The 576,716-nt window shown below is 39.0% G+C and overlaps 6 protein-coding genes, 1 long non-coding RNA gene, 1 other non-coding gene and 1 pseudogene across 18 annotated transcripts; 3 read left to right on the forward strand and 6 right to left on the reverse strand.

The window, feature by feature from the left end:
- Positions 1 to 15,196: 15,196 nt before the first annotated feature.
- Positions 15,197 to 25,114, reverse strand: LOC123791780 (uncharacterized). Its single transcript, XR_006779498.2, has 5 exons — positions 25,082 to 25,114; positions 23,584 to 23,783; positions 21,123 to 21,224; positions 20,803 to 20,855; positions 15,197 to 16,081 (listed from the first exon to the last, which is right to left on the reverse strand). It is a non-coding gene; the product is annotated as an uncharacterized LOC123791780 (long non-coding RNA).
- An 80,028-nt stretch (positions 25,115 to 105,142) lies between these two features.
- FGF9 (fibroblast growth factor 9) lies at positions 105,143 to 136,766 on the reverse strand. Its single transcript, XM_045797103.2, has 3 exons — positions 135,665 to 136,766; positions 126,843 to 126,946; positions 105,143 to 106,384 (listed from the first exon to the last, which is right to left on the reverse strand). Exons 1-3 carry the CDS (start codon positions 135,939 to 135,941, stop codon positions 106,139 to 106,141), a joined length of 627 nt encoding a protein of 208 aa, XP_045653059.1. The 5' UTR covers positions 135,942 to 136,766; the 3' UTR covers positions 105,143 to 106,138.
- A 61,290-nt stretch (positions 136,767 to 198,056) lies between these two features.
- MICU2 (mitochondrial calcium uptake 2) lies at positions 198,057 to 386,027 on the forward strand. Of its 2 annotated transcripts, none has more exons than XM_045797104.2 (12): positions 198,057 to 198,315; positions 241,462 to 241,606; positions 279,930 to 279,961; positions 280,075 to 280,150; positions 299,025 to 299,072; positions 300,042 to 300,124; positions 330,212 to 330,277; positions 354,716 to 354,813; positions 372,276 to 372,447; positions 377,073 to 377,181; positions 377,889 to 378,046; positions 385,388 to 386,027. In XM_045797104.2, exons 1-12 carry the CDS (start codon positions 198,106 to 198,108, stop codon positions 385,490 to 385,492), a joined length of 1,302 nt encoding a protein of 433 aa, XP_045653060.1. In that variant the 5' UTR covers positions 198,057 to 198,105; the 3' UTR covers positions 385,493 to 386,027. The 2 variants fall into 2 exon arrangements, with proteins under 2 accessions (XP_045653060.1, XP_045653061.1); XM_045797105.2 differs by lacking the exon at positions 198,057 to 198,315 and adding an exon at positions 221,495 to 221,680.
- Positions 386,028 to 404,437: 18,410 nt separating this feature from the next.
- On the forward strand, positions 404,438 to 475,208 carry ZDHHC20 (zDHHC palmitoyltransferase 20). Of its 7 annotated transcripts, XM_045797106.2 has the most exons (14): positions 404,575 to 404,698; positions 414,712 to 414,920; positions 429,094 to 429,120; positions 433,430 to 433,533; positions 439,782 to 439,902; positions 448,981 to 449,050; positions 450,805 to 450,837; positions 451,455 to 451,575; positions 459,944 to 460,076; positions 463,798 to 463,924; positions 467,544 to 467,633; positions 469,055 to 469,170; positions 470,172 to 470,249; positions 471,699 to 475,208. In XM_045797106.2, the coding sequence occupies exons 2-13, from the start codon at positions 414,731 to 414,733 to the stop codon at positions 470,207 to 470,209; spliced, it is 1,170 nt and encodes a 389-aa protein (XP_045653062.2). In that variant the 5' UTR covers positions 404,575 to 404,698; positions 414,712 to 414,730; the 3' UTR covers positions 470,210 to 470,249; positions 471,699 to 475,208. The 7 variants fall into 7 exon arrangements, with proteins under 7 accessions (XP_045653064.1, XP_087721366.1, XP_045653062.2 ...); XM_045797108.2 differs by lacking the exon at positions 414,712 to 414,920 and having other exon boundaries at positions 404,438 to 404,698; XM_045797107.2 differs by lacking the exon at positions 470,172 to 470,249.
- On the reverse strand, positions 442,938 to 443,044 carry LOC148109390 (U6 spliceosomal RNA). The gene has a single exon (XR_015726001.1). It is a non-coding gene; the product is annotated as a U6 spliceosomal RNA (small nuclear RNA).
- Positions 475,209 to 479,864: 4,656 nt separating the features above from the next.
- LOC123791746 (large ribosomal subunit protein uL11 pseudogene) lies at positions 479,865 to 483,140 on the reverse strand (annotated as a pseudogene).
- An 18,789-nt stretch (positions 483,141 to 501,929) lies between these two features.
- Positions 501,930 to 504,487, reverse strand: MRPL57 (mitochondrial ribosomal protein L57). Of its 2 annotated transcripts, none has more exons than XM_045797111.2 (2): positions 504,393 to 504,487; positions 501,930 to 504,187 (listed from the first exon to the last, which is right to left on the reverse strand). In XM_045797111.2, the coding sequence occupies exon 2, from the start codon at positions 504,177 to 504,179 to the stop codon at positions 503,871 to 503,873; it is 309 nt and encodes a 102-aa protein (XP_045653067.1). In that variant the 5' UTR covers positions 504,180 to 504,187; positions 504,393 to 504,487; the 3' UTR covers positions 501,930 to 503,870. The 2 variants fall into 2 exon arrangements, with proteins under 2 accessions (XP_045653067.1, XP_045653069.1); XM_045797113.2 differs by having other exon boundaries at positions 501,930 to 504,184; positions 504,393 to 504,483.
- A 53-nt stretch (positions 504,488 to 504,540) lies between these two features.
- Positions 504,541 to 526,936, forward strand: SKA3 (spindle and kinetochore associated complex subunit 3). Of its 3 annotated transcripts, XR_006779567.2 has the most exons (10): positions 504,541 to 504,738; positions 507,646 to 507,707; positions 507,819 to 507,984; positions 511,127 to 511,538; positions 514,738 to 514,817; positions 519,169 to 519,254; positions 520,632 to 520,835; positions 522,150 to 522,280; positions 522,841 to 523,242; positions 525,052 to 526,928. XR_006779567.2 is itself a non-coding variant. In XM_045797114.2 (9 exons), exons 1-8 carry the CDS (start codon positions 504,636 to 504,638, stop codon positions 522,276 to 522,278), a joined length of 1,242 nt encoding a protein of 413 aa, XP_045653070.1. In that variant the 5' UTR covers positions 504,541 to 504,635; the 3' UTR covers positions 522,279 to 522,280; positions 522,841 to 526,936. The 3 variants fall into 3 exon arrangements, 2 of the variants coding, with proteins under 2 accessions (XP_045653070.1, XP_045653071.1); XM_045797114.2 differs by having other exon boundaries at positions 522,841 to 526,936; XM_045797115.2 differs by lacking the exon at positions 522,841 to 523,242 and having other exon boundaries at positions 525,052 to 526,927.
- A 2,439-nt stretch (positions 526,937 to 529,375) lies between these two features.
- SAP18 (Sin3A associated protein 18) lies at positions 529,376 to 536,559 on the reverse strand. Its single transcript, XM_045797116.2, has 4 exons — positions 536,401 to 536,559; positions 536,103 to 536,212; positions 530,046 to 530,168; positions 529,376 to 529,789 (listed from the first exon to the last, which is right to left on the reverse strand). Exons 1-4 carry the CDS (start codon positions 536,527 to 536,529, stop codon positions 529,633 to 529,635), a joined length of 519 nt encoding a protein of 172 aa, XP_045653072.1. The 5' UTR covers positions 536,530 to 536,559; the 3' UTR covers positions 529,376 to 529,632.
- Between the last annotated feature and the right edge of the window lie 40,157 nt (positions 536,560 to 576,716).

The following is a 576,716-nucleotide window of genomic DNA, read 5'->3' on the forward strand; positions in this document are numbered from 1 at the left end:
GCAAACTAGGACACAGATCCACCTGAGACACACAGGTGCTTTTTAAACTGGAGAAGAAGGCATCCTCTATGCAAATTGAACTTCCAAATATTTCACATAAACTCACTTGAATAATCAAGAAAGCTGCAAGGAACTCTGGATTTCGGGAGCTGTGAAGAAACAACAACACCACTGTAACAAAGCTATATAGATACTGGCAAAGCTTGGCCTTTGAATCCAGCAACAATTTGCTCAGTTTATCAGAAATACATAGAAAATAATGAGGATGATAGCATGTATATATAGTGTTAGATGGCTTAAATGTATCTTCAGGAACATCATTTTATTATGTCTTCTTTTAATCTCCTTTACTTCAGTTTTAAGGTGTAAAGATGATTTTCCACCTATTACAGAGATTTTCGCTATTAAAAAAAATTAGAGTGATCATTCATTCAATAAGTAATTAAGACGTGCCAGGCACTGCGCTTGGGACTGGGGGTGTAAGAGAGACATGGTCTGCAGCTTTGTCAACTTCACCCTGGCAACCAGAGATTTTTCCCCCTCTGGATCTCTGAAATGTAACTCTGACTCTATCATTCCCCAGATTAAAAACCATTGTTTCACAATAGCCAAAAGGGGGAAGCAACCCAAGCGTCCATCAACCGATGAATGGATTAACAAAATATGGTTCATACCTACAACTGAATGTTATTCAGCCTTGAAAAGGAAGGAAATTTTAACATGTGCAACAGCATGGTGAACCGTAAGGACATGATGCTATGTGAAATAAGCCAGTTACAAATGGACAGATGCTGTACAATCCCACTTACATGAGGCTTCTAGAGTTGTCACATTCATAGACAGAAAGTAGAATGGTAGGTGCCGGGGGCCGGGGAAGGAAGAGTGGGAATGATTGTTTAATGAGAACAGAGTTTCTGTTTGGGAAGATGAAAATGTTCTGGAGATAGACGGTGATAAGGGTAGCACAACAATGTCAATGTACTTCATGTCACTGAATTATACACAAAAATGCTAAAAATGATGGGGCACCTGGGTGGCTCATTTGGTTAAGTGTCCAACTCGGTTTGGGCTCTGGTCATGATCTCATGCTTTGTGAGATCTGCTAAGTACAGAGTCTGCTTGAGATTCTCCCTGTGCCCATCTACCCCTGTCTCTTTCTAAAATAAATAAATAATTTTTTAAAAGATACTAAAAATAGTTAAATTTTATGTTATGTATATTTACCACCACAACAAAAAAATCCTCCTAGAACCTAGAAAGAAACCTAGAGCCTAGAACCTAGAAAGGAATCCAAAGTTCCTTAAAATCTAAACTCAGGACCCAGCCCCTACCAATTCTTCCAAGCTCTGTTCAGAAGTCATACTAAATAATGTGCAGTTTCCAATATGCCATGCTCCCTCACTCCTCCATAGGAGGTCTGTGCACAGACCTTTTCTTTCTGCCAGGACTGTATTTTTCTTTCTAGGCAAGAGTCCAGCATCGGGCTGAAGAACAAGGGCCCTGGCATTGCACTCCCTACATGAGCTCCCTGCTCTGCCATTACCAGCTGCACGTGTTACCTTATCTTTCTATCCTCAGTTTCCTAATCTGCAGAATAGGCACAATACGCCAGCGGTCATTGTGAATGATTAAATGAATTAGTACATGTAAAGCACTTAGAGCTGTGCCTGGCACCCTTAATAAACAGTCAGACACCTTAATAAGCAGTCACTTGCTGCCCTGAGAATGTCTTCTGATCCTTGAGAAGCAGCGCCTAGGACAGAATTGAGCTTGTGAAGCCACCCGTGTCTCCCCACCCTCATCTCAAGAAGAGCGGACCGCTCTTCCTCTGCACTCCTAGGCAGAAATATATTTTTTTTTAAAGAAATAGTAGTGTCATTATTTGCAACTCTCCTATTGAACTGTGAGGGACTGTATTTTGTCTCCTCCCCAAGGGCCATGTGCAGTCCTGGGCAGGCACACACCTTGTAAACTGTCAGCACAAGTGTGGTGAACAGCTGAGTCCACCTTGTGGAGAGCATTCCCACGTGGAGTGCAGGGTTGAAGCAGATGACCCTGCGGTCTGGGAGTCCAAGATTCCCTCCATCCGCACTCAGCATCTGCAGGTCACTTCTGCACATCTGTGGCGTGACCGGAAAAGGACGCACACCCTCCCAGAGGCTCTACTTCCCTCTGCCCCAGTGCACCCTTCCCATCCATCGCAGAGGAACCTTCATATCTTCAAAAGATTCAGGTATTTTTGGTCCCAAACACAAGTTGAAGTGACAGCTGCCAGTCATGGAGGAGGTACTGATTGAGGACCTGCTTTGTGTCAGGCATTGGGGATATGGTGGCAACAGGTGTCTCAGGGTCCCACCTGCCATGGAGCTGAAGTGCAGCTGAGGTCCCCGTTCCACTCAGCCCTATTCGTTCAAGCACGTCCACGTTCTTGACTAAAGCAAGGGGGAGTGGCAGCTACTAAGCTCATCCTCCCATCACTTGAACGGAGTCATTTTAATAACAAGGTTACCATTGACCGATTGTACATGGGAAAGGATCTCCATTTCCAGCTTCTAAGAAAGAGGGTTTGCTGGTTTTGGTGGGGTTTTTTTCCTTGCTTAAACCTCTAATTCTGACATTACCTTGAACTACAGGTAGAGCTAACATTTCCATCTATTCCCCTCACCCCCACCCCACCCTCTTCACAGGATATGTTAAGCCTCAGGAAGAATGCCTTAGTAAACATCATTTTCTGTTTAAACATGTTAATAATTGTCGAATTTGGTTTGGGGGAATGTTTTATTATAATGGCTGTTAACAGGAAGGTCTCCAGCTGTCAAATCACCTCACTTGCTTCATACAGAGAAAAATCTAGGTGTCCCAAGGGTGGTCCAGTATACCTCTAAGGATTTACAGTCTAAATAGGGGGAGAGAGGGGAGAAGGGAAAGGGGAGAGAGCAAAGTTCACAAGAGAACAAAGAAGAGAGAATTTTCCGTTCAAGGTATAGTGGCACCTATCTATATTCCCGTGCTCTGTTGTTTGCAAATCCGCTGCGGATCTCAACAAAAGGCAGGGTCTGTGTGAGCAGAGCCTGGGTGGGACCTGAGATCCTGCCTTTCTGCACACTTCCACGTGATGATGCTGCCGCCCAGATGGCCGCCCTCGGAACAACGCGGGTCCGCAAGGGGCAGAACTCTACAGATACATTAATAAGCACGGAGTCTTTCATCCTTTTAAAAATTAATAATTAACTTCAACCAATTATTTTTTGATTTTGAAGAACTTTGGGGAAAATATTTTAGACATCTATTTCCTCAACCACAGCCGTACTGAGGCTGTCTAAAGTAGGGTGCAAGTCTTAAATCTCTTTCCTGAAAGAGGAAAATATTGACTTGGCAACAGGGGCAAGCATGCTGCCTGAGGAAAGAAGTCGGGTTCTGTGCTCAAACTAATGAAGAAACACTTTTCCCTCCATTCACACCTTGTAAGGCTTCTCCCCAGGTTCTCCATTTAGGCTACAGAGGGTGCTGACCTTGAGAATAAGGATGGCCCTCACTTTCTAACCTAGATGAGCACCTTCTAAAGCTGGAAGTTAAACCTCTACTTATGTTTCACAGCCTCTGGAAAAGTCTTCCCGTCAAGAAGATTCCTGTTATATTTTTGCTAAATAACGAACATTCTTCATTTAACTTTATACAAATCTGAATTGTCCTGAGTTGAGCTGGATGATCTTGAATGAAAAATCACTCTTATTTTTCCTGTCAAATATTCAAGACCTTTTGACTCTCTCAAACCTCAGATTCTACTAATCCAGACATTACATTCCCCCAAGAATTTGGCTGATGTTCCATGAACCCTGGAGCCTTCCACAGCCTGGCCTTCCTTTCAGCCTCCACCCCACTAAAATATTACACAGACTGAAGGTGAATGATAGAAGAAGAGCATTTCCCCTTCTGCAAGTAAATGAACAGACGCCGTGCTCTGGGATAGTCACATCCAAATGTGGCAGGTGCTGGACGGGAAATGTGTCTCTGCACCCACATCTCCTCATGAGTAAGCATTTAAACTTGCCGAAAGAAACACGATGGCTTTGCCCAGGACCACTTCCTGATCTAATGTCACGGACACAAGTCACAAGTCTGATTCCGACCCTCTGACTCCAATTCCCCGAAGCATCATTTTGCCTTTGGGTCTCCCAAAGCCAGGGGTGTTCAAGCAGGCTCCCCAGAGGCAGTAGCAGCAGATTGGGGGCCCAGCCAAGCACACAGTGGGGAGAAGAGCTCGGCCCCCAAGGCTTTCACACAGCTAATTAGCCCTGGAGCCACATGCCTATTGTTCTCCTGCATTCGCAGGCAGGAACCTGATGCCAAACTGCTTAGCCCACCAGGCAGAGCACACACATTCCAGAAATCTGGGCTGCCTGCCAAAGCTGCCCCGCCTGAAAGTCCCCACCCCCTGAAACCCAAACCTGGGGACCATTAGCCCAGGAGCCCTGCCTGATCACGCGCTGGCACCGCAGTGCACGGGGAGAGACATTGCTCAGGTTACCAGACCCGACGCAGAGCGAAGAGGCTTAGAAACCAAAACCCGCGCCTCTTGAATTGCACCCAGTGGCGGGGCCACATTGAGCCTGCTCAGGTACCCGCGCCAGGTGGCTTGGTCGCCTTCACCTTTTGACTTACTTCTGTGGTTTCCCGAGTCTTAGCCCTGAAAAGAAAAGAAAACACTCTGGGACACTTTTATCAGTAGTTTGGTTATGTTGTCAAGCAGTCAAAGTTTGCTGAGTTTGGGGCTTTTTTTCTCCCATTGACAATTGTTCCAAGTACCTGACCCCCTCCTAGAGGCAGCATTGAACTCTCCTGTCTGTTTGGCGGGAAGCAAGTTTCAGTTACTTTCAAACCTAGTCCAGTCTAGCACTGATAAAGCATATCTTAGTAGAGCCTTCATCACAGCTGGGGATACCAGGCGCGCCCCTGACCTTTGCATCAAGAAAAAGGAGGGGCAAGATGTATAGAAAATTATAAAATGAGAACAAGTTATTCTCTCAAGGTTTCCAAAGTTTGTCTTTTCCTACATCTCACAACACTGACCTCCCGTCTCTTTCTCTCTCTTGGCTTTCCTTGGATTTCAAAGAACCCAGATTTGATGGGAAAGGAACCTTCTGTGACCTGCCCTCCCTTCACCTTTTAGGGTTTTTTCTCATCCCCTCCAAACTCACTGTTCCCCCAACATCTCCAAGGCAGCAAGGCACTGTCGAATGCTCCCCCTCCCTTCTGCCCTGACTTTTCTTTCCACTTCTCCCACACTCCTCCCTTTGCTGGTTCTTTTTCTGCTCACAGCAGAACTAGAGTCATCCTTTTCTGTCCCCAAGCTTTGCTCCTTTTACTTCTTTTTTGGTGAAATAATTCCTCCCTGGCATCCCTGTGCCCTTTCTCCACCCCCAGGTGAGGATCACCTCAAGTATGGCTCCTCTGGGAAGCCTATTCTGATCATCTCCTTACTCCTGACTGTTCTCTCCTTCTTCTGAACTCCTACAACACTTTTCTAGACTTTTCTTTGGAAACAAGCATAAAATTCCCTTCATTGCAATATTTTTCCTCCTTGAAATCACAGACTGCCTTGCTCATTTTTATCCTTTACAGAGTCTGTCATTACATCTTGCACAAGAAATAGTTAAGCTGAATAACACTGTGATGCCTCCTACTATTTATTTTAAAACATAGAAGCTGGCGATGAGGTCCCCAGTGCCATTTTAGTCTCTCTCTGATTTCCCACCCCTGCCCCAGCAATGATCCAGGGAGCTGAAAGGAAGAAAGAGCAAAATAACTAGAAAATGAAAACAAGTAACTGTGTTCATGGCAGGAAAGATGGAAAAGCTAAGCACTCCAAGAAAGCTTAAATTGGGTAAGCCCCTCTCAGCCTTGGGCCTGGGACACAGGCTGAGGTGTGCTTGGTTCTGCTGTCTCACTGCTTGTGCAAGAACAAAACTACACATCAGTCATGTTTTAGAGAACAGGTCGCAAAAGCAGCTAAACCAAAACCGTGTTATGGAGGCTAGTTGTAGGCACAGTTTTAACACTCCGTAATTTTGTTTACATAGACCCAAATATTCACCAGAATCAAGAATATTCTGAAGGACACGAACAGTAGTGTAATCAATGTATTCTACTCTTGGGGCAGGGCGGTATTGAACAAACATGGGAAGAGCAGCAATCAGCCTCCCCCTAGAAGCAACCTTCTAGCCAGGAATTACAGGAATTTTCTCAGGCTAATTTATAGACATCATCTAAGTTTGGTTCACATTGACATTAAACTCTTACATGGAAATGAAAAAGGCTTTTTTAGGGGCGCCTGCATGGCTCAGTCAGTTAACCGCCTGCCTTTGGCTCAGGTCATGATCTCAGGGTCCTGGGATCAAGTCCCGTATCTTGCTCCCTGCTCAGCGGAGAGCCTGCTTCTCTCTCTCCTTCAGCCTCTCCCCCCACCTTGCTCTCCCATGCTCTCTCTCTATATCTCTCTCTCACCCAGCTCTGTCTCTCTCAAATAAGAAAAATAACATCTTTTTAGAAAAAAGAAAAAGCCTTTTTTAATGGTCATTTTGATATTTATTTAAAAGGCTAAAAATGATTATTTTTTATTTTCAAAATAATACTTTCAAATAATTTGAGTAGAAAAAAGGTTTAATGTACAAATTACCTTTCAAATGCACTTGTAAAATTCACATATAGCTAAAAATATAAAATATTCTTTCATCACTCAAGCTCTAGGCATGTTTTCCTTTGGTGAGGGTCTAGGGACAGAAAGTAATGAAATGAGTTGAATAAAACCAAGAGAGTAAGAACAGCATCAGATGGTCCTTTTAGCGTCAAACAGTCTCCTTTTAAAAATGTTTTCCACTCTACAAATGCACGTGTATATTCCAAATCCATTTCAAGCATAACCAGACATTTCAGTCTCTTACCCTGCCAATTCTCTGGCTTCCTCAGCCCACTGTGGAAAACACTTGACATCTGCAAGTAAGGGACAGCATGACATTCATTTACTTCAAGGTCAAAGGTGAAACCTATTTGTCATTAAAGTCCTCAGCAAACCCATAGAGCAGTCCTTTTTTTTTTTTAATGGGACATCAAATATTTTAATGTGGTCAGAGGCACAAACAAGAGAACAGATGTTAATGTCTGCAAATGTCAGCACCACAATAATTTTTTTCCCTAAACTTTGTTCTTCCTCCTTTTGCATAATCAGTTTCTGAACATATTCAAAAGCCACTAAGGACAGCATGGAAACTAATAATTCATTGAGGGTCAGTGTCAAAAAGCAGATCCAACGAAGACACAAACTACATTTTAAATACTTTTCCCTTCCACAGGGCACCTGGGTGGCTCAGTCAGTTAAGTGTCTGACTCTTGATTTTGGCTCAGGTCATGATCTCAGGGTCGTGAGATCGAGCCCCACATCAGGCTCTGTGCTCAGCATGGAGTCTGCTTGAGATTCTCTCTCTGCCTCTCCCTCTGCCCCTCCCTCACTGCACACATGCTCTCTTTCTCTCTTTCAAAATAAATAAATAGGGGTGCCTGCGTGGCACAGTGGTTAAGCGTCTGCCTTCTGCTCAGGGCTTGATCCCGGCATTGTGGGATCGAGCCCCACATCAGGCTTCTCCGCTGGGAGCCTGCTTCTTCCTTTCCCACTTCCCCCTGCTTGTGTTCCCTCTCTCGCTGGCTGTCTCTATCTCTGTCAAATAAATAAATAAAATCTTAAAAAAAAATAAAATTAAATAAATAAATAAATAAATAAATAAGCTTTTTAAATAAATAAATAGTTTTCCCTTCCTTTTTCTCCTTATTTTGTTGGAGGCTCATTCTAATTTTTTTTAATGGTCCCAAATATTACCTGTAATTCTTTTTAGGAAGTAATAGTTTTTTCTCCTCTAAAAACAGAACAAAACAAAACAAAAACACTTCTGAGAATGCACTACTGGAATTTTGAGTTCTTTCTCTGTCCCTAGAATCAACCGTGGTGCCTCTGCAGCCTCCCCCTGCCCTGATCAAAGAAGGTCAACCGCCGGGTCTAGACAGTTGGGCTGGTGAAAGAATTCTGGTTTCACAACCCTTAAAACATGCTAAAAAACACTGAGTTATACACTTTAAAATGGTGCATTTTATAGTATGTGAATTCTATCTCAATAAACTGGTATCTACTTAAAGGTTAAAAAAAAAAGCTCTAATAAATATCCCAATTTTTCACATCACTCATGCTATCTAGACCAGGCTACGCATGAGCTACTGGCCCCTACACACAACTCTGACCACACCTTTTACTATTATTCCCTTTCTCTTCACTGTCCAGCTGTTCTCACACCCTCTATAAATCCCTTCTTCCTCTCCACCTAACCACTACCACCACATTGTCCCCCTCCTGCAAAATGTTGCAAATGAATAATTGAAAAGACCCTTTCTCGGTGCAACAGGCTAGTGTTACTCATTCTCCCCCAAGTTCTCCACCATCTTACCTGCAAGGGTTAAACAATCTTCTAGCTCTAAACATCTGCCCTTTCTGCCCAGTCTTCACTCAACCTGAGCTGCAATTCTTGATGCTATGCCTCTAGTCGTCCATGGGGAAAACTGCTCTCTTATCATGAAGTCCAGTCTAATCCACAGATAACTCACCTCCTGGAGTCTGCACTCTCCACTCAGTCACCTGGAAATCTCTGCAGAATCTGTTACCAGGTAGTCCAGGTTTCCTGGCCCTGTGCTGACCAAGTAGAGAGAGAATGGATTAAGGTGCAGGAGAACACATCCATCCAACCGCAGACTACCTCACTCTGAAGACATAGAGACCTTCTCCCATGCATATTCTCAATGAACTAGGTTGTATCCACTGGAATGTAGGGACAGAGAGATCTTTTGTCTTAGTCACTACTATGTGTCCAGGACCTTAAACAGTGCCTACACGTAGTAGTCTCTCAATAAATATTTGTTGAATAATTTAGTGGGTAGAGAAGAAAGGAGACGTCTTCTCTTTCCAAGGGCATTGATATATTTTCCTTCTGTTCCTTTCTGTGCACCGTGTGAGCCTCTATGCTAACTTGACTATTAATTGTGGACCCATAAACCCTTCAACAAAAGTAGTTTGTCTCCCTTCTCTTTCCTTTTTGGAAATGTGTGTGTTTTACAATACTAAGAGATAGCTGAGAGACTAAAACCATAATTATAAACCTTTTCTTTGTTTTCTACTGAAAACAGCAACTCAATGCTCAAAACACCTTTGTTCCATTTTTAATTGGTTCTAGATTCTGTGATTCCAAAGAGCATGTGGTTAACTCGCCATAAGTGTTCTCAAACCCCACAAGTTAGACTAGTCCCCCAATATAGAGCAAAGTTGCTGCCTTTGGCAGGACCATTGGACTTACAGTGTTCACACATTCCGTCTTGCCCTGGGAACGAGCACTGACAGCCACTCCTGCCTGGGGGAGGCATGTCTTTATCTCTTCCAAAGATAAGCTATCTGACTCTAAGCTGTTCATTTCCTGTCTCTGGACCTCAGTTCCTCTGTGTAAGACGGGGCTTTAGTCTAGATCAGAAGTCTGACGACTGCCACCAAGGCAAAATCCAGCCCATCGCCTGTTTTTGTAAATAAAGTTTTATTGAAAAATAGCCATGCCCACTCATTTACATATTGTCTAAGGCTGTTTACATACTCCAGTGGCAGAGCTGCATAGTTGCAAAGCCTAAAATATTTGCTATCTGGCCTTTAACAGAAAACTTTCACTGATCCCAATCTGGATCATCTATCCTATATCCTTCCAGCCTGACATTCCGTAATCTGAGCCCTCAGACAGATTTTTATTTTCTATCTCCTAGCTAATGTCAGAAGTTACCTGATGGGCACTCAGGAAAGTGACCGGAAAGTCTTCCAGTCTCTAACCCAATGTAATAGTTTTTCTTACTTAGACCGAGTCCCTGTGACCCTTTCCACTAGACCATTAATTTTAGCAATGTTTACAGTAAAGTCAGTATTTGCAAGGGCCATCATTAAAATCCAGGGGCCGTCGTCAGGAATAAAGTTGCTAGTGGGATGTCCTGCTGCAGAAGAGTGCAAATCAAGTGGAGAATGAGATGGTCCCCGAAAGAAGGAAAATGGAGGTGAAAAGATAGAGCTCCAGTTCTGGGAAGGCCACAGACTCCTGCGTACCACAAGTACTACAAGAATAAAAGGAAAAACAGACTAAAATAAAAGGGTTTTTTTACATAGAAAAATTTTTTAAAAAATACTGAAAAAGAGGAGTGGCATATCTGAGAGGTAGACTTAACATCTAAGGGTTGGAGGGAAAGGTGGCAGGAGAAGTGTCACTTTGTTCCTAGCAAGGGAGATGCCAAGGGTTGGGGTAGCAGCATTCCATGCACTGTCCAGCCCAGGCCCACCGGATGGGCTTTTAGCCCCAGGACTGGCAGCTGCCAGCATGCAGGGATTGGCACCGCACACTTCAAAAAACGTTTGTTTGTTTGTTTGTTTGTTTGTTTGTTTGTTGAAACTTTAGGAAATTTATTTAAGCCACAGGGTACTCACTTTTAATATATAGACTGTTCTTTGAAGTACTGAATGGTCATTCAAAATTTTTGAACACCTACTATGTGTCAGTGATGGGATCCAGAGGTTTGGAGGGTTTTTGTTTTGTTTTGATTTATGTTTTTGTTATTTTTATTATTATGTTCAGTTAGCCAACATATAGTATATCATTAGTTTTTGATGTAGTGTTCAATAATTCATTAGTTGTGTATAACTCCCAGTGCTCGTCACAACACGTGCCCTCCTCAATACTCATCACCTGGTGACCCCATCCCCCCCGCTTCTGAAACCCTCAGTTTGTATTCTGGAGTCCAGAATTTCTCATGGTTTGTCTCCCTCTCTGATTTCTTCCCATTCAGTTTTCCCTCCTTTCCCCTGTGGTCCTTTGCGCTATTCCTTATATTCCACATATGAGTGAAACCATATGATAATTGTCTTTCTCTGCTTGACTTATTTCACTTAGCATAATCCCCTCCAGTTCCATCCATGTCAATGCAAATGGTAGGTATTCATCCTTTCTGATGGCTGAGTAATATTCCATTGTATATATGGACCACATCTTCTTTAGCCATTCGTCTGTTTTGATTTATGTTTTTAACTGCAATGTAGTTGACACACAACGTGACATTAGTTTCAGGGGTACTACATAGTGATTTGACAACTCCACACGTTGTGTTGTGCTCACAAGTACAGCTCCCATCTGTCCCCTTACAACACTATTACAGTACCGCTGACTATATTTTTTATGCTAAACAAGATAGTGAAAGAAGCCTGGTCACCCACAGTGATCTGAAACTGAGATACCGAACTGGACCATTAGTTTTCTTCTAGTAATGGCCCTTCCTGGGTTCCTCTCCCTGATGAAGCTGAGTTATGTGTTGGGGCAATGAGAAGGGTGTCCACTCACACAGGCGTTTGGCTCCCAGACCCTTCACCAGGCTCCTCCATAAGGATACATCCTGCATAGACACACACATGCACACGCACGCACACGCACACACACACACACACACACACACACACTGGTCCTGTGTCTGGACGTTTGCACACCCCGACACAGGAGTTACCCATGGTGAAAGGTCAGAGGATGCGACAAAAGAGAAACAAAAAGTGAAGCTGGGCAGGAGAATGTGGGACCATTGATTGGCATGGCCTCGGAAGATGGTAACATCCCCCTTAGATTGGCTAGGGAAGGGAGCAATTCAGGAAGCAAGAGGCACTCCAGAGACAGGGCAAACATCTCCCAGCTCTCCCATTCTCACTTCTAACACCCAGGCCTAATAGTTGTGGGACAAGGCAATGAAACAAGGGATTTGGAGCATTCAAGACAGGTAGATAGCTACCAAATTAATTTTAGCAATGATAAAACATATTGTCATTAAGAGAAAGAAAGGAAATGATACATATGTTCACTACATATGTTCAAGTTTCCAGGTGCTTTCAATATTGTAAGTGTAAGTAAGTGTAACCTTTGCCTGAATGTATTTATCAGTAAAAAAAATAAAATAAGAATTTTCTATCATCTGAATTATAAACATTTTGGATAAGAATTACAAAACATTTGATAATATGCCATATCTTTGAAGCATATGCATTTCTTGGCTTAATTGGGATAATTGTGTTTTGAATAAATTACCATATGCATTGAAAATAAATAATTCTATTGTGAAGTATGAGGAGAAAGTGGTCAATTGGCATAAAGTATATTAAGCAAGGTAAGTGAAGGTGTAGAAAAATCCCTAAAACTTGCATCCATCACCAAACCGTGATTCGTTTCTAGAACACTTCTGGAAGCATCTCTGCACTCAAGGAAAGAACCAGGAAATGACAGTCTGTGTCTAGAAGAACTTCCTGTTTTCACTGCCCCATGGGGAGTGATGGGAGGGGCCTGGGACTTGGGACCCCTCGAGCTTAGGTTCAAATCCCAGTTTTCTAATTTACTAGCTACGTGATTTTGGTCAAGTTGCTTAATCTTACTGAGCCTCTGTTCTTTTGAACCGTAAGATGGTATAGTAATGGTATTATACTTGTTTCTTATGGCTATTTCGAGCATAAAGCAAAATAATCCAAAGTGCTCAGCGTATCTCGTACTCACTCAGTGTCGGCTCTTATTCTATCTCTTAGGACCGTAGCAGAAAGAAAATGAGAAGTATCAAGCCCCTGGCACATGCTAAGCATTCAATAAACAGTAGCTCCTGTGAGGAATAAGTCATCATACATACAGAGGCATGGAAGAAGGATCTCAAGATGCCCTCTGGAGCCTGGCAGGATACCATCTCCCGGTCCGCAAAGGGAGGTATTTGGGACAAAAGTCCTGGGATAGTGTTTGTAACTACCAAAGAACTATAAGCATGAGCCAAGAGGGACTGAGCCCGAGTGTCCTAGTCTCTCCTGGTTCCATATTCAGTAGGGAATTCAACCACCCCGTTCTCTCTAAGCACCCTGAAGACTACCCAGCTCCATGGAAACAATCGTGGACACAGAACACTAATCGCCCACAGGAGGAGTGGCCACGTGGAGTTGCTGTCTGCACAGCTTGCATTTTATGACTCCCTCAAAGTGAGGTCCAAACAACAGCAGATGGGTCTTGTATCCCCGGTTCCCCTCCCCCATCCAACATAAACTCTCACTACCTTTCTAATGAGAGAAGTGTGTCTTCAATATGGTCAGTTGGTATTTTACATTTTGTTGTCTCAAAGCAGGATCATTGAATAAACAGGAGGAGAGATGTTTTCATGAGCGAGCAGAGCAGTGATCTTTAAAATCCTGTCAAGGGGCGCCTGGGTGGCACAGCGGTTAAGCGTCTGCCTTCGGCTCAGGGCGTGATCCCGGCGTTATGGGATCGAGCCCCACATCAGGCTCCTCTGCTATGAGCCTGCTTCTTCCTCTCCCACTCCCCCTGCTTGTGTTCCCTCTCTTGCTGGCTGTCTCTATCTCTGTTGAATAAATAAATAAATAAATAAATAAATAAATAAATAAGTAAATAAATCTTAAAAAAAATAAAATCCTGTCAAGCTCACAGAGCCAAAAGTAGGCACTGCTGTAAGAGGGGATCACACACCCCGTTTGTCGTGGCAGACTCAAATGTCATTTCTCAAAGCCCTATCAACAGACACGCACGCATCTCAGCTCACTGGGCTTCTCAGGCGAGTTATCTGTCAAAGGCCTAAGCCCCGTCATTTATCTGAGAATACTGACAGCGGGAGAGGGGCCAGGTTGGCAGGATTTGTGTCTGGTATTTGATGTAGGGCTGAGCACCTGCTTCTAGAGGATGCACTTTAAGTGTGCACGTCCCTCCTTACACACTCTCTAGCTGACATTGGAATGTGCAGAAAGACAGTCAATAACCACAAAAAAGCATTGGATTTCCATGAAACAGGCTCTTCCAGCCTCTTGAGCTATTTCTATAGAAATATAATGTGCCACAGAGTATAAATAGAATTCACGGCTGCCAGGAATTTACTTTTCTTCTCTTTGTCCTTCTATAGAAGCTAAAGATATTCACGACATAAGAAGAAAAATGAGTGAAGAATAATTTAAGACACCTTTGAAAGGCCCGCTGGGGCTATTTTTACTTTTTCTCATTCCATTGAACAAAAGGTTCTAAAAATGGACTTGGCAGAGCTAAGTTTTGATACAACCATTTGGTAAGCTCCTTGAGAGCAGGAGCCATGCGTTCTGTTTCTTTGTGTCTACCACAGAGTGACAGCAACAAAATACAGTGTCAGGAAACAGGACTGAGTGGGGGAAGGAGCAACGGGGCATTGGCCAGCAGGGAGCAAAAAGCTGCCGTGACAGGAGGGGCCTGCTGCTCACACATGGGGCACTCCCGCGCAATGCCCTTGTGTACACCTTGCACCTTGCGTTCAGTATGTGGGATGAGATCCAGAGAAGTGAGCTGCCTTTAAGGTTAGCAAACAGAAGAGAAGGTGGAGGCCTGCCTTACAATGCAAACTTTGTAGCAGGTTCTAAGCTATAGTCTTGAGACCAAGGTGTCCCTTCTGTCTTCCGTAGTCTGTTGTTTGCATGCTTGCCCATGCTAACTCATCCTTCCCAGAGGGACAGGGCACACGTTTAGTGAGCTTTGTGCACCATGTGGCAGGGACTTTCTGAGTGCTTGAATGCATCACCTCATATAATCTGCAGAACAACACTTGGGGCGAGCACAATTTCCTACCACCCATTTTATAGAGAGGCAGGCAAGCCCAGGGGAGTGAATCGATTTGCCCAAAGTCACAGAACAATTAAGTGGGAGAACCAGAGCAAGAATTGGAATCCACAGGGGCACCTGGGTGGCTCACTGGGTTAAGCATCTGCCTTTGGCTCAGGTCATGGTGTCCTGGGATCCAGCCCCACGTTGGCCTCTCTGGTCAGCAGGGAGCCTGCTTCTCCTTTCCCTCTACCTATTGCTCCCCCTGCTTGTGCTCTCTCTGTCAAATAAATTAATAAAATCTTAAAAAAAAAATCTAATCCATGCATTCTGAGTCCAAAGCCATTCCTCCTGAAACTGTACCTTCTCTAGAAGAGCAGACCTGTCTCCGTCTCCCTGTCTTTCTCCCCATCCTCTCCCCCATCTCTCTCTCTGCCTCCCCATCTTTCTCTCTCCGTCTCCTCATCCCTTCTCCCAGGGATGGTTACCAAGCTCACTATTCTCCCACCTGGAATCCCCATCTCTTTCCTCCTTCTCCTGATCACTCTTTCCCAAAATTTGTCCGAAAATGTTGTGCAAAAAATCAACTTAGAAGTTCTCATAGAAGGCCGCGTATTGTGACTAAATTCTTTCAAGTAGTTTGCTTTTGCAGAAAGCGCTAGATTCTTTGTGAATGCAGACTGTATTTTATTCTCCTCCAAATGCCTAGAAAAGTGCTAAACATAAAGTATTGGTTCAGTACGTATTCACTGAACTGAAAAATAAGAGCGGCTACATGTACCCAGTTCGTTAAGGGTGGTAGGAGTCATCAGTGCTCGCCAGCACTCACTTCTCCTCTCCTCTGGGGCACTCAGAAGACTCTACTTCCAGCCCTTCAAAGTTGAGCAGGGCCATGGGGTCCGTTCTAGCCAAATACACCTCCCTTTCAGGCCAGGCTCGCGCTTCCGCTTCCCGTGCTGCAGGGACGGTGGAGACTGCCGTTGATGCTGTCAGACAGACATTTCTGTTGAAATGACAAGATCAGATCAGCCTGCACCAGCGTCCGGCGCAGGGCACAGCTGCTCTCAAGAGTGGCCTCGACACCGGGTAGAAATAAACTTTGTGGTGGTAAGCCGCTGAGATTGGGGCTTATTTATTCCTCCAGAATAACCTGGCCTCTCCTGACAGGCTTATTTTCCATGTGCGAGAGTTCCCTTAAACACAAGCGCAGCAATCAGGCTTCTGTGGGCTCCTTCCTTTCAGAATCATCCTTGCTGATCAAAAGAAACTCAAACTCTCTGGATCCTCGCTGATCTGGGGCACGCTGGATGTCCCATGTATGCAACGTGAACTCGAGCTGGGGACTTCTCTTTCTCTCATCTATGGAACATAAGAACTAGGAAGATCTGTAGGAGAAGAAAGGGATAAAGAAGGGGGGTAATCAGAATGGGGAATGAAGCATGAGAGACTATGGACTCTGAGAAACAAACTGAGGGCTTCAGAGGGGAGGGGAGTGGGGGAATGGGATAGGCTGGTGATGGGTAGTAAGGAGGGCATGTATTGCATGGTGCACTGGGTGTTATACGCAACTAATGAATCATCGAGCCTTACGTCGGAAACCGGGGATGTACTGTATGGTGACTAACATAATATAATAAAAAATCATTTAAAAAAAAAAAAAAGAACCGTGAGGGAGCTTCTGCCCTGAAGGAGCAGCAGCCCTCCCAGCCCCTCCCCGAGGCTGCCGTCACCCCGCCCACACCTCCCTCGCCCTCGGATCCAGAGCCGCCCACGAGGCGCAGCACATCATTTTGCATCTTCAACAGCAGCAGAAGTCACTCAGACTATATTCAACGGTACCGAGATGTGTAATCAAGATGAAGAACACCATTTTTTGTTGTTGTTAAAACCGAGATTCAGTTATAAAGTAATTAAACTCTCTTTCATGATTCATAACCTGGCTCTGGAGGCATTTATAAAAATGTTCTGAATCATAGCAGTCTTATGATCCAAACTGCCCAGTGTCTCCAAAGTGTAGCTAACAAGTGAAAAAAAAATAGTTTTTCTCTGTTGTTTCCTTATAAGTGAAACTGTTTAAATGGCCAAACATGAATATTAAGTATTACTAATATACTTGTTTATATTTAAGTAGAATAGATCTATAGGGTAATGTTCATAAAAATTATTTTTTAAAGGTACAAGTTGGAACTGAACTTCATTAATTCATTCACTCAGGCCTTCAATCCTTTAAAAATATGATTGATATTAAATAAAAACTTGAAAAATTAAGTAAAAACATGATTGATTGTCTTTATATAGGGCGATTAGGTACAGTTGAAATGACATTGACTAAAATATTATGTGAGCCCCCAGGAAATTATAATCTAGTGCGGCAAACAAGACACGGTCCCACGTAAACATAGGTGGTAAAGTTTGTCTGAGGGCTATAAAGTATTGCAGAAAACAGAAGAGGTGAGTTTCAGAGTTTCAGGATGGCAAACTCATGTTCTATGGAGGAATGAATGTCCCTTTATCTAGGTCCTGTTGAATAGAATTTCAACAGATTAATCAAGTCAAGGAGAAAGGGCCCTCTGGGGAAGCATGAAGATCTGAAGAGCCTGGAATGGAGCAGGTGGCTAAAGATTAAGGCTGGAAGAAAAATTGGGGCCCCTTCCCAAAACTCTAAGAGTGTGCATGTAAAGAAGACTGACTTTATTCACTGCACAAGCTGGGGCCAAAGAAGATGATTTTCAATCAGAGGAATTCCGTGGTCAAGTCTAAGTGAAGGGTAATTAGGTAGGAGTAGCGCATAGAATGGAGAGAGGGGAGGCCAGGAATCAGACAGATTGGTAGAGAAAGCATTGCTGCTATCCAGGTGAGGGTCACTGATGGGGAGCCCCAGGGACATCATCAGTGAAACACGCAGGGGTTGGTAACTGATCAGATGTGAGGCAGAGAGATGAGCCTGGAGTTGCAAAGCAACAGATGACCAAATGAGAAGGAGCCTCCTTGCCTGGGAAATCGGGATTTCTGCTTTGGCTACTCTGCCTTTGAAATCTCTAAAGGTGCTGAAGTGGGCTGTGCAGTATAGGGGGGGTGGAGTGGAGGTGAAGCAGGAGTGAACTGGGGAGCCCCTGCATCGGAAGAGTCATCAGAGTGAACATGAAGTCATGGACAATGAAGACAGGCAGGTCAGAGTGGAGGAGAGAACCACATGGAATACTGAGCCATCCTCATCCCACCTGGTGCTCTGCCCAGCCTTGGATGGAACCAGCTCACATGAACCATTGTCTCTTCAGGCCCAATTCTCCATTCTGGACCCTGGCCAGCTGTGTAAGGACATCTGCAGGTGCTTCTCTCTAGTTCTCGGTCGTCTCTCTAGCAAAGGAGCTAGATGTGAAGGAGGAAAGGGCTCAGTTTGCCCCTCCGAGTTCCCTCATCCCAGCCAGCCCATTTCTCTTATCAGCTTCAATATACAAGGGAAAAGTCATGAAACTACGTAAAACCAATGATATGAATCCTCATGGTCATTTCCCCCGTTCAGTTTAAGTTTTCATAAACTTCAGAAATTGCCCTTTAAAGCAAGAGTTCCTGGCATTTTTAATCAATGTTAAATATTCTCCTTAGTAATTACCACATTTGTAGGAAAATATTTTCTATAGAGACAGCTTTCTGAAATGCTCTTGGAATTATAACGATGTAGCCATACTTAAGTATGTTTTTTTAATGCATCTATGCATTAAAAATGCAAAGCAATATGCTTCCTTAACAATGTATGTAGTATGTGTAATAGGATGTCCTGGCCCTCCCTACCATGACTGGATGGCCAGGGATGGGGTAGGGAAAAGAGAGGAAAGAAAAGGAACTGTCTGTAAAAACATGTTCTCAGCTATGTGTAGGCAGAGTTGGCCATTGCTAAGACACCATGACTCAGGACTCCCTAAAGAATCAAAGAGGTTGACATCGCAAAAGTCCTCTGTGAGTCACAGTAGGTGCAGCCAGGAGCTCAGGGTCCCTGCCCCAGCCCATTCTGACCTAGCTTCCTTTGCCAACCCCCTCTGGTCTCTTATTCCTGGTCTCCTAATCTTGATTCTGTTTCCTAATTGCTATACTGACTTGACCTCAGAAAAAAATCTCCATATCTGTCTCCTAAGTGGGTATCTTGATTCAGCATCCCGATAGTTTCTTCAGTTTGCTACTTTGTTTTGGCATTTCTGATCACGACTTGTCCCTGACTCCAACTACCCCAGTAGTGGCTGTTGGCAAAGGAACAGCCCGCGGCGCAACCTGCTAATACCTGTAGCACATTTTCTCAACACTCCCGCCAGAGTCTTCTCTCATGGTTAAAGTCCAAAAGAAAGAGAATGTAGAAGCGGGGAAGAAAAAAGCAATTTTTCCTCTTTTTGGGGGGAAAAAAGTGACTTCTCTCACATAAAGTGGGGAAGGATTTTAGTGATTATTGAGCACCATCTTATCTGGGGAAACGCATTACATACCAGGGAATGGCTGTTACTTTACAACCAGGCAGGACTTCCCACGGACAAGGCAGAAGTAGGCAAGGAGGTCATAAAGCATTGAGATGAACAAGACATAATTCAGGAATGAGGTGAAGCTCTGCCATCCACTCCACTTAAATGCCTTGTAAAGGGACAATGGAACTTACTAGTAGGAGGACCCCAAAGGGACGATGTTAGGTTCCACCTCAGAGAAACAAAAAATTGGGCACTCCTTAACAAACCCGGGTCCTGGGGGAATGCTCAATAGCTCTGCTCATGCAGCTGCATGAACAAGAGAGCTGATGATCAAGGTGACAGCCAACTTCTATTGTGATTCAAAAACCAGAGGAGCCCTGACAAGATGAAATACAATCAAATTCATTTTCCTAAAATGAAGCTGACTGTCACAGCCTCGAGATAAGACGGATATTCTCATTTAAATGTTAGAGTGTAGTGTCTCTAGTTGCTTTTTTGGGCAATGGGAAGAAAAGTAATAAGTGGTTTTGTTAATCACTATGATCTTTTCATGCCCTCTAGAATATATAAAAGTAGCCACGATTTAAGGCAGAGCAAACAGATGTGGAGCCTGCCCCCCAACCCCCCGAACTTGAAATGTAACAACGTATTTGATACTAAAACAAGAAATCAAGAAATCATATTGGACTACAAAAACAAGATCCTACAAGTCAAATTTATTAAATAAATCGTGTATAGAGAAGTATTCTTGAAAACTGTAAAATGTTATTCCAATGTTAGCCAGCTTTATTCACATAGTCCTAGCTATCTCTGTTCTTAAAGCAGTGAAAGTCCAGTCTGCTTTCAGGTATTCTAGCATTTAGACTTTCCCCTAATTTTGGTGGAACTTTCTCTCCAATTAATTTTGTTTAACTCTGATAGGCTTGTATAGCTAAAAGAGACTTTGTTATTCTGGGATCAAATTATACCACTTTAAAGCTAAGGATCCTAAGGTCCAGGAAAATTAAATGACCTGTCCAAGGTCAAATAGCAAGTTGGTAGTAAAACTAGAGCAAAAACTCGTCTCCTGATGAGACAGAAAGCCTTCTTTCCACATACTGTGTTTTGTTTGTCCTCTATTAGAAAATCACACTTTCAGTACAAATTACCAAGAAAGGCTTGGTATCCAGAATAAACTGTTTACTAAATATCTCCCATGAGAAAATAAGAAAAAGTCAAAAAAGAAAATAAAAATAGGTAAAAGATGTCAACAGGCAAAGCACAGAAGAGGAAATCTAAATTATCAAAAAATGTATGAAAAGGGACTCCACCTCAATAGTAATCAGAAAAATGAAAGATAAAGCAAAACACAATTTGACACTCATAAGACAAGCAAATATCTAAAGTCTGGATATACCAAATGAGGGCTAGAATGTGGAGAAGTGAGGATTCTACACCTTGTTCATAGGTTTATGGGAACCCTGATTGGTACAAACACATTTGACAGCAATTTGGCAATACCTCCTAGAGCTAAAGACGCCATTACCTAAGACCCAACAACTCCACTTCTAGGTATAACCCCAAAGAAGTTCCAGACAGGTGCACAAGAAGACATGGATAAGAACATTCTTTGCACTATTTTACTAGAGAAAATATTGGAAACAACTGAAACATACCTTGATACATTTGAAAATCAATTGGGAATGGATAAATAAATTCTGGCATGTTCCTACAATGGCATAAAGAAGAACACTTAAAATGAGTTAACTAGATCTACATGTATCTACATAAAAACATAACAATGAGACACACAAAATAGTGCATAAACATATAAACTGTACAGTAGGGTACTATTTGGATAACTTTTTGAATATTCAAAATAATACCATATATATTATTTTAATTTTATACATATATGGTGGAGATGAAAAGTGGAATGTACTATTTGCTTTCCAGTGAAGGTATTAAAGCACAAATGTAAATAATACATACTTACTTCTGGATAGTGATTACCTCTGTAGGAAAAGGCAAGAAATCAGACTGCTGGAGGGGTGAGCCAGGACTGGTGGGCATTCAACTGTACCTCTATTTTTATTTCCTTTAAAAAAGATACAACAAAATGTTGTGTTTCTGCATGTTCCTGCATTTCTTTGTATTCTTTAAGTACTTTATAATCAAATTTAATTAAAAAATTTTTTTTCATTGACTAATGCAATATATACAAATACCCAATATGCCATGCAGAACGTGATTCTCAACAATATATGGATGATTGTGGGGATATTCGTCCTTATATGATTCTTTGCCCATTTCCTATTGAGGTCAGCAAATTTGGACTAAATTTAAAGAGAAATCTTTAAGCAGTTTTGCAGATTAACTTGATTAACTTTACCTCTTAGGGATTTTCTTTTCAGAAGACAATTTTCCTAGACTCTTAGTAGCTGTACCTAAAATTTCCTAGACTCTTATTAGTGGTCCCATAGTGGTCTTTCAATCCAGTCTCATAGATGATAGATGATAGTTAAACAGATAGATTAATAGATAGATGATAGATGGATAGATGATAGATATAGATGATAGATAGATGATAGATTAGATAGATAGATAGATAGATAGATAGATAGATAGATAGATAGATAATAGATAGGTGATTTCCATAAGGTTCTCTCTGATGTGTGGCTTTGTCTTCTAACAGTTTATAAGATATTGGACTTTGGGGGAGGGCTTGGCATATGAAACAGATTGGAGAAAATAGGTGAAAGGGTCAGGAACTTTCCATGACTTTCTATCTGATCAACAGTTGATCCTTAATTTGCCCTCATTTACAATTTCCTATGAAAGCTGCCTCCCCCTGAAATGCCAATTGTCATGCTACAATCAAGCGGACAGAGTGCCAACTTCTGAGGTTCTCTTTTCAAACCTTGAGACTTTGAGTCTCTACACTCGACTGTCTTCCTTCAGACACTGTCTGGTTGGAAGAGCTGCCACTGCAGGGATTAGAATTGTTCACTAAATTCAGGTCAAATTTTCTGGTGCTTGGATTGGAAACATCTTTGGAAGCTAACTGTTCCATAAACTATGGGGGAAACTTCCTGAATAAAGCTCACTTGTTTACAAGCAGGCACTAGACACTGCTGCTCATAGGAGCCCCCCCTCCAACAGGAGAGAAAATCAGTAAGCACACATCCCAGCTTGCGCCTGCTGCGTGCCGAGCTCTTCAGCCTCATTTGGGGCTCCCTTCCATCCCCTCTCTCTGCTTCAGCTGTTTTTGGGTTCTCCCAGTTAGATGTCCACATCCTACTCTCCCCATCCCAGAGCCTCCAAACTGCTATTGTGCTCCACCCTGCTCCCACCCAGATGTCTTCTCAGATCTAAGAGCATCGTGTCTTGCTGGGCCATCTCCCGGGGCGAGGCCTATGCCGCCGCCTGCAGCCTCTGTCCTCCCCATCTCCAAAGCCGCCGCAGTTTGAACTGTATGTTCCATGTCTGCCTTTCCCATAGATGAGAACTCCGCTTTGTTGGGCCCACCAACCCCAGGGCCAAATGTGCTGCCTTACCATACCCTGCACATAACACTTGTTCAACTAATATTTGTTGAATGAAATAATTTACATTATTGCAAGGTGGGATGCCTTGGGAACAAATGAGCAATCCAAACGGCCAACAGAAAGGGAAAGAGATCATTTTAGTGGGGAAGCAGTGCAAAGGTCTCACTGAACTCTCATCTGAAAGAGTTAAACCCACTCTGAAGGTACACTGCTTTGGAAAGGGAAGGCAAGGGCCAGACTAAAAAGCTTCATCTCTGGGAGAATAGATTAAATGTATAAGAGGTACGATACTTATGACGGGATTGGTAAAGTAAGATGAAATCCCCTCCACAATTTCGCTCCCCTTCGGGGCACCACTATTAGGTCAGAAAAACTGGTCAGAGTCCACAGACTATGAGAGCAAGGGCACCAGATATCATGTCCAGAAACCCTTATTTGTTTGCTTCCTCCTGACACTGTTTTATTCAAAATTCAAAGGCCCAGGATGAATCTAGGCTTTGACAAATAATCTGAGTTAAAAAAAAAAAAAAAAGATGTGGCAACGTTAAGAACCCAATTTATGCATCTAAAAAATATTAAAACTCAAATATTTCAAGGTTAAAAAGGATGATCAAAATTTTTTTAATTTAAAAAATAAAAAAGAAGGATGATCACCCTGGAATATCATTTTCAGCATATGATACAACACATATTATAGTAAAGCCTCAACGCCACTGTCGGGGGCCACAGAACTTCCATCCTAACTTGTCTCTTGTTGCCATGATCTTTAGAGGACCGGTTCTCAGTGACACTGAACGTAGGTAAAGATTGTGGTTTTGACTAGAAATTTTTCACAAGTTTCTAAACCCCACCTATCCAATCTCATTCTGGTTAGAGACGTTCGTTAATATTAACCAACAAATGGTCTACCTTTCATCATGCGAGGGAAGACATTACTTGTTGCCCAACAGTCACAGACCACATGGATGAATTCGCCACAACTCAGGAATAGCACTTGGGAGACATTGCCATCACTGAGCACAGATTGCACCGTCCTTCCTGCCAGACTCTAGCAACACACTCCCCAGGCTCACCATCGGGCACCAGAAAGACAACTGGACCAGCTTCCTCTGAGGGTGAAGACATTTAAAAGTTTCGTCAACTCAGAACACCATCTGTGCACTTACAGTAATTAACTACATAGTAACACATTATCCTCCTAACTCCTTATCCCTAAGCGTCAAAATGTACAGAGAGTTCTGTCCTTTGTTTAATTTTTGTTTACCTTTCTTATTTCACTTATTTTGCTGTTACTTCTTTTCCTATTATTTGTTCTGGTGTTGCTTGTTGTTGTTGTTACTGCAAGGGACCTTATCTGGACTCCTTATTTCTCAAACAAGCAAACTGACCACTTCTGCTCTACTGTGCAGTGGTCTGTTGGATTAGAAGCCAGCCTTCCTGATGTTCTTCATGCTTTTTACCAATACCAGAGCTCATATGATAGAAAAAAAAATTTTTTTAAGCCTCTGGGTTTCTCTGAATTTCTTTTTAATTAAAAAAGAGGATTGGTCTTTGGGCTTTTAATTTATGCATCTTCAGTTTCTATCCCAGCTGTCAGCTTTGGAGAAGAGAGCAACGGAATTTTGCAAATCTGATCAACTGTAAATTAATCCAGCCAAAGCTTTTTCCAATTCTGGACACTACTGCTCAATTCCAAATAGAGAAATGACCACCATTGTTGATCTTAATCTCTCCAGCCTTAGTTTTCTCACCTGTAAAATCAAGATAATAAGCCTTCTTAAGAGACTTCAGTAAGTATTTTAAAAGAGGACACATTTAAAAGCACAATGCATGACACAGAGAAGACACTCAATACTTGACCCATCATTCCTTTACCTCCAGCTTCTCAAAAGAGCCACTACCTAAGCGTCAAGAAATTCTCAACAAATTTCACAACCTGAATGCAAGTCAAGTGACTATTTTATACATAGAATCAAGCCAAATTCATTTAGACCTTATGAATTTACATGCTGTGATCATTTCATCAAGGACTTCCCTTAGAAAAAACTTGTTTCACAAATAATAACAATTACAATGCCAAATCAAATATAGGATATCAAATATAGGATATTTTTAAACCCTGGCAGTGTCTTCCAAAATCTACACAGTTTGAAAGCTCTGCTCATATATACTGATTTTAAATCTCTCTTATCAATCCATTAATGCAGGTGATGAGGAATGAACAATAGGTTAATAAGTAAGCCAGATTATTCGAAGAGAACTAAAAATTCATTCCTATTATAAATCCTAAAATTTGAATTTTTAATAACTTAGACTTTTTTTCTCTACAAGTATTCCAAATAAAAGTTCACATTAGACAGCTCAGGCGTCAGTTGAAGGACAAAGAAACCAAGGGCCACCCTCTCACCTTAACACAACATTGCTCGTATCCTGTCTTTCACCAACTGTGAGCTGATGCTAATATGCCACTACATGCTCCACCTGCATGCAAATTTGCATGTCACCTTCCCCAATCCTTGACCTACTTGTGCAACCAGATTACCGCCTTAAACTGTTTATCTGTGATGTGTTTCGCCATGCATTTTTCTCTTAGGCAAAACCCTCTGTGATTTATGGGAAACTGAAATCATGTGTTTCTGGTTAGTTTATACTTTAAAGCACCAAAATGTTATTTTGTAGAGCTATTTCAATGTCCAAAGAGTTCTTCAAAGATGTTTTTCTTAGAAATAGAGGTCAACATTGTGCCCAGGAAAAACAATCCCCAGACCCTAAGGACCAGCTTTGGCTTGAGATTGCAAGTCCTTAAATCTGCAGAAGACATTCAATTCAGCCAACTAGATGTCACATCCACCAGAAGAATCCCAAAAATCTGATCAGTACACCATGTGGGGAAGCCTGCCATTACCTTTGGGGTATGCCACGAAGAGTTTACATTCATTCCTTTGAGGAAATTCTGTTTGGGAAGTCATTTTGCTCACAAGACCAATAATCCAGAGTTTATTTTTCTATTCAAGCACAGCATCTTTTGAGTATTGCTAGACAATGTATGAAAAGATGTACTTGAAGAGATGCCCATCCTGCTTTGAAATCTTAAACTCGACTACAAAATGTTTTTACTATACAGTGTACAGTACACTAACTCAAAATCTGGGTATTATTCTGAAACCAGGGAAAATCTGAAAACAAGCTATGTCCCTCAGAGCTCTCCAAAAGCGTTCACTTTTCCTGCCTGCCCCCGCTCCCCATGCCCTCCCTGTCTCCTTTAACTCTGTCACTTACTCTCCCATAAGAGGGTAGTGACTGGTCCACCTCCATCAACACACTAACTCCAAGCCCAAAGGAAGTCATCACCATCTTCAGGAGATCATCCTACACCAGGGAATCTAATAGTTGATGAACCAGGGTGCTTGAACTTTAATATACACACTGTTGGTATTGTATATACCATTTGGATGACTTAATGGCTTATCACACATTTAGGAGTCATTTATTTCTAAATACAGATTCATTTTAAATTCATAACTTATGGTTAGGTTATGAAATGCATCTTAGCATGTTATAGAAGAAGGGTCATCTCTTCTCGAAAACAATTATCTAAAATACAATTAATACTGGGGTGCCTGCATAGCACAGAATCAGTTAAGCATCTGACTCTTGGTTTCAGCTCAGGTCATGACCTCGGGGTCATGAGAGAGAGCCCCATGTCAGGCTCTGTGCTCAGCACAGAGTCTACTTGAGATTCTCTCTTCCTTTCCCTCTGCCCCTCCCACTCATGCTTTCTCTATATATATAAAAAATAAACAAATCTCTAAAAAAAATAAAATTACTACTGTTACTACTATTACCTATATACGTGAGCTATTATAAAATAGTGTGACTTTTTTTTTACAAAAGCATCAGAATTCATAGAATATCCATCACGGAAGCAAGAGGTAGCAGCAAAGGCAACCAACAAAAGCAAAGACATAGTAAAGTTGCCTTGAATGAGTCAGGGTACTAAAGAGGAAACAAGGAGTAACCCCATCTGAGGATGTTCTGCCAATTCAGAAATAAAAGGGTGGAGTCAAAAGTTGGCCACGTGAGAATCTAGCAGGGTGTCAACTTACCATTTAATAACACTTTTAGAACTACACCAAGATACCAAATGCAGCGGGTATTGTCATCAAGTTGGTTCAATTTATTTATACTGTGTCTTCTCATAGCAGCAACCATATCTAATTTTACATGATAATAATTTCAGATGGAGAGAGTTGATAAAGGTCCCCATGGTGACCATACATTTTTTGTCTCCATGGTGACACTCACAAATGGTAAAGACCCTTAAATTTAATTTTATTTAAAGTTCCAAAAGATTTTTTTCCCTCAGGCTAAATAATATAATAAGAGTAAAACAACTTTAGTTGTTCTATCTTCTATTACTCTTAGGAAACCAAAGGGAGAAGAAAAGTTAAAAAAAAAAAAAAGGACTACATAAAAATTCTTTAGAACTGGTATAACATGGATTTGTTTTTCTTGCCTGGAAAACAAACAAATGGCCTTTGATAAATAATAACAGTGTCTGATAATTAAACATCCACTCTTTTCTACCCGTTCTTCTATTCAGTCTACAAGATAGACATTTGTCCTGTTTCTTCAGATAAGAAAACTAAGAAGCTGAGGAATTGGTTTTTCTTAAGGTCACAAAGCTGGTAAAGGATGGGGCTGGGATTTAAAAGGTTGTCTGACTCCAAAACTCCTACCAGGCCTGGGAAGATATTCCATTTATTAAAGGGTGTAACCTGAATCGACACTTATTCAACTTCACAAAAATTGGTCGAGCTTCAGGAAGAAGTCAAGTAAGACATGAATTTCACCTCCCGTTGTCCAGAGAGGAATTCAAGAAGACTCAGTCAGTCACACCATTGCTAGGGAAATGTAAGCAAATGAAAGAAAGTATAGAAGGAAAAAAAATGGTGAAGAAAGTTTAGAGCTCAGAAGTATGGACAGTAAGCCAAGAAGATAACTAAAAGGTAACGTGACAGTAAAATATAAACAATACAAACTTAGAATTCTTGGACAGGGCTAAAAGTATCTCTGTCTTTATAGACTAGGTGTATACCAGAGAAACTGGAAAAAAACAGTTTCTTGAAATAAAATCCTATTTTTCATTAACTTCATTTTTAAAAAGACAGCTATTTTACTCCAAATTTCCTTTGATGTGCAATGGAAACATTGATGAGCCTTCGTGTTCCCATTGGCAGAGATGAGTCTCAGAACATTCCGACTCTGCTTTCAGCTGTTCAAGGGAGAGTGGCCAGATCATCAGAGCCAGACTTCTTCCAGGAAACCCCTTTTTATCTGGGAGTCTCCACCTGACCATCACTTACATCACCCTTGAACGCCAATGTCACACCCCGGTTCCAGTCATTCTGTTCCCTTCTGGTCCTTTCTGTGCAGAAGGTCCCTTATTGAGTTAAGTGCTTTGTAGACTTAATAAGGAGGAAGAGCCATGTCTCATGAGATTTTCCACTCAACACTTTCAATCTGGTGAACTGTTGTGTGTATTCTACCCTATAAATTCCACAAGGTTCATATTTTATTAAAACATATTCATTTAGAAGGAAGGACACCTGGAGAATACGTCCTCATGCTTTTTAAACTTCCACTCTTGAAAACCATTTAGTTCAATAAACGACCTTCAGGCAAAAAGCAGAAGCAGTAAGAAAATAGCAATGGTTCTCACAATTGCCCTTCCTCACCCCTATTTTCCAGTCTCCATAACAGGGCCAAGAAAAAGTGAACAGTAAATAGAGAGTGGTATACGTGTGGTAGGCACTCAGGACAACCACTGAGGAATAAGTAAGTAGGGCATGGCCAAGTATACAGGAAAGCACCCGTGGGAGAAGTTATGTGAGCAGCCTGGTTAACGAATACACAGGCAACTGTAAGTTTTACAAATCATTCCTCAAGAGGAAGTATATAGCCAGAACTAATGAAGATCACCTTCCTGCTACACTATCAAAGTTAGTGTGGCACCATGTGTGGCGGCAGGTTTAGACATTTGAAATATGGTATATCAGGGTACTCCAGAGAATGGAACAAATAGGAAACATAGATATACACTTAAAGATATTCAGAGAGGGAAGGGGATAGATGCAGTTTAAAGAATGGGCTCATGCAATTCATTACGTGATTAAGGAGCAAGTCTGAAATTTGTAGGCATCCCAGCAGTTGGAAACCTAGGCAAGCATTCATGTTCCAGTCATGAGCCAACTTTTGCTCTTCCCCAGGAAACTTTAGTTCTTGTTCTTCTGGCCTTTGACTGATTAGATGAGGCCCACACATGTTATCAAAGATAATCTCCTTTACTCAAAGCTACTTGATTGTAGATGTCAGTCACATCTACAAAACACCTTCACAACAATATCTGGACTAGTTTTTGACCAACCACCTGGGCACCAAAGTTCAGCCAAGTTGACATAGAATTAATCATTACACAAGGAAAGAATTATATTCTTTAAAAGGGAAGTGACCTAAGAAGTTAGGAGGATCCCTGTGGGTGGGGGTGTTCCTGGGACAGGGACAGAAGCAAAAGCAGATGAAGAGGCTAAGGGAAGAGACACTTCACACTAAGTAAGTGCATGTGCTTCCTTCATAAAGAAAACAAAGGAACGAAGTCAACAGTTAATAGATTTCTTAGGATCTAGGAGGTCAACAAGGTGTGTTTCATATTTTTAATGAATATTAATTTCAAATGGCCAAACAAAGCATTATCAGAGCAAAAATTGATTAACTTTCTGTTTTCCATTGACTATTTCACTTTCAGGCAAAAAGAAGATGACCTTCAAGCCAAACAGCTTTGTATTTTCCTTGACAGCATTTTGACCTCTAATTTCTCAGTCTCTGTAATTTCTATCCCAATGAACAAACCAGACAGTCCTAAAGGAGCTGTTTTGTGTGAAGAAGTCAAGGCTGAGCTATAGGGTCACTTAAAGAATGGGTAGGTGGTGGGCAGAACCATGAAGAGGCATGAAATGCATTCATTCTTTAAAAACCATTCTGTGGGAAATTCCATTCAGTTCAGGCAGGTTTAAATACAAGCTACTGAAATATATATATATTAACAAGAATAACTGCATTACAGTTAGAATGCCTTTATTATCCCAAATTAGCTGCGAAAATCCCTTTAGAGACTTGACAGGAGGTAAAAAAGAGATTTCTCACAGCATCACAGAAAAGAAAAACCCCAGGATAAGAATATTCGTACAATACAATTTTGTTTCATAACATATTCACACAGACTTTTAATACCCAGCAATTACAGCAAAGGATAAGAATGAAAATTGCTGCAGGAAGTGAGAATGAAAGACTGAAGAGACTTCACACAAACATTTAAGAAAAAAAATAAAGAATCCTGCTTAAAATCTCTCAGGAATTCCCAGACTTTCAAGAGGTCAGCATGAGGTGGTGTCAGCAAGATGAAATTTATTTCAAGGTATGCTTCATCCTGCATGGTTTAGCCTTGTTTTGGAGCATATCTTTTTGCCTTTGGCTTACCAGTCAACACACTTCCAAATATATGAATACCTCAGAGATACTGCAGGATGGGTTCCAGACCACCACAATGAAGCGAATATCACAATGGAGTCAGACGGACTTTTTGGTTTCCCAGCGCATATCAAAGTTATGTTTACACTATAGTGTCCATTAAGTGTGAGCTAGCATTATGCCTGAAAACACAATATACATACCTTAATTGAAAATACTTTATTGCTAAAAAATGCTAATCATCATCTGAGCTTTCAGCCAAGTTGAAATCACTGATCACAAATCACCATAAAAAATAGTGTTGCAAGAATTACCAAAATACAACATGGAGACACAAAGTGAGAAAATGCTGTTGGAAAAATGGTGCAGACAGACTTGTTCAATGCAGGGTTGCCACTAACCATCAATTTGTTAAAAATGCAGTAGATGCAAAGCACAATAAAGTGAAGTGCAATAAAATGAGGCATGCCAGTAATCCAAACTCTATGTGCAAGGCAATGTGTTGCTACTGAGTGGGGCACTGGGATGAACATAAAATGGTCCCTGCCTTCAAATATCTTAGAATCTAGTAAACATTCATTTTGTTTCTGAGTAGTTTTATAGCTTTTATGGAGACTTCTATTTCTCCCAGAAAACTGAATGATTAAAAAAAAAACAGGCAGAAATTATTATCTATACAACTAGACCCCTGCTTATTCTACAGCATCATAAAGATCAACTCCACACTTAGGATGATCCATTCCTGCCTTAACATGAGCCCATCAAGTTCAAATATGTAGAAGATACTATGTCAGCCTATGAGGATTACACAGAAAGAAAGTCAAACCCACCTGTTGACCTAGGACAGCTTGCATTCTAGTGGAGGATGCAGACGTGTACATAAACACCGGTGAAGGGCATGGAAAGATAAACGAAGTAGAACAGGAACTCAAAAGAGAAAGATTAACACCAAGTTGGCAGTTGGGGAAATACTCATGGAAAATACGGGAGGTAATTAACATTGATTGAGATTCTACTGTCTATGAGGATATTATGCTGGCTGGTATTTATGGTTAGGGCTTAAAAGAGGAACTGAATTTCAGGAAGTAAAAGAGCATGTTCCAGGCAAAAGAACAAATCAAACAAAGGCTGCAAACAGAGACAAAGTGAGGCAGGCAAGATGCCCGTGAAAAGACTAGGTTCTCAGCCAAACAGATTCAAATGGCAACTCTGCCTCATGTTAATCATAAGAAGATCATCTCATAGCCTCTTTAAGCATCCGTTTCCTCATCTGTAAATTATAGATGATAATACCTGTCAAATGGGAATAATTCAATGAGATGTTTGCATACTGCCTGACAGCTAGTAAATGCTATATGTTTGTTTTAAAAAATAACAAACCAATAACTAAACCATCGAACAGATTTATAATTAGCCAAATTAAACTCCTCTAACTTCCTTTCATTTTCTCCTGTTCAGTATTCAATAGACCTATTTATTCCCTATCTGCAATATTCAGATCAAGTGCCCATGGACATTATTACAGTTCACACATTTTCAAGTTTCACAGCCATTTCTCTCATCATCCCTCTGTGAGGCTAGAGTACTAATGTCCCAACATAATCACTAAGTGCTTGGTAATACTTGCTGGATATTACCACTGTCTGCTGGGCAATTAGGAGAGAAACAGAGAGAGGTCTTTAAAAGCTTGTAGGCACTTTGCTTTCTTTGAAAGTAAAAATCTGTATATGGAAATTTCTGAAATGCTACAGACAGAAATTTATGCCAGGTGTTAACAAGCTCTCTGAAAGCTTAGCGATACCTCCTAGGCTAATGTCCAAACTTAGACTTAGGAAGACTCTGTCCCATGAGAAGAAGGAGCTAGGGTTAAACATGTGTAAATCACCAATATAACTGCTGCAGTAATAAAGTAAGTGCTATAAGCATGTGCTGGTGGTTTAACAAATTCCCTCATTTTATGCATGATTTTTGCATAATGAAGAAATGAAGTGAAAATGAAAAAATATGTACTATACTAAACAATCTATTTACATATTTGAATAAAAATAAATCTCAACTATATTTCAAAATAAGAAAAAGATATGTGGTCTAATGACTTGGAAAATACCTAATAGCCTAAAAAAACTTTTAAAAACTTAAACATTTTTTAAACATTCTACTGATTAAAAAGAACAACAAAAACTCCTATCCATTCCAAAGGTGGCCATATTTATCTTCTCCCTGAAACTCCATTAACAAGCTCTGCCCATTTGAACCATTTCCCTTTTCATATCTAGAAGAAATGGTTTTCCTATACATATAATGATAGACAGATACATAGAAACATAGATATTATATAAACTATGGCTTTCCTATATAAAGTTACATTGATTTTTTCTTCAATTATACCAAGTGAGAGGTGTGACCAGAATGAAATAGTATTTGCATGAAAGCAATTGGTAAGTATTGGACAAGACCATCTTCAGCACATTCAGATGCCATGGGCAGTTTAAAGAAAGATTAAGGATGTCCTCAAAAATATAGTAGATTGCATTCTCCTCCTAAGATCTCACTTAAATGACAACAAAAAAAAACAAAAAACAAAACAAAACAAAACCTGAAGGGATTATAAATCAACAATGATGCAGAAGAGGGAGTGAGAAGAGAGTTCATGGAATTTATGGGAGTGAGAAGCGGTGGAGAAGATGGAACTGATGGAGCAGTACAGAAGAGTGACAAATCAAAGCAACCATATGAAGCAATCCAGCTCGCATGGCAGTCTTCCAGACAAATTCCAGAGGCTCAGTACCTAGAAATATCAGGACCATGAAGGACAGCACCTGAGAGGCAGTGCAAGCAAACTAGGAAATCAGAGGGGGAGAGGAGGGAGCCCTGAGGAGGCAAGTGAGTAAATAATTGAAAGTCATTAAAAGAAGGAGTCAATTTCATATACTCTAATTTTCAACCAGAGAAATACCTCCAAGCAAAAAAATCTAGAACATCGTCCTACTACAGAAGAAAGAACTATGGATTCTAGTGTATAGAAGTCCACCAGTAAAAATATTCCATGACCACCAACCACCCTAAAGCAAACGCCACCAATTCACAAAAGCCATTCATATATATAGCACTTGTCATTGGGCTTTTACTGCCTCACCTTAAAATTAAAAGATCAGCCAAGGAACACCAACATATAAGCCTCCATCATGGGGGGGGGGGGGAAGACCAGGGTAAATAAATTTAAAAAACAAAAATACAATGAAGTATTCAGGAATAATTTGAATACTCCCATTTGTGTACTCATTAGAGAGGTTTTGTATTCATAAAACAAAACAGAATATTATGAATAGAAAAATCAAAGAAAAATGAAATTTTTCAAGATTGAAAAACATGATTAATTAATGGAAATATTGGAAGGTAAATTGGGAAAGCCTCTAAAAATAACTAAAAGAGGGGGCGCCTGGGTGGCTCAGTCGTTAAGCATCTGCCTTTGGCTCAGGGTGTGATCCTGGCGTTCTGGGATCGATCCCCACATCAGGCTCTTCTGCTGGGAGCCTGCTTCTTCCTCTCCCACTCCCACTCCCCCTGCTTGTGTTCCCTCTCTCGCTGGCTGTCTCTCTCTCTGTCAAATAAATAAATAAAATCTTTAAAAAAAAAAAAAGTAAAAGAGAGACAAAGGTGAGATAACAGATAATAGCTGTACGGAATTAGTCCAAGAGGTCCAAGATCCACTTAACAGTAGTTCAAAAAGAAGGGAAAACAGAGAGGAAGAAATTATCAAAAAAATGTATTCAAAAGAATTTTCTAAAGATTGAAAGATAGCAATCTCCATGTTTAAAATGCTCCCACATGCCTAGAGTAATAAGTAAGAAAGGATCCACGCTTGTGCCACACCTGCATGCAACATTGTGAAATTCAGAATACCAAGAATGAAGAGGAAACTGTCTACAGGGAGAAAAATCAGGCTCAGTATGAAATAAAAGGCATCAAGTTGCCTTCTAATCAGTTAACAACAACAATGAACAATGAATGCCAACAACAATGAACAATACTCTCAAAACTCTGAGAGAAAATTATTTTCAACCTAGAATTCTATTCATAACTACAAATCAAAAGTGTGAATAAAATGTAGACATCTTAAGAAATGGAAGGACTCAGCAATTTCTTCCCACATTCACTACATCTAAAAGTTACTTGAGGAAGTGCTAGAGCATGCAAATAAACCAAGATGAATCAAATCTCAAGATCTGGGAAGCCTTGAAACCAAACCAGGGAAGCAATAAAGAAAAGTCCCAGAATCATACCCAGGCAGCAGGCCTGGAGAGAATTAAGTCCAGATTGGAAAAGGAGAAGGCAGGATGGCAGGACCCTTCATTCAGGATGGGGGGGAGGCCTCTGGGGAAAATCAGACTGAATAGATAATTAGATAGATTTAGTAAAGTTGGTTAAAACTGAGAATGTGATAAAGACAAAAGGACAAAACAAAAGTAAAAGCAACTAGAAACTCCAGGAAAAACAAAAGGATATACAAGAAAGAAAATATGCAGTTTTAGTTGGTTCTGCAAGAGTCACAATAATGCACTGTATGTCAATTTTCAATTTAGATATTATTATTATTAATTATTATTATTATTTATGGTTATTAATCTCAATATTTTAAAAGTAAAAAGAAATAGGGGTGCCCGGGTGGCTCTGTTGGTTAAGCATCAGACACTCGATTTTGGCTCAGGTCATGATCTCAGGGCCATGGGATTGAGCCCCTTATCAGGCTCTACACTCAGTGGAGAATCTGCTTGAGATTCTTTCTGTCTGCCCCTCCCCTCCCCACTCACACACACTCTCTTTCTAAAATAGACAAACAAATCTTTTTTAAAAATTAAATTAAAAATAGAAGTAAGAAGAAATGACAGTAGAGGCAAAGAGAAGAAAGAGAGCTGAAGAATAAGATGGGATACAAACAGGGGTAGGATATACAACCCATGCAGACACACACAGCCCATCCCTAGAACAACCCCATGCAGGGTTTATGATCTTGTGTTATCATCTTGATATTCAGGATAAATTTTAAACAAAGGCCCGGCATTTTTATATTCCACTGGGCCCTACAAATTGCAAAACCAGTTCTAAAACTGAGTGCAACAAGAAACGAAGGTCTGCTTATACTTCCTAAAGTTACAGAGTAATCCAATAATGAAAGTACACAAAACGTGGTATGACGATATTGACGTATTGGGAGAAATGGCGAAAAGGATGTGGGTATTAACTGAATCCTCATCCATCCTGTCAGAATAATGAAATAACAGTATAAACACTATATTTAGGGACTAGCAATGACTAATATAAGAAACAACTAAAAGAGATAAAAATATTTGCCCCTGAGAAAAGGTACTAGGGATGAGAAAGGATGGCCCAGGGACCACTGCTTCTTGTTAGAGGCCCTAATATGTTTTGTTTTATTTTTTTAACTTTGTACGTATATATTAGTTTCATTTTTAAATTAACTTTTAAAGGTTAATTTTAAAATCATATAGAAAATAGACATTTTATAAACATAGTCTAAAAAATAATTCCATAAAGCAACTAATCATATACATAAACTTTCTAATTATTTAATACAAATGTTACATGATTTATATTTTAAAACAGAAAGTGGCAAGCTCAGAACATGTATGACATAGTTTCTGCCCTTTTGACATTCACTTATGTTATAAATCACGTTCTCTCAGCCAAGGTCAAGGCTATATGGAGAAAGAAGAAATTATCAAAGCTGAGTAACTTACAGTGGTCGTGATTGTTTTAAAGGGCTGTTTGTCCCTTTTTTTTTTTAACCATGACATTGTTTTCAAAAGCTGAACATTTGCAAATAGCGATACAGTTTTTAGTGACTGGTCTCTGTTTTGGTTAAGGACAAAAGAAGTAGAGTTTTATCCTCTGAAAAATGACTACTCGCTTATTAGTGTTCAAAATAAAAAGGAGGGCTGTGGGAGGTTTGAGGAAACCAATTAAGTACTCTGACTGATTAGCTGCTTTCCATGGACTTTTCCCACTACCTGATGCAAACACAGGAATACTTCATTTTCAGCAAGACTGGATAAATGATCTTCAGCAAGTAGGGTTGAACTACCAGCTTGCTGATGTAGATATAAGATAAGAAAGCAAAGAATTTGGAAGACAGGGACCCTGGTAATGCTAGTAAACATACCATGTCATGAACAGAAAGACTGTAATGGTTGCTGCACAATCAAAAAATCCTGAATACTTTTGCCTTACAAAAAAAGAGTAATTACAGCAATATCTACAACCCTGGTTCCTGATAAAATAATTACATAACCTAACCAAGTCTTAAAGGGTCTACAAGCTCCATCAAATTCCTCTTCCTGGCACAAGTTTAAAAACAACAACAACAACAACAACAACCAAGGAGATCCTAGTATGAAATTCATAGCTCATTAGGTACATGAATCAAAACTTGACATTTTTCAGGTCTTGCTTAGTTGTAATATTTTCACTAATTATCTTAATGCCAAGATGATCAAGCTCCCTCAATGTGAAAGAGTTATCATTACCAATAACATGATAATCTTTCCGTGTTGTTGTTTTTTTTTATTTTATTTATTTATTAGACAGAGATAGAGACAGCCAGCGAGAGAGGGAACACAAGCAGGGGAAGTGGGAGAGGAAGAAGCAGGCTCATAGCGGAGGAGCCTGATGTGGGGCTCGATTCCACAACGCCGGGATCACGTCCTGAGCCGAAGGCAGACGCCCAACTGCTGTGCCACCCAGGCGCCCCTTCCATGTTGTTTTTAATAGTTGATCTCATATCCAACTCATGGGAGAGTGGTAGAACTTTGTTAAGGTCTATGGATGGGCCCTCTACTTAATGGGCAGAGGGGAGAGAAGAGGTGAAAGCACTAAAGCAAATGCTCTGCCAGACTCTGGTGGCCCTTGAAGTTTTGAATTTTTGAGACTGTAATTTTGAGGAAGAGAAAAGCACATGGTAAGATTGTCTGGTGATTCCTGAAGAAGTCATTCTTGATCCACCGAAATGACAGCACTTCATGGGAGGAAAACAAAAGGCCACTTTTGTTTTCAAGCAGCAGGTCAGAGAAGAGGGACCATCTAAGTGACACCATGCAGCCCAACTATGGCAGCCCACAGTGCGAGGAGGATGGTAACAAGCTTTGTGGTAAGAAACAATATGGTGGAACGCCAGTGGGCTGGGAGGAGGGAAGGCAGGCACTCACTTATCACCTGGAATCCAAAGAAGGGGGAGTTACTGGCTAGGTAGGAGGAGGGGGCCACCAAAGTAAAAGCTGTAGAAAGAACCAAAATAAGTGAAGTCATGGCAGGGCAAAGAGATGGCACACAGCTGGTCTGCAAAGGCAGCAGGGCAGGGTGAACTTTCTTGCTTAACTCCCCTGGAAATTGTGGCAATGTTAGTAACCTGCTTTTCTTTTAACTTTTCATTGTGAAATCATTTCATAAGAGTTGCAAAAACAGTACAAAGAACTCCCATATACCTTCTATTCAGATTCACAATTTTAACACCACCACATTTGCTTAATCATTCTCTTCCTATATATAACACATTTTATGTACTCTATGTAGAGTATATGCAATATAATAAATAAAATTAGATTTTTTTTCTGAACCTCTTGAGAGTTAGCTGACGATCTCCTGCCTTTTCATACCAAAATCCCTGAGCATGCATCTTCCAAAGATAAGAACATTCTCTTCTGTTAGAATAAACAATTAAAAATTCAGGGGTGGCTCAGTCAGTTAAGCATCTGCCTTTGGCTCAGGTCATAATCTCAGGGTCCTGGGATCGAGCCCCACATTGGGGTACCTGCTCAGCGGGGAGCTTGCTTCTCCCTCTCTCTCTGCTGCTCCCCCTGCTTGTGCTCACTCTATCTCTCTCTCAAATAAATAATAAATAAAATCTGTTTAAAAAAATTAAGATTTCAGGAAAAGTTAACTTTGACTTGATAGGGTTCTCTAATCTATAGGCCATATTCAGATTTCATCAATAGCCCCTATGATGCCTTCCCATCAGTTTTTCCCCTGATCCAGAATTCAGTCCAAGATCCTGTGTTGCATTAAGTTGTCCTGTCTCTCTAATCTCCTTTATTCTGGAGCACTTCCTCCACCTTTCTGTCTTCCATGACATTGGCACTTTTGAAGATTTCAATCCAGTTGTCGCTCAATTTGAATTAGACTCAGGTTATGCATTTTGGGCACAGATGCAAGGTAGGAGATGCTGTAAGGGCCTCAAACCAGAGCTGCATGTTAGTTTCTCCCACAATGGATGACGTAAACTTTGACTGCTGGGTTGGTTGATATGGGATCCGCCAGATGTCTTCACTATAAATTTACCATTTTTACCTCTGTGGTTAGTTAAGTCGTGTATGGGAAAGACTTTGGGACCATGTAACTATCCTATTCCTCTCCAACCTCTCATCCAATAGTTTCAGCATCCATTAATGATTCTGAATCACTCTTTACTCAGATGGTTACAAAATGGTGATTTTCTAAATCTGTTCTTTCTACATTTACCAAATGGCATTCCACTATTTAAAAAAAACCTCTCTTTTTATTCTCCATGTATTTATTATCACTATGGACTTGGAGGATTCTTATACAATTCAAAGAATTACAACCCATTACTGTCATCATTCATTTGGATGCTTAGATTGTCTCTCATGTGGCCGGTGAGAGCCTCGTAAGCCTGCCTTGTGTCCTTTTGTGGCATCCCTACCTTTCTATGAGCACTTCCTTACTTTCTGACATAATGAGATGCCCCAGACTCATCTTGTACTTTCTCCTCTTCGGCTGTGAAATCAGCCATTTTTCTGAGGAGTGTTGGTTTATTTAGTGGTGCATAATATTTAGAAACCAAGATCTAAACACATGGTGTGCTCAAATATTAGCATCTTCTTACAGGGAAGCATTCAAGGTCAATCTAGAGGTCTTTGCTCTTGGAAGGGGGGCAAGGTGACAAGGTGGGATTTGCAAGAGTTTCTAACTGGTCATATGGTATTTCATTTATATTCTAGTAATAGCAGGGAAAATGTTATTGATACTGTCCCAATTTTTATTTCCAAATAAATGTTCTTGTGGTGGTTGTGGTTGAGGTTGTGATGGTTGCTGTTGTTCTGTAACCCCAGGTGTTGCCTGGACTCCATAGCATAAATCCCTCGAATCTAGCTGGACTTGGCCACTTCTCTGACCACTCTTGAAGACTCTCCATTTGTCAGTAAATGTAAACTAACCCAACTCAGCTCTTTCTGTACTTCTACTCTTTGGCCAGGACATTGTAACCCGACAAGGGCAGTTGTAACCCATCCTGCACTGAGTATTCACGTAATCACAGACTCCACCAGACAGCTGTGTGACTCAGGTGGCTCAAAGCACTGTCCACAGCATACCAACTAAGCCCTCTATTTGAATAAATGTTCCGTGTCCTCTAAAAACACTTTCAAAATACTCACAGATTCTTTTCAATCCTTTCTATGTCAACCTTCGAATACAGCTGTGTTCCAACTCATGCTTTCATTGGCTGGACCTCATCACATAAACCAAAATTTTCAGTGACATGTTATTTTAGCATACTTCAGTAAAAATAATTGGTGAGAAATAAATGAAATAAGCAAAACCTCCTGGGAGCAGTTTGTTCCCGTTGCAGGCTAGCTTCAAATCTGAAGTGGAATGATTAGTCCAAATTTCAGCAGCTAAGCGGCATGAAAAAAAGAATATATTTATTCTACACAAGTGAATTTCCTTAAGCATTGTAAAAGTTTTACTTCAACACGTTGTGTCTCATGCCACTTTGATTTCTAAAATTCTGCTCCCAATTTCAGGCAGCTTCACTGGGAATGGGTGTCAACAGGACCCCTTTTCAGACATCCCAGCCTCTTAATTAAATAAAAACTGAAACAAGTACTCTCAGCTTTTTATAAAGTAAAACATTGTTTTTCCCTGCCTGTCCTCTGCTCTTGCTGCCACAGCCACCCACACAATAAAGGAAAATATTATCTGTTTTATATCCATAAAGAGATTTTCTACAAATATGTTAATAATTTTTCTACAACATACATGCTTTGCCTTTGTCAGCGACTCAAAAGATAATAATCAACATGAGTGTATGGACAATGGGACAAGAAAAGTACCAATCATTTTAGCTGCAGTTGGGAGCCCCATGGGAGACACTGCTGGGGTAGGCCATGATGGTAGCAGGAAAGTGACATTTAATTAAATCTCAGTTTTTGTTTGTTTACTTTTGATTTGTTTCTTTGCGGTTGTTTATTACAAAGACATAAAATTTCTTTCAACAGCAACTATAGAATAACTCATGAGTTTTTCATAACATTGTTTTCTGCCAATTCTCAGAAGAAAGTTTTCTTTTTGAAAGACTATTTTAGCTGGCTGAGCTCCAAGAAGCCATCAGCTTCCTTTGGACTCTGGAAATTTGAGTCTCCCTTTGCATGCACGGTGGAGGGGGCCCATGAGGTGAGAGGCAAGGAGGGACAAGAAGAGGCTGCTTCACAAGGGGGAGTTGCTCTGGCCACCAAGTGCCCCAGACAGCCCCCTGCACTGTTCTATTTCAGTGCATCAAAGAGATGCATTCATTCAACAAACGTTTTCTCAAGACCTACCCTATGCCAGAAACTCTGCTAAGCATCAATAATACAAAGATCAATAAAATATGGTCCCCATCCTCAAAGGTTCAGAACAAAAAGGACAGGATGAGGAAAATAGTACAATGAAAGAAGTGAAGGCTTTCTGAGTGAACGGTCTTAGGAAGAGAAAGAAAGGAAAAGAATGTATAAAAAAAGGAGAGCAGGAGAGGGAAGGAGGGGAGGGAGGGTGGGAGGGACAGAAATACCTATGTGATATGTGACCATAGTTCTGAAGCACTTTGATAAGCCAACTACTTTAGTCCAAAGCACTTCAAAGCTGAGGAAGAAGGACACTTTATCATTTTTCATGCCTTAATCATTTCTAACATCAAAGCAATATTGATATCACAGTCCCTCCAGTTACCATACCCACTTGCCTACAACTGCACTTCCTACAACCTCAGGAACTGACTGCTAAAATGTGAGGGCTGCCATCTTGCTACATACCTGTGGGTGATAACCTGTACTGGCTACAGTGTGCAAGGTGGGTGGGCAGTGGAGAGCATCCAGGTGTTCACTAACCTTAAGCACTGTTCAGTAGGCTGGCCAGCACAGTAAAAGCTATCTATAGCAGAAATTGTTGGTGCTCCTGCCCCTGTATTCTCAGCATTTATCACTTTCCTACAGGCTGGCCGAACTTCCCAGCTGTCAACCCCCTTAAGTGTTTCCCAGAGGTCTTCATCCAACCTGGATTCCACTTTACTCTCCCACCAGGCAGTCTAGAAGTGTTGGGGAATGAGCAGCCTCTCCCAAGGGCAACCTCAACAATGACCAAGAGGTCAGTGGGGAAATACCCCACTCCTCCCACCAGAGCATGGTCTCCTAGAGGCACATGATACACATTGGCCCTCACGTTCTCAGTGGGAATAAGACCCAGATACCCACAGTGGACTTACATGAGAACATGCTGTTTATTCACTATCTTTACTTTCCTATCTGACTCCCCTGCCTGTGTCTCTGGGAATCACCTCCAAAATAAACTACTTGCACTGGAAACCTTATCTCAGAATCTACTTCTGGAGAACCCAAACTAAGACAGCATCCAACCCAAGACAACTTGCCCATTCAAATTGGCTGTCATGTTTCCTAATAGGATGATGACTGCCCCAACCAACAGCATGAATACAGCATTTCGAAGCTTGCTCAGAATATTTGTGAAGTCACCAGGATCCAATAACTAGAGGCTGGTAGGTCCTTCATGGATTTTATATTTCTGGTGCATGGATAGAATAGAGTTAAGGATTTGGGTGTGCCCTGACATTCAATTTAGATAGTACATCGTTTACTTCCAATATTTTTTCTTAAACACAAGCTTTTCTCATATTCCAAGCCAACATGGCATATTCTAGACCCATTATCTATTATAAATCATAACATTAAAAAAGTTAATATTTATTAAAAGAAAAGATTTTGTGTAAGAAATTAATAAATAATACTCACTTTACCTTTTTGCGAAATATACATCTTTCAACGATAAAATTGTTATATATGCCCTTAAGAATCACATGAAAATTACAGGCAGAAAAATAATTATTTACATATATAAACAAATTTTTGCTTTTAATATCTGGGTCCAAAGATCAGATGCTTCTGGAACCTCTGGGTTAAGAATACTGGCCTTACAATAAAAATATACAGTATTTTAGATGTGAGGCAAATAACATCTGAGTTGTTTTTAATAATTGTACTAAACTAATCAGATATACCACTAGACTAGGTAACAAATACAATTCTTCTATTCAGTTGTGATATTTGCATCTGTACATGAGATGCATGTGAAAATCCAAATTGGTTAAGTATTTATAGCTTTATATGTCCTGCATAAGATGAAAGGTTCATTGACATGTTAGTATTGAACAGCACTGCTGGCTGCCTGGTCGTATGCCACCTTCTCCTGTCACTCCAGCAAGAAATGACCTTCTGTCTCAGGATACCCCACACTTTATGGTCCCATGTATGTGGCACCGGTGTTCCCTGCTCTGTGTTGAAGGGTAGCAGGTCTCCTCTCACCCTGCTAGATGAAGGCAATCTGACACCTTTCTTTTTTTCTCACCCAGAATATAAAACAGCATCTTGCATTCCCCTTAATAAATATTTGGTGAAGGAATGAACTAATTCATTGGGTTGTTTTTTTGTTTTTTTTGTTTTTTTTGAGATAATCATTTGGAAAAACAGGTCAACTGATTGAAAACAGCAAATGCTATTATTTCTATTAATCAGCCCAGTGGCTCTTGACATCCCATTTCTTTGCTTTCTCCATACTACACACACACACACATCCAATAGAAACCTTACAAATAAAATGTTAGAGCCAAGTGATCATGACTCGGTGACAATTTTGCAAAACGATTATGATAATGTTAGATACCCTCCATGCATTTAGTCAGACCCCATGCAGACAGGCCAGGCAACACTGGGAATGTAGAGCTCACCCTTAGCATCACTTGACCTCCACCTTCAGCACTCCCCTCCACACCCACCAAGGGACCTTGGCCAAGTTGCTTACCCTATCGACACCTCAGGTTTCTCATCTACATGTTGGGGATAACCAGGAGATGCTATATAGAACCTGACCATGATGAACACATCATTAAGGGGTGGCTGTTATTATATCTTATATTTCAAATTTGTACTCTACCCCCACATACCCCAAACACAGAACCTAGAGCAACACCCATCTACTTAAAGACCTTAACCAAAGCTGCGAGCAAGCCGCTTTTCCCAAAAGTGTCCTTCAAACTTAAATTAAAATAGAGTCATTTGATCAACAAGTATTTACTGAGCATTTGCTATTTGGTAGGTGTCGTGCTAGGTACTGGGCAAACAATGTCAACAAGATCCACACAATGTCCTGAAGCTCATAGATTACAGAAGAGTCAGACCAAAAAATCACGCAGGGTGGTGAGTACGTCACGGGGTCTTTGGGTACACACAGGAAAGGACCTGGAAGAAGAGATGTTGGAGCCAGAAGATGTAGAGGAATTGGTCAGGCAAACACACCGTGTACAAAGGCACAAAGTGTAGCAGATTATTGTGTTCATGGACATTTATAGACATTGACTATCGCAGGGGTTAGAACAGTAGGTGGGAAGTGGCCAAAGGTGGGCTGGAGCAGAAAGCACAGCCAGATTGCCAGATGTACATCTTGTACATAAAGGAACTTAAGCCTCGGGATACCCTGCAGGCTGTCAAAGCAGTGGGATGAGGAACATGATCAGATTAGAAGACCACTCGGGCTGTGTGGCACAGAACAGATGTTTAAGATGAAAAAGAGTGGAGGCAGGAGGAGTAGTTAAGACGGCTCCTACATTCCATCAGGCAGAGGTTATGGGGCCTTGGGTAGAAGAGGGGCAGCGGGGGTGCAAGTAACACTGATGAAACTGACAGATATTTAGGAAGAAAAATCATGGAATTTTGGGATATAGAGGTGATGAAGAGGGAGGTGTTAAGTATGACACCTAGATTTCTGACTTGAGCACAACTAGATGAATTTTTTGAGATGGAGAAAACTAGAAGAAGAATAAATTTGGAGGAAAAGATCATGGGTCCTGTTTTGGACTTGGTAAGATGGAGATGATTGCAGGACATATGAGTGGAAATAATTGTTGGGCAACTGAAGAGGTGAGTCTGGCACCTAGAAACAGGGTCTGGGGAGGAAGTATGTTTAGGTATGTTGACTCACAGACAGTACTTATATCCTGGGAGTGAAGAAGGGGCCAGGTTGTCCAGTGGGAAGACAGAGCTACACCCTTAGCATATTAGCAAAACAGGAAAAGAAAAGAAAAAAAGAAAAGAAAAGAAAAGAAAAGATTTTGAAAGAATTTCACATTTTCTATTTCAAAAAATGGAAAAAACTAGTGCTCATCACTTACTTAAGCCATCATTAGGTCTTTTTTGCAGTTTAGAATGAATTTGAATTTGAATTTTTCATAGCCAGGAAAGGGAAGATGACCATAACGCTTTCTGTATTTAAGGCCCCTAAAGATCTCAATCCAATCTGAATGTACACATTACCACCCTAATCTCAAAGTCACCATGAGAAATACAAGTTCCGGAAAACTAAGTGATGGCTCTCTCTGCAGGTGCTCCTGGGGACCTTCTCATGTGACCTTGGGAAGTAAGGAAGGTTGAGTCCCTGGTCAGGAGCCAGGTAGGTGATGGGGACACTTCCTGAGGTCCCCACACCTTCAAGACCCTGCAGGGGATATCTACTTCATCATAGTATGTGGTCTGGGTGCTGATACCTTAATACATTGCTCTTTTAAGTAGAATTTTTAAAGGAGATGTTTTGGAGACTATGCCCAAACCAAAATGCAGAAATCTCGTGGTCTAAATTTCAGACTCTGAGGTAGGGCTATGAGGCGAGAGTCCTCCTTCTTGGTCAGGGGGCTGCTTTTCTGGCAACTTCCAAGTCACACTACATAGGTGGCCCTGTTCCTCTGCCTGCTTGTGTGGACAAAGCCATAGAGCAGCCATCACTTCTCAGCCCTCTTTGTATCCAAGGCCTGGATGGCGTTCAAAGCTCACCCCCCTACCAAGTCCCAAAACCACTTCTGGCTCTTGAGGTGCTAGCCATTTATAAAACTTCTGAAAAGTCAAAGTAAGGGCCAACTCCACTGTAACCTTAAGGTTTTGACTCAAGTAAGAGTCACTCACCTTTAGTGAAGGTCAAAATGCTGGCAGGAGAGTGTCCCCAGAGCCCATAAAACTGTGTTTCCATTTAAGTGTCCTCAGATAAATAATCACGGGGCCCTTGTAAACACTGTGTCCTCTACGGATGTAAATATTCTCAAGGTGTATTAAAGAAACTGAATCACTTCCAGTTCAGCATGTTAGTAACAGCTGCTGATTATTTTCTCCCCGGTGCTCACGTGCCACTCACTCTGATTGGTATGGAAAAGAGGGATGTGGGGTGGGGAATTCTGTTTACTTGCATAGCAAAAGTTACTGCTTAACCAAGCCGTGCTCAGCATGTTTGATAAGAGACCAAAAGTAAGAGACAGTATTTTTTCCTTGCAAGTTAGCAATTAACTTATGAAAAGCATAGAGATGTGCTGGACTGGTTGGACACAAGTTCTAGAAAGTGGTACTCACCTTCCACTCACCCCATGTCAGCCACTTGCAACGTTGCAAATAGAACCACCAAGCAAAACTTACTGAAATAATTTCGGGATGGGTTGCAGATCAGTTGGAATAAAAAAAAAAAAACACTTTAGCTGGTGGAATGAAAGACGTGTGGGAAAGACTTGTGTATAAACTGGCAGTAATTCCCTCATCATGCCCAACAAACCCTAAGTGGCTGCCTTTTTGTGCTGCATTAAGGACTCACATGCTCCCTGACACCACGGGGAAAGGTCTAAAGAAATCACAGTAAGTGCTGAGCTGAGACCAGCTGTGAAAGGAAGGTGGAGAGGGAGAAAAGAGACATCCTCTTCCTATGAGACATTGCTCTTCACATGGGAAACCAGAGAACCCAATACACGATATTCTTTTTAAAGTTCACTTCTCCAGAAGTAAAAGGGAGAACCCTCTCCTGGTACATTTTTCCACCACTACGTTAGAGCTCTGAACCTTAAGTCCTGTGATGTTAAGTGACATAATACACTGAAAAAGCAACAGGCAGTGAGATAGATGGTCACAACCATACCTCTGAAAGGTCTACAGATTCGCTCACTTCAAAGTGCGTCCTGTGGAAAATGCCAAGAATACATTTTAAGAACCAAGCTAATGGCCAATTGTGCAAAAGGTCTTCCCTGGCATTTCCGGCACTGGTTTGGCGTGCTTCAGGGGACGTGCCCTAGGGGGATGATGAATAATTATTCTTGGCATGAGGCATTGCGCGCTTGACTCTGCTTCAAATATCCCTTGCATAGTTTTCTTTCCTCCTATGTTTAAAATTGCTTTTTAAATTCCGCTGTGTTATCAGAGGGGGTTGTGAACTCTGAACGTGTCACCATCTTCTTTCGATCCATTTTCTTCCCTTTAAGTATGGAGGCTTTAATACATAACATATTCATTGAGAAAGCTTATTCACCAACCTGCTGGCGGGCTGCTCTGGGACAGCATTTGTATTTCTCTGTTTATCTAGGTGTGTTTCTTTGTTTTTACATTTATTTTTTTAAAAAGAAAAAGGACATTTTAAAAGGGAGTTTCATGAGCCTGGTGTGAAGTCTGGGAAAGTCCCACAGTCTAACCAAGAATATTATCAATGTGCTGTGGGTAAAAATTCAGGAGCAAATAGAAACCCAGATGAAGGGATAATTGAAATCTAAATGCACAGTCCAAAGCTGCCTATCTGATAGCTGGAGTCGTCGAGAATACATTTTCCACGTCCTCCCACCTAGTACACCTTCCTGTTCTCAGACTCCCTTTCTCCTTCCCTCCCTCTTTCTCATCCTCCTCCTTCCTCTCTACAGTGTGCTTCGAGGAGACATTAAGGTATCTGGGACTATGAGGAAGACATATTTGTGGCGTTTATCCTGAAAAAGCAACCCACCAACCTTCTATAAGAAGGAGATTTGGTCTTTTTAGGCTCAGTGAGCTACCCACGCTGGCTTTTCTGGTTCCCCTCCAACGTTCTTCACTTTGCTATGACCCCTACGTAAGGATGCACACGTTGCTCGTCTCAGAAAGGCTGTCTCAGCCTGCACACCTCCAAATCATCTTGCTGATGCAGTCAAATACTCAGGACATCAGCATAAAGTCCAAACATTTCAATGGTTTACTTTGATATTAATTTACACTGAACTCAAGACCCTTTATCCACAGAACAAGCTACAAAACAGTTAAATCTGAAAAGCCCTCTCTTCCTCCCTGATGTGAGGGATGAGCAGTTATCCTAGAATCAATTATGTGTCCATGGGCAGATGGGTAGAAGTTCCTCCCCAAATCTCACTTTATCCAACTAGAAGCTTTCTTATTTCAAAAGCTTTAGCTCTGAATGCTTCTATACAGGCCAGCATATCTAGTTGATCATCAACCCAGACTATTCCTTCCTTATTTCCCAGACGTCGGTCTTATCTCCCAGTCGCGGTACCACTTCTACCACAGTGGATGTGCCCAAAAGGGCACATGGGCTCACACGTGTGTGCACACACACACACACACACACACAGCTTGATGTTCAGGCCCAGCATCCTCTGATGGTCTCTGGGCAATGATGGACAATAGGACACCCACTTGGCACTTATTTCTGCAGCTTCCACGGGTCCCCATCTACTCGGTTATTCCCAACTGCACCCCACCCTGCCTCCAGACAAATGCCTTTTGCTTCAGGTCACAGATCTAAGTTGATTTCCTGGCTCTGAAGCCTGTCTTACATTTTTCTACTGAATCTATCATTCTTGTCTTTGGGGTTTGGGTTTTTTTTTTTTCTGTTTTTCGTTTTTCCATTTTCTGAGTTCTTGGGTTATAAATTCACATCTTCCCTCATAGACAACTGCCTATCAGCCTCCCTTTGTCAGTGGTTTCCTCAGTATAAATCAATACACAGATGCACAATAATTTACAAACCCAGCCCGGGTTTCCCAGGCCACCCCAGCCAGAAGGCAGGGCTGAGATCTCAAGAAGATTCACACACAGCAGTTCGCAGCTTTGCCCAGCCTCGCCACCTCAGGATGCCAACCTCTCTTCAAACTCATCCCCTTTCAGGAAGTCCACAGGAGTGTTCAGGAGCACAGCCCTCCTTAGTAACTCCACAGCGCCTGTCCCCTCCCTTCCCTCCTACCCTTGCTCCTACAAAGGGCTCTGAAGCCCACGAGGCAGCCAATACTGTGTGAGCTCGTAAGGGCAGTGCCCTTGCTGGGGCTGCTGCAGACTGTGCCACAGGGGAGACGCTCCCAGTTGTCTGCACGAGCGCTGTCCCCTTGGAGGGCAGAGAAGTCAGTGCCAGAGGGCCAACCCCCGTGGCTACCAAACTACAGGCTTCACCTCTAGTGGCAGTAGAAGCCACTGCACCTGCTGGCTTCTGTCCCTACCAAGGGAAGGCCATTCCTCTCCCCAGCCTCTGTCCTGAATGACCTTTGTGATGGAGCTCATCAGTGAGTGCCCCTTGCAGCCCGGTGCTGTATAGACTTTAGCAAGGCAGCTTCTCCTGTATTTACACCCATGCTGTTGCTAACCCAGGGACAGGCCAGTGCCCACTGCAAATGAAAGAATCCTAAATGGTCTTGAAGTCAGCTTCTCTTCCACCCTGAGCATGGATGATTTCCAGGTGGCTTCTTGAGAACAACCCCCCAACAGACTCACAGGCCAGCCTCTCAGGCAAACCCAGGCACATCCAAGCCCTTGCATGAACTACGCAGTCTGCATTCCAACTGCAATCTTTGCTACACGCAAATGTGCCGCTGTGAATGTCCTGGCTTGGAGACATGAGAAAGGTCTGCTTCCACCCCATGTTTTTATGCCTGTTATCTTAAAAAACGCGTTCCTAGTCTTCAACACAATGATTTTTCTAGGGGCAAAGGCACGGTAAGTGAGGGCCGCCTGGGCAGCTCAGTTAGTTAAGTGGTTAAGCATCTTCCTTCAGCTCAGGTCAGGATCCCACGGTCCTGGGATCTGGCCACAGTCAGACTCCCTGCTCAGCAGGGAGCCTGCTTCTCCTTCTCCCTCTGCCCCTCACCTCTCTCTCTCTCTTTCAAATATATAAATAAAATCTTTAAAAAAAAAAGCGGGGGGTAAGTGAAACTAATGAGGGGAAAGAGGCAACACTTTGAAAAGGATGCTGTTGCACCAACCCTGGACTATTCTCACTTAGTCCCTCTGATCAGCCATTCTTCATCTCTGTGGGATGGGACAACCCCGAAGGAAAAAGTCAGCTCACACATCTCCAGCCTCCCCTTGGAGTTCTATGCCAGAGCATTCACATCCTCAGGAAAGCATCAGGCATCGATGGGTAAGCAGTGGGGAGGGAGTGAAGCTGAAGCTTATTAAATCCCATGAAGCACTGGACTCCATGCCCACATTGGCTAACTCATGCTCTCATTAACTGTGCATGCTAGTTTTCTGAGTGCATTTTACATAAGAAGATATCAATGCCCAGAAAGGACAATTGGCCCCAGCAAATGGTGATGGTTGTGACAAGATTCAAATTCAGATCTGCCTGACTCCAAACTCCACACTTTTTCACTTAACTGAAGCTTTCCTTAAGACCGATATTTATAGAATGGCCCAGAAGAATGGAAGCAATCCAAAAAAACCTCAGAGATCATGAAGAATAATAGGTAAATGATGACTGCCACATTACAGCACCATAGCTTCCCTTCTGCTGGAGCTGTAAGGAGTGTACATCCCCACTGTCCTTGATCGTCAAAACCCCTACCAAGAGCGTCTACGGCTTTTTATTTCAAGTCCTTGCACCTGGTCACATTGCTAAAACTCCAGAGCACCTGGTATCGAGTGACAAGTGGAGTAGCTAAAGTTCTCTACAAATTCACAAAATGTGGGGAGTGAGCCTCCGTGACTCACGTCAGTGGCATCCCCCTATTGCCCCACCAGAAAGGGGACTTCAAGTTAATTTTTAAAACTCTTCTCTTGGATGAGATCTGAATGAAATCTCACTGCTGCTGGCCCTTTCCACTCTGGCGTGGATGGATACTTGGGCCACGTCCTACCCGGGCTGATTAGAATCTGACTCTTTAATCTCTGGCCCCATATTCAAAAGTGGAAACTAAAATACATTTAGATTTTTCACAGAGAGTTGATTTGTTCCACCACAAAGTTGTCTGCTAGTTCTCCAGTTAATGCCTTAACCAAACAGAATAATAAACAGTTGCCTGTTCGACTATAATAAAGAAGAATATCTCATTAGAAAATGGGAGCGCGTTTCTTCTATTTTCAAGGATGCAATCCTCATAATTCAACAGCATGTTAACAATTAGTTATTTCAAACAACATCCTCTTCTATCTCATATGTTATCACATCTACTGTCTTTACAACCAAATATTAAGATATATACAAGAAAAATTATACATATTCTCAGGGTCCGTTTTACTAAAAAAAAAAACTCACAGTTGTTTAATTTAAGTTTTGCTACTGTACTTCTGGTTCTTTGGTGCTGGAGGAAAAAAAAGTTCGCAAATCACCATAAACATTTCTAAATTTAAAATGAACTCTAACTTCCATGTACACACTCAACATAGCATTTCCTTTTAATCTCCTGTTTCCTATCGTAAACCCTATCTCTGTCAGTGATGCAATGAGTAACCCCATTCAGAGCAGGATGCTGCCAATATCAGATACAACACTTCACAGACTCCTGTTTTTCTCATATTAGTCCAATTTCTAATCCTCACTCAGGCAGAAAGAGATAGAAAGAAAGATAGAAGGCACTGGAGAAAGACTCTATTAATTTTATAGCCATTCAATTAAACTATTACTTCTGTGACTTGTAAGTTCTCATCTGACCATCTGGGAGGCTATGCCAAAACATACAAGTACAGAGTTTGTTTGCATTTTGCAAAGAGCTGGGAATCAAATACATGTTTACTGTAAGCTAAATTCCATGAGTGTCCTAATCAAACATGTACAGTTCTATAAATATATTCCAACCCTGATTCGAAAGTGGAAAGGAGGAAAACATTTTCTTCCTCCCCTCCCCCTCCGCCTGTAATGTTAAAATTCTGTTCAATTTAGATCATTAACAGCAAAGATTTTTGAGATGCAACATAGTATATGGGTTAGGAGCATAGGTTCTGGAGCCAGACCTCCTGGATCAGAATCCTGGCCATTCTACTTACTAACCGTGTGACCTTGTACAAATGACTTAGTATCTCCATGCCTCAGTTTTCTCATATGCAGAATGGGATATTACAGAATACTTACCTCATAGGAAACTATGAAGATTAAATAAATCAACATGTGTTAAGCTTTTAAAGGCGGCCCAGATAAGTATTTGATAAAGAGAGAAAAGAAAAACAAAAAACAAAACAAACAAAAAAACCAAGTGTCATCGCAGGTCACACACCATATCCTGCTTTTAAGGAAATCAAAAGCTAGCTAGGAGCATGAACCTAGGTAAATAGTAGAGCAAAGAAACATACAACAATTATAAATAAGTACTGGCTTTTGGTGGTGGCTGTGAGTGAATATGAGTGGGATATTTGCCTAAAAACAGGAATGGTTATGAAGTCCTTTGAACTGAGAAACTGATCCAACACTTATACTGTAAGTCATAAAGACCATAGTCATTTTACTCATGACAAAGTTTAGGTTTAAAACTATCCTAAAGAGGGAAAATCATCCATCACCTTAGAGCTTCCAATTCTGGATTCCCAAATCCGGGCTATTACTGCTACTGCTTCAATTTTTTCACCAGATGGAGTTAAGACTTCTCTCGGTATTTCTGGCCTGGAAGAAACAAATTCCAGTTTATGTTAGAACGTCATTAAATGCTCAGTGGTGATGAAGGTGATATGCAACAATTTTCTCACCTTGAAACTCTAAGTAATTGTAAAGTTTGAAAATTTTTCACGTTAAAAGTTATTTGCATCTCTGTTTGCTTAAGTCTTTAGTAAAAATGAAAGTCTATCAGAAAGTATCCTTTTTTTTCCCAGAGCCTATGTGCCTAAACTATATGCCTAAAACAGGGCCATATTCCACGAACAAGAAAGAAGAAATCAAAGAGAAAAAAAAGTTTGTTCTAGAAAACTTAACCATCACGCTGGAGGGACAAAACAGGCTGATACGTTTAAGACAATCAGAGAACAGACAATCAGAGAACAATCAAGATCATATGGAAGAGAGTACCTGTGGGGTGGGTCTTTCATGATTGAGAAGAGCCTTACACAGAGCTCAAGAAGGTGAGTTCTCCAGTACAGCGGCACAAAACATGTACGTACAAGATACCTCTGAAGTTAATTTAATGGCTAAATCAGGAATGGCATAGGGCTGTAAACCAGGAGGGCACCTCGGCTAGAATAGACCCTACACGAAAGGCTCACACCACCACACCACACCCCTGGGATGAGTTTTTGTAAGAGTAAGTCTAACGCTCCCTTGTTTTGTGATTTACCTGATGAAAATCTACCTAATGTTACAATTTGGGAGAGTTGGTATATCCATTTTTTGATAGGCCATGAAAAATAACAGAAAAGGACAAAATCATTTGTATAGCTTTTGAGCCATAGCCGTTGACAGTGGAATAAAATAAATAGGACAGGACCAGAAAGGGGAGGTAACTGTGTGACATTCATGTCATAAGAGGGACAACAGAGGGAACTTGTGGGGAAGCTGGGGGGTGCATGCCTGGCCCGATGCACTCAGAGTTAGGGCTTTCAGGAACACTCTGCTGGCCTGGTCAAACATCTTCAGCAAGATTTGACCCTCCGGCAGCCATCTACCACCTTCAGGCCAGATGGGCAGGGCAATTTAGATTAAAAACAAAGCACCAGGGCTCCTGGGTGCCTCAGTTGGTTAAGCACCTGACTCTTGGTATCGGCTCAGGTCATGATCCCATGGTTGTGGGATTGAGGCCTGTGTTGGGCTTTGTGCTCAGTGCAGTGTCTACTTCAGAATCTCTCTCCCTCTCCCTCTCCCTCTCACCCGTGTGCACCTTCTCTCTCTCTCAAATAAATAAATAAAATCTTAAAAAAAAAAAGCACCAAGTCATGGGGATGTAATGTACAACATGGGGACTATAGTCAATAATACTGTACTGTAATTTTGAAAGTTGCTAAGAAATTCTCATCACAAAGATAAAAAAATGTAACTTGTGGTGACAGAAGGTAAATGGGCTTAATGTGATGACCCTTTCGCCATGTATGCAAATGTTGAATTATTATGCTGTAGACCTGAAACTAATATAATGTTGTATCTCAGTTATATTTTAATGATTTTTACAAGCAGCCAAGCGTAGAACAAGAGAAGCTGATTGCTAAAAAGCAAGAAAAAACGCCATGTCGAAAGACTAGGCAGGAGGTCCAGAACCTGGAGGATGCTGGAAACAAGGAGCTAGGCAGAGAAAACAGAGTAACACAGGACAGTACCAAGAGCCAGATCTGGTCAGAAATCAACCTTAGGACATAGGCAACCTGAGGCCACATGTGGATATGGACAAGTGGCCTCAGCACACTAGGCTGGGGACAGGACAGGGCAAAACTAATGGCCCATGCCCATAGTTTCCTTGGGGCTTCCCACCAGGATTTCCATTGAATACTCTGATTTCAGGTAAGGCACTGAGTGACTTAATTTTTTATTTTCTTCTTAAAAAATATATTCTATTATGAATTTGCATATTGATTTTCCTTTTGTTTGATTTTTATCAAAATTACACATGCACTTAGTTCAGTGTCAAATCATCTACAAGACTTGTCAAGAAAACAACACTAATAGCCCCCACCCCATCTTTTGCTCCCCAAAGGCAATCACTTTCAAATATTTTGGGATGTGAGGGTTATCTGGCTGTCACATCTGTCACCCACTGATCACCAGGGTGGATTCAACTGATCAGGCTGGCCAAGCAGGGGTCCCCTTCCTCCCTTACTGCTCCACGTACATCCGTCCCAAAGCTGCATGCCCACGGAAACAGATGACCCACCCCCGATAGAGGAGGACCATTCTTCAGTCAGGGGGGTACGAGTAGCTGTACTCCCCTGATAGAATCTCCAGACAATCTCTCAAATCTTTTAGCTAATTTTTTTAATATTTGCATCCCTGTCTGCAAGTAACTTATACATATTGCTACCTCAGAATTTTTTCATGTTGCATATTATCTGTTGATTTTCACTCTTTCGTACACACACATCCATTTCATTTCCACCATCTTTCCAAGTAGTTATCCTGTAATTTGCGTTTGACCCATATTCAGGAATTACACTATTATATCCATGCAAATGCTATTCACAGATTATTTGTGTGATAAAATGGTTACTCTTCCTTGTTGACACAATAATTCGCTTTCCTTGGGGCTTATCTGCTTTTCCTCTATTTACATCTCTACGTTCTTATTAACTCAATTCTTGGGGATGCCTGGCTGGCTCAGTTGGTAGAGCATGCGACACTTGATCTCGGGGTTGTAAATTCAAGCCCCATGCTGGGTGTAGAAATTACTTAAAAATAAAATCTTAAAAAAAAATTCAATTCTCAATTCTCCTCTAGTTCGGTAAAACTCCTCATAATACATCCAAGTGAAAATGTGTATTCACTCCTGTCCTTTTCTTTTTTGACCTGGTGGGTTTACCCCTTTCTAACAACACCATTTTATTGTCCCTTCATCAATGCTACAGTCGGGAGGAGAGCCAGATATGGGTGTTCACTCTGCCATCCTTGCCTAGCAGGCCAGAACTGCTTAATGCTGCTTAAACCTGTCGCCTTTACCAATTGACGGTTTAATGGGAGTTTCAGCCCTTGGGAAACTGAAATACAAGGAGGAAGACATATTGCCAAAAATAGAGATGAGGGATTCATTTTCAACGCCACTGGTTTTAAATTTCCTAAGCTGCTCTGTAGATTGAACTGAAGAGTCTCTGGTGAGTGAGATTCTCCTGAAGGAAGAAAGCCACTCTCATGGAAGACATCAGAATCCACCTCGTGGCCAGCACTGACGGCATCTTTTTTTTTTATTATGTTACATTAGTCACCATACACTACATCATTAGTTTTTGATGTAGTGTTCCATGATTCATTGTTTGCGTATAACACCCAGTGCACCATGTACTACGTGCCCTCTTAATACCCATCACCGGCCTATCCCAATCCCCAACCCCCCTCCCCTCTGAAGCCCTCAGTTTGTTTCCCAGAGTCCATAGTCTCTCCTAGTGCATCTTTGCCCTTGGCCACTACCTGCTTTCTGAGGTGACCTTCATTCAGACTTCCCTGCTGTGTCCCATTCTTCAGGGTGCCGCTACAGGTATCTGCTGTCTGCTTTTTCAAGAGATAAGGGATGTATCTAATAGAAAGCTAAGAAATAAACTATTTCTCCATGCCTCTATGATCCAGTCTCTCTTCTGGGCATATCCGTGTTTATCACTTGATGACACGTTTTTGGTGCCCCAACCCCATAGCCCTAAGATGATTAGGGCTTCAGATCTGGTCCTAGGAAATTTGTGAAGTAGGGAGAGTATGCCATAGACAAGATCCCATTCTTCATTTTGGTCACGCTCTTCCCACTCAGGGCTCACTCCTGTCCCAAGCTCCTGGCCTGTGTGTATTAAGAAGAGCACTGGCTGAAATAAGACAGGTGTAGCCTCCTTCCTTTACCAGCTGTGTGATGCTGGGAAAGTAATCAAATCTCTCTTAAGCCCATAACTATTTGCAAACTGGGGATAACCATGCTTGCCTTGAGAAACTGTTATGATACTTATAGTTAATAAATATAGAACTTCCATTTCTAACAATATTAAGGATTTAATCATCTGAAAACTCCCACAATAATATAATTTAAAATACCAATAAAATGTGGATTATTTTTAAATGCCTAGTTGGGTTCTAAAAATGCAGAATTCTCCAGAGACCAGAAATAAAGAAGAAACCAGAAACCAGAGTGAAAAGTGTGTGAGCCCACTCTGTGACAACACAGGGTGGGGAGGGAGGAGCAACTTCCATTGCCCAGAGGAGCCCAGAGGTAAAACTGCAACTCCCATATAAAGATACAAGTCTCCAAAATAACTTAGAAAAACAGTGAATTAGGGAAAAATTCACCTCCAGTACAGGCAGAGAAAGAGAAAGCCATTCTATTTCTGATTGGATTAAAAAAAAAAAGTGCCCTCTGGGAATTCAAAACATCAGCCAAATCTCATACAAGTCTGAAGAAGTCCTGCTACCCAAGATGAAATCTTGGATCACCCAGAAAACCAATACTGAACCTCTCTAAAGGGACATGATTCTCACACCCAAGTTCACACACAGCATATGGAGAAAGAAAACAGCATCAGTGAGCAGACAAAAGAAACAGCAGGATTCAATTCTTAAGCAATTCTGACCATTAAAAAAATGCAAAGAGATTAAAAAATAAAACTGTAAATGATTTAAGACAAAAATAATTTTAAAAATACAAGAAACAAGATGCGCTTTAAAAAAAAGGAATAGGCAGGGGCGCCTGGGTGGTTCAGTGTGTTAAGCGTCTGCCTTCAGCTCAGGTCATGATCCCAGAGTCTGGGATCAAGCCACACGTCAGGGTCTCTGCTCAGCAGGGAGCCTGTTTCTTCCTCTCCCTCTGCCTGCCACTCCCTCTGCTTGTGCCCTCTCTGTCAAATAAATACATAAAATCTTTAAAAACTGTTTTAAAAGAATAGGCAGGCCTAAAAAATAAATAGAGCCTATAGTAATAAAAAGTATAGCTGATGAAATGAAAACATCTCAGTGGATGAGTTTTTGGTTTTTTTTTTAATTTTTTAAATTATATTATGTTAGTCACCATACAGTACATCCCTGGTTTTTGATGTAAAGTTCGATGATTCATTAGTTGTGTATAACACCCAGTGCGCCATGCAATACATACCCTCCTTACTACTCATCACCGGTCTATCCCATTCCCCCACCCCCCTCCCCTCTGAAGCCCTCAGTTTTAATAGACTATTAGACAAAGCCAAAAGAAGAATTAGTAAACTGAAGATAAACCTAAGGATATGGCACAGAACACAGCATTTAAAGGGGGATTAAAATACATGCAAAATAAAATGAAAATGTCCAACAAATATCCAACTAGAATTCAAGGAGAAATGGAGACTGGTGTTAAAAGAGACATTGTCTGAAAACAAGATACTTAAGGTACCTAACACATCTTAGGCACCCAAGAAGTAGTGAAGATTTTGAGTTTAGTTCTTATACTTCTGTAACTCTGAAGCTCAAGCACCCCAGAAACCACAAGAGCTCAGAGACTGCTGTAGGTCTTCTGCAATCTGGTATGTCTGTGGAATATTTATAAAATGAAAAAACTTAGAGGTACCTACTCACATAACTTAGTCGATAACCTGAGTTTTGATCCTAGCTCTCTCACTTATTAGCTAAGCATAGTGGTTAACTCATTGAGCTTCAATTTCTCTAGCCATAAAATGGAAATAAAACAATTAATCTTCAAAAAGTGTTGCTCTAAAGATCAAAAGAACAAGATGTATGTAAAACAGTTAATACAGAGCTTCTCATGGAGTGAGCATTCAATAAATGAAAGCTATCAATATTGCTTGTTAATTTTCACTTCAAATGAAAAAATAGAAGCCCAGAGAAGTTAAATTTTTTCTGAGACACACAGCATACTAACAGTAGACCAAGAATTAGAATTCAACGTTCTCAACCCATATTCTTGTGCTTTGTCTGCCATACTTCACTGCATCTCAAGTGCAGAAATTAGGGAGCTAGAAGCTAGCTGGCTTGAAAAAAGCAACATTAGACTTCAGAAGCATGGCCCAAGATGTTTCCATCCTGTCTTAAGATCACATAATATACAGTGTGCAGACACAATAAGCCTTCATGACACAAACAAATGAATAATTGACAAGGAAATATAGGCCTATAGGGAAGATATTTCAAGGCATTTCAAGTGAGAGGGCAAATCTAACGTCTCAAGGCATATCAAGAGAAGATCAATGGCAGCTCCATTTCTCAGAGTGATGAGGTGTACAGAGGCACAAGTTCCTTGGTCTCAGTGACCCAGCGAACAAGAGCACTTGGGCGTTATTAGGGAGATAGATGCGTTATCCATTGTATATTGCAAATAGCCTCTGAAGCTCAACTGGTATCAACCAGTATCAACCTCACAGAGATTTATGCGTTTTAGTAGCACCCAAAGAAACCTGAAATTGTCTATTATCAAAGGTAGAGTTTCTTTTTGGCCCTGAGGGAGTCTGCAAATGTGGTGTCAATTGTGCAGTTAGGAAACTCAACTATATGCTACCTACAAGAGACTCACATGAGCTTTTTTTTTTTTTACTTCAGTTTTAAGGACAAGGAGAGACTAAAAGTAAAAGAATGAAAAAACATATTCCATGCATATGGAAAACAAAAGAAAGTAGGAATAGTTAAACTTGTATTAAATAAAATAGACTTTAAGATAAAGAATGTAATAAGAGACAAAGAAGGTCATTATATAATGATAAAGAGATCGATCCAACAAGAAAATATAACATCAGTAACATAAGAGCACCATATAAAGCAAATATTAACAGACCTCAAGGGGGGAATAGACAGCAATACAGTAATGGTAGGGGACTTCAATAGTCCACTTTCAACAATGAATAGATCATCTAGACAGAAAATCAACAGGGAAATATTGGACTTAAATGGCATGTTTGACCAGGGGGACTTAACAGATATACACAGAACATTCCAACCCAAAGCAGCAGAATACACACTCTTCTCAAATGCACATGGAACATTCTCCAGGACAGATCATCTGTTAGGCCACAGAACAAGTCTTACTAAGTTTAAGAAGATTGAACTCATATCAAGCATCTTTTCTGACCACAATAGTGTGAAACTGGAAATTGATTATAAGAAGAAAACACGAATATGTGGAGATTAAACAACATACTACTGAACAACCAATGGGTCAGAGAAGGAATCAAAAAAGAAATTTAAAAATATCTTGGAACAAGTGGAAATAGATATAAAATATACCAAAATTTACGGGATGCAGCAAAAGCAGTGCTAAGAGGGAAGTTCGCAGTGATAAACATCTACATTAAGAAATAAGAAAGATCTCAAACAAACAACCTAACTTACACCTCAAGGAATAGAAAAAGAACAAACAAAGCCCAAAGTTTGTAGAGGAAAAAAATAACAAAGATCATAACATATATAAATGAAATAAGAACTGAAAAGACAATAGAAAATGTACTCAGCATCGCTAATCATTCGTGTATATCAAAACCACAAGATATCACCTCACAGCTGTTAGCATGGCTATTATCACAAAGATAAGAGATAACAAGTGTCAGCAAAGATGTAGAGAAAAGGGAACACTCGTGCACTGTTAGTGGAAATGTAAATTGGTGTAGCCACTATGGGAGACAGTTTGGTGGTGTCTCAAAAAATTAAAAATAGAACTACCATATGATCCAGAAATCCCACTTCTGGGTATATATCCAATAGAAATGCAAACAAGATATCAAAGAGTTACTTCACTCCCATGTTCACTATAGCATTATTCATGATAGTTAAGATATGGAACAGCCTGTGTGTCCATCAACTGGTGGGTGCATGGATAAAGAAGATGTGCTATCTACACACAACATAATATTATTGAGCCATGAGAAAAAATGAAACCGTGCCATTAGCAACAATATGGGTGTACCTTGATAGCATTATGCCACGTAAAATAAGCAAAACGGAGAAAGACAAATACTGCATGGTATTGCTTATATGTGGAATTAAAAAAGTCAAACCGATAGAAATAGAGAGTAGAAAAGTGGTTGCCAGGGGTTTGGGGGTAGGAGAAATAAGGAGAGTTTGGTAAAAGAATACAAACTTTTAGCTACAAGATAAATAAGGTCTGAGGAGCTAATGGTGACTATAGTTGATAACACTGTATTGTATGATTGAAATTTTCTAAAAGAATAGAGCTTAAATAGTCTCACACCACAAAAAAGATAAATATGTGAAGTATGGATGTGTTCATTAACTAGATGGGGGAAATCCTTTCATAATGTATGTGTATACCAAATCACCATGGTATACACTTCAAGTATCTTATGATTCTTTATTTCAAGTATATGTCAATAAAGCTGAAATAAAAATTGAAATAAAATAATACTAATATATGCTAATGGAACTCCCATTACTGGCAAAGGTGAACTAACAAGGACCAAGTTAACCCTCCCACCAGAAACTACTAAAAACTAGACAAAATACATGAAAAATAGTTTTCACAAATTAGATATCAGACAGCACAAGTCAGTGATTCCTGAGAGAGGAAGTACACGAGGTGAGTACTTTGCTCTAGCTTACTGACAAGAGTTTTCCAGGCCATAGTGCACTGATGTGGAACGCAGGTGGCTTCATGCAATCTCCCTGAGCTAAAGAAATGGAGCTGTTAGTCTGGGAAAAACAAGGCAGTTAAAGCTTGCAAAGCAAAGTACTGGAGAGGAGAGGGTTGAACAGAGGGAAATCTCTGGAGACTTCTTTGTTCAGCTAAGTTCTGATAAGGGCATGCATGTGAGGAGACTAAGGATAGCTAAGGAAATAACCATCCGAAAGGAGCAGAGAGAACAATTCCTGCGGCTTACACAGAATCATAAATATTTCATGTTCCCATTAGCCAGAATGGAAAAACTCATAACTCATGAATTATCAGGTCAAGTATTCAGTGGGGTATTTCCTCACCAGTGGGCAAAAGTTAACCCTAGATTGAAGGATGGCTCTTGTCATACCTTAAAAAATTTTAAAGCAAGGCCTAAAGGCATCAAACTATTTCTACATAATTGTTCCACATCCAGAATGAATCTCAAGAATATTTATAGAAATACAAATGTATCAATCAACCCAGTGAATAAAATTTACAATGTCTGATATCTAATCAAAAATTACCAGGCTTACAAAGAACCCATAACTAGAAGAGGAAACAATCATTAGAAACAAACTTAGAAGTGATAGAATTAATACAGACATTAAAACAGTGTCTTAACTGTATTCTGTATGTTCAAGAAGCTAGAAGAAAGATGAGTGTGTTAAATAGCAACATGGGAGATTTTTTTAAAAGATTCAAATCAAACCTCTATAAGTGAAAATATGAGAAAAGAAGACTGCCAACCTAGGATTCTATATCAAACAAAAAGAAATATCAAAAATTAGGAAAAAGAGTCTTCTTGAGACATACAAAAGCTGAAATAAGTCATCAGCAGCAAATCAGCGCTATAAAAATATTTTAATTTTAAGTCCTTCAAGCAAAAAAAAAAGATACAAGATAGAAATCTGAACCTACACACACTAAAAGAAAAAAAAATCAAGAACACCAAAAATGATATGTGGATAATACAATTTTTCCTCATTTTTAACATCTCTTTTAAAAATAATTGACCATTTAAAACAAAAATAATGATAATGCACTATGGAGTCAATAACAGAAGTAAAATGTATGACGATAGCACAAAGACCAGAAAGGGAGGAATGGACATATACTGTTATAAAGTTCTTATGTTACACATGCAGTGGTATAATACTACTTAAATGTAGACTATGATAAGCTAAAGAGCTATGCATCCCAAGACAACCACAAAATAATAAACAAAAATTATAGCTCTTAAGCCAACAAAGGTTGTAAACAAAATTTTAAAAATCAATTAATCCAGAAGAAGCCATAAAAATGGGGGGAAGGGGAAACAAAAAACAGATGGGACAAATAGAAAACAAATAGCTGGAGGGTAGACTTACACCTTGCCATACCACTAATCACATTAAATATAAACATTTTAAATGCCCTCTTTAAAAGACAGATTGAATTTAAAAAAAAAGAAAAGCAAGACTCAACTATGTGCTGCCTATAAGAAACACATTTTTTTTTAAGAAACACATTTTAAATATAAAGACACAAGGGCGCCTGGGTGCCTCAGTTGGTTAAGTGTCCAACTCTTGATTTTGGCTCGGGTCATGTTCTCAGGGTCATAAGATTCAGCTCCACATCAGCCCTGTGCCAGGTGAGGAGCCTACTTAAGATTCTCTTGTTCCCTCTCCCTCACCCCCACCCCACTCACACATGCTCAAATAAATAAATAAATAAATAAAAAGACACAAGTTGGTTGAAAGTAAAAGGATGAATAAAAGATATAACAGGCTTCTACTAATCAAAAGAAAGATGAAGTGACTATATCAATATCAGACCAAAGTAGATTTTAGAGCAAACAACATTACCAAGAGCAAAGAAGGTCATTTCATAGTAATTAAAGTTTCAATTCATCAGAAGAACATAAAAATGCAAAATGTTTATGTACTTAAGAAACGAATCTTTGAAATACATGAATAAAAATGACAGAATTGCAAGGAGAAATAGACAAACCCACAAATACATTTGCAGATTCAACATCCTCCTCTCAATAACTGATAGAACAAGTAAACAAAAAAATTAATAAGGATAAAGATATAGAAGATTTGAACAATGCTATCAAATAACTTGACCTAATTCATATTTGTTGGACACTCTACTCAACAGTAGCAGAATACATATTCTTTCCAAGTGTACATGGCATTTATTCAGATAGACCAAGTTCTGGGCCATAAACCAAGTCTCCATAACTTTAAAAGGATGGAAGTTATGTAAAGTATGTTCTCTATAGAATTCTGAATTAAATCAGAAATCAATAACTGATAGGGGCGCCTGGGTGGCTCAGTTGTTAAGCATCTGCCTTTGGCCCAGGGCATGATCCTAGGGTCCTGGGATCAAGCCCCACATCGGGCTCCCAGCAGAGCAGGGAGCTTCTTCCTCTCCCACTCCCCCTGCTTGTGCTCCCTCTCTTGCTGGCTGTGTCTCTCTTTGTCAAATAAATAAATAAAATCTTTAAAAAAAAAAAAGAAAGAAATCAATAACTGATATATGAAAAAATTGCCAAGTATTTGGAAACAAAAGAACACACATCTAAATGACCCTTGGGCCAAAGAACAAATCAAAAGGGAAATTAGATTGGCAGGGATTTCTTGGGTGTGACTCCAAAAGCACAGGCAACAAAGGAAAAATAGATAAATGGGACTACATCAACCTTAAAATATTTTGTGCATCAAAGAACACAATCAACATAGTGAAAAAGCAACCTACAGAATGGGAAAATATATTTGCAAATCATATATCTAATAAAGGGCTAATATCCAGAATATATAAAGAACTCCTACCACTTAACAACAAAAAAATGAAATAGTCTGATTGAAAAATGGCAAAGGACTTGAATAGACATCTCTTCAAAGATGATATATATCAAATGCCCAAAAAGCTTATGGAAAGATTCTTGATATCATTAATGATAGGAAAAATGTAAATCAAAATCATGAGATACCACTTGATATCCATTAAGATGGCTCCTATAAAAAGAAAAAAAAAACAGAAAATAATGAGTGTTGGCAAGGTTGTAAAAAAAATTGGAACACTTATGTACTATTGATGGGATTGTACAATGCTACAGCTACTATGGGAAACAGCTTGGAAGTTCCTCAAAATATTAAAAATAAGTCTACCATACAAAAACAGACCCATAAAGACAGAGAACAAACTGATGATTGCCAGGAAGGAAAGGGTTGGGAGATGGGTGAAATGGGTGAAGGGGAGTGGAAGGTAAGGCTTCCAGTTATGGAATGAATAAATCACAGGGATAAAAAGCACAGCACAAGAAACACAGTCAATGGTATTATAATTGTGTTATGAGGTGACAGGTGGGAGCCACACCTGTGGTGAGTATACAGACTTGTCAAATCGCTATGTTGTACATCTGAAATTAAGGTAACATTATGTGTCAACAGTACTTCCATTTTTTTAAAAAAGACTACTATATGATACAACAATTCCACCTCTGGGTATGTATCCAAAAGATTTAAAGCAAATTCTCAGACATATTTGCCCACCCTGCTAATAACAGCACATTCACAATAGACAAGAGGTGGAAACAACCAAAAGGTCTGATGGATGAATGGATAAACAAAAAGTGGTATATATACACACAATAGAATATTATTCAACCTTTTAAAAGGAGAAAGGAAATCCTGTCACATGCTACAACATAAATAAACCTTGAGAACGTTGTTCTAGGTGAAAAAAGTCAATCACAAGAAGACAAATGCTGTATATTTTCCTTTATATAAAGTTTTTTAAAAAAAATAGTCAAATTCATAGAAACAGAAAATAGAATACTAATCATCAGGGGAGAAAGAGGGGGAGTTGCTTAATGGATATAAGTTTCAATTTTGCAAGATGAAAATGTTCTGGAGATTTTTCTGTTTCACAATAACAAAATGAATATACTTAACACTATGAATTGTAGATTTAAAAAGAGTGAAGATGGCATATTTTATATTTTTTGTCACATAAGGTGAAAGAGAACGAGAGAAATGCTTTATGAGAAAGACGCTACTGGCCACTGCTATCTTTGAAGATGAAAGGAGGCCACAGCATTAGGATTGCAACATATGAATTTGGAGGGGACGCAGTTCATTCCATAACACACAGGTTGGAGGACGGTGACAGAAGCAATGTCCATCCAGTGTGACACATGCATGCTACAGGTGGGGTGAACAGGGATTCTACAGAAGCACAGAGCCCCTTACCCAGCCTTGGAGATCTAGGAAGCTTTCCCATTGGAAGTGACTTCTAAACTGAGAACCCATGAAGAGTAAACCAGGAAATGGCCAGGAGCAGAGGGAGAATAGAAAAGAATATATAAGCTACAGGGGAGAAGATCACGTGGTGAAGCTGGGGAAATAAGCTGGAGGCGTGAATAGGGCCCCAGTGGCAAAGACCCCCATGTCATGATCCTGAAGAAGACAGTGTCGTGAAAGGGGCTGATTAACCAGAATCAGACAATGTTATTCTCGGAATAAGAGAGATTGTTCTGGCTACAGAGTGGACTGGGGGAGTGGAGGCCCAGAAGGCAAGCTTGAAGTTATGTAAAGCTATTTCTGTATCTTCAGGTTGGAAATGACAGCCCCCAGTGGGTCAACATTAGAATGTTAAAGATAAAGAAGGTAATAAAGATAAGAAGGGGTGTGAACCTGAAAGCTGGCCTCAGAGCCCAGACAGGTGTGCAGATGGCAAGGCCTTATCTATAACACTGTCTCAAGACACTTTCCTTTTACACCCTCTCTTATAAAACCGGGAACATGCATTTTTTGTCTTTTTCTTTATCACTACAGTGACAAGCATCCTTTTGTTCTATGAAATAAACTTGCACAACACTCTGTAGTTTCGGTCCAGTCCAGCTGATGGAGAAGAGTTTACTCCACATTAGCATCGCCTGCATTTTTACTTAAAAAATCCTTTCATGAGCCCTACCCATGAGTCAGAATCTACACGTGTGGGGCCAGGAATCTGCATTTTAAACTAGATTCCTATCTTAGTTTTCTCAGGCTGCCTTGACAAAATGCCGCAAACTGGGTGACTTAACAACAAAAAGCTATTGTCTCACAGTTCTGGGGTCTAAAAGCCCAAAATCAATGTGTCGGCAGGGCCACACTCCCTCTGAAGGTGCTGGAGAAGGATGTTTCCTTGCTTCTCTCCTAGCTTCTGGGAAGAAGCTATTCCTTGCCTTATCATTCCAATCTCTGCCTCCGTCTTCCCATGGCATCTTCCCTCTGTGTCTCTGCTTTCTCCCTGTATGTGTCCAAACTCCTTATAAGTACACCAGTCACCAGCCACACCCACTCTAATCCCGTAGGATCTTATCTTGATTATTAACTTGACTAACATCTGCAAAGACCCTACCTTCTATAAAGCCACATTCGTAGGCACTAGAGGTTAGGAGTTAGGAACGTATCTTTTGGGGGAACACACTTCAACCCACAGTTGTTCCCAATAAGTTTTATGACACATGAAACTTGGAGCATCTAGGAATTTGGATGACAGATAGCATTAAAGCACAAGTCCGCCACAGCTCCATAGATAAAATCTTGAAATGCTGGGGTTGATCTTGAGGGAATGGGGAGGGTAGGGAGAAGGAGGTGTGGGCAGGAGGTGAAACACATGGAACTCTCTCTGTGGAACATACACAAGGGCCATGAGCTCCACATTTCAGATCAACCTACCAGTTTTCTAGCAGCACAACCAATGTACTTTCCTAGGGACAGGGTCAAAAAAATCCACAGAGCAAAGAAAAGACATCTTATTTTTACCTTTGAATTGAAACCAGAAGCAGAGGTCTTTTTCAGCATAATGCAAGTCACTCCTAATATGGATCTTAGTTTATAACCCTGCCTATTTTATAGACTAAAATGGACCTGCACTCATTTGTGCTCATGGTGACATTTTCAGGGAGTGAATGTGTTTGCAGGCTCTGGAGTCAAATCACCTAGTTCAAGTCCTGGCCCTGCCACTTACTGAGAGATCTTAGGCAAGGTACATAAGCCTCAGTTCCCTCATCTGTAAAATGGACATAGTAATAATAACTACCTGAGAGGAGTAAATGAGATAATACATGGAAATCTCTTGTCATATAATCAACATTTAATACATGTGAGTTATTCTTTCTATAGCTTCTCTAGCATGGTTGTTTTGACAAACTTGTACCTGATGGCAGCTGGCTTTTGGACCTCTAGCTATTAGTGCTATTCCTCCATGAGCCTCTGTAACTTGAAACCTAAAAATGTATGAACCAAAACTTTCCTCTGATATCAATGAATCAAGTCAAAACAATCTCGAGGCTACAAAGTGTGTTTTGGAAGAGACTTCTTGATAAACCAAATCACTAATATGTCTCCTTGGGGACTATAGAGGAATGGCTGGGTCTTAGAATATGTGTTCATCTTACTCTCAGTAGCCTACTAAAAATTGCTATTTACTGAAAAGTTTTATTAAATGTCCCATGAAATGTAATATGATTTACTCACACATATTAAGACAAAATAGCAATGTTGCTTTTGAAAAAGGGAGACTCTTCTGGGATTCTGCCTTCTCCCCAGACTCAGTAGAATCCAGTCAGCACATTGCCAGGTTAAAAAGAAGCTGGAGGGGGCCTGGGCGGCATAGTCCGTTAAGCGTCCAACTCTTGGTTTCAGCTCACGTCATGGTCTCAGGGTCATGGGATGGAGCCCTACAACGACCTCCCTGCTTAGCACAGAGTCTGCTCGAGTTTCTCTCTCCCTTTCCTTCTGTCTCTCCCCGCTATGTGCTCTCTCTCTCTCACTCTGTCTCTCTCTAAAACAAATAATTTTTTTAAAAAAAAAGAAGCTGGACTAAACAGAAAATTGCCACTTATGATCAAGAAACACACAGTTGCAAATGCTTTCGGTTGCTTTGTTTGTTATCTAAAATTACATAGGCCAGGCGTTCGAGAAATGTGTATAGAATGGAGTCAAATAGCCCCTCAGCACAGTGTCCACACGGGCTGCTGTGGGTGTTGCTATGGTGTTGACTCACTGCATCATCAATCATAAAAATCAAAACTGACACATCAGACAAAGGACCAAGGTCTTCCAGAAGGCTTGCGTCTCATCCTTTTAACATTGCCATCCACGTCATGGTGCCATGGCCTCTGGTATCAGAACAGCAGAAAGGACCTAAATCATGTCCTTTTCCAAGCAAAGGCATCACCTAGGCTGTTTTCTACCCATGTTTCAATGACCCACTTTCTGTTGGGGGCAAGATGAAAGCCGGTTACACAACATCACAGATGTTTATTTCCCTGGTTGATGTTGGTTCAAAATAATGCCCCCTTATTGAAATAAGGCTGCCCGTGGATGCTGATGCATTACAACCAGAGATGTAGGCTCAATGCCAGGGTTAAACCAGACACGCATTAGCTTCCTCAGTTGTCAGGTATTCTTCAAGCTCTCTTTTGTTGGTGGCACTGTGCAGGGCAGTGTGCAAAGTAAATTAGGTATAGGTGTTCTCCACCCTTTAGGGCTTATAATCAAATGCTGTACATGCTCATATATGCAGTCAGTTGTCAATTATTTGGTCTTAGGGATAGAAAAAGTGGGGCAGAGGCACTGTGAGTGTTCTTGGTGATTTCATCACCCCACTCTACCCACTACTCGTTTTGCATGTCTCTGCCCCCAGTGATGCCTCAGGAGAACTGTTGAGGTTGAATTCTGATTTGCCATGATTAAAGCAAACATGCAAAAGATGAATAATCCATTTAAATAAATCCACTTTAAAAGCATATTTTTTGTTCCTGCGACGTGTTGGGCATTTTGTTAAATCATTGGCATCAGAGTGAACAAGGCGCAGAGGCCACAAGGAACTGTCACCATTACTCCTTAGGGTGCTGATGCCAGCGTGTGTGAGGGAACACAGAGCAACTCAAGGGAGGAGGCGGCCCTGAGGATGAGTTTAGGAAAGGAGATAGAGGGGAACTGAGACCAGGGGAACAGGCAGAAGCCAGCTGAGTGACCAAGGAGCCAGAACAAGGGAAGCAAAACCCATGCATGGAACCCCAGTGCATGTGGTGAGATTGGAGCTCAGGATGTGTGGGCATGGCCATGGAGATGAAACTAGAAACACAGCCCCCCACCCCGGGCCAGATCGAAGTGGGGACCAGATGCCTTGCCAAGAAGTGCTGACTCCACCCTGAAGACAGCGGACTTTTTACTCAAGGCGATGGTCAGATTCGCGTCATAGAAAATTCCCCAGAGGGTAAAGGGCAAATTAGAGGAGCATAAGAACAGAGACTGGAAGACCCACTAGAGAGATGCTGGCCTAATCTGAGAAGGCCTCACGAAGCCTGGACTGAGGGACTGCAAGGGTGGAGCGCCAGGGCTGAGCTCTGCCTTGGAGACCAGTCGGATGTGGAGTGAACATTATGGTAAGCACTGGAGGTTTAAATATTACTAGATAATAGTTAAGCAAGAGATAACCACATTCACGTCACTATTTTCCTGTTCTAAGAAGCTTCTGGGCATGGTGTGTGAGAGGGAGGCAGAAGTGCCTTAAAAATTCCAGTGTACAACTCTCAATGCTTTCCACATGGCGCACATATAAATATTGTTCTCTGGTGTGCAGCTGCAGCTGCTCCCGCCAGCACCTGGCTCTGTTTGTCACCCTGCCCCAGACTCGCTCCACAGAGAGCCTTGGCTCCAAGGAGTCATCCTTCAGCTCTGCTTGCTCCTGGCCCACCCAGAGCCCAGCAGCTTTCCTTGGGGCCACATCACAGGACCTGGGCTTCAGGAGGTCTGAGGGCTTGTCATCTGCCTCTCTCACCTTTAGCTCCTCACTCCCGTGTCCATGCTGTCCTGCATTGGACTTCTGCCATCAGTCCCCATACAGAGGACCCACGAAAACTGTGACTTCCATTGCTGAAAGGCCCACGGGGTCCCTGTGCCTTGCCTAAGTGTGTAGCTTTAGCTGTTGGTGTGGTGGCACTTGGGCCTAATGGTCAGGTCTGTTCCCTCAGGCCATATCTAGGGAATACCTACTGTGTGCAAGTTACCACACTGCTACAGTGGGGGTAGGACACACAGGTGCATCAGGATATCTGCAGGAGTGGGAACTGAGGCCACCACAAAGGAGTGTGAAATGAGGCAGAGAGAGGAACCAGCTGGGCAGGGACACACCAGCTTGGCACAGACATTGGCTCACAGACACCAGGCACACTTTGAATTGATATGCAATTTTCAGTGGTTGAATGTTCAGGAACTTTTGAAGCCAGTTGCTAAGCCATGAGTAGTTGGAAATCAGCCATGATGAGAGTATTTACACCACAGAAATCAGCCAGTCCTACAAACCAGGCTTCTCCCATCCCATCACCTCACCCATCTCCCTAAATCTGTATAATCCCTGCCCCTTCTCCTCTCCCTTAGGTCTGGGATCCATCAGAGGGAGTGTAAGACACCAGCCTGCCTCTTCAGAGAGTCTGGCAAACTTTGTGTAACACCTTGGGTTAGGTTTGGGGCTTGATGCTATGAACAGTAGAGGATTGGGATGGGAGGGTCCTGGCTTCCTGCCCCCCCTACTCTCAGCCTTAGAAGTGTTGGGGGGTGAGGGTGTTCAGCTCTGTGGTACAGGTGGTGAGGAAGACATGACTGCAAGGGGTTAGGCTGGTCTGTCACAGCCCAAGAAGAAACCGAGACAGGGTGGGCAGCAGGGGCCAAACCAATGTCTCCAGCACCTTCAAGTGCACAGATTTGTCGGCTCTATGCCTCCTTTTCCCTATTTGTAAAATGGGGATACTAGCATATGCTCAAGAACTGTTAGGACTAAGGTATATAATGTATGGAGCATTGTAACAGCCAGGCACAGAGTAAGCCCCTGCCAGTCTTGTTGCTGGACGTTCCCAATATCCTCACAAGAGGAGCATGAGAAGTAATGGTGGACTCATCTGAGCCTTCTCTTTCCTTCCTCTTATTTTTCTTTTTATCCCATGACTAGATTGGACTTCCAAAATCTCCCCTAACCAAGAGCTCCCAAACCATCTCGATCATCAAAATCTTCTGGGAAACCACTTGAAATCCAGATTCAGACTCACTGAAGAAGAGTACGTTGGCAAGCCCAGGAATGTGCTCGCTCTGAAAGCTCCCTGGGGAACCCACTGCTGACCTAGGCTGGGGAGACCCTGCCCCACATGTCCGGGCTCCAGAGGCCAGTCGCCATGACCACTCAAGGTGGCCAGTGTCCAAAGATAGAAATGGTCGCTTTATTTAGAGGTTGTTTTCAATCTGAGAATCAGGAGATCTTTGTAGTAAACAAGCATGTGCCTCCTAACAAAGTATGTAAACCAATAACAGACTCCAATAATGCTATTTTTAAAAGGCTTTAAATAACTTTTTCAATGCAAAACAACCCACCCGGGCAGACTTAATTCATTTTATGGGCCAGCTGAACCACTAGCTCTCAGAGAGCCTCACCGAGTCACAACACAGAGCCATTTCGTCTGTCCCCACATGGGTGACCAGGGCTGTGAGGTAAAGCTTCCACATGGTGCCAACCAAAAGGGCACGATTTATGTAGCCCTGTCTCCCTGGCTTCAGGACAGTGGCTGGCATTGTCTAATAGAATTCCCTGTGTTCTTAACCACACTGTTTCATGCACCAAAAAGTTCTTCTTCTGATCCTCTCCCTCCTGGTGAAGCTGGAGATAAACTCAGCTGATGTGTTTTCCCTGATAAGTTAATGTTACAGGCTTCACAATGGTGACCTCAAATCCACACCGCGATGAACAGCGGTTCAGCCAACGCTGTGAGCTTGATAGCCCACTCACTGCCTTTTAATTAAAATTCCAAGTTGGTGTTTTTGTTTTCAAAGGAAGGATGGAGCCCATCAAGGTCACTCAGTCCAGGCGCTGCTGGGAGGGACGGCTCGCTGCACATTTACACTTCAGCAGCTCCTGGGAGGGCAGTGCGCTGCAGCAGGAAGGATTTCTAACAACTTCCAGAATGTTTTCCAGATATAAATAGCCTCTACGGCATGATATATTCTAGCAAGAAAGACTGGAACAAAAGTAGGTTATTGACTGGCAGATGCCTGCCTTCCAGTGGGCATTGGAGCATCAGGGATTGGGCTCTTTCCAGCTATATTTAGCAACCGCATTAATGTACTGCCGAACAATGCCCTTCAGAAAAGCCACATAAATCAGAGGAGGAAAGATTACTAAAATTTATGAAGCAATCACTGTGAGAAACCCCTGGGCACAATCACTGTGATAAATACCTTGTTAAGCCCCCTGCCCATCCCCACCTTATGTTTCTTGTTAACACGAGGGCTCCATTACCGAGCATTGCTGCTTCCCAAAGGGGAAGCCGTCTGCATTTCGGAGCCGCACAGCAGTCTGCGCCCGATCCAACCTGACAAAACCGTTCACAGAGATGGAAGGGCCCTCTAAGCAAGCAGGATCCCCCCATTTTCCAGGGGGATCTCGATTTTGTTTAGTCATTTTGTTCTTTTGAATAGCAAAATCATTAAATACAGAAGCAAAGAGCTTACTCGGTTTTCACGGTTGCTCCCCAGCAACATTTTCCGTGTAGTTAATGGCACGATTCAGAGAACAAGCCTTTGTTGGACTGTGCACCCTGGTTCTGGAGCCAGAAATCCAGACCCATCAGTTGGTTTGAATTCCCCTATCTTGAGAATGAAAATGAAGAGACATCTCCCCAAAGGAGAGCAAACCAGTCCACACAAGAAGCAACCCTTCGGTCTGATATGAAGCACTGTCACCAGGGTACCACGTTGCCTCAGAATGAGAACTGAGTGATAAGTACACTAGTTGATTCTGACTCGTGATAGGACAGCTGATCCTGCAGCAGGTACACAGTGACATGGATGAGAGTAAATCTAACCCCAGCCCCGTCACTTACTGTGTGGTCTTGGGCTGAACCCTGCAGGCTCCCTCGGGCTGTCTGCTCCTCATCTGTAAAATGGAGGTAATAAGAATCTACCAGGAGTTGTTATGAAAATACAAAGAGAGAATGTGGGTCAAGGCACTTACCATGGTGACTGGCACATATAAGTGCTCAAGAAATAGTAGGTATTATTATGCTAGTCATTGATGATTCCCTAAGGGAAAAAAGAAGGACACAAATAGGGAGATTTTGCAGATGTTGACTTCTGAACTCTGCCTTCATCACCTCAAAGCCAGAGGATGCAGGGTAGGTGGGAGAGTACAGAATTGTCTACCAATTCACCACTGAAAGTACTATTCAGCCACTCAATGAGGAAATGAATACCTACTGTGCGTTATGTATTTTGTAAGTTTCAAGGCTTTGCCTCCGTCTTCCCTCTCACAAAATGGGATTAGGTATTCGGACCATATTGAAAGATTATAAAAAAAATAAATCCAGTCCACTAATTGATTGATCATATTCACACAGATCATTTTTCTTCAGGATGGTTATGGGGAAATTATTCATGGCACACAATTTTCAGAAACAACTGAGATGTTAGTGTAACTGGAACAAAGCAAAGTCCTTTCATGTATTAAATAAGAGACTCAAAACAAGTGATTTTTGCCTTAAAACTTTAATGTTTTTTAACCATTTCAGAACACACTTAGAGCAAGATTTAGCTCTTGAACCGAACAATGCTAAAGAGTTACAAGGAAGGTCTTTTGCTGCCTGTAGGCGTGAGTGCAGCTGGATCGTATGGTAAGATCTAAGGAGAAGAGAACAAAAGGTGCCTCAGCTCTCCCCCCACCCCAAGACAATGTAATTGGCCGGTGTGCAAAAAGAACAGTGATGATAGAGCCCACTTTCAAATCCTAACGCTCCAGCTTTGTCGCTGTGTAAATCACTTTGAGCAGATCACCCAACCTCCGTACACTTTAGTGTCTTCATCTGTACAAATGCAAATAATAAGACCTAACTCCAAGGTTTTTGTGAGGATTAAATTAATAAGGGAACATAGTTAAGGAACTTGGCATTTAATAGATGTGGAACACAAGAAGCACCTTCCTCCCTGGAAAACAGCCTGCTCCCCTCCTGTCTAGTCCCCACCTGGGGCTCTCCCGGGTAAGCGAGAAGTTTAGAGCAAAACCAACCACAGGTGTGCCCTGCCCTCCTCCATACCCCAATATTTTCATACAGATGAACCCAGATTATTAGGAACATCAAAGCAATATCTCAGTTTGACTTCTGCCCTCACCATTCTCCTGAAACTCCGCAAGACCTTCTAATCTCCAAAGCAAATAGCCCTTGGCTGAGATTCATTTTCCTCACTTTTTTGGTAACAGTTGACACTGGCTGATTTCCATCTCCAAATCCTTTTCTCTTTGGTTTCTATGATATGATACTGCTCTGGGTTTTCTCCTGCCTAAATGATACCTTCCCTCCTGTCTACATTATAGGCTCTATGTCTTCTGATTCACAAATGTGGGATGCCCCCAGTGTTTCTAGAACTCTCCTCTTTCCAGTCTCTCCACCCTCTCCTATGTCAGTTTCATTCATTTCAATGGCTTCAACTCTCTCTTTCTAAAATCAAGGCCCAAATCTGTATCTGTGGCTCTGACATGTTTTCATGTCACCTACAGTAGGTGTTAAATACCCAAATACCTACAGAGACCAGGCAGGAAATAGAAATAACTACACCAGAATGGACTTGGGGAAGTGGTGGAGACTGCAGCAAAATGGGGAGCTCATACTTCACTCTCAACTCAAACCAATAGTTGTCTCACAAGAATGAGGGCCCGGTGATTCCAAATCTTAAGATTTTTCCAAAACAATTCAGAAATGAGGATTTTTTAAATAAGCAGTTAATAACTACTAATTAACTGTTTTTAAATCATGCAGGTTAACCCAATATATCAAACAAACTACACCTGAAAGCCAAATGTGGCCCATGAAGCAACTAATTTTCCGTATTATTCTAGACACACAAATTCAACTACTCATTTGAAATGACATTTGGAAGCCTTACTGGAACTTCAAATTTAACGGATCCAGAAGCCACCATAATCCCTGAACCAGCTTCTCTTATTGGTCTACAGTTCAAATATTGCCAATTCCATTCTCCCAAGTGCCCAGGTTTGAAACCTCTGCATCATCTTCAACTTTTTCTTCACCTCCCTCTCAAGTGACCAGCTCTGGTATATCATCTTTGCAATGAGTCATGAATCCATATCCCCATTTATATTCCCATTGTCACCATTCATTCTTCACTGCAATGTTGCTATAGACTTCCTGGTGTCCTCACCTTCTGTTTCTCCCCATGTAAATCCATCTACACACTACTTATAGAGTAACTTTCCTAAAATACTCCTTTTCATGTAACGCCCCTACTCAGAATCTTTGCAGCTTCCTATAACCTCTGCAGTTTAGTACACCCTTCTCAACCTGACACTCGAGATCCCCCATAATCTAGGACAGATACTACCAGTTGTCCTTGAATATCCATTCTCTCCTCTTTCTATGGCGATAGAACCCCCAGTGTTTTGCTGGGAATGTAGACACCTAAAATAAAGAGTGTATTTCACAGGACCCCTTGCAGCTAGGAGAGGCCACGTGACTAAGTTCTAGGCAATGGAATGAACATGAAGTCCTCTGCAGTAGTTTCTGGGAACGCTCTCTAAGAGATAGGACACACATGCCTTCTACCCCCTGCATCCTCGTCCCTGTCTTCATCCTGATGTCTACAATATGATGCTGCAATCTTGGACCGTCAGCTAAAGGTCCACTCTGTGGGTTAACAAGAGAGAAGAAATATGGGCACAATATCAGCCCTGGGGACTGCTGGGTTTGCACATTTATATCTTGCTAAGCCATTGTTACTTTTGGTTTGCTGCTGCTCTCATCCAAGCCTAATTCTCACTAATAGAGATCTCACCTAACATGCCCCTTCTCGCTCCTCTAACCATAGCCTATCCATTATTCAAACCAAGCTATACATGGTTCCCACATGCGCACCTACTTCCCTACCCCTCTACTTTTCCTCATGCTATGCCAGATTGTTCTTCTCTTATTGAAACTCTATCAGTCTCAAGACCCATCTTGCATCTCATCTTTCACTTCCATAAAATCATTGTTCATCCCCCAATAGCACATGACTTCTCTCTCTGAATCTTGTCAGCATCGTACTTATTCCTCTCATATTATATTTGTTGTGACATGTGCACACACGTGGCTTACCCTGGGCAGGTGGAACAGTGAGTCCATGATACAATATGTTTAGTTGAATTGAAGAAAATTCACCCACAAGAGAATAACAAGTGGCTAAGGAGTGTGTCAGAGGTGTCTCCTCGCAGGTCTTAAGATGACTGGGGACAGAGAGGTTTTATGGGTAGGCTCTGTGTACATAGGAGCTGGAGTTGGTGTTTGATACACCAGCTGGAAAAACCGTCTCCACAATACTTCTTAGAGCCATGTTACCCCAAATCTAAGGACCAAGCAATGGCATCAAATCACCACACTTTCCATGGCTTCCCCCTCTGCCTTGCTCCTTCCCTACCAACCCTTGGTCGGGGACAGCCCTGGATGAAGCACTTGATTAATGGGCCATTTGACTTTGAATCTGATCAGAAGCACATTTGAAAACTTCTGACTCTGTCATAGTCTCTGCTGCACCTAAATTCCACAAACCCTTCTAGATTTTTCTTTTGGAACCTGCCTCTGAATGACAATAAGAATAGCTTGGTTTGGCAGAGGGTCCTGGTTAGGATTACATGACATATGGCCCTGTTGGATGCAAGCCACACTGTCAGATTATCCAGAGGGCTGGTCTTTGTGCCTGTGAGCTGCTTACCTGAGAACCCCTCATTCCCCCTTCTCGCTAGATACCTCTGACAAGAGATGACATTTGAATATAAACAGCAAAGAGAAGAGTTAGGAAAGAAGACAGAAATATCCTCTTTCTCCAGGCCCCAGGCTACTCTGAGACTGAGCCTGCCAGGGAGTCAGATGCTCACTTCCGAGTGAACCTGCCCTCACTTCTCTCCCAGTGACATATGTTCTCTCAGGAGCTGCTCAGCTCTTCAGAGGCTGGGCAGGAAGTTTGCACCACCTCCGAAAGGAGAGACTCCTTTGCCCGGGCCTCTATCCTCCCAACTGCACGTTTTAGATTTCCTAAGCACAATGTAGTGTTCAGGGGTGACGACAGATAGGAAGAAAGGAGACCATGTCCATGTCACAGGCTGGATGTGAGACATCCTGGCACGCTGAGGGGGGGGCTGAGCAGGGAAGAAGGAACAGGGCATAGGAAGGGGAGAGTGGTGAAGAGCTGGTCTCCATAAGTTAAAAAACAAGCTTCCCCCTAAGGTGCCAAAGGTCAACCTGCCCGTGGCTCTCTCACTCCTCAAAGCAAACCTCTGATCCTGGCCGTGGATTCTGCTGTCACTGCAGACACAGAGCATTTTTCCAGGCACTTTCAAAGGGATTAATGCAGACCAAGACCTTGGCTTGGACCTTGGGTTTGTTGCTTCTTAACCAGTCCTTTGCTTTTATTATTTTTTTCTGTTTTTCTTTTTATGTGCTACTTTAAACGTTTTCCTTATGTTTATTAACTGATTTCCTCTTTTGCTTCTTTCTTTTTTTGGAGGGAACAAGAAGTGACTGCTTAAAGTGTCAGATGCATTGGATGGTGCCTCTAAAATGTCTTAGATCTGGGGTCAGCCAACTTGTTCGGCAGTGAGTGTGCTGAGATTTTGCAGGCCATGGAGTCTGTGTCAAAACTACTTGCTGTCACTATTGTCATGTGAAAGCAGCCTCAGACAGTACAGATACAAATAGGCATGTTTGTTTGCCAGTAAAACTTCATTTACAAAAACAGTCAGCAAGCAGATTTGACCTGTGGGCTGTAGTTCGCTGGCTCCTGCCTTAAATCAAAGCTAATCCAGATGTGGAGAACCCAAGAAAAGAAGCAGGAGAGGGAACTAATCTCATCAGCCTTCCGATCAGGTGCACCTTCTTGCTCCCAACCTGCTAAGACTTAGAGAACCTCTTCACTCACTTCTGAGGCTCTTAGGAACCACATTTTCTGGTCCTCAAGAATCCCCCAGAACCCAATCAGTCAGACCATGGACTGAACCCTTTCTTTGTCATCTGTTATCAGCACTGACCCCACACATGCCCTGGCTTTCCTCTCCACCCGGTGCCGGGCCACAGCTTTCATTTCTGAACCAAGTGCTAATGGGAGTATAAAAGAACACGGCAACAAAAATTTACCCATGGTGTCATGAAAGAATTCACAAAGGTGACATATGAGCTGGGGCTTTGCCAGACAAGGAAGGAAAAAAAGTACATTCCAGGTAGACGAAAGAAATTACTGAATAGAAAACCAGTACCATAAGATTTTAATTTTAGAAAGATAAATGGCTTCAATATGGCAGGAAAGAAGAAGGTGGGATCAGAGCAAGGAGACAAAACAATGAGCTGTTACAAGAGCCCAGGCAAATTCGGACAAAGATCCCAATAAAGGGAAGGGCAGAAAAGTCAGTGCTGTGGACTGAATGAATGTTTGTGTCTTAGCAAAATTCGTACTTTGAAATCTTAACCCCCAGTGTGATGGAATTAGGAGGCAGGGTCTTTGGGAGGTGATTAGGTCATGAGGGTGGGGTCCTCATGATGGGATCAGTGCCCTTACAGGAGGAGACACTCCAGAGCTTGCTTCCTCTCTGCGCCCCCCATGTGGGGATCCGGTTCAATGTCGACAGGTCGGCAGTCCGCAAACCATGGAGAGGACTCTTAGCAGACACCAATCTGCCAGCATCTTGATCTTGGACTTTCCAGCCTTCAAAAATGTGAGAAATAAATGTTTGTTGCTTAAGCCACCCAGTCTATGGTAATTTGTTGTAATTCCCAAACTAAGACAGTTGAGAAGTCATTAGATATGACCAGTCTCTACTATAATATTAAAAGAATAGATACCACCTTACACCAGTCAGAATGGCAAAAATTGACAAGGCAAGAAACAACAATTGCTGGAGAGGATGTGGAGAAAGGGGATCCCTCCTACATTGTTGGTGGGAATGCAAGTTGGTACAGCCACTCTGGAAAACAGTGTGGAGGTCCCTTAAAAAGTCAAAAATTGAGCTACCCTATGATCTAGCCATTGCACTACTGGGTATTTACCCCAAAGATACAGACGTAGTGAAGAGAAGGACCATATGCACCCCAATGTTCATAGCAGCATTGTCCACAATAGCTAAATCGTGGAAGGAACCGAGATGCCCTTCAACAGATGACTGGATTAAGAAGCTGTGGTCCATATATACAATGGAATATTACTCAGCTATCAGAAAGAACGAGTTCTCAACATTTGCTACAACATGGACGGCACTGGAGGAGATAATGCTAAGTGAAATAAGTCAAGCAGAGAAAGACAATTATCATATGATTTCTCTCATCTATGGAACATAAGAACTAGGAAGATCGGTAGGGGAAGAAAGGGATAAAGAAAGGGGGGGTAATCAGAAGGGGGAATGAAACATGAGAGACTATGGACTCTGAGAACTGAGGGCTTCAGAGAGGAGGGGGCTGGGGGAATGGGATAGACTGGTGATGGGTAGTAAGGAGGGCACGTATTGCATGGTGCACTGGGTATTATGAGCAACTAATGAATCATCGAACTTTACATCAGAAACCAGGGATGGTGACTAACATAATAAAAAAACATTAAAATAAAAAAAAAGAATTGAGTGATCAGTGGGAGAGAGGTTAAGAGTTGGTTAGGGTTAAGAACAGATTAGCCATAGGGTTAGGTAGCATTCAGGTTAAGATTAAAATCAAGGTTTGGCCTAGAATTAAGACTATCACTGGTTTACCTCCCATTTGAAAACATTCGAAAGATTCTTATAATCTTACCATAATTCACCAATTCTAAGACATTATTTTTCACATTTTACGCATCTATTTTTCAAACTTATTTTTCACATCCCTACCTTTAGGAAATCTACAAATATTCATTTGTGTCTCCATTTAATTGGCAGTACATTTATTTCATAGCAATAGCAGTACGTTAAATAATGGTGGCTCTTCCAATCAACAGCATGTGTTCAAAACATCATAGAAAATCAAATTATTCATGTTGGTTCAGAGGCAACCAAACCATCCCTGGTATATATTGTTCACTGATCATATTTTTAAATCTTGCACCTTAAGCTTTTAGAGACTGTAAAGTACTTTCTGGAAGAAAAGCTAATCAAGCTCACTCATGTATTCAGTGCACTGTGTTTTCGAGGGGGACCTCAGAGGGTTAGGTAGCTAAGTTGGTGGTGTTCAGGCAGCAGCACGTAAGAGCACATACAAATTAAAGAATAAAAACTGAGACGGATTCTGCAAAAACTGAGCATGGCATTCTTCAAAAATAAGGGTAAGAAATATAACAGAAAATACTACAGCAAGAGGTATGGAAGTTTAATTCAGGAATTTAGCAAACAGGTGAACTCAGCAAACAAAATAGCTATTTTTAAAACAACTTGTGACTCATTACCAACCTACTCTATGATTCCAGTTCATTCAAATAGGTCTTTTGTTGTGGTTTAAACCGGACTGTGTGAGTTATGTAATAACAGAGTGTCATGTGAACATGTTAATTGCCTGAATCTGCAAGAGGGCTAGAAATTTTAAAAGGTGCCTAAGCACAAGACGGTAAAATCTCTCCGAGCAGGAATTCTGTGTTCCTGTTTTCTGGCCACACATCTAGATGAATGGAACCACCTCCTGTTGGGATTCCCTGACTCTGATCCTGTCTGTTCCAAACTGCTTCTTATCTCTGCCACGTAGGTTCTTCTGAAGTACCATTTTCACATCTCTGTTGTACTCCAGAACCCCTAATGGCCCCCAGTGCCTTTCAACTATTGTCCAAACATTTGTGCCTGACTTGTAAGGCCCCTGATCGAGTCTAAATAACTGCCCCTGGTTCCCACCGTTCCTCTCCTTGTGTCTCTGCTAACAAAAGCTGAATTCAGTCCATCCTCTGAGCCTTTTCTAAGATAATATTCTCCCAAACTGGAATGCCCCTTATAAAACTCCTGCCCATCAAATTCCACTCCTTCATAGAGGCTTCCCCAGCTGCAGTCAACAGCCCAGTCAAGGTGCTTGCCATACCCAGAGCTCCCCTGTGACAGAAAACTGTGATCACTATCCTAGTGACACAGCCATCCCTAGGGGCTCTGCATAGGGGACCACTTTCTGCATGACTAAGATCCTTTGGCCAAAGCCGATGGGATTAGTATGGGCTCCTAATTTAGTGTGGACAGTCAATAGGTTGGCCAGTGGCAGACAAATTTGCCAGGTGCAGAAGCTCTGCTGAAATAAGGCTGATGAGGTATAGGCAGACCAATGAGATCCCTTCTCCTAGAAATCTGAACAGCAGGTAAAGGTAGAGAGAGAAAGAGCTTGGAGGCGCAGGAGTGAAAACATCAAGTGGTCAGCTTACATTAACAGTAGAGCCTTAGAGAAGGAGCCAGAATACCATGGCTGCTAGGCCACAAGATTGCCCCATTACAAGAACAGTCTTGGAGCAATACAACTTCCCAAGTCCCATTTCAAGGGGGCAGGTCTAACACAGCGTCTGAGAACAGTGTCCGTAGACCTCATCCGGGGTGCTTGCGAAGTCCAAACCACTGCCGGAGATTCCTGTGGTCCACATGTGTCCATACATATGTACGGAAACTTGATTAAGTGTGAAATCCAAAAACAAAAGAACCTAACACACACAGTGACCTCCACCAGTCCTTGTTCTCCAAACACTTGCAGCATTTCTAGCCTGAACCATGTAATTTGGCACTCACTACGGAATGTCTCTCAAGGTTACTAATTTTGCATATACATTAATTTTGCTTCCCGACAGACCATTACCTTCCTCAGGGCAGGGCTCATGGCTCATGTTTCTTATTTCTTTTTTATCTGTCATGTTCTATACGACCTTGAACAAGTAATTTAATCTCTCCAAGAATCAGTATTCTCATAATAGTACCTATGTTAAAGGTTAATTGTGAGGAATAAATGAGAACATGTCTATAAAGTGCTTGGCATAGTGACTGGCACACAATAAGCATCCTATTAAATGCTGGTGAAGAAAGTGATGGCAGTGGCAGTAATGCTAGTGATGATAGGCTAGTGGTAATGTTGGTGGTTGTAGTGGTGGTGATCGTGGTGGGAGTAATGATGGTGGTCCTGATGGTGGTAGTGGTGGTGACGGTGATGATGGTGGTGATGGTGGTGATGGTTATGGTAGTAATGGTAGTGATGCTGTTGGTAGTGGTGATGGGATGGCGGTGGTGGCAGTGATAGTGGTCATGATGGTGATGGTGCTGGTAGAGGTGGTGGTGGAAATGGTGGTTTTGCTGGTGATGATGGTAGTAGTGGTGCTGGTGATGGAGGTGACGGAGATGGTGTTGGTGGTGGTGATGATGGTGGTGCTGGTGATGATGATGAATAAAATATATCATACAGTTCTAACCATATAGTAGATGATTTAGGGGTTTTCACTAACAGGTGGGTCATCTGGCAAATCATACACCACATGAATATAAAGGAGAATAAGAGATAGAGATAAGCAGAAGTGAAAGTCGACATCTGTGAAGAACTTGCTCAGATATCAAGCATTGTGAAGAGTATATTATCTCATTTATACTTTACAACAACTCATTGGCAGAAATTCTAATTTAAAGATGAGAAAAATTAGGATCAAATAAATTAAAAGACTCACCCGATTTTGCAAAACTAAGTATGACACTGCCTGGTTCAAGATCTGTGTGACTCCAAAAACCATACCTTTTCTGCTATCCCATGCTACTAGACAAGCCTTTAAAGAATTAATAGATAAAGAGGGGGAAGAAATATTTTCCAATGTGGTAATGGTTCCAAAACACAGACTTTAAGAAAAAAGGCCATCTTTATGCACACTACATATAGGATTTGCACCCCAATTTCCCCCATCAGACTCCATTTTCCATATATACTTGATCAAGGTTTGCATAAGCATTTGAAGAAATAAAGTGAAATTACTCAATTTCAACTTCGACCCGAAAAGGAGAAAACTCAGAAGTGAGGTCTCAAGAAACAGCATTACTGGTGAGAGTGGAGAGGTGACCGTTAGGATATACTTCAAGTAAAGATCTTTCCTGAAATGGTCTCAGAGATTAGTTAATTCCATTCCTCATAATTAAAATTTTTAAAGATCTGTTCTGTGAGGGTCTGTCTTCCTGAGCTGTGTGTCTGATTCCAGTTCTGGTAACTCCCAAAGCTACTATCTGGGCAATGGAGTTGAGGGAGGAGGCAAGTGATAACATTTATTGTCTACTACCTGCAGGGACTTAATGGTCACTCACTTATTTCAAAGTCTCAGTGGTCCTAGGCTGAGCCACATTTGATCAGGATGATAACATGAGGCGCAGCCCATGCCTGCGGTGATTTCTCAGTGAGGAAACACTCAGTGAGTAAGTGCTCCACTCCAGCGTTCCACCACACTCCTCAGGTGCTCCAGGCAACACTGTTTGCCCCTCTGCATCTCCTCCCTCCTCACCAGAGGTGCTGGTTCCCAAGAGCAAAGGCCTGGTGGTCAAGCTGGCTCAGGCTGACTCAGATTCAAACCCAGCTGTGCCACCTCTAGCTGGGTGACTTCCCAACACTTACCTAATGTCTCTGGCCTTGGTTTCCTCAATCTACTTGACAGAATTATTCTGGGTCCTGAATAGGAGAATATATGAGTAAGTCTCATGGAACACAGCCCCGCACACACACACAGTATCCCGCAATGGCAGCTGCTTCCGCTACCATTAATTACACGGCTAGATTTGCCCAGCGAGGTTCTATTAGTGATTTTTCTCCCTCTGATTCTTGGTGCTGACTCCTGACTAAAAGCTACAAACCAGCAAAACCGCCGTAGGGATACCAAAGCCCATTCTCTCCATCGAGCAACTACTAAGGCTGTGAGAAAGAGCTGGCAGGTGATGGTGAAAAGAAAATTAGATATGAGTTAGTAAAGCTGATACAGCAGCAAAAAGGCTAATGTAGTTTTGGGCTTTGTTCCCAATGGTTTCATCAGCAGAGAACAGAGGTGAGAGTCCCTCTCTAATAGCCTTTCTCAAACCCCACTTGGAAAATTACATTAAATTCCAGGCACTTCAATACCATAAAGACATACAAAAGCTGAGGGGAGTTCAGAGAAGAGTAATAAAAATGATGGGGAGGTTGGGAGAATTGATTTACTAGGAAAGATTAAAATAACTAACTATGTACAGCACGTCTGGGTGGTGACTGGTGAGGAGCAAAGGAGAAAACATAGCAGCCTATAAATAATGGAAACATGTAAACACCCGCGGGAAGTTATTTCGCATGGTACAAGGAGGCACAACCCCAAGTAATGAGGGGAAGATGAAGGAAAGGACAATTTATGAAGAACGTTGAAAAAGTTGTGTTGGGTTTTCTGAAGACGGAGAGAGAGGAGAGAGAGAGAGAGAGAGAGAATTAAAGATAACAAGGAATAATATTCCAATTCAGAGGGAGGAAATCCCATTTTTCTAAATTGTGTTGGCTTCCAGTCTACCCTGAATGTCTACTACCTAAACATCTACTACCCAAACGTCAATAAATGGATCTTCATTCCCCATTCCCACTAGCCAGGAAGCCCAGTGAGTGTGGAAATCGGTTTTGCTCACTGGTAACTTCCCAGCACCCAACGCAGTGACTTGCCTTATGGTCATTGTCCCACGAATATTGGCTAAATGCAAGACTGAATGACCAGTCTGCAAAGAAATAGATTGAAATAAAGCCTTTATTACCAAAAATGATATGTAATAATGGTGATGTGAAAGCACCAAAGATCTAGCAGGGTCATTGTTACAGATGGTAGGATATAGAATTTTAGTGTTAGAAGAGCCTTTCTATTAAAAGTCTTATATTTCATTCTCAATTTTTTTCCAAACCAGTTCATGTGTGTACTTAGGGATTTTTAATACATATTTTTATTTATCATTTTTTGTTCACACCCAAGATTTTATGCACGATCTCCAGCACACTAATATATTTCCACCCCTTTCTTTCCACAGTAAAAAATCCTTATTGGAATGCTACTCAGTGAGAGTGACATTATCACAGGGGTAACCTTGAAGCCACTCTAATCTATTAAACACAAAAAAGTAAATAATTCATGGGCTGTTTTTAGTAACCCTCCCCTGAAGATCCTTCTGTGTACTTATTCACAGCCTGCCTCCTCTCATGGACTTCAGCCTCCATGTGGGCAGGGGCAGCACCAGCTCTGACACAAATCCACACCATCCCCAGGTGCAGCAGAACATTTTTGGAGTTATTGCATTTTGAATAACAAGATGACATGTTCCATTACTTACACCTTGTCTGTGTGTTGAAATGCAATAGAGAAGACTGCTACTCTAGCTCAACACTGTGTTTGCGGATTAGGTAGAATGACTTGCCCCAAGTGACTCGATTCATAGCACAGCCAAAACTATAGGAATAGTTGTACTGGAGATTTACTGAGCCTCCCACTGCCATGTGGTATGTTATGTTCTTCACAAATGAGGAAAGTGAGTCTTCAAGAAGTTAAATAACTGTCTCAATCAAGCCATGGAGCTAAGTTTGAGACCACAAGGGACACCTGCAGAGCCCCCCTGCCCACCTGCTCCTCTCCCACCTCCTGAGGACCCCTCTGCATACTCTAGATTTCTCTGCACCAGCTCATGAAGCAAAACTACAGAGCACCAGTTTGTGAAGATTTGTAGTGAACAGAGGATTTTCTTTGTCAGCTGAGCCCTTGATGAGTCCAGACAGCCCTTGATGCATAAATTTATTTCTGAAAAAGTCAACCTCAAAACCTAACGTCCATCTATGGAATTCCAAACCCCCCATTAACACCCACAATAAAACAGTAAATATATTCCAGGGAGAAAGCAAAGACAGGGAGCCATTTTTTCACTTGACTCAATAAACTTGCTGAATGCTTCACAAAGTGCCCCAGGCACTTTGTAAGCAGGGGCTGTACAGAGGTAAGCAAGGCTCAGCTTGCCCTGGGGAGCCCAGGATACAAAAACAAACAATTTCAAGACAATATGCTGTGTGGTCAGTGAAGGGAAAGGTGCTGTCTTGCCGGTAAAGACCCTGAAAGAGGTGACGTCTACAGTGAATCTGAGAATGTGTGCAAGAGGGAAGCACGAACAAAGACATGGAATCAAGACAGAGCATGGTGCACTTGGGGAACCATGTCGGGGCCCTGGCACAGAGGGGGAGGGAAGAGCAAATGTGCAGGGAGCCCAGGTGATAGGAAGCTGGGAAGTTATATTAGAATCTGTCCCATAGGCCAGGGGACCGTAGAAGTTCTTATCGTGAGAGAGCAGGACAGTGAAATGTAACCGAGCGCACACAGCGTGGAACCCAAAAAGTTCAGAACACAGACTTTAATATTTTAGGTGACAAAATCGAACCCAATCTGATCTTAAGGCCACAAAACCTGACCTGCTCTGGTGTGAAGCTATATATAGACTTTATTTATCCAATTAATGTGAGCAGAAATATTAATGCTTTGGAACTTGAGGTACTACCTCAGATTCTGCTGGGGGTGTTACATAATATAAGGAATGTATAATGTATTGCCTTTTTAAAATCTAGAACATTCCAAAACCTGGCAGGCCCCAAGGGACTGGGGCAGCAGACCTGTACCATTCCAGCAGCACTGTGAAGGATGGAGGGGAGGGACTGTGATTTGAGGAGGGGAGTCCAGATCAGTTGTTGCCATATGTTCAAATGACGGGGGAGTGGGGCTGAATGGTGGCATGGTAGAAGGATAGAGGAAAAAGAAATGATTTGGAGAGAAGTCAGCAGGATTTGGTCACTGTGAGCAATAGGGTTAGGCTAGGGCTGAGACAAGGACTCCAAGGCTTTTGCTGGGTGCCCATATGGATGGTGGTGTCACCTTACAGATGGTGTTCACAGGAAGCAGGGCAGGATTAGGAAGTTGCATAATAGGTTACACTTGAACACACTGAGTTTGAAGTACCGGTGAGACATCCAGATAAAGCTGTCCGACAGGGAGTTGGATATACAAGTCAGAAGCTCAGGGAAGATGTTGGCAATGCATGGTGGTAAATTAAAATTTGATAGAGTAATCCCAAGCAGAGGCAATTCAGAATTATTTTCCACCTGACAAGCAGAGAAAGGCAGAGAGCATCTGGCCAGGCTCTCCAGAAACTCTGTAAAGAAAGTCTGTCAGGTACAGCTGAGGCAGGTGCAAGAAAGCAGAGAAAAGGCTCTCGAGTTGCCCTAATCTGTTTCTCCTGCATTCCTTGTGCTGGCTTGATCATGTACAAAGCTGCTTGCTCCCATTGGGTCCCATTAGCACCAAAACACCTCTCCCTGTACAGCCTCCCCTATTCTTCAATGGTGGTCACTACCCATGTCCTCTTTTGTTAATTCCAGAGAGACGAGTTATCAGGCAAACAACACGGTAGCAATTCAAACACCATTAAATGGCAATAAAATAGAGACAAGTTGTTGGCTTTCTGTTCTATTTTTATAGAGGTGGAAGAATGTGGGTTTGTGCATCTTCGGAAATTGATGCAATAAACAGTTACAGAATCTTCTGAGCTGACTTTTCATCAAGTATAGGCAGATATAATAATAAGATAATCATATATCCTTCCACCACCACACTTTCCCTGGTGCTGGATTACTTGTATACATATTTTTAGTCTTATTTGGTAAACTCTGAAATGGTTTCAAAAGTCATTTGTAAAACACAAATGTGTCTCCTAGTAATAAACCACTGAATTCCAAGCCAGAGAGAATGTATAACAGTGTACCCATCAAACAGTCACCAACAAGGTGGCTTTATTGAAAAGGGTAATCCTGGAATAGAAAATAAACAACGGAATTCCCAATGACTGCAAAATCATGTTCTATGACACAAAGTCTTCTCATTCAATGAACATAGATGGTAGCACAGCCATTTTCTGTTTTTGTCATTGGAATTTGTTACTCATTTCAAGTGGACAGAACTCTGTTGTGAAACACCCAGCATAAAGCTGCTAGAGATGAAGAACCCGGTCTTAGATAGAAAAAAAGGCAATATGAAATAAAGGGATTTAACAATATAGTGACAATAATATCTTTCTTGATTTCTCTTTTAACAGCCCAGAGTATGTGGGCTGGATGCTCCACTCTATGAAAGTATTTCAGGAACTGAGGTTTCTTCCTGTCAATCTCTGCCATCCCACCAGCCCCTAGGCCATTGGGCTTGTCTTCAACGGTCAAAGTTGAGTCTCAAGGTCATATGTGTTTCAAATCATGGGAAAGAGAAAGATGGGGGAATGAGCATGTGATATTTGCAGCCCAGGTCCAAAAAAGCCATAAATCACTTCTACTCGCATCCATGGCTAGAGATAAATTAGGTGGTCAAACCTAGCTGCAAGGGAGGCTGGGCAATTGAGTCTCTAGCTGTGTAGTGATGAACTCAGCTACCCACTAGCTGGGAGAGGGGAAGAATGAACTGGAATTGACAGTGGTCCCCACCTATCTGTGGTTCCCACATCAAGCCCAGTGACAAGGTAAGCCCAGGCAGATACTGTCTCAGGGTTTCTGGACTACCCATAGGCCAGATCTCCTCTGCATGGAGATGAAGTAAACACATTCAAAAAATTAAACAGAAAGAAGGGGGCATGTGATTGGGATACATAAAGGGAAAATTAGATCACTGTCTTCTAAAGTGGACTGTCTCTCAGAACAGAACAGAACAGAAACAGAACAAAATCAAGTGGAAACAGAACAAAATCAAGGCACTTCACTTCCCTAGCTTACGTTTGTTTCAAACTAAAAGAAGAGGGAGGAGGAGGAGGAAAAGAAGAAAAAAAGGATGAGGAGGAGGAGAAGAAACTAATGAGGGGTCATCGCTTCACCACTCTGGAATGTGGTGAAGGTAGATGAGATTGTGCCTGCCCTCTGCTTTGCATTCCAAGAGGGACTGCAGCTTGCAAAGGACAGTACAGACTGCAAGTTTGGACTGCCAAAGCAGAGTCAGGAGGAGCACATGCAAATCCACTATGATTTAAGAAAAATGCTAGGTGGGAATTTCCAAAACATAGGAACCTTAGCAGACAGCCCCCTTCTATGTTGTAATACAGTATAAAGGAGAAAAGCTTGAGTGAAAGTCAGAAAGCCTAGGTGCAAACACAGATACAGCATGAACTAGCTAGTTTGCTATCCGTAAAACAGGGATAATAAGTTCCTTGCTATGTTATTTTAAGGATTCAAAAGTAAGGTACGTAAGGATAGCCAAGATCTGATGAGTGCTTACTGTGTGCCAGGCACTAATGAAAATACTTCACAAATCCTCATGTCCTTAATCCTGACAAGAACTCCTACACAGATAGTGAGAGAGGACCAAGCTAAGACACAAAGAAGTCTGCAATCTCATCCCAGGCCACAAAGTTGGAAGAAGTGGTGGAGAAGGGGATTCAAATCTAGGCAACCTGATTACAAAGTCAATACTTTTAAACACCGTGCTAAGTGGCTTGGTGGGGAATAGTTTTTTAATAAATGTTGAAAATGATACTACTGGCAATTCCACTATTCTTAAAATATCTATCTGTCTCATTAATCTTCCACCCCCTGAGAAAATGCAAATAAATATTCTTTACAAACTGATATTACCCAAATGTGAATTGACACCAGTATGATTAATACTTCACTGGGTTCTCAATCTCTTTTTACAAATAATTAATTAAGCAGCATAGTTGCAACATGTGATTCTTAAGTCCAGTAGATTCCCATTTGGTGTAGGCACAACGTGATACACTGCAAGGCACAAATTGGCTCAGTTTCTATTGAGACAAACCATAGCTGATTTATTTACTGCCCACCAAGTGAAAAGTTCTCATTCTAGGTGTTGAAAACAAAACTGAGGCTCTGATTGGGTCTCCTCTCCTGTACATATAACTTGTTTTCAGACCATTAATCCATAACCCACTGTCTTGACCTTCATGTCATATCTTAAATATAAAATATTTTATCTTAAATATAAAGTAAAAGGATAATTCTGTCATTGGATTACACGTTGTATTAATTCTTTCCCCTAATCTCTCACAAACTTCACAGCATAGTCTGAATTCTGCCATTTGCTTCAAATGCTCAGCCCTTTCTAGACAGCAATAGCTAATCAAATGGGTTTATAATTTGTTCATACATTTGTCGCATAGCCCTTAATATAGTTCCTTGAGTGTGCTCAGAACCATCGGGTGTGGTTCCCAATTTAGCCTCGTGACAAGCTGTCACGTGTTTCTGAGATAAAAACAACTAAACAGGAATTTTGAAACTTAACTCTTGTTCTGAGCTAAAAATATAGAATTAATCATTACAAAGCATCCCCAAAAAAGTACTCTATATGATATAACATATACATCTTGATTTTCTTGTTGGTTTTTTTGTTTTACTTCCACATCTCCTTTGTTGCACGTTGTAAGTCAAGTCGCTCTCTCCTAAGTTAACAGCGTGCTGTCCCTACATGAAGGCTTCGTTTAAAACTGGGGTGGGGCACACTTTCAGCCATCACTCATCAGGAAATGCTCCTCCCCAGATTCATCTGCCCCTCTCTGGCAGATCACTTCAGTCCAAAACGGTCGTCAAGGACAAATATCCTAATACTCCTTCCCTTCCTCTGAATTCTCCCTTTGTCTGCTATTTGGCAAATTTTAGGAGCTCTTCCTTATGGGAAAACATCAGACTATAGTTGTAAGTAAAGGGAGCTGACTTGTAGTTGGATTCCCTATGTGCCAGGGTCACACTAGCATCCATTATATCCTTTTATCTGTGTAATGGCTCTGGAAGGTTGGTATTGTTTGTAATCATTTCACATTGTTTATATTTTTATTGTGGTGTAATTGGCATACAATAAACTTCACAAAAGTATATAATTTGATAAGTTTGACATATTTACACACCCAGTATATCAAGATCATTAATGTATCCATTATTCCAAAAGTCTCCCCATGTGCCTTGGAAGTTCCTCCTCCCACATCAGTCTACTCATCTCCAGGCAACCATTGATCTACTCTCTATAACTCTACCTTAGATTGAATTTTCCATAATTTTACTTAAATGGAATCATATAGTATGCAGTATGTCCTCCTTTTTGTCTAGCTTCTTTCATTCAGCATAACTATTTTGAAATTCATCAATGCTGCAGCATATTTCAGTAATTCACTAGTTTTTATCATTGGGCAGTATTCCGATGTATAGATGTGCTATAGTTTATTCATTCACCTGCAGTGTACATTGGGTTTTTTCCAGTTTTGTGGCTATTATTTAAGAAACTGTGTATTTTTATGAACGTATCCTGTTTCTATTGGGTACACACACTGGAGTGGAATCGCTGCATCATACGGTAAATATTTGTTTAATGTTTCCCAAAGAGATTGTAAAATGTTATATACACCAGCTGTGAATGAGAATTCCAGTTCCTCCAAATCCTCACCAACACTTAGAATGGTCTTTTTTTTTTTTTTAATTTTAGCCGTTTTAATAGGTGTGTAATGGTATCTACCTCATTCTGGTTTTATTTTGCATTTTCCAAATGAGCAATTATGTCGAGTATCTTAATGTACTTATTTGCCATTCATAAATTGTTTGGTGAACTATTCAATATTTTGCCCATTTTCTTGAGTTTTGATAGTTACATTCTGGATATAAGTCCCTGGACTGTTACAAGTCAAGACATACTTTGCAAACATGTTCTGCCAGACTGTGACTTTTCTTTTCATTCTCTTAATAGTATCTTTGAAAGAAATTGTGCTCTTTCTGTGTTGTATCTGAGAAATCTTTACCTAATATCACAAATATGTTTTCCCTTGTTTAATTCTAGGAGTTTTATACTTTTTTGTTTGATGTTTTAGGTCTATTATCCATTTTGCATTAATTTCTGTATGCAAGGTATGAATTTAATTTTTTGCATATGGATATCCAATTGTTCCACACCATTTGTTGAACAGTTGTCTTTCTCCACTGAATTCCCTTTGCATCTTTGTTGAAAATTAGCTGCCCATGCTGACAAGGGTGTGGAGCAACAGGAACTCTCATTCATCGATGGTGGGAATGCAAAATAGTACACACTTTGGAAGATAATTTGACAGTTTCTTACAAAACTAAACATACTCTTACCGTATGATCCAGCTATTGCAATCCTTGGTACTTTCCCAAAGGAGTTGAAACTTATATCCACACAAAAACCTGTACTGGATATTTATAGCAGCTTTATTCATAATGGCCCAAACTTGGAAGCAACCAAGATATCCTTCAGCAGGTGAATGGATAAACTGTGGTACATCCAGGCAATGGAATATCATTCAGTGCTAAAAAGAGTGAGCTATCAGGCCATGGAAAGACATGGAGGAAACTTCAGTGCACAATATTAAGTGAAAGCAGCCCACCTGAAAGCACTACCTGCTGTATGATTCCAACTTACAACATTCTGGAAAAAGCAAAGCTATGAAGACAGTAAAAACATCAATGGTTACCAGGGGCTTATGGGGTGGAGGGATAAATAAGCAAGCACAGATGGCTTAGGGGGCAGGGAAAATACTCTGTGTGGTACCATAATGATAAATACATGTCATTATACATTTGTCCAAACCCACTAAATGTACGACAACAAGAGTGAACTGTAATTTAATTTATGGACTTTGATTATGAAGTGTCAGTGTAGGTTCATCAACTGTAACAAATGTACAACTCTTATGAGGGATGTTGATAATGGGGAAGGCTATGCATGTGTGCAGACAGAAGGTATATGGGAAATCTCTGAAACTTTCCCTCAATTTTGCTGTAAACCTAAAATTGCTCTAAAAAAGGCTTAATTTTTTAAAAGTATATAGATGAAAAATGATAAATTTAGCATGCCAAATCTCTTTTTCAGTGATCTTGTTGCTAACTTATATTTTCTTTATGGGTATTTGTTTTCCAAGATAAAATAGAGAGTAATAAATATATTTTTTTTAATTAGGTGTCTACTTATATATGGGTCTATTTCTGGACTCTGTATTCTGTTTTATTTTCTCTTTGTCTATCTTTTTACCAATTCCAGTCCTAACTACTGTACCTTTATAAGTCTTGAGTTCAAATAGTGTCAGTCCTCCAACTTTGTCCCTTTTCAGAGTTGTTTTGGGTATTTTAGATCCTCTGCATTTCCATATGAATTTTAGAATCAATTTGTTCATTGCTAAAAAGAAAGAAGAAAGAAGAAGAAAGAAAGAAAGAAAGAAAGAGAAAGAAGAAAAGAAAAAAAAGAAAAGAAAAGTGTGAGAGATTTTCATTGGCAATTACCTTAGATCAAGATATCAATATGCAAAAAATTTACATCTTAACAATTCATAAATATGGTATATCTTACCATTTATCTAGACCTTCTTTCATTTATCTGAACCCTGTTTTGTAGTTTGCAGTGAATTGATCTCAACTATCTTTTGTCATATTTACCCCTAAATATTTTTGTCCTGTTAAATGTTGTTTTATTTCAATATCTGATTATTCTTAAGGATTTATAGACATACAATTGATTTTTTTTCTATATTGATCCTGTATCCTACAGCTTTGTTAAACTAATTTTTTTGAGTCTAGTAGCTTTTATGTAGATATGGTCAAATTTTCTACATAAATGATCATGTCATCTGCCAAAAAAAAAAAAAAAAAGGAAAGTTTTTCTTCTTACTTTCCCATCTGGATACCTTGTATTTCTTTCTCTTGCCTTATGACTCTGGCTAGGATCTCTAGCACAATGTTGAATAGAAGTGGTTAGATTGGACATCCTTGTCTTCTTCCTGAATTTTGAAGTAAAGCAGTCGGTCTTTCATTAAGTATGATGTTTATGTGGTTTCCTTGTAGACCTTTTATCAGATTGAGGAAGTATATTTCTATTTCTAATTGGCTGAGGATTTTTATCAAGAGCTATTTTAATTTTGTCAAATGCTTTTTCTGATGTTTATTAAGATGATAATGTTGTCTTTCTTAGCTTGGTAATAAGATGAATTACATTGATTGATTTTTAATTGGTTAATCAACTATGTTTTCTTGTGATTAATCCCACTTGGACATGATATATGATCCATTTTACATATTGTTTTGGATTCAGTTTGCTAAAATTATATTTAGAATGTTTATGTCTATGTTCCTGAGGGATATTTTTTGTCATTTTCTCCTCTTGTCATGTCTTTATCTGGATTAATTAATAAAATAAATTTTAAAATAATTCCTTTATTTCAACTTTCTGAGTTTACCTTAAAATTGCATTTCTTTTTCCCTAAGTGTTTGGTAGATTTTAGAATGATGCCTCTGAGCCCAGAGTTTAATTCGTGGGAAGGTTTTTAACTACTAACATTAAATTAATTATGAATTTAATAATGACTATTAATATATATTGCTATAGTTATATTTAATTTTAATATTAATTTATTATATTATTAATATTGATTTTAAATATTATATTAAATATTAATAAAATAGGCTACTCATGTTATCTACTGCTTCTTGAGTCAGCTTTGTTATTTGGTCGTTTACATTTTCCAAGGAATTTGTCCACTTAATCTAATTGTTTAATTTATCCAACATCAAACAGTAGCATCAATTGTTTCTGATATTCCCTTATTTTATTTTAACATCTGTAGAATCTGGGGCAATACCTAATCCTTTTGATATCTATAAATTTGTGTTTTCTTTTTTTCCCAAATAGTTTGGCTAAGATTTATTGATTTTATTAATCTTGTCAAAAAACAGCTTCAGGTTTCATTGATTTTTTTCTATTGTTTTTATGTTTTCTATTTCATTAATTTCTGCTCCAATCTTTATTTTTCTTTTCTTCTGCTTCCTTTAGGTTTATTTCCTCTTTTTGTTCTAGTTTCTTTTTTTTTTTTTTTAAAGATTTTATTTATTTATGTGACAGAGAGACAGCCAGCGAGAGAGGGAACACAGCAGGCGAGTGAGAGAGGAAGAAGCAGGCTCCCAGCGGAGGAGCCCGATGTGGGACTCGATCCCGGAATGCCGGGATCACGCCCTGAGCCGAAGGCAGACGCTTTAACGACTGCGCTACCCAGGTGCCCTTTGTTCTAGTTTCTTAAGATGGAAGTTGAGATCATTGATTTGAGAACTTTCTTCTTTTCTAATACAGGAAGTTAGTGCTATAAATTTCCCTCTAAGTATTGTTAGCAGTGTTCCACACTTTTTGATATGTTGTGTTTTAATTTGTATTCATTTCAAACCACTTTATAATTTCACTTCCAACTTCTTCTTTAAAACAGGGTTATTTAGTAGTGTGTTTTTTAGTTTTCAATATTTAGGGATCATCCAGAGACCTTTCAGCTAGTTAAAATCTATTGTGATCAGAGAACATACTTTGTATGACTTAAATCCTTTTAAACTTATTGAGATTAGTTTTATAGCTCAGAATATCTTCATAAATATTCCTTGTGCACTTAAAAAGAATATATACTCTGCTCTGGGAGCCAGGGAGGGGAGTGTTCTATAAATGTCAATTAGGTCAAACTGGTTGATAGTTTTGCTTAAATATTCTATATAAGATTCTTAATGATTTTCTGTTTACTTGTTCTATCAATTATTTAAGAAAGTTATGGAAATCTCAAATTATATTTGTGAATTTGACTACTTCTCCTTCCAGTTCTAACACATTTCATTTCATGTATGTTGAAGTTTTGTTTATTAGGTACATAAACATTTCGGATTTTTATGTTCTCTTGATGAAGGACTCCTTTATCATCATGAGATGAACTTCTTTATCCTTGATACCATTCTTTGCTGTGAAATCAGTTTTGTTTGATGTTAATATAGCCTATCCTGCTTTGTTTTGTAAGATGTCAGTATGGTATATTTTTCCATCTTTTACTTTTTATTTTTCCATCTTTTTATTTTCCATCTGTGTCTTTAAAGTTTGTTTCTTATAGATACTGTATAACTCAATTTTGCTTTTTTAAATCCAATATATCTCTGTTTGGGGATGTTTACACCATTTACTTTTAATGTGATTATTAGTATGGATAGTTTCAAACCTATGATTCATAGTGATAAGTATGGATAATTTCAACTCTATGATTAGTGATTGATTTAGAGTTTTATACCACACATCTTTAACTTATTGTGATATTTAACTTCTTATACCACTCTATGGATATATAGTATAAGAACCTTACAATAATGTACTTCTATTTATCCCCTTCTAGGTTTATGCTATTGCTGTCATGCATTTTACTTTTACATATGTGATAAACCCTACAGTACATTTTTGCTCTTTTTGTTTTAATAGTCAATTATCTTTTAAAAAGATTTAAATATGAAAAATCTTACATATTTGCCCATGTAGTTACTTCTGGTGCTCTTCATTCCTTGGTATAGATCCATATTTCCCTGTGGTATCTTTTTTCTTCTGCCTGAAGGATTTTAAGATTTACAATTTTTAACATTAACAAGGAATATTTACAATTTAACATTTCTTGTGGTATGGGTCAGCTGATGATAAATTCTTTAGTTTTTGTATGTCAGAAAAAATCTTCACTTCAACTTTGTTTTTGAAATATATTGTTGCTGGGTATATAATTCTTGTTCAAGAGATTTGTTCTTTCAGTACTTTAAAGATGTTACTCCACTGTCTTACTGCTTACATTGTCTCTGAAAAGAAATCTGTCATCCTTAACTTTGTTCCTCTGTATGTAATATTCGTTGTTGTTGTTTTTTTTTCAACTGGTTGCTTTTGAGATTTTTCTCTTATGACTAGTTCTCAGCAATTTGGTTATTATGTGCCTCAGTGCAGTGTTTTCGTTTTTGTTTTCACATTTATTATGTTTAGGTGCACAAAACATCTTGGATCTTTGTGCTTGTAGTTTTTATCACATTTAGAAACTTTCTGGCCATAATTTATTCAAATATTTTTGTTTCCTCCTCTCCCTCCTCTCTTTTGAGGACTCCAATTATATGTATATTAAGCTGCTTGAAGTTATCCCACAGTTCACTTTTGCTCTATTCAATATTTTTTAATTCCCTTTTGCTCTGTCTTCCTTTAGATCGTTTCTATTGCTATAATTTTGTGTTTTTTTTTTTAAGATTTTATTTATTGCTATAATTTTGAGTACACGCATCTTCTATTTTGCAATGTCTAGCCTGCCATTAATCCCATCTGATGTAGTTTTCATATCACACGTTGTACTTTTTATCTCTAGAAGTCAAGTTTTAATCTTATGTTGCACCTACCCTGTCCCAAAATTCTTTTAAAATATGGAATATAGTTATAATAGCTATTTCAATTTATTTTTCTGTTCATTCTAAAATATTTGTCAGTTCTACATCAGGTTGAATTGAAGTTTTTTTTTTCCCTTCTCATTATGGGTTTTATTTTCTTGCTCCTTTGTATGTCTGGTGATTTTAATTGGATGACAAACATGTATTTTACCTTGCTGGGTGCTAGATATTTTTTATTTCTGTAGATTTTATTGAGCTTTGTTCTGGGATGAAGTTGGCTTAAAATAGTTTGATCCTTTTTGGTGTTTCTTTTCAAATACATAGGTGTGGGGTGCCTGGGTGGCTCAGTCACTTAAGCATCTGACTTTGGCTCAGGTCATGATCTCCAGGTCCTGAGATCCAGCCCTGCATCAGGCTCCCCACCCCTTCTCCTTCTGCCCCTCCCCCAGCTCATGCTGTCTCTCTCTGTCTCTCTCTCTCTCTCTCAAATAAATAAATAAAATCTTGTAAAAAAAATACATTAGGTGAAAATAAATAAATAAATAAATAAATAAATAAATAAATAAAATAATTAAATAATAAATAAAATACTTTAGGTGGGACTGCGATTGTATTTAGTCTGAAGCTCATTATTCTTCACAACTGAGGCAAGACCCTTCTGTGTACACTACTCAGTGCTCTATGAATCTTGAGGTTTTCTAGTCTGCCTGGTAGGAAGAATTACTATTCTTTGTAAGCTCCAAGCACTGTTACCTCTCATCTTTTAGGGTGGTCCCTTCTCTATCCTCAGGTTATTTCCTTACACTCATGTACTAATCAGTGTACAACCCCTTTCTAGAGGGCAGGAACTAATCAAATGTATTTATAAATTGGTCATACATTTGTCACATGCTCCTTAATATAGTTCCTTGAGTGTGCTCAGAACCACTGGGTGTGGTTCCCAAATAAGAGAGCCTCATGACAAGCCATCACATGTTCCTGAGATAAAAACAGTCACACAGGAATTTTGAAACTTAACTGTTGTTCTAAACTAAAAATATAATCAATATAAAACATGCCAACAAAGTATGCTAAATGACATCATATTAGCTTTATGCATGTTTTATTTTTCAGAGACATTTTTTTAATTCAAGGTCAAACCAAAAAGGAATTCCTATGGGAACAATTTTAAGCACCCAGTTGAATGAAAACCAAAAGAAGATCTTAAGATGGCTTAAGTCCATTATTTAAAGTACCTGCTTTAAAGAGATGATATTCTGCTTCAAACCACATCCTAGTCCTCTTCTCAAAGAAGAAGTAGTATTTTATATAAGAAGAAAAACTTATGAGAATTAGTTTATCACACTTTTACAAGGGGTAGGCATAAGCCAAGGGAGTCAATATATAGTCATATTGTATATGAAAACAAATTTTAACAATTCTGTTTTTATTTTCATAATCCCTAGAATATAGTATATATCAAAAATTGCTTCCTGAATAAATTAATGAGTTTCAATGAAAAGTTCCCTTCCTTTAAATTTTGGTCAGGTTCTAAATCATCCATTGGGTATTATATAGACATATTGAAAAACCATGGGTTTATCTAAAAATAAAACTCAATAGTTGAACAATTTTTTAAAGTTTGTTAAAAATAAAAGCACCAAATGTGAGCCATGACTACAAAAAATAACTTTTAGTAATTCAAACTACAGTAATGCTTTCATTATTTCTATTTTATTTTTAGTTGTCCTATACTCTGAGCTTCTGTTACTTCAAAAAAACAAAAACAAAATCATATGTCCCAAGTGTCTACAGTAACCAGATAATTATGTAGAACAACTAATCTGAGATGCAGTTTAGCCATATCAAGGTACTGATGCATTTGAGAACACATTCAGGACCCCATGGAACACAGAATAGGACTATGGCTTATGGATATGAACTAGATGTGACTAAACTGTATTTTCAGGCAGGTTAATTCCCTTCCTTCAACAGGAAGCATTGTTAAAATAATGCAACTCTACCACAAAATATCTATATTTTAAAAGAAATAAGCATTTTGCATCTGGAACCAAATGAAAGCTCTGAGACGAGCGTAGTAGAATTCAGTCTTCTTGCTTGGAAATACGCCAGGAGGAAGAAACAGGAAGCATATATATAGGCACATTAGAGTCACCACAAAATTTAAAGTTGCTTCTCTGAAGCTGATCATCAAAAGAAATAGCCTGATTTCTAACTTTTCACCCATTTACCCAAGAGTCATTACAACTTGAATCTGTCTCACTTCAGTTATCGGGTGAATGTAGCATCATGGAAACATCCTGCCCTTAGATCTTATCCAACCAGGGACGGTCACAATGTTATCTCCTGAAGGGTGGAGAATTTCTCCCCTTGCCAATATGCCTTGCTTTGAGTACTGCCCTAATTCAATTAGCCCTTATTTCCTAGGCCAAAGCTGGGATCATAAACCTCTTCCGGGAAAATTCCAAAGACCATCCATCATATTCTGTCAGTTCTATGTATTCTGTACCATGCACCTAAACATGTGTACTCTTTAAATGTGGAGTAGGGAGGAGGGCCAAGCAAGTGGAGGTCAGAGTACTTCTATAACAGAAGAGGAAATCGAAGCAAGCAACAAGGAAATCAGAAGTTGATTAACCACAGATATGTAAGTCTGATGAAGACAAACAATGAAAGATGTATAATTTCATCTCTCTGTTATCGAAGCTATGGTCATATACCCATTTATATTTCAGTGAGGTGAATTCTATGGGAAATAAAGTATTTTCCAAAGCTCCATTAGTTATTTTAGCTTCACTGAGTTCGGGTACCCTTAAAAGACCTCACAAATCTACAATTAATAAACTTTTAGAATTCCATTGTCTTTTCCTTTGGATTTCCCTAGAGAGGGAAAAATGAAACAGTGTTTGTTCTGGTTTTGGTTTTTCTTTCAAATGAAATCCATTTACTGTCAAGAAGGAGCTCATCTCCTAAAAGAATCTGTATCATCAAATCTGAGAACACTCTTAAAATGCTTAAAACAATAGGATTTGAATAGGGTTGCCTCTGAGTTTTTACATATTAGTGTAAACTGACATAGTTGAAGAAAATGAAGTTCATGGAAAATTGCCAATGTTGTCCTAATTACCTTGTCATGTGGACATTCCAGTCCTATAGTATCTTACACAAGTACTGTATGTTTGTATAATCATTGACATAGAACCTAGCCTGGTATTTAGGATCAGATTGTCAGGTTTTTTTCCCTATTATATTCTCAAAACTGTCCCATGTTATATCACAGTTGTTCAGTGCATATTTATTGAAAGAATGAATTTCATGTTTTAAAAATTATGTTATGGGGCGCCTGGTTGGCACAGTCAGTTAACTGATAGACTCTTGGTTTTGGCTCAGGTCCTGATATCAGGGTCTGGAATCAAGGCCCGGTGGGGCTCCACACTCAGCAGGGAGTCTACGTGAGCTTCTCTTCCTCTCCCTCTCCCTCTGCCCCTCCCCACCCCATTCTCTCTCTCTCTCTCTCTCTCTCTCTCTCTCTCTCAACCTTTTTTAAAAATTATGTTATATTGTGCCTCTTTTATTATCCTATATTTTCATCACTATTATGTTGTGGGTTTTGCCTGTGATGTAAGGCAAATGTGAGGGGGAAAACTGAAGTGAGTAATATGAACAAAAACAAGTAGAATCACCTTCCTCTGGATAAAAACCAACAGTAACCAGCAAAAGAACATTCTGAGCATGGCCTCCAATTCAAAAACTGATTCTGGTCATCTTCATGAACCAATGCCCCTCCACAAGGGGTAGGAAACCCTCCAAGACCAACACTGGATAGTCAGCCAGCATTTTTTACATCCTCAGGCTCAGTCAATCACAGGCACCCAGGAAACATCAGTAAAAGATATGATGAGTCTAAATTCTCCAAGTACAAAGCACTTTTTCGACCCAATTAGAATGCCAGTGACAACTATCTTTTCTGTACCTCCTATCATTTTTCACATTTCACCTTAGACATCACCAGCCGTAAGTCTGTACTGGGCACACTATGCCCCACAGCCCCTGGTACCTTCCTTACCATGCGTTCATCCAATATACCAGGATGCCTGTTTGTTGAAATTCTTTGTGTGCCATCTGGAATTGGGTCTATTCATTGCTCTGTACAATAAAACAAAGGAAGGGGGTGGGGGGGGCAGGGAAGGAAAAGAAAAATAGAGGGGGAGGGAAAGAGACTTTGGTGAACCACAGAGTAAAGAGATGTTCAGAGTATGGCTTCCTTCTAAAAGAAGAGTTATAATTCTAATATTGGCACAGACTAGGAAAAGCCTTCTTTTCATTAGTCGGAAACAAAAATCTCACAAAGCTGTCATTTAGCCTGTACATATGCATACACTAGAAGCCAGAGGCAACAGCCAGGTGGAGCTTACAGAATGTTTCGCAACATCCCACAAAATGGTTAGGAAAAAGCCTGCATGAATGTTTTTAAAAATAAGTGTCTCAAAGCTGGACCATGAACACCATCAATAATGCTTATCATTCCTCTATGTGAGAAGGGCAGGACCAATTGTTCACCTTCGAATGTCTTCATTACACTTTTTAACTCTTTAGTTCCCAGTATCAAATGTTTCTGGCTAAGTCCACTAATAACAATGAAAATCATAACCAAGAATGCATATATCAGTAGAAGGATCCTCAGAAAGGCCGGGGTGGGGGGGGAAGGAGCCAGTTAGAAGTGCAGCTTGTGAAGGGCTATTGAGATATTTGGTATGCCTACAATTTTTTTCAATTAAAATTTTAAGTTTTAAAAATGTTTTCCAAGATATCAGATGGAATGTAATTGGTGGTAATAACAACTCTAAGAATTTTCTTTGACCATTAACCAAAATAACAAAGAGACCTCACTTTGGTGTTTCATTTGCCTCCCTGGTAGCCGTCACAATAATCATCCAACCTTAGAGCCAAATGTCTCTCAACCTGATGACTAAACCAGCGTAGAAGCAAGAGGGAGAATACACATTAAGAATACTCATTTTCACTTTCTTTCCAAAGTAAACATAAAAAGAGGTTATTTCTTATTTCCACATAATCCTGTCTGGTGAAGAAAATGTTACATCAAAAAAATGCTTGTAGATGATGGATGTTAACTAAAGTTATTGTGGTGATGTAAGTAAAATCATTATGCTGTACACTTTAAACTTATACGATGATGCATATCCATTTTATCTTACGAAAACTGGGGACAAAATTCTCCTACAGACCTAAGAGAAAGCATTCACCAAAGCACACTGTAAGTAAAAGGTAGAAATCACACTCCCAGCCACTGTTCACACTTTGGTGATCACACCTGTTGTGTCCAGGGCCATGGTGCAAAGCTGAATCCCAGAATTTGGGGCTACATGCTGAAGGAGGTAGGCACTGTTTATTCTCATAATCCCTCCCCCTTCCACTTTTAACAATAAAATATCAACTGTAAAATGTGAAACGTCTATGGACAGACCCACCGGGCATTATGTGGCATATATAGCTCATGTACACATACACACACCTGGGGGGCCGGGTGGCTCACACACCTTTTGAATCCATCTGGCATATTTCCCCACCCCCGCGATTTCATTGCTCTTTCGTGCAAGTGACCACAAACAACGGATCTAAATTTCAAGGTCAAATGATACAGCAAACAGAATTTGACCTCAAACAATATGCCTTTGTCCAATCACCCATCCACGTAAATGTATGCACACATTGCGTTTTGCTTGCTGTGAGTTCATAAATCTTTATCCCAGATCATTCATTTCTTCATCTAATGCTTACAGAAAAGAAAAGACATCTGGATATGTTTGTTCCTGCCCCTCCAGCCCCCACACCCCCCATCCCCTCAACACACACGCAACAGCTGTAAGAGCAAGGAGAGCATGTTTTTAAAATTCCATTGGTTCATGTAGGCACATAATCTGAAGCAGCTCCAAAATGGACATCAAGTAAAAAATACCAGTTTTCAAAAGTCTGTAATTATGTATTTACACAAATTACATAATCCTGTATGTATTTACATACAATTACAGATTATCAAGTAAATAACACAATGTTGTAGTGTTAATGAGATGAAATAGAAGGAAAACACCATAAACTAAAGCCATTCATTTATCTACAACACAGGACCTGGCAGGGACAGATTCCTCAACACTGACCTGGCATGTCCTTCACACTGCCTGGGGACGTTCACATGACAGATGGGAGGGTGGTTCAGTCCGTGCCCGTTAAGTCTCTGACCAAGGTGCAAGTGCTGGCACCAATAAGACAGTGGTTTGGCTATCTGAGCATCTGTTTGTGAAAACTGGAACCACCCATTCCACAGTGGCTCAGAGCTGCCATCCAATGGGCTTCGGGTCTCTTACGACAAGAACCGGAGGCAAACCCACTCGCTCTAACGCCCAACAGGACAATGCCCACGCCAAAACCCTGAGCCATCTACTCTCCCAGAACACTTATTTACATAAATTGCATAAGTCAATATTTATTTATTTACAGACCATTACAGTTTATTGTATCCATTGCCAAAAGCATATAACATTTTTTCTTTAAAAAAAAAAGAAAGAAAAAGAAAAAGAAAAAGGTACCAAAACAAAATCACTCCAAAAGTAGATGTTAAAGTAGCATTTTCTAGGAATGCATGGAGATTTTAATCTTTTTCACAAATTGGTTGCTTTCGTTTAGGCCGATTATCTAGCATCTCATGCTACTTCAAGATTACTTTTGGCTAACTCCTAAAACCCATTTCTTCAGTGCTAAGTATTGTACCTATGACATCCTAGAAACTTGCTTCTTCCCTGTGGTCAGATGTTTAATGTTTCCAGCCAAAAATATCAAATGCCTTTTGGAAAAACTAAAGTCTGAATATGTGCACATTTTAGCAGCAGCGAAGGGTTAAGTAATAAATAAGAATACTACATCTTGGAATTTTTACTTTCAGTCTTGAAAGTAAAAAAAAAAAAAAACCCAAGAAAATAAATGAAGAGGACATTCTGAGTTTATCATAAATCAACTATTTTACATTGCTTCTGTCCCCTCCCCCCAAATATTTCTTAATTCCAAACGTTAGACTTAGTTTTTCCTTAATGCACGTCAGCAGGAGGGCTCTGCTACATACTCAAACTTGGACTATAGAAGGGCCACATGTGCTCATGGCAATAAGTCATGCGCTTCCACTTCAAAACAGCTTTAACTCAACAGTGACATACTTTTATTTTTCATAAAGAATGTGCATCAGAGCAAAACAAAGTTGGAATATTAAATTTTAAAATTAGTTACATAAATCCCAACACATTTTTGAACTGTCACTTTCAATTTCCCAACATAACTGGCTAGAAAGTGTTATATGTGGTATGAGAATTTGTTATAAATTCCTTTTTCTTAAATATTGCTTTAAGAATTTGGCTCTTTTCTCCTTAGTATATAGTAAGAAATAGTCTTCCTCGCCCAAGGGCAAGTTCCAAAATTATTGCTACTAAAGAAATATGTATTCTTACGCTTTTCAGCATAAAATGTTATAAAAGCCTTGTAAAAGATATTCTATATAGTAACCTCCCCTCTAAAAAAATTGAGCGCTTGTGAGGACCATTTTTAAAAACAAAACACAGTCAACAAGTATAATACTTTCCCTCTTTGTCATTATTGATGAAGATTTATTAGTTTCGTTTTGCAAGTTTTACTTGAAGGGTGCTATTCCCATGTATTATGACAGTTCACACCAAAAGCAATTTTCTATAAAAGATGTTACAATGACCCCTATGGTGCTTGTATAATGTCATATTTGATAGCCAAGTGCACAAATAAAAAGTCTCCAAGAATGATCCTGTTTAATCTGACTCTTGTCCCTTAAAAAAAAAAATTTTTTTTTAAATCTGTGCTATGTAAGCTTTTTTTTTTTTTTTCTTTTTGAAGATTCTAAATCAGTACAATGTTTGATGTTAGTCCTGTTGTCCTGGAGATCAACTAAAATAAGAGCATAGTTATTGTTCAGCTTTGGTATATTCTGCAATAGATTTAAACACGTAGGATATATACCAACCCTTATATTTTCCAACCGTGAAGTTACAATGATGGAATAAGTCACTTATGAGAGAGGAAATATTACAGACACAGAATAAAAGTTTGAGACCCAGTTTTTCTTTAATCCTCTGGGATAAGCTATGAAACAAGCAGTCTGAAGAGTGAATACTCAGTGTCATGAATGATGTGCATAAGTTTACAATAATACGGGCACAAAAGAGATTGTCGCCTTTAGTACATGAGGGTCATTAGAATTTCTCATATCCATGCACCGTTATATTTACTTGCATGAATTTACCACAGGTTCGTAGCGGACTTTGCCATTTAATGCTTACAGAGCCTAAAGCTTCCAAAATGCCTATCTGGCCTGTACATATTTCATTAAAAATAAACTCTATATAATAAATAAATATATAAAATAAATAAAATGTTGCCTTTGGAATTTCTATAAATAAATTTAACTTTTTTTCCTCTTTTTTTTCTTTTTCTTCTTTTTTTTTTCTTTTTTTTCTTTTTTTTTCTTTTTTTTTTTTTTTTTTTTACTAAGAGGTCTTTGCTTAAATTCACCGGGATGGCACCAGTGAGCATTAACTGAAAAAGTCTTTTAAGTAAGACTGCACCCTCCATGCCTTTGAAAATGCAGCGTACCCTTGCGCAGGCCACCAGCCAAAATCCTGATGAGTCGAAGAATGGCAGCTGTGCTGATACAAGATGAAGTACAACTGATCAAAAATGTAAAAGCGCGTCTAAATCCCAGCATGCATCAGGCCGCGGTCCTCTCTGCTTCTGCTTCGCTCTTCCACCTCCCCTGCTACTCATCCACACACACTCACACCCCCGCTCAGTCTCCCTCTCCTCCTCTCACCATAAATCCAGCAAGTGGGCAGCGGCCGTCCTCCAGGAGGACCAGCCTGTAAGTGCAGAACAAAAACACCATGTTCCCATCCAAGCCTCCATCGTACATTAAACATGCGGCAAAGTTTGGCAACAGTGGAGCTGGTGTGATGACACAGCTAATCAGTAAGAACCCACCGCGTGAAACCTTTATAGTGGTTACTTTTTTAAGGGCTCAAGTGAAGAAATTGTCTTTGTCAACTTTGGCTTAGAATATCCTTATATAGTTCAGGTACTTTGTCGGGGTCCACTGGTCTAGGTAAAAAATGTGTGAATTTCTGGTGCCGTTTAGTCCTCGTTCCTTCTCTTGGGGTCCCGTCTTTATTTAATGCAACATAGTATCGCCTTCCAGTGTCCACGTGTTTATATAGATTCGAGGAGTACGTGTTATACCAGTTTTCTTCAAACTGTTCTCTGAATACACACTCTTGGGTTAGTTTTTCCTGTTAAAACAAACAAACAAACAAACAAATAAGTGTTTTGAAAAATAGCTACTTTCTGTATTTAAAGCAATATTCCATTGCGACACAATATAACTCTGGTGAGAAAATACTGATTTTAACCCATTTTACCCATTGTGACGTATTTTGCAAAAAGTGCCTGACTGTATAAATTTAACTACATTCTAATTGTTTTTCATGCTTACTGAAGTGCAAAAGATGCCAAACGTTTTCTAGTTAGATTTTTGCGTATGCCCATTATTTGAATGACCCAGAGAGACAAAGGACAACCAATGCTATGAGTTGTTCCCACTTCTACTGCAGCAATTAGGACGGTGACCATCCTGTGAGGGAGAACTTTAGCTGAAGCCAAAAGTTCAGATAATAACTGCCTCATCTTAATATATGCTTTTTAAAGTACCTGCAGTGTAGACCAACATTCTCAACATTAGCACCGAGGTCAGATATCTTCTGAGAGTTTACTTATTACTCCATAAGAATGCTTTTCAGACTTCAGGGTTACAAAAGAATCACCTGGGATGCTTCTTTAAAATGCAAATTTGTCATCTCCAATCCTTTAAAATTCTGATCCAGAAAGTCTGGAAATATGCAGTTTTAACAGGCCCTTGGGGAAATTCTGATGCAGTTAATCCATGGTCCACATTTCAAGATAGAAGCTTTCCATGTGACTGAGTCTTCCTGAATACAAAGAAGTAAAAACAATTGTTGTAGCCCTCCTACTTCCTTGAATTCAGACAGAAAGAGCCCCCAACTTAAAAAGCCACATTCTCGGGCACAGAGTTACCAAGAGAAAAGCTGTACTTACTCCTACATTCCCAAAGTTCAAAGGTTCCACACTGTCACAGGTGTGTCGCACCTCTCCCACCACTTGAGCTTCATGAAACTCTAGGTCCCATTCAACCCCACAACCCAGGGCTCCTGCAGCCATGCGTCACATGGGCAGTAGTCACGACCAAAAACAACACACACGTCCCATCCCAAAACCAAGAGCACACCCAAGTCACAAAAGCTGTCCCCGGGAGAAACAAGGCAACTGGGACTGAACGGCCTCTTTGCTCTCCTCATCACTAGGCCACAACTTTTCAAATCAATCAATACCTTCCTCAGCGGTACTTTTTAAAAAATGAACACAAAATGACCTTGAAAAATACTCCCCTTGCTCTTGCCCATCTGGCACCTTACATAAATAAGAAAACAAACCAAAAAACAACACATGTCCATGCACTGACCTAAAACAGCAGAACAGATAAGGGCATTTGATGTTCTTCCATTTCTGACATTCAGACCCAGAGGACAGCAAACTAGACATCACCACAGTACGGATGTCCTTCTTACGTGCACACACCTGAGACACAATTCAGTACCCTGAGCTCACAGACAGCAGCTGGGCAGCATCTACTGTGTCCTCGCAATGGAGTAAGTCAGGAGAGTAAAGGGAGGAAGGGAGAGAATTTGACAAAATCCACAGTCCAATGTCAGGCCGGCTCCCCTACTTCTTTCATGAACCGAAAGCTTCACACCCACTCCAAAGCACACAAGACCTGCCTGCACCTCCTGATGGGTGCTCTTCCAAGCCCTGAAGGGGTTGGTGACACAATATTATCTCACTGAACAAGTTTAACTTAAATCAAACACGGCAAAGCAAAAAGAAAAAACAATGCGTCTGTCAAGGACAGAAATGATGGGGAAACTTTGGAAGGCTGATGCCGGGTTTGCAGGGACAAAATGAATTGCGAGGAGTGAGAAGTCATCCGCGGCACCCCCCCTCAGCTGGGTGACAGCATCGGGGTGCCAGGAGATGCTCCACCTTCGGGAGGAGGGGGTGGGCAGTGGAGAGGCAGCCCTTCCCCTTGCTCCACACGGAAACTTAGAGGCGCATTCTTCTGAGAGAACACAGCCTCTACCCTCCCCTGCGCCCGAGGATGAGGCTGCGTGTGATCTCGCTTTCATCTCTATTAAGACTGACGAAATAAAAATAGTGTGTTAAAGACATTACCAGCTATTTTAGTCTCTACTTCCATCTGTATAATAAATATTCTCCTCACAGACAAGATTATTCCTGGCTAAAAATGTCTGGTTTGAGTTTGCTGTGATTAATTTTCTAAACAAATTATGTTTTTGTTTTTGTTTTTTTAACTAATAAAATGAACCAGCATATGGAACTGTATGCTGAACCTTTAGTTCCTCAAAAAACATGAAAAACTAATTCAAATTAAGCTTTCTTTTTCTCAGCAGGAAATCTTATCACCTGACAGACGTTTTACCTAAAAAATAGAACACTTCTTTCTCCTTTTGGAACCATGAGTTATGTACGGTTCCTGTTCGCTTTATAGAGCTATCATACCTATAATACAATGGCCTTTGTTGGGTTAGAAACACAGACACGCCACCTCAGCAGAACACAGGTAGTTTGCACGCTGGTGAAGAGCCCAGCTGTGGCTTCAAGGGCCCATGCAGATCCCAGCTGCGCCCTTCACTAGCTGTGGGATATTTATGACCACGTACTTAACCTCACAAGCCTTGGTAACTTCACCTTTAAAGCAGGTTAGTATCTTGAGACGGGGCTATTACAAATACACAGTCAGAGACCATGCCTGGCACAGAGGAAGCCCTCCATAAACAAGGGCGTTTGTTGACGTTATGTTAACATCCTAACCTCTCACAACTGGGAGAACTTTGAAAACAGCTAATACAACTTGTCCTGTTAAATACATGGGACAGTGAGACCCAGATGTGAAATGACTTGCCCCTGGTCTATGCCACTGGATCTCGTTATTATGGGAATGAAGCCACTTGAGCAAGAAGTTTCCAGGAGCCCTACTGGAAGCACCACACCCTGGAGACCAGTCCCTCCTGGGTTTCTTTGCTTTTCACTAAGCACTGTAATTCCTCCAGACCCCCTCCTCCAGGGAGGCTTCTGGTGCTGTTTCCAAAGGACCAGGCACTAGAGAGGGCTGTGCAGGGGAAAGGCTAGGGCTCACAGACCATGCTCAGGAATCACATGAAGCAACTGTTATTCTAAGACTCATATATGCTTCCTTTCGTCTTTACCTTAACAAAATGTAATTGTTAGAAAACACTATTCACTTTGCAGGAGGAATATGTAGAGATTATGAACAAAATTCTAAAGTGGTTGGGACATCACAATCTAACAAGGGAACACATTTGTTTTCAGAATTTATGAAAAGATTCTCATTGTATATGTTTTGTAGGGTTTTTTTTTAGTTTATAAAAAAACTTTTTAAAAAAAAGTTATAAGCTAAGAAACTGAACTAGCCTTTTCACTGCTCAGAAAATACTGCTCTATTCCCCCTACCAGGCTATTATAGCATTTTTTACTTACACATTATAGAACTTTCTAGGCAACCCAGAAGATAAAGTGAATTATTCCATTTAAAACAGCATCACCTATAGCCAGCACTTTTTGTGATGGTTAAGAGTTCAATTGCCTCCTACACGGAAGGGTTTCTGACTTCAGTTAACAAGTTAAATGAGATTGTACAGACATTACATTGCAAAAGTGCTGCTACATTTCAGCTCCTGTAATTATGACACAATTAGTGTAATGCTACTCAGATAAACTGACATACCTTAAAAATTAAAACGATCATTAAAAATTAAAGACCCTGTTACTTTTTTATGCCATGTATATGCTTTTAAATAATTTCTTCCTCTTACTGGGGATTATATTAATGCGTGACTTTTGCTTTGGACAGACAAATAAAATAGCAAGATTTACAGAATTACTCTCTTTATGATCACACTTTAGAACTCAGTGACAAAACACTTGGTCAAGGTGACTATGCTTATGTATTTGTACTCCACAGTGATTTTTCTAAATTAAAAATAAGCAAACGAGAGAAAATTGGGACAGCAAAAACATACTGGCCTATATTCTTCTATATATGTAGAAGAGGGAAAAAAGTTTCTGCCTTCAAATCAAGTATACACTTTAGAATTATAGAACTCAGATGTTTTAAAACTCACCACATGTTTCCAATGCAGACAGTTTATAGAGTATTCCACTATAAAGTGATCAATTCTTGTTTTATTGTATTTCCATGTTTTAATTTTTTTTTAGATTATTTAACTATAGCTGTTTATGGCATACCTATCTTTGAACTGTTGGATTATATCACTAGGCTTGGGTGGAGAATGTGGATTTAATTCAAAAATCTACTAAAGTCCATGCTTTGGAACAAAATCTGGTGAATGTTAGCAACTATGGAAACCTCTTTTCATTTTATATCATCAAATTCTAAGCAGTGGGAAAAACTAAAATTAAAACTTCAAAACTTTTACGAATCCTATTAAAACCAAAGAATGAGATAATAATGTGAAAATTACAGCACACCCTAGAGAATGCTTAGGAATGTTATAAGACATAAACTCATATAGACACCACTTTAAAATATTAGACAATTGGAAAATGTGTAATCCACATGGGCATTATTATGCCCAATTCATATCTATACCACTTAAAAACTGAAATCAGAATTTTTCAAAATTTGAGGCTCAACAGTACTCATGGAAAACATATAGGCTCATGTCGTGCTGCCATTTTAAAACATTATTTCCATATTTATATCTATATATTAACATATTAATGTTTATTTATAAATATATATGGTGTAGCTTTAACCACACTACCCAAAATGGTTGCATTTATTCAGCTCATTGGGTCACTTAAACTAGTTGCACAAACTAGCCCAATCCGTAATTCCGAGGTCAGCGACTATACAGAAACTAACTTGATAGTAGAGTTCCCAAACATTTTGTAAGTTAATGGTTTGATGTAATCACTCATTCTCATATCTTCCATTTATTACAGTCATGGTATTTAAACCTCCCTGAACCACAATTACTCGTACAGATGTACTCTTCCTCATTAATAATCTAGCAGTAAAGTCTTAATGGGAGTTGTTGCAAGGATTGGGGTGATTAAATATAATGACTAAAGGACCATTAATAAGGACCCAGGTCTTCTAACATTTTTCTCCCGGGAGAAGTCCCCAAGTAGAAAGAAAGCAACAAACACAGAGGAGAATAGGCAAGAGGGCACTATTTCTTATTTTATTAGACTCCAATTCAAGGTCAACCCCCTTGTGCCCTCGATATGGCTCACTGTACCCCATCTTTCAAAACCCTTTCAAATCCCCACTATTCCGGATGGGTCTGCTTTCATATCCATGATCCTGGAATTGTGGGAACAACTGAATCAGTTGTGCCTGGTCAATGTAAACAAAATGAAGCAAGGAGGCAGGCAATTTTTCATTTGGTCTCATCAAAATATAGAGAAAATTAAGAATTCCGACATTCTCTCCACTTCTTCCCCACTAAACAGTAAACAAAACAAACACAAACTACCTTCTTTCCGAAAGCAGCTTACTTGGGCATTTGGGGATTCAAAGGTCGGGGTCCAGTCTCAATCCAGGGACACATGGACACTCCTATGCTGTGCGCTCACCGGCCTTGCGGCAGCAACGATGTTACCAAGGACAGAACCTGCCACAGACAGGCTAGACGATTCAGGGGCCTTCCTTAGAAACCGCCTCTAGACGTAGATATTTGTTCAGCAAATCATATTAGCTTGTCAACTTGTAATCCATTTCCAAAGATGAGTCCCGCAGGGGAAAGAAAACCTTGCTCCAGGTACACAGTATTCAATTTGAGTAGTCCAGTATTCACTTTAAGAAATACTGTTCCTTGTGTCCCTTGTAGACAATGCACACTTAATGCTTCCACTAAGAACCTTACAGGAAAAATTCATGAAACTCCTTTTAGGATCTTAGAACACCAGAGTAAAAAGAAATCACATGTAACATTTCTTACGTTAGATGATGATTTGGTAAGAGCAGCAGGTCATCCAGCGACCACTTAAAATATATATCAAAGACCTGCAAAGGCTGAAGAGACCTCACGGTGCAGAGTGCAAGACGGAAGAGCCCAGAGCAGAGGGAACGCCCCGGAAGAATCTGACAGACACACGATGGCGGAAACCCCTAAAGCTGAACAGCTGGGAGGGGAAACGAAGGAAATAAGGGATCCAAAAAGACAAAGACAATTGAATCCAACTACTTTCTTTCCATGAGAGCCATCGGATAAACCGTAGGGATTCGGAAAATGAAAATGTGCCAAAGGTTTTCTATGATAGACAAAATGGGTTACATCAAGAACTTGGTTTGTAGAAATAAAATTAAGCGAAATCGAAAAATGAACCAATGCAATGACAGTAGAAGCCCAAAAATTATTTTTGAAGATCTAAAAGATTCGTGGAATTTCCTTACCTAAAGGAATGCCAAACGTCATCACAAACACACACACACACACAATCTGGGAACAGTGGGCAGGTTGATTAATAATCCTAGGCCTCAATTTCCTTATCTGTAAAATGAGGGAACTGGACTAAGACATTCCTAAGGTCTCTTTGAGTCTAAGATTCTAGTGATTCAGTCTTGGAACATCAAAATGGGGAAAGCAGAGCTATCCACAAGAACTCTGGAAGGACATACTGAACAGGAAATGGAAAAAGAAACTGCAGTGGAGGAAAATAGGGAAAGAAACCAAATAAAATGTGCTGCATCAGTTGCCTACTGCGGAGAGGGTGGGGAGAGCTGATCAGAAATGCAGACTGAATTAATGCTTCCAGAAGCAGCCAAGGGAATGAGGCTGCTATTTCAAGGAAGAAATGAGGACAAGGAAGAAGACATCACTTTGGCACAAGGGGCCCCTTCTTTCTTCTCCCTGGAAGACCATCAGGATGATCCCATCCTGGAAGGTGTCTTGCCTACTACGTCCTTGCACTTTGGAACTTTCCACTGACCTCTTCGCCATCTTGCCCACCAGAAGCATGGCTCATTAACGAATGCCTGCCTGACCCACAAACCCTACATTGTAAGTTCTCCCTTGGAGAACTTACTTGGGAGAAAAACCAAGTCTTGCAAGAAAACAAAAAGTCAGCAATGTCATAGAGCACTCAAACCCACCAGGAAAGCTGGATGCATGCGTAAGGCAGACAAAATGCAACACTGAAGACAAATAATACCAGAACTCTTAAACTTCTCAACACCCCCAGCAAATGCTCATGGGCCCTGACACCCCCATTGCCACCCAAAGCCCACAGAGAAACCCTACGTAAAATAGCAAGGTAGATAAAGCCTGTCTCTGGCATCCCCCCTACTTCTTGGGTCCCCAGCTCCTAGCTCCATCTATACTCATGCCAGCCCAGATTTCTCTGGAACCAAACTTTTCCTCCCACCCCTGGACTTGTGATATATAAATGGCCCTGCTCTCTTAGAAAGTGACCGGCGCTGCTGTTCCTTCCCCTTTGTAACACGCAGGAGACTGTGTCTAACTCTCTCAGGGCCCCTCTCTCTGCTAGAGTGGAACAACCCACTCCCAACAGTAATCAGGGCTAATACCATCAACTAATAATTCCATTGCTCCAAAACCAAATTCATATGCTGATATGGATCCTTTTTTAAAACAGTGCTTTAATCCTGGAAAACCAATTCTGATGGTAGACATTTCGGGTGCTGTGACAGCCTGGTGAATCCACTAATATGTGAACATTAGAAAAAAAGAATTACAATAATACAAAAGCAAATTCAATCCCAAGGAAAGAAACTTCTTTACGTGGATAAAATAATAATGAGCTACATAGAAAATAAAGTATCTAAATTTAATCTTGAAGCAAGGCTTTATGGTTAACACTTTAACATATGATTCAAGGGATGCAGGAATGAAGGCAATTTATATTGATTTTCATAGACTATGTCATACATCTTCATTCCAGAATTCAGACTTGCGAGAAACACACTTTCTGCGCATCTCGCATCCAGTACGGAGTATGAGAGGCTGTACCCGGGCAGCGCTCCACCACTGCCACGCCCATCCACGAAAAATGCTAAGGCAACAAGCCTGTACTAACGAGCCCCTGCGAGCCAAGCAGTGTGCTGGCTGTTTTATGGGCTTCGTCTCCTCTAATCCTCACAGCAATGCTGTGATGCGGCTGTTATTAGCCCTGTTTCACAGTTACAGCTCAGCAAGTTTGAGTAGACTGCCCAAGGTCGCACAGCAAGTGAGCAATAGAGCTGGGATGCTAAGCCTTGTGTTTCCGTGCTTTGCCTCCAACTTCGAACCGTTCCAAATGCAAGTACAGGCTTCGACATTCCATCAAAACATTGCAAACTGAAAATCAACTTGAAAGATAGAGAAAGAAAAAGAATACAGGCCAAGTTAACACAGCCAAGAGAAAATTATCTGAAACATAGCAATTCAGGCAGAAAATGGATGGAAGGATGAAATCTAGAGCCGAGGGTGGACAGCAATTACGTGAGAACATACAATGCAACACGGCAGCTAAATGGGCAAAAATCATTCCATGCAAAGCAGTCACATCATGCACCACAGGGAAAAGGATGTCTTTGGTTTGACCTTGGCAAGTCTGTTCTTGGAATACGGCATTGAGCTTTGAGCACTTCATTACAAAGGAAAAGCAAATCACGATGGAGATGTCAATGAATTACAATACACACCAAAAAAAAAAAAAAAACAATAAGAAAAGAGGGGCTCAATTTCTGTCAGGATTTTAAGCATTTATAAAGAGGACAAAGGAAGACAACTCTGTATGTGTCTCTCCCACTTAACACCATAACCTTTTAATCCTGACGGGGAGCCCTCCGCAGCAGGGGTGTCAGGAATGCAGACATTTTTCTCAGACACCTGTTAGGATGCCGCTGAGGTGTACCAGAAATGATGTCTGTGCACAAGTACAAGTCAGCCCCTGGCATGGGGGGTGGGGGGCTGTAGGAGGGATGAGGTGTCCCGGCCACCACTGTAGCTGCCCTCAGGGTAGCAGCTCCCCCTTGGCTTGGGGTGGGAGGCAGCTTTCTTTGTGAGGCTCGAGGGCACCTCCCATGCCACGGCTGATGATAATGACAGGAAAAGAGGCTCCAAATGTCAGCAGTGTAGCCTCTGGCAGAAGCAGAGACAGGACCATGGCAGGGGGAACCAAAGTAAAGATAATAGAATTAGGATACATCCAGCAGCCACCACATTTCTGAACCCTGCAGCAAAGTTGCCTTCGCACAAGCCTTCCTCTCTTCAGGACACCTGCCTATTTTTCTCCACCTCCTCTGTGAATAATCCTGAAGTTCTCTCCTACCCTGGAATTAAGCTCTCTTCTCTAAGTTCCCTGAGCCCTTTTTGTACATAATTCTATCATAACAAGTATCAGACCAAATTATAATTCTTGGTTTGTATATATCCCACTGCCCACAAAGTTGCCATTTCTTGGTCCAGTTCTAAGCTCATCCAGCAGAGGAAGTACCATTTGCATTTGTATGTACAGTTGATCCCATTATTCGCAGTAGTTCTGTTCTCTAAAGCCACTGCGAACGCTGATGCGAATACTGACGCCCTGCTCCCAAGAGAAACACAGGGTTAGGTTCCACGCAAGTCAGTCATAACACTTAGGTCAAACAATCAATACATAAGCTTGTTTTTTGTGGTTTTCTATTGAAGTTAATGTTGTAGATTCATTAACAGTGAACTCACCACTAACAGCACCGTGGCTCACGCTCACACGAGACTATCTCATTTATCTGGTATGCTCCCTTTAGAAACACCAGACAGCACTTCAGCACTATGCTTGGGGGGCATTTTAAACAGTAAAATCACTAACAAAAAGCACAGAAAGGAAAAACGTGGCACTAAATAGATCCCCCGAAGGACACTTGTTCATAGTGTGAGTGAAGCAAGAAGGCAGAGCATCACCTGGCAGGACCCCTGCGGGAAACGTGCCCAGCAGGCCATTCCCTTCTGCTTCTCCTTGAATGTCTGCAAATGACCGTGCCACCAGTAATGATCTCAGGGTCACAAGGACATTTAGTAAGTAGACAGAATTTGCAAATATACAATCTGTAAATAATGAGGAGCAGGTGTTTCTGCAGCTCCTAGCCAGTACCAGCATGTGTTAGCAGTAGGTGGTATCAGTGATTCTTGTTGGTTTCGTGAAAGCCAGCAGGAAAGACTGAGGGTGTAAGTAGAGAGACGTGAGAGTGTGAGTGAGTGAGGGTGTGTGTGAGTAAATAGAGGAGTGAGTCAGTGGTGAGCAAGTGAGAGTGTGAACAAGTGAGGGTGTGAGCAAGTGAGTCTGAATAAGGGTGTGAGTGTGTGAGTGAAGGTGTGAGCCAATGAAGGTATTATGGAGTGAGGGTGTAAGTGAGTGTGTAAGCAAGTGAGTGAGGATGTGAGTGAGTGCGGGTGTTAGCAAGTAAGTGGCTGTGTGAGCGAGTGAGGATGTGAGCAAGTGAAGGTATGAGCCACTGAGTGTGTGAGTGAAGGCATGTGCCAGCGAAGGTGTAAGGGAGTGAGTATGTAAGTGAGTGAGGATGTGAGTGAGGGTGTGAGTGAAGGTGTGAACAAATGAAAGTGTGAGCAGGTGTGTGAGCAAGTGAGGGTGTGAGTGAGGGTGTGAGTGTGTGAGTGAGTGTGTGAATGAGTGAAGGCATCAACCAGTTAAGGTGTGAGGGTGTAAGGGTGTGAGTGAGTGAGTGAGTGAGTGTGTAAGCAAGTGAGGATGTGAGTGAGTGAAGGTGTGAGGGTGTGACCAAGTGAGTGTGTGAGCAAATGAGGGTGTGAATGAGTGAGGTGTGAGTGTGTGAGCAAGTGAGTTGAGGGTATGAGCCAGTAAGGGTGTGAGTGTGTGTCTGAGTGAGTGAGTGAGTGAGCAAATGCGGGAGTGAAAGCGTGAATGAGTGAGACTGACCCAACTCTGATCAGCCTGTCCGGCATCACTAATTCAAGGAACTGGAGAGACTGATAAACTTAAAAGAGAAGCAAAAGGCTCTACAGTTCGGAACGTGTCTGTGAAACAAGCTCCAGTGAGGAGGAGTTCAGGTTCTGTGTGACCAACAATCCATTCTGAACCGAGAGGTGATGCTGGAGAGGTGAGACGGAGGACAGGAGAGGGAAAGGAGCAGGTAAGTGAGGAGTGGAAGAAGCAGGGGGCACGTGGAGGCGATCAGCTTGTGCCTCCGGCATCCCCAGTGTTGTTTTCTCTTGGTGGTCCTCACGCTCTCCAATTTACAAGATTTCATGAGTGCCAGGAGGCTCAGGACAAGAAAACCATTAGTCAGCATTGCCAGTCAACTATGTAAGTGAAATAGTCATTGCACAGATATGCTGCTCCTTTCAAATGTATATGTGAACTGCTCTGTAACAAATTCATTTTACAATGTTAATGAATTCAGTTTTTGTCATAATGTATTTTTTTCAATCAAAAGACATAAACACAGGGGCCCCTGGGTGGCCCAGTTGGTTAAGCCCTCCTACTCCTGATTTTGGCTCAGGTCTTGATCTCAGCGTTATGAGGTCAAGCTCCTCCTTGGGCTCCGTACTCCGTGGGGAGTCTGCTTGAGATTCTCTCTCTCTCCCTTTCCCTCTGCCCATACCACCCACCTTTCAAAGAAATAAATAGATCTTAAAAAAAAAAAAAAAGGCTGGGGGGGGATGCCTGGGTGCTCAGTCAGGTAAGCAGTTGCCTTTGGCTCAGATAATGATCCCAGGGTCCTAGGATCAAGTCCCACATTGGGGGGGGGGGGGTCCCTGCTCAGCAGGGAGTCTGCTTCTCCCTCTGCCTGCCACTCCCCCTGCTTGTGTTCTCTCTCTCTCTCCCTGAGAAATAGATAAATAAATTAAAAAAAAAAAAGGCACAAGCACAATTTCTATTCTGTGGGACTCCTAACATTTTTTATCAAAAAGGGAGCCTTATACACAAACCAGTCAGGAACCCTCTGGTCTGTACATCAACCCTTCTAATCTTCATGAATTAGGTGCTTAGGAGCCAGGATCAGCAGGGTCTTCTTTAAAAAAAAAAAAAAAAAAAAGTGTCTGCCTTCAGCTCAGAGCGTGATCCCGGCGTTATGGGATTGAGCCCCACATCAGGCTCCTCCGCTATGAGCCTGCTTCTTCCTCTCCCACTCCCCCTGCTAGTGTTCCCTCTCTCGCTGGCTGTCTCTATGTCTGTCAAATAAATAAATAAAATCTTTAAAAAATAAAAAATAAAAAAAAAGAAAGAAACAGGTGATTTGGGATCCCACTGACGAATATATTGCCAACTGCATGCAAGACACTGTTTTAAGTACTAGCAGTGCCATAGGAAACAAAAGTAACAAAGTCCCTGCCTCCATGGAGCTCCCCTTTACGAAACGGGATTCTAGCAGGGACACAGATGAACTGGGTGCCAGTGGAGGCCCTGGCCCAAGAAACAACCACGCTCTCCAGCCTTCCTCCTCAGCCTTCTCCAGCAGACACTGAAGCAGCAGTGTGGAGCAGGGAGTATGAGTAAAACCGAGGGCAGGAAGACAGAAGTAATCGTGTGAAGCCTGCACCTGTCATGAGGAAGATTCCACTGTGAGACTCCTGAGCTGGAACGAAGACCATTTCTGAGCATGTTGCCTGGTACCCAGGACCATCCTCCTCCAGAGGAGATGAAAGCAATCTCCTGAGCTATTAATGATTAAAACTGAATCCTTTCCACGGCCTTTAAAGTCTCCAGACCTGTGTTCTGGGACTTTGGTCATTGCTAATATGGGATGTTTTAAACATGTCTCAGTAAATCAGTAAAGCTAATCCACTAAACAACATATACTTAACTAAAATTAAATAAACAAATAGATCTATTTGTTAAAAGATGATTTTCCATGAACTAACAGCCATCGGTACAGATGCTAAGGAAACAAACCAACCACAAAATAAAAACCAGGCTACTAGAAAGGGAAAAAATGTTCCAAAATCCTATCTGTAAAGCAAATACTAAATCCTTCTCTAATACATGGTTAATTCTGGTAAAATTATTTTGTATTCACAAAAGTGGATGGCAATTCTTATGCATATGTTTCAGACAAAGTTTATTCATTCACCTACATTCAAATCGTAATTTGTCACTATCTATGTGACCTTGAGTAAGCCAATAAGCCACTAAACCCTCACTCTCCCCATCTCTAAAACAAGGACAGTGTATGAACTAAACCAAATAATACAGTAGAAGATGCTCTTCTGAGGTGCTGCCTTCTTTATCATCAAGGAATTATTACTCAATCCTTTGAAAATTGGCAATGTACTTATGCAGTATAAGGCAATGCTCTTTTTCCCGAAGCATCCATTTACAACCACCTATTTCCAGAGCATACTGCTATCAAGTAGATTGCTAAACAAATGACCTTTTTCACTTCCTTTATATGAATTACATTCTTTGGAGACTACCTACAGAACATGCCTAAACATCTACCATCAAAGTAATCTGAACTGACAAACCACACTGACAAATGGCTAAGTTGAGTGGTGCCTTGCCATTTGGTATGGTATCCTGTTCCACAAACACACTAGCTTATTCTGCTCGCTCAAAAGTTGCTCACGATTGCCAATGCAGAATGCCCAATGGAGACAAGAAGGCCTCGGTACATTGCCGGGGTCAAGCTGCCTCTCCAGCATACCACTAAGCCTCCTTGCCGGACTTCACACCTGCTGTGATGGGATATTTTCAACACTGGCATCTGCAGACCCCTGGAAGACAAAGGACCTAATTTGGAGGACTGCAAGTTTTCTACATGAATGTTTTCGCCTGGTCTTTTCATTTCATGAAAAAGCAAAGGGATTGTTTTAAGGCTATTCTGGACCCTCCAGATGACCACCTGTAACCAGATACGGCCACCCAAGAATGTATTTGTGCTAAGTAATGCTAACTAGTTCTACTTTCACCATCAGGACTAATAGCAAAAGAAAAAGACAAAACTAGCACATCATTTGGTCCCCAGGAATTAGAATAGGAAGACTTGGTTGGTAGGGGGACAACTGTCTTCCCGAGGTGCTCCAAGGAACAGGAGGGCTCAGCTTTAAAAAGCTTTAGGGCCACACTGACAGTGAAGCAGCATCTTAGCCTCAGAAGGATAACCTCTTCCATCACACCAAATCAATCACGCCCATCGGGATTTTATTGGTCTTAGACTTTAGTGTAAATTTTAACATTAATCTGTTTCGAATTGGAGCTGCTAAAGAAGTATAAGAAGTTTGTGTTGGTTCATGTTCCAATGACATAGTCACAATCATTTAAATCAGTATGGGCTTCAAAGGATCTGCGATACTTTGTTTTTTCCTCTTAAAGAGATTGATATATTCCTTCAGTCTGGGACAGGTGGGTCTACAGGGTCTCTCCCCCTCAACCCCACACCATGGAGACACCTGGCAAGGGAAATTCTTTGACTCACATACCTCTAACCCAGTAGAGACAACTGCCCCAACCAATGTATTTTTTTTTAAGTATATGTGCATAGGAAACAGTCAAAAATCCATCGCACCTTGTTATTACATGGATTCATATAAACCACGGCCCAATCATGTCTCTGGAAACATAACAACCAAATCTACTAGGAAACACATGTTTTATAAGCATCTCCATCAGGATGATGATCAGCTTCCAAAGCACTGGTCTGAGGACTGCAAGAACTAGGCATGAGTCACTCTGCCATCGACAAGGTCTGGGTCTTTAAGTAAGGAAGAAGAGGACTCCGTAAGTAGGCAGCCACATACGAGGCAGTGCAACCGACACCCGGTGCCCAGATACAGTGAGGCTCTGCATCTATGCAGGTCGTAGGCACGCTCTACACTGACCATATGTCGACTGCACAGAACGTGTACTGCCGGGCCTTTAAAAAACAGAAAGGTTGTAAAGACAGAGAATCTGACTCCTAGAAATTTAGTCTAGTGGAAAAGACCACCAGGAATTAAAATTCTGAACAGAAAAAATTAAGTGCTGTAACAGGGATACAACCCTGCAATGTGCACGTCATCTTTTTGCATCACTTTTACAGATTCTATGCTCTACTTTCCTGTATCACTGCCATTTCAATGACTGTGCTACCTTTCAATGAAAAGGTGAAATATCTTTCATTAACTGCAAGCTCCTTGAAGGAGATTAATTTTTTCATGGCATTTTTTTTAAAGAGATATTTACTTTAGTCAATTATTCTTGATGCTTTAAAGTATCTTGATAACAGGGGCGCCTGGGTGGCTCAGTGGGTGAAGCATCTGCCTTCAGCTCAGGTCATGATCCCAGGATCCCGGGGTCGAGCCCTGAATGGGCTCCCTGCTCCATGGACAGTCTCCTTTTCCCTCTGCCCCTTCCCCCTGCTTGTGTGCTCTCTCTCTCTGACAGATAAATAAATAAAATCTTTTTTAAAAAAATAAAGTATCTTGGTAACATTCAGAAAAGTTAGAGTAAGACTCCAAAAGTAACTATCCAAGCCTTACTTCTAGTCTCCTTGATAAGAACAAAAGTGACAAATGTAAACTAACACTCTAATAAACTATAATCTTCTGGCCAAGTGTGTGTGTGTGTGCGTGTGTGTGTGTGTGTGTATATGTGTGTATGTGTGTGTATGTGTGTGTGTATATGTGTGTATGTGTGTGTGTATGAGTGTATGTGTGTATGTGTGTGTATGTGTGTTTGTGTGTGTATGAGTGTATGTGTGTGTATGTGTGTGCGTGTATGCGTATGTGTATGAGTGTATGTGTGTGTGTGTGTGTGTGTGCACGCACAAGCGCACAACCTAACACCCTGTCTGTTAGGTTGTACCCTAACAGACAGAGTACCCTGACTCAGGCAGGGTACTCTAATCTTTACATTTGAAAGCACATGTGCCCTAACTTGCCTGCCCTGCCTTTTCTCAGACTCCTATTCATCCCTCAATATCCAGTTTAAACGTTACCACACAATTTCCTCAAGCAGTTATTTAAACACTCTTTTGGACCCCCAAGATATTTGTGTTTCCCTACTATAGTGCACTTCACATTGCACTGAATTATTTATAAATATATTTCTCCTACCAGATTGTGAGATCCTTGTCGTACTGGTATGCACTCAGCACAGTGCTAGGCACATAGTGGGTATAAATGTTTGTGAATGAATGAGCAAAGAAGTAATCGATGCGGGGGTGAATTAACACATAAATATGAGAATCAAACTCCACCCAGAGCGAGAATTTTTCAGGTTGTCCTTAAATCATATTATGATACACACCAGCAATATGGTTTTTCCTATTGCTACATTCTAATAGAGTACCAGAATTCCACACATTTTTCTGAAGAAATATGACCCCATTCACCTCTGGGCTTTTAGATACATTCCTAACACAAACTTGGAAACAAAAGAATTACATAGATGAGAGGAGAAAATTTATCCCAAAATACATTTTAAATTAGTATTTGCTGTATTTTGCTTTACTTTTTGAAGGGAAATCTGCTATTTCCCCAGATCTCCTATTTACCTTCTTTCATAATAAGATAAGTCTTCTCAAGTTTTCCCCAATGTTTAGGAACTTCTCCACTTTAGTTTACTGAGCTTTACACAACTTCATATAGGTAAAAATTCTTTAAGCTACAATTTTCAGTGTACAGTTGACCCTTGAACAATGCAGAGGTTAGGGGCACTGACCCCCTGCACAGTCAAAAATCTGCATATAACTTTTGACTCCCCCCAAACTGAACTACTAATAGCCTACTATTGCCTGGAAGCCTTCTGATAACATGAACAATTAACACATATTTTGTATGTTATATGTGTTACATACTATAGCCTTAACAATAAAGTTAGCTAAAGAAAAGACAATGTTAAGAAAATCGCAAGGAAGAGAAAATACATTTACAGTATTGTACTGTATTTATTGGGGGAAAAAAAACCTGCCTGGAAGTGGACCCACACAGTTCAAAAATAGGTTGTTCAAGGGTCAACTGTATTTAATAATAGAATCATTGCCTATTTCTTTTCTTTCCTTCTCCCAATCTCATCACAATGAAAACATACTGTTTTGGTCACTCCTCATGTCCACTGCCACACCAGATGCGATAACCACAAACCCGATGGGAAATGTGATTCCTAGCCACAGAGGAGCGCAGATCCCATCTTCAATCCCCCCTCCTGCCTTAGGTACATCCAAAAGGAAAACCATCTGGCTACCCAGAAACCATCTTCCCGGCTCTGTACATAAGAGGCAAAAAGATCTCGCTGCATAAACACTTTGTGTACGTAGAGAACATCATGCATGAGGCAGACAAGACTCAGGAGTAAAGCCTAAAAAATCCAAAGCATAAATTCTTGAGATCCAGAGTAGGAAAAGACACTCCAAACATCGAAGTCAAGCTATTCATCTCACATTTGAGGAGACTGAGGGCCCAGCACCTCACTAGCGGCAGAGACAGAACGAGAGCTCAAGTCTCCTGACTCCTGTTGCCATGCTTTCACCACTACACTATCTCTTTCCAGCCCCAGCCCCATCCCCCTTGGGCTGGACACACCAGGGACGACATATCACAGTCCAATTCAGCGTGGGAATGGAAGAGGCGGATTCTCCCTTGCAGCCAAGTTCTAAGTACCCCTGACCACACAAGCAGATACAGTGAGGTCCACACCCATGTGTTTCATGAAGCATCAAAATAAATCACAATGCTTAGTTCATTTCAATCTAACAAGTGTTTATTGAGCACCTACGAGGTGCAGAGGCAGGCAAAGTGGTTGGTGAAAAGTACCGAGGGCTAGGATAAAGCACACGGGCATTTGCCTTCAAAGGGAATGCATTTGAAGCGTTTGAAGGGATCCACACTGAGAAGTGACACTCATATGTGAGTTCTGAAAGGTAATTCTCCTGTGAGTGTGGAGAATGGACGCGACAGGGGGAGAAGCTGGATACAGAGAAGGCGCTGGAGATACTCTTCCACAAAGGAAATCACAATTTGGAAAAGCACTCATTATACTTTCCTCCGAGCAGTTTCCACGCCTGAAGATACTCTTCACGTGAGACACTGCGCATTTCTCAAGCACAGGAGGAAACGGAGGCCTTTTCTCAGACTCGCCCCTCCGCCTAGCTGGGGCTCTGTGATTGGAACTGTGGGGCTTCGTAGCCATGCAGCAGTGGAGGTGGGAAGCGTCCTCCCAGCCACACACTCTGTGTGCTCAAAAAGCCCTACACGAGGCAGTTGGGCTTCCCAGAAAACATGCCGAGATGGGGTTCTCCAACTTCTGCCACCTGGCCACCATTTCGGGCAGTACTGTCACTGATAATCACTGGGTCTACATTCAGGATACCTTCCAGAGCCCTCACTCTGTGCTGCAGACAGGAGCACACAAAGGCAGGGGAGCAGCCAGAGAGGAGAGATGAGCAAGAAGTCATCGGAAGAGTCCAGACAGGGAGAAGAGGCTCAGCTGGACAACAAACATAGAGGCCACTGTGCTGAACACAAAGTTCCACCACTCTCCTTGTCAACTGATAAACTGCGGGAGGCTGTCATGCTGGTGATTTCATCTGAAAGACTGGTCATCTTTCTCCAGGGGAGGGGACTCTGCAGGGGTGTGCAAGGTGGTCCATGGAGCGGCGAACAAAAATGGCCTCTGTTTGTGTTTACTCATTTGTCACAACCTTTTAAAATGTTTACCTTAATATGAGTTTTATAAAATAAAACAATCTATAGAACTATATTTTAGATATAGAACCTTTAAGGAATTAAGTATACACTGTTGAGACTCATACTCAAAAAAATTGTTTTGGTGGTACCATGTGATCAAAAAAGTCTGGAGACCATAGTGATTAACCATGGAACCTTCCACCCACTAACCGTTGGATTGTGCCCTACGCACGAGAAGCGGTTTGTCGAGTTTAACTGTGGCCAATTTAACTTAATCCATAAATTAAATCTTTATATACCTAAAAGTGAAAAAAATTGAGGGGGTGACAAAAGGAGAACACCATTTTATGTTTTAAAAGTATGAAAGCAGGGGCGCCTGGGTGGCTCAATCAGTGAAGCATCAGACTCTTGATTTCGGCTCAGGTCATGACCTTAGCGTCCTGAGGTTGGGCTCTGTGCTGGGTGTGGAGCCTGCTTAAGATCTCTCCTTCTCCCTCTCCCTCCGCCTCTCTCTCCTCCCTGTCTCACTCTCTAACAATAATAATAACAACAACAACAATAATAATAATAGCGTGAAAGCTTCCTTATACCTTGTAGCTTTGCACTTAAAAGTGCCGACAAAGAACATTTAGGCAGTAGATAACTTTATCTAAAGCACAAACTGTGTTCAAAAAGCTAAACCCAATCCTATGCTTAAAAACGTACTTTAAAATAATCTATTCTCTCAAAGCAGCACTTTTTTAAAAGAGACTTAAATAGCTAACAAAATCAATCAATCTAGATTCAAATTTTACCAAGGCAGAAAAACCAATCTCGCACCCTGGTGTGTGCTATATTCAAATTACACAGGCCATTTATTGTATCTGGAGGGTCTGAGTAAAAGTTTGACACTAATCCACCCCTTGCCTGTGTGTGTGCACATATATTTACTAACATGTGCGCAGGAAAGGAGTAGATCTAGAAAATGTTTCTCCTAATTATATGTGAAAATGCCCCTCATTTCGTCTCGCATTCTGAGTTTTCTTTAATTTTCAACTTTTTATAGATTCTAATCAAAGTTCTCCTGTGTAGGTAACGTGGATTAAATTCTCATTTGGCCACCAATAATGGCAAGGAAAAACTAAAGGCTGATTTCACTACAAGCTTTTTGTTAAAAACTCAAGTTAGTCTATAGTAACTAATAATTTGATTCACACCCATACATTTAGCAATAATATATCAATTCCTACTGTGTAGCATGCACTGTGTTTTAGAAATTCTGGTTGGTAGCACAAGTAAAGAGATAACAAAGATGTAAAGTCAGTCCCCTTCTCTCAAAGCAGAAGCAGGGACTTTGTCTCATTCGCTGCTGTCCCTGAGCACATGGAAAAGCACCTGGTAACTTATGGCTATAATAAACACTTCTTCACTTCCTCCTGCAAGGAGCTTACAACCCAGGAGGGATGAGAAGTGAGACAGGGGGAAAAAAAAAGAAACTCATAATACTTGCAAATAATTATAATATTTCTATATTCTTATTCACATACAAGAATATCTGACAATAATTTCCATCTCCCTTGTCTCTCTACATAATGAAAGTCTTATGTAGCTCAGAGAAAGGGTTTATACTCACTGCACAGTTGTCTATTTCTAGTTTTAATTACACTGCTTTGCAAAGCTTAGGAGATCATTTCGATTCATTTCAAAAATAACTTCCATTCAATACAAGAAGATGGGATTTTTCACACTTGTGAATTTTTTATTTACTTGATAATGAAATGATTTGGCATAAAAATAAAGCAATTTCTTAGAAACTTTGGTCTAGTGAAGATCCAGGGCTGATATCTATAAATAAAAACAAAACGCTTTTTCTCAAAAAGCAAGAACTTACACTCTCTCCAAACAGACTCAGTTTCATTTCTAGATATTTATAATCTAGAGAAAATGCAGTTCAAATCAGATGTGAGGCATAAAGATTGGCAAAGTCTCTCCCAGTACTTACTGATCCATACAGCTCCCCCTTCTCATTCATCCCGAGGTAGAGTCCACTGTCCACGCCTCGAATGCTGACCAGGCCCACTGCTATACTGATAAATTCCAGAATGCCTATGAGACAAAATGGCAGAGGGCAAAAGACAGGTCAGAGCATAGAGCAATTCCTTAGTCTCAGCATCCCTAGGACTTTTTGAGAGGACACTGAGCCCAGTTCCCAACTTGGATAATCTCACACTCATTAAAGAAGTTTCTTCTCTTAAAACCACTTCCTAAAAGAACTGATTTTTCAGCTAAACTCCATCTTATAATAATGATACAAAAATACTTACCAATACAACACATAACGAAACATCTTAAAAATGAAAAAACTAGTATTTATAGATATCCTAAGAAGTGATATGACAGATAAACGAAAATATATCTTCTAATTAACCTTATAAGAGTATAATTTAAGAGAAAAACAACTCACACTTTGTAAATATGAAACTAAGTATTTGTGTATGGGCATATATTGGAAAACATTCTATTCAGAGAATGGTCTTCTGTCCCTTAAGAGTACCAGGTGCTAACCAAAGACCTGATTGGCTTATGTGGAAAAACAAACCAAGATAAAGTTATCGTATAACTTTATTGAGCTCCATCTGGAAAATTAAAATAGCCTACACACATCCCAAATATTTCTGCTTAAACAAAGTATTGATTTTTGCTGTACTTATCTAAGCCTCAAAGAGCTAGTTAAGCAATTAAGATAACATAATATTCTGGGGAGGTGGAAAAAGCTGATACCAAAATGCTCTTGATTTAAAATAGGCATGAAGACTATCCTAAAATCAAACTAATTAATGATCTTCTTTTTTTTCCCCCTTATTTCTCCTTGCTTACCTCACTAAGAATAATAACACCTAAGCTGGCTATACATCCAGAATTTTATGGCCATACAACAGCAGCTTTAATTTCCCTAACCATATTGTCGTTTTAAGATGATTACCCAACTGTATATTTGGACTATGCTAGTATTACTTGTGCTTAGCCATTTGCTCAAGCCTGTTGTAAAGTGCTACATTTTGTGTAGACCTTGAGTTAACACATACCAAATACCAAGTTCTTATTTTAAAAATATCTTCAAATATTGAAAAATTCACTCATATTTAAGAGTTTAGGAAAAAACTAAGGATAACAGTATGCTATAGGCAGTCTCATGTGACTAATAAAAAAGCACTTACATGGATTTTTAAACAATTAATTTTGCAACTCTCACAAAATAGACTGTGCGGCAATCAAAAGAAGACATGCACTACATAAATCTGATGAAGCAAAGGGCTCCAAGGTGATGTAAAAAAAGAAGAGAGAGTTCTTATAAAGGGGTATTTTTAATTCTTTGATAAACACAAAATGTAACAAATATCTTGTGTTCGCATTTTATAGAATATCTACCTGGATATGTGAAACTATTTTCATAAAATGGGAAATAGCATGTGGAAAAAATATAAAGAGAAATTACAAGTTGCATTTTGGACCTGATAATCTGCAACTCTATATTGGAAGATGCGTCTAAAAGCGGCTAGTTTATTACTAGTCTTCCCTACCTCAGAAATCAAATGGAAAGATAAATAAGGAAATATTTCCATGAGATTCATTTCACATAAGATGCCCTCCCTTATTGATGCAATTATTTCATTCATTGTACTATTTCTAATTCTTCGAATTAAAAAATAACTTGCACGGGGCGCCTGGGTAGCGCAGTCGTTAAAGCGTCTGCCTTCGGCTCAGGGCGTGATCCTGGGGTACCGGGATCGAGTCCCACATCAGGCTCCTCTGCTATGAGCCTGCTTCTTCCTCTCCCACTCCCCCTGCTTGTGTTCCCTCTCTCGCTGGCTGTCTCTCTCTGTCAAATAAATAAATAAAATCTTTTAAAAAAATAAATAAATAAATAAATAAAATAAAATAAAAAATAACTTGCATTGTGGCATTTTATTACCATTAGGAGCCATATGCATATGAACCTCTTCTTAGCTACCTGAAAACACACAATATGGGTCGTAGTGATCCTGAAATTAGTGTAAGGAATTCATCAATGTCCAATTTTCCTTATAAAATGAATGACAGGACACATTTTGCCCCATTGAGGTCTAACCACTTTAATATCCCACGTCAAGGGGGAAGAGTTTATCACAAAACTAAAAGGCACTTGTATCTTCCAACAGGGTCTTTGATGACCTCTCGGTTTTCCCCTAACCGGGAAGCCCCTCAGAGAACTGATCATGAATATTCATCATCATCATTGCCCATCAGGCCCCAAAACAACAGGGTGTGTGCGATCTTACAAAACCTTATGACTAGCTGGTCTCCAGAACAACAAGAAGACTATCAATAAACCACAATGACAATGGTAAATAGCTTGACACTTGAGCATTTAGTCTGTGCCAAAGGAGAGGCCTTCTTTCACTCCATTCTCAGAACAACCCTCCGCATTACAATATGTTAATCTCCAGCTCACAAATGGGGACATTGAGGTTTAAAAATGTTAAATAACTTGCCCCCAAGCAATCAGACACCAAAGCCTAGATCCTTATTGATTATGTACATCTTATCACTGTTTTTACCTTTCTTCGTGTGTCCATGATTTCTGTATCATTTTTATATAGTCATTCCCTTACTAGTGACTAGAAGATGTTACCTAGATCAGACTCCACAGACCCAGGGAGCAGGACTAGAAGCAGCAGAGAAAATAAGAGCAGGTAAGTTCCTGGGACTGTGCTCTCTCATCACGCCAAATTTGGGAAGGTGGGCATCTCCTATGTAGGTAGACTATTTACCCAAATTGTTTATGTGCACAGAGTTGACGTCTATTAAAAGACTTAGGTACTGAAATTATTTATTATATATTTTAGAAATGAAAGTATTAAGATATCTATCTTGTTTCTTTTTCTGGCATCAATGAGAGAGCTGTTAATTCATATGCACTGATTTATTTGATCAACAAACTATTACTGAGTGACCATTATAAGCCAAGAAACATGCCATTCGTTAAATACACAAAGATGAATAAAATATAGGCTAAGCCCTATATTCTCAAAGAGCTTACCACTTAGTGGAAGGAAAGACAAATAGATAAATATAACAATGTGGTAAAGGCAGTAAGAAGGAGATGTTTAGGGTACAGTCACTCAGGTTTGGGAAGGGGAGTCAGAGGGGGCCTCCTGAAAGTGAGACAAGTTTCTGAGGGGCTCTCCTGTGAAAAGGAACTACCTATGTAGTAACCCTAGGTGGAAAAGATTCATCATCTCACACCACCATCCGTATCTCTATAGCTCCTTGAAAAACAGAGACCTCAAAAGAACAGCCCAGCCTTTTATGAGGTCACCTCAGTGATCCAAGGGCAAGCAGAACACTTGAACGTGAGTCAAGCATTCCCCCCACACAGAGAGAACACCAATGTTGTAAGGTCAGAAAGACCTGGCAGCCTGGTAACAAGATCCCCAACGCCCGGAATGGAATCCTCATCATTCCTGGTACTACCTTGTCCATTAGAAACTCCATAACCTCCACGAAGTCAACGAAACTCTCCCTGGGCCTGAGCCAAGCAAGTACTTTTAACCATATTCATTGGAGTACGGCCCACTCCCCACATTCTCCGTTTGCGTGAGTGTGTAGTACAGAGGGCTGATGGATCCATAGCAACCCAGGAGAAGGCTTCTGTGATGAGCAAAAGGAGAGGAAGGGAAAGAAGGGAAGAGCAAGGAAGACAAGAAAAAAGACTGGAAGAGAGGGAGGGAGAGAATGGTGGAATTGTGCCTAATGTTAAAACTGTGACCCTCACATGCGTACCATGGTGGGCTCTCTGTCCTCTTCGGCAGACACAACCAAAACATCCTCAGTTCAGGAGGGCCACAGACATGGGTAGTGATGAGTGATGAGTAACAGGGGAAGCACAGAGTCAGCGGCTAGTGGCATTTGACTCTTCTCTTTCACAGCAGCCAACAGTTCCTTTGGGGGTGAGCTCACTAGGCCCAAGAGGGTCTGATGGCGTCTGAGGTCATCTCTGCTCCACAAGAGGCCAGGACAGTTCCTGGGACCACGTTAGGAAAATGACCACACCAGACTTTATCCTTGCTCCAGACTCGCTAGGTATTAGTGGTCAGCCCAGAGCTCTGTTCAAGTGGACCATTAACCCAAAGCTGGCCCAGCTCCCAAGAGACCCTCTGCATTGAGCCTCACTTCCAAGGCCATAATAAGGCCAGCCATGGCAAATGGGACGACAGGCAGAAGCTGTTCCACTCTGGCCCATGCTAAACAACCCTCTAGCCTAAAAGCCCCCAACACTTAACAGAGCTGCATTCTTTAGAGGACAAGAATGTATGCAGACTGTGGAGAGAGGCATGACATGAAGCTTTCGAAAATAGATTAACCCCCCTTCCTACAGATCTCCCTGCTCACCCAGAGAATCCCACACCAGGGCTGCCAAATCAATCATCTCAAAGCCTGGGACAGACTAAGTCCGAGTCTGCAGCAACTTGAGCAAATCTCAGAGTTTCCTTAGGAAATGACTGACTAAATGGGAGTTTACAACTCCAATTTTTCAAGAATCTGAACCAATCCAGAAAATAACACCTTAAATAGCAAGTCTTTCCCTTAGTGAGATACTGAACAGGAAGCCCCAGGTCAAGCTCATCAAGGGTCTTGATGAAGTGCGGCCTTTTAGAGCCACCACTTCAGGCCAAAAGGCATAGCAGCAGAGAAGCACCTCATCTTTCCACGAAGTCAGGTGGTCAATCCACTCAGGCTTCCTTGTGCCAAGTTAAATAGCGGTTCACTACCAACGCTCACTTTTTTATTATTCGGCATTACCATTTCCTCAATTGATTTTCTCCTTACTTTTTTCTGTCTAGCAAGTACTTTAAAGAGAAAAAATATATATATGAAATGAAACCTCTCGCTCCCCCAGCCTATTACCCAGAGATAACGATTCCTCGTTCCTTTTCTCCATGCTCAACTTTATCTCTACACCACCACCCCCAAAGGAAAAAACAAAGGGCTCTCTTAAGGTCCCACCTAAGTTGTCACTGCCGCAGCTCCTGCTGGGACAACAGTAAGATTCCCCCGCCCCCACGTCCCCTGCACTGCCGCTGCTGTGTCACCGCCAAGCTTGCCAGCAGCTGCAGTAACCTGCGGCTGCATGGGGGTGGCAAAAATCATTTTTCCAGCACGTTTCCTTCTGCCGGTTCATTGCACGTAGAAATGCACCTTCTATTTTAATCAAGGTGTAAACCTACCCCCATCCCCTGCCTACGGCTACTCTTTTCTAGAGAATCGGGGTGAAGACAAAGTCCCCTGAAGGGAGCCGGGATGGGGAGAGGAAGGCTGCAGATAAGGGAGGGAGGAGGGCAGAAGGAGAGGCTGCGGGGAGCTAGCTGGAGCGCCAGGTGTGGCGAGCTGCCGCAGCCCCTCGGCCCCTTCCCGGAGCCCGCTGGCTTCCCGGCCCTCCCCTCGCGCTCCCCGCCGGGTCCTAGCGCCGACGAGCCCAGCCCTCCTTCCGGGAGGGGCTGAGAAAGCATAGGGTAAGAGGCTCCCGGCACTCGCACCTCTCTGCAGAGGTTGCTAATATTGGGACCTGCCGCAGCGGTAGCAGCGGGAGACCGCGGTACTGCTGTCACCCCGGGGGCCGCTTCTCTCTGCAACCGGATGAAAGACTTAAATAACCCTCCTGCCTCAGCCTCCTTCCCCACCCCCACTGCGCACAGCCACCCACTCAGCTCCATCCGAACGAGGGTGAGAGGCACAGCGGAGCGCCAGGCGCGCCCTTCCCCCGCAGCCAGCTCCCGGCCGACCCCCGAGCTCGCCTACACGGCGACCCTTCCCCCCAACCCGGGCCAGGGCTCTCCTCCCCTCCCACCCGCACTGCCCCTACCAATCCAGCCAACAGTGCCTAGCGATTCTAAGGAGTAGAGATGTCACTTCCTTGGCGACACCTTTCTCCAACCTCTAGGATTGGGGGTGGGGTAGGGGGTGACGACGTCTAGTTTTTGTTTTCTGATCTCTACTCAGCTGCTGTACCTGCAGTCCTTGTCCGCTGACCCCATAACTCGCCTCTTGGATTCTCTCCACCCTCGTGGTCCCCACAATTCCATCACCCTTGAAACCTCACTCTATCCTGTGGCACTTACTGGATTTCTAATGACTCAACTGCATTAAGCAAACATCCTACCCTAAAGCTGACTGCATTAAAAAAAAAAAAAAAAAAAGCCGGGGGGTTGGGGACATGGAGGAACCCCAACTGGAACATCCCATAATCTCTTCACGCCGGGGCCCAGTCGGGCTGCGCCGGGGTTCCGAGGTGCTCTCTCAAAGGCAGGGCTCGGCTAATGCACACAATGAAGCTGCCCTGGCCTTGCAGCGGTGTACCCCGCTGCGCTCCACCCCCACCCCACCCCCACCCTCACCGGCCCAGAGGCCGGGGCCCAAGACCGGGCGCTGAAACGCAGGCCCGCGAGCCGCGAGCTCTGCTCCCGGAACGTCGTTAACAATAGCTCACCGCCCCCTCCGCCCGCCTCCACGGCCCTTTGTCCCCCCACCCCCATCCCTTCCCTTGTGGCTCCGGCCCTGTCGGCCGGGGCCCCCGACCCACCTCCCGGGCACAGCGGAACCATCGACTCTCCGAGACCTGGCTGCGTGCTTCAGATGGGGGAGATGGGTCCGACATGGCACGGGGGAGGTCAGGGGTACGACCTCCAGCCTGTCCTCCGTCCCCGCCACCAACTCTCCCGCCGCGGTGCGCGCCTCCGGCGGTTCCCACACCGCAAACGACCGCGCTGCCCGGGGCGGCGACTGTCAGCCCCGCTGGACCCACACTCACACACAAAGAGAAAGCGAAGGGACTAAACTTGGGCAATAAAAAATCTCATTCCCTAAACACGGCCAGAAGTGTGTCAGCCCCTGCCCGTCGCCCCTGGACACAAGGAGTCCCTGCAGCGCCGAACGGCGCACTCCAGCCGGGTAGAAAGGGGGACCGAAACGGAGCGTGTTTAGGACCGCGCGGAGCTGGGTCGGCGGCCGCTGACTGCGCCGGGGGGCCTGGGCTGCCGACTCGGCACCTGCCGGCTGGGAGCGCGGGAGGACTGGGGCTCCCGCCGCCCAGCGCACCTAGGCCGCCCGCCCACGCCACTAGCCATCAGCCTGCGCGGTGCAAACGTCCAGCGAGTGCCCGTTGCGGCCCGGCACACACTCGGCTCTCCCACCCACCGCCGCCCACTGCCTGTTGTTCGGGTACTGAACACTAGGCACTGTAGCCGCCCTTAAAGCGGCCAGATAGAACAGCACTTCTAGTAAAGTTTAGTCTTGGCTTTGCAACACCCAGAGCTGAGTTTATTTCGGGGAGTGGGGGGGGTGCAGTTATAGTTCAACTGAATAATTGCAAAGCAAAGATCTACAGCTTTGCCTTTTCTTTCTTTTCCTTTTTTTTTTTTTTTTTTTTTAATCAGAGAGGGGAGACTGCCAGAAATTTACACTAGTAGGTTCAGCCTGGGGCTTGGGCTCCGTGGTGAGCAAAGGGAGAAAATCCTGGGCCTCGTGTATCTGCGACCATCCCCATGCGACCATCCCCATCCCAGGCCTGACTCTTCCTCACCTTCTGGCATCATCTACAGCCCCACAAGCCTAAACAGATAGTTTAGGCTGTGTTCAACATCTGGCATTAAAGCATGAGGAAGAAAAATCACCACAGGACTTTGTTTTTTACGACCTAGTTTAAGTGTTGTCAGGTGGGTTCACTGAGAAGTTAACTCCTTCCAACAGTCTGGTTGTCCAACTGGCGCTTTCTTTTTAGTAAGTAAGGAAAACACCCGAGAGTCCCTCCAACGGTATTGTGTTCGCTGACACTGTGCTGCTGGGCTCAGGGTGGCCCCGCAGGCACGTGTGTGCAGGCATTAAAGTGAGCAGAGTCACCAGCAGTCGGGTCTGCAGCCCTCAATGCTGAGTCACAAGTACCCTCCTTGGGAAATGAAATCCTCGGAATGCCCTTTAAAATTAGCTCGCAGCTTTTGCACGCGCGCGCACACTCACACCAGAGAGCCACCCAGGAAACCAGCACAGGGCTGCACACCAGAAAAATGGAGCATAGGTAATAACTTGATAGCTGCAAGGACAAACGCCCCTGGTGAGCGTTCTGCCCCTTCCCAAGTCATTTTCCCCCAGCGCCTCTGCCTCTGCTGCTCTCGGAGTCTAAAATATGACTTTAGTCCTCCCAACAGAACAATCAGTCAGCAACCTTCGCCTACGGGGTTTTCAGACCCTCGCGGTGGGAATAAACAATACGCTTAATTTACAATTCAAGCAGTATACTTATTAGAAGAAAAAGAGGAGCAAAAACTTCACTGGAGCACAAGATGATAACCACTGCTTTCAGCAAAATGCATTTTCAAGTTCTCAGTAGTTAATGATTAAAGCTTTAAACTCGTGGAATCAGTCCATTCAAAAGAAACTTCCTAAACCCGATCTTCCCGAGTATCTGATGCAAAAGAACTAGAGACTTTTGTTATATTTATAAATCATGCCCTCCTTTCAAAAAAAGTCGGGGGGGGGGGCTTTCAATGTAGATTTGCATCAGTGCCAGCAGCAGATCTGCAATTCCCGAGGCTTTTTCTTTTTTCTTTCTTTTTTTTCTTTTTTTCTTTCTTTTTTCTCTCTTTTTTTTTTTTTTTTTTTTTTAAGCTGGCAAGTCAGAAACTGAGGAACAGATCCCTTCCCTCATCCCCCGCCCGGCCACCACCTTCTTGGTAGTTATAACCCGAACATGTCATCGCACGGACACTAAAGGGTTAATGGTATACCTACCAAATCGGCTGTGGTCTTTCCTGGTTCCCTGGATAGTACCATTGGGGAAGATTTCTAAGTGAAATCCAGTCCTGCAGTATAGCTGCCTCCGCCTGAGAATCCCCTTTAAATGATCCAAGTCCGTGACTGCGGGTCCCCTGGGAAGCCCCCCTGCTTCGGACTGACCCAGGTGGTCACTTAACAAAACCGGACTGTCCACCGGCAACACGGGCACATTCCCAAACGGTACCGCATCCTGCACACCGAAATAGTTCCCAACTTCACCTAAGGGAGCCATCAGAGGACTCGGCTTTTGGAGCACAGGAATAAACAATAATGACGGTATCGACCCAGAAGATATTAGGCGAGGTATATCCAACTCCCCTCCCTTACTGCAGTTGCAGAGAGAGAAAAAAAAAAAAGGTTCTTTTCTTCAATCCATTAAATGCATAAATAAAAGTAATCTGCTGTTTCACTGGCACAGGTTCAAGGTCAAACCACTGATAGTCTAAGAAACCACCACTTTATACTCACACACTGACATATTGATAAACATATCTATGTATCTCTATAGATAGATCCCCAGCTCTTAGCAGGCAGGAAGGTCTTCATCCCATCCGACCGTAATAAGGAAAAAAAATCCGTAGTTTCTCCATTTGGTTTGAGATCAGAATGACCATAGCAACTTAAATGCCTAGGCGTTATTATAGGGATTTTTAAGATGCACGGGCTACGTCAGAATTTACGGATCCCGACTCCAGGAAGGCATGCGCTGTTTTTACTCTAACCGACTCTGCAGACATCAGCATGAATCCTTCAAGGGGAAAAAAAAAAATCTCACGTTGGCGGCGGCGACAAAATCTCCCCTCCTGGTCCCCCCTCTAAAAATAATAATAATAATTACAAAAACAAAAAGAAGAAAAAAACTTTAGGCGTCCAAAGCTAGTATCCAGAATTCTCCAGAGGCTCGGCAGATGTCCATTGGCTTAAAACGGGTGGCGAGCGGCGAGCGAGGAGAGCCACGACCGGGAGCTCGCGTGCCGCCCTGGCTGCCGCGAACAGGTGTTGCCGCGCCGGCTTGCGGAGCGTTGTAGCCGGGCGGAGCGCTCCTCCTGCGCAGCCCCCGCCGGCGCGCAGAGTGGCGCAGGCAGCGGCATTGGGCTGGGTTTAAGGTAGCGCCGCGACCGCCCGGGCTCCCCGCGGTCCTAGCGCCCGCCTTCACCATCGCGCCGCTCTGCCGCAGGCCCAGCGCAGCGTGCCAGAGGGCGAGATTTCCTGGGGGACAGCCTAGGTATACTTGCTTTACAAAGAAAGATGCATGGAGAGAGGCAGGCGGCGGAAACCCTTGGTGTCCTGCGGAACTGAATCTGGTAACCTAAAATCTTGCTCGATACATTGATGGAGGTTCAGACTACAATTGGGAAACTAGTTTTCACATGGACTCTGTAATTTTGCATTGCATTATAAAATAAAACTTAGTTGAAAGAGTTGGAGGGAAGTGGGATTGATTCAGTGAGCTTGAATGGATACAGCAGTTTCTCTTTCATTCTTCTGCCAGACATACACAGAAGCGCAAACTGTATTGCAGGTAAGCCGGATGGATGTGAACCCAGCCTGTGTGTGTGTGTGTGTGTGTGTGTGTGTGTGTGTGTGTGTCCTCTCTGTGTGTCTCTCTGTATCTCTCTGTCTCTCTGTATCTCTCTGTCTCTCTCTCTCTCTCTCTCTCACACACACACACACACACACACACACACACACACACACACACGCAAACACAGAGGCAGATGTGGCCACCGATTTCTTCCAGGCTTCCTGATGGCATCGGTTGGGGCTATGTTTAGGTCCAGCCCCGCCGCCTGGGTCCGGGCCGCGGCGGTGCAGTCGGCAGGGGGGGCGCCAGAGAACCGCCACTGTCCCCGAGTTCGACTAGAGCGCGCATCTTTGGAGAGTCGGGGTAGAGAAGAGCGCGCCAGTGGGCTCCTCCTTTCCCCAGCCACGCTAATTAGGGGGAGCTGTGCCACCCCTCGCTGTTTCAGGCTGTTTCGCTGTTGGGGAAGCGAAAGAGGAGCTCCAGTGTCTCCCCCCACCACGGTCTGAAGCCTGCAGCCGAGCCGGGAGAGTCGGCGCGAGGTGCGTGGGGGGCGCCCTGGGGCCCTCAGCAGCTCCTTCCTGCTCTGCCTCGCGGGGCCGCAAGTGGAAGCCTGAGCTCCAGAACCCAGGCTCAGCTTTCTGCTCGAGGCCGGCTGCCTTCGCGCCCAGCTACCGGCCGGGACAAAGAAATCCGCCACCCCGGGCCGCGAGCGGCCCTACGGGGCCAAGCAGACCCGAGAGCCTAGCAGCGGCGCGTTCTGTGTCCGGGACAGCCCGCAGGCGCTGGAATCCCCTGCGCTGAGCCTGCACTGCCCCCGGTCCCCAACACCCACGAGCGCACGCATTCGCCCGGCAGCCCGGCTGCCAGCCCGCGGGCCCCTCTCTTCCCTGCTCCTCTTTGTTCACATTGTCTTAGAAATGGCCCGACTCTTGGGTCAAAATGGTGAAAGTTGCCAAGACTTGAGCACAGCTCCAGACTGCAGGACAGGCGAGTGGGAAGAGAAGTCCAAGCAGAGACTGGACCCCTGCGGTGGGAAAGGGAATCAGCCTTTTGGGAGGGGGGTAGGAGGAGGGACCTTCCTCAGTAGTCAGCTAAAGGCTGGAGGTGAAGAACTGGGGCTGGCCCTACTCGGGACGGAAGGGTTTCGCCCTAAGACGAAAAGGAGTCATGAATTTGCAGATTTCTCGGGTGCAGGAGGTGCCGGCGACCTGGAGCGACCTTCCTCTGCTCCCGGAGTGGAAGGCGTGCTTGGGCCCCAGCAAAGAGGAAAGAGAGGGGCGAGGTAGTCCTCCCTTCTTGCTATTCCCACACCCCTTTGCCGCAGTCCCAGGTCATTGGGTGTCCGCGGGCTGACTCCGTGCGTCGTGCTTACGTGTTTATGAAGCACCAGAGCCCTGCCCCGTGGTATTTACAGCAGTCACATCGACGGTGGGCTTTAACGTTAACTGCTCGGTGGCAGATACAAGAAGCAGGGGAAGGAAGTGTCACTTCTTATAAACCACCCGAATAGCTGGCATGAATCACGGAGGCACCCGGCAGCTCTGGGTTAAGCAGGGGAGTTCTGGACCACTCGGGTACAGTGTGCCGGGTGGGTTACTTTTTTATAAAACCCGATAGAGAAAGGCTGACGGGGAGAGATGGAGAGAGGGAGACGCTTGATAAGGGAAGACATGAGCAGCACGTGGACATTTACACTGAAGACAGGACTGGGACAATTACCACCAGCTGTCTCCAACCACATTCTTTCGGTCTGAATTTAGATTGTGAGCCAATGAGCAAAGACCATTTCCGCTTCCGAATCCTGCAGCCTCGTGACTGTCACTTTAAAAAGGATGCAGCAGTGGGAGAGAGGGCTAAGTAGCTGATACCGCACTTTCCCAGTTAGAAGCAGCCTGCCTGCTCAAGCATCTCTTTGCTACTGCAGTGAATTTAGTCCACATTTCATCTGCATCCCTAACTCTACCTGAAGGAAGTTTTTGCTGCTTTCTTGCCCCCTGAACCTGTGCAGCAGATTTCTTTCTCTTCTTCTATTTGGTGCTGTTTTCCTATTACAGTAATGCAAAAAATATCCTTCCTTTCATTGATCATATCCCATTTTCTCCAGAACTCACTCCACTGGCTCTGTCTGGCCAGCTTCCTCATGATTCCCTCCCAGCTCTGCCATGATCATGAGTTCCTATGTCCACGCCTGTATGCATGTTTTACAAGTGTTCCTCAATTAATACATAGATGTTAAGCTCCAAGAGGAATGAGGCCTTGCTTTCTAGACACGTGGTGTAATTGGCTTAATAACACCTGCCTTGGAAGATTGCTGTTAGGAATAAAAGGAAAAATGCACATAAAACAGGCAGCACACAATAGGCACTTAAGACATAGTAGCTATTATTATGTTGGTCCTAATGTAGTTCCCCCTAGAATCTGCCCATGAGATATTCAGCAAATACTATTACTGAGTTCAATCCCAGTGCTCTCTCAGGCTTTCTATTCTTAAAATATTTTAATCCTTCTGGTTTTCTCCTCTTTTAGTTTGTCATCTGTCTTTTCTGCTGATAGTTTAGTGCTTAGACCCAGATGGGAATCATGATGAGGTAAATGAAGAGAGAGATGACAAGAAATGAACTCTAGAATAGAGGTCAGCAGATCTGGCACAAGCTTCTCCAGCCCTCCCCGCACTACCACAATCTGCTCCCTGTGAATACTGATATCCCCTTCATGGGCCCCAGGTGAGCTGCTGTAAATATGGGTTTATGATATATGTATGTAAAAATGGCCTGTAAGCTATGAAGTCCCTACAAATTTAAGGTGACCACTGGACAAAAGTGCTCTGTCCACCTCTACTGTTTTGTTCATTAACATGTGTCTCCTCCTCTGATTTCTTTGGACCCCCCCAAATGCACATCACCAAGGAATACCTTCATTCCTTTCCTACAACAATAAAGGGGTAATTGGGCCTCCACCCTTCCATTTTCCATTTCCCCAGTTCTCTCCACCTCACTCTACAGCCCTTCAGTCAGGGGCTTTTGTTTGGGAACTGTGATGAGTATGGAGTGGAGAGAAGTGTTTGGGAAGGTTGAAGTCTGTTCCTAGTCTGATCCCCATGGACTACATTTAAGCTTCAATGGAGAGAAGTATTGTGGTCACCATTTATTGACTGTTTTGTTATGTTCCAGACACTCTACTAAGTGGTTTTGTGCTTTATCTTTTTAATTTTCAAAACTGCCCTATGAAATCAGTACTATTATCCCATTTTACACATGAGAAGACTGACTTATAAAGATTAAGTAAGGGGTGCCTGGGTGGCTCAGTCAGTTAAGTGTTCAACTCTTGATTTCAGCTCAGGTCGTGATCTCAGGGTTGTGAGACCAAACCCTGCATTGAACTCCACGCTGAGTGTGGAACATGCTTAAGATTCTCTCTCCCTTTCCCTCTGCTCCTTCCCCCACCCTCACTCGCTTGCTCTCTCTCCCTCCCTCTATTAAAAAAAAAAAAAGGATAGGGGCGCCTGGGTGGCACAGCGTTTAAGCGTCTGCCTTCGGCTCAGGGCGTGATCCCGGCGTTATGGGATCGAGCCCCACATCAGGCTCCTCCGCTATGAGCCTGCTTCTTCCTCTCCCACTCCCCCTGCTTGTGTTCCCTCTCTCGCTGACTGTCTCTATCTCTGTCAAATAAATAAATAAAAAATCTTAAAAAAAAAAGGATAAAGTAACATGCCTATTGCTACAGTGTCAATAAATGATGGAGCCAAGTTCATAGACTTCAGACCCCCATTATGCACACTGCCTTCTATTATAATAGGCATATACTTCTAAATTTTTATAAATGGCATGTTTCCATAAAATAAATATATAGGAGTAAATAGCATATATATATATATATATATATATATATATATATATATATGCACAACCAGTTAAAAGACATAATGAAGAAATAAAGACCCTAGTTACAATAGGGGTGGGGGGAAGAAAGATAAATTCCAAGGAATACAATTAACAAAAATGTGCAAGATCTGGATGAAGAAATACATTTAAAGCTCTCTAGGGACACAAAAGAAGACTTGAACAAATAGAAAGGCATACAGTGTTCTTAGATTTTAAAAAATCCCTCAATTTCATAAATATGTAATCATTCCTAAATTAATCTAAAAACTTAACCCTGATGCTAAAGTTAATATAGAAAATCAAATTTAAATTGACAACAAAATGTTTGAAGTTAACAAGAAAAATAGGAGAATAACTAGCCATACAATATTTTTAAATATTATAAAGCTATTATACTCAAAAGAGTAGTGTTCTCATATGAATTATTCATATTAGCATATGAATAAGGAGAATAAGCAATAACACAGAATAGAAATCACAGAAATAGACCTAAATACATGGTATAATTTAATATATGATAAGCAATCATGATGGGGGGAAATGAACTATTGAGTGAAGGGTTTTGAAACAACTGAATAGACACTTTGGAAAAAATAAGTGGTATCTATTCCTCATACTTTACATGTGAATAAAACCTAAATGGAGCAAATATTTCAATATTTAAAAAAAATAACAAGTACTAAAAGAAACAATGGAAGAATTCCTTTATAATCTCAGTTGTGAAGGTCTTACTAATTGTATCACAAAACCCAAAAAAGGGATAATGACAAGTTCTACCACATACAAAACATTTGTTTAACTGCGTGGAGGGAAAACACAAATTCAGAAGATAAATGACAAAATGGAAAAAATGTGCATCTCATATCAAGATAAATAACTCATTTCCATAATATATAAAGAGCTCCTATAAGTCAATAAGAAAAATATGACTTCTGTTTTCCAGTCTGACATGTAAAAACTCGGTAGTCATTACTCCTGTCCACATCACAAGAAAAAAGTTGGACAAACTAAAGCCAACAACTATTCTTAGATCCCTCAAAAAATTCAGGTCACAGGACAAGCTGCTGCAGTGAAAACTAAAGAGACAAATAGAGATAGAGAATCACACCTTACTGGAGCAGAAACCCACATCTGGAACCAGTATTAGTAGGAATACTAAACTGTAGTTGATAAATTAATTGCTGGGGGCTGTTTGAACAAGCTTGAGAGTTAAAAACTCAGAAAAGGCCTGGTCTTAGAAGGGCCCCTACACTTTCCTGAGATGTACCTCCAGGAGCTCTAGCAGGTTCTCACTGAGAAGATCTGAGAAAAATTCCTTGCTGCATCCTTCAGGGGAAGGGAAAAAATAACCATTTTGAAATATGCCCAGAGTTCTCTGTTCTCCTTAACAAAGCCTGCCTCAAAGGAAGATATTTTGCCAGCCCCTAACCAGCCTGGACAAAGGGAAATATCCACCTCCAGCCCCCTCCAGACCTCATTGTGGGGAAAAGGAAGTACCCAGCTAGGGCTTTCTAAAAGATTGAGACCTAGTCAGGGAACTGAAGAACACTTCCCCCGCCCCTACTCTTACCAGGACATCCAGAGAGCTCCTGTATAATAAGAGGGATTAGACCTGAAAGAAGTGCAAGACTCAGACCCTATTTTATTTATTTTATTTTATTTTTTTTATTATATTATGTTAGTCACCATACAGTACATCCCTGGTTTGTTTGTTTCTTTTCCCTTGGGAAGCCTCTTTATTTTTTTTTTTAATGTTTTTTTATTATATTATGTTAGTCACCATACAGTACATCCCCAGTTTCTGATGTAAAGTTCGATGATTCATTAGTTGTGTATAACACCCAGTGCACCATGCAATATGTGCCCTCCTTACTACCCATCACCAGCCTATCCCATTACCCCACCCCCTCCTCTCTGAAGCCCTCAGTTTGTTTCTCAGAGTCCATAGTCTCTCATGCTTCATTCCCCCTTCTGATTACCCCCCCCTTCTTTATCCCTTTCTTCCCCTACCAATCTTTCTTGTTCTTATGTTCCATAGATGAGAGAAATATGATAATTGTCTTTCTCTGCTTGACTTATTTCACTTAGCATTATCTCCTCCAGTGCCGTCCATGTTGCAGCAAATGTTGAGAAATCATTCTTTTTGATAGCTAAGTAATATTCCATTGTATATGTGGACCACAACTTCTTAATCCAGTCATCTTTTGAAGGGCATCTCAGTTCCTTCCACAATTTAGCTTTTGTGGACAATGCTGCTATGAACATTGGGGTGCATATGGCCCTTCTCTTCACTACATCTGTATCTTTGGGGTAAATACCCAGTAGTGCAATGGCTAGATCATAGGGTAGCTCAATTTTTGACTTTTTAAGGGACCTCCACACTGTTTTCCAAAGTGGCTGTACCAACTTGCATTCCCACCAACAGTGTAAGAGAGAGATCCCCTTTCTCCACATCCTCTCCAACATTTGTTGTTTCCTGCCTTGTCAATTTTTGCCATTCTAACTGGCGTAAGGTGGTATCTTAGTGTGGTTTTGATTTGCATTTCCCTGATGGCTAATGATTTTGAACATTTTTTCATGTCTCTTTTAGCCATTTGTATGTCTTCATTGGAAAAGTGTCTGTTCATATCTTCTGCCCATTTTATGATTTATTTGTTTCTTGCGTATTGACTTTGAGAAGTTCTTTGTAGATCTTGGATACCAGTCTTTTATCTGTAGTATCATTTGCAAATATATTCTCCCATTCCGTGGGCTGCCGCTTAGTTTTTTTGACTGTTTCCTTGGCTGTGCAGAAGATTTTTATCTTGATGAAGTCCCACAAGTTCATTTTATCTTTTGTTTCTCTTGCCTTTGGAGATGTGTCATGAAAAAGTTTGCTGTGGCTGATGTCGTAGAGGTTGCTGCCTATGTTCTCCTCTAGGATTTTGATGGATTCCTGTCTCACATTGAGGTCTTTCATCCATTTGGAGTTTATTTTTGTGTATGGTGTGAGAGAGTGGTCAAGTTTTATTCTTTTGCATGTAGCTGACAGACCCTATTTTAGAAATCTCTAGGGAAACCCAAAGACAACAAGGGAAACAAAAACAGGGACACCATAAGAAATTTTAGCCTCTGCCCCAGAGCTACTGTAAACAATAAAAACAGCCTAATCCCTCACCAGATAAATATAAAATCTCTGCTAAAGACTTGTCTACCTAAGTAATTTTTACCCAATACATCATATCCAGCTTTCAACAAAAAATTATATGGCATACTAAAAGTTTAAAAAAAATTAAAAAGTTCAGTATGGGACGCCTGGGTGGCACAGCGGTTAATCGTCTGCCTTCGGCTCAGGGCGTGATTCCGGTGTTACGGGATCGAGTCCCACATCAGGCTCTTCCGCTATGAGCCTGCTTCTTCCTCTCCCACTCCCCCTGCTTGCGTTCCCTCTCTCGCTGGCTGTCTCTCTCTGTCGAATAAATAAATAAAATCTTTAAAAAAATAAAAAAATAAATAAAATAAAATAAAAAGTTCAGTATGAAAAGACAAAGCAAGAGTTAGTGGTTTTGGAATTATCAGACCAGGAATTTGAAATAACTATGATTAGTAAGTTAAGGGCTGTAATGGACAAAGTGGATAACATGCAAGAACAGATAGGTAATGTTAGCAGAGAGATGAAGACTAAAGGAGAGAATCTAAAAGAAATATGAGAAATCCAAAACACTGCAAAAGAAATGAAGAATGACTTTGATGGGTCATCAGTGGAAGGAACACAGCCAGAGAAAGAACCAGGTGAGCTTGAAACATATATCAATAGAAATTTCTCAAATTAAAATATAAAGATAAATAAAAGAAAGAAAAAAATGGAAGAGAATATCCAAGAACTGTGGGTAAATTACAAAAGAAGTAGCATACACCTAATGGGAATACCAGAAGGAGAAGAAGAGAGAGAAAAAAAAAAAAACCAGAAGAAATATTTGAAGTGATAACATCGAAGAATTTTCCAAAATTAATGACAGACTCTAAGCCACAGATCTAGGAAGGTCAGAGAATACTAAGTAGGATAAATAACAAAAAATCTGCAGTGTATCTTATTCCATATTCCATGTTCATTCCATATTCAACACATACTTCATATCTACAGTGTAGACAAAGACAAAGAGAAAATCTTGAAAAAGTCTAGAGAGGAGGGAGGAAACCTTTCCCATAGAGGAACACGGGTAAGAACTACATTGGACTTCTCTTCCGAAACCATGCAAGCAAGAAGAAAGTTGAATGACATATTTAGAATGTTGGGGAACAAAAACAAAAATACTAACAATAGAATAAAATAGTTTACAGAAAATACAAATGGTTCTTAAACATTAATAAATATGCTCAACTACATTTATAATAAAAGAAATTCAAAAAAACTATGCAGATATACCACTTTTTACCTATAAATTTGAAAAATATTAAAAAAATAGTATAAAACACTGTGTTATAGTTTGGGGACTTCAGATGCTCTCATACATCACTGTGGAGATGAAACTGACCAGCCTTTAAGAAGGACACTTTTGATAATATCTACTTATAAATCACAAACACACAGATCCTTTGATTCAGCAATCTCTCTTCTGGAAATTTATCTTCAACATCTATGTACACATGTACAAAATCATGTGTGCAGAAGATTCCTTACTGTAGCGCTCTCTGTAGAGCCAAAGAGTGGAAACAGTCCATGTGTCCATCGAGAATGACTGGTTACATGAATTTAAATAAATCCATAAAATAGAATCTTAAACAGCTTGGTAAAGGAAAAAAAATTGGGAAGCTTTGTGAACATTGCTATGGACTAATCTCAAAGAATATTGTTAAGCAGAAAAAAATACAATCCAGAACAGTTTATATGTTATGGCATCATTTGTGTCCTAAAGGAAAAACATTTTATATTTATACATGTAAGTAATATCTCTGGAAATACATACAAGAAACAACAACAGTAGCTTTGACTGCCTTCAAGAAAAGAAATTGTATAGCTAGGGGACAATGGATAGGAGGGAGAATTTTCACTTTATACACTTTCTTAACCATATGAATGTAGTGTTTATTTACAAAAACATAAGCACAGTTTAGCTTTTGAAAAACATTACATCTTCCCCTTTGGAAGGAATGGACGTGCAGTGCCTGATGCAAAGGTCTTGAGAAACTGCAGAATATGTGATCAGGGACCACTTTCCTCCACACAACCCAGGTGCATGAATTAACATATGTCTGAAAATGTAACAGAGCCAAATCCTTTCCATCTCTTTCAGCATAATTCTTGTGTTTCCTTAGCAGTGTTCAGCATTTTTCCTGTTCCATTTACCTTTTGCCTCTCCTTATTTCTCCAGCATAAAACATGGCTGGCAAAGTCCTGGGACTTCCTTCACTTATAATTGTTGGATCTTCACTTATAAACATTGGATCACATTGCTGATTCAAAATGTACTACCTTCCACTCCAAGTTCATTCTCATGGCCACTAACTTCCTAATGTGACCGTCCCTCCTTATTTCCCTCTCCATCCCCATTGCTCTCCACTTTCCTTTTGGTCACTCCAGCATAACCCATTATAACTTCTTGCCCATTTCCTTACTTTATTATTATTTTTATTTCCCTACTTTTAGAATATAGATGGGGTATAAATACAATAGTATTTATTGTATAAATACAATACTAACAATATTTATCACTTAGTAGATGAAAAGAACTTCATATACACCATTTCATTTGAACTTGATTACACTACAGATTAGACATTATTATTTCTACTTGTTCAGGTTGAGGAAACTGAGGCTTAGAGAGCTTAAGACACTTGATCAGAGTCACACAGCGAGGGAGCAATGGAGCAGGATTCTAACACAGACCTTCCAACACAAAAGCTGGGTTGTCCCCTCCTACTTCTTCTGACTTTAGGCTTAATTTGTAATCAGACTCCCACTGAGTTATCTGTCTATACTCTCTTCTCCATTTTTTTCTAACTCTGCCCTTTGTTATTATTAACAAGAATGCTAAATTTAACAGAACATCTATCTGTTTCATTTCTTATAGTTCAATGTTTTTAGTGATTTAGTGGATAATTAACAAGTTACTATTTTTAATAAGTACCTAAAAACATAGACATAGGAGAATAGAAAAAACTATAGAAGCATAGGGGCGCCTGGGTGGCACAGCGGTTAAGCGTCTGCCTTTGGCTCAGGGCGTGATCCCGGCGTTCTGGGATCCAGCCCCACGTCAGGCTCCTCCGCTATGAGCATGCTTCTTCCTCTCCCACTCCCCCTGCTTGTGTTCCCTCTCTCGCTGGCTGTCTCTGTCTCTGTCAAATAAATAAATAAAATCTTTAAAAAAACTATAGAAGCATAAATTATATTAAGAAGAATAAAATAATATCGGAGGTGTGACTTACATTTCTAGAAGCCATATTTCAAATGTGCTGAAGGGTGAGCAAAAAAGAGTAGGCATCTGATTCCTATTATCTATCAGCCAACATAAACTTCCTACTTTTATTAAAGAATTGCTTTTCCAATTAGATCAGAATCTCTTTACAATAGGAGAAAATATCTAGAAAGTGTTTATTTTTGTACAGATTATATTCATTTATGTCCATGCATGTCTAGATATTGTTGATTATATGCCAGATGTTGCATATAGAAAAGTGGAGGTTCCTGCTGATGCTATATTCCGCTAGAGAGTGTGTCCCTTTTCTTCTTAAATATGAGTGCTTGATCACATGAATCCAACCAGGAATTGAACTGGGTTGGGGCTGGGTGGCAGTTTTAGGAAGATGACAGACCTTTGGTTCACCCTGTTCCTTGGGCATAGCCCTCACCTGCTTCTGATGGAGAGCCCAGTGGGTGTCAGTTCCCTCAACTCGGGACGATTTCAGACGCTTTCAAACCAGCTCTCCAGGTTCATCATCCCACAAAGCGTCAAAATCTGGCAAAAGTCTTAGGGCCAAGAGGAAACAGCCATGTGCTTGAAGCAGGTCCTATCCCCCAAAGGCTTCTTGTGCTGTGTTTTTAAGAACATAAGCCTGTGGGAGGTTTCATTTGCCCTTTAGAAACTTTCTGCCCCATACCCCAGCATCCTCTGAATTCCGAGAACTCAGCAAATATTTTGTGAAGTTATGAGTGTGAAGCCCCTTAAGTTTGAGCGTGAAGCCCCTTAAGTTTCCAGTTTATCACACTAGGCCCCGTGTTGTTTAGAGCTTCGCTGGTCTCTCTTCCCTTCACAAGGACCGTCTGCCTCAGCCACGTCTGATCCTCAACCTGTGCCCCAAATCTACAAAGACCACTAAGGCCAGAACAGCTATCAGTCTTCAGCTCACCTTGGAATAATTCTTCCCTCTCTGTAATTTTAGTTCATCTGGTACTCATTTCTTCCATGATTCCTGGTGCCTTCCAAAATCTCATTTTTGTAATTCCTCCAGCTCTTCCTAGTTGCTGCAGTAGCACTGGCCTGCTTTAAACAACTACATTCTATCCAAAAGTAGAAGTTTCACATTTTATTCTTGAAGATGAGAAGGTGATTATTATAAGGATTCTACTTTGTATGTCATGGTGTTTAGTACTTTGTGAAGATCTTACATATCCACCACCTCAGTTGGTTCAAGACACTTACCGACTCTGTGGCCCAGGTAAACTAGGCTACCTGACTTGGCAGGAAGTCTCTGAAGACACAACACCTGGGCACAACTGCCCACGGGAAAGCAGAGGAGGGCTCTTCTCAGTTCTTCTGAGGCTTAGCTTGTCTACAGTCTCTCCAAGTTAAGGACATAAAAATAAACGGGAGATTTTGATGAGGCTAAAGAGCAAAGTCTTCAACAACTGACTTATAGTCGTCAGTCTTCATTTACAGGACTGCTTAAATGCAGACAGATTCAGGGTGGGAGTTAAGGTTACTAGTGAATCACCTTAAATCTTCATAAATGTGGGTTTGCAGCATTTATGAAACAATCACCTCAGACAGCATTCTCCACTGGGTTACAGATTAGAGAAAATATAAAATCATAAATAACATTCCAAAATCTTCTAAGCATATGTAAGCAGTAAAATTATATTACTCACTTATATGAACCTCCTGGCACATATATGTCATGAATTATGCTGGTATGTAAACTTACCTCTAGATAACCATGCTTACTTCTCAATATTGTAGAGCTGGGAGGATATGTTTATCCTTAGTATCTCTGTAGATAGGTTTACCAAGCTGACCTTTCAAAGAAGTGGAATGTGCAACGTCTTTAAGTACCTTCTAGATAGCTTTTGCAATTCAACAAAGTCCCTTTCACTGTAGCAGAGAAGTTGCTATACAGCTGAGCTGGTCTTTGACATGGTGACCGGCAAATACTTATCTGGTATTCTCTGAAGGAAATCCAGAAAGTCCCTATAATCAGAAATTCTCCCCCAGCATTACTGCCATTTTTTTTTTAGAAATCAGAGGGGTGGAGGAGAGCAAGTCTTATTCATAGATTGGCCAGAAGACACACAGTTAATATCAACCTGTGTATTTTATGCAAGAATAATTAAATAGCATGGGTTCAAAGAAAAGTAAAAAATATAGCCACACTCATCATACAACATCACTATAAATAGTTAATGCTGGGGAGACATTCTTATTTGCAATATACAGGAGCTACTTGAGGGCAAGGAAGTGAAGTCATGTTTTCATGCTATAATTTGATCAGGTGCAATTAGTTTTCATCGGTCAGCCATATTTGTGATTGTTTACTCTAATGTAGCATTATTTACTTCAACGTGTTGAACACACAGTAAGGCAACAAAAGTTTCTTAGTATTTCTAAGTATACCCAATATGGAAAGAATGCTGTGTTTTGAGTTACTCCTTCACATGAGAAGGAGATTCAACTGACAATGCTCATTCTTAATCTTTGAATATTTCTTTAATCATAGCTGAATTTTACTTATTTTTATTTATTTATTCATTTTACTTTACGTCATTCCAATTGAGTTGAATGATGATGTAGCATTTTCCTCTGTCAGTTTTCAGCATGTATCTGATTGTATGGATTTCAAATGGAACAGGGTTACCAGCGACTAACCCAAAGCCTAAAACCATGGTTTTCCATCGTTAACTTTTCCTCGGTAAAACTTATTGGAACGTGAACTAAACTTGAAAACATAAGTAGAAGCAAAACATCAATAGTCATGTCCCTAAAAGAAAAAAAGGCGTGTTCCACCTTGTTGAATTTTAGAAAAATGCCGACACTGTATAAGATTGAACCAGATGTTGAGTCTTTGCACATATTTTTTCACATAGAACAAGATGAAAAGGGGCGCTCTCCCACCATCCATAAATCCCTTTCTCCACAAGAGAAGATGGTGTAAAATAAGCAGGCAAGACAGCATGGCAAACTAGAAAGAGTGTATTTTTCCGAAGCTCTGCCACCTGGCAGACTGGACAAGCTCTTCAGTGCCTCCTGGAACAATTTCCTCATCTGTACAGTGGGGATGCTAATACTCGGCCCCAGGCTTGTTTGAGGGATAGAAAGATACAGTGGGTGGAAAATGTCGCACATCTAAAAGGGGCTTACTAAAGGTACGTCTTATTAGTGAGTGTAAATTGATTTTGCTTAAACAGTAAAGCTATTTTCAACAGAAAACTAAATAACTAAAGGAAAAAGTGCGATTTATGAAAATTAATAACAAAGGAGAAAGCAAGGGAAATCTTGAACACAGCATGATTGCCTCTCGACAAAAACGACATTTGCTCGGGGTGGGGTAGCCTGGGTGAGGGAAGCCTCAAGGAAATGTACTAAAATGCTAACGCTCGTTATGTTATGATCATGAACATAAGGTATTTTTGCCCTCTATTTTCCAGATTTTCAATAGTGTGCTTAGTGTTACTTATATAATGAAAATACTTTTTTATGAACTTTGAAAGAGAAATGATGCCTTTTTTTCATAGAAATCACCAACTTCCCAGCAGAGACATTTAAAATATTGCTTTAGATACTCCATAGCTGTTCGCAGTAACTGCTAATAACATGCTTCATTCAATTCATCATTTATTAAGAGCCAAGTGCCAGACTCCAGAAGGAAACATAATAAATGAGATAGGGGCCTGTTCTCATTCTGTCCCTTGATAATAACAATGCTGGTAGTTCTCCTATTGTAACCCAGCTTAAACATTAAGGCTTGAGGCAAAACAGAGAAGGAGAGAGCGAGAGAGGGAGGGCAGAGAGTTTGCAAAGAATTTTGAGCGCTGGCAAGGCAAATTCAAAATCTGTGGGGCAAGCCTGCAAGCTAGAAACTCTGGGGCAGAAGCTGCAGCTGCTGGGGTAAACAAAATGTTTTCTACCTCAGGGAAACTTCAGTTATGCTCGTAAGGTCTTTCAACTGATTGGATCAGGCCCACCCATATTATCCAGGGTAATCTCCTCTCCTTAAAGTCAGCTGATTGTACATGGTAGCCACGTATATAAAATACCTCAGAGCGATGCCTGAATGAGGGTTTGGTCAAATAACTGGGGACTGTAACCTCAACAAGTGGACACATCAAATTGACCTTCTTACTCACCCAACATTTCTCCTGTTTTCTCCTACCTCTTAATTTAGTTAAAGCCACTAGTTTCTCAGCTCATTTCAGACTTCACCCAAAACAGAACCCTCTGGAAATCATGCACTTGTTACACCCCCGCCTTCCTTCCAAGGCCAGCTTAACACAATCTTGGTTGATTGGGAACTTCATTACTTTGCTGAACCATCATTAAACAAAATCATCACAGAGGTTTAAAAGCTCTCTCACTAGAAAATGCCTTCACAAATTAGGACAGTATTCTTATTCTGGATAGGCTGTTACTTTAAATTTGGTGAAAACCAAGGTAGAGAGGCATTATAAAAGTCAGTGAAAAGTTAAATCCGCTCCCTATTAACCACAATGTCAAATGGGAGGAGACAAAAAGTGGAGAACAGAAGAAACAGCTGATTCCCACACTGTAGGTTCCAAAGATTTTTTGACTGTTGTTCTTTATTAAACTTTATTTTTATTAGACAATCTCTTATTTAAATTCATTTTACGCTATGGTCCCTTACTTATTTATGCAACTAGCCTTACTCATGCCATATGTATCTATACCAGTGGTTCTCAACTGCGGTGACTTTGCCCCACGGGGGGACTTGCGGCAATGTCCAGACACATTTTTGGTTGCTACAGTTGGGGGTACACAGTAGAGGCCAGGGTGCTGCTGAACATTCTACAATGTACAAGACAGGACCCCACAACAAAGAATTATCCAACCCAAAATGTCAGTAGTGCCAATGTTGAAAAACCCTGGTCTGGCCATGTGAGTATCAGTGCCGCCACAAATTCCAATCAAGTTCCTCAAAAACTAGATCTATGGAGAAAATAAGCTTGTTAAAGCCTCTTAACCTTTAGTTTCCAGACTTCGCTGGAATTGTTCTTTAAGATCCTGTCAGAGTTTTTAGTGATTTTGGAAGGTAAAATGAAGAAAATATGTTCATTTTTTAAATGGCTGAAAATACTAATGTCCTGTGTTACTGAAAGTTATTGATTGTAGTTAAACTATTAAAATGTTCGGGACACCTGACTGGTTCAGTCAGTGGAGCATGCAACTCTTGATCTCAGGGTAGTGAATCTGAGCCCCACTTTGGATGTAGATATTACTTAAAAATAAAAATCTCTAGGGGCGCCTGGGTGGCGCAGTCATTGGGTGTCTGCCTTTGGCTCAGGGCGTGATCCCGGCGTTATGGGATCAAGCCCCACATCAGGCTCCTCCGCTATGAGCCTGCTTCTTCTTCTCCCACTCCCCCTGCTGGTGTTCCCTCTCTCGCTGGCTGTCTCTCTCTGTCAAATAAATAAATAAAATCTTTAAAAAAATTAAAAAATTAAAAATTAAAAAAAATCTCTACACTATTAAAATTTAAATATAATAGGATGTATGACATGTCAACCACGCTACTAAAACATAACTCATGAAACATAATTTACATTAAGTTTTTAAATAACATATCTCAAATGATTTGTTCAATTTTCATTTATTCTTTAATTGAATTTATATAAAACATTATTCGCTCTTTTCAAAATCTATTTCATCTATTCATCTATTTCATCATCAAAGTAAAATAAGAGGAAGTTTTCTAAATTATAACTGTAGCACCTTCATGCCCAATGAATGTAATTCACAAGTAACACAACATATTTTTCTGCTAAGAATCCAATATATTTGGGGGGAAAAAAAGGTTGAAAAGACACTGAAAACCATGTGTTTTTCATCACCCATTGTATTAGGCAGGGTTCTCCAGAGAAACAGTCAATATGGTATATATACATGTATATAAATATGCATATATACTGAGATTTATTACAGATAAAATCATTAGACTTTATATATAAAGATTATATATGTATAAAGATTATTATATAGAGAGTGATTATATGAAGAGATTTATTATAAGTCTGAGATCTGCAGAGCTGATGCCCCAGTTCAAGTCCGAAGGCTGGAAGCTGCCAAGTAGAAGAGCCAATGCCTAGTTCAAAGGCCATCAGGCAGAAAGAGTCTTCACACTCGGAGAAGACGGTCAGCCTTTTGTTCTATGCAGGCCATAAACTGAGTGGAGTTTATGGAGGTTAGTCGGCTTCAATTCAGTCTGCTGTTATAAATGCTAACCTCATCCAAAAATACCCTCACAGAAATAATGTTTCACCAAATATCTAACACCTAAATTGACACATAAAATTAATCATCGCACCTACTCAGGAAGAAAAAGACATCTGGAAAAGGGGAAAAATTAGAAATAACTTACAACAGCCAAGATACGTCTATACACACTGGAATATTACTCAGCCATAAAAAAAGATGAGATCTTGCCATTTACGACAATATGGATGGAACTAGAGGGTATTATGCTAAGTGAAGTAAGTCAGTCAGAGAAAGACAAATACTATATAATTTCACTCATGTATGGAATCTAAAAAACAAAACAAGTGAATAAATAAAAAGCAGAATCAGACCTATAAATACAGAGAACAAACTGATGGTGGCCGGATGGAAGGGGGTAGAGGGTTGGGCAAAATGGATAAATGGGGAGTGAGAGATACAGGTTCCAGTCACAGAATGAATAAGTCACTAGAATAAAAGGTACAGCGTAGGAATGTAGTCAATGGTATGGTAATAGCGTTGTATCGTGACAGACGGGAGCTACACTTGGGAGTACAGCATAATGGATAGAGATGTTGAATCACTGTGGTACACCTGACACTAATGTAACATTGTGTGTCAACTATAATCAATTAAAAAATTTCTTAATTGGAAATAACTTAATGTTCAATAATAATGAATCAGTTAAATACATGCATTCAGTCCTACAATAAAACCATTATTTTTCTGGTGTGGTAGAAAACTGTTTAATGTCATGGAAAAGTTTCTTAAATACCATTGACCAGTCTCAGCCATGATATTCATGAATTCTTACAATGCCTTGAGATATAACTCATCCAGCTCTAAAAATGTAAACCTATTTCGTACACTCAAGTACTCACTTATCAGTGTCATTAAATGGAATCATATAACTGGACAGAAACCTTGTGCTAATCTCCAAGTCCCCCCAATAGTGACAAAGAAAAACGAGATGGTGATCTAGATTTTTCTTGAATTACTGACAGAGCCTCAATTTCGGACACTTTAAAATAATAAGCATTTAAATATCAGAGTAGGATTTGATGCTGACCACTCAAACAAACGGGGAAAGTTCAAACCTGGGTTGGCAAGGTAATATGTCACTGTTCCAATTTTTTATTAATGTCAAGATTCCATTGGAGAGATTGCTTTTTATTCTGCAAAATATGGTTACGCTCAAAGGAAACCCCACAAGCAGGTCTCAGTCCTACCTATGCTTCAGGATTACGTGTGGAGTGACATAAAAATGAGGTTGCTTGGAACCCATCTCAGACTTACTGCTAGGATTTCCCTCCTCTTCTGGAGAGAATGCTAATCTAGAGTTTTACTTAAATTTTGACTTACTCCACGTAGACATGCCCAAAACAAAAAACAGAAAGGAGTATTAGGCATGCAAATTGTGATTTTTTTCTTAAAGCCCACAATTTGAGAAACAGTATTTTCACAACTACTCTTTCCCACCTCTAAAATAAAGTTCTGTATCAGAGAAAGTCTTAACTACAGTCATTTCTGAAGTTAATCACACACAAAAAAAGTAAAAATATAGAGTATCGAATTTAACTAGATAAATATCTGGGACCAGCCTTTCCAAATTCAGTTATAAATTTATGATACATACATCTGTTAACAATATTTAAACATCTGAATGCCACCCCATTAGAGTTTAATGCTCTGATATTCATGACAAATATATTCCTCTTGTACCATTCATGTCTGTGAACTGCAAGGAAGTCTAGAGAAACACTGGTTTTTATTTTCAAGATGTGACTTTTTGGGGCGCCTGGGTGGCACAGCGGTTAAGCGTCTGCCTTCGGCTCAGGGCGTGATCCCGGTGTTCTGGAATCCAGCCCCACATCAGGCTCCTCCGCAATGAACCTGCTTCTTCCTCTCTCACTCCCCCTGCTTGTGTTCCCTCTCTTGCTGGCTGTCTCTATGTCTGTCGAATAAATAAATAAAATCTTTAAAAAAAAAAAGATGTGACTTTTCATTATGAATCTGTTGCTCTTGAACTGAAAAGTGAGGACAGTAACGTTTACAAATTCTATCAAAACCATTTTTAGAAGAATGCCTATAAAACACATTAAGATCCTTACATAAACGGTGCCACAGACACAAAATCTGAAGCTATAGCATTATTGTAGCATATAAACATAATCAACATAATCAGAAATTTTCTCTTTCATTGTGCAAAAGCAGTTACTGAAATGTATTACCTCTAGGAGGGTCGATAAATTGATTTTTCTTAAACATAACTCAATAATTTGTCAAAGGACCCTCCTTCCCATAGGGAGCAGCTTCCTATCACTGGCTGCCAAATGCAGATGTTGCTAGTGAACCAAGTCCATGCACCAGGGGTTCCAGAACTTTTCCTGGAAATCCCTCAGAATCCTTCTCTACTGCACATCCCTGAGATCAACCCATAAAGATTCCAATTCAGTATGTCTGGGGTGGCCCCAAAGCATCCACAATTTTAATGCATACCCCAAGTGACTTTGGGTGGTAACCAGTTCTGCCCTTGGAGGAACTCTGTAATAACCTCTGGTTTATTTTTCCCCCAGTGAATTTTGTTCATAATCCTCATTCCCTTATCTAGTTTTCTTCAGAATTCTCCATCTCAACTGAGCATTGGAATCTGCTGAGAGCCAGGTCCCGCACTCAAAGATTGTAAGAAAATTGGCCAGGCGGTGGCGGGGGAGGGCAGGGAGCCAAACTGGGCACATTTTTGTAAAGCTCCCAGGTGATGGTCCAGTTTGAGGATATGCTCGCTGGTCTTTAAACCAACTAGCCCATCCATCCAGTCTCATCACCAAGTTGTGAGCACCTGAGAGAACTGCCTGTTCCGGTCTCTATGGCCGGGACCCCAAATCCAGAGGATAACTAGGGTATGGAAATTAAAGACATCCATGTCAAGCAGAAAGAAGTCTTAAACTGAAGCCTCCCCAGCCTGCACACAATTCCAGAGAAGGCCTTTGGGGACACTCCCCCTTACTTAAAGAAATATAAGCCCAACCAAATGATAGGGCTTTCAGTCATGAAAAATAAGACTTTCTTATTTTTGTGAGAATTGTTCTGCTTTCTCTAGCCAAGATTAAATCAATAAATAAATGGTAAATTAGTAAGCAACAAATATTTAATATATATGCTTATTTTATATTTATTCTAGGCTACTAAAACAAAACAGTTCTCATGAAGGAGAGGGACTCTACATATACACACACACACATATAATATATTTATTTGTTATTGCATAAGTAATACAAGTTTGCTATAAAACATTCAGACAGTTCAGAAGCTCATGAAGTAAAATTTCAAAATTTCTCCTGTCCTCTCATAGGTACTCAATAGTACTTGACGTGCATCCTTCCAGATCTTTTTCTAAGTACCTACATATATGTACAGGGGTGTTTCTTTAAATAGGAACAAATTACACATATTGACATGCATCTTGCTTTTCAAAAACCAGTACTCTACCATTGATGTCTCCTCTGTCAGAACATGCAGACTTACCTCATTCCTTTTTAAAGGCCACTTCATTTTCCACAGCATCAATACACCATAATTCAACAGTTTTCTCCTATCAATGGATATTTGACTTGTCAACGGTTTTTCATTCACAATGCCACAGTGAACATCCTTTCAACTAGACCCAGTTCATCCTGAAGCCAGTGCCCCTCCATGCCCAGCTGCAGGAGTGGAGTTCAAGATGCTGAGAGCTATGTCCTGGGGCTGGGCAGAAAGAGCTGCCCAAAGCGCTCCTTTAACTTAGTTCTTGGGATTCCAGTCTCACTGATGAGGCTTTCCTTACCTGTTTATAATATTCAAGTCTAGCCAATAAACATGCACTGAGCCCCCACTAAGTGCACAGCCCTGTGCTAGGTGCTAGGAATTCAATGCCGCACAACATGTGGTTCCTGCCTTCATGGGTCTCACTATATGCTGTGTCAGGTGCCAATCTAGTAATAGCAACACAAGGCAAAGGGAGAATGGAAGTAGGTATAATGACCACACTCACTCGGCCCTGCTCTCACCTGCTCTAAACCTTTATGAATTATGCCCCCTAGACAAACCCACCTGCTTGCTCTCCTAGTACCTGTCTGATATTCAAGAGATGAATGCACCCCAAGCACATCTCAAATAGTTCTCCTCTGGGACATATGTTGAATATAGATTTTGGAAAGAAAAAAAAAACCAAACAACAATAAACATACAAATCTCTCTCTCTCTCTCTCTCTCTCTCTCTCTCTCTCTCACACACACACACACACACACACACACACACATGCATTGTGTGGGGGTGGAGTGTCTAGAAGTGGTGAAGCAGCCTCCTCCATGGATGTTACCTCAGATGGAAGGAAAAGTGTTTGCTCTGTGCAAACCCACTCCTCTACCTATAAGTTGGACACAAAATATATTTGTTCTCTAAATATACGGGTCTATGGATGGTGCATTAGTCTGTGTTTATCCCCCTCAGATAACTAATCACTTATTCATGTTCAATAAATTTACAGCTATTTTGAATTTTTAAATGTAGAATAAATAAGGCTTATAGATAGTTCATGCTCAGGTCTGAGAAGACCACACGTAATTCACCTCATTGTTTTTCCTTTCTTTGGCACTGCATTCCGATTCTCATTGCCATTCTTCCGCATCTTTGAATTTAGATTTCCTTCCTAGCAGTTGGCTTGGCTCTTCCTGTATCGATCTCCGTGGGGATGGCCCCCATCTTCTCCAAGATAGCAATTCATCATATACTTGAATCACACCGAAAAGTCTAATTTCAACTGCATCTTCCAAAGCTACCTAACACTGGTTTCCTTATTTTGCTTTCTTTCTCCTCACCGTCCAAACTTCTGCTATAAGTGTGGTTTTTTTTCTGCACTTTATATTCAGTAGGACATGAGCTCCAAGAGCACCCAGCTGTAAACTCTGCAAAGTCAGGGCTCTTTGTTCCATTCACCAAGATAGCCAAGTCCCAGGAAGAGGGGTTGTTCCATCTTAGGTGCTCAATAAAGATTTGTTGATTGCCTGAATGAATGTCCTTGTCTCATCTTTCTATGTTCCAAGTCAGATTATATCTGATAAAGAGGATGGTACAGCATTAACTTTGCCTTCAACTGTATTTCGTTTCTGGTCTCTAAAGAGCAAGGTGATGGCTTTGCGCCAAGCCCCACCTTCGCCATTATTGGTAAGTAAGCATAGTATCTGGTATTATAGGTCAATGTATGTTGACACTTGGATCAGAAACCAATTGTTGAACAAAAGTCTGATGCTAACATTTTTCTTTTCCTTTGTGAGTGATTATCTTCTGCTCAACTTTTGTTACAGAGCACAGTGGTTTCTAGAAGAACGTCTTTGGCTTGGAAAAGCCAGGGTAGATTGACTCTCAGATAAAGTAAAAGCTACCTCCTCCACTTTCCCTTTACTCCAGGTAGGTTTGCTGTTGTTCCCTAGATTATGCAGAAAGGAGGGGAAGCTCTGAAAGAGGAATCTGAACAGCTCTGAAGGCTCCATTACACCTTGGCAGAGGCCCAAAGAGACCACCAAGCTCGCTCATAAATGCACAGTGTCTAATAAAAACGTGATGATGATGATGATTATGCATTTATGGAGCAGGAAAAATGTGCTAAATTTAAAAATGTATGTACTCTGTTATTCAGATCTGCCGGATGGGTGTGTAGAAACTGCTGGCTGTTTGTTTTCCCCAGTAATTGGCACGTTGTTTTCACGGCCTGATGGCTGCCGGCAGTCACCATTCTGCTCACACTTGAGGTCTTTGTGGGCCAAGGATGGCACCTAACTCCACCACCTCACGCTGATACCACTTCGTTATGGGCCAAGTTCCATTCTACGAAGGAATCAATACGGGACAAACACGTTTGCCAAGTCCATTGGATTTCTTTTTTCTATTTCTCCAAAGAAAAACATTTGTTTGAACCTTCAAATTGAGGAATTTTAAATAGGTGATGGGTATTTAGGAGAGCACTAATCTTGATGAGAACCGGGTGATGTATAGAATTGTTGAATCACTACATTGCACACATAAAATTAATATAACACTGTATATTAACTAAAGAATTAAAATAAAAACATTATATATATACATATATATATGGTCCATAAAAAAATTATTGAGTTTTAAAAAATGTTTTGCCTGTAGGACACTAAATTAACAGCATGTTATACTTACATATACTCATTCATGGCCCCTAAAAGAGTAGAAATTTCACTACTTCAAAACCTAATAAATAAGCCGTAAGTTAAAAAAACAAAACAAAACAAAAAAAAGTGAGAAATTTCCTTCTTAACCCAGAGGTCACACAAAAAAGTGACTTCATACCTTAAATCTACTTCCGATTCAGAAATCACTGCAGGAAGTCGCTGACATCTTAGGCAAATTCCCATTCTAGTTGGAGAATAAAAACAACAACAAATTAGTTCCTACGGGATTTTCAAACACTCCCAACAACCATGACTTTACAAGCACTTTACAACTCTTAGGCAAAGTGTCTCAAAAATACAGCCTATGTCTCACGAGTGGGAAACCACAACCTGCACTGCAAACCAGAATCAGATGCTTCATGAACTGCTTGCTTTCTCTAAATTCTGCAATGAGAAGAGTCAAATCAGTCAATAGGAAACTCTTATTTTAAATTAGGTGAAGTCTGCGATTTTTCCTTGTGCTCCTCCTCTAAAAAAAAACAAAAAAAAACAAAACAAAAACAAACAAACAAACAAAAACCCTGCAAGTCACTGCAGAGTCAAAGCCAAAGCAGAGAACAAATATTACAGGACTCAACTTGACCAGGCATTATTACGCCAGCACACCTAAGGCCAGTTGCTCAAAAGATTCCCTCCCTGCTTGCACCTACAATTATTTTCATGCACAAATAATGTTAAGTTAAATTGGTCACCTGTGAGCTGAATTCAGCACTGTCTCCTCATTCCGACTGCATAAAGGATCATCTTCTAGTGAAATTACATTTTACGAGCAATTTTTGTGTCTGCATGCTATGGCTGAAACAAACGCTTTAACCCTGGAAATGACAGCAAGAACTCTTTTTTAAAACTCAGTATGCTAAACGTATCTGTTACTTTCTCTCATCTCCACTTTTCTATGATGATAAATCAACAGCTATCATATGCGAATAAACCCCAGAAAGCTAAGACAAATTTGAAGCCTCTCGGGTTTTTTTCCAAACAAAACTGTCCAGATTTGAGTCAATCGAAGATGCTCAAGAAAAATTATCGTGATGAAAAAGACCTAGCTTACCTTGAAATCTACCCAGTACACATATTGCTGTCTTAAGTTTTTTTCCTTATACAGTTTTTATATTCAAAACCATTTGCAACTCATTCAATACCTATGTCTTTCCACACAGGAGATGGAGTATTTGTGTTCATATTATGCCAAATTTACCAACATATAAATTCAGTAAAAATAAATGAATTAACATCATTTCAAGAAAAGTGGAATGGTTCTTCTCAGGCTGAGCATAGGGTGATGCAAACAAGGGGCCTGTGATACAGAGTCTGAGAGTCCCTCACTCTGACGAGCTGACCCTGCACCAGAGGGGACCTCAAGGGGAGTGCCTCCTTGCTCACTCTCAGAGTCCGGGTCCTTTTGGGGTCAAGTCAATGCTGCCACAACAGCACAAGGCTGGTCTTTCCAACAGATGAAGGAAAGTCAAGCCATGTGACCTTAAAATATGGTGGCTCTCACAGCCAGGCCTGGGAGCCCCAGTTCTGTCACCGGAGGTGTTAAAACCTGTGGCAGTAAACCGGTTTGGTCATTTTATTTTATTTATTTATTATTATTTTTTATAATGATTTTTTATTTTATTATGTTAGTCACCATACAGTACATCCCCGGTTTCCGATGTAAGGCTCGATGATTCATTAGTTGTGTATAACAACCAGTGCACCATGCAATACGTGCCCTCCTTACTACCCATCACCGGTCTATCCCATTCCCCCACCCCCTCCCCTCTGAGGCCCTCAGTTTGTTTCTCATAGTCCATAGTCTCTCATGTTTCATTCCCCCTTCTGATTACCCCCCCCCTTTCTTTATCCCTTTTTTCCCCTACTGATCATCCTAGTTCTTATGTTCCATAGATGAGAGAAATCATATGATAGTTGTCTTTCTCTGCTTGACTTATTTCACTTAGCATTATCTCCTCCAGTGCCGTCCATGTTGTAGCAAATGTTGAGAACTTGTTCTTTCTGATAGCTGAGTAATATTCCAGTGTATATTTTAAATAGCATTCACCAGCTCTCACTCACAGCTAGAGGGAATCTACCCATGTTCACGGATTCTCATTGCGAGAACACTCTTCTGCCCCTTGTCTCTGAATCTTCCCTCCAAGAGGTTTACAGGTCAATCTGAGGGCCAGGCTGGGGGGCAGCCAGTGCTCTGTCTTCTGACTATTGCTCCATGCTTATTAAATAGAGTGCCTTAGGTAGTAGGCATGCTGCCTTCCTCGCTCGCTATTGCAATATTGGTTTTGCAGAGGGGAACAGGTTAGTGTCACATTATGTCTGTTGTGGCTTTCTCAGGAGACACGAAAACCACTTCTAGCTAGCCACGCTGAAGTCCTAGTCACTGAATGGACATTGTCATGACCTGTTGTTGCTCAATGAGATTAGTCTCCAACTGATGCACACGGGTCTTACTGAAAAGGCTATTCTGTAATTGTTGCCATTAGCGAGGCTACCATTAGGCAGTTGCCTAAAACTTCCTGGAGGGACTCGCTGGCGGCTCTGGCAGCCACGGTTCACTCATGTAGAACAGCGGGAGCCGCGCTAATTTCCAGTCCCCCATCCATTAGGGGAGAGAAGCTGCTCATTAGAGGTCCTACCCTCTCAACTCCAATTACCCCAAGATAATGACAAAACATGGAGCACACTAGAAACTTTCAGAGCTTCCCAACCATCCCTCCCATTCATGCTCTCTGTTGATTACATCCACAGAAATCAACCCCAGACCCCAAATCTCCTCACAGGCAGGCATGTCCACATCATCAGCCCATGTGAACGTTGGGTCACAGTAATTTAAAAGCTGAGAGCTTTTATCTACACTTAAGTCTTCTTGAGAAAATGCTGAACATAACAGAGTAGTATAGAAAGGGGTTCCCCACCCCACCCCCGCCCCAGCTTTTCTTCATCTTACAAGAAAAGAAAAATCTCAGAGTGACGTGAGCAAATTCATTAGTCCCAGAAGTTTTAATATCTCTGACCTTTGTAGAAAGCTGTATGAACATAAAGTCTAACCTGGGCTTCCCAGCTCCCCAAGTCATATTCATTTAGGAGTAAAAAGGTGGGGGCAGGCAAGCAAAGAGGGAGAGAGGGAATTATTTCCCAGAAGAGCAGAAAATCGCACAAATCTACTTAAAAATGGAATCTGCACCCATGTGTCTGCGTACCAGACCGTTAGGCATAGCAGGACCCCTGAGCTACAGGGACCGCTCTTCACATACTTTTGTTTCGTATCATCAAATTTTAACTTCTATTTCCTCGATCGTTTCTCTGCTGACTTCACTATCTATTTGCAATTTCACAATAAAATCAAAGGCCACAGATTTTTATTTTCAGATATCTTCACTCAGCCTTTTTGGTCACTGAAAGGACCATGTATTTGTATACATGTTTCCTCCTTCCCCTGCAGCCCTCTTTGAGACGGCCAGCCCCTTTCTTATTCCAGCGTGCGATCTGCAAAAGTGTCATGTTACTCATGTCTGAACTTATTAATGGCAACGTCTCCATAGTGCTGTAACTGTCTGAATAATAAGAAAATGTATCATTCAATTGTTTCACCATTTTAAATGAATCAACCACTTGTTTTCTGTGTTATGTAAATATTCTTTCAAATATGCAGAAACATATTTTGGAGACTAGTATCTTACTGACAGGTCTTGTTCATAGGCACTAATGAAGGAGATGTTTTTACAGATAATCCAAACAGAATAGACCTTATATATTATAAGGATATTGTTAGGAGATGCATAGCCCATGTTTTTCTGATGTCCTAATCTGATATCCCCAAGTCCCAGTGGAAAAAATTATAACCGTTTGGAATGTAATACAACTGTCAAAATTTACATGAAATCAGCTCAGCAAACAGCAAAACATAGGTCACTCTACTGTTTATTGTGTGCCAGTAGGAAAATATAAATTGTTGCTTCCAGATAGAAAATAAAAACAAAGAATATAGGCTCCCTCTTGTGGAAAGAGCCAACACTACCACTTCAACCTCATCCAAATCAAACTGGGTCCCAAACCTATACATACATACATTTTTAAAGACGTTCACCTTCCTAGTTATTGCTCAAGCAAACACTTATCCTACTAGGCAGGGGCATCAGAGTTTCATGTTCTGTACAAGCAAAGGTCTTGCCTCCCAAATACTTCCTGGCAGGCCCACCTGTGCATTACCTTAGCCCCGTGAACGCCACGAGGGGCTACATAGGAGGTGCCTCCTCTGCTGGAATTTCAGATAAGAGCTAGAACTGGCCTGGCTGATAGAGACGCCTGCTGCTTTCACATCAGCTCCTCCCCTTTTGGGACACACTGAAGCCATCACAGCCTTATAAATACACATCTAGTGAAACTGGTCCCTCTCTTTGTCAAACATTGTGCATTAACTTTATCTTCATTATGTGAAAAAGAACACCTGATATGAATAAATCTTACAATCATTGTCCTCAGAGAAATAATAGTGCTGTTCTTACGTGCTAGGATAAGAGCTCTTTTGCCAGCATTTATTATGATAGATGTTCACTGTTGAGCTGCTTGGCGGTCTCTCCCCAGACTGTGTGATGAGGTCAGCAACCACCTCCTCTTTCGACCATGGCACTCTCAGGGCCTCACATGGCTTCTGGCCTATACTGTGTGCTTAATAACTAGGTGTACATAAATAAATTCCATTTCAATGCCCAAAGGTGGCTTGCTAGAAGCAGCAGCCAAGAGAGCCATATAAGCAATACACGCACATGGTAACAGAAAGTACAAAGAGTCGCGGTTAGGATTTCAAGACTTCCCCCCTTTCCAGCCACAGGAGAGCAAAGGTGAAATGAGAGAAAATGCCAGGGACAGCCAAACATCTAGGGTTGAAGTATGGCCGGGTCACCTAATGTTGCAGCCCCCAAACTTGAGTGGGCAGCAGACGCACCTGGAGGGCTTGTTACTTGCAATTGGTGGGCTCCCCTCTAGAGTCTTGCACTCAGTGGGTCTGGGTGTGGCACAAGAAGGTGCAGCTGTAACAAGTTTCCAGGTGATGCTGATGCTGTCTGTTCAAGGATCATACACTTTAAGAACCACTGATGGAAAGCTATGCTTGAGTCTCACCCAGACTGTGCGTTAGAACCACCTGGAGATTTTTGAAAACTTGGGTTGCCCAGGACAACTGAAATCAGAATACATGTGGGTGGGACCCAAGCAGCAGTAATTTTAAAGCCCTCTCCCACACCCCACCCAGACAGAAAGCCTTGTCTAGATGGAAAGACTTTGCCAAATCCTGGGGCCCAATGCCTGTATAAGTAATCCATTTCAGTGACTGAAACACGCAATAATAAAACAGCTCTTTACTGCAGAATCTTCCCTTATGTTGTCTCATGTGAGCCTCCAACAATCCTAGGAGAGAAAGAAGGCAAAAGTTTTAACTGGATTTTAGAGAAAAGAAGGTAAGTAATTAGTGACAGCTCTTGGGCTTAAATCAAATTTTTTGTGTGTGATGTTAACTTTAGAGTCAAATAAACTTGGAATAGAGGTGTTACAGAGGTCATTTGGAAGAGCTGAGTGAAGCAATCTGGAGATTGGCAACAATACCCTGAACTAAAAGGGGAAAGTGTGCTATCAGAACCCAGGGCCCAAACAGGGTGGAAGCCACCTGACATGGGAGCTTGGGAAATGCAGCCTGCAAGGCTCAGCACAGCAGTGAGGACCTGAGTGTAAAAAGGCCCAACAGGCCACATGGACATCAGCAAGTCTTGGGTCTTCTCGTATAAGCTGGGCAACTGTGGTCAAGTTACCTGACCTCTCAGGAATGGAATTGACCCCCTCTAGAAAATGAAGATTTTACATCTAGGTTGAATAACTGCAGGAGGTAATGTGTGCAGTCCCTAGCACAAACCAGGCACTGAGTAGGCACCTCATAAGCATGACTTTCCCTCTCTTCACCTGGTCCTCTGCTAGCAAAGCTATTGGTCTTCCTGAGATCCCACAGCTCCGAAACTACTGGAAATAACTGGTCCACACATTAGTAATGCCCAAGATCTGAGTTGGGCCTTTTCCCAAGGCACACTGCTCTTACTGCTTCTATTACCGTAGACCTTTCTGTTCCAGGTGAGTTAGACCAGTCCTAGAGAAAGGCAGCTATATGGGCTGCAGCAGAACAGTGTGCAACAGGTGCTAAAGACAGTGACGGTCACTTTGAGGATTTGCTAACAATACTGCCCAGAGAAGCAATGCCACTACTGACTAGATTGACACGGAGGTTTGAGGTGTAGGCTGGCCCCTGAAATATTGTTGCCCATGCCAGGTTGGTGCCCACAGGCTATGGAGTTGATCTGGCTCTGCCTTCCAGTAGGATATGCACAAGGCAAAACATTTTCTGAAGATATTTTCATGAACACATAGAGCATTTATTTTTATGTCACTATTTTTTATTGTCAGTCAAAGGCAGCAGATTCATCCTGTGGTCACCTTTCATCTGTAGAAACTGGATGGACGTTACATAAGAATTAATCAATAAAGACAGGTAAGAAAAAAGAAAGAGTTGAAGGCAGGAAATGTAGTTTCATCATCATTTGGTAAGAAGTAAACAAGACTTGCAACATTAAACCCAACATGGCAGGCTTTGGTTTTTCTAGTTGATATTTAGAAGGCTAAATTATTAAAGCCTAATAGCAAGATGGTATTTTAAAAAAACACACACAAAGTTTTTACCTAGAAGAAAGTACTTATCTAGGAGTCAGTAGACCTGGGTTCTACTGCTAGATCCAGCACAAAAACGTCAAGTCTCTGGGGTCATTTGATTTCCTTTGTAAAATTAAAGAGCTAATAAATAATTTCAAAAGTTTCTTCCCAATTCAAAATTATATAATTCCTTTATTTGAAAAAGAGATTTCAAATTTCGCCTTTTACTTTTATTAACACTAGTTTATTTACCAGTATATTGTCTTGTTTTCATTGTGTGTATACAAATCAACTACTATCCCATTGATAGTTGGTGGAGGGTTAGGTTTAAAAGAAGCAATATATAAGTAGGGTGGTTGGCTGACTTCCTCCCTGGGAGGGAGCACAGCACGAGAGTTAAGAAGGAAGACTAGAATAGGACTCTCCTTGGGCAAATCTCTGACTCTCTGTCCCCTATGCAGTCAAGTGTAGTGACTTGCCTCCTCGGGCTGCTGGGAAATTAAATGAGTTCATACATGTTGAGCATGATGTCAGGTGTCAGGCACTGTGGCATCAGTTATGTTGGCCGTTAACACACCACACTTAATTTCTAAGAAAAAACTTGTTCTTCTTGTTAGCATACAAGAAATTTACAGAATCTCATACCAAAACTTATTAAAAAGAGCATCTTATTATAAGGTCAATTAAATCGGCATTCAAATATTACTGTATATGAGGGATAAATGGGTCTTCTCCCCTTGTCATTATTACAAATATAAGAAAAATAATATCTTTTCCCCATTCAGACAACACTTCTATTCCCAAAGAGCTTGATGTATTTTTCCCAAGTATTTTCTTGACTACAGGAAATAATCCCAGTTAAAATGTGATGTGCTTTATAGGAAATAATAATTATGATGTAGTTTTACAATTTTAAACTTTATTAGGGAAAATTTATATACACTTTGTCATCTTCAATATTATTTTTAAAAGCATCACATTTTAAGGTAGATTTTACTATTAATTATTATTATTATCAGTAATAATAATAATTATAACCATTAGCCCTTGGCAGCTGCTCAGAGAAGCTAGAGACTCAATAAGCTTCTTCGAGTTTAGCATTTTCATGCAACATATAATTTTAAAATACTGAAAATAGATTTAAACACTAGTAATTCTATATTTGTTTCCTTAATAGTGTTGTGACGTAATAGATTTCTTTCCTATTTAAATTGTTTCTTCCAGCTGCACACACTGCAATTATTCAAAACTCTGGAATTTTCATTAGACTTAGATACAGAGATGCTGGTAAATCTTACTCGAGTTTGGAGTAAAATGTATCAGTTAACATTGTTGATCCTGACATGCTTTATGATGCTTCTTAATCCAGCTTATTTCAGAGCCTAGAGACAAATACATATATATATATATATATATATAATATATATATATATATAATTTTCATATTATAACACCATCTTTAAAAGAAAGCTATCAATAAAAGAAGTAACAAAAGTAATAATTCTAATAAGAATTAAAAGACCCAATTCCACTAATGTTACACATCCTAAACGTTCTAGAATTGATCATTTCACCTGAATACCATTATCAGTACTTACCAGAGAGGAATCTGAAAGTATTCAACTGCTTCAAAGGATCCTGGTGAAATGATAGCATATGTGCTTTATAAAGTTTTCCAAAAATCATTCACCTCTATCAACCCTGTTTGACTTGCATTTTTTTCAAATATCTTCCTTTATATATAAATACATATACTCTGTGCTACCTCTATCCAAACTCATATCCACTATATTCTGTTTCACTACATTTAAAGAACACAAGTATTTGCTTTGGGGTAAATAAAATTAGGCAATATCTCATTATTCCATACACCTTAACAAAATTAGTCAATTGAGTTTTTAAAAACTCATAGTAGGACTTGTGACATCTAGTGGCTCTCAAATCTTAGTGCACATAAGAATGGGCTAGAAGCTTCCAATCCAGAAGAGTTTCAGTGTAGACCGTCTGAAAGGCCCTCTCACCATGCAACAAATCAATTCCACATAAAAAGCCATTTTTGCCACATTGCTGGGCTTTCTGGAATTAAGTTGCGGTCATCAATCCTAAGGGTTACCAATATGTTTCTCCTTTCCTTCTTGAGCCTATGGAAGATTGTATTTCCCTGGTCACCTGTAGCTGGAGGAATCACATAACTCCCCCAGTAAATATGAGCTGATGACAAGTGTCACTTTTGAGTTGATAGAGTAAAGGTTTCATATATAATTCTCTATGCTCTCTTTTCCTTTTACATCATGAAAGCAGAAGCCTCACATTGAGATGGTGGAGCCATAAGAACAAAGTCATGTGGGCTGCTTAGTCACAGCATGGAGGACAGTGCCCTGGCAGGTACTGTGACCTGCATCAGGCCTTAAGTGGGTGAGAGATGAAATTTTACTGTTTTAAACCACTGAGGCTTTTGGAATTGCTTGTTAGCACAATGTAGCCTAGTCTATTCTAACTGATTTGTAATATAAACTTACGAGGAAGAAAAATAAGCAGCAAGCTATTAACATAGGGGAAGTGTTGCATTGCATGGCAATAATATTAATATCAGCCTAGCCATCATGAAGGGATGGGAGTTGAAATAAACACATGAAGATTTAGCCAGAGACTCAACAAGAGTCCAATGAAACCCTTATCTTTCAGACGAAACAAATATCCTCAATTGAAGTCCCCAGGTTTCCCACATATTAACCAACCAAATATGAGTTCTCAATCAAAAATCACAAAATGAAAACAGAAAAGATAAATCACCACAAATGAGAGTCAGCAGAAACAACAAACAACAGAATTTGACACTTAGGGACTTCAGATATCTAAATTAGTATAGACTGGACCATAGACTATAAAATCTTATGTATTTAATGTTTAAATGGAATCACCAAAATGAGCAAGCAATAAGAGAACATTAAAAAGAAAGTATTAAAAAATTAAAATTAACAATTGCTAATTTAAGACATTAATGTATTTAAGAGAATTATTAGTTTACACTTTAGGGCACACAACATATAAAGCTGTAATTTTGTAACATAAACATTGAAAGTGGGGCACAGAGCTGTAAAAGGCAGTTTTGTATGTTATTGAAAGTAAATTGGTATAAATTCAGTAAGAATATTATAACTTTAGGATATTAAATATAATCTTCTTGGGTAATCAAAAAGAAAATAGATATAGATTTTACACAAAAGCAAATGAGAAAGGAATTTAAACATTTCACTACAAAAAAAAAACAACAAAAACACAACTAAGCACAAAAGAAGACAGTAATGCAAGAAATGAGGGACCAAAAAAGCCATAAGTCATATAGAAGATAAATAGCATAATGACAGTAGTAAGTCCCTTCTTATCAGCAATTACTTTAAAGGTAAGTGGATTAAACTCTCCAGTTGAAAGACAGAGATTGGCAGAATGGATAAAAATACATAATCCAAAAGTCTGCTGTCTATAAGAAAGTCACCTGAGATCTAAAGACACAGACAGGTTAAAAGTGGAAGAACATAAAAAGATATTCCATGTAAATAGTAATCAAAAGAGAGCAGGTGTGGCTATTACAATATCAGACAAAATAGACTTTAAATCAAAACAATGAGAAGAGACAAAGAAGGACATTATATATTAATAAAAGATTCAATCAATAAGAAGATATAACAATTATGAACACCTCACTTTGGGGTGACAGACCTAATGACAGACCATCAAAACATAAAAGCAAAAAATGACAGAATTGAAGGCAGAAATAGACAGTTCTACAATAATAGTTTGAAACTTCAATACCCCACTCACAATAATGGATAGAACAACCAGATAGAAGATAAATAAGGAAAAAAGAATTTAAATAACACAATAAACCAACTAGGTCTAAAATTTATATACAGAACACTCCATCCCAAGAACAGTATACACATTCTTCTTAAGCGCATATGGCACATTTCCCAGGATATACCATGTTTTAAAAGTAGTCTCAGTAAATTTTTATAAACAGGTATTCAAGATATCTTCTCTGACTACAGTGGTGTGGAGTTGGAAATCAATAACAAAAGGAAAACTGGAAAATGCACAAAATTGCGGAAATTAAGCAACATACTGTTAAACAATGAATGAGTCAAAGAAGAAATTACAAAGGAAATTATAAAATACTTAGAAATGAATGCAAATGAAAATACAACAAACCAAAACATGGGATACAGCAAAAGCAGTGCCAAGTGGGGAAATTATAGCTTTAAATACTGACATTTAAAAAACAAGAAAAATATCAAATCAACAACCTAAACTTACAACTTAAAATACTAGGGTAAAAAAAGAACTAAGCCCAAAATTAGCAGAAGGAAATAAATAATAAAGATTAGAACAAAGATAAACACAGTAGAGAATAGAAAAACAATAGAGAAAATCAATGAAACCAAAAGTTGGTTCTTCAAAAATATCAACAAAATTAACAAAACTTTAGCTAGATAAACTAAGAAAAAAGAGAAAAAACTCAAATTACTAAACTCAGAAATGGAAGTGGGAACATTACTATCAATTCTACAGAAATAAAAAGGATTTTAAGGGAGTGTTATAAACAATTGTACACCAACAAATAGGATAACCTAGAGGACATAAATAAATTCCTAGATCACAAAAGCTACCAACATTAAATCACAAAGAAATAGAAAATCTGAATAAACCTATAACTAGTAAGGAGATTAAATTGGTAATTTTAAATCTCCCAACAAAGAAAAGCCTTACACCTAATGGCTCCATTGGTGAGTTCTACCAAACATTTAGAGAAGAACTCGTACCAATCCTCGCCAAACATTTCCAAAATATTGAAGAGGAGAGAACACTCTCTAATTCATCCTATGACGTCAGCACTACCAAAACCGAAGACACAATAAGAAAAGAAAACTGCAGACCAATATCCCTTATGAATATTGATGCAAAAATCCTCAACAAAATACTAACGAATACAATTCAGCAGCATATTAAAAGGATTATGCACCTTGACCAAGTGAGGTTTATTTATGGAATTCAAGAATGGTTCGATATATGAAAACTAATCAATGTGATGTGCCACATCAACAGAATGAGGGTGGGGAAACCATATGATCACCTCAATCGATCCAGAGAAAGCATTTGACAAAATTCAACACGCTTTCATGATAAAAACATGAAACAAACTAGGAATAGAAAAAAACTACCTCAACATAATTAAAGACATAAATGAAAATTCCATAGCAAACATCATACTCAACAGTAAAAAGATAGAAAGCTTTTCCTCTAAAATTAGGAACAAGAGAAAGATGTCCATTTTCACACTTCTATTCAACACAGTACTGGAAGTTCTAGCCAGAACAATTGGGCAAAAAAAGAAATAAAATGTGTCTAAATTAGAAAGGAAGAAGTAAAATTATGTCTATTTCCAGGTGATATCTTTTTATATGTTAAAAAAAAAATACTTAAGATTTGGGGCACCTGGGTGGCTCAGCTGGTTAAGCGTCTGCCTTCAGCTCAGTCAGGTCATGATCTCAGGGTCCTGGAATTGAGCACCAGGTCAGGCTCTCTGCTCAGTGGTGAGTCTGCTTCTCCCTCTTCCTCTGTTCTCTCTCTCACTTCTCTCTTTCAAGTAAATAAATAAAATCTTTAAAAAAATCTAAAGATTTTACACACATACACACACACATACATACACACAACTGCTAGAGCTAATAGTAAAGTAACAGGATACAAAGTCAACATACAAAAATTCGTTGCATTTCTATACGTGAACAGTGAAAAATCTGAAAAGGAAATTACAAAAACTGATTTCGTTCTCAATATCAGCAAAAAGAATAATATACTTAGGAATCAACCTAACCAAGGAGACAAAAGACTTGTACAATGAAAACTGCAAAACATTTCTGAAAGAAATTAAAGAAGGTGTAAATAAATGGAAACACATTCCTCCTTTAAGGATTAGAACACTTAATAGTATTAAAGTGTCAATCAATAATACTCAAAATGGTCTACAGGTTCAATGCAATCCCTATCAAAATCTCAATGTTTTTTTGCAGAAATAAAAAAACCCATCCTAAAATTCATGTGGAATCTCAAGAGATCTCAAAATTATTTCAAAACCATCTTGAAAAAGAATAACAAAACTGGAAGACTCACACTTCCTGATTTGAAAACTTACCACAAAACTGCAGTAATTAAAACATATATGTTTGCCATAAAGACAAATATATATACCATTGGAGTTGAACAGAGAGCCCAGAAATAAACCCTCATGTATATGATCAAATGATTTTTGACAAGGGTGCCAAGACCATTTCATGGGGATAGGACTTCAATAAATGATGCAGGAAAAAATGGAGATCCACATGAAAACAATGAAGTTGGATCCTACCTAATACCATATACAAGAATTAATTCAATATGGATTAAAGATCTAAACATAAGATATAAAAAAAGTACTTAGAAGAAAGTATAGAATAAAACTTCATGACATTGGATTTGGCAATGATTTCTTAGATACGACACAGAGGCACAGGTAATAAAATTAAAAATAGACAAGTTACATTTATAAAAATTTAAAATTTTTTATGGATCAAAAGACACTAGGAACAGAGTAAAAAGTTAACGTACAGAATGGGAGACAATATTTCAAATCATGTATCTGATAAGGAATTAATATCTAGAATATATAGAAACTTGAATAAACATTTCAAAGGTCAAAGCCAAGAGACTTAGACATTTCTCCAAGAAAGATATGGCCAATGGCACATGAAAAAATGCTCAACTTTACTAATTACCAGGGAAAAGCAAATCAAAACTATAATGAGATATCACCCCACACCCATAAGAATGGCTACTATTTAAAGAAGAAGAAGAAGAAGAAGAAGGAGGAGGAGGAGGAGGAGGAGGAGGAGGAGGAGGAGGAGGAGGAGGAGGAGGAGGAGAAGGAGACCACGGCGGCAATAAGCATTGGCAAGAATATGGAGAAATTGGAACCTCTGTGCACTATTGGTAGGAATGTAAAATGGTACAGTCACTGTGGAAAACAGCTCCTCAAAAAATTAAAAGCAGAATTACCATATGATCCAGCAACTCCAATACTGGATATACACCCAAAAGAATTGAAAGCAGGGTCTCAAGGAGATACTTGTACACTCATGTTCACATAAGCATTATTCATAACAGCTAAAATGTGGAGGCAACCCAAGTGTTCATTGATGGATGAATGGATAAGCAAAATATGGTTATACATACCATGGAATATTATTCAGTCTTAAAGGAAAAAAAAATCTGCAATGCACTATACATGGATAAACCTTGATGACATTATGCTAGGTAATAATAAGCTAGTCACAAAAAGACAAACAGTGTATGAATACACTATACGAGGTATGTAAAGTAGGCAGAATCGTAAAGACAGAAAGTAGAATGGTGGGTGCCAGGGCTTGGGGGAAAAGACAATGGGGAGTTGCTGTTTAGTGAGTATAGAGTTTCAGTTTTACAAGATGAAGAGTTATGGGGATATATGGTGGTGATGGTGGCACAACAATGTGACTGTATTTAATACCACTGAGCTGTGCACTTAAAAGTGGTTAGGATGGTAAATTTTATGGTAAGTGCATCTTACCACAATAAAAAAATTAACAAATACATTAATAACAGTTGTTGAAAAATTTTAAACCCAAAAAATAAAACAGCATAGAAAGCTGAAGAGAAGTCAGTGAACTGGAACACTGATCTGAAAAAAAAAAAAAAACCTCAGAATGTATATAGAAGGATAGGAAAGTGGGAAATTTGAAAGAAGCATTAATAGATATAGAAAAACAGAAAGTAAAAGTCTAATAAAAGGCAAAACCTGTCAGAATGGAGAAAAGACAGAAGTTGAAAGGTAATGACAGAATTTTCCAGAAAGACATGGATTCACAGACATTGGAAGCAAAACATGTTTTGAACATGAGGAAGTTCTAAAAATCCCCAGCTAGATGCATCTTAGTAAATTATTGTTTGACACAGATAAAGAGAGTATCTTAAGAGCAAAAGGACAGATCGCCAAGAAACCACAACTGGTCTCTGAAGCAATAATAGAAGTAGGAAGGCAGTAGAATATCTTTAAAAATCTAAGAATAAATGATTATCAGTCCAGAATTGTGTACCCAGAAAAGTTGTATTTCAAGACAAAGTTAAAATAATGTCCTGATAATTGAAAAAGCCAAGTGTTTGCTAGTAATAGACTACACTAGAGGAACTTATAAAAAATGTATCCAGGAAAAGGGAAAATTATCTCAGAAGGAGGGACTGAGATGCAGGAAGGAACAGTGGGCAAATAACTTGCTTAGAATGCAGGAAAATCTTTTGAATCAATAATAATGTTTGATTTGGAGAGATAAGGCTAGAATAAAATGTTGAATAAAAATATCACATAAATTGGGATAAAGTGATCAGACCTAAAGTGTTCTAAGGACCTGAACTGTTCAAAAGAAGAGGGATAAAATATTAACTTTTAATGTTGATAAGTATGCACAAGATTTCAAATACAAAAATAGAATGTGTCATTTCCAACCTGTAGACAGAAAGTGAATTAAATGAACAATTCTTTTTTAAAAAAATATCAATACTTAAAAGGCAAGAAAGAAGTAAAAAAGCATAGGAAAATGTAGTCAAATAGAAAGAAGGCACCAAGTAAGATATTTAAACAAATTTAAATATGTGTATAATCACAATAAAAGTTAGTGAACTAAACTTTTCAGATAAAAGACAGGCAAAGCCCAGCCATATGGTGTTCACAAAAAAGCAAAACATACAGATATGGAAAAATTTAAAGTAAATTTTAACTCACTTTTACATATGGAAAAAGAATTCCAGGAAACTAATAAGCAAAAGACAAAAGAAATTCTCTGACCACAAGCACTAATAAGAATATATCACTACATGATGATAAAAAGATTCAGTGCACCAACAAATTACTACAATTCCAAAATGTATATGCCTCAAAATGAAAAAACAAAGAAATACTGCTAGAACTGCAGGAAGAAAGTGACAAATTGCCATCATAAGATATGTATGACTGGGGAGAGTTCAATATATTTTTCCCAAACATGAAATAAGACAAGTCACATAAACAAAAAAACAATAGCAACTATAGCTATAAAAGAATTAGAAAATATACAAACAATCTTGACTTACTGGACATATCTAGAATGGATCCAATAATTAGAGAATGAACAATTTCTCAAACACAAAGGGAATATTTACAAAAATTAAAATAAAGCAAGTCTCTACATTTAACAGAAATATCGCATAGGTCACATTCTCTAAGCACAAGACAATGTGTTAACAAAAAGATAAACAAAAGTCCCTATATTTGGAAATTAAAGAAAAACTTCTGAAAATGGGTCAAAGAAGATATCATAGTGGAAAATTTAAAATATTTATAAATGAATAATAGAAACACCATATTTGAGGAGCATCTGGCTGGCTCAGTCAGTAGAGCATGCAACTTGAGCCCTGTGCTGGGGGTAGAGTTTACCTAAAAAAAATAAATAAAACAAATATGAAGTTAAAAAAAAAAAGAAACACCATATTTGAAAACTTGTAGGGGTATAGGAAAAACAGTACTTCATGAAAATTTAAAGACTTAGATGCTTATTTTAGAAAAGAATAAAGACAAGGGTGCCTGGGTGGTGCAGATGGTTAAGCGTCTGAACCTTGGTTTTGGTGCAGGTCATGATCTCAGGGTCATGAGAACAAGCCCCACGTTGGGTTCCGCACTCAGCACGGAGTCTGCTTGGGATTTTCTCTCTCTCTCTCCCTCTGCCCATCCCGCTCATGCCTCCCCCAAATAAATAAATAAATCTTTTTTAAAAAATGAAATTTAAGTGTATACTTAAGAAGTTACTAAGAAGAAAAAAAGATTAAAAAGTTACAAAGAAAGAAGCAATAAAAAAAGAGTCCAAATTAATTCAATCTAATATATATATATATATATATATATATATATATATATATATATATATATATTTGCCCTATTTTCTCTCTCTTTTTTTCTGATTAGTCTGATGTCAGAGATGCTAGATAGATTCTGATCCTGTCCAGAGTTTATCAGGAATAATTAGCAGCCTTTTGACTTCACAAAAGTTGTAGTTTTCTTCATCATGGACTTTGCTACCATTACTCCAATTGCTTTCTTCCAGAATATTGTTGTGATTTCTTACTTGCCGATGGACTCCTCTTGGTCTCATTATTACTTGGGTTTACATTTCAGCAGAGTCTCAGAATGGAGAGAAGGTAAATGCATGCATGTAATCTGTCTTCGATGACTAGAAGTAAAAGCACCTTTATGGTTATTTTGGTTAGAGTTTAAAGATATTAACTTAGACCAGTGGTTCTTAAAGTTTGATCCTTGGGCCAACAGCATTCACACCACCTGGCAGTTTGTTAGAAATGCAAAATCTTGGGGCACCTGGGTGGCTCAGTCAGTTGAGTTTCTGCCTTCAGCTCAGGTCATGATCCCAGGGTCCTGGGATTGAGCCCCACGTCCGGCTCCCTGCTCATCGGGAAGCCTGCTTCTCCCTCTGCATGTATGTGTGTATATATATATATGAAATACACAAGAAAATAGTTTGGTTTCAATTACCTTAGGACCTACTTGGAGAGATACATATACATATGAAGACAACAATCACCAAACACTGTCAAGCTGGGTAGCTAGGAATGTAAGGAAAGATTTTACAAAAGTGGAACTCTACTTCATTCTTAAAACCACCATATGTTATGAGTGGCAAGAGTTTGGTTTTTTTAATTTCCTTTTTAATGCTTCCTCTTCCAAAGTAGTTTTTATCATTGATGAGTGTCAAAGGTAGGTTACAAAGTAGCCTATTGAATTACTAAGGAGAACTGTTAATCTTAAGTATTTGATACAAATTAGAATTTTAAACATATTCATAAACTTAGTAGTCAAGCAGGAAAAGTAGATGAGAAATATTTTATTAGCAGAAGATATTAAATAATGCAAATATATTCAAAGCAATATACTTTTACTCCAAAGACCATGGAAATCCAGGAACTACCTGAAATATATTATAGCCTGTAGATATAGGAAAGATTCAAAATAAATTTATCAACTTATTACCACAAGGAAAAAATTTAAAGGATTAATTTTATTAGAGCATTAATAATAAATACTTAGTAGTATTTGGGTGTTTATATTTCTTTAAATCTTGCTCTAAATCATATGTCATTCTTGTATGCAATGTCATAGACCAGTAGGGAAATATTAAAAATAAAATAGCCCTTATATATTACCAGTAAGGAAAAGGAGACCCAGAGATATTATGTGATCACATTAATAGTTGTGCTCTTATTCTAATAAAGTTGTTAATTTAAAGAAAAGCCTTAATAGCAATTAGATTTTTATGTGGTGGTATAAAATTAAATTTAGCTTATTTAAGTAAGAGGCATTTGTTTGACTATGGTTGGCAGCAGTCTGGTAACAAACACCCAGATTGCAATGCTCCTTAAGTGAAATTTAATAAAAGTAAAGCTTCATGTGTGCTAGCTTTGCAAATGGAAAACTATTATGTGATTACAGTTGACCCTTGAACAACATGGGTTTGAACTGCACAGGTCCACTTATACATGGACTTTTTCCGATAACTGCAGTACAGTGCTGTAAATGTATTTTCTTTTATGATTTTCCTAATAACATTTTCTGTTCTCCAGCTTACTTAATTGTAGGAATTGACTGTTTATGTTATCAGTAAAGTTGCTGGTCAATGGTAGGTTATTAGCAGTCAAGTTTTAGGGAATCCAAAATGATACAGGGATGTTGACTGCGCAGGGGCTGGTGCCTCTAACCCCTGCATAGTTCGAAGGTAAACTGTACAAACATCTTATAATAATTACAGTCAATTCATCATCTTCATTGCTTTTTTTCTCCCCAGAGGACATTTTCTTAGGTTTCTATGTGCTCATCACATTTTTTATACTTTTTAGGGAGAGATAGGCAGAAAGTACCCAGTAGGGGTGCCTGGGTGGCTCAGTCGTTAAGGGTCTGCCTTTGGCTGAGGGTGTGATCCCAGGGTCCTGGGATCGAGCCCAGCATCAGGCTCCCTGCTCTGCTGGGAGCCTGCTTGTGTTCCCTCTCTTGCTGGCTGTGTCTCTGTCAAATAAATAAAATCTTAAAATAAATAAATAAATAAATAAAAATAACCAGTACCTTTTTCTGAAGTTTCAAATACCGAAGGCATTCTATCATCATCCCATTTCTAAACTTCTCCCTCTTTTTCCTTCCACTCTTTCTTCTACACTTCTACTCCTGCTAGTGTTGCAGTAGGATGTGCAAATACGATCTCCGGTTTCCTTCATTCTTCAGAATTGAGAAATTAGATAGATTTTCTGGTTAGATATTCTCCAAGAGAGCTGGTTTTTATTGTTGTTCTCCTCAACAAGGGACCAGACTACCTCATACATTTAGGCGCTTATGTTCATGTTCTGAAGTGTCTCCCTGCTCAAGAACTATGTGTATCTCACACAACTCCCCAAAATACCTATGTTCATCAGAATGGAATTTCCGCTCTTTAGGTATTTTGAATATCTTATATTTCCCTCCCACCTATTAACATGTTTGTTGGGTTGAATACACATGAGACGCTTGTATGCTAGTGCCACCTATTGTTGAAAAAATATATGTGAATATGACTGGCTAATGAGACTAGAAATTGGATTAAAATTGGCTTTAAGACTACCAAATGATAGAACCACAATTTTATGACAAAAACACTAATGTAGTGGGAGAGGATACTAAGCAGTTATGTTTTATCTTTGTTTTTGTTTAAGATTTACAAACACTATTTTCATTTTGACATAGTTTTATTTTGTTTAGATTTTATTTATTATTTGACAGAGAGCAAGAGGGCACAAGCAGAGGAAGAGGAAGAAGCAGGCTGCCCAGTGAGCAGGGAGCCCAGTGATGCAGGGCTTGATCCCAGGACCATGGGATCATGACCTGAGCCAAAGGCAGATGCTTAGCCGACTAAGCCACCGAGGCACCCTTCTCTGCCATAGTTAATTGGACCAATTTTATAATCATAGTAAGCATAAGCACATTTTCCAAGTACAGAAAAGAGTGTAAGATTCAAATGAAAAAACAAGTAAGTTGAATAATGAAGTGCATCTCTTCTGTATAGACAAAACTGTCAGTTATAGTCAATTCACAACTATTTTTGTATTAATAGCAAAACTTTAACTATACCAACCTAAACATACTTTGATAATTTTTCCCTTTAAACTCCAAGAATTGACTTGAAATAAAATGTTTAAGATACTATTTTAAAGTAAAGCTTCTCTTTGTGGCTGCCTTCAAAATTCAAACAAAACAAAACATCCCATAAGACAAGACTCCATTCTTACTCTCCACACCCAAGAACTAAAAATGGTAAAAGGTTAGAAAACAATCACGAGGAAAGAGAAAAGACACTAAGATTATTTACAATCTCCTACTATCCTTTCGACGTTGGGTTCCAAGAGAATCAACGACAGAAATGCCATCGGAACCAGAAGACAATAACCAGGCTCTAACCCAGAAGCGCCCAACGCAATCTTTAACTTCTAACCCTGAGCTCATACAGTTTGGGGTGACATTTAGGCCAACTTTCTCTCCCAAAGTAAAAATGCCTTTTGAAATATCTCAACAGATGGCCAATCATACTTTTCTTGAACACTTCCTGAGTGGGAAGTCTAAGGCCTCCTGAGAAGGCCTGTTCCATTGTTGGACACTTACTACTGTGGGGAAATTCATCTTCAAGTTAAATAAAACTAGAAATGCCTCCTAATTTATTAGGACTTAAGCATAGCAGACAAAATTATGGTCCAGTTAATTGCCCACGCAGCTGTCTATTCTGACTGCCCCATTCAAATATTAACACTTTTATGTAAATATACTCTACAACCTTTCAATGACCCTTTATAAAATATGAAATCTGTCAATAACAAGACTTCCTTCAATCAACAAACAATTTTTTAAATTAGGCCCTTTTTTCCCCTGGAATCTGTAAGTCTTTTCTTATCCCATGTGGTGTTTTTCTATTTTATATATGTTTTCCTCTTTAGACACAGTTATGTTTAGTAAATGCTAATGTTTTTCTTTCTAAGTGTTTCCCAATATGATAAATGTACTTTAAGTGTGGACACATGGTATGTCCATAGCAGAGAAAGGGCTAGTCATCCCCTTTCTCTCTAAAATCCATTCTTTAGTTAACAATATTCATCCCTGAGCTCAAAAATACTCTCTCTGACTGCTCTTCAAAACTCCAAACATGCATTTTCACTACTTGCTGGACTTCCCTACATCTACGTTTCACAAATACCACAAGACCAGAACAGAATTCTTATTCCCTTCCTCACCACATCCCTTCTCCCTGCATAACCTTCTCCACTGCTATTGCCTCCTTCATGGCACTGGCAAGATTCCCATTGCTCTATGTTCTTCAACATACTATCAGCTGCGGGCTCTTTAAACTCTCCTGGTAACTCGTGCCTCAAATTCTCCTATTCTCTACGTCCTCTGCTCCTTTCTTTGGTCAGATCTTTATGTTCTGACTCCTGGATGATTTCAATTGCTTCGTAACTGATCTTTCTTTCAGTCCTCCAACGAGAAATTTTGATGAGTCTCCATTAAACACAGTATGAAGTCCAAACACTGCAGTCTAGAATTTAAAGGAAAACCCTTCACTTTTGGATCTTTAAACTTCTCTTCAGCCTTATTTTCTACTTTACTTCCCTTTAACCATACCCTATAGTTGTTGGTGTCCTCTCAGAACATACACTACTGTGTCCTACCTCAACACCTTTGCTCAGTATTCTGATGGTAATGTTCTTCAAGGAATATCTGCTAGTTGACCTAACTGTCCATTCTTGAATTCCCATTGCAAACTCCATTACCTCTACCAAGAACACTCCCAGTTATAATTAATCCCTCTTTCCCCAAATACTCCCCAAATACTCTGAACTTGTCTGCAGCATTTATCTAACGTTACCTTATGAGTTATTTATATATGAGTCTTTCTCCCACCAAACTGGAAACCTCTTGAAAGCAGGCACTGTGTCCTATTTATTTCTGCATCATTTACAATTCTAGGCAAATTCTTTGTTCGTAGTGGGTACTTTATAAATATTTGCAGTAAGAATGAACAATAGTCTCAGGAAGATCAGAGTAGATTAGCCTATAACATGAGTCGGCTCTTTAGGAAATGTTAAGAGATGTCCTACCTGTTTTCTTACTTTGTTTTTATGTCTACATATTGATTAACAAGATATTATATACTTTTACTGTGTGCCCTGGGAATTAATAAAACAGGACAAAGGATTTTAGAAAACTGATTCAACAAAACTTTGTTGACATCAAGCAAAAGAAATTTACAAACCTTGTCCTATCATTAGTCCTCAGAATGCTAGATTTAGGTTGTATTGTTTGGAAAAGATAAAATTTCATAAAGCATCTATAACCTAATGGGGAATATGCAAGTGTCCTTTGGAAGTTCTTTGATCACATAATATATTTCTTCTTTGCTTTTGGGCTCAAAGGAAAGGGATGACAGAGAGACTGAATTGAAAATGGAAGGGCGGGGGGAGAGGGAAAAGAGGCAAATAGAAGGAAGAGTGGTAGGAGAGAATAAAAGGCATAAGAAGTAACTTAAAAGGACTAGAAGTGATTTATAATCCGTTTGGTGTCCAGTATACTCATCACTCTGCCCTCTGGTCCCGGGTTGTCTTTGATCTTTCTCACGGCTCACCCCATCTGCTCCCTGAAGAAGCTGTAAGGACCAAGGGTCAGAGTAATGTTATTTCTTCTCTTGTTGAGCCTCGGGCTCTCCTTGTAGTCCTGCTTCCTTGCTACTTTTCTTGGGGCTAAAATCAATGACCTGTGTATACATGCGTGTGCTTATATACTTATAGTGGCTGTTGTGGGTTGAACTATGTCCTCCAAAAAGATGTTCAAATCATAACACCTGGTACTAGTGACCATGACCTTACACGGAAATAGTCTTTGCAGATGTAATCATTATGATGAGGTCATAGGGGGCTAAATTGGACCCTAATCCAGTGACTACTGTCTTTATAAGAGAAAGGAGAAGGAAATTTGGACACAGAGACACTGAAACACACAGACGAAAGATAGCCACATGATGATGGAGGCAGCTGCCAGCCAAGGAACACTAAGGATTACCAGCAAGCACCAGATGGTGGGAAGAGGCAAAAACGGATGCTTCCCTAGAAGGAGCATGGCCTTACTGGCACCTTGATTTCAGCTTTCTAGCCTCCAGATCTGTGAGAGAACACATTTCTATTGTTTTAAGTCACTCCATTGGTGATAATTTGTTATGGCAGCCCCAAGAAACAGATACAAGGTCGAAGGCTATTGAATAGTCAGAGGGGATCTTAAGACTGAAGAAGAAAAAGCTATAAAAGTTCTCTCCTCCTAAGATAGAAGTTAATCCATCTGGCCCAGGTTCCTAAACAATGTGGTTTGCTCTACTTAGAAAACATTTTGAGGTATCAGCCTGGGTAATTTCATTTTATTATGTTAAAGCTCTCAACTAGAAGAAAGAACCTGTCACTGAAAAAGAGAAGAAAGAGGAAGAGTCAACAAATGCCTGGCACCTAGTAGGTGTTTAATAAATACCTGTTGAGGGAATGAATGAATGAAAACAGAATTACTAAACAATGTCATAAGATATAAAAGCAGAACCTGTGATCCTGATATCTGAGTACCAGAGTAAAGCACTTTCACAAACTCAGCTAACACAAGAATACACGTCTACCACCAGGGAGACATAAAATCAAGAGTAGTTTGCATAACATAAAATATGTATAAAGCATTGCAGGAAGCACTCTGTGCTCAGGTAAATAAAATGTTTTCCTAAGAGGATGGGTTCTGGGATGAATCTGTGAAGTAATGTAGTGTGTACACACTGCTCATTTAAAAAAAAAAAAAGGAATAAATCAAAAGAATTGGTTATGATGTGATATGATGTGAGCAACTAATTTTACCCTTCCTCTCCCCTCCCCCAAACTAAACGTTCCCTCACATCAGTCTTCTCCTCCAGTCTGAATGCTGTTTTCAAGCAATCACTGTCTAATTACACGTTTCTTCAATAACTTCCAGCCTTCACTCGAACCGAGCTTGCAGTCCTTTTGTGCCCCTCGTGTCCACTAGCTCTTCCTGCAACAATAAAAAACAATCTGCCTCTGCACTGCGACCCAGTGCCATAGGCATTGGCCACACATCACCAAGCACTTGGAATGGTGCTAGTGCAACTCCAGAACTGAGTTCCCATTTTTTCCTTAATTTTAGTTAATTTAAACAGCCACAAGTGACTAGCACCTACTGTATGGGACAGCACAAGCTCCAGATATTTTTGAGGAAACCCCAGTCTTTTCATTGCTTCCACCTCCCTCTCTATCACCCTCAAACTACGGTCTGATGAGGAAACAGTTAATAGCCATCCATCTACGTACACTCTGTCCTTTAGTCTCGAAACCTGCAGGATCGCCCCAGGAATTGAAAATACTGCCTGCCCCTACTTTGTGAAGTGGCAAGAATTTGGGGGAATTAATGAAGGTGCAAAGAAATCCACCATCCAGCCCTTCTGAGAATCCATTACTGAAAGGATTTTATCACAAGACTGAATGTTCCGGTTCCACCTGGATATTTCCAGTGACCCATGATAATGACAGTCATTCGGCATTTCTTAACAGCCACTACGTACTGAGTGGTTTTCTACACAGTATGAAAAGTAAAAAAGAGACTGATGAGGAGGGGTTTTCCTGTAACTGGAAAAATCTAACATTCACAAAGAATAATATACATATTTAAAAACCAGCTATTTAAGATATATTTATTTGTCATCTTGCTTTTCCTTCTTTTTTTCACCTGGGATCTGAAGTGCAAGTTCTCTAAAGACAGAAACCGTGCCCTTCTTAGGGCACTGAGGGTCTTCCAGTCCTATTCTGAACCCCAGCTGCCACATCAGAATCTCTTGGGAGCTTGTTAGAAATGCAAGTGCCACCTCATTACTATGGAACTCAACTTGCATTGTAAGAAGATGCCCAGGCCATTTGTTTGCACGTTACAGTCTCAAAAACACTGATCTAAACTATTCAGAATAGTGCACACTGATTCCAATACATATTTTGTGTTTGTTAGAAAGATAGTAACAGGCTGGGCCTCAGCTGGTATTATGTTCTGTGGGATATTTAAATTATTTGGGAAGAGCTTGTTAATTAATTATCGTAATTTAAATTTGAGAAGTAGTATACTGCTATAGAAAGAGTGCTCAATTGAGACTAGAAAATCTGAATTTTCCATTCTTGTCTTTGTCATAATCTTGTGATATAACTTCCAGCAAGCTATTAATTTTGTTAGGTATCAGTTATTTTGTTTTTGTTTCTGCTTTATTCATTACTTATTCATTTAAATATATAAAATTGAGGTTTTTCTACTAGTTGCTCCCAACCTAGGATCTTCAGAATTTCACAAATGAGTAATGATCAGACCTAAAATAGCTTTTTGTACATTAAAAAAAAAAAAGCCTAACATTGGAATCATGCATTCCACCATAATACAGTTATCCAGAATTTGCTTTTTAGCTACCACATCTTCATTGCCTGCCAGATTAACATCAAGATTTAAGCTGTCTCAGATGAGGAATTCTCTCATTTTAAAAGACTTCCGGAATTACTATGGAACTGATATTTACCAGTCTCCACTGTAAATGAACCTAAATCCTCCTATCCTTAAGCTGTAGTTTGAGCCTGGTTCCCTAAAGTCAGCGGAGATTCGAGACAGCTAGTCCCCATTTTCTGAAAGAAACCTTTCACATCTACTTTACCAAGGATTAGTTGGCAGTTAGCTCAGGACAAGACCCTCCAGGAATGATACACGGGCTACTTGCAGGGGCGTGTAATGGAAGGAGGAAGTGGAATAAGACAAAAACAAAAGTGGTCTACTCCACAGTCCTGCCTAAGGTCAAAGGCCTTTCAAGTCAAATATGAAAAGGAAGACAGACACAGTTCTTCCTTTGCTCCCACTTTTGTTCAGCTTATTTCTTTTGTGGGCTTTACTATGAATTTGAAGCCTTTTTTTCTGTTCAGCTCCAGTGACTTCATACAGTCACTACTTTGTAAAATTGAAGGTAGATCTGTCCCCAGTAGCAATACCTGGAAAATTCCCGGTACCTCAATGTTCTAGGGACTTAGTCAAGGCTATAGTTAGATATTATACCACATTTCAGACAAAATGTGATTTTCCTTGAAGGGTTTGCTCCCATATCCCCTACTTAAACCAAACATACTTTTCAAGTTCATAAAAGCTCTACCTGCCGAGGCAGCAAATCTGGCAATAATTAAAAGGGAGGAAAATTTTTACACAAGAAAATGTGCTATTTGGTCAAAGCGTAAATATGAAAACCTGTGAAACATGATAGCAAGATATAATTTGTATTCCTGTTTTTTATTTACTGAATGAGATGTTAGAAGAAAATTATCTTAACAATAACTTACTATATTCTAATACCTTTAAATGTTTCACATAGTGACTGCAATGCAGCCTGTAAAAATAACTTTGAATTCCAATGTCAAGTGGAGCATGAAGATTTGGTTTCATTTTCAAAACTGCTCTGTTGAGAAATATGCCCTAAAAGGCAATTCTCAATTTACTCCATTATAGCTCCAACAGCTGCAGGACAAAATATAAAATGTATTTAACCCAATCTGAAATTTAGAATTTTGATCTCTGAGGAAAGTATTTTTGAAGAGTCTCACATGCTAGAAAAGGATTTAGAACTTTGATAAGGCTTCACAAAGAGAGAAGCACTGTGAAATTTTAACAAAGGACCACCTTCTTTTTTTTTCCTCTCAAGAATGCTTCAGATCTATGCTATATAATTTAATACTTTATATACTGTATTACATATGGATTAGTAATATTTTACTTTATTCCTAAATTTTACACCCTCTAGACATATCATATTATCATATTATGAAAGAGACATTATACAAATTCAAACATTTGTTTGTTCACAAATAAGCAATTTTTTTCACACACACACATATACATAGCCATACATATTTATCTTCTGACAACTCACCCATAAAAACCAGGCTTTCAAACATAGTATATCTTTCTGAAGCTGCAGACTGTTCTTTGAGGAGTTACCAGTTAATAAGGACCCAGAGCCACAGTGATTTTTCAAAGCCTATCCCAGAGGACAAGCACAGACATCTAGGGAAGTATGGAAATGGTCTACAGTCTGCACTGGTGAGTCTTGACCTTAGCACAACATTGCTGCCTTCCCACCTGACGTTGTCTGATACCACTACCGCGAGCACCTTATCTTCACTCACAATGACATGTAATTCATCATTGCTGTCATCTTCTAAAGATAATCACAATGCTGTATTCCAGTATCTGTTTTACTGCAGCCATGATAATTTGTATATTTGCACTAGAGAAAATAAACCTAAGCAATTCTTATATTAACAAAAAATGTCCCATGTGCTACCTCAGTACTTTTCTCCTTTGACTTCATTAAAAGATTTCTAACGAAATTTGTAAACACTATATTCCTGCCTAAATCATAAGCTATTTGATATCTACATTTGAGCGAGAAATGAAATAGTTCCTACAAAAAGAGTGCAATACACACTGAGATCATTTGAACTGAAATGAGATGGCATAAATGTAATAAAAGTCATGTGCACCATATAGGTATATCTATACTTTATGTCTGATTTCTAACTGTTTAGTATTGTAATGTCCCTTCTCTTAACTTTGTGCCATTGTCGCATCTAATTCAGTTTAAATTTATAACGGTTTTAAATCAACACATAAACTAATATCTTTATTAATTAATCAACCAAGGAATATTTATGAAATGTAATTGGGAGAGCTACCAAAAATCTAGAAGACATGTTACAAACTCTCAGGGAATTTGTATTCTAACTGAAAAATATGACCAAAGAGATAACAATAAAAGTGTACATATTTTTACATGTATTCATAGCTGCTTCTTTGCCAAAAAATATTTGAGGCATTAAAAGAAACATTAAAAGAGGCATTTATTTTTATGTTATAGAAGAAAGTATAGTGGCACAGGAAAATAAAGGTAGAAAATCAGGAAAATGTATATCACAAAAATGAATAATGTATAACAGAATAATATATATTATACCGTTAGTAGACATAAGCCACAAAGTTGGCACTGAAGAAAACATGATCAGTTACCAGACACTGATCATGTCTGTGAGATAAAAGAAGACCAGGTACACCAGGGAGGGATCTTTTCTTATTGCTGGAACTAAGAGAAATTTCCCCTCAGGATTCTCATTAGGAGATACAATATGATTTCATGAGCTACAACTTCAACACTCTTTAAACAATACGACAGAGAGTTTCATTTTGCTGTATTCTTCGGAGTGATGTCAATGAAAGTCAATAATTGAGAGCTACACTGGGGAATTTAGATAGGGAATATTAACAGAGAACCTGTGTATCAGACAGGGCAACTCATGCCAGCTACTCTAACATCCAACCACAAAGTCTAGGCTGTTTAACACAAGAAGAGTCAAAGCCAAATGTAGACTGTGCATTCTCCTTGGCAGCTCTCCTCCAGCAGGGGATCTCTTTCTCTTAGCTCCACCATCCAGAATGCATGGCTTCCAGGAGTACTGCAGAAGATAATCGATGCAGAGCATGGAGGAAGGTACGCCGACTCTCAACTGCCTTAGCTCAGAATGAAATCAGGTCACCTCCCCTTACTTACATACCGTTGGCCAGACATGATGACATGACCACACCTTGCTGCAAGGGAAGCTGGAAATGCAACTTCTTGTGTGCCCTGAAAGTGGGAATACAATGAGATTTGACCGATTTATAACATTGTCTTTGCCACAACTGAGAATGTGAGGCTGGGAGATTGGATTTGCCCCAAAATGTACTAGACCTGTGATTCTCACAGGTGAATGTACATACCACAAATAACACACAAACAAAATATTACAGCTTCTATGTGAAAGAAAACATACGCATGGAAGCAATACATATAGGCGGTAACACCCATATATAAATAATACATATACACTATGTAAGATAGCCTCATATCACAATATGTGAAGTATCTTGACAAAAGACTAAGAGTTCTGTGACCTGAAGGAATGTGCTGGATGTCCATAGTTGATCATTGTCAGGGGTCTGTACATCCAGGATAGATTACATTATCTAGCATTAATAAAAATAAGCCTGATGATAATGGATAACCAGCTTTAAAAGACTCCTGCAAAAGCCAAAAATAGAAGATAATACTAAAATACCAGTGAACAAGGTAAAAATAGCAGGGCTCAGGCTTCTCCCTTCCTGTTATGAGATGAAAAGAACTATCTAATCAGACAGAGTCAGTAGAGACAAAACAAATTATCAAGAAGAATATTTGAAAATGGATTTATATCCATTATCATTAATAATGAACCTAATCCTAAATATATATTATCTTGAGATAATTAGCTATCAATGGTATGAAGCCAAAATAAGAATTCAAAATGAACTATCCAGAACATGAAGGTAAACCTCCACAAATAAAATTTTTTCCGCAATATTCAATCTAGTAGTTAAACAAAATTTTACTAAATTTAAAGATAAATGTTCATGAGGTCCTGCTGAGATTTGTTAATCACAAAGACAGGAGCCCCATGGGGCACCTCAGTGGCTTAAGGATCTACTTCAGCTCAGGTCCTGATCCCAGGTCCTGGGATCGAGTTCTGAATGGGGCTCCTTGCTCAGTGGGGAGCCTGCTTCTCCCTCTGCCTGCCACTCCCCTTACTTGTGCTCTCTCTTTCAAATAAACAAATAAAATCTTTTAAAAAAATGTTTTTAATTAAAAAACAAAACAAAGAAACCCCAAAACCCAATGAGAAAATCCTTCTTTTCCCTGTTATAATAAAAATGACTACAATAATACTCATTCACTTAATAAGTAGTTATTGAATGCCTGCTATGTGGTAGGCATTGCTCTAGGGACCAGGAATAATGGAATGGTTACACAAAACAGGAAAAAGTCAATGTCCTCCTGGAGCTGACATTTTAGAGCATGGGTTCTCACCTGGGGGAGATTTTGCTCCCTGGAAGACAATTCATCAATGTCTGGAGACATTTTTACTTTCACAACTAGGAGGGGGGTGCTCCTGGTATTTCGGTGGGGGCCAGGGACACTGCTAAACACGTTGCAGTGCACAGCACAGGCACCACCGACAAAGAATTATCTGGCCCCAAGTGTCAATGGTGCTGAAACGGAGAAACCACCAAGGCTGAATTTCTTAAGATGTTTAACATATCATAGAATCTTTGCTATACTCTTGAAATGAGATAGAAAGTGATCATGAAACTTTTGGATCACACAACAGTTGGCTAGTCAACTGACAGCAAAGTAATTTAAGCAACTGTCACATGGAAAGATGAGTTGTACATCTTTCTTTTACAAAACGATGCGTTCCAGATTTGTTGCCCACTTCTGCAAGTGGCTGTTTAGTAATACCATTAATTAAAAAATATATTAATCTATCTTTTAAAGGCAAAAGTGATGTCTTTAACATTGACTGACCAAGAAAATGATTGCTGTTTGAAAGACACTTTTCCTTGGAAAGTACATTTTGGAAACCCATATTTGGAGATGAGTGCATCATGATGCAAGTGTGACCTAGGAAATTTCTTTTATCTACACACTTTCAAAGCCTGAACACAAAATTTTCTAACCCGTATGAAAATCTTTTTTTTTAAATTGAAGTATAGTTGACACACAAGGTTATATCAGTTTCAGGTGTACAACATAGTGATTCAGCAAGTCTATAGGTTATACTGTGTTCATCACAAGTGTAGCTCCCATCAGTCACCATACATTATTGACTATATTCCCTATGCTGTACTTTTCATCCCCATGACTTATTCATCCATAACTGAAAGCCTATACCACCCACACCCCTTCACCAATTTTGCCCATCCCTTTACCCCTTCAAATTTTTTGAAGTGAATATTTTTGGCAAGTTTCAAACTCAATTAGTTTGAAAGAACAAGGGAATGACATCAAGGAAGTCAGAGATTTCAGGCGTCAAACTAACAAAATCTTCCCCTAACTGGTGGCTAGAACTGATATAAATATCAGGGCAGTATTATGGACTTGCAGTCAGAAGTGCCAGTCATGCAACTGCCTGTTGTCCTCACCACACCCCACGCCCAGGACATGGGATCACAGCTCATCCACATGGGACAGTTGCGTGTGATCAGCCAATGGTCAGCAACCCTGCCACAGCCCTGGAAGAAGCTGAAAAAGCATTGCCTGCCCCTGGCAGGACGCTCCCATCCTCACCAATACTCCACAAACCAGCAGCAGGTACAGTGGCCTCCAAACCTTCCAGGCCCCTGCTCAGTGCTCACACTCTGGTTTCCTGGTGTTTCCATTCACTTGATCTCTTAGTTCTAAACATGGCTTCCACTCAGGCCTTCCTACTGGAGGGGAACAGCCCTCCCAGCCCACTCAGCCAGCCCAGCCCTGCAAAACATCTCAAGCTCCTGAAAGGGCCAAGGGGACTTCCAAAGTGTACCTGCAAATTGGCCACTAGGGCCGAGTGCTCGAGTTTTGGACTTAGGTGGAACAGGCCAGATGGGCCATGTGGCTGCTCCTTGAAGACAGACCTCCAGTGGTTACCCCTTCACCCCAGGTAGTCCGGAAGCAGCCCTATCACTCCACTGGACTGTCTACAAACCCAAATCCCCCTACTGAAGCCCACCCCCAAACAAGATGTCACTCTGCACTTGACTTCACAGATTTGCCTGTACTGGCTCCACTTCTGAACAAGTCCCCTGTTGTGCGGCAGGAACTGCTGGCTTTCAAAAGCCACCCAGCTTCTGCACAGCTCATCTTTGTCACGGACAACAACTTCTGGGCCTGTAGGCTTTTCTCTTCATCTGAAGTCCCACCTTCAATCCCCAAGCACCAAAGGTTGCTGCTCAAGGCCTCACAACTGGGAGAGGCCACTGAGGTCGTGGCCAGGAAGTACTCCACACTGAATCCTTCATCCCTCAAGGCCATCTGCATCACTTCCCTGCAAGCGAAGCAAGCAGCAGATCACCAACATCCCAGCCATCATTCTGCGTGTGTACAAGGTGCACAGGTACCCGCCCTATGAGTTATCCGAGGCCCCCATCACACCTTGCCCTCACCCTTCTTGCCAGAGTGCCAACATTTCTCCACACCTCACGATCATCATTGTCTCTGGGAGAGCCACTGAATAGTGACTATCTCAAAGTATTTTTTCATGGTCCCCGAAGCACAAAACAAACTAGGGCAACCCGGTCGGTTGGAAAAAGGAGCTTCTGAAGGGAACTCAGATTCGGCTGCCAGCTGACCAGCCACCAGCCCTGCTGGCCTCCGCTCCACAAATCACCTTGGGTTACGGGTGCTGCTACCACATGTTCACATGGTTTGGTGGCCTAAAGACAGAACTAACAGAATTACTCTTGGGGGAAAGAAAAGCATAAGGAAATTAAATTTTTTTGTTTTGTTTTTTTAAGAAACAGTGAAAATGTGAAGTTTTGTGCTGACTTAATGCCTTCATCTTTTGCACAGTTGAAGAGAGGCTAATATATTCCGGATGTCCTGATGCACATGAATCTACATCATGGACTTGAAAAGTTCTACTGAAACCTTGGGATCAAGGAACATTTCATCAGGTTTTTTAGTTCCTGCCACGTTCTTCCCCTTGCTCATCTGGATATGCCATGTTTCTTAACTCCTCCACTCGTTATCTTTGATTTGCTGGAAATAGATGGTTTACAGTTAAAAGGGGGCAAAGGAAGGAAAAGTGTTATTTTTCTTTCTTGGTAAGATATGCAGAACTTTGGAGATGCTGTAACTGACTTGAAAATAATCAAGTTTCCCAAACAGACACAATCTGTTACATAAATGTGTTTTCAGAGAACAACTTATTTGCAACTTCGAAAGTTGTGCCATCGCCCATCCACAAGTGCACTTCATTATAGCATAGGCCACTCTCTCCACAACATGGAGGTGTCACACATGCTTGCGGAATGCTCTTCTTCTTCCCATTGCCTTCACGTCCCCAGCATCTTATGCAATCTTTGTGACTTTTTTTCCTCAGTGAAGTTTTGTGTGTACACTGGATTACAAACACTATTAAGAAATACAAAACCAAGAAATAGGTATGTGGATTGTCTTTTAAGTCATCTTTTTTTAAACACATACTAAAATATTAAATAAAATTGTATGAGCTTGAGAATTACTTCAACCTACTCTGGTTGGGGGAAACAGGGGAGCTAGAAATGAAACAAGATGGGTCATGAGCTGGTAACTGTTTAAGTCAGGTTAGATGTACGTGGAAGTTTATCATTTTATTCTCTCCAATTTTGCACGTCTTTTAAATTTTTCAGAAAAAAAGCTTAAAAAGACACAAATGTCATGGTTTCATTACTTCAGTTAATAACACACCCAGTCCCTTCCTTTGAATTATTTCTATGAGATATCTTTTTGAGTTTTTATAGTCATTAAAAACTAATGTCTAAATTAACCAAACATAATGCCAGACCTTTGTATTTCTATCTCACAAAACTTAAACCAAAATTATTCAACTTAATAAAGCCAATTTAATCACACTGATCTCACTAGATATTAACATTTTTAGAGAGAAAACATTTATTGCACCTTTATAACAAAATTAAAATTTTATTTTACAAATACTATTCAATTTTTATCATTAAAATTTTACTATGTGTTTTTTATCATTTAGTTGTAAATTGTACGTTTAAGAAACAAATAAACATACTTAAATGGGGGCAACACGCTTTAAAAAGCTTTAAGCATAGGGGTCACACTCCAATGTGTGGAGACTCCTGCCCATGACAAATCACCACAGGGGGAGCTGTTAACTTCTTTGTCTTTGCATCTCTAAGTTATGGCAGTAAGCTTGGCACATATTTCACTCTCAACAGGGTTTGCCGAATTAAAAAAAAAAAAAAAAAGGCCACTATGGAGTGCGTAGAATGAGAATTTTGGAACTAGAAAAATAAACTGAAACCAAACTCCTCATTTTCCAACAAGGAGACAGAGCTTTAGGAAGGTTAAATCACACAGCTAATGGAAGTATGGTGAAAGAAATGTTTTAGGAAGATTGATCTGACATAGATCTATGGGATGCTTCGGAGGAGAAAAAGACTAGAAGCAACAGTACGTGTTAAGAGACGATTGCAATCATCAAAGCATGCAGTAATGAGAGTGTAAACTGGGATGATGGGAAGGGAATGAGAAGCAGAGGAGGATCTGAAAGACATTGAAAATACAACCCTTAGAACTGCTTTTTCACTGTCAGTAAGATTTAATCTTGACCTATTTCTGCACAAGCTGGTATCAATCACGATACCCAGATATTTTTACCCATGGCCCCAAACTGCACAAAAAAGGCATAATTAGCAATTCTTTGACTCATCTAGGGCTTCTGAGAGTGATTCATACCCTTCGCTACACAATTATCCACCATAAATATAGTTTAACCTCTGTCTATTCTAAGCAAAAGTTCTTTGTAATGTCCATCTGTATGCCGCTTGCTCTATTGCTATAGAATTGAGTCCAGCCTCTTTACCTTTTGAGAACTTCCATATTTTTTTCTTCTCCACCTGAGATAATCAATCTTCACATTATTCTGTAATGCAACAGTAAGCAATCTTTCAGAAGCAGGATAGTGAGTTTTATTTATCTTCTCTAAACATGCTAAGATCAAAGATTCATTTGAGTTAACTTCATCTTTTGAAATGGACATACAATAGAGTATGGCATGTCTTCAATAAGAAAAGCTAGTTGATATCTTTTGTTCAAGACCAACAACACCAAGAAAATCGAACTTTTGGTTGTATGTAGGAAGGAAAATAATTTAGAGAAGCCCAGGGGTAATGGGTGAGAAAGGCCAGGACAAAATCTGGACAGGCAGAAGGCAATCACTGGGTAGAGAGTATCTGACCTGCAAAGGAGGAGATCAAGGTTGGGTGGGTGGGGATACCAGAAAAGAAGCATAAATACCCCAAAGACAAACACATGTGGAGGGTCAAGAGAGCTGACAGTTGTTCCATATATTGGTGGAAATACTGCATGACCCCCTTGTGGTCCTGAAGCCACTCAAGGCCAGACCTAAACCAGTTCTGCTCCAAGCCATGCAAACACACACCGTATCTAGTTTTCTCCCATGCTCTCAACCCTACTGTTCTTCCAAACTTTGAGGATCCTACTTATCCAAACCTTTCTCATTTTCCAAGTTCCAGATCGTCTCCTCTCTTCCGTAGTTGCCCTTCTGACTGCTCTAGCCAACCATACTCCTCCTCCTCTGTATAACAGTTAAATGCTATCTTATATTGTTTTGAATTCAGGCCTGGCCTCCAGTAAAAGCGAAATCCCTTGAGAACAGTTTTTTTCTCATATAACTTATGTCCCTCCTACAGAAAAGGAGCACAGAGTAAGTGAATTAAGAATGATATTTTGTAACTATCAGTGTCGCTATTCTGTTTTCCTCCAGCTATCATTTAAAACAGCACAGACCTTATAGTTTTAGAAGCAGTTCCTTATTTCGGGATTGGTTTATAAACTACATGGTTGAAAATACATCCCAGCCAAGGATGTATATTTTTCTCTACAGCTGATGATGAAGAAATGAATAAAGCTGGAGCCTAAAAAGACCAATATAGTCAATGCACTTAGACAAATGTCAGCAGCTGCCAGGGAAGATTTCATACTTAGAATGGTTAGTTGGCTAGAGATTGGTTCTATTATAAGAATTTGTTTCCTCTGCAAAAGAAAAGTTTGAATACATTAAATCTTAATGAGAGTTCTACAGGCCTGGGCACATAATTCAAAACAAAAACAAAAAACAAAACAAGAAAACCAAAACCAAAGCCAAAAAAAAAAAAAAACTAATTACAAAGCACAGTTTCCAAGTACACTCAAAGCTTTTTAGCAAAATAATTTAGAATGAGGTTTTTGTCTTAAAAAATGAACCATATATATTTCTGTATGTTTGATACTCAAAGAATGGAAATAGGCACACCAGAGTTTCATTTGTGCCATCTACTCTTTTTACTTATTCATATATTCATTTGTTGAATGTCTAATATATGCTGGGCATTGTGGCAGGCCAAAATTAGATAGCCCTTCCCAAAAGGATGTCAAACTGTGGGATAAATACAATGTTTTTAAATATGCCAAATGTTCTAATGGGAATATGCACCATGACTAAGTAATAGATGTGGGGTTTCATTAAATGGGTAGAGGAACTGTGTGAATTAGGCAGTACGTATATACCTAACACTACCATTTTAACTATGGTTTTTGAAAATCAAGACTATACTACAAGGTAAGCAGAAGGCAAGGTCTTGGTCAACCTCACTTGTGATCAGAGGGCGGGAATAAGACAAAACTGGAAGAAGGTAAAATGACATCTGTGGTGAGTCTACAAGGTGCCAGGCGTTTGGCTAGTCACTTTCTACAGAATATCTCATTTAATCCCCTGACCCCAAACTATGACAGAGTTGTCTACAGTCGAGAAAACTAAGACTCAGAGAGATTATTTACCCCAAATCACAGTGATCATCCCAGTACAGACAGGATTCCAGCCTTGTGGTCTGGCTCACAAATGTGTACAATGAGTCTCATCTACTTACTTCTTGCCTGGAAAGGCACATCGAAAGTGGTTTCAGCAGCTGTGGGAAAAGTGAGGAAGCTCTGACTGCAGATTTAGACAAGTTGGCTGAGAAAAAGGGAGCAAGAACTAAGGGCAGATCAGGGCAAAATGATCTGAGAATTAAGTGGTCCAATTAGATTTAGTGTGGCACTTGTTTTTTGGTTTTGGTTTTTTGTTTGTTTTACAAACTTCAACATGGCAGTGATTATGTGATCAAGATCTTGGCACCTAATTTTTAGCTGTAAGTTACTGCATGGCTAAGTAAAGCTTCTAATGGCTAAGGACATTTCAGAGGCTGAACAAAGTTTATTAAGTAAATGTACTCTGAAAAGTAAAGACCAAAGAATGAAGGATCAGAGGCTGCAAAACAAAGGCCTCTGCTAAAGGGATGTGCCTCAGCTAAATCATTTCTTAATGACCAATGGAACAACCAGGACTGAGGTACTACTCTAAGCCTGCAAAAGGGAAAACACTGACAATAGTGACATGGCATAAGTGTTCTGCTGCATCTGACTTGGTCCCAGATGGGATAATAGATAATACTTTACTATAACAGAGTTTAAATTCAATATTCAGCAAACAGTGGTTGCCTAAAATAGAGTGGTTTTGTTCCGGAGTTCATTAGAGAATACTTCATCAAAGTTAGAAAGCTGGGATAGCATATGATTTAGCAAAAATGAAAGAGCAGTCAAGAATATAAGAACAGGAAGGATGAATAAGACAGATGGAGAAGACACTTTTTTTTAAGTTTGCCAGTTTTGCAAGATGAAAAAAGTTCTGGAGATGGACAGTAGTGATGGTTGCCCAACAACATGAATGTCCCTAACACCACTGAACTGTATACTTAAAAATGGATAAGATGGTGGTGTTGTGTATTATTTTACCACAATAAAAAATAAATTTAAAGTTTGCTTAGCTATTCAAGTAAGATAAGTAGAACACACACACATTTTTAAAAAACATTATTTTTTGTTCGTTTGTTTGTTTACTAGAAGCGGGTAGAGCTAATTGATGTTATTTTAAATGGCCTGAGGGAAAGTACTTGCAGCTTCTGCAGACTTCAGAATAACATGATAGAAATACTTTTAAGAAATTCTTAACATGTGTAGGCTTGTGGAATCTAGAGCAAATGTAGTTTTCAGGAATATTCATTTTTCTAGTTCCACGCCCCAACTTCTTCAGATATGGGATTCCACTCTTAAGATCATGTCCATCAGAAAGGCAAACTACACAATTTATCACAATTATTGTCAGAAGTGCCTAGCCCACCCATTCGTGCTTTCCGCTCGAGCCCGCAGCGCCCACTAAATACTGGCTTCCCCCTAGGGAATGACACACTTTCCTTACAAAAAAGGTAGGACCTTCCTACACAATATGGGAACTATCTCGTCTTCGACTGGGGAAGCCACTTTGGGTTCTGTTCCGACCGCTTCCCAGTCAGTCGGCCTCCCCGCAGAACTTCTCCTTCCGAGGCTCCGAGCTTCGCCCGTGCAACCACCCACAGAGCGCGAGCTCGAGGGGCCGGGCGGAGACCGCCCCGATCTCGCGATGTCCGCGGCTGCGCGGGAGTTCTCGAGTCCTGCGAAGAGGCCGTGGCGCCGGAGTCTGTGATGGTGCGCTTCCGCAAAGATGGCGGCCGCTGCGACAAGGGGTGCTTGGCTGGCGGCCTGGGGCGGAAGACTGCGGCGTGGGATCGCTGCCGGCAGGCGAGCTTTACCCCGCCCCGGCCCCCTGACCGCGGCAGTGGCCGGCGTGGCCCTGGCAGGCACAGGAGTGGCATGGTACCATGGCCGCATGAATGTCCTGGCACCCGAGGGCAGCCTTACCGTCTTAGCACAGGTACGGGACCTGTCCTTTTCGCCAGCCTAAGCTCCTCCGCTCTCAGACTCCCGGTGGTGGAGAGTGAGGGTGTGGAGTGGGCGGCCCCAGCTCCTCTTCCCGAGTCCAGGTAGGGGCACCGCTGCGGAAGACCCTCGACAGGTGGTAAGTGCTCCCTCTTTGATTCGGCGCCCCACCGCGCTCCCCGAGGGCATTCGAGGCCAGTGCAGGAGATTGAGCCTCCCCTGGGAGAATCCCGCGAAAGCCGAGCACACGAAACCCACGACAACAAATCGTTGTGATGAGTATGGGCGTGCCTTATTTCAACACTCTTAATTTGCAGATTTCTCTCTATACGGTGACCCCTGTCCCTCCTGTTTTGGTGAAGTGGTGCTCAGATCTGTAATTGGTGTGTGTCCAGTTTCCCCACCCGGACGTATCTTTGTTAACCTTTATAACTAAAGCCTTTACGACTGGTTCTTTGTATATAGTATGATGAAGTTGTCTTAATAGATGACTTTTTTAAATCATAAAATGTCAATCATAAGAATTAGCTGGGTGATAATTTCCAGATTTTATGATCAATTGTAAGGAACATTATTACATGATTATAAACCTTAATGCTTCAGTGGACTATGAGCACTAAGCAAAACACGTTTCTTTTAAAACTTCCATGTATTAAAGGTAAAAGTTCCCTACTTAGATATAAAATTGCCACGTAAAGTATTTGCAAATTTGAAAAAGTACTACTTTTTAGGTATTTTAACAAGTTTTAGTGTGTCCATTGTTTTGAAAATTAAAAACAGTATTCTTTCTGTTTGTTAGGTTTATATTATACCTTTCTAATGAAAACCCAAGGAACAATCAGATAGAATGAAAGAGAGGAAAACAGGCCTTGTGAATTAAAGTTAAGCATTGACAAAGGTATATTTACTTGTATTAAATTAAGATGCCACATAGATAATACATGCAATAACCCTCATCCTCTTACCATTTCTGATCATAGGTGAAAGGGTCTGTCTTGTGGTATTTTATAGCATTTTTGTTCTGGTGCCAAGGATTCAATTTATTATTCATCATTGGTTTCTCTCTTTTCTCAGCCTCTTAATTCATCCTGTTTAGGACCCTTAGGTTAATCATCCCAAGTATCACATAATGTACCCTTCATTAGAAAGCATTAGTGCCTCATTTGGCCCAGGATAAAATCCTCATTCAAAAATTTTGTCATTCAAAGCCCTTTGTAGTAACACTCTAACCTGTCACTACTCGTATACACCTTCCAATCAAAGTGATTCACCCAGAACATGACTTCAATTTTATCCCCTCAGCAATTTGTAGATTCTGATTTCAGTTACCTGTCTCATTGGTTTTTTCCCGGCCCACTTCTAGCCTACCTGTGTTTTAAATTCCTGACGTGACACTAAAAACTTTACACCAGTGTATTTTGAATTCTCCCCAGCTCTCTCCCCTCCCCCAACCTGTAGTACTTTCGGCCTAGCTGAAGTAATACAGAAACCGTTTTATTATCCATTGGTGTTTTGGTGGTGGCGGTGGTGGTTTGTTTTTTGTTTGTTTGAGGGAGCAAGCACGTGTGAGCTGGGTGGAGGGGAGAGAAAGAATCTTAAACGGGCTCCACACCCAGGGAGGAGCCCAACTCCCGGCTCACTCACACTACCCTGAGATCAGGACCTGAGGTGAAATCAAGAGTCAGTAGCTTAACTGACTGAGCTACCCAGGCGCCCCTCGTTTTATTACCATTTTTTAACAAAGTCTTTCAACACAGTATTTGCTTGATCTGCTGTTGGACCAGTTTAGAACAGTGGTTCTCATCCTTCTACCACCATGGTAGACTTGAAGATTGGACAATGCATTCCTTCAGCAACAGTGGCTCAATACAGCAAGCGTTGAGGGGCGTATAGTTTGAAAACTCTCCCTCCACCTTGGTGATTCTGGTAATACATCCCTAAAAGGAGGCCTGTTAATCCCTCTATCACAACCACCACTTTGGAGTCATGTGTGCATAGTTGAGAATCACTGATAGACACCTACCATCTCTTGATACAGTTTTATATGCTAGTATAATTATTTTATTTAGTATTGCAAGGTGGTAGAATCTTTCTGATGTGGATTTTTAATAATAGTAATAACGACCTTCATTTTCAATCATCACACCAGGTGAGTTTTCCAGTAAAAATAGGGAATTCATGTTCATTGAATCCTACACTTTCATGGTTCCCATTGTGACCAACAGCTTGCATTTGTGAGGGTCAATCAGAAATTAAGGGTAGAAATCAAGGTCATGAAACAGCCAATAAATTGAAATTTCCCTTCTTTCCTTCCCTCCACAATTATTGAAGTGCCTCCTCTCTGCCAGGCAGTGTACGAGGAGTGGGGATTCAAAATACAGTTCAAATGCTTATGGTTTAATGGGGGGGCAATTTTAATACAGGTTGTAAATGCTGTGGTAGGGGTAAGTTCTGGGTGCTATGGGAACACAATGGAAGAGCACCTAACAGTCTTGGTTTCCTGAAATAATGATAGGTAAATGGACACCTGAGGATGATGGAGAGTTTGCTGGGCAAAGCGAATGGGAGGAATATTACAAGCAAAGGGTATATTGCAGAGTTTGAAGATAAGAGTTTGATTCAGTAGAGTGTGAGCTGCAAAAGATGAGGTTCAAAGCTGGGGATGAGTGGTGGTAAAGAATCATCAAGAAGTGCCCCATAAGCCAAATGACAGAAATTTTTATCTTGAGGTTAAGAGGGACATTGTAGGGGTTCTTAACCCTCCTGTGCCCCAAAAGATCCAGACATAGAATTCAGGGAGTCTATGAACTTAAAAAGAAAAGGTTTATTTTCTTTTTTATTAACCTATAATTTACCATTTTCTTCAGTTATGAATTTAGGCAACAAGCTGTAATAGTAATAACAGCAGCTGACTTTGTTGTCAACAGAAATTTCAGATATTTTCCTGTTATAATTGTTACAGATATCTCAAAGTATCACTTCTTTGAAATCAGAGTATTTATTCAGCCTGCCACTGTGTAATGTTATTTAATGCGAAAAGAATTACATATATTTCTATATCACAAATTTGGCCTTGACCTTTGGAAAGAGTATGAGATTTCAATGAAGAGGGTGAATTGAAAACTGGATGAGGGGGCTGTTCTAACAATTCCAAAGAGAGATGATGATGGCTAAATTAGTGGATAAATTTGAAAGACATTTAGAAGATAGGTTTGCAAAGAATCTGAGTTGCAGGTGTTATATAAAATATAATTATAGTATTTTTAAAAATATGTAGTGATTTTAACTGGGCGAATGGGAAACAAAACATTTTATCCTACAGATCCCTAGAGAACTTGCTTTGGAGAGCATGAGCGTATTAGTTACTTTTTTATAAACTGCTTCTTCTGAAACACTTAATATTTGAAAACTGTTCTAAGATTTTACTATTACTCCCTTTACGATATTATTTTAATTGATTCTGGCATAGTAAAATCAGAGAAGAAATGATGGAAGGTGAAAGACAAAAGTATTATATTATTCCAACCCATTCTTCCATAAAAGGGTAGCTGCATTGTTCATAAACAGTGATTTAGGGGCACCTGGGTGGCTCAGTCCCTTAAGCATCTGCCTTGGGCTCAAGTGGAGCCTCTCCTGTGTTGGGCTCCCTGCTCAGCTGGGGTCTGCTTCTCCCTCTCCTTCTGCCCCTCCCCCACTAGTATGCTCACTCTCACTCACTCTCTCTTCCTCTCCCTCTCTCAAATGAAATCTTTTTAAAAAAATGATATGTTTGAAAACATAAGGCTATTTCAGTGGTGAAAGCAGTTAGGAGCTAGAGAGTTTTATTAGAGTTGGAATGGCAAAATTATTTTCTTCCCGCAGGTATTTCAGTAACAAAAGTTTTATAGCTGTTACTGTATTTTGTTTTCACAAGCTAGAAATAAATATATTGATAAACTACAACTGATGAAAACAAACAAATTTCCTTATCACTAAGTATATCTTCAGTGCCATGTTAGATCAGACTAACTATAAAGCTTCTTTGAACCATGGGTATTATAAATCATTGTAATAATAAGGCCTGAAACTGGAAGAAAAAAAAAATGGTAAAGAAAAAGCTATAAAGCCAAAATAAAATGCAGTATACTTCACAGTTGACAGAACAGTAACAGTATTTTATTTGTTTTATTCAGTCATTAATTCTATCAATATTTCATTTATTCTCTAAATGGTTGTATTTTTTACCTTATCTTAATTTTCAAAGTATTTATGTAATATTGTATACTATGTTTCCCAGACTTCATAATAGGATTTTTTTGGTTTGCTTTTAACGAAAAATTTGTTTAAGAATTATATTTAGGGGCACCTGGGTGGCTCAGTTGTTAAGCGTCTGCCTTCAGCTCAGGGCATGACCCCAGAGTCCTGGGATCAAGCCCCACATCAGGCTCCTCCGCTGGGAGCCTGCTTCTTCCTCTCCCACTCCCCCTGCCTGTGTTCCCTCTCTCGCTGGCTGTCTCTCTCTCTGTCAAATAAATAAATAAATAAAATCCTCTAAAAAAAAATTTCTATATTCTTTAAAAAAGAAAAAAAAAGAATTATGTTTAAAAAGTGAAATTATTAGGGCTCCTGGTGGCTCATTTGGTTCAGCATCCGACTCTTGATTTTGGCTCAAGTAGATCTCAGGGTCCTGAGCTCGAACCCCTCATTGGGCTCCACACTCAGTGGGGAGTCTACTTGAGATTCTCTCCCTGCCTCTCTACCACCACCCTCCCCCGCCCCATGCATGCTCACGTGCACGTGCTCTCTCTCTAAAATGAATAAAAAAATCTTTTTAAAAAAGTGAGATTAATTTTGTATATCCTAGTCTGTAAAATTGTATAAATGTTTATTCTAAATAAATTTAAATATCTTATCATATAGTTTCATAGGTATTAGATTTCCTTTGATATGTTTATTTGTATGTATTTATAAATCTTTGAAATTTGTCCCCGATAACATTTAATCTATTTAATCTTCTATGAAAGAAACATTTCTGTCATAGAACTTACTACTCTCTGAAATTATTTTATCTGTTTATTTTTTTATTTTTTTTAAGATTTTATTTATTTGACAGAAAGACACAGCGAGAGAGGGAACACAAGCAGGGGGAATGGGAGAGGGAGAAGCAGGCTTCCCGCTGAGCAGGGAGCCCGACGTGGGGCTGGATCCCAGGACCCTGGGATCATGACCTGAGCCGAAGGCAGACGCTTAACAACTGAGCCACCCAGGCGCCCTTATTTGTCTTCTCCCACTAGAATGGTCTCTTGGTCTTTTTCATCTCTGTATATGTACGGTCATGTGATGGCACATAATGTTTTTTCAAAGAGCAGATGAATGAACTGCACTGTATAACAAAATGACCTTGTCTAACTTTTGTTTGATTGGCAATTGTAGAAATATTAGACAAGCAGTATCCAAAAATGGTTAGAATCAGCTAAGTTACTAAGTGTTCTATATATACTCAAATACAAACTTCAAGTCATGAAGATATGTCATCCTATATTCCCAGTAGGAAATGTAAGTAAATAGGAAACCTTGCTCTTTTCTGCTATATCCCAAGGGCCTGGAAAAGAGACCTGTGCATAGTAGGTGTGGTAAATATTTATTGAATGGGTGAATAAATTGATGGAATTTATAATGTAACAATAATAGGTATATCTTTCTCTCAAAAATGTAAAGATGGGTCCATTTCACCTACTAATGTCTATGAGATTTCATTTTTAATTCACATTATTAGCATTTATATTTGTCTTCATATAGCAAGCTTTTGTCCTCTGCTATCATATTAAAATATCAAAAGTAATTTTAGAATTTAAATAAAGTTAATTGCATTTTCATTCCAGTTACTGAGGTGCTTCACCTTGTAAACCTCAAGCCAATTAAATTGGTTTTAAATCTGGAAATAATCCTGACATGGTGAAAACTAACCATAAAAATAAAAAACCATATTTTGATATAGTGATGTCATATTCTGATATTATATTTTGATATAGTTAAATGTATAGTATACACTGTATATAAAATATTTATTACACTGACTGAAGATGTAAATATAACAAGATCTATACCTTAACAATTGGTTAAAATTCATCTTAGGGGGGCACCTGGGTGGCTCAGTCATTACGTGTCTGCCTTCAGCTCAGGTCATGATCCCAGAGTCCTGAGATCGAGTACCATATTGGGCTCCCTGCTCAGCGGGAAGCCTGCTTCTCCCTCTCCCACTCCCCCTGCTTGTGTTCCTTCTCTCTCTTATCTCTGTCTCTGTCAAATAAATAAATAAAATCTTTTTTAAAAAAAAGAAAAAATAAAAAACATCTTCTTAGGGAGAAAGTGGTTTTGGTTTACCTACTAAGTGTTTCTGGTAGAGAGTAAGCCCCCTAAGAGCTTGAATGTGGCTGGCTTAGGCTTGAGGGGTGAAGGAAGGCTGCTTTGCATAATGGAGGCAGAAGAATTTGGATCACATAAGAAAATCTGGGCATAGAAATGAAAGGGAGAGGAAAGGACAGAATTGAAAAGACTGGAATCTCTGTAACCTTTTGATCTTCCCATCGCCTATCCAGTCTTTAGTAAAAGTCTAGTGTATTTGCAGATGCTTGGACAGTTACACAAAGTTCTTGTGGTTTAAGCAGAGGATGAAAGTGATACCCAAGAGAGAAGGCAAGGAAAATACAAGTTCTTCCCATTCCCGCATTTTTAGCAGCACTCCCAAAAGGATGTTTTGTTTATCTTTCAGCTTTATTGAGATATAATTGACATAAAAATTCATATTTAAAGTGTACAACTTGAGGGGTGCCTGGGTAGCTCAGTTGGTTAAGTGTCCGATTCTTGATTTCAACTCAGGTCATGATCTCAGGGTCCTGGGACTGAGCCTCAGGTTCCACGCTCAGCGGGGAATCTGCTTAAGATTCTCCTTCTCCCTCTCCCTTTGCTCCTCCCCCCCACCATGCACGTGTGCTCTCTCTAAAATAAATCTTTTGAAAATATTTAAAAATACATTAAAAAAATTTTTAAGTGTACAGCTTGATTTTTCTCAGACATTGGGAGATGAGCATCGTATCAAGTTAATTATATCTATCACCTCACCTAGTTATCATTGAGTGCATGTATGTGTGTGGTGAGAACACTTAAAGATTTACCCTCTTAACAAATTTCTGGTATATAATAACAGCATTGTTAACTGTAGTCACCATGCTGTATTTTATTTTACCCTTTGACCAACATCTTCCCATTTCCTCCAACCTCGATCAACCACCATTCTGCTCTGTTCTTCTGTTAGTTCAGCTGTTTTAGATATCACGGATAAGTAAGATCGTGTAGCATTTGTCTTTCTGTATCTGGCTTATTTCACCTAGCATAATGCCCTCCATGTTCATCCGTATTGTTGCAAATGGCAAGATTTCCCTTTTCAAGGCTGAATAATACTTGTGTGTGTGTCTGTATGTGTGCACATGCACACCACATCTTTTCCATTCAGCAGTTGATGGACCGTTGGCTATTGTAAATAATGTTGCAATGAATGTGGGAGTGCAAATATCTCTGCAATACTGATTTCATTTCCTTCAAATATATACCCAGAAGTAGTATTGCTGGATCATGGTACTTCTATTTTTAATTTTCTGAGGAACCTCTGTACTGTTTTTCCTGGCGGCTGTACCAGTTTACATTCCCAGCCAACAGTATAGAAGGGTTTTCTTTTCTTCACGTCCTCTCCAGCATTTGTTATCTTTTGTCTTCTTGATAATTGTTAACCTGACAGGTATGAGGTGATATCTCATTGTGGTTTTGATTTGCATTTTCCTGATGATTAGTGATGTTGAGCACCTTTTCATATACCTATTGGTGTTTCGTATGTCTTCTTTTCAAAAATGTCTATTCAGGTCCTTTGCCCATTTTATAATCTGGTTATTTTATATATTTCTATGGCCATTTAGTTGTTTGAGTTCCTTATATATTTTGGATATTAATGCCTTATCGGATGTATGGTTTGCAAATATTTTCTCCCATTCTGTAGGTTGCTTTTCACTCTGTGGTTTCCTTTGCTCTGCATAAGCTTTTTTTTTTTTTTTTTTTAAAGATTTTATTTATTTGACAGAGAGAGAGGCAGTGAGAAAGGGAAACACAAGCAAGGGGAGTGGGAGAGGGAGAAGCAGGCTTCCTGCTGAGCAGGGAGCCCGATGCAGGGCTTGATCCTAGAGTGCTAGAATCAGGCCCTGAGCTGAAGGCAGATGCTTAACGACTGAGCCACCCAGGCGCCCCTGCATAAGCTTTTTTTAAAAGTTTGATGCAATCCCGCTTGACAATTTTTGCTTTGTTGCTTGTGCTTTTGGTCACATACTCAAAATCATCATCCAGATCACTGTCAAGAAGCTTTTCCCCAGCGTTTTCCTCCAGTAGGTCTACTGTTTTGGATCTAACATTTAAGTCTTTAATCAACTTTAGTAAATTTTCATATGTTGTGTGAGATAAGGATCCAATTTCATTTTTCTACATATGGATATCCAATTTTCTTTATACCATTTGTTGAAGAGACTATCCTTTCCCCATTGCATGGTCCTATTTCTGGACTCTATTCTGTTCCATATGTCTGTTTTTATGCGAGTACCACACTTTCTTGATTACTGTGCTTTGTGTATTTTGAAATCAGGAAGTGTGATGCCTTCAGGTTTGTTCTTCTTGCTCAATATTGCATTAACTTTTCAGGATCTTTGTAGTTCCATAGGAATTTTAGGATTTTTTTTTTCTATTTCCGTAAAGAATGCCATTGGGATTTTGAAGGGGAATGCCTGCCTTGAATCTTTAAATCACTTGGGCAGTGTGGACATTTTAAGTATTAATTCCTGGAATGGAATTAATGAACAGTTATGGATTATGAAATGAAAGGTAGGATTTATCCCTGTCAGGGTCCAGTCAGGAGACAGAAACTTGAAACAGTAATTTGAATGGGAAATTTAATATAAAGAATTAGCCAGTAAAGGTGGTTGACTTCTAAAGGAATAAAGGACTTCAAGGGGTCCAGAAGTAGCAGGTGCCAAAAAGTAGCCAGTACCTGTAAGCGAAAGGAGAATAATAGTGAAGAAACTAAGGACTTGGGAAAGCTCCTCCAACCCCGAACCAGAGATTTAGCCTTTTTGAAGAGGGGATGGTTGCCACAGAAATATTAAGTCCGCTGTTGGTAGCTCTGACCGGATGGTACAGGCCAGAGCTAGTCTTTGGGAGAAGCTTGTCATTGCTAGTAGGTGTGTAGGGGCTGGAAATGATCTATAGAATCAACCCACTGAATGGGAGAATGTGGCCTGAGGGCATGGCCAGAGCTGCTGCGGAAATGGCACGCGGAGCTGCTCATAAGAGGTGACCTGGTGTGTTGGAACCTGCTCTGTAGAGCTGTTTGGAAGCTGGCTGGTCTGTGAGGGCTGCCTGGCTCCAGCTCTGAATGAAAAAGGCAGAAGTGCCTTCCCGCCTGTTTTCTTGGCAGTGTCACTCCAGTGCCCTCTATTGACAGAGGCTAAAATTGTTCTAGCTGACAAAGGAGAGAAGTCTGCAGAGGGTTCATTTCCAGTATCACAAAGCAGGACAAAAGAGGGTAGATGAGGAGCTGAGACAGTTGATGACTCATACTGAGTTCAGGAGTGTTTGACTCAGGTTTCCACGGAAAAATTCGAGTTGACCACTTGTTACAAAGGGTACTGACTGGATTTCTTATTGGCATTATATGCAGTGCCAAGGATATGTGGGCACTTTAGTCCCCTTGTCCTTTGTGTTTCTTCAGTTATTTATTTTTGAGGAATAAAAGAACTCAACAAAATGAGCTTTTCTTTCATATTGTCTCTCTAGTGCTAAACGTAGAAGGTATTCATTAAATGTTTGTTGGATGTACATTTCCAGATGTCTCATGGAATTAATTATTATTGTTTTTTATAAAATTCCTGATATTATGGTATAATAATTGAGGTTTCGAATATTTTCATTGTTGGGAAAAAATTAAAAAGGTTATAAACATTGTTGAAATTGTCATTTTTATATTATTGAGACAGATAATGATGACAGGAAAATTAGTGAGGTCTGTGTGATCGTTAATCTTATGTGTTGACTTGGCTTTGAGTCTGTGGTACCCAGTTGTTTGATTAAACAGTCTAGATAGTACTGTGAAGGTTTTCTTTAGATGTGATTAACATTTTTTTTAAGTAGGCTCCACACTGGGCGTGGAGCCCAACTCGGGATTTGAACTCAGGATCCTGAGTTCAAGACCTGTGTTGAGATCAAGCTTCACGACTGAGCCACCCTGGCAGGAGAGGTGTGATTAACATTTAAATCAGTAGACTTCAGTAAAGTAGATTACTCTCCATAGTGTGGATGGGTGTAATTCAATCAGTGGACAGCCTTAAGAGCAAAGCTGAAGTTTCCTGTGGAAGAAAGAGTTTGGTCTCTGGAGGCAACATAGAAACATTGTCTGAATTTAGGTCTTTTACCAGAAATTCCAGCCTGCCCCACAGACGTTGGATTTGCTGTCCCCCTCAATCCCATGAGCCAATTCCTTTTTTTTTTTTTTAAGATTTTATTTATTTATTTGGCAGAGAGAGACAGCCAGTGAGAGAGGGAACACAAGCAGGGGAGTGGGAGAGGAAGCAGCAGGCTCCCAGCGGAGAAGCCTGTTGTGGGGCTGGATCCCAGAACGCCGGGACCACGCCCTGAGCCCAAGGCAGACACTTAACGACTGAGCCACCCAGGCGCCCCCATAAGCCAATTCCTAAAAATAAATCTCTTCCTCCCTCTGTCTCTCTTTCTCCCTTTATACATATCAGTTATAAGAATATGTTATTCGTCCCATTTCTCTAGAGAACCCTGACTAATAACAGATTTTGGTATTGGGAATTAGTATGCTGCTGTAATAAATACTAAAGCTTTGGAAGTAGCTTTGGAATTGGTTAATGGATAGAGATAGGAAGAGTTGAGGCACATGATAGAAATGGTCTAGATTGCCTTGAAGAGACTGTTGATACAAAAATGAAATTTACAGGTGCTTCTGGTGAGGTCTCAGACGAAACGAGGAGCACGGTAATGGAAACTGGAGGAAAGGCAGTTCTTGTGGTAAAGTGGCGGGGCACTTGGTAAATTGTGCTCTACTATTTTGGGGGAGGTGTAGCTTGTGAGTGATGAAATTGGATATTTAGTTGAGCAGATTTCTAAGCTAAGTGTTGAAGTCATGATTCAGTTTCTCCTTGCTGTACAAAGTAAAATTTGAGAGGAGAGAGAGAAATTAAAGAAGGAATTATTACACAAAAGAACCAGAACTTCAAGATTTGGAAAATTATTAGCCTGTCTGTGTTGTAAAAAAAAATGAGAAGGATGCTCTGCAGAGAAAAATAAGGGTGTGGCTAGACAGCGGTTTGCTAGAGAGATGAGGAGTGTGACTCCTGAATCCAGTCAACCATCTCAGCAAAAAAGCTGCTAGGGTTAGACCTAAGGAGGGCAGAGAAGGGATGAAATGAAGGAAGGACTTCTTGGGTTCTACAGGCAAAAAATGGGCTGGTAGAGCTATCTAGCCACAAACATGTTATCTTTCCAGAAAAGAGAAGAATAACTTTAGGAGTGGTGCCTGGGTGGCTTTGTTGGTTAAGCATTTGACTCTTGATTTTGTCTCAGGTCATGATCGCAGGGAGTCTGCTTGAGAATTTCTCTCCCTCCCTCTCTGCCCGCTACCTCCATCCCCTCATGCACACACGCTCTCTGTCTCAAATAAATTAAATCCTTTAAAGAAAAAGAGAGAGAGAGAGAGATTAACATTAGGAGCACAAAGCACCCAGCCACATAGGATTATTCTCAAACCGTAAAATCTTATTTGCCCTAAATTTCAGACATGCTTGGGACTCATGACCCCCTTTTTTTCTTCCAGTTTCTGTCTTTTGAAATGGGAAGGTCTATCGCGTACATGTTCCATCATTGTATTTTGAAAACAGGTAACTTGTCTAGTTTTATAGGTTTACAGGAGTAGACTTTCACCCCAGGATAAGTCATACTCTGAATCTTACCAGGAAGTGATTATGAGAATTTACATGTTGAGATTTGGGACTTCCTTGATGGTATTTAGATGAGATGTTGGACTTAAAGTTGCTGCTGGGATGATTAGGACTTTGGGATTTGGGGATGGGATGAGTACATTTTACATGTGAAAGCAGATGAATTTTGGGGGGGGCCAGAGGGTGGACTCCTGAATTGAGTTGTGTTCCCCCAAAATTTGTATGTGAAGTCCTGACCTCTGCTGCCTCAGACTGTGACCTTATTTGGAAATAGGATCATTGCAGATTTAATTAGTTAAAATTAAGGAGGGATCATATTGGAGTAGGTTGGACCCCTGATACGGGATGACTGGTGTCCTTATAAAAAGGGAAATTTAAATGCACACAAAAGGAGAACACCATGTGAAGACTGGACTTACGCTGCCACAAGCTGGAGAACTGCCAGAAACTTGGAAGAGGGCCTACAATAGATTCTTCTCTCATGCCTTGAGAGGGAGCATGCCTTTGTGGGCACCTCAGTCTCAGACTTTGGACCTCCAGTGCTGTGAGACAATAAATTTGTTATTTAAACCACTCAGTTTGTGGTACTTTGTTACAGGAGTCCTAGGAAATGAATGCAGTTAATATTTGGTATGGGTTTAAATGCATTGATTTCCAGCTGTGTTCTGTCAGAGAGACTTCTCAAGATCCAGAAGAAAATCAAATGGTCAGCCTTTGAGAAATCCCTTTTATATCTGTTTTATATGTAAAAATTAGGTCTCTGCTACTACAACTTGAAAACAATCTTAGATTTTTACACAAGTCATCTTTTTAGAGTTCAGCACACATGAGGTATTATAATACCTTTGAATTTTCCAGTAAACCTTTTATTTTCAATGAGAAAATTTAGTGAATTACCAGTATGAAAACTGGTCTTGTGGTGACCAAAAATTATTGCGTTTCAGAAAATACACATTTTAAAACCATACTATAAGAAATTTATAATTTCAAGATTTATGAAAAATGTGGCTTGATGTGTGGGAGAATCACCTTGATCTTCTAAGGGGGGGAAGTTATGTAAATTGAGGTAATGTGTTATTTTCTGAGTAAATAAAATTGCTTTCCTGTGTAATTGTCATTATGATTTAGTTGTCAGGTCTGATTTGAATGATTTCTCTTCTATATTGACATTTCGTAAAAGTATTTTCCTTTCTCTTGATGTCTTAATTTGCTTGCTTTTAAGTAAAAAGAAATTAGAGGAAAAAACACCTTTAAGATTTATTCATATAAATATCTTGCAGACATGATAAAATGCCTCACACATGAACATATCTTAGAAGTAATGTGTGTGTGTTGATGTGATTTTGTCTTTAGATCCCATTTAATGACCTTCTTGACCTATATTTCTAAACTGATATTTTGCCTTTTAATCCTGCCTCACCTTAGATTTATGATTGAGCATTTTTAATGGGTTTAAGGTAGACTCTAGCAATATTAATCATTTAGCAACTTGCATTACAAAACAGCATTAGCTCATAGAAACTTTTAATGTTCTCAGAACAGCCTGGTTTTTCATGCCTTTAATTTTTTCATTTTGACATCCATGATAATTATCAGTTTATGTTTTATCAGTTCCTGCTGATCAGTAGGCATTCCGTCCTTCTGACCATCCTAATTCTATCCATGGAGATGATCTCCTTGAAGCCTACAATAATATCTCCTTTCTTAAACTTTTCTTAACATTTTCTTTGTGTCATCAGTTAGCATTTACATTTTCTTCTGAGCAAGTCTAATATCTGGTTTCTCTAACAACATTCTTAGCCTTTAAGCTCAGAAACTTTTTTTTATATTCTAACCCATATCATTTTAATTTGTTAAAATATCAAATAACTTTAAAAATCCTTATTAAAGTGGAATTAATTAGCACTCCTGTACTTATATTTTGCTCCTTCTAGGGTACTTTTCTTTTTTTTAACATTTTAACATATCTAAAATCAAGATGTCTTAGAGTCAGTGGTGTTTTACAATCCCTTTTGGCCAGGTGGCAGTAATGACCTAGTTGACATTGTCTGCTACTATGAGAATTTGTCCATGTTTTTATCACTTAAATTGAGATATATGCATTGTTTGACAAAACCTTACTTAGTCTTTAGAAGAAGAGAAATGATGAGCATAGAAATACCTCTCAAAGAAACAAGAAAAACAGTTTCCCTGAGATCAGAAAGTGATGCTTGGGGCAGGAAAAAGAAAGGCAGAACAGGCTAAGAGTGGTCAGAAAAAAGATGCTATTTTGTCACTGTGGTCAAATCATGGTAGACTAACATAATTTGAGGATTAACAAATAGTATTAAGGGGTCTTCCTAAATAGGTATCAAGACTGCCTTAAAGGTCTTCAGTCTTCTTTTTTCACTTATTTTTATAGCCTACCTAGAATTTAGATTTGAGGCTTTTTTTTCCTTGAGGAAAAAAACATGGCAGACCATCATGTTTCATTCACTGTCTCACATCATAAAGCTTTGTTGATATGTTTACATTAATTTTTATATAATTATTTCTATAGTTAATACTGTCATAGAAATTTATTATAAATGTCAAATTTGATGTTACTTAATACATTTGATTTAGGTGCCTCCATGTTGGGAGAAAACAAAATGCTTCCAACAGTGCACTTCTAAGTCTGGCTTCTTTGAATCTATAAAAAAAAAAAAAAGTTAAGATCCAGAACTCACTGAAATTCCATTCACCTTAAGCCCACATTTAGTTGTTAATATCGTACTATAAGGTGGCTGACATGGGTGAAGATGGTTAAAAGGCACAAACTTCCGGTTATAAAAAGAAGTCCTGGGAATGTAGCAGTGCCTGGCTCATAGTGGGTATTTAGCTTTTGAATGAATAAGTGAGTAAGTGAATGAAAAAATGAATGAAAGGATAGAGTGCCCAACTAAAGCTGTGTTTATTTTTTTAATAATATTTTTTATTATGTTAGTCACCATACAGTGCATCCCTAGTTTTTGATGTAAAGTTCCATGATTCATTAGTTGCGTATAACACCCAGTGCACCATGCAATACGTGCCCTCATTAATAGCCATCACCAGCCTCTCCTATTCCCCCACCGCCCTCCCCTCTGAAGCCCTCAGTTTCTTTCCCAGAGTCCATAGTTTGTCATGGTTCATTCCCCCTTCTGTTTACCCCCCCTTTCTTCTTCCCTTTCTTCTCCTATAGATCTTCCTACTTCTTATGTTCCATAAATGAGTGAAACCATATGATAATTGTCTTTCTCTGCTTGACTTACTTCGCTTAGCATTATCTCCTCCAGTCCCGTCCATGTTGCAGCAAATGTTGAGAAATCGTTCTTTTCGATGGCTGAGTACTATTTCATTGTATATATGGACCACATCTTCTTAATCCAGTCATCTGATGAAGGGAATCTCGGCTCCTTCCACAATTTAGCTATTGTGGACAATGCTGCTATGAACATTGGGGTACATATGGCCCTTCTCTTCACTACGTCTGTATCTTTGGGGTAAATACCCAGTAGTGCAATTGCTGGATCATAGGATAGCTCAATTTTTAACTTTTTAGGGGACCTCCACTATGTTTTCCAAAGTGGCTGTACCAACTTGCATTCCCACCAACAATGTAAGAGGGATCCCCTTTCTCCACATCCTCTCCAGCATTTGTTGTTTCCTGCCTTGTCAATTTTTGCCATTCTAACTGGCGTAAGGTGGTATCTTAGTGTGGTTTTGATTTGCATTTCCCTGATGGCTAATGATTTTGAACATTTTTTCATGTGTCTGTTAGCCATTTGTATGTCTTCATTGGAAAAATGTCTGTTCGTATCTTCTGCCCATTTTTTGATTTGTTTATTTGTTTCTTGTGTTTTGAGTTTGAGAAGTTCTTTGTAGATCTTGGATACCAGTCTTTTATCTGTAGTGTCATTTGCAAATATCTTCTCCCATTCCGTGGGCTGCCTCTTAGTTTTTATGACTGTTTCCTTGGCTGTGCAGAAGGTTTTTATCTTGATGAAGTCCCACAATTCATTTTATCTTTTGTTTCTCTTGCCTTTGGAGATGCGTCATGAAAAAAGTTGCTGTGGCCCATGTCGTAGAGGTTGCTGCCTATGATCTCCTCTAGGATGTTGATGGATTCCTGTCTCACATCGAGGTCTTTCATCCATTTGGAGTTTATCTTTGTGTATGGTGTGAGAGAGTGGTCAAGTTTCATTTTTTTGCATGTAGCTGTCCAGTTTTCCCAGCACCATTTATTGAAGAGACTGTCTTTTTTTTCCACCGGATGTTTTTTCCTGCTTTATCAAAGATTAGTTGACCAAAGAGCTGAGGGTCCGTTTCTGGGTTCTCTGTTCTGTTCCATTGGTCTATGTTTCTGTTTTTGTGCCAGTACCATGCTGTCTTTGTGATCACAGCTTTGTAGTATAGCTCGAAATCCGGCATTGTGATGCCCCCAGCTTTGTTTTTCCTTTTCAACAATTCCTTGGCGATTCGGGGCCTTTTCTGGTTCCACACAAATTTAAGTGCTGTTTGTTCCAGTTATTTGAAAAATGTCATTGGTATTTTGATCGGGATGGCATTGAAAGTGTAGATTGCTGTGGGTAGCATAGACATTTTAACTATGTTAATTCTTCCAATCCATGAGCATGGAATATTTTTCCATCTTTTTGTGTCTTCTTCAATGTCTTTCAAGAGTGATTTGTAGTTTCTAGAATATAGATCTTTTACGTCTCTGGTTAAGTTAATGCTGAGATAACGTATGATTTTTGGTGCTGTTGTAAATGGAATGGATTCCCTAATTTCTCTTTATTCAGTGTCATTGTTCGTGTATAGAAATGCAACTGATTTCTGAGCGTTGATTTTGTATCCCGCCACATTACTGAATTGCTCTATAAGTTCTAGTAGTTTGGGGGTGGATTCTTTTGGGTTTTCCATATAGAGTATCATGTCATCTGCGAAGAGAGACAGTTTGACTTCTTTGCCAATTTGGATACCTTTTGTCCCTTTTTGTTGTCTGATTGCTGTTGCAAGGACTTCTGGTACTATGTTGAATAATAATGGCGAGAGTGGGCATCGTTGTCATGTTTCTCATCTTAAGGGAAAGGCTTCCAGCTTTTTCCCATTGAGAATGATATTTGCTGTAGGCTTTTCATAGATGGTTTTTATGAGATTGAGGAATGTACCCTCTATCCCTACACTCTGAAGTGTTTTAATCAGGAAAGGATGCTTGTATTCTGTCAAATGTTTTTTCTGCATCAGTTGAGAGGATCATATGGTTCTTGACTCTTTTCTTGTGATATGATCTATCACACTGATAGATTTGCGAATGTTGAACCACCCCTGCCTCCCCGGGATGAATCCCACTTGGTCATGATGGATAATCTTTTTAATGTACTGCTGGATCCTATTAGCTAGGATTTTGTTGAGAATTTTGGCATCCATATTCATCAGGGATATCGGTCTGTAATTCTCCTTTTTGATAGGGCCTTTGCCTGGTTTGGGGATCAAGGTAATACTGGCCTCATAGGATGAGTTTGGTAGTTTTCCTTCTGTTTCCTTCTGTTTTTTGAAACAGCTTCAGGAGAATAGGTGTTATTTCTTCTTTGAATGTTTGGTGGAATTCCCCGGGGAATCCATCAGGCCTTGGACTCTTGTTTTTTGGGAGGTTTTTGATCACTGCTTCAATCTTTTCATAATTAATCGGTCTGTTTAAAAAATCAATTTCTTCCTGTTTCAGTCTTGGTAGTTTATAGGTTTCCAGGAAGGCATCCATTTCTTCCAGTTTAATTTATTGGCATAAAGCTGTTGATAAAAGTTTCTAATGATCCTTCCTATTTCATTTTATTAATTTGGGTCCTTTCTCTATTCTTTTGGATAAGTCTTGCCAGTGGCTTATCGATCTTATTTATTCTTTCAAAGAACCTGCTTCTAGTTCTGTTGTTCTGCTCTACTGTGCTCCTGGTTTCTAATTCATTGATCTCTGCTCTAATCTTGATCAACTGCCTTCTCGTGCATGGGTTAGGCCTGTTCTTCTGTTCCAGCTCCAGCTTCTTGAGGTGAGAATATAAAAAGTGCAATTTAGATTTTTCTATTCCTTTGAGTAAGGCTTGGATGGCTATGTATTTTCCCCTTAGGACTGCCTTTGCAGTGTCCCGTAGGTTTTGGACTGATGTGTTTTCATTCTCGTTGGTCTCCATAAATTGTTTAAATTGATTTTTAATTTCCTGGTTTATCCAATCATTCTTGAGCAGGATGGTTCTTAGTTTCCAAGTGTTTGAGTTTCTTCCAAATTTTTCCTTGTGATTGAGTTCCACTTTCAAAGCATTGTGGTCTGAGAATATGCAGGGAATAATCTCAGTCTTTTGATATTGGTTGAGACCTGTTTTGTGACCCAGTATATGATCTATTCTGGAGAAAGTTCCGTGTGCATTCGAAAAGAATGAGTATTCTTTTGTTCTGGGGTGTAGTGTTCTATATATATCTGTGAGGTCCATCTGGTCTAGTATGTCATTCAAAGCTCTTGTTTCTTTGTTGATTTTCTGCTTAGGTGATCTGTCAGAGTGTTGAGGTCCCCTACTGTTAACGTATTTTTATCTATATGTCTCTTTATTCTGGTTAAGAGTTGGCTTGTGTATCTTGCTACTCTCCTGTTGGGGGCATAGATATTTATAATTGTCATATCCACTTGTTGGATACATCCTTTAAGAATAATATAGTGTCCTTCTGTATCTCTAACTAAAGTCTTTAGTTTAAAATCTAATCTGTCTGATATGAGAATTGCTACCCCAGCTTTCTTTTGAGGTACATTGGCATGAAAAATGATTTTCCATCCCTTCACTTTCAGTCTGGATATATCTTTAGTTTCAAGATGAGTCTCTTGTAGATAGTAAATGGATGGGTCATATCTTTTTATCCAGTCTGCAGCCCTGTGGTATTTTATGGGAGCATTTAGGCCATTCACATTGAGACTGATTATTGAGAGATATGATTTTAATGATGTCATGTTGCCTGTAAAGTCTTTGTTTCTATAGATTGTGACTTTCTGTTTTGTATCACTTTTGGGGCCTTTTTACTTTTATAGAACCCCCCCCCCTTAATATCTCCTGTAGGGCTGGTTTTGTGGTTACAAAATTGGTCAGTGACTGGCGATTCTGGAAGGTCCTTATCTCTCCATCAATTCTGAATGACAGCCTTGCTGGATAAAGGATCCTTGGCTGCTTGTTTTTCTCGGATAGAGCTTTAAAAATACCCTGCCAACCCTTCCTCTCATTCCAGGTCTGTGTAGAGAGGTCTGACGTAATTCTGATATTTTTGCCTCTGTACGTGAGAAATTTCTTTGCCCTGGCCACTGTCAATACTGTATCCTTGGATCTAGTATTTGCGAATTGCACTATGATGTGATGTGGCGTAGGTTTGTCGTGGTTGACCTTGGGAGGGGTCCTCTCTCTCTGCCTCTTGGACACAAATGCTTCTTTCCTTTGCTAGATTAGGGAAGTTTTCAGCTACAATTTGTTCAAATATCTCTTCTAGACCTCTCTCTTTCTCCACCCCCTTGAGGATGCCGATGATTCTGACATTGGAACGTTTCATCGTGTCAGTAATCTCCCGTAATCTACATTCTTGACATTGGATGTTTTTGAGCCAAGTTTCTGTTTTAACTCTCTCTTCTACCATCCCATCCTCCAATTCACTAATTCATCTTCTGCCTCATTTACCCTGGCCGTCAGATCATCTAGTTTTGACTGCATTTGATTTTTAATTTTTAATTTTTAATTTCTGCCAGATTCGCTCCCATTTCTATATTCTTGTTAGAGATTCTATATTCTTGTTAATATTTTCCTTAATATTTTTTTCAAGTCTACACATTACACATCATCTTGACCATTGTTACTGTGAACTCCATTATTGATAATTTGGTTATATCCATGTCCACCAGTTCCGTGGCAGAGGCCCAGACTCATTTTCTTTTCTTTGCTGGGGGGAATTTCTCCTTCTCATTTTGATGAGGAGAGGTTGCGGGGTTGCCCAGAGCCCAAATTATTGATCAGAACCCAGGCAGTGTGCACTTGTTTTATAGGGACCTTAGGGACGTGGGCTTCTTGATTTTTCAGGCTGCCTTCTGGGGGAGGGGCCTGCCGCGCTGATATTCAGGCAACCCTGTTTGGGTAGAGTCTCCCTGTCCCCTGCGAGGGGGGATGGGAATGGGCACAATGTGAGCTGGTATTTCCAGGCTTTCGTTCTCTGGCAGCTTTCCCTGGCGATTTGCTGTGGCTCTTCTGAGAGTCAGGTCAGCAGTGGCGGAATCCTAGCCACTGTCTCAGAACAGAGAGATCGCAATCCGCTCTCCACTGAGCTCTCTTGGCCTCATTAACTCTGCTTCTGTTGGTGCTGCTAAAACCCCGCAGCGACCCCAGGTTTGCGCCCCACAGCGGGTGTCCCAGCCCTCACTTGCAGGGCCGGCCTGTCTCTGTCCTTTGTGTTTCTTTTTTTTTTTTTTTTTAAGATTTTATTTATTTATTTGAGAGAGAGAGACAGCCAGCAAGAGAGGGAACACAAGCAGGGGGAGTGGGAGAGGAAGAAGCAGGCTCTTAGCAGAGGAGCCTGATATGGGGCTCTATCCCAGAACGCTGGGATCACGCCCTGAGCCAAAGGCAGGCGCTTAATGACTGCGCCACCCAGGCACCCCTCTCCTTTGTGTTTCTAACACCGCCAGCCGCCCCGGTTCCCGTGCATACTTCCGAGTTCTCTGTTTCACTGTGGTTCGGGCACACTCCGGAGCTTCGGTTTTCAGTCAGGTCGGTCAGGTCGCGTGCGTGCTCCCGCGCTCCTGGTTTCAGTCTAGTTCGAGTGAGTGCTCCGGAGCTCTGGTTTTCAGTCTGGTCGCAGGCGCATTCCCAGGCTCACGGTCACAGTCCGCTTCCTCGCGGGTGCTGTTCCGCGAGTCCGCCCGCTCCCCCGTGCAAGTGGCTACCGCCTCCTGGCGCCTGAACGCGTCGGCTCCCTCCCCCTTCCGTTCATCTTCCGATATCTGTGCGTGGTTTCACAGCTCCCCGCTTTGTACCTCAATACTCAGCGCTGGAGATGTTCATTTGTAGAGATCCAGATGTATCTTCCTGCGTCTCAGGCTGATTCCCTGGTTGTTCAGGATGGTCTGGTACCTATCCAACTCGGCTGAAAAAAGGGGACCCCTACTCCTCCGTCATCTTAACTCTCTCCTCAACTTCCTAAGCTCACGGCAGTCAGTCCTCCGGCCACACCATCTGCCCAGGGCTCTCCGCCTCATGCCAGTCTCTCCATTTAAAGCTGTGTTTAAATAGCTAAAATCCGTTGAAGAGAGTGTGCCTTCCCTCTAAGCTTCAGTTCATCTATATAGTTCTAAGGCTTGTTTGCAGTTAAAGCCCTTTGACCTCTCACTGAGCAGAAGCTAGTTACCTTGCAAAACATGCTTAAATTTAGATTTGGCTGATGTTTCCTCATGAATTATGCATTTTTGTTAAGAATAACACTAAAGTTATGCTGCGTTCTTCTCAGTGTATCATATTAAGGAAGCATATGATATAGATGGCTACTGATGATATTAACTTTTCTCATTTGGTAAGATGGTATCTGCCAGGTTTCTCCATTGTAAAGTTAATTAATGTGTATTTTATACTCATTAATTTAGTATTTTGTGGGGAGATACTTTGAGGCTTCATGAGGCTTTCTCTTCTCCACTGTTTATTCATTCATTTATTCATTTATATCTGTTTCGATTCATGGGTTCCTGATTTATTCAAGGGGTTTCAGTCTGTGACCATCATAATTCACAAACGGTCCCCAACCTGTGGTGGTTGGTTTACAATTTTTAGACTTTACAGTGGTGCAAAAGTGATGCCCATTCAATGGAAACAGTACTTTGAATTTTGGCTTTTTCTCAGGAGAGCGATGTGCAGTAGTACCTACTATCTCATGATGTTGGGCAGTGAAAACAAGCTGCCATTGCCAGTCAGGCACATGATCACCGGGTTAACAGCTGATACACTTAACCATTCTGCACCCATACAACTATTATATTTGTCAGTTTCAGTACAGTTTTAAGTCAATTATGTGAGCTATCCAGTACTTTATTATAAAATTAGCTTTGTGTTCAATGATTTTGCCCAGCTGTAGGCTGATGTCAGTATTCTGAGCATGTTTAAGGTAGGCTAGGCTAAGCTGTGATGTTCAGTAGGTTAGGTCTATTGGATGCATTTTTGACTTAGGATATTTTCAGCCCACTGTGGGTTTTTTGGGGACATAACCCCATCATAACTCGAGGAAGGTCTGTATTTGAGTAATGGATCTCCCTGAAAGCTATGCCTTGGACATGCTGTGCCCCACTCCCCTCACCCCCAGCAAAGGAGCCAATTCTTGATTAATTGTTCTAAAAGAAGAGGACTTTTTTTAGCATAAGTAACACAAAACAACAACTTGCCTAGGAGAATAAGTGATAGTTTCTGAAATGTCAGAAGGAAAGAGGGAGGAGGGTGCCTAGAAAAGCAACTTTTAAGAAATTAAAAGTAAACATCTTCCCCCACTGACTTTAATGCTGTCATAGTTGTTTGTTTGTTTTAACTGTTTTTGAATGTTTATGCTGAGCTCGATGCTGAGAGGATTTTAATGGCTTAGAAATGTGCTATTCGCAATAATTTTTAAATGGAGAGAAAAATAGCATACAGGTGAAGTTTAAGATTAAAATAATGTGATAAGATCTTGTGTTACATTTGAGATTAAAAAGATTAAAATAATGCTATAAGATCTTGTGTTATATTAATCATAAATTTGTTCTTAAATTTAGCAACAAGTTCAAAGAGAACAGGCCAGTTGTATACTTTGTAGTAGTCAGTTGCTTAAAAACAACTAAATCTGGGAATAAGACAGTTATTTTCTACTGTTTCATAAAGAGGATACTGTTGCATCATTATAGTAAGAAGTATAGCAAGAAGTTTCATATGGCAGTTTTTTTATAATCTCAAAGTAGAACATTTGCATAACCAAAAATAAGTGGCAAACTTATTAAGTGGCAAAATGTTTACCGTTACAGTATAGTCTTGAGAAAACCGTTCAAGGAGGGGGTGCCCACTTAAGTCTGCTGCTGCTGAGATGGTGAGAACAGAAAGTTGGGCATTCAGTGTGGCAGTAGGGAAGGTGTTGGTGACCTTGACAAGAGGAATTTCAGTGAAATACTGGGGACAGAAATTTAATTGGAATGTGTTGAGGAGAGATGGTGAAGTAAGGAAGCAAAGAATATGAATAGCGATACTTCATTCTACAAGTGTTACTGTAGAGGATATTCAGGAAGACAAAAGACATGAGACCAAGGTAAGGTTTTGTTTTTTAAGATGTGAGACAATAGAGGACATTTGAGTGCTGATAAAATGATGTAATAAAGAGGCAAAAATTGTTACAGATCTGTGAGGGGGTAATTATAGGTTGAAGTCTTTGAGAAAGGAAGTTATATGGAGTCAAGACCACAGGTAGAAAAGTTGGACTTTGGCAGTAAAAAGGATTCTTCTTTTGTAACAGGAATGAAAGCAAAGGGTTTGGTTAGTCCTAGAAGCTGGCTAAGGACCTAATTCCACACTTTCCTTCTGTTAAAAAACAAACAGGCAAGAAGAGCCTGGTTGTGAACTGCTCTGGAAAAATGGGCCATGTCAGAGGGATCTATAATGACTTCCACTAAAGAGAAAAACACATAGAGATAGCGGGAAGGGGATAATAGAATTCATGAAGAGTGAGAGCTTAGAAACAACAGTTACGATGAGTATAGGACTAATTACCATAAAATTCTAATGACTTTGTTTTGATGAGTTTTTCCAGTATTGCTAAAAGTATCATCTACTCAGTTATTTTGAAGAAAAATTTGTACTGAGTTTAATATAAGTAATATACTATACCATGGTATTAAATTTTTAAATATTTAAAGTCTAAAATAGTTAGAGAACACCAAGGGTGGTTTGTTTTCCTCTGATAATATTTAAATTCACATTTGAACGATTTTATATTTTGTGGGTACAACCCGACTTACTTAAACAAATGGTCACAAATTTTAAATAAATAAAAGCAAGGAATGTGGATCATTGTGTTTAAACTGCCAAACAAATATATTAATTGGGAAGTGAATTTGCAAGTTTCATTAAATGTAATGCATTTCTGTTCTATATCAATGAGTAATTTAAAAGCCCCAATCATGTAATTAATACAATGGAGCTATTTTAATTTGCTGTGACAACCCTACACAATTCATAAAATTAAATTGGTGTTGCTTTCTTTTATTCCAAGTTGTTTGACTGTATTTGTGGTGATTATTTTTGTGAAAAGGGGATAAAAGGCATCAGTAATACCATTAGCAATGGGTAAAATGCAAACTTACTGGAGTATACTTGGATTGGAGTGTATATGTATGCAGTGCATTGGGTTTAGTGATAGTACATTTAAAATTGGAATGCCAAGGGCAGTAAACTTTACAGCAACATACAGAAGTTTAATAACCATGAAATACTGAAAGGCCAGTGAAGACTAAAGCTTTCTTTAGTCAACAGTAAAGCAAGAACGCAGAGACGTTTTTATTCTTTTTTGCCTCAGGTAAAAATGTCTCTAGAAACAGATAAGTGATGACAAAGCTTTGATGTTAATAAACCCAAATGGAAGTAAAAAATCAAAGTGTGTAAATGGCCAGATTATGAAAAGAAAGATGACAAAGTTATACCCTATAATTAGATGTAATTTGTGCTTTTGGCATAGCTATTTGTCCTACATGAATAAGAGGTTGTCTTACTTTCCTTCCTTGTGTAACAGGGGGACAGTACTTATATATCCTACTGTAAATCTTTTGTGGTACCTTTCTCGGGGGGGAGGGGGGAACCAAGAAAAAAAGAAAAACAAATTGTACTATCAAAGCAGAAGTGTATTTTAATCTTTCCTTTGGCAATTATATTTGTTTAGCCGAAAAAATTCCTATTTGCCCTTATTCTATAAAACATAGGTTCTAGTAGATCATGTATACAAATTAATGCTCTTGTTGTTGTAAATTTAGAGTTTTATGAATTACAACAGTGCACAAACATCGTAAGCCACCACTAGTGGCAGTATATGAATTAAAAATTGAATAAGATTGAATGAAATAAGATTGTTAAATGTTTCAAATTATAAATAATTTCACTCTGGAAATAATACTTAATGAATCATGTGTTTAAGTACAGCCTGGTCTATGTAGAAAATTTTTATTAACATCCATGAAAGTTCCATGAATGTGTCATATGTAGAATAAAAGTTGTGGTTACTATTAATTAAAAAAATACAGCCTTATAGGGTCTTCAGTTTATCCACATATATTGTATGATTCATGTATTATGTACTAGAAACTATATACCGTATTTCCTATTAATCGTGAGTCCCAAGCATCTCTCTCCTTAGTTCTTCATGACTTAGCTGGTATCTACCTTGGAAATGCAAGCCATTTTTTAAATTAAACATAATAAACCTTAAATAGTAAAGTGCAGTGTTTTTTCAGAAATTGTTCTAGGTATTTAAAAGCGAAATGTGATTGATTTAGTAAATCCATTTAGGAGTATTGTGTCAGTTTTCTCATTTGCTAGTATGCGCAATTAGAAGATTATACATAAGAAATTATAAATGTGTTGATTTCTGTATTTTTTTGTGTGTGCAATGAAGAGATTAAATCACACTATTAAAACTGTTTTAAAGACATTTTTTTTTTCAGTTTAATTTGGTCATAATTGCCTAGTTAAGAACCAGCTCAAATCAGAACCAGAGCCCTAATGTGGCTTCTGCCTCCGTTTAAACCCACAGTCCTGGAGAGTTGCTTGGAATTGCTCCAGGGTTGAAGTCCATGTCAGGAGAGAGCTGTTGTAGTACAGTACTACTTTTATGTGTTGCTTCAGTATGTGTCCCGTAGCTGTGACTGCATACTACAAAGGGAAACAGTAAACAGCTGAGCACCTCCTACAGGCTCATCTGATTATCAGTCCTACATACATCGAAGTATAACATGAAAGCCATATTTCTTCTAGTAGACATACCAAGTGTAAGATACTTTAATGGCAAGCCAGAAAAGAATGATTATAAACCAACATTGGAAAGGAAACCATTGCAGTAGAAAGTGGGCAGTCAGTGGTATAATATGAGCCAAAGACACAAACGTAATACTAACTAATCATGTTTTATTTGTAGTTGACTTTTTTAGGTAGTACTACATTTGTTTTGTTTTTAAATTAGGACTTTGAGTTTCAAGAGTACACTTGACCACTAGGCAGTGATTAAATCCTTCTAAAATTACAGTCATGAAAAGATTGCTTCTTGAAACACTATAAAAATACTATTTTATTGTGGTTATTGAAATTCTTTGAAATATATTAGGAAGGGAGTTGGAGCTGTTGGCTAATGTTGATTCTTAAAGATTACTTGTATTGGCTTTTTTCTTGAAATATGTGTGTATTAGAAAAAATTGAAAAGACAGAAAGGAATTTGTAAAAACCATCTTTTCTTGGGGCGCCTGGGTGGCTCAGTCGTTAAGCGTCTGCCTTCGGCTCAGGGCGTGATCCCGGAGTCCTGGGATCGAGCCCCACATCAGGCTCCTCCTCTGGGAGCCTGCTTCTTCCTCTCCCACTCCCCCTGCCTGTGTTCCCTCTCTCACTGGCTCTCTCTCTCTCTGTCAAATAAATAAATAAAATCTTTAAAAAAAAAAAAAACACCATCTTTTCTTTACTAAGACTTAAACTTGTCATTGTTAAAGTTTTGAATTTTATATTTTGAGTAGGAAGGTTTTTCTTAAAATTTTGCAAGACAGTATTATTTACACAGTATTATTTTTTCGTGTTAGAAATAAAGTTAATGACTCATTATAGTGAAAGTGAGCTGTCCTTGCCCTTTTAGGGACTGTCTCTTTCCCCATGTCCTTTCTGCCCAGTCTCTTCTTATCCATAATTTCTCTTTAGTTTTTCTTCTAAAAGCTGTTAAGTATTTATTATGCTTAGTGTGACGATGGTTTCCTTATATAGAGTAGTGCCTAGTTTGGGGAAAGCAACCTACAATGACTTTAGCACCATATCGGTGGAAAAGTATAGTGATAGAAAAATCTGAATTGTGCGTTCTAGTGTTGTATTTCATTTGTACCTCAATTTTTAAAGAGTTGTGCCGATACACATAGAAGATTTTATTAAGACCAACCTTCTATTTGGTATTCGTATATAGCAGAGATGTCCTTTAGTACATTGCTTTGTTCTGGCTAGACCACAATTGTGTATTCTTTATTTAAATTAATCTTTAGCTGGTGGAAAATGTAAGACATTTTTAAAGGACCTGGAATTAATAGATTTCTCATTTTATACTTAGTCCTGTTTGGGAAGCTTCTTTTTTCCTTTTAAATTTTGAGAGATCCCTACAGGGGCCCCTGGGTGACTCAGTTAAGCATCTGCCTTGGGCTCAGGTCATGGTCTCAGGGTCCTGGGATCAAGCCCCGCATTCGGGTCCTGCTCAGGGGGAGTCTGCTTCTCCCTCTCAAATAAATAAAATCTGTGCTCTCTCTCAAATAAATAAAATCTTTAAAAAGAGAGAGAGAGAGGTCCCTACAACTATGTATTGAAAAGAGATTGAGTCTGATATTCATCTCAGTTATTTAAAGTTAGTTAACTGTATACACTATTATAATATGGGCAGTACTTAAAATTGGAGCATTTTATTTTACTAATGATTATATTTTACCATATTATCACTTTTGCTGATTTGTCAGTCTTTGAATATGTTGTGAATCCATTAAGAATGTGATAAAAGCTATATACTTTGTTCTAAAAGTGCATATAAAATTTCCCATGAAATTTCAGGGAGTTATGAACACCAAGAAATATGACCATGTAGTGTAGAGTTTAGAGCCTCTCCTCTAATTTTTTAGGTTACATCTTTTGTCCCTTCTGCCATTTAATATTTGTCTTTCTTCATATTATGAAATGTTATATCTAAAATTATCTTCTAGTTCACTGCTTTTATCACATCTCACTGTATTACTCCTAGCTTTTCAATGATTTTACCCTCAAATCAGATAATTTATGGTATTTACCTTTACTTTTTTATTTTTACTCTTCCCTGTCACCAGTTCTTCACTTCTGTTCTGCCTCCATACATTCTATTTTCTAGCCTAGTATATGTTCCATTAGCCTTATTGTACTAGCTTGACCTGTGTATAGCTTTGTAAATGGTACACCCTTTGTCAATTACGGTATCTCTCTCCTTTAAATATTAAAGGCCCGCGGTCTGAGGGAGCGTCTTCAAGTTTATTCTCTTTACCCTCTAGGCTGTGAGTCGGTTGGGTTAGTCAAGTTCTCAGAGCCTAAGGAGTCTGCTTATAAGTTCATAGGAATATTATTAGTATTGGTAATATGTAGTACATATATAAAGTATTTTTTTAAAGATTTATTTATTTATCTTAGAGGGGGGGGTGAGGAAGGGCATAGGGAGAGGGAGAGAGAGTCCCAAGCAGACTCTGTGTCAAGGCAGGAGCCCCATGTGGGGCTCGATCCCATGACCCCAGGACCACGACCCACGCCGAAACCAAGATGTCCAACCAATTTAGCCACCTGGGCACCCCCATATATAAGTTTTTTAAAGTTTGTAAGTTAAAAGTATCTAAACAATAGCCATAAATATTTAGAAACTAATTTTACACTAAAAGTGACAGAATCCATCCAAGTCTTTAAATACTCATTTACTCTTTGGGACAAGTTTGGATATTTGGGTTTCCTGAGTCATTTCAGCACTTCAGGCTCTGTTTATTCTAGCCTACAAATATATCTGTTCCTTCTTTCCCTCATATTTCCCAAGATTTAATTAGTTATTCTCTTAGGTATAAAGAGTACAGGAGTAAATTATCACCAAATAAATTTTGACAAGATTACCCAAGTGCTAGTTCTGTCCATGCCTACCTTTAAAGTACATATGTAACAAGTTATTATCAACTACAGGTTTTCAGTGGTTTTGTTTTCTTATGTACAATTCTAAAGTTCTCAGGGGTCAAGATAAAGATTTTTTTTTTTTTTAAGATTTTATTTATTTATTTGTCAGAGAGAGAGTGCAAGCAGAGAGAGTGGCAGGCAGGCTCCCTCAGCACTGAGCAAGTAGCCTGATGCAGGGCTTGATCCCAGGACACCGGGATCATGACCTGAGCCGAAAGCAGCAGCCCAACTGACTGAGCCACCCAGGAGTCCCAAGATAAAGATTTTTCTTTAACATGCACCCAGAGAACTTCATATTTAGTACACACCTCACTGTTAGCTAAGCAAATGCTAACAATTCTGCTAACTTGGTAAATGAAAATTCTTTCCATTTATTTATTTAGCAGTTGTTTACTTTAGTTATGTTTGGTGCTACCTTAAAGCAAAAAAACGAACCAGGGGCGCCTGGGTGGCACAGTGGTTAAGCATCTGCCTTCGGCTCAGGGCATGATCCCGGCGATCTGGGATCGAGCCCCACATCAGGCTCTTCTGCTATGAGCCTGCTTCTTCCTCTCCCACTCCCCCTGCTTGTGTTCCCTCTCTCGCTGGCTGTGTCTATCTCTGTCGAATAAATAAATAAATAATCTTAAAAAAAAAAAAAAAAAACGAACCAAAACAATCTGTTTGGTTTTCCAGTCAGTATATAGCAAATTCTGTTATGGAATCTTTTTAAATCTTCACTGTTAACCGATTTTCAGAAATTACTGAATGAGAGCATGGATATCTTCTCATGAAATTTGTCCAGAGAAAAGGTAAAAGCGGAAAGGGAGATTTTGGCAAATCTTTGCCAGGTCTTACATGATTTGCTTGAATAATAAATTAATTTGCCAAAATATGTAGTCATATCTGTGTATTAGTTGTCTTTTGTATTGTGTAATCTAAGTATTACTTTATTTACTGGTAACGTAATTTACAAACATCAACAGAAATACATGTAGCATGCATCTTAGTACCTTTGCCAATGCTTGGTAAAATGTCTGGCTCATCCCCTGCTCATTTCCTACAAGTAGATTCTAATAGCAAAATTTTATCATAAATATACTGTATTAAGTTATGACAGTGAACTCCAAGCCAAAGCTGAAAAAAATCCGTTAAAACCTAACCCAAACATGCTATAAAGCCCAAAATCCATTAGATCATTCCTTCGTATTTACAGGAGAGTGTGAAGCAGCTGGTATGATCCAGTTTCAGAGCATTCTGTTTCTGAGATTCCATGATTTCTGTGATAGGCAAAAAATGAGGCAATGTTCTTTGGTATAGCTAACACTGCCACCACCTGTCAAAGGCTTTACCTCTTTCCTCTTGTTATGAAGGCATTTTTTTAAATCTGAAGTACTTAACAGGATGCAGTAATTTGTGGTTATGATAAAAGGAAACAAAGGGCCTTTAGTTCCATTTGTGTACAAACTTCTTTAGTGCATTACACATGACAAAGTACATATACATAGCTATCTGAAGATATTTCAGTAAATTAATAGGGTTTAACATATGTAAATACAAAAAACAAACTTTTGCATATTACTTCAAAAACCAAAATCTTTTAAATTATTTTTTAATGTCACACTCTGAGTCGGGAATTGATTCCCATTTATATAGATCCATGCGTTCCTGCCTCACTTCCTTTTTTTTTTTTTTAACCATTTAGCAATATTATCCATGTAGTTGGCACTGGTGATACAGAGGGGAAAAAGATATTTTCTGTTCTTAAAGAATTCTTTGTATTGGGCCACAGACAATTCTAGTAGAGTCGTTAGGACTTAATAAAAATTTACTCAGGGTTCTCTGTGCTTCTACTGAGAGGCTACCTAACCCAAACGGGTACTCGAAGAAGGACTCCTAGAGCAGTAACTACCAGAATTAATTCTTTTTTTTAATAATAACCTATTATTATGTTATGTTAGAATTAATTCTTAACAAATAAGTTAACCAAATGAAAAAAGGGACAAGAAACAACTAACTATATTACATGCTTAGCTTTGTGAAGTGTTTTAATTACAGTCAGAAGCAGTAAGTGGTTATTTAATCTGTCTTCTGGAAAGGTATGCAGTAAAGATTTATTGAAGCTCATTGAAGGGTAACCAGGTCAGTACTGAAGCTAAGGACACCATCAAGCCAGTCAGTTTTAGGAAAATCATATTAGTAATGAACAAAACTAAGGTTGGCGTTTTAAGTTAGTACAATGTTTATTTTACACAAAGACCCAGTTCACTAAAAAAAATGATAGTACCAATGGAATTTTTAAGTAGCAATGTAATTTTGTTTTTAATTAGAAATTGTGAATCTGCCCCTTCTTTCAGGTCTTCATTATCTTTCCATTTACCTGAAGGTTTTTTAAAAAAATTTGTTTTATTTTTGTTTTGGTACAATTTCTGTTTGTATGCAAACAACATATTGCTGTTTTCAAAAAATAATTCCAGTCTTTGACCAAATTTTGTGTAGGATTAGGGTGTGGGGCTTAAGGGACTCGGTGGTCAGCAGATTGCTATCAGTATTCAGCCACAAGCTTTACACGGCCATCACATTGAGTTTCCTTTTAACTGGGGGGAACAGACGGTCTTTTGCAGGGGTTTGGGGATATGGAAGTCTGAGTAGATCACAGAGAATGTGGGAGCCTGGGGGGAAAGCAGTACAAAATACTATAGGAATGAATTACTTTCCTTCTGCAGTCCCAAACTATAAAATACTTAGAGCCAGAGACTGCAGCTGTTCCCCACAAAGGGGTGGGAGGGAGGAGAGAGGGATCCTTTAATCCATCCCTTCTTTGCTCCATACTGTGTCATGTATTGTAGGATACAATATCCTAAATGTTGTTATCTCTAGTGGTATCCTCTTTATGACTCAGTCCTCTGATAGCAGCACTTTCTCCAGGCTTACTTGAAATCCTCTGTTTTGAGGAGACCTTCTTGCATGGATATGTAAGGTTCCAGAAATTAGATCCATCTTCTACCACAAAAGATTCCTTGTTACTGCTCTGCTGCCCAAAGAAGAGAGATCACAATCCAGATGAATATACTGTTACAAGACCTGTTAATAGTTTTCTACTTAAATTTAATTGTATCATCTTGAAAAATATGTCTGGTGCATATCTCATTTTGAAAAGTAAGTAGTCAAAATATCGTGGTTGATAAATAACATTGAAAAATAGTTACCATAGTTTGGAATTTATCCTCGTGAGACATACACATCTGCTAAATGCTATTTGCTCCTCTCATACTACTGTCTAGCACTTCCCACCTTCCATTCCATTATGCTTCCCCCACTAGAAAGTGAATGTCTCTTCATTTTACCTCTGTAAAAATGCTTGGTCATAGGAGACCCATGATACTTATTAAATAAGTTCGTGTTGAATAGTTGCAGAAAGAGTTCACAAAGTAATATTTACCTTCTCCTGGGTGGGGGTATGGGCGGTGGGGGAAGTAATAAGCTGAAGTAACTCCATCATTTCCTAAGAAAAACGTTATTTAGTTATGGTTTCAATGAGTGATATTGATGAACCTTTAGGAGGGTATTGAAGTTTTAAGTTAAGACTCTAGTCTTTTTTTTTTAATCACATGAAGCCTAATTTAAACTTTTCGTTAAGAGCATAAACAAAAATTTATGTAGTTATGTACCTCCTGCAAGGTAAATATGGAGGAGGGGAAAGTGAGTATTCTGCTCAGTGATCTCATCAGGAAAGCAGTTACTAGAAGATGCTTATTTTTTTTACTTATGAGCATCCCCTGACAGTGGCCACTTCTCTACACAGAATTCTTTGGGTTTTTTTTTTATTAATTACTATATATAAGCATGTGCCATTTCATTACCGTGTTTATCTAAGAAAAGTCTAGCTTTCTTTTAGTGTCTGGGAAGAAGTCTAGACTAAGCCATCACTAGATCAGACAATGTTCAGAAGCCACCCAGTGTAGTTTCCAGAGCTTCCAGGTCTCCCAGGAGGAACTTTTGTGTCCTTGGCTAGCACTATAGAGTTTATTGTGAAGTATAGCTTATGCAGTGAATATTTCTAATTTAGTCTGACACTACTTTGTTTCATGTACAATAAAATCTCCCCAATTCAGAACAAAATGGAAAAGTTTTAATGACTAAAATTTTCTAATTGTAAAGTTTTCTTAAGAAAAAAGATACTCTTGGGGCGCCTGGGTAGCACAGTGGTTAAGCATCTGCCTTCAGCTCAGGGCGTGATCCCAGCGTTCTGGGTTTGAGCCCCATATCAGGCTCCTCCGCTAGGAGCCTGCTTCTTCCTCTCCCACTCCCCCTGCTTGTGTTCCCTCTCTCGCTGGCTGTCTCTCTCTGTCAAATAAATAAATAAATTCTTTAAAAAAAAAAAAAAAAAAGAAAAAAAAAAGAAAAAAGATACTCTTTCAGTTAGCCACAGAAAGTTCAAAGACAACAAAGCAATTACTTTGTATCCATATTGTTACAAATTCCGAAATAAGGTCCCAAATGAATATGGTTTTGCTACATTTTATCTAACGCATTGTAGGGTATATTGGATATATTAAAAGCATTGCAAGGAAGGCTCTTTCTTTTCTCACTTTCTTCCTGAGAATGCAGAAACCAAAGAATGTCCAACAAAGAACAGAGAACTAACTTTTTCAGATTTGTCACTTCATGGATAAAAGTAGAGACAGAATGGTGAAGCACCTGTTGCTTTAAAGGCAATAAACTAGGGAAATGTTTTAACAGAAGTCATCAGCTTTCAAAGATCTCTTTTATCCAGCTCACATCACTCATTGCTCTTAATTCCTTTGTCACATTTTTTCCTGCATTACAAGTAATCCTTGAAATCCATGGAGCATTTTATATATAACCAGAACCATGTGGATGATTCTCACGTGTTCAGTGTAGCCCCAAATCCCAGCATTTCTGCTGCCCCTCCTTTCCCATGTATTTAGCTTTAGATGCAGGTTCGAGAAGCAAATAGTTGTGGTAATAGGAATTCATCCCCACTGCCATCACTTTCCACCTACCAAGACTCTAAATTCGGTCTCTGGTGGGTTTCATATAACAGAGAGCCACCAACAGGCCCTCCGAAGCTCTTTGATCTCCACCACTGCATTCTGTACTCTTCTTTCTGGGGAGCTAGTTCCTCTGGCAGCTGCTTCCCTCATGCCAGTCCATTGGTTATTTATGTGTAACAGTATACATTGGCCAACAGAGTAGGTTTGTAGAAGTTTTTTTTTTTTATGAAATCTCATTATTCAGATAAAGGTTAAGATTAATATTATTTAGTTCATTCCCAGTGGAACAGTTCTCTCGAACTGCAGTAAATAAGTTGAGATGAGGAGGGGCAAAAAGGTTCTTTCCACCCCTTCGGGTTGAATAGCTTCGATGTGCTATCCCTGGGCACTGCTTTCATTTCACTACATAACATGTAAGAGTGATACAGTTCTTTTAAGAATAACCTTAGAAATAAATGACATCTTTTATTTTGCCCTTTTTTTTTTTTTTTGTACTAACTCCTTAGAAAACAGTTTTTAAGATATTCAGCAATAGGGGCATCGTGGTTTTAACCTTATTTAGATTTTCTAACATCTACCTTATTTAGGTTTTCTAAAAGAGACTAAAACTGATCAGTGTCTTCTAAGATTATTCAGACCCAAAGTACATACCCAAAGGGCAGTGGCAAACAAAGTAGCAAATTCAAGTCTTCATTTCACTAGTTTTTTTTCCACTCTATTTTGGAAATTTATGTTTGATTTTGCTCTTTCTCTTCCTGGAGCACAACAGTTATTCATAAATTGAGTCCTTCGTGTCTGTCATATGTATGGATATTCTTTTCCCTGATTGCTTTATTTGTGTTTTTCTTTGCCTTCTGTGTGATTTTTTTTTCCTGTCACGTAGTCCATATATTTTCTGCAAGGTTGATTCTAATCCTTTCTTTTTCTTAAAGTATTTTAAGGTTTATAATGGTGTCTTCCTCTTATTTAGCTAGACCAATTCCCTTTTCAGGTATTTATTTCTATTCTCTTGCATCTTATCTTTGCTCTCTGATATTATAAAGTTGCCACTTTCATTTCCTGTAACTTCTTCATGTTTTCTTTCAGAATGTGATTTTCATTGTTCATTGTTTCTTATTGCTCATCTTCATTTTTTCCCACAGAATTTGCATAGGCCCAACACTAGGTTTTAAACACATGTTCCAGGCAGTTATGTTGTTTGCCTAAAACAATGTGAATGTTCATCATTGACTCCTTTCCATCCTGATCTAAGCACTCTTTTTATCTTTGCATTGCAATATTAGCCAAAGAACAGGATGTTCATAGTTATATCAACTGTTCAATCATTTAGCTGCCTGAGGGACCTGGGGTCATGAATACAGTATTTCCCTCTGACCAACCAAGTCATAACTTGCTGATGCTGGCCCACCTTTAACAGAACACAGGAGGGAAAAAAGGGCAACTGTTGGGCCTGTAGTGAATGCAGGGAGTGACAGGAGCTACTTTTCTCTGGCCTGCGCAGTCCCTTCAAACTGGGAAATGTCAGTGACAGCACTACCCCTGTCCCATATGGTAACTTTGTACAGATTAAAAAAACATACCCCTTCCGCAGTGCACTTTGCTGCCATTTGCTGGACAGCTACGTGGTGATTCCATGACTGGTGCCCCTTAGAGTTGTGCAATGCACAAAGCTCTACAGGGTGGCCCTAATCAGAGAAGGATTTCAGGACTTCAACCTCTCATTCCCCTTCATGGCACTCTTCTCTCTGGAAGAAGAAACTAATTTTCAGTCCTAGTGTTGTCTTACAGTTTGATCCAAATTATCAGAAGATCCTTCTAAGACCAGTTTAAAGTAGGAGGTTAGGAGCTTGCGTCAGTATGGCTGTACTTACTGCTTTTTGGTTTTTTATCATGTTGTGGGAGGGAGGTTTTAAGAACTTTTACTTAACACTTTCTCATCAGTATTTTGGTTTTTTGTTTTGTTTTGTTTTGTTTTGTTTTTAATGACCCTTTGATTTTATTAAGAGTTAACTCTCTCTAGAAGTTACCTTATACCCCCTTTTTTAGAGGAAACTAGTATAGTAGAAAGGATCATTCCAGATTTTATTTTCAAGTGGATTATTGATTGAGATTAAAAACCAAAAATCCATAGGAAAAAAGGGAAAACTTGTTTAGGTAGTAGATCCTTTAATACCTGGCGAGTCCAACTTCCTGTGGTGCTGATAGTCTCTCCAGAGCCTTGAAACAGCCCCCAGAACTTACAAGGATTTTAGACATGAATATTGATATTTATGCTGACATTTATATCCTAAATAGTTAAAATTATGGTTTGCCTTATAATACTTTTTATCTTTGAAAGGAATGATTTAGCCCTAGGAAAAAGCAGTCACAGTTCTCTTGACATCCTGAAATCCTCAAACCTATATGTCAGCATACTGAAATACCATTTGTAGATGCTTTTCCTGTAAGTGATACCTCATTATGGCTAAGAGTACACTAGTGGTAAGTTCTTTTAGAGGTATATGTTAACAATATTGGGAAAGATAAAAAGATTTACATCCTGTGGTCTAATTTTATTTGACACGCAGTTGTATTTATGACAAGCCCAAACCGTGTCTACTTATATTTTTCTGAAAGACATTTTGTTTTCAGTCACGATTCTAATCATTTTCAGTTTATATAAACATACCCTGGTATTTTTATATAACAGGCACTCTGCAAAGTACTCTGGATATAGAGTAGATCAGACAGTAATGCTGAATTTATATAGCATCTTTGGGAGTGTGCTTGTGAGTGAATCTTCCAGATGACTAAAATTACCCTTGTAAGTAATTAAACATCCTTTTTGTGCAAGATATGCATTTAAAACAGTTAAACTATGTTACATATTTTCATACATTTTGAACAGAGCATTCCCTACATAATTAGCAGTTTCTCAGTGCCTGAAGATCATCACCATAAATAGACCTAGAGGCCACTGATTGGTTGTTTAACAGTGATTGTTCCAGACTGTTGCAGCCATGTCTGTTTTATTTGGTTTTTCTCTCCTATGTCACTGTCAAGCTATTTAGATCTTCCTTCTGCCATTAGTGTACATGAGCCTACCATGTATAACTTAATGTTTTTAGTGTGCTGGGATTTTGAAACTTAACAACCCAAGTTTATTAGATTGATATATAGGTTAAGAGTAAGTGCTAAATCATGGTATGAGATATCCTGTAGAATCAGCCATGTAGGTTCCAGTGTCTTAAATTTATGGTGACTATTGTATAAATTAACAAAAGAAAATGTCAGTAGCCAAGATGATCTTTCCACTACAGTATGTCTGCTGTTCTCTTTGATCCATTTTTTTCATGTACCCCAGAGACCTACACCATGGATCTGGCTGCTCAAAGCTCAGAACTGACTTTAGTATAATTTGCTGTACTGTATGTAGTTCCTTGTACTCCTGTTTTGTGATCTGGTTCAGCTATCTCCTGCTCTGTGATGCCTTTACTAAGTCTTCCGAGTTAACAAGGCAGTTAATTGGTCCTCTCTCTGCCTTCTCACAGATTTTTTAATATATATTTCTATTAGAGCATTTGTTAAAATTGTGATGCCATAGTCCTGGTAGCTAACCTAAAGCACTTAGTATGTGCTGGGTATTATGTTAAGGACTTTATGTATATTATTTCATTGAGCACTCATTCTTTAAAAAACTCTTTGAATAATTCACAGAGATGAAAAGGTACAACATAGGGAATATGGTCAATAATACTATAATAACTTGTATGGTGACAGATAGTGACTACATTGATCGTGGTAAGCATGAATTAATATATAGAATTGTTGAATCAATATGCTGTACACCTGAAACTAATATAACATTGTATATTAATTATACTTAACCTTTTTTAATAAAAAATGAAAGACCGTTTGAAGTAGGTACTACTGTTTTCTCCATTTTCCAAATTAGGGTTAAGTGAAGGAGAAGGGTAATATAACTTGGCCAAGTGATAGAGCTGGGATTTAAATCCAAGCAGTTTGCAGTTTCCACATTTTTCACACCTGTCAGGTGAAGCACGAGAGGTAACTGGTCCAAGGTCACATATCTAGTAAGTGACAGAACTAGAATTTGAATCTCAGGCAGTTTGACCTCAGAGGCAGTGTTCTTAATTATTTATCTGCTATCCAACACTCCCCTTTGTAAATTCCTTGAAGGAAGACCTCATAGTATCCATCATATATCTCTAAAACATGACACATAAGAGGTTCTTTAAAAAGGAGGGCACTTGATGTAATAATGAGCACACAGTGTTACATGCAACTGATGAATCACTGAATTCTACTGAAATTAATAATACACTATACGTTAACTAACCTGAAATTAAATTTTAAAAAGAGATTCTAAAATGTTTGAGAATGAATTAATGAACTTTCACTGCCTGATGTATAGCAATACTAATAAGGTAGGATTTGCTCATATATCGTTACTCTCAGATACAACTTTAATATTTTGACCTTCATTATTCCTCCTCATCGTCTCCATCCAGACTGATATTCTAACTACCTTACCAAAGTCTACAAGCCACTGTCTTTGCCTTAGTTCAGTTTGTCAAGCCCAGCCTCCCACAGATAGGCCACATACATGCCGAAGTGAGAAAGAGACTAAAAGAAATGAGTACCTGCAACAATATCAATAACAATAATAACAGTAATAGTTCAAGGAATATGAAAACAGCAGCTAACAGTTTTTTAAAAGCCCCCTGAAAATTCCTGATTTGGGGGCCCCTGGCTGGCTCAGTTGGTAGAACATGCAACTCTTGTTCTCAGGGTTGTAGGTTTGAGCCCCACATTGGGTGTAGAGATTGCTTAAGCTAAAATCTTTAAAAATAAATAAAGTAAAATAAAGCCACCTAAAACAAGGGAGGAAGAGAAAGGAAGGGGAGGTGGGAAAAGAGAGAGCATGCAAGCATGTGAGTAGGAAAAGCACAGACATGAAAGAAAGGGTTGGGGAGGAAAGGAGTATTGTTAATTCTTGACAATTAAATCTATCCAGTAAGTCTGAGATTTGATCAAAATGGTTATACAAATGAAGTAAGGCAGGAATAAGCCTTATAGGTAAATAAAATATTAAAAATGGCAAATTAAATGTAACATTACGTGTCATATGTTTATACTTCAATAAAAATGGTAAGTTAATCATCTAAATTTATGAAGTAAGCATAAATATATAATGCACATCAATTATACTACTGGTCTTTTAAAATGTACTTTAAAATTCAACTACTGGGGCACCTCGTTGGCTTGGTCAGAGGAGCATGCAACTCTTGATCTCGGGATCTTGAGTTCAAGCCCCATGTTGAGTGTAGATTACTAAAAAACTTAAAATTCAACTATTGTATGATAAAGGTAACCTAAATAAAACTGATTTGTTGGTTCATCAGCTTGGAATTACAAAAGCTCTAGCAATTAGCTCTAGCTCTAGCTTTAAAACAATATTTTTTCCCTCTACGTAAATTTTATTGTAGCAAAGAAACATATAAGAAATCCTACTTACTTTAAGTTTGATTGAATGAGAGCAGTAATACAAATCATTTAGGAAATGGACAGTTAGCCCAGGCCTAAAAGATGGCTAATTCTTATTGTAGTCATTTTTATTCTCTAGAGTCTAGCTTAAATCCCACTGTTTTCATGAGCTTCCTCAACCATCATTACCCACACTGCTTTCTTTATTTTCCTAATCTATATAATTCTTAGAGGAGCTAGTATAGGATAGTGAGTGAGACTGGTGTTGTCATACTGCCTATGCTGTCAGCTTACTTGCTGTGTTAATCTAGGCAAGCTGGTAAACCTTGACAAGCCTTGGTTTCTTCTTTTGTAATATGAGGTTTATAAAGACGATGTCTTTTCTAGGGTTATTGTGAAGGTTGAGTGAGACCATGTATGTAGAGATGTTAGCATCTTGCCTTGCATATACTACGTGTTTAACATTAGCTACTCTTGTTAGGATTAACTACTGTACTATTGCCACCTTGATTCATATGTATTCTGTCTCTTCCTAGAGTGTCCTCAAGTTAGTAGATGCCCAGTTAAGTATTTACTTGAAAGATGCCCAGTTAAGTATTTACTTGAAAGTTAAGTATTTACTTTGAGGATGCAGGGAAAGACCAGTAGTAAGAGGTTGTAACTTGGGGGCTTCACTTTATATTTCCATTAGAGAAGTGGATTAGAATCTACGGTGGTGGTGACCTCCAGGTGATAGCCGGGTACTCAATAAGCGGAGTGTGAGAAATAATAGAAAGGATTAGAAAAAAGAAGGACATTATTAGTGCTGTCATGGGAGTTAAAAGATTTGGGGGTTGAAGTACAGGTCTGTTTATACCATGAAGTAACAGGAATTAAAGGCCACAATACCAGATTGAATTGTGAGGATGTTGGTAGATCCCTGATCTATCTACTGATAGAGTCATGGTGGTAGGACAAATTTGTTTTGGAGGTCATTTGTTTATAAGTGACCTTCTAAATTCATGACCTGTAGTTCAGATGACAACTTTAAGCTCAGCAATCAGCCCATGAAAGGGGGTTTTAGTTTTACTACTCTACTTTTTCTTGTTCACTGGAGAGAATATTTAACTAAAACTGGGAGGTACAACAACCCAATCAACCATTATTTAAAATGGCACTTCCCAGAATAATTGATTCTTCTCAAGACTCTTCAGAAATGTCATGCTTGTGCAAGTTATAGACCTACAGGCATATGGAAAATGGTAACAATGAGATAGGGAGTTTTTTAGGGTCTAAATCTCCTAGAAGAAAAAAAATAAGATTTCTTTGAAAATAGTTTTCATGTCTTGCTATAAAAGAGTGGGAGGTTTGTATTTTTACTTCTTGTAGAAATTCATTTTCAATATACCAGGAAAGAGTAGGACTGCTGCAAGATGGAGGACAACATGAAAACCAAGAGAGGCAGAGTTAACAACAGTCTGTCCTGTTATGAGACCATTTGAGGAGGAGAATAAATAAGTAATTGACTCCTTTTAGTTGGTTGAAATTTGAAGCATTTGTTTATTTACACAAAAAGGATTGAATTGGGTAAAAAGGTACTCTTTTAATTAGTCAAGAACAACTTAGATATTAGGAAGTATAAAGAGAGACAGTGTTTTTTTAAGGATTTGGAAATATACTGTATTTCCGTGTAGATTAGTTACTTTTGTTAATCGCTTAGTAGACTATATATTAATTTTAGTATAATAAATAGAATTGTTCTTTAAGCTAATAATGTATATGCCCTCACTCAACTTCTTCAGTTCTTCTAGTACACTGTATTCTCTCTCATATCTAGGACTTTGACAGTGCTGTGACATTTGCTGAGAAGACTCACCCACACTCCCTTCCCTATCTCATTTATATACATTCTATAATTTTACTGCCAAAGCACTTAGTGTGTTCTGGTAGAAATTAATGTTTGTCTTGTTTACCGCTATTTTCCTACATACACTCAGTATCAATTTGTTAAATATAATAATAACGTATCTGTTAACTGTATCTGCCTTATATATAAAATGTTCAGAGTATTAATAAAATTCAATTTTCTGATTATTATGATAAGAATATGGACTCATGTAATTCAAACATGCCTCTTGAGTCCTTTTTATAGTAGTAATTTAAGGGGAAAGAAAAGGAAAGACACAAATAGACAAGTTCTGAAGAAGATAGGGGTTCAGATCATCCAGTATTGAGTATTCTGTATATGTCCAGTATTCTGGTATGCACTGTGTAGAACACAAAAGAGGTATAAAAGTAGCTGCTTAAGGAAAGCAGTTGTCAAAATAAGGAGAGAGAATTAATACTAGACAGAAAACTGAGATCAGCCAAAAAGGAGCTGTTAACTTTGAATTTTGTTGGCTTTGAATTTTCAGAGGTTTAAGCAGCTGGAATTCACATTTTTCTCCCATTTCAATTCTAGTCAGTGAACGTCATTGTGAGCCAGTGTAAATAATAGGGTCAGTAGCAGTAAGTGTGAAAAGGAAGTAATGTGTCCAGGAAGGATGTTGTGGTCCAGGTCAGAGCAGTGCTTTAAGGAAAGCAATCCAAGGTGAGAGTATGCTTCTGGATTTCACAGATAATACTTGTGTTCTGTGTCAAGATTGCTGTATTGGCATTGATGCTCCTTCCAGTTTGCCTAGGATACAGTACCCAGCCATGGATAGGAGTTAAGGGATTGAAACACTTTGAGTTGGACAACCCTGGTTTTTTATCCTGGCTGTACCATTTCCTTTAGTTGTCTATCTACCCTAGTATCTGTTGTTCAGTTATTGTGAGGACTAACTAATTCATGTAGGGTGCTTTATTAGTATAGTCCCTAGCATATATTAAGTGTTCAACAAAAGATTAGCAATAAAGATTTCAATATTGTCTCTATCAGCATTGAGTCAAGGTCCAGGTGCCATTACCTGAGATATCCAGACTCTTACACTGACAGTATTTTACCAATTCTTGTCCTTTTAGCACTCGTCACCCATGATGTAAATATGTTTCTGAAAGCAGAGCTATTTATCAGACAGGATATACTTTATCTGTGTGAGAAAGCACAACTTTACTTGATCTCTTGCCTCTACCTTTCTCTCTGATCTTACCTTCTGCCACACTGTTCCTTGAACACACCAGGCTTACCTAGGAACACACACACATACACACACACACACACACAGAGGAATCTCATGGTCTTTGATCTTACTTTATCTTTTGCTTTGGATCCTCTTCCTCCAGAGAACCCCATGGCTCCCTAACTGTAACTCATTTAGTCTCTTTAAATGTCATCTCTTTAGGAAGGTCTCCCCTGAGTATCCTATCTAAAATACTATTCTTATCCTGCTTACTGTTTCTTTGTGGCACTTCTCATTATCTCGCCTTATTTTCTACATGTATTCATTAATTGTCATTTTCCCACTCTGGAATGGAAGTTCCTTCAAGTTAGTATCATTCACTGTTTTAGCTTCATGCTTGAAAGAGTGGCAGGTAGACAATCAAGTAAATATTTATTAAGTGAATGATTTAAAAATTTGGAGATTGTTAGACCTAAACACTAAAACTACTCTGTTAAGATTATTCTAGAAGTAGCTAAGTTGGGGAATCATACCAAAAAAAAGTCTTAAATTGCAATTTCTTTTTCTTTTAGGAAAATGTTGACTCTGGAGAGATGGGAGAAAAATTGTCCCTTCGTAAACAGCGCTTCATGCAGTTTTCTTCACTGGAACATGAAGGAGAATATTATATGACACCACGAGACTTCCTCTTTTCAGTAATGTTTGACCAAATGGAACGTAAGTTGTTTTGGGGGGGGTGTTTAAGTTTTTTTAAAAACTCAAAGATTAAAGCTGAAAAACTTCTATTTTTCAGAATTGGTAATAGCTTTTCTTCATTTTAACTATAATTCTTTGTACCATGCATTTGTTTATTATTTAAACTTTGCAGTCTTCATGACACAAATGTAGTTAAACTTTTTTATGTACTTATCTAAGAAATAGTTGTTTTGTTTATGGGTTTTTCTAAAGAGCCAAAGGAAAAACAGGTAAGTTTTTAATGTCACTAAATATGTTAGTAGAATAATTAATTTATCTAGGATACTAGTTTTTGGTAGTATTGATGTTTTAAATTAGGCAAAGAATGAAACCAGATTAGAGCAATTGGGGGAAAAAGAAAACCAAAAATACAATGAGAAGCAAAAATCCAAAAGCTATAATTATGTAATTTTATTTCATAAACCATCAACTTTTAATTATTCCAAATGATGTTAGAAGTTCTTAGTTGTATTACCTAAACTAGTCCCTTTTACTTTGCAGAGAATAAATATGGCCCTATCCCCTGTGCCCTCTTATAAAAATGTTCTCTGAAAACTTGACTTCCTGACACCTGTAGGGGTGCTGGAAGTACTGCCCTGTAGGTAGCTATAGTGGGACAGCTGATATGGGCTAGGCCCAAGTGAGCAGTAACAAGTGTAAATTGAGTTGAAAAAGACTGTGAAGACTTGGGAAGGCATTTTCAATATTGAGAGATGACTTGAATAAAAACAAAATGAATGATTATGGCATGCTCTACACAGTAAGTTCACCAATCACTGAAACCAAAGAATTGTGTTAGGGAGTAGTAACAGATCAAATTGAAAAACAGATAAGGGTCGTATTGTACAGGTCATTTCAGTAACCCTATGCAACCATCAGAGACTTGTATATTGGTTAGAGATGAGTGGACATCATTTTGACCAGTGAGGGAGCAGTGAAGGTTTATGAGCAGAAAAATAAATATAGGTTATTCTGGTACCTCTTCTTTGGAGGGAAGTTTTGCACTATGTATCAAAACCCTTAAAACATGTACTTACTTTGTGCAGTAAATTCACTTCTAGAAAACTGATTAGTCTAAATAACTGGAGAGATCAAAAAGATTTTTTTAAGGTAGTTTACTTTCCAACGTGTAAAGAACTTGAACATCGTCACTCCTGTCCTCACAGCAAGAAGAAAGCTGAAAAACTGAAACTCTTCTTAGATCCATCAGAGAATTGAGACCACAAGGCAAAGGAACATGGAAAGTAGAGACGGGCAGATACGGAGAAGCAGAGCTTACCCAGAGCAGAAACTATCCAGAAACCACCGCTGCAGCCAGCATCTGATGGGAATATTTAAATAGTGATTTGGCTGATTACTAGAACCTGAAATGGGCTAGCTTGAGAGACAAAAACTTGTGAAGACCCAGCCGTGACGGTCTCCTGTACTTTTGTGGGTTTTACCGAGCGGAGCCCCACCAGGTTCTCACAGTGAAGATCCGAGAAAAATCTTCCCTCAGGGGTAGGAGGAAAGTAATCATTTTGAAATACTTCCAGAGCATTCTGTTCTCCTTAGTTCTGCACAGACAGGAAATTTTACCAAAGTCTGACCAACCTAGGGGAATGGAAATACCCAACTCTGGCCCCCTCTAGCCTTCCTGTGTTACTTATGGAGGAAAACAGAAAACTGAAAGCACTTGTGAGGATCACAACCCTGGGATACAGGCTCACTAACAGACTGAGACCTAATCATGAGATTATAAAACACTTCTCCTCCCCCCCCATACCTCACCACACATCAGGAAGGCTCCTGTCTAATGGGGATACAACAAAAAGAACTGCACCTCTCAGACCTTATATATGAAGGAGTCTTTAGGGAAGTGAAAGCCGAGGAGACAAAAACAAGGACACAAGAGGAAATGTTTAAAAGCCTCTGACACATATAATTATAGCAGACAATAAACACAGATAAATATAGAACCTCACACTTAAAACCTATCTCCTTTAAGTAACTTTACCTAATAGATCTTACCTGGCTTTCAGAAAACTCAGTTGACATGCTAAAAGGCAAAAGGCAGTCTGAAGAGACAAAGCAAGCATCGGAACCAGATCCAAATATAGCAAAGATTTTGGAATTAGCAGACCAGAATTTAAAATAACCATGATTAATATAAGTAAGTGCTTTAATAGAAAACGTATACAAAATAAATTAACAGGTAACATAAACAGAGATGGGGAAACTCTTAGAATCAAATAGAAATGCTAGAAGTAAAAAACACTATAATAGAAATGAAGAATGCCTTTGATGGGCTCATTAGAATAATGCCCTGGGCCAAGGAAATAATCAGTGAGCTTGAAGACATGTCAATTGAGATTTCTCAAACTGCAAAGAAGAAAGGCTAGAAAAAACAGTGTCCAAAAAGTGTGGGACAATTCAAAAATTATAACATACACGTAATGGCAATACCAGAAGAAGAAAGAACAGAAGAAATATTCAAAGTTTTTAACAGCTGAGAAATTTCCAAAATTATTGATGAACACCAAACCACAAATTCAGGAAGCTCACGGAATTCTAAGCAGGACAAATATTTTTTAAAAAAAAAACCTATACCTAGGCATATCATTCAAACTATAGAAAATCAAAGACAAAGGGAAAATCTTAGCAGAAGTCAGAAGCGGAAAAGACCTTACCTAAAGGGAAACAAGGTTAAGAATTATATACCTCTTTTCTGAAACCATGCAAGCAAGAAGAGAGTGGAGTAAAATATTTAAAATTTTGGAATGGGGGAGAAGTTAAGATGGCAGAGTAGTAGGGGGACCCTGGGCACAGCTAGATCAACATAAATCATTTTGAACAACTAAGAAATTGATCTGAGGAAAGAAAACGGTCTGCACAACTGGAGGGAGAGAACGTGACAGATGTGAGCTTCAGAGAGTGAATCGAGAGGGAGAAAAGCCACAGTACTGTGGAGTGGTCGGAACCCTTTTCCTAGCACAGAGTCAGGGATGGAGGGAGAGTGGCATGAAGGGTTGGAGCAAGGCTCAGTGGTGTAGGGAAGAGAATGTTCCCCTTCCTGGAGTGCATTTGGAAGAGGGTATTTTGCCTTTCCAAGGACAAAAACCCACGAGGTGGTATTGAACCACCATTTAACAGCAGGGGACAGAGGCTCCTGCAGACCACAGATAACCTGGTTGCAGCTTTTTGCTGTGTTTCAGCATAGACTCTGGGCACTCATGCAGGCGTGCAGCTGCTTTTCTGGGGCAGAAAGGTGCCAGGTGCCAGGTGCAGCGCTGAGAGGCTCTCCTTCAGTGGAAGGGAGCGGGTCCACATGCCGCCAGGTACTTTAAGACTTGTTATTTTGAATCCCAGCTGCCAGCCAGAGGTAAAACACTGGAGAATTAGCCTTGGGCAGACCAACAGCCAGGCACGGATAGGCTCAAGGCAGGCAGGGTGCTGATGAAAGCCTGGGACACAGAAGAGATTGTTCATTTTTCTGAGGGCCTCCTGAACAACAGCAACCTCGAGTTTCCTTCCCCCTGTTGAGACGGCAAGTTGACACCATTCCGCCCGCCCCCCACCACCATGCCCACCAGCACAGACTTCAGACAGAAACAACGCCTGGAGTCACTTACACTAGACTCTGTACCCATCTCCTCGATGAAATGGCAAGTCTGACTGAGCCCGTGCAGCAGGCCTCTCCCTCCAAAGTCCAACACAGGCCCTCCCATGCATCAAGGCTACTGACTGTAGAGTGCTCCAGAGCGTCAGCTTCAGTTCAGTCCCACCCATTATTTTTTAATTTTTGTTTTAATTTTTTAATTTTCATATATATATAATTTTTTATTATTATGATTTGTGAGTCACCATACAGTACATCATTAGCTTTTGATGTAGTGATCGATGATTCATTGTTTGTGTATAACACCCAGTGCTCCATGTAATACATGCCCTCCTTAATACCCATCACCGGGCTTACCCATCCCCCCTCAACACTCCCCTCTAAAACCCTCAGTTTGTTTCCCAGAGTCCATAGTCTCTCATGGTTCGTCTCCCCCTCTGTTTCCAACCCTTCATTTTTCCCTTCCTTCTCCTGATGATCCCCTGTTCCCTATGTTCCACAAATAAGTGAAACCATATGATAATTATCTTTCTCAGCTTGACTTATTTCACTTAGCATAATCCCCTCCAGTTCCAGCCATGTCAGTGCAAATGGTGGGTATTCATCCTTTCTGATGGCTGAGTAATATTCCATTGTAGATATGAACTGCATCTTCTTTATCCATTCATCTCTTGAAGGGCATCTCGGCTCCTTGCACAGTTTGGCTATTGTGGACATTGCTGCTATGAACATTGCGGTGCATGTGCCCCTTCTTTTCACTACATCTTTATCTTTGGGGTAAATACCCAGTAGTGCAATTGCTGGGTCATAGGGTAGCTCTGTTTTTAACTTCTTGAGGAACCTCCACACTGTTTTCCAAAGTGGTGTACCAACTTGCATTCTCACCAACAGTGTAAGAGGGTTCCCCTTTCTCCACATTCTCTCCAATATTTGTTGTTTCTTGCCTTGCCAATTTTTGCCATTCTAACTGGTGTAAGGTGGCATCTCACTGTGGTTTTGATTTGAATTTCCCTGATGGCTAATGATGTTGAACATTTTTTCGTGTGTCTGTTAGCTGTTCATATATCTTCATTAGAAAAGTGTCTGTTCATATGTTCTGCCCATTTTTTTATTTGATTATTTGTTTTTTGGGTGTTGAGTTTGAGAAGTCTTTATAGATCTTGGATACCAGCCCTTTATCTGAAGTGTCATTTGCAAATATCTTCTCCTATTCTGTGGGTTGCCTGTTTGTTTTGTTGACTGTTTCCTTTGCTGTGCAGAAGCTTTTAAGCTTGATGAAGTCCCAAAAGTTCATTTTTGCTTTGTTTCCCTTGCCTTTGGAGACATGTCATGAAAGAGGTTGCTGTGGCCGATGTCAGAGAGGTTACTGCCGATGTTCTCCTCTATGATTTTGATGGATTCCTGTCTCACATCAAGGTCTTTCATCCATTTAGAGTTTATCTTTGTGTATGGTCTGAGAGAATGGTCGAGTTTCATTCCTCTGTATATAGTTGTCCAATTTTCCCAGCACCATTTATTGAAGAGACTGTTTTTTCCATTGGGTGTTTTTTCCTGCTTTGTCGAAGATTAGTTGACCATAGAGTTGAGGGTCCGTTTCTGGAGTCTCTATTCTGTTCTGTTGATGTATGTGTCTGTTTTTGTGCCAGTACCATGCTGTCTTGATGATCACAGCTTTGTAATATAGCTTGAAATCAGGCAATGTGATGCCCCCAGCTTTGTTTTTCTTTTTCAACATTTCCTTGGCAATTAGGGATCTTTTCTGGTTCCACACAAATTTTAGGATTGTTTGTTCCAGCACTTTGAAAAATGGCAGTGGTATTTTGATCGGGATAGCATTGAAAGTATAGATTGCTCTGGGTAGCATAGACATTTTAACAATGTTTATTCTTCTGATCCATGAGCATGGAATATTTTTCCATCTTTTTGTGTCTTCTTCAGTGTCTTTCATCAGTGCTCTGTAGATTCTAGAGTATAGATCCTTTACCTCTTTGGTTAGGTTTATTCTGAGATATCTTATGGTTTTTGGTGCTGTTGTAAATGGAATCAATTCCCTAATTTCTCTTTCTTCAGTCTCATTGTTAGTGTATAGAAATGCAACTGATTTCTGTGCATTGATTTTGTATCCTGCCACATTACTGAATTGCTGTATGAGTTCTAGTAATTTGGGGATGGAGTCTTTTGGGTTTTCCACATAAAGTATCATGTCATCTGCGAAGAGAGAGTTTGACTTCTTCTTTGCCAATTTGAATACCTTTTATTTCTTTTTGTTGTTTGATTGCTGTTGCTAGGACTTCTAGTAGTAGTACTAGTACTAGTATTACTTCTAGTAATAGCGAGAGTAGGCATCCATGTCGTGTTCCTGATTTTAAGGGACAGGCTCTCAGCTTTTCCCCATTGAGAATGATATTCTCTGTGGGCTTTTCATACGTGGTTTTTATGAAATTGAGGAAGGTACCGTCTATCCCTACACTCTGAAGGGTTTTAATTAGGAAAGGATGCTGTATTTTGTCAGATGTTTTTTCTGCATCAGTTGAGAGGACCATATGACTCTTGTCTCTTCTCTTATTGTGTTCTATCAAACTGATTGATTTGCGAATGTTGAACCACCCTTGCATCCCAGGGATGAATCCCACCTGCTAGTGATGGATAATCCTTTTAATGTACTGTTGTATCCTGTTAGCTAGGATCTTGTTGAGAATTTTGACATCCGTATTCATCAGGCATATCAGTCCGTAATTCTCCTTCTTGATGGGGTCTTTGCCTGGTTTGGGGATCAAGGTAATGTTGGCCTCATAGAATGAGTTTGGAAGTTTTCCTTCTGTTTCTATTTTCTGAAACAGCTTCAGGAGAATAGGTATTATTTCTTCTTTGAATGTTTGGTAGAATTCCCCTGGGAATCCATCAGGCCCTGTACTCTTGTTTTTTGGGAGGTTTTTGATCACTGCTTCAATCTCGTTACTGGATATTGGCTTATTTAGGATGTCAGTCTCTTCCTGTTTCGGTTTTAGGTTTCCAGGAAGGCATCCATTTCTTCCAGGTTGCTTAATTTATTGGCATATAGTTGTTGATAATAGTTTCTAATGATTGTTTCTATTTCCTTGGTGTTAGTCGTGATCTCTCCCCTTTTGTTCATAATTTTATTAATTTGGGTCCTTTCTCTTTTCGATAAGTCTGGCCAGTGGTTCGTTGATCTTATTAATTCTTTCAAAGAACCAGCTTCTAGTTTTGTTGATCTGCTCTACTGTATATCTGGTTTCTGATTCATTGATCTCTGCTCTAATATTAATCAGTTCTCTTTTCATGCATGGCTTAGGCCTATTCTTCTTCAGTTCCATCTCTGGTTGTTTAAGGTGTGAGTATAGGGTCTGTATTTTGGATTTTTCCATTCATTTGAGAGAGGCTTGGATGACTATTTGTTTCCCCCTTAGGACCGCCTTTGCAGTATCCCAAAGGTTTTAGACCAATGTGTTTTCGTTCTCATTGGTTTCCGTAAATTGCTTAAGTTCTTTAATTTCCTGGTTTACCCAGACATTCTTAAGCAGGATGGTCCTTAGCTTCCAAGTGTTTGAGTTTCTTCCAAATTTTTTCCTGTGATTGAGTTCCAGTTTCAAAGCATTGTGGTCTGAGAATATGCAGGGAATAATCTCAGTCTTTTGGCATCAGTTGAGACCTGTTTGTGACCCAGTATGTGGTCTATTCTGGAGAAAGCTCCATGTGCATTTGAAAAGAATGAGTATTCTGTTGTTTTAGGGTGGAATGTTCTATATATATATCTATGAGGTCCATCTGATCCAGTGTGTCATTCAAAGCTCTTGTTTCTTTGTTGATTTTCTGCTTAGATGATCTATTGCTGAGAGTGGAGTGTTGAGGTCTCCTGCTATTAACGTATTAGTATCTATATGTTTCTTTATTTCAGGTAATAGTTGGCTTATGTAGTTGGCTGCTCCCCTGTTGGGGGCATAGATATTTATAATTGTTAGATCCTCTTGTTGTTGGATATACCCTTTAAGAATAATATAGTATCCTAATGTATCTCTAACTACAGTCATTAGCTTAAAATCTAATTTGTCTTATATCAGAATTGCTACCCCAGCTTTCTTTTGAGGTCCATTGGCATGAAAAATGGTTCTCCATCCCTTCACTTTCAGTCTGGATGTATCTTTAGGTTCAAAGTGAGTCTGTTGTAGACAGCATATGGATGGGTCATGTTTTTATCCAGTCTGTAACCCTGTGGCATTTTATGGGAGCATTTAGACCATTCACATTGAGAGTGATTGTTGAGAGATATGATTTTAATGTCATCATGTCTGTGAAGTCCTTGTTTATATAGCTTGTCTCTGTAAATTTCTGTTCTTTATCACTCTTCGGATCTTTCTTCTTTTATAGACCCCCCCCCTTAATATTTCTTGCAGGGCTGGCTTGGTGGTCACATGTTCTTTCAGTTTCTGCCAGTCTTGGAAGCTTCTTGTCTCTCCATCCATTCTGAATAACAGCCTTGCTGGATACAGTATCCTTGGCTGCATGTTCTTCTCATTTAGTACTGTGAATATGTCTTGCCAGCCCCTTCTGGCTTGCCAGGTCTCTGTGGACAGGTCTGACGTTATTCCGATGTTCCTCTTTCTGTATGTAAGAAATCTCTTCCCCCTCGCCGCTTTCAAGATTGATTCCTTGGGTCTAAGATTTGCAAATTGTACATGGTGTCAGTCTGCTCTCATTGATCTTGGGAGGGGTCCTCTCTGCCTCTTGGACACGAATGCTTGTTTCCTTCCCTAGATTAGGGTAGTTCTCAGCTACAATTTGCTCAAATATATCTTCTAGACCTCTCTCTTTCTCCACCTGCTCGGGGAGCCCAATAATTCTGATATTGGAAGGTTTCACTTAGTCAGTAATCTCCCTCAGTAATCTCCCTCGGCTTAGTTTCTTGAAACTGGATTCGATTTTCCCATGCCACCTTTTTTTCCTTCTTTTCTATCATCTGATTCTCTAACTCACTAATTCGTTCTTCTGCCTCATCTACCCTGGCAGTCAGAGCATCCAGTTTAGACTGCATTTCATTCATAGCATTTTTAAGTCCCCCCAGATTAGTTCTTATTTCAGCCCTTAGAGATTCTATATTTTCGTTAATATTTTCCTCAAGCCTATACATCATCTTGATAATTGTTACTCTGAAATCTATTTCTGACATCTTGGTTATATCCATATCCGTTAGTTCTGTGGCAGAGGCCACAGTCTCTCTTTCTTTCCTTTGTTGGCGGTTGCTCCTCTTTGTCAATCTGATGAGGTGTGGTTGAAGGAATGTACAGAGTCCAAATTATTGACCGGGACCCAAGCAAGATGCTCCTGTTTTATAGGGACCTTAAGGATATGGGCTTCTTGTTCTTCCAGCCTGCCCTCTGGGGAGGCAACCCTGTTTGGGGAGAGTTGCCCTGCCCCCTGGGGGGGGGGGGGCTCAGTGAAAACCAGTTTTTTGGGGGCTTTTGTTCTCTGGCAGTTTTCCCTGGCAGCTTTCTGCATCTCTTCTGAGAGTCAGAGCAAAAGTGACCATATCCAAACCTCTGTCTCAGAACAGAAACATTTCAGTCTTCTCCTCACTGAGCTCTCCAGGCCACACTGACTCTGTTTCTGTCTGTGCTGCTAAAAACCCACAGCGTCCTGGGTTGTGCGCCCCACAGCCGCTCTCCCAGTCCTCACTCCCAGGGCTGGGCATGTCTCTGCCCTTCGTGCTTCTAAAAGTGCCAGCCACCCCCAGTTCGCCTGTACGCTCTCAAGCTCCAGGATTCAGTCTGGGGGGCAGTGTCCTAAAGACCTTTCCCTGTCGCTACCAGTCTGCAAGTCTGTGCCCTGTCCCCAGCGTAGGAGGCTTTTGCCTTTCTGGTGCAAGTTCACGGAGGCTCCCTACACCTTCCGTTTATCTTCCGATATCTGCCTGCACTCTCAGCTCCCAACTTCATACCTTGAGACCAACCACTGGAGAAGTTCTGTTTGTAGAGATCCAGATATCTTCTTACATTCAGGCTGATTTCGTGGGTGTTCAGAATGGTCTAGTAGATAACCAGCTCTATTCAGGGGACCGGTTGAATTAGGGTCTCCTATTCCTCTGCCATCTCTCCTCCCTCCTCCTTTCTTATATTTTTTTTTTCCTCTTTGGCATCAGGCTTAGTTTTTTGTTCATTTGTTGGCTTGTTTCTTTCTTTCTTTTTCTAATTTTTTGGATCAGGCTTTTTTTCCCCCCAGTTTCTTTTTCTTTGGAATCAGGCTTATACTTTTTGATTTGCTTGTTTGCTTACTTGTTCCTTTTCCTTTTTTCTTGGATTGGGCTTTTTTTCCCCTTTCTTTCTTATCAGGCCTATCTTAACAAACAAACCCAAGTACAACAACTTAGAGGACCAAACACATCCCACTGCAAGCAAGGAGGAACTCTGCAGAGGTCTGACTTGTGGGAAAGAGCAGCCAAAACACAACAGCAGAGTGCACACAGCATACACCAGAAACACTTCCTGAAGCACCAGGCCCTGGACAGTGTAAGACCCCTTCTTAATATAGTATTACTCTCAGAAGCAGGAAATATAATAAGCTTTCATAATATGCAAAAGACAGAAACCTACACATAATGACAAGATGGACAAATTCTCCCCAGAAGAAATATCAAGAAGAAACCACAGCCAGGGATTTGCTCAAAACAGGTATAAATAATATATCTGAACAAGAATTCAGAACAACAGTCATAAGAATACAAGCCTGGGCTTGAAAGAAGCATAGAAGACACTAGAGAAACCCTGACTACAGATATAAAAGACCTAAAAACTAGGCAGGCCAAAATAAAAAATGCTATAACTGAGATGGAGAATTGACTGGATGTAATCACAAGGATGGAAGAGGCATTGGAACGAATAGGTGATATACAAGATAAAATCATGGAAAATAATGAAGCTGAAAAGAGGGAAAGAAAACTATTATATCACAAAATAGACTTAGGGAACTCAGTGGTTCCACAAAGTGCAATAATATCTATATCATAGGAGTCCTAGAAGAAGAGAGGCGAAAAGGGGCAGAAGGTCTGTTGAACAAATTATAAATGAGAACTTCCCTAATCCAGGGAAGGAAACAGGCATTCAAGTCAAAGAGGCACAGAGAACTCCCCTCAAAGTCAACAAAAGCAGGTCAACACCAAGATATGTCATAGTGAAACTTGCAAAGTACAAAGGCAGAGAGATAATTCTGAAAGCAACTAGGGACAAAAGGTCCTTAACCTACAAGGGTAGACACATAAGGTTAGCAGCAGACCTGTCCATAGAGACCTGGCAGGCCAGAAGAGAGTGGCATGGTATATTCGATGTGCTGAATGGGGAAAATATGCAGCCAGGAATACTATATCCAGCAAGGCTGTCATTCAGACTAGAAGGAGAGATAGAGTTTTCAAGACAAAAACTAGAGTTTGTGAACACTAAACCATCTCTGCAAGAAATACTAAAGAGGACTCTGAGTGAGAAAGAGAGACCAAAAGCAACAAAGACTAGAAAGGAACAGAGACTATCTACAGGAACAGCGACTTTACAGGTAATACAGTGGCACTAAATTATATCTATCAATAATTCTCTGAATTTAATGGACTAAATGCTCCAATCAAAAGATGTAGGGTATCAGAATGGATAAAATTTTGAAAGAAAAAATCCACCATCCTAGAATTCTGTATCCAGTGAAGTTATGCTTCAAAAGGGAAAGAGAAGTAAAGAATTTCTCAAACAAGAACTGAGGGAATCTGTCACCCGTAGACCTGCTCTAAAGAAACTTTAAGTTCTTCTGAAAGAAAGAAAATGATTTAGGTCAAAAACTCAGGTATACAATGAAGAAAATAAGAGAGTTAGAAATGGAATAGATAAAGATACAAGAAAGTCATTTATTTTTCTTCTTCTTAACAGATCTGACAGTTTATTCAAAATAACAATAGCAGCAACATATTGGATGATTTTAGCTTATGAATAAATGAAATGCATGACAGCAGTATTCTAAGGAATGGGGTTAAGAAATTGGGGATATTCTTCTATAAGGCACCTGCACTACCCATGAAGCAGTATAGTGTTACTTGGAAGTAGACTTAGTTTGGTTATAAATGTGTATTGCAAATCTTGGGGAAACCATTAAAAAATAGTTTAAAAATATTTTTAAAATATTTAAAGAAACATAATTGACATACTATGAAGGAAAGAATCAAATTGTACAAAAATGCTCAATTAAAATCAGAGAAGGCAGAAAAAGACAAAAAGGGAAGCAAAAAACAAGAACAATGAATAGAAAACAGTTACAAATATGGTAGATATTAATCCCACTGTATCAATAATCACTTTAGACATGAAAGGTCTAAATACACCAATTAAAAGACAGGTATTTAAAATTTTTCAAAGATAATTTAAAAAATCTGTCTCTCTGGGTTAGAGAAATATTTCTTAAATAAGATACAAAAAGTAGGGGGCATCTGGGTTGCTCAGTCAATTAAGCATCTGCCTTCGGCTCAGGTTGTGATACCTGGGGTCCTGGGGTAGAGGGAGAAGCAGGGTCCCCACTGAGGAGGGAGCCTGATGAAGGGCTCAGCCTGCTTCTCCCTCTACCCCTTCCCCCTGCTCATGTGCATGCACAATCCCTCTCTCTTTCTCTCTCACTCTCAAATAAATAAATACAATCTTTTAATAAATAAGTAAATAATTTTTAAGACACAAAAAACATTAACATAAAAGATTGACAAATTCAGCTGTATTAAAATTAGAAATTCTGTTTATCAAAAGTTGCCTTAGAGAAATTGAAGACAAGCCACAAACTGGCAACATTTATGTACAATACATATGACTGATAAATAATTAGTATTTAGAATATATACAAATCTACACATCAGTAAGAAAAAGACAATCCAGTCAAAAAATGAGCGGAAGGGGGCGCCTGGGTGGCTCAGTCGTTAAGCGTCTGCCTTCGGCTCAGGGCGTGATCCCAGAGTCCTGGGATAGAGACCCACATCAGGCTCCTTCAGTGGGAGCCTGCTTCTTCCTCTCCCACTCCCCCTGCTTGTGTTCCCTCTCTCACTGGCTGTCTCTCTCTGTGTCAAATAAATAAATAAAATCTTTTTAAAAAAATGAGCAGAAGAAACATATAGTGGTCACAGAAAAGGAAACATACAAGAACAATAGACATACATTTACCTTTATTAGTGACAACAATAAGATACAAGTTTATACCTTTTAGATCAGCAACAGTAACGTCTGTTAATAACAAAGGTTGTAGAGGATCTGGATCATTTTATACCCTATTGGTTATAAGTATTAATTGAAACAGCTACTTTAGAAAACACTTGGGCACTGTCTTTTAAAAATAAACATTTGCATAACTTTTGATCTAAAAATCCCATTCTTCTGTGTATACATACTGTACAACCAACAGGAACAGTTGCCCATGTACATACAGTGGGTTGTATGTATAAGAATACTCAGAGCAGCAATATTAGCAAAAAAAAAAAAAAAAAAGGCTAGAAACAACCCAAATGTCCATAATTTGGAGAATGGATAAATAAATTGTGTCATATTCATACCATGAAATTTTATTTAGTACTAAAAGTGAACAAACTGAAGAGATCAACTCCCATTACATCAGCATGAGGAGCTCCATGGACCTGAATCCCACTGAAACTGATTAAATATTTTAAAATATCATTTAAAGTCTCTGGAAACATTCCTTAGGTGATACAGCAAATGAAGAGCCATATATTCAAGAAAATCTGTTAAAATTGGATAAGAAGTGAGTCTGTGGTATTTGAACTAAGACTGATCCCTCCCTCCATTCAGTTCAGTGAAACGGAAATTCCTTCCAGACTGGTACAGCCAAGACCACAGGGTTCTTTCTACCCCCAGCTCCTAGTCAGGAGGCTTATGTCCCAGGGGGAGCAGGACACCAGCATTTCTCATCCTACCCTCAGTTACTTGCAGAGGCTAAGTTCTCTGCAAGTGCAGTTGAGAGGTGGGCGCTCCCTTCTTGTCCCCTAGACCTCACTTATAGAATGGAGACTCTACTTGGGGTCCGTGCCACTGAGAATACTGAAACCTTGATTTCTCTTCTCCCAGCTCATAAGGCTTTGCTTCCATTCCACCTTGTAGGAAATGATCACCTCTTAGAATAGGGGTGTCACTCAGAGCCCTACTCCCAGCTTCTAGAGCCAGGTAACAGATTTTGCATGGGGGAAGAAGCAGGTGGTAAAACAAATAGCTCCTAATGTTTTTGCAAGGAAGCTGACTTCATTTTAAACAGCATAGAGAAGCTCAAGCCTAAGGGTGCTCTGAAAAACAAGTGGAGGTTGTGGTGAAAGGTAATTGGGAGATGATTAATAGGTTCAGTGAAGATAGCAGGCTTAACTGTGGGCTGGCTAGTTTTCAGAAGAGAATGAAGGAAAGACAGCTGGAAGAAGCACTACCAGGTTCATAAATAATATTAAACTGATCATGGGAACTATTCTTCAGGGAGCCCAAATTTGATTGTATTATTGTCCGGAGCAATCTATGTCTCATGCATTCTTGGAAATAATAAAGCAGTCAGCTGACAATTAGTGGATCTTAACACCTTGGTATGGTCAGGAAAAGAGACCAGGAGGGCTACCAAAACTATTGTCATCCCAGTGATTGTGGGCATACCTAAAGCTGTGCCTCCCTGAGGAGCAACGTCAGAGGCTTAACATACGTAGAAAACAAAAAGTAAAATGGTAGATATAAATTCAGCCATATCAGTACCACCATCAAATGTGAATGTATCAATCCAATCAAAAGGCAGAAATTGTCAGACTCAATTTTTTTTAGGTTTTTAATTTCAGTTAATATACAGTGTTATTTCAGGTGTACAATATAGTGAATCAACAATTCTATACATTACTCAGTGCTTATCACAAGTGCCCTCCTTAATCCCTATCACCTATTTAACTCATCCGCCCACATGACCATCAGTTTATTCTCTGTAATTAAGAGTCTGTTTCTTGATTTATCTCTCATTCTTTTTTTCCCCTTTGCTCCTTTGTTTTATTTCTTAAATTCCACATATGAGTGAAATAGGTATGTGTCTTTCTCTGACTTATTTCACTTAGCATTATACTCTCTAGCTCCATCTATGTCATTGCAGATGGCAAGATTTCATTCTTTTTTATGGCTGAATAATATTCCTGTGTGTGTGTGTGTGTGTGTGTGTGTGTGTGTGTGTGTGTGTACACCATCTTCTTTATCCATTCAGCTGTCGATGGACTCTTGGGCTTCTTCCATATCTTGGCTATTGTCAGTAATGCTGCTATAAACATAGGGGTGCACATATCCCTTTGAATTAGTGTTTTTGTATTATTTGGGTAAATACTTAGTAGTGCAATTGATGGATCATAGAGTAGTTCTATTTTTTACTTTTTGCAGAACCTCCATACTGTGTTCCACAGTGGCGGCACCGATTTGCATTCCCACCAGTGGTGCAAGAGGGTTCCTTTTTCTCCACATCTTCCCCTGTTGTTTCTTGTGTTTTGTACTTTTGCCACTCTGACAGGTGTGAGGTGATACTTCATTATAGTTTTGATTTGCATTTCCCTGGTGGTAAGTGATAACATCTTTTCATGTGGTCGGACTAGATTTAAAAACAAGACATAGCTATTTGCTGTTAACAGGAGATAGTTTAGATGCAAAAACAAACCAACAAAAAGCGAAAGTAAAAAGATGGGGAAAGGTATACAAACAACCACCACAAGAAATCTGTAGTGGCTCCTAAGTATTTTATTCCTTCTGATGCTATTGCAAATGGAATTCTTTTCTTAATTTCCTTTTTGGTTTATTCATTGCTAGTATATAGAAATACAAGATTTTTATGTGCTGATTTTTTTATCCTGTAATTTTGATAAATTCATTTATTCTAACGGTTTGTAGTGATTTTCTTAAGATTTTCTGCATATAAGATCATGTCTTCTTTGAATAGAAATAATTGTACTTGCTCCTTGTCTAATTGGGTGACCTTTATTTCTTTTTCTTGCCTAATTGCTCTGTCTAGAACTTCCAGACACATGTTGAACGTAAGTGGTGAAAACAGGCAGCCATCCTTTCCTTGTTCCTGATCTTACTGTTAAAGCTTTCAGTCCTTACCCTTGAGTATGTAGTTCTCTCTCATTTTTCATATATGCCCTTTATAGAAGATACTTTCTGTTCCTAATTTACTGGATTTTTTTTATCATGCGAGGCTGTTGGATTTTGTCAGGTGCCTATTTTGGACTCATTGAAATGATCATGTGGGGTTTTTTCTTTGATGCTATTAATGTGATGTAATACGTGGATTGATTTTCGTATCTTGAACCACCATTGCATTCCAGGAATAGAACTCCTTTGGCCATGGTATATAATCCTTTTAACATGCAATTGAATTCTATTTGCTAGTGTTTTGTTGAGAATTTTTACATCAATATTAGCAAAGGTTATTGGCCTGTAGTTTTCTTCTAATGCCTTTAGCTAGCTTTGGCATCAGGGTAATACTGGTCTCTGTAGGGTGATTTCAGACTTGTTCCCTTCTCTTCAATTTTTGGAAGAGTTTGAAGAGTATTGGTATAAATTCTTATTTAAATGGTAGAATTCTCTAGTGAGGCCTGGGCTTTTGTTTGTTGGACACTTTTTTTTTTTTTATCTCTGATTTAATCTCCATACTTGTTTGGGTATATCCACATTTTCTGTTTTTTCTTGGGTTCATTTTGCTAGTTTGTTTCTAGTTATTCATCCATTTCATCCAGGTTATCCAATTTGTTGGCATATAATTATTCATAGTATTCTCTCAGTTTTTCTTATTCCTGCAAAATCAGTAGTAATGTCCCCATTTTCATTACTGATTTTAGTAATTTAACTTAACTTTTTGTTCTTTTATTATAGTCTAACTAAAGGTTTATATTTTGTTGATCTGATTTTCCTTATTGTTTTTCTATTCTGTTTTCTTCATCTCCATTTAAATCTTCATTATTTTCTCCCTTATGCCAGCTTTCAGTTTAGTTTGCTCTTCTTTTCTGTAACTCCTTAATGTGCACAATTGATTTGAGATCTTTCTTCTTTGTTAATGTACTCATTTATAGCAATAAATTTCCTGGTAGGCAGTGTTTATAGTGTGTCCCATAAGTTTTAATATGTTGTGATTTTATTCCCATTCTTCTAGAGATATTTTCTAATTTCCCTTGTGATTGCTTCTTTGACCCATTGGTTATTTGAAGAGTGTGTTAACGTCCACAATATTTGTGAATTTTCTAGTTTTTCTTCTTATTTCTAGTTTCATCCCACTGTTATTAGAAAAGAATATTTTGTATAATTTCAACCTTTAAATTTATTAAGATTTGTTTTTTAAACTATCTTATGGTCTATTCTGGAATGTTTCATGTGCACTTGAAAAGTATATATATCCTTATATTCTTAAGTGAACAGTTCTGTATATCCGTTAGGTCTAATTGGTATATAGTGTTATTCGCGTTATCTAATTCCTTATTAATCTGCTTGGTGGTGGTTCTGTTTACTGTTGAAAGTAGAATATTAAAGTCTCTTATTGTAGAACTGTCTTTTCCCTTCAACTGTATCAATTAAGCAGGTTTTTTAAAAGTGTATAAAGAGTAAGAGTGCATTTTTTCTAATTTTATATATATGTATAAATAAAATATAGTCTGCAAGGGTATCACCAAATTGCTGATAGTACACTCTTGCCTTTTGGCATTGTCGGTTTTTATATTTTCTTTTTGTTCTTGAAATTTTCTAATTCATCTGCAAAATATATTATTGGTATAAAAAAGAAAAAAATTTAAACGCTTCTTAAATCTACATTTAAAAGGTAAGTGAAGGAAGAAGAGGCAATTAGATTTTTAAAATAACACTGTTGACCAACGGTGAGAATGCAGTATCATATAAGTCAAGAGGGGCACCTGGGTGGTTTAGTTGGTTAAGTGTCTGCCTTCAGCTCAGGTCATGATCCCAGGGTTCTGGGATCGAGCCCCACATCCCTGAGCAGGGAGCCTGCTTCTCCCTCTGCCTGCCACTCCCCTTGCATGTGCACGCACGCTCTCTCTGTCTCTCTTTATAAATAAATAAAATCTTTAAAAAACATAGAGATAGAGAGATAGAGAGATAGAGAGATAGAGAGATAGATAGATAGATAGATAGATAGATAGATAGATAGATAGAGGAAATGTTTGGTCAGTAGTATGGGTGTTCCAGAAAAGTCCAGTAGAACGATAACTGGAAAGAGGTATTGGATTTGGTCACTAGAATGAGTCATTAGGACCTTAGGTCGGTTTCAAGAGAGTGGTGGGCAGTTAAAGAGAATTAGAAGTACTGAAAACAGCAGGTATAGATTGGTTTTCCTAAAAATTTTGTTTCTAAAGGGGACAAACAGAGGATGATAGTATAGGAGAAAACAAAGGATAATGGAAGAATTCTTTAGAAATATTTTATAGCCAAACAAGTCTTGGTTATCAGAAGGTCAGTGCTGTGTCCTATACTATAATTTATGCTCATGTTTTCATATAAGTGTTTCAAGTGGAGATTGTAAAAATTGATCATCATCCTCAAATGTTAATATATTGTATACTTGTAAATAATATGTATTAGTGTTTGTTTTCTCTTCACCTAATTTAGTGGTTCATTTCTTTGATTTTCATTAAACATCTGTATTATCTTCTTCATCAACTATTACTCTTGTGTTTAATGTCATCAAAGAATTCCTCCCTTTTTCAGTTGAATCTAGTTTTTGCTTTACCTTATTTTAGCCACAGACCTATGCTATTCTTCTAATCAAGTTCAAAGTTTATGTAGCTTTTTTCTGTTTCATTGTTGTTTTTATGCAACCCTTGATTTAACCAATTTAGGTTCTTATAACGTTTGCACTTTTATTAATTGCATTGGAATGCAATTAAACTCTATCAGGAGGCATTTAGCTAAATCAAGAATTCAGTAATTTTTAGCAGGCCAAATAATACATCCTTTATGCATATGATGTACTTCATCTTTATTTTTCATCATGGGTAAGAAGAATAATAATCTTGGTTGCATTCCTGCGGATCATAGTGAACAGCAAAACAAGGAAAACCAGAGCCAACCCAATGACCCATGACCTTCATGTATAAACAGAAAGAAACAAAACAATCTTGAGATTTATTAGATCCTAAACTCATTTTTACCTGGTATTTATCTTTCAGAACTTTTTGCAAATAATATACTTTGCTAATAATAATTGTAATAGTAATTGATGGAGATGTAAATCATTTCCTCATTCTTCTTTCAAGTGGATGCTAGATGCTTATTCTTCATTTTCTCCTGGGTTTGGGGGAGATCAGTGTCATCCTTAATTCCCCGTTGCATACTCTAAATACCGTAAAAGCATGCTCCTTTGAGATCTAGGTTATGTGGTTGAAACACCATTTTCCCTTATTTAGGTTTTTTTTACATTGAAGTTGCTGTTTTCTTTTTTTCTTATTATTATGTTACATTAGTCACCATACAGTACATTTTTTGATGTAGTGTTCCATGATTCATTGTTTGCGTATAACAGTGCTCCAGGCAATGCGTGCTAAGTTGCTGTTTTCTACTAAATTTCTTTAACCTACAGTTCTTTGGTTCTCAATTCTGGTGACCTGTATTCTTATTCACATCCCATGTCCATTACCTGGAATTGCTCCAGTTTAGAAATTGCACATTACAGAAGCCCACTCTCTGGCAACTGTGTATCAATTATCCTTCCACTTTACCCACTTCCTAATACCCAATACACCTATTCTTGACCTCAGAAAAGCTTCTAATCTCAATAATTCCGTTATTCCCAAGCTCTCAGCTCTTCTGGATTTTCTTCCTTTTGTGTAGCTACATGGTTTGTCATTTTGTCACTCACTAATAATTGCTTTCAAATATCTTTCTCCTTTGTTCTTCTTATTGAACCTAGCCTGCTAAGAACTATTGGGAGAAAATCACATGGTTCTGCAGGTTGGAGCCACTAAATTCATGTTCTTCACCTAGATTGTCTAAAGCATTTCCACATCCCTAATTAGCTTTCTCCTGGTGTGTGCTCCTCACCCTAAGACTAATTCCCCCACCATCTCCTCTAGTTTTGTCATTGTTTTTAACTCTGTGCCTCCTTCTCTGAAATTTATAAGTAGTCTTATGTCTTTACTATCTTGAAAAATCCCTAACATGATATTTTTCTCTCTGGCTGTTCTCTTATCAGCCAGATTTCAGCTGTCTGTACTCCTTCCTTTACAGCCCACTACTCCTTGGTGCACCACAACCTGGCTGCTTCTCTCACCTCTCTACTGAATATTATTTTTCAGATTACCAGTGACTTTCAAATTGCCAAGACCAGTTGCTGTTTTTCTGCCTGCTTCTTAATTGGTCTTTTAATAGCATTTACTCCCTCCTTGAAACTTCGTTCTCCCTGTGACACACATTGCCTAGGTTTTTTTCTGACAAGTGTATTCATTACTTCTCAGTTGCTTTCACGGTTCCTCTTCTTCCTATGCTCCCTTCAGCTCTGCTCACTTTATACATAATCCCTGAATGATTATATTGTCACTCATCGCTGCAACTAGTTAAGTGACTGTTACTTTAGATATTTTTGTCTTTATTTTTTTTTAAAGATTTTATTTATTTATTTGACAGAGAGACAGCCAGCGAGAGAGGGAACACAAGCAGGGGGAGTGGGAGAGGAAGAAGCAGGCTCCCAGCAGAGGAGCCTGATGCGGGGCTCGATCCCAGAATGCCGGGATCACGCCCTGAGCCGAAGGCAGATGCTTAACAACTGCGCTACCCAGGTGCCCCAAGATATTTTTGTCTTTAGCCTCAAACTCTGCTGGCCACTAGAAGCACATATCTTAGCTGCCCATTAGACACTTGTGTGTTGTGCCCACAGGCATCAAGAACTTAACATGTCTGAAAATGAATTCATCTTCTTTCCCATCAAGTCTTTTCTTTCCCTGTGTCTTTTTTGTGATGGGACAACCTTCATCACTTCCCTAAGTCACTCACAGTCTTTTGGGAGTTTTCATAGATATCTCCATCTCCATCTCCCTCATCTTTGATATCCAGTTCATCACCAACATCTGCCTCCTTAATTTCTCTTGTATTTGTCTTTCTCTATTCTTATTTCCTTTGCCTTATTTTAGGCTCTCAGTACTTCTCCCTGGATTTTTGTAACAACCTCCTTTCCTTCAATGTAGACATCTTTTTACCCATACCAACAATTGATCCTCTACTTAAAATTATTTAGTGTTTCCCATAACTTTTAGCCTAACACTCAGAGCCCTTGTTGCTCTGACTTGGGCCTACTTCTCTGTATCGTGCCCTTTGCTTCATTCATACAGAGCAACTTAAAAACCAACTCTTTTGTAATAAAGGTATGTATGTAACAAAGCAGCAATATATCCTTGTTATGAGAAGTACACTTAAATTTTATTTGGAGAAATGTTCTTAAAAATAGTCAAATTTACAAACCTAAAGGCACCCTACGGAATAGGAGAAGATATTTGCAAATGTCCTATCAGATAAAGAGCTAGTATCCAAAATCTATAAAGAGCTTATCAAACTCAGCATCCAGAAAAACAAAAAATCCAGTCAAGAAATGGGCAGAAGGTATGAACAAACATTTCTCCAAAGAAGATATACAAATGGCCAACAGACAACATGGAAAAATGCTCAGCATCACTGGGCATGAGGGAAATACAAATCAAACCCACAATGAAATACTACCTCACTCTGGTCAGAATGGCTAAGATTAATAACTCAGGAAAACAGATGTTGGTAACACAGCGAAAGGGGAACTCTCTTACACTGTTGGTGTGAATGCGCACTCGAGCAGCCACTCTGGAAAACAGTATGGAGGTTCCTCAAAAAGTTAAAAATAGAGCTACCCTATGACCCAGCAATTGGACTACTAGGTATATATCTAGAGGATACAAACAATGAGTCAAAGGGGCACATGCACCCCAATTTTTATAGCAGCAATGTCCACAATAGCCAAACTATGGAAAGAGCCCAGATGTCCATCGACAGATGAATGGATAAAGAAGATGTGGTGTATTTATACAATGAAACATTACTCAGCCATCAAAAAGAGTGAAATCTTGCCATTTGCAATGGCGTGGATGGAACTAGAGTGTATTATGCTAAGCAAAATAAGTCAGTCAGAGAAAAGCAAATACCAGATGATTTCTTATGTGGAATTTTAGAAACAAAGGAACAAACAAAGGATGAACATAAGGAAAGGGAAAGAAAAATAAGAAAATAGGAAGGCAAACCATAAGAGACTCTTAACTATAGGGAATAAACTGAGGGTTGCTGGAGGAGTGGTGGGTGGAGGGTGGGTGGTAGGCATTAAGGACGGCACTTGAAGTAATGAGCACTGGGTGTTATATTTAACCGATGAGTCACTGAATTCTACTCAAACTAATCATACATTTTATATTAATTAAATCGAATTTAAATTAAATATTTTTTTAAATAGTCCAATTTCTTATGACTTTTTCTCATGGTTATTTTAGCAGGCTGCTTATTTTAGATGAATATGATGTTTGTTGTATTCCTTTTACATTGTAATTTTAGTGAATTTTGGCATCTTCAGAATTAAAAGGTTGCTGAAAATGTGTTTAGGAGTACCATAATATGTCTTTATACTATTAGAACATTATATTATGTTAGAAAACTAAAATTTTGTGGTCAGGCATACTTTTCTTTTTGCCTAATTGGCCAGTGTGCTTAATTAAGTGTATTGTTCTGTTATAATGTTTACCTCGTACATATTATATAATGTCTTAGAACAAATGCTGTTACAATAGCATAGAGGGTGTACAGTGTCTGTCTACTTTACAAATTTTGTTCAGAGTACTTTATTTCGATTCATTTGGTCATACAGAGCTGCATTTTTATTTAGCTGGCCAAACCAAGGCAGGAGACACAGAATTGGATGAAGGATATTCTAAGATTGTCCTTTTTTTTAACCTCACTTGTAGGTATTGCAATGGAAATATAAGAAAGATTGCTAAAAAGCCAGCCCAAACAACAGTGAAGGAGGGGACTGCCCAGATCCTCAGGAGCTACAACATAAATTTCTAGCCGTCTCTCCAAAGACTGGACATAAGCCTGCTATCTACTGCTGTTCCGTTTCTCATAAATCCAAGCTAAATACATTAGGCCAAATTTAGAAAAATTAATATTAAAATATTTCATGAAGTATAAAGTTATCTGTCCACCATCATAACCTCTCTAACCAAAACACTTGTTACTGTCTTCTTAGCTCATTCTATTCCAGCTACACAGCCACCTTGCTTTACCTCACACAACAAATATGCTCCTACCCTAGGGCCTTTGCACTGGATGTTCCCTTTGCCTGAAACACATTCTCCAGATATCTCTTGGCTAATCCCTCCCTGTTTGCTTCAGTTGCCTTAGCAATGAAGAAATGTAATGTCACACCACACACACCCCCACCCATTCATTCTGCTGCCCTTTTAATTGCTCTTACCTTGTTCAGGTTTTTCTCATAGCGCTTACCACAATCTAATGTGTATCCTATCTGATTTACTTATCTTCTAAGTTTATTGCTTATTGTCTGTGTTCCACCCCTAGAATGCCTGTTCCAGGACAGCAGGGATTTTTGTCTCTTGTGCTCAGTGACATAGACCGAATGCCCAGAAAAGTACTTGATACATAGTAGGTATTCATTAACAAGAGTTTGTAGTAGACCTCCAAGAAGAGATGATGAGTAAGCAGTTAGATATACAAGTAAGAAAGTAAACAGAACCAAAAGTGTAAATTTAAGACTTTTCAATAAATTCATGCTATTTAAAGCAAGAGACTTGATGAGACTGCAAAAATGAGTTTAGATAGAAAAAATAAGCAGTAAAAGGAATGAGCCCTGAGGTGTTCTGGCATTTAGAGTTGGAGAGATGAGGGAGAAAGCAGTAAAAGAAACCGAGTAGGGGCAGTTTTAAAAAAGGAAAACCAGTAAAGTAGTGTTATGAAGTGCAGGTAAGTGTTTCATGGAGGAAGGAATAATCAACCATGAAAAGTGTCAATGACAAGTTAAGTAAAACAGGGAGTAAGAATTGACCGTTGAAGGTGGTGTGGGGAAGATGGCAGAGTAGGAAGATATTGAGTTCACCTCTCCCCATAAACAGACCAAGGCTGCAACTACATGTAGAGTAACTCTGAAAACAACCTGAAGACTAGCAGAATAGCTATCCCACAGCTCAAGACATGACGGGAAAGCCAAATCAAGACAAGTGGTTTGGGGCGGAGACATGATTCAGGGGGAATCAAATCCCCAGCATAGAAAATTACAAGCCAGAAGGATATCAAAGGCACAGAGGTTCACCCTGGGGAAAGACTGGGATTAAGTCCCACATCAGGCACCCCCTCCCTGGGGATCTGCATCAGGAAGGCAAGCCCCCATAACATCTGGCTTTGAAAATCAGCAGAGGTTAACTCCCTGAGACTTCTTCAGCTTTTTGGAATAGTTTGAGTTTGTCTTTTCAGAGAACCAGCTCTTAGTTATATTGATCTTTTCTTAAGTTTCTGTTTCATTTATTTGTCTGATCTTTATCATTTCTTTCCTACCACTAACTCTCACCACTTTTATTCAACGTAGTATTAGGAGTGCTAGCCACGGCCGTCAGACAAAAAAAAGAAAGAAAAGGCACCCAAATTGGAAAAGAAGTAGTAAAATTGTCCCTATTTGCAGATGACATGGTACTGTATATGGAAACCGTAAGGACTCCACCAAAAAACTGTTAGAACTAATAAGTGAATTCAGTAAAGTCACAGGATACAAAATTAATATACAGAAATCTGTTGCATTTCTCTTCCCTAATTAAAATTCCAATAGCATTTTTTCACAGAACTAGAACAAATGATCTTAAAATTTGTATGGAACCATGAAAGATCCATAATAGCCAAACAGTCTTGAGAGAACAGCAGAGCTGGAGGTATCACACTCCCAGATTTGAAACTGTACTGCAAAGTCGTAGTAATTGAAACAGTATGGTACTGGTACAAAAATAGATACATAGATCAATGGAACAGAATAGAGAGCCCAGAAATAAACCCACATTAAATGGTCAGTTAATCTATAGCAAAGAAGACGAGATTACAAAATAGGGAAAAGACAGTTTCTTTAATAAATGGTGTTGGGAAATCTGGACAGCTATATGCAAAAGAAAGAAACTGGACCACTATCTTATGCCACATACAAAAATAAAATGGATTGAAGACCTAAATATGAGACCTGAAACCATAAAATTCCTAAAAGAAAACATAAGTGATAAACTTTTGGACATTGGTCTTAGCAATATTGTTTTGGATCTGTCTCAGGCAAAGACCACAAAAGTAATAATAAACAGTTGGGACTACAGCAAGCTAAAAAGCTTTTGCACAGCAAGGACACTGCAACAAAATGAAAAGATAGCCTACTAAGTGGGAAATATATTTGCAAATGATATATCTGATAAGGGGGTAATATCCAGTCTGATTAAAAAAGGGATAGAGGGCCTGAATAGACATTTTTCAAAAAGAAAAAAAAGAAAAAAAAAACACATGGCCAACAAGCACATGTCAAGATGCTGAACATCACTAATCACCAGAGAAATGCAAACCAAAACCACAGTGACATCACTGTACACCTGTCAGAATGGCTAGTATCAAAAAGAGAAGAAATGTAAGTACTGGCAAGGATGTGGAATAAAGGGAACCCTTGTGCAGTGTTGGTAGGAATGTAAATTGGTGCAACTGCTATGGAGAATAGTATGGTGGTTCCTCAAAAAATTAAAAATAGAAATGCTATATTATCCAGTAATTTCACTTTTGGGTATCTACCTGAAGAAAATGAAAATACTGATTTGAATAGGTATCTGCACCCCTGTGTTCATTGCAGCATCATTTACAATAGCCGAGATATGGAAGCAACCCAAATGTCCATCAGTGGATAAATGGATAAAGATGCAGTATATCTTGGGACAAATGGTAGCTACACTTGTGAACAAAGCATAATGTATAAACTTGTCAAATCACTGTGTTGTACACCTGAAACTATGTTACATTGCGTGTCGACTATACTCATAGAAAAAAGGGGGAGTAAAGATGTGGTATATCTGTATACCACAATGGAATATTACTCAGCAATTAAAAAAAAATCTTGTCATTTACAACAGCATTGATGGACCTAGAGGGTATTAGGCTAAGTGAAAAAAGAGAAAGACAAGTAAAGTATGATTTCACTTATATGTGGAATCTAAAAACCAAAACAGATGAATAAATAAAACAGAAACAGACTCAAATACAAAAAGCAAGTTGGTGGTTGCCAAAGGGGTGGTGGATTATGGGATGGGTAAATAGATGAGGGGGGATTAGGAGGTACACACTTCCAGTTATCAAATAAATAGGTCAGGGGAATGTAAAGCACAGCATAGGGAATAGTCAGTAATACTGTAATAACTTTGTATGGTGATAGATGGTAGCTACACTTGTGGTGAACATAATGTATGTTAAATGTTGAATCACTGTGTTGTACACCTGACACTAATATAATATTGTTTGCCAACTGCACTTCAGTTAAAAACAAAAAATTAAATGAATGGATTGACCACTGGATTTGGCATCATGTGGGTTTATTGGTGACTTTCATAGGAACAGTTTTGGTGGGGTGGTGTAAGAAAAGAAAGCCTAACTAAAGTCGTTTTTAATGGAAATGGGAAAAGAGAAAATGGAAGAAACAAAAATAGACACTGAGGGGTTTGACATAAAAGAAAGGAGAAAGTTGAAGCAGTAGATGAAAGTGGAAGTGAGAGCAAGAGAGGATTTTTTTTAAGACAGGAGAAACAGTTGTATATGTGTGGACAGATGAGAGGAAAACTTGACAGTGCAGGAAAGAGAGAGAATTTCTAGGACAAAGTCCTAGAGAAGCCAAGAGAGGAGAGAGACTAATAACACCGTGGAAACATGGCATTAGGAAAGGCATACTACATGGTGGGAGCTTGTAGAAGTTATGTTTCTGTTTCTCAGTCAATTAAGAATCCAGCTGATCAGCTGACAATGAAGAACAGGTTGGGGTATTGGAGTTTTGCCAAGTAGTCTTCTAAAACAGTAAGGTTTGATTGTAAGGATTGAGAAGTGTAACATGATCACCAGTAACCTTATTATAATCCCAGTTGGGGTCATTACTGGTGAATTTAAAATGAATCTAATCAACTGATTGTGGTTACTTTTCTCCATGTTCAGCTGTACAGTGTTGGGATGGAGAAGGCAGAGAGCTGGATCTAACAAGGGTTGGGGTCAGCCAAGAGCATATAACAAAGGGAAATAGAAGTAAGGGACTGATTATAATGTTGGCCATCGAAGCTCACTGGGTGGGAAATTACAACATAAGGAGGCAAGGAATAATGAAAAGATGGTGGCATCAAATATATGGTAGGACCCAGTGGGATCAAGGGATGGTTGGAGTCGGCATACAAAAATGAGGGAAAAAAGAACAGTGGTATTATTATGTGGCATAGTTGATAGTACTGGTCCTGGAATAGCACAGAAACTGAGTTTGGACGCTGACTCTGCCACTTAGTAGTAATGTGTCTGTGGGCAGTTATTTAAACTCTTCAAGCCTAGATTTCTTCATCAGTGAAATGGGAATGCTATTAGTACCTACCTCAAAGTGTAAAGATTCAGTAATGTAATACAAGTAGAGCACTGAGTTCCTGGCATATAGGGAGCTCTGAAATTTTAGCTACTTCATAAAATTGTTATTCTTAGGGAAAGTACAAAAATATTGGCAGTCGTTATATCTGAATTCTCGAATTATGAGTGATTTTTAATTCTTTAATTCTTTTCTGTATCTTTTAAAGATTTTACAATAAGCATTATTCCCAAAATTGGTCCCCCACCCCATTTGTGTTTTTATTTGTATCTCAGCTTAAGTTTCAATGGTTAAAAACTGAAAACCAAACATTAATGAATTTATGTAGCTTTGGAAAACCAGAAGTGTCTGGGCTGAGATAATAGAGTGATCTTTACCTTAAGAACTCTTTCTTAAGACAGAGAAAGCAGATGTTTGTAGCTCCTGTTTATGCCGCTACACTTCATAATCATTATTGGTAATAATAAAACTTAGTGCTACCATTACCCCATAAAAAATATCTGTTCCACCACTTGTTGGACTTTGATTTTAGCTCGATTCTTGAAAAGTGTTTTCCCACAACCAGGAGCTCTCTTATAATATAAATCCCCTTAAGAATGAAGTCACAGCTTAACCCTCTGTTACTAAAAGACAAGTGCAAGCAAAAACATGTCACAGAAGAGATGTAGGAGTGTCGGAAGAGAGGAATAAGGCCAGTAAAAAGATACCACGGGAATTTTGCCCCATGCTGGTCCTGACTGTTCCTTAATTCTATATCTTGCATGCCTGCATTTATACTTAAAACATAGGTTTTAAGCAAATAAATAAATAAGCCAAATTCAGTTTAACCTGTTGGCATTAATAGTTTATTCTGAAAAGTAATTAAGATGACCATAGAATCTATTATGGTGCCTGTACCAAAGTTGTTTATGTTAGCCCATGTCTTGTGGATTTATCTTGGACTTTTGGAATTCCACAAATGAATCTTAAATTTTAAAATGGTTGCAGTTAAAATACATAGTTCTTATCTTTGCCACTATTATAGCTGTTGATTTGGGGCTAGTCTCCAAGTCTCTCTGAGAATGTTTCCAGCTCTGTAAAATTAGGTATAATTTCATTCTTTCTAATCAAATGTGGTAGCAAAGAATTTTATAAGCTTGCTGGATAGTAAATTCACCTGGAGCACTTGTTAAAAATCTGAAGTTCTGTTCCTGCCTCCCCTGATGATGTTGGTTCCGAAGGTTTGAGACAGGACCCTGGGATCAATCAATAACACCCTCTCCCTCCTTCTTTGTTATATTCCTAATCTACTTTCTGTCTCTATGAATTTGCCTATTCTAGATACCGCATGAGTGGAATCATACAGTATTTGTCCTTTTGTGTCTGACTTCTTTCAGTTAGCGTAATATTCTCAAGGTTCATTATGTTATAGCATATATTACTTCATTTTTTTAATGGCTGAGTATATTCTATTTTATGGATATGACATTCTTTTTTCATTCATCAGTTGATGGTTGTTTCTACTTTTTGGTTATTATAGATAACCAAACACTTCCCTGAACATCCATATACAGGTTTTTTGTGTGTACATAATGTTTTCACTTTTCTTGGGTGTATACCTAAGAGTGGAATACTAGGTCATATGGTAATTCTGTTTAACTTTTTGAGGAATTGCCACTGTTTTCCAGAGAAGCTGCACCATTTTTATATGAGGGTATGAGGGTTCTACTTTCTCTACATCCTCCTCTAAACTTGTCATTTTCTGATTTTTTTTTTAATATTTTATTTATTTATTTGACAGAGTTAGAGACAGCCAGTGAGAGAGGGAACACAAGCAGGGGGAGTGGGAGAGGAAGAAGCAGGCTCATCGCGGAGGAGCCTGATGTGGGGCTCAATCCCATAACGCCGGGATCACGCCCTGAGCCGAAGGCAGGCGCTTAACCGCTGTGCCACCCAGGCGCCCCTGATTTTTGTTTTTTATTATAGCCACCCTAGTGAGTGTCAAGTGTTACCTTGTAGTTTTCATATGCATTTTCCTAATGAATGATATTAAGCATCTATTTGTGTGCACGTGGGTCACTTGAATGTCTTCTTTGTAAAAATTTTTCCCCAAAAATTCATATTTTTTACCCATTTTTACTTGGCTTATTTAGCTTTTTAGTGTTGAGTTGTAGGAGTTCTTTATAAATTCTGAATACTAGACGATTATCAGATAAATGACTTGCAGAAATGTTCTCCCATTCTGTGTGTTAACTTTTCCCTTTTTTGATAGTCTTCTTTAAATACACAAAAGTTTTAAATTTGATAAAGTCCAGTTTGTCCATTTTTCCCTTTGGTTGCTTATGCTGTGATGTCATATAGAATAAACTGTAAGCTCACTATAAGTTCATGAAGATTTTCACCTGTTTTAAAAGTTTTATAGTTTAGTTCTTATATTTAGATCTATGATACGTTTCAAGTTAATTTTTGTATATGGTAAGAGGTAGGGGTCCAATTTCATTCTTTTTCATTTGGATATCCATCCAAGTTGTCCCAGTACCATTTGTTGAAAAGACTGTTTCCCTAAAGAAGTCTTTGCACCATCTTCTTTCTTTCTCAGAGGAAAAATTGGGGATGATTTTACTGAAATATTTTATCTAGTTTTTTAAATGCTATTGTGTGACTAAGAAGAGTTCTATGTAGTTGTTTCTATAAATTTTCTTAAAGAGATAATAGGGTTTAGGCTTAATTACATCTCCCCACTAATAAACCTTACATTTTATTTTTTTTAAGTTTTTTTATATATTTATTCATTTTTAAGTAATCTCTACACCCATCTGGGGCTCGAACTCATGACCCCAAGATCAGGAGTTACACATTCTTCTAACTGAGCCAGCCAAACGCCCCAAAACTTACATTTTTTTAAGATTTTATTTATTTATTTGAGAGAGAGAGAAAGAGCACAGAGGGAGAGGGAGAAGGAGACTCTCTGCTGAGCAGGGAGCCCAACATGTGGCTCAATCCCAGGAGCCTGAGATCATGACCTGAGCCAAAGGTAGCCGCTTAACTGACTGAGCCACCCAGGTGCCCCCAAAACGTACATTTTTAAAAAACATCTTGGTTTGTTTTATGCCTTTTAAATTGACTATAGCTTATGCTTAATTTCAGTTTTACTAGTTGTGTTTGAAGTAGGTTCTTCACAGCACAGTTGATCCTTGAACAATGCAGGGGTTAGGGGTGCCAACCCCCCATGTAGTCAAAAATCCATATATAACTTTTGACTCCCCAGTAACGTAATTACTAATAGCCTTACTGATAACATAAATAGTCAACACCTATTTTGTATGTTATACGTATTTTATACTGTATTATGATAAAGTAAGCTAGAGAAAAAATGTTATTAAGAAAATCATAAGGAAGAGAAGATACATTTACAGTACTATATGTATTATTGAAAAAACCCATGTATTAAGTGGACTCATGCAGTTCAAACCTGTGTGCATTCATTGTTGGGGCACCTGAGATAGTGCCCTGTCTCACATAGCCCATTGTGATTTCAAGATATTCCAGATTTCCTTTAGTTTTAAGTTTATGCTTCAGATTTCTTGTATTGAAAGATAGGTCTTTGGATTAAGAAGTTGTGGTCCATATATACAATGGAATATTACTCAGCAATCAGAAAGAATGAGTTCTCAACATTTGCTACAACATGGACAGCACTGGAGGAGATAATGCTTAGTGAAATAAGTCAAGCAGAGAAAGACAACTATCATATGATTTCTCTCATCTATGGAACATAAGAACTAGAATGATCAGTAGGGGAAGAAAGGGATAAAGAAAGGGGGGGTAATCAGAAGGGGGAATGAAACATGAGAGACTATGGACTATGAGAAACAAACTGAGGGCTACAGAGGGGAGGGGGGTGGGGGAATGGGATAGACCGGTGATGGGTAGTAAGGAGGGCACATATTGCATGGTGCACTGGGTGTTATACACAACTAATGAATCATCGAGCCTTACATCGAAAACCGGGGATGTACTGTATGGTGACTAACATAATATAATAAAAAATCATTATTAATAAAAAAAAAAAAAAAGAAAAAAAAGAAAGATAGGTCTTTGACAAGGATGTGGTGAAATTGAAATCCTCACACATTACTTATGGGAATGTAAACTGGTACAGCCACTTTGGGAAACAATTCAGCATTTCCTCAAAATGTTAAACATAGAAGTACCAATATGACCCAGCATTTCCACTCCTAGGTGTACCGTCCAAGAGAAATAAAAACATAACTCCACACAAAAACTTGCACGTGAATGTTCATAGCAACATTATTCACAATAGCCAACAAACAGAAACAACCCAAATGTCCACCAACAGATGAATGGATCAACGAAATATGGTAGATTCACACAATGAAATATTATCCGGCTCTAAATGAAGTACTGATACATGCTACAACATGCATCAACCTTGAGAACATTATGCTAAATGAAAGAAGCCAGTCACAAATGTGACTGACTGTATGATTCCATTTATATGAAATGTCTAGAATAGGCAGATCTATAGAGACAGAAAGTAAATTAGCAGTTGCCTAGGAATAGGGGAAGAGTGACTGTTAATGGGTTTTCATTCTTTTTGGGGTGATGACATGTTCTGAAATTAGGTTGTAGCGATAATTGTACAAATCTGAATATACAAAAAACTATTGAACTATACAACTTAATGGATGGCTTTTATGGTATATGAAATATATCATAAATCTGTCATAATAAAGCTATACAAAATGCATGTATAAAAAATACCAACTCTTGTACCCAATTGAAAATATTGGTTTTAAAATTATACTTTAGGAAACATAAATGGAGACACTAAAATAATAAAAACATGATACATGCTTTTCTAATATCAGAGACCTTCTTGTGGGTCTAAGCAAGTGTGTAAACCAAAACAGTCATCTAGTGTAATTTTAATAGAAAAGTGAACTGATTTATAAGAGGTAGCTTTATATATATATATATATATATATATATATATATATATATATATATATATATATATATAATTTAAAAGTTTTAAAAGCACAGATTGATGATAAACTCATTTTCCAAAAAACGGTTGCTGTGTTAGGCCTCTAGGACTCACTAAGAAGTCTTATTCCCATTCCTCCAGTTAAACATGAAGTCAGTACCTGAGTAGACCAGGGCTGTAAGTATAACTGCTCTCATAGCGTTGGAACACTATACAAAAGTATCAAATTTTCCAGTCGGTCCTTCTACACCATTAAACATGTCTAGGGGCTTTCTTAGAAACACACACATACTTAAGATGGAGCCCAATAAGAATTCCCTTAGTTGTCAAACTGCATCATGGCAAATAACTTAAGACTTCCATGCCCCCTGGCTCATCACCAACCCACCCCCAACTGGGGAGTATGCATTTTCCTGTGTGAGAGGAACAGGTTTAAAACCCAGAGGCACTGTGTTGGGCATTGGGATATAGTGGTGAATAAAGCAGATGTTGTTGTATTAGTAGAATTTACAATCTAGTATAAGAGTGGGTAATAGATGGTCTTCAGTGTGGTAAAATTTCAGTGGAGAGGTCAGTAAGGGCTGGAGTAATCAAGACTTAACTGAGGTATGAGAAGAATGGATAGAATTTCCTTTGGTGAAGAACACAAGATCATATTGCACATGAGGTGGTAAATCAGTTAAGGTGCTGTGGCAGATTGTATTTCCAAAAATGGCTGCAGTACTATTTCTGGTCCTATATACTCTTCCACAATTTTGCTAGCAAGAGGTAGAGCCTGTGTCTCCTCCCCTTGAAACTTTGTAACTGCTCCTATTCACAGGACATGCCTGGAAATGACACTATAGCACTATTGAGGCTAGGTCCTAAAAGGCTATATGGACATAAAGCCAGTTGCTAATATCATTTTTAATGGTAAAAGATTGACTGCTTTGCCCCCAAAATCAAGAACTAGGCAAGGCTCTCCATTCTTACCACTTACATTCAACACTGTACTGGAAGTCCTAGCCAGTGCCAAAAGGCAAGGAAAAAAATGAGGCCTATAGATTTAAAAGGAAGAGTAAAGCTATATTTGGTCAGAGACATGTTATCTATGTAGAAAACCCCAAAGCATCTACAAATAATAGAACTACTAAAATGAGTTATCAGGGCCAGGTTATTGCATCTCTATATGAAAATCAGTTTTTTTCTTTATATTGGCAGTCTCTGATGTGTCATGCTAAGTTTCTTACACTTTCTCCTACATGTTCTAGCAAACTGCCTGATCACCTCAAAGAGAAAATAGAAGTCTTTAGATAGCAATTACCTCAGCTTCCTGCCACCAAAATTACCACTTGCCCTCTCCCTCCTCATCACAACAGAAGTGACTGACAAGCCCTACTCTCTGTTCCTAGAGTGTTCCAACTCTCCCTGTCTTAGTACTGCACATGCTGTTCCCAGAATGCTTTTTAACCCTACTTCTCTGAGCTAATTCATGCTAACTCTTCAGATGTTCACTTCAGCATCTCTTATTTGGAGAAGCTTTCCCTATCTTCGCATCTCCCCATTATTTAGTTTCTTAGCTGCTGTATTTCCCCCTTTATATCAGCTCTTAAACTGTAATTAATTTGTTGTGTATAATGTTATTATTTCATAATACTTGAGGTTGCAAAAAAAAAGTCACTTTTTTTCCCTTCAAAAATAATTTAAATTTATTTAAAGAGCAGTTCAGCAAAGTTGACAAGTAGGCCACTTTCATACATTTTAGGAGATCACTATTTGTCTCCCTCTAGAAGAAATACCAACCAGAGGATATCTCTTGCTCTCACTATTTAAATATTCCAGCAGAAATAAGCAAGCCGCATGCTTTGTTTTGTTTTTTTTTTTTAAAGATTTTATTTATTCGACAGAGAGAGAGACAACCAGCGAGAGAGGGAACACAAGCAGGGGGAGTGGGAGAGGAAGAAGCAGGCTCCCAGCAGAGGAGCCCGATGTGGGGCTCGATCCCATGACACCCGGATCACGCCCTGAGCTGAAGGCAGACGCTTAACCGCTGTGCCACCCAGGCGCCCCAAGCCACATGCTTTGTTGAAGGAAAATAGCACCATTTAATTTGCCCTCCTTTTTTTTTCCTCCAGTTATCACTTTTATTAGTGATATGAGGAAGTTTGTTTTGCTAATGTGTCATTTTCTCCCTCAGTTTCCATAATAGCCATGACTGAATTCAAGCAATTATTGGAGTAACTAGTTCTCTTATACTAATTCTAACATTGATGCCAAGTTGTTCCATATATTCATGCAGAAGATATAAAATGATGGCAGTGTCTCTGTTGTCTAATTGTTATGTATCAAAAGTCCACTTACCTCCAGCAAAATGAAATTGAATTACATACCATTAATAATATTTTTATAGTTGGAATCACCAAATAACTTTATTTTGGGTAAAGATTTATTTGACCTGTAACAATACTTAATATGTTTAATGCAGTTTTACTTATTTTAAGTATTAAAATGGCTGTTTGCCTGTAACAAGATGTGCTTTTTCCTGATTTTTACTTCAGAAATCCTCTGTAAACAGTGAAAGCCACATGGTGGAATCTCTACAAGAGGTGGAGACCTTTAAAAAACATTCTTCCTGAGCCAGAATTCCATTGTAGTGCTTCATAGATCTTCAAGATCTGTGCCTTCCCCTGCCAAGAAAAGCCACAATGTATTTTCCATTCTTCATGCTCATATAATAAAACATTACAGCCTCAACTCTAGCTCTACCTTTTTGCTGTTAAGTTTTTCTCCCATTCTGTCATTTCCATATATGAGTACATGAATATATATGAAATAGCTATGCATATAAAAAGACTGGATGATTTTTTTATGTGTGTGAAAGTAGAAATAACCTAAGAAAGAAAAGCAGGAGTTTTTCCCTCCCTCCAAAAAAAAAAAAAAAAAAAAAAAAAAGACAGACCAAACAAACAGACAAAAAAAATTTAGTTTAGGTACAGATGGGTTTCATTCTTAAATAGCAAAATGTGGCCAAAAATATTTGGGTATATTTAATATGTCCTGATGTTGTAATTATTGTCAGAAGAGCAAAGGTCATGGCTGATCACACCACAGATCAGACCATGGACCTCTTACTTTGATCTGTGGTCTCCTTGGTACAGTTCATGAACCAGTGGTATACAAGTAGGCACACCTGGGTGAGACATCCCGTACCCTAGTGTTCTGGATTTGAAACACTACAACCCCTTCTGCTACTCAAGGAAAAGTTTATTAACTTAGGAGAAAGAGGAAACAAGAGAAATTAGATGTTCACCCCTGGTAACTCCTTTTTTTTTTTTTCAATTTGATATATAATTAGATTGTTTTATTTTGTGTTCAATTCATAGTAATTTTTTTAATAATAATTTTTTATTATGTTAGTCACCATACAGTACATCCTTAGTTTTTGATGTAGTGTTCCATGATTCATTGTTTGCATATAACACCCAGTGCACCATGCAATATGTGCCCTCCTTAATACCCATCACCAGCCTATCCTATATTGCATATAACACCCCCCACCCTCCTCCCCTCTGAAGCCCTCAGTTTGTTTCCCAGAGTCCGTAGTCTCTCGTGGTTCATTCCCCCTTCTGTTTATCCCCCCTTCATTCTTCCCTTCCTTCTCCTTCTCCCGATCTTCCTGCTATTTCTTATGTTCCATAAATGAGTGAAAACATATGGTAATTGTCTTTTTCTGCTTGACTTATTTCACTTAGCATAATCTCCTCCAGTCCCATCCATGTTGCTGCAAATGTTGGATAATCTTTCTTTCTGATGGCTGAGTAATATTTTTTTTATCTTAAAATGAATTTTGTATAAGAGAATGACCTCTTTTTGTCAGCTAAAATAATTTATTTTCTAATTATTGATTCCGTCCTGAAAAAATATTTTTTTACAAGAGAAGCTCATTACGTACACAGTCTCTCCATTTTTGATAATCAAATATGTATTCAGGTACCAAGCAGAACTTGTAATCAACATGAAATAACCAGTGTTACCTCTATAATCATCTCTTGCCTAATCATTCAGTTCTGTGAAGTTTCCTGAAGTGTTGCAGTGGTTCCCAATTACTACTTTAATGGAACTGAAGGCATCTAATACCTGTTTCTAAAAAATCTGGATGAAAAGAAAAATCCCCCAGTGCCCATATTGTGACCTAATTCCTCTTGCCCATCAGTCAGTCTTATTTGTTTTATTTATAAGATGAGGATAATAAATTATTAGCCACTTAAAGGCAGGGGTCTAAGAAGACATTCTGGAATCCTTTCTAATTTTATTCAGTTATTCAGCAGATAGTAAATGCTAATCACTGGGCTACATAAAAGGAAGGACAGATATGGAATCTGGCTCAATAGGGTTTTACAATTTCATTCTTACATGTGATTCTGGTGTTATATTATCAATTAATTCATGACTTTATTGTATTTTATTCATATAGTATTGAATTTTACTGTCTTAAGTATTTGGCATCAAGACTTCTAGCTGCAGGGAATCAAATGCTAACCTTCTTTCCTCACTCAGTTTCAAGTAGAAGGATTTTTTAAGCACAAAGATTTTTAAAAGACCAAAAAGAGATCTAGATACGAAGCAAATATAAGACCCCTTAGAAATAATCTTATTACTTATTGTCCATATTGTCACCTTCAAGATGTCAGTTATCACTTCCTAGAATACTTTTTTCATTTGGGTACAAGGATTAATCTCTCTGGGGAGTAACCTTAATTGTCTAAAAATAAAAGTACCTCTGGTAATGAATAATTTGAACATGACTTGAAGAAAAGCAATTTAAGGTATGTGAATCATGATCAATTTCTTTTTTTTTAAATAGAATACACAAAGGTAAATAAAATATATCTATTACATAGTTTTCTGGCGTTTGTTACTAGCATTGTATAACCGCATGTTTCTGTATACACATTCACATAATCCCCTAGGTTTGTAATTTAGCTGATAACTGTTGTCTACGTGATGATCTAAGGCTCTATTAGCACCTAACATTAGAATCTAGGGTTCTTTATCATTGGTGACACATAGTTTAAAATTATCCCAAAAATAGTAACACCGAAATTTATAAACATGGGCATAGATGTCTCTAAAAATGATAGTCATATTCGCAACTACTGTTTCCATTAATAATGCAAAACTAAAATCTTGACAGTTTATTAACAGCAAATGATAGAATTTGTGCCCAGTAGATTTACAGTCCAAATTAAGCATCCTAAAGTACAGAAAAGGCACATCTAAAAGTATTCATTTTTTTTAACCTGTCACCTGAACTTTCAGAGACCATGTAATTGTGCTGAAGGAACTTCATAGACAAGATAATCTTGAGAGCAGAAAGGGAAGTTTGTGATGCATATGGCTTATGTAAGAAACAACATAAAACATTTTTCAGTATTCTAGATGTGTAAATGACTTGAGGCTATCATCAGAATAAATCTCAACAAAAGAAGCAACTGAATGCTTTAGAATTATAGTGGGCAAGAGGAAAATGATGTAAAAATAAAGAGGATGGCTAAACACCTGAAAGAATTATAAATCCCTGTTATCCAATAGGAAATTATTAAAAATAACATTAGAATGGATAGTCATGTTGGCATGTTGGGTAGACTTTTAAATTTACTAGAGGGCTGTAAACTTAAGAGAACTTTTCAGGGTTCAAAAACGTAGCTTCCTAAAAGATGAATGTGTATTTTTTAATCAGTGAAAGCAACAAGATTTTTTAAATCATATTTGACAGTTTATTTATGATGCAGACAACTAAGAGAAGTCAAAAATGGTGATAAGATAAAGTAGGGGAGTGAAATTGAAAAGTAGGTCTTATAAAAACCCATAGCGTCTTTGTGTTGACCTAGAATTCTCTGGCTCTTAACTCTAGTTTAAAGATATTAGCTAAATTGCCAAAGTTTTATTTTCTTATAAGTATTTAGTTGTTTGTTTTGTTTTTTAAATGATTTTCTTTCTTTGTGGAAGTTGAGTTTTACCAACGAATATGGGTACTAAATAATGTTTCTTCTTTGCTGTAGGTAAAACTTCAGTGAAGAAGCTGACAAAAAAGGTAAGCAGTGTGTGTGGGAGAGAATTCTTTCTTCCTTTCTTTTTGTTCTTTTTGGTGACATAGAAAATGAACTTTTATAAATTAAATTTAAAGATTTTAATATGTATTCAAAGGATATCGAGGATATACTGGCAGGAATCCACCCAGCTCGTTGTGGATCAACCTTTTTTAGAGACCTTGGCGATAAAGGTAATTTTGATTTGTTGTTAAATTTCTGTTTACTTGTTTTATTTAACCAGGGTATTGTTAAGGAATTGTCGTGAGGTCTGTAACCATATAGTAGAGAATATACAGTAGAGAGCCAATGTAGAAAATGTTTTAATGCTATGTTCTTTAATAGATGTTTTTAAATCATAATAAAATACTCATTAAGTAAGAAATAACTTTCTCAAACTCTCTGAGAGATTACAACTTAATTATTAAAACACCAATTTTAATTAAAGCCTAGGGAGGAGGAATGTGGCAAGAGAAGGCCTCAGAGAGATCCAGAGGAACGCCAACACTTAAGGGAGTAGAAGAGGAAGCAGTGTTCATGAAAGAGACTAGGGCAGAGTGATCAGAGAAGTGGAGGAGAATCAGGAGAATGTTATCACAAAAGCCAAGAGGAGAAAGTGTTAGGGAAAGAGAAAATTACATTCAGGCCACTTGAGAGACATGGGTGTGAGCAAAGGGATTTAAAGGTCAGTAGCTGAGGGCAGAGACAAAAGGCCAGGGGAATGCTGGTTAATGTTAGATGAAGAGACTTGAGCACATTTCTTATCAATGAAAGGAAGAGATATATAATATATATTATATAATAAAAGAGAAAGGAAGTATGAATGGGACAGAATCCTGAAAAATGGGAGAGAAAGGATTGTCTTCACAGCAAAAATGGAAGGATCAGTATTCCACAGAGTGCGTAGCTTTTCCATTGTATCAGTAGGAAAGGATGAACAGGTGAGTACTTAATGCAGGTATTTGCAAATTTAGTGGCAAGAAGTAGAAGCAGGTTGTTCTGGATAGCTTTGATTTTCTTTATAAAGTAGGACGTGTGGAGAAGGAATATTTGAAGTAGCTTCTGTGATATGGAAAGAGACCAGACCAGAGAAACATAGAATTCTAGGAAGCCTCAAGGGATCTGAAAATAATGTAGGGCATGAAAGAAGAGTCACCCATCAGTGCAATTGTATGACGCTTTTCCTGCAGAATACATGTAGGAATAGAAATGTTGGACAGTCGTACTGTATTTAGGATTTTGCTGAGCAGATGGGTGGAAGAAGAGTCACAGACTAGGGGGTTAAGGTTGTTGAGGGCAAGAGAGGTTTTAAGTAACGAGCCATGGAATCTAAGCAAGATTATAGAGAAGAAAGTAGAATAGTAAAAGGGAGATGAAAAGAAGAAAGTGGGGCAGTCGAGAGAGCTGCCAGTGAGGTTGAAGAACAGGTGTAGTAGGAGTCCAAGAGCAGAAAAGAACTTGTGGTCATAAAGTGTTTAGATTTATAGTTTCAGAGATGAAGCGGTTCTAGCTGCTTTCAGGGTTCTAGGTGTGGTCCTGGAATTGGATGACTAAAGCAGAATTAGGTTTCAAAGTTAACATAGTGAAAAATTCTCAAGGATCTGAGAGATAGGGTATTGTCTGAGAGAAAGACAGTGAACCAGATACTAAAGTCTTCAGTGACTGAAAGATGAGAAGGAATTTTGGTAGATGACCACTAAGAAGAAAAATAAAAGGTGGCCTGGCTGGATGGCATTAGCCTCAAAGACACAGAGATTTTTATAGGAGGTTAGAAGAGAAAACGTCTGGAATTAGCATTGAAGTAGAAAAAAATGAATAATCTCCATTTCAGAAGTCTGCAGGAGGTACCAGTACCCTTGGTAGAGAGATCCAGGTTTTGGATAAGGCAAGACTACACATACAATGAATAGGTTAAAGGTAGTGTACTGTGCAAAGACAGTTTCAGAGAGCATGGTAGGAAAGCTTGGGTAGAAGTAGAGGAGTAGGAGATTGGTTGAGTCAGGAAAGATAAAGCATAGACCAGCATGCAGATGTATAAACAAAGAAGATAGATACCATTTTAAAGGAAAGGGAGATGAGGCTGCTGAGGATGGTAGGACATAAGCCAGAGAGGTATGCAAAGCCTAAATCATATATCCCTTTACAGGACATATTAAAGAGTTTAGACCTTATCCTAAGAAGAGTGGATTGCCTTTGAAAAGTAAGAAAGTGACAAATGAGATTAGAACAATCACTCTAGCAGCTGGGCGGTGAATGGATTGAGGGAGCAAAATAAATAAGTAGGAGCTTTTGTGTTAACAGCAATGGAGAAGAGGTAGTGGAAATGGAGAGAAGACTATAGACTTGATAGGTATTTTGGTGATAGAATTGGTAGGACTTAATGACTGGATATAAAAGGGGAGGAAGAAAAAGGAATCGTGTATGGTGCCCACATTTCTGGTTTGATCAGCAAGGTGAATGATTATGCCATTCACTTCACCAAGATACATGGATCATAGGGAGAGGACTAGAGTCCAGTTTAGGACATAAACTGAGTTCAGATTTAAGAATTGTCAGCCATCTAGGGGCACCTGGATGGCTCAGTCAGTAGGGCGTCTGCCTTTGGCTCGGGTTATGATCCCAGGGTCCTGGAATCGGGCCCCACGTCAGGCTCCCTGCTTAGCAGGGGAGTTTGCTTCTCCTCTCTCTGCCCCTGCTCATGCTTGCTCTCTCTCTCAAAAAAAAAAAACTTAAAAAAAAAAAAAGAATTGTCAGCCATCTAAATGGCACTTGAAGCCACAGTTGCAGATGCAACCATGCGGGAAGCACTTAGAAGAGAAGAGGCCCTGAGATAAAACAGCTCAGTTTTAAGAAAGGGGCCCTTTACAAAGCTTGAGAAGGAGTGGTCAGTCAGGGACTCACCCAGGGGAGTGACCTCACCAGTGCTGTTTTATAAGTTTTTCCTAAATAAACACACATACATGATCAACAACAATTTTAATAGCTACGAATATTTACTGAAGGCTTCCTATGTATCAGATACTATACTCAGCCTCTTATATGTATTACTACATTTAATCCTTACAACATTCCTTTGAAGAAACTACCTTCATTTCATACCCCCATTTTATAGCTGGGTTAACTGAGGCACAAAGGGGTTAAGTAATCTGCCCAAAGTCATATACAATTTACAAATAGCATTTAGTGGAAGAAGAGTAAAGATAGCAGAGTAGTAGCAGGACCCTATGCTTGCCTTTTCCTTTGACCACTGCTAGATAAATATCAAATCACTCTGAACACCCAACAAATCAATCTGAGGACTGAGAGAACAAACTGCACAAACTAGAGGGAGATAAGAGGCCACATTGTGGAAGGTAGGAAGTACGGAGACGTCATTTGGGGGAGAAAAGAATCGTGGGTGCTCAGAGGGGAGGGAACCCTGATCATGGAGAGAGGGGGAAGAGAGAGAGAGCTCACAAAAGAGCAAACAGGAAGCATGCAGGGGATTGCACAAGAAAAATGCTTCCCCAACACCATTGAATGGGAAAACGAGAGGGACTGATTATTACAAGATTTTACAAGCAGTGGAACTCAAAGACTGAAGTTTCAGAAGTCCTTTGAGCCTGGCAGGCATATTGGTGCTCCTGTGAAGGAAAAGGGCAGAGCCTGGGACCAGACAGCATGGTCTGAGTCACACTGGGAAAGACAGTTCCCCTTCTTAGAGTGCATTTGGGAGAGGTGGCACTGCTTCATTGGGGACAAAAGAACTGGCAGGCAGCATTGAGCTGCCCCGTTCATTAGCATAGAAGCAGAGGCACCTGCTCAGGGCAGCTAACCTGGACGCCGACGTTTTGTTATGCTTTACCATGAACTCCAAGCCCCTATGTGTTCGTGTGACTGCCCTTCTGGGACAACAAATTGCACCAGCCACAGTTCAGCAAGACCCTTCCCCAGAGGATTAGTGTGGGTCTGCGCCATGCCTGGTCCCTAAAATTTGGGATTTTGAAATCCAGACAGTCTTCCTGAGATAAAACACAGGAGCACAGTGCTGCCAAGTGGGCAGGCAGCTCAGACCCAGACAGGGTGAAGACAGGGATCTGAGGCATGTCTGGGACACACAAGAAGAGATTGATAGCTTTTCTGTGATAGCTTCCTATCACAGTGGTGGGCGCAGACTCCCCTCTCCAGAGAGGAGAGAGCCGGCTGACATCATTTTTCTCCCCGCCCATCAGCCTGATCTGACTTCAGTGAGCTACATAGTGCCCACAGTGAAGGCTTGAGCCACTTACACCAAGCTCTGCCACCCTGCACATGCTTTTTTACTAAGGCAAGTGTGCCTGAGCGCCAGAGTAGCACTGGGTCCCCTCCTCCAGAAGACCAGCACAAACACCCCCCCCCCCACACACACACACACCAAGTCTACTGACCATAGAGCTCTGCAAAGCTTCAGCTCTAGTGGAAACAGGATCTAGCCTCTTTTAACAAGCAGACCAAAACAGAACTAGTTAAAACTCACTACACACTGGACAAGGTACAAACACTCCCCACAGCAGGCAAGGAGAAACTCTGCATAGGACTGACCTGAGGGAAAGAGCAGCCAAAACACAAAAACACGGTGCACACAACATACACGAGAGACACTTCCCAAAGTGCCAGGCCCTGGACAGTATATGACCTCTTCTTAATATGGCCATTATTCTCAGGAGCAGGGAACATAACAGGCTTTCCTAACACACGGAAGACAGAGACCTAGACAAAATGCCAAGATGGAGGAATTCATCCCAAAAGAAAGAACAAGAAAAGGTTATGGCCAGAGATCCAATTGAAACAGATCTAAGTAAGATGCCTGAACCAGATTTTAAAACAACAGTCATCAGGATACTAGCTGGGCTTGGTAAAAGCATAGAAGACACCAGGGAGTCCCTTACTACAGAGATAAAAGACCTAAAAACTAGTCAGGCCAAAATAAAAAATGCTATAACTGAGATGCAAAACCAACTGGATGTAATAACCACAAGGATGGAAGAAGCAGAAGAATAAGTGATATCGAAGATAAAATTATGGAAAATAATGAAACTGAAAAGAAGAGGGAAAGAAAAATATTGGATCACAAATGTAGACATAGGGAGCACAGCAACTCCATAAAGCATAAAAACATTTGTATCATAGGAGCCCCAGAAGAACAAGAGCAGGAAAAAGGGACAGAAGGTTTATTTGAGGAAATTATAGCTGAAAACTTACCTAATCTGGGGAAGGAAACAGACATCCAAATCCAGGAGGCACAGAGACCCCCATCAAAATCAACAAAAGCAGGCCAACACCAAAATGTATCTTAGTAAAATTTGTAAAATACAGAGATAAGGAAAACATCCTGAGAGCAGCAAGGGAAAAGAAATCCCTAATTTAGAAAGCAAGACAAATAAGGTTAGCAGCAAACTTATCCACAGAAACTTAGCAGGCCATGGGCACCTGGGTGGCTCAGTCAGTTAAGCATCTGCCTTTGGCTCAGGTCATAATCCCGGGGTCCTGGGATCAAGCCCCACATCAGGCTCCCTGCCCAGCAAGGAGTCTGCTTCTCCTTTTCCCTCTGCCCCTCCCCCCCCCCGTTTGCACGCTCTCTCTCTCTCAAACAAATAAAATCTTTTAAAACAAAATAAAACTTGGCAGGCCGGAGGGAGTGACATGATATATTCAACATGTTGAATGGAAAAAATATGCAGCCAAGAATATTTTATCTAGCAAGGCTGTCATTCAGAATAGAAGGATAGAGAGTTTCCCAGACAAACAAAAACTAAAGGAGTTCGTGACCACTGAACCAGCCCTGCAAGAAATATTAAAGGGGACTTGTCAACTGGGAAAGAAAGACTAAAAGCAACAAGGACTAGAAAGGAACAGAGAAAATCTCCAGAAACAACTTTACAGGTAATACAGTGGCACTAAATTCTTATCTATCGGTAATCACTCTGAATGTAAATGGACTAAATGGTCCAATCAAAAGACATGGTGACAGAATGAATAAAAAAACAAGATCCATCTATACACTGCCTACAAGAGACTCAACTTTAGACCTAAAAATACCTACAGACTGAAAGTGAAGGGATGGAGAACAAGTTATCATGCTAATGGACGTCCAAAGAAAGCTGGAATAGCCATCCTTAAATCAGACAAACTAGATTTTAAACCAAAGATTGTAACAAGAGGCAAAGGGCACTATATCATAATAAAAGGGTCTATCCAACAAGAACATCTAACAATTGTAAATATTTATGTCCCTAACTTGGGAGATACAAATCAATTAATAAAAAAAAAATAAAGAAACTCACTGATAATAATACAATAACAGTAGGGAACTGTAACATCTCACTTCTTGCAATGGACAGATCATCTAAGCAGAAAATCAACACGGAAACAATGGCTTTGAATGACACACTGGACCAGATGCACTTAACAGATACATTCAGAACATTGCATCCTAAAGCAGCAGAATAGACATTCTTTTCAAGTACACATGGAACATTTCCAGACTAGGTCAAAACTCAGGCCTCAACCAATACAAAAAATTGAGATCATACCATGCATATTTTCTGACCACAACCCTTATGAAACTTAAAATCAACCACAAGAAAAAATTTGGAAAGACCACAAATACATGGAGGTTAAGAAACATCCTAGAAAGAATGAATGGGTTAACCAGGAAATTAAAGAAGAAATTAAAAATATATATATATATATGGAAGCAAATGAAAATGCAGCAAAAGTGGTCATCTTAAGAGGGAAGTAGATAGCAATATAGGCCTACCTCAAGAAGCAAAAAGAAGTCTCAAATACACAACTTAATCTTACACCTGAAGGAGCTAGAAAAGGAACAGCAAATAAAGCCTAAAGCCAGCAGAAGGGAAATAATAAAGATTAGAGCAAAAATAAATGATACATAAACAAACAACAACAACAAAAAACAAACAGTAAAACGGACCACTGAAACTAGGAGCTGGTTCTTTGAAAGAATTAATAAAATTGATAAACCCCTAGCCAGACTTATCAAAAAGAAAACAGAAAGGACCCAAAAAAATAGAATCATCATAAATGAAAGAGAAGAGCTCACACCAACACCACAGAAATACAATTATAAAAGAATATTATGAAAAATTATATGCCAGCAAATTGGGCAATCTAAAAGAAATGGATAAATTCCTAGAAACATACAAACTACCAAAACTGAAACAGGAAGAAATAGAATATTTGAGCAGACCTATAACTAGCAAAGAAATTGAGTCAGTAATCAAAAATCTCCCAACAAACAAAAGTCCGGGGCCAAGTGGCTTCCCAGGGAAATTCTACCAAACATTTAAAGAAGAGTTAATACCTATTTTTCTAATATTCCAAAATAGAAATGGCAGGAAAACTTTCAAACTCATACTCTGAGGTCAGCATTACCTTGATTCCAAAACCAAAGACCCCACTAAAAAGGAGAATTACAGGACAATATCCCTAATAAACATGAATGCAAAAATTCTCAGCAAGATACTAGATAATAGGACCCAACAGTACATTAAAAGGATTATTCACCACGGTCAAGTGGAATTTATTCCCAGGCTGCAAGGGTGGTTTAATATTTGTCACCCCAACTCCATGAAGTCGGTAGCAATCAAACTGCTTATTATTAGTATCAATTCCTGCTCTCACTTCAGTGGGTCAGTATATAGCGGACTACATAAACTTGAATTATATTCTACAAGTATTAGTGCCTTATACTAGACTGTCTAAATATCTTTACACCACTCCACCCCACCCCTTACCTAATTCCTTCCAGTAAGCACCAGAACATCCCTGTGTACTTAAAGAGGTTAAAAATCTCCTTACTTTAAGTGGGAGTTCACTGGGAAGTAGTCTCTAGGTAGTGAATAAGAGGGTATGGTCTGGATCAGCAGACTTAAATTCAAAATTTTCCTGGTTTTATGACCTGAGGAAGTTACTTAATCTTCATCCTCACTTCATCTTTAAAACGAGATAGTAGGGCGCCTGGGTGGCTCAGTCGGTTAAGCGTCAGCTCAGGTCATGATGCCAGGGTCCTGGGATTGAGGTCCGCGGCATCGGGCTCTCTGCTCAGTGGGGAGTCTGCTTCTCCCTCTGCCCCTGCCCCCTGCTCATGTTCTCTCTCACTCTCTTGCTCTCTCTCAAATAAATAAAATCTTTAAAAAATATATAAAAATAAAACAAGATCGTAATGCCTGCCTTTATGGAATTGTTGAAAGTATATAATAAAATAAGATGTTTTTAATGTTTATAGTATCTGCTTAAACTGATTAGGAGCATGGGCTTCAAGCTGAGTTTGGATTCCCAGCTCCATTAGTTATCTGTGTGATTTTGGGCAAGTTAGTCCCCATTTCCTTACTATATGTCTGGCACATTGGAAATTTATAACTGATAATAGTAGCAGTATTGTAATTGCTATATGTTTTTTAAGATTTTAGTATTAACTGGATCTTGGCCTCTTATTAGTCAGTTTATAAATTAAAATAAATAATGCCTTTTAAATCGTAGTTAATACAGATTTTAGGGAAATGTAATTAATTTGGCACTTCAGAGAAGATTTTAGGAAAACATTTAAATCGCAAATACTGATAGTTAGGTCAAAGTTCCAGCTATGAGGTATCCTTTCATGACAGGTACTTTCTGAACACATTTTGGGATTTGAACAAAAATACTGTAATTACCAATTGTGAAAACTTGAGTAATGTCTGTGAATATAAACTCAGTTATTTTATATTTGAGTGTTTTTTCCCCTGTAGGAAGGAAGGGTGGGGAGAATTCTAGAGTAATGTTGACCTTTTGGCAGAATTTTTTTTTTTTAAGATTTTATTTATTTATTTGACAAAGATAGAGACAGCCAGCGAGAGAGGGAACACAAGCAGGGGGAAGTGGGAGAGGAAGAAGCAGGCTCCCAGCGGAGGAGCCTGATGTGGGGCTCGATCCCATAACTCTGGGATCACGCCCTGAGCCGAAGGCAGATGCTTAACCGCTGCGCCACCCAGGCGCCCATTGGCAGAATATTAGAATCAGGAGTAGGTTAATTTGGCATTTTTTATAAATCACTAATATAAATATGTAATTTTAGGAATTTTATTAAAAGTTATTTTTAAGGCAAATTCATAAAATAAAAACTGATGAAAGTTTAAATTATTTTAAGAGAAAAATATCTAAGAGATAAGAGATTAATCTGTAGTATTTATAAGGCAGACTCATTTTCAAGAACCTTAGAAGCACCCTTCACTTCTGAAAAGAATTTCCTCCACAAGCCTCATTCCCCTGCATTAACCTTCCACACCATCAGGAGTGCTTTAAATGCCTCCTGCTGTACCTGCCAACTTCCTGCTCATCAGCTGTCCTACTCTGTGCAAGTAATCTCTGAAACCACCAGAGATCTTGTTCTTTCTCATTTTTTGCATTTTGTTACACTGTACTGTCTCTCATATTTTCTAATTAAACCATAAATTATCTTAAGAGGATAAATCTGTGTGGTCATTTGCGTAGCACTTAGCCTAAAATGTTCTCTAGCACATAACAGATACTCATCTAAAATTGCATTCCACGCTAATTAATGTTAACATGAACACACTAATTACAAATTATTCTGATCTATTTCAGTGAGTCCCTTGACTTTTTTGTTATGTAATTTGAGTTAGCCTTTCTGTGAATTAAAAGTACAAAGACTACATGTTTTTAAAAAATATTTTCCAGTTGAATCTTTTCAGTAATTTATATTGATCTTCTTCCCAGTTAAGATTGTTATTACTTTATCAACAAAATTAAATCCAGCTAGCAGTAATGCTTTCATAAATTTTAGAAAGAATACATCAACTATTGATCAACACCTGAATAAAAACATGGAATTATCAGCAAGTGATTTTATTATCTTTTTCACTAAGATCCTTCCTTTTGATGTAAAATATTTCTAAAATACACTAGGTGAAACTTCTGCCTCCTAGTGACCAACATTTTACCAGCTTAATGCATAATGACCTGCAACTATCGTATAGAATATTTTCACTTTTCCTGAACTAGATATTATTTAAATTGAAGTTATTCATTGTATTACCATATTTTATGTGGTATATAATTATTTCAAGTACATGACCTATAAAATGCATTAAGTTAATTGAAGTAAATAAGTAAACCTGATCTTGGCAGTCTTGAGCACAGAACAGTTTTTTAAATTGCACTACCCTACCATAGATTACATGAACATATATCTAATATCGTATATTCTGTGTTCACAATCATGAAGATAATTATTAAAATTAGTAAAATTCATAATGAAGTATATCCTATGCAGAGAGGAATTTAATGAATTTTAAAGGCATTTTTTCCTTTACATAAAGGAAAAAGAATATGACTCCAAGTCTACTGCATCTGATCCTGCAACTACGTCCATCTTCTCCACCTTCACTTTGTTATGGAAGTATTGTTCCCAGTAGCAGAAATAGTGCTGCCTCCCGTTTGCCCCCGGCCTCTTCTGTTGCCTTCCCAAGACTTCTACACTTTGGTGTTGTTCCCCTGCCACATTCTCTTTCTGGGCACTGTATCCTTCCTCTTTTCTATATAACTTAAACATCTCCCATATTTAAGGAAAAACATTCCTCCTGTGACCCTACATCCAGTTTTCTCCATATTTTGTAATCCCTTTTCATAGCCGAGCTCTTTATTTTGTGTTGTACTCACTTCCTCACCTCCCAGTCATCCTTTAGCCCACTTCAGTCTGGCATCCATTCTCCAATGACACCACTCTTGTCAAGACCATCAGTGACCTTCTTGTTGTCAGATCCAGTAAAGATATTCTGTATTCTCGGCACCCGTGACGCCAGCAGTACTGACACTATTACCTGCTCTCACCTCAAACCAGTCCCTTCTTTTGGCTTCTAGAACCCCATACTTTCTTGTGTTGTTTTACCATCCTGGTGGTTTCTTCTCCGTCTCCTTTGATGAAATTCAACCAAAACCACCTAAGCTGAAGAAATCAGTCATTCTGATGGGGAGAGTTTGAACAAAGGGGTTGACTTCCTAGCTGACAGTCCTAGCAAGCAATGAGAAACTATCTATCTCATAGGAGATAATGGAGTTTGAAGGCAAGACATAACAAACCAAAGGAGGTGAGAGGCCATCTGGCAAATGAAGGGCAATATTTTTGAGGCCTAAAGTATGATGTGGGAGTTGAGATTTCAAAGAGCAGTAAGCATTCATTCATTTTCTTGGTATAGAGAAGATAGCAAATGGTGGTAGAGCTTCCATGAAAGACGTTATAGTGGAAGACTTGTAAGCAACAGTGAGATTTGTAAGGAAGATAGAAAGTTATTCCCATTTCCATAATGTGTTTCAGACAGGAAAAAATATGTCTAGGTTTTCTTTATTCCCTTCTTTTGTGGGAAGGGGGGATTTTAATAGGTTTTGTTCTGTTCTTGAAATTGAGGGCACTGTTCTCTTCATTCAGCCTCTGCTTGCAGCAGCAAGAGTCATGAAGCAGTTTTGCTATCAGCAGATGAGGAGTCAGAGAGGCATCCTCGTGAGAGGCATTCAGTCAGGACTCTGTTAGAGTGTGGTCTCTTCTGGAAATCGTGGATCTGGTTTCCAGAAGCAGCACTGTGACTCTGTCTATCTTTACCAGCTTTGCTGCTTCTGTGCCATAAGGAAGATAAATGAGTGTTTGTTTTTAGAGGCCAGTGAGGAGGATTATCAGTAACTTCTTTATTTTCTTTAACTTTTAGTTACAGGCATGTATATCTCTATATGTCTGTCTCTGTCTCTCTATATATATACCTTTCTAACTGTCAAAGAAATAAATTCATCAGCCTACTCACATATTTTCCTATTGGATAGTACTCTCTCCCTGTTCCTTACATAGCTGGAGATTTATTTATATTCTCAGAATGAATAGGAGCATCGTACATTTCCAAGATTTCTAAAAGCATTAAAAGCCAGTATTTCTGGATGGATGAGGGGAGGGCCCTTAGTGATGCACTATTAGAGAAACAGAAAGTGGAAGTCCACAGCAGAAAGTTTGATATTTTTTCCTTTAGGCAAAGCGCATGAGGTTATTAGTATGAAATATAAAGGAAAGGAGATGATTAGAGAGAGAAAGAGAGAGAGAGGCTTTAAGAGGAACCAGGAGGAATAAGTGATTGCAAGGATAGATAATACAGATAGCATTCCTTTCAAAGTCAGTGAGAAGGAATAATTTGCGCTGGGCATCTGCAGGAGGAGAATTTTAAACCTATGTCCCTACCACATAGGAGCATATGAAAGAACAGCCTTCATTAATAAAAGACTGTAGGGAAATCAGAACTCAAAGTGTGACTTAACAACGAGAGGAAAACTAAGCAGCTGACAGGGAAATGAGGAACAGCAGGATTGCGTACATAAGAAGAATTAGAAATGCCGTGAAAGGGCAGAGTAAGAACTCCTCCAAATGCTGGTCTCCCTGAATATGGACTTTCCTATGCTTGCCTTCCTATGCTCTGGGGCCTCAGTCCTAACCCTTCACATTCTCCATCCCTCGGACACATCTGTACTGTGCTGTAGCTGGGGAAAGGGCACCCGTCCCTCAGGATGGGAAGTGTCACAGGCTGAACATGCTGAGCTTCACAATTACTGTGTGCCCTGGAGTTTGTAAGTTTCTTTAACACCTACTTCATCTATAAAAGAAAGGTAACAGTCTCTATTTCCACCATTATGGTGGCAATAACATACCTAAAGCTTCTCTTCCGTACCTTGAGATCCGGTGTCACTAAAAGATCTTTTTATTATTATTAGGCAAATTCATGCGCCACAAGTTCTCTTGGATTCTTTGAAACTACTTTATCCCAGTTCTTCTGGTACCTCTCTTTCTGTCATTGGTTTCTCTTCCTTCTCCTGCCCATTAAGCATTGGTGCTCCCTAAGATCTGTCTTTTGCTTACTACTCTCCTCCCCTTGTTTAGCGCCCATGTATACTGCTGCTGACTCTCAGATCCCCTTCAGTGTCCCCAGCCCAGGCTGCTCTCCTGAGCTTCAGACTTCTGTATCCAAACCAGCTGCCAGATGCCTTCCTGTGGGTCTCTGTTTCCTTGAGTTCATCATACCCCAAACTGAATCACTGTCTTCTCCCTAAACCAGAGCCTTCTTTTCTTGGTTTCATTTGATAGTACTACTTTTCACCCATCTCATCAAAACCCAGGAAATGTCTTTGAACCCTTTCTCTTTGCCATTTCCATTCTTCACATGCAGTCAGATACAAAGTCTTCCTAATTTTGCCTCCTAGGTATTTATCAAATTCATCCTTTCTTCTCCCCACCTCTAGAGAATTTACAGGAAACAGATCAAGAAAAAAATCGTGGGGGGTGTCTTAACAGTTACTTCTGTTTTTCTCTGAAACTCCAAAATACATGAGTTGAATTGTACATTTCCAGCTCAAAGAAAAGACACTAATATGAACGTTATATAGGAGAGATTTAGCAGATTCACTTTTTTCACATGTACTTCTTTGTTGATATTAATGAAGTCACTTGAAAAGAATATAAAATTTAGCTACATTGGGAACAATTTAAAATATTCCATTTTACCACATAAAACAACTGTCAAAATTTATACTATATGCTAACTAGCAAATAGTAGTATATCCTTGAAATAAAATAACTCATCCACCATGCATTATTATAAAGAAAAATGTTATAACTACTGTGCATTTTTTTGAACTGAGCAGAATTCTCAATATAATACAGTCCTTAAGGATGTACTGAATATAAATTAAAAGATACATTGTAAGATATATAAATATGTTCTTATGATGGATATGTTAATTTCTTGTTGGGAAACAGTTCTCAAAATTGCATTCAGGAGCAAGTCATATTTTGGAATGGTTCCAAATTTAAAATATTTGTAGAGAAGCATAGTAAATAACAGAATTTAGTCATCTCTTCTGATGGCCCTTCCTTAAGGATTCATTAACAAATTTTTAAACACAATTATTTAAAATGCTTCACCTATATAACGTGCACTTTTAAAACATCACCATTTCACAGCATTTACTTTACAATTCAGTATAAGAAATATATACATTAAACTGTTTCTCCTATATTCTGAAGTGTCAGTTTTCCTTAAAAGCATTTTCAGAGGGCAGATGCCTAGAATGCTGTTGTAGAACTATATTGTTTATAATCTATCTTGAGAGTGTAGGTGGTGTTTTTACATTGTCTCAACTCTGTTTATTCAAGCTTTTTATTTAAGTAAGCATTTCAAAGAAAGACACTGGAATTTTCTTTTTCACAAAGTCCCCTTGTAGAGGACGTGTACCTGTCTGTAGAGAAGAGTGAGGCCTCCTCTTGGCACCAAGCCCACGTCAGTCTAGCAGTTTGGCCATTTTTTCACTTTGCCGTATTCCTTTGAAAATTAAAAAAAAAAAAAAAGCTATTCCGCTTTTTTGAGTCTGCCAAGGAATGCAATACTTTGATCCTCCAACTAACATTAGAGTACTTCTCTCAGGTAACGAGGTAATGACAAAACACATTTAATTTATTTTCCCTCCTTATAAACTGAATATTTTTAAGGAAAAATATCCGAAGACTTACTGTGGGCTTTTTTATTAAAAAGAAGTACACCTGCTCCAAAGTAAAAACAACCAATAAGTATGCACAAAAATATAAGTCATTTAAAAAAACGTTTAAAGTATGTACCTGAAGTTACCTGTAGCTAAAACATTGAATTACCTAGCTATAAAGTCCTTAACCTGCCTTGCTCTGAGCTTGGGCCTTGAGTCTGTGTGTTACATTTGATTGGGAACCAGTAGGGCAAATCCACTGCCATCACCCTCTGCGGGCCTTTATTCCTCATGTCTAGGCTACCATAGTGGCCTTATTTCCCATTGCTTCTTTCACGTAGATGTTATTTCTGACAGTCACTTTTTAATTTTCATATTTTTATATTTTAGTTTTCATATTCAGCTTCATATATTATCCCACACCTCTTGATTAAAATTTTCATCCATACATTTGAAGACCATTTTTAGAATTACTTCCTCTAAGACATCTCTGATCGTCTAAACTCTAGAAATGATTTCACATATTTCCAAAATCTGTAACTTACACTATCATTGTCCCTCAGTAGTATTTAGCATTTTTTATAAACATTTTTATTCTGGCCTCCTGATAGAAGTATACAGCACCATCTATTAAGAATTCTTGCCAAAGGGATGCCTGGGTGGCTCAGTCGGTTTAGTGTCTGCCTTTGGCTCATGTCATGATCTGGGGTCCTGGGATCAAGCGCCGTGTCGGGCTCCCTGCTCAGTGGGGAGTCTGCTTCTCCTTCTCCCTCTGCCTGCTGCTCCCCCTGCTTATGATCTCTGTCAAATAAATAAAATCTTTAAAAAAAAAAAAAAAGAATTCTTGCCAAAATCAAACTTGAATCTCAGCACACCTCTGGATTGAAATACCAGTTTATAGAAAATGTAGAAGTTAGAGGAACATGTGAAATGACACCAAGAAGGTGCAGTCAGAAAAATTTTCTAGACTATAAGAAACTTTACAGGTCAAATGACCAGGCATCTTTAACAATTAAGTTGAAAGAGAGGGGGATAAAGGGGCACCTGGGTGGCTCAGCTGGTTAAGCATCTGAGTCTTGATCTCAGCTCAGGTCTTGATCTCAGGCTTGTGAATTCAGGACTCACGTTGGGCTCTACACTGGACATGGAGCCTACTTAAAAAAAAAAAATTGTAAAAAAAAAAAAAAAGATTTAAGACACAAGAACAAAAGAAAAATTTTAAACTTGTGAATCAAAGTACACTATGAAGAGAGTAAAAAGGCAACCCACAGGAAAGGAGAAAATATTTGCAAATCATATATAGGGGGTTAAAATCCGGTGTATATAAAGAACTATGACTCAACAACAACAAAAAAAACAAACAAACCAATTAAAAAATGTGCAAAGACTCAAATAGCCATTTCTCCAAAGAAGATTCAGTTGACTAATTTCCAGGTGAAAAGATGCCTGATATCACTACCATTAGGGAAATGCAGATCAAAACCATAATGAGATATTACTTAATACCATTATTATTAAGAAAAAAAACAAGTGTTGGGACGCCAGGGTGGCTCAGTCGGTTAGGCATCTGCTTTTGGCTTGGGTCATGATCACGGGGTCCTGGGATTAAGTCCCACATTGGGCTCCTTACTCAGTGGAGAGTCTGCTTCTCCCTCTGCTTTCAGCTCCCTCTGCTTGTGCTCTCTCTATCTCTCTCAAATAAATAAATAAATTTTTTAAAAAAAAAGAAAACAAGTGCTGGCAAGGATGTGGAGAAATCATAATCTCTATGCACTGTTGGTGGGAATGTAAAATGGTGCCACCACTTTTGAAAAAAGTATGGAGGTTCCTCAAATTAAGCATAGAATGGCCATATGATCCAGCAATTCCACCCTGGGTAAATACCCAAAAGAATTAAAAACAGAGACTCAAATAGATACTTGTACACCAGTGTATGTAGCAGCATTAATCACAATAGCCAATAGCTGGGTGGAAACAACCCAGATGTCCATGAACAGATGGATAAACGAAATGTGGTATATAAATATAGTGGAATATTTTTCAGCCTTAAAAAGGAATGGAATTCTGACACATGCTACAGTGTGGATGAACTTTTTTTTTTTAATATTTTATTTATTTATTCGACAGAGATAGAGACAGCCAGCGAGAGAGGGAACACAAGCAGGGGGAGTGGGAGAGGAAGAAGCAGGCTTATAGCGGAGGAGCCTGATGTGGGGCTCGATCCCATAACACTGGGATCACGCCCTGAGCCGAAGGCAGACGCTTAACCGCTGTGCCACCCAGGCACCCCATGTGGATGAACTTTGAAGACATTATACTAAGTGAAATAAGCTAGACACAAAAGGACAAATACTGTATGATTCCATTTATATGAGGTCCCTAGAGTAGGCAAATTCGTAGCAACAGAAAACAGAATAAAGGTTACAGGGGCTGGCGGCAGAAAAGAATGGAGTTAGTGTTTCATGGGTATGGGGTTTCAATTTGTGATGATTAAAAAGTTCTGATAGTGGTTGCAAAATAATGAATACTTAATGCCACTACACTGTACATTTAAAAATGGCTAAAATGGTTAAAATTTTTGTTATGTGTATTTTGCCACAGTAAAAAAAAAAGTGAGACCCTTTAACCAAGGGCAATCCAAGGACCTTTTTGAATCCCAATTTGAGCACACTAGAAAAAATTTTTTTCTGAAACAGGGACATTTGTAAAAGTGATATGACTTTGATAATATTGAGGAATTATTGATAATTTTTTAGGTGTGGCAGATATATTTGTGGGGAGGAAACAGTCTTTTTAGAGATACAACTTGAATTTTCTAATACGAAATGATATATTGAGATTTGTTTCAAAATAATCCAGTGGGGGGCCTGGGTGGCTCAGTCTGTCAAGTGTCTGACTTCGGCTCAGGTCATGATCACAGGGTCCTGAAATAGAGTCCTGAGTTGGGCTCATTGCTCAGCAGGAAGTCTGCTTCTCCCCCTCCCTCTGCCCCTCTGCTTGCTTGTGCACTCTCTCTCTCTCTTTCTCAAATAAGTAAATAAAGTCTTTAAAAAAAATAATAATCCAGTGTAAAGTGGGGTGAAGGGAGTAAAAAAAGGTATAGATAAAACAAGATCTGCCATGAATTAATTACTAAAGTTGATATATATATTACGGTTATTTATTATATTCTCTCTACTTTTGTGTATGATTGAAGTTTTCCACAATAAAGTTTTTTTAATTGTGTATTTTGTTATTATATCAAACTTATGACCCAGAGGGAAAATTTTTTTTAGCTTATCAGGAAGCCATGATTTACAGGACACTGTTTCTATATTTATTGCTATTCTTTTCATTGCAAGCACGTAAAACCAGACACTATCTATTTGCACAAGAAAGGACAGGCATAGAGCTAGTGGCCAGACACAGAGCTAGCTTCAAGTTCAGTTTAATCCAGGGCTCAGACATCACCAGTATCCATCTTTCAGGCCTGCCAATTAAAGATTGGCTACATTCTCAGGCCCTAAACACTGGCTCTCTGACAGTTCCAGGCACTCTGTCCATTGCTTCACATTCCTAAGTGAAGCATTCTCACATCATCAAAGCCCAGGAGGGTGAGGAAGGAAAAAAAAAAAAATAAAGTGAATGATTTGGTATTCTCGTCAGAAATTCCACTTAGTGGAATCTTAGTGACCCCGCTTGGGTCAAGGCCCATCCCTGAACTAGTCCCTGCAGCCAGACTAATGGAACCTGCTCATTAGCTTGGGTCAGCTTTTTGCCCATCTCTGCACCAATTCAGTGAAAGTACGATGATTAGCTTAGGCCTGTCAGCATCTATCTTCAAAGGTCAGGATGGTCGTCCTACCAAAACTGCGTGTTAGAGAATGGGGAAGGAATGGTTTCCCAAAGGAAAATCAAGTTACTGCTGCAAAGATTTAATTAATCTCATTTTAAATAATATAGTTTGACCTTTTGTATATTGAGATCTCTGTTACTCTACTGAATTCTTAAATTTACTTCACTTGAGATGTTATGAGTAGTGAAATTTGGGTAGAAATTGCATGAAGTGCCATGCAAATAAAACCTGTAGTGGATACCTATTATTTGCTAGCCAACATCCATTCCCCTTTTTTACTAGTGAATAGTAACCTGATGAAAAAACATATCTTTTTTAATTATTAGTACTGTACTTAACTCTATTATAAAAGTTTTCCACTGTAACAAAGAAAGGTAAATTAAAGTAAAATTGTGTGTTTTTTTAAATTTTTTTCTTCCCCTCACTTTTTTGAGGGGGGAGGGGCAGAGGGAGAGAGAGAGAATCCTAAGCAGGCTCCACGCCCAGCACCAGATGCAGGGATCAGTCTCACAACCCTGAGATCATGACCTGAGCAGAAATCAAGAGGCAGACGCTTAAGCAACTGAGTCACCCAGGTGCCCCAAAAGATGTGTTTTTAATTAGGTGGAGTTTCCATATAGTATCTGTATATGATTACTTCTAAGCCTTCTAAAATTTACCTTCTGATGTTTTTATTTTATCTCTTTCAGGACTAATTTCGTATACTGAGTATCTTTTCTTGCTTACAATCCTCACTAGTAAGTACCCCACAGTTTTTCTCAGTGATCGTGTGGAATTCTCTGTTCTTACCAAACAAGATTTTTGTAAGTTTGGTATTTATGTCTTTATCATTAAAACATTACTGCTGCCTTAGTTTCTGTATCAACAAAATGATACTGTTGGATTAGATTAGCCCTTCTGCTTCTTTTGTACTGTGGCTCCCCATAACTCTGTCTCCTTAAAAGACTTGTTGAACAGAAGAGATTCAGACTTAGATTTCACATGTCTAAAAAAAACCCTTATCAGACATTCTTCAAAATTTCTGATCAGTACTCTTCAGACTGGTCATGAAAATCAAGGAAAGAGTGAGAAACTTTCACAACTTGGAGCAGAGTAAGGAGACCTAACAACTAAAGGCAACATGGTTTCTTGTGTTTGACCCTAAAATAGAAAAAATAGCATTAGTGGAAAAACTTGAAATCCAAATAAAGTCTGTAGTTCAGTTTAAAATGCTATTACCAGTGTTAATTTCTTAGTTTTGACGATGATACTGTAGTTATAGAAGATATTAACATTAGAGGAAGCTGGCTGAAGAGTATATGAGAAGTCACTATACTACCTTTACAACATTTCTTAGGTCTAAAATTATTTCAAAATAAAAAAATTATTAAAACCATACTCTGAGAAAGGTAAATAAAGAGTAATAATCAGTGTGAAAATAGCCAGATTACTATAAGAATATAGGAAGACCCCTGGTTGAGTTAAAGAAATAAGTTCTCAAATTAATTTTGCTTTAAAAAGCAGAGCACTTAATAGTAGAACAGCAGAGCCATGAAAATATATCAGCCTTTGAAAATTGTTATAATAAGGAGAGATCATTTTTTCTGTTTAGGCACTTATGTAATAGTTTCTAGAAGTTTTTTCCAAATTTGAAGACCTATAGAACAGTAAGTAATTTGCATTTCACCAACATTTAAATTAACTATTCACTTTTCACTTAATTGCAGAACCTCATACTGGGTTTCATGTTGCTTTTAAAATGCTGGATGCAGATGGTAATGAGATGGTTGAGAAAAAGGAATTTTTTAAGGTAAGTAGATTCTACTTATTTTTAGTTTATCATGAACCACTTGGATGTTTGTGTGATTTTACATTTCCATAAAAATTTAAATTATATCCACTGCTTACATATGAAATGTCAAATCATTTATACATTCAAAAGTGTTTAATTTCCCATAATACAACTGAGGAAACTGTTAAGGAACACAGCATAAGATTCCTGTGGGAGAAATGAGCTTATGCATCTACATTTTTTTAGCGTTTTATTTTTATGATTCCAGCAGATAATACAATAGAAAGGGCCTCATAGATATGTTCAGAATTATTCTTATACACCCCTACCCCCAAGAAAGGAATAAGAAAAATTAAAACTTAAGCCTTCATAAAGCATAGGGGAAAAAATGAAAAAGCTACAAATAGCTATAAATGCATGCAGATTTTCCAGGAATTTGCTAAAGCTAGTATTTGAAAAGCTGAAAATATGTTTAAATGAAAATAGGTTTCCAAGACAACTCTAGGACATACAACCAGTAAATTTCACTACATTCCAGAACGTTCATGTTGATATTAAAAAGTACTTTAGTGCACATAAACTGTTGGGTGTGTGCCAGAGTTAAATGTTACTAATGTATTAGAGTGTTTTATGGCAAAAAAAAAAAAAATAGAACATGTAGATAAATACATAACACAGCATTTGGTACATACTAACTTCTTAGAACTACCATTGATAATTACTGAGTACATATATAAATGACTACTTTATGACTTGTTAAAAAAAGTCTTGATGTAAATGGAACTCTGTTACGTTGCTGGTGGGAATATAAAATGATATACACATTTTGGAAAACAAAAGTGGCAGCTTCTTAATGTATACTCAGCATAGGACTTGGCAATTCCACTCCTATGTATTTAGTCAAAAAGAAGAAAACATCTGTTCACCCAAAGACCTGTATGTGAATATTCATAACAACTTTATTCATAATAGGCCCAAACTGGAAACAACCTAAGTGTTCATCAAGTGACTGGGTAAACAAATTGTATCCATACAATAGAATACTACTCAGCATTAAAAGGAACAACTTACTAGTAAGTACAACAACAGGGATGAATCTAATAAGTGAAGGAAAAAGTGTATATACATTGTGAGTCCTTTGATACGAAACTCTAGAAAAGGAACATAGTCTATACTAACAGAAAGCAGATCATTGGTTCCCTGGGGCTGAGAGGGAGCAAGGAATTGACTGCAAATTGACAGCAGCGTCCATGAGGGAATCGCCTGACGTGCTGGAAATATTTTAGATCTTGATTAGGATGGTAGTGACATGGGTGTATTAATTCATTACAGCTCATCAAACTGTATATTTAAACAAATGCATTTTATTGTATATGAATTATACCTCAGTAAACACCTTGGACAACGTTTCATTCTACAGCTCTGCAGATTTAATTACTGAGATACTGGTTTTATGTAGAAGAAACTGTCTCAAAGACTAGAAACAAAGGACATAGCAAAAGGTTCTAACCAGAGAATAAATTTATAGAACAGTGGGATCCAATAAAAAGGCTTATTTAACATTTTAGAAATTATCTGGAAGAGGGTATAAAGAGTGTATAAATCTAAGCATATGGGGGAACTAAGATTAATGACATAAACATCTATGTGAGCGGGCAGTGAAGTAGCAGATGAAATTCTTAGTATTTTAGCTTAAAGCGTAGTAGAACCCATCTTACCCAATGTGGCCACTATCAGTATAGTTCAATTAATTAAAAGAATCTGTTAAAGGAATAAATTTTAAAAATAAAGATACCTAAATAACAGACATTTTAATTAAGTAAATGCACATCCATTTTAGAACCAAGTCTTTTTTTTTAAGATTTTATTTATTAAAGCGCGTGCGCACACACGCACAGAGGGAGAGTGAGAAGGAGAAGCAGACTCCCTGATGAGCAGAGAGCCTGACACTGGGTTCAATCTCAGGACCCTGAGATCATGACCTGAGCCAAAGGCAGACGCTTAACCAACTGAGCCACCCAGGCACCCCAGAACCAAGGCCTTTTCTTTGAAGTGGAGCCGCTGATTGAAATTACCTGTTTTTCTTGCCTGCATATGCCCATAATTTATCATCTGCAGTTTCCAGTTTTCTTTAAAGTGAAGAAAAAATGTAAAGACAGGTATGAAGCAGTCTGAATGTAGGATCCTTCAAGATCTTTGTGATTTTTCCCGCTCTTTACAGTCTTACCCTAATTAGAGGCAACTTTTTTTAGTAGTGTCTTAATAACAAAACTCTAAAGTATTCGTCCTTCCTTTTTTATTGAAGCAACTCTTTTCAGACTCATTTTCATTGATATAAATATTTGCATTATTGCAAGTGGAACACACACACACATACAAAATCAAGCTGACCACCAGAATAGGAGCAAGTGCAGGATATCCCATCATGGTTTCCTTATTGCAGTTTCTAATGGGATCTGGCAGCTGCAGGTGGTTGTGGCTCACATATTTCAGGGTGTTGGCAGAGCTAAGAGACTAAATTTTATGCTTTTATATTTGGAGTTTATATCACCATTCAGAAAGAAGATTTAAACAGTCTCTGTGCTTAATGCTTCCATTTCAGGCTCTTCTGATTTTTCACCAAATTTACTTGTCTTTGAAGCTACATTCTCTCCTAAGCCAAAAAGGAAAACCAATGTCCCAGTGTCCCTGTGTAGTTAACTTCTCCTCCAGCAGGGTGCCTGGGTGGCTCAGTCAGTTAAGTGTCTACCTTTGGCTCAAGTCATGACAGGGTCCTGGGATCAAGCCCTGCATTGGGCTCCCTGCTCAGCAGGGAGCCTGTTTCTCCCTCTCCCTCTGCCACTCCCCTTGCTTGTGCGCTTGCATGCACACGCGCTCTCTCTTTCTGTCTCTCTCAAATAAATTAATAAAATCTTTAAAAAACAAACAAACTTCTCCAGCTTTCCGGTGTTTCCAGAAAACCCTATTACTTCACAGTAATATTTAATAAAATTATGTAATTACAGAAACAAGTGCAATGAGCATAATTGGTTTGGAAACACAAAAGATTTAAACTAAATAAACACTGAGCTCAGCTGCTGAGAGCAGGAGTGTGCAAGCATTCTTAAGATTTGCCGAGAGCTTTCTATGAACATCTATCATGGAGTTCTACAGGGGGAGCAGGGAGCATTGATTAATCTGCTGAATTGGTTATGTGGAAGCCAATTAAGATTTTTTTTACATTTTATTTAAGGAAAAAGAACCCAGTATACAATTATAGGAAATTGAATTCTGGAAGATCTAGAAGGGAATGAGTTCAGCATAACCGTAGACTAGCCTCAATACTTTAGATCAGTATGTTGGTGTGAAATTCCAGAAAGTATCCTAAAACACGTAGAAAATATACCCTCACACCAAAACAGATACCTTTGGATTTTTGTGTGGTTATGGGCACTTCATGAAATACACAGAACTGAAATAATGGGAGGTAAGAAGCTTCTTTCTGAGGACCCATTTTAAGAATAGGACTGATGGTGGGGCACCTGGGTAGTGCAGTCCTTTAAGCATCCAACTCTTGGTTTCAGCTCAGGTCACAGTCTCAGGGTCGTGGGATCGAGCCCTGCATAGGGCTCTGCTCTCAGTGCGGAGTCTGCTTAAGATACTCTCTCTCCCTCTCCCTTTGCCCCTCACCTATGCTCACTTGTGTGCGCTCTCTCTCTCTTTCAAATAAATCTAAAAAAAAATGGGACTCGTGGAAAGGAAAATACTGCATAGTCTTACTTCTGTGTGGACTCTTAAAAAACCAAGCTCCTAGGAAAAGAGATCAGATTTGTGCTTATCAGAGGCAGGATTGGGAGGAGTGGGAATAGGAGAAGGTGGTCAAAATGTACAAACTTCCAGGTAGAAGATAAATAAGTACTAGGAGTGTAATATGCAACAGGACAACCATAGTTAACACTCCTGTGTGGTACATAGGAAATTGGTTAAAAGAGTAATTCCTGGGAGTTCTCATAACAAGGAGAAAACTTTTTTTTTTTTTTTTTTTGCTTTTGCTTTTTATTGCATGTGGCTACTGAGCCCCTGAGATATGGTTTGTGGCTAAGAAACTTAAGTTTTTAAATTTTAATTAATGTAAAATTTAAATTTAAAACCTGACATTTACTTCAGATATTGGGAGATTTGCACATATGTTTGAAGCAAGCTGGGTATATGGATCTACTTTTTCAATTGTAAATTTTATGAAATCTAAACACAGATAAAGTATTTCCAGTGAAATGTAACATCTAAATTGAGATGATCCTGTAAGTGTAAAATGCACACTGGATTTTGAAGAAGAGAGAAAAGAATGTAAAATAGCTCATTTTTATATTGAATACATGATGAAATAATGTTGGGATATTAATTCATGTACATCTGTTTCTTTTTACTTTTTTACTTTTGTGGCTACTAGAAAACTTAAAATTACTTATGTAGCTTCATTATATTTCTGTGGGACAGCACTGCTTTAGAATATATAAGACTATAAATGCTGAGAAATCTTCAGAAATATTTTATTATATGTCCCTCATGACAATTGTTTCAAGCGCCGAAAAAGATCTTTCTTCTGGGTTTGCAACTTAAGTAACAAAGCTGGAGGGTTCCAGAGGATTGAAGTTGCCTGAAGTATACTTCTAGATATATGAAATTTCATTTACTGTTCAAAAAAACAGGGAGTAATCTTACAGGATTCACTTTCTCAAAGTGGTAGAAGTTAAAAGTAACAGAAAGCTATAGAGGGAACTATACTATGTGACTGCTTGAAGAGTATTTGGAAGGTTTCATGAATTCAAACATGTTCTGTGTAAGAGACATGGGTTTGAAAAAATAGAAATTGTTTTATTACAGCATCATTGTGAATAAACATTAGCAAATCTGCTTGTTACCAAAGGAATAGTATGGATAAAGTCTACCATTGTAGAGCAACTAGTTTATAAAAGCAGCCTGGAATTCCATCAAGAAGTTGAAGGTACTTGTGAATAGACAAAATGGGAAAGAAACAAGGATTTCCAGATATCGTGGCTGTTACTCAGGACCTCAAGTAAAAAAAAGTACTCAAAAAGTAAGCAAGAAAGGAAATACTAGATAGTCATCATAAATTTATTTTTGTTTGTTTTTTTTATTATATTATGTTAGTCACCATACAGTACAACCCTGGTTTCTGAAGTAAAGTTCAATGATTCATTACTTGCATATAACACCCAGGGCACCATGCAATACGTGCCCTCCTTACTACCCATCACCAGCCTATCCCATTCCCCCATCCCCCTCACCTCTGAAGCCCTCAGCTTGTTTCTCAGAGTCCATAGTCTCTCATGCTTCATTCCCCCTTCTGATTACCCCCCCTTTCTTTATCCCTTTTTCCCCTACCGATCTTCCTACTTCTTATGTTCCATAGATGAGAGAAATCATATGATAATTGTCTTTCTCTGCTTGACTTATTTCACTTAGCATTATCTCCTCCAGTGCCGTCCATGTTGCAGCAAATGTTGAGAACTCGTTCCTTCTGATAGCTGAGTAATATTCCATTGTATATATGGACCACATCTTCTTAATCCAGTCATCTGTTGAAGGGCATCTCGGCTCCTTCCACGACTTAGCTATCGTGGACAATGCTGCTATGAACATTGGGGTGCATATGGCCCTTCCCTTCACTAAGTCTGTACCTTTGGGGTAGATACCCAGTAGTGCAATGGCTGGATCATAGGGTAGCTCAATTTTTAACTTTTTAAGGGACCGCCACACTGTTTTCCACAGTGGCTGTACGAACTTGCATTCCCACCCACAATGTAGGAGGGATCCCGTTTCTCCACATCCTCTCCAACAATTGTTGTTTCTTGCCTTGTCAATTTTTGTCATTCTAACTGGCGTAAGGTGGTATCTTAGTGTGGTTTTGACTTGAATTTCCCTGATGGCTAATGATTTTGAACCTTTTTTCATGTGTCTATTAGCCATTTGTATGTCTTCATTGGAAAAGTGTCTGTTCATATCTTCTGCACATTTTATGATTTGTTTATTTGTTTCTTGTGTTTTGAGTTTCAGAAGTTCTTTGTAGATCTTGGATACCAGTCTTTTATCTGTAGCATCATTTGCAAATATATTCTCCCATTCCGTGGGCTGCCTCTTAGTTTTTTTGACTGTTTCCTTGGCTGTGCAGAAGCTTTTTATCTTGACGAAGACACAGAAGTTCATTTTATCTTTTGTTTTCTCTTGCCTTTGGAGATGTGTCATGAAAAAGGTTGCTGCATCCAATGTCGTAGAGGTTGCTGCCTATGATCTCCTCTAGGATGTTGATGGATTCCTGTCTCACATCGAGGTCTTTCATCCATTTGGAGTTTATCTTTGTGTATGGTGTGAGAGAGTGGTCAGGTTTCCTTCTTTTGCATGTAGCTGTCCAATGTTCCCAGCACCATTTATTGAAGAGACTGTCTTTTTTCCACTGGATGTTTTTTCCTGCTTTATCAAAGATTAGTTGCCCAAAGAGCTGAGGATCCATTTCTGGGTTCTCTATTCTGTTCCATTGGTCCATGTGTCTGTTTTTGTGCCAGTACCATGCTGCCTTTGTGATCACAGCTTTATAGTACAACTTGAAATCTGGCATTGTGATGCCCCCAGCTTTGTTTTTCCTTTTCAAACTTCCTTGGCAATTCGTGGCCTTTCTGGTTCCACACAAATGTAAGGGCTGTTTGTTCCAGTTATTTGAAAAATGTCATTGGTATTTTGATCGGGATAGCATTGAAAGTGTAGATTGCTCTGGGTAGCATGGACATTTTAACTGTATTAATTCTTCCGATCCATGAGCATGGAATATTTTTCCATCTTTTTGTGTCTTCCTCAATGTCTCTCAAGAGTCATTTGTAGTCTAGAATTTAGATCCTTTACGTCTCTGAGTAAGTTAATTCCAAGGTAACGTATGGTTTTTGGTGCTATTGTAAATGGGATCGATTTCCTAATTTCTCTTTCTGCACTCTCATTGTTCATGTATACAAATGCAGCTGATATCTGAGCATTGATTTTGTATCCCGCCACATTACTGAATTGCTGTATAACTTCTAGTAGTTTGGGAGTGGATTCTTTTGGGTTTTCCATATAAAGTATCATGTCATCTGCGAAGAGAGACATTTTGACTTCTTCTTTGCCAATTTGGATACCTTTTATCCCTTTTTGTTGTCTGATTGCTGTTGCAAGGACTTCTAGTACTATGTTGAATAATAGTGGCGAGAGTGGGCATCCTTGTCATGTTCCTGATCTTAAGGGAAAGGTTTCCAGCTTTTACCCATTGAGAATGATATTTGCTGTAGGCTTTTCATAGGTGGTTTTTATGAGATTGAAGAATGTACCCTCTAGCCCTACACTCTGAAGGGTTTTAATCAGGAAAGGATGCTGTATTTTGTCAAATACTTTTTCTGCATCTATTGAGAGAATCATATGATTTTTGGCTTTTTTCTTGTTGATATAATCTATCACACTGATAGATTTGCGAATGTTGAACCACCCTTGCATCCCAGGGATGAATCCCACTTGGTCGTGATGGATAATCCTTTTAATGTACTGTTGGATCCTATTACCAAGGATCTTGTTGACCATTTTGGCGTCCATATTCATCAGGAAAATTGGTCTGTAATTCTCCTTTTTGATGGGGTCTTTGCCTGGTTTGGGGATCAAGGTAATATTGGTCTCACAGAATGAGTTTGGTAGCTTTCCTTCTGTTTCTATTTTTTGAAATAGCTTTAGGAGAATAGGTATTATTTCTTCTTTGAATGGTTGGTAGAATTCCCTGGGGAATCCATCAGGCCCTGGCGTTTTGTTTTTTGGAAGGTTTTTAATCACTGTTTCAATCTCTTCATAATTAATTGGCCTATTTAAAAAATCAATTTCTTCCTGTTTCAGTCTTGGTAGTTTATAGGTTTCCAGGAAGGCCTCCATCTCTTCCAGATTGCTTAATTTATTGGCATAAAGTTGTTGATAAAAGTTTCTAATAATCCTTCCTATTTCATTGGTGTTGGTTGTGACCTCTCCCTTTTCGTTCATAATTTTATTAATTTGGGTCCTTTCTCTATTCTTTTGGATAAGTCTTGCCAGTGGTCTGTCAATTTTATTGATTCTCTCAAAGAACCAGCTTCTAGTTCTGTTGATCTGCTCTACTGTGCTCCTGGTTTCTAATTCATCGATCTCTGGTCTAATCTTGATCAACTGCTTCCTCGTGCATGGATTAGGCCTGTTCCTCTGTGGCTGTTCCAGCTTCTTGAGGTGAGAATATAAAGACTGCATTTTAGATTTTTCTATTGTTTTCAGTGAGGCTTGGATGGCTATGTATTTTCCCTTTAGCACTGCCTTTGCAGTGTCGCATAGGTTTTGGACTGTTGTGTTTTCATTCTCGTTGGTCTCCATAAATTGTTTAAATTGATTTTTGATTTCCTGGTTTATCAAATCATTCTTGAGCAGGATGGTTCTTAGTTTCCAAGTGATTGAGTTTCTTCCAAATTTTTCCTTGTGGTTGAGTTCCAATTTCAGAGCGTTGTGGTCTGAGAATATGCAGGGAATAATTTCAGTCTTTTGGTATCAGTTGAGACCTGTTTTGTGACCCAGAACATGGTCTATTCTTGAGAATGTTCCATGTGCATTAGAATAGAATGAGTATTCTTTGGTTCTGGGGTGTAGTGTTCTATATATCTATGAGGCCCAACTCGTTGAGTATGGCATTCAAAGCTCTTGTTTCTTTGTTGATTTTCTACTTAGGTGCTCTATTTCTGATAGTGGAGTGTTGAGGTCCCCTACTATTCACGTATTTTTATCTATATGTCTTTTTATTGTGGTTAAGAGTTGGCTTGTGTATCTTGATGCTCCCCTGTTGGGGGCATATATATTTATAATCGTCATATCCACTTGTTGGATACATCCTTTAAGAATAATATAGTGTCTTTCTGTACCTCTAACTATAGTCTTTAGTTAAAAATCCAATCTGTCTGATATGGGAATTGCTACCCCGGCTTTCTTTTGAGGTCCATTGGCGTGAAAGATGGCATTCCATCCCTTTAGTTTCAGTCTGAATGTGTCTTTAGGTTCAAAATGAGTCTCTTGTAGACAGCAAATGGATGGGTCATGTCTTTTTATCCATCTGCAACCCTGTGGTGCTTTATGGGAGCATTTAGGCCATTTATATCGAGACTGATTATTGAGAGATATGATTTTAATGATGCCATGTTGCCTGTAAAGTCTTTGTTTCTATAGATTGTGACTTTCTGTTCTGTATCTCTCTTTTACTTTTATAGAACCCCCCTTAATATCTCCTGTAGGGCTGGTTTTGTGGTTATGAAATTGGTCATTACTAGCGATTCTGGAAGGTCTTTATCTCTCCATCAATTCTGAATGACAGCCTTGCTGGATAAAGGATCCTTGGCTGCATGTTTTTCTCTGAAAGAGCTTTAAAAATGCCCCCCCCAATCCTTTCTCTCATTCCAGGTCTGTGTAGACAGGTCTGACGTAAATCTGATACCTTTGCCTTGGTACGTGAGAAATTTCTTTGCCGTGGCCGCTTTCAATACTGTATCCTTGGATCTAATATTTGCGAATTGCACTATGACGTGACGTGGCTTAGGTTTGTCGTGGTTTACCTTGGGAGGGGTCCTCTCTCTGCCTCTTGGACACAAATGCTTGTTTCCTTTGCTAGATTAGGGAAGTTTTCAGCTACAATTTGTTCAAATATCTCTTCTAGACCTCTGTTTTTCTCCACCCCTTCGGGGATGCCTATGATTCTGACATTGGAACGTTTCATCGAGTCAGTAATCTCCCGTAACCTACATTCTTGAGATTGGATTTTTTTGAGCCAAGTTTCTGTCTTAGCTTTCTCCTGTACCATCCCATCCTCCAGTTCGCCAATTCGTTCTTCTGCCTCATTTACCCTGGTGGTCAGAGCATCTAGTTTTGACTGCATTTGATTCATAGTATTTTTAATTTCTCCCAGATTCGCTCTCATTTCCGCCCTTAGAGATTCTATATTCTCGTTAATATTTTCATTAATAATTTTTTCAAGTCTACACATCATCTTTACCATCGTTACTCTGAACTCCATTTCTGATAATTTGGTTATATCCATATCCATTAGCTCTGTGGCAGAGGCCACAGACTCATTCTCTTTTCTTTGCTGGGGGGACTTCTCCTTCTTGTCATTCTGATGAGGAGAGGTTGCAGGGTTGTCCAGAGCCCAAATTATTGACCAGGACCCAGGCAGTGTGCACTTGTTTTAGAGGGAACTTAGGGCTGTGGGCTTCTTGATTTTTCAGCCTGCCTTCTGGTGGAGGGGCGTGCCGCGCCAATACTCAGGCAACCCTGTTTGGGTAGAGTCTCCGTGTCCCCTGCGAGGGGGGATGGGGATGGGCACACTGTGAGCCAGTATTTCCATGCTTTTGTTCTCTGGCGGCTTTCCCTGGCGGTTTGCTGTGCCTCTTCTGAGAGTCAGAGCAGCAGTAGCCAAATCCCAGCCTCTGTCTCAGAACAGAGAGATCGCAGACCGTTCTCCACTGGGGTCTTCTTGCCACTTTAACTCTGTTTCTGTTGGTGCTGCTCAACCCTGCAGCGTTCCGGGATGTGCGCCCCACAGCCAGCGTCCCAGCCCTCGCTTCCAGGGCCAGCGTGTCTCTGTCCTTTGTGTTTCTACCACTGCCAGCCGCCAGCCGCCCGCCGCCCCGCGTGCTCTGGAGCTCCATTTCAGTATGGTTCGCGTGCACTCCGGAGCTCTGGTTTTCAGATTGGTCGCATGCATTCACCGGCTCACGGTCTCAGTCTGCTCTCTCGCGGGTGCCGGTCCGCGAGTCAACCCGCTCCCCCGTGCAGGTGGCTACCGCTTCTCGGCGCCCAAACACGGCGGCGCACTCTCCCTTCCGTTTATGTTCCAGTATCTGTGCGCAGATTCACGGCTCCCCGCTTTGTATCTCAATACTCAGCGCTGGAGATGTTCATTTGTAGAGATCCAGTTGTATCTTCCTGCGTCTCAGGCTGATTCCGTGGGTGTTCAGGATGGTCTGGTACCTATCCAGCTCAACTCAGGGGACCAGCTGAAAAAGGGGACCCCTACTCCTCCACCATCTTAACTCCTCCTATACTTCCATAAATTTATCTTTAAATTCAATTTCATTCAGGCTAAGGAAAGCAAAAGTAACCATATTGCTCTATTTAGCATCAACAGTGAATAAATAACCATTAGTAATGGTCTCTTGGGGAAACAAACTTTATAAAATACAGACCACTGTGAAAGCATTGTTGCTGTTCTTGTGTGGTTGGAATGTGAACAGAGACACTTAAGAGGCAGAATCCCCTAATGTGAACTGTATGCTGCTATCAAAAGAAACCAACAGGCATTTATGGAGATAATAGCAATTGAGTGTGTTCCATAATTCATCTCTGACCACAGTATGAAAGCTAAGTTAATAAAGAGATTGGAGCTAAGAAGTTTGTTAAGCTTTAGAGTAGTCCAATTTACAACTGTGAGTGAAAAGTAGGAAATATAATTGAGACATGCTGTGGAATAGGCTCTGTAGAACCTGGTTTCTGGCTGGTTTGGAGAGATGAGGGGAAAAGAGAAATCAGTGGTCACTCCTTTTTCCATCCAGCCTACCTAGGAATAATAATAGTACTAATTGATCTAAGAGAAAATAAGACTACTTCTTATTGAGGATTGGTTAATGTTCAACATATATGTTACATTATTGAATCTTTACAGCAGCCTACGAGATAAGTAGTAGTATCCCCATTCTAATGATGAGAAAATTGATGTGCAGTCAGTGTTGCAGCCATGATTTGATTCCAGGTCCATCCAGTTCTAAAGCCCTGCTCTTTCCTCAATGTTAGCCTGCCTCATTTGAAGGAGAATGCAAAGGAGGACTGGGTTGAAAAAGACCTTAACTCTGAGCTTGGAAATGTTGACCTTTATAAGCTGTTGGGACACACTGTAGAGATAGACAAGTATAGCAAGCAACTGTCTGGAGATAACAATGTAGCCAGGATTAGGAAGCATCCTGATAGAGGTGATAATTAAGTCATGAGAGTATGTGACCTGAAGGGTAGAATGTAGAATGAAAAAGGATAAGATCAGAGTCTTGGAAAACAGTTGGATTTAAGAGGTCAGAATGAGACTGAGAAGCCAAAGAATGAAATTGAGAAGGAGCAGAGTACTAGAGAAATAAGAAGAAAGCCCAGAGAGTGCAGGATAATGGAATCTAGGGAAGAAAAGAGCAACAATGAGGAAGTGTTTACTATCAAACTCTTTAAAAGTGGTCAAGTAGTATAGCAACAGAATAGAGAACTCCTTAAATTTTGTAGTTCTTTGGGAACCATTACAGAAGCACTTTGAAAAGAGTGGTAGAGACCAGTGCCACAGAGCAAAAGGCTAAAGAGAAGTGGATAGAAGGTGCAAAATCAATGACAGTAGAAAAAAATTATTCTATGAGTTGCTCAATGTTTAAGGAAGGAAATTAATTTGATACTAGTTTAAGGTGGAAAACCGATCCGTATGCACAAGTAGGACCTGAAATACTAGTGTGATAAGTCACAAGGTACCATTACATCCTACCTAACTCCATCTACCTCAGGTATAAGAAAAAGATGTATTTAAGATTGTTATTCAAACTGGTATAGTGTGCACAAACCATAATTCCCTCAGACCTGGATGAACTTTTTGCTTTTATTTCTGGTAGTCCCAAGGTATAGGGAACCAAATCTTAGAAGTACTTTATCCGCTATATATACCTCCTTAGATCTGTAAAGTTGGAGGTAATTTTATAAAGTGGACATAATAAAGCCTCTGGTAATATCACTGTCATACTTACCAAACCAAAGTTCTGATTCACTATTCTAATATTTGATGATAAGTCTGAATGACAAAGCCTATAAAAGGAGACACTGAACGTGAAACTGAAAAAAGGCAGTAGAGGGCATGTTGTTTTTCTCTTTGTCTTGTTCAGGTCTCTTCTCACACTGAAACATAGAGTTTCCTACTGCAAGAGATTAGGCATGTCTCTTTTACTGAATATACAGCCTCTATTCCTGAAATTGTTGAGCATACCTACTTTAAAAGTTTTCAGATACTTTTTCTCAGCATAACTTAACATGCTGAATTTATGGAACATGCTATGGGTACTACAATTTTTTCCTTAAATGTTTGGAAAATTATTAGATGATCAACTCATGAATTAAGAAAACAAGAAAAAGAGTGTGTTAGGATGTGCCACTGATTTTTTTTAAGTTTAAGATTATAAAGGTCAACCTTCTAAGCCAATACAGCATTCTTTATGCTGATCATAGAACTAAAACAGTAAACTTAATAACACATGGAGCATGATACAGTCTATTTAAAATAACAACATAAAGAAGTTGGGGGTGTAGAAAGACCCTAAACTCACTTCCTCCCATGGATACACCAAATCTATAACTGCGTATGGATCAGTTCCTTCTGAAAAAGACCTGAAAACTAATTGAACAGCTCCTCCACACCAAAGGATAGAAAAGCCACATGGAAACAGATCGGAGAGTTAGAGACATGTTCTTACCAAAAAAAACACCCCAGCATGGTAACCCACAAGTGGGAGGGATCTTACAAATACGAATGTATTCCTGGCATCCCAACTCCAACCCTTGGACGCTACACTGGAGGGATGAAGCCCAGAATAAGCAACTTTGAAAACCAATGGGGCTTACATCCAGGAGACCCAAAGGGCTGTAGAAAACTGAGACTCTGGTCTTAATGGACTCATGCACAGACTTACCCTGGGATTCAGCACAGAAGCATCAGGTTGAAAAGCGCTTAGGCCATATGTGAAGGAAATTCATTGGCTAATCTTAAAGCATCTGCTGGAGGAGCAGGGGTCTCCTAGAACTCTTTCAGTGATGGAGGTGCTCACAAGTGCCATTTTTTCAGTCCCATTTCACCTTGCTACTGCTGTTTGCCCCACCCATGCACTCTCCCATATCCCAGCCTTTCTACACCCAGCAGTGGGCTTGCCCCACCATGCCAAATTGACAGGTATGTGCAGTCCACACAAGGAATGCCGGTTAAATGCCTGGCTCTGGTAGCCAGGGAGCATTGCATTTCTGGGCCCACATGACTGAAACAATTGAAGAGACAATTCTTGGCAGGCTACCACCCCCAGAGCACTGCATAAACAGCAACACATCCCCTATCTTCTATGACCGCTCCATCAAAATGGAGATACAGCTGTTTTGCCTCATACACAGAAACAAATACAGAGTCAAACAAAATGAAAAAACAGAGGAATGTGTTCCAGATGAAAGAACAAGATAAAACCCCAGAAAAACACCTCAACAAAATAGAGATAAGTAATTTACCTGATAAAATGTTAAAGTAATGGTCATAAGTATACTTGCCTATCTTGTGAGAAGAATGGAGTGAACTTCAACAGAGACAGAAGGTATAGGAAAGTACCAGACAGAAGTCACAGAGCTGAAGAGCACCATAACTAAACTAAACAATACACTAGAGGGTTCAAAGCAGACTAGACGAAGAAGGGATCAGTGACCTGAAAGGGCAGTGGAACTCACTCAAACAAAGCAGCAGAAAGAAGAAAAAAGAATGTTAAAAACTAAAGATAGTTTAAGGGACCTGGGACACCAGAACAACATGGTGTTTAGGAGTCCCAAAGAGAAGTACGAGAGCAAGGGAACATAAAAATTATTTGAAAAAATAATGGCTTAAAACTTCAGTAACCTGGAGAAGGAAACAAACATCCAGTTCCAGGATGCACAAAGAGTTCCAAATAAAATTAACCCAAAGGTATCCACAAGACAGATTATCATTGAAATGTCAAAATTTGAAGATAGGGAGAATCATAAAGCACCAAGAGAAAAACAGCTTGTATCTACAGGGGAAACCCCATAGGCCTGTCAGCAGATTTTTAAGCAGAAACTTTACAGGCCAGAAGGGAATGACATGTTACCCAAAGTGCGAAAAGCAAAAAAATTTCAACAAGCATACTTTACTCAGCGAAGTTATCATTCAGAATTGAAGGAAAGATAAAGAATTTTCAAGACAGGGGCGCCTGGGTGGCTCAGTCGTTAAGCGTCTGCCTTCAGCTCAGGGCGTGATCCCGGAGTCCTGGGATCGAGCCCCACATCAGGCTCCTCTGCTGGGAGCCTGCTTCTTCCTCTCCCACTCCCCCCACTTGTGTTCCCTCTCTCGCTGGCTGTCTCTATCTCTGTCAAATAAATAAATAAAATCTTTAAAAAAAAAATTTTTCAAGACAAGCAAAAACTAAAGGAGTTCAGTACCACTAAACTGACCTTACAAGAAATTTTAAGGGACTTCTTTAATCTGAAAATAAAGGGAACTAATTAGTAAAAAGAAAACATAAAAGTAAAAATTTCAGTGGTAAATGTAAATATATACCAAAGGCAATAATCATTTACAATGCTGGCATGAAGGTTAAAAGATAAATAAATAAATAAATAAATAAATAAATAAATAAATAAATAAATAAATAACTATAAGTACAACAGTTAGTTAATGGATATACAAAATAAAAAGATGTGTAATGTGACATCAAAAATGTAAACTGTGCAAGGGGAGGGGAGTAAAAATGTAAATTTTTAGAATGCAGTCTTAACTTGCTATCAATATAAAATATTGATAGGTTGATATAGGTTGATACGTGTAAGCCTCTTGGTAACCACAAAGCAAAAATCTGTAGTAGATACATAAAAGACAATGAGAATGGAATCTAAACATAACACTAAAAGGGCATAAAACCACAAGGGAAGAGAGCAAGAGAAGAAAGAAACAAAGAAGAACTACAAAACAGCCAGAAAACAGTCAACAAAATGGCAGCACATAAGTACCTATCTATAATTACTTTAAACGTAAATAGACTGAGGTATTTAAAAAAAAGAAGACCCATCTATATATTGCCTATAAGAGACTCATTTCAGATCTAAAACATGCAGACTGAAAAGTGAAGAGATGGGAAGAGATATTTCATGCAAATGGAAGCCAGAAGAAAGCTTAGGTAGCTTACTTACATCAGACAAAATAGACTTTAACACAAACTGCGGTAAAAGGCAAAGACAGGCATTACATAATGATAAAGAGTTCATTCCCCAAGAAGATAAAACATTTGTACACTGAATATAAGAGCATCTAAATATATAAAGCAAATATTAACAGGGAGAAATTGACAGCAGTACAATAATAGTAGAGGACTTTACTACCTCACTTAGATCAGTGGAGAGCTCATCCAGACAGAAGGTCAATAAGCAAAGTCAGCCTTAAACAAAAATTAGACCAGATGGGCTTAATGGATATCTACAGGTATTCCATCCAAAAGAAGCAGAATACACATTCTTCTTAAGTGCACATGGAACATTCTCCAGGATATTCTCAAATTTAAGAAGATTGAATTTATATCAAGCATCTTTTCAGGCCACTGTGGTATGAAAAAGAAATCAATCACAAAGAAAACTAGAAAAATCACAAATGTGTAGGGATTGAACAGTATGCTACTGAACAACCAGTGGGTCAATGAAAAAATTAAAGGAGAAATTTTTTAAAATACCTTGAGACAAATGAAAATGAAAATATAAGCATAACAAAATCTGTGGGATAAAGCAAAAGCAGTTTTAAGAAGGAACTTTATAGCAAATACAGGCCTCTCTTAAGAAACAAGAAAAATCCCAATCTAACTTTGCACCTAAAGGTCTAGAAAAAGAAGAACAAATGAAGCTCAAAATTCGAAGGAAAAAAAAATCGGAGCAGAAATGAAGTAAAGACTAAAAAGACAGTAGATGAAATCAATAAAACTAAGAGCTGGTTCTTTGAAGAGAACTACAGAATTGGCAAGCCTTTGGATAGCCTCATCAAGAAAAAAAGGAATCCTCAAATAAAATCAGAAATGAAAGAAGGGAAGTTAGATCTGATACCACAGAAATAGAAAGGATCATAAGAGACTTCAATGAAGAATTATACTGCCTCAAACTGGACAACTAGAATAAATGGATAAGTTCCTAGAAGCATACTATCTTCATGAAGAAATAGAAAATCTGAATAGATCATCTACCAGTACAGAGATTGAATCAGTTATGAGAAACTTTCCAACAAACAAAAGTCCAGGACCAGATGGCTTTACTGGTGAATTCTACCAAACATTCAAGGAACATTTAATACCTGTATTTCTGAAACTCTTCTTCTAAAAAATTGAAGATTAGGGAATGCTTCCAAACTCATTTTACAAGACCAACATTATTCTCGTACCAATAAATAAATAAATAAATAAATAAATAAATAAATAAATAAAGCCAGTATCCCCAATGAACATAGATGCAAAAATCCTCAACAAAATATTATCAAACTGAATTCAATAATACATTAAAAAGATCATATACCATGTTCAAATGGGATTTATTCCAGAGATGCAGGGATGTTTCAGCATCTGTAAATCAGTCAACATAGTACACCACATCAGTGAAATGAAGGATAAAAATCTTACAGTCCTCTCAGCAGATACAGAAAAAACATTTAACAAAATTCAACATCAGTTTAGGTTAAGTCTCTACAAAGTAGGTATAGAGAGAACCTTCCTCAACATAATAAAGGCCATATATTACAAACTCACAGCCAGTATCCTATTTAATGGTAAGAAGCTGAAAGGTTTTCCACTAAGATCAGGAGTAATACAAGGATGCCCACGATTACTACTTCTATTCAACATAGTACTGGAAGTCCTAGCTGGAGCAGTTAGTCAAGAAAAAGAAATAAAAGGCATCCAAATTAGAAAGGAAGAAGCAAAACTGCTACAATTGTGAACAACACTATTTTATGTATAGAAAAACCCTAAAGACACCACCAAAAAGCTATCAGAACTAACAAATTCAGTAAAGTTGAGGATAAAAAAAATCAATGCACAGGAATCTGTTGGTATTTTTATATAATAGCAATGAACTATCAGAAAAATTAAGAAAATTCTATTTAAAATTGCATCAAAAAGAATAAAATATCTGGAAATAAATTTAACCAAGGAGGTGCAAGACCTGTAATATGAAAACTATAACACATTAATGAAAGAAATTGAAGAAGACACAAATAAATGGAAAAATATTCCATGCTCATGAATTGAAGAATTAATATTGTTCAAATGTCCACATTATCATCCAAAGCAATCTATGAATTGAATGCAATCCCTACCAAAATTCCAATGACATTTTTCACAGAAATAGAACAGTCCTAGAATTTGTTTGGAACCACAGAAGGTTCCTAATAGCCAAAGCAATCTTGAAAAAAGAAAAAGCTGGAAGCATCATGCTGCCTTATTTCAAACCATTATAAATCTACAGTATAGTATTGGCATAAAAGCAGACACAAAGATCAATGACACAGTATAAAGAGCCCAGATACAAGCCATGCATATATGGTCAATTAAGTGATGACAAAGGAGGCAAGAATATACAATTGGGAAAGGACAGTCTCTTCAGTAAATGGTACTGGAACAACTGGACAGCTACATACGAAAGAATGAAACTATACCACTCTCTTTCACCACACACAAAATTGACTCAAAATGGATTAAAGACTTGAATATTAGACCAGAACTTATAAAACTCTTAGAAGAAAACATAGCCAGTTAGATCCTTGACATTGCTCTTAGCAGTATTTTTTTTTTTTTTTGATCTTACGGCAAAGGCATTGGCAACAAGGCATAAGGAAACAAATGAATTGCATCAAACTAAAAAGCTTCTGCACAGAAATGAAAAGGCAGTCTGTCGACTGGGAGAAAATATTTGCAAATCATATATCTGGTTAATATCCAAAGCGTGTAAAAAACTCATTCAATGCAACACATGACAAAAGCAAACGATCTGTTTTAGAAAATGAGCAGAGGATCTGAATAAGCTTTTTTCCAAATAAGATGTACAGATGAACAATAGACACATGATGAGATGCTCAACATCCCTAATCATCAGAGAAACACAAAACAAAACGCAAGGAGATACCACCTCACACCTGTCAGAGTAGCTATTATCAGAAAGATAAGAAATAACAAGTGTTGGCAAGGATATACAGAAAGGGAACTCTTGTGCACTGTTGGTGGGAAGGTAAGTTGGTGCAGCCACTATGGAAAACAGTATGGAGGATCCTTAAAAAAACTAAAATAGAACTATCGTGTGATCCAGAGTTCAACTTCTGAGTATCCAAGAAAATGAAAACACTAATTCAAAAAGATATCTACACCCCTCTGTCTCAGCATCATTCACTATAACAAGATATGGAAACAACTAAAATGTTCATCAATGGATGAATGGATAAAGAAGTGGTATGTATATGTAATGCAGTATTTACTCAGCTGTGATAAAGAAGGCAGTCTTGCCATTTGTGTCAACAGGATGGACCTTTAGGATATGCTTATGCTTAGTGAAATAAGTCAGTCAGAGAAAGACAAATACTATATGATTTTACTTATATGTGGAATCTAAAAGACGAAACACATGAACAAACAAAACAAAACCCCTAGATGTAGAGAACAGATTGGTGGTTGCCAGAGGAGAGTGGCTGGGGGAGGTGAGTAAAATGGCAGAAGGAGATACAAACTTCCAGTCATGAAATAAGTAAGTCATGGAGATATAATATATAGCATGGTATTTGCGTATTATGTAACTGTATGGTGACGGGAAACTTAGACTTATTGTGGTGATCATTTCATAATATATATAAATATCAGATCATTATGTTGTATACCTGAAATTAATAGGTCACATGTCAATTATACCTGTTTATTTTTTTTCATCATGATAAGTAATTTTTAATCCCCATCACCTGTTTCCCCCAAGCCCCCATCCACTTCCCCTCTGGTAACCATCAATATGTTCTCTATAAGAGACTGTTTCTTGGTTTGTCTCTCTCTTTTTTTTTTCCCTTTGCTCATTTATTTTGTTTTGCTTCTTAAATTCCACATATGAGTAAGATCTTATGTGACCTCAATTTAAAAAGTTATAGCATAGAATAAAAGGGCATTTACATTAATTACTTGAATAATTATTTCATTTCTGTGGTCATTATATTAGGAAACCTAAGTATGTAACATCTTATGTTTGAAATTTTATTGAACAAACCTACCAGTTCTCAGATTAGAAGAACGTATTTAAAGGGCATGGGTTTTTTGTTTTGTTTTGTAGATTACCTGAATGTTTCTCCAGTAAATTTTATTTATTGCTGTTCCTACCGTAAGTGCTAATGCATGAGAGTAGGTAATGAAAATTACTTTAATACCCAAAATATAGATATAGCAAAGTGATTTAAATGGCAAATACAAAAGTAATGATGAAATATGTTAATCTAAAGTCTTTTGGAAATGTCCTAAAATATAAATTGCCTCCGTTTGTTTCTTTTGTGTTATGCAGTACATTCATGTTTTATTAATATCCAGATCCAGAAGCTGTTGAAGTAATTGCTTATTATTTCTCTATCCCAAGAACAAGTAAAATAGCAACTATCTGTATAAGCTGTTTTCTGTCAGATAATAATAAACAATACAGTAATGATCAAAGCCAGCAATAGTTAATACATTTAATCTTTACCTTCATAGATGGCACATCTGCTTATTTGGGCTAAGTGCCAGGGTTTTAGTGCGATTTCTTTAAACAATACCTTAATGACATGTCTGTTTACTCGTGTGAATTTCTCCTTAGGTGGTCCTTTTATTTCACATTGATTTCATACTGGCAGGAAGGATTGTGCTCTAAATATAGTAGTGGTATAATTTTATCACGCCAAATATATGTGCTAGTGTTATTATTAAGTAAATATAAAAGCCTTCAGTAGAATTTATTATTCTTTGGGAATAATGTTCTTGTTTCAGAATTTAAACTATCATGATTCTGAAAGCAAAAATAAGTTAAATCAATCCTACATATATTTCTTCATCTTCAGCCTATAATTGAAAATATGGATCAATATAAATTTAAATAGTCAACTTGGCAGTACTTTTTTAATCATAGAATTTTTATTTGGTGAATGTGTCTTCCTGCTTCTTTCACAACTTATGTATTATGACCACTTTACCTTCTTTCTGTTTCTCTCCAAGCACCCCTATTTCTTCCACAAACTTTGTTGTTTCCTCTGCCTGGAATGTCCTTTCCCCATTCCTTTGGTAGTTTTTATCATTCAGATCTCAGCCCAAATGTCATGTTCTCACAAAGAACCACGCAGAATAAACCTAACAGTAACCCATACCCAGCAGTCTCAGAATCCTGTTACCCTACTTTTATTTTATCTTATTCTAGTCACACACTTGACATTATTTGAAATCCTCTTATTTGTTCACTGTTGGTTATCTCTAGCCCATTAGAATGTCAGTTTCATGACGGCAAAGATATTATCTGTCCTTAACTGCTATATTCCCAACACTTAGAACAGCACTTTCATTACATGATAGGCACTTATATATTGCTGTCATGAATCAGTGTCATGTACAGCCATTTTAGAAACTGCCTTAAAACCAGACAGTCCTTTTGGCATAAGAGAATACAGTTGATCCTTGAACAACATGGGTTTGAGCTATACAGGTCCACTTAGACGCAGATTTTTTTTATAGTACAGTACTATAAATGTATTTTCTCTTCCTTATGATTTTCTTACTAACATTTTCCCTTCTCTAGCTTACTTTAAGAATACAGTATATAATACACTCAACATACAAAATATGTTTATCAGTAATGCTTTCAGTCAGCAATAGGCTATTAGTCATTAAGTTGTAGGGGACTTAAAAGTTATGCATGAATTTTCGACTGCACAGGTTCGGCACCCCAACCCCTGTGTTTTTCAAGGGTCAGCTGTGCTGGTATAAAATGTTTATGCTCTTTCAAATGGAGCTTTTACTATAGAACTAAATGTACAGCACTTTAATCTTCAGAGTTTATTAAAACCTGCTATAACCCTCTCCCTGAGTATAGACCAAAATGTTTTAGGTAAGACTCTAACATGACAAGGTTTTTTTAATTCTTATTATTTAAAAATAGAGTGAGTATAGTTGACACACAATGTTACACTAGTTTTAGGTGTACAACATAGTGCTTCAACAGCTCTGTGTTATGCTGTGCTCACTAATAAGTGTAGTTACCATCTGTCACCATGCAGTGCTATTATGGTACCTTTAACCGTATTCGCTATGCTTTAATTTTTGTGACTAATTCATTCCATAACTAGAAGCCTGTATCTCTCACTCGCCTTCACCCATTTTGCCCACCCCCCCACCACCGATCTCCCCCCTGACAACCATCAGTTTGTTCTGTATATAAGTTTGATTCTGCTTTTTGCTTGTTTGTTTATTCATTTGTTTTGGGGGTTCCACATATAAGTAAAATCATGTGGTATTTTTCTTTCTCTGTCTGACTTATTTCACTTAGCCTAATATCTAGGTCCATCCATGTTGTCACAAATGGCAAGAACTCACCCTTTTTATGGCTATATAATATTCCATATCTTTATCAGTTCATCTGTGGATGGACACTTAGGTCATTTCTGTGCCTTTGCTATTGTAAATAATGCTGCAATAAAAATATGGGTCCATATGTCTTTTCATATTAGTGTTTTTGTTTTCTTTGCGTGAATACCCAGTGGTAGAATTATTGGATTATGTGATATTTCTATCTTTAATTTTTTGAGGTACCTCCATACCATTTTACACAGTGGCTATACCAATCTACATCCCTACCAGCAGCACCCAAGGGTTCCTTTTTCTCTGCATCCTTGCCAACACTTGGTATTTCTTAACATGGCAAGCTTTATCTCATACTATACCCACTTAGGTAGAACTTTAGGACAGAACCTTGTTCTTCTAAATTCCACACCATATTGCAATAAGCCAATGTTGTAAAAAGCCTCCTAAAAAATTCTTGTTTCAGTGAACTAATCTTACTTGCTTTGTTTATAATTATTTAATGACTATGTAAAGATTATAACAACTATATTAACTGTCATAATAAAAGAAATACAAGTTTTTAAAATTTTGTACAAAAACTTACAATCACTATGGATAACATCTATTTGTATTTTTAAATTGTTATCTGTATGATAAATTTTGAATAATTTTCAGTACTGGATCTAATTTTAGTACTTTAAAAGGGTCCAAATTACCAGTATTAGAAATGAAAAGGAAATATCACCACAGATTCTGCAAATATCAGAAGGATTAAAATGGAATATTGTGAACAACTTATTCATATGTGACTGCAAATTTGATAACTCAGATGAACTGGACAAATGCCTTAAAAAAAAAAAGAGAAAGACTTACCAAAACTAACAGAAATCTGTCTAGCCTATTATCAAAGGAATTGAACTTGTTATCAAAAACTTTCCCACAAGAAAGTGTCCAGGCCCAGATGGTTTTACTGGTGAAAGCTATCAAGCATTTAAGGAAGAAGAATGCCAAATTTTCACAAACTCTTTCAGAAGATACAAGAAAATGGAACAGATCCTTCATAAGACCAGCGTATCCCTGATAACTAAAACTAGGCAAAGGTCTAACAAGAAAAGTAAATTATACGCCAACTTTCATCATGAACAAAGACACAAAATACCTAATCAGATAGAACAAAACATATTATATACTATGTAAAATAATGCACCAAAATCAAGTGAGATTTATGCAATTAATACAAAATTTGTTTGAAGATTGAAAATCAGTGCAATCCATCATATTAACAGAATAAAGGAGAGATGAACATGATCCTCTCACTATATGTTTACAAAGTATTTAAGAAAATAAGCACTTTCATAATAAAACTGAGCAAAGTAGAAATTGAAGAGAAATTTTTCAATATGATAAAGAACATTTATAAATAATTTAAAGCTAGCATCATGCTACAGATCAAATATAGAATGCTGTCCCTTTATGATCAGAAACAAGGCAAGGCTATATTTTCTTATCTCTTCTGTTCAACATTTTACTGAAGATTCTAATAATAACAATACAAGTTGGGGGAGATAAAAAGATTGGGAAGGAAGAAGTAAATCTGACTTTATCCACAGATATCAACAAGGAAAGGAAAGCTGCTAGAACCAAAAGCGAATTTAGGAAGTTCTCAATATAGAATGTCAGTATGGAGAAATCAATTGTATTTCCACATACTAGTAGCAAATAGTTGGAAAATGAAATTAAAATCAGTTATCCTTTGGATGGTATCAAATAACATAAAGTAAGTAGAAATAAATTTAGCAAAAGCATTCACCAAAAACTTCAGACATTGCCAGTAGAAATTCAAGGAAACTTAAATAAATGGAGGAATATATCATGTTAATGGTTAGAAGATTCGGTAGTGTTGGGGCACCTGGGTGGCTCAGCCAGTTAAGCTTCTGCCTTTGGCTCAGGTCCTGATCCCAGGGTCCTGGAATGGAGCCCCGCGTCAGGCTCCATGCTCAGTGGAGAGCCTGCTTCTCCCTCTCCTTCTGCCTGCCAATCCCCCTGCTTGTGCTCGCTCTCTCTCTCTCTCTCTCTGTCAAACAAATTAATAAAACTCTTTAAGAAAAAAAAAAGAAGATTCAGTAGTGTTAAGATGTCAGTTCTTCCCAAATTGGTCTAAAGATTTAACTTCCCAAGCAAAATCACAGCAGGCTTTTTTGGTAGAAATTAACAAGCTGATTTTAAAGTGTATATGTAAAAACAGAAGACCTAGAACACTCAAATCAATCTTGAGAAACAAGAGCAAATGTGGATAACTCACACTACCTGACCTTAACTTACTGCAAAGCTACAGTAATGGTGATGCTATGATATTGATCTAAGGGTGGGTAAGTAGGTCAGTGGAAGATAATAAAGAATCTGTACATGGTTGCTTAATTCTCAGTAAAAACAACTCAGTTTATAGGAAAAGAAAAGTCTTTTCAGTAAATGACACTAGAATAATTGTATATGTATATGAAAAAAACTAGTTAAATCCCCTGCCTCAACCCATATGTAGGCATATCTTCGAGATAACACGGGTTTAGTTCCAGACCACCATAATAAAGCAAGTCAAATGAATTTTTTGGTTTCCTAGTGCATATAAAAGTTATTTTTATACTATACCATAGTCTGTTAAGTGTGCAATGTCATTATGTCTGAAAGACCGATGTACATACTTTAATTTAAAAATACTTTATTGTTAAAAAAATGCTCCCTATCACCTGAGCTTTCAGTGAGTGGTAATCTTTTTTTTGCTACTGAAGGATCTCGTATCAGTGTTTAAGGCTGCTGGGTGTTTAAGGCTCTGGGTGGTAGTTGCTGGAAGTTGGGGTGATTGTGGCAATTTCTTAAGACAGTGGAGTTTGCCTCATTTATTGACTCTCCTTTCACAAATGATTTCTCTGTAGCATATGATGCCGTTTGGTAGCATTTTACCCTCAGTAGAACTTCTTTCAAAATTGGATTCAGTCCTCTAAAACCCTGCTGACTACTTTATCAGCTAAGTTTATGTAATACTCTAAATCCTTTGTTGTCATTTCAACAATCTTCTCCAGGAGTGGATTCCATTTCAAGAAACCACTTTCTGTGCTCATTCATAAGAAGTAATTCTTAATCCGTTAAAGTTTTATCATGAGATTGCAGCAGTTAAAATATAAAAATAATGAAAAGGCTTTAAATATTACGAGAATTACCAAACTGTGACACAGAGACACAAAGTGAACAAATGCTGTTGGGAAAATGGCTCAAAGAGCCTTGCTCAATACAGGGTTGACACAAATCAATTTTTAAAAATGCAATATCTACAAAGTGCAATAAAGCAAGATGTGTCTGTATAAAAATGTATTTGAGATGGATTATAGATCTAAAAAACTAAAACCGTTAAGCTTCTGGGAAAATAAAATAAGAGAATATATTCAGGATCTAGGATATTCAGAGTTTCCTAGAGCACTAAGCAATAACCACAAAAGAAAAAAATTAAGTTAATCTTCATCCAAATCAAAAACTTTTATTCATTCAGAGACCCGTTAAGAAAATGAATAGGCAGGGGTGCCTGGGTGGCTCAGTCGTTAAGCGTCTGTCTTCGGCTCAGGGAGTGGTCCCGGTGTTCTGGAATCGAGCCCCACATCAGGCTCCTCTGCTAGGAGCCTGCTTCTTCCTCTCCCACTCCCCCTGCTTGTGTTCCCTCTCTCGCTGGCTGTCTCTCTCTCTGTCAAATGAATAAATGAAATCTTTAAAAAAAAAAAAAGAAAGAAAGAAAATGAATAGGCAAACTATAGGATGGAAGAAAATATTTTCCAAGCAGATATTTGACAAAGGACTTGTATCCAGAATATATGAAGAACTCAACAACTTAATAATTTAAAGTTAAGAAGGACTTAATTGTTCCCTTCCTTGGAATTCATCCAAGAGAAATATTAAAATATATCCACAAAAAAAAACACAAAAGAATTATACAAGAAAGCTTATGGCAGAGATCTCCTGTACAACATAGTTCATATAGTTAAGAGTACAGTGTTGTACACTTAAAAACTTAAGAAGGTACATCATATCCTGAGTGTTCTTACACCAAAGGAAAAAGAAAACACACAAATCTTTTGGAGGTGATGAATATGTTTATTACCTTGATGTATCTCAGATGTATGCATGTGTCCAAACTCATCAAAATGTACACATTAGTGTGTTTAATTTTTTGTATATTAAGTATACCTCAGTAAAGCTGGAAAAAAAAATTTTTGGTAGCTTGATTCACAGCAGTCAAAAACTAGAGACAGTGCAAACATCTATCAACAAGTGAATAGATAAGTAGTAATATATTTATACAGTGGGATACAGCTCAACAATAAATAAGAACAGACTACTTATATGCAAACGTGAATGAATCTCAAAACGATTAGGCAGAGTAGAAGATGATACCACAAAGAATACATACCATTTGATATAATTTATTTGAATTTCTTTTTTTATTATTATGTTAGTCACCATACAGTACTTCATTAGTTCCCGATGTAGTGCTCCATGATTCATCATTTGCACACTACACCCAGTGCTCCTTGCAATACTTGCCCTCCTTAATACCCATCACTGGGCTTACCCATCCCCCAGCCCCCCTCCCCTCTGAAACCCTCAGTTTGTTTCCCAGAGTCCGTAGTTTCTCATGGTTCATCTCCCCCTCTGATTCCCCCCCTCTATTTTTCCCTTCCTTTTCCTAATGTCCTCCATGCTATTCCTTATGTTCCACATATAAGTGAAAGCATATAATTGTCTTTCTCTGCTTGACTTATTTCACTGAGCATAATCCCCTCCAGTTCCAGCCATGTCAGTGCAAATGGTGGGTATTCATCCTTTCTGATGGCTGAGTAATATTCCATTGTAGATACGGACCACATCTTCTCTATCCATTCATCTGTTGAAGGGCTTCTCGGCTCCATCCACAGTTTGGCTATTGTGGGCGTTGCTGCTATGAACATTGCAGTGCATGTGCCCCTTCTTTTCACTACATCTGTGTCCTTGGGGTAAATACCTAGTAGTGCAATTGCTGGGTCATAGGGTAGCTCTATTTTTAACATCTTGAGGAACTTCCATACTGTTTTCCAGAGTGGCTGTACCAACTTGCATTCCCACCAACAGTGTAAGAGGGTTCCCCTGTCTCCACATTATCTCCAACATTTGTTGTTTCCTGCCTTGTTAATTTTTGCCACTCTAACTGGTGTAAGGTGGTATCTCAGTGTGGTTTTGATTTGAATTTCCCTGATGGCTAATGATGTTGAACATTTTTTCATGTGTCTGTTAGCCATTCATATGTCTTCTTTGGAGAACTATGTCTTCTGCCCACATTTTGACTTGATTATTTGTTTTTTGGGTGTTGAGTTTGAGAAGTTCTTTATACATCTTGAATACCAGCCCTTTATCTGGAATGTCATTTGCAAATATCTTTTCCCATTCCGTGGGTTGCCTCTTTGTTTTGTTGACTGTTTCCTTTGCTGTGCAGAAGGTTTTTATCTTGATGAAGTCCCAAAAGTTCATTTTTGCTTTTGTTTCCCTTGCCTTTGGAGACGTGTCTTGAAACTGATGTCAAAGAGGTTACTGCCTATGATTCCTGTCTCACATGGAAGTCTTTCATCCATTTAGAGTTTATCTTTGTGTATAGTGTAAGAGAATGATCAAGCTTCATTCTTCTATATAGAGCTGTCCAATTTTCCCAGCACCATTTATTGAAGAGACTGTATTTTTTCCATTGGATATTTTTTCCTGTTTTGTCGAAGATTAGTTGACTGTAGAGTTGAGGGTCCATATCTGGGCTCTCTATTCTGTTCCATTGATCTGTGTGTCTGTTTTTGTGCCAGTACCATGCTGTCTCGGTGATCACAGCTTTTAATACAGCTTGAAATCAGGCAGTGTGATGCCCCAGCTTTGTTTTTCTTTTTCAACATTTCCTTGGCAATTCAGGGTCTTTTCTGGTTCCATACAAATTTTAGGATTGTTTGTTCCAGCATTTTGAAAAATGACATTGGTATTTTGATAAGGATGGAGTTGAAAGCATAGATTGCTCTGGGTAGTATAGACATTTTAACAATGTTTATTCTTCCAATCCATGAGCATGGAATGTTTTTCCATCTTTTTGTGTCTTCTTCAGTGTCTTTCATCAGTGTTCTGTAGTTTCTAGAATATAGATCCTTTACCTCTTTGGTTAGGTTTATTCCAAGGTATCTTATGGTTTTTGGTGCTACTGTAAATGGAATCAATTCCCTAATTTCTCTTTCTACAGTTACATTGTTAGTGTATAGGAAAGCAACTGATTTCTGTGCATTGAGTTTATATCCTGCCACATTACTGAATTGCTGTATGAGTTCTAGTAATTTGGTGGTGGAGTCTTTTGGGTTTTCCACATAAAGTATCATGTCATCTGTGAAGAGAGAGAGTTTGACTTCTTCTTTGCCAGTTTGAATACCTTTTATTTCTTTTTGTTTTCTGATTGCTGATGCTAGGACTTTTAGTACTATGTTGAACAATAGTGGTGAGAGTGTCATGTTCCTGAGAATTATGTTCACTGTGGGCTTTTCATAGATGGGTTTTTATGAAATTGAGGAATGTTCCCTCTATCCATACACTCTGAAGAGTTTTAATCAGGAAAGGATGCTGTATTTTGTGAAATGCTTTTTCTACATTTAATTTTTTAAAACTTTTTTTTTAATTTGCTTTCCATATGAGGATTGGTACAAATGACTCTGAAAGGTAGGTTTTTAAGTGTATTCAGTCTCAAGGTACTATTAACAATTTTATAATTGGCAGAAATGTAGGTTTTTAAATTATTTTGATGCTTGGGGCACCTGGGTTCAGCTCAGAGTCTGCTTGGGATTCTCTGCCTCTCCCCCTACCTCTCCCCCTGCTCCTGCTCTCTCACGCTCTCTCAAATAAATAAATAAAATATATTTTAAAAATTATTTTGATGCCTTATAAATGCATAAGGAGAAGACCATTTTTATATGGTATAAGTAGCTTTTGAAGATCTATATGCTTGACGGGCACCTGGGTGGCTCAGTCGGTTAAGTTACAAACTCTTGATTTCCACTCAGGTCATGACCTCACATGATCTCAGGGTTATGAAATCGAGCCCCAAGTTAGGCTCCACTCTGGGTGTAGAGCCTGCTCGAAGATATTCTCTCTCTCTCTCTCAAAAAAAAAAAAAAAAACAAAACTCCTTCTTCCTCTACCCCTCCCCCCTTTCTCTCCCTCTCTTAAAAAAAAGCTATACACTTGAAAATGTGGCCATAAACTATCAATGATACAAAATAAATTATGAATCAAAATTCTCTTGAAGAATGAGGGTAATCATGAAGTTTTCATAGAGTAATATCTTTGGAATATGTATTAAGTAAACTAGCTTTCTTAGGAGGAAAAAATGATTGTAATTTTTTATTGTAATTTTTTAATTGTAATTTGTATTACAAAAAAGTGTAATAATGTAAGTACTCCTTTAATTCTTACATGATTTAAGAAAAAATAAGTAACAGTGTTAGCTATAATGCAGAAAGAATTTAAGTTAATATATAACAGTTAGTATATATTTTACAGTGAAAACTTAGTATCTGTTTTTTAGGCTATTTTGAACAGTCCAGTAGTCACACAGCTAAATTCATGTTTGCTATCGTTCTAGCTACAGAAGATCATAAGTAAACAAGATGACCTGAAGACAACAGTAGCTAATGAAACAGAGTGCCAGGTATGTGCAAATAAACTAAATATTTCCAGACAGATGATATTTACAGTGGTTTCTCTATTCTGTTTGTCAAATAAATATTCTCGGATAGCTGGGAAAGTTATCAGTAACTTCATTTTTCTAAATATTTTGAATAGATGTGCTGCATTCACATGGTCCAGACCTCAGAAGTTTCACAAGAGTATGTACAGAGGGGAGCATTTTCCTCCCAGTTACCCAGTTTTCCCTGAGCAATGAGTGCTTTCAGTGTCCTGTATATTCGCGCAGAGATACCTCCTGTGTGTATAAGTGTATCTATAAAGAAGTAACTAAATACATCCATGTGTTCTTTTACCATTTTTCTACAAGGAGCAGCACAGTACATTGTTTCACACTCTCCCATTTTTTCCTCGATACGTCTAATTATCTCCTTTTTAACAGCGCCCTCGTGCTTTGTTGTATGGATGTACTAGTTTATGTAACCATTCCCCTCTTTAAAAACATTTAATGTATTTCCAGTCTTTCGATAATGCAAATAATGCTACAGTTAGTAATCCTGTAATTATATCATTTTATACATATGCGAATGTATCTGACGGATAACTGCCCAGAAATTTGATTGCTGGGTCAAAAGGTATGATATTTCTAAGGTTGTTGATAAACTTTGACAAGTTTTGGCAAGTGTCTAATTCCACAGTACGCTTCCCATGAGGTTTTCTTAAATTTCCAAATTATTTCATCTTCTTAGAGCATCTCTACTTCAAATTTTGCAAATTATTAAAATCACAGTTCTTTCTTACATTTCATCCCTTTGAGCAATCCTGTGCTGGACTTCTTTTCCCAGTCCTTGAATGGTGTTCCCTTTTCCTCAATGTATGTATTCTGTGTGTTCCCATCCTAGCCTGTATGTCTACCATCATAACAGCACTCACACATTAGCATAATTAATTGTCTGTGTCCTCCTCTGAACTGTACACATCATTGCTGTCTTTACAGTTGTTTGAAGTTAGGGAGCAGTCCACAAGACCACCTACTTTTGTTAGCAGTTGCAAGTACAAGGGACCCCTAAGACCACCCTTGAGTTCCATTATTCACAGGCAGAACTCACAAAGCTCACTGAAAGTTGTTAGGGTCATGGGTACAGATTCTTAAAATGAGCAGATACAGATTAAAATCAGCCAAAGGAAGAGACACATGAGGCAGAGGTCCAGAAAGTTCCACAAGCAGAGGTTCCAGTTGTCCTCTCCCCAGTGGGGTCATGGATAGCACTAATTGTCCCAGCAAGGTGTATAATAGTACACATGGAGAAGTGCCAATCAGGGCCCTAATGTCCAGAGATTTTCTTAGGATCAGCTATATAAATTTGGTGCTGCCCATGTTGCTAACCCCCATCTCTAGCCATTCTGGAGGTCATGCTGATGCCCCATGACCCAAGCCACCACCCTAAACCTCATTGTTAGTCTGATATGGCCCAAGGCCCCCAAGTAAACAAGACACTTATCGTAGAGATCACCTCCCAGCAGCCCAGGACAAAAGCCAGACCTCTATCTGGGTACAGTAAATTCTTTACTACATAAGTTGTATCTGCATAGCCTGGGAAAGCACCAGAGCATGCTCTAAATGCTCGGTAAATATTTTTGAATGAATGAATGGATATTTAATCATATGAATATGACATTTTTATTGTTGATCGTTAAGATCGTTTCCAAATATTTGCTAGTAGAATCATGCCTCAGTAAATAGTTAAACATGTAAATTTAGGAGAGCGTTCTAAAGGTGACATTGTTGGGTCAAAAGGCATGGATACTTTTAAGACTTTTGATTCATATAGTTAAACTGGCTTCTGGAGGGGTTTTAACAATTTACAGTCCTACCACCATTGAGTAAGCATGCCACCCTATTAACAGGCTCTCCAGGATTGGTATCTGTTTTTGTTTTGGTTTTTAAGCAGTGCCAATTAGATAGGGGAAAAGGTATCTCAGTTATTCTTTTTCAAGGTATTTCTTATTTTATAAATTTTCTGTTCTTTAGGAATTTCTTTAGATTTTTCTTCATATTTACTTTTAAGAGTATTTTTAAGAGTACTTTTTAAAGTATATTTAAGAATATTAACCTAGTATCTGTTAAAATTATTGAAATATATATCAGATTTGTTTTTTAATGATGTTTTGGTTATAGATGTTTTTATTTTTTACATGATCATATTTATTTGTCTTTTAATTTTATTTATCTAATTACTTTCATTTTTTAAAATGTCTTCCCCACATCAAAATCAGTTATAAATACTAACCTATATTATCCTCTGGTTTAGTTATGCTTTTGGTTTTTTATGTTTAATTTTTTCATTCATCTGAAATTTGTTTCTTAAGGGCGTCCGTGGTGACATTACTTTTTTACTATTATAAATGGACTCTTTTCCCTCAAGGGAAAAATTACTACACAGGAAATCTATTTGATTTTTATTTTTAGCCTGGCTTCCTAGGAGTCATTCCTGTGTCTGCACAGTTTTAGTGTCCAGCTAGAGATTGGCCAGAGATTGTACTAAGACAATGGAGATAATAAGGTGTGAGTACATTCACACTTAGGCTCTTTTTAAGCCTGCCAGTGTGCACACCTGTGTCAGCTTTTGAGCCAAGGATGTGTGGGCAGCTGGAGCTGGTGTGGTCTCTGCTGTATGTGCAGCTGGAGCTGGTGTGGTCTCTGCTGTATGTGAGCTCTCCTGGGGTACATGGAGAGCTCGGCAAGTCCTTATGGTTGTCTCAGCTCCTCAGTCTTTCAAGTACCTGGCCATCTGCCGGTCCATTGTTTGCTCCAAAGAGGCCTGCAGTCTCAGGTAAGGAGCCACCAAGATCACCAAGTAAACTCCCTCCATCAGCAACAGGGAAACTGGTTTTGGACAGCCTGACACTCTCTGGTAGAACTCCGACAGGGTAAAGCTGGAAAGGCAAGGAGGCCATAGACTGTGTGCTGCCCAAAGTTTAGTAGTTAATTTAAAAAACACTTCTCACTTCGTTGGATTCCACAGCACCGAATAGTTGTGGTTTTTTTTAATTATGTTTATTTTTATTTTTATTTTTTTTATTGTGTTATGTTAGTCACCATACAGTACATCCTTAGTTTTTGATGTAGTGTTCCATAATTCATTGTTTGCATGTAACACCCAATGCTCCAAATAGTTGTGTTTTGACCATTTTGTCCAGCTATTTGCTTTTTGGGGAGAAGCTTTTTTGTCATCTCACTCTCCTGTGGGAAGTCAGAAAGCAGTTACCATATTTTAATTGGCCAGTAGATTTACAATGACTTTTAATAAATATGGTTAGTAAGTTCCAAAAGCAAATATTTTAGGTAAAACAAATACAGTTAATTTAGTATAAAATTTTACCCTTGAAAATAAATACCATACTATATACCAAAAGCATGAACTAGAATGTATTTTAATGAGGTTTATATTAATGACACTGAACATTTGATAATTAACCAGCTTTTAAGATATATGAAAAATAAAAGTTAGTATTTTAAAGATCTAGGGAATAAAATGTACAGCATAGGGAATATAGTCAGTGGTATTGTAATAGTGTTGATGATGACAGATGGGAGCCACACTTGCGAGCATAGCATAACATATAGAGATGTTGAATCACTGTTGTACACCTGAAACTAATGTAACATTGTGTATCAACTATGCACAAATAGAAAAATTTAAAAACAAAACAAAAAAAATACTTAAAAGAATCTACATGGAGGGGCGCCTGGGTGGCTCAGTCGTTAAGCGTCTGCCTTCAGCTCAGGGCATGATCCCGGGGTCCTGGGATCGAGCCCCACATCAGGCTCCTTCCCTGGGAGCCTGCTTCTTCTTCTCCCACTCCCCCTGCTTGTGTTCCCTCTCTCGCTGGCTGTCTCTCTCTCTCTCTGTGTCAAATAAATAAATAAAATCTTAAAAAAAAAAAAAAAAGAATCTACATGAAGAAAACTATAAACAATAAATTTTAATTGAGGAACATAAGAGAAGATTGAAATAAAGACAGGCTTTATTCTTAGGTAGCGATAGTGAGCATTGTAAAGTGGCTAATCCCCAGTAAATTAATCTATGAATTCAATACAGGCTACATCAGAACTCAACACCTGAGCACCTGATTTCCATTTTGTTTGGTTGTGTTTTGGCATTTGGGGTCAGGGGTTGAATGGTTTCTTCTTTGGTGATAGTGTTGGGGAGGTAGGAGGTGTACAGAAACTTGGCAAAATGATTCTAAACTTCATCTGGGAGAGTAAACATGAGAGAATAGCCAAGAACATTCTAGAAAATGCAGGTTAATGAGAGGGATAATGAAATGGTGTAGTGAGCAATAGAATAGTCAAAATATAAACCCAGTAAATCAGTAGGAAAAAAGATCAGTAGGAAAAAATCAGTAATCAGTAGGAAAAAAACTAATTACCAAATTACTTTTCAGTAACCCAGAAAACTAGGAGGCATCTTCAACATTTCATTACCCCTTATATCCAGTTAGTCACTAGCTACTCTCTGTTCTACCTCTTAAAAGTTTCTCAGATCCTTCCTTTTTTGTTCTGTTTTCACAACTGTCATTTTATCACACTACTGTCATTTCTCATGTGAGTTACTGCAGTGGCCTCCTGACTGATCGCTCTGCGTCTGCTCCTGTCTTTTCTAATTCATTTTCGCATTATAGCCAGGATGACCTAAAAGCACAGATATGATCTAACTACCCTCAGGCCGACTATTCTTCCAGCCTCCAGCTCTACCATTTTCTCTGCAGTATAGCACAGTGGTTAAGAAATAATCCAGTCAATAAATGGGTAGAAGACATGAACAGACACTTCTCCAAAGAAGACATACAAATGGCTGACAGACACATGAAAAAATGTTCAGTATCATCAGGGAAATGCAAATCAAAACCACACTAAGATACCACCTTACACCTTAGAATGGCAAAAATTAACAAGGCAGGAAACAACAAATGTTGGAGAGGATGTGGAGAAAGGGGAACCCTCTTACACTGTTGGTGGGAATACAAGTTGGTACAGCCACTCTGGAAAACAGTATGGAAGTTCCTCAAAATGTTAAAGATAGAGCTACCTTATAACCCAGCAATTGCATTACTAGGTATTTACCCCAAAGATACAGACGTAGTGAAAAGAAGGGGCACATGCACCGCAACGTTCATAGCAGCAATGTCCACAGTAGCCAAACTGTGCAAGGAGCCAAGATGTCCTTCAACAGATGAGTGGATAAAGAAGATGCAGTTCATATCTACAATGGAATATTACTCAGCCATCAGAAAGAATGAATACCCACCATTTGCATTGACATGGCCGGAACTAGAGGGGATTATGCTAAGTGAAATATGTCAAGCAGAGAAAGACAATTATCATATGGTTTCACTTATATGTTGGAACATAAGGAATAGCATGGAGGACCACAGGGCAAGGGAGGGAAAACTGAATGGGAAGAAATCAGAGAGGGAGACAAACCATGAGAGACTCTGAACTCCAGAAAACAGACTGAGGGTTACAGAATGGAGGGGGGAGGGGGGTAACCAGGTGATGAGTATTAAGGAGGGCATGTGTGGTGATGAGCACTGGGTATTATACATGACTAATGAATCATCAAAAGAAAAAAAAACCTCAGACTTGGAAAGACCAACTACCTACATTCATATGCTGCTCCATCTCTTAATAGCTGTGTGGCTCTGGGCAAATTAGTGTATTTCTCTTTGCATTAAATTGAGTTTCTTCGTTATGAGAATAATAGGGGCGCCTGGCTGGCTCAGTCAGTATGAGTGTGCAACTTGATCTGTTGAGTTTGAGCCCTGCTTCGGGTGTAGAGATTATTTAAAAATAAAATCTTGAATAAAAGAATAATAGTAATCTACCTCAGTAGGTTGTTTTGAGGATTAAATTGGTTAATTTATTTAAATCTCTTAGAACTGTGCTTAACACATAAGCAGTGTATATTTATTTGCTATTATATTTATTATTATTGCTGTCTACATCCCAGTCATAGAGCACCATGCTCTCTAGCACCTTCAGGCCTTTATACATGTTTCCTGTTTGGAATGTTTATTGCCGCTTCTTATTTTCCTAACTTTGATTCAAACTTTAGATCTCAGTTTAAGTGGTATTTTTCTCAGGAAAGCCTTCTCTGAGCAGCTAAGTGAGTCAGATTCAGTTTATATGCTCCCAAAGCTCCTTGAACTTCTTCCCAATACTTTCATGCTTGGATTATTATTTTTAATAACTTGTTGAATGCCCAGTTACCCAACAGGAACAGAAAATTGTGAAGCCCCAAGACCTAACAACATGGTGTCTGACGCATAATGGGCATTTACTACATCTTTGTTTGTCACTAATGGTGTGACTGACTAAACAGTGCTGGGTGTTTATATCAATTCTTACAGCAAATAAATTCCAGAGGAATCAAAGATAATGTCAAAAATCAAACGATGGGAATACTTAAGAAAATGTGGGTCTCTTCTGCAAGATGACGGCATAGGATGATCTTGAACTCACCCCGTCCCACAGATACACCAAATCTACAGCTACATATGGATCATTTCCCTCTGAAAAAGATCTGAGAACTAGATGAACTGTTTCTCCACATCCAAAGACAAAGAGACCACATTGAGATAGGTAGGAGAGTCAGAGATAATGGTCTTACCAGAAACCCCACCCTAGCACTGACACAACAGTGAGGATTCCCACCAGTCCATTATTTCTCCTGGAAGAGTGAGGGGATGGTATCCCACCTAAGGCACCCCTATCCCTGGGATCTGAACCAGAGAGACAAGCCCCGAAAATATCTGGCTTAGAAAATGCAAAAGGGCTGTTATCTAAGGGACCCGAAGTGCTATAGGAAACTGAGATGCCCCTTTTAAAGGGCTCACATGTAGTCCCACTTTCCCCGAGACCCAGCAGAAAAATAGTAGTTTTAAAAGTGCCAAGACTCTATTGTAAAAGAAATTCATTTGGCAATCTAAAAGCATCTGCTGGAAAGGCAAGGGACCATCGAAACTCTCCTTGGAGATAGAGGTGCTGGCAGAAGTCAATTTTCACTCTCCACTTACCCTGCTAGCACAAGTGGGTGGGCTCACAGGCAGCACCCTCCTGCTGCATTGCTAAAACAGGTGGGGAAAAGCAGTCGCCACACCATCCCACTGCCTTGAGGAAGCTGGAGAGCACAGAAGGTTGCAGCACTCCCCCACTCTGTAGCTGGGGCAGGCAAGCACAACATTCATGGCATCCTCTCTTTCCCTAAATAAAGTTGGTAAGCATAAGCAGTTGCAGCACTCCCCCACTCTCTGGCTGGGGCTATCATTTTCTTGCGCCCAGCCTAAAGCCAGGATGCACGCACAGACAAGGTACTATCCCACTTCATTCCTAAAGCCCACAGGCATACAGTCAAGACATTTCCCCTGCTTTTCTGAAGCTAGCAAACATGCCCTGCCCCATACGCTCTGCCTAGGCAAAGCGGCAGATACATGCAGTCCACACAAGGGACACCACTCAGTCACCTAGCAGTGGTGGCCAAAGTGGTTGGCATTCCTGAGCTCCACGGGAATGTAACACTCAGACAGTTCTTGGCAAGTCACCACCATCAGGACACTGCAAAGCAGGGTCGGGCTTCAGGTTTCCCATGCATATAAAGATTAAAGAGGTGTTCCCAGGGAACCTACTTAGAGACACACCATTCTTGCATACCCCCTTGGCCTTCTACATCTCAACTAGACCTCTCCGAAAGGAGTTTACACACTTATCTGGAGCCTCAATTTTTGCAAATGTTGCCCAGGGGACACTTCTAAATCTCCTGGTCTGGAGGCAGCAGAGACTGTGATTGTAGCCCCCACAGGATTGTATATACTTTTGTATTTTGAAAGCTGCTGCCTAAGAGTCTGCTTCCAATCAACCCAAAACTGGGTGTTAAATGAGACTCTTCCCCTTGGAATAGGCAAGTCTTGGCACACCCTAACAGTAGGGTCATATCAAGAATAATCATGAAGTTTCAAGAGACAACAAAGAGCTAAAAAAGTAAGGTTGAAAGAGAAGTTTCATCACCTACAGAAGGCACTACTTTAAGAGTGAGAGAGAAAGCCACTTCAAGTAATACATGCATAGAAACACACCAAGAGTCAAGCAAAATGAAGAGACAGAGAAATATGTTCCAAATAGAAGAACATGACAGAACCTCAGGAAAAGACCTTAATAATGCGAAGGAAAGTAATCTGTCTGAAAAAGAATTTAAGGTAATGGTCATAAAGATGCTCATGGAACTCGGGGGGAGAGTGGTGAACACAGTGAGGACTTCAACAGAGTTAGAAAGTACTAGAAAGGACCAAGAAGGGGGCCTCCTGAGTGGCTCAGTCAGTTAAGCGTCCGACTCTTGATTTCAGCTCAGGTCATGATCTCAGGGTTATGAGATTGAGCCCTGCATGAGGCTCCACACCCAGTGTGGAGCCTGCTTAAGATTCTCTCTCTCCCTCTGCCCCTCCCCACCTCTCTCTTTCCCTCTCTTAAAAAAGAAAAAAAAAGTACAAGAGGGGCTCAGTGGCAGATTAGATGAAGCAGAACAGGTCAGCGATCTAGTAGACTGCAGTGAAACTCACCAAAGCAAAGCAATGAAAAGGAAAAAAAATTTTTTTTAAATAAAGATAACTCAAGGGACCTCTGGGACAACATCATATAGAGTAACACTTGCATTATAAGGGTCCCAGAGGGAGAAGAGAGAGGAAAGGGCAGGAAATGTATTTGAAGAAATAATGGCTGAATACTTCCCTAACTAGGGGAAGGAAATAGACATCCAGGTCCAGGAAGTTTAGAGCATTCCAGTTAAGATGAATCCAAAGAGATCCATACCAAGACACATTACAATTAAAATGTCAAAAGTTAAAGAATCTCAAAAGCAGAAAGAGAAAAAAAAATTATTTCATACAAGGGAAATCCCATAAGGCTGTTAGGAGATTTCATGGGAGAAACTATGCAGGCCAGAAGGGAGTGGCATGACATATCCAAAGTAATGAAAGGAAAACACCTTCCAACCAAGAGTGCAGGCATGCCTCAAATATTGCAGGAGATTGAATCGGTAATCAGAAACCACCCAACAAAAGTCTAGGACAAGATGGCTTCACTGGTGAATTCTACAAAACATTGGAAGAACGTTTAATGCCTATACTTCTCAAACTCCTCCAAGAAATTGAAGAGGAGGGAATGCTCCCAAACTGATTTTGCAAGGCCAGCATTACCCTGATACCAAAAGCAAAGAACAACAAAAAGGAGGGAGGAAGGAAGGAAAAGGAAGTTACAGGCCAATATCCCTGATGAACATACATGCAAAAATCAACAAAACATTAATAGTCCAAACTTGGCAATACATTAAAATGATCTTCCATCATGATCAAATGGGATTTATTCTAGGGATGTAAGTATGGTCAGCATCCACAAATCAATCAAGATGATATACACCACATCAACAAAATGAAGGCTAAAAATCATAACATTTTGATAGATGCATAAAAAGCATTTGAGAAAATTCAAAATCCATTTATGATAAAAAACAAAATGGGTATAAAGGGAATGCACCTCGATGTATTAAGGGCTGTATATGACAGAGCCACAGCTAAGATCTTACTCGGTGAAAAGCTAAAGCTTTTCCTCTAAGATCAAGAACAAGATAAGGATGCCTACTCTTGCCAGTTTTATTCAACATAGAATTGGAAGTCCTAGCCAGAGGAATTAGGCAAGAAAAAGAAAGAAAAGGCATCCAAGTTGGAAAGGAAGAAGTAAAACTTTCACTATTTGCAGATGACATGATACCGTATATAAAAAACCCTATAGACTCCACCAAAAAACTCTCAGAACTAATAAGTGAATTGAGTAGAGTTGTAAGATACAAAATTAATATACAAAGCTCTGTTGCATTTCTGTACATTAACAAAATATCTGAGAAATCAAGAAAATAATCCCATATACAATTGCATTGAAAAGAATGAAATACCTAGGAATAAATTTAACCACGGAGGTGAAAGATCTATTACCTGAAAATTATATGACATTGATGAAAGAAATTGAAGATGACACACATAAATGGAAAGATATTTTATGTCATAGGTTAGAAAAATTGATATTGTTAAATGTCCATACACCCAAAGCAATCTACAGATGCATTGCAATCCCTATCAAAATTCCAGTGACATTTTTTACAGAATTAGAATAATACTATAACTTCTATGGAAAGAACCACAAAAGACCCTAAATAGCCAAAGGAATGTTAAGAAAGAAGAACAAAGGCAGAGGTATTACTGTGCCTGATTCTGAACAGTATTATGAAGCTATAATAATCAAAACAGTGTGGTATTGTCATAAAAACAAACACATAAATCAATGGAACTATAGATAACCCAGAAATAAACCCACATGTATATGGTCAGTTAATTTTCAACAAAGGAGGCAAGAATATACAATGGGGAAAGGGCAGTCTATTTAATAAATAGTGTTGGGAAAACTGGACAGCTACTACACACAAAAGAATGAAACTGGACCACTATCTTACACCATATACAAAAAAAATAACTCAAAACGGATTCAAGACTTGAATGTAAGACCTAAAACCATAAATTCCCAAGAAGAAAACATAAGCAGTAATCTCCTTGATGTTAGTCTTAGTGATTTTTTTTAATCTGACTCCGAAGGCAAAGGAAACAAAAGCAAAAATAAACAAGTGAGACTACATCAAGCTAAAAAGCTTCTGTACAGCAAAGGAAACCCTCAACCAAACAGAAGGGCAACTTTCCAAATGGGAGAAGGTATTTGTAATTTATATATATGATAAAAGGTTAATATCCAAAATATATATATAAAGAACTTATACAATCCAATAGGAAAAATAATCCAACTAAAACATGGGCAGATGATTTGAATAGACATTTTTCTAAAGAAGACATAGAGATGGCAAACAGGCACATGAAAAGATGCTCAACGTCACTAATGAGGGAAATGCAAATCAAAACCACAATGAGATAGGACCTATACTATTAGAAGGACTAGTATCAAAATGACAAGAAATAACAAAAAGTTGGCAAGGATGTGGAGAAAAGGGACCGCTTTGTATTGTTGGTGGCATTGTAAATTGGTACAGCCACTGTGGAAAACCATATGGAGATTCCTCAAAATTAAAAATAGAACTACAGGGGGTACCTGAGTGGCTTGATCACTTAGGTGTCTGCCTTAGGCTCAGTCATGATCCCGGCGTACTGGTATTGATCCCCACATCAGGCTCTCTGCTCAGGAGGTAATCTGCTTCCCCTTCTCCTGCCTCTCCCCTGGCTTATGTTCTCTCTCTCTCTCTCGCTCACTCTGTCTCCCAAATAAAATCTTCTTTAAAAAAAATAGAATTACAGTATGATCCAACAATTCCACTACTGGGTATCTATCCAAAGAAAACAGAAACACTAATTCAGAAAGGTATATGTGCCCTGTTTTTCATTGCAGTACTATTTACAAAGCCAAAGTATGAAAACAACTTAAGTGTCCATTGATAGATAAGTGGATAAAAAGATGTGGTTTATATACCCAATATGAGTCAGTCATAAGAAAATCTTGACATTTGCAATAATATGGATGGACCTTGAGGGTATTATTCTAGGTAGTATAAGTCAGAGCAAGACAAATACCATAGGATTTTACTTACATGTGGAATCTAAAAAACAAAACAAAAAACCCAAGACTCGTAGATACAGAGAACAGATTGGTGGTTACCAGAGGGGAGGTGTGTTTGGAGGAAATGGAATGGGATCACAAAATACATACTTTAAGTTACAAAAGGAAACCCTCAGCTAAACAGAAGGGCAACTTACTGAATTGGAGAAGGTAAGTCATTGGGCTGTAATGTACAGTATTAGGGATGTACCCAATAATATTGTATTAACTTTGTAAAGTAGAAGATGGTGACTACACTTATTGTGATCATTTTGCAATGTGTACAGATGTCAATTCACTATGTTCTACACCTGAAACTAATGTATTTTATGTTAATTATACCTGATTTGAAAAAAAAAAATGTAGGTTAAATGTTTTTATGTTACTGAGGTAAGCAATGTAGTTCTGTTCCAAAAGCCATAAAAGAAAATTGTAGTAAACTTGACTACCGTTACTCTTTTTTTAAATGACTAACATCTCAGTAGAAAAAATAGGCAAAGTTCATGAAGGGGCAGTTAGCAGAAGAAATACAAATGACCAACATATATGAATAATCAAGAAAATGCAAGTTGAAATAATAGTGATTTGTTTTGTTTTATTTCTTACCAGATTGGCAAAGATAAAAAAGTTTGATAATCTTTAGTGTTCTCCAAGGTGTGAGGGAATGAGCATTCTTCTACACTGTTGTTTGCTGATGTAAATTGCATAGATGTCTAACAGACTTTAAGTGCAAATGTAATTTGGTCTAGCAAATGAATAATAATTTATAATGACCAGTGTATAAAGATAAGTATATAACAGTATATCTCACAGCAGTGTTTATAGTAAAAAAAAAAAATTGGAAACAATCTAAATATCTTAACGGCACATTTATTACATTATGCAGGCGACCTTGGCTAGCTCACATGTCATATGTAGGATTTCCCTACGGGTAATAGGCATGGGAAAATTCAGACCTTTTCACTTTTTTTCTGTGACAAACACAAGAATGGGGGGAAAAGGAATACATGTTAATGAAGAAATAAGGTAACCTTGCTTGCTACCCTAAAAAAATATTTGTGTGTATACATACTTGCACAGTGGCACATACAATGCAATAAACAGCTAGTAAAAATTATGACAGACCTATATTGGTTATGACAAGTGCTCCACTTTAAAAAGAAAAAAAAAGCTGTTTTCAAAACATGTATATAATGATTTCCTTTGCATAAGTCTCTTCAACATATGGTGCTTGGACAACTGGATATCCACATGTAAAAGAATTAAGTTGGACTTCTATCTCATACCATATACAAAAATTAACTGAAATAATCAGACTTATATGTAAAAGCTAAGACTGTAAAACTCTTAGAAGCACTTCATGAAAAGGGAAGTGCTTCATGACATTGGATTTGGCAGTGATTTCTTATGACCAAAAACATAAGCAATAGATGAAAAATTAGATGTATTGGACTTCATTACAGTTAAAAATTTTTGTGCATCAAAGGACCCTATCAAAAAGTGAAAAGACAGCCTACAGAGTGGTAGAAGATATTTGCAAATTTTATACCTTATAAGGGTCTATCTAATATCAGGATATCTAAAGAACTTCTACAACTCAACAACAAAAAGATAACCTGACGCGACAAATTGGGCAACCTGGAAGAAATGGTTGAATTCCTAGAAACATATAAATTACCAAAACTGAAACAGTAAGAAATAGAAAATGAACACACCAATAAACAGCAAAGAAATTAAATCAGTAATCAACAAACAAAAGTCTAGGACCAGATGACCTCACAGGCGAGTTCTACCAAACATTTAAAGAGTTAATACCTATTCTTCTCAAACTATTCCAAAAAATAGAAAAGGAAGAAAAACTTCCAGATTCATACTATGAGTCCAGCATTACCCTGATACCAAACCCAGATAAAGACACCACTAAAAAGAGAACTACGGGCCAGTATCCGTGATGAACATAAATGCAGGAATTCCCAATAAAATACTAGCATACCAAATCCAGCAATACATTAAAAAAATTATTCACCACAATCAAGTGAGATTTACTCCTGGATTACAAGGGTGGTTCAATATTTACAAATCAATTGTGATATATCACATTAATAAAAGAAATAATAATAACCATATGATCATTTCAGTAGATGCAGAAAAAGCATTTGAAAAGCACAACATCCATTCATGATAAAAATCCTCAATGAAGTAGGTTTAGAGGGAACGTACCTCAACATAATAAATCCCATATATGAAAAATAAACAGCTAATATCATCCTAAATGGGGAAATACTGAGAGCTTTTCCTCTACAGATAGAAACAAGATGTCTGCTCTCACCACTGTTACTTAACGTAGTATTAGAACTACTAGCCATAGCAGTCAGACAAGAAAAAGAAATAAAAGGCATCCAAATTGCAAAGGAAGAAGTTAAACTTTCACTCTCTGCAGATGACATGATACCCTATATAGAAAATCCAAAAAACTCCACCAAAAAATTGCTAGAACTGGTAAACGAATTCAGTTAAGTCAGAGGATACAAAATCAGTGTACAGAAATCTGTTGCAGGGAGGAGAGTTACAATGGCGAAGGAGTAGGGGACCCCTTTTTCAGCCGGTCCCCTGAGTTGAGTTGGATAGGTACCAGACCAGCCTGAACATCCACGGAATCAGCCTGAGACGCATGAAGATACATCTGGATGTCTACAAATGAACATCTCCAGCGCTGAGTATTGAGGTACGAAGCGGGAGGCATGAAACCACGCACAGATATCGGAAGATAAATGGAAGGGGGAGGGAGCCACCGCGTTCGGGCGCCAGGAAGCGGTAGCCACCTGCACGGGGGAGCAAGCGGACTCACAGACTGGCACCCGCGAGAGTGCAGACTGAGACCGTGAGCTGGGGAACACGCTCGACCAAACTGAGGGCCGGAGCTTAAGAGCATGCGGGGGCGACTGGCGGTATTAGAAACACAAAGGACAGAGACACGCTGGCCCTGGAAGTGAGGGCTTGGACGCCGGGTGTGGGGCGCACATCCCGGGACCCTGCAGGGTTCAGCAGCACCAACAGAAACAGAGTTAAAGTGGCCAGAACATCAGTGGAGAATGGTCCGTAATCCTTCTGTTCTGAGACAGAGGCTGAGATTCGGCCATTGCTGCTCTGACTCTCAGAAGAGGCACAGCAAACCGCCAGGGAAAGCCGCCAGAGAACAAAAGCCTGGGAATACCGGCTCACAGTGTGCCCATCCCCAACCCCCCTCCCAGGGGTCACGGAGACTCTACCCAAACAGGGTGGCCTGAGTATCGGCGCGGTAGGCCCCTCCCCCAGAAGGCAGGCTGAAAAATCAAGAAGCCCACAGCCCTAAGTTCCCTCTAAAACAAGTGCACGCTGCCTGGGTCCTGGTCAATAATTTCGGCTCTGGACAACCCTGCAACCTCTCCTCATCAGAATGACAAGAAGGAGAAGTCCCCCCAGCAAAGAAAAGACAATAAGTCTGTGGCCTCTGCCACAGAACTAATGGATATGGATGTAACCAAATTATCAGAAATGGAATTCAGAGTAACAATGGTCAAGATGATGTGTAGACTTGAAAAAAGTATTAACGAAAATGTTAATGAGAATATAGAATCTCTAAGGGCGGAAATGAGAGCGAATCTGGCAGAAATTAAAAATTCTATGAGCCAAATGCAGTCAAAACTAGAGGCTCCGACGGCCAGGATGAATGAGGCAGAAGAACATATCAGCGAATTGGAGGTTGGGTTAGTAGAAGTGAAAGCAGAGTCCAGAAATAGAATCTGGACTCAATAAAATCCACCCTAAGGAATGTAGGTTATGAGAGATTACTGACTCAATGAAACGTTCCAATGTCAGAATCATCGGCATCCCCGAGAAGGTGGAGAAAAACAGAGGTCTAGAAGTGATATTTGAACAAATTGTACTGAAAACTTCCCTAATCTAGCAAGGGAAACAAATATTCGTGTCCAAGAGGCAGAGAGGACCCCTCCCAAGCTCAACAATGACAAACCTACGGCACGGAACGTCATAGTGCATTTCGCAAGTATTAGATCCAAGGATACAGTATTGAAAGCGGCCAGGGCAAAGAAATTTCTCACGTACAGAGGCCAAGATATCAGAATTACGTCAGACCTGTCTACACAGACCTGGAATGAGAGAAAGGGTTCAGGGGGCATTTTTAAAGCTCTTTCAGAGAAAAACATTCAGCCAAGGATCCTTTATCCAGCAAGGCTGTCATTCAGAATTGATGGAGAGATAAAGACCTTCCAGAATCGCCAGTCACTGACCAATTTCGTAACCGTGAAACCAGCCCTACAGGAGATATTAAGGGGGGTTCTATAAAAAGTAAAAGGCCCCAAGAATGATACAGAACAGAAAGTCACAATCTATAGAAACAAAGACTTTACGGGAAACATGGCATCATTAAAATCATATCTCTCAATAATCAGTCTCATGTAAATGGCCTAAATGCTCCCATAAAGCACCACATGGGTTGCAGATTGGATAAAAAGACATGACCCATCCATTTGCTGTCTACAAGAGACTCATTTTGAACCTAAAGATACATTCAGACTGAAAGTAAAGGGATGGAATACCATCTTTCACGCCAATGGACCTCAAAAGAAAGCCGGGGTAGCAATTCCCATATCAGACAGATTGGATTTTAAACTAAAGACTATAGTTAGAGACATAGAAGGGCACTGTATTATTCTTAAAGGATGTATCCAACAAGTGGATATGACGTTTATAAATATATATGCCCCCAACGGGAGCAGCAAGATACACAAGCCAACTCTTAACCAGAATAAAGAGACATATAGATAAAAATACGTTAATAGTAGGGGACCTCAACACTCCACTATCAGAAATAGACAGAACACCCATGCAAAAACTCAACAAAGAAACAATGGCTTTGAATGCCATACTCGACGAGTTGGACCTCATAGATATATATAGAACACTACACCCCAGAACCAAAGGATACTCATTCTATTCTAATGCCCATGGAACATTCTCAAGAATAGACCATGTTCTGGGTCACAAAACAGGTCTCAACCGATACCAGAAGACTGAAATTATTCCCTGCATATTCTCAGACCACAACGCTTTGAAATTGGAACTCAACCACAAGGAAAAATCTGGAAGAAACTCAAACACTTGGAGACTAAGAACCATCCTGCTCAGGAATGACTTGATAAGCCAAGAAATCAAAAATCAATTTAAACAATTTATGGAGACGAACGAGAATGAAAACACAACGGTCCAAAACCAATGGGATACTGCAAAGGCAGTCCTAAGGGGGAAATACATAGCTATCCAAATCTCACTCAAAAGAATAGAAAAATCTAAAATGCAGTCTTTATATTCTCACCTCAAGAACCCGGGACAGCAACAGAGGGACAGGCCTAATCCACGCACGAGGAAGCAGTTGACCAAGATTAGAGCAGAAATCAATGAATTAGAAACCAGGAGTACAGTAGAGCAGATCAACAGAACTAGAAGCTGGTTCTTTGAGAGAATCAATAAAATTGGCAGACTGCTGGCAAGAGTTATCCAAAAGAATAGAGAAAGGACCCAAATTAATAAAATTACGAATGAAAAGGGAGAGGTCACAACCAACACCAATGAAATTGGAAGGATTATTAGAAACTTTTATCAACAGCTATATGCCAATAAATTAAGCAATCTGGAAGAGATGGAGGCCTTCCTGGAAACCTATAAACTACCAAGACTGAAACAGGAAGAAATTGATTTTTTAAACAGGCCAATTAGTTATGAAGAGATTGAGTCAGTGATAAACCTCCTTCCAAATAACAAAACTCCAGGCCTGGACGGTTTTCCTGGGGAATTCCACCAAACATTCAAAGAAGAAATAATACGTATTCTCCTAAAGCTATTTCAAAAAATAGAAACAGAAGGAAAGCTACCAAACTCATTCAATGAGGCCAATATTACCTTGATCCCCAAACCAGGCAAAGACCCATCAAAAAGGAGAATTACAGACCGATCTCCCTAATGAATATGGACGCGAAAATCCTCAACAAGATACTTGCTAATAGAATCCAACAGTTCAGGGGCGCCTGGGTGGCACAGCGGTTAATCGCCTGCCTTCGGCTCAGGGCGTGATCCCGGCGTTATGGGATTGAGCCCCACATCAGGCTCCTTTGCTATGAGCCTGCTTCTTCCTCTCCCGCTCCCCCTGCTTGTGTTCCCTCTCTCGCTGGCTGTCTCTGTCAAATAAATAAATAAAATCTTTAAAAAAAAAAAAAAGAATCCAACAGTTCGTTAAAAGGATTATCCATCATGATCAAGTGGGATTCATACCTGGGATGCAAGCGTGGTTCAATATTCGCAAATCAATCAGTGTGATACATCATATCAACAAGAAACGACTCAGGAACCATATGATCCTCTCAATCGATGCCAAAAAAGCATTTGACAAAATACAGCATCCTTTCCTGATTAAAACCCTTCAGAGTGTAGGAATAGAGGGTACATTCCTCAGTCTCATAAAAACCATCTATGAAAAGCCTACAGCAAATATCATTCTCAATGGCAAAGGCTGGAAGCCTTTCCCCTATGATCAGGAACACGGCAAGGATGCCCACTCTCGCCACTATTATTCAACATAGTACTATAAGTCCTTACAACAGCAATCAGACAGCAAAAAGGGATACAAGGTATCCAAATCAGCAAAGAAGAAGTCAAAATGTCTGTCTTCGCAGATGACATGATACTCTATATGGAAAACCCAAAAGAATCCACCCCCAAACTACTAGAAGTTATAGAGCAATTCAGTAATGTGGCGGGATACAAAATCAATGCTCAGAAATCAGTTGCATTTCTATACACGAATAATGAGACTGAAGAAAGAGAAATTAGGGAATCCATCCCATTTACAATAGCACCAAAAACCATACGTTACCTCGGAATTAACCAGAGACATAAAGGATCTATATTCTAGAAACTATAAATCACTCTTGAAAGACATTGAGGAAGATACAAAAAGATGGAAAAATATTCCATGCTCATGGATCGGAAGAATTAATACAGTTAAAATGTCCATGCTACCCAGAGCAATCTACACTTTCATTGCTATCCCAATCAAAATACCGATGACATTTTTCAAAGAACTGGAACAAATAGTCCTTAAAATTGTATGGAACCAGAAAAGGCCCCGAATCGCTAAGGAACTGTTGAAAAGGAAAAACAAAGCTGGGGGCATCACAATGCTGGATTTCGAGCTGTACTACAAAGCTGTGGTCACAAAGACAGCATGGTACTGGCACAAAAACAGACACATAGACCTGGAACACAATAGAGAACCCAGAAATGGACCCTCAGCTCTTTGGGCAACTAATCTTTGATAAAGCAGGAAAAAACATCTGGTGGGAAAAAGACAGTCTCTTCAATAAATGGTGCTATGAAAATGGACAGCTACGTGCAAAAGAATGAAACTTGACCACTCTCTCACACCATACACAATGATAAACTCCAGATGGTTGAAAGACCTCGATGTGAGACAGGAATCCATCAAAATCCTAGAGGAGAACATAGGCAGCAACCTCTACGACATTGGCCAAAGCAACCTTTTTCATGACACATCTCCAAAGGCAAGAGAAACAAAAGATAAAATGAACTTGTGGGACTTAATCAAGATAAAAAGCTTCTGCACAGCCTAGGAAACAGTCAAAAAAACTAAGAGGCAGCCCATGGAATGGGAGAATATATTTGCAAATAGGCAGAAGATATGAACAGACACTTTTCCAATGATGACCTACAAATGGCTAACAGACACGTGAAAAAATGTTCAAAATCATTAGCCATCAGGGAAATTCAAATCAAAACCACAGTAAGATACCACCTTACGCCAGTCAGAATGGCAAAAATTGACAAGGCAAGAAACAACAATTGCTGGAGAGGATGGGAGAAAGGGGGTCCCTCCTACACTGTTGGTGGGAATGCAAGTTGGTACAGCCACTCTGGAAACAGTGTGGAGGTCCCTTAAAAAGTTTAAAATAGAGCTACCCTATGACCCAGCCATTGCACTACTAGGTATTTACCCCAAAGATACAGACGTAGTGAAGAGAAGGGCCATATGCACCCCAATGCTCATAGCAGCATTGTCCACAATAGCCAAATCGTGGAAGGAACCGAGATGCCCTTCAAGAGATGACTGGATTAAGAAGTTGTGGTCCATATATACAATGGAACATTACTCAGCTATCAGAAAGAACGAGTTCTCAACATTTGCTGCAACATGGACGGCACTGGAGGAGATAATGCTAAGTGAAATAAGCAGAGAAAGACAATTATCATATGATTTCTCTCATCTATGGAACATAAGAAGTAGGAAGATCGGTAGGGGAAAAAGGGATAAAGAAAGGGGGGTAATTAGAATGGGGAATGAAGCATGAGAGACTGTGGACTGTGAGAGACAAACTGAGGGCTTCAGAGGGGAGGGGGGTGGGAGAATGGGATAGGCTGGTGATGGGTAGTAAGGAGGGTATGTATTGCATGGTGCCCTGGGTGTTATACGCAACTAATCAATCATCGAACTTTACATCAGAAACCACGGATGTACTGTATGGTGACTAACATAATAAAAAAAACATTAAAATAAAAAGAAAAAATAAACCTGTTGCGTTTTTATGCACCAAAAACAATAAAATATCTAGGAATAAACTAACCAAAAAGGTAAAAGAACTGCACTCTGAAAATGATAAAACCCTGATGAAAGAAATTGAAGATGACACAAAGAAATGGAAAGACATTCCATGCTCATGGATTGGAAGAACAAATACTGTTAAAATTGGTCTATACTCTCCAAAGCAATCTAGACATTTCATGCAATCCCTACGAAATACCAACAGCATTTTTCACAGAACTAGAACAAACCATCCTAAAATTTGTATGGAACCATAAAAGACCCGGAATAGCAAAAAACAACCTTGAACAAGGAAAGAACTGGAGGCATCAGAATTCCAGACTTCAAGTTGTGTTACAAAGCTGTAGTGATCAAAACAGTATGGTATACTGGCACACATAGTTAAGTGGAACAGAGTGGAAAACTCAGAAATGAACCCACAACTATAGGGTCAATTAATCTTCTACAAAGCAGGAAAAAATATCCAGTGGGCAAAAGACACTCTCTTCAACAAATGGCTTTGGGAAAACTGGATGGCAACACCCAAAAGAATGGAACTGGACCACTTTGTTACACCATACACAAAAATAAATTCAAAATGGATTAAAGACCTAAATGGGAGACTTGAAACCATAAAAATCCTAGGAGAGTACACAGACCGCAACTTCTTTCCTGAGGCAAGGGAAGTAAAAGCAAAAATAAACTATTGGGACTACATCAAAATAAAAACCTTCTGCACAGTGATGGAAACAATCAACAAAGCTAAAAGGCAACCTACAGAATGGAAGAAGATATTTTCAAATGACCTATCCAATAAAGGGTTAGTAGCCAAAATATATAAAGCACTCTTACAGCTCAATACCAAAAAAAAACAAATACTGCAATTAAAAAATGGGCAGAAGACATGAATTGACATTTGTCCAAAGAAGATATACAAATGGCCAACAGACACATGAAAAGATATTCATCATCACTTGTCATCAGGGAAAAGCAAATCAAAGCTACAATTAGATATCACGTCTCACCTTCAGAATAGCTAAAATCAACAACACAAGATTTGGAGAAAGGGGTACCCTCTTGCATTGTTGATCAAAATGCAAACTGGTGTAGCCACTCTGGAAAACAGTATGGACATTCCTCAAAAAGTAGAACTAGAACTACCCAGTGATCCAGTAATCACACTAGTAGGTATTTACCAAAAAAGATTTTTTTAAATACTAACTCAAAGGAATACGTGGACCTCAATGTTTATAGCAGCATTATCTACCATAGACAAATTATGGAAAGAGCCCAAGTGTCCATTGACTGGTGAATGGAAAAAGAAAACGTGGTGTGTATATAAACAGTGGAATATTACTCAACCACAGAAAGAATGAAATCTTGTCATTTAAAATGACATGGATGGAGCTAAAGAGTATTATGCGAAGCGACATTAAGTCAGAGAAAGACAAATACCATATGATTTTGCTCACGTGTGGAAATTTAAGAAACAAACAAAATGTAACAAATGAACATAGGGAAGAAAAAAGAGAGAGCAGGGCAAGTCATACAATAGACTCTTAGCTATAGAGAACAAACTGATAGTTACCAGAAGGGTGGTGGGTGGAGGGATGGGTTAAATAGGTGATGAGATTAAGGAGGGCACTTGTTGTGATAACCACCAGGTAATGTATGGAAGTGTTGAACCACCATATTGTACGCCTGAAACTAATCCTACACTCTATGTTTAATTAACTGGAACTTAAATAAAGACTTAAAGAAAAGAAGACAACCCAGTTAAAAACTGGGCAAAGGACTTGAGTGGACATTTTCCCAAAGAATATAAACAAATAGCCAACAACCACATGAAAAGATGTTCAACATCATTAATCCTAGGACAGTGCAAATTAAAATCAGAGTGAGATATCACAACAAATCCATCAAATGACTTAAATAAAATAATTGACAATACCAATGACTGCAAGATGCAGAGAAACTGGATCATTCATCCACTACTAGTGGGAATGTAAAATGATACTGCCACTGTGATAAAACTAACTGCACTCCTGGGCATCCATCCTAGAGAAATGAAAACCTGTGTTCATACTAAAACCTGTCCACAGATGCTTTTAGCAGCTTTATTTGTAATAGCCAAAAACTGGAAACAACCCAGATATTCTTCAACAGGTGATGGTTAAACTGGTAATCTGTACAATGGATTAGTACTCTGCAATAAAAAGGAACAAACTATTGATACAGCAACGGTCTGCATGAATATCCGGAGAATTCTGCTGAACAAAAAAATGCCAAAACCAAGTTACAGATCATATGGTTCTATTTATGTAACATTTTTAAATGACAAAATTATAGGAAAATAAAGTCGATTAGCGGTTGCCAGAGGTCAAAGAGAGGGTGGGTGGGAGAGATCAATGTGGCTGTAAGAGCAAAGGATTGTTGTAGTGAAGGAAATGTTCTTCTGTGTGTTGACTGTGTCAGGTTATATTGTTTTGCAAGATGTCACCAGTCACCATTGGAGGAAACTGAGTAAATGGTACAAGAGATCTTTTCGGTGTTATTTTGTGCAGTTGTGCATGAATTTACAATTGTCTCAGAATAGAAAAAAATTTTAATATAAATAAAGGGCTTATGGGGACATGCATTGTTCCTTGCATTATGTGTTCTAGACTGGGTGTTTGTGTCTTTTGCTGATTTGTTCTATTTCTTGCTGCAGTGCCTTTGCTTAGTTGTCATGTTGTTTCTTTTGCTCATGCTCATGCCCTGTCCTGACCTTCTCATTGCTGTGGTAGAGCACAAATGAAATTCTTTGCTTCTCTTCCCACCTTACCTGGAACTAATTTATCTTTGTCCTTCCGAGCTGCAGGCATTGCGTTTTGGTCCACTGCTCTGTAGACCAAAGGGGTGGAGGCAAAGAGGAGGAGACTCCTCTGGGTAAATGCAGGCCTTCCTCAAGAACCTATATTCTGTTCATCATTCTGATCTCATTAAGCATCCTAGACACAGCTCTCTCCTCCCCTTCCAAGGTACATCCCACTCTATGTACTTAGGGTTTGTCCCTCAATATAGTATAGAGCCCTGAAAGATTCTGCACCCTGGAAGCCCTCCTGCCCTCTGCTTAAGTCTCAGCAAGCTCTATAGGAGCTTCTATTGGAGTTGTCCTTGACTTGTCTCCACTAATCTACTATCACTAAATCGAAGTTTTTAATGAAGTTCTAATCTAATAGCCTCACTCCCACTGCTATTTCTGAGAAGTAGGGGTAGGGGTAGGATTAAGAGACATGGGGGACTATCCAACACCTGAATCTAGTGTTTCTTGTTCCAACTGCTCCTTTTCAAAATATTTGGTTTAAATTTGTAACCCCTTTTATTGTTTAGTTGTGGCTGAAAATCTTATAGCAGTTCTATTTTGTCATTATTTTGTTTTATTAGAGATTTGAAAGAGAATCTGTGAATCTGCTTTACTCAGTACTTTAATGGAATTCTCACTTAATAATTTTATAATTATGAAAAGCAGGTGTTTTTCAAATATTTCTAATACTCAGCAAAAACTCAAAGGCCTTCTGGCTTTAATTCTCTCTGTCCTGCTTTATTAAAAAATGCCTCAAGAGGCACCTGTGTGACTCAGTCGGTTAAGTGTCTGCCTTTCGGCTCAGGTCATGATCCCAGGGTCCTGGGAGTGAGCCCCACATCAGGCTCCTTGCTCAGAGGAAGTGGGGGGGTCCTGCTTCTCCCTTTCCCTCTGCCTGCTGCTCCCCCTGCTTGTGCCCTCTCTCTGTCAAATAAATAATCTTTTTTAAAGATGCCTTGAGATCACATTTTGAAATAATATTTATTTCACTATTCTAAGCTCTCTTTTTGGATTGATCTAAGATTTTGTTTACTGCTAAAGTCCATCTTGAGTATTTTGAGTATTTTAGTCCTCATTATTTTTCTCTTGCTTAAGCAGAGACAGTTATAGAATAGTATTATGCAAAGTAACAGATAGGATTCTTCCACCCTTGTTGTTGTTACAGGAATCTTTTATGGATATTGTCCTAAAGAGTTCCAGTCTCCAAGGTCCATTTTCATTCTTGGTTATAATTACTTGAAATTATTGTATCATTTTTTTATAGGAATCAACAGTGAAAGAACCTGGAATTACCACAACCCTTCAGATACATTTCTTCGGAAAAAGAGGAGAAAGAAAACTTCATTATAGGGAATTTCGAAGGTAAATGGAAATATTTATATTCATTTAGGGAAATTTATAGGTAAAAGGTTTATAAAACGACTGAATATACTCATTTCCCAGAACTCCAGACAATAAAACTAAATATATGGATCTATATAATATTTATCTCTGAGAACAAAACCAAAACCCATAAACTGAAGTTACTATGCTCGAAAATATCTAACCTATTATGAAAAATAATATGTTTTATAGAATACAATTTTTTTTTTTTTTTTTTTTTTTTTTTTTTTTTTTTTTAGCCAGGGCTGTCATAGATGTATGGAGGGTTTTGGTAGCACAGATCACATAGTGTACTAGTTTGGAGTTTGGGAGTAGATCAGGGAAGACTCTGAAGGAAATGGCACCTAAGCTGAATCTTGACAGATGAGCAGGACAGGAAAGCATCTGAGAAAGAGAACAGCATGAGAAAAGGCGAGGCATGAAAATGTGTGGTTTGTAAAGGGAATTATAAGCAGTTGAGTCTAGAGTGGTAAGCATAAGGTGGTGTGATAAAAAGTGAGACCAGAGGCTGGAGAAGTGTGTACTTGCCTGCGGAAGACTTTGTACTCTGAAAGATCAAGCTTGAATTAACAGTGGGAGGTCCTGAAGAATGATGCATGAAGAATATCTGGTCAGATGTGCCTGTCATTCTGGCAGCAGAATAAAGGATAGATTTTATGAGAGAGAAGACCATTCAGATATTCCAGATAAGAAATGATGAGAGCCTTGAACTGGTGTAGTGGCAATACTTTGAATTAGAGTTTTCAAGACCTGTGTAGGAGATGAAATTGTAGGGCTTACTGATTGAGGAATGAGGTGGAATGCATGAAGACCCAAGTTTCTGAATTACGTCCAGTCACAATGTACCCCATAACTAAACTCCAGTAAGTCATTTTAACCTCTCTAGAAAAGTTTTTCTCCACAAAATTCTTTAGAATGTCTCTTCTTACGTACTTAAAAAATATTACTATCTTAAAATTTCTTAAAGTTTGAAAATAAATACCATGATTTAAAACCAAGCAAAGCCATTATCATCAACTCTACTTGTTCACGCTGATACACCACTCCCCCTTTTAAGATTCGATAAGCAGGTTAATTTTTAAAGTTGTTCTGATTTTAATTTTCTTTAAAGGGATAATTTTATTTAAAATTCTTATTTAAAAAAAAATTTTGCCAGCATTTCTGTAAATAATGAACTCAGTGAAATTTTCATGCCATCATACAGTTAAAAAAAAGATCCAGTTAACAGCAAATGCTTTAAATGCAGTTTTTTAAGAACTTGTCTCTTGCAGAGAGCAAAGTTCTCCTAAAGTTAAAATTGTTATTGTACTAGATAGAATTGATAATCATAAAATAACTTTAAAATTTTGCATAAGTCCGGGGGACGGAGTTAAGATGGTGGAGGAGTAGGGGACCCCTTTTTCAGCTGGTCCCCTGAGTCGAGCTGGATAGGTACCAGACCATCCTGAACATCCACGGAATCAGCCTGAGATGCAGGAAGATACATCTGGATCTCTACAAATGAACATCTCCCGCGCTGAGTATTGAGGTACGAAGCGGGGAGCTGTGAATCCGCGCACAGATATCAGAAGATAAACGGAAGGGGGAGGGAACCGCCGCATTCGGGCGCCGGGAAGCGGTAGCCACCTGCACGGGGGAGCGGGCAGACTCACGGACTGGCACCCGAGAGAGAGCGGACTGAGACCGTGATCCAGGGAACGCAGGGGACCAGACTGAAAACCAGAGCTACGGAGTGTGCGAACCACACTGAGACGGACGTCCGGAGCGCGTGGGGGTGGCTGGCAGTGTTAGAAACACAAAGGACAGACGAGCCGGCCCTGGAAGTCAGGGCTGGGACACCGGCTATGGGGCGCACATCCAGGGACGCTGCGGCGTTGAGCAGCACCAACAGAAACAGAATTAAAGTGGAAAGAACACCAGTGGAGAAGAGTCTGCGATCCCTCTGTTCTGAGACAAAGGCTGAGATTAGGCTATTGCTGCTCTGACTCTCAGAAGGGCACAGCAAACATCCAGGGAAAGCCGCCAGAGAACAAAAGCCTGGAAATACTGGCTCACAGTGTTCCCATCCCCATCCCCCTTCCCAGGGGACACGTAGACTACCCAAACAGGGTTGCCTGAGTATCGGCACGGCAGGCCCCTCCCCCAGAAGGCAGGCTGAAAAATCAAGAAGCCCACATCCCTACGTCCCTGTAAAACAAGTGCGCACTGCCAGGGTCCCAGCCAATAATTAGGGCTCTGGACAACCTCGCAACCTCTCCTCATCAGAATGACGAGAAGGAGAAATCCCCCGCAGCAAAGAAAAGAGAATGAGTCTGTGGCCTCTGCCACAGAGCTAATGGATATGGATATAACCAAATTATCAAAAATGGAATTCAGAGTAACAATGGTCAAGATGATGTGTAGACTTGAAAAAAATATTAATGAAAATATTAACGAGAATATGGAATCTCTAAGGGCGGAAATGAGAGTGAATCTGGCAGAAATTAAAATACTGTGAATCAAATGCAGTCAAAACTAGAGGCTCTGACGGCCAGGGTGAATGAGGCAGAAGACGAATCAGTGAGCTGGAGGATGGGTTAGTAGAGAGAAAGCTAAAATAGAAACTTGGCTCAAAAAAATCCACTCTCAAGAATGTAGGTTACGGGGGATTACTGACTCAATGAAACGTTCCAGTGTCAGAATCATCGACATCCCCGAGGGGGTGGAGAAAAACAGAGGTCTAGAAGAGATATTTGAACAAATTGTTACTGAAAACTTCCCTAATCTACCAAAGGAAACAAACTTTCATGTCCAAGAGGCACAGAGGACCGCTCCCAAGGTCAACCACGACAAACCTACGCCACGTCACGTCATAGTGCAATTCGCAAATTTTATATCCAAGGATATAGTATTGAAAGCGGCCAGGGCAAAGAAATTTCTCACGCACCAAGGAAAAGTTATCAGAATTACGTCAGATCTGTCTACACAGACCTGGAATGAGAGAAAGGGTTGGGGGGACATTTTTAAAGCTCTTTCAGAGAAAAACATGCAGTCAAGGATCCTTTATCCAGCAAGGCTGTCAATCAGAATTAATGGAGAGATAAAGACCTTCCAGAATCGCCAGTCATTGACCAATTTCATAACCACGAAACCAACCCTACAGGAGATATTAAGGGGGGTTCTATAAAAGTAAAAGGCCCCAAGAATGATACAGAACAGAAAGTCACAATCTATAGAAACAAAGACTTTACAGGCAATATGGCATCATTAAAATCATATCTCTCAATAATCAGTCTCAATGTAAACGACGTAAATGCTCCCATAATGCCACAGGGTTGCAGATTGGATAAAAAGACATGACCCATCCATTTGCTGTCTACAAGAGACTCATTATGAACCTAAAGATACATCCAGACTGAAAGTAAAGCGATGGAATACCATCTTTCATGCCAATGGACCTCAAAAAAAAGCTGGGGTAGCAATTCTCATATCAGACAGATTGGATTTTAAACTAAAGACTATAGTTAGAGACACAGAAGGGCACTATATTATTCTTAAAGGATGTATCCAACAAGTGGATATGACAATTATAAATATATATGCCCCCAACAGGGGAGCATCAAGATACACAAGCCAACTCTTAACCACAATAAAAAGACATATAGATAAAAATACGTGAATAGTAGGGAACTTCAACACTCCACTATCAGAAATAGAGCACCTAAGCAGATAATCGACAAAGAAACAAGAGCTTTGAATGCCATACTCAACGAGTTGGGCCTCATAGATACATAGAACACTGCACCCCAGAACCAAAGAATCCTCATTCTATTCTAATGCCCATGGAACATTCTCAAGAATAGACCATGTTCTGGGTCACAAAACAGGTCTCAACCGATACCAAAAGACTGAAATTATTCCCTGCATATTCTCAGACCACAACGCTTTGAAATTGGAACTCAACCACAAGGAAAAATCTGGAAGAAACTCAAACACTTGGAGACTAAGAACCATCCTGCTCAGGAATGACTCGATAAACCAGGAAATCAAAAATCAATTTAAACAATTTATGGAGACCAACAAGAATGAAAACACAACAGTCCAAAACCTATGGGATACTGCAAAGGCAGTCCTAAGGGGGAAATACATAGCCATCCAAGCCTCACTCAAAAGAATAGAAAAATCTAAAATGCAGTCTTTATATTCTCACCTCAAGAAGCTGGAACAGCCACAGAGGAACAGGCCTAATCCATGCACGAGAAAACAGTTGATCAAGATTAGAGCAGAAATCAATGAATTAGAAACCAGGAGCACAGTAGAGCAGATCAACAGAACTAGAAGCTGGTTCTTTGAAAGAGTAAATAAAATAGACCACTAGCAAGACTTATCCAAAAGAATAGAGAAAGGACCCAAATTAATAAAATTATGAACGAAAAGGGAGAGGTCACCACCAACACCAATGAAATTGGAAGGATTATTAGAAACTTTTATCAACAGCTATATGCCAATAAATTAAGCAATCTGGAAGAGATGGAGGCCTTCCTGGAAACCTATAAACTACCAAGACTGAAACAGGAAGAAATTGATTTTTTAAACAGGCCAATTAATTATGAAGAGATTGAGTCAGTGATAAACAACCTTCCAAAAAACAAAACTCCAGGACCAGATGGTTTTCCTGGGGAATTCTACCAAACATTCAAAGAAGAAATAATACCTATTCTCCTAAAGCTATTTCAAAAAATAGAAACAGAAGGAAAGCTACCAAACTCATTCTCTGAGTCCAGTATTACCTTGATCCCCAAACCAGGCAAAGACCCCATCAAAAAGGAGAATTACAGACCAATTTTCCTGATGAATATGGACGCCAAAATCCTCAACAAGATCCTGTCTAATAGAATCCAACAGTACATTAAAGGGATCATTCATCATGACCAAATGGGATTCATCCCTGGGATGCAAGGGTGGTTCAACATTTGCAAATCTATCAGTGTGATACATCATATCAACAAGAAAAGACTCAGGAACCATATGATCCTCTCAATTGATGCCGAAAAAGCATTTGACAAAATACAGCATCCTTTCCTGATTAAAACCCTTCAGAGTGTAGGGATAGAGGGTACATTCCTCAATCTCATAAAAACCATCTATGAAAAGCCTACTGCAAATATTATTCTCAATGGGAAAGGCTGGAAGCCTTTCCCTTAAGATCAGGAACACGACAAGGATGCCCACTCTCGCCACTATTATTCAACATAGTACTAGAAGTCCTTGCAACAGCAATCAGACAACAAAAAGAGATAAAAGGTATCCAAATCGGCATTGAAGAAGTCAAATTGTCTCTCTTCGCAGATGACATGATACTCTGTATGGAAAACCCAATAGAATCCACGCCCAAACTATTAGGAGTTATAGAGCAATACAGTAACGTGGCGGGATACAAAATCAATGCTCAGAAATCAGTTGCATTTCTGTACACGAATAACGAGAACGAAGAAAGAGAAATTAGGGAATGCATCCCAATTACAATAGCACCAAAAACCATACGTTACCTTGGAATTAACTTAACCAGAGATGTAAAGGACCTATATTCTAGAAACTATAAATCACTCTTGAAAGACATTGAAGAAGACACAAAAAGATGGAAAAATATTCCATGCTCATGGATCGGAAGAATTAACATAGTTAAAATGTCCATTCTACCCAGAGCAATCTACACTTTCAATGCTATCCCGATCAAAATACCAATGACATTTTTCAAAGAACTGGAACAAATAGCCCTTAAATTTGTGTGGAACCAGAAACGGCCCCGAATCACCAAGGAATTGTTGAAAAGGAAGAACAAAGCTGGGGGCATCACAATGCTGGATTTCGAGCTATACTACAAAGCTGTGATCACAAAGACAGCATGGTACTGGCACAAAAACAGACACATAGACCAATGGAACAGAATAGAGAACCCAGAAACGGACCCTCGGCTCTTTGGGCAACTAATCTTTGATAAAGCAGGAAAAAACATCCGGTGGAAAAAAGACAGTCTCTTTAATAAATGGTGCTGGGAAAATTGGACAGCTACATGCAAAAGAATGAAACTTGACCACTCTCTCACACCATACACAAAGATAAACTCTAAATGGATGAAAGACCTTGATGTGAGACAGGAATCCATCAAAATCCTAGAGGAGAGCATAGGCAGCAACCTCTACGACATTGGCCACAGCAATCTTTTTCATGACACATCTCCAAAGGCAAGAGAAACAAAAGATAAAATGAACTTGTGGGACTTCATCAAAACAAAAAGCTTCTGCACAGCCAAGGAAGCAGTCAAAAAAACTAAGAGGCAGCCCACGGAATGGGAGAATATATTTGCAAATGACACTACAGATAAAGGACTGGTATCCAAGATCTACAAAGAACTTCTCAAACTCAATACACGAGAAACAAACAAATCAAAAAATGGGCAGAAGATATGAACAAACACTTTTCCAATGAAGACATACAAATGGCTAACAGACACATGAAAAAATGTTCAAAATCATTAGCCATCAGGGAAATTCAAATCAAAACCACACTAAGATACCACCTTACGCCAGTTAGAATGGCAAAAATTGACATGGCAAGAAACAATTGTTGGAGAGGATGTGGAGAAAGGGTGTCCCTCCTACATTGTTGGTGGGAATGCAAGTTGGTACAGCCACTCTGGAAAACAGTGTGGAGGTCCCTTAAAAAGTTAAAAATTGAGCTACCCTACGATCCAGCCCTTGCACTACTGGGTATTTAACCCAAAGATATAGACGTACTGAAGAGAAGGGCCATATGCACCCCAATGTTCATAGCAGAAATGTCCACAATAGCTAAATCGTGGAAGGAGCTGAGATGCCCTTCAACAGATGACTGGATTAAGAAGTTGTGGTCCAAACTAATGAATCATCGAGCCTTACATCGAAAACCGGGGATGTACTGTATGGTGACTAACATAATATAATAAAAAATCATTATTAATAAAAAAAAAAAAGAAGTTGTGGTCCATATATACAATGGAATATTACTCAGCTATCAGAAAGAACGAGTTCTCAACATTTGCTGCTACATGGACAGCAGTGGAGGAGATAATGCTAAGTGAAATAAGTCAAGCAGAGAAAGACAATTATCATATGGTTTCTCTCATCCATGGAACATAAGAACTAGGAAGATCAGTAGGAGAAGAAAGGGGGGTAGTCAGAGGGGGGAGTGAAGCATGAGAGACTATGGATTCTGAGAAACAAACTGAGGGCTTCGGAGGGAAGGGGGGGAATGGGATAGGCTCGTGATGGGTAGTAAGGAGGGCACGTATTGCATTGTGCACTGGTGTTATACGCAACTAATGAATCATCGAACTTTACATCAAAAACCAAGGATGTACTGTATGGTGACTAAGATAATATAATAAAAAATATTTTTTAAAATTTGCATAAGTCATAAAGTAACAGAAAATAGCCTCTGTGAATATAATGTTTCTAAAAACTTTCACCAACATACTAACCAAATTAATAATTAAAATTCCACAGAAGTTTGATAATAGATACTGTTTTAGGAGATATAGCTTATTAGTTTCAAGGAAAGGCAAGGAAGGTGACACAAAATAACAGCTTTTGTGGTAGCTGCTTACAATATTTGCCTATAGATATTAGCTTTGCATTTAGAGAAGCAGTACTGATTTTGAAAAACACATATTTGAGGTTTAGACAGACCTGGGTACAAGTGCAGAACTTCACTATTTACTAAGTGGGATTTGATGAACAAGCAGTTACACCTGAGTCTCCAGTCCAGTCCGTTTCTTCATCTCTGAAATGACAATGCTGATATGTACTTAATGATTTTATATATACATATATATGTTAATTTATTATGTGATTATATATAATTATATATAATGAATGTATTGATTAATGTATAAGTTTTAGTATGTTGATTTATATATAATTTCTTTTTTTTTTTTAATGATTTTTTATTATATTATGTTAGTCACCATACAGTACATCCCCGGTTTCCGATGTAAGGCTCGATGATTCATTAGTTGCGTATAACACCCAGTGCACCATGCAATACGTGCCCTCCTTACTACCCATCACCGGTCTATCCCATTCCCCCACCCCCCTCCCCTCTGAGGCCCTCAGTTTGTTTCTCATAGTCCATAGTCTCTCATGCTTCATTCCCCCTTCTGATTACCCCCCCTTTCTTTATCCCTTTCTTCCCCTACCGATCTTCCTACTTCTTATGTTCCATAGATGAGAGAAATCATATGATAGTTGTCTTTCTCTTTTTGACTTATTTCACTTAGCATTATCTCCTCCAGTGCCGTCCATGTTGCAGCAAATGTTGAGAACTCGTTCTTTCTGATAGCTGAGTAATATTCCATTGTATATATGGACCACAACTTCTTAATCCAGTCATCTGTTGAAGGGCATCTCGGCTCCTTCCATGATTTAGCTATTGTGGACATTGCTGCTATGAACATTGGGGTGCATATGGCCCTTCTCTTTACTACGTCTGTATCTTTGGGGTAAACACCCAGTAGTGCAATGGCTGGATCATAGGGTAGCTCAATTTTTAACTTTTTAAGGGACCTCCACACTGTTTTCCAGAGTGGCTGTACCAACTTGCATTCCCACCAACAATGTAGGAGGGACACCCTTTCTCCACATCCTCTCCAACAATTGTTTCTTGCCTTGTCAATTTTTGCCATTCTAACTGGCGTAAGGTGGTATCTCAGTGTGGTTTTGATTTGAATTTCCTTGATGGCTAATGATTTTGAACATTTTTTCATGTGTCTGTTAGCCATTTGTATGTTTTCATTGGAAAAGTGTCTGTTCATATCTTCTGCCCATTTTTTGATTTGTTTGTTTCTCGTGTATTGAGTTTGAGAAGTTCTTTGTAGATTTTGGATACCAGTCCTTTATCTGTAGTGTCATTTGCAAATATATTCTCCCATTCCGTGGGCTGCCCCTAGTTTTTCTGACTGTTTCCTTGGCTGTGCAGAAACTTTTAATCTTGATGAAGTCCCACAAGTTCATTTTATCTTTTGTTTCTCTTGCCTTTGGGGATGTATCATGAAAAAGGTTGCTCTGGCCGATGTCATAGAGGTTGCTGCCTATGCTCTCCTCTAGAATTTTGATGGATTCCTGTCTCACATCAAGGTCTTTCATGCATTTGGAGTTTATTTTTGTGTATGGTGTGAGAGAGTGGTCAAGTTTCATTCTTTTGCATGTAGCTGTCCAATTTTCCCAGCACTATTTATTGAAGAGACTGTCTTTTTCCCACCGGATGTTTTTTCCTGCTTTATCAAATATTAGTTGCCCAAAGAGCCGAAGCTCCATTTCTGGGCTCTCTATTCTGTTCTTTAGTCTGTGTGTCTGTTTTTGTGCCAGTACCATGCTGTCTTTGTGATCATAGCTTTGTAGTACAGCTCGAAATCCGGCATTGTGATGCCCCCAGCTTTGTTTTTCCTTTTCAGCAGTTCCTTGGAGATTCAGGGCCTTTTCTGTTTCCATACAAATTTAAGGGCTATTTGTTCCAGTTCTTTGAAAAATGTCCTCGGTATTTTGATCGGGATAGCAATGAAAGTGTAGATTGCTCTGGGTAGCATGGACATTTTAACTATGTTAATTCTTCCGATCCATGAGCATGGAATATCGTTCCATCTTTTTATGTCTTCCTCAATGTCTTTCAAGAGTGATTTATAGTTTCTAGAATATAGATCCTTTACGTCTCTGGTTAAGTTAATTCCAAGGTAACGTATGGTTTTTGGTGCTATTATAAATGGGATGCATTCCCTAATTTCTCTTTCTTCGGTCTCGTTATTCGTGTATAGAAATGCAACTGATTTCTGAGCATTGATTTTGTATCCTGCCACATTACTGAATTGCTCTATAACTTGTAATAGTTTGGGAGTGGCTTCTTTTGGGTTTTCCATATAGAGTATCATGTCATCTGCGAAGAGAGACATTTTGACTTCTTCTTTGCCGATTTGAATACCTTTGATCCCTTTTTGTCATCTGATTGCTGTTGCAAGGACTTCTAGTACTATGTTGAATAATAGTGGCGAGAGTGGGCATCCTTGTCGAGTTCCTGATCTTAAGGGAAAGGGTTCCAGCTTTTCCCCATTGAGAATAATATTTGCAGTAGGTTTTTCATAGATAGCTTTTACGAGATTGAGAAATGTACCCTCTATTCCTACACTCTGAAGGGTTTTAATCAGGAAAGTATGCTGTATTTTGTCAAATGCTTTTTCGGCATCAATTGAGAGGATCATATGGTTCCTGAGTCTTTTCTTGTTGATGTGATGTATCACGCTGATTGATTTGTGAATATTGAATGTTGATTTATATATAATTTCTTATTCTAAACAAGAGTCCCTCTGTAATTGGCACTTGTAATGGAATATAAGTAGGTGGCTTATCAGAAGCCGTGTGAAGGATTAAGAAAAGAAAAACAATGGTAGTGTCAATTTAGGTGTCAGTAATTAGGCTAGTACACAAAATGCAAATCATGAGATTCTATGCATTTGCTGAGAATAAACCATAAATTTAACTCTGGGCTTTCTGACAGACAATATGAAGAGGGGTACATGATCAGTTACATAATTCACTGCATCACTGCATCCCTAATTTAGAAGCTTACTGATTCTACATGGGGGGGGGGCATTTATTCCTCATAGGGCCAGAAAGGAAGTTTCCCCTGGGTCCTGTTGTGTAATATAAAAACTTATATTCTTAACAGTTATAGTAAGACCAGCAACAAATTTCGTATTTCACAGGCTATTTTTTTATAGCATTGCTATCAGCAGAGAACAACTAACATCACAGTTTTAAGCATGGAGTTACACTTCACTTCAGCTCCTAAAATTCAGCTTCTTTATCTTTAAAACCACTTTACGCTTTAATAGGCAAGTACCAGTACTAACAATTAAATACCAAAAATTTAGAAGTTGGTAGCAATATAAAAGGGAAAAAGCACTGGACTTGGGGTACAAATAGCTGTAAATCCTAGTTATGCTATTTAGCATTTATTTGGCTGTATGGTCTTGGGCAAATCATGTACCTTTTTTTTTATTCTTTGTAAAAATTAATTTTTTTAAGATTTTATTTATTTGACAGAGCATAAGCAAGGGGAGCAGGAGAGGGAGAAGCAGGCTCTCTGCTGAGCAGGGAGCCCAATGCAGGCTCAATCCCAGAACCCCTGGATCATGACCTGAGCCCAAGGCAGATGCTTAACCAATTGAGGCACCCAGGCACCCAGTAAAAATTCATAAAGTGATACTTGTCCTGACCATTTTAGAGAGTTATAAGTAAATATAAAAGTAAATTTAAAAATTAACAATTATAACAATTTTATAATAATCCAATAAAGGGAAAGAGCAGATCTCTAATTCATGCAAATTTCTCCCTTCTTAATCTTTATTCTGTTCTTTCTACTCTTATTTATGTTAATATTCTATCCCCCCACATGAAATGTCTGAGATTGATCTGAGAATTAAATGAGATAACATATTGAAATACACACAATGTAACAAATAATAGGCACTCAGAATATGTGCCAAATTCTCTTCAACTTAAATTATTTTTAGAGTTTCTAGCAGGTTTGTTTCCCAACTCTCAGATCTCTTTCCTTAGGGAATTCTTTTTCTCTGACTTTTTTCTCTGCATTTCCCCAGCTCCCTTGGTCAAGATACTTCTTCAGCTTAGAGTTTCCTCCGTCTCTTTTCATGAAGGCTCCTTAATCCAAATTCTAAAGAAAAAAATCAAAACTAAAATAAAATTATACCGTGTTCATCTTTTTCCCCAAGGACTGACTGCTTTAAAATTCAGAGAGGACTTTTAAGTTAGAAGAGAAAACTAGATATCACTTGTTTTTTTTGTTGCAGATGGCAAAGTTGTTTCCACTTTCATTATCAATTTTTGTATTTGAAAATTCAGTAGTAATTGAGAAGTTGTATCAGTTTTATGAAGGATCCCTAGCCTTATAAAGTCTTCTGGAAATATGCTAGTAATGTAATTAAACTTACCAACAAATACAAAGTTACAAAGCAATGATTAATATATACAATGTGTCAAATAAAAGGCAAGGCTGTAAAAAAAAAAGGCATTTATTTGGATCTTGGGAATTGCAGTTCAGAAGACAGAAATTAAGGCAGCAACCCAGATTGTGCTTCAGAGAGATAAAGGAGCTTCGGATTTTTAAAGGCAAAGGACGAATTTTAGGCACATTATGTAAGTTGGTTTTTTTTGTGATTGGTGCTGGCAGGGTTACAGTAACACTATTCCGTACGTGATTGGTTGCTAAGATTAGTGCTAGGCAGAAAGTCCATTCAAGTCAGCTCTTGCATGCAGCAGATGTTCATCCAGGATGTTTGCAATTTGGCAACAATTCAAGTTGAGCATTTTTCTGAGGATTGAGACAGGACATATGTGTAGGCCCTGCTTCTTCAGTGTCCTCCTAACTCCATTTTAAGTGACTCTTTTAGCAATGCTTATTCCATTCTGTCGTTCTTTTATCAGTAGGAAAAAGTATTGATGTCAAATTTAACCAATCAGTATTCCAGATTTTGTTTCTTGCATTATTTAAATTCTTAAATTATAAATTTAAATTCTTCACACCAAAGAACTTAGAAGTTTCTGGAACAAAAGCATTCCTTAGCAACTGTAAACTTTACACTAAGTAAAAAGCAATTATTTAAAAATCTGTATTACAGTCCAATGAAACAATAGTTTTGTTTAAATCTCTGGGTCAAATTTTACTTTAAAAATATCGATGTTTTTATCTAACTCTTTGGCCCAAAATTCTGATTATGGACTGACAGTATACAGAATATCCTATACTAGATAGGTCCATTGTGTGGTACTGCCAATACACAGTGAATTTAAGTTAGAAAAAGTTTTCAGAAATATTTTAAGTTTATTGTCATTCCACAGGATTATTTTTTTTTAAAGATTTTATTTATTAATTTGACAGAGATAGAGACAGCCAGCGAGAGAGGGAACACAAGCAGGGGGAGTGGGAGAGGAAGAAGCAGACTCCCAGCGGAGGAGCCTGATGTGGGGCTCGATCCCATAACGCCAGGATCACGCCCTGAGCCGAAGGCAGACGCTTAACCGCTGTGCCACCCAGGCGCCCCTCCACAGGATTATTTAACTGACATAATGTAGATAGACTCCTGCTCTGTTCAGATAGTTCATGTTTTTAATTTCTCAGGAAAAGAACCCGTATTTGCATAATATTGGCAAGAATTATCAAGCCAGTGTTATGCGAACCCAGTGATTACTAAATAGATAAAATAATATGTCTGAATGCAAGAGAAGACATGGCAGATTCAGAAACTAGAAGTTCATTGTGATTTAACCAGAAATGTGAGAGAGATGAAGGTGGGAAGGTCAACATAGGCACAGTTGTGAAGGCTTTTGTGCCATGCGAACAGAGCCGCGAAGGCCTTGAAGCAGGAGAGTAAGGTGATCATCAGATCCAGCAGATTGGCTAAGGAAATCAAATGAAAGGCAAGGAGATCTGTTAGAGATTGTTGCATTAAAAGAGAAGAAAGGGTAATGATTAGACCAAGGGGGTGGCAGTGGGAACAGAAAGGAAGTGGAGGAATCCAAGGGATTATTTAGGAGAAGGGACTTAATAGTATTGGTGACTGACTGGATGAGGAGTATATGAGGAGAAATCTAAGCTACTGCCTGATGTCTGAGTGGAGCCAATGACGCATGTGATACCTGTTCACTGAGCTAGAGAACACAAGTAAGAACAAGTTTAGGAAAGAAAAGGGTGAATGTAGGGTAGATGTGGTCATTGGGAACAGAAGGCAGATTGCAGTGGGTTGAGGAGTGAGTGAGGGGTGAGTAGAGAAAGAAATACAGGTAGTTCTTTGAAGGAAGTTGACTATAGCAAAGGAAGGGGGGGGCAATAGCGGAGGGGAATGTAAGAAAGGTTTCCCCACATGTTTATATGATGATGTGAAGAGGGAAAGACAGTGCAGGAGTGAATGGGAGTCACCAGAGGAGCAAGTCCCCTGAGAAGGAAGAAATAGAGGAATATAGGTGGAATTCAGACCACAGGCAGCCATCAACAGGAAAAGGGACTCCTCCTTTCACTAGGACAGAAAAGAGTTTGGGGGTGGGGAGAATGCTACATTCCTAGAGTGATAGCAAGAAAATTATAGAGTTTCCTAAGTAGTGACCTCTGTTTTCTCTGAGAAGTTGGGGCATGTCATCTGCTGAGGACAAATAGAAAGCCAGTGGGGTAGATTTGTAGAGAATGTAAACAAATTGAAATAGCCAGCATGTGAAATAAAAAAGAGAGTTCTCTGGCCTAGCGTCAGGGTGTTGGCAGGGTTGAGGGCCCAGTTACAGGTGTATACCATTAATTTCTGCTCGTGTCACTATGGGCAATTGTTGTATGATTTTCTTCAGGCTGCCCTTGAAGAAGGCCTTCAACAGCCCCAGGGAGCTGAGCGTAAGAGAGTGGCTGAAGCAGTTTAGTAGCTGATTCTTGATACCAAGTCTGGGCTTGAGTAAGGATGAAAAGGGAGGGTAGTTACCTGCATCCTTAGTGCCATCACTACATGCCCGACATTTCTCTGAGTATTTCACATATATTATTTCACCTATCCTTAGAAAGTCAGATAGGAGTCTTCCCTTTTTACAGCTGGAATTTGATGAGATTAATAAAGGACTTGGTTCAGGGTTAAATATCTTAGAAATTCAAACCCAGGTTTCTCTTAAAAGGTTTAAATAGTCACAGAATTTCTGAAAGAGTTAGTCCCACAGTTCCCTGGTGGGTGGTTAGGTGCAATGAATGGGCTTTCAAGGAACTAGCACTAGACCAGGTGACCAGAGGGATAGAAGACGCATTAAGTAGATACTACCACATGCCAAGAGAAATTTATCAGTTAATGAGAGTATGTGTATAAATTTGTGACTTGTTTGGGTTGTTTTTTGGGTTGGTTTGGTTGGTTTTTTACTTTTACAACTAGTCAAAAGACTGAAATACCTCTCAGCCATTTAAATAAAAACTAAAGTATAATTTAAGCTCTGTGTGCTGGAACTTCAGTGTTTATTCATTGTTATGAAATCAACAGGTAAGTTAATTGTGAAAATTCCATTCTTTATCAGCATGTATATAGCTCAGGGAAAAAGAATGATGCCCAGCCTTCTCAGACAGCTGTTGATGGCACTTCCCAACTCTGCATCACTACCTCTATGTTTTTCCAGTCTCTTTTTTCCTTTTTTCCACTTTCTTTAGGGCCTTTTCTTCTACATTTCTTTTCCCACTGTTTTTGTTTCCCCCATTGGCTTTCGGACCCACACGTTTTGGGAGCTTTTCTCTGCAGTGTAGGTGCCAAAGGTTGGGGTGTCTGACGTAGAGTAGGGCTGTTACTCCTCAGGGCTACACTGCTTATTTGTGAGATCCCTCCCGATTGGTTTGTCCTGGGATGAGGTTTTTACGGAGACCACAATGTGGCCCTTTTATCCTTTGTTGTCAGGAGCTCTTCAGCTAGTCTTGAGGTCTTTTTCACAGGGAAGTGATCGGTGTGTAACTGTAGATTTTGTGTGTCCATGGGAAGACTTGAGTTCAGGATCTTTCTATGTGCCATGTACCTGATGTACTTTAATTCTGAAATGCCAGTTAGTTGAGGATGTTCTAAATTCATGAGGAATTTTTATAAATTCAAAGTTGTCTATAAGCAGTGGTATGCTAATAAATATATTTAACAATCTGCTCTCAGGAAGAACAGCCTGATTTGTAGCATTTGCCAATGAGTAATGTAAATACTCTACCAAGCCAATTTGAAGCTGCTGTACATGAAATAGAGGTGGAAAAACATGTGCGCAGTGGATTCTCAGAGCTGGTAGGAGCCAGCTCCAGCAGCACCCCATGACCTAAAAAAATTTTTTTTAAATAAATAAATAAAGATTTTTTTCTCTTTGTTCCCAATTAATCCACTAATTTATAAATTAATTTGTTCAGAATGTATCCGGTGACCATATTTACTATAAATTCTTTATTTATTTATGTCCAGTAATCATGTTCCAAGATTTTCAAGTCATAACAAGATCTATAGTTTTAGAGTTAGGGAAAGATGGTTTTCCTAAAATATACTTACGTTCTTCAAAAGTAGCGTAATTATTAAGATGAAAGTAGCTTAAACCAGACAATGTATAGTTTAACAGCAGTTAAATTTATAATATTTCAACCTCAGGACCTGAAGAAAAAGGAAAGGAACAAGTTAGTAATGTGTTTATACCATATTTTCTACTTTCCTAAATTCACTGTACACTCATTTGCAAATAAAGCGTTTTTTAACAATCCTAATAAGTTGAATTTCCTCACAGTACACAGTATAATAAAACTCAGTAAAACAAAGGACAAGGCATATCAGTAAAAGGTTTCGTCGCTCTGTCAGCCCAAACTGGATATGCTTCATATTTTAGATAAACCTCTGCCTTGACCCAGAAGGACACATGGCATTGATAAATCTGTATATCCTAGTACATTCAGAAAATGTTGTAGGTAACAGACTCTCACTTATCACAGATAGAAACCTAAAATCAAGCTCCCCCTTCATGCTTTTAAGATTTATGGTATAAATGTGCCGCCGAAAGCAAGTAGTTTTTGAACAGTGGCAGTTTTTCTCCCACTGAACTGCAACAGACCAATTTTTCACTCCATGTATAATTCCATTAAATTGTGATATGACAGATCATACAGTTCTTTTAACATGTAGAAAGGTGAATAAAGCTATCTGCAACATGTTAAAACACATGGAGATAATACTTTTCACATTTAGGTTATAAATAAATCAAGTGCAGCATTTCTGAGTTCTTGTTCAAAGATTTTTTTAAATCTGATATCCTTTTAACCTGTATTTTTCTCAGGGAGCTGTTGGTGACAGTTCAATCAAAGTGCCGTGTTTTTATTTTTAAAATGTTGACTCTCTTATTCATATGTTATTGTCCAAATGATTACAGATATTTTTAGGTAAATCTAAGCTTTTGATGCAAAACCATTGACTACATTAATCAACTTTGGTATCTGAAAAATATTAGGAACCATTAATTATGATTAACATTCTAAAAACAGTAGCCCAACTGAATTTTAAGTTTCTCTGATTATGGATAATTTTTTTATGTTGGAAAAAAATTTGTAATAGATACATCAGAGCAACACTTTACGTAATTTTGTAAATCTTTATCAGAATATAGGTTACCAAGTATAATTTGCACAAATTGAGTATGGGGAGTGACAGATTGAAGCAAGTATTCTCCATATCCTCACTCCCCCACCCCTTGCACAGCACTAATATTTTGACTCAGCATTTCAAGAGGCCAGCCACTCAGTAGGTAGCGCTGAAGGTGCTTTGCAATCCTGTTTTTAATATGAAGGTTGAATGCTACTAGTTCCTTACATCAGTTTTGTATTTTAACATTTAGATTTATGGAGAATTTACAAACGGAGGTCCAAGAAATGGAATTCCTTCAGTTTTCTAAAGGTTTGAGTTTCATGAGAAAAGAAGACTTTGCAGAGTGGCTACTTTTTTTCACTAACACTGAAAATAAAGACATCTATTGGAAAAATGTAAGAGAGAAGTTGTCAGCAGGAGAGGTTGGTATACCTTTTTATTCTTCTGGTAAAGATGAAATAATGTTAGAAATATTTATGTAATTAAATAAAGTGAGAAATGTTCTTTACATACTATTTTCTTGTGAATGAATTATTGCCTAAGATAGAATCAGTATTGCAAATATGAGTTTTGCATTTCCAGTAAAGGCAGGAATAAGACAAAAATGTTCACTGTCACCACTATTACTTACTATTGTTCTGGAAATCTTAGCCAGTGCAAATTAACAGGATAGGAGTATAAACATTTGAAAGCAGTCACAGTTGTCTTTGTTTGCATAGGTGTGATTATATACCTAGAAAGCCCAAGGGAATCAAATTGAAAAGCCATTAGAAACAGTAAAAATTCAATAAAGTGCATGTTACAATGCTAATGTATTAGCAGTAACTGTCCTGTGTACAAATCGCAAGTTAGAAAATGTAATGGCACTAGTGTGTATATATATGAAGAAATGATTGCCAAACTACTAATAATGATTAATATACTGTTGAGAGATTTTAAGTGACTTTTTACTTTATGTGTTGTTTTTATTTCATTGTTCTAATACATGTTTTTGGAGTGGACATGTATTTTATATAATTTTTTAAAGTAATTTCTATAGTGAGGAAAAAGATAATAAAATACAATGAAGATCCCATATATAATTGCAATAGAAACATAACAATTAGAAATAAATTTAATGACAAATATATGAAAAAAAAACTTTAAAGTCTTAATGGATATAAAAGAAAACTTAACTAATTATAGTGACATCTCCTATTATTGAATGGGAAATCTTAGTATTATAAATGTAGCAGTTCTCCCTTAGATTCATCTATAAATGTAATGGTTGTATTAGAACAGCCTAGGTTTGTTTCGGTTACAAATATTAAGATTTCCCAAAAAGTAGACACAAATACACATGGAAACTTAGTATATGTAAATTCATACTGCAAATTAGTTGGGTAAAAGAGGAATTTTAATAAGTGGCATTGGGTTAATTCATCTGAATTAAATGTTAAAGAGAAAAATGGGGCGCCTGGGTGGCTCAGTCGGTTAGGCATTTGCCTTCAGCTCAGGTCATGATCTCAGGGTCCTGGAATCAAGCCCCAAATAAGGCTCCCTGCTCAGCAGAGAGTCGGCTGTCCATCTCTTTCTTGGCTTGTCCCTCTCTCTCTGCCTCTCCCCGCCCCTATGCTCTCTCTCTTTCACTCCCAAAAATAAATAAAATCTTTTAAAAAAGAAAAATGAAACTGAGTGTGTTTAGAAGAAAACTTGGAAACAATCAGAGTGAGGTATACATATCTTTGTAGGAAAAACTCAAAGCTTTCAAGGAAAAATTGATGAAATTTCTAGCTAAAAGTTAAAATTCTGTTGCTTCCCTTCATCCCCCGCAAATTATAATCAAAGTCAAAAGAAAAAAAAATAACAAAATGGGGAGGGGTGGAATATTGGCATCACGCGTAATAGGCCCATTAATTTATAATGAGATCTCAAAAATCAAGAACTTTGGGGGCACCTGGGTGGCTCATTCAGTTAAGTGTACACCTCTTGATTTCGGCTCAGATCATGGTCGCAGGGTCATGAGACTGAGCCCCACCTCACGTTGGGCTCTGGGTATGGAGCCTACTTGGGGTTTTACTCTCCCTCTCCCTATGCCCCTCCACCTTCAAAAAAATTTTTTTAAATTCAAGAACTTTGAAAGGTCTTGTATTTTGCCCTATTTAATATACAATGGGATCCTAAAAATTAGTGTGTTAATAACTGTAAAGTATCTGAGATTTTATCTGTTTGGAAGTCAGCCTGTACCATTTCATGGATGCTGACAGAAGACACATGCTTGAGTCAGAGACAAAACACTTTATTATTCATAGCTCTGCAACAGCATGAGCACCATGTTTGTGTCAGTTCACCTCCCAAGTTCTACGAGGACCACGTTGAGGGGCCCTGGTGGATGCTACCCACACACATAGCCGAGAAAGCTCATCTTCAGGAATCTGAATCTTCTATAATGCGCAGTAAGCCAAACTGTCCTCTCCTTCTTTTTTTTTTTTTTTTTTTTTTAAGATTTTATTTATTTATTTGACAGAGACAGCCAGCGAGAGAGGGAACACAAGCAGGGGGAGTGGGAGAGGAAGAAGCAGGCTCCCAGCAGAGGAGCCTGATGCGGGGCTCGATCCCAGAACGCCGGAATCACGCCCTGAGCCGAAGGCAGACGCTTAACGACTGCGCCACCCAGACGCCCCTGTCCTCTCCTTCTGAAGGAGACATTGTCAGTATTCAAGGCTGTTCACTATACGAACGTCCTTGGAAAGATAGTCTGGAATAAAAAGGTGGTTGGAGCCTCTGTTTGAAGGATGTGCAGGAACATGGGAGACCCATGGGGACTTGTCTCCCAGCAGTAAATCATGTAACAGCTCATTAAAAATCTGGGCGAAGGACATTAAAAAAAAAAAAAAAAAAACCACAAGAAGAGAAATCCACAGTGACTAATAAGAATATAAAATTGAAAAGTGTTTAATTTCATTCACAACTCAAGACATACAGATTGAAACAGTGATGGTATACCATTTTTCAGTTATCAGTAAAAGAAAAATTAGGTTGCACCCAGTGACGGCTTTGAGATTATGATGCAGAGAAACAGCCACTCTTACTTGTGCTAATAAGATCTGTTGTTGAAAGTATAAAGCAAGCTGGGGGGTACCTGGGTGGCTCAGTTGGTTAAGTGTCTGACTCTTGATTTCAGTTCAGGTCATGATCTCAGGGTCCCAGGATCAAGCCCTTCTATAGGCTCTGCACTCAGTGAGGAGTCTGCTCAAAGATTCTCTCCTTCTCTGTTTCTGCCCCCCCCCAAATAAATAAATAAAAATTTTTTTAAGTATAAAACAAGGTGTAGAAATGTGTGAAGAGGGTGCTCCCACTGTGTAAAACAGGTGTGTGTGTGTTCTTTTATATGAGTAGAATATTTCTGGAAGGGTACATAAAGAATTGGTAACAGTGCTTTGCCTCTGGGGAAGAGAACTGGAGGTTGAAGGAAGAGAGAAGACTTTATTTTTTATCCATAATATGGTTAGAACTTTTTTTACCATGTGTATATGTGACCTCTTCAAAAACTTAGTTAAAATTTTAAAAGTAAAGTTTCTACAAATTCACAAAGGCTGAAAGCAGTGAAACTTGAATAAGACCACACACATAGGGGCGCCTGGGTAGCGCAGTCGGTAAGCGTCTGCCTTCGGCTCAGGGCGTGATCCCGGCATTCCGGGATCAAGTCCCACATCAGGCTCCTCCGCTGGGAGCCTGCTTCTTCCTCTCCCACTCCCCCTGCTTGTGTTCCCTCTCTCGCTGGCTGTCTCTCTGTCACATAAATAAATAAAATCTAAAAAAAAAAAAAGAAGACCACACACATAAGCAGAGGACACGATCCTAAAGGTCTCTACAAAGAAACTTTTTTTTTTTAAAGATTTTATTTTTATTTATTTGACAGAGATAGAGACAGCCAGCGAGAGAGGGGACACAAGCAGGGGGAGTGGGAGAGGAAGAAGCAAGCTCATAGCGGAGGAGCCTGATGTGGGGCTCGATCCCGTAACACCGGGATCACGCCCTGAGCCGAAGGCAGACGCTTAACCGCTGTGCCACCTAGGCGACCCAAAGAGAAACTTTTTTACACAGGGAAGAATTTATTTTCAAATTAAGAATTTTCATACTTTGTTTACTTTTTCAGTGGAAAAATTATTTTTTCTAACTTATTTGTTGTTTTGTTTTTATGTGCATAGGTTTTTAAATCAGATGAATCAAGGTTCAAATCCTGATGTTCTATTTAGTAGACCTTGAACAAATTACTTAATTCCTGAAAGGTTACTTACCTAGGGCTTGGAGAGGCTAAGACCATGCACTTAGTAAGTGGCAGAACTGGAGTTTCAACATAGGTTCCTCTAACTCCAAAACCCAGGGCTCTTACTCAATATTGTGTCCATTGATAAAGCAGAAAAGCAAGGAGGCGGACCGCTTAACCTAATGTGTTAGTTTCGTTAGGCTGCCATAACAAAATACCACAGGCTGGATGGCTTAAACAACAAATTTATTTTCTCACATTCTGGAGCCTGCAAGTCCAAGATCAAGGTGCCGGCAAGTTGGTTTCTGGTGAAGTCTCCTCCCAGTTTGCAGACCACTGCCTTCTCACTGTGTCCTTACATGGCCTGTCCTCTGTGCTTACACAGAGAGTGAGAGAGCTCCAGTGTCTCTTCCTCATTTTATTGGGACACTAGTCCTATCAGATTAGGGTCCTACCCTTATGACTTCATTTAGCCTTAATTGCCTCCCTGACACCCCTATCTCCAAATATAGTGATGTTGGGTGTTAAGGTTTCAGCCTATGAATTTTGAGAAAACAGAATCCAGTCTATACCACAGGGCCACCCCAGGTCTTGCCCTGCTCCAGGAGACCCCTTTCACCCAGTGTGCAGTCTACACATCCATACATTGTGGCCGTGCCCATTCTTTTTAATAGACTTTCTTAGAAAGCTATGAAAGTTCATAAGCTTTATGATAGAAACAGGACTTATGCTTATATTCTAAAATTATTTAATGTATTTACAAAATTATAATTAAAATTCTCTTTTGTTATTTATTAGAGCATTAGTTTGGATGAGTTCAAGTCATTTTGTCATTTTACGACCCACTTGGAAGACTTTGCTATTGCCATGCAAATGTTTAGTTTAGCTCATCGTCCTGTCAGACTGGGTAAGTTATATGACTTAATTTAACATTTTTAAAGATTTTATTTACTTGACAGAGAGACAGCCAGCGAGAGAGGGAACACAAGCAGGGGTAGAGGAAAAGGGAGAAGCAGGCTTCCTGCTGAGCAGGGAGCCTGATGCGGGGCTCGATCCCAGGACCCTGGGATCATGACCTGAGCTGAAGGCAGATGCTTAACGACCGAGCCACCCAGGCACCCCGACTTAATTTAATTTTTATCATCTAAAAATAATATCACTCTATTCTTCAGCTAGAACACACCGATCAAGGAGCCAGTTATCAGTAAAACAATGGTTGACCTTTTAATTCATTGTGGTTACTCTAGACTTACAACATTGACTCTCACATTTAAAAATTACTTTATTTGCTTTTACTTTCCTTATTTTTCCCCTAAGAAGGAAAAGGGAATATTTGAATACCTTCTTTAAAACATTGAAAATTAAAATAGCCTGCTTTAAAAAATAAAAAAAAAATTTTAAAAATTAAAATAGCCTGCTCTCTTTCAATTACTTTCATGACATTTCTCAGCCAAATTTATTATTTCATTCTGTTCTTAATGAGTATTTTTGGTTTTGTTTTACTTCCATTAATGAACATTTAGATTAGTTTTTGCTTCTCAAATAATAAAATTTAGATTAATTCCACTTAGACTATTTCACATGGCTGATGAGTTCTTCTGTGTTTTCTTTCAGCGGAGTTTAAGAGGGCTGTGAAAGTAGCAACAGGACAGGAGCTCTCAAACAATATTTTGGATACTGTCTTCAAGATCTTTGATGTGGATGGTGATGAATGTCTTAGCCATGGAGAGTTTCTCGGGGTTTTAAAAAACAGGATGCATCGAGGTTTATGGGTAAAGATTTTGAGTTTTTAAATGATATGTTTACATGTAATTAAGTGAATGGTATTACACCTAGAATTTGGACAAATCTATAGCCTTAACTGGAGATTTTATGATTTATAAAGAGATTATAAGCTATGATCACAACACCGAGATATCTCCTATAGATGAGATCAGTATTTTTCTTTGCATTTTTTTTTTATTTTTTGTTTTTTTATTATATTATGTTAGTCACCATACAGTATATCCCTGGTTTCTGATGTAAAGTTCGATGATTCATTAGTTGCGTATAACACCCAGGGCACCATGCAATACGTGCCCTCCTTACTACCCATCACCGGCCTATCCCATTCCCCCACCCCCCTCACCTCTGAAGCCCTCAGCTTGTTTCTCAGAGTCCATAGTCTCTCATGCTTCATTCCCTCTTCTGATACCCCCCCTTTCTTTATCCCTTTCTTCCCCTACCAATCTTCCTACTTCTAATGTTCCATAGATGAGAGAAATCATATGATAATTGTCTTTCTCTGCTTGACTTATTTCACTTAGCATTATCTCCTCCAGTGCCGTACATGTTGCAGCAAATGTTGAGAACTCGTTCTTTCTGATAGCTGAGTAATGTTCCATTGTATATATGGACCACAACTTCTTAATCCAGTCATCTGTTGAAGGGCATCTCGGTTCCTTCCATGATTTGGCTATTGTGGACAATGCTGCTATGAGCATTGGGGTGCATATGGCCCTTCTCTTCACTACGTCTGTATCTTTGGGGTAAATACCCAGTAGTGCAATGGCTGGGTCATAGGGTAGCTCTATTTTTAACTTTTTAAGGGACCTCCACACTGTATCCAGAGTGGCTGTACCAACTTGCATTCCCACCAACAGTGTAGGAGGGATCCCCTTTCTCCACATCCTCTCCAACAAATGTTGATTCTTGCCTTGCCAATTTTTGCCATTCTACTGGCATAAGGTGGTATCTTAGTGTGGTTTTGATTTGAATTTCCCTGATGGCTAATGATTTTGAACATTTTTTCATGTGTCTGTTAGCCATTTGTAGGTCATCATTGGAAAAGTGTCTGTTCGTATCTTCTGCCCATTTTATGATTTGTTTATTTGTTCCTTGCGTATTGAGTTTGAGAAGTTCTTTGTAGAACTTATACCAGTCTTTTATCTGTAGTATCATTTGCAAATATCTTCTCCCATTCCGTGGGCTGCCTCTTAGTTTTTTTTACTGTATCCTTGGCTGTGCAGAAGATTTTCATCTTGATGAAGTCCCACAAGTTCATTTTATCTTTTGTTTCTCTTGCCTTCGGACATGTGTCATGAAAAAGGTTGCTTTGGCCGATGTTGTAGAGGTTGCTGCCTATGTTCTCCTCTAGGATTTTGATGGATTCCTGTCTCACATCAAGGTCTTTCATCCATTTAAAGTTTATCTTTGTGTATGCTGTGAGTGAGTGGTCAAGTTTCATTCTTTCGCATATAGCTGTCCAATGTTCCCAGCACCATTTATTGAAGAGACTGTCTTTCTTCCACTGGATGTTTTTTCTTGCTTTATCAAAGATTAGTTGCCCAAAGAGCCGAGGGTCCATTTCAGGGTTCTCTATTCTGTTCCATTGATCTATGTGTCTGTTTTTGTGCCAGTACCATGCTGTCTTTGTGATCACAGCTTTGTAGTACAGCTCGAAATCCGGCATTGTGATGCCCCCAGCTTTGTTTTTCCTTTTCAGCAGTTCCTTGGTGATTCAGGGCCTTTTCTGGTTCCATACAAATGTAAGGGCTATTTGTTCCAGTTCTTCAAAAAACGTCATTGGTATTTTGATCGGGATAGCATTGAAAGTGTAGATTGCTCTGGGTAGCATGGACATTTTAACTATGTTAATTCTTCCGAACCATGAGCATGGAATATTTTTCCATCTTTTTGTGTCTTCCTCAATGTCTTTCAAGAGTGTTTTATACTTTCTAGAATATAGGTCCTTTACGTCTCTGGTTAAGTTAATTCCAAGGTAACGTATGGTTTTTGGTGCTATTGTAAATGGGATGGATTCCCTAATTTCTCTTTCTTCAGTCTCATTATTCGTGTATAGAAATGCAGCTGATATCTGAGCATTGATTTGTATCCCGCCACATTACTGAATTGCTCTATAACTTCTAATAGTTTGGGAGTGGATTCTTTTGGTTTTCCATATACAGTATCATGTCGTCTGCGAAGAGAGACATTTTGACTTCTTCTTTGCCGATTTGGATACCTTTATCCCTTTTTGTTGTCTGATTGCTGTTGCAAGGACTTCTAGTACTATGCTGAATAATAGTGGCGAGAGTGGGCATCCTTGTCGTGTTCCTGATCTTAAGGGAAAGGCTTCCAGCCTTTCCCCACTGAGAATAATATTTGCTGTAGGCTTTTCATAGATGGTTTTTATGAGATTGAGGAATGTCCCACTATCCCTATACTCTGAAGGGTTTTAATCAGGAAAGGATGCTGTATTTTGTCAAATGCTTTTTCTGCATCTATTGAGAGAATCATATGATTTTTGAATTTTTCTTTCTGGATAAAATCTAAGACACTGATAGATTTGCAAATGTTGAACCACGCTTGCATCCCAGGGATGAATCCCACTTGGTCATGATGGATAATCCTTTTAATGTACTGTTGGATTCAGTTAGCCAGGATCTTGTTGAGGATGTTGGCGTCCATATTCATCAGGAAAATCGGTCTGTAATTCTCCTTTTTGATGGGGTCTTTGCCTCGTGTGGGGATCAGGGTAATATTGGCCTTAATGAATGAGTTTGGTAGCTTTCCTTCTGTTTCTATTTTTTGAAATAGCTTTAGGAGAATAGGTATTATTTCTTCTTTGAATGTTTGGTAGAATTCCCCAGGAAAACCGTCCGGGCCTGAAGTTTTATTTCTTGGAAGATTGTTTATCACTGACTCAATCTCTTCATAATTAATTGGCCTGTTTAAAAAATCAATTTCTTCTTGTTTCAGTCTTGGTAGTTTATAGGTTTCCAGGAAGGCCTCCATCTCTTCCAGATTGCTTAATTTATTGGCATATAGCTGTTGATAAAAGTTTCTAGGGGCGCCTGGGTGGCACAGCGGTTAAGCGTCTGCCTTCGGCTCAGGGCGTGATCCTGCGTTCTGGGATCGAGCCCCACATCAGGCTCCTCCACTATGAGCCTGCTTCTTCCTCTCCCACTCCCCCTGCTTGTGTTCCCTCTCTCGCTGGCTGTCTCTATCTCTGTCAAATAAATAAATAAAATCTTTAAAAAAAAAAAAAAAAGTTTCTAATAATCCTTCCAATTTCATTGGTGTTGCTTGTGACCTCTCCTTTTTCGTTCATAATTTTATTAATTTGGGTCCTTTCTCTATTCTTTTGGATAAGTCTTGCCAGTGGTCTGTCAATTTTATTGATTCTCTCAAAGAACCAGCTTCTAGTTCTGTTGATCTGCTCTACTGTACTCCTGGTTTCTAATTCATTGATTTCTGCTCTAATCTTGGTCAACTGCTTCCTCGTGCGTGGATTAGGCCTGTCCCTCTGTTGCTGTCCCGGGTTCTTGAGGTGAGAATATAAAGACTGCATTTTAGATTTTTCTCTTCTTTTGAGTGAGATTTGGATAGCTATGCATTTCCCCCTTAGGACTGCCTTTGCAGTATCCCATAGGTTTTGGACCGTTGTGTTTTCATGCTCATTGGTCTCCATCAATTGTTTAAATTGATTTTTGATTTCCTGGTTTATCGAATCATTCTTGAGCAGGATGGTTCTTAGTCTCCAAGTGTTTGAGTTTCTTCCAGATTTTTCCTTGTGGTTGAGTTCCAATTTCAAAGCGTTGTGGTCTGAGAATATGCAGGGAATAATTTCAGTCTTTTGGTATCGGTTGAGACCTGTTTTGTGACCCAGAACATGGTCTATTCTTGAGAATGTTCCATGGGCATTAGAATAGAATGAGTATTCTTTGGTTCTGGGGTGTAGTGTTCTGTATATATCTATGAGGTCCAGCTCGTCGAGTATGGCATTCAAAGCTCTTGTTTCTTTGTCGATTTTCTGCATGGGTGTTCTGTCTATTTCTGAGAGTGGAGTGTTGAGGTCCCCTACTATTAATGTATTTTTATCTATATGTCTCTTTATTCTGGTTAAGAGTTGGCTTGTGTATCTTGATGCTCCCCTGTTGGGGGCATATATATTTATAATTGTCATATCCACTTGTTGGATACATCCTTTAAGAATAATACAGTGCCCTTCTATGTCTCTAACTATAGTCTTTAGTTTAAAATCCAATCTGTCTGATATGGGAATTGCTACCCCAGCTTTCTTTTGAGGCCCATTGGCGTGAAAGATGGTATTCCATCCCTTTACTTTCAGTCTGAATGTATCTTTAGGTTCATAATGAGTCTCTTGTAGACAGCATATGGATGGGTCATGTCTTTTTATCCAATCTGCAACCCATGTGGCGCTTTATGGGAGCATTTAGGCCATTTACATTGAGACTGATTTTTTTTTTTTTAAGATTTTATTTATTTATTTGACAGAGATAGAGACAGCCAGCGAGAGAGGGAACACAAGCAGGGGGAGTGGGAGAGGAAGAAGCAGGCTCATAGCGGAGGAGCCCGATGTGGGGCTCGATCCCAGAACACCGGGATCACGCCCTGAGCCGAAGGCAGACGCTTAACCACTGTGCCACCCAGGCGCCCCTATATTGAGACTGATTATTGAGAGATATGATTTTAATGATGCCATGTTGCCCGTAAAGTCTTTGTTTCTATAGATTGTGACTTTCTGTTCTGTATCACTCTTGGGGCCTCTTTACTTTTATAGAACCCCCCCTTAATATCTCCTGTAGGGCTGGTTTCATGGTTACGAAATTGGTCAGTGACTGGCAATTCTGGAAGGTCTTTATCTCTCCATCAATTCTGAATGACAGCCTTGCTGGATAAAGGATCCTTGACTGCATGTTTTTCTCTGAAAGAGTTTTAAAAATGCCCCCCCAATCCTTTCTCTCATTCCAGGTCTGTGTAGACAGGTCTGACGTAATTCTGATATCTTGGCCTCTGTACGTGAGAAATTTCTTGGCCCTGGCCACTTTCAATACTGTATCCTTGGATCTAATATTTGCGAATTGCACTATGACGTGACGTGGCGTAGGTTTGTCGTGGTTGAGCTTGGGAGGGGTCCTCTCTGCCTCTTGGACACGAATACTTGTTTCCTTTGCTAGATTAGGGAAGTTTTCAGCTACAATTTGTTCAAATATCTCTTCTAGACCTCTGTTTTTCTCCACCCTCTCGGGGATGCTGATGATTCTGACACTGGAATGTTTCATCGAGTCAGTAATCTCCCGTAACCTACATTCTTGAGATTGGATTTTTTTGAGTCCAGATTCTATTTTAGCTTTCTCTTCAACTAACCCATCCTCCAATTAGTGATACGTTCTTCTGCCTCATTCACCCTGGCCGTCAGAGCCTCTAGTTTTGACTGCATTAGGCTCATAGAATTTTTAATTTCTGCCAGATTCGCTCATTTCCACCCTTAGAGATTCTATATTCTCATTAACATTTTCGTTAATACTTTTTTCAAGTCTACACATCATCTTGACCATTGTTACTCTGAATTCCATTTCTGATAATTTGGTTATATCCATATCCATTAGTTCTGTGGCAGAGGCCACAGACTCATTGTCTTTTCTTTGCTGGGGGGGACTTCTCCTTCTCGTCATTCTGATGAGGTGAGGTTGTGGGGTTGTCCAGGGCCCAAATTATTGACCGGGACCCAGGCCGTACGCCCTTGCTTTATAGGGATCTTAGGGATGTGGGCTCTTGATTTTTCAGCCTGCCTTCTGGGGGAGGGGCCTGCCGTGCCGATACTCAGGCAACCCTGTTTGGGTAGAGTCTCCGTGTCCCCTGCTAGGGGGAATGGGGATGGACACACTGTGAGCCGGTATTTCCAGGCTTTTGTTCTCTGGCGGCTTTCCCTGGCGGTTTGCTGTGCATTTTCTGAGAATCAGAGCAGCAGTGACCGAATCTCAGCCTCTGTCTCAGAACAGAGGTATCACGGACCGTTCTCCACTGATGTTCTGGCCACTTTAACTCTGTTTCTGTTGGTGCTGCTCAACCCTGCAGCGTCCCAGGATGTGCGCCCCAGACCCGGTGTCCCAGCCCTCACTTCCAGGGCCTGCGTGTCTCTGTCCTTTGTGTTTCTAACACCGCCACCCGCCAGCCGCCCCCACGTGCTCCCGGAGCTCCCGGTCTCAGTCTGGTTCCAGTGAGCGCACCAGAGCTCCGGCCCTCAGTCTGGTGGCGCGTGCTCCCGGCTCACCGTCTCAGTCTGTTCTCTCGCGGGTGCCATCCGCGAGTCCACCCACTCCCCCGTGCAGGTGACTACCGCTTCCAGGCGCCCGAACGCGGCGGCTCCCTTCCCCTTCCGTTTATCATCCAATATCTGTGAGCGGATTCACGGCTCCCTGCTTTGTACCTCAATACTCAGTGCTGGAGATGTTCATTTGTAGAGACCCAGATGTATCTTCCTGCGTCTCAGGCTGATTCCGTGGGTGTTCAGGATGGTCTGGTACCTATCCAGCTTGACTCAGGGGACTGGCTGAAAAGGGGTCCCCTACTCCTCCGCCATCTTAACTCCCTCCTCTATTTGCATTTTTTTTTATCTGAATCTAATCAGAAACCACTTTTCAGAAATCATAGCCTAGAATATTGCTTTGGGCTCTGTAGTTAGATACACCTAAATTCAAATCCCAGCTCTGTCACTTACTAACTGTCTAATCTTGCAAAGCCACTTAATTCTTCAGAGCCTCACATTCTTCATTTGTGTACAATGAGGAAACTGATAGAATCTACCAGAAAAAAAAATTTTAAGAATTAAGTGTAGAATACTTAGTATAGTGCCTGAGACACTTGAAGTAAACGTTAGCCATTATCACTGCATTCAAATTCACCTATTGGTCTGTGGGACAAATAAAACTCAAAAAAAATATTTTTAATATTTTATTTTTTTGACAGAGAGAGAGACAGCCAGCGAGAGAGGGAACACAAGCAGGGGGAGTGGGAAAGGAAGAAGCAGGCTCCCAGCAGAGCAGGGAGCCCGATGCAGGGCTCGATCCCAGGACTCTGGGATCACGCCCTGAGTCAAAGGCAGACACTTAACAGCTAGGCCACCCAGGCAGCACCCCCCCCAAGGATACTCTTACATCACGTTCACTTTTTTGTCTTTTGTCCTAGAATTTTGTTGCAGTTATCTTTTACAACATAATCCACCTCAAGTATTTTTTGGAGGCGTGTGGGAAATAGAACAGAGCTCACATAAAATCATGTTTAACTTTGAAGAGATTGATCTCTTTACTTTTACTTCTGCTTAACAGGTACCACAACAACAAAGTGTACAGGAATACTGGAAATGTGTGAAAAGAGAAAGCATTAAAGGAGTAAAAGAAGTCTGGAAACAAGCTGGAAGAAGTCTCTTTTAGAAAAAGATAATCTGGGAATCATATTGCTCCAAATGTCAGAATTTGGAGTTTGTTTAAAATACTAGATATTTGTTTTCTTGATTTTCTTTGTAAGATAAAGATGCCTTATATCTACTTTCTGAATCAATAATTTCTTAATAAAATTTCATTAAAGAACTTAGTAAAAATAGATACTGGATTCTGTTAGAGGGCCTAGAATTAAAATAATGCTTTGTACCTTGAGAAGTTGGAAAACCTAGTTATGCACTGATTTCTTAGACACAGTAGTACAACGTGCTCTTTGAAAGGGTGTCTGCTAGTACTTACAGAAAAAATATTTGATACACAAGGCCAATATCAATATCAAGTCCAGTTGTCCTGATGTTCCAGTAGGGCAAATTAAATTAAAAACTTCTCAGATTTTCTCATCTGTATCTCGTATCTCATAAGCTTCTTGTGTATTTTATTTCAGTTAGCTGTATATTGTCTTAAAAATGCACAAATTTCAATATCCTATGTAGAAACAGAATAAAGTATTTACACAGATAAAAAATTACATGTGTTTTTTTTACATGTGTTTTTTAAAGCTTTTTTTAATAAATGTAAGTTCTCTCATTAGTATTGACAACCTCATTAGTTTACATTCTTAAAAACTAGTGTAATTGGTGGGGTGCCTGGCTGGCTCAGTCAGTGGAGCATGAGACTCTTGATCTTGGGGTTGTGGGTTTGAGCCCCACATTGGGTATAGAGATTACTTAAAAATAAAATTTAAAAAAAAAAAAAAAACTAGTGGGCCACCTGGGTGGCTTAGTTGGTTGAATGTCTGACTCTTGATCTCAGCTCAGGTCTTATGTCGGGGTCATGAGTTCAAGCCCCATGTGAGCCTACTTAAAAAAAAAAAAAAAGGCAAAAAAACGAGTGTGTTTGGGGGAATCTTGATCACAAGATCAGGGTCTCATGGGATCTACTGGGTTGTGGGTAAATGTTTAAAATGGCACTAAAAATTAATCGGCATTAAATATAAAATGCTATTATAAATCAAATGGCATTTTTTAACAAAGTAAGTGAAAATTACTTTTTTTAAATATGCTTTTCAAACAAGAATATTGCAAATATTTAAAACACATTCCATTCCCCGGTTAAATGGCTGCTTCTGAGACTAGAGCAGGAAAAGTACAAGATGAGCCTGGAAGTAAAGAAGTATTCAAAAAACAATGAGGACGTATCAAAAGGGCAAGAGCCAACTTGAAGGGGCTCTCCCTAGCCAGATCTGGTACAATTTGAGTATCAGTGTCAGTAATGAATCATAACCTATTGAATAAACTAAAAATCAATGAGTTTAACTGATGATTGATTAATGGGACAAGAGAAATCTCTCCGTTACAGCTGCTACATGGAAGACTTGTACGATGAATGCTAGAGAATGATAAGTGGTAAAAGCTTTTGTCCAATTATTATTAAAAAACGTTTATTTTGCTGCTGATTAGGAAACATAAATTTGTTCTAACTCATTTTAGAAATAACTAATTTTTGTATTTATTTACTGTAAACCCAAACCAAGAGAAAAGCAGCACGTATAGAGGATGTGCGTCCTCCATCATTTCCTCTGTTAGCCTTGGAAATACTATCTGACTTTCTCCTACCTGACTGCCCACTTGCCCTTCTGGGTAAAGATTAGGGGTACAAAAGTCAGAAACTAGGATAGTTTCTGGTGTTTTCAGTCTCAATTTTTCCAAAACCTCTGGCCTTTCCCCACATACACCCATGCTTTTCATTTTCATGTTTCCCTACCTCCAAGCCTTGACACACACCAGCTTCTCCTGATGGTGATGCTTTTCACTCTCCTGTCCTTGGGGCAAAGTTTTAGAAATCTATTTGCTGTCTACATATCAAGTATGTCTCTACTAAACTGTTAAATCAGGAGCAGGAACAGTGCCTTAGTCTCTGATATAAAATTTTATGTATTTATATATATTCTTATATACAAAATACATAATTTATAAAATTTTATGTAACATATTTAAAATATATATAAAAATTTAAATCTAGTTGACTACCTGGCTTATAGAAGGCATCCAACAAATATTTGTTAAATGAAGGAAGAGGAGAAAGGGACAGAGAAGGAGAAAAGGAGTGAAAGTAATAGGGAGGGAAGGAGGGCTTTTAAATTCAGTCAATAAGTATGCAAACAAGAAACTGCTCGGTTGCCAAACAAAATGGTGAGTTAAGACAAGTGGCCACTGTTGTCATGGAACATATAGTCTAAAGGTAGAGATTGAAAACTAACCAGAAAACTTTTTTTAAGATTCTATTCATTTGAGAGAGAGAGAGGGTGAGAGTGCACGAGCAGGGGGAGGGGCAGAGGGAGAAGCAGACTCCCTATTGAGCAGGGAGCCTGACTTGGGGCTCCGTCCCAGACTCCGGGACCACAACCTGAGCCCAAGGCAGAGGTTTAACAAAGTGAGCCACCCAGGTGCCCCTGCTCAAACCATTCTTATCAAAGAGACTCTCACCAACCAATGCCCATCCTCGTGATCTCCAATCACTCCCCACCTTTATATCTTTTCTTCATAGAAATTTGTCATCCCCTACAAGTATCTGTGTGTATATTTTTTAATTTGACTATTCTCAGTCTATCTTAGAATTTCTGTTCCGTAAGATTAGGAAATTTTTCTTATTCACCATTTTTCTTAGTCTCATTTAACACTTAACATCTGGCACATCGTAGATGCTCAACAAATATTTTTGAATCATTCAATAAATAAATCAGAACTATGGACCAGCTGTGAAATCATAGAAAAGACACCACAGAAATAAGCAACGTGGGACACCTGGGTGGCTCAGTTGGTTAAGAGTCTGGCTTCGGCTCAGGTAATGATCCCAGGGACCTGGGAACCAGCCTTGTATCAGCTTCCCTGTTCAGTGGGGAGCCTGTTTCTCCCTCTCCCTCTGCCTGCAACCCCCCCCCCCCGCCTGTGCGTGCTCGCTCCCTCTCTTTCTCTCTGTCTAATAAATAAAATCTTTAAAAAAAAAAAAAGAATAAGCAATGCAATGCAGAACTTTCCAGAGAGGGAGGCTGATCAGTGAAGCATCCTTCTGAGACAGATTTATCCCTATTAAAAGATGGCACATCAAGCTACCAGAGCCGGTGGTTATCAAACCCTCTAATCACATAGTAGCCCCTGTTCTGATTTTATGCTCACCAAACAACCTTCTGATAATCTGGTTCTATCTCGTCTGCTTATAGGGATGAAAAACTCTAGCAGGGGCGACGACTGGGTAGCTCAGTTCGTTAATCATCTGCCTTCGGCTCAGGTCATCGGCTCGCTGCTCAGAACGGTGCCTGCTTCTCCCTCTCCCCCTTACCCGAGTGCTCATGTTCTCTCTCACGATCTGTCTCTCAAATAAATAAAATCTTACAAAAAAAAAAAATCTCTGGTCAGGCCAGTTTTTCCTGACTGTCCTATGACCTTGATGTGGTCCTTCCCATGTGTATTCATTAGGCCTCTTGGACACAAACAGTAGAAAGCTATTCTGAAATAGGTTAAGCAACAGAATTTATTGGAAGCACGTAGAGGTGTGTCATATAGTAAAACCCTGGGGAGGTCAGAGGAGCAGCTGGAACTTAGAAAAACTCCAGCCAAGGACTTGAAAACCACTAGAACTTCCACAACCCTTTGCTCTGCTCCGCCTGTGTACCAATTTCATTCTCTTTCACTGCACGTGCACCAGAGAAGGACCAACTCTGCTCTCTGAAACGCAGAAACTCCTGCGAAAGGTGCTGATTGGCTGGCCATCTGACTCAGGTCCCATCCCAGACCGATCAACTATGGTCAAAAGGGTGGGGTCTCTAAGAACATGGCAGCTTCTAGGAGTGTGCATAGGTGGGAGTGTGGCAGAGGAGGGGTCTTTTCTAAAAGAAGGGGTTGCTGCTTTCAGAAGAATGTGAAGGTACTGGGCAGACACACAGTGGCTTCTTTTTCCTCAAGTTGAAATTCTGTAAGCTAAAACCAATTGAAGAGTCTCTAGAGGCATGCAGGGCAATCTAGTACTCAAGGCCAGAAGAGCAGAGTGAAACTTACAAGTAAGTTTTAGGAAAACTTTCAAAGAAATCAGCTGCCTGCCAAAAAAAAGGATACAGCTGAGCAAGTTACTCCAAAAATTCAATATACTTAACCCTTTTTCACCAATACATTTGAAAGCATGCAATAAATTAAGAGCTATGTATAAGTTTTAATTTGATTTGTATGTTTGATTTTTTTCCTCCTCTTACTAGGGCATGTTTTAGACTTTTATATTGGGCGAAGAGGTGAAATAGTAGGAAAATTTGGGTAAGCAGAGAGCAGCCAGCTAGGCCTTCAACTGCCAGCCCTTTCAGTCCTTGGGTCTTCCTTTTTAAGCCCTCAGGTATCCCATATACTAGTAGAAGCACTAGTGCCTGGAATCCTTCTCTTAATGATACGTGGAACCTTTCTCCAGACTCCAGCCTCTCCACCAACATCGTACCAAAGAAGCAGAACCAATACCAACGAATGCACATGTTGAACAGCTGAGCTGAACACCACCTTTTGGAGAGTGAACTCCACATTCTCTCCCCTCTCCTCTCAAGTGGCAGATATTTAGCTCTAAACTGTAATGGTTACAAGGCTTTTTAAAGAAATTTCCCTGAAATTACCTGGGGGACTGGAAGGCAAACTAGAAAATTAGAGTTTGATGAAAATAAGGAAACAGGCAAATAGACAAAGGCAGCACAGAACAGGTGAAGGGTTAAGTTTTGTTTAGTGGAAATTACCTGTGCTCAAAAGCTGGGGTGCAAATCAACACCAATACCACCCCAATGCCATAAGGATGAGATGAGAAGAAAGAAAGAAAGAAAGAAAGAAAGAAAGAAAGAAAGAAAGAAAGAAAGAAAGAAAGAAAGAAAGAAAGAAAGAGAGGGAGGGAGGGAGGGAGGGAGGGAGGAAGGAAGAAGGAAAGAAGGAAAGAAGGAAAGAAGGAAAGAAGGAAAGAAAGAAAAAAGAAAAATTTAAAGAATCCTTGGAGAGAGCAAAATGGAGTCTCTCATGTCAAGCACTGACTCAAGCAGTTAAGGAGATAAGCAGTTAAGGAGATAATCTCCCCGGGACCAACGCCAGCTGACACCCCAGACCTGATAATGAGCAGAACAGAGGAGGTCTGCAGAGACCCAAAAGTGATTAAATCCCTTTATTTATTTATTTTTTTTAGATTTTATTTATTTATTTATTTTGAGAGAAAGAGAGAAAGCAGCCTCAGGAGAGGGAGGGTCAGAGGGAGAAGTAGGCTCCTTGCTGAGCAGGGAGCCTGATGGGGGCTCAATCCCAGGACTCTGGGATCATGACCCGAGCCGAAAGCAGACACTTAACCGACTGAACCACCCAGGCGCTCTGATTAAATCCCTTTAAAAATGCGAGGATTGGGACAGCAAACTCTCAGACTCTTCAGACCTGAGCCCTCTACGTCTAACCACTTAAAAGCAACTGCCGCTGAAGTCTCTGCCCAATGGATCTCCGAACAGAACCAAGGTCCTTCGCGGCTTGAACATCAGAAGCAGTAAGTGCTGAGAGCTGACCCGGACCAGTCCCAGGCCTTATCTCAACTGCACGCCCACCGAGTGACTTCGAGTTTGGTCCGTGAACTTCCTGCACCCTTCTGTTATCTTGTCTGTCCTGTGGTTTGTCTTCTGTCCTGCTCTGTATGCTGTGTGAGAAGCCAAGTTTAATCACATGGTGAATTGTCATTGAGTTTGGAATTCTGAACCTGCTTTTATAATTGAGATTTAACTTTGCTTTACGGTCGAATAAAGCTGACATTGCGGAAAGACACAGCTTGTGTGTGTGCCTTCACACTGTGCTCATGACAATCCCGCAGATCATTTGTACTAGCTCTACAGTTCATTTAACATCATTTAAAAAACAAAACAAAACTCCTAAATATGAATGTTCCACAAGATGGCAGTCTTGCTTTTCCAGAATGTTTTATCTGCCTTGAGCACCAATGATCTTTAACAGAAAAACCAAGCAAATGTACAGAAAATTACAGAACATTTCAAAGACGACTTCCTTATTGAAGGAGAAGCACCCTGGGAGACTTTGGACTGACTTAGGACCGACTTTGGACCGGCACGCCCAAACTAAATATTTACCAGCTCTTAGAGAAATAAACAGTGAGCTACCATATTTACCACTAACGTGCTGTTTGTGATTGGTTACATTCAGTGAAGAAGGAAATTAATCTTTGGAATCACTAGGTGACACTTTGTAATTGGGCAGGTTATTTCTTCAGCAGCATTAGAATCAAACCTTTATTGAAACCTGCTATGCTTGATGCACTCCGCTAGGTGCTAGTCCTTCTATAAGAGTTTTCTTTCCAAAAGGCTGGAAGTGAGAGAAAATATTTTGCTTGTAACATTTATACCACCTATATTTACATAATATTTAGGTGCTCAATATTGCAAGAAAAAAACGTATTAATAACTCCATTATTATTTGCAGAATGTCATAAAGCTCTCCCCAACTACAAAATTTTACAATCCAAAGAGTATTAAAGGAATGCTGATTGCAGCGTCATCTCAAATAAGAAAAATTTTGACCCAACTTGAAGATACAGCACCATGAAAATGAACAAATAAACCGTGCTGTAGTTGTACCATGGAATTCTAGGCAGCTGTCAAAATGATGAATGAATCAACGCCTCCCCTCCACGCGCTCTGCGGATACTGCAAAGCCTGTTTCCCCTTTGTTGTGAGGCTCTGCAAGGCTGGAGGAGCTGGAGGACGTGCTCTGTCTGCCTCTGTCCTGGCCGTGTCCCGCAGTCACAGCCTTTGTCCTGGCAGCAGTTGGTACCAGTCTCCGGCTTTTGTTGTTATTGTTTTGAAGCTTCCAGAACCAGCTCATTGTGTCCTGGAGGACAAGTACTGACTGGCAGGCGCCCCCTCCCTGAGCAGGACAGGGCCTTTCCTTGAAGCTTCCAGACTCTGCCACACCTAACCTCTTCCCTCTGGGCCCCTGGCTTAGGAGCAGTAGCTCTCGCTACAGGTACTTTCTCTGTGTCGCCCTTTGCTTTTCTAGTTCTCTAACACCTTTTTGGCCCATTCCTTAATATTACATTTTCTCTGTTGAAATACTTCACATGGACCCTGACTGATATAATGACTATATAGCAGGAATTATAGACGTATAATATAGATAGATGTTACATAGGAAGATAGATGGATTCATATATATACATATTAGAATATATGTGCATATATACATATGTGTATATTTACATACAAGCATATATATATATATATATATACACATTATTTTACATACATTGTACTTAAAATTCCTCTATTCCTCACAACAAATGCTATGAGATAGATGCTATTACCCCTGTTATACAAAAGAAGAAAGTGAGTCTCAGGGAGCTGAGATAAATTCCACAATACTACATAGCTAATAAGTGATGAAGCTGGGATTTGCGTCCAAATATCACAGACTTCACAGTCTATCTTTTTTCTACTCTGCTCAAAGTCAGTTTATCCTGAATAGTGCTCTATATTAAAGGTCAATCCCTAGGCTAGTCCACACATGTTTTTCACCTCATAATACAAACTATAACATTATTCTAATAACACCAGAGAATATAACCATCATATACGAGATTGCCTCCGCGATTGAAGTTATGGGGAGTTTGAGAAAAACTGGGAAAGCATGGATATCCATAATTCCAGGGTACTTGTCATTCGTTTGTTCAATTAATATGATTTAGTGCCTTTTATGTCCCTGGCAATGCACTGGACTCTCGTGGTAAGCAAAATAGAACCTAGTCACTCTTTCAAAAAGTTTATAGTCTGGGGAAAGTGACTGTTTTTAATTAAATAATCACCCATAGGAGACGTACCTGAGTGTATTATACAGGGATTTAACATAGACAGACTGCATGACTACAGGACAGTTCCAAATGCTGAACCCCCTACACACACACACACACGCACGCACGCACACACACACACTCCACTCACACACACACTCACATTCACACTCTCACACACACACTCACACACACAAGAGCTTGGCATCTACCCATGTCCTGTCAAGCATGGTGTGTCCTCTCTGCTTTTGTTTTCCAAGAACATGTCAGCTCTTAATCCAAAGTGATCGTAGAGAGATATCACAGCAGTAGAGACTGTGGAGTTGTGTAACATTTCCTAAAAACCTGCTCTTCTCTCAGAAGGAGTCAATCAGTGTTTCCAAGGGCAGCAGCCAAGCCCAGACTTTTCTCTGTAACGTACACGCAATCAGTAACACATGCCTGGACTGATCGATGAACAAGTGGCCAGGAAGCTTTCTGGGGGACAGACTTCCAGATGTGCAAACATAAATGTAACCAAACCAGAAACTCTTGCAGTGATCAGGGTCAGGAATCTATTTGTCATCCCACCACGACAGCGAAATCTCTGGACTCCCTTTTTGACCACATTTCACTAGTCAAGAAACAGATCATTAGTCAACTATGCAGCAAAGAAAAAGGCCTTGCTGCAGCCTAGGTCCCCAGAGGGATGTTAATGTTAGTAGGAGAAACCTCACAGAGAAACAGAGTATTGAGATAATCCCAAAGTACCTCCTGCAAAATACTTACTAATTACTCTACTGGTTTGAATAGATGAACACAGTCTTTGATATTCCTTCCTCCAGGAGGTAGAATTTAATTCACTGTTCTTTGAGTGTGGCCAGATTTAATGACTGTTTTCCAATGAATAGTGTAGGGAAAGGGGAAAATTGTGGCTTTACAGTAGAGATAGCATATTACCCAAGTGGTGGAGTCCAGCCAAGATCAGCAGTAAAAGCATGTCCACCCTGACATGATGTGAGAAGAAGGGCACATCATCTCTGTGGTTTTCTTCCCCAAACCTCATAACCCCAGTCTAGTCATGGGAAAGCATCAGACAAACCCAAACTGAGGGACAGTCACAGACTACCTGATCGGTCCTTCTCAAAAGTGCTTTTCCATGCAAAGCAAGGAATGTCTGAGAAACGGTCAGAGAAAGAAGTGTTGACTGAAAGCCAATCTCCAAGTAGGTTAGGAAGCACTTTATTCATTGTGTTACTGAGGAACGTAGCCTGGGAGACACGTTTTCAGATTGCTCTGAAGAATTGCTCCGAAGCGTGTTGGTTACAGGGGAGTCTATATTTAAAAAGGTAAGGGGTATACGTGCTTGTAAGCAGTTCTCCAAATACCTGTGCCTTGAAAGATATACTTTGGTTGCAAAAATTAAGGTTTTCTGATTTCCACATAGACACAAGAAAGACCCTTAGGTCATCTTAATACATTATGTTTCTATCATATCTGATTGTTCAAAACTATTGCCAGCATGCTTCTGCTTAACTGGTTTCCTGGTTCTTCCTGTTTTGGATATTTTCTTGAGGTCACTTGAGATCATCACAGAAGGCTGACATCAGTCACCTACCGCACTTTGAGTGCACAGGAGGAGACTAAGAGGACATGACAACTAAATGCAAATCCTGGAACAGATAATTACATTAGAGGAAAAACTGGTAAAAACCAGTCTGTAGTTTAGAGTGTTGTGCCAATGTTAACTTCTTAGCTTTGATAAGTATGCCATGGTTATGTAACATACTAACAGGAAGGGAAGCTGGGTGAAGATTATATAGAAACTCTCTCTACTATCTTAACAACTTTCCTGCAAATTTAAAAATATTTTGAAATAAAAAGATTAAAGAAGAAAAAGGAAAAATCCACCAGAAGCTGTAATCCAACTCTACTAATGCATATGGCATTTCTGCTGTTTAAGTCACAGGTAACGGAAATGTTACTTTTACATTCAGCTAAGACGTACATGGTCTGCAGAGGAGAGGTTGGTCCTCTAAGAATTGGACCCAACTCTGTAGCAACCGGGCCAGGACACAGGAGATTCAGGGAAGGCTCCCTGGAGGCAGAGATGAGCCAGGTCTGAAGGAGGGGTGGGAAACACCAGCGTGAGGTGGACGGAGTGGACACTTTGTAAGCAGAGTGTGCAGACCGAGCAGCATTGTCAGGACCTGAGGAAGCCTGGACTGAGGTTCAAGGGGAAGGAAGGAAGCCATGGGGGGGCGGGGTGTAGGTGAGTGAGGGTGACAGGCCCAGAGAAAGCCGGGAAGAAAGAGCTGAGATGAGGTGGGGTTGGGTAGGAAGGCAACAGGGCTGCAGGGCCTTTGAAGCCCCATCAGACATCATTCAAATCATTCAGATGTGTTGAGAAGGTTTGATTTTCTAAGGGCTCACTCTAACCATGGCATGGAGGTGAACAGAATACAAGAAGGAACAATGCAAGAAAAGCTGCATATGGGCCAAGATTTTGTCTCTGTTCCCCATGCTTAGAATAGTGCCTGGCACAAAGCAGGCAATCAGAAAATGTTTACTAAATGAGTGAGCAAAGGAATGAATGAATATGTAGAATGGATTGGAGGAGGGTCGGTGTGGGGAGAGCAGATGGGAGGTGGATGAGGTAATTCAGGCACAAGACTTACTGGGAGACAGGTCAACTGAGGGAGGGAAGCAGGCTCCTCGCTGCTGTAAGTGATGCCTCTGCTTCCTGAAGCAGGTGCCCACGCCCCTCTTTTTACTGCCACGCCCCCAACCCTGCCCCTGTTTCCCCTCTCTCTTCTGAATGCATCATTAAAGAATGGGGATTTGTAACTTTCCCTAACTCATTTGTTCCTAAAGCAAGAAACAGCCATTCTGAAGTCCTCAAAGAATTTTTTTTATTATCAGTAGAAATAGGGAAACAAGGCTTGTTTTTTCATGTGTTTCAGCCTATCCTCTACACTTTGATGGGCTGACATATTCAAAAGACTGTGGTAAAATTCATTCCCACTATAACAGAAAGCCAAGAGAAAGGCCTGTGTGGGGACCCAGGGCAGTCTGCCACAAGGGCACCCTGGGCCACTTTGGCATGATGCTTATTTTGAGTTAAAAGCAATCCAAACCCAGCAGATTCAGAAGTGATTTACCTCCCCCTCAGCTGCCTGCCTGTACCAGGAAGAAAGCTATTAACAGATTCCTCTTTACCTAAGAAACTTACCTGCCTAACAGAGCAACCTTTGTTTTCCAAACATCTCCTCTCACCTCCCAAAGGGTTTTCCTTCCCTTTGTATCCTCAGACCCCTACCCCTCTCCTTAGCTCATATAAGCTTCATGTTGCCTCACTATCTTTGGAACTTCCATGTCTGTGTGGAGTCCCCTAATGTATGCTATTAAGTTTTATTTTCTCCCATTCATCTATCTTGCGTCAATTTCATTCCTAGTCTAGCTAGAAGGACTCTGAGGGTAGAAGGAAATTATTCCTCCCCAACACCTGTCTTGATATTTTTAATAATTATTAATTACCACCCATTCCTGTATGCCAGGGATTTTCCTCTTTTTAAAAATGATCACATATAAAAGTATGTTTTTGTAGAACTGTGGAAAATACCAAAGCAATTGCTGCTGCTAACATTTTGCTTCCAATTTTTTCCCAAGCACTTTTATGTTAAAAAATGCAGTGTCGGGGCGCCTGGGTGGCACAGCGGTTGAGCGTCTGCCTTCGGCTCAGGGCGTGATCCCGGCGTTGTAGGATCGAGCCCCGCATCAGGCTCCTCTGCTATGAGCCTGCTTCTTCCTCTCCCACTCCCCCTGCTTGTGTTCCCTCTCTCGCTGGCTGTCTCTATCTCTGTCGAATGAATAAATAAATAAAATCTTTCAAAAAAAAATGCAGTGTCTACTCTGTTTATATTAATTGTAGTTAGTGATCTAGTTGATTTTAACTTTCTCATTTCATGCAAGTTTTGTTTCCAATCCTTTTTTGTTGCTTTTTTTTTTTCCTCTCCTTTCTTACCTTCCCTTGGGCTGAAGAACTTTTCTCTATTTTCTCAACTGCTATTCTGATAGTTTACAAGTTAGAAATTGTATTTCTATTCTTTCAGTGGATACCCTTGTTTTAGCATACATATTTACATTTTTTCTAACAAAATTATTCACTATTTATTTCCAGCTTGTGAATAAAGAAGCTTTTTTCCACAAAAATGAATACACTTTTTAGAATCTCTAAAAGTCAGAGAGAGAGTTTTACTTGAGCCCAAGTTAGGACAGCTGCAGGAAAACACATTCTTCGCAGGGAAGAATGTGCCCTGGAGAATGAACAGTTTTACAGAATTATATATTTTTTGCATCTTATAAAAGCTCAAAAGATTATAGATGAGCATAGAGTCAGAAATCACAAGTTTTAACCTCAAGAAAGGCAGAGAGTAGGAGCGTTGATCAATATCTTAAGGACAGGATGGTTTGCCTTTCGGCTACTCATTTACAAAGTAGGTGCACAACGTATGCTTGGTGGGCCATAAATCAGACTATACAAAGTTTATGTACAGTCATGCTGACTTAAAAAGAAATCTAAAATGGCTTTCCTCATATCTCAGGCCTTTAGAGAATTTTTTTTTCCTCTCATCAAGCTTAACATCTAATTACCTATATGTCCCATCCACTCCCTCATCTGGTTATCACTTTATAGCTTTCCTTTTACTCCTTTTTCTTTTTTTTTAAGATATTATTTATTTGACAGAGAGAGACACAGCGAGAGAGGGAACACAAGCAGGAGGAGTGGGAGAGGGAGAAGCAGGCTTCCCACTGAGCAGGGAGGACCCTGGGATCATGACCTGAGCCAAAGGCAGACACTTAACAACTAAGCCACCCAGGCACCCCTCCTTTTACTCTTTTTTAAACACAAAAAAAAGTTGTTTTAGGTTTTTACATTAGTTACAATTAAATTAACAAACATACTTTACCAATGCCTGTATTCACCACTGTTTCTTGTTTTGTACACCTTTCTTCTTTCTGATCACTATTCTATGTGCTCAAATACGCACCTAATAGCTCTTTCAGTGAGAGTCTGTAGGCGGTAAGCTTTCTTAGTTTGCATGTGGATTGCCTTCACTCTTTTTATTGTGGCAGAATATACACAACATAAAAATCTACCTTTTATATGCGGGCAGGTCGGGGGCATTAAGTACATTCACTAAGGTCACCACCAACCATCTCCAGAACTTTTGCGTCTTCTGCAGCTGAAACTCCATACCCATTAAACAATAATTCCCATTTCCCCTCCCCCCAGTCCCTGGTATCCTCCATTTTTCTTTCTGTCTCTATGAATTTGACTCTTCTAGGTACCTCCTATAAGCAGAGTCACACATTATTTGTCCTTTTGTGACTGGCTTATTTCACTTAAGCATAATGACTTCAAGATTCATTCATGTTATAGCATGTGTCAGAATTTCTTTTCTTCTTAAGGCTGAATGATATTCCACTGTACGTATATATCACATTTTGTTCATCCATTCATCTGACCATGGATACTTGGGTTGCTTTTGTAACCAAACTCAAGGGGCTCACTGCTTGGGGTGCATTAAATTGAACACAACCCAAGGAAGTGTTGAAAGCAAAGGACTTTTATTACTTATTATAGGGAAATAGCTCTCAAAGCACTGTTTTCCCGTGGAGGTACTACAGGAAGTTGTATTTGGCGTCTTAGGTGGTGGGGTCAGGGAGCTTGTATATACATTAAGGAAACTATACACGGTCTATTATTTAGGCACTTTAGTTCACTTGCACATACCTAGCATGTCAACATACATTGTATGTTCATAAAATGGTGGGAAACCCTGCCCAAACAAGGAATTCTTAGTATTATAATGAGCTAAAGGTAACTTTGGGACAACTCAGAGGGACTTCTGGGTAGATCCTCAGCTCCAAACCACCTCAAACTCACTCACATAAGGGCTATCAGGCAAAACACCTAGCTAGGCAGCTCCTTACTGGGAAATGCTGGTTCTGCAAAACAAAACATATTTCTTCCCTGCTTTGGTCCTTTCCTCTTCCTCCCTTCTGCTGATAGCTTTCAGCCCTCTGACCTAAATAACTCCCTATTGCATTCTAGCTAACGAAGGCCCGAGTCTCCTGAGAAGGTGGATGCAGTTGACTGAAGGCCCATGAGGTCAGCTAGCAGGCATTCTGGTGCCGATTCTTCAGATCCCGTGGAGGTCTTTACCATCTCAAGAGACTTGGAATCTAAAATTCTAACCTGAAAATCTAAAAAGAATCTTTATTCTTCATGTTAGTGATTTCATTAGGTACATTTGGTGATTATATCTTTAGGACAGTGCTGATTAACTAGTTGGGCTACAGGTTCCTTTGAACGATAAGCAAGCTTTCCCATCCCCTGGGCCTGGGCCAATGTGTTCCTTGGTTTGTCCAGCCATGCCTGGGGATGATGTGTTAGGAACTGTTAGGAACTGAGAGGATGGATGTTTGGATGGTGTCTTCATTTCCACCTTCAACAACTGTGAATAATGCTGCTATGAACATGGGTGTACAAATATCTATGTGAGTCCCTGCTTTCATTTCTCTGGGGTATATACCAGAAGTAGATTGTATGATAATTCTGTGGTTAATTTTCTGAGGGATTGCCATGTGTTTTCCACAGCAGCTACACAATTTTATATTCCCACCAGCAACACACAAGGGTTCCAAATTTCTTCATAACCTCAAAATGTTATTTTCTGCTTTTGTTGTTGTTGTTGTTTGTTTTGTGATAGCCATGCTAACGGGTGTAAAGTGGTATCTCATTTTTGTTTAGTTTTGCATTTTCCTACTGATTAGTTCATTGAGTGTCTTATCAGTTATTTGTATATATCTGTTTGGAGAAATATCTGTTCAAATCCTTTGCCCACTTTTTAATGGAATTGTGTTGTTTTGTTGTTGTTGAGTTGTAGGGGTTCTTTACACATTCTTTATATCAATCTCCTATCAGATATAAGATTTGCAAATATTTGCTATTACATTAATTGTCTTTTAGAGTTGTCTTTACTCTTTTTTAAAGATTTCATGTATTTGACAGAGAGAAAGAGCGAGCACAAGCAGGGGGAATGGCAGGCAGAGGGAGAGGGAGAAGCAAGCTTCCCACAGAGTAGGGAGCCAGATGCAGGGCTGGATCCCAGGACCCTGGAATCATGACCTGAGCCAAAGGCAGATGCTTAACTGACTGAGTCATCCAGGTGCCCCAATTTGTCTTTACTCTGCCTATAAAATTTAAGGATATTAATTATTTTCCCTCAGCACTTTGAAAATATTACTTCATTGTCTTCTGGCATTCGTTATCGCTGATTAGAAGTCAGCTGTCTGTCTAATTAGTGTTCCTTTGGTAATTTGACTTTTATGCCTGGAATTCTGTTAGAGTTTTCTCTTTATCCTAAATGTTCAATAGTTTCACTACTCTGTGTCTAGGGAAAGATCTATCATTATTTATCCTGGTTGATATTCAAGTGACCCTTTACCATAACGACTTGTTTTTCTTCAATTCTGAAATTGATGTCTTCAAAACTTGTTTCAATATTCTTCTTAGTCTCTTCTGGAACTTTTAATAGAAATTTATGTTGAAGCCTGTGAGTATGTGTTTTTCTATGTGTTTTTCATGCTTAAAAAGAACTGTTGTGTTTTGCATGAATTTTTCAGCACTGTCTTCCAACTTGCTAAGCCCCCTTCCTCTGGTATCCAGATTACATTTATTTTTTCTATTGAGTTTTTAATTTTAGAAGAATATTTGATTATTCTGAAGATTCCTAAATGGTTATTTTTCAAATCCACCTGCTCTTTTTCCATTTTTATTTATTATTTTTTGTATTTCACAATTTTTTGTTTTATTTAGATAGAAGGTATTCATTCTTTTACCTCCTTGCCATATACTGTTTGAGAAGTCTTTTTAAGACTGCTTCATAAAATTAATTTTATTTTGAGTGAATTCAAGTTCTGATTGTTTTTTGTTTGTGTTCTTAGTTTTAGATTTCTTTGTGGGTTTTGGCATTGTTATTTGATTCTGAATTTGCGAGTTTGTGTTTTTTTCTTCTTCACTCTTTCCATATCTATATCTACCTGGTTTCCATAAACCCTGTCTGATGGTTCATAGATGCTTCAAGCTTCTCTTATTCTTCTCCAGCTTTTAGTTCAAAACTAAAACTTAAAATGGCATTTTGAGGTTCCCGGCTGGTGGTAATAATAGAGATACCATATATTCAGTCACAAGGCCAGGGGGAGCTGCAGTATGTCCTCCAGTCTCTGTTAAAAGCAATGATCCTAGGGGTTGAGCATTTTTTTCTGCTTCCTTTATTGAGGGCTAGGGAGGATAGAAGTTGGGAATGGAAGTTTGAGCCTCAGTTTGTCTGACTGGTTTTCTATTTTTAGACTTATATTTATTATTGCTATGTTTTTGGAGCAGTGTTGAGTATGTCAAAGTTGATCAGAAGTCCTATATAGCTTTCTTATCATTTTCTTCACTGCCACACCCAAATTCAGGCCTCCATACCTCTTGCTTATATGACTGCAACAGCATCCTAACCGGTTTCTCTGCCTCTAGTCTTTTTTCCTCCAATCCATTCTTCCCACTAAGGCCAGGGGTATTGTTATAAAATGTAATTGCACTCACATCACTACCTGCTTAAAGTCTTTAAATGATACTCCATTGTCACAATCAGTAACAGAGATGGTATAAAATCACCAGCCCAACATGGACAAGGAAAGAAGGAATTTAAATTGCTGGCTCTTATTGATTATAGGCAAAGAAACATTAATTCATGTCTAGTCATTTAAGATAGACTGATTCTCATAAATTAAAAATAAAAATAAAAAAGAACATAAGAAAAGATAGAAACATTCTCAAAAGAATGCAAATGTTACTACCTCCCTGAAAAATGTGCATCCTCACTGGATTGATCTCAGGACAAAGTAATAGATCAGAAATATTCTCTAGATCCCATATAGAATCAATACCTTCTTAGAACACGTGACAATCATTTAGAAATCAAAAACTAATGTGATCTGGTTGGTGACTTCAAAAGTTAGGAAGAATAGGTATATCACAACAGAAGCCTTCAAATGTCCATTCAAGAAATAGTTATTGAGTATTTCCGATTTGCAAGGCACTGTAGAGAAAACAGGATTTGTAAAATACCTTCTACTTTCAAGGATTTCACAAGGTAGTAGGCAAGGTGACATTTACAATTACCATAAAAAATATGTGTGTTGTTGTGGGATGGATTGTGTTCCCGAAAAACATGCTGAAGTCCTAACCCCCCTGCTTTAGAATGGGACCTTATTTGCAAATAGGATTGCAGATGTAGTCAGTTAAGATGAGGTAATACTGGAGTAGTAGGGTGGACACTTAATCCAATAAAGACATTGAGATACAGACACAGGAAGGGAAAACATCATGTGACAATAGAGGCAGAGATTGGAATGATCTAGCTGACGCCAAGGAATGCTGAGGACTGATGGCTACTACTAGAAGCCAGGAAATGGGCAAGGTTTAGCCCCTCTAGTTTTCAGAGGGAGTGCGGCCCTTTTGTCACCTTAAGACTTCTAACCTTCAAAACTGTGAGACAATAAATTTCTGTTGTGTTAAGCCATCAGTTTATGGTACTTTGTTATGGCAGCCCTAGGAAACTTATACATGTATCGTAAACAAAATGGCACAACAGAAATGAATCATTTCCAGATTAAGAATGGCTGTTGGAAGATATGGCATTTGTGTATAATAGTATACACAAATAGTATAGTGTATAACTATAGTAGGATGATTTTTATACACATATATGGCAGGATGGGAAAAGGCTTTAAGTTTTGGTCTTCATGTCAATCCAAATTCCAGCCTGAAGCCTAACCCTCCTAAGCAGCCTCTCTGGAAAACAAGTGGAATTTGATTCACTTTAATGCCTTTAACCTACTGTCAATTTTGCCACTAACTAACATGACTTTGAAGATACACAATCTGGGAGGACAAAATATTTCACACATTCTTTATTATTTCTAACACTGTTGTGCTGTGGTTAAATATTATTTGCTTTCACTACCTTTATATCACACTGTAAAAGGGGGAAATCCGCTTTGAGACCTTAATGAGCAGTAGCTAATTAAAATCTTAGTCTAACTAGAATAGACATGATAGTAACTGGAAATGCGGCTTGGAATTACTTGTAATGCTTCTGACCTTGTATTATGATGTCTTCACAGTGATGCTTCTAGGTTGTTATGACCACAGGCATTATTTAGCGAAATTCTCCAGTTGTAAATAAACTCTCGAAATTTCGGTAGTCGTTTTGGGGACAGGTTGTTGCTCCCCTTCTGGGTTTCAAATCAAACTGACAGACACCACACGGCTTCCATCCTAAATCACAGACAGCTACCAGTTCCACCTTCGAAAAATGATAGCGTCCTGGGGTCCTCCAGGCGCCTCCTTCTCCTGGGGAGGAACGCTCAGTAAGGGGTTTTCATCTGTCAGTTCTGCCTGAAGCATGGAGCAAATTACTTCAAAGTACAGGGGTTCTTAACCTGAGAACCACACCGGAATCACTGGAGGAGCTTATAACAATATACATTTCTTGCCCACACGTTGGTTGGGGCACGGTCTGGTCCTGTTTGAAAATGGGCCCCAACTGGCTCAGAGGCCGAAGGACCCCGGGAGAGTAAGTTCTGTACGGAGAGGCCAAGGCCCACGAATTAGCCAAGGAATCATTTCCAGCAGCCTCCCGACGTGAGACGCGATCCACAAAAGCCGCTTCCTCTCCCGTTCAGGGACCAAGGAAGCGCCCTCCGTCTCGGGGACCACTCCAGACTCGCTTCCTCCTCTCTTCCCCCAACCTCCTCCCACTGGGCGATTCCGCCACGCCCCAAGGGCTGTCCCCAACGGAGGCCCCGCCCCCACGCTCGGGCCCCGCCCCCGGAGGCGCGGCGCGGGCTGCGGCGGACGGAGGCGGGGCGGGCGTGGGCGCAGGGGTGGGGGGAGGGCGGGGGGCGGTGGGATGCAGGGCCGGGGCGGGACCTGGCCAGGCGCGGCGAGGGGAGGAGTCGTGGAGGGGACTCCCATCTTCTCTTCGGCGGGCTCTGTCTCGGAGGCGGGGCACCTCGGCGAGGAGCGGCCGGGAGCGCCGGGAGCGCCGGAATCGCCGCCGCCGCCGCCGCCGCCGCCGGGGGCCTGGCGCTCCCCTCTACAGTGGGGCGCTGGGTGCAGCAGCCGCCAGAGGAACATGGCGCCGTGGACGTTCTGGCGCTGCTGCCAGCGCAGCGTGGGCTGGGTGCCGGTGCTCTTCATCACCTTCGTGGTCGTCTGGTCCTACTACGCGTACGTGGTGGAGCTGTGCGTGTGTGAGTACCAGGCGGGGGCGGGGGCCGGGCCGGGCGAAAGGCCGGGCCTCTGCGCCCCGGGCCCGCCGGACTGCGCCTGCCTTTGCCGGGCCGCGGGGGTCCGGCCCAGGCCCGGGGGGAAGCAGGCCGCCGCGCTCGTGGCTTTGTCACCGTGGTGCGGTGCGGCGCGGCCTTCCGGCGTGCGCGACACCCGGCGTCGAGCCGCGCTGCTCGGGCCGAGATCCGGGCAGAGCTAGGCGGTGATAGCGTCCTGGGGTCTGCGGTCCGCCGCGGGCGTCTCGTTCTCCTGAGGTGGAATGCTCTGAGACGGGTTTTCCTCGAATGGAAGAGCCGAGCTTCGTGGAAGTTTTGTGTGTGTGTGTTTGTGTGTGTGTGCTGCAGTCTTTGCTTTTGTTAATGTTTTAAAATAAAGAAATCTGTTCCTCCTAGATTGCCTCAACAGCGCGAGTAGAAAACCGTGTTACCTGAAGAGCTGCTGGTGGGTGGGGGAAGGCAGGTGGTCTTTTCGTTGTCGCCTGCTGTCGGCAGGTTAGCCATAGGAGACAGATGAGCGAGCGCCCGCTTCTGATTTTTGGTGGCACTGACCCATTTTCAAGTTCATTTCTTTCGAGTCTGAATCCAGTAACGTACACAAAATGTTTTGTTAAGACCGAAAGAATGAGTGAGCTGAGATCTAGCCCGATTCTTTTTTTCTTATCTGTTTATTATGGAGGTTTATATTTTTTTCATTCTCAGATTTTAAGGTTTTGTTTTATTTTCGTTACTGCCAATTCAGTTTCTCACCAGGTTCCCTGGGATAAGAAAGGAGTAACACCGCGGTACCCTTCAAGGATTTAAAGATACTGATTTGAATAAGGTAGCCGTTAAGATTGAAGGAAATTGCTTGTCCTCAAAACACTGTTTGAGGGCTCCTGTTGTGTTTGTAATAGTGACTGGTTGCACTGCCTTAAGTTAATTGTTCATAGGCTTTGAGTGTTCAGCTATTTTAGGGTTATTTTAGCCTTCCGCTTCTGTGTATGTCTGCTCTTTATACCAATTCTTCGTGATAACTTAGGACCAAATGGTAAGTGGTGTTTGTAAAAACAATCCCTTGGTATCCCAGAATGATCTAGTTTTAGTCTTCAGACCACAGCTCTCTAAAGGGCCCTTATTATATACACTTTTAAAAAAAGAGCCACATGAGGTAGATTCATACTAATAGTATGAAATGAAAAGAAGTTGTACCACCCACTCCACTTGCAAGTGGCGGAATCCAGACTTCTCCAGTTGTGGGCGGCTCTGGATTTGTACAACTGTCAAATACTTGGTTAAAACTGAGTTCTGCACATGAAAGAGAAAGCTTTGGCTTAGAAAGTTTGAGGGTAGGTTTTTAAATGAAAATAACCTCCTTCAAGAAAATAATATTGTACCTATAGAATATTTAATTTTAAGGAAAACTATCCCTGCAAATGGGCCCAGAATAAATTAGTCGTGGAATACATTTCCGCATAATAGTGGAGTTAATCTGTTGAATGTTATTGAATAATAATGTTTGAATCAATGAAAATTGACTAGATTTAGGTGTTTTTTGAAACTACTTCCAAAAAATGACAGTGATCATAGGATTCTCATCAGTTTATGATGGTACTTGATCTTAATTACTCTGAAGTGGGTTTTTTTTCCAAAAGTTGGACCAGTCTTACTTAATTCTGTCAGAAGATTATTCCTACCCTATCCTAATTACATAGTAGTTTTGAAGTAAAGCTTCTGAAGGAACACTAAAAATGTGCATTTATGTTGAAATCGCACAGCCTAACCTATAGATGGTTTTTGTCAAAAAAAATCAAAAGGTGAGATTAAACATAAGGAAAGGGAAATGAATATGAACTGGGAAGTGCTATGTGCTAGTGCGGATGGAGGAGACATTTTATTCATTCTTTTCTTTAATCCTCAATATCTCCGAGCATAGGTATCTTCTACAGATGTAGGAAATGAGACTCTGAGCAAATAGGTCCTTGGTTAGGTCGTATAATTATTGAGTGGCTATTGCACTGTGATCCACATCTTTACACTGTACATGTAACTTTTAGTGAGTCATTGGAACTGTAATTGTTCCATGATTGGGGGCAGGTAGTGGGTGGGGTTAAGTTGTTCCCCTTTTTGTAAATCATGACTTCAGTTAGGCTTTAGGCCCATCCTTTAGAGATCATACCCCAGGATTTCATTAAGTTAAAATGTTCTGCAACAATTAGGGCCCAATGCTTGACAGAATTTTAAAATATTCAGTAGTGAAAGGTCTTGTATAGGGCCTGCACTTAATACTTCTGAGTTATCTGAGGTTAACTAGGTAGAATTTGGGAGGTCCTGCAGTATCACTGGACTGTATGAATCAGCATAAAAGCTCATTCACTTTCACAGTAAAACTGTCTTTTAAACTACTTCTATATATTTATGTTTTCATAACACAGACCCTCCCACTGGAATATGTCAATGTATAACTTTGCTATAAATTAAGTGAAATGTGAGTGTAGCTTAAAGTGCTGTTTTAGCATTATTTACAATAGCCAAACTATGGAAGCAGCCCAAGTATCCATCGATTGATGAATGGATAAAGAAGAGGTAGTATAGGGCGCCTGGGTGGCTCAGTTGGTTAAGCATCTGCCTTTGGCTCAGGTCATGATCCTAGGGTTCTGGGCTCGAGGCCCTGGTCCGCCTCCCTATTGGGCAGGAAGTCTGCTTCTCCCTCCCTGCATGCACTCTCCCTGCTGCCACCGCCCCCCCCCCCCAGTTGGCTAACTGAACATAATACGAAAAATTTTAAAAATTAAAAAAATAAATATATTTTCAATTCTTAAAAGTGTACAGTTGATGAGCACTGAGTAATATGTGGAATTGTTGGATCACTATATTATACACCTGAAATTAATATAAAACTATATGCTAACTACACAAAAATAAAGTGCTGTTTTAATAATTTTTATAGAATTTTCTTAGCTTCTGGTATTTTTTAAATCAAACTAGATAGGAGAGGATGATTATAATTACATCTTTATTGTGTTAATTTATTTAGTGCTCATATAAATGTCCAAAGAGTTAAATAATTTGTCCAAGGTAATAAAACTAGTAAATGACATCATCATTAGAAGTCAAGTGGTTTGGCTCTAGAGCCCATGCTTTTAAAATTAACTACTATGCAAGACTAGTCTACTTAGTTATTCCTTTTCAGCCTCTGTAACTTATATATAACTTATATATGTTGTAACATAACATATATAAGTTATATGTTATAACTATAACCACATACACACATATAAAATGTGTACTTCTGTTACTGGAAGGAGTAATATTGAAGACAAAATTGAATAAGAAGTAATGAATCTAAAATGGCCATCTCACAGGGGAGAAGTAATGATTAAGTAATTAATAATATCGGTGCTTGACATTAAACTGAAATCCTCTTTTTTTAAAAAAAATTATATATTTTTAAGATTTTATTTATTTATTTGTCAGAGAGGAAGGGAGCACAAGCAGGGGGAGCAGTGGGCAGAGGAAGAAGCAGGCTCCATGCTGAGCAGGGAGCCCAATGTGGGACTCTATTCTAGGACCCTGGAATCATGACCTGAGTCAAAGGCAGACACTTAACTGACTGAGCCATCCAGGCGTCCCTGAAATCCTCTTTTGATTTTCTCCCGAGGTTGATATTTAAACATATGAATTTATGGGTGGATTGACCAAATTTTACACTTCAGTCAAGACGGTTATTTTTGAGGAAAGTGCTAATTCAGGTTCCCAGGGTTTTATCAGGACATCTTGTTCAGGTCATTTATAGTTGTCAGTAGTAGATGTGTACCTCTTATTTGACATGTGGAGGACCTCAGAGCCCAAAGAGATTTTAGAGATGATCTAATCCATTTATTTTACTTCTGAGAAAACTGTTGTGTGGAAGAGCTATGTGGTTTGCCCAAGGATGGGTATGCCTCTTACCTCTTTTCAGAGAGATGTATGTAGAGTAGAAATGTTACCTCTGAGACTATATAGCTAATATTCCTATGTCTCCTTCCAATTTCTTCAAATTTAGAATGAGACAAGCTTAAGTATCCACACTGAGCACAGTGTCTTGCCAGAGTTAATTCCAGTGTTTTTTATTGGTTTCAAAACAACCAGCTTTTGATTTTATTGATTTTTCTCTATTATTTCATTTTCTTTTTCATTGATTTCTTGTATGATATGCATTGTTTCTTTCCTTCTTTTACTCTGGATTTAATTTGCTCTTTTTCTAGTTTCTTAATGTGGAAACTGAAGACACTGATTTGAGTCATTTCTTATTTGTTTAGTCCTGTAAATTTACTCCTAAATACTGCTTTATTCACATCCCATCAATGTTGATATATTGTACTTTCATTTTCATTCAATTAAAATTGTTCTCTAAATTCACTTTGGATTTCATCCTTTGACCCATGGGTTATTTTAGGAGTATGCTAATTTGAGTTATTGATACCTTTTTGTTTACTAATTTTGAATTTAATTCCATGTGGTCAGATACCTTGCATAACTTGAGTCCTTTAAAATATACTCAGGCTTGTTTTATGGCCTGAAATGTGGTCTGTAGTAGAAGCATTTCATGTGCATCTGAGAAAAATGTATTCTGTTGTATTCAGCAGTGTATTTCGCTAATTGTTGTTGGGTAGAGTTTTCTATTATGTCATAATGTGCCATAGATGTCAAGGCAAGTTGGTTGACAGTGTTGTTCAAGTTTCCTATGTTCTTGCTGATTTTTTTTTTTTTTAAGATTTTACTTATTTATTTGAGAGAGTGAGCATGAGCGGGGGATGGGGGGGGTGGGGGAGGGGTAGAGAGAGAGAGGGAGAAGCAGACTCCTCCTGAGCAGGGAGCCTCATGCAGGGCTCAATCCCAGGACCCCGGGATCATGACCTGAGCCAAAGGCAGGCACCTAACCAACTGAGCCACCCAGGCACCCTGCTAATTTTCTGTTTGTTCTATTGATTAATTATTGAGAGAGGTATAACTATAATTATGGATTTGTGTCTTTCTCTTTGTCGTTCTGTCCATTTTTGCTTCATGCATTTTGCAGCTCTGTAATTAGGTGCATACAATGTTTAGGATTATAGTATTCTCTTGGTGAATTGACCCTTTGTCATTATGAAATGACTTTCTTACTCCTGGTGATATTATTTGCTTTGAAATCTAGTTTGGTAGATATTAACATGCCCACTAATCTTCCTTTTGATTAGTGTTAGCATGGAAGGCCTTTTTCTGTCCTTTTATTTTAACCTTTATATTTAAAATGCATTTCTTGGGGCACCTGGGTGGCTTAGTCAATTAAGCATCCAAGTCTTGATCTCAGCTCAGGTCTTGATCTCAGAGTTTTGAGTTCAAGCCCCGCATTGGACTCCAAGCTGGGCATGGAGCCTACTTGTAAAAAAAATGCATTTCTCAAAAGCAGCCTATAGTTGGGTCTTGTTTTTAAATTCAGTCTGAACATCTGTGGCTTTTTTTTTCTTCCTTTTTTTGTTTTTTTCTTTTTTTGTTTATTGAGTTACATTTGACATATAACATTATATTAGTTTCAACTGTACAACACAATAATATATAAATGTACTTGCTATAATGAAATAAGATGATCACCGCAGTAAGCCTGGTTAACATCCATCATCCACACATAGTTACATATTTTTTTTCCGTTGTGTTGAGGACTTTTAAGATTTACTCTCAGCAACCTTCAAATACACAACAGTATTATCAATTATAGTATATTCTCTTTTAATTGGGGTGTCTCAACCATTTACATTTAATGTAATTATTGATATAGTTAAGTTTAAGTCTTAACCATTTGCTGTTTTTTTAATCTGTCCTATCCTATGTTCCCTTTTCCTTCTCCTTCTGCCTTCTTTTGAGTTATTGAATGATTTTTGACTTTTGAGTTATTTTTTATGATTCTATTTTCTCACTTTTGTTGGCTTATTAGTTGTAACTCTGTTATTTTAGTGATTTGCTTTAGGGTTTATAGATTACATCTTTAATTTATCATAATCTACCTTCAAGTTTTATACTATTTCACATATAGTACCTTATAAAAACACTCTTCCAGTTCTTCCCTCCCAGCCTTATATGCTATTATTATGAGAAAATAATTTTTTATGTTTTTTTATTTTTATAATTTTTTATATTTTTATATTTTAAATTATATTATGAAACTTACTGTATTGGTCTTATTTTGTTTAAACCATTTATTATCTTCTAAAAAGATTTAAATAATATAAAAACAAATCTTATATATTTACCCATGTTGTTACCATTTCTGGTACTTTCCTTTTTTGTAGATCCAGATTTGCTTCTCATGTCATTTCCCTCTACCTGAGGGCTTTCTTTCTCTTTTTCTTTTTCTTTTCTTTTTTTTTTCTTTTCTTTTCTTTTTTTTAAGATTCTATTTATTTATCTAACAGAGCGAGAGAGCACAAGCAGGGGAAACAGCAAAGGAAGAGGGAGAAGCTGGCTCCCCGCTGAGCACAGAGCCTGATGATGATGATGATGATGATGATGATGATGATGATGCCGGGGCTCCATCCCAGGACCCTGGGATCATGACCTGAGCCGAAGGCAGATGCTTAATCATCTGAGCCACCCAGGCGCCCTTGAGGGCTTGCTTTAACATTTATTATAAGGCATATCACTGTTGATGAATTATTTTCAGCTTTTGTTTGTCTAAAAACATTTTTATTTAACCTTTTTAAATAAAAAACTTTATAACGTATAATTTACATACCATAAAATTCACTCATTTGAGATGTACAATGCAATGGTTTTCAGTAAACTTACCGAGTTGTGCTGTTATAAGACCATTCATTTTTAGAACATATCAGTCACTTTTGTCAGATCCCTCATACCTAATAATGGTTAATTCCTGTTCCCAGCCCCAGGCAACCTCTAATATGTGTTCCCTATCTGTATGCCTTTCTTGGACATCTCATGTAAATGGAGTCGTAAGTGGTCTTTTGTGTTTCGTGTCTTTTACATGTTTTTGAGGTTTCTCTGTGTTGTAGCATGCATTGATATTTCTCCCCTTAATCTCTACTTCACATCTAATTTGTATTTTTCTGATTTTAAAATATATTTACATCTTTATTTAATAATATTATTTCTAGTAAGCCTCCACAAATCATTTGTGCATTGAATTAGAATATAAATAAAAAGTGTGTACTATTTTATTATATCACATTTAAGTATTTGAAAAATCCTGCTTACAAGATTTCAGTATGTTTGGGTCTTGCTCATCTTTGCATCTACTAGAGAGTCTAATTACTAATAAACATTCAATTAATATGTGTTGAATAGAAGCATACAGTCATAAACTCTCTTGAATCGTGTTTGAATATGTTAGAACAAACATCCACTGTAACAATATTAATGAAAGTTTGATTACCAAACATATATTTCAGTAGTCTTCAGGGTTAAAGGGTAGATAGATGATCTTGCTTATTGGTTATAGAGTCTTTGTTTTGGATAATAAATCAATGATGCTTTGAAATTATACTGATATTATTTAGAAAAAAAAAATCTGGCTGCCTATATCTCATCCCCAGTGGTTGATATAATTATAGGAAAAGTTAAGATGTGAATTAGGATATTTTTAAAAACCTTCTTATTTTGTTATTTCCTATCTGTTTTCAGATGCTGGAGTGTAGTAATTTTCTATATAATTTGCCTTTCAAAGCTATAGTGCCCTGCAAACCTTTTTATTTGCATTCTAAAATTATCCCAGCCTTCTTTCCTTTTTTTCTTTTTCTAAAGAACAGATTTTTTTTTCTTTTGACTGCTAGTGAATTAATCTGCTTTTATGTTATTTTTTGTTGATACCAGAAAGCAAACTGGTCTGAGAGAGCTCTATAAATATATATCCCAAAAAACCTAACCCAAATGAACAAAAAGAGCTTTTATATTTTCTTCTACATAAACTGAATCTTCTTTGGTTCTTCACTGTTTCTAATAAGACAAGATAGATGAAGGAAAAGGTGCTGGACAACTTAAAAACCATGGCAGACTATTTGGAAGAAGACCATTATACCTTAGTGATACAAATAAAACTTTCCTTTTCCCCTGGCCTCTTCTAGTTTGTGGCAAAGATATAGCATGCTAAACTCCAGACTAACCATCTACTTGATATCTCTACTTGGATATCTAATAGGCATCTCAGAGGTGCCACGTCCAAAACAAAAACTCCTGAGTGATTTCTCTCTCCGCCCTCTCCCCCAACTCCTCCTACCCTAGCTCAGTAAATGAGTTTCATCCTTCTAGTTTCTTGGTTGAAAAATCTTCCCATATCCAATTAATCAAGAAATCCTGGCATTAAATCCAGCTGCTTACCACCACCATGGCAACTATATTCGTTCAGGCCACTATAATCTCTGTCTTGTGGAGCAGCTTGAAAAATATGAGCACAATAATTTGTACCTCCTCCCATCAAGATGAGGAGTCTTTTTGCCCACCAGTGAATCTGAGCTGGCCTTGTACTTGGCTTTGATCGATACAATGTGGTGAAAGTGATGTGTGAGATCTGGAGCCTTAGGCCTCAAGATAGTATGGCCCTTCTGCCTTAACTCTTTTGAAACTGGTTGCCATGTAGGGGAGTCTGGGCTAGACTATGTGGTGAGAGAGGCCCGGCCAAGATGAGGTAAGTGCCAAAGCCCCTGATGTGTGGATGAGTCCGTCTTACCTGCCCCAGTTGAACTGCCAGTTGACTACAGCTAGTAGAAAAAACAGTCCAGCTGATTATAGCCTGAACCATTGACCCACACAGTTACAGGAAATAATACTTGGTGGTGGTTTAAAGTAACTAAGTTCTGGGTGGTTTTCACATTATCTATATCCTTGTAGTGCTATACTCTTATATTTTATCTCTCCCTCCTCAGTCCACCCCCATCCTCACCCTGTACCTTGTCCATTCTGCACAGAGCAGCCAGAATAGTCCCTTTAAAATCAATACCAGATTGGTCAATCCTCTTCTGAAAACCTTGGCTAGCTTCCTGTCTTGTTCAGTGGAACACCTAAAGTGTTTACCATGGACTCCTCCCCTCATTACTTCTCTGACATAATTTCCTCTCCACTCTTCCTTTGTTTCTACAGCTGTCACACACTGGCCTCCTGGCTATACTTTAATACTTGAAGAATGATCTTCATAAAGTAACTAACCTCTCTGAACTTGTTCCCAAGCTATAAAATGGAATAATACCTGTTTTACAAAATAATGTAAAGTTCTTAGCAGAGTAGGCTTTCAAATATTACTGGAGATGGGGAGAAGATTTAAACAGCCACTAGCATATTTTTTCTTGCCTTCCTTTTTTTGTCCTTTTTTTGGTAGGAGTTTTCTTTGTTTCTTTATTTTTAATTCTTTGTTTGTTTTTAAACTTCCCCTCCCCATCTTTAGTGAGTGAAAGCATATTCTACAGGCTTTTTTTTAATATTCTCTTCTTAATTGGCTGTATTTGAAGATCATATTGCGAAAGCATGTGCCTATTTTGCATGAGCTGCTGGTTGTATCCAGAGTATGTGTGTGGGAGAGTATGTTGTATAAGGGAGGGAGGCCCTCACATCATGTGGGACTTTAAGAAGATTAATACCTGACACTATTCTTATAAGCAGATAAGCTACACAGATTTAGGTATTGCTGAAATATGCAGCACATTATCTTAAGCAGATGGCACCTACACTTAACTGAAATAGTAGGTCACAAATAATGGTGATAATGGTTTTATGGAGAATAGATTTCTCTAAGAGATCCATATTCCTTGATGATAAAGATTGTTTAAAAATTTTTTTGAAGGTTTTATTTATTTATTTATGAGAGATAGGGAGGCAGAGGCAGAGGGAGAAGCAAGGTGCCCGATATGGAACTCGATCCCAGGACCCTGGGATCATGACCTGAGCCGAAGGCAGATGTTTAACTGACTAAGCCACCCAGGCGCCCTAAAATTGTTTTTAAAACATTTCTGTTCTCTGTGTTTTCTCACTCTTTCCAGTGCTTCATTATACTTAATAATGTGGACTATGGCCCACCCAGTTGGAATCATAGGAGGAGTAATATTTATTAACAACATACTAATTGAACAACATAAAAATAAATGTGAACTTATTAAATGTAAAGTCTTCAGGGAAGCTTTTAAAACTAATTGCATGAAAAGGATATCGTCAGCACCTGATGGAAATAATAACAGCAAAATGTTATTGGGTATGTTGATTGCGTATATCACTAGTGTGAATTTATACTGGTTTTTTCTTCTTGTATGGTTCTTATTTTTCTGTGGATACTGGTACACTTTTTACAGGTATTTAAAAAGAAGAAGTGGGGGGGTCATTGCTATGACAAATACCATGTACACATATGCAGTAGCTTCCTAACAGTATATTGTGTCCCCCCAAAATGCCAGCATGAATCTTTTAAAATCCAAGGCAAGATTATTACTCTCTGTTCAGCACCCTCCAGTGGCTTTCCTCTTCGCCCATAATGAGATCCAAAGTTTTTTCTGTAGGCTCTAAGGCCCTAAATGCTCTGATCTGCCACTAATTTTGACTTATCTCTTCCTTTGCCAACTCTGCTTCAGCCAGACAGGCCTCCTTGCTTTTCATCTATCAGGCCATGCATCGTCCCACTTGAGGACCTTTGTACTTCCTTCTCTTTCTGCTTGGGATGATTTCCTCCCAGATTCCACATGGCTAGTTCTCTCTATCTAGATTTCTTTTAAAATACTCAACTGTCAGAAAGGCTTTTCTGATTACGCCATGTAAAATAAGTACTTCCTCTTTCACTTTCTCCCTACCCTGCTTGTGCTTACAGTGTTCTAAGTGCTGTATTTAACACTAGGAATACAAAGATGTATAAATGTGTATGGTCAAATGCATTTAAACTTCGTATAGTAGTCCATATCTTTAATATTATAGTGATCATTTGCATACTATGAGTTTTATTTTAAAATTCCAGTGTAATTAAGTGTTATATTAGTTTCAGATGTACAATATAGTGATTCAGCAGTTCCATATATTACTTGTGCTCATCAAGATAAGTGTGCTCTTAATCCCCTTTGCAGATTTCACCCATCCCCCCACCCACCTCACCTCTGGTAACCATCAGTTTGTTCTCTGTAGTTAAGAGCCAATTTTTTGGTTTGTCTCTCCCCCTCCCTTTGTTCATTTGTTTTGTTTCTTAAATTTCACATGAGTGAAACCATATGGTATTTGTCTTTCTCTGACTGGCTTATTTCACTTACCGTTATACTCTCTAGATCCATTCTTGTTGTTGCAAATGTTAAGATTTCATTCTTCTTTATGGCTGAATAATATTCTGTTGTAAATATATATCACATCTTCTTTATCCATTCATCTGTTGACACTTGGGCAGCTTCTATACTTTGGCTATTGTAAATAGTGCTGTAATAAACATAGGAGTGCATATATCCCTTCAAATTAGTGTTTTCATGTTCTTTGAGTAAATACCCAGCAGTGTGATTCCTGGGTCATAGAGTAGTTCTGTTTTTATTTTTTTGAGGAACCTCCATACTGTCTTCCATGATGGCTGCACCAGTTTGCATTCCCACCAACAGTGCACAAAGGTTCCTTTTTCTCCACATCCTCACCAACACTTGTTATTTCTTGAGTTTTTTATTTTAGCCACTCTGACAGGTGTGAGGTGATATCTCATTGTGGTTTTGATTTGCATTTCCTTGATGATGAATGATGTTTAGCATATTTTTATGTGTCTGTTGGCCATCTGTATGTCTTCTTTGGAGAAATGTCTATTCATGTCTTCTTCCCATTTTTAATTGCATTATTTGTTTTTTTTGGTATTGAGTTGTATAAGTTCTTTATGTATTTTGGATACTCACTTGTTATTAGATATGTCATTTGCAAACATCTCCTCCCATTCAATAGGTTATCTTTTAGTTTTGTTAGTTGTTTCCTTTGCTGTGCAGAAGCTTTTTATTTTGATGAAGTCCCAATAGTTTATTTTTGCTTTTGTTTCCTTTCCATTTCCCTCAGGAGACATATCTAGTAAGAAGTTGCTATAGCCAATGTCAAAGAGGTTTATGCCTGTGCTATCTTCTAGGATTTTTATGGTTTCAGGTCTCAGTATTTAGGTCTTTAATCCAGTTTGAGTTTATTCCGTGTGTGGTGAAAGAAAGTGGTCCAGTTTCTCCAATACCATTTGTTGAATAGACTGTCTATTTCCCATTGGATATTCTTTACTGCTTTGTTGAAGATTAATTGGTCATATAACTACAAATTTATTTCTGGGCTTTCTGTTCTTTTCCATTGATCTCTGTGTCTGTTTTTTTTTTTTTCTTTTAAAGATTTTATTTATTTATTTGACAGAGATAGAGACAGCCAGCAAGAGAGGGAACACAAGCAGGGGGAGTGGGAGAGGAAGAAGCAGGCTCATAGCAGAGGAGTCTGACGTGGGGCTCGATCCCATAACGCCGGGATCACGCCCTGAGCCGAAGGCAGGCGCCTAACCGCTGTGCCACCCAGGCGCCCCCTCCGTGTCTGTTTTTATGTCAGTACTATACTGTTTTGATCACAGTAGCTTTGTAATGTAACATGAAGTCTGGAGTTGTGCTACCTCCAATTTTGTTTTTCTTTTTCAAGATTGTTTTGGCTATTTGGGATCTTTTGTGGTTCCATACAAATTTTAGGATTGTTTGTTCTAGTTGTGTAAAAAATGCCCTTGGTATTTTGATAGGGATTGTATTAAATGTGTAGATTGCTTTGGGTAATATAGACATCTTAATAATATTTGTTCTTTTGACCCATGAGCATGGAATGTCTTTCCATTTCTCTTTGTGTTATCTTCAAATTCTTTCACCAGTGTTTTATAGTTTTCAAAGTACATGTCTTTCACCTTTTTGGTTAAGTTTATTCCTTTTTTTTGTTGTTTAATAATAATTTTTTATTATGTTAGTCACCATACAGTATATCCTTAGTTTTTGATGTACTGTTCCATGATTCATTATTTGCGTATAACACCCAGTGCACCATGCAATATGTCCCCTCCTTAATGCCCATCACCGGCCTATCCCAGTCCCCCACCCCCCTCCCCTCTGAAGCTCTCAGTTTGTTTCCCAGAGTCCATAGTCTCTCATGCCCCCCCTTCATTCTGGTTAAGTTTATTCCTAAGTATTTTATGCATATTACAAGTTTTAAGAAGCCCTGCTGTAACTAAGTATCTAAATCTGTTTAACCCAGTATTTCTCTAAACCTTTTTTTGCCATGATCTTCTTTTTTTCATGAAAACACCTATTTAAATCCTTTTAGACTTAGATAGTTGTTGATTTTGGGAACAAAGCTCCCAATAGTGGTGTTAGGGGGGAATGGGGAGCAGATCAGTACTGAAGGGACTGTGCCTCTGAAAAAAAGTGGTGTTACCAGTAGATATGAGAGGTAATAGCTAATTTCTTCTACTTACCTGTTGTAATTAAATTCATCATTTAGGAAGAAAAATCATTTTTTCTATAAATGACAGAAAGGTACTTAAAAAATCCCTACATCTATTCCTAATTTTATTTTATTTATTTTATTTTATTTTTTTAAGATTTTATCCATTTATTCGACAGAGATAGAGACAGCCAGCGAGAGAGAGAACACAAGCAGGGGGAGTGGAGGAGGAGGAGCCTGATGTGGGGCTCGATCCCATAACGCCGGGATCACACCCTGAGCCAAAGGCAGACGCTTAACCGCTGTGCCACCCAGGCACCCCTATTCCTAATTTTAAAAAAGGCTTAGTAAAATAGGAATAAGTGGGTTTTGTACAAAATTGCACACAACACAAAATACTTGATCAGTTTCTGCTAAAACCAGAAACAAAAGATGCTTATTACCATGGCCATTGCTGTGTAACATTTTACTGTATTAACAAAATCAATTACCATATTCGATCAAGAGAAAATAATTAGAAGCGTAAGAAGGAAAGGAAGGGGGAAAGCTATTTCTGTGTATAGATGATATGATAGTATATGTTGAAAAGCCAAGAGGATCCAATAACAACAGAATACCTAAACAAAAAAGAATTGAGTAAAATTAGCAAACAAAAACCAGTACTTTCTGTATATACATAATAATTTGTTTGAAAACATGGTGGAAGAAAGTCTGTTTCCACTAACATCAAAAAGATAAAATACTTAAGAATAAACTTAAGAAATATGCGAGATCTGTAAGAGGAAAACATTCTTGAAAAATACAAACGTAGACTTGAACAAGTGGAAAGACATTGCATATTTCATGTTCATGGGTAGAATAACTCAACATTAGAAAGATTTCTGTTCTCCCCAAGTTAATGTATAAATGAATTCTATTCCCAATAAGTTTTCTTTTTTTTTTGGCACTAGACAAGGTGATCCTAAAAGTCATAGGGAAAAATAAACAGGAAAGAATCAGGAAACCTCTGAAAAAGAAGAGTTAGAAAGGTGGCAAACCCTACACTACCACGTTTTAAACCACAAAGCCTGTGTAATTAAAACTGTTGGGGTAGGGAACTTATGAGAACTCTCTAGTTTCTGTTCAGTTTTGCTCCAAACCTAAAACTGCTCTAAAAAACAAAGTCTGTTATAAAAACAATTGTATGTTATGGTGTGTGGACAGACATATAGCCAATGGAACAGAAGAGAGTGTCCAGAAATAGTAATTATAGAAATTTAGAACGTGATAAAAGAAGCATTTCAAATCACAGAGGAACAGATGGAACAACTGAATAGATATTTTGTGATAGATAAAATCAGGCCCATACCTCATATGATATTCCAAGAATAAACTACAAATTGATAATATCTTATTTTTTCTTCTATTCTTATATTTTAAACTTTTAATTTTAAAATAATTTCAGACTTGTGAAAAATAGTACAAAGAATTTTCTTATATCCTTCACCCTGATTCCTTAAATGTTATTATTTGCTACATGTTCTTTGTCATTCATTCTCTCTCTGAAACAGTTTGAGAATAAATTGCAGATATAATGTCCCTTTACCAATAAATACCTCAGTGATATTTCCTAAGAACAAGAATGTCTTTCTCTTCAAGCTTCTGTAACAGAATACCACAGACCAGGTGGCTTATAAACAACAGAAATTCATTTCTCATAGTCCTGGAATCTGGGAAGTCCCACATCAGGGCACCGGCAGATTTGTTGTCTGGTGAGGGCCCACTTCCTGGTTCTTAGATGGCCATCTTTTCACTGTATCATCACATGGAAGAAGGGACTAGGGATCTCTCTGAGGTCTCTTAAAAGGGCACTAATCCCATTCGTGAAGGCTTCACCTTCATGATCTAATCACTTCCCGAAGGCCCTATCTTCAATACCATCACATAGGGCATTAGGATTTAACACGAATTTAAGAGGGGGACACACACATTCAGTCTATAACAAAGAACATTTTCTCATATATGCTTACATTTCTTATATAAAATCTTATATTTTTTATATAAAACCAAGAGTACAATTATCAAAATCATGAAATTAGCACTGATAAAGCGCTACTATAATCTGTAAGCTTTATTCAGACTTCACCAGTTGCCCCACTAATCCCCTTTGCTCCACAGTCCAGCCTGTGATCACACACTGCAGTTAGTTATCATGCCTCTTTAGTGTCCTTTAATCTGGAAGAGTTCCTCAGTGTTGCCTTCTCTTTCATGACCATAACAATTTTGAAGGGTATAGGCTTCTCTTGCAGAATGTCCCTCAAATTAGGTTCGTCTGATGTTTCCTCATGATTCGATTCAAAGTATGCATTTTTAGGAAGAATACCACAGAAGTGATGCTCCATCATTGAATGTACCATTTCTAGGACTATTAACTTTAGTCACCACTTCAGGTGGTATCTGCCAAGTTTCTCCATTCTGTAAAGGTATGATTTTTCTTTGTAATTAATAAGTATTTTGGTAGACTCAGGTGCACCACACAGATCCTTCGAGGAAGGACTTGCTGCTCAGTTGTGGCAATTGTGGTCAGCCGACAGCTTCTAGCTGTTAGCTCTTTCAACATGACTAACTTCATGCAAGGTCACACCCTTCCTGTGCCAGCCTGCATTCAGTGCCTGAGTGAGAAGGGAACTGGCTGCTTTAGAGCTCTCTGCTAGTTGGCCAAGATTTTGGTAAGCCTGCACTGCAGTTAGATTTCTCCTTAGTACATAGCTTATACCCCAAACTCTGTCTCAGCATCTGATTCCAGAGAACACAACCTGAGACAAGTGTCTTTGTGGGGAAATACCTTGAAACTCTGTAAATCTGTTCCTGATTACTTGCTCTTACTCTTTTTAGCATCTATTGAGGATTCTTGCTTGAAACCATTATTGTGCTGGTTGCCAAACGGCGATTTTTTTCTAATTCTGTGATTTCATCTACATTTTATGGTTAGAATTCTGCTGTGAGGAAGAGCTTTCCTTCCTCCCCAATCAGTCGTTCATTTACATCTGCACACTGTCATGGATTCTTTTTTTATGGATTATGATCTATCATTTATTTTATTGCTCAAATTGTCCCAGATTTGGCCAGTAGGAGCCCCTTTGATTTGGTTTCTGTATCCTTTTGACATGTCCTCATCATTTATTCCTTCCTTACTTTCTAGTACCACAAGATTTTTCAGGTTTGTCTGATACTTTTCCCAAGCTGGAATCTGCCATTTCAAAATGTACCACATTTGAATGTAAAAAATAAAAGCATTCAAATACTGGAAAAAACATGGGTGGATAATCTGATAACCAGGCAGTGAGGAAAGCCCAACAGAAAAAAATGGATAAGTGTCATAAACAGTTCACAATAACAAAAAAGAATGGCTCATAAAACACATGAGAAAGATGCTTATTCTCATGTATAAAAAAAATGCAAAGTAGGGGCGCCTGGGTGGCACAGCGGTTGAGCGTCTGCCTTCGGCTCAGGGCGTGATCCCGGCGTTATGGGATCGAGCCCCACATCAGGCTCCTCCGCTATGAGTTTGCTTCTTCCTCTCCCACTCCCCTGCTTGTGTTCCCTCTCTCGCTGGCTGTCTCTATCTCTGTCAAATAAATAAATAAAATCTTTAAAAAAAAATGCAAAGTAAAATTACCCTGTGATACAAAATGTTTGGAAACACTTTATTGGATAGATGATGGAGAAACAGGCAGTCTGATGCATTGCTGGTAGGAGTATAATATGGTACAACTTCTATAAACAAGGGATTTGGGAAAACCAGGAAGATTAACTTTCGGTCCAGTAATTTCACTATTAGGAATCTACACTGAGAATAAACTCCCACAAATAAACAACACGCGCATCAGGTTATTCATTGCCACATTGTTTGTAGCAGTAGAGATTGGAGATGACCCAAATGTCTATCAATAGGGGCCTGATTATATAACTGTAACACCCACACAATGGAGTACTGTGCAGTGCTTTAAAACACAATGATTGTCTCTTTGTAGTGATTTCTAGGGTGTGGCAAGTGAGAAAAGCAAGGTGTGGAATAGGTATATAAAGGAAGAAATTAGAAATATTTTTTAAATACATTTGTTTACTTTGCAGAAAGAAATAGGGTAACGCAAACTAATAAAAATGATTACCTGGGGTGAGAAGGTAAGAAAGGAAAGCCAGGCCTGAGTACCTGTTTATATAGTTTTGACTTTTAAACCATTTATATTTTTTATATATTAAAAAAAATAAAACAGGAGGAAAAGCAAATTGTAAAATTTGGAATCATGAAACAAATGAACTTAATTTTACGTGAAGTTGGTACTATACACAGAGGAAAGAATTATTTTAAGTGGCTTTTGAATATTATACTTTTTAGTGGGATACAGTTTAAAGCCAAAACAAAACAAAATTTTAAAACTGCAAAGAAAACTTAAACTAGTATGCAGTGTTTAAACTATTTTAGATATACTTTAGGATGAACTGAATAAGTAAATTAATTAGGAAATAAGATTTTCATTGTATGTAAATGCAAAAAGGTACAAATATAATGCGTAAGAAATTAAGGAGAAACTTTGTAATGTTCTATTTGAATTGGAAGTATCAATGTGAATATAAGTAGGTATATAATACTACTTCTGTCATCCCAAAAGACCTTAAAAACAGTGAAACTCCAGTAGCTATGAGCACCCCTGGTATTCAAAGGTTGGTTTCTAAATATCATTAAAAGGAACCGTAGATGCAGGGCACTGGTTGTCTCAGCCCGTAGAGCATGTGACTCTTGATCTTGGGGTCATGAGTTCAAGCCCCACTCTGGGAGTACAGCCTACTTGGAAAGAAGAAGAAGAAGGGGGAGGGGGAGGGGGAGAAGAAGAATAACAACAACAACAACCACAACCAATGCCCCTTGGAGAAATGGCTAATTTCATGTTTGGAGGCAGGAAAAAATATAAAGTGAGCCTGGGATATCTTGTGCTAGACAGCAAGGAAGTGCTCAAAGACTAATGTGGATGATTCAAGAGGATACAAGAGTCAATTGGAAGAGCACTGGCCAAAATGAGACAATTTAAACATAAGAAAGAATGAATGTAGTTGATAATGGCCCATTAGATAAATAAAATCTGTAAGTTTCCCTATTGCTATTCAAAAAAAGAACATTAATATTTATTTGTTAACAGTGGAGTTGAATGTTATACCAGCATCCTATTCTGAAAATGGGTAATTAAAGGGAAATAATTAAGTTTTTGTGCTGCCTTTTTAGGAAGCTCTAGTTCATCCCCAATTGAAAGCTCTTTACAGAAGAATGCCAGCTTGAAAGTGTAGACATAAATAATAGAGGGTTTTTCATGGTGATTTTCAAATTCTACAAAATAATTGATATAGGCAGATTATCGGTGGATGCTAACACCATTAGTTGAAAAGTTTTGGGGGAAGAAGATATTCACATTTTACCCCACAAAAACCTTCATGATTGTTAAAGTGGAAAATGTACTTTTACAAAGGAGAGACCTGGCCACGTCACCACCTTGTTAAGTGACCCAAACGTAGCATCGCCGATAGTGACAAAACCTAAAAAATGTACCTCCTGATATGCTGAACAGTGTCCAGAATACTGCATACCTGAATATTCTTGTCCATTCTCTCCCACCCACCCTCAAATTACATTCAAACCTTTAGACATGGAGTGGAATAATAGGAAGATGGATTTAGGGTAGGAGTCAGAGGATAAAGTCAAGGACACCAAAAAGAAACAGACAAATCCTGAATATAGTACATTTCACAAGACATCTGGCCTGTTCATTTCAAAAAGTCACTGTCCTATGAGATTCTAGGAAGGTGATGGTAGTAATGGTGCATTATTTTTGAGTCTCCCCAAATCACTGCATAAAAATATTCAACAACTTGAATATCTACAACAAAATCAGTTTGCTAGAGAATGGGAATGAGTTGTAGGCAACCAGAATGACTACAGAGATTTCAACTTAATTCTGATATGAACATTAAATATGTATGTTCTTATAGACCTAAGACCTATGAGTAAAAGAAATGAGAGGCTATAGTTTGTAATGGGTATATGATCTGACAAAGATATAGATATAGTACAGCTATTAGAAAATGAACAACAGTGTAAAAAATTATTTAATCATATTTTCAGTAATCATATTGGTCTCATTATCGAGGCTGTTGAGTGGGCAATATGGGATAAAGAAAATGAGTAAAATCTGTTACATTTCTATATACCAATAATAAAGTAGTAAAAACAAAAAAAAAGAAAAAAATTTATGTGATAATCTAATTCTTCATCCTTTTCTGTCCTTGAGAACCAAGATTCTCAGTGGTAAAAAAAAAAAAAAAGATATAATTAAAAGATGAATGATAAAAACTTTGCAAACTTGAATTTGACTTATTAGTATGAACTCATAAGGTGTTTTATCTTTTAAAAAAGTATGTGTGTGCACATACATAGATAATAAAGGGGGTAAAACTGTTAACAGAAAAGTCATTTATGTAGAAAATCCCACAGAATATACAAAAATACTGCTAAAAACTAATAAGTGAATTTATTAGCAAGTTCACAGGATACAAGGTCAATAAAACTCAGTTATATTTCTTTTTTTTTTTTTTTTTTTTTAAAGATTTTATTTATTTATGTGACAGAGAGACAGCCAGCGAGAGAGGGAACACAGCAGGGGAGTGGGAGAGGAAGAAGCAGGCTCCCAGCCAAGGAGCCCGATGTGGGACTCGATCCCGGAATGCCGGGATCATGCCCTGAGCCGAAGGCAGACGCTTAACGACTGCGCCACCCAGGCGCCCCAAACTCAGTTATATTTCTAACAAGAATTAGAAATTGAAATTTTTAGAACACTATAATCACATCAAAAGCATTACATACTTTTTTTTTTTAAGATTGTATTTATTTATTTGACAGAGAGAAAGACAGCCAGCGAGAGAGGGAACACAAGCAGGGGGAGTGGGAGAGGAAGAAGCAGGCTCCCAGTGGAGGAGCCCAATGCGGGGCTCGATCCCAGGACTCTGGGATCACGCCCTGAGCCTAAGGCAGAAGTTTAACGACTGCGCCACCCAGGCGCCCCAAAAACATTACATACTTTAGGGATAAACGTGCATACAAGGTTTTGTGTATTGATGAGATAAAATCTAAAATGGAGAGATACACTGTGTTCATGAAATGGAATGCTGATTATTGTAAAGATGTCAGTTCTTTCCAGATTGATCTAGGGAGTTGATACAATGCCAAACAAAATACCAGCAGGCATTTTTTTTTTTTTTTTAAGAAATCAGTAAGGTAGGCTTAGTATTTATACAGAAATGCAAAGGACCTAAAGTAGCCAAAACACTTTTGAAAAAGAACAAGTTGGAGGACTCACACTATCTTATTTCAAGATTTACTACCTGTAATCAAGTCATGTGGTGTTGGGATAAGAATGGACATAAACATCAACAGGACAGAGTAGAGTTCAGAAATAAACCCTTACACTTATTAGTTTAATTTTTAATTAATTTTTGTCAAAAGTTCCACGGCAATTCAGTAGAGAAAGTAGTTTTAGCTAACAATATTGGAACTGTTGGCCATCTATATACAATAAAATTAATCTCAACCCTTACTTTATACCATATTTTTAACAATAGTTCTAAAATAGATCACAGATCTAAATGTAAAACCTCTAAAACATCTAGAAGGAAACATATGAGCAAATCTTTGTGTCTTTTCATTGGCAAAGATTTCCTAAAAAGGACACAAAGCATGAACCATAAAAGAAAAAATTGATAAATTGGACTATATTAAAATTAAATTTTTCTCTTCTTCAAAAGTCACTGTTAAATAAATGAAAAAACAAAATATGGACAAGAAGGAAATACTTGCAGAGTATATTTGTTAAAGGACTATATCCAGAGTATATAAAGAGCCCACAATTCAATAATAAGGGAGATAATGATTAAAAAATAGCAATTTCAATACACAACTTCACAAAGAAGAGGTATAGGGATGGCCAGTAAGCATGTGAAATGATACTCAACATCATTAGTCATTAAGGAAACACAAAATCACAATGAGATATCACTACACGTTTTTTAGATTTAAAACTTAAATCTAAAGATTGACAGTTCCAAGTGTTGATGTGGAGCAACTTGTAACTCATACATTTTTGGTGGGGAATGTCAAACAATACAACCACTTTTGAAAATAGTTTGGCTGTTTCTGATAAAGTTAAGCATAGATCCAGCAATCTTTTATCTAGATATTTACCTCAATAATGAAAATATATGTCCACCCAACAGCTTGTACAAGAGTATTCATAATAGCCAAAAACCAAAAGCAAATGCCTTATCAATTGGTGAATGGCTAAACAAGTTGTGGTACCTCCATACAGTAGGATACTACTCAGCAGTAAAAAGGAACAATTCGTTAATTAGAATTTCCAGTTATGGGACAAGTAAATACGTGCTCTTCCTATTTTCCCTGCTAAGTACAACTAAAGCCCCTGGATATTATGCATAAAGCAAACTTAAGACAATTATGAAATATGGAGAGAGAAGGCAGATCAGCTGGGGACCTTGGTACCTGAGAAATGATATGGTGGTGAATTCCCTAGGTTTTATTTTTGCCTCATATATCCTATCCTGCATGCTAGAGAAGCTGGCAACCTGGAACACCAATGAACACAGACGAAAAGCCCCAAGAAAAGCTGGTTTTCTTAGTCAAACAGGAACGTGGCAACCTATAGCAAGACCGAACTAGACGGTAACTGCCCTACTTCAGCCAGAAAAGATGGAAAAACTGCACTATGTCTCCACTTTCTCCAGCAGAGGCCGAGTATGAGCTTAGACTTCCCCCTTGCTCAGCTGTAACAAGGTACACTTCTTGTATCTCCCCACTTTCCTACTGGGGTGGTGTCAGAGAAGGTGAAGGCGTAGGCAGTAGGTAGACTCCCATCCTCCCGGATAGTGATAATGCACCCCTCCCCATGTGGTATCAGTAGAGGCCTTGTGTGGAGCACTTGTGTAGATCTTGCTCGATTCTTATGTCTGTCTCTGGAATTTTATCTTTTTAGGTGGCTTTATAAATAAAACTTTTCTTCAGTTACGATTTCTATATAGTGATGGCATGTTTACTGGAAAGCTACTGATTTCCGTATACCACTACTACCTCTTGTTTATAATAGTTTTTCAGTTGGTTTTCTTTGACTATCAAGGCATATAGTCTTATAATCTGCAAATAGTGATACATTTGCTTTTCCATTTTTATACCACTAATTTATTTCTCAAAATTGTGTGCCTTGTATAGTGCTTCCCAATCATTTCACAGCATGACATATTGAGAATTACATTTTTAGTGTATATTAGTATAAATGGGAAATGCTTTGTGAGGCCAGAGAGGACCAGCCCAGGTCTAACTACTCCAGTGTCTACCAGCTGACCTGAGATAGGTTGAGAAGAAGCCCTATGCCTCTCTCAAACAATGTTTAAAAAAAAAAAAAAATCATGAACTTGCTTTTTGTATTTCTAAATTTTAGTGGGACTACTTCTGTAGTGTTTCTCATTAAATTGTGCTGGTTTGGGGATTGAATTAGACATATTTTACTTTATTAAGGAAGTGTCCAGGTACTACTCTGTTTTATCAACAGATTTTAGTCAAAAATGGTTATCGAATTAAGAAACATTTCTTAAGCATTGCTGCTATATGCCAGGCTTTAGAACTAAAACAATGAATAAAGTGAGAGACACTATAGGAAAGAATACAAGTCCAAGTAGACGTGAGCTCAGGTATCTGTCTACACTACACGTACTAGTTCTGTGACCTTAAGCAAGTCATTTAATTATTCTGAGCCTTAGCTTACTTATCTGTAAAATAGAACTAATAATAACTTTTAGAGTTGTTATTATTCTGAGACATGATTCCACACTTGTGCAGTCCAGTAGGGTGAGACAGATATATTGCCAAGTAATTGCAAAAAAAAAAAAAAAAAATGAAGTGGCACGGTAGAGATTGAAGAATGAGCTGTGGCAATATAAAGGAGTATCTGCTCTGCCTAAAGAGGGACTCAGGACAGCTTTACAGAGGTGACAGTATTTAAACTGGGCCTTGAAGGATGAATAGGGTAGGAATAACATCTGTGAAATTGCTTGATGCATTTAGGAAACTGCCTTTCGTTCAGGATAATTAGACCACAGGTATAGGCAAATGACAGACTGGAGAGGTAGACAGATTGTTGATTACAGAGGGACTATAGTTATTAACCCTGAAGATTTTGGACTGTATTCTGTAAGTGACTTGGAGGTGTTGAGTATTTAGCCATCAGATTTGTTGTGGTGAGGTGTGTTAAGCCGATAGTTGAAAGTCTCTTTAAGCTATTATGTTTGAAGAGAGCCTGACATTAGGCAATGGGACAAATTGAGAGTAGATGACAGATTTGAAGAGGCATAGGTAGTAGAATTAACAGGACCTAGAGGCCATTGGACTATCTGGAAAGAAAGAATAAATAGCAATTCCCAGGGTCTTAGGTTAAGAATAAAAAGCACTCTAAAAATTACAGGAATAAGTTCTGTACTTTTCTCTATAGAAAAACACACGTCGTCTTGAGTGTAGCTTTTACAAAGTCTGGTAAGGTACATCACAGACTGATGACATGAGCTCATAGAGGAGAGTCCTATTCATTCTGTAGGTGACAATAAAGAGCTAAAGGAAACCTAACTATAACCATATTGATAGACTTAAAATTAGCAAAGGTCTGAAAAAAATTTTAATGTGATTGCAGTGTTGATAAAAAAAAATTTTATGCTTAACATTTTAGTATTTTTAGGGTTTTTTAAGTACGGTTCTGAATTTGCATTAGTGTTTACATTTTATAACTGAATTTATTTTTGTGAAAATGATATTGAGTAGTCAATCTGAAATAAAATATACGTACAAAATGTTTAAAGTATATTATTTATTAACTATTTTTCTTCTATTCTAGTTACTCTCTCTGGAAATGGAGAAAATGGTAAGGCATTTTAAGTCTCAATTTAAGTAGAATACTTATGGTATCCTAATTGTGTCCCACATACTTTTTATTTAGTGATGACTATATGTGTTATAGTTTTCAGAAAGAAAATACGTGTTTTTAAATTTTAAGTAATTAAAAGGAGATCTAGTATTGTGCTTATTCCTATTCAATATATTTTCATTTGTGTTACTTATATAAAGTGAAGTAGCTCTTATTCTGTAAGACACTTAGTACCCAAACTACTTTGACATATTTATGTACATATTTGTGCCTTGTATATTCTTCAGAATGCTTGATAGTAGTGATTCAAAGATTTTTAATACCAGTTCTAGCTAGGGTTGATGAGCAGATTTTGTTTCATGATGCCTAAATTTTATTGACGGTTCTCTTGTTTATATATTGTTAAAAATAGTACTTTACTGGGGCACCTGGGTGGCTCAATCGTTAAGCGTCTGCCTTCGGCTCAGGGCGTGATCCCGGCATTCTGGGATCGAGCCCCACATCGGGTTCCTATGCTGGGAGCCTGCTTCTTCCTCTCCCACTCCCCCTGCTTGTGTTCCCTTTCTCGCTAGCTGTCCCTCTCTCTGTCAAATAAATAAATAAAATCTTTTTTAAAAAATAGTACTTTACTACTCACAGACATTTAACAAAATAACCAGACCGTAAATTTGTAAATTGTATTTACTAGTTCATTTTGAAAGGGAATTCTGCTTTTTATATTGACTAGTTAATGAGATAATGCCTAGTGGGGAAAATTTAGTGCTCCAATTTCACCAAGCTAAGAGAAAATATTAAGTCTATTGAGATCAAATTTCAAAAATGAGATTTGATTTGAGATAAGAAAATCCAGAGAATTTCTAAAGCAGTTAGAAATTATTAATAAATATCCATTCTTATTGGAAATAATTAGGCATTAAGCATGTAAGTCTCAAGTTGCCTTTGAATCTGATTTTTCAATTCTAGCCAGCGTTGCAGAGCAATAGACTCAATCTTGGTAGGCTTGATTTTCTTCCTTTAAATCAAAACTGTTTTCTATATGTGAAAGCACAGATTGAGAAAGCAGAGCATTTCTGAAGTACTTACGAAAGAACATCTAACCTGTCTCGTTATTTCTTGTCACTATTTTCCCCATGTCTTTCAAAGAATCTTTTGACGATGTTGTTTGCTTTTTTGTTTTTTTTTTTTTAATTCACTTTTAGGTGATTTTTGAATCAGACTTTTTGATTTATAGATTCAGATTTTTGGGTTTTTTTTCTTTGATTTAATTTGCTTAGTTAACTAAGCTTTTACTTTATTCTTTTTTTAAAGATTTATTTACTTATTTTAGAGAGAGAGAGAAAGCACGAGTGGGAGAGGCCGAGGGAGAGGGAGAGAGAATCTCAAGCCGACTGCTTGCTGAGCACAGAGCCTGACACAGGGCTTTAACACAGGACCCTGAAATAAAAACCCAAGCTGAAACCAAGAGCTGGCCTCCCAGCTAACTGTGCCAGCCAGGAACCCCCTTTATCTATTGCTCCTAACCAATGGTTTATAGCATATATATGTGATCAGAAGTTTTCTTATTAACAATCACATTATTTCAAATTTATGTAAAAGCAGTATTTCCTGTTATTCTTTACATTATAATTTGATATTTTCCATTTGTTAAGTACTTATTACATTCCAGGCATGATGTTAAGAGATTTATCGGTTTTTTTTAACTGAGAGTTAAGATTTTTTTAAAGCAGACACCATTTTGTTTTTGTACCTGTGGAGAGCAAAAATACTCTAAAAATATTTTAAATGTCTTTAAAAATATTTTCGGAGTATATTGTTTTATATGCTGACCTTAGTTTTAAGTAACTAAATGATTAAGAAGTTTAAAGTACCTCAAGGTTACCATTTACCTCAAAGCTATACAACAGAATACAGACGAGGCTTGATTGAATGTGGGGGCCAGGCAAAAATTTTAAAAAGTGAAGTGAGGTAGGTGAAGATAATATTGCAAACTCAGTAAATGGCCTCAGTGTTCATATAACAGTAGGAGACTGAGCTCCAATATACTTTTCCAAAGGAAAATCAAATGAAGGAATGATATTGAATCCATTAGATAGACCATGAAGTTCAACCTGGAGGGAACAGGGACGTAGAGAATGCAGATTTTGAGAAGCCAAATTTTCAATGAGGATGATAATCAGTTTTAGTGGACATGAAAAGAAAGAAAATTTGAAGATAGAAGAAAGTTGTGGTAAGGATTTTGTCTTGGCATCAGATGTTGGCTCTGAAATAGGATGTGACTACTAAGATGATGGGTAAAGTGGAGGAAAGTATATACTTCTTGGTGTGACATAACGAAAAGAATCTTGGATTTTTACCAAGCAGATATGGGTTTGAATCCTGGCTTTATCGTTTACTAAGTGACATTGGGCAGGATATTAAATTCTCTGTGTCTGTTTCACATTTGTAAACTGAAAGAATACCGTACAGGACTACAGTGAGGGTTAGAAATATAGTGCACATTATATACCTTCTAATAGGCTTTCAATAGGTGGAAGTAGTGATTTGAGTAGCTGTGGTCAAATATGGTTACCAGGAAGCCCCAGTGTTTTATAGTGCATTCATCAGTCATGAGTCGTGCACATGGAGTTATTTCCCAGGAATATCACAGCCAAGGTGGAGTAGAAACTATGAACAACACATTTACACTGGCCATTGAGATGGACTGGAGGGAAGGAGACCAAATTGGCTTTTGCAGTGATCCAAATGAGTTGAGCAACAGTTTATGAGCTGTTACATTGGCAGTGAAAATAATGAGAGAGAGGAACTAGAATTTGAAATGCTTTGTGCTGATTAGCTGTGCGATATGGGGAGTTACTGGGCCCTGGCTTCCTGTGGGACTCGTGGTTCTGTTCTTAGACCATATGTGCCCCAGTACAATTGCAAAAGAAAAGGCTGGGTCCAATGAGTTGTTAATTTTTTTATCATTATTTTATTTAAAAAGAATATTTTTTAAAACCAAAAGTGAAAGGAGAAATAACCTCAGACCAAAGGAAGAACAGTACTTTGAATTGAATACATCTTAGCTTTATAAAAACTTCACTACATTGCTCTTAATGTCTCTCATTTCACTGCAGAACAGTGAAAACTTTTATCATTCCTTAAACTTGGGAAACACAGAAATAGGGAACGTGCAAAAAGAACCAGATTTTGAGAGGAAAGATTCTTGGATAGTAATAATAATAACAGCCAGTATTGGGACGCCTAGCTGGCTCAGTCAGTAGACCGTATGACTTTTGATCTCAGGGTTGTAAGTTTGAACCCCAGTTGGGTGTAGAGATTACTTTTTTTAAAATGGCCAGTATTTATTAAGGATTTATTATGTGCCAGGCACTGTTTTAAATGTTTCGCATGTATTAGGTCTTCAATATTAAGCAACTAACTTAAATAAATTAAGTGTAATTTATGTAAAGGTAATGAATTCTGAAAATAATGGAGAAGGCTTATGTGGAAGAAGTAATATTTGATCTGAACTTTAAAAATGAGTAGAATTTCAACCTTCGAAGCTTGTGTCTGCTTTGTTTTCTTCAGTGGATTTCTGGTGCCTCATTCCAAACAGAAAAAGTTAAGCACCTGGTAGATAGTTCTTGCTTCCTATGGAAACCAGTCCTCCTTCTTTCAAAAAGAAAAACTGTAGAACACAACAAAAAGCTCTAAGTTGTATCAGTGATGAGTTAATATTTGGAGATAAAGATGTTAGAATGTTTACACTAATCCACTTGTGAAACAGTTACTGCAGAAATTTTAAATGGCTAAAAATTTTTCATGAGCCTATGTTGAAAGGAGAATGAAATTAAATGTAATGTTTCTGGTTAATCCAGAAACTGCGTTTTTCAGATTACTCATTCACAGTGATGAGAACTTCGTTTGTAGTTCCTTGAATTTAATGTTCGTAGTGATGGAATCTGTCTTAAATAATTTTTAAGTCATTTAAAATGTAACTTTTAAGAAGAGCTTGAAATTCAGTGAGTGAAGGAGGTGTTTCAACTTGAATGTTTAGCAGTTCAATAAAATCAAATCTCATCTCAGGCTATAGTCTTTACTTATAAGCCAGGCTGATAACCCTTAAATGCAGGAACTGAATGTTTCTTCATATCTATAATGGTAGGTCATTCAGATAAAGGAGTTTATAAATTTGACATCTTCAGTAGGTTTTAATTAAGGTATTTATTGGATGAAGCCTCCTGACCCTGAATATTGTGTTTTACTGTAATGCTTTTTCCTGTTTTCACCTGGATTCAATGAAATGTTATTTGTTTTTATTTACCAGGAAAGGCCGTTGTTTACCTTGTGGCTTTCCATCTGTTCTTTGTTATGTTTGTATGGTCCTATTGGATGACAATTTTCACATCTCCCGCTTCCCCCTCCAAAGAGGTAAATTTAATGTTGGTAAATTACCAAATGCTGTAACTAATTATGGAATTATTTTCCCTGTGTTACCTTTGTTAAAACTTTATTACATAATGCATTTGTTCTGTTTCCGTTCATGAACTTGCTTGGTGACTCCACATTGTGAATGTGAGTCGTCAGCCTGGTCTCAGATACAACCCACTGACTTAGCACACTAAAAGATTAATCATAGTTTACTTATTACTGGTATTTTTCTGCCATGCTATATAGTCTTAAAGACATATTTTTTACTGGACTAAAAAATCTTAAGGGACAGAATTGAGTTAGAAAAGTAGAGTGTATTTTTGGACACCTTAACATATTTTCTCAGGCCTGAACAAATATGACGCAACTAAAGAAAGTTTTGATTGTGGGAAACAAATTGTCTATAGGCTATTGTTTGTTAAACTTGAATATGGCTAGTGTTTTTTCTAATTTGAGGTTCCATTGGGAAAATAGTGTGAGTAAATATTTATGTAGAGTTAAGTTTTAAGACCAGTATGTTTCTCTTGCTTTGACATAGCTGACTGAAATCTTGTATAACTAGATGGCTAAGAATGTACCCTCTGGTGTTCAGATGATATGCGTTTGATTTTCTGCTCTAACACATTACTTAATGTCTCAGAGCCTCCGTTTTCTTATTGCAAAATGGAGCTAACAGTAGTGCCTCTTTCTGTGAGATGTTTGTGAGGATTAAGTGGGATTCATTCACGTAAAGCTTTTAACACGGTACCTGCCACATGGTTGGCAATCAGATATTAGATGATGATGATAATTGTTTCCACTCATAAAATTCATCAAAATTTGTTAAAAATTATAGACCGTGTGTTTAAAATAATATCAATTTCCATTTAACTTTTTATAAAACATATATACAGAAAAGTATATGCAAGTGTACACCTGATGGATTTTCACAGACCGAACACGCTTGAGCAACCACCACCAAGTTGAAGAAACAGAACATTACCAGCATCTCATAAGCCTCCTCATGCTCCCTTCCAGCCATGCAAACCCACTTTCCTGCCCCCTAATAGCATCAGTTTGTCTTGCCTGGTTTTACACTTTACATAAACAGAATCATACACTCTGTGTGTTTGTGTCTTTGGCTTCTTTCATTAACATTCTGTTTGCATATTCATCCATGTTGTTGCATGTACTTGTGGAGCATTCATTCCCATTATTGTTTAGTATTTGGTTGTGGCAAATAATAGTTTATTTAACTGGTCTTCTGTTGATGGGCAGGGGCATTTGGGTGGCTTCCAGTGTAAGGCTCTTACAAAGAGGGCTGCTATAAACATTCTATTGCATATACCTATGTATATACATATATATGTACATATATATATATATATACATATATATATATATATGTATATATATATATATTGTTCTTTTGGGTGGGTGCCTCAGATTGGAATTGCTGGATCATATGTTGTGTGTACATTCAGCATTAAGTAGAAAATGCCAAACAGTCTTTTGCCCATTTTTTTTCTATTGGGTGCTTTTGTTTTAAGGGGTAGTGAAATGATCAATCAAACTTAGTGTTTCTTAAAATATATTTGTTGGACATTTGGTAATAATTAGTTATGTTACAAACTGCCATCCATATATTTTTATTTTTAAGATTGATTTATTTTTAGAGAGCACATGTGTGCAAGCGGGAGAGGGCAGAGGGAGAGGGAGAGAAGCAGACTCCCCACTAAACACCGAGCCTGACACAGGGGCTCAATCTCATGACCCTGAGATCATGACCTGAGCCAAAACCAAGAGTTGGTCACTTAACCGACTGAGCCACCCAGGTGCCCCACAAACTGCCATCTATATCTTAAGCTCTGAGTTGAAAAGGAACTAATTTTATTTAATCACTTACTAGTAGTGATGGCTATTGAAAACGTAGCATGTATAGAAGTAAATAGTTCTTGTTCTAGGAAATAAAAAATAGAAAAAGAGGGTGCCTGGCTGGCTCAGTCATAAGAGAATGTGATCTTGGTCTTGGGGTCATGGATTCGAGCCCCATGTTGGATGTAGAGATTACTTAAATAAATAAACTTAAAAAAATAGAATAAAAACAGTTGTTAATACTTTTGAGAAGCAGTAGAGTATACAGGTGAAGAACTCAGACTTTGGCTCCCAGACTGCCCAGGTTCAGCTCTTCCTTTGCTACTTAGTAGCTGTGTGGCCTTGGAGACTTTCCTTAGCTGCCTGTACCTCAGATCTCTCCTGTACAATGAGGATGATAGTAGTACATACCTTACGCGATTGTTGTAAGTATTGAATAAATTAATAATTTATGTGGTTAGTAATATTTATAATAATAATATATACTTCATAGTATATGTAAAGTGCACAGAAGAATACATAGCACTTAATAAGTGCCATTTAAATGTTATTTCTTTATTTTGGTTGTTGTTTGTCATATTGCATCCATTTAGCATTCAGCCGAGGGCTTAAGCCTTTACATCCACTCCATCCTTCATGCTCCCCTATTCCTAGAAGTTCAGCTGATTCCCCAGGCCTGGGTCCAGTGGCCCTGCTATGGCATGCTCTGCCTTCTCCATCATAGAACTTACCATCTAGTTGCATAATTACCTATTGACTTGTATGCACCACCTTATTGTCAGTTTTTTGAGGGCAGGGATCATTCTTTGGTGTCCTGCACTATATCACCCTCCCCACTCTTGAGCACATAGTGGGTGTTCACTATTGAATGAGTTAATTATTAAATCATCAAGGGCCAGCTAAGTTAAGCTGCATTGACAGTCAAGAAAGAGCAGAGTTTCTGGTTCTCTTTCTAAATAAATAAGCTTCCCGGTGCTGAGATAGCTCCTTATAGTAATTACAGAGCTGTGAGGTAGCTCCTATGGTAACTGTAAATGGACTCTGTGAGCCGAGAGGTTAGAGCAACACTGGGCAGGCAGACCCAAGGAAGTTGGTTGAGTCTGAATAGCAAAAACTCTACATTTTTAGGGAAGTTAAGTTATAAATATGGGTATTTTTTTCATCCTTTGTCAGCAAGTACTTGGTACCTATGGTTTATCAGACTGTGTTAGGCTCTGAGAATAAAAAGAACAAGAAACACGTGGTCCTTAAATTTTAAAAGGAGAGACAGATGGTAGACAAGTAAACAAAATAATTATAAATTATGATAAATTTAGATAACTTTAGAGTAAGAACGTAATGATATAGTAAAGCATGACAATAAAAGATATTAGGGCAAAAAGCTACTTTAGGTGGTATGGTCAAAGAAATCTTCTCTGAGGAAGTGGCACTTAAACCAAGACTTTTGTGAGTATCTCTTTCAGCAAAGTGTTAGCTTTTTGAAGGAAAAATCTTTGTTGGTTATTGCTGTATCCCCATTGCCTAGATTCAGACCTCGTATGTAACAGGCAATTGCTAAATATGTGAATGAATGAATGAATGAATGAATGGTGAGGAGAGGGCAGCATATGAAGAGCTGGCAGGCATCTTCCATCACTAAGTGTCATCTCTAAAAAGGAAATAGGGCCCCATCACTTCTCTGGTAATCCTACAGAGATTGCCAGTCAGCTACAAGACAAAGGTCATGCTCATTTGCATGGACACAAGACCCTTCATGAACTAAAATCTTAACAAACTTCATCCCTACTGCTTCTTTCTGGAACTCGATAGTCAAGTAATGTTTTGCCCTAACTATACCATGCTATATTCACATCTTTGTGCTTTTTGTATGCTACTCCCTTTACCAACATTCTCTTTCCCTCCTTGTTTTCCTGGAAGATTCCTGTTTATTTCTCAAAACCCAGCATAGGTACCACTTCTTCCAAGAGACTTTCATCGACAATCCCGACCTCCTCCTAAAGGAGCTTTTATCATACCTGGTAACATATTGTACTATGCTGATTTGTAAGTTATATTTCTTTATTGACATGGCCAGGATTCCTACTGGACTGTAGAAATGTACTTTTGAAGGCAAGGGCTGTATTATTCATCTATGGATTCCTATCACCCCGAGCAGTGCCAAGTTCTTAATTGGTATCTAATATATATTTAAATTGAACCATCTGAACACTGAATATAAGATGATGATATTTCATAGTTTGAGTTCTGTTTTGTAGTTTTTAATGAAAACTAGATGTATAGTAATAATTTCCAAAGTCTAATCCATTTTAAATTTTGTTCCATTCCTCATCTAAAATTCTGGTGTCTTTTGAGATTTTCATTTTAAGTTTTTCTTAATTTATAGCATTAGTCCTTAAGGAAAAGTAATGATGTTGAGGTCTGGGATACTACCACAGGCTAGGTCTATCCTTGAAATAAGATAGCCCAGGGAAATCTGTTCAGATTTTACAAGGAAACTTTAAAATTTGATTGGAACATCTCCTATCCAAATATATATTTATCATCATACCATATGATTCTTATCCTCTACTGTGAATGCTTCAGAGACATGTCAGGGAAGAACTTTTACTTCAAACAAGTTACAAGTTACAATTCTCTTAAAAGAGAATGGGCCATTTTGCAAAGTAGGGAAGTATTTCAGTACCCGAAAGTATTCACGAGGGATTGGATCTCAGAAACATCGTCTGAAGATTCCTACTTCCTGGGAAGTTAGATAAGTGACCTCCAGAGTCTCAACTTAAGATTATGGGAAACTTTTCTGACCTCTTTCTGTTCTATTTGTGTTACTTCTCATGCCTTAGAAGTAAAGTTGGGGGTTTCTTATGCCAGCAAGATTTGATTGTGGGAATTAGGCAAGGTAATCTAAATAGACTCTTCTACTTCCTAAACTGTGGTGTTTGGTCAGGTTAGAGTAACAGTCTGTAAAAAGCAAGAACGATTATTTTATAGTAGCAATATGGAGGGAAGCATACTAGAGTAGAACTCAAAAGACTTGTAATTTAATATCAACTCTGCCAATAATTGTGCAATCTTAGAAAATTCCCTGAGCCTCTTGGTATCACAGTTTCCACAGCCCAGAGCTCTTTCAAATGCCAAACTGTTGCCTTGTTTGTAACAGGATAGCCTGCACTGTTAAGCTAATACTATTATTACTAATGATGAGGCATCAAGAGTATGGAAAGTTTTGGTAGTGAGTTAGCAGGTAGATCAAGATACTTGGATATAAAAACTCCATTTATGACTCTTCAGGCCTTTTCAAGCAAAACCTTGTTTTTGCTTGAAAAAATTGAGAAACAGTACAGTTAAAATATAAGACATGATTAAGAGCAAATCTCAAGCTATTTTTAGTTTAAAAGGAAATTCTGTGAAATAAAGACGGATAGAAACTGAAAGCTTCTGTTTACATGAAATCAGAGGCATAAAACTGAGGGTCCTTGAGATGCGGGATGACATGACAAGAGGAGTAACTATAAATAAGTCCTTTGTAAGGAAAATGCTATTTAAGAAATGAACTGGAGGCTGGCCACACTATGGGAATAAAAACTTAAGGATTGGAAACTAGAAATAACTCCATAAAGGAATTACTCTTTGAGAAAAGGAGACTATGCTTGCCTTGACAATCCTTAATAATTTTGCAGAAATTACTCCTATTGGTTGGCTTTTTAAAAGCTAAAACAAAGTAGTAAAAGAATGACTTGTTGACCTCATTGGGATGTTTGGCCAGAAAATAGCTGGACCCCATGCCTGTGATTTAACCTCTTACCCAAAGCAAGTGAATCTTGGACATCCTTCCAAAAATTAAAAATTTCTTGACACTTATTTTCAAACATCAAAATTCTTACTAATGAGAAACAAACTGAGGGCTACAGAGGGGAGGGAGGTGGAGGGAATGGGATAGACCGGTGATGGGTAGTAAGGAGGGCACATATTGCATGGTGCACTGGGTGTTATACACAACTAATGAATCATCGAGCCTTACATCGAAAACCGGGGATGTAGTGTATGGTGACTAATAATATAATAAAAAAATCATTATTAATAAAAAAAAAAAAGAAAATATATTAAGCCCTTTTTTGTTGAGGGGTATTTAATTTTTTTCTGTAAAATACAAAGATGCAAAATTTTCTAGTTCATATTTTTTCCCATCATTAGTATAGAGGGCGTATATTTTTTAATCTGTCAAAGGTATGTAGTTTTGTTAAAATATACTTGATTTAGCTTCTTTAATTTGAGAGTAAGTTTTGCCTTCATAGAAGAAAATGTTTTTGTTTTTTTCTGTTCAGGAAGAAACTGTTTTTCTGAGCATGATCGTTTATGGGATTAAAAAGAATTAATAGTTATTTCTTCTTTTATAGTTCTACTTGTCCAATTCTGAAAAGGAACGTTATGAAAAGGAATTCATCCAAGAAAGACAACAAGAAATTTTGAGAAGAGCAGCAAGGGACTTACCTATTTACACCACATCAGCTTCAAGGAGTAAGAAAAACTAGTCTTAAGCTTTCCTTTGCAAGGAATTTTTAAAATATGGTTAATCCTGCCAAGATATATCTGCATGATTTGACAGTTAAATGGATATTGTGATTGCTACAGATAACATCTGCAAGAAGATGATTTTCCTGTGTTCTGTATCTTCTGTGGTATTTCAGATATACAGACATATATACATACATTGATACAGATTTTTTAAGGGGCTCACTATGAGCCTCTTTTCTCTGCATTTTTTTTTTTTTTCCAATTCAACCTCATGGCTAAAAATGTCACTTGTTATTCTTAGCAAACCATCATTTAGAAATTCTGGTTTGAATTCGAATATTGTGTGTCTTCACTTAGTAATTTTTTAAAAAATCAAGAATGTGCTAACTTAGAATGGAGAGGAGTAAAAGACACAAAGGGGAAGAATCCTGTCAAGTTTTAAAACCAATACTCAGAGAGCCCAAATTTGAACTCAGGTTTATCTGGTTCCAAAGATGTTGGTATTTCCACTCTCCCACTGCGTCCACTGACATAGGTGACTCCTGCAGCACCTTCCTTTTCTCAGGGTGACAGTCTTACAACACAAATGAATTTATGAGTGGCCAATGTAGTCACTTAAGTATAGGCAATTGTTTTAAGTTATACACTGTATACCGCATGAGTTTTGTTCAAATACGGATAATATAATAGCTAACAAATATTCTGTTCTGAGTGCTTTACACATACTCATTTAAACTTCACAACAACCCTGTGAGGTAGATACTATTGTCTTCATTTTACAGATGAGGAAGCTGAGACACAGAGGTTTATAACTTGTACAAGATGTTAGGAAGGGATATTTGACTGACTTTTAAATTTTTCATGCATTTAATACTATTCTTTTTGCATGACTAATATATTGCTGTCCATAACGAAAACATGAATTTCAAACCAGACCCCAGCTTTTCCATTACTAGTATAGTGAGAGGCACTAACTTTCTAAGTTCTTGTTTCCTTATTTTTTATTTTGTTGGTTTTTTGGGGGTTTTTTTGAGAGAGAGACTGCAAGTGCTGGGGGGCAGAGGGAGAGCAAGAGAGAGAATCTTTTTTTTTTTAAAGATTTTATTTATTTATTCGACAGAGATAGAGACAGCCAGTGAGAGAGGGAACACAAGCAGGGGGAGTGGGAGAGGAAGAAGCAGGCTCATAGCGTAAGAGCCTGATGTGGGGCTCAATCCCATAACGCCGGGATCACGCCCTGAGCCGAAGGCAGACGCTTAACCGCTGTGCCACCCAGGCGCCCCAAGAGAGAGAATCTTAAGCAGTCTCCACGCCTGGTGCAGAGCCCAATTTGGGCTCAGTCTCACAACCCTGAGATCATGACCTGAGCCAAAATCAAGAGTCAGATACCTAACTGACTGAGGCCCCCAGGTACCCCTTTGTTTCCTTATTTTTATATGAAGATAAGAATATCTACATCTTTGGGTTAGTGGAAATATTAAATGAGATACATAAATGAGATATATACATTTAGTGTAGATCTTGGTATATAATAAATTTTCAGTAAATGACAGTTAATATAAAATAATCCTTTTTTGTATTCAATTATGAAAAATCTGATTCACAATGATTATTTCTACTTATAGTTTTATAGATTAAGAACTTAACCCAAAGTCCAAGACTTCAGAGAATTTATGAATTCTGAGATAATATGCAAAGTTGTGGGTACATGTAGTTTTCAAAGTACCCCATTCATACCAAGATAATCTGATTTTAAAGAGCAGTATGTGCATCCTGAAGAGTTAATAGCCACTGATGTAATATCTTTGCACTTAAGGCTTTATTATTTTTCATTAATTATAGTGGCTTTCCTCTAATCTGAATAATACCCTTCATCTATTCAATATTGTACCAGAATTATGCTAAACACTCTACTGGTGATTATCTATCCTCAGAACAACTCTGAGGGAGGTGCTGCACTTGTCTTCATTTTAGAGATGAAGAAATGAGGCACAAATTAGGTGTCCAAAGTCCCCAAGTGATAAGATCTGGGATTTACAGCTTACCTTCTGACTACAGGCAGAGTCCCTGCTCTTGAGCACCATTTTATACTGCATTTCTGTTGCTTAGAATTCCAAACTTTGGGAGTTTTTATCTTTTTTATTATTATAGAAATTATATCCATTCAATCTTTAAAAAACAAAATTACAGAAAAACATATTGTAGAAAGTAGACTTTCATAGACCAGAGACGAGTGAAAATGATGGAGCTGCCTGCAGAGGGAGAAATTGGGGGCTGAGCAACAGGGATGGGGGGTTTTTCATCCAGTTGCTTTTTGGGCTTTTTTGAACCATGTGGACAAATTATTATCTATTCAGGAAACAAAATGAGTCTTTCTAGACCTTCTCCCTCCACAGTGTGGATCCAGCCAACATCTCTCCAGCTTTGTCCCACACTGTTTCTTTGCATCAGCTCTGTGCTAAAGCATTCTTGTCTTTCCCCATCTTTTTAATTGTCTTTTTCTCTGCCTAGGACAATTAGTTTTTCCTCTCTAAATTCAGTTTAAAGTTTTAATTCAATGTCTGCTTCTTTTCACCCATTTCTATTCACTTGAGCAAGAAGTGATTTTTTTTTTTTTAAGATTGATTGATTTTTGAGAGAACGTGCAAGCATGCACTTGTGTGCGGGGCAGGGGGAAGGGGCAAAGGGAGAGGGAGACAAGCAGACTCCCTGCTGAGCGGGGAACCCAACATGGGGCTCCATCCCAGGACCCTGAGCTCATGACCTAAGCCAAAATCAAGAGTCAGTCACTTTAACTGACTGAGCCACCCAGGCATCCCAAGAAGTGATTTTTAAAGTCTGCTCTGAACTTCTCAAATTCTTACCTTGTAGGTCACAAATCACCGCCCCATGGTTATTTCTGTTTATCTCACCTCCTCAACCTCATTCCAAGACTCTGGCAGTCAGGAATTTTTCCCATGGTCTCTAACAAAATGTCTCATTAAATAGGCCCTCTGTAGGTATTTGTTGAATGGGTATTCTGTCTTCCTGGGTATTCTCTGTAATGGCTGTTTATGCACTTTTTGCATGTTATTCTCACGCAGAGGCCATGCTAACCTTATCTGAATTGTGCCAATTTTAGTGTGTGTGCTGTCAAAGTGAGCAGTTTATGCACTTTTAAATCTCCGTAGTTTTCTCTCTCTTCACTGATTTTCCCCATCATAGTCTGACTTTATATTTTATCAGAAGTAATAATTATTATTATCCTAGTAACACCTGCTTTATTGAGAATCTGTTATGTTCCAGGAAATTTATATTTAATCTGCACAATAGTCCTTTACACTTGGTATTATTTGCATTTCCAGAAGAGGAAATTGAGGCTCATGTAAAGTAAGTTACTGACCCAAGGTCACAAGCTAGTAAGTGGGAGAGCTAGCATCCAGCCTAACTGGTAACAAGGTCCCTGCTGCTTCCAGGACAGTGTTGTGCCAGTGCACCTTTACAAAATGGCTTTTCCAGAGCATACCAGTTTCCTCTTAGTATCTGTGTTCTTGTCCTTTCTTCTTCTTCTTTTTTAAAGATTTCTTTATTTGAGAGAGAGAAAGCTTGAGGGCCCTGGGAGAGAGGGAGAGAGAGACTTCAACAGACTCTGAGCTGAGCATGGAGCCCAACACGGGGCTCTATTCCACAACCTTGAGATCACAACCTTAGCTGAAACCAAGAGTCAGCGGCTTAATCGACTGCACCACCCTGACACCCCTCGTCCTTTCTTATATTTGCATAAAGATTGCTGACCTTTTTCTTCTCTTCTCTCCCAGTTTGCTCCCATAACACTTGCTTCTCTTCTTAATAAATCATAACCAGTTTCTTCCCTCTGCTCTCAGGTATATGTCAAAGTATATCTCTCTTAAAAACAACGGTTTGGTTCGGGTGCTGTTCTAACCACCATTATATTTTCTCTTCCCTTTGAGTCAGATCCTCTTAAAGTTGTCTGCTCCCAAGTCCTCTTTTCCTTCCCAGCTAATACCAGGCAATTGAATTCCATTCTCCCTACCCAAGTTGAGTGGCTTTTGTCATTCTGGCTTCTCGAAAATCTTTCTTCTTTGTGCTTTACTGTTCTAGTTGTGTTTCTGCATGCTTGGATGATTATTCTTCCTAAATTTTTTTTGATTTTTCTATTTCTTAACTTCACAAGGGTGCCTTGCCCTCATTCTTTTCATACTATTCCTTCAGCTTTTGTTTTCACCTCTGGAATTCCAACACTAGGATATTGTGATCATTAGTTTATCGTGTCTCAGTTTGTTTTCTTTAATAGTTTTCAGGAACGAGTTCACTTTTCTTAATGTGACTTAAAACAGATTGAAGGGCATTGTCACACTAGCACTCATTTGCATTCCAAACCCTTAGTTGTATGTCAGAGAAAGGGGTGGAGTTGCAACTGCACACAAGGATCACTTGTCTACCTAGAGGCCTACAGTCTAGCTGCACGAGGGCTGCAGCATTCTTCCTGATGTTTCAGAGGAACCTGCAGACCTCTCCCCAGAGCACCTAGGAGCCATTATTCAAGGCTTCATCAGTCTTCTTGGCCTGTGTCTTACCATTCAGCATCTCCAGCTTGGTTCATTTTCTGGGTTAGTTGCACTGATATGTCTGTTTTCTATGTGTATCCATGGGACCTGGTGGGCTTGGAGTCCTTCTACTCCATCATTTTCCCTGGCTCCCACCAGAATAGCTGTCCTTGAGTGACCTATTGTCCAAACCTACAAACCCAAATGAAACTGGATTCATCAATTCAAAATTTAATACCATCAAGCAATGTTTGTCACGTGGTAGAAACTCTCTAAATATTTGTTGAATGAATGAGTGAGAGAATGAATAAATGAAAAACATACTGCCCCACTCTCACTGCTCCCCCCAGACTGATCTTTTTTTTTCTCTTTTTGAGAAATGTTTATGTAATTGCCACCATAAAGATTTTATTTTATTCATTTGAGAGAGAGAAAGCGAGCATGCGCACACAAGCTGGGGGAGAGGCAGAGGAAGAGAGCGAGAAGCAGGTCCCCACTGAGCAGGGAGCCTGATGCGGGGCTTGATCCCAGGACCTTGAGATCATGACCCAGGCTGAAGGCAGACGCTTAACCGACTGAGCCACCCAGGCGCCCCTGAGCTTATTTCTGCCTTATTCATCTCAGTGCCCGAGACTAGAAACTGAAGTTTGCTGATTGCTCCTTTTTCCTCAGTTCTTCTATCTACTCAGTCATCAGGATCCTTCAGAAGTCTTCCTCAAAGGTCTGTTCAGTTTGGTCTCATATCAGGGCAAAATTCTCATCTCAGAATTTTGAGTGGAAGCATAGAGGAAAAAGAAAACAAGATACTCCGGATCCTTATCTTACCACTAACTCAGCTGTATATAGCCTTGGGCAAATTACTCTCTCTTAATATTGGGGTGTTTTCCATCTGTAGAATGGAGAGATCAACTAGGAGATTTCTACGGTCCTTTATAGGTTTACTTTTTCTACGTTGTATGGTTTTATCTCCCCAGTGTTACACCCAGGTGAGGCGTTATAGAACACACCCTCAGTAAAGTATAGCTTATTCATTTAAGTGGATATTTATATACATTCCCTTCATCTTAAACACGTTTTTGGAATTGTAGAAGTAACATGCCCATGATTTTTTAAAAAAAACTTTTAGGGCACCAAATGAAAAGTGCGGGGCGCCTAGGTGGCTCAGTTAAGCATCCAGCTCTTGATCTCAGAGTCTGACTCTTAATCTCAGCTCAGGTCTTGATCTCAGGGTCATGAGTTCAAGCCTTGCTTTGGGCTCCACACTGTGCATGGAGCCTATAAGAAAAAAAGAAAGAAAAAAGTGAGTTTACCCTGTACCCCAGCACTACTCTCCACGGGCATCCTGTGTATCCTTGCAGGAATTTTTTATACTTGGCAGAGTACTGTATAACTTATGTACAATTAATTAATATATTTTAACAACTAGAGTGGATAGATAGTAACCAATACAAATTTGGTTACCTGGATAGTGCCTTTTAGCAGGTATAACTTACAACATTGCTTCAAAATAACTGGTGTGCCTGGGTGGCTCAGTCGGTTAAGCATCTGCCTTCAGCTCGGGTCATGATCCCAAGGTCCTGGGATTGAGCCCCGCATGGGGCTACCCACTCAGTGGGGAGCCTGCTTCTCCCTCTGCCTCTGCCCGCTGCTCCCCCTACTTGTGTTTGTTCTCTCTTTCTGTCTGTCAAATAAATAAAATCTTAAAAATAAACAAAATAACACTGTGTCTCTCTTGTATATTAATTCACATCTGGAAGGTGTACGTTTTTTATTGGGATATGTAAAGAGAAAAAAAGTATGTATTCTTATTCCCCTTAGAGATGTGAAACATGCTACATATTCAGGCTATTCAGCAATTTGCTTTTTTTCCATCCGATATATTTGCATTTTTCCAACTTAGGGTACATGTGTATTTTGTATGGAAAATTCTTGTAAAAGTCTATATAGTATTCCACTGTATGGATATATTAAAATGCTTAGCCATTTAGGTAATTCAAGTTATTCATAGTATTTTATTATTAAAAACAATGCTGTAGTGAACACGTCTATAGAATTTTCTAGAAGTAGAAATCCTCGGACAGAGAACATATACATCTTAAATTTTTATTGATACTGCCAAATTTCCCTCCAAATAGATTGTAATACGTAACATGATTCATGTACTTTTTAGAGGGTATACTTAATTTAAATTTTTATTTGATCCTATTTTCTATGCTATTACTGTGTTTGTTAGGATCACAAATAACAGGCAACAACTTAAGCTTTTTAACTCCTTTCACCCCAAAAAGCTACCAAAAAATATGAAATGGTATCGGAAATTGGTAGGTATTTCATATATCTTAAGGGCAGGACTACAAGAAAGAACTGGAACCCAGAACTGAAAAGCCAAAACTGTGACTCTGTGCAGCTTGTTTCTTCTTGTTTCTGTGTATCTGTTTCATTTTTAACACTATCTCCCAGCAAACAACTTTTTATTTTTATCCAATTCACATGGCAAAATATCACCATTACAGTTGCAGCAGCATGCAGCCGTAACTTATTCTCAATCCCAGTGCTTAATCCATAGGAGAGACAGCATGAACTAGAAGCGGGGAGGGTGGTCTGAACTCATTTCCCAGAGAAGGAGAGAGTGGGTTATAGATCAAGCAGATACCCCCAAAGAAGCCATTCACAATAACAAGTAGAGTATTTGCCATTTATAAATGCTCTAAATCTATAAGTGTTTCAACTGTTTGTGAAACACCAATAGTAATTTACCTTGTTGCCAAGTCAGTACAGTTTGTTTGCTTTAGAGGCCATCATAGAGAGAACAATTAGCATCTAACTATAATGTTATTGTTCTCTATTTGTCCATAATAATGGTTTTTAAGGTACTTTTTGATTTGTGAAGTCTTGGGACATTTCCCTCGTGAATCTCAAAGATCTATTTGTCACTTATTTAAATTTCAAAAACTGAAACTTAAGGTTCTATACGATATACACACTCTGATGGAACTCTGTTCCATTGGACTTCCTTCTCTTGAATTTTTTTTATCAGAGTACTTGAGCTGAATTGGGAAAACAAGTCTTACTTGATATGATTTCTTGTTAATCTTTGTCATCATCTCTGACCTTTTCACCCTGTTTCAGGCACACCAAGCCCTTCCCTATTCTTTAAACAAACTAAGCACACTTCCACCTCAAGGCTTGTCCTCTGCTTAGAATCCTCTTTTTCCCAGTGTGACTTACTAACCCCCTTACTTTTTTTTTTTTTAATGTTACGTTAGTCACCATACAGTACATAGTTAGTTTTTGATGTAGTGTTCCATGATTCATTGTTTGCGTATAACACCCAATGCTCCATGCAATACGTGCCCTCCTTAATACCCATCACTGGCCTATCTCGATCCCCCACCCCCCTCCCCTCTGAAACCCTCAGTTTGTTTCCCAGAGTCCATAGTCTCTCATGGTTCATTCCCCCTTCTGTTTACCCCTCCTTCATTCTTCCCTTCCTTCGCCTACCAATCTCCCTGCTATTCCTTATGTTCCATAAATGAGAGAAACCATATGATAATTGTCTTTCTCTGCTTGACTTATTTCACTTAGCATGATCTCCTCCAGTCCCATCCATGTTTCTGCAAATGTTGGGTAATCGTTCTTTCTGGTGGCTAATATTCCATCATATATATGGACCACATCTTCTTTATCCATTCGTCTGTTGAAGGGCATCTCCACTCCTTCCACAATTTAGCTATTGTGGACAATGCTGCTATGAACATTGTAACCCCCTTACTTTGATTTCATTTTTCTCAAATGTCTCTGAAATTGCAGTATATACAATATCCCAGTTCCCCTTCCCTGCTTTATTTTTCTTATTAGCACCTATCACTAATATACTATTTATTTTGTTAACTTATTTATTACACCCCATCTCCTGCAAAAGAATGTAAGTTCCATGAAGGCAGAGATTTAAGCCTAGAACAGTATCTGGCAACTAATAGGTGCTCATGTTTTGAATGAACAAACATATAAATTGGGCAGCAGTAACGTATGTTAGAATTGAATGGAAGAAGTTCGGGGTTATTTGTTTTAAAAAAAGTGGTCTGTTTTGCTACTTGGGATAGGGATGGGAGATAAAAGGTTATGTTTTTATTTTTCTTGAAAAAGCTATTTTATAATTTAAAATCCCACAGGGTGCCTTAAAAAATTTAGACACATGCATTTTGATATTTTACATTAGACACTGTGTTATAGTAGGAAAAACTTGAATCGGGACTTTGTAAATCTGAGTTATGCTACCTAACTAGGTGTTTGACTTTGTGCAAGTCACTTACTTACTATAGATCTCCTTCTTCATCTGAAAACGCTGTTCTATTTCTGAGGTTCCCTTCTACCACTTGACATTTTAATTTCAGGAGTTCTCTAATGCATTTTGGTATGATTTTAAAATTATTATCAATTTTGCAGAATTATTTGTAAAAGAAATGAAATTTTATAGTCAAATTAACTAAGCTTGTACATCCTTCAACAATTTCCTTTTAATTCTTAAATGTAGCCATCAGATATTGTGAAAGATGTCAGTTGATTAAACCTGATCGGGCACATCACTGCTCAGCATGTGACATGTAAGTATTACTTGTTCGTTTTTATTTTCACCCTAGCACTGGAAATTGGTGACAGGAGAATGGAAGGGGAAGGAATATTTTATGTGCTTTATACTTAATAAGAACACTGTCCTCTCCCTTTATTTGCTATGTATGTTGGGCTAACAAAATATTTATATAAGCTAGAATATATTTTGAAGTAATCTTGGTTAATGGTTCCTATACTAGTTGATAGCATATACCTCATATGCTTATGCTTAATTCAATATTGATGAGCAAGTAAGTAATAACCCCCTTGAGAAAGGTAACTATTATCACAGGGAAAAAAAGACTGTCACAATTTTCTTATTTTTATTGCTGGTACTGAAACCTAACAAACCACAGAAGTATTGTTTTCAGTTACTGTCTATGACATTGTTTCCAGAAAAATTTAATCTGTGTGTGTGTGTGTGTGCGTGCGCGCACGCACCCCCGAGAAGGTAGTGTGTTGAAGGAAAGAGCCATAGTTTAGGAATCTCTACTAGTCCTTGAACTTTAGTTAGACAGGCTATTTAACATTCTGGGCATTAGTTTATTCATTTCCTATATTGCAGCAGTTGCCTCATATCCGCCTGGGGATCTGTTTGAAGACCCCCAGTGGATGCCCAAAACTGGATAATACTAAACCCTACATATACTATACATATATACCTATATGAGGTTAGGCCCAGTAAATTAGGCACAGTAAGAAATTAACAACAATAATAATAAAATAGAACAATTACAGCAATATACTGTAATAAAAGTTATGTGAATGTGGTCTCTCTCTCAACATGCCTTCTTTACTCACCCTTATTGTGATGAGTTAAAGGGAGGAGAATGATGTGAACTGTGGCGCAGCATTAGGCTGTGGTTGATCTTCTAAAGTACGTCAGAAGGAAGGTCATCTGCTTCTAGACCATGGGTGACTGTGGTTAGCTGAAACCAGGGGAAGCAACTAGACCAGGGGGACTGCTGTATTTGAGATGTTCTGTGGTCTAACTTTATACAAATCTAGATTATGTGTATTGGTGAAGAGGCAAATTTGGAGGGTTTTCTTATTATAAAAGTACAGTAGTGTTTATCCATGGAATACAATTTTATAAATTGTGTGGAAAAAATAACCATCTGTAAGCCTATCTTTGTTAGTATTTTAACGTATTTGCTCTTAAAGTTTTATTTTTATGTGTTGCACATGGTTAAAATAGCATAGGAATTTCTGTATTTCATTTTATCTCCCTCAGCTAATTTGTAAGCTGTACCTATCTAATTTACCTAGTGCTATATGTACGATATCATATTAAAATGTCATTTGGTGTGGTTCATGGCATTTGGCTGTGCTCAGCTGAATTCCCAGTATTAAAAATCATCTCTTAATTATAAAAGGCCTTTTGGAAATACCAGAACTTTTCTCTAACCTAATGTTTACTGGGTTAGTTTTTCTTTATTTTTTTAGAGAGGGAGTGGGGGAGAGAGAGAGAGGCAGAGGGAGAAGGAGAGAGAGAATCTTAAGCAGGCTCCACACCCAGCATGGAGCCGGATACGGGGGCTCAGTCTTACAACCCTGAGATCACTACCTGAACTGAAATCAAGAGTCAGACGCTTAACCCACTGAGCGACCCAGCACCCCTGGGTTGGTTTTTCTAAGATACTATTTGTAAAGGTAAAAACTTAAGCCAAAGAAAGGGAAAACTATCAGAAATTAGTATTAGGGGAATTTTTATGCAAGGATTTTCTTATGTTTATTTGTTTTTTAGATGTATTCTTAAGATGGATCATCACTGTCCTTGGTATGTATAAAAAAAGAGGAAATCATATTGGGGGTGGAGAGGTGGGAAGGAGAGTTGAGAGTAATTTACCTCGGCATTTCCTAAATTTTGAAGGTCAGTTCAATTACTTGATTACTCAAGATTGATCTAGTCCTATTTATATGCATATATATGTATGTACATGTTTATATTAAATGTATTCCTTTAAATGTATACTCTGATGTTATTAACCCAAGTAGGTATATATTAAGAATTAACATTAAAATTCCAGATTCCTCATAGAATTTATTAAAAACACACATCCACAATTAAGATACTGCTCTCTACTTCCCAAGTGGCCCATTTCCAAGTAATAATGATTAAGTTTTTTTATCTGTCATATGTATTATTGTTTTTGTTTATTATAGTTAAAAAATAACATTAAAACTTACCATCTTAACCATTTCTAAGTGCACAGTTCAGTAGTATTAAGTATGTTCACATTGTGTGACCAATCTTTAGAACTTTTTCATCTTGCAAAACTAAATTCTATACCCATCACTGCCCCCCCAGCCCCTGGCAAGCACCATTCTGTTTTTTGTTTTTAAGAGTTTGTGATTTGTCTTATTTTTACAGTATGACTTTCTTTATTCTTCTAGGGTGAATAACTGTGTGGGATTTTCTAATTACAAATTCTTCCTGCTGTTTTTATTGTATTCCTTGTTATATTGCCTTTTCGTGGCCGCAACAGTTTTACAGTACTTTATAAAATTTTGGACGGTAAGTCTTTTTTCTATCTTAAAACTTTTTAAGGTGCTGTATTCATAAAGAATTCCTTCGTTCTTTATTACAAGTAGATGTACTTTATTTCAGTTTTACTAGGTAGAATTTATGATGGATCAGAAGGCAGATGGGATCACAGTTTACCTTCATGTTTATTTGTAAATAAATGGAGATTAAATTGGATATAGTGAGCTTTTTTTTTAGTGAGCCAAATTATTTTCAGCAATATTCTAACAATAGAACTATCAATTTTCTGGAAATAATTGCTTTTACTTTAGTTGAAGAGACTTGCTGCAGTTTTACAGTAATAAAAGTGAAATTGCCAACATGCCAAATAACCACTAATCTGGTTCCTGCCTCTATAGATGTTAATCCTTTTTCTGTCATAAGTTATAAATGTTTTTTTCCACATTTTCAATTTATATCTTATAACCCTGTTTTCTTTCATTTTTATCAGATCAAAGTTTTATATTTTTAAAGCAGTATTTTTATGATTTTTTTAAAGGTTTTGTTTATTTATTGTAGAGAGAGAGAGTACATGCGTTGCATGCATACAAGCCGGGGTGTGGGCAGACGGGGAGGGAAAGGGACAAGCAGACTCTGTGCTGAGCTTGAGCCCTACAGAAGGCTCAATGTCATGACCCTGGGACCCTAAGATCATGACCCCAGCTGAAATCAGGAGCCAGATGCTCAACCACCTGAGCCACCTAGGCGCCCCTCAAGTACTGCTTTTAAATAAATAATCAGAAAACCTAGGGGTACCTGGGTGGCTCAGCCGGTTAAATATCTGCCTTTGGCTCAGGTCATGATCCCAGGGTCCTGGGATCAAGCCCTGCATCAGGCTCCCTGCTCAGTGGGGAGCTTGCTTCTCCCTCTTCCTCAACCCCTCGTTCCCTGATGTGCACACACACTCTCTCTCTCTCTCACTCTGCACTCTCTCAATAAATAAAATCTTTTAAAAAAAAAATAAAAACAGTACTTTTACTTGATGATTTCTGGCTTCAGTCTATTCACTGTATATTTACACAATATTCACCCAGGTTTTCTTCCTTTGACATTTTAGTTGTTTTTGTTTTCACATTTAAATCTTTGATTTTGAAGAAGACATTATTGTGGTCAAAAAGTACTTTGTATTTACTCTTCCTAAAAATCCTGTTAGGAAGTTTTAAAATGTAGGTTTTATGATTGAACTGTTCAGGTATGGTGAAGCCAGCAGATCAGGAGATGATTACTACTGAAAAGATAGTTTGTCACTCACAGTTTCTGAGGGAAGAGGCACACCATGCCATGTAGGGCTACACAGGGAAGCACCAAGCAGGGTAACCAGGTTTAGGTTAGGCAGTTTGCATAATATCTGTGGTCCCTGGGCATAAGAGTTGTCCCTGGTTGTTTTAGTGTATCCTTGGAGTGGTTAGGGCAGGGAAATTTTGCCTCCTGGAGTGTAACAGTCAGATAGAGGAGGTGATTTGGACTATGAACTCTGGATTGGTTAGTTTGTGTATGAGAGGTTTATTCCTTGCTATCACTTAAGAACTGGATAGCTGTGGGAGACACGGTCTCTCTTCAGTCAGCAAGGCCTCAGATGCTAGAGCATCAAGGATACAAAAAATAAGGGGGGGCCTGTGTGGCTCAAGCAGTTAGGCATCCGACTTTTGATTTTGGCTCAGGTCATGATCTCAGGGTTGTGAGATCGAGCCCCATGTTGGGCTCCACACTGGGCATAGAGTCTGCTTAAGATTCTCTTTCTCCCTCTCCCTGTGGCTCTTGCCACCCTGCCCCATACTCACTCACTCTCTCTCAAAAATAAAAATAAAAAAGAATACAAAAAATAAGAAAATATAGTTAATGCAGAAGGAGCTATTATTATTCCAATTTTCAAAGTTGAAAACTGAGGTTAGAGGAGTTAGGAAACTAGCCAGAATTTGAGCATTGATATTTCTATTTCAACATCCAACTACTTTTCACTGTAGTTGTGAATTGTTATTCATAATCATACTTGGGAATTACATAATTAAAGCCTCAAGTCATCAGGCACAATTACTTTTCGAAGAAATATCTAATGCATTTTAGAAGGACCTTCACTAAAACATTGTTGAATTTTTAAACTTTGGGTATTTAAAACCCAGGGTATGCTAGTATTTACAGTGCCTTTGTGCATACTAGAAAAGAGCACCCCAGTTCTGTGTGGTCTCAGCCCAGTGAATTTTGGGTTCTGTCGTTCCCCTAGTTTTAAGTATCTTTGTTCAGTTTAAAACCTACTTAACCCTACTCAGTGGCCCTCTTTAATGAAGAGGATTCAGTGCCAGATGAATGAAATCTAAAGGATAGAATTTCACATTTCTTTATCAGAAACTTCAGTAGTGTTTGCATATAATGATTTATTAATTAAAGAATAAATATTTTGGGGGGTGACTGGGTGGCTTAGTCAGTTAAGCATCTGACTGTTGATTTTGGCTCAGGTCATGATCTCAGGATCATGAGATTGAGCCCTGAGTTGGGCTCCACGCTGAGCATGTCTGGAATCTGCTTGGGATTCTCTTTTCCTCTCCCTCTTCCCCTCGCCCACTCATGTGCATGCTCTCTCTGTCTCTCTCTCTAAAAAAAAAAAGAGTAAATATTTTTAAAACTTTTTTCAGATTTATTGTAAGGAAAGACTAGTAAACTTAAATCTATCTTTTTCTTCATTTGTAGTATCTACTATGTGCCAGGCAGTGTTCTAGGCACTTTGGATGTATCAGTGAACAAAACAAAGTCCTATTTTTATAGAACTTACTTTTGAGAAGAGGATAGCATATAAGCATAGTAAATAAGTAAATCCTGTTGTACATTAGAAAGTAAATACTATGAAAAAAAGTAAAAGAGCAGAGTAAGGGATGTGGCAAGTGTATGGGGGTGAGTATGACAGGGGCAGATAGAAGTGTTAAAGAGAGTGATCAGGGTAGACCTGCTCAGTAAGATGATCAGATTTGAACAAAGACTTGAAGGAAGTTAGTGGACACATGGGAGCACCTAGATACAGAGAGCAGATATTAACAGACCTAAAGAGAGAAATAGGGAGCAATGCAATAATAGTAGGGACCTTAATACCCCACTTTCATCAATGGATAGGTCATGCAGACAGAAAATCAATAAGGAAGATTGGCATTAAAATGACACATTAGACCAGGTGGACTTACCAGAGATACAGAACACTCCATCCAAAAGAAACAGAAAACACAATGGTAGAAAACTAGAAATCAGTTACAAAAAAGAAAACTGGAAAACTCACAAATAAGAATGCTCTGAAATACCTAACTTCACCGCTCAAGGAACTAGAGAAAGAACATACAAGCCAAAGTTAGTAGAAGGAGAGAAATAACAAATCAGAGTGGAAATAAATAGAGACTAAAAAGACAATAGAAAAGATCAGTAAAAGAGCTGGGTTTGTTTTTTTTATTTTAAGATAAACAAAATAGTCAAACCTTCACCAAGAAAGAAAGAGGACTCAAATAAAATAAGAAATGAAAGAGAAAACATATCTGACACCACAGAAATACAAAGGATCCTAAGAGACTATTGTGAACAGTAATACACCAGCAAATTGGACAACTTAGCAGAAATGGATACTTTCCTAGAAAATACAACCTACCAAAGACTGAATCATGATGAAATGAAAATCTGAAGAGATTAATTGCTAGTAAGGAGATTAGATCAGTAATCAATAACTTTCCAATAAACTAAAGTCCAGGACTGGATGCTTTGGTAGTGAAGTCTACCACACATTTAAAGAACTAATGCCAGTCCTCAAAATCTTCCACGAAAATAGAAGGAGGAACCTTTCCAAATTCATTTTATGGGGCCAGTATTTCCCTGATACCAAAAATGGACAAGGGCCCCATAAGAAAAGAAGATTACAGGCCAATATCCTTGTTGAACAAAGGTGTAAAAATATTTTTAAAAATATTAGCAAGCTGAATTCAGCAACACATTTAAAGAATCATACACTATGATCATGTGGGATTTATTCCAGGGATGCAGGTATGGTTCAGCATCTTTAAATCAATCTGCATGACATACCACATTAAGAAAATGAAGGAAAAAAAATCATGATTATCTCAATAGATACAGAAAAATCATTTGATAAAACTCAACATCCATTTTTGGTAAAAATTCTTAAAGTAGGTGTAGAGGGAACATATCTCAATACAATAAAGGCCATATATGACAATCCCACAGCTAACATCACATTTAGTGATGAAAAGTTTAAAGCTTTCCCCCTAAGATTAAGAAGAATAAGACCAGGATTCCCACTTTGGCTATTTATTCAGCACAATATGTATTGGAAGTCCTAGCCACAGAAATTAGGCAAGAAAAAGAAAAGGAATTCAAATAGGAAAGAAGTAAAGCTGTCTCTATTTGCCTAACACATAATGTTATATTTAGAATACTCTAAAGACTCCACCAAAAACTGTTAGAACTAAGAAACTAATTCAGAAAAGTTGCAGGGTTCAAAATCAGTTGCATTTCTATACTCTAGTAACAAACTATCGAAAGAGAAATTAAGAAAACAGCCCCATTTATACTTGCATAAAAAGGTCAAAATACTTAGGGAATAACTTTAACCAAGGAGGCGAGGGAACTGTATATTGAGAACTTTAAGAGACTGATGAAAGCAGCTGAAGGCACAAATTAATGGAAAGTTAATCTGTACTCACTGACTGGAAGAATTAATATTGTTAAAATATCCATACTACCAAAAGTGATCTACAGAATCAGTGTTCTGATTCTAAGTTCCAATGACATTTTTCACAGAAATAGAACAAACAGTTCTAAAATTTGTGTGGAACCACAAAGACCCCAAATAGCCAAGGCAGTCTTGAAAAAGAAGAACAAAGCTGGAAGTATCACACTTCCTGATATCAAACCATATTACAAAGCTATAGTAATCAGAACAGTACGGTATTGGCGTGAAAACAGACACCTAGATCAATGGAACAAAATAGATAGGCCGGAAATAAATCCATGAATCTTTGGTCAGTTAATTTACAACAAAGGAGCCAAGAGAGTATACAGTGGGTAAAGGACAGTCTCTGTAATAAATAATGTTGAGGAAAGTGAAGATACCTATCTTCAAAAATCAGTTCCAAATGGGTTAAAGACTTGAACGTATGACTGGAAATCATAAATCTCCTAAATGAAAACTTTGGCAGTAAGCTCCTTCACATTGGTCCTGGTGATGATTTTTTAGATTTGACACCAAAAGTGAGAATAAACAAGTGGGACTACATCAGACTAAGAAGCTTCTATATAGCAAAGGAAACCATCAACAAAACAAAAAGACAGTTTACTGAATGGGAGAAGATATTTGCAAATCATATATCTGATAAGGGGGGTCGCCTGGGTGGCTCAGTCGTTAAGCGTCTGCCTTCGGCTCAGGGATCCCAGAGTCCTGGGATCGAGCCCCACATCAGGCTCCTCTGCTGGGAGCCTGCTTCTTCCTCTCCCACTCCCCCTGCCTGTGTTCCCTCTCTCGCTGGCTGTCTCTCTGTCAAAAAAAAAACCCAAAAACCATATATCTGATAAGGGCTTAATAGACAAAATATATAAAGAACTACAACTCAATAGCCAAAAAAAAGTTTTTTTTTTTCAAAAAAATGGGCAGAGAATCTGAATAGACATTTTTCCAAAGACATATGGATGGCCAGCAGGTACGTGAAAAAGTGCTCAAGTCACTAATCAGGGAAATGCAAATCAAAACCACAGTGAGATACCAACTCATACCTGTTAGAACGGGTGTTATCAAAAGATAAGTAACTAGTGTTGGCGAGGATGTGGAGAAAAGGGAACCCATGTACTCTTGGTGGGTATGTAGATTGGTTTAGCCATTATGGAAACAGTATGAAGATTCCTCAAAAAATTAGAACTACCATATGATCAGCAATTCTTCTGGATATTTATCCAAAAGAAACAAAAACACTAACTTGAAAAGATAATGTGTAACCCCATGTGCATTGCAGCTTATTTATAATAGCCAAGACTAAACATCCTGTGTATCCCATCAGTGGATGAATGGATGAAGAAAACTCTGTGTGTGTGTGTGTGTGTGTGTGTGTGTGTGTGTGTGTGTGCGCGCGCGCGCGCGCGCACATGTGCACGCGCGCACAATGGAATATTACTCGGCCATAAAAACTTAGGAAACCCTGCCATTTGTGACCACATGGATGGGCCTGGAAGACATTATACTAGGTAAAACAAGTCAGAGAAAGACAAATACTGTTTTTGTCACTTATATGTAGAATCTAAAAAAAATTTTTTTTGGACTCATAGATACGGAACAGATTGGTGATTGTCAAGGCAGTGGGTGGGGGATGGGTAATGTGGGTGAAGGTGCTCAAAATAATATTAAGAAGTCCTGGGTATGTAATGCACAACATGGTGACTATAGTTAAGTATATTTGAAAGTCGTAAAGGTAGTATCTTAAAAGATCTCATCACTAGAAAAAAATTTTGTTAACTGTGGAACAGATGTTAACTAGACTTACTGTGGTGATCATTTTGCAATGTGTACATATACTGAGTCATATTTTACACCTGAAACTAATAGACTGTTATATGTTAATTATATCTCAATTTTTTTAAAAAAGTGTGATCAGGGTAGTTCAGAAGGTAAGATTTGAGCAAAGACTTGAAGGGAGTTAGTGGACATTTGAGAGAAGAACATTTTTGAAGAAACATCTGGACTTTAGAGCAAAGGCCCAAAAGTAGGAGCATCCCCACCATGTTTGTGTAACAGCAAGGAAGCTAGTGTGGCTGGAGTAGAATGAGCGAGAATGGGACTAATGAAAAGTCCAGACAGTGGGGCTTGGAGAATGTTGAAGGACTGTGTCTTTCATAACGAGTGAAACAGGAGCAGAGGAGTAACATGGTCTTATTTTAATGGATCACTCTGATTGCGGGGCTGAAACTAGACCGGAGGTCAAGTGACAGCACCTCTTAGAAGGCTTTTGCAGTAGTAGTGAGTGAAGGTGGTAAGAAATTCTCAGATACCGTTTTTAGAAACTAATCAGAAGTTTTTAAATAAAAGCTATTTGCTAAAAAAATTAATTTTATTCTTTCCTAGATATAAATCTCTTTCAAAACAGTGGGGAAGTTTATGAAGTGTACCTTGAATGTGCTTGAGGAGCTAAATATTCTTGTCTGTTTTCTCTTTTGTGTTTTTGGAGAAGATGTTGTCAATGACCTTTAGGGAACAACATCTTAGTGTTCCTTCAAAACAAAAGATTTATAAAACTAGCGTTCAGGATAATTTTGTATAAAATTTGGTTTCTTAATACATTATCTCTATTTGTACAAGCTTTGCCGCAGGAAATCTACAGAGAGTTGTCCAAAGGTAAAATAACATTATTGCCATGCCATTCTTGTGACATTTATAGTAAATATGTATAATACTCATTTGCTTCACAAGATGGGAAGTTAAAAGAACTGCTTGATATATTTAAAAGGTACTGTGTTTACTCTGGGAAAGAAGAGTAAAAAATAAATGTCAGAATAATCTAATGCTAAAAGCCTTCATCTTTATCCCGTAAACAATGTTTAAATCAAGCCAGGACCACCTCATGTTCTAGTGGAGTCTCTGATTTGCCCATGTAAGGTTTTATTTTAAGAGCTAACAGTTAAAGGCTTCCTTTCTCCTATTAATAGATACTGATTTCTTCTAGGTTAAGATTTTGCTTCTGTTATAATGAATATAGCCATAAGAATGGGTAACAACAAAGCTGTTTTCATTCAGTAATACCTTGTGGTAAATGTATTTACCAAAACTGCTAATTACCTAAAAAAAACTGTGTAGGAACTGAGTGAAGATAAAAAAGGTAGGAATTGAACAGCTGAGGGCGTGGGGATATATGCTGAGGTGTTCCAAAAATAGAAATTAAAGAAGTACACAAATTTATCACAATTAGTGTCTGGTTAGCAGGATGTACAATTAAAATAAGCAAATATTTTAGCAGAGATAAGGAAAAATCCTTGCATATCCTGGATATCAGGGAAAGCTTATGAATATATGCATAAAGTACAAAAGAAAAATGTTGAGTAAAAAAGTGCATCTTTTTATTTTATTACTGAAAATATTACTAAAATTTTTAACTGTTTAAGAGTAATTTTTTACATGACCCTTACATAAGCAAGCTCCTTTGATAATGCCGATTTTCTGTTTTGGGAGATGTTGCTTTTGGATTTATTATCTGAATTTATTTTATACTCTTCATATCTGGCAAGATTTTTGGTAGTTTCAAAAGTCTTTAGGAAGAATCAAATAATATATTTTAGGGGCTGACTCTTCTTTCTTCTTTCTTTAGGGGTTAACTCTTCTTTCTTCCTTCCTCAGAATGAACTCTCTGATACACGTGCAAAGTTCCACGTACTTTTCCTTTTCTTTGTGTCTACAATGTTCTTCATCAGCGTCCTATCACTTTTCAGCTACCACTGCTGGCTAGTTGGAAAAAACAGAACAACAATAGGTGAGTGGGTGAAAAGAAATCATAATTATTTAGGAAAATAACCATAAATGACTATGAAATCATGAGGACAATAGTCAGATGATAAAGAAGTGTAAAACAATTGTGTATTAAGGTTAACTATGACTGGATAAAAACAATGGGTATATAATAAATGTAAAGTTTCTATATTTTGAATGTTGAGGATGTGAGATTGGCATTTATATGTATTTTCAGTAGTGCATTGTATATAAAAGAACTCTATAAATTTTATTTTTTTTTAAAGATTTATTTATTTATTTTAGGGGCGCCTGGGTGGCGCAGTCGTTAAGTGTCTGCCTTCGGCTCAGGGCGTGATCCCCCGGCGTTCAGGGATCGAGTCCCACATCGGGCTCCTCTGCTGGGAGCCTGCTTCTTTCCCTCCCACTCCCCCTGCTGTGTTCCCCCTCTCGCTGGCTGTCTCTCTGTCACATAAATAAATAAAATCTTTTAAAAAAATAAATAAATAAGGATTTATTTATTTATTTTAGAGAGAGAAAATGAGCTAGCGGGGGTTGGGGGGACAGAGGGAGAGGGAAAGGGAAAGAAGCAGACTCCCTGCAGAGCACGCAGCCTGTTGTGGGGCTGAATCTCACGACCCTGAGATCATGACCTGAGCTGAAATCAAGAGTTAGAAGCTCAACCGACTGAGTCACCCAGGTGTCCCTACAGCTTATCTTTTAGCTAAAACGTGTTCTTTACTTTTTTCCCCACCTTTGACTACACACTGGCGTGTTCCGTGATTGAGGCTAAGAAGTAGTGTTTTTGACATGTTAATCATTTCCATCTTTGTGTCAATTATATTACTAATATCAGTATTTATTTCCCTATTTTGCTCATTTTTTAAAGTGAAATATAGGGGAAGAATTCAGTAAGGTATTAAAATAATTGGACAAATTTTTCCTAAATAAGGGTGGTATGGCATTGGCTCAAACTAAGCTATTAGCCTATAAGCAGCCACTGTGCTATAATTGAAACATTTAGGCGTTGGCTAATGTACCAAGATACAAAAGAGGGATTTGTCACATTGTTTCATAGGAAAGTCAGAGACTCCTTTCCATCTAAAGCCATGTGTCTGCCAGGGGAATAGGAGGCAAATAGATTATAATACAAAAAGATGAAGATATTTTAGGGAGACTTTTAGATATGTTTATATTTGGATTATTTTAACTTTGTGTCTTACTGAGTCATGTAAAGGCATGATGGGTCCAGGGCAAGGATTTCTATTCCCTTTCTTCCCCAGCTCACTCTCCATTGTGGAGCTCTTCTCCAATTCCATCCTGCCTTCATCCCTTTTCTGTGTAAATAAACTTTCTTGTATCTAGTAATTAATTTGTTATCCTTTTTACAGAGTACCCTGCCATCTCCTTACCTTTAATCATCAATGACAAAAGGTAGCTTACATGCAAAGTCTAGCCCTTATGAACAACCCCAATTAAAAAGGTAGAGATTTCACATAGAAAAGTAGATTTCTGGGGCGCCTGGGTGGCTCAGTCGTCAAGCGTCTGCCTTTGGCTCAGGGTGTGATCCCAGCATTCTGGGATCGAGCCCCACATCAGGCTCCTCCGCTGGGAGCCTGCTTCTTCCTCTCCCACTCCCCCTGCTTGTGTTCCCTCTCTCGCTGGCTGTCTCTCTCTGTCAAATTAATAAATAAAATCTTTAAAAAAAAAAAAAGAAAAGTAGATTTCTTTTCAAAAATTGATAAATCTGGTAACAGTAGGCCCATTTTCCTATCTGGCATCCTTCAGTTGGAACTGAGTAGTAGCCAACTGCTTTAGATGGGAGCCTGACACTTTAATTTGCCACAGTTCCAATCCTCCTTCGTTTCCTGCCCAGCCCCATAGTTATGAGAGAGGAGTGCTTCATGGGAAACCCATTGTTCTCTTTAAACAATATTCTTCAATCTTTTTTGCCAGTGACTACAGTAAGAAAGGCATCATTTGTATTGTGACCTAGTGCATAATTTTATAAATAAAATTATATAAATAAAATAAGCAAAAATTTTACAAAACATTATTAATATTCTACTGTGTGTGATATATTCTAATATTTTCTATTCTAGTTCATTAAAAAGAAATGCTGGTCACAAAAAAAAAGTAAAAAACACTTACTAAGGTGTTTTAACCCTTACTTTGAAAAAACTACCCTGGTACACCACTTCCTTTACAGCTCACCTTCCACACCCCTGATCCTGGGCTGGTTCTCCACTGTTCCTTCCAGAGTTCTGTTCTTCTGTCCTTTGAGGTATCACCTCTACCCTTCTCCACAGCTGTCACCTATCCACCTTACCTTGAGACCATTTCCCCAATTTAAAAAGTATTCAAACAAATGCAATCATCCCGAACAGGCAAGCTGGTCCCTTAGATTCTCATGGCTAATCATTCCCATAAACAAAACACTGAACCTTTTAATCCCTTAGAACTGAAGAGCCCCTGAAATTGTCAACTTGAACTTTCCATTCTCTGGCACTCTTCATCCTTGCAGCTCTCCTTTTCTCTACTCCAGCTGTATTTCCTCTTTTACACTGCCGGCATTCTCCCAAGCATCCCTTTCCCTTCTGGTCTCATTTCTCATATTTTCGATTCTAGATCCTGTAACAAATGACTTTAACAACTCTTGACAGCACTCTTACACTACACCTGTCCTGGCTTTCTCCTGTAATTCAGTTGCTGATCCATGACACCTGGATTATTCTAGCTCTCCACTTTATCCACAAGTACTTTGGGGCTGTAGAAAGCTGGGGAAGACAGTCTCACTCCCACAGTGATTGGTGCACCTACACATTTAAAGTCTCAGTGCTCACTTGGGTCCTCCACTCTCTTTGGCAGTCATGTCATGGGTTTCTGAAAAAATTAGAAGTTGTCATGAGTAAATTCTTATCTTCTCTCCTTTATAACCTCGAACTGACATTTCTCCTTTCAAACCCATCACTGTCACTCTGCCTCTAACTTCTGAGGACAGATGTCTTTTCTGGTATCTAAGGTTAATCTTTAGAACTCCTCTAGAGGCTGTCTTATTTCTTCTAGAATTTTCTTCCATCAATTTTTACTTTACTTTTCTATATCATCAACCTTTCCCAGTTCCTCTCTCCCTGGTTTCTTATCCTTAGCTTATAAAACATGCTAAAATAAATTGTATTTTTAAATAAAGAAAAAAACCTTTTTCTTGTATAATGTGTATCTTTCTCTAGCCCCACTCTACATCACTTAACAGCCAAACTTAAAATAATGATCTCTGATCACCATCTGCTTCTTTATCTGTTATTTGTTGTACAAGATCATGCTCACATACCACCACCCATTCATACATGTATATCACAATGCAGTTGTTTTAGACTTTGTTAGACTGTGTGTTCTTTGTTAAGAATTCCATCTGATTTACCTTTGGATTTCAAACACCTGGTACTGTGCCATTAGGCACATAGTAAGAATTTCATAAGTAATAAATGAGTGAAGTTGCAAGAGTTAGCATATCTTTTTAAAAAGGTGAGATACAGTGAACACACTTCAGTAGATTTTTAGTAAAATTAGATAATTTTCACATTTTCATTTTATAAAGGTGATGAAATACTCAGAGGTGGTATTGCTTTTTCCAAAATAAGTTTCAGAAATTTATCTTTTAATTATTACATTTATTTTAAATTTTGAACATTTATTTATAATTTTTAAATAGATTAACTCTTTTTTCGTATATGTACATAAAACAGAATCATTCCGCTCACCCACATTTTCATATGGACCTGATGGAAATGGATTTTCTCTTGGATGCAGTAAAAATTGGAGACAAGTCTTTGGCGATGAAAAGAAATACTGGCTACTTCCAATATTTTCAAGGTAATGTATAAAAAGCAGGTCTCAGAAGTTACACAATCTGTGATAGTCTGTCTCTTTGGCTTATATCTTAAGACTCAGAGAATACAGTATATAATGACATCGTTCTGAGCCTTGAGAATGAAAACTCAGAACATCTTGATTATATAAAATACTTTATTTTTCATGTTTTTTATTAAACTCTCCCAAAAGAGAGTTTGGGCATATATTTGAATGGAAAGTAGGGAAAAAAAAGATGATGCGTAAAAATAGCAATCACTCTTTTTCCTTCAAGATGAAAATAAGTTGTTTGAAGTAGAGAATCGTAAGAATTTATACTTATTAGCTATATCTTCAAAGATTTATCACAGATTATGTATTCTGTTGTGTCTTAAAAGAAGACCCAACACATAATGCAGTTTTTAACTTCAGATTTAAATGAAAATTTAAATGAAGGTATATGCTTGAGATGATTCATAGTTTCCTTTTTTCCCAAATTCCCAGCCATCTTAGGCCATCTATATACCAAAGTCATTACAGAAAAGTAAAAAATATTTGAAATTCAGGTAATATATTTATAAATGTTACAGGGTCTTTTCCCCTTGTTTAGCTGTATTTCTTATATTTTTGTCTGAAAATAACATTTGCTTTCACTTTTGAAAGACATTTTTGTTTGGCATATAATTCTAGATATTGCTTCACTGTCTTCTGGGTTACATTTCTTCTGACAAGAAGTTTGCAGTCATTCTTTTTTTTTACTGTATAGGTAATGTGCCTTTTTTTTCACTGGGTGTTTTTAAGATACGCTTTTTAGCATTAGTTTCATGCAGTTTGATTATGATGTGCCTTGGTATATAATTTAATTCATGTTTCTTGTGTTTGGAATTTGTTGAGCTCCTTGGAACTGTGATTTTATAACTTTCATCAAATTTGGAAAGTATTTTAACCATTATTTCTTTAAATATTTATTCTGTCATCCCCACCCCCTTTCCCCATTACTGTAGAGACTCCAGTTACATGTATATTAGTACACTCGAAGTTCTACCACAGCTCCCAGATCCACTGTCCATTTTTTGTTCAGTCTTTTTTCTGTGTTTCATTTGATAGATCCTATTGCTGTACCTTTAAGTGCATCAATCTCTTCTTTGTACTTTATTATCTCCTGTATTGCAAGGTTTTTCCACTCTGACTGGATAGAACACAGACTAGTATTTTTTTAAATAATATTTATTTTGTTATATTAGACTAGTATTTTTTAAGATTATTTTCTCTAAACAGGGGTTTCAGTGTTGACTGGTATGGTTTTGGCTTTTTCCCCCTCTTTCTTTAAAGATGCTCCATTAACTTCTGGCTTGCATTGTTTTTGAGAAGAAATCAGCCTCACTCTTATCTTTATTCCACTGTCTGTAAATTACTGGGTCTTTTTTTGCTCTTTGGCTACTTTTAAGATTTTATCTTTATCACTGATTTTAAGCTGTTTGATGATGATGTTTTTTGGTATGGTTTCTTTGTGTTTATCCTCTCTGGGGTTCATTAGACTTCTTGGATCTGTGAATTTATAGTTTTCATCACATTTGAATAATTTTCGTCATGTCCCCCCTTGTCCACTGGTTTTTTGGGCACTCCTAAATATACATATGTTAAATTGCTTGATTGTGACCCTCAGGTCATTGCTCTTCTTTGCTCCCCAGGGCCCATCTTTTTTCTCTATCTGCTAACCTTTGGATAGTTTCTGTTGCTATGTCTGTAAGTTCACTGATCTTTTCTTCTATGATGTCTGCTCTGCTGTTAAGCTCATTCAGTGAATTTTCATTTCAGATATCGTATTTTTTAGCTCTAGAGGTTCAGTTTGGTTCTTTTTTTATATATCTTACATTTCTCTTCTCATATCCATTTTTTTCCTGTTAATTCACAGACATATTTATATGTCACTATTTTAAAGTATTTGCTTCAAATTTTCATAGTCATTTCTAATTCTTTTCTGTTAACCATTTTTTTCTTAGTTGTGGATCACATTTTCCTGATACTTTTTATGCTAGTAATTTTTTATTAGATGGTAGACACTTTGAATTCTGTGTATTAAATTTTGCTCTCTCCCTTTTGCAGTTACTTGTGTTTTAGCTTGGTCCTTTTGAGGCTGTTGTAAGCCTAGAGTCACATGTGTAGCTTAGCATTCACCAAAAGACTCCAGTAAAATGCTGTGCGCATTGTTGTAGCCCTTTCTTTGTACGTCTCCCTCTTCCTCACCTCTGCCCAGTAGATTCAAGCGACCTCAACTTCTTGAAACACCCATCTCTGGCACCTCAACTCAGTGAGACTACCTTGCTCTACTTTTTTCCCCTGGTGGTGCTCAGGTCCTGGCAGAAACCTGGGACTCGCTTGGTTGGTTTCTCTTTTTTCAGAGACCACAGTTCTATGTTGCCTGTTTGGAAAACAGTTATTGTATATACTGTTCGATTTTCTGGTTGTTCATGACAAAAGGTCACATTTATCCGTTAATCCATCTTGGCTGGAAATCAAAGTCCCTGTTTTACATAATTTTGGTATTTTTAAAATGTGAAATTATGGGGTGCCTGGGTGGCACAGCGGTTAAGGCGTCTGCCTTTGGCTCAGGGCGTGATCCCAGCGTTACGGGATCAAGCCCCACATCAGGCTCCTCCGCTATGAGCCTGTTTCTTCCTCTCCCACTCCCCCTGCTTGTGTCCCTCTCTCGCTGGCTGTCTCTATCTCTGTCAAATAAATAAATAAAATCTTTTAAAAAATAAAATAAAATAAAATGTGAAATTAAGGAATTCTGTACTTTTTTATAGATTGTAAACTTCTTGAAGGCAGAGGGTTTTTTTCTCTTTTGTTCACTGCTATATCCCTAGTCCTGATAATAGTACCCAGGGCATCATAGGCATTTAGTAAGTATTTGTGAAATGAATAAATATTTGGAACTTACATCTTGAGTTTCAATTTGAGCCTTTATGATGTTTTAAATGATTGTGATGAGCAGGTCGGTTACCCAAATATTTGATTACCTACGTTTGAGATATAATCTTCATAGGCATCATAATCTTAATAAGCATTATAATCTCAATTACCCAACTATTTAATGTTTGAGGTATCATAACCTTAATAGGCATTATAACCTTCTTTTTTTTTAAGGTTTTTATTTATGGAGAGAGAGAAAACAAATGAGAGAGCACACACAGAGGGCATGGCAGAGGGAGCCATTTATTCATTAATTCAGAGAGAGAGAGAACAAGTGAGAGAGCACACACAGGGGGCATAGCAGAGGGAGTGGGAAAAGCATGCTCCCCACTGAGTAGGGAGCCTGATGCAGGGCTCAATCCCAGGACCCTGGATCATGACCTGAGCCAAAGGCAGACAATTAACTGAGCCACCCAGGTGCCCTAGGCATTATAATCTTAATAATCCTGAAGGATACTGTTTTCAAATATATGTAAATTATAAGAGAAGACGGCTTATTTCTTCAATGAGGCTAGTAACCCTCTAAATTAGAAAATTTTAAGATTTTCTGAAACGACAAGTTACGATAATTTCTTTATACTGTGCTTTTGAAGAATGGTTGTTGAATTTGACAACCTTATTTAAGTTAATATGATTTAAATTATTACTGATATTTTTCATTATGCAGCTTGGGTGATGGTTGCAGTTTTCCAACTCGCCTTGTGGGGATGGATCCAGAACAAGCTTCTGTTACAAATCAAAATGAATATGCTAGAAGGTATGCTTCTTAACATTAAGTTTTTCATTATTCATTATAAAGCAAACTGTGTGTGTGTGTTATACATACATATCTGATAAATACAGTAATAATTTGTAAGTCAACATAGATAGGGAAAGAGAAATTTTATGTAAATTTTTTTAACTGAGAGCTAATATGTGTATGTACCTAATATGCTTAGGATAACCATATTTTTTATCATCCAAACCAGAACACCTGGAGAATAAGAAAGAGAATGCTTGCTTTTAATAGTTGAACCAGGACAATCACATATAACTGGAAGTATCTGAACAAACTAGGAAATATGGCTATCCTAAATATGCTACATCTTTCTAGAAACTAAGACATTCTTTCAAGATTTGATTCTTGGTTTATATCAGCTATATTTTTTTTCAAAGAAATTAGTCATACTATCCACCAGTATATTTTGATAAACATTTAAACTGCAGTGTAAAAATAATATTAATGAGGATTTCAAAAATACAAATGTAAAATTTCTTCTCATTCATCTTAGAAGATACTTTTTCAGTATTTGCATGGCAAGCAAACTGATTCATAAATTCAAAGAAATAGTTCATTTTAAATGAAATTTTAAAGAAGATAGAGATACTTCTGTCAAAGTGAAATAGTCAAAATTTATTTGGGACACAATTTATTTCTAATTGTGGAGGAGGAGGGGTTATAAATTCCAAGCCAGCCTATTAATATCAGAACATAGACCTTCAAACCTACAGTCTTAGGACCTTAGAAGTCTGACATTTATTGTGAATCTGAACAAGTCACTTAAACTGTGTGAGACTCAGTTTCCAGCTCTATAAAATGAGGATAACCATACCTTACCTCCAAGGGTTATTGTGAAAGTTGACATAATGTGTATAAAGCACCTAGCACAGTGTCTGGCCCATAGTTAGTACACAAGAAATACTAGTTCCCTTTTCCTTCTTCTGTTCCTCCATTCCCTCCCTCCCTGGATCTCTTAGCAAGAAAAGTAAGTCTACGCTAAATCACTAAATCATTTTTTCCCCTTAGATCTAAACTGCAGAGGTAGAAAGCAGAAAACTTGGGAAATGACAGGTAATTTTTTTGTCCTGGCCAAAGACATAGACCCTCACCTCGTGCTACCTTACAGCTCTTGATTAACATATGTTTTAAAAGTTTCACACCAGCCTCTGAAGCTTTTTTCTTTTGTCTAATTGTTTTCTTTGGCACTGTTGGAATATAGACTCTTGGGTTTAGAGAGCCATTCAGTTGGGGGTCGGGGGCATAATTTTCTTTTGAATATAGAGGTTTTTTTAGAGTGCTGAGATCTCATGAGTTGCCCTCACATATTTAGGAGAAGGAATACTAATTTGCTGCTTATTAATTAAGTATCCTTAATTGAGCATTAAACTATTTGCTAAATTACTTCTTCCTCTTTTCAGTATTGGCTCAAATCAACCCTTTCCTATCAAACCGCTTAGTGAATCAAAAAACCGATTGTTGGACAGTGAATCTCAGTGGATAGAGAATGGATCTGAAGAAGGCACTGTCAGATCAGGTAATACTTGTCATTTGAAAACAGTGCTTTTTCTGGTTAAAATGAAGATCAATCGGATTTAACAAATGTATAAAAATCAAAACAACATGATATTTTAAAATACTAAGATATGTGAGACTTTTTAATAAAATATCTTACAAATAGGGTGTCAGTGTTTATTATTGGTGGCTTTTATGGAGAAAGAGGTTTGAGTGTGGAAGTGTAGTGGCTACTGCTGTGTTTTGTTCTGTTCAGAGCTGGGATTTTCTTTTGTTACCCAGCCACATATGTCTTTACCTCAGATATAGAAAGTTCTTTTGGCATTCACTATTCTGAATAACATTTAAACAAGGTTATTCTTTAGGGCCTTAACTTTCGCTTTCTTGATGACTCAATCATTTCATGAATTGTGGATGCATTATAGAACAGTTGATAAGACAGAGATGGTCTTTCAAATTAGATCGGGTTTATAACATAGCCTGGCCACCTAACAAACATTATAGCCTAAAATATATCATGGCGGTTTTCAACAGCACTAGTAATAACATTGTCATCATCTTGCACTGTGAGAAAATGGTTTGGACATTCAGATCAGTTGGTACCAACTCGAGGAAATACCCTAAAACTTGGAAACTTACTGTAAGAATTTCTGACTTTTTTTTTTTTCTTTTTGGCTTTTAGCAGCAGTTATTCTCTTGAATTGGTATCATTAGGATCTTCATTAGGATCATTCGACGCCACGTAGGTCAAGGGAAAAATTCATTTCATGGGCTTCATAATTACTGCTGCTGAACATCTTTAAAAGCCAATGGACATTTTTACAAATATAAGCATAAAACCCGACTTTTAGCTCTTAGCATTGCTTTACTTCTGGGTTCTCCAAGAGGATAAATGGTTGACACCATAAGCTTATTTAGTGCTTACGTAAGAGTTGCTTTTACTGTAATCATCAATTTTACCAATTAGCTAGAAACTTAATACTTCTTTTTTTTGTCCTGTCATATATAATTATGTGCTTACAGGGACAAATAACCATGTTACAGTGGCAATAGAAAATTGAGTACCACTTGTTCATAACTAACCATTTGAATAAGAACAAGGTAAGACAGTATAAAGGTAATTTCCTTGAACAAATGCAGTTATTTGCATATTTTGTAATCTCACAATTTGCAAGTAAATTGTTTGTACTCTTTTAATTATATCAGCAAAATCAGGTAGTTCAGAAGAGATTGAGAGGTAGCAGCTGCTTAAATCCCATTTTTCTTAACCACTCCTAGTGCAATCTTTGTAAATACGTATTGGTAGATTAATGAAGAAACTAAAAACAAGTGTGGGTTGATATGTGGACAGCTAATCCTTCCAGTAAACAGTGTCTTGTTAATTAGTTTAAGAAAGAAGAGTGACTAATTAGGCTGCAGAAAAGACTGAAGAGGTTCACTGATGTGACTTAGTTGGAAAAGATAAAATGAAAGAGCAGTTTACTGTAGCCAGCCACACTGATCAGCTGTTTTCGATCTGGCTAGCCCCCAGACAGTAGCCAGAGGAAATTAATGTAATAGCAATCGAGGACGTTCCAGACAGATTAAACATAAACTGTAGTATCAGCAGTGAGAATAACATAACTAAGTTGAACTTTGAGGGATGTAGTGAATTCTCTGTCTCTCCTAATGCTTCAAAACAAAGACTGCTGTCTAAGTTAGGAGCTAGGTCAGTGACTCAGTAGCATCTTAGGCAGCTATTAGAATTTTTGAAGTCTTCCTTATAATGTATATTATATTGATTATCTTTTGCTCCATAACAAATTACCACAAACTTAGCAACCTAAGGCAACATACATTTATTTTCTCAGTTTCTCTGTGTCAGGAGTTCTTTTTTTTTTTTCCAAAGAGTTCTCATCTGGAGTCTCAAGTAGGGGAGTGTCTGCTTCCTTGCTCAGTATTTTTCATTAGCATTCAGTTCCCTACAGAGGACCCAGAGCCCATGTCCAAAGTAAAAGCCAGAGCCTAAGACCTAGACCGAGTCAGAACAGCACTCTTATTGGGGGCTTGTGTCAGGCTGGACTCCACAGAGGAGTGGTGATTGTATCATGTGGTGATCATGTCAGCCAGAACTATATGGCTGTGGTATAGCCCTGGTTTTTGGATTCTTAATGTGGGCGGGATAATGTCTAATGTGGTTGTTGAAAATCTCAACAACCTATAAGTGTTGCCGTGGTATTTCCCCACATCCTATAGCAGTCTTACGAAGAAGTAGATAAGATGTCTCCTCGGATTATGTCCAAGTTAACAGTAAGGGAGAACTGTAAGAATCTACCTCTTTTAAAATGCTCTCTTGATTGCTTCAGAGGAAGAAAGTCAGAGATATCACTTATTTACTGTTTATAAAAATCTGTGTTATTATTACAATATTAGTAGTATTAAAATTTTATTCCCTGTCTTGTTATTTTAGCAGCTTTATACCTTAGTCCAGAGAACCATTTAATAAATCTTTATTTTCAGATATATAAAATCAAGTTTTAACCAATAACTCAATTGTTTCTGGTTTTGTAGGTTTATAAAAACATATTATGGACTGATATTTTCAGTTTTATTTGCAAGAAAATGATCAATGGAATGAAATAATTGAAGTATAACAGAAGATATATTTTTTAAAAAGGAAGCCTTTGTAACAGATCGCCGGATCCACAGAAGCACTACTCCAGAGCAGAAAGATGCCTTAATCTTAAATACACCCATTTGTGCTACATCAACTTATACTGCTACAAAAGTGACTTAATTTTACTTTGGAAATAACACTTACCTGTTATGAGATGCTACAGTAGCTGTCAAGTCACATGTTAACATGGCATATGTATTTTTTTGAAACCTGAGTTACATAATTAGAGTTGTTTCTTAGTATCCATATAAAGTTTCGCCCCGAAACAAGCTGAAAAGTTGTGTTAAGTGAAGTATATGTAGGGCAGTATGGTGGCTGAAGGTGAATAATAATATCCATTTACTGTTGCTTGTACTGGGTAAGGAAAAGAAAATAACTTTTTTTTATTGGGTGTTTGCTAATTTATAATTACTGTTTTATACTTTTCAACATTTATAATAAAGTTTTTTATTGTTGGCTATAAAATAACACTCAGAAAGATTCAGATATCTAAATATAATTATTTAAAACATGGAGCACATTTGTATAATTCATTGATGGCTTAGTTCTACATTAATACAACCACGTAATGTAGTGTTGTGCCCGAGGCTTAAAGGAAACTTGGCAGTCTAGGAAATATTTTTGGTTCTTTCTGCTTTTAAATTACTTTTTTATTGTATTTTCATGGGTATTTTTATGGGCAGGGAAACAGAAAGGCACATGTGCTCTAGAAATATTGGACATAGTCAGAATAGTGGCAGTGGCTAGAAGAAAAGTAAAGAGGAAGATAGGCAGGTATCTTAAGCTGTTAAAAATTATTTTTTGTCCCAAGGTATTTAAATGCAACATGCTGTTGACTTTTAAATGTCAATTTAGGCAATTACTAGAAAGGACTTTGAAACTTTTTACTGTATTCCTTTAACAGCTTAAACAGTGACTTGAAAGGCAGTTTGAACTAGGGTAAAACCGCCTAGTGTAATTCTGCTTTCTGGAAAGAAATTCTAACCTAAGTAGTCATTTAAGACTTCCAGTCTGTGAGCAGTGGATTCCACTCTTACACACAAAATTTTAAATCTGACTTCCTAAACACCAGCCCCTTTCAGCCTGGTAGACCTAGATCTCCTTTTCCTTTTGAAATGCAATCTAAGGGACAGGAATTGTTGCGTTAATTCTAAGAGAAAATCCTGTATCCTGTAAAGGAGAAACAAGGTAGAAATGTTACTCCTCATTTATCCTGTTTAGTCAAATATACACACACAAACCAAAATGATTGAAATAGCAACCGTTACAGTTTCCCTATCTGTAAAATGGAATTGGGGGGAAGGGGTGATATGCATGAGTTGGACTGAATGACCGCTCACGTTCTTTGATTCCTAATTTTGCAAAATTAACCTTACGTTTCACTCATCCAACAAGTATTTTTGGAGTACCTTCTGTATGCCAAACATATGCTAGGGATAGCTCCATAATTTCCTAATGTAGCATAAATTTAATAGTCAGCTATTCCAGATCTTCAGTTCATAGGATTTGTCTAATTCTGTTGGCTATACTAATATTAGGTTTTAAAAGGAAGTTATGGGTTTTTTCCCCTTTGAACCAAAGGAATGAGTTAGCTTTGAAAATATAGTTTGGAATACTACTATTATGATTCTTCTATCTTTATTTCAACTTTGTAGTCCTAATAATCTTGACTCTAGAAAACTGAGAGTTAAGGGATAACAAAATACCACTTCATTTTGGCATTTTGTGTATTATAAGGAAATTGTGAATGTTTAAACCTACTTGACTACTTTCAGAATTGTTCTCCTCGTACTTTCTGTATTTCTACATTTAGATCAAAGGATTTGCATGCACCTGACTAACAGTTGAAGAACATAAATTTCCCCTTTAACCTGTCCAGGCACTTTTGTGGTGGTGTATTTTTCTCTTTTAAGTTGTATTTCACCATCCTCTTTAATAGCATAGGAAACACTTTTTCAGAGATTTTCACTTAAAGCCTTTTGCTTTAGTTACCTTTGCTTTAGTTTATGGTCAACATTTTGCCACATTCTAAATGCTTGGCTGATTTATTCATACATATTAATGGTCATTCAGCAAGGGCCTATAAGCTGCATGGGAGTCAGGGCAAGGCTGCCTCTTTGGTATGTCAACTGTTATTGATGAGTTCTATCAACTCTTGGCAGGGGAAAGGTCAAAATGAAGGCCTTCAAAATGTATTAGTACTAGCTTTGGTCCGTCAAACACTTTGAATAGTTGTGGCGTGATATTTAAGGAAAATAAAGTTGAATTTCAGGTCTTGCCATTGCCTTTAAAGACAGTCGACAGGAGTCTTGGTTTTACCTGAGTACAGATTTACTTGAATACTCAGTACCTGAGGCATCTGACCAGTATCACTTTGCCAAACCAAAGAGCAGCTGCAGTACAGTAGTTCTTAAACATGAACACGTTTACAGAGTTTAGTTCCAACTTTACATGTGGATGATTTTTAAAAACCTTTTTACATATTGAATGGTTTTGATCCAATGTGTCATAGGTGAATTTAACTGTAAGGTTAGTTTAAATCAAATATGCAATGTTTACTTGAATTTTATTTCTTTTAGAAAGATTTTGACTATGTTTACAGGATTGTTTAAATTAAAGATTATCAGACACATGAGATGTCCATTCAGTAATCTTTAAAGCAAATGTATATTAAGGGCTGAGTGTTAGGATCTGTGTATTTGGGGCACCGAATAGACAGTGACTTACAAATATGTTTTGCTTGCATTTTGTTCTAGGACTAGCACTGCTATCAATGGAAACTATTTTTAAAGTAATTAATCTGTTATTAAGAAAGTAATCATATTTTTGCATTTTAGCCAAAATAAAGAACCATATCTGATAATTTGTAAGACATAGGTAATATGTAAGCCTGAAATCCATGTATTTCATATGATCTGAACTGTATTTTCCAACCTAAATTTAAAATGCAATATAGATTCAGAAAGGTCCATATTTTTCTAATGACATCACTTTATATTATTTTGTTGGGTTGCGTAAAGAGGCAAGGAATTGTATTTGTATTAAAAGATAAAGAAAGCTATTAGTCAAGGTTATTATATTTGTACATGATTGCAGATGAGTCTGCTATGCCCATTTAAAAGAAAAGATGGACACTATTTTTAAGTGATCTTTAATATGTTTTTATAGAAACAAAATTTGAAATACAGTTTATTTTGGTTGTCTTTACTTATCAAGTACTGTAAGTCCTGTATTTGTTTCTCATAAGTATAATCCTGGACCATGACTTAATGTTAACTCTTTGCTTTGTCTTTGGATGGCCTAACCTACATTAACATGAAGGCTGAACATTTTTAAACTTTTTTTCAAAAGTCATAATAATGATTTACTTTATTAATAAACAAAATAAAGTCCTGAAAGAACAATTTTTTGTGTTGTTGTTATAAAGTGGTATTTTACCAAGTGAGAGAATAACTATTATTTTGGTCATCTTGAAAATTTGGTAAAATAACGTTTAGAGAATTAGCCAGTAATGGGGGGGAACCACATCTAAGACAGGTACTATCTGAGTGCAGCAATGTTTTAGTTTACATAGGTGCAAGGTATAAATTGCTTTATTCAAAGCGTTTTAAATTTGCTTTTACTGAACATAAGTTGAATTTCAATTCAAAAGTTACTTTAGGATTGTAAGTACCTTTGAAACACTGTTAAAAGTTGAATTGTGGTTGTCAAAATGCTGAATAATGGGTTTTATCTTGTGTAGAATTCTTTTCAACATTTGTGTTCTAATTCCCTTCCAAATCAACAAAGTTTTGATATTTGAGGCTGCTGAATAACAGGAAGGCTCTGAGAACTGTGATTCCCAGTTTTAGACTAGCAAAATTTCAAAACATTCATAGGAACCAGTAGAGGCCAGTGGAGATGAAGCAACCTTTATGTTCTGTTTTTTGGGAAGCGGAGGGTAATTTAGAGCACTGTGTTTGGGGTGGGAAGGAAGATAGACCACTAACTGGCCAAAATGACATTTTGACACCCAAAGCATTAATGACATCACGTTGGCTTTACTTTTCTTGGCTTTACTTTTCTCACTTCTCATAAGCTCACTTTTTGGAACCATTCTGGAAAAGTTGAGTGATGTTGGCCTCTTTTACCTGTCTTATACTCATGCACCCCAGAATCTAGAGGGATGAGAACTAACATTTAGTTTCTTCTGTGTAACAGGTTTTTATGGATGTTTAACCTCATTTTCTTTAACCCCTCCATATCAGTGCCTTCCATCTGATATAGAGGATTTAAGTGCTGTTTCCACTCCTAAATTACCACCTGTTGTTCTTCAATCAAGAATGTCATCTCTCAGCCCATTCTCCAGTAAGGTAATTCTTTTCATCCAGGATTTCCAGTCCAGTAGCATGCTTCCATCACACTTCCCCACCACTTCAAACCAAGGTAGGGCTCTGTGCTGTCCGAAGGACCACACCACTGCTACTAATTTAATTTAGCTATATATTGGTCACACATACTTCCAAGTCAATTCCCTAGATTATAAATTCTTTTTTTTTTATTATGTTAGTCACCATACAGTACATCCCTAGTTTTTGATGTAAAGTTCCATGATTCATTACTTGCGTATAACACCCAGTGCACCATGCAATACGTGCCCTCCTTAATGCCCATCACCAGCCTATCCCATTCCCCCACCCCCTCCCCTCTGAAGCCCTCAGTTTGTTTCCCAGAGTCCATAGTCTCTCATGGTTCATTCCCCCTTCTGATTACCCCCCCTTTCTTCTTCCCTTTCTTCTCCTACCGATCTTCCTACTTCTTATGTTCCATATAAGTGAAACCATATGATAATTGTCTTTCTCTGCTAGATTATAACTTCTTGACGACCCTTTTTTTGGTACAAACCACACACAAAATGAACACTGAAGTTCAGAAAAGAATTATAGGGAATTTCATGTTCATTACTCTGTCGTGTCCCAAGTTCTCAAAGAAAAGGGAGCATCATAGCCTATAAAATTATCCCAAACTTGAAAAAAGATTTGTCAAACAATCTTTGACACATTTTAGTGAAAGTATAAATTTATGGTGCAGCATCATTGGAGAGCAGTTTGGCAATATTCAAGTTTTCAAATGCCCATATTCTCTGACCTCTCAGTTCTACTTTGGGGAATTCTGTAGATTTACTTCTGCATTGTGGGCTGTACATAAGGATATCAGTTGCAGAGCTGTTTGAAACAACCGAAGACTGGAAACAGCATGTCCCAACGCCATTTATAGGCGCAGAGCGCAAGAGAATATCTGAAAGATACACGATGAACTATTAGTAGGGTTGCCGCCAGAGGAAACAGGTCAGGAATAGGTTACATTTCACTGTTTGCCCTTTCATATTTTATTTTTACATTGTGTGCACATGTTACTTTTATTTATTTTTTATAATGATTGTTTATTATGTTAGTCACCATACAGTACATCCCCGGTATTCACATGTTACTTTTAAAAAAGAAAAATGGGTAGGCTTTTTTTTTTAAGGATTTTATTTATTTGAGAGAGCGCATGAGACGGGGGAGGGTCAGAGGGAGCAGCAGAATCCCTGCTGAGCAGGGAGCCCAATACAGGGCTCGATCCCAGGACTCCAGGATCATGACCTGAGCCAAAGGCAGTTGCCTAACCAACTGAGCCACCCAGGTGCCCTGGGTTATTCTATAGATCAGTGAGGGAAAAATAGGTTGTTTGAGATGTGATGCTGGACCAACGTGCCAGCCATTTAGGAAAAAATGAAATTGCTCTATCCTTCACATCTTACATCAGAACAAATTCCAGTTGGCTCATGAACTTAATTAAACGTTAGAAAACGAAAAATACCGCAGAAAAAGCATGGGTAACAAATTCTATGGTGGGCTAGGACAGGTATTTCTAAGTGGGCACAATACTGGTGGTCATGAAGAAACACAGATTTGAGTACATGGAAATTTAAGAGGAAAACCAGCACTAATAGGAAAAGATGGAGGTAGAACAAGAAGAAATTCACAAAAGAAATATGGATCAATAATCACGTATAAAAAGATGTTTGGCTTCATTAATTAAGGAAATACAAGTGAAAACCCCAATAAGATCATTTTTGCCTTAGATAGGCAATAGCCAGTGTTGCTGAGGATATGGGCAAAGACGCATTTTCGTAGGAATGTAAAATGGCTTAACTATAAAAGTAATTTGGCAATATATGTCCAAGTTTCACTGTGCATAATCTTGGTACTGGTCATTGTACTCTTAGGAACTTATATAGAGATATGCACAGAAAGCTGGGTGTTTGAGAGGCTTTTGGAAAAGTAACACATGTTCATTTATAGGGGAATCAGCTAAATTTATGTTACTCTTTTCCAGAGACTACAATGAAGCCATTTAAAGAAGGTTTTGTGTAGCTATATACATAAAAATTGAAGTATCTCCATGGGAAAGATCTTGACGACATTACTCTGCATATATAGTATGACCCCACCTAGAGCTTTCAAAGTACATGTTGTGAACCTGTGTGTTCAAACCCAGCCTCTACGCTGAGCACGTGCTCCAGAGGATGGGTGAGTGCTGGGACCGGAGGGAACGCAGAGCCACAGCCCACCCTGCCTCCCAGGACTGACTTGGGGGCAGGTGGGTGGCAGCTGCCCCTACCCTTCTGGCTGCTGGGGGAATATGGGCACCCGGGACCTCCACACTGAGATGGTAAGGGAAGCTCCCAGTTCTGAATCTGCCGGGGCCCAGGCAGGCAGAGCGAGGTCCCAGGACATCATGCCAGCTTCTGAGGTGCCTCGTTGGGCTGCTCAGAAGTAATGACCACCTTTTGGAAGATTTACCAACTACAAGCCTGTGCATGTAGTGTGGATAAGCTGCTGTAAGGCTTTCCCTCAGCCTTTTAAAGTTGAAGTCCTTGTTGACAACACGTGGCCTTTCTAGATGCAGAGAAGCTGTCAACGTATGCTAGAAGTACAGTTAGAGAAATGACTTGTTTTGTGATCATCTTTTTGTTAAAATTCACTCAAGAGACACATCATCTGGAAGTGACTTTTGGAAATGCAGTCTCTACATCACGTTTTGAATTCACGTCCACATTTGTGTCCAGAGTTGGAGGGAAGGAGAGAGACAATGAGAGGTGGGGAAGGGTTTCCCCAGAACGTGTGGGAGCCATTTTCCAGATGTGCGTTGTCAACAGCACTTGTGTACGTAGTGTATATAGTGATTAAACTTCAGTCCTTAATTAACGTATGTAGCTTTCCTAGATGTTTAGATGTGCTCATCATATTTAACAGTAGATATAGAAAGGGTTAATATTTCGCTCTTCTTAGATTGTCTTTCTAATAGAAACACTGAACCACTCTGAAAAATAATTTATACTTTTCACCGAGTAGATGGAGGAGACTCTGATTTCATATGACAGATGGAGGGTTGATAAATATTTTGTGTACTTTCTTGGTTAAATTCACAAGAAAGACTTTAAAACAATACTTTTAGAAGTGAAATTCTTAATCTACCTGTGGAGTACAACATACCGTATTTTGTCTTTCAGTTAGGCTGGGAAGACAAAAAAGTAAGGAAAGATTTTGCCAAAATGTCATATTTTGGAGACACTTCCAGATTATAACCATTCCTCCCCATGTGCATGTTATTCCAAACAGCTATGCACAGAGTGAACATCGTAGGTCCATATTTTAACATCTAGTCTTTCTAGACACTTTGAAGTAAAGATGTTTGTTACAAATAGTAAAAAATGTGTTTTTTATACTTTTTTTTCCTTTGGTTATTAAATTCAAACCCTAATGTCCTGTGATGGAGTTTATTAAAAAAAAAAAAAGACTGTCTTTTGGATGATGTTGTTAATCTGTCTTTTGAGCTGTATCACATGTATGAACTCTTTGCTGAAAAAGTTACAAAAGAATGTATGAAAGGAAAGGTCCTATGCGATCTGCTCATTTTTAGAAAACACTCCAAATTATACTTCATCCCGTATATGTGGGGATTTGGGGGGCTTTGTTTTGGTTTGGTTTTGGTTGTTAAATAATCCTTTATTGAAATGTTTTTCTTTGTAGTTCTTAACTAGCCAGGCATTCCGTTGCACCACCACTGGTGTCCTCTGTGATGTCAGGAGGGTGGCGGCCATCAACATCGCAGCCCACAGACTGGGCAGTCCCCAGGATCTCTTTAATGGTTCCAGACAGTTCTCTGGCTAAAGATTGGTGCCACATCTGTCTGGCATTGCTGACAATCTCATCAAAAGTGATATTTCCACTGTGCTTAATATTTTCCTGCTTCTTTCTGTCTCTTGGCAGTTCCTTGAGGGCTTTGATAATCAGGGCGGAGGCAGAAGGTACTCCTTCAGTCTGGGCCTGTCTGTTCTAAATGGTCAATCTCACAGTCATCCTTAGACCCTTCCAATCACCAGTTGCCTTGATGATGTCATCACCAGTGCTTTTTGGGAGACAGACCCAGGGGGCTGGTCTCAGGAGCCAGGGCAGCTGTGGCACCAGCTTCCCCACCAGTGCACCTCAGGTACATGAGCTTGACCCCACTGGGGTCGAACTTCGGGGTTGTGGTGGAGGTGGCTAGCTTGGATGAACTCAGATTCAGGACGACCGAAGGGAGTGGACCTTGGCCTCCTTGGAGCCAAAAACCAAAAGGTCCATATGTGTTTGTAGTGGATGAAATCAAGTTTCTTGGGGCGCATGGTGGCTCAGTCGACGAGGTGTCTGCCTTCGGCTCAGGTCATGGTCTCAGGTTCCTGGGATTGAACCCCACATTGGGCTCCCTGCTCAGCAGAGAGGCTGCTTCTCCCTCTGCCTCTGCCCCTCCCCCTGCTTGTGCTCTCTCGCTCTCTCTCAAATAAATAAATAAAATCTTAAAAAAAAGAAAAGAAAAGGAAAAGAAACAGGGATGCCTGGGTGGCTCAGTCATTAAGCGTCTGCCTTCTGCTCAGGTCATGATCCTGGGGTTCTGGGATCAAGCCCAGCATCAGGCTCCCCGCTCAGCAGGAAGCCTGCTTCTCCCTCACCCACTCCCCCTGCTTGTGTTCCCTCTCTCGCTGTCTCTCTGTCAAATGAATAAGATCTTTAAAAAACAAAAATGTCTTGTTTTGAAACACCCTAGATGTCTTGGGTGATGACACATGGTAAAGAGCTAGCGGAATAACATTTTATAAATATCTTTGTTTAATTTTATGTAAAATTGGAGAGCTATTTTACAGGTAGAATTGTTGGGGTTTTTTTTTTTAATATTTTATTTATTTATTCGACAGAGATAGAGACAGCCAGGGAGAGAGGGAACACAAGCAGGGGGAGTGGGAGAGGAAGAAGCAGGCTCATAGCGGAGGAGCCTGATGTGGGGCTCGATCCCATAACGCCGGGATCACGCCCTGAGCCGAAGGCAGACGCTTAACCGCTGTGCCACCCAGGCGCCCCTACAGGTAGAATTGTTAAACCACTTTGAGAAGTACATATTCAGTACTCGTTCATCAGTTTGTGAGTGAGAGAAAAGGCTAAGTACAAGGTCGAGGTTCTACAGATGTGTTTCTATGCCGGTAATAAACTGCACATTGGTCTGTCTCAGTCAGCATTTTATACAGCTGTACTTTTTAGATACATTTTTAAACAGTTAAATGGAAAACATGCTTTCTTGCTAACACTCCAGTAATATAGCAAGTAATGGTTAGTCTTAGAAGCATTCAATTATATATTCTCTGCTTTATTGCTTAATGTCCTATTTCATACTGAAGGGACTCTTCTAATTGAAATATTTACAGGGGCCTGATGTTCTTTCCTGCTTCTAAGGTGAAACATTTTATTCTCCTACCAAAGACTAGACTGCCTTTCTTTATTAACCGAGTTGGTGATGTTCACTCATAGTGATAAAAATACTAGTGCTTCCAACTGGGTGTTATACACAACTAATGAATCATCGAGCCTTACATCGGAAACCGGGGATGTACTGTATGGTGACTAACATAATATAATAAAAAATCATAAAAAGAAAAATACTAGTGCTTCCAAACTTTGACATAGGACATTATTCATGACAAATGAAAAAGTGAGGTACAAAGCCATGTGTATGGCCCTCAGTCATGTAAAAAATGGATATGCCTGGATACCTTGCTCTGATATTGTGGCTATAAGTGAATTTGTTTTGGGACCCCTTGGTGGTTCAGTCAGTTGAGCATCTGACTCTTGGTTTCAGCTCAGGTCATGATCTCATGGATGGTGGGATCGAGTCCAGAGTCAGGCTCCGGGATCTGCTTGAAGATTCTCCCTCTGCCCTGCCCCTTGCTCACGCACTCTCCCTCTCTCTCTAAAAAAAATAAATAAATCTTAAAAAAAAAATAAGTGAATTTGTTTTATTATCTAATTATTTTTCAGTTTTCTTTGATGAGCTCATATTGCTTTTAAATTTGTGGAGAAAAACATATATAAAAGCATAGAGGGAGACTGGAAGTAAGCACCAAAACAGTTGGGAAAGGGGGAGGAGTCAGCAGGTCACTGGTGAGGCAATCTTCCATGTTTTGCTTTCTTTGTATGTTATATACTACATGAATCTTTCTTTTTTAAATATTTATTTTAGAGACAGAGGGAGAGAGGGAGAGAGAGAATCCCAAGCAGACTCCCCACTGAGCATGGAGGCCAACATGGGGCTCGATCCCATGACCCTTAGAGGATGACTTAAGCCAAAATCAAGAGTCAGATGCTGAACTGACTGAGCCACCCAGGCATCCCTCCATGAATCTTTTGATGTATATATGTTAAAACCAAATGAGAAAGTGAAAAAAAAGGTTTTTGTGGTGTGCCTGGGTGGCTCAGTTGGTTGAGCGTCTGCCTTTGGCTCAGGTTATCCCTGGGATCAAGCCCCGCATGGGGCTCCCTGCTCAGCGGGGAGCCTGCTTCTCCCTCTGCTGCTCCCCCTGTTTGTGCTCTCTCTCTCTTTCTCTCTGTCAAATAAATTTTTTAAAAATCTTAAAAAGAAAAAAAGGTTTTTGTGAGAAAAATTTATAACACTATCTTATTTACCACTATACCGCCAGTGCCTAAAAATAGTGTCAGTCACAGAGTAGGCACTCAGTAGTTTGAGTGAACAGTGTCATTCCCAACATAGAAAATAATAATTGTGCAGACATGGAGATCTGGAAGGATATTACTTTTGTAACCAGGAAAAAAAAGTTCAGAAGTATCTTCTCTGAGAATGTGACTGTGGTGGCAGAGTCGGGAGTCTGACTGGAAGGTTATTTTCCAGCACCAGTGCCAGGCACAGATGCAGGAGTCCCACTTGGTGGTACCTGTGCCTGCGAAATAACGCAGCTGTGTGGGTATGTCTGTACGCAGATACATGTGGCAGCATCATCTTGATTGGAAAAAATTAGAAACAACCAGTTATCCATAATAAAAGATATTAAATACTTACTGGATATATCCATTCTCTGCAATACTGTGCATTTTTTTAAGTAAAAAGAATTATCTATATAGACCGACAGGGAAGGTCCATGATACATTGTCAAGTGAAAAAAAGCAAGTTCAGACAGGCAACAACTCCAGTGGATCTCAAGGAACCACACTGAGTGAAACAAGCAACAAAATTCCATTTATATAACGCTCTTGAAATAACAAGCGTATAGAAGTGAAGAATAGATGAGTCAGGGCTTGGGAAGTGGAGAATGGAGTTATAAATGGAGAGCATGAGAGAGCCCTGTGGTGATGGCACCGTTCTGTACCTTGATTGTGGTGGTTACACAATTCCACACGTGACAAAACTACATGGGAAACTATACACACTAACAAGTGAATGCATGTAAAACTGTGAAATTGGAGTAAGTGCTAGGTTGTACTGAAGTCGCTTTCCTGGTTTGGTGTTGTACTATGGTTGTGTAGGATACCACCACGGGGGGGAGCACGGTGAAGGATACACAGGGACCCTCAGTACTTTTTTTTTTCAACCTTCTGTGAAGCCCTAATTCCAAATAAGTTGGAAAAAAGTTGGAAAAAGCAAGTTGCAGAATAAAGTGTATAGTATGGTTCCTTTTTTTTTTTTTTTTTTTTAAGTATGCTATGGGTGGCTCAGTCGTTTAAGCAGCCAACTCTTGACTTCAACTCGGGTCATGATCTCCGGGTCGTGGGATCGAGCCCTGTGTCAGGCTCCAGGCTCAGTGGGGAGTCTGCTTGAGGATCTGCTCTCCCTCTGCTCCTGCCAGCTTGCTCTCTCTCTCTCGAACTAAATAAATCTATTTTTTTAGAAGTACATTATACACACACATGCGCATGTGTTTGTATGTCTGTAAGTTTTATATTCATAGGAAAACACCTAAGGGTAGACAGCAAATTGTTCCTACTACTTAGCCCTGGGGACAAGGAGGCAAGTGGGAGTGGGCTGACACAGCAGGGAAGACTTTCACTGCTTCCTCCACATGTTTGCACACTGTTTACACTTCTTTCTCAATGGACTTTTATACTTTTAGTAACAGATAAGACATTTTGTGAGTGGTGCTTTTAAAACAGGAGGAATACAGGCTGTAAGAATGGCCAAGAAATTGTCACCTCCCTTTTTAAATAATGAAATCTAAACATCATAGGTATCAGCTCAATAAAATTTCTGTGGCATCAAAATAAATACAAAGTAACATCTGCTTCTTAGAAACTTCAACAAACCTTAGTTGTCAACATAAACAAGGAGCACAATCAACAGAAACATCCTTGACTGTGGAGATAAAGCTACCTGGCTAGAATCAGACTCTAAGCCCTAAGGCTTTCAGGATCTGCACTGACACCACAAATAATGCTCTTGACTTCAGATAGGGACAATTTATTGAACATAGTATAAGAGGAATTTAGGATCGTGGCTAGAAATAAAGTTAATGTGAAACAATAATATATATGATCTTTATTGTGCTGCTCATACAGATTACTCACATGGGCAGATTATTCATGTTCAAGTTAAAATATAAGGAAGGAAGAAAAATGGATGGAATAGGAAGTCTTTCTTTTTAACAACACCCTTTTTAAAGAAAAGCAAAAAGGGGGACGCCTGGGTGGCTCAGTCGTTAAGTGTCTGCCTTCGGCTCAGGGCGTGATCCCGGCGTTCTGGGATCGAGCCCCACATCGGGTTCCTATGCTGGGAGCCTGCTTCTTCCTCTCCCACTCCCCCTGCTTGTGTTCCCTCTCTCGCTGGTGGTTCTCTCTGTCAAGTTAATAAATACAAAATCTTAAAAAAAAAAAAAAAAGCAAAAAGGGCAGCAAGTAAGAAAAATAATATGAGGAATCAAAGCTTTGAAGTTTCTGGCTTCTGGTATGAGAAAATGTGAGTTTCCATTATAGAGAAGGCTAGCGAGAAAGTAGATGCTTTGAGGTGGAATAGAGAGTTTGGTTTTGAACATCTTAACTTTGAGATAACATGCAGGTAAAGATGTCAAATAATTGGATGTTCCAATCTGGAGCTTATAAGAGATATTAAAAATTCTGTGCATCAGATCTATAGACTGGAAATGATCACCAGTAATGGCAAATGTGTAGATAAGTATGTAAAATTCTATTTTATCTTAATTTCTCTAAAAGCTGTGCTTGTTTAAAACAAAAAAATTATAATGCTATATTGTGAGATTTGTAACATTAAAAGCACAAAAAATGGGTTGGTAAATGAAACTATACAGTTGTAATGAAAGTAGTATAATATGAACTGTAAGTAGACTGATAAAGACATATTTCATAATTTCTGGAGAAACCACTAAAAAATACTGCAGAGTGGTATGGCCTAAAAGTGAACAGAGGAGCCAAAATGGAATAATAAGAAATGTTAACCCAAAAGAAGTCAAGGGAGGAACTGAGACACAAAACCAAATAAGACCAAAAAGCAGACCTTAATCATAACTTAAACGTAAACATACTAAATACTACAATGCAAAGATATTAATTGTCAAATTGGATTTAAAAGAATAAAAGAATAAAAGCAAGACCCTAGGGGCACCTGGGTGGCTCAGTCAGTTGGGCGTTTGACTCTTGATTTCAGCTCAGGTCATGATCTCAGGGTCGTGAGATCCAGTCCTGCAATAGGCTCCGTGCTGAGCATGGAACCTGCTTAGGATTCTCTCTCCCTCTCCCTCCGCCCCTTGCCCTGCACTCGCACACACACTCTCTCCCTCTCTCTCTTAAAAAAAACAAAAAACAAAAAACAAAAAAAAAACCAAGACCCTATTACATGATTATATGCTGTCTCTAAGAAATGTATTTAAAACACAAAGAAAAACTTCAAAGAAAAAGGATGAAAATACTATAAGTCATGCAAACATCACTCATCAACTAAGATGTACTTTCATAATGATAAAAGATCAATACTTCAAGAAGGCATAATACTTACAGATTTACATGTGCCTAATTACAAAGCTTCAAAATACATGAAGTAAAAACAACTAAAGACAAACCTAGAGACATGGTTGCAATACTTTGCCTTTCTTTATAATTAATAAAATGCCTATACCTAAAGTCAGAATATAAAGAATATAAAGAGTTGAATGACACTTACCCACCCTGACCTAACTGACATTTACAGAACAGTACAGTCTTCATTAACACATGGATGTTCACTAAGACCACATGGTGAGCCATAAAAAATTTTCAAAAATTTTGGAAAGACTGAAATATTTTTCAATGTCTTATTACCGTGACAGAATAAAATTAGAAATTAATAGCAACAAAACATCTAAAAACTTGTTACCCTTCTTGCATGGTTACATATTTATATAGATACTAGCAGAAACACCAGTCATCTTGGCCAGAGGTCAGACTAATTCACATCAAGGACATCCAGAATAACATTACAGTATTAGCTCCCCCCCGTGCCTAACACCTTGCAGACAATGCAGGTCAGATGGTATAAACCTACATATGTGGTGGGAAAACTGTACTGTCAGACAGGAATCCTGAAATAGGAATTTCTCCACTTACATCAAATTTCTGTGTTCCTAAGAGAGAAGACAGGATCCTGGGTCCTTACCCCTTGGAATGTATTTCCCTGGAGGGGAGACTAATAGGAAGATAAAGTTCGACATCACTCCTGAGACTTCTGAGATCTGGGTTATTCAGTCACCCTTTCCATGAGCCTCAACCCCTACTCTAGAATATAACCATTTGGCTCCCAAAAAGATCAGAGATTTATTATCTTTTGGGTGGCAACAAGTAGTTCTACCTTTCAGGCAAAAATGACTGCAAAGTAATATGTGAAAATATTTCTGGGGTAATTAAAAGTAAGCATCTTAAAATCAATTTTATAGCTCAGGAGGTCAAGAGTTTGCAGGAATATTGAAAAAATTCAGGAAGGATTTGTCTTTTCATAGCCCATAAATATACCAATGGGTGAAGAAAGAAATCACAAAGGAAATTAGAAAATATTGTGAACTGAATGATAATGAAAATACAAAATATCAAAATCTGTCTTGTGCAGCTCAGGCAGTGCATACAGGAAATTTACAGATTTAAATGCTTATGTTTAAAAGAGAGACTTCGAAGTGGATCTGTCTAAATTAAGAGGCCAGAAAAGAAAAGCAAATTAAACTCAAATGAAAAGAAGGTAAAAATAAGGAGCAGAGAATAATGATGTAGAATACAGACAAAAATACAAAACTAACAGAACCAGAAGTTCTCTGGAAGAGTTACCAAAGTTGATCAGTAAGGTCTGGATCAATACACAAATTACTAATATCAGTAATGAAGAGGGTACTCACTACTGGTCCTACTGATGTCAAGAGAATAGAAAGAGAATATTATGAACATTATGCCAACGAATTTGATAACTTGGATAAAACAGATAAATCCCTAAAGGAACACAACTTACTATCAAAACTGACAAGATGAGGGGCGCCTGGCTGGCTCACTCGGTTAAGCCTCTGCTTCGGCTCAAATCGTGATCCCGAGGTCCTGCTGTCATCAGTCCTTCCTGCTCCCTGCTCAGCGGGGAGCCGGCTTCTCCCTCTGACCCTCTTCCTGCTTGTGCTTTCTCTCTCTCTCTCTCTCAAATAAATAAATAAAATCTTTAAAAAAATTTTTTTTAAAAACTGACAAGATGAAACAAAATCTGAGTAGCAAAGAGTGAATATGTGATCAAAAACTTCTCCACAACTTCCAGTTTCAGAACAAGAATGAATAAAGGTATTACTCCCACTAAGTTCAACTAAAATTTCTGGGTATTATGTAGAAGTAGAAAGCAAACATAAGTAGTGTCTGAAAAGTGAAGAGAAGGAAGACCATTTAGGAACCTCGGGACCCAAGAAACAACATGACAGTTCCCTAGGTTTTCTTTTTGCCTCATATATCTAATACTGGGTGTTGGGGAAGCTGGCAGCGTGAAAACACCAATGGGAGCAGACACAAAAAGCCTGATCTCTAGCCAAAAGACCAAGAAAGGAGCAACCTACCAAGACAAAACTCTTTATTTATTTATTTATTTATTTATTTATTTATTTATTTATTTATTTATAAAGATTTTATTTATTTATTTGAGAGAGAGAGCATGAGCAGGGGGAGAGGGAGTGGGAGAAGCAGACTCCCCACTGAGCAGGGAGCCCAATGCGGGATTCAATCCCAGCCCCGGATCATGACCCTAGCCGAAGGCAGATGCTTAACCAACTGAGCCACGCAGGCACCCCCAACACAAAACATTTAGACAGTAACTACGTTACTGAGTCAAACAGCACACTTACACACAGAAAACAAATGCAGCCTTACCCTTATCCTATCAGCAAAGCCCAGTGAAGAACCTAGATTTCTATCTCAATCAGCTGTAATAAGGTGCCCCCCCTTTCCTGGTGGGGTGGTATAAGAAAAAACCAGGTGGAGAACTGGAACTTTCACCACAATCCAATAATAATGAAACCTCATCTCTTCCACAGTAACATTAGAGACTACAAATGGGGAGGGGAGCAATAATGAGGCACCTCTTCAATAACCGGACTTGTTGTCAGTGAAAGCCTACTGGGGATCCCAAAGTACCACCTCTACCCAACAATAATGAGGTACTCCTTCTCCCCAGTAGAGTGTCAAATGGAAAACCTGGACTTTCACACCCATTTGGCAGAAATGAGACAGTACCTATTTCCTTGGAGGGACAGTGTCAGAGGAGGCCAGCTAAAACAGAAGATTTAAGTAAGACCCAAGGTCACATAATACCTAAATTATCCAAGATACAATAAAAAGTCAATCACACCAAGAACCAGAAAAACCTCAACTTGGAGAAAATACAACAGGCACAGACACTGAGATGTTGGAGTTATCTGACAAGAATTTTAAAGCAGTCATCATAAAAATGTTCCAGTGAACAATTATAAATACTACTGAAACAAATGAAAAATAGAAAGTCTCAGCAAAGAAATAGAAGATATAAAGAAGAAACAAATGGAAGTTATAGAACTGAAAAATACAATAACCGAACTAAAAAACATAATGGATGGATCAACAGTAGAATGGAGGGAACAGAAGATTTAGTGAAGTTGAAAATAGAATAATAGAAATTACTCAATCTGAACAACAGAAAATGAACTCAGGGTCAGGGGAGGGAGGTGAGTACAGTGCCTCAAGGACCTGTGGGACTATGACAAAAAATCTAACATTCCCTTTATTGGAGTTCAAGAAGAAGAGGAGAAAGAGTGTGGGGCTGAAAAAGTATTTGTAGAAGTATGACTGAAAATTCCCCCAATTTGACAAAATACATAAATCTACAGATTTAAGAAGTTGAGTGAACCCCAAATCCAAGCCAACACCCATCGTAATCAAATTTCTGAAAACTAAAGACAAAGGAAACAATTCTTGAAAGCAGTGAGAGAAATGACATCTTACCCACAGGGGGAAACAAGTTGAATGGCAGTGGATTTGGATTTCTCGTCCGAAAACAAGAAGCAAGAAGGAAGTGACACATTTTTCAAGTACTGGAAGAAAGAGCCATCAATGCAGAATTCTTTATCTGGTGAAAATATTGTTCAGAAATAAAAGAGAAATCAAGACTTTCTCAGACAAATGAAAATGAAGTGAATTCGTGGTGACAGATCATAGCTGCACTTGTGAGCACAGCGTAAGGTACAGACTAGACATTGAATCACGGTGTTGTACACCTGAAACTAATGTAACATTGTGTGTCAACTACACTTCAATTTTAAAACAGTATGTGAATTCATTGCCAGCAAACCTACTCTGAAAGAATGCCTAAACAGAAAAGAAATGATGAAATAAGGATTCTTGCAACATCAGAAAGAAGGATGGAAGGAGCAACAATTTAGAGTTGGCTCCATGCTACATGTGATGAAAAACTGGCTGCAGCGGCCATAACTGCTAAACTTGGAAGGTTTGTATCCAATAGGAATATGAAGGATCTTTATCCCAGCCCTTCAAGAAAAAGCATCATTGCACCCCAAGGACTCTCAGTGGATCACAGAACATTCCCTGAACCAACCACAAGTGCAGGTGCGTGCTGTGCTCACTGGCTCCATTCTTGAGATGCAGGAAGAGCCCCACCTGAAGCAAACGACTGAAAAAGGAGAGATAATTTCCTGGAAGAAAGTCAGAGACTTGTTCGCAGGGGGAAAAAATATGTTCTGGAAAGCAATTAATAGAAGGAATAAATAAATAATGACGAATAGCAAGATGGAAAAAAAAAAAAAACCTTCACCACAAAGAAAACACCAAATTCTGATTGTTTCATTGGAGAATTCTATCAAACGTCTAAAGTAATAATACCATTTTTACATAAATCTTTCAGAAGGTAAAGGAGAAAGCTCTCAACTTATTTTAGATATGGCATAACCCAATACTGAAACTAACAAAGGCATTACAAAAAATAATTAAGTTCCCACATAAACATAGGCAAAATAATCCTTAACCAAACAAAGCAAAGCAAATCCAGCAATATATATAAAAAATAATATATATCACGACCAAGTGGGTTTTATCTCAGAAACACAAGATTGGTTAAACATCTTAAAATCAATCAATATAACCTAACATATTACCTGAATAATAGAGAAAAACCAAATGATTATACCAGTGGATGCAGGAAAAGCATTTTACAAAATTCAATATCATTAATGGTAAAAATGCTCAGGAAACCAGGAATACAAGGGAACAAGGCAAAATGTCCACTCTCATCACTTCTACTCACTGTAATACTGGTGGTTCCTATCCCACTCTGGAGGTCCTGTCCCATTTGGTAAGGCAAGAAGAACAAATGAAATGCAGAAGGAACAGAAAATAAGCAAAACTATCCCTATTTGGGGATGAAAATTCCTTTAAAAATTCCAAGGAATCAGTAACTATGAAAAAAACTGCTATAACAAATAAGATTAGCAAGAGCTCAGGATACAATATCAATATCAAAAATCAATTTTATTCCTATATATGAATATCAGAGGCATATAACAGTTATAATAAATTAAAGGAAATGAAAGTTTTCTACACTGAAAACTGCAGAACATTGCTGAGACAAACAAGATTAAATAAATGGAGAGAGAGAACACATTCATGGAGTGGAAGACTCAATATTTTCAAGATGTCAGTTCTCCTCCAGATTTATTTGTAGATTCAATACAATCCTAACTCTGATCATAGCAGGCTTTTTTTATGTTTAAGAAACTGAGAAGCTGATTCTAAAATGTATATGGAAACACAAAGACCTAAAAGAACAAAAATAGCTTTGAAAAAGAAGAACAAAATTGTAGGAGTTACACTTCAAAATTTACCCTGAAGCAAAAACAATTGAGACAGTGTGATATGGGCATAATTACAAAACAAATGATGGAACAGAGTCGAGTCCAGAAATATATGCACATTCATATAGTTGATGCATTTTCAGTAAAGATGCAATATGAATTTAATGGGGAAGTATTTTTGAACAAACAATACTGAACCAACAGAGTATCCAAACGTAAAACAAAAGTGAACATTGATTCCTATCTGATAACATACACAAAAGAATACGAGAGATAGAGCATCCAGTTAAATATACGAGGTAAAACCAAAAAGCTTTTAGAGGGCAAAATAGAAGAAAATCTTCAGTATTTGGGCACAGGTAAAGATTTAGAACCCAAGGGGTGCCTGGTTGGCTCAGTCAGTAGAGCGGTAGAGCACGTGACTCTTGATCTCAGGGTCATGAGTTCAAGCCCCACATTGGCTGTAGAGCTTACTTGAAAACAAAACAAAACAAAAAACCCCAAAGCAGTAACCAAAAAATTGATAAATTAAACTTTGACAAAACTGACAAATTCTAACTGAAAAACTGTTAAGAAAATGAATTAGACAGGTCTCAGACCGTGAAGAAATATTCACAAAACCTTTCTGACACAGGACTTGTATCCAAAATATATATTAAAAAAACAACTACAATTCATTAATAAAAATCTAAACAAGTGCAAAAGACTTGAATAGGGTCTTCAGAAAAGAAGCTACACAGATAGCCAAGATGTATGTTAAAATATGCCAAACATTATTAGTCATCAGACAAGTACAAATTAAAACCACTCTGATACATTGCAGGTAGGAATGTAACCTGCTCTAAAACCACTTTGGGAAATATCTGACAATTTTTAAAACAGCTTTGTTAAGGGATAATTAACATAGAATAAAGTGCACATACATAAAATATGCATTTTGATAAGATTTTACATATATACAGCCATGAAATCATCACCACAATCAAGATAAAAATATCCACCACGTACAAAAGTTCCTTATGCCAGTTTGCAGTCTCTTCCTCCTGCCTCTCCCTGCCTACCCATCTCTAAACCCAGGCAAACACTGATCCGTCCCTATAGCCTAGCTTGCATTTTCTAGAATTTCATATAAATGGAATGTACTTTATGGGGTCATCTAGCTTTTTTCACTCAGCCTAATTATTTAAAGATTCACTCATAGTATTGTGTTTATCAGATCATTCATTTGTATTCATTTGTACGAGGATATACCACAAACTGTTTATCCATTCATCAATTGAAAGTTACTTGACTTGTTTCTAGTTTTTTATTAAAACAATAGAGCTGATACGAACATTTAGGTACAGGCCTTTCTATGGACACATGCTTTCATTTGTCTTAGGTAAATACCCAGGAGTAGAGTGGCTGAATCATGATAATTGTATGTTTAAATTTTAAGAAACTTCCAAACTGTTTCCAAATTGGCTGCAACATTTTACATTCTTACTGGTATATAAGCATTCCAGGTGCTCCATACCCTTCATGACACTTGGTATTGTCAGTCCTTTAATTTTACACATTCTAATCGATATGTAGTGGTGTATCGTGGTGGTTTTAATTTCCATTTCCCTAATGAATAGAGATATTGAACATTTACTCATGGGTTTTTGTTTTTGTTCTGCAATCCATTTATTTTCTTTGATGAAGTGTTTGTCCAAATATTTTGCCCATTCAGAAAATTAGGTTGTTTTCTTGTTATTGAATTCTAAGAATGATTTACATATTCTGGATCGGAGTCCTTCATCAGATATTTTTCTTCCAGTCTTCGGCTTTTCCTTTCATTCTTTTAACAGAGTCTTTCAAAGAACAGTTCTTAATTTTGATGAATTCTAATTTATCAGTTTTGGATTTTATAAATCATGATCTTCATACACTTTTAAGAAATCTTTGCTTAACCCAAGTTCACGAAGAGTTTTCCCCTATGTTTTCTGTGGGAAATTTTATACAAATTTTAGGTTTTATATTTAGTCCATGATCCATTTTGAAGTAATTTTTGGATGTGGCATGAGACTCAAATGGAGAGACATTTTTTGCATATGAATATTCATTTGTTCCAGCGCCATGTTTTGGAAAAGATCACCCTTTCTTCACTGAGTTTCCTGTGTGTATCTGTTAAAAATTAATAGACTATATACATGTGGTCTCTTTATGGACCTTCCATTTTATTTATCTATTTGTACTTTTTTTTTTTAAGTAGGCTCCACACCCAGCATGGAACCCAATATGGGGGCTTGAACTCACAACCCTGAGATCAAGACCTGAGCTGAGATCAGAGTCAGATGCTTAACCAACTGAGCCACCCAGGTGCCCCTATTTGTTTATCTTTATGTCAACACCACGCTCTCTTAATTACTGAAGCTCTACATTAAGACTTGAAATCAGGCAGTAGTAAGTCCTCCAACTTTGTTTTTCTATTTCAAAATTGTTTTGGCTATTCTAGGTCCTTTGAATTTCCATATGAATTTTAGAATTAGCTAGTCGACTTCTAAAAATAAGAAAAAAATCCTATTGGGACTTGAAATGGGATTGTATTGATACTACAGTTTTGGTAAAATAGGCATAGTTACATTATTGGCTTTTTTCTGACCAAGGTGCAAAGAATCTCTCTTCATTTCTTTGATTTCCCTCAAACACTTTATTATTTTCACTGTATGGGTTGTACATTTTTTTCAGACTTACTCTAAATATTTCATATATTGTTTAAAGATTTTATTTATTGGGGCACCTGGGTCAGCGGTTAAGCGTCTGCCTTGGGCTCGGGGCATGATCCCGGCGTTGTGGGATCGAGCCCCACATCAGGCTCTTCCGCTATGAGCCTGCTTCTTCCTCTCCCACTCCCCCTGCTTGTGTTCCCTCTCTCACTGGCTGTCTCTATCTCTGTCAAATAAATAAATAAAATCTTTTAAAAAAAGATTTTATTTATTTATTTGAGAGAGAGAAGAAAGAGACCATGAGCAGGGGAAGGGGCAGAGGGAGAGAGAGAAGCAGGCTGCCTGCTGAGCAGGGAGCCCTATGGCAGACGCTTCACCAACTGAGCCACCCAGGTGCCCCAGCATTTCATATATTTTAAAGAAGTCTCTACACCCAACATAGGGTTTGAATTGCCAACCCTGAGACCAAGAGTCACACGACTGAGCCAGCCAGGCACCCCTCAAGTATTTCACATTTTTAGTACTACTGGAAATGGCATTTTATTTTACTTTTTTTTTAAGATTTTATTTATTTATTTGACAGAGAGAGACACAGCCAGCAAGAGAGGGAACACAAGCAGGGGGAGTGGGAGAGGAAGAAGCAGGCTCCCAGCATAGGAGCCTGATGTGGGGCTCGATCCCAGGACTCTGGGATCATGCCCTGAGCCGAAGGCAGACACTTAACGACTGAGCCACCCAGTCGCCCCATATTTTACTTTATTTTTTTTAAATAATTTTTTATTATGTCATGTTAGTCACCATATAGTATATCCTTAGTTTTTGACATAGTGTTCCATGATTCATTATTTGCGTATAACACCCAGCGCACCATGCAATACGTGCCCTCCTTAGTACCCATCACCAGCCTATCCCAATCCCCCACCCCCCTCCCGTCTGAGGCCCTCAGTTTGTTTCCCAGAGTCTATAGTCTCTCATGGTTCATTCCCCCTTCTGTTTACCCCCCTTCATTCTTCCCTTCCTTCTCCTATCGATCTTCCTGCTATTTCTTATGTTCCATAAATGAGTGAAACCACATGATGATTGTCTTTCTCTGCTTGACTTATTTCACTTAGCATGATCTCCTCCAGTCCCATCCATGTTTCTGCAAATGTTGGGTAATCGTTCTTTCTGATGGCTGAGTAATATTCCATTGTATATATGGACCACATCTTCTTAATCCAGTCATCTGTTGAAGGGCATCTTGGCTCCTTCCACAATTTAGCTATTGTGGACAATGCTGCTATGAACATTGGGGTGCATATGGCCCTTCTCTTCACTACGTCTATATCTTTGGGGTAAAATACCCAGTAGTGCAATGGCTGGATCATAGGGTAGCTCGATTTTTTAATTTTTAAGGGACCTCCACACTGTTTTCCAGAGTGGCTGTACCAACTTGCATTCCCATCAACAGTGTAAGAGGGATCCCCTTTCTCCACATCCTCTCCAACATTTGCTGTTTCCTGCCTTGTCAATTTTTGTGGAAATGGCATTTTAAAGATTTATACATTTATTTTCGAGAAAGAGGGAGCGATCATGAGTGGGAGCCCGATGCAAGGCTCCATCTCATGACCCTGAAATCACGACCTGAGCCAAAACTAAGAGTCAGACACTTAACTCACTGCACCATCCAGGCACCCCTGGAAATGGTATTTAAATTTTTAATTTGTTCATTGATAGTATATAAAATACAGTTGATTTTTGAGTATTGATCTCTCTCCTTCAACCTTACCAAATTCACTTGGTTCTGGTAGCATTTTTGTCATTTTCTATATAGACAAACTTGTCATTTGTTAAGGACTGTTTTATTTCTTACTTTCAATCTGGATGGGTTTTATTTCTTCTTAGTGCTTTATTACACTGAGTGTATCATCCAGTACAATACTGAGTAGAACTGGTGAGAAGAGTCATCCTAACATTGTTCCTGATCTTAGGGGGTAACAATTAATTCATTCACAAGTAAGTGTGATGTTAGCAATAAGTTTTCTATACATTTTTAGAAATCCTTTGTTAGGTTAAGGAAGTTTCCTTCTAATCATAATTTTCTGAGAGTTTTTATCAGGATTGGATGTTGATTTTGTCAAATGCTTTTGTCTATATATAAACATGATAATGTGTGTATGTTAATATGAATATGATAAATTAGAGTTATTTGCAAATGCTAAACCAATCTCACATTCAAGAGCTAACTTCACTTCGTCATAATGTATTAATGTTTTCACACCCATAGGGTTAGATTTATTAAAATTTTGTTTGGAGGGTTTTTTTTTTTAAAATCTGTGTACGTAGGGGATATTTCTGTTGATTTCTTAACTTATAAAGTCTTTATGGTTTTGATATCAGGGTAATACTGGCTTCATACAGTGAGTCAAGAAGTATTCCCTCATTTGCAATTTCTTTACAAGTTTGTGTAGAATTGTTATTTCTTCCAGAGATGTTTGGTAAAATTTACCAATGAAATTATCTGGGTCTGGATATTTCTTTGTGGGAAGGTTTTTACCTACAAATTCAATTATCTAACAGATATAAGGCCATTGATGTTATCTCTTTCTTTGTAAGTGAGCTTGATAGTTTGCATCTTTTAAAGATTTGTACATTCATCTATTAGCCCAGTTTGTTGGCTTAAAGTTGTTCATAATTATTTCCTTATTCTCTTTTTAAAATCTGTAGAAACTCTACTGATGTCATCTTACTAATTTCTGATGATAGTAATTTGTGTTTTCTCTCTTTTTTCCTGATCAGTCTGGACAGAGTTTTGTCAATTTTATTGATTTTTATAAAAGATCCATATTCTCCATTGTTTTTGTTTTCTATATCATTGGTTTTTGCTTACTTTAGGGCTGACAGCTTTTTATTTTTTAACTTTCAGTACATTAAAAATGACATTTCCCTGTTTTCTAGATTGCATTGCTTCCAATGAGAAATCTGCTGTATTCGTTTTTTTTGTTTTTTGTTTTTTTTTTTTTAAGGAGATAGAAGTTTATTGAATGCCTTGCAAAGGACCAGCAGGCAGAACAGCAGAGGAGAAGCTGTCTGCCCATGTCTGCTGTATTCTTTAATTCTCCATACATTTTCCTTTTTTCTGGATCCTTTTCAGATTTCCTCTTTGTGATTGATTTTAACCAGTTTGATTAATGATGTGTTTAGCATAGTTTTCTTCATGTTTCTTGAGTTTGTTGTATGTGTAGTTTTATAGAATTCATTACATTTTTATTTTTTATTACCATTATTTCTACAAATATTTTTTGTGTACCCTCTTTTTTCTCTCTTCCTCTGGGGTCTCCAATTAAATGTATAATAGGCCACTTGAAATTGTCCCACAGATCACTCATTCACTTTATTAATTTTCTAGTCTTTTTTTCATTGTTTCACTTTTCATTTTGGTTAGTTTCTGATCCTGTGTCTTCAAGTTCACTAATCTTTTCTTCTATTGATTTCATGTAGTGTATTTTTCATCTCACACATTACCATTTTCATTTATAAGCGTTCAACATATATTTGACAAAAGACTTGTAGCCATAATATATAAAGAACTTTTATCACTCAATAACAAAAAGACAAATGATCAAATATAGAGTGGGTAAAAGACTCTGACACTTGAGAAAAAATACAGAAATGGATCTGAAAACATGCTCAACATTGATAGTTATCAGGGAAATGCAAATTAAAACCACAATCAAATAATATAACACAATCTTTTGAATGGCTCATATTCAGGCAACAGACTGACAAAATATAAGTATTGGAGAGGATTGAAATTCTTTATATATTCTGGATACATTTTTGGTGGGAATGCAAAAAGGATCATACTTCTTTGGAAAACAGTTTGACAATTTCTTAAAAAGTCAAATATCCATTTACTTTACAACCCAGAATTTGAATTCCTGGGCTTTTACCAGAAACAAAACAAAACAAAACAAAAAACTGAATGCTTTATTCATAATAACAAAAAAGTGAAAGCAATCCAAATGTCCATCAATAGGACATTGTTAGAGAGATTGTGGCTTACCCGTACATTGGATGACATCTTGGGAAAATTTTAAAAAAAATAACTACTATTACATAGAAGATGGGTGAATCTCAAAAATACTATACTGAGAGAAGCCAGATACAAAAATACATATATCTTATTATCCAATTTATATGAAAATCCAAAAATGACTACTTGGTAATGTATAGTGCCAGAAGGCAAATCAATGGTTGTTTAGGACCAAGACCAAGGGTTGTGTGTGTGTGTGTGTGTGTGTGTGTGTGTGTGTATTTTTCAAGAGTGGAATGGTGAGGTTGGGGAGAGATTGACTAAGAAAAAGGAAAAAGGAACCTTCTTAAGTAGTGGATATATTCTATACTTGGACTGTGGTGGTGGTTACATATAATATCATTAAACTACAATATTATAAGTGGATCTGATGACATATAAATTATAGGTCAATAAAAAAGGTTGATTTAAAAAATCAATAGATTTTTAGTTGTTTTCAGTAAGTAGGAATTGTCACAATTTCAGAAATGGAGTATCAATTTTTTTTCATTTCTTTTACTATGTATGATACTATTTCCTGATTTGGCTATTTCAAACCTTATTTATGAATCTTACACCACAGTGAATGCTCCCATACAGCCACTCCCTTTACTTACCCTTCTTTATCTCAACATAACCACAATTTTAAAAATGAAATGAATACCATTTACACTATTTATGACCATGCAAGTATTGTTAAATGCTACAAAATAGTGTATTATAATCACCATTTCTTTATTACACAGTGTTTTTCCTTCTGTTAATTGCCTTTCACTTTCATTAGCCTGGTTTCCCATGTATCTAAGAATTTTTTTCCCTAAAAGCTCTATTATTTCTGCCACTTGTCTATCAATGATATTCTCCATAAAGTCAAATACATCATTTCTTGTACTTTCCTGGAGACTACCCTTCCTGAATCTTCCAAACTCCTGCTCCAATCTGGACCTATTGACTTCTAGACAACTTCAAAGCAGTTATGTTGGTACTTTCCCTCCCGTCTCTCCTGTTCAATTCCATGCCTTTTTCATTCTTGTTTTACTCTCTAGTTTTGCTGGAGTTCATCATCCAGCTGCCTCCCACTTGAGCTTCTTGGGAGGCTTTTTGTCTCTCTTCTACAGATGTTTAGATTACAACTTTTTTCCCTTTGTTATGTCAACATCCCAGACATCCTTCTTATTTCTTCCAAAATATTCATTGAAATAGCTTGTCTATTGTTTTCTCTCCCTTTTTTCTCAAGGGTTAATAATTTTAAAAATGTCTTTACTGTCACCTCACCAAGGTTTTGGGAGAGAAGAGAGAGACCTATGTGTTTAATTAATCATCATAAAATTGGAACCCTGGCACTCCATTTGAAACAAGGGATATATCCTTGATTTTAATAAAGGAGAGAAAATTAGTATATATAGTCGATTTAGTGTTGTGAAGATGAAGGGATTCACATCCATGGGCTTTAGATTTATCAGTAAAATATGAGCCTAGGTCCCCAGCAGAGAGTGATGATGGAGGAAGGCCTGTAGGTAGAAGGCTTTTGAAGAGAAGAAAAGTTATCACACTGAGTAGGAATTACAGCAAACAGAGAAACATGTTACAGGCTTATCTGTGACCCCCAAATACAAATGTTGGAGTCCTAACCCCAAGTACCTCAGAATGTTATCATATTTGGAGATGAGGTCTTTAAACAGGTGATTAAAATGAGGCTATGAAGGGGGACCCTAATCTAATATGGCTGTGTCCTTATATGAAGAGGAAATTTAGACACACAGGCTGATACCAGACACATGTAAGCACAGCATGACAAATGTGAAGACACAGCGAGGCAGCCATTTGCAAGCAAAGGAAAGAGGGCTGAAACAGATCCTTCCGATGGCCTCAGAGAAAACCAACTTGCCAACACCTTGATCTCAGACATCCAGCTTCCAAGTACTGTGAAAAAATTAATGTTCAAGCCACTGTGAATTTTGTTCTGGCAGCTCTAACAAACTAATACACGTGTAAGGTTGCTGGGCAGTGTTGGGTTCCAGTACGGGGTTTGTGGTCATTCAAACAGAACTTAGAGAGTTTTATAAAGAGAAACTAATAATCCTAATTAAGTGATTTTCTCCTGCTATATTCAGCAGTTAAGTGGGTTCCCAACAAAGGCAAATGGTCGGGTTCATCCGGGGGATTCTCCAGGGAATACACTGGCGAGGCAAAGACACTGAAGGGGTATGGATTATCCTAATTAAATAATAAAGTACCCTCCACTTAGGGACCCAAGGCAGCAAATTAGGGGTTGTACAAATGGTCACAAACTTCTGTTAATTCTCTTAACCTCCTTAAACCTCCACCATCCAAATTTCAATACGTAACTGGATTATTTTAATAGCCACCAGGTCTTTCTATTCCTAGTCATTTCTTCTTTCAAGCTACTCTCCACAGTGCTTGCCATTATTTAACTAAACACTTTTGATGGCTCCCCATCACTTACAGAATAAAAGCCAAACTACTTGAAGTGTCATGCAAGAACTTTCATGTTCTGGTCCCTGCTTACATCTGTAGCCTCATTGTCTATCACTTCTCTTCCCCACTCACAAATACCCTATACTGCAACTAAACTACTGGCATTTCCATGACTAATCATTAGACTGTTACTTCTGCCTTTAGTTTCTGCCAGGAAAACTAAGAATTTGTTCAAAGATCACCTGTTGTTTTTTTTTTTAAGATTTTTATTTATTTATTTGACAGAGATAGAGACAGCCAGCAAGAGAGGGAACACAAGCAGAGGGAGTGAGAGAGGAAGAAGCAGGCTCCTAGCAAAGAAGCCTGATGTGGGGCTCGATCCCAGAATGCCAGGATCACGCCCTGAGCCTAAGGCAGACACTTAATGACTGTACCACCCAGGCGCCCCCCAAAGATCACCTCTTCTGAAGTTTTTCCTGACTCTTCAGGTAAGGTTGACAAATGGCCCTTTCCCTAAACTCTTATTATACCTTATACTTATAGCCATGAAGTCAATCATCATGCTGTATTACTTACACTGCACATTTTATCCAGTGAGATAGTAAACTCCTTGAGCTTAATGATCAATAGCACCAGGACGAGTCATGATAGATCTTCCACAAATACTTGCAAAGTGAACAATTAGATGACACACAGAGCTGTGGGGGTTGTATTATAGATAGAAAGGAGTGACTGTTCATAATGCACAGATTGGCACAGATATATTTTATTACAATGTAATTATAATCAGCAAACAACTCTGTTGATAAAAAAGATTAACTTTATGATGGCTATGGTGGTAACAGTTGTGGAGTTTCAAGGAGAAAAGTCAACTGTTTCAACAGTATTGCTTTGGCGAAGAAGTGATTAAAACAAAGCTACGATCTTTGATTTATAGCAGCTAGTGTACTATATTAAAATGAAAATGGTCTTTAGATAAACCTAGTCCTGAATTCTACCTTTCTTGTTTGCTAGCTGTGTGAACATGGGAATGTTGCTGCCATTTCTGAGCTTCTTTCCAACCTGCATAGTGGGGATAAATACCTCTCTTCGCATGAACTGCCTTCTGTACATTCAGACTCAAGATTTTAGCATCTTTTTCCTTCTCTAAGATTCAAGTTAACCATTACTTTTTCAAACTCCAAAGTCAAAGGAAGTTTCTGAGTTACATGAAGGTCAAAGCAACATGGTCATGGTTTTAAGCAGGTCCCCTTCCTTCACCTTTCTCTCTCTTTTTTTTTTTTTTAAAGATTTTATTTATTTGACAAAGAGAAAGAGACAGCCAGCGAGAGAGGGAACACAAGCAGGGGGAGTGGGAGAGGAATAAGCAGGCTTCTCAGCAGAGCAGGGAGCCTGATGCGGGGCTTGATCCCAGGACCCCGGGATCAGGCCCTGAGCCAAAGGCAGATGCTTAAGGACTGAGCCACCCAGGAGCCCCACTTCACCTTTCTCCTAAACAGCATCAGCTGTCACCCGTTCCAGGTATGAGAATAAAAGGTCAGAGGTATTAAATTGCTCATATGAATCAGAGACAGTTCTGTAAACTATAAAAAGCATTCAAGTATTTACACACCATCAAGAATATGACACACTAATAACAGTTCAGCTTGGTTAAGCATTCCACTATCATTTGGCGGGTACTTTTTAGGTGCAATGAATCAAAAAAAAAAAATTAGTATGTGCATCAAAGCCTATACATCCCAATGGCAGATATTTAAATGTAAATCACGAATCATTTATGAATGAAGATAACAGTTAATGTTGACAAATGAGACTGGCACTCTCATACATTGATCTTGCTGTTTTACAATCTTTCTGGAAAGCCACTGGCAATATGCATTAGAATCTTCAAGCGTTAAGAGGTGTTTTTTGTTTGTTTTTTTAATTTATTTTGACAGAGAGAGACAGCCAGCAAGAGAGGGAACACAAGCAGGGGGAGTGGGAGAGGAAGGAGCAGGCTCCTAGCAGCGAAGCCTGATGTGGGGCTCGGTCCCAGAACGCTGGGATCACACCCTGGGCCCAAGGCAGACGCTTAACGACTGCGCCACCTAGGCGCCCCGTGTTAAGAGTTTTTAGCTCTAAATTCTGTTTACCCATATAGACTCAATACATGTTTCATCTCTGGGTAATGGGATTGAATTATTTTTCTTCTAGGTGATTTGAAAATATTCTATTTAATATATGCATAGCAGTTACAATTTCTAGATTATACAGAAACTGAAATCCAGGTCATTCATTATTAGATATGATTTTGGAAAAGTTTCTTAAATATTTCCTCACATGTAAAAAGCCCCAGGTGATAGGATTACTATTTGGTAACATCTGTAAAGCACTTGACTATTATATTCTGAAAAAGGTAATTTGAAAAAACAAACATCAACTGGTGGACTGTAAGGTTCATTAATTACATTCCAGAAAGGTTTTTATTTTTTGAAGTTTTTTTTATTTTTAAAGATTTATTTATTTGAGGTAGGGGGAGGGGCAGAGGGACAGAGAATCTTAAGCAGAGCCACACCTCCCCCACCCCACCCCCAGCATGGAGCCCTGTGCAGGGCTGGATCTCACCACCCTGACATCACCACCTCAGAGGAAACCAAGAGTTAGACAGCTTAACAGACTGTGCCACCCATGTACCTCAAAAGAGGTTTTTAAAATACAACTTCATGTAGAAGTTCTGATGAACACCTTTACTTCACTTAAATGTCTTTTAGTAGCAATCCCTGAAGAAAATGCTATTTTTAGGCGTATGTTTAACTGAAAAAACTCAATTTTCACTTATCTTTAGGCAATTATTCTTTGGACAAAAGGTAAGCCCCCATCAAGTATCTCATACTTAAGGACAGATTCCAAACCATACTTTGTAGCTTTTTTTGAAGCTTTCATCCAAAATACATTTTATATCCTCTGTGACCTAGGAAATCTCTTGTACCTTCCCAACAGGGTAACAGAACAGGAAACAATATGGCAGAGATTGGACTATTAAGTATTAAAGAGTTTGGAGCCCCAGATATTCTATATGCAGACCACTACACTCATGTTTGCTGTTCAATAAGATTGCTCCAAAGTCTCATTTTTCCCCAGAGGTCACAGGTGTTCTGTTCCAGAATCGGGTTGAGAGGTAGCAGCCCTGTGGTCCGTCCAGCTGAAAGATGGTGGCTCTGGGTTAGGACCACTTCTTCGTGACATTAAGATGGTCGAGCTGGTCTGCCACGAATCTGTGGGGGGGGAACTTGGACATGCTGGCTGCCTTGATGGCCTCGAAGGCCGCCGCCCTGCGCTCCGCGGCGTGGCCGTACTCTTGCTCCGCGGTGAGGTAAGGCATGCTCAGCCAGTAATGGTTCTCTGCCTCTGTCTCCAGGCGGCGGATCATGTTCTGCTTCGCGTGGAAAGAAACGGTCCGCGGCCGCCGGTGCTTCCCGATCCACTGCCTGCCAGGAAGGCGATTGCGGCGGAGGAGGGCAGTCAGGAACATGGTACCTACTGAGACAGGGCAGAAGACCGCAAGAACTGGCGACGCGTTCGGACGCGGGAAGCAGCGACGCGCACGCGCGCGACACCGCCTCTCTCGCCACTCGGCCACCCACGAGAACTCACACCGCACCCCAAATGAAGCGGGGAGCCCAATTAGCTGCGACAGGGAAAAGAAGGGGATTCGTGAAACAACGAAATAACCCGATCAACTCACCGACCGCAACCCGGAGAAGACCCCAGGCCCTCCGCACGCCAGCGGACACAACCCCGGAAGTGCGCCCGTCACTCGGAACCTCCTTGCCCCTTCGCGTGAGACTTCAGTTCTCGCGAGAGAGGAGTTTTACGACGCCGCGGAGCCAGGGACGCTTCCGGTTCAAAGAGATTCAAACTACTGGCGGGCGCTACCGGAGCGGTGGACTCTCCTTGCGTCTAGTGTACTGCCGAGGAGTGCTTTCCCATGGATCTGATCCGAAGCTTCCACGCGAAGCTACGGTCTCTGGCCATCACCCTAGACAGCGAGACGGCTCGGCTGCAGCGAGCGCTGGACGGAGAGGAGAGTGGTGAGTGAAGCGGGCGGGCGTTTGGGGGGATCGTGGCTACTACTACGACTCGCACAGCCGCCCGCGGCCAGCCAGGAGTGCGGCATGTCAGAAGGGCCTTAACGAGTAAAAACACACACACCTGCAGAAAGGCTATTTATCTACAGTGGTGAAGAGTACTTCGAAAGAGATACGGAATGGGGGTGATACACCCATCAAAATGCTCGGTGTTTGTCGTTAGCAGAGTCCCGAGGTGACAAGTGCCACCTTTTCATTTATTCTTATGCCCCCTCAAGTATGTTGTGGCTGTTTTCAGTTCTATGTACGACCACGTTTGCTCTCCTCAAATAATGAAATAGCGCTATTACTGTGTTGAGGAGAGAAACAGCGCAGAATAAGAATGTAAATTAACAGATTGAGCTCATAATCCATACAATAATTTATACATAATATGCTTTCAAGTCACATAATGGGTATTTATCAATAAAATACAATATAATTAAAATTAAACAAAATGCAGTTATTTAGCAGGGTTCTTTACATGCATAGTAACTTTGTCTCACCCAACTGGTCCACAGTTGCAGGAAATGCCATTGTTTTTCCCAGCAAACTGTGTTGCCGGCACAGACATTAGTACTCAGTGCTGCTTTTTTCTCTCCCCTCCCGTCCTCTTTTCTTTTCTTTCTTAAGTAATCTCTGCACCCAGTGTGGGGCTCAAACTCACGATCCAGAGATCGAGAGTCGCATGCTCTTGCCACTAAGCCAGCCAGGCACCCCAGCATACTGCTCTTTAAAAAAATAAATATAGCAGAATTCTTCACCACTACTCTTTAGATTAGAAATTTTTTAAAACATTGTTTTAAGAGTAGTTCAGATTTTGAGATTATTTTATAAATGTCATAATTGTAATTTGCCTTAAAATATTGTGCCCTGTAGACACAGACTCCTTTTACTTTAGTTATATTATGAGTAGTGTCCCAGCCATTTGAAAATGTTTATTCTTTTGACTGTAAAACAGTACATGTAACTGGCAAAAAATTTGAGATGTGGAAAAGTAAAAAGAGGAAAATAAATATTTCCTGTAACTCAACCATTCAAAGACACCACTATTAGTATTTTATTATTTTCTGTTTTCTCTATTTTTTTTTTTTTTTTTTTTTGGTGAGCTCTACGCCTAATGTGGGGCTTGAACTCATGACCCTGAGATCAAGAGGGTCTGAGCCAGCTAGGTGCCTCTTTGGACACTTGATATGTAGCTAAATTGACAAAGCTTGTGCTAATTTGCCTTCTTACCAGCGTATTAACTGTGTACACAAATTTTGCATTTTCTTCTGGTTTTATAAGTAAAAGTTGAAATAACTTTTCTATTTGCAGCCAATATGTATTACAGAAAATATGGAATTGTGGTAGAGAAAATGATCACCAAAAAATCTCATCAGCAGGAAGTCTGCTGGGGATTCTCTTTCTCCCTCTGCCCCTTCCCCCTGCATGCACTCTTTCTCTCTCTCTTTCTCTCAAATAAATAAATAAATCTTTATAAAAATAAAGGATTCAATTCAATGGTTTTTGATATATTCACAGAGTTGTGCAACCATTATAGTATTTAGATTTTCATCACCCTCAAAAGAAACCCTTGTGACTGTTAGTATCCACTCCCCACAATCCCACTCCCTCCTACCACACTAGCCTTATGCAACCACTAATCTGTTTTCTGTCTGTATAAATTTGCCTATTCTGTGTATTTCAGATAAAAGGAATCATACAATTAGTAGGCTTTTGTGATTGACTTATTTTAACATAATGTTGCAAGGTTCATTCATGTCATAAGCATGTATCAGTACTTCATTCCATTGTATTGCTGAATAATATTCCATTGTACGTATATACCACGTTGTGTTTATTCATCAGTTGATGAACATTTGGATTGTTTCCACTTTTTAGCTATTATGAATGTATGTAAACATCTGTGGGTGAGTTTTGGGTGAACATAATGTTTTCAGTTCTGTTTAGCATGTGCTTACAGGTAGAATGATATGATATGATAACTCTATGTTTAACTTTTGAAGAGCTGCCAAATTGTTTTCCAAAGTGGATGTACCATTGTACATTTCCACCAGCAATGAATGAAGGTTGCAGTTGCTCCACATCCTCATCATTTATTATTTGTCTTTTTGAATATAGTCATTCTAGTGGGTATGAAGTATCACTGTTGTGATGACTTGCACTTCCTAAATGAAAATTGGTCAGCTTTTAACAGGTGAAAGGACATCTTCAAAGGACGCATGTTTCAGAAAGAAAAATATAATTATTTAAAAAACTGCCTTTACATGATGTATATTAGACATATTGCAACTGATTAATAAGAAAGTTGACAGTACAGTGGGTGAAGGATGTCTTTTCAATAAATGGTGCCAGGTCAGTTGGACGCTCATATGGCAAATAAGAATGGATCTTGATCCTTACCTCTTACCATATTAAAAAAAAAAAAATCAATTCCAGGTAGACTGTAGCTCTCAATGCAAAAGGCAAACAATAAAGCACTTAGAAGATAATGTAAGTGTGTCATTGACAAAGATTTTAAAACTAGGAACCAGAAGGTGCTCACCATAAAAAAATTGCTAAGTCAGATTACATTTTCTCCTCTCCCTCCCTTCTTCCCTTCTTGATCTGAGTACTGATTATGTACGGTATGTTTACTTTCAAAGTTCATGAAGCTATATACTTAGGACTTTTGTACTTTTCTGTATGTATAATTTCATCAATTTTAAAAGAAAGGCCTTCACACTTTTTTTTGTAATTGGCAAGAAATAAATTATGAACAAATAGACAAGGATTTCATAATTCTAAGAAAGAATACTAAATTATATTTTCTCTTCTTTTTCCTCCTTTTCCTTATTGCACTTTTTCCTTTCTCTATTCATATTGAAGACTGTGAAGATTACCCAATGAGAATTTTATATGACCTTCATTCAGAAGTCCAGACTCTAAAGGTACCACTTCTACAGTATTAATGTATCATCTTTGTGTCATAATTTTTAAAATCTAAGTAGACTTAGTCAAAAGATAGAGAAATTATAATGTACTTTTTTTCCTTATAAAAGGATGATGTCAGTATTCTTCTTGATCAAGCAAGTTTGGAAAGTCAAGAAAGCATTGGTTTCATAAAGGCAACAAAAGTACTGATGAAAAAAAATTCAGTGGATATCATGAAAATAAGAGAGTTTTTCCAGAAGTATGGATATAATCCACGTGCCAAGAAAGATTCAGGTGTGGACAACTTGTATTTTACGGTATTTGTTTTAGTATTAAAGAAGGAAGGCAGCATGATTAAATATGACTGCTCTGGGCTTGGCCATGGTTTCTGGTTTTGGCTCTGCCGTTATGTAACTGTCATGTGTGATCATCATTATTCACCAAACACTGTGCTGGATGCAGTGCTGATTGGTGGTCTTGCTCTCCTTTCCAAAATGCTAGGTAAAAGAAGAGTATCAAGATTTTAGGATAGTTGGTTTCTTTTTTTTAATTTTTATTTTTATTTTTAGGATAGTAGGTTTCTAGTCAGCTCTGCCAATAAATAGCTGAGAGACTAATCAATTTTCTCGTCTGTAGAATGAGAAATTTGGGGCATTATGCACTGATAAAGGCCTTTTTAAATTCTCCGGTTTTAATGAAGGTTAGTATAGCATGGTGGTTTAGAATTTAGAGCCAAATTATCTGAATGCAAATCTCTAATTCCACCATTTATTAGCTGTATTATCTTTGACCAGTTACTTAACGGTGTACCTCAGTGTCTCCTCTGTAAAGTGGAGATGTTTAATAGTATCTACGTCTGAGGTTGTAGAAGGATTGAATGAGATAAAATTTGTTTAGAACAGCACCTGGCATGTTAATCACCCAGTGTTAACTACTGTTAGGCCCATACCTGTGAGTGGCTAATTTCAGTATGCTTCATTGTCTTTGTTTCTGTGAAGAGAATGATCTTTGTACATAAGTAAACCATTAATTAAATTCAACAAATGTATCTTGAGGATATGTGTGGAGGATAAATTAAACAGTCTGCATGGTACAACGGAAAGCATTCAGTTGACTTTAGTGTGAACAAGCTATGGATTCAAGTACTGGCTCCACCAGTTACTACATGTGTGTGACCTTGGATAATTTCTCTGAATTGCTTTTTCCTCACTTGCAAAATAGGAATAATACCTCTCTATGAGGCAGTGATATGGTGATGATTTTATTAATCTCTTCAGTGATAGCCTTGTGATAAATAAAAGAATAGGTTTTTGGTAGCCTTTATAACATTTCTCCAAATTAACAGAAAGCACAATGCCTAAACAGAACTCTGAATCAGCAGCTCTTCCAAGGGCCAAAAGCCTTGAAACCAAAGTCTGTAACTTTTTTTTTTTGATGTGGTACATACTCCATATATAATACATCCTGGTTTATCATGCATGCAAAAATAGTACCCTATCCTAATTCATTTCCTGTTCCCAGTCAAAACAAAGAAAATACGGCCTTCAGAGAAAACAATGTGCTCCTCTTCACTTCCTTCAGTCTGTTGGATCTCTTAGCTGGCCCGGGAAATGTACAGCCTAAATTTATCCCTTTCCTCTTCCTTTGGATCCAAAAGATTCTGGCAGGGATCTGTACCAGCGCCTCACCCCATTTTAACTATAGACCTTCCTTTAAAAGATGAAGTGAACAAAAAAGGTCATTATCATACTTAAAAAATATATTCCAATTCATAACAAGAAAAGTACAAATACTTTTTTCTTAAAAAGAATGCAAGAAACGGGGGCCTGGGTGGCGCAGTCATTAAGCGTCTGCCTTCGGCTCGGGGCGTGATCCCGGCATTCTGGGATTGAGTCCCACATCAGGCTCCTCCGCGATGAGCCTGCTTCTTCCTCTCCCACTCCCCCTGCTTGTGTTCCCTCTCTCGCTGGCTGTCTCTATCTCTGTCAAATGAATAAATAAATAAATCTTTAAAAAAAAAAAAGAATGCAAGAAACAGATTTTGGAGAAACTTTTTCCCATTTCTTTCAATATGTGCAATTGTTTACAATTCATATTTCCAATTTGGCAACCAAATGGTACCTATTCAAGGTCATCTAAAACAGATCTTTGCATTAACTCCCTCCCTCCTTATTCTTAAACAAATGGTAGTGTTTGGAATCAAAGGATGTGGGTTCAAGTCTTCCCTCTTTAAATTTTAATCAGCTGAGTGTTTTCCAAAATGTTGTTTGGTACCTTTATTTATAAAAATGAGGAAAAAATATCCTAAGATATTTCATGCTTGAAACAGTTAATACGAAAATTAAATGGAGTGAAACATTCAAATGCTTGTCCCAGGGGGAATTCTAAACACATTTTCATTTGTCTTCCTTCATCTCACCCTCTCCATTTTCTCTTCCTTTCAGGGACCCTTTCTAATTAGTGGTTCATTTTTCTTCTCCACAGCATGCTACAAATTTTACATCTGTCCTCCAACATTTTCTTAGACCCGTTCCATTCTCCATACCTTGTTATCTCACTGAAGCCCTGTCACTTATTAAGTTAATCTCTGCCCAGTTCCTGGTCAAATCCACTTATCTTCTTTCTGGTTATCTTCTTTGACTTTCTGTTGTCTCACACTAAAATCTAGTATTTCTCCTTCTTAAACTCTTTCTTGGCATCATAGTACCATCCCGGACCTTTTAACTGCAGCTTGGGTCCCACATCAAATTCATTAACCATTAATGTATGCAGGAAATGTCAAAGGATGTGGGGAAGAGCACAGTTGTTGCTCAATTATTTAGTCTGAAATGCTCAGTGTGGTGGTTAGGCGTGCAGGGTCTGGAGCCAGATATAACCTACTCAGGGTTGAGAAACTATATGTCTTTCTAATGCTCTCCTGTTATTTTCCTCAACCAGGCTTTTAATACAGGTGTTCCAGACTGAGGATAAAAATTTATCTTGGTGTAACAGTCTTTCCTTTTTACTTAAACATCTGTAAATGAAAAACCTAAAATAATATTATGCTTTGTGTTAAATCTAGATCATATTTAATTCTGCCCTGTGCTTAATGTCATAAAATGGTAAAATGGTTCTACAGTCTATTAAGGGAGACGGTAAATCAAAGTAACCGAGGAAGTGAGGGTATTGGACTTTTATTTCATTGATTTTTCATCTTTTAACATTTTAGTTTACTTCTTAAATGTGTCATCGAAAATGGGATATGGCTACACAAGAGGCACATGTCAGGAATTTCCTGAAGGGACAATTGAAATAAAACTTTAGAGACTAAGGAGGGAATCAGGACTTTTGCCGATTTGGGACATTTCACACGGAGCTGTTTTGTGTGGTTTTAGTACATGGAATTTTGTGGTTTGATGTTTGACCAAAATATGACCTCCTTGGTTCTTCCTCACAGTGGATGAACAAGAAATCATTGACTCTGAATCAGAGTCCACAAAGCATGAAGATTTTCACATACCTGATGTGAAGGACAATCTGTCTGATCCTGCTGTTCCGAGCACTTCTGGTTCTGAGAAGTCTCCACGGAGTCCACAGCTTTCCGATTTTGGACTTGAGCGGTACATGGTATCCCAAGTTCCACCAAACCCTCCACAGGCAGTAAACGACCATGAGGAAGAGCCAAAAAATTTAACTCCGTCTTCTAAACAGTCAGTAGTTAAAGTACTAAAAACTCCAAAATGTGCTCTAAAGATGGATGATTTTGAGTGTGTAACTCCTAAATTAGAACACTTTGGTATCTCTGACTATGGTGCATGTTTAAATGAAGATTACACGATGGGACTTAAAAATATAAAGGAGAATAAAAGGTAAGCCACATTCATAAAAGGCACATTTTATCTAATTTTCTAAATCTTTCGTATTTATTGATTTTTCCTAGAAGAGATATGATATTTCAGACAGTAACTTTCCTTCGAATGGATTTCAGATATTTCACATTTCAAACTTCCCTGAATCACGAATTCCATGAGTAAAGTGTGAGCTCTTGGATTTCCGGTTAAATGCTGTAGGAGTAATATAGGCCTGATGGAGTTTGGTGTTTGGCGGGATAGAGAAGGGGTAGAATCAGTAAGAACCTGTGAATGATTTTGCACGGAGATGTGGGAGGAGAAGACTTGGGGATCCAGGATAAATCAAAGACTTCTGTTTTGTTACCTGTTATGATGCTTGGGAAAACAAGACAGGAAAACCCACAGCTTGGGCTAAAGGTGGATGCATTTCCATGTTGATTTAGAGGTCCCAGTAGAAGTGCTCTTGCGTGTAGGTATTTTAAAACATTCAGGTTTTTTGAGTTTTTTAAAAGACATTTTATATTTATTTATTTGACAGAGAGAGAGATAGTCAGTGAGAGAGGCAACACAGGCAGGGGGAGTGGGAGAGGAAGAAGCAGGCTCCCAGCGGAGGAGCCTGATGTGGGGCTGGATCCCAGGACTCTGGGATCACGCCCTGAGCCGAAGGCAGACGCTTAATGACTGAGCCACCCAGGCGCCCCACTTGTAGGTATTTTAATATGAATTGGAAGCTCAGTGACCAGTTTTTGTCCTGGACTAAAGAGATTGGTAGTGAATAGTGTGGAAGTGGTACTTAAGGAGTTACAATGAAAATGAAAATACCCTGTATTAAAGCAGCCAAGCAAGAGCTAAAGATAAATCCATATCTTTAAGAACTAATTATTAAAGAAGGAGAATAAGCATTCAACTTAAGGAGTCAAGTAAAAACCCCACAATTGTGGGGCAAAGAGAAGGGAGTAAACACCAAAGATAAAGTAAAATGTCATTACAAAAGATCTTTAGAAGAGTAGAGTTGATAAATCTAAGAACTGGTTCTTAGATAAATGTAAATGCAGATGACAAAATTAGGAACGAAGGGCTATAATTATTAAGCTATTAGAAATACTATAGGGCATAGTATTGGGAAATTTGGAAAGTTCAGATAAATGAAAAGTTTTTGAAAATAGTACACAGTTATCAAAATCAGCTTGAAGTAGAAAACCTGTATAGGCCAGAAGTCAGAGAAGAAAACCGAAAAAGCTATCAGAGAACTAACTCCAAAAAGCTCTGAGCACAGATGGTTTTCTGGATGAATCCTTTCATAATTTCATAGAATATATATATTTCATCTTATATAAAAAGTTATTTTTCTGAGAAGGGGAAATACATTCTGTTGTGGGTCCCAGCACCTTACCTGGACTCTTCAGACTCATAAAACGTCTGTTTTCCGTTTCCTCACTAGTAAAATGTATATAACCATATCCATCCTGCTTACCACACAGAGTCACTGGGGTGTAATGGATAACAAAGTTATAAATTGCCTTAAGAATGAGATACTATGAAAATAATGACCTTTAAAAAGAACTGTCGTTATCAGGGGTCTACAGACTACTGCCACAGGCCAAATCCAGCCTGCTGCCTGTTTTTGGTAAAGGTTTATTGGAGCACAGACAAAAAAAAGTTCTTTTTCTAAAAGCAGAATAAGACAGAGAAACGCTGCAGTTGAGTTTATGAGATTGACATACCCTTGATATAAGCACTGACAAAGCACACAAAAGGAAACTATAGCCGATCTAATTTATGAACATGGATGTAAAATCCCAGTTAAAAAACTCACAAACTGAGAGGCCCTTGGGTGGCTCAGTCGGTTAAACTGCCTTTGGCTCAGGTCACGATCCCAGGGTCCTGGGATTGAGCCCTGCATCAGGCTCCCTGCTTGGTAGGGAGCCTGCTTCTCCCTCTCTCCCTCTGCCTGCTGCTCCCCCTACTTGTGCTCTCTCTCTCTCTCTCAAATAAATAAAATCTTTAAAAAATAAATGAATGAAATGATTTCTGAAAGTGGAAAAACCATTCATATTTGCAACGAAAAAGTAAAATGCCAACATCAGTCATAGGTAAAAGGTCTATGTGATAAAAACCATAAAACATTTCTGAATTACATAAAGGGGAAATTAGGGAATGTAATGTTTTTCTTTATCCAGATGGACTGAATATTGCTAAGATATTTAATCACAACAAATTAATTTATAGATGTCATGCATTTACAACAAGGCCTCAATAGAATTTTTTTCATGGTGGAGAAAGGGGTATTTGTAAAATGATCCTAAAATTTATTTGGAATAGAAATAGAAAGTAGGAGTGGCTAAAAAAATGAAAAATAACAGTAATGAGGGAATTTGACCTACTAATATTAAAATATATAAAGCTACAATAAGTAAAACAGTATAAAACTGTCCCAGAATAGATTTATAACTGGAATAGAATAGCCCAGAAACCAACTCTAATTTATATAAGAAGGTGTTTTTGAAGTAAGAATGTTCAGTAGATTATGCTAGGACAGGAACGCCTGGGTGGCTCAGTCAGTTAAGTGTCTGCCTTCAGCTCAGGCCCCGGGTCCTGGGATTGAGCCCCGCGTCAGGCTCCGTACTCAGCGGGGAGCCTGCTTTTCCCTCTGCCTGCTACTCCCCCTGCTTATTCTGTCTCTCTCTCTGACAAATAAATAAATAAAATCTTTAAAAAAAATTATGCTAGGACAGTTGGTTAATTGAACCAGCTTGTAGTTATTTGATGACCCTCCTCTTTATATTTCAGACATCTGGGTAATTGGCTAGAATACCCTCAGTAACTAGATGATAGATCAGTCTTTCTAGTCCAAAAAAATGACAAGTTCTTAATCTCTATCTGTAAACTGGTTGCAAATTCCACTTGATGGTTTTGAAACCATGAGATATATAATTTCTATATTTGAACTAATGAGTTAAACTTATGGCTTACCCTTAAGTCAGAGCTTCTTAACTTGCGTCTAAGTCACCTGTCAACACAAAATGGTGTATAGCCTTTTTTGAGCCATGGGTATACATTAAAAAAAAAAAAAAAAAAAGATTAGTTCCATGAGACTTCTGTTCTATAAAACAGAATTGAATGTTTGTCTAGACTTCATGATATATAATTGAATTTTTTCCCAGAGGTTCAATATTAACTTTTTAAAATCTTATAATTTCCTTATGAATCACACCAGTGAAGAGGCCATAGAACCAGAACCAATGACCAGTGATAATTTCTTTGCCGCTCCTGGCCTCCAGCAGTTGAAAAAAAATGGTAAGTGTAATAATCACATTACTTCTCGGCTATCCTCTTTCTAGATTATTTTTGTACAAAAATGGTTCTGTCATCTTAGACATTCTCACAGCCCCTCTACATCTTTTCCGTTCATAACACTGAATTATATAAAGTACCATCCCATTCAGGTGCAGCATGATTTCATACTAGAGAAGGATATAATTCTCCGGTATGTTTTCCTACTTTTCGTGATTATAGTCCTTATCTGTCAGCTTGTTGTTTTTAACATTTTAACTTAAAACATATATATATATATATATACGCGTATATATATACGCGTATATATATATATACACGTATGTATATATATTCAGTCACCAGACTTTTGATACAGAGCCAATAGTACCTTTTTTTTTTTTAAGATTTATTTATTTATTTTAGAGATGAGGAGCAACTGGAGAGGGAGAGAGAAACTTAAGTAGACTCCACGCAGAGTTCAGAGCCAGATTCAGGGCCTGATCTCACAACCCTGAGATCATGACCCTGAGATTACGACCTAAGCCAAAACCAAGAGTCTGATGCTTAACTGACTGCGCCACCCAGGCGCCCCCAATAGTACCTTTTTAAAATTTAGCTTCAGCCTATTGATTAGAATTCTACATTATTTTTCTTACATAAACCACATTCAGAGTACATTAGCTACCATTTCAAATTCTGTTTTTTTAGAAAACTGCAAGAACTTAAAGAAAATTTTCATGTAGTGTTTTCATGTTTCTCCCACCAAACATGAAAATATTAGTTTTCACAAAAATATAAACAATTCTAGAGTTTGTGGTTTTTTTTGATTAATTATTTATAATTGTCTAATCTATATCAAATCTATTGGCATATTTTTTAAAGTAACTAGACTGTCTATCAGTTGTTTCCAAATTTATGAACATATTTTCAGAAAAATTCTTTTGTACTAATTTCACTGACATATATTATTAAATTACGTCATTAAATTATCAAGCTGCTTCTGGCATAAACAGAAGTGAAAAAATAAAAATGAATTCTGGTAAACGTAGAGCTCAGCTTGTAGGAAAGAGCCTGTCTGCCAAAGAGAGGGAGAGAGTGGACCACCACATCATACATACCCAGAGTTAATTCCCAGGGGAGCATAAACTTTTTAGAAAATGATGAAGGAGGAGAATATCTATATATATAACTTCTGAACTGGGATGAATTTTTTAAAGAAGAGCTTTCTGACTTAAAGCCTTCAGTAGACATCACAGGCCGTGTATTTTATGAAAGGAATGGCATGCTCAGGTTTATCCACTAGTACTTTGGTCAAGTGGGGGCTTGTTAAGAGAGTTTCTATTGTATTTTAGCTTGACCCTATTCTTATGCCACCAAACTACCATCATTATAGTCCATACTTAGGAAAATTTAGTAACTTGTTTACCATTTTCTTTACTGTTGCTTCTTCTATCCTACTCATTCCTTCTGGGTTTAGTTTTCTTCTTGTTAAAGCACATTCTTTAGCAGTTCTTTCAGAGATGTTATTTCTAGTCTGTGAGAAGTGCTCTCTGGTTTTGTGTCTGAAGACGTCTTTCTTTCTCATTTATTCATTTTTGAACAATAATTCAACTGGATATAGACAATAGGTTGATAAATGACTTTCTTCAATATTTTATAAAGAAATTATTTCATTGTCATCTGGTGTCCATTGCTGATGAGCAGAATGCTGTGGGTCTGATTTGCTTTCCTTTGTAGATTTTTGGTCTTTTCTTCCTGGTAGTCAGTAAGATTTTTGTTATTATCTTTGATATTCTACATTTCTCTGTAATTTTAAAATATGTTTGTTTTTATTTATTATGTTTAGAATTTGGTATGATTTTCAAACTAAGGACCCATGTCATCAATTTTGGAAAATACTCTGAGATTATCTCTTTAATAAAATTACCTTCCCTAATTCCTCAAGTTTTGTCTCCTGGAATTCCTGTAAGCTATATTTTGGGATGTTATCCTTCAGTCTCCTTGGTTAACTTCCCTTTGATATTTTCCTTCCTTTTCTCTATGCTACCTCGTGCTTTAGTTAGAACTTTCTTCCACTTTGCTATTTTTCTCTTACGTTGAGTCTAAATTATTATTTTAATCTATTGAATTTTTACTCCAGTGACTACATTTTCTGTTTTATGCATTTTTCTTTCAAGTGTGACTGTTCTTTTTTTCCCTTCCATAATACTGTTCTCTTGCCTCATGATTTCTGTGCCTTCCTTTATCTCTTTGAACGTTTTAAACATATGTGTCTGGAAGACTGGTTAAGGTATTGATACTTTTTATTGCTCTGATTCTCTTCCTTGGAGGTATTTCTTCTCACAGACTTTTAATTTTTAACTGTGAACTCTTCTTCAGATGACGCTGTTTTCAGTGGAAGTTCTGGAAGCCACGGGTTGTCCTGTGGAGCTGTTTCATGCTCACCCCAGCCAAGGCCCCATGGTTTACCAGTACACACAGATTTTTAGTGAACTGCTTGACTCAGGATGCCTACACTGGGCTCATAGGGTAAACTCAGAATCCCCAACGCTGCACCGTGTGGAGTTGATACTTTGATTTTCAGTTTTTTTCTGAAGATTTAACCTTTAGCCTAGCTGACTAGGAGCCGTTCCCCTGGAGCCGGCGCCAGTGGGCAGGTGTTTTCCAGTTTCTGCTTCACACACCTCACTGCTCTTGCAGGCTCTCGGCTTGATGCACTGCGCTTTGTTTCAGTGCCTCCTAGGTTGGAGCCTGTGCCCTTAACTTCTGTCTGTGCTTGTCCTAGAATCCCAGGTGTTTGGGTGTATACATGGAAATTTCATATTAAGTACATGTTAGCATCTTACTGAATTTGCTCCAGATCTTTCTCTTCATGTTATACATGAAGCTAAATCCCCACTGTTACTCTCTTTCCCTTCCTCCCCTAAAGTGATGATTATTCTAGAGTTGTGTTGTTTGAAGATTTCATTTAAGTTGCAACATACAATTTGTTTTCTTCTGCCACTTGGTTTTTTCACTCAATCCATGTAAATCCAGTTCATCCATTTCAATTGTTAAGCGTTGTATGAATAAGCCATATTTTATTTACTCACTTGCTTATTAAGGAGTAGCTGTTCTTTACTATTACAGGCAGTGCTCTAATGAAATTGTTCCTTGTACACATGTTACTCACATCTAGGAGTTGAGTTTCTAGATCAGCGGGGATGCACATCTTCCAGTATTCTAGAAAATGCTAACTTGCCACCCGAGAGTGGCTGTCCTGATTCTCTCCAGCAGTGTTTACATTCCTGTTTCTCCATCTTTTCCAGCACTTGATGATTTTTGACTTCATAAAATGTTGCCAGTCTGATAATTTTTCTAACATTTTTTTTTCTCTTTCATTTTTTTAAAGGTTTATTCATTTATTTTAGAGAGAGTGTGAGTAGGGGGAGGGGCGGAGGGAGAGAATCTCAAGCAGACTACCCACACTGAGTTCAGAGTCCGGTATGGTGCTTGATCTCATGACCATGAGATCATGACCTGAGCCAAAGCCAAGGGTCAGCTGCTTAACCGACTGAGCCACCCAGCTACCCCTCTTTGATTTTTTTTTTTTTAAGATTGCTTTCATGATACTATGTGTTAGAGGTATTAAATGACTGTATACCAGTGATTCTGTTTCTGGGATCTCTTTCTAAAAGTTCTATAGTCAATTATGGCTTTAGAATAAATCCTAATGTCTTAGAAGGCAGGTGACCTCCTTGCCTTCTTCCTCCTCCTCCTCCTCCTCCTTCAGAAATTTTATTTTCTCCATAAAGATCGTACAGATTTTAATGGATTGACATGTAGGTGTCTTGTCTTCTTTGTTGCTGTTGTAAAAACATATATCTTTTTTTTTTAAGATTTCATTTATTTATTAGAGAGTGAGAGTGAGCACACAAGCAGGGGGAGGGGCAGAGGGAGCCAGAGAAGCAAGCTGTCCACTGAGCAGGGAGCCCGATATAGGGCTTGATCCCAGGACCCCAGGAATCCTGGGATCATGACCTGAGCTGAAGGCAGATGCTTAACTGACTGAGCCACCCAGATGCCCCCCAAAATATCTTTTCTCAAATTATACTTTTAATCGTTTGTTTCTCTTCTGCTAGAACTATTCATTTTTATATATTGCTCTTATACCTTGCAGCCTTGGTGAGCTTTTATTAGTGCCGATGAGACTAGATAAGCAAATACAAAGTTTTGTTTCTTCCTGTCTAGTCAAGCACACACGATAGCTATTTCTTAAGTTATTAAAGATAAAGTGCACAAATTATATTGACTATGATTATAACCTAAAAGTTGAAACATTTCAACTTTATTTTCAAATGTATATTTTCATGCCATCGTTTGTGTCTTTTAGATGCCGACTCTACAGATTCTCCCTTGGCACCTACATTTTGCACTCCTGGTTTGAAAATTCCTTCTACAAAGAACAGTACAGCTTTGGTACGTTTCCATAACATTGAAAGCTCTAATCTTTTTCCTGATGACTCATATACACTATTTCAAGACTCAAACATTCTGTTTTAAAAACTTAAGACTATTGTATGTTAACTGTACTTCAGTTAAAAAAACCACTTAGATTAATGCCACCTTTAAGAGTAGTTTTACATATTTCTGGAGGGGAATTTAGCAGCATATAGCAAAAGCTTTAACATTTTTCATACTCTTTAACCATATCTCAGGATTTATTCTAAGGCACATTGGCACAAAGAATTATAACAAGGAAGTTATAGAAGAAGGAACAGCATTATTTATAAGAGCAAAAAAACAGGAAAAATCTGAATGTCAAGTGGTAGCAGAGAAGTGAAATACACTGAAGTATATGCTTTAAAGAACAGATAAGAACATAAAAAGAATGTTTTCAAGAAATATTTAATGATGGAAAATGACACACATGTGTATGGATATACAAACACACACAATATACTTTTTTCAAGGAAAAAGAGTAAAAGAATGGATAGAAACACACCAAGATGTGATTATCTCCAGGTGATAGATTTAAGGGTGATTTTTTAGTATTTTTCCAAATATTTCTCAACAAATTTACTAGAAGCATACATCATCCCTTCTTTAAAGTTGCTGTGAACACTTAAGACAACCAGTGCAGAAGACCGGGCTGTCCATTAACGTGACTAGTACATCTGAGGAGCTAACATTTTATTTTTAAAAATATGAATTTAACATTCAATAGCCCCACGTGGCTTGTTGCTACTGTATTGGACAGTAGCTCTAGACCAACAAAGTGCGATTGGTATCAGTTGAAGAATCTCTCGGGTTATTGGCTGCTAGGACTTGCCTCTTAAAACTAATCCACTCCTTGTGCTCCAGTGTGGAAGGCACTGCACTGATGTGACTCTCCCTCTTTATTAACTCTGACCCTAGGGAGATGAGGGCATTTGCTGGATTGGTGAGTTTAGCACGAATTGCATGCTGAGCTTACGTCAGACGGGCTGTCCTGGTCTTGAGAGTGCGGGCGTGCGGTAGCACTTGTGCTCGTCCGTGCTGTTATTCTCACGAGGCCCAGCTCAGTGGTGCCTGAAACTGGATGGGTGAATCCATCTAAATCTGGTTCAGTCAAGTCCGTTTAGTTTTCATTTTAAGCTGTAGCTCAGCCGTCATTAGTAACGAAGGATGGTATTTCGTTCTCCCTATGCCATTTCTTTGTTTTCTCAATTTTCTTTAGTAATCGGTTGAGGAAGAACAGGTCATTTTTGTGCTACTTCTCGGTTGGTTTTGTGCAACAGAACTAAAATTGACTAATGATTTTTGTTCACTGTATTTTATAACATCATAATTTAATGATTTATTTTTGTTCAATAGGGATCCACAGATTATCCATTATCAAAAACACATAGTTCATCAAAAGATTTGGAAATGAAAGACTGTACATCGTTAGTTTTAAATTCAGACAAGTGTTTTGAGAGTTTTGCGGATCCCTCTTCTCCTGTAATTTCTTCTTATGAGAATCTGCTGAGAACACCTACACCTCCAGAAGTAACTACCATTCCAGAAGACATTCTCCAGGTTGTTTTTCCAGGCTAGTTCTTTCTCTGATACATTCTTTTCAAAATTAGATATTTATATTAAAGACCTGAAACTGTAAATAAACTGTCCTGTTTCTCACCGCGCTAATGTGCTGGTTCGTGTACCGAGAAGATCTAAATTCTGTGCTCATAGGCCCTTCTGAGAGCACCTGGCTGAGGCTCTTCTGAGCTGAGTACAAGCTCATGACTTCATCATACTTTTATGCCCTTGTGCTGCATTTTCTCTTTACCTTTAACTTCATGTTCTGAAATGTATTCTTAGAATATTTTGTAATAATTGTTCAACTGCAGTTGCCATGTGACCATTGTTTCCATTGGAGGTATGGCTGGCAAAATCAGAAACGTCATTTACCCTACAGTTCTCCAGGGTAGGGCATCATAAATAAGCTTAGATCAGTGTTTCTTGAACCTGAGACATCTTGGACCTTGGTTGGAGAAACATTGATTTAAATGTTAGAATACTCAAGCAAGGCCACCCTGAGTTTTTAGTACATCATCATTTACCTCTAGTCTACTCCTGATCTGTATACCGACTGCCAGCTCTACTAAATAACCACCAGTCACCCTCCCCCCCAATGGAAGAGTGCTCGGTGGAATGGCTTAGGCAAGTGGAATTAAGAACCGTTCTAGCAACTGACCTAGCTTGTGGAGAGCTGTGCGAAGGGTGAAACTACTTGGAAGGATACCTAAATGCCATTAGAGCAGACTCATCCTGTGATAATCAAGAAAGTATTTGTTACCCTTTTTTGTCTTGTTTTCCTGGGCATTATAAGAAGTGGAGTGAGCATCTTCTGTCTTTTATAGGAGTTACCTAGAGTTTCCACTTTGCTGTGGTTGATCCTTCTCTTTTCATTTCTACATGAAAGAGGGGAAACCTTGTATTTAATGTATCACCTATATATGAAAAAAATCATAACATATTTCAGACTCTTCTTTTTATAATCTTTAATAGCTGATGATCCCTTTTGAGCATGTGTTTTGCCTCTTTCCTATATACATTTTCCCTAACAACTTTGTAAAGGCTTCATTTGCTCTCAGGGATGCGTTGCTGCTTATTCCCATTCATCTTAGAGTACATTTTAGAAGGCTTTAGAAATCAGTCTCCAAATTCAATTTCTAGTAACTCCATCTTTTCTTTGCTGTTGAATGTTTGTCTGTGCTGCTGAAAAATTATTACTGTTTCAAATAACTCATATCTTTAAATTTTCCTTGGCTTTTCCTGAATGTTTTGTAAGACCTTCCAAATTTGTTATGTTGTTCCAATGACTTGATAAAAAGGAATGTTTTGTTTCAGATTTTATCAAAATACAACTCAAACCTAGCAACTCCAGTAGCAGTGAAAGCCGTGCCACCCAGCAAAGGATTCCTCACTAAATACGAAGGACTAAACATCCGAGGTGTTGGAAACAAAGAAAACTGGTGAAGGTATGTTACATATCTAAAGAAATTACCTGTGTTATTTGAGGAGAACATTTAAAAATTAACGTTCATACGGTAGTAAAAAAATTTTTAATTTTTTGGGGGGGAGGTAGTAAAAAATTAATTGACATTTGCCAGCTTAGGTTACCAGCCTCTCTCTCTTTTGATATAGAGCTTGTTATCCCTGGAATTCAGACTCCCACACGAGCAAGTTGAATGACATTGTTGGGAATCTATACCCCATTATTTTATGATTGTAAAAATATATAGCCACAATATATATATATATTTTTAAGATTTTATTTATTTATTTGACAGAGAGAGAGACAGCCAGTAAGAGAGGGAACACAAGCAGGGGGAGTGGGAGAGGAAGAAGCAGGCTCCCAGCGGAGGAGCCTGATGTGGGGCTCGATCCCGGAACGCCGGGATCACGCCCTGAGCCGAAGGCAGACACTTAACAACTTGTGCCACCCAGGCGCCCCTATAGCCACAGTAGTCTGTCATTTGTTTTGTTGGTGTTTATTAATTATGCTTGATTTTTAAAAAAATTTTTTATCTTTTTGCAGAAATTCTAGTGGATCCATCCATGGTAGAAACTGAACAGAAAGATGAAAGCAGAGTTGAACTTACTTTGTTATTCACATTGCCCTGCATCTTCCCCCTTTTAAAAAACCAACCCATATTAAAGATGAACACGGACACAAGTCACAACATAGTTTTGTTTGTTTTTTTTTTTAAGTATGCTCCATGCCCATTGTGGGGCTTGAACTCACGACCCTGAGAACAAGAGCGGCATGCTCTACTGACTAAGCCAGCCAGGTGCCCCTGTTATAATATGCTTTTTATTAAGATTTGATTTCGTTTAACCTCAGTCTTAATCAGTTATTTAGTTTTTAAAGACCATTACTATTTCACCAATTTCACATTTACCCTGCGGAACCTAACAGAATGGCTGAGTTTAGGAAACGGTAAATAATTTAAAATGTTTAAATGTTTGTTACTCAAGTAAGGCCACCCTGATCTTATGGTGAGGTGGCGTTGCTGTCGGCTGGAGCTGGGCTTCTCCCCTGATTCTGGCTCTGCCCTTGTCCTGTCTCCTCTCACAACTGTCCCAGAGCCTTTCACACCGTTTATGTCAGCAGTGCTTTTAAGACTCTTGTTGTGTACAAACGACAGCTTAAATAACTTGAGGAAAAGAGGAATCTGCAGGTCGGGGTAGCTGTACAGCAGGTCTCAGACAGTTGGAAACAGGACTCACCTGTCAGGGTGTGTGTTTTTCTTGCTTTTACTCCCAGCGCTTTACTTCGTGTCAGCTTTTATCCTCTTAGATCAGCTCTTTCCACCCCATGGCTGCTGACCTCTCCAAGTGTCCTCTCCAGCATGGCCATCCAACAGACCCAGAGCCTCTACCTGGAAGGTTCCGATGCCTCTTCCTGGGTCCGGTGCCCTTCTGTGGGCTGTCACCTGAGAGCCCAGGAGGCAGGAGACCGACCCTTGCCTCTTGAGCCCTCTGATAGCTTCAGGCTGTCCTGTCCATCGAGCCCAGGATCCTTCCCATTTAAGTATAAGCGCGAAGTAGTTCTAAATTCATGCAAGTATGTTGGGGAACTCCAGATTGCAGCCAAAGGGAAAATAAGGACCTAGCCTATTGCAGAGAGACCAGTTAAAAGTCTGAAAAGAAACAGTTTGCAAGTATCATGACAAGGTGCTTCCAAGGCTTAGGTTTGGGAAATCTGATGCAGTAAAGACTACCCTCTTTTATGCTAGCGCCTTAGAAGTCCGTTGTGAAGGCCCGTCACATTGTGCTCTTTTCATCTTGTCAGAAAATCATCACTAAAACAAAACTCTTCTTCTAGGAATTACTGTGTGGTTATAATATTTGTCAAGGATGGTATAAAGTTATTTTCAAGGTAAAGCTCTGGTCAACTTTATATACGACGACTCCCAAATTGCTGTCAAACTCTTGTTGGCTGTTTTCCACAGCTACACACACAGAGATCCACAGAGTGGATGAGATGGCGTGAGGAGGGAGGGGTAGATTCAAAGCGAATTTGGGACTGAACCCTAGAGTTCTCCTAACTTTGGAAGACGGAAAGAGGCAGAGCAGTGTAGCAAAGGAGGTTGAGAAGAGGCCAGTGAAGCAGGAAGAAAATATGTCACAGAGAGTGATTGATTCTGTCAGTATTGCTGAGAATCTAAGTGGAAAGAGAACAGACCATTGGACTTGGTGAAATTGATGGTATTGACAGCACTGATTAATTTTGAAGGGGGCCTAGGAACAGAGCTCTGCAGTGCACTGAAGAGAAGAGAGGTGGGGTGAGGAGCAAAGGGTGTTGTAAGATGGGAAGTAAAGACTGTTGTAGTAAACATTTCTGGTTGCCTGCTAGTATCCCCAACTTGTTTTGTGATGGCCCCCCAAAACTTTCTTTCCCTGACCCTTCCTGCTTTTCTACTATGATCCTAGTTTCTGTGACTTAGAACTATATGCTTCCAGATTATCAAGCTTCAAGTGTCAGCATCTTGCAAGCCTGTTCCTTGCTTAAAACCCTCGTAGTGTCTCCACATTGCTCTCAAAATGAAATCCAAGATCCTTAATATGGCCTACAAGACCCTATGTAGTCTGACATTTAGGTTACTCTCCGTGTTCTCTTGCAACTTGTGCTCAGCCACACAGGCCAACTTTCCTTTTCTTCTTTCCTGCCGCAGGGCCTCACGCACAGTGCTACTTTCCCCTACCCGCTCTGCTTAGCTAACACCCTCTCATCCATCTGCCCTAGATGCCTGATGTTTGTGCACCACCACTGGCCCTTTAAAGGAGAGCAATATCCTGATTTTCCTGGAAGAACTCACAGTCCAGCTCCAGCTTCAACCAAGCAGTATCACAATCCCTGACCGGCGTGGTCAGTGATAGGCATATGAACTGTGAAGTCAGCGAGAGCCAAGTCTAAGACTTGGGGAACTGCCGGGAAACACTTCTTTTCTGGATGTGCAGAGATGCACACCTGGAACTCCTGGCCACCATCTTCTCACCGTGACAGGAAGGGAGCCCGAGCAAGAGAGAGCAGAGGTGTGACAACTTGGAACCTCATCATCCAGCTGGGTCCACAGCCAGCTCGCTCTAGCCCGGGACTTTTCTGTTAAATGCTTCATAAACTGTGCTATGCTGGCTGGAGTTTCCTTGTTATCTGAGTTTCGGTTGATCTGTTTCAGGTCTCAGGTTAAATGTCATTTTACCTTCCCAGTCCCAAAGGTCCTCCTGTAGTTCTGAGCACCATTGTCATCCTTCACAGTACTTGGTAATTTGTAAGAAAATATTTGAGTGTAGATTTAATTTTTATCTCTACTATTGGACCATAAACTGAAAGGCAAGGATCTTGTTTGCTTTTGTTCATTACGCAGATACTTAGCAACTCAAGTTCCTGAATGAATTTGTGATAACAACAAACACTGAGATCTCACTATGCTAGGCACAGTTCTAAATACATTTGTGAACCAATTCTTAGATCTGGGACTTGTCCCCTCTACCACTTACTGCAGTTCTCACCTGGATTAGTGCAGCAGCATCGGACATTCCTTTTTATCCTGAACTCCAGTCAACAGTACTTCAGTGCTCTATTGACCGTTCTTCCTTTATCATGTTCGTGCCTTTGTTCACGCTAGATCCAGTTATCTGGAGTAGAACTCCAACCCAACCTGAGGTGTTGGACAGCCTTAAATGCCGTCTTCAGTAGTGACTGTCTTTGTCATGACACTTTCCCCTCCACCTTTCATCGTATTTACACTTCCATGACTAGACTGTAAGACCTTTCCGAGAAGGATCCGTATCTGGGTCAGATTTATCTGTGTACCGCCAGGCTCACAGCAGCTACTATCAGGTAGGCACTTTCAAAATGTATCTTATCTCCTGGCACAGTACTGGAAAGTGAGAGGAGTTAATCAGGAATACTACAAATTCTGACAGCTCCCAATAGTCACTCTACAGATTTTGAAAATGCCTCAGGAGGTTCACCTCATTCACAATGGAAATTGCTTTCATCTCATCAACTCCTCTCTGAAATTTTCTTAGGAACTGCTAGCCTGGACAGGAGATTCTGACAGCCGAAGGCACAAAGCAAGGGGACAACCCCCTTTTTTTTCTTCTTCGTAAATGGCTCTTCGCTGAATATTCACCTTCAGGCACACTCAGCACCATTTCATTGGCTCCTCCCAACAAGCTTTCCAGGCTGGTAGTAATGAGAACACCTTTCTACAGTAATGTTTTTTGCTTAGCAAAATTATCTTTTAGTATTTAATACTAAAATTGCTTTTTAGACTTTAGCTTATTCTCTTCCTATAGGGGTAAGAAAATCCACGAATAAACATACTTCCTTCAGGCTTGTTCCACTGCAGACTCCCACGAAATTACAGCTGTCGACAAAACCACGTGTATCCAATCACTAGAACACAACTCAGAACACACAGTCCTTGTTCGGCTGCTCAGAACCCCCAAATGGAAGCTGGGACTGTACCATTTAAGATAGGCTTCCTGGTTTGTATAAAAGTGAAACCGGGGGGCACCTGGGTGGCTCAGTCAGTTAAGCGTCTGCCTTCGGCTCAGGTCATGATCCCAGGGTCCTGGGATGGAGCCCCACACTGGGCTCCCTGCTCAGCCAGGGGCCTGCTTCTCCCCCTCCCCCTGCTTGTGCACACTTGCTCTCTGTAGAATAAATAAAATCTTAAAAAAACAAACCTGAAACCGGTCCATACTCGAGACTACACCACGTTGGCAGAAATCTGTTGCGGAGAATAACTTCCCTGAACGAACAGTAATCCAGTGGTGTGGGGGGAAGCCAAGATGCAGAGTTGAGGATAAAGTAAACCTGAAAGAACACTATTTTTGGAAATGTATATTTCAACATGTTTGGTCCCTAGGTTCATGTGACCCACTTGCGACCCGTTAGTTAAAGTAAGCTTCAACATCAACTCTAAATGGGAAAGAGTCTCTGCAGCTCGGTTGGGAAGGTTCAATGAGGAGATACACAGTCAAGTTCTCCCGGCCAGCACAGCCCGGCACTATTGTAATTCTGATAAGCTGTTTTAGGGTGTGGCTTTCTCAGAGTCTAAGAAGTACTGAAGTCTGGAACTTGATTGAATAGAAAGAGGCAGGCTGAGTTCAGGTCTTTATTGAAGAATAACAGTTTAAGTTTTAGAATTTTAAACCTAAGCTAACAGTGTAATAGCTCTCTCCCCCTCACATGCATACCCACGCTTGCGCACACATGCACACACCACCGTTATCTCAAACATCACCTGAGCCAGTGATTACTGTGGGTGTAATGGTCCCAGTCACGTTTTGTAAAATCTGAACATAAACGTAACTGAGACTCCCTGTTGAAAATCTGGTAAATAACTCAAAATACCAAGTTCACGTACACGGTGAGGAAACTCAAAAGACAGGGAAATTATAGGCAACTCAGGAGCTAGAATACATATTCCAAAGGGAAAATGTCAACTCCAGAAATTCTTAGGAGCAAGTGAGGCAGTCAGGATACTAAGCACTGAGCACGGCACTGTCATGGTGATCATTTATTTCTATTTTATATTTGAGGAAACAGCTCAGTTACTTACCCATAAGCCATACTTACCAAAGCCAGAGGTAAATAAGGACTAAGTACAAGTCGTCTGATTCTTAGCATTATAGTCAGTAATAAATCCATCAGGTAGTCTTTAACTGTACTTTTGGTAGAAGACTAAAATCTTTAAAGGAAAAATGCCATGTTGGAACCAAGCAACCTGGAACCAACCAGTAGCTTTAAAACTACTGGGAGAATAACCTGGAACTACAGGAGAGCCCTCATCGTAGTTCACGCCATATGAAAAACTGGCTTACGAAGGTCCTGTATTTAGTTCCTGCCGCCTTCTCCGCATAGTAAATCAGTTTCTTCCCCACAAATAGGAAGGTAACCATGGCTCCTCTTCTCCAAAAAAAAAAAAAAAAAAAAAAAAGGTTTAAATTACTTTTATGACTGGCAGAACTCAAGTCTATCTAGTCCGAAATAAAAAAAATTTAAGGGTTTGGGGTAAACTTCAGAGAAGAGGCACTAGGTCTAGGTTCTGGGCTGGTCTCTGCTGCCCGGTGATGGGCTTTGCAACAGGGACACCAATTCCACAGAACCATTTCATTTAAAAGGCTGCTTCTGTATGTACAAGATAAAAGGACTGTAATCTGACTGAATCACTGCTAGCATCTAGTTTTTCATTTTGAAATACATTTTCCATTTCCTACTGTACCAGACTATGGTAATTTAGGCTCACTACACACTGGCCACGCTCTAGAAACTTCAAATTGGGAATGTAATGGAGCCACAGAAGATATGGCTCCAGCTTTGACTGCTTTATGACTAATAGCTAGTATTTACTGTTTCTTATAGGTCAGGCCTCTGGAAATACTTAATCACCACAATCCCATGGGCTGTCCTATTTTACAAATAAAAACGAACAGATTCAAGTAACTTGCCCAAGACTGCAGAGCTCCTGGTGCAAAACTGTTTAGCCCAGCTGGTCTTAACCACGACGCTTATGACTCTCCAGATACTCAGACACGAGCCAGTCCCCGGCACTGGTAACACTGTGTGCCAACAGCCTCTGTTTCCTCAACTTCACCTCAACCCTGGCTCTGCTCCTGGGTCTTAAAATTCCTCTTTCGTCCTTCCATTTTCAGACTTTCAAGGTAAACCTTTCCACCTTTACCCTAAGTGCTAACCCTTGTTTCCTCTACACTTCAAAATGCCCTATTCTCCCCATTTTTCGAACATAAAAAGCCCTCACCGTGGCACCCATTCTAACTTTTTACATCGTGGTAACTTGCTTTAGGCAGGCCCATCTCCTCAGCACACATGGCTTCTTCAACTTGCCTCAGCTCATGCTATTCCCAAATGCCACCTCATCCTTGTTCTAACTGCAGGCAACAGTCCAGGCCACAAACTCGCCCTCTATTTAACCCCAGGGCTTTCTCACTCTGCCCCATTTTGGCTTAAATACACCATCCTCCACTATTCAGCATAAACCCCAAATACTACATTAAACCCTGTTCCCATGCCTTCATGAATTTTCACACTCCAGTTGATTGCACACATATATTTAACAATACAGTTTTACAAAGGATGCTAAGAGCACTTTTCTTCATATTTTACGGAATGACCAGAAACATACGGACCTTCTATTAATATCCATACCATAGCACAGCCAAATCAAATTCCTAAATAGACGCGTTACAATTTGTTTAGACTTTAAAGGCTTAACGGCAATGATGAGGGGAGGAAAAAGAATTTATTTTACATAACTGAATGAAAAATAAGTCAAGAAATAGTAAATAAAATTTAATATGGTCTCATGCGCCCTGAAGTAGGTGGTGCCCGATTTGGAGGTGTGATTGCTATGTCCAGATAGTCTCCTATTTGGAACTTCTGCGACTGCAGGGTCATGGAGTCATCAGTCCCCTTCCTCCCAGACATGGTGCTGCCAATCTCCTTTACTCTGCAGAAAAGGAAACCCAACTGTTAACGGATCACAAGTCAATGAAACTAAATATGCACTGAAAGTAAACATGGGACTGGATTTGCTCCATTAACTTACGGCACAGTTAAAAATTAATTACATTAAGCTAAACCAGATACTAATGAAATTTATATTCCCTCCCACCAAAGAGGTTCATTAAAAGGGGTTATCCCTATTAATTAAAACATACAAAAACCAAAGAGATTATAGGAATTAAAAATTAAAAGTTACCTACCGATAGCCAGGCCTTTTAGGATCTGTAAAAACAATTGCAAAATTGAAGTGTGTGCCCTTTTTTCTAGCTTCTGGGTAGACTTCTTTTACTAAACTAGTCAGTTCTTTCAAAGTTGCATCCATCCTGAATTTTTTTAAAAGAAAACATTACATTTGATTAATCAACAGTATAGCGATAATATAACAAGAATACTGACATATAATGGGTTAATTATGTGTATCTGAATTGTGACCTGTTAATGACTGTGGCTGTCAAGGTCTTAATACTTGAGTTATTTTATTTTATATCATTATTTTATTATTTTATTTATTTATTTATAGAGTTTATTTTAAAGTAATCCAACACACAACATGCGGCTCATACTCCCAACACTAAGGTCCAGTCGCATGCTCTACCTGAGCCAGCCAGGCACCCCATATTTGATTTTAAAGCAGCTAATAATCCTATTTGCCCCCATAAACTCCCGTTACCAGCCTGAATGATTGAAATGTTGATGAATTAAAGTCAGGCTATTATTAGTGCTAAAAGGGACTTCAGGGATGGGAATGCAAGCTGGTGCAGAGACTCTGGAAAACAGTATGGAGCTTGAAAGTTAAAAACAGAGCTACTCTATGACCCAGCAATTGCACTACTGGGTATTACCCCAAAGATACAGATGTAGTGATCTGAAGGGGCACCTGCACCCAAAGTTTACAGCAGCAATGTCCACAATAGCCAAACTATGGAAAGAGCCCAGGTGTCCACTGACAGATGAACGGATAAAGATGTCGTATACATACACAATGGAATATTATGCAGCCATCAAAAAGGCGAAATCTTGCCATCTGCAACAACGTGGATGGCCTAGAGGGTATTATGCTAAGTGAAATAAGTCAATCAGAGAAAGACAATTATCGTATGATCTCACTGCTATGCAGAATTTAAGAAACAAGGCAGAGGATCATAGGGGAAGAGAGGAAAAAATGAAACAAGATGAAACCAGAGAGGGAGACAAACTATAAGAGACTCTTAATATTAGGAAACAAAGTGAGGGTTGCTGGAGGGGAGGGGGGTTGGGGGATGGAGTAGCTGGGTGATTGGGCAGGGTATGTACTGTGGTGAGTGCTGTGTGTTGTAGAAGACTGATGAATCACAGACCTGTACCCCTGAAACAAATAATACATTATATGCCAATAATTTAAAAAAATAAAAAGAAAAAAGAAATACACCAATCCAAAAAAAAAGGGGGGGGGACTTCAGGGATTACATCTGCTCTCTTTTGTTGCTATGTAACATCTTATTGGCCTAGTGATTTACTTCTTTAAGAGTAACTAGCCCAAATTAATCAAAACAATTAAAATAATTGTACTTCCTTATTTCTAAAGCATGTACTTTTCCACATTTCATCATGTCTAAAGTTGGAATGCATCTTAGAATCAATGATAGGAAAGCGTTTTCATAAAGATGTAGTATTTTTTTCTTTCTAAGGTGGAATCTTAAGAGTTTTACAGTAGATACAGCCATAAAACCAATGAAACACGAAATTTTCTTTAGGACTAAGCATAGGTTCTTTTCACAATACATATTCTTGCCCTGCAAATATTTATGTGAACTCAGAACTTGAAACAGTCCTTTGAGTTACTATGGCACAATCTGGAAAAATCTTTCGAATTTCAGCATCTTGGAAACAGAAACAAACTAGAATAGTATAAATTCTTATACTTTTCTTTCATGACAACAGGAAGAATGAAATGGATGATGAGGAACTGAAACAACTTTGCCTACAGGGGGCTATAAAATTAAAACAAGGGACACCAGATACTCTTGAAGAGCATTCCCCCCAAAACATGCCCTAGGTCTCTCCTAGTACGACCAAAACTGCCATCACTGTGGCGTCTGGGTGCCTCAGTCAGTTGAGCATCTGACTCTTGATCTCAGGGTCTTGAGTTCAAGCCCTGCATTGGGCTCCACACTGGGTGTGAAGCCTACTTAAAAAATTTAACAAAAAATACCCTACCGTCACCCACTTCATTGCTCAGGCCATAAACCTGAAAGCACTGTTAAGTTCTTCCCATCTCCATCTGTTGTTTCTATCTCCTAAATATAGATCATATTGTTTTCTCTATTCCCCACCATTACTGATTTCTACCTCATTTAACTGCCTTTGACTCATCTCCATCTCAGTTTTTAAAAGTTTCTGTATAAAACTTTTGTCACACAAGCGACTCCTGTTCCCACCACCAGGGTAGGAGACCAAGCACCGGGAAAATAGCAAAGAGCACAATGCTTTTCCACCAGAAGCAGCAATCCCAGGATATCAACCTACTGCATTAGTTTGCAGGTGCTGGGGTTGCCAAGACAGACACAACTCAAAGGGAACAATGCTTTACTAGCACTGAGAAAAGAGCACAAGACCTGCTTCCTAAGAGTGTGGGTCCCCCACAGCCAGCAGGTGCCACCCTATAGCTGATGCCCAGATAGTCTGCATGCACCCTTCTTGTGCTGCAGGTAAAAGACCCCTGAGAACAGACACTGCAGGTCAGGTGCCATACAGTGGCACACGGGCAGAACAAAGAACACATCAAACCCAGAACAGGGAAAGATACTCCCAAACACACTGGCCCAGCACAGGCTGCAAGGGCTCTTTATCTCTTTGCAAAAAAAAAAACCAAACCAAACCAAAAACACCCTTCTAGCCCCAGGTCACTCTTATGTGGCCATGCAAGGAAGGGGTGAGAAGCTGTACATGACTGCCTTTCTCCACTTGACACATGTTCATGTTATTTAAAGAGGGGTAAAAGCCATATGCAAAAATGTAATAAATTACATCTCAAATCTCAACAACCAGAAATAACCAGTGATGTTAACATCATTGTAGGCATCTTTTTTTTACTGTATACATGATGCTACAGAAAAAAAATCTTAAGATTATCAAGCATATTATACATACTGAGGTTATAACACAAAACTGTAATTCATGCTTCATATTATATGTATTTTTAATAAAACTCACGTTTACTTGAGTTTAACAGAAGAAAAAACAAGATTGAAGGAATTATAAAATTTCAAATAAAGATTCGGTTACCCTTATCACCTCCTAATTTTGTAACTTTTTATTTACTCTGTCAGAGTCCTATTCTATTCTGCAACACTTCCCTGGCTGTTTTAACTCTGTCCCCATGAAGTCTGAGGCAACACTGATTTTTTTTAATCTGATCTCCTGATGTTAATTATTCTGTATCAGTTATTCCCTGGTACACCTTACATACTTACGATGTGTACAAGACAGGGTTCTCTCTTCCTTTCTAAAAACACTTTCCATATTGTCATCTTGTTCCTAACAAACTTACTGAATTTGGTTTACATCTATTATCAGTTCTGACAATGAATCTCCTACAAGCTTCCAACCTGAGGACCATCTCCCTAGACCAACAGTTGGGAATGCCAAGTGTTACATTCTGACCACTAGTCCAAAACTTGAGTACATGGATGAGGAACACAAGAGCTGTCTTGTGGCTGAAGTCTTTGCTGTATGACTGTGAGGCTGTTTTGTGTGTCAGTTTGGCAAAGATACAAACTCAGTTATTCAATCATACTAACGAAGGTGTTACCAGAAGGTACTTTGTGTATGTAGTCAAAGTCTATAACCCGTTAACTTTAAATTATCCCAGATAATCTGAGAAAGCCTCATACAATCCATTTGAGTAGGCCTGATTCAATTAGTTGAAAAGGCCTTACAAGCGGAGCAGAGGCTTCCCTGAAGAAGAAATTCAGGCTGCTGTGGGCAGTCTTAGCTCTTGCTTAAGAATTCCAGCCTGGCCCTTCCTTAGAGCTCGCCCCATAGACTAGGGACTTAAAGGTGTCTAGGCAGCCCTCAGAATTATGTAAGCCAATTCTCTGCAATAAATCTCTTCATATAGATCTACTGGTTCCGTTTTTTTAGCTGAACCCTGATACAGCTACCTAGGTACTTCTCTTTCAATAACCTGTTTAATGACCACCCAAGCACAGGAGACTGACCACTCCTGTGGTGTCTGGCTTGTTTCCCCAACTCCACACAGTGCCCTAAACTTTGGCAACCTCAACTTGTTTCTGCTATGGTCCTCTGGACTTCACTCCTTTTTCTGACTTATCTTAGGGCTGCCTATTTAGTCCCTCAGTCTACTTCTACAAACAGAAAATTCCCAAGATTTGTTGACTAACCTTCCTTCAATACTTCTGGAAAAGGGGGCAGGGCTCTGTGCTGTCACACCAACCACTCAGTCTTTTAGAATCTTTGTCTTTGGCCATCATTTTGAGGTATAATATAAGGTTGTCTTTCCTTATTTGGTTGTAGTTTAGGGATAGGACAATTTAGGGCAGAATTTTTCTGCAATTTTTTTTCTGGATTAGGAGTAGAGGATCTCTGGAACAATCTCACTCTGCCATCTTCACCCTAAAGTCTTACCTAATTAGTACTTATTCATCTGCTTTCTCCATTAGACTGAGCTTACTGCAGTACCTTTTTTACTTCATACCCTCAGAATCTAAGCACAGCACCTGGCAAATAGGAACTTTTACTGCTGGAAGAAGTATACATTTTAATCTCCAAACAGAGGTTTTCATCAATACACGAGTAACAGTTCTTCCCCATAAGTTAAATCGACCTTCCTGGAACTTTATCCTGGAATGATACTGAACTAAAATCATACTACATAAATTTAACAAGTACCTACAAAAGACAAATAAGGTCCCAATCTTTAAAGAATCGAGTTCTATTATGCTGGGCTGACAGTTTAAAATTACACACCTTTCTGGGACTGTAAAATGGTGCAGCTACTGTGAAAACCAGTTTGGCAGTTCCTCAAAAAGTTAAACATATAATAACGATACGATCTAGCAATCCCACTTCTAGATATACACCCAAAAGAACAGAAACCAAGGATTCAAAACAGATAACTTGTATACCCAGGTTCATAGCAGCGTTATTCACAAAGCCAAAAAACGGAAACTCAAGTACCTATCAACAGAAAAGTGGATAGACAAAATGTGGTGTATTGATACATTGAAAATTCAGCCATAAAAAAGAATGAAGTTGTGTTACGTGCTACAACATGGATGAACCTTGTAAATATTATACTAAGTGAAATAAGCCAGACACAACAAATATTGTAATGAGTCCACTACACGAGTGGACACAAATATCTAGAATAGGCAAATTCATATAGAGATAAACTAGATTAGAGTCTATCGGGGGAAGAAAGGAATGGGGAGTTATTGCTTATTGGGTACAGAACTTTTGCGGGCGGGGGGAAGTTTTGGTAATAGGTAATGGCTGCACAATGTGAATATAATTGATGCAACTGAATCACAGACTTAAGACATCACAATAGCAAATGTAACATTTTATATATCTTTACCACAAGACATTTTTTTAAAACTTATTAACCTTTCACTGCTACTAAACAGCCATTGTGATGTCAAACTAAGGAAATGTACGCAGCTCTAAAGATATAATTGCACTATGTAATGGCTCTATACAGACTTGGGGGTATACAAGATACACGTTAAGAGATAAACATTCAGGGACAGTCTTCACGAAACACACATCAAAAGCTTTTCCATTAAGCACCAGGTCAGAAATCAATTGGTTTTTTTGATTTTTTAATATTTTAGCACCCAAGGCTTAATATTACACAGAAATGCTCTTGAGGATAAATATCCCATGATTCCCCTTTACTACGTTATTCTCGTACCATTTATTTGACAATGAGCCCCTTAATGGCACCTACTGCATTTTATTTATATATATATATTATTTTTGTACCAAGCCGCCACAACAGTGATAGCAATCCTGGGTGTGTCAATTCTTCACAACCCAAAACTTTGAACGTTAAAACTAACAGTATTACAAGATGGGCGAATCCCTTTTTACCTAACAGCTAAAACCTCTAACTTTCTGAGACCTAGGCCCAAAGACCCCGAGAGAAAGCAAAACCAAGAAGGATATGTCTACACTGGGAGAGGGAATTACTTAATGTTAAGGCGTGACACCCCCACTCCCGACTGACCCGCCCCCGCGCCCCCCTGCGCTCTCACCAAGTGTAGATCTGCAGCTCGCTGGACGGTACGTTTCCGCGGGAAAACTCGTCCATTCGGTGGTGGCGACCGTTATTGGTGGTGAAAACACGCAGCAGCAGCGGGCACGTCTGAGACCGAGAGGAGGAAAAGGAAGGGCAGAAGTTAAAGAAAGCGGCTGCGAGTCCGGTGCTCGCTTCCCCTCGGGAGACGCCGCGGCCTCCGAACCGCCCGGGGAGGAAAATACCGCCGCCTTTCGCACACATGGCGCGCTCTCCGCCCCGCTGGGCCCACCTCCACCTCCTTCCGGACCCCATACTTTCTCCCGATCGATCGGTTTCTCCGGTTCCTTCTTAATTTCTTCCTGGGTAACGCGCGACTCCACCGCCATCTTCCTCCTACGGCCCGCAAGACGCTCGCTCTGACCTCCGACCCCGGCAGCAAGCATGAGAACGAAGTCTCTCGCGAGGAGAAGCTCGAGGCTTTATAGAAGACCGGGGGTGAGGGGCGGGGCATTTGCTGGCGCAGGCGCACTTTACTGTGCTGGCGCGTGAGCCCGGGCCGGCCGCGTCTGCGTGTTGCGTCCCCAGAAAAAGGCGGGCGTTGGCGTCCGCGGGGCGGAGCTTCTGAGGGATGCTGTCTTTGGTGGGCCTTTGGTGGCCTAAGAAATGATGGCCTGAAATGTTCACAGACCAAATGAGCTTGTTGTGGCATTTTTTCCCACGTACTGAATAAGTTAACCACTCTTAAGAGTGGTACAGGAGTTAAGTGAGGAAGCAAAAACATGACTTTATTAGCAAAGTGGATCCCTGAGTGAAGACAGAAGAGGCTCTGCAAAGCTGAGGGGAAGACAGAATGCCTTGCAGTAAGTGCTCACGAAATAATTACTGATCTGTACTGGGAAAAAGTGAATTGGACTCGTACCACGTCACAGTGGAGCAAAGACCTAAATGTGAACAGCAAAACTAGAACTTTGTGGATATAACATCATAAACGATCTTCATGATCAATGGATTGGAGCACCAAGAAAAAATAAATAAATAAAAAGCAAATCCCAGGATAAAAAAAAAAGGAATACGTGATATAAAAAGCACTAACCAGAAAAGATTAATAAATTTGACTAGATTAAAAAAAACCAAACAATAACAAAAACACAAAACCTGACCTTCAAAATACATCATAAAGAAACACATAAACCACAGAGTGGGAAAAAATATCTATGATGCATGTGATTGACAAAAGCTAGTGTCCAGGATATATAAAGAAAAGGAAAGATATCCCAATCGAAAATGGGTAAAATAATCAAATAAGTGCATCTAAAATGAAGAAATCCAAATGACCGATAAGCATATAAAGTGCTCAAACTCATTACTAATCAGGGAATGCATTAAAACCATAGTGATTGGCTTTAATTGATTGGTTTGTAACAAACTACTCACTAGCTTAGCAAAAATTAGAAACTGACAACATTTGTTGGTAGACTAATGAGAATTTTCTAATACTCGTGGTGAATGCGTAAACTGTTATACCCACTTTGGAAAGTAGTTTAGGATTATTTAGTAAAGTTGAAGATATGTATACTTTAGATCTAACAATCCCACTGCTTGGTAAATACCTTAGAGAAGATCTTGCTCAAGTGTATCCAGAGACATCACAAGAATGTTCTTAGCAGTATTGTTTGTAAGAACAAAAACCTCGGAACAAGCCTAATTATCCAACACAAGGACAAGAGTTCAGTGAATTGTGGTGTATCATACGGAAACAAAAGTACCAAACAGCAATGGAATACTATACAGCAACAAAAATGAACAAATTACAGCTACATGAAGCTACAACTATGTGAAACAACATGAATTTTATATGTGAATCCATTTTTATAACATTCAAAAGCAGGCAATACTAAACTATACTGTTCAGGATGCATTCCCAGGTGATAAGACTATTAAAAAAAGTAATGAAGTAATTACCATAGAAGTAAGACTGGTAATTACCTCTGAGAAAAGAAGACCATGATGAGAGTGAGGGAGCACAGAGGAGGTGTTTCTGGAGTGTTGGCAACATTCTTTTACCTCTGTGGTGGTTACACAGTTTTATTTTAAATCATTCTTTAAGCAGTATGTTTATGTTTTATACTCTTCTGTATGAATGCTATATCTTGCTATTTAAAAAAATGCCCTCCCTAAGAATGTCTATCAATTGATTAAAAAAATACAAACAGTCCAATAGAAAAGTGGGCACAAGTCATGATAGGCATTTCATAGAAGAGAAAGCACAAATTACTTATAAACATATGAAAAGATGTCCAATCACATGAATAATCATAGAAATGCACATTTAAACCACAACAAGGTAACATTTCACTCAGATTGGCCAAAATGTATAGATCTAACAAGTATGGGCAAGGGTACGGAAAAAATGGAATTCCTATAGACCATTCTTATCCACCGTGGAAATATTGGTGTTACCTAGAGAGACTGGCTGTGTGCACACCTTAGGACCCAGCTATTCCACTCATATTTGTACACCCAGAGAAACTGTTACACGTGAGCACCAGGAACATGTTGAACAATGTTCAAACATTTATTCTTAATAACTAGAAAAAATCTGAATGTCTACCAAGAATATATTCATAAAATGAAATTCCATAAAGATCTGAAACTATGAATCTATATGCTTTTTAAAAGGTAGACTAAGGGGTGCCTGGGTGGCTCAGTCGTTAAGCATCTGCCTTTGGCTCAGGGCATGATCCCAGAGTCCTGGGATCGAGGCCCACATCAGGCTCCTCTGCTGGGAGCCTACTTCTTCCTCTCCCACTCCCCCTGCCTGTGTTCCCTCTCTCGCTGGCTGTCTCTCTGTCAAATAAATAAATAAAATTAAAAAAAAAAAAGGTAGACTAAAAAAGCAAGTCACAGAACAATACATACAATAGGATTCAATTTATGGAAAGTTAAAAAATAAGAACCTTATCTCCCCCTTCCCCCAAATACCGTTTAGGGAAACAAACACTAAGTGATAAAAATATAAAGAGAAGCATGGCAATGGTGTTACCTCTGAGAATAAGCTGGGGTAATGCAATTTATGAAGGGCATCCAGGGATCTTCTAAGGGACTAGTAAGTACTCTTTACTTCAGTAAAGAGATGGTGTGGTTTTTCATTGGCTACATTGTAGCTTTATATTATAAATACTCTTGTGTATATGATTTAGATCTTTGTTAAAAAAGACTTTTTTAACTGCTTAGAGATGGGTCTTTGCATGTAGTCAATATTCAGTTTTTTAAATTTCCTCCCCAGTTCTATGATTCTTTATTTTAAATTAAATTAAATTATTTTAAATTTAAGCTTTTATTTTAATTCCAGTTAACATACAATGAAATATTAGTTTCAGGTATATAATATAGTGATTCAACACTTCCATACATTACCTGGCGCTCATCACAAGTGCACTCCTTACTCCCCACCACCTATTTCCCCTATCCTCACCCTCTACGATTCTAATATCCGAATCTTTCTCAAAACTTCCATAGCATAAAAATACAGACACACGAGGGCACTCTAATCAATCAATTAAAGGGACAACATTGAAACTGGGAAAATGAAGAACCCCACAATGTGATATTGCTATTATTGGGGAGGTTTCGTTTCGTACACATAAGCTCTCCTTTGGACCTTTCCAAATGACAAACCTTCATGAAAACGAAATGTCCCAACACCTTGAGGCAGTGGAACTGCACATGTATTTAAGGAAGATCTTCAGCATCCCTCAGTCCATCTGTCTGGGCTTCTAGGTCCAGCCGTGAACACAAATCATAATATTTAAGTATATGCATCCTTTCTTTTTCTCTTTAGAATTTACACACATGAGTATTACACTTCTAGGTATAGGCCCCAAAGAATTGAAAGCAAGAACTCCAACAGGTATTTGAACACTCATGTTCGTAACAGCATTAGTCACAATAGTCAAAAAGCGAAAACCCCCAATGTCTCTCAACCAGTGAATTGATACACATATAATGAAATATTATTCAGCCTTAAAAAAGAATGAAGTACTGATACATGCCAACAAGGATAGACCTTGAAAACATTATGCCAAGTGAAATAAGCCAGATACAACAGAGCAAACATTGTATGATTCCACTTATATGAAGCACTTATAATAGCAAATTCAAAGAGACAGAAAGTAAGTGGGATAGAGGTTACCTGGGCCTGGGGGGAAGAGAGGAATGGGGAATTTTTGTTTAATGATATGGAGTTTCTATTTGCGACAATGAAAAAATTCTGGAACTGAATAATGATGATTGCACAACATTGTGAATATACTTAATGCCACTGAATTGTTCACTTAAAAGTGGTTAAAGTGATAAATTTCATGTTGTATATATTTTACCACAATAAACATTTTTTATTTTTTTTATTTTTTAAAAGATATTTTAAATTTATTTATTTATTTGAGGGAGAGAGAGAACAAAAGAGAGCACACGTGGGGGCAGGGAGAGGGAGAAGCAGGCTCCCCGCTGAGCAGGCAGCCTGATGCGGTGCTCCATCCCAGGACCCTGGGATCATGACCTGAGCCGAAGGCAGATGCTTTACTGACTGAGCCACCCAGGTGTCCCCACAATAACCATTTTTTAAATGAATGAACATTTACGGTATGTGAACTGTGAAAATAAGTCATCAAACTTTCTCCACCTGTGCTTTTCTCTCTCTTTAACATGTTCTGGCATTTTGCATCAGGGGAAAGTAGATTGCCCTAATTAAACAATCAGAAATATGTAATGTGAAGTTTTACAGAATATGCTTCAGTTAGCCACTACAAGTCCATGGTTTTTTCTGCTGAGATTCAGAAGGACAGCTTTCTGATAGCAAGAAACCATATTCATGAACGTGTACAAATTGCGTTTCTGGAAAAGATTAAGTGGAATATATTTTTCATAGAATTTTATGACTCCTTTTACAAAAGTCGTGGGTTGTAAATTTGCATATTTTGGTGGGGGGTTATTAAACCTTTTCAAATTCCTTCAGGTGCATCTGTGGGCGACTAGGTGTATGGCATTTATAACACAATATTTATGGGTTCTTTTTTCAGAAAGAAGTGTCTGTAAATACTCACAGTAAAACCATCTGCTTATTACCAAGAGTAGAAAAATGTGAATTTCCATAACCATTCCTAGAAAAATTAAGCCTAAGGGCAATATAATTACTACTTAGAAGATACATTGCTTTGTGTTACCCTAAAAACTGTATTTTTTTCAAAGGAGCATACATGCCTGTTTGGCACTAACACTGAAAGCAATGCTGCCATGAACCAATCCTGACGCTCCCAACTGGTCTCTTTGTGTTACCCTTTCAGCTGTTCCTCACACTACAGCCAGAGAAGTGGTGTTTTTAAAGGCCGTTCCTACTAAAATGTGCTCTAAGGTATGGGTTTTGGGAATCCACTTTTTTTTTAAATTAAAGGTTTTTTTAAGTGATCTCTACACCCAGCATGGGACTCGAACTCCCAACCCCAAGATTAAGAGTTGCGTGTTCCACCGACTGAGCCAACCATGTGCCCCAGGAATCCACCTTTTTTTTTTTTTTAAAGATTTTATTTATTTATTTGACAGAGAGACAAGCAGCGAGAGAGGGAACACAAGCAGGGAGAGTGGGAGAGAAAGAAACAGGCTTCCCGCTGAGCAGGGAGCCCCATGTGGGGCTCCATCCCAGGACCCTGGGATCATGACCTGAGCTGAAGGCAGATGCTTAACTACTGAGCCACCCAGGCTCCCCAGGAATCCACTTTTTTAAAAGTTTTTTATTATGTTGTGTTAGTCAACATACAGTACATCCTTAGTTTTTGATGTAGTGTTCCATGATTCATTGTTTGCGTATAACACCCAGTGCTCCATGCAATACGTGCCCTCCTTAATACCCATCACTGGACTTTCCCAATCCCCCACTCCCTCCCCTCTGAAGCCCTCAGTTTGTTTCCCAGAGTCCATAGTCTCTCATGGTTCATTCCCCTTTCTGCTTACCCCCCCTTCATTCTTCCCTTCCTTCTACTGATCTCACTGCTATTTCTTATATTTCATAAATGAATGAGACCACATGATAACTGTCTTTCTCTGCTTGACTTATTTCACTTAGCATAATCTCCTCCAGTCCCATCCATGCTGCTGCAAATGTCGGGTAATTGTCCTTTCTGATGGCTGAGTAATATTCCATCGTATATATAGACCACATCTTCTTTATCCATTTGTCTGTTGAAGGGCATCTCAGCTCCTTCCACAATTTAGCTATTGTGGACAATGCTGCTATGAACATTGGGGTGCATATGGCCCTTCTCTTCACTACGTCTGTATCTTTGGGGTAAATACCCAGTAGTGCAATGGCTGGATCATAGGGTAGCTCAATTTTTAACTTTTTAAGGGAACTCCACACTGTTTTCCAGAGTGGCTATACCAACTTGCATTCCCACCAACAGTGTAAGAGGGTTCCCCTTTCTCCACATTATCTCCAACATTTGTTGTTTCTTGCCTTGTTAATTTTTGCCACTCTAACTGGTGTAAGGTGGTATCTCAGTGTGGTTTTGATTTGAATTTCCCTGATGGCTAATGATGTTGAACATTTTTTCATGTGTCTGTTAGCCATTTGTATGTCTTCATTGGAAAAGTGTCTGTTCATATCTTCTCCCCATTTTTTGATTTGATTATTTGTCTCTCTTCACAGATGACATGATACTCTATATGGAAAACCCAAAAGACACCCCCAAATTACTAGAAATTATAAACAATTCAGTAATGTGGCAGGATACAAAATCAATGCTCAGAAATCAGTTGCATTTCTATACACGAACAATGAGACTGAAGAAAGAGAAATTAGGGAATCCACTCCATTTACAATAGCACTCAAAATCTCGGAATTAACTTAACCAGAGAGGTAAAGGATCTATATTCTAGAAACTGCAGATCACTCTTGAAAGACATTGAAGAAGACACAAAAAGATGGAAAAACATTCCATGCTCATGGATCAGAAGAATAAACATTGTTAAAATGTCTATGCTACCCAGAGCAATCTGCACTTTCAATGCCATCCCGATCAAAATACCAATGATATTTTTCAAAGAGCTGGAACAAACAGCCCTTAAATTTGTGTGGAACCAGAAAAGGCCCCAAATCGCCAAGGAAATGTTGAAAAGGAAAAACAAAGCTGGGGACATCACGTTGCCGAATTTCAAGCTATACTACAAAGCTGTGATCGCCAAGACAGTATGGTCCTGGCACAAAAACAGACACATAGACCAATGGAACAGAATAGAGAGCCCAGAAAGGGATCCTCAGCTGTTTGGGCAACTAAGCTTTGATAAAGCAGGAAAAAACATCCAGTGGAAAGAAGACAGTCTCTTCAATAAATGGTGCTGGGAAAATTGGACAGCTATATGTAAAAGAATGAAACTTGACCACTCTCTTGCACCACACACAAAGATAAACTCCAAATGGATGAAAGAACCTCGATGTGAGAGAGAAATCCATCAAAATCATAGAGGAGAACATAGGCTGTAACCTCTTTGACCTTGGCCACAGCAACTTCTTTCATGACACATCTCCAAAGGCAAGAGAAAAAAAGATAAAATGAAATTGTGGAACTTCATCAAGATAAAAAGCTTCTGCACAGCCAAGGAAACAGTCAAAACAACTAAGAGGCAGCCCACGGAATGGGAGAAGATATTTGCAAATGACACTACAGATAAAAGACTGGTATCCAAGATTTATAAAGAACTTCCCAAACTCAATACACGAGAAGGAATCCACTTTTTAACCAGCGTCTCAGGTTGTTCTGAGTATCATCTCATTTACAGTACTTTTTAAGCCATTGGAACAGAATAAGAGCCCATTGGCTTTTCAGCGTTGAAATATCTCTCACTTTAACCCCTATTTTAATTTGAATGATTAGATTGATAATGGTTTTTAAACAGACATCCTCTTCCTCAAGAGTCTGCAGTGTCAACAACATATTCCCCAGAAGCAAGTTGTAGAGGGCAACTAAAACCTTAATTAATGGTTGAAAAATCTTAGGCTTTGAATTTAGATACATCTTAAATTTAAATTAGCTTCGTCACTTGCTAGCTGGTTAATCTTGAATCACTTAACTGTTCTGAGACAGTTAAGATTCCTGATCCATAAATTAGGATAATAAAAAACCAAACAGCCCCTTATGAGGAATAAATCCATCTAAAATAGTTGGCACAGTGTCTGCTGTATACTAAACACTCAACAAATTTTAATCATCATCACGTAGACTGCACCTCCTTTTGTGAGGAGGCAAGGGAGAAAATTAAGAGGCTAATTCCATGTCAATTCCCTCTATTGTTGAAGAATAGCTGATTCCATGAAAATTTCGATTAAAAAATAGCATTGTTGTCATGATTAATTATAAATTTTTGCCAACTCATCATGTACATTCAAATAGATATGTACTAATCTTCGATTGCTGCAAAATACTGAGAGCATGTTTATTCACCTGGAAAAAAAAAAAGGAGCTATGGAAGGTATTTGGCTTAGGTATTTAACTATCAAATCTGGAAGGAGTAGTGTTTTTGGGAGACTTGGGGTGGCTCTTCTTGCCCTGATTCCAAGGTTGTACATGAAAAAGGATCTTCAATAACTTACTAGTTCTTTGGCATTAGGAAATGCATTCAATAGATGTCTTTGTGGTATTGATACCATCATAGCATAAATAAAATTTAAGGCCCTCCTTTATATATATCGAACACTAAAAATGTATTACATGATTAAATACATTGTAAAGTGCTTAGGTAACTATCTCAGTATCATATTCTCACCTTTTAGATTCAGAAGGTAATAATATCAGTTCATATTTATTGATCACTGTATGTTATCTTTTTAGTGCCATGTAACAACCAGCTGAAAACAAAGAAGCTTAAGACATCAGCCCTTTTATTTGGGCTGCGCTCAGCTGGGCAGTTTCTTGGGTCTCACCTGGCTTCCTTCAAGCAACTGTAGTTATCTGATCACTCGACTTGGAGGTAAGAGGGTAAGATGCTCTAAGAGGACCTCACCTCCTCTGTAGGTGATGGTGCTGGCTGTTGGCTGGGTCATGTGTCTTTACCAGGTTAAAGACCTTTAGCAAGCTAGATTAGAGGGGAACTTCTGAATTTGATAAAGACCATCTACAAAAAACTTACAGCTCATATTATACTTAATGTGAGAAAATAAAATCTTTTCTACTAAGATCAGGAATAAGCCAAGCTTGTCCCCTCTCACCACTCTTACTCAATTTCATACTGGAAGTCCTAGCTAACGCAACAAGACAAGAAAAGGAAGTTATAGAAGTGCAGATGGGGATGGAAGAAATAGAACTGTTTTAGTTCATAGATGACATAATTGATTATGTAGATAAATCCAAAATACTGACAATACCATATGCTGACAAGGATGTGGAGCAACGAGAATTCTCATTCCTGCTGGTGGGAAATCAAAATGGTACAGCCACTTTGAAAGACAGTTTGGAAGTTTCTTACAAAATGAAACATATTCTTTCCATAGGATCCAGCAATCATGCTCATAGGTATTTATCAAAGGAGTTGAGAACTTATGTCCACACACAAACCTACTCATGGATGTTTATAGCAGTTTTATTCATAATCGCCAAAACTTGGAAACAACCATGATATCCTTCAGTAGATGAATGGGTAAATCCAGATGATGAACTATTATTCAGTGAAAAAAAAAAAGAGCTATCAAGCCATGAAAAGCCATGGAGGAAACTTAAATGCATATTACAAAGTGAAAGAAGCCAATCTGGAAAAGCTACATATTATATGATGTCACCTATATGACATTCTAGAAAAGGCAAGACTAGGGAGACAGAAAAAAGTCAATGGTTGGCAGGGGTTGGGAGGGGAAGTGATGAATAGGCAGATCACGAAGATATTTAGGGCAACGAGACTATTTTGTATGATGCTATAGTGGTGGATATATTCTATTATAAATTTGTCTGAACCCATAGAATGTACAACACCCAAGAGTGAACCCACATGTAACCTATAAACTTTGGGTGAAAATGTTATGTCAATGTAGTTTCATCGGTTGTAACAAACGTACCACTCTGGTGGGAGGTGTTGACCGTGGAGGAGGTTATGCGTAGGTGGGGATGGGGAAATATGGAAACTGTATTTTCTGCTCAATTTTGCAGTGAACCTAAAACTGCTCTAAAAAATAAAGTCTACTAAAAATATTTAGTGAGGTTTTCAAAGTCATGAATCTCATCATTGGGTGAAAAGTTAGTATTTACATTATTCCCTTGAAGTTTTATTTTCATTTATATGTCCATCATCGTGTATATTTGATAATTTTCATATCTCAATATATTTCCCATTTTTCACCATTCTAATGTGGAACATCTCAGATCTTACCCTGATAATTTCACTAATGGTAAAGCAGCCTGCAAACTGGTGAGGACCACTTGTAGGAAATTATATTTTTGGTCGTTAATTGTTTCTTAAATTAATATAGCTATTCCATTCAGATAAAGAGTTTTCAACTCCCTGGAAAAAAAGAAAATCGATTAACAAAAAATGTAATTATTATTTTAAAAAAGTAAATCTCTAATTTTTAGTTTTATTTTGTTCTACTTTCAAACACCCTAAGTTAACTAAGCTCTACTTGATGTCTGATCTAGATCCTGGTAATTAGTTAGATGTCTAGGCAAACATCTCAATGTTTCAGCCTATACAGTTTACTAACTGGTTCCTAAATAGTCTCCAATAGCTTAAAGGAGTCATGGCACTAACTGCCTTCTTCACTCATGGAGAACCTGATACAGAGCCTCAAAGTCCACTAAAGGCAGACTCAATATCATACCTTAAAATCACATGATCAGGCAAACTAGTGAGTGCTTTTTCCCAGTAGGCTGACAAACCAAGAATTACAAAGTTATAAACTTAAGAACGGTGGCCAGAATTTGCAACTGGAATTCACTGATGTGGATTGTCATTTTCTCTATAAAAACACACCTGCTTGAGTGTTGCAGCTATTCTTAGGTAATCCATGGACAATTCTGAGATCAAGAGTCACATGCCAGGTGCCCCAAGGGCAGAAAATTTCTGAAATTTTTTATAAAGCATTTAAAAAGTACTGAAACAGAAACTGCTCATTTTATATCTTTCCAAGCAGTTTCAATCTTATAAGGGGTAAGAAATCATAAACATTCAGGTTATTCACCAGTATATGTTCTGAATCAAATTTCTTTACTAAATATTACATGAAGTACAATTTATATTGCGAATTTCATTAAATAATTGTGAAATTTAACTGCTAGCACTTGTCACAATTCCATTTTTGGTTTTCAGACAAGAGTTGTACAGTAAGAAAGTCATGCATGTTTGCTGTGATTTACATGTATTTTTAAAATGTTGTAAGTATCTCAGAATTTATTTTCTCTCCTATATAATCATAATGCCAGTATCTGCATTTTATTAAATGACACTCAATTTAAAATGAAGTCAATACTACCACCACCATTAAAATCTGAAGTCATTAGGCAAAACTATTTCTTTGCTTTAATATAAAGCCTCCACTTACCTGTTTTTGCAACTAAGCATTTGATATGAGATCTCTCCTACACTGCAAATATTAGGATCACAAGGGCAGAGCTGAGAGTTTATCTACTGTCATGAAAAAACAAACAAACAAACACCAGGAGTCTGCCAAGTCATGATTCAGACCAAAGTCCCAAATTACTGCCAAGGAACAGATACTAACTCTCCCTAGTTAGGATCGCCTGGATGCCTCTCTTTCATCTTCTGGGTGCAACCTATCAGCAAGCCATGTTGGTCCTGCCCTTCGTTTTCAAATCCTTTTACTTCTTTCCATATCTGCTGTCGTTATTTTAATCTAATGATCGGGCAGGTCCCAAAACATATGGCTTGTACAATTGGCATTGTTTTTATAGACATTGGGATGAGTGGATTTGGTGCTTAGGTATTTTACTAAGAAGTTTGCATTTTGAAAGAAAGAGTAATATCTTTTCACTGGGTTTTAAAGATGTTTGTAAAGTATGGTATGGTGTAAAGAATATCAGATGTTTTCCATAAGGGTATTAAAAAGTAATGAAATCGAAACAAATAGGAGCCCAGTCGTCCCCCCTTTTAGTTGCTGATTGTTGCAAGGCTCATGGCCTCCCTGAACAGTGGATACACTAGGACACGCATTTGCTTCACAGAATTATTGTGAAAATCAAATAAAAGTAGTGCGACACTGGAAACCAATTCACTTATGTAAACAGCTATTTACTGAGCACTCCCCGCTTGACATGCTTACCACTCTCCTAGGTGCTGAGCACACAGTGGTGAAGAAGGACAACTTCCCTGCTTTCGTGAACAGGGACCCTAGGGTAGAGAAGACTGAAAATAAATGAATACCAACAGAGACGCCACACATTCACACGCGAGCACGCACACACACTCACACACACGCCTTCGCAGAGAAATACATAGGGCAATGTGTTCTGAAGTTCCACTGATTGAGGCAAAGGGAGCAGCCAGATGAAGGTCTGGAAAATGGGGTTCCAGGCAGATGAGCTCTGGGATGGGGCTGAGACCGAAAAGAAGCGAGGATGGCTGCAGCAGGGAGGACAGAGCAGAGAAAGGAATCAGACGAGGCCAAGGAGATAGGCAGGAGCCGAGTCACCTGTTGGAGGCCACCACAAGAGTTTGAATTTATTTTAATTGGAATGGGAAACCATAGTGGTTGGGAGTCTTATGCAACTAAAAAAAAAAAGACTCCAGCCAACTGAAGAAAAGGAATTGACTGAAAAGAAGTTGGAAATCTCACAGGACCACCAAGAAGCCTGATGAGTCAGGTTTGGAAAATGGGCAACTGCTCAGTGAGGCGAGCAGGTGGGCAGAATAGGCAGGACCATCTCCTAGAACTAGTGCGGAGGACCATGGCTGCTGCCACCAGAGTGGGCCCAGCAGGCTCGCCTCCACACCACCTGCAGCCCCAGACTGGTGTCCAGGGCAGTGCCTCTAATGGGTCCTGGTAGCCTGTGATGGAGGGAATATAGAAAGAGGCTCCAAACATAGGGTTGCCAAAAATGTGGTGTCTGCACGAATGAACTCCTGGGGCATTTTAAGCGTTGACAACAACTGCACTAGGCCAGGCATTACTCACTGACCACCTGAGTTAATTATCCACTTCGTATTCCTTCTTCTGAACAAGAAAGAAAACAGCTTTGGGTGTTCTTGTTCATACCCACATCACAAATATCACACTGATGGTTATAACATTGTCTTATTCCAAGACTAAATGTTATGACATACTATAAAGTATGAGATGTCACGGGATTGAGGCATAAATTCAAAATAGAAGCATTTGCTTACCTATTGCAATGGTAATGTTTTCTGTTAAAGGAAGTCACCATGAAGGAGGAAAATTTTCACTGCTGAGAATCCTTCTCATGGCGGGTGTGACTCACATTCTTGGCAACCAATTCAAGTTCCTGAGAATATATATTTTACTTTCTTTCAAAATCCTAAATTCTGAGCAAGGAAAAGAGAGAAAAAGCAAAGGGGTAAGCTCGTCTTGTATGCAGAAGGTATTTCAAAATGACTGGCCAAGAGAGAAGACAGGAAGGAGTGTGCACACGCGGGTTTGTCCAGGGCAAGTCACTGCCTTTTAGGAACAAGGATCAGCCATAATCCCAGGCTTCCGAAAGGAGGCAAACAGGGAGTTGGTGACAGGCCAGGTGAAGACAACTTTCACTGGCATCCGTCCAGGGCAATACCGTTGTAGGACCGGAAATAGCAGAAAGTTCCTGGCCGTGCTTTAACGGTGGAGTAGTACCATGAAAACAATTGAGACTCCGTATCATTGCAACAGTGGTGACAAGCATGTGACATGTAGGTGGTATTTTTAAAACCTCTAAACCGGAAGTTTCCAATCCTGGCTACACATTAGAATCACTTTGGAGACTTAAAACAAAACAAAACAAAAAAAACAAAAAGCCCAGCACACACACACACACTGAAATCACAATCTCCAGGGAAAGTCCTGGGCCTCAGTACTTCTAGCACCTCCCCAGGGGATTGCGATGTGCAGCCAGGATTGGGAATCACTACTCAAGCTTCATGCTTCTTGGAAGACTTGGAAAGCACAAGCTCTGAAGTTCAAGAGCCTGGGGAATTTCTGTGCAAGGCCACCAGCATCTCAGATCCTCTTCGTTATGTATACAGTTCTAAATTCAAAGAACTTTTAAGACATAGTCCCAGATACAATCTTTGCTCCATCTACTTTGGTGGACAAGATAACTTGCCTCTGTTTTTGTTGTTGTTGTTCTTTACAGACTTAAATTTTTGCCTGTGCTTAAAAGAAAAAATGGTTAAGTCTTGAGTATTTATAATGATATATTTGTCTTCATATCCATCATCTTTAGAATTTTAATATCCATCTGCTTTATAATTCAGCATAATTTTATTCTCTGCTAAGGTATAAAGGTAAGGAGCTGTAAATTTATCATTTCTACTGAGGATGTGGGTTGGGTGTGATTGGGTAGCAATTGGAACGCTACAGTGGACTACTTATCATTCTTCAGGACAAAGGGAACTTCCTGTTTTGTACTCAGACACATGCCCTGGGGCTTAGGGGGAGGCTGGGCCAGCCTAGGATGCCTCCAGTGGGTGGACTGTCCCCACCTGCTTCTGACAACACAAGCTGCCACTCTGGACAGAGCCTGTGCCCACTCTGGGTAAGCAGAGTGCTCTTGGGACCTGGATGGACACATGGTCAGTGAGTTCTGAGGCTTTCTCTCCCTCTTTTTATCTTTAACTCAGTTTATTGCCACCGCCTTCCATGGAAGCCTGGGAACTGTATTTCCCAGAAACCCTGGCCTTCTGGGTTCTAGGATTTACATTCTCCCCACAACAGGCACACATGCATTATTTGAAAGGCAAAGGGACCCAGAAGCAGTGGGCTGATGTGTGGACCATGGAACAGCCAAGGTGCTGCATAGCTACCAGGCTCCTTTGCAAGGTCCCCTCCTGCTGCTAGGTGTCCAGCCTCACCTTCGGTGGAGTTTCCTAATCAGGAACAAATAGTGACAGATTCCCAAGTCTCTGCCCCACAGCTGGCATGATGAATCTGGAAACGAATGTCTGTTTCCCTTGACTTTTTCCCTTTTAGAACTTCCATCAGTTTTTTTAGTATCTGATTCCATAAATTAAATCCCTTTCTGCTTAAAATGTCTGGAATGGGGGCGCCTGGGTGGCTCATTCGGTTAAGCACCTGACTCTTGATTTCCGCTCAGGTCGTGATCTCAGGGCTGTGTGAGGGAACTCCGCATTGGACTCCATGCTCGGTGGGGGGTCTGCTTGAGATTCTCTCCCTCTGCCTCTCCTGCCCCTCCCCCACCCGCTCTTGTATGCTTGTGTGCACTCTCTCTCTCTCTCTCAAATAAATAAATAACTCTTTCAAAAAATATCTGAAATAGTTCCGTTTTTCGATAGAACACTGGCTGATGAAGTATTTGGTGCCAGAGGTAGCTCCAGGAAATGACCCTCAAAGGTGGGTATCTGGGATTCATTGTCCAAGCTAGGTGAGTTGGAAGGCAGTGACAGCCTCATTTCATCGGTCACGGGTGCTCTGCACCTGCAGGGGGTATTTCAGTCAGTAAACACAGGTGTCAGGAATGAAGGTGATGGTTTGAGTGCCCGTGGCTACTGCGAGAAGCACAATGATGAGAATGGTGCTTGCAAGGACTGCAGAGTGGCTTCATGGAATGCTTATAAAAAGAAAACTTCAGGGGTGCCTGGGAGGCTCAGTCGGTTAAGCAACTGACTCTTGATTTCAGCTCAGGTCATGGGATTGAGCCCGGAGTCGGGTTCTGTGCTCGGGGGAGTCTGCTTAAGACTCTCTCTCTCTCCCTCTACCCTCTACCTCTCCCCACCCAACCTTTCTCTCTCTCTCTTTTTCTCAAATAAATAAATAAAACTTCAAACTTCATGTTTAGGACTTATGTTTTCAACTGAAGACACAGTTAGGAAACCAGAGATTTTCAATAACTGCTCTAAAAGAAACTCTTGTTTTTTATGGCTACAGGGCCAGTAAACTGCCCCCAAAAGGCCCAAAGGTCAAACCTGTGGATTGCAGAATTACAACACACGTTGAATCCACAGCCTTGCTAGATGGTCTATAAATTTGCGGGACTTGATGGGAAAAGGGAGGTATCCCATGCATTGTAATGAGGGCATTGGGTGCACTTGGATGGCTGTGAATGCTCTGAACCTCTCAACCCACCGATTATTTCTTGCCAGGAGAAGCAGCCTTCCTATATGTCTGAGGAGACTCACCTCACCTTGCTTGAAGCTCTGAATAATCTCTTCTCAAGCTAATACATTTTAAGGGAATGTTGATTCTCCTCAAGATCTAACCCATCTCCTCATTTTCTCCAGACTGTAATCAAAGTCAGCAGCCTCCACAGATCAGGTTCAAATCTAACCCAGGGAGGGAGAGAGATCTATTCACTGAGGGGACAAAAAGATGGTGGTGGGAACCTGGTACCATTTACAATCTCCCAAGTCCTTCCAGAGAAGGTCTCCAACACTCTCGTAAGCAAGTCTGCTTGGCCAAGCATCACCAATGCCCCTGACCACCTGTAGGCCAAGGTGTAGGAAGGTTCCAGGCCAAGGTGCAGCCTGCCCCCCGCCCCCCAGATGTCACGCCATAGTATAAGGGAATCCAGTCCCTCTTGTGTGCCAGTCGTTTCCTTGTACTTGGAACACTTCCTTCATTTTAACTTCTTAATCCCCACCCCCTGCTCACCATTGAATTAAAAATGATTCCAGGTGGGTGCCTGGGTGGCTCCGTCGTTAAGCGTCTGCCTTCGGCTCAGGGCGTGATCCCAGAGTCCTGGGATTGAGACCCACATCAGGCTCCTCCGCTGGGAGCCTGCTTCTTTCTCTCCCACTTCCCCTGCTTATGTTCCCTCTCTCGCTGGCTGTCTCTCTGTCAAATAAATAAATAAAATATTTTTAAAAAATAAAATAATAAAATAAAATAAAAATGATTCCAGGGGCACTGAGCTAAGAGACAGCTGGGGGGAGGGGTGAACTGCTTGCCCTGGTGTCAATCTCACTGTCCTTAGGCGACCCAGACTTCCTTTTGTATTTCGTCAAACCTAATACTCACCCGGTATGAGGAACATTGTTATTCTATGTGCCACTAAAAGGGAGAAAACATTGCCAACTGTAATTGTAAGATGTCAGCAATTATAAGATACATCCTGATCCAGAGTGTTAAAATGAAAGAAAAGAAACATGTCTTAGAATGGGTGGAAAATAGTAAATCAAGCTCCTTGGACCTGGCTCCTCTATTCAGAATTCTTTGTTTTGTTTTGTTTTGAAGTTGTATTTATTTAAACAATCTCTATGCCCAACCTGGGGCTCAAACTCACAACCCTGAGATCAAGAGTTGCACACTCCACCGACTGAGCCAGCCAGGCGCCCCCAGAATTCCTTGTTTCCCAGGAAGTTCCCATTCTCTCATACATATCTGCCAGCACATTCTTCTGGGTCACAAGACACGCCCAGACATAGATTTCTGCTTCTATCAACTGGGAGCCCTGATTTCAAAGGATCTTTTAAAGATATGGGAAAACGTCTATGGTCATGATTAGCTAGAAAAGTCTATAATATAGTATGCAAAATATATTATCAATAGTGTAAGAAAATGCATAAAGAAAACTGGAGACAAATATTCTAAGAAAATATTTATAGCATATTGACAAAGGGTTAATATCTTAACTATGTGAAGAATTCATAAGAAAATTCTGATAGAAAACAAAAATTAAGTTCATCTATTCAATAAACATTAATGAACATTTACTGTGTTTCAGGCTCTGTATAGACTGAGCATGTTCAATAAAACAGGAAAAAAAATCTGTCCCAGTGAAGCTTATGGTCTTTTGAAGGAAGAAATGGTGACAAACAAGTAAATATAGAGGTAGACATCAGAGATATTATAGGTTCAGTTCCAGACCACTACAATAAAGCAAATATCACAGTAACTTGGGTCAAATGTTTGGTGTTTTTTGGTTTCCCAGTGCATATAAGTTATGTTTATACTATATTGTAGTCTGTTAAGTGTGCAATAGCATTATGTCTAAAAAACAATATATGCACCTTAATTTTAAAATACTGTATTATTAAATGCTAAGTATCATAGGAGTTTTCTGCAAGCTGACATCTTTTTGCTGATGGAGGGTCCAGCCTCCCTGTCTCTGTGTCAGTGGCTACTGACTGAGCAGGGTGGTGGCTCTGAAGGCTGGGGTGGCTGCGCCAGTTTCTTGTGGTAAGAGAACAATGAAGTTTGCCACACCGAGTGACTCTTCCTTTCATGAATGATTTCTCTGTACCGTGCGATGCTGTTTGATAGCATTTTACACACAGTAGAACGTCTTTCGAAACTGGAGTCAGTCCTCTCAAACCCTGCTGCTGCTTTATCAGCTAAGTTGATGTAAGATTCTAAATCCTTTGTGGTCGTTGCAATAATCCTCACGGCATCTTCACCAGGAGCGGATTTCATCTCAAGAAACCGTTTTCTTTGCTCATCCACGAGAAGCAGCTCCTCATCGTTCAAGTCTGATCATGAGACCGCAGCACTGAGGTCCCATCGTCTCGCCCCACTTCTAACCCCAGTTCTCTTGCTGTTTTCTCCACCCCTGCAGTGATCGCCTTTACTGATGCCCTGGACCCCTCCAAGTCCTCCGTAAGGGTGGGAACCAATCTCTTCCAAACTCCTGTTAACACGAATCATTAACCACTCAAGAAATAAATAAATTTTTAGATAAACAAGCAAAACAAGGCTCACTGAGTAAACTGAGACTTTACTTGGGATTTAGCTCAATTGTTTATCATTCCTGCTAATAGTCACCTCACACTTGAGAGGTATCTGTCTATTGGAGGAAAGAACAGTATCAGAGCACATGGAGGAAGCACAAAGTTAGAAAAGAGAACCCACTGGGATGCCTGGTGGCTCAGTCAGTTAAGCATCTGCCTTCTCCTCAGGCCCTGATCCCAGGGTCCTGGGATTGAGCCCTGAGTCAGGCTTCCTGCTCAGCAGGGAGTCTGCTTCTCCTTCTGCCCCTCCCCCTGCTCATGCTTTCTCTTTCTCTCTCAAATAAATAAATAAAAATCTTTAAAAAAAGAGAGAGAAAGAGAGAACCCATTGCTTACATTTGCAGGTACCAGCTGAATGCATCCATCTGAAGGACACTTCATCCCCCTTCCTCATGCACTCGCGGAACCTTGAATGACCACTCTCCTAACTTTTCAAATTCTATTTTAATTGTTTGTTATCATATCTGTCTTTCCAACTTGTAACACAGAGTTGACTCACACTCATCCAGTGTTATTTCTTTTCTTTCTTTCTCCCAGACAGTAGGGTCTGTATTTTTTCCTTGTGTCCCAGAGCCCAGCTCGTGCCTGAGTTCTAACATTCAACAAACATTGGTTGAAGCTATGTAATATGAATGAGTGAGGACAAATTGGCCGTATCTAATACGTTTAAGAATACATGGGAAAGTAAATAGAAAGCAAAAGCAGTCCTTTTTGATACATCTTGAGTTAGTCTTGTACTTGGAGCAAAGTAGAAAATCCCCAAAACTTGGTCCACATTCCAAATTTCACATACACAGGACCTATCATTGCTAAGGCCATGATGTCATCAGAACCTTAGAAATAGAATGACCTCTAATGGGAATCTCCAGGGAGTTCCACTTTAGGTTTGAATTTACTACAAAAGATATCCTAGTTTCTTGGACAAGCAGTAATTACAGATATTCAGTAGCATTCGACTGTGTCTTGACTTCAGTCCAGGTTGGCTCTGGGTGGCCTGCCATGTAGTTAAGGCAAGGCTGGAATTCCCTCACTGAAAATATGGGAAGGCCTCAGCCACGAAGGCGCAGTGGCCAGGTGCAGGGGCCCCGCTTCCCAAACAGGAAGTTCAGCCAATAATCTCCATTTCCGGGGTGGGTGTTGGGTCCCAGCAGGTCAGGGCTGAGTTTAGTGACATGGCAGTGACAGGAAACGCTGAATGTGGCATTTTTCAGATCCTTAGTCTGTGAATAAATAGGATGCTGATTTCCCACAGTTTTGCCCTCCAAATCCAGGTAATACAAACACAAGATTCCCAGTCATTTTAATGTTGCTCCCATTCTTCCTTCTTTCAACATCATTTGCATTGACTTACAAAAACTTGAAAAAACATATCTGCTTATGATCCCTATGTAAGGATCATTATGTTCACTATGTGGCAATGAAAAGAAATTCAGCAATGAGTGAAGTGGAAAAAAAGAAAGCAGTGACGATGGTTAAATAACACCTCGATTTCTGCATTCGCTGTGGACACCAGGTCCCACCTTCACCCCTTCTCACCAGGACAGGTCACAGGCGGAAGGCTTGGGTGTGGCTTCAGTGGTCCATTCAACAGTCAACCGCAGCTTCGTCACTTACCGCTCGGGTAAATTTGGCCAATTACCTGCTCTCTTCGAAACTAATTTTTCCAGCCTATATACTGGGATAATAAAAACTCACATGGTTACTGGGAAGATGAAACGGAGTGACACGGTTTGACAGGAGCTGTCACAGAGCATGTCTTTACTTGGGGGCTTTAGGCTCCAGCACTCAACCCTGCCACATACTGAAAGACAAAGTCCAGCCTGCACTTGGTGTTTGGGACCCCTGCACGGTTCCATCTTGGCTACCAGAGTTTGACGTCCGTTGTGTCATTTTCTTCTTGTCTCAGGTTCTGAATGTGATGCTTCACCTCGGTCCCGTGGTTTCAACCTTGGCTCTTGTTCACGACGATTTTGGCTGTTACACAGGTGACATTAGCTTCAGCCGCTGTCTCCAACGCCTACACAAGCAGGCAGTAGGCATTTTTGGAGCAACTCAGTCAACTGCTTCAGACTATGGCGTGGGCTGATGGCTGCTATCCTATGAACGCTGCTCCGGTTGTATTTGGACAATGACCCACCCTCCACCCAGTGCTGCCCATGCAAATTGCTCAGATTGACCTTTCAGCCCAACGGTGCGGTGTGCTGTTCAGTTTTATGAGCATTCTACCTGCTGATATTTTTTCCCTTTTTCCTTTGGATAGAAGGAAGCATCCTAAAGTGGCTAAGAGCAGAGACTCTGGGGCATACTGCCTGGATTTGCTCGTGGTTCAGTCACTTGCCGGCTGGGTGACCCTGGGGAAGTTGGTTAGCTTCTCCAAGCCTCAGAGTCCTCATCTGTAACAGAGAGGTAATCATACCAGCCTTGTGAGATTGCCAAGAGGACTAAATTTAATGACTTGATATTGGTAAAGCGTGTACACAACAGTGCTTGCCACTTAGTGGGTGCTTGAAAGTGATCTGTATTTGGTATGAAGGTAGTGGGAGATACAGTTTTTATACTTGTGTTGAGAGCAGCTTTGTGTGATATGGTTTTGGGAGCTTGGTTTCGATCTTTTATCGGCTTTCATACCATGTTGTTGAATAGAAAGATCTGCTGACTTGTACAATGTCAGTCAGCCAAAATGGCAGGATTGGGGAGTTTCAGAAAGATTAACTGCAGAGTCAAAGCTCTGCATAGACAACATAAAACACCACTGCTGACAGTGGCACAAACGCAGCTCTGCACCCCTCCTCTGATCTCCGTGCTTATCACAGTTGTCCTGAAATAGTACAGTGACTGTGATGGTTTTCCTGCAGGGGGCGGTAGGGGATCTGGAGGAAACCTCCCTTTCCCAGACTGAATAAAGGCAATTGACTAGTGAGGAGACTTGGCTGTTGGGCAGAATCTTCTGGAAGTATGGAGAAGGAGGGGTAACTCTGTAGCAGTGTGAGGGCTTCCCAGGCTGCTGGATGTGAGCGCACCCCAGTGCCTGACCACCTGACAGGATGGCCCTGGCTGCCCTAGCCAGCTACTCACATCTCTGCAGCCAGGTACCCAGAGGTGATGTCCTGCTGTATACTTTGAATAAATCAGGAAGTTTACAAGTATTTCAGCTCTCATGTGATTTGTCACTCTGACTACTCACAGACTAGCCCATTACGGCCATCACTATACCCAAGTGTAATCTGAGGTCTGGTTGGTCTCAAATACTTGGGCCTCATTACTTTTATCAGCTTTCTTTTAACAAGGACCCTTTGTTTAGGAAACAGGTTAAAATATATACTTCTCATGCTGCACCTTTACAGCTCTGAAACAACTAGATCTGGGGTCTTTCACTTGTTTGCTTTTTGTAACATGTAACCAGGAGAAGTCATGCCTAAACATCACATTTCTTTATGTTCTAAATCAAATTCGACACGTCACATTTTATAATTCCTAAATCATACTAAAGCATCACATTTCCTTATTTTCTAGTTAAAAATATACCTTGAGAAATGTCCAGGATTGTATTCAGAGAGAAATTTAGAGCCTTACTTGCATTTGTTAGTAAGCCTTTTGCTATACTTACCAAATTAGCAACAGAAGGAAGATTTCTTATTAATTTCATAAATTACAGCTATCAGAAATATACAAAAACATCATACTTAATGGTAAAATGGTACAAAATTTTCATTAAAGTCAGAAACAAGATGAATATGCTTATTATAATTTCTTTATAGTACAATTTATTGGAAGTTCTAGCTAGTGCAATAAAATAAGAAAACTAAATGAGGTATGCATATTGGAACAGAAGAGCCAAACTGTAATTATTTGTCAATGATATGGTGATCTACATAGAATATTTAAGAAAGTTGACTGATAAAATACTAGTATTTATAAGACAGCTCAGCAAGATAAGTAGCTCAATAGAAAAACAAATAAAAGATGTTGATAAACACTTTGCAGAAAAAGATGTAAGCACATGAAAAGATGCTCTACATCATTAGTCATCAGGAAAATGCAAATAAAAATAACCACACACACATTAGAATGGCTAGAATTGAAAAGACAATACCAAGTACTGGCAATGGTGTGGAGCGACTGTAATTTTAATACATTGCTAGTGGGAATGTAAAATGGTACAACCCCTTTGGAAAGCACTTTGGCAATCTCTTACCAAGTTTGTTTATCAGAATTTCACTGCTAAGTATGTACCCAAGAGAAATGAAAACATCTGTCCACACAAAGACTCGTGCACAGATGTTCACAGCTCAAAATTAGAAAGACCCCAAATATTTACTGACAGGTGAGTGGATAAACAAATTGTGATATATTTATATAATGGAATATACTCAGATGCACACAACAACATAGGTGAATCTCAAAAATATTTTGCAGAATGGAAAAAAAACAGAAACAAAAGAGTACATAGCATTTGATTTTATTTCTAAGAATTTCTTTTTTAAAAAGGCGTTACTAATCTCTAATGATAGAAAGCAGATCAGTGGTTGCCTAGACTTGAGGCTGTGGAGAGGTTTCAGCAAAGGGGGTAATAAAGGACTTTTTGGTTTGATGGAAATGTTTCTTATTTTAATTGAACTGTACACTTAAATGGGTGCCTTTTGTTTGCATGTAAATTATATCTCAATGAAGTTGATTTTTATTTTTACTTATAGATTTTTTAAATAGGCTCCGTGCCCAATGTGGAGCTTGAACTCATGACTCTGAGATCAAGAGTCACATGATCTACGGACTGAGCCAGCCAATCACTCCTGAAATTGATTTTTTTTTTTAAGTAGGCTCCACACCCAGGGTGGAAGCCAACATGGGACCTGAACTCACTACCCTGAGGTCAAGACCTGAGCTGAGATCAAGAGCCAGGTTCTCAACTGACTGAGCCCCCCAGGTGCCCTTGAAGTTGATTTTAAAGTGTTAGCCTTTTATTTTGGATTTTTATGTCCTTTGTTTTTTTCTTTGCTTTTTCTTTTACTTTGTTTTTACTTGTTGAATAAGACGAACTCTTTAAGGATGTTCCTTGAATTGTAAGAGAGCTCAGATTGATCCTTATTGACCCACCTAACTAACCTAGGGACCTCCTTCCTGATTCCACCCTGTTTTCTTTTCAGGTACCTCTAACCTTGAGTCTTGATTTCATCCCTTGTGTCAAGCACCCTATTACTTCTGGACTAGATGTTGTTGCTTGCTCTTTCTGGGTCAACTCAGCACTCCCTTAACAAATTTATACACTTTAGGCTTTTCTCTGTTTGGCCTAGGTGGGTAGGATACCTTGTTCTCATCTGCACAGCCCTATTCCAGTGTGCTGACCCTAACAGGCTTAGCCAGTGGTCCTATAGGGAATAGGATGTCTATCAGGTAGGGTGGGTACTCTTCTTGGTGTGGTAGGAGGAAGGGAGTAGGCCAAGGAGGACTTCACAGTATGAGAAATGCTTTAAATATTGTACTCAAAAGGTATTGGCTGTATTTCTACCATATGTCAGACTCCGTCTTTGTGCTCATTACCCCCACTTGATACTAACATGCCTGATAGCTGTTAAAGATCCAGATTCTGAGTCTGCTCGTTTCTTTGCATTCTACTACACACTATCTCAACTTCCGGAGTCACTGCTCTCACCCCCTCTCTTTCCTCAGAGGACTGGAGGGTAAACAGTGAGGACTGACAATCCCAACCTCCTGGTGCCCTTAAAAGCACAGCAAGCAGGAAAACTGTGCCGGGGATGTCAGTGGGCGAGGTCAGAGAGGGTGAAATAGGAGGTGTCTTTGTTGCAGGGCTGTTAGTGACTCCTTTTGAAGTGGTTTGAGTCTTGGAAGGCAGACAAATAGCACGGACTTACATAGGAGCCTGAATAAGTAATTGGGGCCAGAGGGAGAGAGGTCCACTGGATCTCTGAATTAATTAAATCATAACATTTTAGAGCAGGAAAGGATCTTAAGAAATCACATAGTCCCAGCACTCCATTTTATAGATGAATCAATGTGGCCTAAGGAATTTAAAAGATTTCCCCAAAGTCTTGCTGGTTAATAATTGATTCAAAATGAAAATTCTAGTCTCCTTGCCATGAGTTGAGTAATTGTTGCCATCAGACCAGGCTGCTGATTTGTGTTCACTTTTATCCTTAGCTTCTTGACCGGTTTTAACTGACATATGTGTCTGATCTGACTTAACTACAAGCTGACCTCCCCAACTCTTTTTTAAATAAATTGTCAAGGAAATACGTTTCTGTAAAATGCTTTATGTCTTAGACAAATTCTACTTAGCTAATAAAAGAAATTGGGAAGAAATGCATGCAAAGCAATACAATAAATTAAATATAGCCAGTCTCCCCGGAGAAAAGCATTTCCTGCTATTGAAGCATAATGTAAAACAATATGGTCTCCGAAATGCAGGAAATCAATGTGTCACCTACTCAAGAAAGGACGCATATGTACAACTTCATCTTGTTCTTCCTATCGTTTCAGAGCATTATTCCCCCTCACCTATTTAAGTCTGGGACATCAAAACTGTTCCTCATATATACGAAGAATCACTGGAATATTTTGGTAGCTGGCAAACCGTCCTCCGTCTCCTTCCGCAGAGCTAGATGTGCATGCATCCGAGTGACAGTAAGTGAGGACAACTCTATAAAGTGAAAGTCTTGAAAAACTAAAAGAAAATTATATTTTAAAATCAAACCTGCTAAAATAGTAAATTTCACTCAAATTCATTATTTTGAATTTCTATGCTGCATTTGATTGCTTAAAAAAACCACGAAGTTTGAGAGGTGAGTGGCTGACTCAGTCAGTAGAGCATTCAACTCTTGATCTCAGGGTTGTAGGTTCAAGCCCCATCTTGGGTGTGGAGATTATTTAAAAATAAAACCTGAGGGGTGCCTGGGTGGTTCAGTTGGTTAAGTGCCCAATTCTCAGTATCCACTTGGGTCATGATCTCGGAGCCCTGTGCTGGGCTCCACGCTCCGTGTAGAGTCCGCTTGGGATTCTCTCTCTCCCTCTTCCTCTGCACCCTCCCCGATTGTGCATCTCTCTCTCTCTAAAATAAAATAAATACATCTTTACAAAAATAAAATCTGGAAAAAAGTACAAAATTTGAGATTTCATATAAACACTTGAGAGAGAGATACAAATCGTAAACAATGAGTGAAGCTAATATGTGTCTGAACTTCTCTTGCTGAGTGAACAATTGAAGAGTGCATCGTGATGGTGACTGGATTGTATTGGCCATCTATTCTTGAAACTTCAAACAACCCTGGGTATGTAAATCAAGAGTGTGAAACACTGGAGGAACTACTAATAGTTCATGTATGATTATTAATTAGTTCACAAGGGATCAAAAATTTTAAATGAGGTATCTGGGTTTTTTATAGTTGTGGTAAAAAAAAGCACATAGAATTCATAATCAACCATTTTTAAAAAGATTTTATTTATTTCTTTGAGAGAAAGAGAGTGAGGGAAGGGGTGGGTGGAGAAACAGACTCCCTGTGGAGCAGGGATCCCGACACAGGGCTCTATCCTAGGACCCGGAGATCATGACCTGACCTAAAGGCAGATGTTTAATCGATTGAGATGCTTAACCGACTGAGCCAATTGAGACAGACACTTAACCGACTGAGTATCATTATGCGAAGATTCTTTGCAAGATGAAGCATACAGTTCAAGAGTGTTAAGTGCATTAACATTGTTGTGAAATTTTTCATCTTGCAATGGTTTTGTGTAGTCCGTTTTTGTTGCTTTTGCTTTTGGTGTCAGATTCAAAAAATCATTGCCAAGACTTGGGTCAAGGAGCTTACTGCCCACGTTTTCTTTCAGAAGTTCTATAGCTTCAAGTCTTCCATTCCATAATCCATTTTTTTCTTTTTTTCTTTTTAAATAATCTCTACACCCAGTGTGGGGCTGGAACTCACAGCCCTGAGATCAATAATCACATGCTCCACTGACTGAGCCAGCCAGGCATCCCGAGTCTCTAATCCATTTTGAGTTGATTTTGTGTATGCTGTAGGAAAGTGGTCCAGTTTCGTTCTTTTGCATGTACCTGTACAGTTTTTCCAGCACCATTTATTGAAAAGACTACCCTCTTCCCACTGTATATTCTTGCTTTCTTTGTTGAAGATCAATTGGCCATCTATACATGAATTTATTTCTGGAATCTCTATTCTGTTCCATTGATCTATGTGTCTGTTTTTATGCTAATACCATACTGTTTTGATTACTATAGCTTCCTATCTATAGTAACTGTAGTAATAGAATTCAAAATCAGGGATCATGTTGCCTTCAGTTTTGTTCTTCTTTCTCAAGATTCAGGGTCTTTTATGGTTCTATACAAATTTGAGGATTCTTTGTCTTATTTCTGTGAAAAATACTATTGGTATTTTGATAGGAATTGCATTGAATTTGTACATTGCTTTGGATAGTGTGGACATTTTAACCGTACTGATTCTTCCAATCCGTGAGTGTGGGATATCTTCCCATTTATTTGTGTTTTCTTCATTTCTTTTCTTAAAGCCTTGTAGGTTTCAGTATATAGATCTTCCACCTCCTTGGTTAAATTTATTCCTAGCTATTTTATTCTTTTTGATGCATTCGAAATAGGATTGTTTTTTTAATTTCTCTTTCTGATAGTTTATTAATAGCACATAGAAATGCAACACATTTTTGTGTATTGACATTGTATCTTGCAACTTTACTGAATTTATTAATTCTAACAGTTTTTTGATGCAGTCTTTAGGGTTTTCTATATGTTAATATGTCATCTGCAGTTAATGACAGCTTTACTTCTTCCTTTCCAATTCAGATGCCTTTTATTTCTCTTTCTGGGGAAATATGGCTGGAACTTCCATAACTATGTTGAATAAAAGTGGAGAGAATGTACCCTTGTTTTGTTCCTGATCTTAGAGGAAAAGTTTTAGCTTTTCATTGTTGAATGTGATCCTGGCTGTGGGCTTGTCATATATGGCCTTTATTATGTTGAGGTACATTTCCTCTTTACCTGCTTTGTTGAGAATTTTTAATATATATATGTGTATATATGTTGAATTTTGTCAAATGATTTTTGTCAAGTGATTTTTGTCTTTCATTTTGATAACATGGTGTGTCACATTGACTGATTTGTGGATGTTGAACCAAGCTTGCATCCCTGCAGTAAATCCCACTTGATAATGGCATATGAGCCTTTTCATGTATTGTTGAATTTGATCTGCTAATACTTTGTTGGGGATATCTGCATCTGTGGTCATCAGGGATAATGGCCTAAAATTTTCTTTTCCTGTGGCATCCTTGTCTGGTTTTTGTATCAAGGTAATGTTGGCATCATGAAATGACTTTGGGAGAGTTTCATCGTCTTCTATTTTTTGAAAGAGTTTAAGAAAGATTGGTATTAATTCTTCTTTGAATGTCTGGTAGAATTCACCAGTGAAGCCATCTGGTCCTGGACTTTGTTTGTTGATTACTAATTCAAATTCCTTACTAGTAATCTATTTGTTCAGATTTTCCATTTCTTCCTGGATCAATCTTGGTAGGGTGTATGTTTCTAGGAATTTATCCGTTTTTCTAGGTTGCCCAGTGTTGGTGTATAATTGTTCATAGTATAGTCTCTTATAATCCTTTGTATTTCTGTGGTATTAGTTGTAACTTCTATTTCATATCTGATTTTATTTCAGTCCTCTCTTTTTCTCTTGGTGAGTCCAGTTAATGGTTTTCAATTCTGTTTACCTTTTTGAAGAACCAACTCTTACTTTCATTGATCTCTTGTTGTCTTTTTTAGTCTCCATTTCACTTATTTCTGCACAATCTTTGTTATTTCCCTTTTTCTACTAAATTTGAGCTTCATTTATTTTTCTTTTTCCAGTCCCTTGAAGTGCAAAGTCAGATTGTTTATTTGAGACTTTTCTTGTTTCTTGAAGTAGGCATTTATTGCTCTGAACTTCCCTCTTAGAACTTCTGCTGCATCATAAATTTTGATTATGTTATAATCCCATTATTGTTTGTTTCAAGGTATTTTTTTATTTTTTAAGTATTTTTATTTTTTATTTTATTTCTTTAAATATTTTTTTATTATATTATGTTAGTCACCATACAGTACATCCCTGGATTTTGATGTAAAATTTGATGATTCATTAGTTGCGTATAACACCCAGTGCACCATGCAACACGTGCCCTCCTTACTACCCATCACCAGCCTATCCCATTCCCCCACCCTCCTCCTCTCTGAAGCCCTCAGTTTGTTTCTCAGAGTCCATAGTCTCTCATGCTTCATTCCCCCTTCTGATTACCCCCCTTTCTTAATCCCTTTCTTCTCCTACCGATCTTCCTAGTTCTTCTATTCCATAGATGAGAGAAACCATATGATAATTGTCTTTCTCTGCTTGGCTTATTTCACTTGGCATTATCTCCTCCAGTGCTGTCCATGTTGCAGCAAATGTTGAGAAATCGTTCTTTCTGATAGCTGAGTAATATTCCATTGTATATATGGACCACTCTTCTTAATCCAGTCATCTATTGAAGGGCATCTCAGCTCCTTCCACGATTTAGCTATTGTGGACATTGCTGCTATGAACATTGGGGTGCATATGGTCCTTCTCTTCACTACGTCTGTATCTTTGGGGTAAATACCCAGTAGTGCAATGGCTGGGTCATAGGGTAGCTCAATTTTTAACTTTTTAAGGGACCTCCACACTGTTTTCCAGAGTGGCTGTACCAACTTGCATTCCCACCAACAATGTAGGAGGGATCCCCTTTCTCCACATCCTCTCCAGCAATTGTTGTTTCTTGCCCTGTCAATTTTTGCCATTCTAACTGGTGTAAGGTGGTATCTTAGTGTGGTTTTGATTTGAATTTCCCTGATAGCTAATGATTTTGAACATTTTTTTCATGTGTCTGTTGGCCATTTGTATGTTTTCATTGGAAAAGTGTCTGTTCATATCTCCTGCCCATTTTATGATTTGTTTATTTGTTTCTCGTGTATTGAGTTGAGAAGTTCTTTGTAGATCTTGGGTACCAGTCTTTTATCTGTAGTATCATTTGCAAATATATTCTCCCATTCCGTGGGCTGTTTTGACTGTTTCCTTGGCTGTGCAGAAGCTTTTTATTTTGATGACGTCCCAGAAGTTCATTTTATCTTTTGTTTCTCTTGCCTTTGGAGATGTGTCATAAAAAAGGTTGCTGTGGCCGATGTCATATAGGTTGCTGCCTATGTTCTCCTCTAGGATTTCGAGGGATTCCTGTCTCACATCAAGGTCTTTCAACCATTTGGAGTTTATCTTTGTGTATGGTGTGAGAGAGTGGTCAAGTTTCATTCTTTTGCATGTAGCTGTCCAATGTTCCCAGCACCATTTATTGAAGAGACTGTCTTTCCTCCACTGGATGTTTTTTCCTGCTTTATCAAAGATTAGTTGCCCAAAGAGCCGAGGGTCCATTTCTGGGTTCTCTATTCTGTTCCATTGGTCTATGTGCCTGTTTTTGTGCCAGTACCATGCTGTCTTTGTGATCACAGCTTTGTAGTACAGCTCGAAATCCGGCATTGTGATGCCCCCAGCTTTGTTTTTCCTTTTCAACAATTCCTTGGCGATTCAGGGCCTTTTCTGGTTCCACACAAATTTAAGTGCTGTTTGTTCCAGTTCTTTGAAAAATGTCATTGGTATTTTCATCGGGATAGCATTGAAAGTGTAGATTGCTCTGGGTAGCATGGACATTTTAACCATGTTAATTCTTCCGATCCATGAGCATGGAATATTTTTCCATCTTTTTGTGTCTTTTTCAATGTCTTTCAAGAGTGATTTGTAGTTTCTAGAATATAGATCCTTTTATGTCTCTGGTTAAGTTAATTCCAAGGTAATGTATGATTTTTGGTGCTATTGTAAATGGGATGGATTCCCTAATTTCTCTTTCTTCAGTCTCATTATTCGTGTATAGAAATGTAACTGATTTCTGAGCATTGATTTTGTATCCCGCCACATTACTGAATTGCTCTATAACTTCTAATAGTTTGGGAGTGGCTTCTTTTGGGTTTTCCAACATAGAGTATCATGTCATCTGTGAAGAGAGACAGTTTGACTTCTTCCTTGCCGATTTGAATACCTTTGATCCCTTGTTGTTGTCTGATTGCTGTTGCAAGGACTTCTAGTACTATGTTGAATAATAATGGCGAGAGTGGGCATCCTTGTCATGCTCTTGATCTTAAGGGAAAGGCTTCTAGCTTTTCCCCATTGAGAATGATATTTGCTGCAGGCTTTTCATAGATGGTTTTTATGAGATTGAGGAATGTACCCTCTATCTCTACACTCTGAAATGTTTTAATCACGAAAGGATGCTGTATTTTGTCAAATGCTTTTTCTGCATCTATTGAGAGGATCATATGATTTTTGGCTTTTTTCTTGTTGATATAATCTATCACACTGATAGATTTGCGAGTGTTGAACCACCCTTGCATCCCAGGGTTGAATCCCACTTGGTCGTGATGGATAATCCTTTTAATGTACTGTTGGATTCTATTAGCCAGGATCTTGTTGAGGATTTTGGCGTCCATAGTCATTAGGGAAATCGGTCTGTAATTCTCTTTTTGATGGGGTCTTTGCCTGGTTTGGGGATCAAGGTAATATTGGCCTCATAGAATGAGTTTGGTAGCTTTCCTTCTGTTTCTATTTTTTGAAATAGCTTTAGCAGAATAGGTACTATTTCTTCTTTGAATGTTTGGTAGAATTCCCCAGGAAAACCATCAGGCCCTGGCATTTTGCTTTTTGAAAGGTTTTTAATCACTGTTTCAATGTCTTCATAATTAATTGTCCTGTTTAAAAAATCAATTTCTTCCTGTTTCAGTCTTGGTAGTTTATAGGTTTCCAGGAAGGCCTCCATCTCTTCAGGGTTGTTTAATTTATTGGCACAAAGCTGTTGATAAAAATTTCTAATAATCCTTACTATTTCATTGGTGTTGGTTGTGACCTCTTCCTTTTCATTCATAATTTTTAATTTGGGTCCTTTCTCTTTTCTTTTGGATGAGTCTTGCCAGTGGTTTGTCAATTTTATTTATTCTTTCAAAGAACCAGCTTCTAGTTCTGTTGATCTGCTCTACTGTACTCCTGGTTTCTAATTCATTGATCTCTGCTCTAATCTTGATCAACTGCTTTCTCGTGCGTGGATTAGGTCTGTTCCTCTGTGGCTGTTCCAGCTTCTTGAGGTGAGAATATAAAGACTGCATTTTAGATTTTTCTATTCTTTTGAGTGAGGCTTGGATGGCTACGTATTTTCCCTTTAGGACTACCTTTGCAGTATCTCATAGGTTTTGGACCGTTGTGTTTTCATTCTCGTTCGTCTCTATAAATTGTTTAAATTGATTTTTGATTTCCTGGTTTATCGAATCATTCTTGAGCAGGATGGTTTTTAGTCTCCAAGTGTTTGAGTTTCTTCCAAATTTTTCCTTGTGGTTGAGTTCCACTTTCAAAGCGTTGTGGTCTGAGAATATGCAGGGAATAATTTCAGTCTTTTGGTATCGGTTGAGACCTGTTTTGTGACCCAGAACATGGTCTATTCTTGAGAATGTTCCATGGGCATTAGAATAGAATGAGTATTCTTTGGTTCTGGAGTTTAGTGTTCTGTATATATCTATGAGGTCCAACTCGTCGAGTATGGCATTCAAAGCTCTTGTTTCTTTGTCGATTTTCTGCTTAGGTGATCTGTCTATTTCTGATAGTGGAGTGTTGAGGTTCCCTACTATTAACGTATTTTTATCTATATGTCTGTTTATTCTGGTTAAGAGCTGGCTTGTGTATCGTGCTGTTCCCCTGTTGGGGGCATATATATTTGTAATTGTCATATCCACTTGTTGGATACATCCTTTAAGAATAATACAGTGCCCTTCTGTATCTCTAACTATAGTCTTTAGTTTAAAATCCAATCTGTCTGATATGAGAATTGCTACCCCAGCTTTCTTTTGAGGTCCATTGGCGTGAAAGATGGTATTCCATCCCTTTACTTTCAGTCTGGATGTATCTTTAGGTTCAAAATGAGTCTCTTGTAGACAAAAAATGGATGGGTCATGTCTTTTTATCCAATCTGCAACCCTGTGGCGCTTTATGGGAGCATTTAGGCCATTTACATTGAGACTGATTATTGAGAGATATGATTTTAATGATGCCATGTTGCCCGTAAAGTCTTTGTTTCTATAGATTGTGACTTTCTGTTCTGTATCACTCTTGGGGCCTTTTTACTTTTATAGAACCCCCCTTAATTTCTCCTGTAGGGCTGGTTTCACGGTTACGAAATTGGTCATTACTGGTGATTCTGGAAGGTCTTTATCTCTCCATCAATTCTGAATGACAGCCTTGCTGGATAAAGGATCCTTGGCTGCATGTTTTTTCTCTGCTAGAGCTTTAAAAATGCCCCCCCCCACCCCTTTCTCTCATTCCAGGTCTGTGTAGACAGGTCTGACGTAATTCTGATACCTTTGCCTTGGTACGTGAGAAATTTCTTTGCCCTGGCCGCTTTCAATACTGTATCCTTGGATCTAATATTTGCGAATTGCACTATGATGTGACATGGTGTAGGTTCGTCGTGGTTGACCTTTGGAGGGGTCCTCTCTGCCTCTTGCACATGAATGCTTGTTTCCTTTGCTAGATTAGGGAAGTTTTCAGCTACAATTTGTTCAAATATCTCTTCTAGACCTCTGTTTTTCTCCACCCCCTTGGGGATGCCGATGATTCTGACATTGGAACGTTTCATTGAGTCAGTAATCTCCCGTAACCTACATTCATGAGCATGGATTTTTTTGAGTCCAGATTCTGTTTTAGCTTTCTCTTCTACTAATCCATCCTCCAGTTCGCTGATACGTTCCTCTGCCTCATTCACCCTGGCCATCAGAGCCTCTAGTTTTGACTGCATTTGGCTCATAGAATTTTTAATTTCTGCCAGATTCGCTCTCATTTCCACCCTTAGAGATTCTATATTCTCATTAACATTTTCATTAATACTTTTTTCAAGTACGCATCATTTGACCATTTTTACTCTGAACTCCATTTCTGATAATTTGGTTATATCCATATCCATTAGTTCTGTAGCAGAGGCCACAAACTCATTGTCTTTTCTTTGCTGAGGGGAATTTCTCCTTCTCGTCATTCTGATGAGGAGAGGTTGCGGGGTTGTCCGGAGCCCAAATTATTGACCGGGACCCAGGCCGTGCGTCCTTGTTTTATAGGGATCTTAGGGATGTGGGCTTCTTGATTTTTCAGCCTGCCTTCTGGGGGAGGGGCCTTCTGCACCGATACTCAGGCAACCCTGTTTGGGTAGAGTCTCCGTGTCCCCTGTGAGGGGGGATGGGGATGGGCACACTGTGAGCCGGTCTTTCCAGGCTTTTGTTCTCTGGCAGCTTTCCCTGGTGGTCTGCCGTGCCTCTTCTGAGAGTCAGAGCAGCAGTGGCCGAATTTCAGCCTCTGTCACAGAACAGAGGGATTGCGGCCTGTTCTCCACTGGTGTTCTGGCCACTTTAACTCTGTTTCTGTTGGTGCTGCTCAACCCTGCAGCGTCCCGGGATGTGTGCCCCATACCCGGCGTCCCAGCCCTCACTTCCAGGGCCGGTGCATCTCTGTCCTTTGTGTTTCTAACACCGCCAGCCGCCAGCCGCCCCCACGCGCTCCCAGAGCTCCCGGTCTCAGTCTGGTTCCAGTGAGCGCACCGGAGCTCCGTTTCAGTGTGGTCACGTGTTCCCCGGCTCACGGTCTCAGTCTGCTGTTTTGCGGGTGCCGTCCGCGAGTCCGCCCGCTCCCCCGTGCAGGTGGCTACCGCTTCCCGGCACCCAAATGCGGCGGCTCCCTCCCCCTTCCGTTTATCTTCCGATATCTGTGCGCGGTTTCACGGCTCCCCGCTTCGTACCTCGATACTCAGCGCTGGAGATGTTCATTTGTAGAGATCCAGATGTATCTTCCTGCGTCTCAGGCTGATTCTGTGTGTGTTCAGGTTGGTCTGGTACCTATCCCCAAGGTATTTTTTTAATCTCCCTTTTGACTTCTTTGACCCAGTAGTTGTTCAGTACCATATTTTTTAATCTGCGCATACTTCTGAATTTTCCAGTTTTCTTCATGTAATTGTTTTATACTTTCATATCATTGTGGTTGGAAAACAAGTTTGATATGATTCCAATCCTCTTAAATTAATTAATACTTGTTTTGTGGCCTACCATATGATCTATCTTGGAAAATGTTCCATGTGTGCTGGAAAAGAATGTGTATTCTTTAGCTTTTTGATAGAATACAGAATATATCTATTAAGTCCATTTGACCTAATGTGTTAAGGCCAATGTTTCCTTACTGATTTTCTGTCTGGGTGATCTATCCATTGATGTAAGTAGAGTGTTAATGTCCCCTCTATTATTGTATTGCTATTGATTTCTCCCTTTAGGTCTGTTAATATTTGCTTTATATATTACATTCTCCTATGTTGGATGCATAAATATTTACAAATGTTATATTCTCTCATTGGGTTAACCTCCTTATCATTATGTAAAGCTCTCCTTTTCTTATTGCAGTCTTTGTTTTAAAGTCAGTTTTGTCTGATATAAGTATAGCTACTCAGCTTTCTTTTGGTTTCCATTTGCATGGGATATTTGTCCCCATCCCTTCACTTGCAGTCTACATGTGTCCTTACATCTAAAGTGAGTCTTTTGTAGACAGCATATAAATGGGTCTTGTTTTTGTTTTTCTTTTTCCATTCAGCCACTCTGTATTTTGATTTGAAGACTTAAGTCCATTTACATATAATTTTTGATAGCTATGTATTTATTGCCATTTTGTTAATTGTTTTCTGGCTGTTATTGTAGTTCCTCTCTGTTCTTCTTTTGCTCTCTTTCTTTATGGTTCAATGACTTTCTTTTTTTAAAAGATTTTATTTATTTGACAGAGAGAGCACAAACAGGCAGAGCAGCACGCAGAGGGAGAAAGAGAAACGGGCTCCCCACTGAGCAGACGTGGGGCTGGATCCCAGGAGCCTGGGATCATGACCTGAGCCGCTTAACAAACTGAGCCACCCCAGGTGCCCCTTGACTAGTTATTTTAATCATAGTTATTTTTACTACTTCATTTTTTGACCTTCATACTAGCTTTATAAGTGATTAGTACACTACTTTACTATATATTTACCTGTCCAATGAGATTTATTCTTTCCTATGCTCTCTTGTTACTAATTAATCATCTTTTCTTTTCATCTTAAAGAATTCCCTTTAACATTTCTTGTAAGCCTAATTTAGTGGTGAACTCCTTTACCTTTTGCTTGTCTGTAAAATTATTTACCTCTCCTTCAATTCTGAATGATAAGTTTGCCAGGTAGACTAGGCATCTGGCCAGGCATTAAACTATCATAGAGTGTCAAATTGTAGCTGTTTTCAGCCTATCTACATGTCATTTATAAAACTACACAACAAAAACATCCCATAAAACACACAATCTGAAGACCAAAGAGCTCTTGAAGGTGACTCACAAGTTAAGCACATGTCACTGCAGTTGGGTTCTATTGGGTTGGAGATCTTCATTGTGTGACCAAAGCACACAGCACTTACAGCTCAGTCCATGTTTAAGTAAGCCGATGAATACTCACTTGGGAGGTTATAAAGACCTCTTAAAAGAGAAGGGATGTTTATTATCACATATAGTTAACTCCAGGTCTACATGGCCTAGATGGTTTCACTGGTGCATTCTTCCATCCATTTAAGGAAGAAATAAGACCAACTCTACACAAACTTTTGCAGCAAATAGAGCACTTCCCAACTCACATTATGAGGCTGACATTGTTCTGATACTTACCAGTCGTAACTCGCCTCTCTAGCCAGGCTCCTAAATATTCCATCTCCTGTCTCTGAGCCTTTGCACTATGTTCATTCTGCTTGACGACCATCTTATGCGCCTTGTACCCAGCAGATTTCTATTCATCTTCTAAGTCTCAGTGTAGACACCATTTACTCTAGGAAGTTGTATATTCCGATATATTACATTATATTCCCATGTAATAATTGTCCAGCTATTTGGTGTTATCCATGGAAGTCTGCAAGTTCTGTGAAGGGAAGGCCTGCATAAGTCTTGCTCACTGTTCTATTCCTAGCCCTTAGCACAAATGGCCCTGGTCCCACATGGTCTTTGGTCAAGTGTCCGTGTTTTCAGAGTCCTCCTTGTCGCTATGGTAAGTCCCTTCTTTCAGCCACCTCCACATTCCTTTCATGCACTGTGGTGTGCAGGACAGCATGAGGCTGTCCTCAGGCCATCTGCTCAGGAACCTCACCCAGCCAGGCCACTATACAACTCTAATGCCTCAAGGGGCCTGGGGCCTGGGGCTCCACAGAGGGCCTTAAGGCCTTCCTGAGCTGTGGGATCCCCTCAATCTTTTCCAGGCCTGCTATTAGCTTTCCTCCAGGCTGAGTGAGGCTGCTTTTCAGAGACACCATCAAAGTGCGTCTCCATGGCTCTTATCTTCATCTCTCTGAAGTTCATCCTCACCCCAGTGACCTTTAATCTCCTCTTGGGTAGAACAACTTGCTTTTACGTCATCACGAAATTTTCCTGAATCAGTTGTTTATGGCATAAACTGAAAGTTTGGTGCTCATACTAGGTTTTAGTAATTCAGAAAGTATTTTCTCTCAAAGCTTCTGTCTTTGTCATGAGTATCAAAAGTCTATTTTGATGACTCATTTCTTTACTTTGCGTTGTGGCCCTCTCAAAGGCTGTAAGCATATCTCATGTTCTGCATTAAATGATGGAAGGGAATGTGGGATAAAAAGGGACTAATGAGAATGAGTTTATATGCCAAAATACTGCCTCTATACAGACACAACAAACACACAGACACTTTATACAATAACATGGGGTTGCATGCACAAGAATCCCATATCCAGGAATTTATCCTACAGAAATACTTACAAAACAAGGTAAAAATGAATGCATAAAGATGTTTTACAGTGGGTTTTTTTTTTAAGAGACAGAGAGAGTGGGGGCAGGTAGAGGGAGAGAGACAGAGAGAATTTTAAGCAGGGTCTACGCGCAGTGCAGAGCCTGACATGGGGCTTGATCACATGACCCTGAGATCATGACCTGAACTGAAATCAAGAGTCAAATGCTTAGGGGCGCCTGGGTGGCACAGCGGTTAAGCGTCTGCCTTCGGCTCAGGGCGTGATCCCGGGGTTCTGGGATCGAGCCCCACATCAGGCTCCTCTGCTATGAGCCTGCTTTTTCTTCTCCCACTCCCCCTGCTTGTGTTCCCTCTCTCACTGGCTGTCTCTATCTCTGTCAAATAAATAAATAAAATCTTAAAAAAAAAGTCAAATGCTTAACTGACTGAAACACCCAAGCTCCTCACAGCATATTTTATAATACTGAAAAATCATAAAAACCTAAATGTCCATCAATAGGGACTGGTTAAAAGATGATGAATGGATAAAGAAGAGGTGGTATAGATATACATACATAAAACGGAATATTCCTCAGACATATAAAAAATGAAATCTTGCCATTTACAATGACATGGATGGAGCTAGAGTATTATGCTAAACGAAATAAGTCAGAGAAAGACTGATCATACCATATGATCACATTCATGTGTGGAATTTAAGAAACAAAAGGAATGAGAAAAGGAGGAAAACAGGAGAGAGAGCGGCAAACCAAGAAACAGACTCTTAACTGTAGAGAACAAACTGATGGTTACCAGAGAGGAGGGGGAATGGGGGAATTAGAGGATGGGGACTAAAGAGCACAGTTAGCATGACAAAAAAATAAAAAGATAAAAAATTTAAAAACTACCTTTATTAGCTACTTTTATCACGTACAACATATTGAGAACATCTCCATTTGTAATGGAAGCACAGTATTCCATCCAAGGGATGCACCAAGAATATTAACTTTCCTGCATTTACTTTTTCTCTAATTTTTAAAAACATTTTAAACAGGGGCACCTGGGTGGCTCAGTTGATTAAGCGTCTGCCTTCAGCTTAGGTCATGATCCCAGGGTCCTGGGATTGAGCCCTGCGTTGGGCCCTCCGCCCAGCAGGAAGCCTGCTTCTCTCTCTCCCATGCTCTCTCTCTCTCTCTCTCTGTCAAATAAATAAATAAAATCTTAAAAACATTTTAAACAAAGTTGGGTAAGTGTTCTTTTATATACTTGCATATTTAAATACTGACTTTTAAAAAGTTTTTATCATGAAATGTTCAAATACTCACACAGAATGATACGATGGCCATCCGTGTATCGTATCCAAATTCTGCAATTACCATCTAGGAGCAGGCCTTGTTTCATTTATACCCCACCTACTTTCCCCATCCCTGATTATATTGAAGCAAATCCCAAAAATAATATCATTTCATCCATAAATATTTCAGTATGTGTCATACTAAAGAGTCTTTTTTAAAATAGAAATATATATGTATATTTGACATATATATAAGTATATATCAAAGATAAGATTCTTCTTTTAAAATATAACCATAATACCAATATTACACCTAAAATCATTTTAAACATTAATTTCCTAATATTATCAAATGAACAGTGTTCAAATTCCTGATTGTCTCACAGAACTTTAACCTTTTGTGTACAATTTCTTCTTCTAATTAGGATCCAAATAAGATCTATATGTCTCCTGGCTGATATACTTCTTAATTTGTTTTTTAGAGCGGCTTGATTGGAGTATAATTTGTACAACATAAAAAGCACCAACTTATTTCTCTTTTAATCCATACACTCCCCTTCCATCTCTTTTTCTCTTTGCAAATTTTTGATGAAGAAAGCAGATAACGCTTCTCACTGCAGCCCCATGTACCATTGCTTAGCAAGTTTCCCCTGTCCCCTCCATTTCCCGAAAATCGGCGGTTAGATTTAGACGTGGGATCAGATTTAAACTTTAGATTTTTGGCAAGAGTGCTTCACAGGCGGTAGTGTGTACTTGCACACGCCATGCCTGCTTGTCTGACTTTCTGTGTGTGTATCAGCCCTTGCTGCTTCTTGACTAGAGCCTGTGTAAGGGTCACACAGTGCTCATATTCTGCCCGTTGTCCTCATTTGTTAGCTGGGGTACTTTGTAGATAGAAGGCTCCCCTGTCCCTCTCTGGTTACCCAGTACTGCATAGCTCGTATTGGAATGGCAAAAATAAATTCTTAATTCTTTCCTTTTATTTGCCAATCTTGAAAATAAAATGTCCCTAGCATTCTCTGAAGGTGACCAACAAGGGTGTTAGCATTGCTGTTTTCAGTACCCTTTTGAATTCATAGGTGTAGACATTTTTAAAGTGTTTCCGTCCAGTGCAGTAAAATTCCTTCAAAAACTGTCCTTTCTTTGGTTGACGGGAGTTTTCAATTCCATCCCGGACTTATTTGACTTAACCAGAGAAGTCGAGGCAGTTCTTCCTGGTTGGCACAGGAAGATAGATATTCCAGGCTCGTTCACACCCACTTACCCCAGAACCAAATATGTCGCAGACCAAGGAAACAAATAAAAAGTGAACAAAGGCCCTCAGCTTAACTGGAAAAAGCCCTGAGGTGTGAGTCAGAATGAAGTCCTGACTCTGTCAATGGCTGAGTATTTCATTTGAGACAATTGGTAAACTCTGATTCTCTCTCTCTTTTTCATTTTTTCTCATTTGTCTGTGAGGATAATGACAGCAGGAACAATAGTAATGACAATCATCCTGTTGCCTGCTCCAGCAAGTGTCTGTGTAAAGGCACTTTGCACACTGCACATGAACGATATGTTATCACTGTG

This window comes from Ursus americanus, chromosome 10, assembly GCF_024610735.1.
Source record: "Ursus americanus isolate L20-20 chromosome 10, mUrsAme1.1.p, whole genome shotgun sequence".
Classification (NCBI taxonomy): domain Eukaryota; kingdom Metazoa; phylum Chordata; class Mammalia; order Carnivora; family Ursidae; genus Ursus; species Ursus americanus.

Excerpts from the sequence above, each read along its gene's own strand:
- FGF9 (XM_045797103.2), bottom strand. The coding sequence starts at position 135,941 with ATGGCTCCCTTAGGTGAAGTTGGGAACTATTTCGGTGTGCAGGATGCG. Across the intron at positions 126,947-135,664 it reads GAAAGACCACAGCCGATTTG|GCATTCTGGAATTTATCAGT; the intron begins GTAGGTATACCA and ends TTTGTCTCATAG. Across the intron at positions 106,385-126,842 it reads AGGGGGAGCTGTATGGATCA|GAAAAACTAACCCAAGAGTG; the intron begins GTAAGTACTGGG and ends TTGTTTTAACAG.
- MICU2 (XM_045797104.2), top strand. The coding sequence starts at position 198,106 with ATGGCGGCCGCTGCGACAAGGGGTGCTTGGCTGGCGGCCTGGGGCGGA. Across the intron at positions 330,278-354,715 it reads CTAATGAAACAGAGTGCCAG|GAATCAACAGTGAAAGAACC; the intron begins GTATGTGCAAAT and ends ATTTTTTTATAG. Across the intron at positions 372,448-377,072 it reads AGAAGTTGTCAGCAGGAGAG|AGCATTAGTTTGGATGAGTT; the intron begins GTTGGTATACCT and ends GTTATTTATTAG.
- ZDHHC20 (XM_045797106.2), top strand. The coding sequence starts at position 414,731 with ATGTGGACTATGGCCCACCCAGTTGGAATCATAGGAGGAGTAATATTT. Across the intron at positions 449,051-450,804 it reads CACTGCTCAGCATGTGACAT|ATGTATTCTTAAGATGGATC; the intron begins GTAAGTATTACT and ends TTTGTTTTTTAG. Across the intron at positions 450,838-451,454 it reads ATGGATCATCACTGTCCTTG|GGTGAATAACTGTGTGGGAT; the intron begins GTATGTATAAAA and ends TTATTCTTCTAG.
- MRPL57 (XM_045797111.2), bottom strand. The coding sequence starts at position 504,179 with ATGTTCCTGACTGCCCTCCTCCGCCGCAATCGCCTTCCTGGCAGGCAG.
- SKA3 (XM_045797114.2), top strand. The coding sequence starts at position 504,636 with ATGGATCTGATCCGAAGCTTCCACGCGAAGCTACGGTCTCTGGCCATC. Across the intron at positions 507,708-507,818 it reads CAGAAGTCCAGACTCTAAAG|GATGATGTCAGTATTCTTCT; the intron begins GTACCACTTCTA and ends TCCTTATAAAAG. Across the intron at positions 519,255-520,631 it reads CAAAGAACAGTACAGCTTTG|GGATCCACAGATTATCCATT; the intron begins GTACGTTTCCAT and ends TTTGTTCAATAG.
- SAP18 (XM_045797116.2), bottom strand. The coding sequence starts at position 536,529 with ATGCTTGCTGCCGGGGTCGGAGGTCAGAGCGAGCGTCTTGCGGGCCGT. Across the intron at positions 536,213-536,400 it reads AACCGATCGATCGGGAGAAA|ACGTGCCCGCTGCTGCTGCG; the intron begins GTATGGGGTCCG and ends TCTCGGTCTCAG. Across the intron at positions 530,169-536,102 it reads GAGCTGCAGATCTACACTTG|GATGGATGCAACTTTGAAAG; the intron begins GTGAGAGCGCAG and ends AAAAAAATTCAG.